This window comes from Rhinolophus sinicus, chromosome 5, assembly GCF_057876585.1.
Source record: "Rhinolophus sinicus isolate RSI-liver-muscle chromosome 5, RSI-T2T, whole genome shotgun sequence".
NCBI classification, from domain to species: Eukaryota; Metazoa; Chordata; class Mammalia; order Chiroptera; family Rhinolophidae; genus Rhinolophus; species Rhinolophus sinicus.
Genome location: NC_142505.1, coordinates 26,384,265 through 26,960,980, shown reverse-complemented (window position 1 = coordinate 26,960,980; position 576,716 = coordinate 26,384,265). Strand labels below are relative to the sequence as shown.

The 576,716-nt window shown below is 36.3% G+C and overlaps 2 long non-coding RNA genes and 3 pseudogenes across 3 annotated transcripts; 3 read left to right on the top strand and 2 right to left on the bottom strand.

Moving 5' to 3' along the window:
* Positions 1-180,928: 180,928 nt before the first annotated feature.
* LOC148758230 (U2 spliceosomal RNA) lies at positions 180,929-181,032 on the bottom strand (annotated as a pseudogene).
* A 106,597-nt stretch (positions 181,033-287,629) lies between these two features.
* LOC141567099 (uncharacterized) lies at positions 287,630-519,057 on the top strand. The gene is made up of 5 exons (XR_016021435.1): positions 287,630-287,770; positions 439,124-439,225; positions 442,230-442,290; positions 516,529-516,684; positions 518,701-519,057. It is a non-coding gene; the product is annotated as an uncharacterized LOC141567099 (long non-coding RNA).
* On the bottom strand, positions 297,150-297,684 carry LOC148758229 (small ribosomal subunit protein eS12 pseudogene; annotated as a pseudogene).
* LOC109444545 (WD repeat-containing protein 53 pseudogene) lies at positions 347,089-349,272 on the top strand (annotated as a pseudogene).
* A 2,794-nt stretch (positions 519,058-521,851) lies between the features above and the next one.
* Positions 521,852-569,300, top strand: LOC109444555 (uncharacterized). 2 transcript variants are annotated; one of them, XR_012489494.2, is made up of 6 exons: positions 521,852-521,970; positions 530,932-531,032; positions 532,142-532,915; positions 543,618-543,729; positions 546,092-546,176; positions 568,650-569,300. It is a non-coding gene; the product is annotated as an uncharacterized LOC109444555 (long non-coding RNA). The 2 variants fall into 2 exon arrangements; XR_016021434.1 differs by lacking the exon at positions 568,650-569,300 and adding an exon at positions 565,448-565,609.
* The last annotated feature ends 7,416 nt before the right edge of the window (positions 569,301-576,716 follow it).

Genomic DNA, 576,716 nt, shown 5'->3' with positions numbered 1-576,716 from the left:
TAAAAAAGAACTTTTACGACAGTGAAACGAGCTGATCATTGGCCAACAGGCTAAATTAAGAGATTCAGTGGACTTGGAGAGTAATGGAGGTGTCTTAAATTACTTCCACATTTGTCTCTGTTAAGGGTTTAATATTTTGAACGTGTATCTATCCTTTGGGGGAAATTGGGTTGCCTGGTATATATCATCAATCCAGAGAGGTGGAAATCTCACGATAAGCATATTATGGTTCATCATGTTGTTACACAATTCTTGACTTATACAAGAAAAAATAAATAAAATAAAAGGGACAAGAATAAGTTTTTGCCCTTGTTATTTCCAAAATCACTTGGAATATAGTAAAGGAAAGATAACTGGTGAAAATATTAGATTCTCCCATAAATTACATTTATAGATTTGCAAACTGTTGGAAGAGGGGACTTATCGTTTCCATTTATATATTATTTCTAGAGAGGTAACAGGGCAGTTATAGAATGGAAATGGATAAAAAACTGTGAAGGAAAATGGATAAAAAACTGAATAATCATTATATGAGCATATTCAAATAAGGGAATTCAGCATGGCCACTCAAAAGCCCAAAGCCAAAAAACAAAATAAAACTAAAAACCGAAGAGTTCTTGAATGCCTTCATACAAGTAAAAAAGTTTCCAGATAGTACCAGTATGAGTATTTTAATTTTCACCCAGAAAGACTACTTGCAGTTGAGCAAGTAATTAAACCTGTGATACCGTTCTTTTTTTTCAAATTTATTTTTTAAATTTATTGGGGTGACAATTGTTAGTAAAATTACATAGATTTCAGAATACCGTTTTTTAAAATCTTATTTTGTCACAACATTTCTAAAAATTTTTAAATATATGTATCTATATATATATATTTTAAAATATTTTTTAAAAATATATAAATGAATAAATATATATACATTTTTAAAGATTTTATTGGGGAAGCGGAACAGGACTTTATTGGGGGAACAGTGTGTACTTCCAGGCCTTTCTTCCAAGTCAAGTTGTTGTCCTTTCAATCTTAGTTGTGGAAGGTGCTGTTCAGCTTCTAGTTGTTGTCCTTTCAGTCTTAGTAGTGGCGGGCACAGCTCAGCTCCAGGTCCAGTTGCCGTTTTCTAGTTGCAGGGGGCGCAGCCCACCATCCTTTGCGGGAGTCAAACTGGAAACCTGTGGTCCAGAGGACGCGCTCCAACCAACTGAGCCATCTGGGAGCTCAGCGGCAGCTCAGTTCAAGGTGCCGTGTTCAATCTTAGTTGCAGGGGGCGGAGCCCACCATCCCTTGCGGGTCTCGAGGAATCCAACTGGCAACCTTGTGGTTGAGAGCCCACTGGCCCATGTGGGAATCGAACCGGCAGCCTTCGGAGTTAGGCGCATGGAGCTCTAACCGCCTGAGCCACTGGGCCGGCCCATGGATAATTATTTTTGACTAAAGGTTGTGATATAGTAGGAGACAAAGTTAGGAACATTTTCCTTAAACTCCAGACTGCTCTAGAATGAAGTGTGGACCAGGTAGCAATGAAAAATTGCCAGCACTAAGTGGCAACTCTGGTATAATCTCTTTAGTTAGCTGGGGTGTTTCAGATTTCACAGGGAGAAAAGTTGTTCTTAAGGTTTAAGAATCTCTTCTTTACTAAATCTTACCAGGACAAGCTAGAGAGCACTGTTTATAGATCATTCATTGAGAAGAGTATATGTAAAGAAAGAGTATATTGGGAAAATGAATTACCTGGCAGATTATATTGATTCTCAGGACCTGTAGATTTCAGTTATGGCCCCCGTTCTTTAACCTGTCCCTGTATCCACACTCATTGCCTGCAACTGTGTTTCCTCTCGATGAAAAGACGGAGTCTGTTTCCCTTGAATCTGGACTTGTGAGTTGCTTTAGCTGATAGAATGCAGCAGAAGTGACAGCATGCCATTTCTGAGCCTCGGTCTAAGTAGGCCTTGTTCTCCATTTCTTCACTAGCTGAGAACAATGGTTTCCTAGTCTCCTGGGTGATGACAGTATCAGACATGTGAGACATGTGAGAGAGCCCAGGCAAGATAGGAGAGCTGCCCAGTGGGCCATCCCACCATGAAAGCAATAAATGCTTAATGCTGTATGCCACCGTTTTGTGGTGGTTACACAACACTGTGGCAGTAGATGGCTGACATAGGGCACTAGTTTCAGACCGACTGACGGCAGGGAGTTCTGATTAAGTCTTCATGGAACTCTTGATGCTTTATTAAAATAAATAAGAAGTCCTTGAAGTGAAAGTCTTGCTTAGCCTTTCCCCCCACAAGAGATTTATTTACTGACTTGATTTTTTTGACCTGGGGGCAAAGCTTTCAGCCCTCTGCTTGGTAGCAACAGTATTGCAAAAGTATTTGTGTCCCTCCAAACCCAACAGATGGATGGGTATCTAGAAGTTATCAAGTTAATACTCACACAGGACCTCCTTGCATCAGCATTCTTAAAATTCCAGCCAAAAGCTTGCTCCCCTTGGAGATGAGATGTCTTAATAAAGGCCACGGACTTTTCTGTCTTTTCCATCATGGCAGAATGAGCAAATTTTCCTGTAAAATGTATTTTGGGAATTTAAACACAGACCCTTACTTTTTTTTTTTTTTTTTTTGTCCAGGCCCATTTCTGGTATATATGGAATGAATCAGTGTGCCATTCCATTCTCTTCTGGCTTTATTTTCTTCTAATTCTTCCCCTTATTAGAGAAAACAATGAAATTTTGTGGAAGCCCCAGGGGTTTTGAATCTCAGAGGGACAGGTCTTTACCTCTGCAGAAGAGAATTTGATTGAAAATAGAGGCTACTTATGATTTATTAGGAGGAATCTTTCCTCTCCATCATCTTATTTGCCTAGTAATTGGATCCTAGGTGGCTCTTCAGAGCCCACTGTGCAATGACTTGCTTCAGCTGCGCTAGATATTTCAAAGATTTTCCAAGGACAAACATCCTCCCTATAGGTTTCCTCAGCTGCAATGATTGTCTTGTCTGGGGATTGTATTCTGATTAATTTAACTTTAGCTTCCTTACCGCTTCAGTGGATTCCAAATTTGTCAAGATTAAAAAAAAGATTCTCCTGGGAAGTTTCATAAAAACCCTGAGAACAGGGTTTAGGATTTGTTCTGCTGAGCAACCTTTAGAAGGTGGCAGGGGGCTGAGAAGCACAAAAACGAAGAATGGAAACGTACTCATATGTCAGGCATAATTCAGAAGTTTTGCAGAAATTTCAGTGATCATTGCTCCTTTGCAAAGAGGTGGCCCCCTCCATCCAATTGAACAGAAAGCAGTCAAAGGCATGCAATAAGCGTACACAGCCAGCAGGGGGCGGGAGCTCTCCGGCCAAAAGCCACACTCTCTTCACTGCAGTTGCTTGAACCAGCCACTGCACACTGTCCTCAAAGCCAGCTGGTTCTGAACTCTTCCCAAGCCTTTCTTTTGGTAAGATCCTTGCTTTCACAAAGCCTCTTCTGTTGATAGTATGGGCAGTAGACTCAGTCGAGCTGGATTTGAATCCTGGTTGCTCTACTTGCTAGCTTTGTCATCTCTTTGTGCCTCAGTCTTTCTCATCTGAAGAATGGGAAAAGAACAGTTGTTGTGAGGATGACGCAGTTAATCTATGTAATGCACTTAGAACAGTGCCTGCCACTTAGTATGTACTTGACAAACATCAGTTAGTAGTATAGCCTCTCCCTTTGCCTTGCACCTTCCATCCTCCCAAGTCTGAATGTAAAAACAAACTCATCTGGCAATAGGTTCCACAGGCTGACTCCTCTTCCTTCTTTGAAACTCATCTCAAAAACAAAATATTACTTCTGTGGCATTTCTGCCAAACAATGCTTATGCTAAATCTAGTAATGGGAAAACATCAGACAAAACCAGATTGAGGGACATTCTACTTCAAAAATGGCAAGGTCACAAAAGAGAAACTGTTCCAGACTTTAGGATACTAAACAGACACGACAACTGAATGCTAGGAATTTCTTTTGTTATAACATACACGCTAAGACAATTGTCAAAATTTGAATAAGGTCAGTAGATAAGTTAGTAGTGTTACATCAGTATTAATTTCCTGATTTTGCTGATTGTGGGCTGTGAAACAGAATGTCTTTGCTTTTAGGAAACACGTACTAGAGTATTTAAGAGTAAAGAGGGCATAATCTCTGCAGGTTGCTCTCAAATGTTTGCAAAATGTATATTTGTATAAAACGATATGTATTATATATATGGGAGCATATTTTGATATAATATTTAGCACATCTGGATGAACGGTATATGAGAATTATTTGTATCATCCATGCAAATTGTTTTGGTAAGCCTGAAATTACATTAAAAAAAATACAAAGTTCAAAAGATAAAAACCATGAATAAAAAAAACTATCTTATCCCAAATACCTCCTTTTCCAAGAAGTTTTCCCTGATGTTTCCCTGCCTCAGCTCTTTGGTGGGTGAGATGCTCCTGCCCTGATGTGCCCCTCGACCTACAGCCTAACCATCCTCACAGCAACCATTACACTGCATTGTGACCAATGATTATGTCATTAAACTGTGAGCCTGGACAAAGAGGCAGGGACTCCAGCTCATTGTTCACCTTTTTGTCAGTGGAACTTAGCTAATACCTGGTACAGAAAAAGACTCATTACAGATTTGCTGAGTGATAAGGTTTGGATGAAACATGGTCTCCTATCTAAGGTTTGATTTTCCAGGGGCCCGTTGTGAATTTTCGGCTTGCGTTTCAGATTTCTGTAGCAGGGGATGTAGCACAGGTTTGGGACTCAGCACACCTCTTCCAAGAGCTGCGTTCTGTCACAGCACGCACAAGGGACAGTCTCTTCAGTTTATTGGTACCTTAGTGCTGTGATTCTCTAGCTCAGAGAGAACCCTGTGGACAGAATTTGAGCTCTTTGAAAGAAAGGCAAATAATCAGTGGACTCTTTTCTGTGTAAGCATTTAACTTAAGGGAATTCCACTGTATGTGTTCAATGCTAAGTATGTTTAGTATAAAAAGAAACATATTTTTCATGCAGCATAGCCCCTGAATAAAAACCACAATTTTATCTGGTGTGTAACGGAAGAAAGAGATCTGAACCGAAGTTGGGGGCAGAACTGACTATAAGGGCATTCGTGAGAAATAGTGTGTGTGTGTGTGTGTGTGTGTGTGTGTGTGTGTGTGTGTGTGTTTCCTACTTGTTCCCTTTCTAATGAGTAATGTTTAGGACTTTCTAAGGGGAGGTTTGTCTATATGCAATGAGCTGATGTTAGAATTTAATGTCAAAGATGCAATTCTCTGCTCTATTTGTCATCTACATATTAATTTACTCTCATAAGAGGGTATGCATTGTGGTCATTACTTCAGCACTATGTTTACCTACTGTTAACTTCCAGGCTAGATATTTTGCTATTTGACAAATATAATAATGGAATACAAAATCAATATACTTTTATCTTTGCTAGAAGCTATAGAAGCCTATCTAGGAAACATTCACATGTGTGCACATGACTCTAGAAAAAAACTCCACTACAGATTGTAAGAGATGTAAAACCAAACCAGGTTTCCAACTGAGGTGCTTTATTTATAGCCTGGTGAACTGGGCCTATTGCATGCATTGTCTTTAGTTCAGAAAGCAATCTCTGTAAGGAGAAAAAAATGGATGTAGGGGCTCTGGTCAGTATGAATAGATGAGGAAAAAGTGTACCTCCTCACACCTCAAAAATAGCTCCCTCACACATTCCACCAATCAGAGATTCATTTGAAATAACAGGCTCTTCTAAAAGCTGCTATGAAAGTTAAGGCTTCTACTACCTATACTTCAGTGCGAATTGGTTTAATCAGGCATTTTGATTGCTTTTCCTCTAACACCTAGCTGAGAAGATGAAATAGTGGTCTTGTTTAGAGGGAGGTGGAGGAGGAGGAGGAGGGAAGGGCCATTTTAGAGCGAGAGGTATTTTGGAAAAGATGCTGACTGGGGAAAAGTGCCGATGTGGATGCTTAGGACAGCTGCAAACAAGGGTCCTAGTTCTTGGAAGTGGGGACCAAAGGTAGAGAGAGGAGCAGTCGTCAAGGCTCCAGGAAGAGAGGGATGAAGTAGCCAAAACGGACATTGACTATGCAGCAATGGTGGCAAGAATCCTGCCTCGCATTCCACGACATGGCACATAGTCACGGTTCTGCAATTGTCTGCCTTGAAGAATTACCTGGCTTGTTTCTCTCAAAGAATGAACTGTCTTATGCACCAGTGTTTATCTCAGATTAGAGTACACCTCTGTTGTGCTCAATAAACACTTATTTAATTAAACATATCATGTGCCTGACACCTTTGTCATACCTACAGAGACTTGTCTAGTACCTTACCCCCTGGAACTTAATTTCTCAATAAAGTTTGCAAAGTACTTGGCCAAAACTAACTTCCACTAAACTTTCAAAAATGAAATGAACAAATTTCAGAGCAATGAACTGAATAATTCTGTTATATGAACCATCTCTATAAATGGCTCATTCATCTAAGTGGCATTCAATCTCACGTGGGCATTCAAGAATTTTAAGACAGACGATGGCTATTTCTCCAAACCCCAAATGTTTCATAAGACAGGGACAGCTGGCAGAAAACTTATCATGTTTGTCAAAACCAGTCTTGAATTTGGTGTATCGCGATGGCAATGTGTCATTGTCACATTCTTGTCCACTCAGCAGATGTGTTTGGTCCTCTCAGCCATCATCCAAGAAGTAGGAGCTGTTGCCATATAAATGAAGAGCTGAGGAGTGGTGAGGTCAGAAATCAAAATTAGGAAGAAAGACGCCAAGAAATAACTGGGAGGTCAACACAGATATGGAACCCGATTTTACTGAGGGCTTTACGGGGAGGAAGGGAAAGGGAGCAAGTCTCTAGGGAATGAGTAATAGGGCACAGCAGAGCACATATGTTTTGCAGATTTCCCAGTTATTTGTCATCTGCTCCCAGATTTTCCCTGACAAACTCTCAGGATAAGTTCTTAGAGGAAGTACACTCATGTGTGTGTGTGTGTGTGTGTGTGTGTGTGTGTGTGTGTGTGTGTGTATTGGGGGGGATTAAAAGTCTAAATCAGGTTGGTGAACACACTGACGGGCGAGTCCAATTTACTGTCGCCGCCCCTGCCCTCATTGTTTCACATCCGTCCTCAGGACAGCTTGCGGTCGCCCTGTAACTGCTGACGATGCCTCTGTGTCTCTGCTTCTGTTGCCTCCCTCACGCCTTCACAGTCACCCCCTCCCCTACCTACCACTGGAACTTTCCTTAAATGCAAATATTATTGTTTGACAACCCCGCTGAAAGCTTGCAGTGACTTTCTATTTTCTGTGCAATAAATCTCAAAGTTGATCGCAATAAGAAACTTCATATTCTATTCCTCCAACCTCATCTCTATGACTTCCCTTTATTCTAACTTCACACTGAGTTTTTATAATTTATATCTCCAGTTCATTATATATGCCTGACAAACTGCTAATCTACCTTTTAGAGGCAGAATCAAGTTTTTCCTCATCTTTGGCAGTCCGCTCCTCATATCCCCACCTCCTAACTCCAGGAAATCAGAGTGAGGATATTCATTGATGTTGCTACTCTATCTAGTTAACTATCTGACTACTTTTTTTTTTTTTTTTTTTACAACCGATTGTTTATGCATTAGGTTGGTGCAAAGTAATTGCGGTTTTTGCAATTATTTTTAACCTGTTAAACCGCAATTACTTTTGCACCAACCTAGTATTTCTCTCCCCTCCTAGACTTTAACCTTCTTCAAGGTTGATACCTAATTTATTTTTGTAGATCAAGGACATGACACTAAGCGCTTAACAATTGTCTATTGGATGAATGAATGAAGTTGTCCTGCTTATATCCCAGGATTTAATTAGTAGCCCAGTAAGTAAAACTAAAGACTGTTTTTCTAGGAGTCAGTCCAGCCCTGGGCTAGGTCCCCTATGGGGATTGGAAAGCGAGGGAGACACTGGTTGGAGAGAAGGGTTTGGGCCAATGCAGATGTGGGTTCATTTTTTTAGGAGACAAGAAATTTAGAAATACAAATAAGAGATGGTGGGAGGGTAGTTATTACTGAGTAGAGGAGATATTCATGATATTATGGAAAAACGCTGTTAGGTTTAGTAATGTGGATGGGAAATGTTGTTATATATCACAGGTGGCCATGTGCATGTTTTTGGACAGGAATGAAATGTACTGAAATGGTAGAATGAGATGAACATGAATTGGTTGGCAAGAAAATGAATGTTGTGGTCAGTAAGGTGCATGAGGCTGCCGGTGTGGGGAAGACCAGGGCTGTATGGCTCTGATATTCTGTCAGCTGTATCAGGAGGGAGACGGAGACTGGGTGGCATCCGGGAGAAGTTTGTGTGGAGAACAAAGACTGTAGTCATGCTTGTCACTGCACCAGGACTCTCCTCCCCCAGATGCGGAACCTTCCCACTCCGTGCAGCGATGTCTCAGTGATGATGAGTAATAAAGGTTCATGAATTTTCTATTTATTGGCTCTGTAGCAGATGTTACAGTCAGAGGCTCACAGCTTGGTACCTCAGCTGCTACAACTTTCTGATCCAGTGTGTAGCTCTTTTAAAACATAACGTATACTAAAAATTTCCAAACACAGAAAATAGATTTTACCCATGTACCTAGTTTTAACAAATATCAACATTTTGTGGTTCTTTTAAACTGACATTTTAAACCAAATTCTAGACTCATGTTATTTCATACATCAGGATGTCAATATGTATCTCTAACTGATAAGGATATTAAAAGTAATATCACCACCAAGCCATTATCACATCCAGGGTTGCTTTTCATATTCTTGGGGGTCCAGCTTCCTTTCTACCACTTCATCCCACTCTATCAGGCAGCACACACTACCCCCAAGTGTTCCTGAAGCCATTGTCTTTCTGAGAGAAGAGCCAGCTATTACCCCCATTCTCCTGCTCGCAGAGTCTTCCATTAGCAAAATACATCCATCTATAAAGAATGAAGTTTCCTGGCCTTTGCTTTTGTTCAAGTCATACCTAATATTTTAATTAGCAGAAAGACGTATTCAATCTGTAAACTAATCTAGCACCATTTCAAGTCTCACCCCTCCATGCTATGTCAAAAGGGCTCATTAAAAAAAAAAAATCTTAGCTTGAGAGTTCTTAGACACTTTCAAGCAGTGTAAATATGCCAAGTGTTTATAGATCCAGATGGAATTGCATGTTCTGCCTATCAGTTTTGGGGGGAATAAATGAAGCTCAATCACCTCGTGACTTTCTGAGCTGATTTGGGATGATAATAATCATGGCAACCAGCTACCACTCAGTTGCTCTCTCTGCCCCTCTTTGCTACTAGAGAAGGTCAAAACCACCCATATGGAATAGGATTCATCGACAGAGTAGATACAAAGAATTCTGGCCTTCAAGTATTTATGATCTTCCTGGCAAGGTCAAGTACCTACATATAATGTAAAGATCTAACTAACCATAAGGCATCGGAGTTAAGGGTCAAAAGTTAGGAGTGTTCATGCTGGATGCGTTAAGAAGTGGGAGGCACGTCTCACTAGAAATAGTCCTGGTTCTTTTGAAGACGTGAGATTTCAACTGGGCTTTGACTGCTGGTCATAATCATCGGCAGAGGGGTGGGGGGGGGCTGTTTGCGAGTGCAGTGGGGGTGGGGGTGGAAAGCAGAGCAAGCCAAGTGTGGGAGGAACTGGCACAGGCCAGGTGTACGGCCCGTGTGTCACCCAGTGTAGCAGACATTTGTGGGGACCTGTACCATATGTCACCTCCTTCCAATATGAGTTAGGGTCAAGTGGGCTAGACAGTTCCACCTCAAGTGTCTGCCATGATGTTTCTCTGATTTTTGGCCTCACGATTTTCTTGATGCCTCCAAAGGCTGTTCAACACAGTGGAGATAGTTCACCAGTTGGGGAGTCAATGTCTGTGGTGGCAGACCTCAACTAAGGGAAGCTGGAGTCACTGGAAAATATCCTAGGATTGTCACACGGACAGTTCTGAGGTGCTCCTACATGGTTTTTCAGAGAGCCGCCCCTGGGACTGAGTCTCAGTTGCCCATAGGGTTTACCAACTCAACCACACATCTCTGCGTTGGTTTTCCCTCCTTCCCTCTTCCATGCCCACTGCCCTATTCTCCTGCTCCCTGAGAATTGCCTCCAAAATAAACTTCTTGCATCCAAATCCTTGTTGAAGACTCTGCTTTTAGGGTAACCCCAGACTAAGAAACCAGATTGGTGAAAATGAGGCAATATTCTAGGGAAAGAGAAATAAATCCTGAATGGTAGGTTGAAGGTTATGCTTTCTTACTAATTAAAACAAAACAAAAAATATTCCTCCTTCCCTATTTGCTTTCCACTTGCTGTTGTTTCAAAAAAGTAAAAATATAAATTACACTTTTATATTAAACTGTGCATGGAACTAGGCACGGCCTATAGTTTATAGTCTTCATGGATTCTGAGTTCAAGGACGCTGTCCCTTTGTCTCTCCTCATAATCCATTCTTCCTGTTGGTCAGGCCCAAAATTTGGAGGTCATCTCTGACTCTCCACTTTTTCTCATAATCTATATTTATCTGTCAGAAAATCTTGTTGGCTGCACCTTCATAGTACATATATATGTAGAACCTGGCCATTTCTTAGCACCTTCACCACTACCACTCTGGTTTAAGCCACAGATATCTCTCAGTTGGATGGTTACAAGAGCATCCTGGTCTCATGGCTTCTGCCCTTAACTCTAGTCTAGTCTCAGCAAAACCCAGTGGCTCTGTTAAACTGTAAGTCAGAGGGTGTCTTTCCAGACCTCAGCCCCGCTCCTAGAGTTTTCCATCCCACTTTGCATAAAAGCCAACGTTCCTACAATGACTGAGTAAAGCCAGAGTTTTTAATTGTTTTTTCATCTTTCCTTTCTTGATCTTTTTTTCTTACTACTCTTGCTTATTCCACTCCAACCATTGGCCTCATTGCTGCAACTCAGACAGGCCAGCATGCTCCTCATCAGAGGTTTTGCACTTACGGAACCTCACATGAACCGCTTTCCCCCGGATGTTCACGTGGCTCCCTCCTTACCTCCTCAAGTGTTTACTCACCTGTCATTCCTCAGTCAGCCCTCTCATACCTGTCTAAAACTGCACCCCCTCCTGGATACTTCCTTTCTCCTTCCCTTGTTTTACTGTTTCCTTTTGTACTTTTCACTGTCTAATGAGCATTATTTTATTCATTTAAAAAATTTTAACCTTTATATCCCCCTTCTAAGAGGCAAGCTCCATGAGTGCGTGTGTGTGTTCTTGAGTGAGTGAGGGGTCTCTTTTGTTCATTTTTCTCTTTCCAGCCTAGAACAGTACACACACACACACACACACACACACACACACACACACACACACTAATTTATAGTGGATAAACAATAAATTTAGTGGATATCTGATAAATATGTGGATATTCAATAAATATGCCCCAAAATATTTAGTGGACATCAAATAAATAAGGATGCCTGATAAATAAACAAAAATGTAAGAAGAGGTATGTAGTTTTATGTAACCTCTCTGAGGCTCTATATTTTCAGCTGAAAATGGAGCTCCGATGCCTAACTCATGGGAGCAAATTAAGTAATGTATACAAAAGATATTAAGAGAGGAAAGAACCTAGATAGATGGTAGGAGTTGCTATTTATTAGAACTCATATTCTGATTTTTAGTTCAGAAGCCGAAGTCTAGAAATTTATCTTAAGCCTTGAGAGGACTCTTTTCGAAGTTTTATAAGTGATGTTTAAAATACTAAAAGTAACTTCTTTTGCAGTTTGTTTTTCTCTGCAAGGCATTTGGGAATGAGTCCCTGGAAACCTTTGACTGTTGACAGTATAGTATGGAGTTTCTAGGCTGGACCCCAGGCTCCTCCACAACAGCTATGTAATTATCGTATCTACTGCACTGTTCCTATTGACAATACCTGTATAGTAAGTTCTCAGTAAGTATATGTTGAGTGAACAGATAAAAATAACGTAGTTATTCCTTCACTTATTATCAGATGTCCCATTAGTGAGGCTAAGATCTTGCTGGGAACTCTTTCTTTCCCCCCTGCAAGAAGCCACATATGTTGACTCCGTCCAGCACTGACTCACCTCCTCCCTGCCCACTGGTTTGGATTGTGTGTCTCCTTGGCAGCCCCTCTGCTATGCTGCTCTTACTCATTCTCAGCACATGACTGACCCAGCCTCTGATCTTTTGTTTGCTGAATGCAGTGCCAGGACAGGAAGGCAGGGACTTCACTGTTTCCACCATCCCACTGGCTCACCTTGAGGGGGTGACTGTGTGGGGACCGGGAGGGAGAAAGAAAATGAATTGGGTGGGAGTATTTGAGTTGTTTGTCTAAGAGATGGAGCAGGGATTGCAAATGGGAGAAATGGTTATATGCCACAGTATTCTCCTGAGTTGTTCAGATTAGAGGGCACCACCAACCATAATATCAAAAATAAGTGTTCCTTGGGGACTTTTGTACTTTTTAGAGAATAATTGTTCTCATTTGCGGGTAATATGTAGGGTAGAAATGAAGATGTCTGTTAGTTTCAATGGCTGCATCGAGCTTAGTTTCTCTTGCATTCCTAAGATTGTAGCGTTGCTAGTAAAATCAGCACAAAGGTCTTTGCGCAGATGAACATCTGCTAGTTCAGCTCATTTGGCTTTTTTTCTGGAGGTGTGGGGAGAAGGGTTGAAGGGTGACGTGATGGGACTGGCTTTTAAAGAGGACCTTTTAACGATAAACTTTGGGAAAATGTATCATGACTTTGTTTGACTTCATTTACACAAATTTACAAATAAAATATAGTTTGAGGTAAACAGGCAAAAAAAAAAAAAAAAAAAAAAAGGAAAATATGACTTTCAGCCTTAACGCTATACAATTTTTTAAGAGCTTGATCTTTACTAATTGTAGTTATTGGTTTAATAACAATATAAATCTATTAAACTAAGGTATGCTGATTGTCATGACCAACAGACCTCAGGTATGTATGATGGTTCAAACATAATAGAAGCCTATTTCTTGTTCGCATAACAGTGGTGGGAATGTGAACAAGTCAGCAGACAGCTCTCCTCCACTCAGTCATTCAGACACCAGAATAACAGAGGCGCTGCTATATGCAGGGTTCCAGTGTGGCCCTGGTTTTTTTTTTTTTTTTTTTTTCTTTTTAGTTAGTTTGTAGGGTAAAAGAGCAAAAAGTTTGGAAGTGGTATACGTAATTTCTCCGAATATTCCTTTGGTTAGAATTCAGTTGCATAGTCACATTTAACTTCAAAGCAGTCTGGATGATGTAGTTGCTTCATTTGTGTTCCCTGGAAAACAGAATCTGAGATAAGGACCAAGTACTAATGCTTTGTTTGAGAAATACAAGTCCAAGACAGCAAGAGTGAGAGAAAAGAGACGTGCGGCAGAGAAGGACGGTAAGAATGCAAGGTAACATGCTGGCTATTCTTCACAAGAAGCTGAAAGAGATAACAGGTCACCAGCAGGTCAACTCACTTGGCCAGGCTGCATGTCTAAATCATTTGGAACATTCTATTGGAGTGAGGAAGGCAAAGATAATTTATTTGCCTGGCTCTCTCCCATTTCTTAACCCTCAGTGGTCAAAGTTTGCCTTACAAGTTATCCCTCAGCACTACTGGTTTGCACCATCCAACACCTTAAGCGTTTTTCTCAGAAGCCCAAACCAATGCTCTTTGATGCGGCATTTCATCTGAGTCTGAGTCCAAGAGTGGCAGAAGACAGAGGCTCGAATATGGCTGGTTGGCTTCAGGTAACCAGAATTCATGGGCCTGCACTGAGTAGGTTGGCAGTTGGCAATCTGGTGGCAGCTGTCTGGAATATAAGTGAAGCCAATATAATCTGAAAAGTTGCAAAACATGTCTTACAGTCTCCTCCGTGAACACTGAGATCCATTTATGCCTTCCAGTTATATCTGGTTCACAACTAAAATATGGGAACAACATTTTGTTAGAACAAGAGTAGGTCACATCTTCCTGGAAAGTGGAAGTAAAAGTCTAACCGGTCACAGAGTCACCTTCAAGTTGCATTTTCCTAGAAGAGACAAGGCAAGAAAGCTAGTGAAAAGCACCCTACAATCTTTGCTGCTACAACTGGTCCTGAGGCTGTAAGGGTTATTTATCATTTCTCTCCTCCACCATTCCTCAGAGATTTCCCTCAACTTCTGCCAGCACTTCCACTGGTCTGCTTGCCTGGTGAAGTGATCTCGACTTTCAGTCTGAAGAGTCTCAGTCCTTTGCTGCTTGGATATTATGAGATTCTGGTGGTAACAATTGGCCAGTGACAGTTATTACCAGGAATGTAAACACTAAGGCATGTCTCCGTGAATATCCTGCATTAATTGACATATTCCTCCCCGACCACATTGTGCAGAGGTAGCCCTAACTTCTCATTGTCATCCGCGTTGGGTATCTCAGCCAGTACAGTAATTTTTTAAATTTTTATTGTACCTGTCATGAAGAGTTCAAACTATCCCAGTGGCAGGTGCAGCTTCTAGTTCAGTGAAACTGCCATTGTGTCCCCTGGCAAAACTTCTCTTCCTGTGGGAATCAGACCTGTAACCCAACAGAGCCTACGGTTTGGGACAGGAAACAAGAATACCACAAGTGGGTGATTGAGTGTGATGATGAGAGGGGATACTTCTGTTTCTCCTGCTTTGTTCTTGGATATTGGAGACACAGTAACATGTGTCAAGTACCGAGATATACCTGTATACTGCATCCTGGAGGTCAGAGTCTCAGGTTTTCAGTGTGTTGTTCCTCAACGGGTGGCTTTGATGAACCTTTAACAGGTCATTGTATTGTTCTTTTAGGTTGGCTGCTCCTCAGTGATGAACTCATTTGTTAGAAAGGCATGAATGATCTTTAAAAATACTCCTTTAATCAGCAATACAGTGAAAAACAAAAACAGACTGTGTCAATAATTTCATAAGCCTTAAGCTATATGTGAAGAATATGAATAATACACTGCTAGCAGAGAAAAATATTTTTAAATATTGGATAGAAACTTAAGAGATCAACTAATTCAACTGCCCCATTTTACAAAAGAAAAATGGAGGCCCAGAGAGAAAGAGCGACTTACGAGGGATAGAGTCAGCTGTTAATTAATGACTGAATTTGTGCTGCATCCAGGTTTTCTGATTTGTAGATTCCTGAAAATTCCATTTTATCAAGCCATCTATTAAGCAAAAACCATGGGTTCATCTTTTGAAATTTCAGAGTGGATTTTTAGATGCAAATCATTTTCAAGGTTGCAAATAGCTTTGTTCACTCTTTCCCATGATACAGAGTAGAATTGTGTTTTTTGTTTCTGGAAGTAGTTCAGATTTTCATGTAGAAGCAAGGGAAACATTCATCTTTAGGCAGTAACTGCTTTCCACTCCTTTGGGGCCTTGTTCAACCCTCACCTCCTCCATCAAGCCTTCCCTAAATTCTTTAGTTTCTGGCAAACTTATCTTAACTCCCACAGAAACTACTGGCCACCTTTTTATTATTTTCACTGCAAAACAATTTTTACAAGATCATGATAAAATAAAGGAAAAGAAGAAATCTCCTAAAATCCTGTAGTTTCAACAGATTAAACCATTTTCATTTTTCAAAATTACATCGAGCTTTTGTATGCATGTATAATTTGTATATCATTGGGTATTTTTGTAATCATGGCACAGATATGGATATGGATGTAGTCATTGCCTCACTTGACATCAATGCATGATCATTTTTTTCAAGCTGCTACGTGATTTTCATAATTATGTTTTGAATAGTGTTACTCATTACCTCTTGGATCTTTCATAGGAATTTCACAATTAATACGTCTAGGACTAGACTCAGCTTTTCCATTTAATACCATGCAATTTTAGACTGAAAAAGTCCTCAACCTCTCTCTCTCATACTGTTCCACACTTCCATTCAGTTTACAAGTCTAGTTCTTCTACTGCCTAAATATTTCTTGCTTATAAACTCTTTTTTTTCCCAGCTTCATCACTGGGTTAGGTTTCTTAAGGCTCACCAGTTCAATTGCGGTAAGCTACTACTGGCTGCTCCTAGTAGGTGGCTGGTAGTAGGTCTTTGCAGTCAGTCCTCCTCATGGATGCAGAGGTAATCTTTCTGAAATGAAAATTTGATGCTATTACTTCTCTGCTTAAAAACATTGCATGATTCTCATTTGTCTGTGAGGAGCATGTCAGTACTTCAACTAGGGTTATTTTACAGAGAAATAAAGATTTCTGGTTTCTATTGGGGAATTGAAAATCTGGCCACAGTGGGTCCGCATTCCAGCATGGCACCAGAAGGCTGAAGCTCAGCAGACTCTGTTTCTCTAGACAGGGCAAGCTGTCCCCAAGCTAATGCAGAGGTCCCCTAAATCTCTTATTAATCTTAGCTCTTTGGCTCTTACGGGCTTTTGAGCTGGAGACCCTTTACTTTCCATGCTAAGGCTTAAATGCCTTTGAATGGCACATAAGTTTGTTTGTTTGTTTATTTTATTTATTTTTATCATAGTCCCTACTCAGTTCTTTAGCTTTATTCTTATGTTTATCAAGAAATAGAGAGTGGCTCCTTAAATGTGCCTTGAAATGCCCTTCGGTCCATAACCTCCTCACTCTTATGTCTGGGTAAAGCTCTTTTTCTTCCATCCAGACTTTGCTGCTTTGTCGCCTCCTCTATGAAGACCTTCCTGATTTCCTGAGCCTACCAGGTGGCAGAATGATCTGGAAAGGAATATCACTTCTCATCCTATTCTACTAGCTTTTCCCTGCTCAAGCTAGGAAGACAGGACATGAAGCTTTCTCTTGCTGCGTCTCAGTGTTTCTTCCTCGCTCCTTCTCTTGCCTCTTTTTGTCTGGCTCTTTTCCCTGCTTTCCATCTTCCTAATACTTTCTTGTCAGTTTAATTCAGCAAACATTTAAAAGGGGGCTGTTAAAAGCACTGGATGCTAGAGGGGATTTAGTGATAAGTGAGGAGTTCCTGCCATAGAAGGGATTACATCCTGGTGAGACAAATGAATGTGCGACGATGACGGTCTGACCAGGTACTTTCAGTCAAGTACAGGCGGTGTGCTGTGAAAGGGTGGAGGAAGGAGTATTTACCAGGCCTCTTTGGCAAAGGGAATGAAAGGTGACTGCTTATATTTTAAAAGATTTCTTAAAAGGATAATGGAACCATGTGTTCCTCATAACTTTTATATGCTTTCTTGTCATCTCTACGTTTCTTTAGCCACTTCAATATTTTCTTTTAGGTTGTGAGTGTCAAGTTGTCTGTGTTCGAGTGTCACCCCATTACTTTATATCTCTGTGACATTGGGTAGGCCACTTAACCTCTCCATGTCTCAGTTTCTTAATCTTCAGAATGAAAGAAACAATAGTACCTACTGCACAGAATGTTGAGAATATTAAATGAGATATTTACAAAACATTTAGCATATTGTCTTAAAAGAATAAGCACTCTATAAAATTTAGCTATTAATAACATCATTATTTAATTACCAACATGCTCTCACATCATGTTCTGGTGACTTCCAATGCTATAATTATAATAATTTTACTTTGCATCATTAAGAGAAAGTCGAGTGCTGTGGTTATGTATGCAGATTCTGGAGCAAGACTGCTTGGGTTCAGATTGATCACTTCCTGCTTTGTAAGCTTTACAAGCGACTTACCTTCTCGGCATTTGCTCCCTCATCTTTAAAATGGAGATAATAGTATCTATGGTATGGAGTTGTGAAGATTAAACAAGTTAAAAAAAAAATATATAGGGCCAGCCCGGTGGCTCAGGTGGTTAGAGCTCCATGCTCCTAACTCCGAAGGCTGCCAGTTCGATTCCCACATGGGCCAGTGGGCTCTCAACCACAAGGTTGCCAGTTCAACACCTCAAGTCCCACAAGGGATGGTGGGCTCCGCCCCCTGCAACTGAGATTGAACACAGCACCTTGAGCTGAGCTGCCGCTGAGCTCCCAGATGGCTCAGTTGGTTGGAATGCGTCCTCTCAACCACAGGGTTGCCGGTTCGACTCCCGCAAGGGATAGTGGGCTGTGCCCCCTGCAATTAGAAATGGCAACTGGACCTGGAGCTGAGCTGCGCCCTCCACAACTAAGACTGAAAGGACAACAACTTGAAGCTGAACGGTACCCTCCACAACTAAGGTTGAAAGGACAACAACTTGACTCGGAAAAAAGGCCTGGAAGTACACACTGTACCCCAATAAAGTCCTGTTCCCTTTCCCCAATAAAATCTTTAAAAAAAACAAAAAACAAAAAAGCCTGATCAGTTAGATATGGAAAAAAGCAAATAGAAATCCTAGGGGAAAATAATGATCTTTAAAAAAAAAAATCTATATCTATATCTATCTATCTATATATGGTGCTCAGAGCAGTGTCTGGTACATAGGAGGTGATGAATAAATATATTTTGACTGACTTATTTTTATTGAGCTGTGTTAAGAGCTTCATATATATTATCTCTGGTATCCTGAGATATCTTCACAACACAGACGTATAATAGTAATCCATGTTGTATAGATGAAGAAACTGAGGCATGGAGAGTTTCAGCAGCTTGCCCAAGGGACATACCTATTAAATGAGTGAGCTGGGATTTGGAGCCAGATGTCTCTGAATCCCAAGCCTGTGCCCTTATGTACAGTCACTCTCCTAAGAGCCAAACTCACAAATCCAACTGTGTAAGAGGCATCTTCCGGAGGTTGTCTCACAGACACTTCATTCATATTCAACGTTTTCAAAACCAGTCTCTTCATATTCCTTCTGAACCTGCTCTCTCCTAAGTCTCACCATCTTTGTTAAATGGGAACACCAACTCTCCAGCTGCCCAAGCCAGGGAACTAGGAGTTGTGCTTGATCGTGCCTCTTCACGCACACCTACTCAATCAGCCACCAAATACCTGAAGCTTCTAACTGTGAATGGTCTCTTGTATTTGTTCATTTCCTTCTGTTTTCACTGCCACCATCCTAGTCCAAGTTGCCATCATTTCTTTTTGAGTAAATGCAATTACTTTCTAATTGAGCTATATAATTGCTTAACGAGGCACAGGATATTATTTTCACTTGGATTCCTTTGACAGCATGCTCTACCTTCACTGGAAAAAAGATGAAAATAGAAGAATTCACCCCCCATTGCATTTCCAGCACTCCTATCATATCACAGTTAAGGATATTAGGTGATACCAAGACATTAGGGCAAGGCAAAAGTTAATTTTTTAAAATTTTTTTTACTTTTTTACTTTTTTGGGTTATGGACCCCTTTAGCATCTGATGAAATACACATACACACATAAATATACATACACAGGTAAGCATACATATTATTTTTTTGCATACTACAGTCAAGAAATTCATATATATACTTAATTGGGTACCTGACATGTTCCAAGCAGAGTTCTAAAATATTGTGTTGTAGTTTCACTTTTATATTGTATGTGTGCAAAGTTTACTTGTGATTCAATATACTTGTTTTTTTTTTTTTAAAGTTTGGGTGACAATTGTTAGTAAAATTACATAGATTTCAGGTGTACAATTCTGTATTACATCATCTATATCTCACATTGTGTGTTCACTACCCAGAGTCAGTTTTCTTTCCATCACCATATATTAGACCCCGTTTGACCTCTTCTAGAACCCTCCCCCCAAGTTATTTTTTTATGAGCACAAAGGAAAACATTTTGTGGTCAAATAGCCAGTAGGTGATGACAAGATCGAAAGAAGAAAGAGAAGGGAGGAGTAATAAGGGTGAAGAACCAAAAGATGATAAGGAGAAGGGGGCCAATGAAAATTCATAGGATGGCGAGCCAACACATATTTTAAGAAATGCTACAGCTTAATTGTGACGATTATTTGCTTTGCTGTGAAGTAAATCCTTCCTTCTTCCTCTTATAAAATTTTTAAAAAATCTTTTGAGAGCTTGTGAAAGTACCTCTGTTTTGGGGGAACAGAGTACACCTGTTTTGGGGGACTGGGTTAATATAGTGTATCACAGAAAATATGAACCCAGAAGGCAGAGGAGGCCATGAGAAATAGGCCCATGGAAATTTGAAGAAATTTTGGAGCAGAACTTTGGTCTTCTGTTAGGTCATTGAATTGTTGAGAGCTCAAGATAATCATTCCTAGATCTCCAAAGGGACAAGGGGCCCTCAGCTGACATGTGATTTACATTTACATGTACACAAGATCAGTACTTCCTGCATGACAAAATAACATTCTAAGAGAGGCATGTAAGTCTAGAGTTTCTTTTCTTCTTTGTGAAAGTACAGCCAAATATTTAATTGCTTTAATTTCAACATTGAATAAATAAGAAGCTGATTTGAAAATGGCATTCCATTGAACTGTATTTTATTTATAGTTCTGCCTCTTGAATGGGTTCCAAGAGACTTGCCAATGGAGAGTAATTTTACTTCTCTGTGTCTTCATGTTTTTTATCAGTAAAAGAAGGGATTTAGGCCAATCTTTGTTTCCTAGACTATGATCCATATATTCATATAAGAGTAATTGTGGGACGTTCCATGTTTGGAGCCACTTCCTAATTATGTTCGGAACTAGGGAGACTATATGTCCCGATTTCCCGTGTTTAGTCTCGTGTTTGTGCCTGTTTCCTGATGTCATTGCTAGTAGTGCCCCATTTCACTCTCAAAAACACCGAGACTTGGATAATAATATTTACAATTACCCTATTAATATGGGTTCCTTGAATAGAAAATTTTAGGTTAAGTAATTTTAAACAGGTTTCTTAACAGCAAAACTTTGTAGATCCTTTAATATGCTAATATGCCTTATGATTCTTGAAAAGGGGCTATTGTTTCCAGGATTTTAGTTTAGGAATCCTTATTTTGCTTCTTATTGGGAATGGGTTAATGATACTTATTTTGGGAAAGAGTATTAAATTATCTTAATTCAACAAATACTTATCAACTACAATGTGCCAAGCCCTGGAAGAGTCAATGGAGAAATAGTAGTACATAAAACCCAACTCTGCCCCAAAGTAGTTTATAATCTGGTCTATAAGTGAGGTGGATAGCAGTGGGAATTAAGGCACTACATAAAGAATTGCAATTCAAGGTCACAATCTAGATTTAATATTCTACTGTGATACTAGGTAATTTGAGACCAAGATAAAACAATACGTCCCAATCCGAAGTGAATGGTATAATCTGTAAGCACTATGTCAACTGAAAGTTTCTTAGACTCAATTGTGAATGAATATGTTTGCTAAATCTTTCAGGATATTTGTGTAATGGTCCAAAGAACGAGTATTTTCATGATTATGCAGACCATCTTATTTTAAGATTCAGTCTTAACAGTGACCAGGAGGAGATGATGGCTGGGTTATTTCTAAAAAGATATAAGAAATATTATTATATGGAATTCTGGAAGGACCTTGTGAGTAGAGAGTGTGATTAGAAAGTTATCCAAAGATTAGTTCTTAATGGAATTGTTATGGTTAACAATAATAGTCAGCACTTAGTGATAAACATTCACATAATATTAATAATTTATTCCTATATTAATTCATTTATTCCTTACATCAGATTTTATTAGTATTACTCCTTTACCAACAAAACAAAACAAAACAAAACAAAACAAAACAACAAAAACAAGCCTAGAGAGGTTGAGTAACTTACCAAAATTGTCATAGCTGAACCAATATTTAAACCCAGACAGTTTTTCTCCAAAGCATGCATCCTTTTTCACCACTGAACTTAAATGTCAGCAGATACATATGAGGGCTGGTCGTGAGGGCTTCAGTGACCTCACATTAGTAGCCTGAAATCATCTATGGTGAAAGGATCTACACCATGGAAATCAGTAAATGCTACAAAGCAGAGCTCCCCTCACTTCCCAGAGTTGATTGTTAAACATTTGCCAGCACGCTACTGGTTATAGACGCATTTGGGAAAGCTGTCTGACTGAGTATTGCAGGTATTTACTTGGAGAATTGTCAGTACTATTTATAATGTGGACGAAAAAGGGGCCACATTCTACACCTCACAAGCTAAGGGGAGGCCTGCATGGCAAATCCTACAAACTTAGAGACCTACAGTAACCACACAAGATGGTCTGAATATAAAAATTCCTAACTAAAAGCAAGTAATGGAGGGTAGTCATGTTCTGGGCCTGTAGCTTCCTTGACAAAGGTCAATCTTTACCTTAAGTGAGCCTCTCTATTTTTTTTTTTTTTTTGCATCTAACATAACATACCCTTGGAATGTCAGAATAATCCCCTTTTTCTAGACCCCTCAGGGTAAAACTCACACCAGAGTTACAGAATGCATCATTGTTATCTTGTTCCCCGAATACCATCTCTATGTGCTGTAAATTTCATTACCTATCCTGTACCCATCAAGGTAAAAGAACTGTCTCTCTGTTTTACTTTTTATCTAATCCCAGAGATTTCACTGCTTTGCTTTCTCCCGCGCCCCCTTAATCTAGACGTCAGTAGATTTCATATAACCCTCCTATGTCTCCTCCTTTGATTCTAATGTATAAAAGAAACTGCAAAACCGTCATTCTCCAGAGCATTTTTTCAGTCCATTGATATTTTGCTTCCCAGCAATTGTCATCAATTTGACTCAAACTCATTAAAATTCTGTACAGGTTTGGACATTTCTTTTGTCGACACTGTGTTGTCTTGGCATTTTCATCAGATGGGGATCCATTTTATCCTGAATTGGAAGAGGATGTACAAAATGAAAATTCTCATGATCATTAAATTATTGAATCTGGAAGTCTTTTCAGAAAATTAAGTACTCTAGGTATTTCATTTCAAGAAACTTTGGGAAGGAGTTATTGTCCAGCCATAATTCTGCCAATGCTTCTTCTGGATTTCTGAAAGTCTTTATTTGCATATTTCTCATGGCAATTACACTTTGAATTCTATTACTGTTGTTTATGTTTGTATATTTTCTCCCTATCAGACTACAGGATCTATGCTAGAAATCATGTCAGATCAGCACTACAACCCCAGGCAGTGAGTGCCTAGTAAAGTATTTTTCCAAAGTGATTGAGTTTAAGTGTTGATTAAATGAATTGCATTTCTTTTTTTTTTTCTGTTTCAAACACTACTTGATGAGTTAGGTAGAATGATAAAAGAAACAATCACTTTATACGAGTATAACTTTGAATCATAAAAATTTGGTCAAAACAGACAATCCAGTCTATTAATATATTGAAGTCATTAATGCATTTACGATGTTTACTGTTCTATACTTAAAGATGTAACTAATTTATAATTCTATCTTTCTTGTTATCAGTAGGCCTAAAAGACCGAGGGTTTCTTGGGGGGAAGCTGGGAGGAGGGTGGTTTCAAGACTTTTTTAACTATTGGTTTGTATTTTTACATCTAGCTTTAAACTTTTTTTTAACTTAACTTTCCTATTAACTCTGATGTCATTAGTATTTTGCAAACCACTTTTTTCCAGATAAATAGCTCTTTTAAGTTTAGATTACAGATTCTAAGAGTTTTTTTTAATGTCTTGATGGTTTAGACTTATTCAAAATTTTTAGAGTTAAAAAGTGATGTTTTATTTTATTAAAAATTCCTTTAATAATTAAATATATTTGGAATATTGTTTATACTAGATATTTTTTAGAATTGGTGAAGGGGCAGATTTGGTCTTTTTCCCTTGCCAATAATCAATCTGCCTGCTACTCAGCTATGGACCAGCAATATCCGTGTAATCTGGGACTTTGATGAAAATTCTAGGTCTTGAGCTCCACCCCAGACCTATTGAATCAGAATCTGCATTTTAACAACATCTCCAGGAGATTTGTATGCACATTAAAGTTTGAGAAAACCCAATCGAGTCTTTTTCTCAAATTCACCCTGCTGCAAAAGCAGCTGTCTGTAATGTATTCTTCAATGCAGACCACAGTTCGGAATTCTGATTTATTTGATGGCTTAATGTTTATTGACTGCACCTGGTGTGCTAGATGCTGCAAAGAAAACTCAAACCACCCAGCCATTGTCCTACAGTTACTTTAAAATAAGAAGATACAAAGAACTTACTATTTTTTCTTTTGTTCTTTAAAAAAATATTCACATGCATTGAAAGAAGAAAAAGAGTTGGGCAAAGGAGACAGATTAGAGTCGCACTCCAGGGGGTGGGGTTCATTGTTAAAATAAGAGTCGATGAGGGATGTTCACATATACAAATGTAAATGAAAGGGATTCCATCAATCATGTAGATGTTTGGTCTAGGGAAAGCAAACATCTGGATGGCTAAATTTTGTGTAGACAGGGTATCTGGATAATTGCTTGTATATGCCACTTCTCCAGATGTTTCCGCATTGTGTTGATGTAGCTCAAACCCATTGCTCTCAATGATTTCATGAATTTTTAGTAGAAAAAGTTCTGAAAGCATTGATTCCATGTCTACAGTCCATTACTCATGAAAATTAGTCTTTTAAACCTAATGTTTGGTCAGATTTCTTCCCCCCTTCTAATTAATTGCCATTTTATATAGTGGATGTAGAAGACATTCTTAGTAAGAATTTTGAAGGGGTCCAGAATGTGTCACCCCAAAATATGCCACTTTGGCATAAGGATTATTTGAAGCTGAAGGCAATTGAGATCAACAGATGCAAGAAGAGTTTTTTTTGTCTCCCCTGATCTGCCTATCAGCAGGGCTTAAATTTCTCTTTGTGAAGTTGTCTCCCTGCCCTGTCCTGGAAAGAGAGAAACTCTTATTGCCACAGTCTGTACTAAGATGAGTCTGCACAAACAAATCTCACTAAAATAACCCATTTCTTCCATTAGTTTTCCCATATATTTCCTAGTCACTTTCCTACAGTTTATCATTCCTCCGCGCCCAAACCGCTTCCCTTTGTTAAAATGGGAGTCTAACTGCTTGAGTTTTCACTTCTTTTCTGTGAACTCCTGTGTATGCAAAATATTCAGGCCTTTGTATTCTTTTTCTCTTGTTAATGGGTCTTTTGTCAGTTAAATTTGCACATCCCTAGTCACTGAATCTAAGAGCAGTAGAGAGATAGTTTTTCCTCCTAAATAATTTTAACTTTACTAAAACTTCCTTTTTAAAAATTTAATAAATCATGTTAAAAGAGGAAGAACTAAAGAAGGAAGGATAAAAAGATAAGATGAAGCATGTGGAAAGTTTGAAACATCAATAGACATGGAATGAGAGTTTTTAGGAATTAGCTATTTAATCATTTGTTTCATCTAATCATTACTCAACCTGTCAATTGACTGCAGGCACAGTATATGGAGAGATTATTATTGTCTCACACCCTAAGCCTGCAGTGAGGTCAACTGTTGGATCAATAACAACTCTGTTCCATCAGATAACGAATCTAAATGAGAATTGCCACTGTTAATCAGGTATCAGAAATCCTTGAACAGGGCGCTGTGATAAATGACCGCTGACTAGTCTTCTCCCGTTAACCTCAGTGGACTTTGCTCACCCATAGTTTTAATTAACTAATTTAGTGCAGGACGTTTAAAATACTCAAATCTTTTTGAAATTCTCCCCAGGATGGTTATTCCTGGAGTAGACATCAGGAAGAATGTCCTTCCTTTCTTTGTAGAGATATATTTGACACATTTTTAATTTTTTTCTCAGAGGAACACGTTTCTAAGGACTTGGGTTTCACATTTCACTTAGCACTTAGTTCTTTACCTCATAGAATGGTAGCATTTTGAAATTCAGCAAAAATATACACTGTTCTTTATGGAATATTAAGCAAAAGTCAAAGCTATGGAAAATTACAACCTTCAGTGTAAAAGGAAATGTCTTTTGCTTTTTTGAAAGTTAATTACTAATGAAAAATCTTTTAGAAAAAAAATGTTGAGTTAAACAGGTTAAGAGGAAGTCTTAATAACTAAAAGATATTTTGTACATGAAAAAAGACTAAGCTTTTGGCAGTTATGAATATTATTTAGTTTACATTTTTGTGGTCTTTGTCCTTTACCATGTCAAGGTGTGAAATTATAAAACTTAGAGTTTTCATCTTCTCTACAACATTGAGAAAAGCCCATGATATTATTTCTGAGTAATTTTGGAACACTAGGGTTGACATGATAGTTAACAGAGGAAAGGCTATTCACCTGCATTTTTGCTTTCCAAATCATCTCTTTCATATCTAGGGAATAAGACTGACCAAGACAAGACAATCAAAAACTGATGATTTAAAAAAAAAATTTTGTCTTTCTGACTTGACTGGTAAATTAGCAAAGGCAGTTAAAACATATGGGAGCGTCCTAAGGTATGTGGGGGGGAAATGATTTGTCCCAGCATCTCATTGAAAACTTTTCTGGGTGAAGGTTTCTATTTCCAGAAACCTTCCTTTCTGTTTAGATGAGCTCTATACCTTTTAGCATGAAAATACTTATTTATCTCTTTTGGTTATCCGAAAGATATTTTAATTGTTGCCATTTATGGCATTTATGAACCACCATTTCCAGTATTTATTTCAGCAAAACAAAGCATCCCAAAATGTAGTAGGGTGAAATAACGATAATGGTTTAGGAATTCAGACAGGGTACATGGGGATGGTTTGTCTCTCAAATTCTGGGGTTTCAGTTTGGAAGGCTCAAATGCCTGAGCAGTGGCTCAGATAAGTGGGGGTTGGAATTGTTTGGAAACTTCTTTATTTGTATGTCTGATACATGGATCAGGCTGATGCAAAGCCTGGGCTCAGCTGGAGCTGTTGACAGGAGCACATACAGGGGGTCTCTCCATGTGGATTGTGCTTCTCATAGTGAGCTGGCTGGGTTCTGAAGGGACGCATTCCAAGAGGGAGCATCAGGAGAGAGAGTTCTAAGAGCTAGGTAGCACTGCATGGCTTTGGTGACTTAGCCGCAGAAATCATAGAATGTCATTTCTGTTCTAATCCATTCATCAAAGCGGTGACAAGCTTGTCCATTTTCAAGGGGAAGGTGATACAGATCTCACCCTTTGATGGGAGCAATATCAGAGATTTCTGATGATTTTTTAAACCACCACAGCACCCAATTCATAGTGTCTGTTCTTTTTTCCTAAAAGATTTTTCTTTACTAATTATTTTAAAAAGAAGCATAAGATATTTGGCATTTTATAAGGGGAAACCAGACGTAAGTCCTGTGTTTGATTATAAAGTCAAGTGCAGACATCTTATCAATGAATTCTTTTGCATTTCCTAATGTTACCCAGTTTGTCAGTTTACACACAGTGGGTTCCAGAAAACTGCTGGGGGGGGGGGGGAATTAATTGCTAGGAGAATTTAATATGAGTTATGTTTCTTCCAAAGCTCCTTGTAGTCAGTCAATCAGGCTGCCGGATTAGTGTCCTCTACATCATTAACTAGAGCTCTGTTAGCTGTTCATTTGTGGCATAAAAGAGACCCAAACACAGAGGATTGCTTTTGAACTGAGCCATTGTTTCATAAATATTAGAACACAAATCAATGCATATTGACTGGGTTTGTGTAGATGAATATGATAGCATTGCCCTAAAAAAAATATGGTTCATTTCTTCAAAAAGATGCATAAGCTGAGGACAAAAATAAGAAGGACTTAAGTTTTTCAAGATATTGAATTTTAGGTACTGAGCTAATGAGTTCATTTCTTCAAATGCTTGAAGCTGAATGAACAGAAACTATACTGTCTAAAATATTTGCTTCTGTGTGGATGGTGGTAGGCAAGAGATCAGAGAAGTATGACATTCCTGTAACACTTTAATGAGCCTGTATCATTTCTGTTGACACTCAAAACAAACTTGTCAGGTAGGTATTATTGTCCCAAATTTACAAATAAGCAAATTGATGTCACAGATTTTCTGCTGAATGCTTAAGGTCCTCCCATTGCAATGTTGAAAAGGAGATTTAAACTCCTCAGATATAAATACATTTGGAAAATCCTACCTGATCCTCAGCCAAATTAAAGTACTCCTCCGTGCTCTTACAACACCTTGAAATCTATCCCTATCTGCTATTTTGTGTTGAAATTATTTCACGTGTTTGTTTCTTCCCATTTGACTTGAGAAAAGGACCTCATTTCATATATCTGCACCCACTAAGGACTTGACCCAAAGTGACAAGTGAATGCTTATAGAATGAATGAATGATTGATGTTCTTTTAACTCTAAAACTCTACCAATCCGTGGTACATTTTTAAGGAAGACTCATTCTGTTAGTATACAGCAAAGAAAAGCTGGTACTTGTGGCTAGGACATAAGGAAACCATAGACATAAAGAGCTATGAATCATCTGTGGCATTGTTTTAGCTCATTTTCTGGAATATACTAGACAGCAAGGAGGTCTGAGCAGAACGAGCAAGGGGAAATATTAGGAATTGAGGTCAAAGAGTTAATGAGGTAGAGGTGAGATCTTATAGAGCCTCGTAGGACAGATAGGATTCTAAGTGATTTGATTAGACTTAGCAATCAAAGTGATCCTTTGAGAATCTATGATGATAGGAGCTGGGCAAGAATGGAAACAGGTCGACCTATCATGACTGATTTGTTGTAGTGGTTAAGAGAGAGGCGATGGTTGGTTGGACAAAGGTGAGAAGTTGTTGGATTTTGAATATATTCTGAAAGTAGAGCCAATAAGACTGATTAGATATGGAGAGAAAGAGGAGTAAAAGATGAAGCAAAGATTTGGGGCCTGTGCACCTAAAAAGACGGAATTATCATTAGTTAAGATAGGAATATGTATGGATGAAATAGGTTTGGGAAAGAAGATCAAGAGTTCATTTGTGGGCAATGTAAGGCCTGAGATGAATATTAGACATCCAAGGGGATAATACTAACTAGGCAATGTGATCAGAGTTCGTGATTAAATTGGAGGTAGGATTCTAAAGTTCAGGAGAGAGTCAATGTGGGAGACATAATGTAAAGATGGTAGGTAGTAAAAGCCAGGAGACAGAATGATATCACCAAAGGAGTGAATACATACAATAAAAAGAGGTCCAACAACTGAGACTTGCAGTGTTCCAGTTAACAGGTTCAGAGAGAGAAGTCAATAAAGGAGACTAAGAATGAGCTGTCAGTGAGAGAGGAGTACGATGTTTGAGCCCAAGTGAAGAAAGTATCGGGAAGAAGTATGGTCCGATATCAATGCTACTGATATGTCAGGTATGCTGTGGACTGAGAATCAGTCATTGGTTTTGGCAATGTGGAGGACATTGGCGACTTTGATAAGGATACTGTTGGTGGCAAAAATGGATTAATTAACTTTCCCCCCCAGTATATGTCATATTTTCCTGATTTTTTGCTTGTCTGGTAGTTTTGATTGTATGCTAAACACTGGATTTTATCTTGTTGGATGCTAGATACTTTTCTATTCCTGTAAATATGTTTGAATTTTGTTCTGGAACTTAGTTAAGTTGCAGTTTGAATTTACCGGGTCTTGCTTTTAAGGTTTTTAAGATGGGACGAGGATAATGTTTGGCCTGGTGTTAATTTCCCCTCTAGAGGCAAAAATTCTTCTGAGAGTACCCTTCTAAATGCCCAGTCAATTATAAGATTTTCCAATCTTCCTGAAGGAGCTGGCTGGAGGGATCAGGCACTGTTCCTGTCTCTGCGAGAACGAGGTGCTTTTACTTCCAATCCCTTTGGGTGATTCTTTCCCCAAACTTGGACAGTTTCCTTAGTACTCAGCTGAAGACCTGAGGAGGAACCCTCTGCAGATCTCCACAGTTTGGTTTCTGTGTGGCTTTAAACTCTCTGGCTTAACGCCCTAGCTACCTTGGTCTCCCCGACACACAGCTTCATTTCTCCGACGCAGGGACGCCATGGTCTTCTGCCTCCAAATCTCTCTCACTGACCATAGTCTAGAAAATTACTGCAGGCAGTAAGCTGTGGTTACTATAGGATATACTTAATCTATTTTCCATTTTTTGGGGATTAATCTACTTTGTTGCCTGATGACCACTATCTTGAAAACTGCTACTTCATATATATTATCTGTTTTTTGTTTGTTTTTTGTTTGTCAGGCAGACGAAGAAATCCAGTCCCTGGCACTTCATTTTGGTCAAAGTCCAAGTCCAAGTAAGTGTCACAACTCAACTATTTTTGGTGTTGTTGTTGATGTTGGAATAGTATATTAACATGGTATGGATTAGCTAATCAGATTATCTGACCACAGGATTATGAGGGACTAGGATTTAGGATAATTCTGGGGTAGAGACTGAGGTTACAGGTGAGGGTATATAGGTCAGTGTGAGAGCACGGGCAGATGGGAAACAGCTGATATTACCAATCTTGAAACTGTTATAACGGACAGCCTGCAGAAAAGCATCAATTTCTCTTTCTTTCTTTTTTAAATTAAATTTATTAGGGTGACATTGGTTAATAAAAATATATAGGTTTTAAATGTACAATTCTGTAATACATCATCTGTATATTGCATTGTGGGTTTATCACCTGAAGTCAAATCTTCAGTCACCATATATTTGACCCCTTTACACTTTTCTACCTCGCTTCCCCTCTGGTAACCACCACACTGTTTATGAGTTTATGAGTAACCATCCGTGTCTATGAGTTTTTATTTGTTTGTCTTGTTCATTTGTTGCTTTCAGTTTTATATCCCACATATGAATGAAATCATGTGGCTTTTGACTTTTTCTGACTGACTTATTTCGCTTAGCATGATATTCTCAAGATCCATCCATGTTGTCACAAATGACAATAATCTCATCTTTTCTTATGACTAATATTCCATTGTATATATGTACCACATCTTCTTTATCCAATCATCTATCAAAGGACACTTTGGTTGTTTCCAGATCTTGGCCACTGTGTATTGTGCTTGGCCACTGAGTATAATGAACATAGGGGTACACTTATCTTTGTGAATAAATGTTTTCAAATTTTTCAGGTAGATACTCAGAAGTGGGATTGCTGGGATTTATGGTAATTCTATTCTTAATTTTTTGAGGAACCTCCATATTGTTTTGCATGGTGGCTGTACCAGTTTATATTCTCTCTAGCAGTGTACGAGGATTCCTTTTCCCCGCTATCTCTCCAACATTTGGTATTACATGTCTTGTTGATGATAGCCATTCTAACAGGTGTGAAGTGGTTATCTCATGTGGTTTTGATTTGCATTTCTCTAATAGCTAGTGAAGTTGAGTTTCTTTTCATATCTGTTGTCCATTTGTATGTTTTCTTGGGAGAAGTGTCTGTCCAGGTCCTCTGCCCAGTTTTTAATCAGATTATTCTTTTTGTTGTTGAGTTGTATGAGTTCTTTATATTTTTTGGATATTAGCCCCTTAGTGGAGGTTTTGCTTGCAAATACTTTCTCCCATTTGGTTGGTTGTCTCTTTGTTTTTGTTGATTTTTTTTTTGCTGTGCAGAAGCTTTTAAGTTTAATGGTACCATTCATTTATTTTTTGCTTTTACTTCTCTTACCTTTGAGGTCAAATTCATTGAAGTCTAAGACGAAGGTTCATAAGTTTAGCACCTTTGTTTTCTTCTAGGCATTTTATTGTTTCAGGTCTTATATTTAGGTCTTTGATCCATTTTGAGTTAATTTTTGTGTGTGGTGACAAAAAGCAGACTATTTTCATTCTTTTACATGTGACTTTTCAATATTCCCAGCACTATTTATTAAAGAGGCTTTCTTTTCTCCATTGTATATTTTTGGCTCCTTTGTCAAAAATTATTTGTCCATATATATGTGGATTTATTTCTGGGTTCTCAATTCTGTTTCATTGGTCTGTGAGTCTGTTTTGCTGCCAATACCATGCTATTTTGCTGTTTTGATTATTGTCACTTAGTATAATTTGAAGTCTCGGAGTGTGATACCTCCAGCTTTTTTCTTTGGGTATTCGTGGTTCCATACAAATCTGATGGTTTTTTGTTCTGTTAAAAAAAAAAAAAAGCCATCGGGATATTAATGGGGATTGTATTAAATCTGTGTATTTCATTGGACGATATGGCCATTTATGTTGGTTCTTCCTTCCAATCCATGCTCACAGAATAGCTTTCCATTTCTTCCTGTCTTCTTCAATTTCTATCAATAATGTCTTGTAGTTTTCAGTGTATAGGTCTTCACATCCTTTGTTAAGTTTATTTTTAGGTATTTTATTGTTTTTGTTGGAACTGCAAAAGGAATTTTTTTTCATTTCTTTTTCTGAAATTTCATTGTTAGTATGTAGGAACACAGTGGGTTTTTGTACATTGGTTTTGTATCCTGCAACTTTACTGTATTTTTCTATTGTTTCTAATAATTTTTTTGGGTGGAGTCTTTAGGATTTTTTATATAAAGAATCGTCATCTGCAAAAAGTGGCAATTTTACGTCTTCATTCTCAATTTGGATGCTTTTTATTTCTTTCTTTTGTCTGATTGCTCTGGCTAGGACTTCCAATACTATGTTGAATAACAGTGGTGACAGGGGGCATCCCTGTCTTGTTTCTGATCATAGATGAAAAGCTTTCAGTTTATCACTATTAGGTATGACATTAGCTGAGGGTTTCTCTTATATAGCTTTTATTATGTTGGGGTACTTTCCGCTATACCCATTTTATTTACTGTTTGAATCATAAATAGATGTTGTATTTTGTCAAATGCTTTTTCTGCATCTATTAATATGATCATATAATTTTTATCCTTTATTTTGTTTATGTGGTATGTCACATTGATCGATTTGCATATGTTGAACCATCCTTATTGTTGCCGTGCAGCAGCCTACCTGTCTGTCTCCTTGTACCTGCCCCTAAAGAAGGGAGAGTCTGTGAGATGGATCCTTTCAGGGACTTTGCTTCACCTTTGTGTTTGCACCTCATGTCTCCCTGTTTAGCCCCCAAAAGATGGCTAGTCAGCCAATGACGAGTAAGATTCCCCATGGCGGGGGACAACTCAAGCCAGGTGCAGTTGAGTGGGGACCAACAGGAGAACCACGGGGTTCATAGAGGTGGGCACAGTCCCCCACCTTCCCCAGGCTAAGGAGAGCCTCAGCCTCTGTGGCTGCATTCCTTCCCAAAACTTGCAGGGGAAGTGGTTCAATGATGTGCTCTCCATCTATTCATATGCATATAGGTTTTGTCCCTTGGGGAAGTACAAACATCCTGAGACTTAATGGTTCTGCTGCCTGCAGGCAAGGGTGATTGGCCTGAATCAGTTTTCTATTATGATGTGTGGGATTCACAGATCTTGAGATTGACAAGCTTTATCTCCTTTACTTCCCCACCTAACTAATAAAAGCTAATGCATAGGCCTGATTTGTGGCATCCAGTCCTTGAGACTGGGGGTCCCTTGATCCTGCTTATAATCTATTACTGACTACTGTCTTTTCTTAACCCTGCGCCGCCCTCCTCGCTCCCCACAACTCTCGTCACATGGGATGCGACACTTATGCCCCTGGAATGATCCTCATTTGATCGTGATGTACTTTTTAAAGTATTGTTGTATTCGATTTCCTAGTACTTTGGTTAGTATTTTTGCATCTGTATTCATCAGAGATATTGGTCTGTAGTTTTCTTTTTTGTGTTATCCTTGCCAGGTTTTGGTATTAGGGTAATGTTGGCCTTATAAAATGATTTAGGAAGTATTGCCTCTTCAGTTTTTTGGAAGAGTTTGAGAAGGGTAGGTATTAAATCATCTTTTAATGTTTGGTAGAATTCACTAGTGAAGCTGTCAGGTTCTGGACTTTTACTTTTGGGGAGGTTTTACATGACTGTTTTAATTTCCCTATTGTTGATCAGCCTATATAGATTTTCCAGCTTTTTGTGATTCAGTTTAGGAAGGTTCCATATTTCTAAGAACTTGTCCACTTCTTCTAGGTTATTGAATGTGGTGGCATATTCCTTCATAGTATTCTTGGATGATCCTTTGTATTTCTGTGGTGTCCATTGTAACTTCTCCTCTTTCATTTCGGATTTTGTTTATTTGAGTCTTTTCTCTTTTTTCCTTAGTGAGTCACACCATGTTTTTGTCAATTTTATTAATCTTTTCAAAGAACCAGCCCTTTTTTGCATTAATTTTTTCTATTGTCTTTTTGTTCTCTATTTCATTTCATTCTGCTCTAATTTTTATTATTTTCTCCTTCTGTTGACTTTGAGCTTCATTTGTTCTTTTTTTTTTTCCTAGTTCTTTAAGATGTAATATTATGTTGTTTATTTGGGATTTTTCTTCCTTCTTGAGATAGGCCTGTAATGATATAAACTTCCCACTTTTTACCACTTTTGCTGAATTCCAAAAGTTTTGATAAGTTGTACTGTCATTCTCATTTGTCTCTATGTATCTTTTGATCTCTCTTATTATTTCTTCTTTGGCCCACTTGTCCTTTGGTAGCATGTTGCTTAATCTCCACACATTTGTGGTTTTTCCCACTTTCTTTTTGCAGTTGATTTCCAATTTCAAAGCCTTGTAGTTGGAGAATATGCTTGGTATGATTTCAGTCTTCTTAAATTTCTTGAGGCTAGTTTTGTGCCCCAACGTATGGTCTATCTTTGAGAATGTTCCCTGTGAACTACAGAAGAATGTATATAATCTGGTGTTGTGGAATGAAAGGCCCTGTAAATGTAGATTATGTCCATTTGGCCTAATGTGTCATTTAAGGCTGATATTTCCTTATTGATTTTCTGTTTGGATGATTTATCCATTGCTGTCAATGGGGTATTTAGGTCCCCTACTGTAATTGTGTTTTTGTTAGTTTCTCCCTTTACTTCTGTTAGTAGTTGCTTTGTATATTTTGGTGCTGCCTGATTGGGTACATATATCGATAAGTGTTATGTCTTCTTGATGTATTGTCCCCAGAAAAGCATGTTTCTAAATCTTTAGTCATTTGAAAAGATGAGATTATTCTTGTAGCAAACTAAGTTTATCTTAAGATGCTTATGTATATTTTATTTGCCTACCACAAATCTAGATGAGGATGAATAGCTTATTTTGTTTATTTGTTTGTTTGATTATAGCAATGACCTTTCTACAGGATGGTGAAGAGAAACCATTGCATTTATAATAAATATAATACTTCTATTGTTTATATCCACCTGTAAGAAGTAATTTTTGTGAACTAGAATAAGTGAAGGCTTTAAGAGGGTAAGAAAAAGGAGGTTGGATTTGCAGAAGTAGAATCTTAGTGTCTTAATAGGAAAATAATTACTGGAAATAGTTCTGACAAGGGAAAACTTGATCACAAATTTACATAAAGTTTTTCTAATTGTTTCTGTTGGGATAAAGAACCCTCCGCATAACCCTATTTTTACACCTCTATCATTAACATCTAGCAATGAGTTTAGGAAGAACAAGTCAATTACAAATACAAATAAAGAAGCTACATTTCATTTGCAGGCCTCAGTGTTACATGGAAGGGTTTGGGACATTGTTACATTTACATAACCAGATGGTTACTATAACCAGGGGACTATAAGATATATGTTCTCTTGATTCTTCTCTGCCAATTTCCTTAAAAGCAGTACTCCTTACTCAAATATTATATTTCATAAGTGAGAGCTCGGAATTGGTATCTTCCCTTTGCAACATAATGAAGTGTTTAATTTACTTATTTTCAGTAGGGGAATAGCAGAGAAGAAAACAGAAACTGGGAGACTGAATTGAGTACACCAACACACAATGTTATTGATGCACTGAAAAGTTAAAAATAAAAGTAAAAGGGATCTGTCAATATGGTGGAGTAGGTGAATGCTGTGCTTGCCTCCTCTCATGACCACATCAAGATTACAATTAAACTATAGAATAACCATCAATGAGAATTGCCTAAAGTATAGGTGACTAGAAGTCCTATAACTAAGGATAGATAGAAGAAGCTATGTTGAGACTAGTGGGAGGGGTGGAGATGCGAAATGGGATGGTCCCACACCGATATGTAACGGTTAAAAATTGGGATGGATGTCTCACCTGCGGAGGTCCCTCCTGAGGAGCAATGGGTCCCAGCCCCAACCAGTCTTCTCAATCCATGGTTAGACTGCAAGGGAGAGAAGTCCCCACAACTTCTGGCTGTGAAAACCAGTGGAAATTGTGGCTGAGTGAGATGGAGACTGGATGGATTCTCTGGTATTCCTTTTAAAGGGCTTGTGCATGGACATACTCACTGATGGACTCACCCTCTCTGAGCTCCAGGGCTGGGGCAGCAGCTCAAAAGGCTCCAGGGACATATGGGAAGGAACTGAATTGTCTGGCTTAGGGTGAGGGATGGAGGGACAGCTTTCTCTCAGACAGAAGTACTGGCAGAAGCCATTGTTCCTTTATTCAACCCTCCCCCCACCCAGCATGCTTTCACAGATGGCTGCTAAATCTGAGTCTCCATCAACCTGGTGAACACCGTTCAACCCTGCTTGGTGATTCCCTGACACCTGGCCCCAACCAAATTGTGGGCCCACAAAAGCCACTTCCAGTAGCTTTTCCATACAAATGACTTGTCTTGGCTCATGCTGTAGACATTCCTAAAATTTGTTAAGGGTTCACAAAACCCAAACAAGCAGCCTGTGGCTCAGGCATGCCTTGCACCTCTTGCTAAGCAGCCACAAGCCTGGCATTAGCAGCAGCCAGCCACAGTTCACAGCACAGTCTCTCTCGGGCACCTCCAAGCCCAGCACAAGTGGCAACTATCTGCAGATCACTGTAGCTTATACCAAGAAGCCCCAGAGCCAGCACACCTGGTGGCCATCTTCAGGCTACACCGGAGCACCACCCAACTACCTCCACAAATGAACACCCAAAGGGCAGCCTGGGCTGGTACTAGAGCCCTGCAAGAGCTAATCCTGCTCTGTACGGTCAGCCCTTGCACAATAGCTCCTCCACTGTACTTATGGCCAGTCCTTACAACAAATCAGCTCAAGGCTTAATCCTTTCTATTAATGTGCAAACAGCAACCAAGGCTCAACTACAACAGGAGGGTACACACAACCCACACAAAGGACACACCTGGAGCATCCAGCTCAGGTAACCAGTAAGACTGTGCCACTTGGCCCCACAAGACACCTACTACATAAGGCCACTCTACTAAGACTAGGAGACATAGCAGCTCTACCTAATACATAGAAACAAACACAGGGATGCAACCAAAATGGGGAGATAAAGAAATATGTCCCAAATAAAAGAACAGAGCAAATCTTCAGGAAAAGAACTAACCAAAACAGACAAGCAATCTACCATATGCAGAATTCAAAACACTGTTTATAAGAATGCTCAACAATCTCAGTGAGATCTTCAACAGAGAGATAGGAAACATAAAAATGAAGACAGAAAACACAAAAAATAAATCAGTCAGAAATGAAGATTACAATAACTGAAATAAAGAATGCATTAGCAGGAATCAACAGTAGATTAGATAAAGTAGAGGATCGAATCAGCAATTTGGAATATAAGGTAGCAGAAAACACCCAATCAAAACAGCAAAAAGAAAAACAAAATCAGAAATATGAGAATAGTTTAAGGGGCCTCTGGGACATCAAGTGTACCAACATTTCCATCATATGGGTACCAGAAGGAGAAGAGAAAGATTAAGGAATTGAAAATTTATTTGAAGAAATAATGATAGAAAACTTCCCTAACCTATTGAAGAAAATAGAAATATACGCCCAGGAAACACAGAGAGTCCCAGACAAGAGGAACCCAAAGAAGCCTACACGAAGACACACTATAATTAAAATGCCAAAAGTTAAATACAAAGAAAGAAATTTGAAAGCATCAAGAGAAAAGCAGTTAGTTACCTACAAAGGAGTTCCCATAAGACTATCAGATGATTTCTCAACAGAAACTTTGCAGTCCAGCAGGGATTGGCAGGAAATATTCAAAGTGATGAAAAGCAATGACCTACAACTAAGATTTCTCTACCCTGCAAAGCTATCATTTAGAATTGAAGGACAGATAGAGAGCTTCCCAGACAAGAAAAAGCTAAAGGAGTTCATCACCACCAAATCAGTATTACAAGGAATCTTAAAGGGACTTCTTTATATATATATATATATATATATATATATATATATATATATATATATACACACACACACACATATACATACATACATATATATACATATATATATAATTATTCATATATATATATGAATAATAAAATGGCAATAACTACATATTTATTAACAATTACTTTAAATCCTCCAATCAAAAGACATAGCGTGGCTGAGTGGATAAGAAAACAAAGACCCTTACATATGCTGCCTACAAGAGACTCAGTTTATATAGAAAGTCAGACTGGAAAAAGATATTTCATGAAAATTTAAATGTTTAATTAAAAAATAAAATAAAATGAAAATGAAACTAAAATCTGGGCTAGTGATACTTACACCATATGGAATAGGCTTTAAAACAAAGGCTATAACAAGAGACAAAGAAGAACCCTGTAATCCCACTTCTGGGTATTTATCTGAAGAAACCAAAAATGCTACTTAGAAGGGACATGTGTAACCATATGTTCACTGCAGTGTTATTTACAATAGCCAAGATGTGGAGGCAATCCATAGCAATGGATGAATGGATAAAAAAGAAGTGGTACATATATACAATGGAATGTTACTCAGCCATAAAAAAATGAAATCTTTCCATCTGTGGCAGCATGGATGGAGCTAGAAGGTATTGTGCTGAGTGGAGTAAGTCAGATGGAGAAAGACAAATGCTGTATGATTTCACATATGTGTAATCAAACAAAACAACACAGAAACATGCTATTAGATACAGAGAGCATTTTGACGGGTGCCAGATTGGGGAAGAGTGCTTAAGAGGATGCTTGAAGGGGGGAGAGGATTACGAGGTACAAATTGTAGTTACAAAATAGTAATGGGGATGTAGAGTATAGCATGTGAGTATAGTCAGCATTATTGCAGTAGCTGTGTAGTGTCGTATGGTTACTGGATTTATCAGGGTGGTCACTGTGTGAGTTAAGTAAACGTCTAATCACTGTGTGTATGCTTGAAACTAATACAGTATTGTGTTGTCTGAACTGTAATTGAAAATTTAAAAAATATATTTAAAAAGGAAAGATTCTAAATCCATAAATAAATGTAACAAAGTGAAGTTAAAAATTAAGGGAAGTGGGGTTGGTTTTTCTATCTAATGGTTCCATCTTTGGTGGGTAGAAAGTTCTTGTGATATGGACGTTGACACATAGTAAGTGAGTTGAATCGTTGAGTGTCATTGAATGGCTCCCACTGCCACTCTGCAGTGTAGGCCTCATCAATGCAAAGCTCTGGATGAAGCTGGACACCTCCTTTAAATCTGGTGATTTGGTAGCCAGTGTGCTTGTACGGGCACCATTCTGGAAAAAAAACTTACTGGGGAGGTTTTCGGAAGAAAAGGTGTCCAGATCTGTTTAGCTAGCAGTCTCCACTGCATAGACAAAGGGTTTTTGTACTCCACATAGGCACAGTTTGAGCGTTATAAAACTTGTGTACCCTGTGAATTGCTGGCCTGGCATTGCCATTATTTATTTCATCTTCATAAGAAATCTTAAAATCTACAGCGTGAGGTCCTTATACTTGCTAGGGACTTGAGTTCTGAGCTGACTTGCTAGATAGTTGGTATTGTTATAATACTCCACAGACAGTGGCTATATTGGTATAAGCTCCTCTGGCAAGATCTGTATATTTGATATCGAGTAAGGAGATACTTTGTAGGGAGTGAAATTAAGGCATGAAAAGCTGAAGCACTCTGGAGTAAGCAATGTGTTTAACTTTTTTCTCTTTAAGTATATCAAATGTCCCTAATGAATATTCTTGATTCTGTTAAAACATTTTTTTAAAATTTGTAATATGTGCTCATGCAAGTGCTGTAAGTGAAGGTTAAACCTTGAGTAGACGTCAAATGTTGAGTTATTCTGAAAAATTGCTCAGAATATACATTTGGTAGCATATCACACTCACCCGCTCTGTGCACGCATATGCACGCACACACACACACACACACACACACACACATACACACACACGGACTGTCATTTAGTTACTCACTCAGCAATTATTTATTGAGCTTCTATTTTTGTGCTGACTGTGTTAAATACTGGGAATAAACATGAATTAGACTGCCTGACTTTAAGGTTTTTGTATGTAGTCAGATATAACTGGAGTGGTAATTTTTATTTTTTGTATGGATTTCAAAATTACATTAGCTGCATTGATCAGCATCACATAAAAGAATAGTTGAGGATGTGAATTATGAAGTGAGTTTCAGACTGTCTTTGGAAAACCAGTACTGACATAGATGTGAGAAAAGAGTTGGAAGTCATCTGGTTTATTAAGAAATTGAATTCTGACTTACTTTTTGCCTTCAGGGGTCTAAGTAATTTGCTTTCCAGGAATGGGAACAGATCTACCTTCCACACTCCTGACTTTTTTTCCCCCAGGCAGTTCCAATCAGTTTAAACTTATGACTAGTGCACAGGCGGTACCTTCACATCCCTGTAGACACCAGAGATCGCACTTTCCCTGTGAGGGAGGCTAAGCCAGTAGGGGTTTTATTTCCAACTTGCAGATTGACATCCAAACAGAATAAGCCGCTTGTCCAAGGTCATATGGCTACCAACAGCTGGAGCAACGACTAAGGTGGCTTTTGTGCCCAAAGCTCACTAACCACGTTAAACAAAGTAACATTTTCTCGGGTAGACAACTTCCAGGGTTGTCTTTGCCAATTTTAAGAGCCGCAGACAAGTGTTCCTCCTACAAAACCTTGCCACTTCTTTCCCCACTACAGATGCCTGAGGATGAGCAGGATGGGCAACAGGAAGTGGGTGTGACATGCCTAGTATTCTTGGTTCCTACCTGGAAATTTTGGTTTTGAAAGGGGAAAACCTTTCCTGTGCTGCAGACATCACAGAAGTGTCCCCCTTCCTGCATCATCATGTCCATCATCATGTCAAAACAAAGAGGTAGATACTATGTTCTCCATTTACAACGGAAGAAACTGAGTCTTAGAGGGTTGGACTAATTTGTTATAATGACACAGGTTGTAATCGGTGGTGTTTCTGCAGGTCACATCCACCATCAAGTGTTCTTTACCCTTTGATGCTATAGAGGATAAAGGACTGCAGGAGAAAATAAGGGAAGGATAGCTAGGTTGTAAAAGGAAGTGAGAAGAGCTAGGTGAGCTAGTGCTGACACTGGAAAGCAGGAGACTGGGAGGAGGTGGAGAGGGAGGGAGGGAGAGAAGCTGGCCCATGGAGTATCTTTGGTATGTGTGAATATTTAACACACTCTGGCTTCGCCTCCAAGCAGAACAATTTTCTCTTTCTGTTTTTCCTTCATATCAGAGGTTATATGATTCTGTCTGTGTTCTTTTCCTGGATATAATTATAAGAAACTTCTTAAAAATACAATTTGCTAGAAGAAAAATTATTTTAAATTGTATATTTATAAAACATATATTACCTTGGTGATTAAGTCCTAAAATTAAAATTCCAGTGAGGACTTTTTATTCACAATTACAGTAGTTTTCTTCACATGGCAGATATTTGCTTCTCATGTCTTAGACCCACACAGAATCTTTTTAATGAGGAGCTCAATTTATTCCATTGGTTGGATGCTTACTTCACAGCGTAGAGGTAAGGAACAGACAGATTGTCTTAGAATCCTGGCTCTTGCACAGCTGTGTGACCTTGTGCAAGGTTCTTAACCTCTTTTAACATATACTTACTACAAAATGGGGCAATTTCTACCATACTGACATGTTGTGAAGATTAAATGGCACCGGTAATGTGAGGTCCAATGCAAGGCCTCAATAAGGGGTTAGCCACTGTTAGTTTTCTACCCGTTTCCTCTCCATAGGATGGAGGATTGGCTTCAATCTTGTTGTCTTAGTTTGCAGATGGAGAAATAAACACAGGAGTGAAGGATTTACCAAATTTCCCAGAAGAATCTAGTCCTATCAACTTCCAATTTGCTATTCTAGCCACTGAGTCTATTAAACCCTGATAGCGAGGAAACCCTGTAAGAGGGAGTGATCCTAATTTGAGGCTGTTGAAAGATGCTGATTTTGTGTCAGTTTCACATTTTCTGGAGCTCAATGGGAGAAGTGGTTGCTGTGTTTCTAGCTCTCTCAGAGAAGTTGTGTGACTTTGGACAGGTCATTTCACTATTCTGGGCCTCAGTGCTTTCATAACAGCTGCACTTCACCTCTCTTTTAGGACTCACATTTTTTCTTCTATCATTCCGTGTAAACTTGTCTGTTTTCACTGTTAGATCCTGAGTGTATGGTGGACAGAGATACATCCGACTCACCTGGTGTCCTGCACAGTATCTCTTCCAATGCCTCTTGTGTTGCTAAAACTGGAGCAGGTTTGGTATAAGATGGTGTGATGATGTTGAAATTCATAGCAAAGTTATGATTCTATTACAATAACCAAATGCATTCATATATGCATGCTTACAAATACTTACCCACTCAAGATATTGCCACCCAAAGGGTATAGTGTGATCAGTATAGTTGACTGTGTCCTTCTCAAATGAACTTTAAGGTGAAATTTTCCAAGGCTGCTCTTCAGCATTATGAAAATAGCCCTTGTTAGATTTGTTTGCTTGTTTATTGTTTCTCTTTCCTGCTAATGTGTGGGCATTATGAGAGCGGGAATCTGTTTGTCTTGTTCTCCTCAGTATCCACTGCACTAGAATAGTATTTAGACATGATCAGACTTCAGCATAAATTTGTTGAATGAATTATAATGAATAAGCAAAAAGTCATCACTTCCTTTACACTGTTTGCCTGTACAGCAAGAGAACCAGAAAGATGACGAGGTCTACCATTACAACCAGGTCACTTTTATAGGCAAGTTACTAGATCCCTGGTAAGGAAAGGAGGGCCTGTTAGGATGTTATGGTTACTGGGGTCCACAACCCCTGTAAGTGGCCACCTTAACAGGTTAAGGAATTCCAGTAAGGTCCATGTTATGGGGGCCTCCTATACTGGCGCAAGAGTTGACGCAAATAGAAGCTTAATGTAATAAACTCTAAATTAGGATGACAGAAGCTGCATTTAATAGTTCTAAACCAAGATTACAGAAACAGATCATCACACTGTAGTCACTCATGTCGTTTCTCATATCTTTGATTTACTTTTTACTCATTTGTCTAAATTTGCTTCTCTTTTGGTCCCAGGTCACATTCTTTACTCTTCTATTTATCCTCTGAACAGGAGGAGACTTACACCTAGGATTATGCTTTCTTTCTCCCCTCAACTATTCAAGACTCAGCTTGCACCCGCTAATTGTAAGGGATAAACCGCCTCTCTATTTCCTCTACCTAAGACACCCGAGAATTCTGCGTGATGAGTTTTTCCTGCTTGGCATTTCATTTCATATTATTGATACAATGATTTATTTCAGTGGATGCAACTCCTGGATGATTGCAACTCCACAAAGAAACCAAGACTTGTCTACACTGTTATCCTAGAAAATCTCCACCCTGTATGTAAAAAGTGTTTGCAGCTCTCCTGGATTTCTCCTATTTTTCTTTTCTACCCATAGGCAAAGTACCTCCCACATTCCCTGTAGCTTTTTGAAATGAATCAATTTTACCACATTTGTATTTGTCAAAGAGGTGACTGCAGCCAACATCTGGTTTGAGCTGTTCTGCTGAGAGATATTAGGCTGGTGCAAAAGTAATGGCGGTTTAAAAAGTTAAAAATAAATGCAAAAACCACAATTACTTTTGCACCAATCTAATAATATGTCCCCAAATATTAGGTTGGTGCAAAAATAATTGAGGTTTTTTAACCTTTTAAACCGCAATTTTTAACCTTTTAAACTGCAATTACTTTTGTACCAACCTGGTAAGTCATTATCTTACAGGACACTCAATTTTGCACCTTTAGGGATTCACGACCTTGAAATCTTTAAGAAGTCACTATTTAATTAAAACTTTGGGGGAAGGTAAATAATAATTCAGATATCAAGCAAGTGGGCAGTGTAAATAATATTTGTGTTTTTATGCTTCTACAAGTACGCTTTACTCATAATTTCTATTCATGTTATTTTACTTAACATTGTAATATAAACATTTTCTATGCTGCTACATAGAACTTCATAATGATAATTTTTAATGTATGCTACTTCATCGAGTGACTACACCATGATTGATTTAACTATTCCCTGGTTATTGATTGCGTTCAATTTTTCATTAATTACTGTTTTGGTTATCTTTATGAATGTGTTCTTCATACTTTGTCTTTTTCCTTTCTAAAGGTATTTATTTTTTATAAAAAAAGGATAACTATTAATTAGGAACAGAACAAGCAGTGTTGAAAAGCAAGACAACGAGAGCAAAAATATCCTTCCCCAATTTCACTATCCTTACAGAGCGATACTTAATATTAGGTAAATATTATTCCAGATATCTTTCTATGCCCAGAGATTAATAGAGATTCTGTTGTGTACATTTTAAATCTCTATCCTCTTATAATACGTGTCCATGTAGCTCTCTACCTCTAGACCCAGGAGGCTTATATCACAAGAAAGGAAAGGCTGAACTCAGTGAGTGTCAGTTCTGGCTGTGGGTTGAAATCACCACGTGAGATTTATAAAGACCATACAGATGCCAAGTCACCTTTCCTAGAGATTTTGAAAGGCTTCAAGGTAAAGCCATCAACTTTGAGTTTTAATGCTGAGATTTCTTTTAAAACCTCCATAACAAAATGGTAGTTTTGAAAGCTAGAAGGTGTTGAGAACGGAATTTGATAATATGTCGAAGTCTAGGCATTATGGACTTGATCCATTCAGGTGGATTATGGGAGAGAAAGAGTGGCTAAGTGGGAATGAAAAGTAAATGCTTTTCGTATTCCTTGACTTGACCCTTTGAGGCTAGAGCTTAGCACGGGGGAGTGGCTTTAGAAACATACAGAGATGTAGTGAACCTCTCAAGACCTAAGATCAAGTGGGCCCTTTTCCTGGGAAAAGGCAAGGGGAAGCTCTCAGCTCCTGTGAGAACTTTAGCCTTCTGCTCGGTGTTACTTGCAGCAGGGCTGGGAAGCAGTGGTGTGGGGCAACGGCAAAAGGCAGAAAAACGAATGAGCTTGGATAGAGCTCCCAGTTCCCTGTGTTTTATGTTTGTAAACAGAGGACTGAGAATATACCTGAATGCCCTAGGGAGGAAATAGAGAAGAACCAAGAGGGCTAAGGGTCTTCCAGGAGGAAGAGGCTACAGGACCACAAGTACATGGTCAGACCCAGGAGCTCCATCCAGGGGTGGGCGCATGAGTATTAGCTCCTCCCTTATCCAAAGGCCGGTCTCCATTGACTCAGTATCACAGTGCAGGGAAAGGCACAGACCAACTCTTTATAGCACAGTCTTCAGGGAGCACTGAACATCTGAGGTCTTTATCTTCCTCTGTGCACACTGCCACAGGGTCATACAAGCCCTACTAATATACCCCCATGCTGTCTTGGAGAACAGCAAGGGGAGAAGAATACAATCTTAACTACAACCTTGAGCATTTACCTGGCTCTTATAAGCCAGGGCTAGATCCAGACTAGCACTGTTTTCATTACTGAGTCTCACTGAGTCGACTGGGTTTTTGGCAGTGGGACTGCAGAAGACACCTGTTCCCCAGCACACAGGCTGGCAAACTCTTTTCATGTGAACAGTGTCCGTCCTGTCATATGGCATCATTTTCACCGTCAGCAGGATGGCTGCCAGGGCCAGCTTCAAATCAGTACATATAAAGTTCAGAGTTTTGTAAATTACATATGATAACTGTTTCTTTGCGCCAATCTATAGCTGTTTATTCACAATCTTTTTTAATGTTTAAATCTAAACTATTCACTAGAGCTGAGAGCAATAGATGTTTTTGGCATTTGACCTCTATAAAAGCCACAATTTTCTTTTAAAAGCTTTCTTGATGCCTAGGTCTGTCACTTTGGGATCCAGTTTCTAATGTGTAAATGTTCCAAGCACTTACTCTTCAAAAACACCAACCCAGAGCTCTACCAAAACACATTAGCTTTCTGTCTAAGTGCCATTCTTGTTTTAATATAACTATTATAACTATTCAGAGCAAGAGTTATTGTCTCGGCTACCCTGGGAAATTTTAAAGATTTTAAACAGGTTGGACTTTGGAGAAATTTTTCCTCTTCTTAATCCTTACTTGGTTGCAGGCATCTGTGGGCCACATAGTTGTTAGTTAACATTGTCTGGTAGATCAATACGATGCTATCATGCCCTTTAGATTAGGAACTCTGGTTTTAAATCTCCTAACACACACTTCAGGATTAGAGCTGAAGTTGAATAAGCAGCCTATGACCACCCTGTGCTGGGTCACACACTTCACGGGTCACATCGTGATTACTCAGGTATAATGGAACCTGGCAACTGTAAAGGGTAAGCCATGGGCCCGCTCCATCATCTCAGTCATGCCTGCCCTCCTTCCCTCACTGCATCAGGTGTAAAGCACAGGTGTTGATGTAACAACAGCGTGGTAGATGGAAAGCTGTTGGATGGGCATTATACTTAAACCTTCAGGGAGCATGGAGGGGAACAGTGCAGTGGCAGCTAAAGCTGTGATGCTCTTTTTTGTTAGTGTCTATTTGGGTATAAAAGACTCCAGGCTGCTCATGTATGAATCGTCCTGCCCAGTGCAGAGCACACTGTGGCAATAGGAACCATGGCTACTCGTGTGACTATGGGTCTTCTATTGCAAATCTATCTGAGAACCTTGTATGATAAAGTTCAGATCAGTTCCATTAATGACTCCATGGAGTGCAGAAGGGGGCAGTTTGTCGACACGTTCATCACACAAGGGACTATTGTTTTTATGTGTTGCATGGCACACTCGAGTTGGTTATTCCAAAATTCTCTTTATATTAGTAATCTAGATGTGGCATATTTTCCAAAAATGGCATTTATATATATGCCACATGTTATTCTTATAATGTGACTAACACTCCTTTCACCAAAAAGGGGGATCGTTTCTTCCTCTTGAATTTGGATGGGGAGCTTTTGAGTGCTCTGACAAACAGTGTGTGTCAGAAGTGATGCAATGTGACTTCTGAAACTAGGTCATTAAAAGAATATAACATCTTTTTTACCGATGCCACACCAATACGGTTAATAAAATTTTAAAAAATGTACAAATAATAAATACACTAGTATTAAAGTTTAAAAAAAGAATATAGCATCTGTCTGTCTCTCTGTTCTTGGGATGCTTGCCCTTGGAACCCAGCTGCCACGCTGTGAGGAAGTCCAAACTAACCCATGCAGAGTCACCACGTAAAGAGGTGTGGAGAGGAGGTAATGTCCCCAGGGGACAACTAGCAACAACTGCCACATGAGCGTGAAAGAGCCTTCAAATGATTGCAGCTGCATCCTGTAAGTGTTCTGACTGAGACCCCAGACAGACATCGTGGAGCAAAGACAAGCCTTCCCTGGCCCACAGAACCCATGAAAGAAGTGATTATTGTTGTTTTAAGTCACTATGTTTTGGGCTGATTTGTTATGCAGCATGGTAATTGGAACACCAGAGCTTTTTTGTATGCTACCTTGGAGAACCATGGGTTACTCCTGACATCTGACTTGCATAAATGTCCCTCTTCTTATAGAGTGAATATGTCAATAAGTCCTCTGGCCATCTGCCCTCTTGTGTGTCTAAGAGGTAAGTTCTTTTTCATGCTTCTCCATTAAGCACAGACAGGGCCTTTTCGCAGAAACTTTCCCTGAAACTCCTAAGTTTATTTAGACCGTTTTTCTGGGTGATGACACTGTGCTGTAATCAACAGTTTACCTGCCATTTCTCCCTATTAGACTGTGAGTTCCAAACAGACAGGCTTTTTCGCTTCATTTTTGTATGTATAGTACTCAGCACCCTCTCTGGCACATGGTAGGTGCTTAATAAAGTCTCACGATACAATTATGCAATTTGGACTTAGTATCCAGGCCTTGATTTAGAGAACAGTGGAAGAGAGGCGAAAGAGTTTCCACAAGTGGGTAGCATCAAATAATATTTCTAAGTGAAATTATAAATAGAAGATTTTAAATAATGTCCTGAAGAGAAGTTTTCCTTTGTAGAATGTGTGTAAAACTTTAGCTGCCTCCAGAGAACATAATAGAGTAATTGTTATGAGTTGGCATCTAGAAGGACACTCTTGGTGGCTTCTCTAGAAACAGTGGATGTCTTACCATCACTGGGAGCTGGAAACAGCAAAGAGGCTGCAGGATTAGAGTACTACTCTTGCCTTCTTGACTTTAGGAGTTCAATGGAGGTGAAACCTTAATCTTCCGTTCATCTTCATCTCAGTCATAAACTTGGTGTATCTCAGATGCACCTGGAGATCTTGTTACAAGTGCAGATCCCCAGGCCCTTGATTCAGAATTCTGAAGTATTAGATCTTGGTTGAGCCTGAAAGGTACATTTTTAATAAGTTACTCAGTTGATTCAGATATCTAAGATCCAGTGACCATACTTTGAAAAAACAACAACAAAAAAACCCACAAAATAACATGGTAAACTGAAGAATAAAATTGATCTTCAGGTACTCATGGAAATTGGGTTCCAGAAACTGTGGAAGGTACATGAACCAATTATAGAAACCACATCCAGAAACTCAGTCCTTGAATTTCTAGCTGGGAAAATGTTAAAGAATATCCTAGAAATTACTATAAATATATCACAGTTCTGGGTTGAATTTAGGATCTACTCTATAGTATTTTGATGATGTATAATAAGGGTTGCTGTGAGACTAGAGATGGATCCTGGTACATTTCCTCTGCTGATTGTTGAGTGTTTATCTCCCAGTGCTCCTTTTGCATGGCCCCTGGCCCTGCATAACTCTATTACCTGCCCCCTACCCTCAGCTGTATTGTATTTCCTCCCAACCTTATGTTCCTTTATGTGTTAAGTCCAACCTGACAATCTCCAAAGCAAACTTATCATCAGAAAGATGTGACTGTGGTTTCCAGAATTTTGACCCCATTCCCGGGGACATAAATGGATTTCTGAGGTAAAGGACTATGACATTTGCAGCGTCTCTGCTTTTATAATGTTTGCCTTTTAACCTCAATCATTTAAAGTATAGTGAAAAACATCCAAATTAACTATAATTAAACCATACTTTAGCCCTCTTTCATAACTTTTATGGAACTGGCCCTCCGCTTTAATGGTCAGTGCACTCATCAAGTGTCACATTTTCAGATGACCTAATTTGTAAGTGGCCGCATCATCTCAATATGGTTTCCTTTTTTTAAATTTAATGTAATAAATGATATTTTGTCCAGGCTCAGCTTAGAAATCCATTGGAAGCAGCACTTGACCCATCTGTCTGTTCTGGCTGTACTGCAGTGTCTGTCTTGACAAGGTTTGCCCACCAGCTGGACATCATATTATTACATCAAAGAGGTCTGGAACCCACGTTTAACCCTCAGGGCAATATTTATTTAGCACTGCTATACATGAAGGATGCAGGCTTTATTTCCCCTAAAAAAGATGAGCATGTTAAAATTTTACAATTGAACTTCCTATATCGAGAGAATTGCAAAACATTGAGTTGGTTTTTAAATGTAGAACAGTGTAATGGCAGATGGATATGGAGAGACAATGAAGAGAGGCTGGATTTTTCCTGGACCCTGAGTAAAGCTGAGTATAGCTACCTGATGGATGGGGGCCAGCTGGGGGTGCGCTAGCAAACAGGACACTGAGACTACACAATATCAAGCAGGTGAGTGTTTGCCTTTGCATTCATGTCAAACTGTTTGTGCTAGACAGGGCATGATATGATAAAAATGTGACTATTTTTGGCTCAGGTAGGGATCTCTAGACTTGCAGATCTGTGCAGGTAACTTATTGAGAGGGCATCTTTAAGAAAAGGGGAATGAAGGAAGCAAGACAGGGCAAGGAAAGAAGACAGGATGTGGTCTTGCCTGAAGTTTAGCTGCAGCCTTGTCCAGTGGGAATCTGCGCTGTACACGTTGCTCCATAGAATTGAGTGCCACCCCCCCACCCCGAAATCCCACCTTTTGTACTCTGTGTAGTCACTGGCCACTTTCCACTTGAGGATCGTGGTGGACAGGGATGTAATCTGGGTGAGGTGGCTTCTGTCCTGCTGAAGGCAATTCTCTGGAGAAGGAGGCCACTGTGAGCCATGAACAGCCCACACTCACAGCACGGTGGGTGTAGTGACCTCTGCAAGGGATCTGGGAGGACGTGAAAAGCTTCCACTACATCTCTTGTCCATTTAAAATTTATCCATCATGGGATTTTAGTTTTTACTGCCACCGTGATCCGTAGTTTTTCTGGTCATTCCTGGACAATGGGTAGTCAGTCCTACAGTCTTTTTAAACTGAAAGACAGCATTTTGATTAAGAAGTGAGAATGTCCGGTCCAACATGTTAAATAATACTTGTGACTTTATTTGAAGGTAAGTGTTACCTCCCCTCCGTCCCTCCCACCACGCCAGCCTCTTCAGGTGTGGCACGATCAGGCTGCTGAGAGAGCTTCAGGAGACGGCTCCCCACCTCCCCTGAGCACGCTGTTGTTACTGAATCTTGTGGGGTCACCGTGGATCAGAAATGAGTGAAAATGTAGCACATGCTCTTTCTTGACTGGTACTGGAATTACATGACCTTGTTCTCTGGGCCTGGCAGACAGATACTTGCTGTCACAAATACTTGTGTGGGTTTTTCAGAGGCTCTCTTTCCATGTTCTTGGGACTCTAAACCCCCCATTGTAGATGTTTTCTATCCCTCCAGCCTTTGCCCTTCCACGTAGTCCTCTTGGGCAGGAGTCATAGTGGTTCCAAGCTGGTCTCTTTTCTGTAGAACCCACATCTGGTCCAGAAGAGACCCTCACTGACACAGCCTGTCCTTGCAACCTGTGTGGACAAAGCAAACATAGCAGCAACCTCGTCCCTACTGCCCGAGATTCTGGCCAGCCTGTCTCTCTTGCTTTCTGATTTTGCAGACCAGAGACAGTCACCAGTCCTTTGTGCTTATTTAATTCCAGGAGACTGATACCAAGTTCTACAAGGAGTCGTGCTGAAGCCACTATCTTATTTTTTCCTCATAGTTTATCATGACAATTTTCAAATATGCCGTGAAGTTGAAAAATTTCCAGTGAACATCCTGATAGCGACCATCTATAGTACATTTTACTATGCTCATTTTATGACATGTATGTCAATTGACTCATCCCTTTATCTGTCCACCAATCCCTCTTATTTTTGATACATTTCATAATAAATTGCAGACACCTGTGTAACTTCCTTTGAACGTCTTAGCATGCATATCATTAACTAGAATTCAATATATATTTATATTTTTTAGATATAAAATTTACATGCAATTAAATGTACATATCAAATATACTTTTATTGAGTTTTGAGAAATGCACATTCCTCTGTGATCCAATGTCCTAATAAGATATAGACATCATCTCAGAAAGTTCTCCCATACCTCTCCAACATTAATCCCCGCATCCCTCACCCACCAGAAGCAACCCCTTTTTTGTTTTGTTTTCTGCTACAGATCAGGTTTAGTGTTCTAGAACTTGAGATCAATGAAATCATTCAGTGTGTAAGCCTCTGTGTATGGATTCTCTCACTTAGTATAATGTTTCTGAGACGCACCTACGTTGTTATATGTATCAGTGATTCCTTTTTATTGCTGAGTTGTAGTCTCTTTTATGACTATAGTATGTTTATTCACTCACCTATTGATGGGCACCTAGACTGTTTTCCATTTTTGGCTAATATGAGTAAAGTGAAGCCACTGTCTCGAGATGAAGAGGGGCGCTCTTCTACCGCTGCCTCTTAGTGATGGGAGGATAAAGTAAGGGCTTGCAAATTGCACAAAGGGAACAGTTCCTTCCAAAGAAATTTCTCCACAAATTCTCTCTGATGTATAACTTACTGATCCTTTTAAGTCTTCATTGAGAGGCAGTCATGAAATTGATTCTATGCTGCCTACTTTGAAAATCAACAACATTTTGTTCTGTTTGACAGCGCCCTTTGATATCTGACATCTGTGGTATCTTGGTTTCTCAGTTGAAACTTTGAATCTAGTAAACTCTGGTAGTCATTATTCTTTAAGTTCAGCAGAAAGGAAGAGCTGCTTTGGAGGAGGGGGACTTTGAAGCTCTATAGGTTGACCATTTCAGAGAAGTTGAGGAGGAGGACTTAGGTCACAAACAGCTGTGGCCGTCTAAGAGCTCCAGGCATGAGTATCTCACACAATGTCAAATAACAAAGCCACCTGCCAGGCTGCTGTTGTTCCTAGTGGCTTGTTGAAGGAGGCTCTTGAATTCCTTGTGTCATGAATTTGTGGATGCGAATGACCTCCATCAGTCAAGGCGAGGGAAGATAGCCATGAATAAGGAGGTGATGGATTTCACAGTCACCTTTGGTAGTAGATTTCAGGTCATGACAGACATGGCGGTGGTGCCCTTGCCGCCCTTTGCATTATCACTAGCTGCACTGTTACCAGAGATGGAAGTCTATGGAGGCCCAAGAGGATGCATCCTCAGTGGTGCTCCATTCTGATACAAACATGCTATGAGCAGGGGTACTTCTCAAAGTTATTATCTTGTTTTAAATAAGAAAGAGTGAGTAAATTAAAGAGACTCTTGAAGTGAAACTGATTCTGCTTCATTTTAATATGTAAATTTACAAAGAATCTCTGTTAACCTTGTAAATTTGGTTCACTAATCCCGAAATATTGGGATAGTTAGCTATAGTATATTGGTTATAAAGAAATGCAAGAGAGCATTCAGATTTCGATGTACACTAAAAAGAAGAGATGAAGAAAGCTGAAAGACAGCTAATAAAAGTTTATCTCTTTTGCAAAGGATATAGGAAATGGAATGAGACTTCCAAGCCTCTTGAGAATAGGAACAGAGGCTTAAGTGTTGTAAATAAATACTCAATACATGTTTGTTATTGATGAGGAAGAGCAGTTTTCTTTAAAGCCCAGTTAATATCAAGGAAATAGTTAAGTACTTTTCTTCTTATCCTAGTCTTAAATTCAATCTTGAGAACGTTTTATCAAAGCTTGAGGTTGTCTCTAAAAATTTCCCTCAGTCATTGTGGCATAAGATCTGATTGGTTTTTATTAATATATAATTAAATAAAATGGGAAAATAAGGGCTCATATCAGCTTTTGTTTCTTTTAGGGAGAAACAATAATAAGGTTCTAAACATTCCCAGTGGCCTCCTTCATGATCTTGAGAATTCTTGGAGAGTTTCCCATCCATTCTTGCTATTGGTGAATGTTTGCCTGGGCTTAAATTAAGTGTTCAGATTTCAGTTAAGATATTTGGATTAGAGGATAAATCATAGAAAATGTATTATGGTGCCTAAGAAAATGCTGTGTAAATAACTAGTAAATGCTTAGTTAAATGAATTAAATTATTTTTAATAGTATCATTTTTCCAAAAAAAGAAAATGATTGACAAAATGCTATAGAACTGATGAAAGTAATCGAGTAAAGTACAAGAACAATAAAATAAAAGCATAAACATAAGGTAAAGTTGAGGATAAAATTAAAACAGAATATGTACTGTAAGATCCTAGGGGATGGTGTCAATATTTACCTCTGAACTTTCTGGCCATCAGTAAAACCGGAAAGCAATCAAGACATACAGTTCATATATATATATATATATATATATATATATATATATATATATATATATATATATATATATATATATATATATATATATATATATATGTAAGATTAAACAAATGAAATTTTCAAAGGAAGCAATCTAGTATTAAGAATAAAATAATAGGTTTTAATTTTAATAAAATAATAGGTTTATAATACTAGTGTGATTAGTAAAAGCAGTTTTTAACTTTTCATTGGAGAAAGAGGGTTAAGAGAAGAAGGTACACTTTATATATAGCTCTGTAGTGATATAGCACAGTGTGAGGATAAATTGTTTTGAATGTTAGAAGACTAGATGGGCTACTTGTTCTTCAGAGAGTTTTCCAGAAATACTGTTTTCCTTGACCAAATTTTTTATGAGTCCTGAGTGTCAGTGAATTTGAGGTTAAACTTTCTGACAAGCACTTGGCCTGGGAATATTCTCTCACACTTTTTCTGCTGCTCTTTGGATAATGTAGGCATCTTCTCATGAAATTCTAGAAGCTTGATAGGAGAAAACCTTGTCAGGAAGATAGGTTGGGAGAGACCTAAGGGCAGTGACATAATTTTCCTTGGAAAGGAAAACAATCTTCTGCAATTCATGAATAAATGGTTACCTGGGACCTCTTAATTTGACATCACAGAGCATAACCATTCTAATTTTAATCTGGAAAATGTTTCTAAATCCTTACTTCAGCCATAAAGAAGTCTCAACACAATTCCATAGAATCATTTAAATTTTAACAGCTAATTTCCCAGTTGAATTCTTCAAGATAAAGTGCTTTGCAAAATATACTGGTTAGTAGCTGAATGGGTTGAGTGGCTGTATGGAATTATTAACTCTCAGTGTTGGAAGTGATTACCTTGGCTCTTCAGCTTTGGAGAAGTTGTTAAAATTCTCTTCTTCCTAGCAGCTGTTACAAACCAGTTATGGCATCTATAGAAGTCATGCCTTAAGTATAATAATAGGAAAACATTATATTTAGATGGGGACTTGACTATTTAATATATGTGCAAAAATTTTTCACTAAAGAAAACATATTTACCATGTTTTCCCGAAAATAAGACCTAGCCAGACCATCAACTCTATTGCGTCGTTTGGAGCAAAAATTAATATAAGACCCAGTATTATATTACATTACATTACATTACATTATATTATATTATACCTGGTTTATTATAGTAAAAGAAGACTGGGTCTTATATTAATTTTTGCTCCAAAAGACACATTAGAGCTGAGTGTCCGGCTAGGTCTTATTTTTGGGGAAACACAGTATGTCCCCTCTGTTATAGCAGGAGTAGAAGTACGGTATGTTTATTTTACTGATGGATCTGTTTAGGGAACAATTTTAAAATTTGTCTTTCTCTAGGACACAGATAGTAACAGAGTCAGGTTTAGGATAAATATTTCTGATTGGCCTTAATCTTGGTGCAGGACTGAGAAACGTTCATAGTAATCAGCCGGTCAAACAATCAATCAACTAACTAGACCTGCATATATTGGTTTCTTTCCCGTGGTTTCCATATATGTGATAGATGAGTAATCTCACTACTATTCTTTTGAAAGAAATTAAATTCAGAAAAATGAAATTGGACTCCCATCTTACACCATTCACAAAAATTTAACTTGAAATGGATTAAAGACTTAAACAAGACTGAAATCATAAACTCTTAGAAGAAAATATTCTGAGTTTTCTCTAATGTCAATCCTTGTTATATTAACTAATATCAATAAATGTAAAATGGTGGAACTGTTAAGTAAAGAAGGGACAAAATAGATACATTTCACAAGTATGTTTTAATTTATTATTGTTAAGATATAATTGATGTATAACTGCAAATTTAAGGTGTACAATGCGTTTATTTGATACACTTATATATTACAATATGATCACCACCATAGCTAGCTAATACTGCTATCACATCACACAATTATCATTTCTTTTTTGTGATGAAAACATTTAAGATCTAGTCTCTTAACAACTTTCAAGTGTACAATACAATATTGTTAACTATAATCACAATGGTGTGCATTAGACCCCCAGGACTTACTTATCTTCTAACTGCAAGTTTATACACTTTCACCAACATCTCCCCAGTCCCCGGTAACCACCACTTTGCTCTCTGTTTCTGTGAGTTTAACCCTCTTACATTCTGCATAAAAGTGATATCATGCAGTGTTTGTCTTTCTCTATCTGACTTATTTCACTTAGCATAATGCCCTCAAGGTCCATTCATGTTGTCTCAAAGGGCAGGATTCCCTTCTTTCTAACGGCTGAATGATATTCCATTTAAATATAAGGCGCACCATCTTTATCTATTCATCCATTAATAAACGCTTAGGTTGTTTCCGTATCTTGGCGATTGTGAATAATGCTGCGGTAAACATAGGAAAGCAGATGTCTCTTCAGTACCCTGCGTTTATTTTCTTTGGATATACACTCAGAAATATGATTAATGGATCATATTCTAGTTCTGTTTTTTAAGTTTTTGACCATTGGTCTTGGCAATGATCTTTTGAATATGACACCAAAATCACAAGAAACAAAAGCAAAAATCTATAAGTGAGACTATATCAGACTCTAAAGCCTTTGCACAGCAAAGGAAACAATCAAGAAAATGAAAAGCCAAACTATGGAATTGGAGAAAATATTTGCAAACCAGATGTCTGATAAGGGAGTTACTATCCAAATTGTATAAAGAACTCATACAATTCAATAACAAAAAAATCCTAAACACTCTGATTAAAAATGCATAGAATTAACTGAACAGCTAGTTTTCCAAAGAAGACATGCAAATGGCCGGCAGGTATGTGAAACGATACTCAGCATCACTAATCATCAGGGAAACACAAATGAAAATCATGGTGAGATACCACTTCACACCTGTGAGGATGGCTATCATTGAAAAGACAAGAAATGCCTATTGCAGGGGATGTGAAGAAAAGGGAATCCTCCTGCAGTTTGGAGGGAATATAAATTGGTGCAGCCACTATAGAAAATAGTATAAGGTTCCTCAAAAACTTAAAAGCAGAACTAGAATATGATCCATTAATCATATTTCTGAGTGTATATCCGAAGAAAATAAATGCAGGGTACTGAAGAGACATCTGCTTTCCTATGCTTACCGCAGCATTATTCACAATCGCCAAGATACGGAAACAACCTAAGTGTTTATCAATGGATGAATAGATAAAGATGATGTGCCTTATATTTAAATGGAGTATCATTCAGCCGTTAGAAAGAAGGGAATCCTGCCCTTTGAGACAACATGAATGGACCTTGAGGGCATTATGCTAAGTGAAATAAGTCAGATAGAGAAAGACAAACACTGCATGATATCACTTTTATGCAGAATATAAGAGAGTTAAACTCACAGAAACAGAGAGCAGAGTGGTGGTTACCGGGGACTGGGGAGATGTTGGTGAAAGTGTATAAACTTGCAGTTAGAAGATAAGTAAGTCCTGGGGGTCTAATGCACACCATTGTGATTATAGTTAACAATATTGTATTGTACACTTGAAAGTTGTTAAGAGACTAGATCTTAAATGTTCTCATCACAAAAAAGAAATGATAATTGTGTTGATGTGATAGAGGTGTTAGCTAGCTATGGTGGTGATCATATTGTAATAGGTAAATGTATCAAATAAACACATTGTACACCTTAAATTTGCAGTTGTACATAAATTATATCTTAACAATAATAAAGAAATTAAAACATACTTGTGAAATGTATCTAGTTTATCCCTTCTTTACTTGACAGTTCTACCAGCTTATATTTATTGATATTAGTTAATATAACAAGGATTGACATTAGAGAAAACTCAGAATGTTTTTTCCATTTTCCTACTTCTTTCCGAGTTGCCCAAGCTTTAGTCCGGGCTCCTTATGCCACACCTGGGCCTGGAACCAGGGAAATTTTAACCTCATAAAAATTTAGGAGTATATCATGAGAAGTGTTGGTTGGAAATATTTTTTTTCCCCCAAGGGAAGCTGCTAGATGGTACTTACAAAGGAAAATTTGGCTGAAGGATCAGCTGAAGCTTGCCATTATGAGGACATCCACCTCCCGTCCCAAGCTGACTGACCGAGGCTGGCCCTCCTTCCCCTGTGGGCCCTTTCATCCCTCTGATCCAGCATACAGTCTTTGTTTCAGATGGAGGCTGGGCGACGCCTGTGCTCTGCAGCTGCCCATCTAATGCTTGCCTTTACCCCCTTAGAATCGGGCTTCCCTTGAATGGAAAATGCAACGTAAAGGAGTTACTGCACTATATATGCTTCAAACATGGGAAGGGCATACATATATATGTGTGTTATATGTGTTTAACAAAATAAGGTCTAGAAAGAAGTGGTAGCTGGGGAAACAGGAATCTTATCTATAGACACCAAGAGTTATTGATAGATTATTAACCCTTGAAAAATAATATGTCTAATGTGTTTAGATTACAGAAGCTAAGGATAAACCAGTCAAAAAGCCAACTGGCCTCTGGAGTGGAATTTCACCCCACGTCGTCTTCTGTTCTTGAACACTGGGGTGGAACCCATCCCCTGCCTTCTAGCCAGGGACAGAAATTAATATGGGGAAAATGATCTGGGACATAAAAGCCTCACTGCAGGCCTGAAAATTTCCACGACCCAGAGGAGACTGGAAGGCAGGAAGAGAGAAGCTAACTGTTAAAGAATGGGAGGCAGCTGTGCCTAAGTTCTTCTGTGGCCTAAGGAATGTCCAGCTTAGACAGAACAACTCTGCAGCGAGACACCAGTACCAGTTAGCAACACAAGGACACACAGTACCTGACTTTTCACTTCCTCCAACTTTCTCTGCTTAGCATTTTGTCACATGGATCCACCTAGGGAGAGTACCCCGTGAGGGAAACAAATAGGTTTATTCTGTGGGGCTGCACTCCCACCTCCAAAATAAGTAAAACTCACTAACACTCCTTCAAGAAAAGGCCCAGAGCCCAGGCTTCCAGAAGATGAGGACAAGGCCGGGGTCAGCTCCACCTGCCCTTTACACTTCCGTTGTCTGTAGTTGTCATTCAAGTAGTTCCCCCCGCCCTATGCTGATTTATGAAATCAGTTTAAGTTTTCTAGACAGTCCCCAAATTAATTAACAGTCACTGCATTAATAGGACTTGCACCACTCGGGCATCCTGGTGTATTCTCTTTTATCTTGCTGTGCCATCTGTCACCGTAATAGCTGTGTCACTGAGTTCTGCACCATAATACTTATACCTCATCATCTTCCAAATGGTTCCATGATTTATCAGCAGTGATCAAGGCAGTGCAGTGACATGACACGGTATTTCCCAGTCATTTTTTAGTGAGGCCGGGGAGGGAAAAAGTTGAAGCCTGGGACATTTGAGTCACTCCACCGTGTGATGCCTCCGAAGTTCCTGACTTTGTTGTTGTTGTGTTTTTAAATATCCTGAACCAAAATCTCATATACCTGACTTCAATTTGGCGTGATGGGCAGGTAGGTGCATACTGTATAAAATCTTAAGACATACACCTCCATACATGAAAGGGCTTATCTTTGTGGTGGGACAAAGTGAGAGAAAGGATAGGATGTGTGGTGGGAATGGGGATGGAAGTGGTGTGTGTGTCTGTGTGTGTATGTGTGTGTGTGTGAGTGATAGTGAGGGCCTTGGGACGCAGTTCACCTTGAATGGCAGAAAACTTCCAAGATGTGGGTAGGAGGTCACTAACATTGATTTATTTAGTATTTGCTGTCTTCCAGGCATCAGGCTAATACTTGTGTATACTTTGTCTTATTTAACCCTGAAAAGGACTCCTTGAAATTAAGCAGCAATGGAATCTGTAGCAGGAGTCATATTGTTTTTTTAACAGATGAAGACATGAACATTTTTACAGACAAAGAGATTGGACCTTGATCAAGGTCATACACAAAGTCAGTGGATCAGTGATGTGACCTTGGACAATTTAAGAAGTGTCAGCTTCTAGACTGTACGCTGATTCCATAATAAATGAGGGGTATGGGTATCAAGATTTTCCTTTGAACCCCATCTCCCCCAGAACAGTTTTGGGATGGCTCCAATTTTCAGAAATTATTATCTAATTCTATCCAGCAAGATCTTTTCCAGCCTTATTTCCTATTACTTGGAAAACATTTATTCTCTCTTTACTACTGTGGCAGTATGCCTGGAAATAGGTGCAATGTATCATTTTCCACAATAATGGAAAGTGGGCTAGGAATTACCTCTAATTTGTTTCTCCATCCAGGCACGTCAAACTAAGTTATGATGAAAGTGGCGTGGCAACCTTGCTCACCTACTGTTTTGTAGTCGATGTGGTTATTTTTATGAAGCCTGTAATGTTTTTTAACACCATGCTTGTGATGATCTCGATTCTTTGCTCAGCAGAACAATATTACAAGAGTTGAGTCAATTTTGATTGCAGAGGACGGGAGAGTGGCTTGCTAGCGACAGGGTTGGGGAGCAAATTGCACCACGCCTGCTCCTGTTGTCCCCACAGGCGGACCACATAGGAACCTTGGGCCAGCATTCTGCTGCCTCCATGAATTACTCAGGTTTCTGTTTGGCAGTGGGGACATGAGTTTCAACCAAATCATCTTCAGATAACTAGGAACTTAAGATGAAATTCCCTCTAGACCATGATATTTAAAGAGAAGACATGGGTCAAGGACATTAGTGGAACAAGCGTCATGTTTTAGGGAGATTTGGAGCAAGGTACAATAGCCGTTTTTCCTTGGCTGAAGCTCTGTAGTAGAAGGAACAGGCATGTGGGGAAGTATATTTGAACAGATATTTGAACTTGTATTTGAACAGATATTTATAGAATATCTATAAGTGGCCATACTTATGCTAGATTCCACGGGGGAAATAAAGATGAGACACCATCCTACCAAAGTTTAGGGATACTGACCCTTAACATTTTAAATATATCTTGAAAAGTGCTATAATAATGTTACAAAAATACAAATGATGAGACTCCTATGGGAAATGACCAGGGAAGATGAATAAGCTCCTACTATTTGAGTTGATCCATGGTGATTTGAGTAATGGATTTTATGAGGACAAGGATAGGGAGAATATTCTGAGCACAGAAGCCAGCATGATACCAAGTAAGAGGCAGGACACATGGTGGGGAGGGACGCATGGTGGCAGGTGTTTATGGGAGGGGCGCGGCTGGAAATTAGGCCTGGCGTGTTTAAGTTGGAGCAATATTTCGAAGGGCTTGGAAAATCGTGACAAAGATTTTGGGTTTGATATTGTAGGTCTTGGTCACAGACTCAGTTGTATAGAGAGGCCAGGACGGTAACTTAAATGAGTGACAGTGACCAAATAGTGACTGAGGTAACTTGGGTAGTAAGGTCCCTTCTAAGGAAGGCAGCTGGGACTCCACTCCCACAGATGGTGGTTTTTTCTAGTGTATGAACGCTGTATGGCCATATATCCGAATTTTCTTAGAGAAGCCTGAGATCTCATTTTTATGTAAGGTGAGTTTTCATGATACTTAAATGCTGGCAACTAATAACATTCTTTTTTTAAACAGCTGGGTGTCAAACAAAACCAATTTAAGGTTTGAGTCTGTCCATAGGCTAGTGGCTTATAATTACAGAAGGAAACAAGTGGGATTCTACAAATAGTTATACTCCAAGAGCTGACTCAGTTATATGGAGGATGACACTTGAGGCAAGGAGACAGTTGGACGGCTGGAGTCTGAGAGATGATGAAGGCTTGACATCAGGCAGTTGTGCGGGTTGGGGAAGAAGAAGAAGGAGGACAGATAAGAGTTTTGAAGCACATGGTGACCACTGGATGGGGGAGTAAGGCTGTGATACCATCATAGATGACACCTGGTAGATTGTGAGGCTACCGTGTTTCCCCCAAAATAAGACCTAGCTGGACCATCAGCTCTAATGCGTCTTTTGGAGCAAAAATTAATATAAGGCCTGGTATATATTAATGTTATGTTATGTTATGTTATGTTATGTTATGTTATGTTATGTTATGTTATGTTATGTTATGTTATGTTATATTATAGGCCTAGTCTTATAGTAAAGTAAGACCAGCTCTTGTATTAATTTTTGCTCCAAAAGACACATTAGAGCTGATGGTCTGGCTAGGTCTTATTTTCGGGGAAACATGGTATTAACTGAATTGAGGAGACAGTAAAAGGAACTACTGTCTTGTATCTACAGGGTAATGAGTCTATTTTGCTTTTTTCCTATTCTGCATTTGCTTTTTACCATATATTTTATACTTACACTCTACCACCTATTCTATATGTCTGGAAAAAATTATTTGAAGTAAAGAGAATAGACTTTTTCCTAAACCAAATAAATTAGCCTTTTCTTCCTATTCATACTCCAAGATGAACCATGGGCATTAGCTGCTAGATTTCAGATTCTTTCCCTGTATAGCATTAAATACATTGATGCGGCTGAAGCAGTGAGCTGAAAGTATTTTAATCCTTGATGGATAGCAGAAGAAGAGGAATTTATGAGTCCAATACTTTTCAAGTTTGAAGATAATGATTTTTGCTTTTTCTTCCTCCGCTTTCTTCTTTTGCATTTTACATTTTGCGACAGTGAATCAGACACACGATTATTCTGTTCAGCAGCCTTGACATCAGTAGCAAATTTGCATTAACTAGGAAAGGGATGCTTCTGTATTATTTTCTTCCATTCTAAGTGGGGTTTTATTGCAGTGGAGATTTTAGGAGGTCTCTGCATTTGCACTTCTAATTTGGTAGCGGCCTTCCACGTTGTCCGTCGCTTTGCTTCTAGGGCTATTGGCATAGAAGAGAGCCTGTTTTCTTGAACAGTGTGACACAGAGGGGTGAGCAGTTTTATTTAACACTGCTCAGTGTACTTATGAAAAAGCTGAATCTACAGCATAATCCTACCTAACATGCTGAATTTACTAGAGAAGGGCTTCCCAGTTGTCTCCTATGCAGAGTGTTTTTTTGTTATATAACCAAAGTTAGGACCGCCGCTTGTACCTGATGTTGTCAAAAGGTGTGCCTAATTTTTCCTATCCCATTGCTTCACACTCAAGTTTTTATTTCTGCATCAAGTAAATTGGGTAAATTCTAATGAGATTAGGCAAAAATCTCTTTATACTAAGATGTCTCGCACTCAGTAGGGTTTTTAGGTAACTTGCAACACTAGAAAGAAGTGGAAACTTTAGTCATCTTCACAAGTCCCTAGACAGTAACCAATAGTTGATGATCGTGTCCCATTTCAATTCCTCTGAAATGATCTACGAGGGACCCAAGGGATGTGAAGGAGTCTCCATGATCTGTCTCAGCATTTTCTTCCTTGTACCTTAGCAGGAAATAAACACTTATACTGGAACTGTGTACTTAGAATTTAATAGAGCCTGCATACACCTGGAAAGATTGTCAGGCAGTAGATGCCTTCGGTGCTTTCACTGCTGGGTGGCTGGCCAGTTGGCAAATAACTGGTAGCAGAGTCCATTCCTTGCCTTTAATGAGATCGCGTGTTTCCTTCATGTGCTGTCATTTTTTAAAATTTTAAAATATGTAGACATTGAGATTCTTGGATCCGATAATATATACACATGATAAGAAAATTCAAATAGTATCAGTGACCCCTTAGTATTTCTTAAATGATGGCAAGAGCCCTAGAAAAGAAGAATAAAAGAGAGACCATACTTGCAGTTCTGCCACTGACTTATTTAGTGGCACAGGCCAATTATCATGCGTTTCTGTTTCTCCATTTCTTCAACTGAAACCTAGAAATGGGAATCTTTGCCTAATATAAGTCTTTAGGATTGTTGTGAGACCTTAATAAATCTGGTGTGAAAATGCTTTAAGTGACTAGAGACTAAAGGATTTCTGTTACAGTATTCTATTGTCTCCGTTGAGTACCCAGCCAATATCTACTGTGTGCTCGGTATAGGCTGGATGAAGACAAAGAACTTTAAATTATTGACTCAATCCTCAAAATAGTTCTATCAGATAAGTACTGTTATTATCTGAGTTTTTCAATGAGAAAATGGAAGCACAGAGAAGCTAAATAACTTGCCAAAGTTCACACAGCTAATTAGTAGCAAAATTGAGATTTAAACCTAGTCTCTATCTCTTTCTTTCTCCCTTCCTCTCTTCCTTGCCATCGTTCTCTCTCCATATATATATATATATATATATATATATATATATATATATATATATACATACATACATATATATATGTATGTATATATATATATACATATATGTGTGTATTCTCTCTCTCCTAATTAGCTAGATTGTGGTAATCACAATATATAATTGTGTCAAAACATGTTGTATACTTTTACTATATGCAATTTTTATTTGTTAATTATACCACAACAAAGCTGGGGCTTTTTTAAGGTAAAAAAAATGGTATTAGAGGATAAATGGTATTATATATATTCTTTATATATATAAAATACATGCATATATGTATAAATAAATCTCTCTATATTATGATTTTATCCACCTGCTCTTTTCCTTAATATTTCATGCTGAACATTGTGTATATGTCATTAAACTTTTCTTTAAAGCCTATTTTTAATGATTTTGAAATGCATCATATGTCTGTAGACATATATCTGCTGTCTGCTATCTCCTGTTTCCTTTTTTTTTTTTTTTTTTGGTCATTATGCATAAAGCAAATTTCTTGGTTCACAAGTGTTTGTGTGCATCGTGATTATTTACGTGGGAAAAAATTCCAGAGATGGTGCTGCTATGTCAAAAAGAGTATGGGTATTTTTAAGGCTCTTGATATATATTGCCAACTTGCCCTCGGGAGAGGTTGTGCCAATTTATTCTTCCTTCAGAACTCTATATTCCATTTTCATGAAGATGACAGAGCAATTACAGGAGGCTAGATTAGAACAAGACCTTAAAGATCAACATGTGTGTCTGTGTGTGCACTTGCTCGCAGGCACCATAGATAAGGAAACGGAAGATGGATACCTTGTCCAAGGGCATGAGGTAAAGTAATGGTTGAATCCAAGTGATGCTGGGTTGTTTCCATGTCTTGGCTGTTGTAAGTAGCGCCGCAATGAACATAGGGATGCATATATCCTTTCAAATTAGTGTTTTAGATTTCTTGGGTAGATTCCGGGAGTGGAATTTGTGGGTCACAAGGTATGGTATTTTTTATGTTTTGCATTTTTAAATATAATTCATTCAGTGTCAAAGCATGGAAGAAAAATTGAAAGATATTTGAAAAGACTTTTCAAATGAAACTGGAAAACATACGATTTCTTTATAAAACTGCTATAACAGTCTGTTGATAATTGGCATGCAAAAAATTCACATTTTGATTGTACTTGTCAAAGTGTTTGCTCTATATTCTATTCCTGCTTGCAAGATTTTTAGGATTTATTATTATTCATTATCTATTATATATTCCTAAAATCTGGACAAAAGGAATAGCATCATGGTTATTAAAGGAAATATGGTTATTGCAGTTGCTGTTTGTACATAACTGAAGGTTTTTTTTTATTATTATTAGTTTTAGGTATACAGGGTAATGGTATTTTTAATTTTCTGAGGAGCTACCAAACCATTTTCCATAGTGGCTACACCAATTTACAACCCCACCAACAATACACAAGGGTTCCTTTTTCTCCACATCCTCAGCAACACTTGTTTGTTGATTTATTGATGACGGGCATTCTGACAGGTGTGAGGTGATATTGCATTGTGGTTTTTATTTGCATTTCTCTGATGATTAGTGATGTTGGACATCTTTTCATGTGTCTATTGGCCATGTGTATGTCCTCTGGAGAAATGGCTATTTCAGGTCCTCTGCCAATTTGTTAATTGGGTTGTTTGTTTTTTTGGTGTTGAGTTGTATGAGTTCTTTACAAATTTTGGACATTAACCTCTTATCAGATGTATCATTGCTGAGTATCTTCTCCCATTCATTAGGATGTCTTTTCATTTTGTTGGTGGTTTCCTTTGCTGTGAAAAAACTTTTTATTTTGATGCAGTCCCATTTGTTTTTGTTTTCTTTTGTTTCCCTTGCTCAAGTAGATACATTAGTAAAAATATTACTAAGGGTAATATATGGGAGTTTACTGACTATGTTTTCTGCTAAGAGTTTTATGGTTTGGGGTCTTACATTTAAGTCTTTAATTCATTTTGAGTTTACTATTGTATATGGAATAAAAAGGTGATCCAGTTTCATTTTTTTTGCACGTATCTGTCCAGTTTTCCCAGCACCATTTTTAGAATCTCTTTTTTAATAAGCTTTCCCAACACCTAGAATTTCAGACTCTGTCTGCGAAGAGGACTATTTTTGTCAAAGGGCAGATTGTGAATATTAACATTGTCTTTATTAGCAATATAACTTTGGGCCATTGCCTTAACCTGTTTTATACTGAGTTTTCTTACCTACAAAATGAAGGTTGGTAATACCACTGCAAGGCCTATAATTATAGTACCTCCTTGAGAGGGTTATTGTCAGATTTAAATAAGGCAAAGCATGTAAAGCAATTAGTACTATGCTTTTCACATGGTAAGAATTCATTAATTTTAGTTTGCTATCATTTTTATTTAACCTAAGGATAGGAAAAAGGGACTGAACAATAGATGTTACACTCCAGGTCTGTCCCTGATGACTTCTACATCTTTCCTGTCTCAATAATTGCCCGAGATACAATTCTAGTGTCTTCTCATGATAAGTAGGGTACCTTCATGGCTACTCTGTGGGCACGGAGAATCTATTATCACTGCATCTTCCACCATCCACATCCCTCTTCTTGGAGGATGCTGGGGCCATAGCCTCTCTTGTGTCAGGGACAGAATCTGTGTCCTTCTTTGTCTCGTGTACCTTAAGTAAATTTGCTTCTGCTTTAGACGCTTGAGTGTGAGTAATTAATTTGACTTGTACTGTGGGAGAGTAAGAGAGGAGAGTGAATGGTCTGGGTCCATTGCTGCAGTCTGCAGTGGATAGCCCTACTGATGAGCCTAGTTCACTGTTCAAGACAAAGTTCTGGAGCTCAACACCGTGGAACCTGAAACTTGCTTAAAAACAGGTGACCACAGTAGCTCTTGGGATTACACTGTTGATGCATAAGAGCATCTGTTCTGAGACAAGAATACAGAAAGTTTGGCTAGAAGAAAAATGTCCTGAATGTCCATGTGTTTTTTGTGCAATTTCTCCATCCAGTCCTTGAATAAAATTCACATTCCATGAGCCAGGGACTCCTCCTGTCTCTCTAGTTGAAACACTTGCTATTCCCAGTGAAATGTATGCTGATAATACCAGTTAGGTGGAAAGGGGAAAGGATGGAAAAGCGGCTCAAATCATAGATTTCTGTTGAAATTTATCATTAAGCCATAGAATATTAGACTATAAAATATGATGTAGACTGACTCCTTCAGTTTAAATGCTGAGGGTCCCAGGGATGAAGAGTTTTGTGAATGGCTCAAGGTTATTTCATGAGTTAGTCTTTAATATAGATTTTCTGTCTTGTTTCTCTAAAAATGGACTTCCTCCACAATTTCATAGCCTTCCGTGTATAGACACTCTGTCCATCACATAAAAGTTAGGTGGACTAAAATGAAATAATGAATATGAAAATATTTTACATATCATCTGGCTCATAGTAGGTGATGACAAAAACCCTCCCTCCTTTCCTTCCTTCCTTCCTTCCTTCCTTCCTTCCTTCCTTCCTTCCTTCCTTCCTTCCTTCTTCCTTCCTTCCTCCCGGTGCATATTAAAGTCAAGAAGACAGGCACACAATGTTAAATATTAAATCAACCAGGCTTATTCCCTTGCAGGTTACAGGAAATTATAGTTTCTCATCTCTGTCAACTTCAATTGGTGTTAGCAATATTAGCAAAGAACTTTTTTTTTTTTTTTTTAGCAGTATTTGAAAAATGTCCTTGTTCATCCATTTTCTTTGCTATTTCCCCACTTTAATGAGGCCGGAAACTTTACCACTGGTGGCCTAGCACTTCCTGAATGTGGAAGCTAAGTTTGAACTTATACAGTACCAGATGTTATCTAGGTGACTGAGAATTTCTGTCTTGAAGAGTGAAGAATAAAAATACTTTCTTGTGGACCTATTGGGAATATCTTACAAAAATGTTTAATTCCGGTAAGAATTCTTACTCTTTGAAGGAAAAATTGTCCTGGCTTTGCCTCTTGCTTCTAAATGGTTTCTAGAAGTCTGGGTATCAGTTTATTAGGAGAAATCACTGATTTACTTCATCAAGATCATTGAAGGGCCTGTTTCCCATCAATGTTCAGAGACATTTCCTTCCTCCCTACTTCTTTCCTTTTTATTTTCATTGAAGCTTTGATCTATTTAGGAACATGGGAGTAGAAGGAAGACATCTGGTAATGTTATTTTTTAGAAAAGATTGAGAATTTTGTCCAAGAAATCTTCCTAGACTAGCTTTGAACTGCTTCTATCTTCTCACCAGGAACAGACATTATCACTGGGCATAAAGCCAGATGTGAACACTTTGGTCCATATTTTATGCCTTCATGGATCTTCTTTCATCTTTAATCCAGGTACAACTAAAGAATTTCTTGCATTCAGAGTGAGCCAATGAATTGAGAAACAATTCTACAAGACCTCCTTGTGCTCTGCTCATATACGATTATACAATTATAACTTCTATGTTTAAAAAATGTAAGGCACTGTATTATTGGGAAATTATCATTTCTTGCTCAAACCTAATTTATTAGGGATTAGATTAATGGGCCAATTTTTATGAAAATTAACTTCTTTGTGGGCCTGGAAAGGAGGAGTTTGGAGGGAAATAGATGAAGACAGAGGAAGAATATGACATTAGAAAGCAAGACGGGCATTTCCCTTTCGGGGATGGAAATGTGCTGGAGGCTTGGCTGTATTAGGCCTTAAGCTCTGTTATTGTATGAGAGGGAAGATAATAAAAGTAAGTTCATTGGTTGTGTTTACAAAGGAGATGGGAACACATGTTCTTATAGTACGCGGAAAGTCCATCATGAATGTTGAAAGATTGGGGCTTGAAAGAAATTAGGCAAAGTCAAGATATAGCACCTTTAAAATGGAAAAAAAATGTGAATGTAGAAAATGTATATGCTGGACATGAGCATTTTCTTCTTTCAGATTGTAGTACTTTCTGTCATGAGCTACATCAGAGCTCTTCTGTGAAATATGCGGCCAGCTGGGGAAACATTTGGTAAATCATCCATAGTTATGGCTGCGATTTCGTGTGTCACATTCTCAGCCCCCGTCTTTGTTCCAGGCATGGTCATTATGACCAGGTCAAAGCAGATTTGGGCAGGTTTTATGAAGGAGCAACCTGACAGTGTTTTGCTTTGTACCCCTCCTGCATACCTCTTGCTTCCTTCCCTGTAGATCTTTTGCTACCAAGGAGGAAAACATCTGCTCAGCATTCACATATGTGCAACATGGCACGTGGCTGAGTTAATGCCCATAGGGTCACCGGCGAACAATGGAGGATAAATAGAAGAACACATGCTTCCTTCCTTTGCATCCTAGGTGGACAGTTCCAGAATATTTGTTTCATAAATGTTTTCAGAAGATTTCAGATCATTGAGCATCAATTACCTGTAATGGTGGACAACTCAATGACACATTCTTGAATTTGCTTTCTCTGGATTCTTTATTTATTTATTTATTTTTAAGATTTTATTGGGGAAGGGGAACAGGACTTTATTGCAGAACAGTGTGTACTTCCAGGATTTTTTCCAAGTCAAGTTGCTGTCCTTTCAATCGTAGTTGTGGAGGGCGCAGCTCAGCTCCAGGTCCAGTTGCCAGTTGTTAGTTGCAGCCCACCATCCCTTGCGGGAGTTGAACTGGCAACCTTGTGGTTGAGAGGACTTGCTCCAACCGGCAACCTTGTGGTTGAGAGCTCACTGGCCCATGTGGGAATTGAACCGGCAGCCTTCGGAGTTAGGAGCATGGAGCTTCAACCACCTGAGCCACCGGGCCGGCCCTTTCTCTGGATTCTTAAGGTCTTAGTCTGTAACCCCTGGGTGCTCTGACAGAAGCTAGTATAGGATATAATGGAGGAAGAGAAGACAAAGTAGTCATTTCTTTCATTATTGGATAAAAAATGGCTTCATACATAGATGAGGTGATGCCTGTAGTTGAAAATGTTACAACTGGGTAGGGCCAAGGTGTCTGTGGGAAAATGAGGTTATTCCTGGCAGACTAGACTATACAGTATGAGCAAAGTCACGGAGTGTTGAAGTAGTACAGCCTTCTGGGTTAATTATGAGTACTTCTGTGTTCATGGAGCATAGATAGCACAATGTGGTGAAAGATAGAATTGGTCTAAGAATACTTAGACCAATTCAGTCATCCATTCCATCTACTTTCATTGCAGAAGGCATGTGAATGCATTGAAATCTTTTCATGGAGCAGAATACCCAAGGTAGAATGTTTTCACCAGGTTACTGATGAAAAACTGTCAGGTGACTGATGAAATATCTGGATGGACCAGGACCCCCTTTCATCCTGAACATTTAACACTCCTTGCTTATATATTGCATATTGATGCTTAATGGTCTCAGTGAATGAAACTCGTTTTTGGTATCAAAACTGATACACTAATTACAGTGCATCCTTGTCTGTTTTTATGTAACTAGACAAAGTTTGTAGTTAAAGTTCAGTGATGGGGTCTTACTTTACTACATAGAGCTAACCAATTGGATGTATTTAGTGTTAGCTATTTTTGTTCCTTTTGATTATGGTTTAGAATTGTCTAGTGCAGAATTGAGACTTCTTAAATGCAAACAATTTATAAACACTGCCTTCTACAAAATACCTTCTGACATTGTAATAGGGATGGGTTTATAGACTCCTAAATGCCTTTCCTCTCCCTGCTCCCCAAATTTAGGCAGAGGGAAATGAGCTTTCTGGGGTGAATGTGGCGTGGAACGCGTTTCTTCATTGCCTCACTTTTTCTTTCGCTTCAGTTTTTGCCTCCTCAGTTTCTGATTTTTCCTCAATTGCTAAAGCAAAGTATAAAAACGCGCCACTTATTGAGAGTGTGCTCTATTACTGTTTAAACCCATTACATGTTGGGGATGACACTCCTTCCAAATCTGAATTCACTATATTTTAAATTGTTGGGTGATTGAGTGAATAAGACACATAGCAATGACATTTGACAATCACTTATGTGAACTGAGTGATGTGAAATAAAGCATGAGAAAGTCATTTGAAAAAATAAGCACCGTGTAAATACAAGTAGTAATTTTAATGACAGTAACATTCATGGGTTTAAGATGGGATTAAGTCTATATTTAAAATCACTTATTCTTTGATTTTCATGGACCCACTATCCAGGTAATGTTTTTGCTATTTACATTCTGAAGTTTCAATGTTTCAGTGTTAACAGTAAGGGTAAAAATAATGGTTATTATCATCATGATATCTTGTGAGTCCACAGAATGCACAATAGAGATTTTACAATTACAAAGGTGGTAATTTGAAGCCAGAAAATCAGTGTTGACAGTTCTACCTCTTGAACAACACATGGAAGTTATATAATAGCTGTTTATTTGTCTGCTTTTGAACTGGCAGGTTTAGAGACAGTGATATATAAATAGTCCTTCTCTTGTTTTACTTTGAAGACTTTAATAGGATACATATATATGTATGTATATATATATATATATATATATATATATATATATATATATATATAACACACCAGCTGACATGAGGACATGGGGAATCAAAGGGAAGCAGAGGAGGCAACAGAAATGAAAGCACCAGTTTCTTTAACCACATGCAGATGACTTCTCAATGATTCTGCCAGGGAGTCCAGGGCAAACAGGCCCCACTTGCGCCTGTCAGAAAAGTGGAGACTTATCTCTGTGTTTCTGTGTGACTCATAGAGATGAAGGGTTATAGCAGAAAAAGTGTAGATTTTGGAGTCAGATATCCTGAGTTTTAAATTCTGGCTCCACTAGTGACTACTGGTTGACTTTTTAAATCCTTTATTTCTTGAGTTACTGGAACCTCTAGCTCCTCTCGTTCCTCTTTCTTTGCCAAGTTTACTGTATCACTTTCAGAATTTTCTTTCATTTGCCATGTACTCAGGACCTCACGGTAGGTGACTTCAGCCACTTTTATCAACACCCTCAGCTTCCATACCTACTTGGCCTTCTTCTGTATTTACTCTGCAAACGTAGTCCCATCCAAACCTTCACTTTCTTATTCCTGTGATGCTCATTGCAGCTGGAGGTTAGAACTCCGCTGTCGCGGAGCTCGCTGTTCCTCTTCTCTGCTCCCACGTGAAAATTCACCTTCCTGCTTCAGTGATTATCTACTCCTGTCACTGGAGTAGGGTGCTATCCTAAATGTTCACTACTCCTCTGAATTTCCCATTACTGCTGCTTCACTTTCAGTAGATTATCTTGCCTCTGCATAGATAGTGTGGAGTTCTCAGGCAGAAACTCTTGAGCCTTCTGTGTAAACACCTGAAATATTATATCTGATCGACCTCATCTCCTTCCACCCCGCCTCAGAGGAAGAGGTAGGCTAAGCCCTTTTGTGCTTTTCATATGGCCTCCTTTTTTTCTTTTTTCTGTTGGAATCATGCTCCTTATCCCTCTCTCTCCCACATATCCACCCTCTCTTTTTCTATTGGCATTTTCTGTATAGCCTAAAAACACATTCAAAACATTCCTTCATCAACTCGATATCCCATGTTAGTTGCTGTCCTACTACTCTCCCTTCAGTCCTTACTCAGTTTCTATAAAATGAAGGTGGTTCCAAGGGTGACAGTCTCAAATGTCTGTTGGAGACAAGAACGGTAATAATGACGACGAGTGAAGAGGGCTGAATTGAAGGTGACTGTGGCTCACTTTGTCTGAAACTGACATTCTAGGCTGCCCTTCATTCTCCTTTCGGAATCAGGGTCCAATTGGGCCAAAATTGTCAATTTTTTCCCCCCAAAAGAATCATAAAATCTGAATTTCTGTTTGAAATTTCTCCATGTTTAAAACACAGGACCGTCCTAATAAAGTACATATGTGAGCTGAATATGTATTACGGACCCTAGTTTTAACTCGGCCAACACTATCCTGATGTTTCATCTACTTAACCTACTGCAATCAATTTTCTGCTTCTAACACTCCTCAGAAACTGCTGTAGACTAGCATTTCTCACAGATTTATGTACCCATGAATCTTCCAGGGATTTTGTTAAAAGGGGAGAATCAATTCTGATGTAGTAGATCTGGGGCGAGGCCTAAGTTTTGTGTGTTTAGGAACCTCCTATGTGATGCTGCTGGTGCATGGACCACACTTTGAAAAGCAAGGCTTCAGGGGACCTGCTCATCTTGAGAGATGTATCGTGAGAAAAGCCATTTAAGCATCTGCCCTCCCCTCCACCACTAGAAGAATTGACCCTTTCTTTTTCTGAGCACCTGGTCTATCCGAATCCAATGTCTATAAAGGTGCCTGTAATTCTTCATGTCGTTTACATGTTTATGTGCTTGCCTATTGGTCTATAAGCTCCTTCGTGACAAGGGACATGTCTTACTTACTCTTATCCCCCTAAGCACTATTGCAGTGGTAGGAACATAGTAAATAGCTAACAACTTTGTCCATCTGCTCTCATTTCACATCAGACAGTCCCTAAGAGTGTGTGAGCATGTCTGCCTTCTCATAGGACTTAGATAGCAATGTGGAGAGTTCATTATGGTGAAGGATAGGGTCTCTTTCCACAAAAGCTTCTGGCTTGTAATGAGTTCCCAAAGAAGGATTCAGTGCCATATTTTGATAGATTTTTCTGTTTCATGTTGAAATTGGTCTCCTAATGTCATCTTTTTGATTTGTGTTGCCAATTAGAAAAAAAAACAACTGGATTCTTTTGTTTTGTTTTTATCTTTTGAGAGTTTTCAACGCCTCCATTTGCCGATACGAAGGACATCTGGAAGTTGTGTGTTATCTCTTATTATGGCTTGGTAAATATTATCCAGGGTTTTTCTGCGTTAAAGGCCACCTGCCAGATGTTTGAAGAGATCCAATCTTGTTTAGAAGAAGGAAAGCACGGATAGTAAAGGATAGCAGTGCTCAGTCAGAAGTGTGAATTTTACTGTACTCACTGGCATGTTTCTTTTAGTGGCGACAGGCTTAAGCATTCCTCTTCTCTCTCAAGTGGTTTAATACAGTGCAGTGAATTTCAAAGGACTGGATTCTTTTTTGTTTTTTTTTTACATTTTGTATGTTTGTTTATTCTGTTCTTTAGATTCCACATATGAGATCATATGGTATTTGTCTTTCTCAGCCTGACTTATTTCACTTAGCATAATATTCTCTAGGTCCATCCATGTTGTTGCAAATAGTAAGGTTTCATTCTTTTTTTATGGCAGTTTAATACTCCATTGTATAAATGTACCACAGTTTCTTTATCCAATTGTCTGTTGATGGGCATTTTGGTTGTTTCCATGTCTTGGCTATTGTGAATAGCGCTGCAGTAAACATAGGGGTGCATATATTTTTTCAAATTGGTGTTTTGGATTTCTTTGGATAAATACCCAAAAGGGTCATAACGTAGTTCTGTTTTTAATGCTGATTTCCGTAGTGGCTGTACCAATCTGCAATCCAACCAATAGTGCACAAGGGTTCCTTTTCTCCATATCCTCATCAGCACTTGTTGTTTGTTGATTTAGTGATGATGGTCATTCTGACAGGTGTGAGGTGGTATCTCCTTGGAGCTTTAATTTGGATTTCTCTGATAATTAACAACATTGAGCAGGACTGGATTCTTTAACCCTGCCTCACTCTGACTCATCACATCATCAGTCAATCAATCATCAAATATTTACAAACAATCTAGCATATGTCAAACACTGTGAAAAATACCAAAAATGCCCCAAATGGTAAGATATGTCTTTATATAACTTCCTGCTTACTAAGCGTAGATACAGTATCTTAAAGAAAACAGCCCTTATCTAAGGAGAGGGGATTAATATTTGTTGAGGATTTAATATATGCTATTCAAGGAACTTTATAGACTTTATAATATTTAATCCCCACTCTAAAACATTGACACGTAGGTATCTTTAGCTCTATTCTATATATGAAGACATTGAAACTCAAAGAAGTTAAATAATTTGTCCAAGATGCCAAATTAGAAAGTAGTACAGCCAGAATTTCAACACAGTTCTGTCTCCAGAATCTGGAATCTTTCAGTCATGACCTCTGTCAGAGATCCTAATGAAATTCAACAAGGGAAATTCAATAAAATCTTTCCTACCTTTCAGCTCCTTTCTCTGGTTTTCAGAGGAATCTGGGCTTAGAGGGGAACTACTCTTCTGCTATTTGGAGAATCTTGAATAGCTTACTGTGGTGGTGGAGATAGAAGTAGGAAAAAAAATGTTAAAAATGTAATGAAGTTGAGACATTTTGATTTTTGAAGATTGCATAGTATTCTAGCGCAGTGCTTTACAAAGCTTTGTCTACATCCGAATCACCTACAGGGCTTATTAAAATAGTTTACGTGGCCCCACCCCCAAAGATTATGAGTAAGTAGATTTATTTGGCTGGGACCCCCACATTTTGTGCAGATTTCTAATAAGTTCCAGGGTGATGCTGGTATTGCCAATTTATGGACTTCATTTTGATTAGCACTGGTTTGTAAAATGAATTTTGACTTACATATTTGATCAGTTTATACATATTTTTATTAATAATTTTTTTACTTTGTGCCAGGTATTGTGCTGGTTAGTCAGCTGTAGTGCCTGCTCTGGACAATCCCTTATTGTTGGTTCCCAGTGTAGTGTCTAATTTCCCAGGAATCTAATGATGATATAATTAATACTTTAAGAGAACACACATCAGCATTTTTACCTATGCCTGAAGTGTTTTCACCCTTGTTTGGGTAAACTCAGATGTGAAATTGCTTTATCATAGGGTAAAACATTTTTAAGGATTTTGATATGAAGATGCCAAATTATTATTCAGAAAGTCTTGTTAATGTACTACTCAACAGCAATGGATAAGAATGCCTGTTATAACAAACCCGTATTACCACAGGTATTATCATTTCTGTTTAGGTTTTGCCTCTTCCTTATTGATTTGTAAAAGTTCTGTATCAATGAAATAAACCCTTTAAAAAGCTTAATTTTTGAAAACTATATCTAAATTTGTGCTAAGTGACCTTGAAAAAATGACTTTGTGACTTCCTGGATCACAAAGCAAAGAGAGTGCTGGCAGGAATAATTTACCTTCTTTGACAAACAAGTTACTAAATTATTTTTAAAATATGAACTCTTCGAGAATGTACTAACAGAACTAAATAGACTTCAATGTTCATTCTGATATTTAGGTTGCTTCTATTGTATCTGCAGGGCTTTGAATGGAAATGTAAAACACCTTTATACAGGGCAGAATGGAATACCAATAGGATCTCACTGACAAATCTAAACCTGAGAAGGGTTCTTTTCTGCTTATATTCAGAAATGCTAGCAAACTGAAAGAGACAGCAAGCAATGACACTAATACATCATTGAGCTGTTTTGTATTCATAACTTTTCAATGATAGCACCTTTCTTTAATGCAGTATTGATTCAGTGAAGAAATGTTACTCTATTACTTTCTTGAGCCATTGAGTTAGGTTGTGGTTTTTAACTGGAGATTAAGAATTTTTATAAACTACTATCCCTTAACATTTTCCAAGGTCACTGGCCAGAAAGTTGATTGTCAGTAAGTTTTTAACAAACGGGTTTGATGGTTGGGTTAGCTATAAGGTACAGTGGTGTTTTAGGCAGCAGCATAATTGAGGGACAAATGCTTGAGATGTCAAGAGCCTGTTGGTAACCCTGAAATTGAAGACGGCATTTGCCAATTCTGTCCATTCATAAGTTTGACACATAGCCATGGCATGTACCAGTCTAGACCACAAAGGTCAACACCCAGCACTGCGTTATAGTCCTAGAAAGAGGGAAGTACGACTTCTCCTCTTTCCACTAAGTGTTACATTTTCTGGATCACTTCCCAGATGTGTCCGAGATGAAAGAAGTTTATACTGATGTAATAATGGATGCTCAGATGAAAATTATGCTGGTTGGGTAAATGCAAATTCATAAAATGATGGCCAATATTTATGAAGAGTCTTTAGTAAAATGATCTTTTGTGTAATGGGATTTGACCAGTAAAATACATAGTCAAAGCAGTTCCACAAATGTAATTTCTTGACGGATAAGCCACACTTTTGGATACTTCCCTTTTCTGACCACTGAAATAATGAATCTGTGCTTGAACCCTATGCTTTCTAAGGGAGGCCTCCTCATCAACGCAAAGATTGTTTGCATTTTTTTACTCTTAAAAAACAAAAAAAAGGACTTCTTCTGTTTTTTTAAATGGGGGAAACAATTTCCAAAGACTCAGGAAGCTTGTTGTTTACTGATTCATTCATTGCTGGACTTTGTTGTTGCCATGATAACCGGTGATGCTTACAAGTTATTTTCACAGCTTGACTCAACAACATACCCTGTCGGTTGCAAACTATATTCTCTTTCCTCTCATTTTCTCTAGTGTTAACTTGTCTCCAATATTGATAGGACAATAGAGTGTAAACATATTTATGGAGTAATTTTCCACAAATGCGGATGATTACGAATGGAAGGCTCCCTATGTACCTATGTTTTCAGGTTCTTCAGATGACTTTCCTTTACCAAAGCCTTGTTGATATTTTCATTTAGAACATCATTCCTCTGTGTTAAATCTTGAAATCATATATCTCAGGGAGAAATTAGTCATCAAAATTTGATCAGATATTTGTACCTTCATATAAAGCAGTTTTCAGATCCTTTTCTTGAAAGGAGTTTTGGAAAGTTGAGAAGAAACTTCCAGACATTGTGATTTGGGGTGAAATGAAAGGGCTGAGCATGGAGTTGTTGATGGTAGGGAAGGAGAATGTACTATGATATTTGGAGGGAAAGAAAAAGTTGAGGACTTGGACACAGTCTTCACATAATTTAATCATGAGTAAGATAATTCTCAGAGGGAGTGGCACAGATTAATAGGAATGCCCAAAGTGATAGGTTTAACAGTCTTGATTTTTATTCCTTGCTCTATTGTCTATGAAGTTTGAGTCATTTCATTGAATCTGTCTTAGGTTACTCATATTACAAACTGAGTAATTTGTTTACATGATGAGCCCTTCTTCTGCTTCAAGTACCCTTTTTTCTACTTGCATACTGTTTCCAAATGAAGCTTTCTAGGACGGCTTCAAATATGGTATTTTCCCCCACTATAACTTTGAACAGGTTTCTGTTCCCTAGAGATCAGCGTCCAGATATTTCAAACATGCATTTAGGGTCGCCCACCCACTACTGACCCTATTGCCAACTTGGCCACAGTTTGCCTTTCCTGACATATCTTCCACTACTCTCCTACACACAAACCTGCATTTGAGCCCCAGTTAAATGGACCTGCTCTGTGTCTTATCAGTTAGCCTGATACTTTCTAACACTCACGTTGTTCTCCCTGTAGAACTGTGGTTCAGAACCTCTCCTCTCTGTGTATCACCGTCTTACCTAGCCTTCAAGGTCCCATCACTTCCTCCTCTTATCTAAATATTCCAACTTGAAATTACCTTCCACTCCAACTCTGACTGCATTCTAAAATCTCACATTCGGTACTCCAACTTATTGCTTTTGTGGAGCGTTGTTTTCTCATACGTTATATATATATATATATATATATATATATATATATACATTGTAATACGTAGTTGACCCTAATGCATGGGGATATGTTCCAAGACCCTCAGTGGATGTCTGAAACTGGATAGTACCAAACCCTATATATTCTGTGTTTTCCCCATACATACCTGTGATAAAGTTTAGTTTATAAGTTAGGCACAGTAAGAGATTAACAATAATAATAGAATAGAATAGTTATAACAATGGACTGTAATAGAAGTTATATGAATGTGATCTCTCAAAATGTCTTACTGTACTGTATTCACCCTTCTTCTTGTGGTAACGTGAGATGATACAATGCCAATGTGATGAGTTGAAATGAGGTACTCAGAATGTCACACATATTAAAACTTATGAATTGTTTATTTTTGGAATCTTCCATTTCATATTTTCGAACCGAGGTTGACCATGGAAAACTGAGAGTGGGGAAAGTTAAACTGAAAATAGGGGGTGGGGCGGGAGCTACTCTACCTCATCTAGGCTTCAAGTTCCTTAGGACAAGGGAGAGATTTTATATTTCAGTATAATTCCTTTCTTATCAAACAATTGGTAGACGATAACACTATTTATGAGGCTCTAATATTATGAGGATACTATTTTGGAAAATATTAAACCAACATATATTTCATACTTCCTCTCTTTCCATGTGTATAAGGAAAATCATTATTGCTGCTGGGGATAGAAGCTGAGGTGGAGAAAGTAGACGCAGAGTGAATGAGACGCCAGTGAGGATACCACCAGGGAGAGAGACAGAGAGACTGAGGTCCCATCTCCTTCCCTTTTGAGATTCGCCGTTCTTAGAACTCTCTGATTCACCGAGGTAATCTTACCTGATGTGTGTGGGCAGGAAAAGAATGTCAGGGTGCTAATAATTTTTTTGAATGATCATTTTTTCATTCAATAGCTATTGATATGTAGCGCTATCATTATCATTCTATTGTAAAAGTTCCCTAACTTCTGTAGTGCTTTACTTTTGAATTCACAAGTTATTTACTAGTATATTTTAAAATTACCAAGTTTTAATTTGAACTATCGTTTCATTATTAATTTCTAATTTAATCATAGTGTAATATATGATTGAAATGATATGATTTTCCTAAAAATATTTTAAGAATTCCATTTAGACCAAGGAAGTGCATAATTTTGTAATTAAGTGTTCCATGTGTATTTGAAAAGAGTATGTTTACTTGGTACATGTGTATATAAATACACACACACACACACACACACACCTCCAAGCTTGGTGAACTTTGTGATTTTGTTGCTCAATCTTCTATATTCATATCATTTTTATAAAAATCTGGAACTATCAGTTTCTGTTTGACCTGTGTTAAAATTTCCCAAAATGTTTAGATGGGTCAACTTATCTTTGTACTTATGTCAGTTTTATATATATATATATTTCAAACTCTGGTGTTATTATATACTGATTGTGATATCTTCTTGATACATTATTCTTGTTGTTACGTAGTATTTCCCTATATACCTAGTCATGATTTTTGTTTAGATTCCATTTGTCTATACTGTAGCTTCCTTTTGGTTGTTATTTGAGAGATATATTTTTCTGTTCTTTATTTTCAAATTTTCTGTTTTATTTTTCAGTGTGATTCATAAAATCAGCATAAAATATGGTTAAAAATCCAAATCGATATGTGCATTTTAATAGGTCTTTTAATAGCTTTATACTTAATTGATTTTTTTCTGCTTAATTTTTTTTTTTTTTTTTGGTTGGATCTTATTTTGTCCTCTTTTTCTGCCTTTGATTGAACTAAAACTATTTTTATGTTTCTTTTCAGCCTTTGATGGTTTGGAAACACTATTTTATTTCTACCCTCTTAGTAGTTACTCTTAAACTTATAACATGCATTGTTAACTATATATGTGTATGTGTGTATTTATACGTGTATCTGTACATATATTTATTTTTACAAATTATAGAAGTTATACCTTTTTCCTGAATATATAAGGGACTTTTGTACACTTTTGTTATTCATTCATACACTTTCCCTTTTTGTTTTTGTTGACCAGTATCTTATCTTAACTAAAGAAAATATTCACAAATATTAGTTATTTTTATAGTTAATAGTTCAGTTTACTCTAACACACTTTATTAATCTCGATATTCACCATTTGATGTTGCCTTGACCAGCTCTCAGTCTAGTAACATCTAATATTATTGGCTGCTTGAATTTTCCAGCCAGTGGTCGTATTGAAATTTTCACAGATCCAATCACCAAGACCTTTAATTTGTGTTCGAACTTGTTGATGGCTTTTTGATTTTTTTTCTAAGATATTTTGTCTATTATTGCTATGTGCTTGAAGGAAAATGTTTGCATCAATATGTGAATGTTCTGTGTCATCTGGAGCAGTACCCACTGCTGTCTAATGAAAATGTTTGCTGGGTAGTGCTTTCAGAGCAGTAAAAAGGCAAAGTAGCAAATCTAAGACACATGAAAAAGGTCACATTATTTCTTAATTTCCTCCTTTATCAATTCAGAGAACTTGGTTGTGAGTGTGTGTGGGGGGGTGGTCATCCCATTGAAAGGAAAGTGTGAATGTTCTGTTTTGTTAACACTTAAATTAGGATCATCTCACTACCAGGGACAGTTTTTCTTTCTTCTTTTCTTTTTAAATTTGGACTTTGTTTCTCCCTACTGTTACATTCATTTTTTTTCTTTTTTTAAGGCTAGATCTGATTATTTTGAACAGAACCACCATATTAATGGGATTTTCTACTCTGGTTACAATGAAAGCAATCAAGTATAAGCCTTGAAGATCTCACATAATTAATCACTTCTTTATTGTTATCTCTTCTTAAAAGTGTTTTATAAAATAATTATATATATTAATGGAACATCTTTCAAAAGAGAAGAAGTGAAAGAATATTAATTTATATTCTAATACTAAGTATCATGAAACATTTTAATATCTTATTCAGGGAACCATCTCAAACTATTGAAATTCATCTTTCTATTCACACTTTTTTTTTTTTCTGGATATCAGTATCTATTGCCACACATAATAACAGAAATGTACTCATCCTAATCAGGTACTGATTCCAATTCAGCATCAGCAAATTTGATCGGAAACACAGCGATGGATTGCAATGAGAACACAATTTGACCTTGCTTTATGAATTACATGTGCTCTCTATAATAAGGTGTAAATTGAATATTTGTATATTTAATCATGCTAATTTTTATTATAACTTCAGAGATATGTGCCTAAAAAATTGGCTTCAACACTAATGAAACCCCACACATAAAAATCTGAATAATTAGGCCAAGGAGCAAGATACTTTTGTCAAAGTATTGCCTAAGAGCACTTATTTCTCCTTTCAACCTCTATAAGAAGCTAGTCAGATGGATAATTAGTACACCCAAACTTTGCACATTTACTTATTTTAAAATACCACTCAGTTAAATCCTTTTCTTTTTTTTTTTTTTTTAATTAAATTTATTGGGGTGACAATTGTTAGTAAAATTACATAGATTTCAGGTGTACAATTCTGTATTACATCATCTATAAATCCCATTGTGTGTTCACCACCCAGAGTCAGTTCTCTTTCCATCACCATATATTCGATCCCCCTTACCCTCATCTCCCACCCCCCACCCCCCGCCCCCCTTACCCTCTGGCAACCACTAAACTATTGTCTGTGTCTATGAGTTTCTGTTTCTCATTTGTTTGTCTTGTTCTTTTGTTGTTCTTGGTTTATATACCACATATCAGTGAAATCACATGGTTCTCTGCTTTTTCTGTCTGACTTGTTTCGCTCAGCATTACTCTCTCAAGATCCATCCATGTTGTCACAAATGTTCCTATATCATCTTTTCTTACTGCCGAATAGTATTCCATTGTGTATATATACCACAACTTCTTTATCCATTCATCTATCGAAGGACATTTTGGTTGTTTCCATGTCTTGGCCACCGTAAACAAAGCTGCAATGAACATTGGAGCACACGTGTCTTTATCTCTAAATGTTTTCAGATTTTTTGGGTAGATACCCAGAAGAGGGATTGCTGGGTCATATGGCAATTCTATTCGTAATTCTTTGAGAAACCTCCACACTGCCTTCCATAACGGCTGCACCAGTCTGCATTCCCACCAACAGTGTATGAAGGTTCCTTTTTCTCCACAGCCTCTCCAACATTTGTTATTGTTTGTCTTGTTGATGATAGCCATTCTGACTGGGGTGAGGTGATATCTCATTGTGGTTTTGATTTGCATTTCTCTGATGATTAGTGATGTTGAGCATTGTACAACAAGAAGACATAACAGTCATCAATATTTATGCCCCCAATCAGGGAGCACCGAAATACACCAAGCAACTTCTAACAGAACTAAAGGGAGAAATTGACCAAAACACAATTATACTAGGGGACTTAAATACATCATTGACAGCTATGGATAGATCATCCAAACAGAAAATAAATAACGAAATAGTAGCCCTAAATGACACATTAGATGAAATGGACATAATTGACATTTATAGAGCACTTCATCCTAAAACATCAGACTATACATTCTTTTCTAGTGTACATGGAACATTCTCAAGGATAGACCATATATTGGGACATAAAATCAGTCTCAACAAATTTAAGAAGATTGAAATCATACCATGCATATTCTCTGATCACAAGGCTTTGAAATTGGATATCAACTGTAAAAAGAAAGCGGGGAAAAACACAAATACATGGAGACTAAATCCTTTTCTACTGGGAGTTCTTAGTGACAAATGGGATTTAACAGTTTAAGCATTACCCTGTTAAAGTCTTTGCTTTTGGGCAAACACCTTTGAAAGACTTTTAGACCACTGAAGCAAAGAGAAATACGTATGGCCAAAATCAAGGAGCTGCTAATTTTCAAGTTGCAATAATTCTACTATCATTTAAGACTTTATAACCTCAAAAGCTGAAAATCACATCTGACTAGCAAATATAACTTCTCTCCAAAGTTAATTTCAGAAGCTTCTCAGAGAACTGTTGGGCTCAATGACTGAGGCTGGAAGGACATGTTTACTTATGGACTGGCCTAAAAATAGTTTTATGCTTGCTCTAGGGTAATGTGTTTGACTTTTGTTCAGAGACCTTGAGGAGGAGAGAAAGAGAGCAAAGAGACTTGCCCTTCCCTAACGTTTTGTAAAAAGTTAGATACTAGATTTAGTTGAAATACATAAGAGACCAGGCATATATTACCTTCTTCAAGTCACCTTAATTTTCTGTATTTTGTATCTGTGTTTTCAGAGGGGCAGCAGGTGCAAGAAAAGTATTGGACAGAGATTTGAATTAACTGTCTCAAATCCTTGGTTGAGACTCTGTCTCAATTAACTTTTTCCATTGAGTGCGTTGCTGTAGTAGGGAAGGGACTGTGGTTGGCCTTGGGGTAATACCAGTTATGCCAGACAAAGTCCTTGGTTTCAGGTAAAATTAATCTCAGCTGCAGGGAATGTGAAGGAGCTTGGGAGATGGATAGTGGGGAGAAGAGCCTACCACGCTCTTACACCCCACAGGAAAAAAACACACATTCTTTTAAGGTCAGTTATATATGTATACTGGTGACTGGGTTTCTTCAGTGTTGAGCCTGCCTGTAAGACCTTATGGGGAAGAGAATTGGAACACAAACATTGCTCATGAAATTATCACTGGCAGGAAAGGTGCCATTGTGGTGTGTTGGTCAGTTCACACTGTTAACTTCCTTTCACACTGTTATCTTCATCTCCATTGGCTTGACTATTTCCTTAGTTCTCTGCTCTTTTTCCCTATGTTTAGTTAGTCAACTCTCTGCTTCCTCTTGCTATTTTCTGATACTCAGCTGCATCTTGGGCTCAAGTTATTATTTTACTCATTTTTTTCTGGGCTGTATTCCACAACCTCCTGCCTTTATTTCTTCTTTGTTCCCACAGTCCATCTCCATCTTTGACCTTTGAACCAATACTTGCACTACCTAACGACTCATGATAGCAGAAGAAAGGGGATGTGACGTCTTCTCAATGTTCTAAGTAATGACTACCAGTTATTCTCCTGTAAGTTCTCTGGCCTGGGTGACCCCTTAATTTTTAGGATAAAAATTTTGGTGCCCGGAATGAACAACACCAGCTAAGTGGTCCCCTTTTCAGAATTGTCTAAACAAGGCATAGACCATTTTTATTGCTATATGTCAAAAGCGAATTTCTCATTCCTGGAACTATTTGAGCAGAAATTGGCCCTCCATCAAGGAATCTGAGAGAACACTAGCATAAATGAATGGCTTAGATGACCTCTCATTGAATCATCTATGAACCATGTTTCCCTTCATCTGCAGCTTGCACTGCTCGCTTTGAAACTATAGAGAGCTCGAATTCAGGTCATGTTTAGATGCTAGAGTACAACTTATTGTGTTCTCTCCTTCCTTGCTCCTATTCCGCACCCTTCTACCCTAGAAATGTTCTCTCTAGAATCATTTAACTCTCACACCTAGACTTCTGCTCTGGCATCAAACTGTGCTCCCTGCCTCCACTCCTTGTCTCCAGTCTTTGCATAGAAGGAGAATGATCTTCAAAACATGTAACTCACCCCAGTCTTCCATGTGAAACTTTTAACACCTTCATTTTACACTTGGATTACAATAGAAACTCTTTATCATAGTCTAAACCAGGAAATGGCAATTTTTTTTCTGTAAAGGGCCAGAAGATAGTAAATATTTTTAGCTTTGAGAATCAAGAAGATATATAGGTAACTTTTATAGGTTTTTAAAATGTAACTCTTTGCCAAGGTAAAAATCATTCTTAGCTGGAGGGTCTACAAAAACAGGCAGCAAACCAGATTTGGCCTGTCGGCAGTAGTTTGCCAATCCTTGGTTAGAAAGTCCCTACCTCTTGGACTTATTTCCTAGTATTTTCCTCTTGCTCACTATCTCTAGATATACATACTTGCCTTTTGTCTGACTCTCAAACATTTCAGCCTTACTCTTACCTCAGGACTTTTGCACCTACTGGTGTTTATGCCAAGGATACCTTTCCCATATTTTTCCATGTTTGCCTTTTTCTCATTGTTTTGTTACCTATGAGGATTCACTTCATTAGAGAGGTCTCCCCAGACAACCTTATTCGATGTTGCCCCCTCCCCCTATCCCAGTTGCTTTCTACCTGAATTATAGACCTGTATCCTTTACTGTACTTATCACTCTTGGAAATTATCTTGTTTATTAATATATTTGCTAGTTTATTGTCTTTCCTCCCATTATAATGTGACCAACATGAAAATAGAGACCTTATCTGTCTTATTTCCTACTATGATTTTGTTGAATTTGTGGTTTCCAGCTATGGCTATTACAATGCACCATTTCCTTGGAAAACTGGAGTAGTGCATGACATAACAATTCTGCAGATTTTGGTTTTAGAGTATTAATCTCAGATATTTAAATCATAATAGCTTTTGCAGGTACATTTCCTCATTTAGCATATGTCATTCTCCACACACCAAAATGTATTCAGGTTTAAATAGTCATAGTAAATTACCCTTTGGAAGACCACTATTATGCCACAGCCATGCTTACACAACACCTAGTGTCTTCAAGGGTAAATTTGTATTATATTTTATATAATATCCTTAATAGTTACTATTTATATTTTGGATTGCCATCCATCTGCCTTGCATTTTTAAAACATGTTTCTCCAATTTTCCTGAATCTTGTGTGTGTGTGTGTGTGTGTGTGTGTGTGTCTGTGTGTCTGTGTGTGTGTGTGTCTGTGTGTGTGTGTGTGTCTGTGTATTCAATATAAAATTCTAGCAAAGTGTTTCCAAGAATTTATCTGGGCATGGAGTTCTCAAATACAAATTTGGAAACAGCAGTGAAGTAGACTACAGAAATGTTGCTCTCTTCAGTGTTTGTGAGGCACAAATTTCATGTTTAATTCAAAAGTACAGATATGCAGACACATGTATAAGGATGTTTATTGAAGCATTGATTATGATGGCAAAATCTGTAAAGAATCTCAAATGCCTATTACTAAGGGGTTGGTTATATGATTATTGTACAAATATATAATATAATGCATTGAAATGATGTAGAGCTATTATTAATGTGGAAATAATATCTACTACATGTTTTTAAGGGAATAAACAAATCACACACAGTTCATTTACTATGATCCTGTGTTTGTAAAAAGAAAATACATATAGTACAAAGGCACATGTACATATAAAGGGAAAAACATCTGAAAGATTATATTCCTACTTTAGTATGTTAATACTGTAGTGATAATACTAGGCTTAGTGGTATATTACTTATGATCTTTATTTTAATATAATTTTTTGTAACAACCACTTATTACTTTTATTAATTGAAATAGGAACGATATAAACATATAATATTTATAAATATATTAATATAAAATATTCTGTTAGGTCAAAATGTATATTACCTGCTAGACACCCAATTTTATTCTAGTTTCATTTGGAAGCTGTAAGATTGCCCTATAGTTTGAGAAGGGATTAATTGAGGAGTATATTTAACCAATTTTTCTAAACTTAATACTTAGTTTATGTAAGGAAAAAGAGTTCTATATTTTTAAAAATTATGCTTGACCCAGGGAAATACTCTTGTGGCTAAATTAAATTTCATTATTTCTCCTACAATGTGGTCTCTGTGTAGTTAAGAGTTATTTAGGCTATGGTTTTGTTTTATATATTTATTAGTATCATGTTGATTCACATCCAGTGAAGTAAGTTACTGCATGAAGGTTCTCTTTTTGTCACTGTAATTCACTCTTTCTTGAGCCTAACTATAATACCTTTTCAATACAGTATATTGAATTGTGTCTCAGGAGAGGATTCTCTCCCTGATTTATACACACATCCATTTTTTATTGTCACTCAAATACCAAAATATTTATTGCTCCATTTTAGGCTTTATTAATCTCTTTTAAATACACTGTTTCAGTGATATTCTCTGCTACATGCACATATAAATGATATTGGATGCTTTCTACTCTTAGGAAAGAGGTAGTAGTCAAATGAGGAAGACGGAAAAGAGACAAAAACCAAAGTGATGTGCTGTATTTTTTCCTTACTCATTATATTATTATGTTAATCATTTATATTATATATATCATGTCATATCATATTATATTATATTTTACTTTCATGGATTTATGAGACTTTTATTCAACTTTCTTCGCTATGTATTTCTACATAAATCTGGTATTTTCAGATGGCAGTTTTATATTTTAGTTGAAAGTTTCATTTTTGGTTTAGTCATTGTAGTAAAAATTTTGTATGTCTGTTATCCCTTCAGATTTTAGAACAATCTTTTCTTTTATTAAAAATATAAACTTAAGTTAATTGATTTCCTTCTTTGTTCTTAAAGATCATTAGTGAGAGCTGCTTATTTTTATAAGAAGAATAAAACAGTTTATATGTTGCTGGAAATATTTTGAGCAACTGAAAATGGACACTTTTTTTTTTTTTAAATTAAAAGACTGGCTTTCTTGAGAAAAAAAGGGAGTGAGGGAAGAAGGGCTGGGGAGGGAATATGAAAACGGGAAAGGGGGAGGAAGAAGACCAAGGAACAGCACAGGTTAAAGTGTGTTTTCTGGTGGAGACCAAGGTGGTTTTAACTTCTTAAGAAGCAGAATTAATCTCTTCTGAGCCATCATTGGGTGGCTGTTAATTAAATGATACCACATCTTCTTATCTTTAGACTTTCATAGCTCTACAGCTAAGTGCTGAACTTGCTTTTTCAACAGATAAGATTTTCCTTTGGCAGTTACCTGTAACTTTTGATGAAAGCTTAAAGCTTCAACCGCTTTAAAGTTCTCTTTTATTCACTTACCAAGCAAATAAAAGTTGCTTAATTTTGCTGACTAAAATTAGTTAAGCAGTAATAGGAAAGATTAGGAGCTATCTTCTTACTCTCTACTTTTTCCAGATTTAAAGGAGTAAGATGTTAAAAGTTGTATGTTATTCGACAGGCATTTCTAAGCCAGAGCCCCTTGGCGTTTACACTCTCTTGATTTTACATTTTTGGTTTGTTTCTGTTTCTGTGTGATTGGCTTTTTATTTAATTTTGCTGTCTTCCCTATGTCCTCTCCTGCACTCGAGCTAAGCATCATGGATTTAGAAAATGTGGTACTGTACAGTATTTATATATAATTCACTGATAGGCCATCCTATCACTTAGGAAATCTGATCGTATCCAATGTTGAGCAAATGATGCTTCAGATAAGCTGCCTCTGGGTGTCCAGAATCCTGTGTGGGAATCTCAGCCAAAAGTATGGAAGGGATTTAGTCACTGAGGAGGAGGAGGGAATGAGAATGTAACATGGCTGCGTTTGCTGCCTCTAGGTTTAGTTGAGAAATTGGAATCCACGCTCAGATGTGAGAAACATGTATCATTTTGAAATACAGTGTCCTTGAAGGATCTACAATACATTCTTATACTTGTCTCTGGACTGTCTTGGCTAAGTAGCTGATGAGATGCTGGGCGAAGTCTGAAGCAGCCTAGATTCTCTGCGACACCCGTATCCTGCTTTAGGGCCTTTTATTATGATTTCTTTTTATTGTTTTTTCACATTCTCCAAAATTGCCTTTGTGGTTTTTCAACTGAAGTTTTGTCCATCCCCGCAAATATTTTCTTGTCCCTTGCTTTAGTAATTTCCTCATCCAGGCTGCTCTTATTATAAGATACTTTATTTCAAGAGGTCAGTTTAAGTAGCAACTTTCTCTCTCTCTCTCTCTCTGTCTTCATTCTCATATTGTAATAAATACTATTCCAGATATAGCCTTGAGGCAGGAGAGATTAGTTTGCACTTTGGCGAAGAAGAACATTCCATCAACTAATATTTTTTTACACTTTCATTCTAGGTGAAGCATTGGCGTTAAACCTGAAGAAACACTACATAGGCTTCCTTCTTTCAGGAAGATTATATTACAGGACGCAGACACAGAAACCATCACAAATAATGGCAGGAAATAAAGTCAGAATCACTGGGTGAGGCAGGAAGGGTTGGAAGACTTTGAAAAGGAAGGATGTAAATCAGGGAAGCCTTTTGAGGATGAATTCAAATAGGGAGGGTGGTTAGGGGATTATTTGAACAACGGTGAAAAGTGAATGCATTACTGTAAATTGGTGAGTAAATCTGTCAGGGTAGGATATTTGTTTACTCTGATTTAAAATTCCCTCAGACAAAATGTGGGAGGGGTTTAGAAAAGCTGGCTTGCGCTTCCAAAATAATAGCATGTGAGAACTATGCCCTTGGTGTCCTTTTGCAGGCTCCTTACCTGGGACTTGTCCTAAGATGGTGGAGTCAGCTGAAATTCTGCACAAGAGAACAATTTATTTGCTAACTCTCGTCAGCAGCATGAGGAGCAATTTTGCTGATGAGCAAAAGGTATTTTCCTGCCTGGATTTGTTTTCAGGTGATAGTTTTTGCCATCTGACGCCTAGTTCTCTTGAGGTTGTGCATCCCAAATGGTTTGCAATGGGGGCATTTCACTTAACTGCCTGGGTCACACTGAGCAGGGCTGGAGAGAGAGAATGGAGTGTATGCTTTTATAAGACATGCACCATTCGTTACAGCATTATGTGGTTTACTGATAGAAAATATGTAGGAAAAATGGAGCAGCTCAGGCTAGGAGAAGAAGACCAAGTGCATATATCAGGGTAGGAGAGACTAAAAGAAAAGAATACAGAAGGGAAATGTAGTCAGCAGAGACCTGGCAGGCTGGTGCCAAGTAAGAGAATGAATGGACGCCTATCCTTTGAAGAATAATGTGTACCATTGGAAATGACTTGGCCAAATTCATAATCATTGTCATAGGGCACAAATTAACTTTTCTCTGAGATCCCAACCATCCAATTAAACGAAGCACCATTACATTGTTAAAAAGGTATTTGTTGAGTCCAATGAGACCTAATAAATTGTAAGCAAGTGAAAATGTATTACAACATGAAGAGAAAATGATTTGCAGTAAAATCCAAATATTCAGCCTGGGAAAGAGATGGTAAATGAAGTTAAGTGCAAACTCCATCAGAGGAAGCAGTTACGGGCAGTAGGATGATACATGTACTTGAATAAACAGTAGTGTGTCAAATGGTCAAACATTTACATAGCAACTCCTGTAGCAGTTCTACTTTTCAGCCCATAGTGTTGGTAAAGGTGTGAGGTTTATTCAGGAGTTAAGAGGTTGGATTGTTTTCTACTTTAACCGAAAAGAAAGTTCTGAGAAAGATGTAGGTAAAAGGTAAACCAATCCATCTGTCTGTAAGTGTCGAATTCCCATGTCATGAGTTTCAAACATGCGTATTGAGCGAAACTTCCTCTGTGTCCGCAGCTGTGAGTGTAACATTCAGAATCAGAACAGGTGGGAGGACGAGGCAAACATTGGATGTACCCACAAGGCAGAGGCAGTGCCAAGCACCTACAAGACCGAGTGCTTGCCATGAACTTATATGGGGGGAGAGTGAACCCTCTTGGGCAGGCTTGCCAAGGGAGCCCACAGAGCTCTTTGTATATGCAAACAAGAGTCCAGAAAGTGTGGGGAATGACAGAAAATTCCCAAGTGGGCTCTGCAGAGTGAGAGGGTTTATTGTCTGGGTTAAGCACAGAGTTTGCCATGGGGGTAAATGGGAGTTTGGCTGGAGACAGGGAAAAGCCACACTGTGAGGGGCTTTGCATACCAAACTAAAGAGTTGGGATCTTTTTCCTCTGGGTCTGTGGGACCCTAACAAAGATTCTGAAGTGACAACATGTTTCCAGAAGGTTGTTCTTATGTAGAATTGAATGTAAAGAAGTTAGACAAAGCTCATGGCATCTGTGAGAAAGTTCTTGCAGGAATTGAGACGTGAGATGATAGGGAGAGTTGAGGGAAAAGAACAGATGCAAAATAATAGAGAAGGATGACTTCATAGAACTTTTTGAGTGGAGTAGAAAGCAAGTGAAATAAAGTGCAAGAAGATGCTTGTGTGCTAAGTGAAAGTAAGTCAGACACAAAAGGATATATATTGTATATTTGCTTATAGGAGGTTCCTAGAATAGTCATATTCATGAAGACGAAGAATAGAATAGTGGTTCCCAGAAGCTGAGGGAGGAGAGGACAGGGGATTAGTATTTAGTGGGTCCATGGTTTCAGTTTGGGAGGATAAGTTTTGGAGATGGGTAATGGTGATGGTTGCACAACAGTGTAAATGTACTTTAATGCTACTAAATTGCACACTTAAAAATAATTAAAATAGTAAATTTTATGTTACGTATATTTTACTACAATAAAAAGTCCTAAAACAAAAAGATGCTTGCGGTTTGTCATGGTGATTAGAAGATTGATGGACTGTAGGGAGAAATCATGAGGAATAGTCAGCATTTGGGACCTGAATATGGTTCATTTCAGTCATACTGTTGAGAAAAGAGTATATCCAAGAAGAATTTACTTTCAGGATTTTGCAAAGTTCTCAGTGGTGATAGTGGGCATCTAACAATGCCTCTGCTATGATGAAAACTTGTTAAAACAGATGTGTTTCTAGCCAACAGTCTCTAACACATAAAGAACCCCTCCTCACTTGTTCTAAAGTGAGGTGATAAGATTCATAAAGAACCCCTCCTCACTTGTTCTAAAGTGAGGTGATACGATTCTTTCCTAGAGCTCTATCAAGGAAAGAGGAGAAATAGTTTGCAGGGACCTTTAATAGGAGTTTGAACCCTTTAATAGGTTCAAATTTGGGAGGACAGAATCAAAGAGTTCATATCAGGACAAGGAACAGGTAGGTATTCATGGGAATCTGTGGTCTTAAAATGTTGATAAATATATATTTTGTGTATATATTATATACTTTTATATGCTGATTCTTAGTGCATGCATTTTAAAGTCTTCTTGGTGTGCCATATCTCCTTTGTATGTGAGTGGTTGGTTTGTCTCCTGAATAAGGTAGGATTACTCCTCCAAGTATAACTAGAAGATTCCTTCTTAGCTCTAACCTTATTGAAAAGGGAAAGAGATTTACTGTAGAACCTTGGGGTTAACTTCTGAATTGATTCAGGAGATTCAAAATCTTGTACTTTCCAATATAATTGGATTCTGAATGTCGGGAAAAGTTCTTGGCAGTCATAGAAAGAGATATGCAGCAAAACAGATGATTGACAATTCATGAATTTTTATAATTTTGTTGAAGATTTTGAAAGGTATTGCTTATTTATGGAATGTATTGTTAGACATGGTGGCAATGAATCATCCTTGTAAATTGCTTTGTGCAAGCTCTTAGAGCACATTGCTTTTAAATATGTACACTTTGCATCATAGGCGTATTCGATTTTAAGCAATAAGTACTTTTTAGTTACCAGGAACCCAAAGAACATACTATTCTATCGCTGTGAGGCAAATTCATTTCAAATTGAACTTGAAATACATTTGGTGACTTTCTTTATCTGGTTTAATATCTTTGTATTTTCACAATTTCAAAGTCATTGCTTTTATTTGTATTGATATTTAAAACATTAAAATTCAAAAAGAGTTATTTTTTAAAAATCAGACCTTCTGCTAGTTGTATCTGTAGGCAGTATTTTAAAAATCTTATTGACAATACATTGCAGACAATAACCTAATGCTCTTAGTTTAAATGACTTCTCCAATCTTAGATAGTGTCAAACACTGGCCCCTAACTTGAACAGTGTTTTATCTGGTATGCTTCTCCTCCTATGACACAATTAGTAACAGGTGAACTTGTAGAGTCACTCATGTCTTTGTTGATATTAAGGAAAGGTGATAAACAAATGAGTCATGAGCTGATCCTTAAATATGTCTTGTTGGCCCACATTGTTTTTTTTTCCCTTTAAATTAATTGTAAATGTTTAAAATCTACATACATACATAACAACCTAGATTTTGAAAATCTCTGAAAGTCCAAGTAGCTGGCAGTACTTGCACACAGTATTTGGTTGGAAATAACTAGTGGCTCCATCTCTGGTTTACTGTATTCTCCAGTACTTTCCACCCATCCTACCTCTCTTGTTCTGCTTGGCCCATGAAAGTATCTTAATTTATGATCCTTAACATGAATGGTATAGAAACAAAAAAATGAAGGACTACTAACTAAAGCATGGCCTCAGAGTTTGCAAAAGAGGTTAAGAAGCGTTTAACCAAAGTTGAACTCTGTTCGATTCTCAGTGCCAAAATGGACTGATGATATTTTCATGGCTTTGATTACTAGAATCATTTCTCATTGGGAAGAGAATGAGATTCAAAGATTCGCAAAGCTGTTATTATGTTTTGCTGTGTCTTTGGAGCCATAGCGGAAAATTTGCAGGTGGGTTTGGGATGTGCTAACAATCAGTCCAGGACATTCAGGCCAAAAGCTCATCACTGGGTTCCAAGTGGTTTACCATAGTGGCCTTCCACTAAATGGAATCCATTTAAGTGAAGTCGAGAGGCTGTCTACACTGGTGCTCCCTGAGTGAGTGAGTGCTATCACAGAGGGCATAAAAAGAGCCGCGGCACTTTAAAGGCACGTCAGGATGTGTCCCCTGAAGCCAATTAAACAGAAAAGGCCATGGTACTACCTTTTCTTTTTCCCATGGAGCAATGATTACTGTGATAAATTGGTGTTTCATGTATTATACAGCTTGGTCCAACTCTTTTGAAATCTAGAAATACTGCTTTTTAGAGAAAGAACGAAAGAGGGCAATATGGAGGCTGGAAACATTCAAAATCATTTGATCTGTTCAGACACTTTTCAAAGGGCGGTGAACATGCTAAACTTACTTTATGGCCAGTGCAGTGTCTTTTTATGTTTGTGCGACTTCATCCTCCGGATCCCTCTTCACATATAATTCGACTCCATCCTGCTGTAGCCAGGTGGTGCTGCTGGGAATGATGTCGCTGCTTCCAACACCATGATTTGGCTCCTGCACTTGTAGTCCTGTCAGATGTTTTACCTTCCAGAGAAGGGGATTATATGGGATCAGGCACCACTCCAACATTTTCTCTCTGTTATTTACATTTGGAACTGTAGCTCAAAGTTTGGATCTGCGTTTGAATATGGGATAGGAACCTAAGTGAACACTCTTACAGTTTCCTTCTGAAAAATTGGACTTGCCATGCTGCATTCTTTGATTTAATTGTCCTTCTTGTGCCCCAGAAATTCCCCAAGAAAACACAATATGGAGAAGAAAAAAATAAAATATATGCATTAGAATTATGCTCTAAAATAGAAGATTATTAGATTTTTATATGTACCTTTTATCCATTGATGTTAGCGTGGCCTTTTGTCTTGGAATTGAAAATATACTCCTGGTGTCACCTTACATTACTTGTGTATTTTAAATTGTGGGTTACCTGTCCAGACTCTCTCTGTCAGAAATTCTGCCAAATGTCACCCATCCTTCAGACCATTCCTGGATTTTCCATCTCTTATTGTTTAATTTTTCTGGTATAGACACAATTCTTGGGTAGCTAGCATCTTCCCTTGGTATTTAGCTCCCACTGAACGTAGGGGGGGAGAATGCACCCTATAGGGCAGTCTACTGCCCTCCATTTGTGGGCACTCTTAATCTATGAACTAAAAAGTTTATTTACTAGAATATGTTATTAACCAACATTAGATTTGCAGCCTTCATAAGGTTGTTGATGGACTTGCACTTTCCAATTTGTATGCATGTTAACCTAGATTTCTCTTAGTTTTAAGAACTGAAGGCAGGGGAATGTTATGGTGTCACCCTTTCTCTTTCATTTCTACTTAAAAGGGCTCTGTTACTGTTTTCTTCCCTTACATCATCAGATAGCCTCTTGGATTTGAGGGGCTCTCTGTGAGAAGAACTTTTGAGGGCTTTCTCATTCATTTGTTCTTTTAATTTATCAGGGATTGGCCAACTATGGCCCATGGGCCAAATCTGACCCATCACCTGTTTTTGTAAACAAAGTTTTATTGAAACACATCACACTCATTTATTTGTGGATTAACAACTATAGCTGCTTTCGGTCTACCATAACAGAGTTGAGTAGATTTGACTAGGCTGCGATAGCAGAATTGCTAGAGACTAAATGAATCACGAAGCCTAAAATATTTACTATCTGGGCCTTTGCAGGATAAGTTTGCCAAATGCTGAACTATGCATTCATTTAAGACACATTTGTTGAGTGTGCAAAATTTTACTATGTGCTGGATTCTATAGATCTAAGTATAAAGGGTGTAATCCTTTCTCTTAAAGAGCTAACAGTCTTGTGGGAGAGACAGACACATCAGCAATAGCTTAACTATGAAATAATAAATGCTCCAAAAGTAAATTTAGTAGACACTTAATGAGTATAGAATAAGGCTCACATAACTCTGCGGGGAGGGCCAGAAGAGGTGTTTAGAAGAGGGCTTCATGAAGAGGCAGTCTTTGAATTTTTGACTTTCAACACAAAGAGAACTATCCCCGTAGAGAGCCCTAGGCCGCATTCCTCCAGAAGGAGAGACTTTCAGCCAGGTCACAGGTGAAGATGAGACCAGGACTTCTTTAGTAAGTGGCAACTAGCTAAGTTTGGCTGAAGCCAAAATCCTGAAGGACTGTTACCAGCTAAAAAGCCTGTATTACATGGAGCTATCAGAGTTTCTTAAATGGTGTAGCGCAGACACGAGGGAAGGGAAGGAGGAACTAGAAGCTTGTTTACCTTGCTTGTGTAGACACTTATAGAACTTCTCTACAGACCCACCTTTCTGTTCTTCTTTAGCTTGGCTATCATCTTATATATTTGCTTGGAAATCAATTCTTTTTGGGAAAAGCAGGAGAAAAATTTCATTTGGGTGAAATCAATATTATCTCACTTCAAGTTGGCATGTGTTTTTTTTTTGGGGGGGAGGTGTTTCATTTTTTTTGGGTGGGGGGGTTGGGTTCCTTTTTTACTCTTTGTTGCAAGAAGAGTCAAGCATCATCTCATTGTTTCCCCCTGTAAGGACCTGTGCATGGCAGAGAATCCTAACAACTCTCTGTGATTATTACAAGATAGAAGGAGACTGTTTACTGGAAATATTAGATCAAGTTGCAAGACTGCTTACATCTATTGCCTATTTTCCTATTGTCTGTCAGAGCTTTTTTATACTTGAAATGAATTGTTCTTCACATGGCAGTGGGAATTAAGAAAACTAAATAAATGAAAAGAATAGTGTTTTCTCTGCCATGAAAATTCCTCTGACTTTGTTTAAGTAAAATATATTTTTAATTAGTCAACAGAAACTAATGGAGTTTAGCACAGCCAGTCAATTTATTTACCTTCCATCAGAAATGATGCTTTTCAGCCTTCTTACTGTGGTATTTATCTTTGTTCAACTTCAAATCCCCCTCATTTCTCTTTGAAGTCTTAAAGAAAATTGTTGCGATCACGTCAGAACTCAGAATTATTCTTCCAAATCCCTGATCAATTGGGTTATCCAAAGGGTAACAATAACTAGCATTTACATCAATTTTCAGTTTAGAAAGTGACTTTAACGTAGATTATCTCATTTCACCTTCAAAAACTTGTGAGGTAGATGCTACCCTTATCATCTCAGAAATTGGAAGTTGAGGTTTCATGAAGTTAACTGTTTCCCTCAAGATTTCATATTAAGTAATTGGCAGAGTTCAGGCTTAAAATGCTGACTTCACAGTCTGTGCTTTTTAAATTCTCCTGTACTGATTTTTCTTTTACTGAAGTAATGCACAGATGTAATTCTCAGTGTCAGAAGTTATGGCTCCTTCCCATCAGAACCAAAGGGGAAGGATAGGCTTCTCAGATGAGATGATGTTGACCACCTGTGCTCACTCAGGCAGAAAATTCACTGCAGAGATCTTACAGCTTTCAGCCTACAATGAACTTTGCAAGCCAAGCACAGTCCACATCAGGGAGCACACAGCTTCTAAACCAAGGTCAGCATTCAAATTCATTTAAATGATTCTTTCTTTCTCTCTTCTATCCCCCGCCCCATTCCCTTTCCTCCTCTCTCCCTGTCCTCCCCTGTCACTTTCTTTTTTGAATGTTGGGCTCTGTCTCCATACTTGGAAGGTCTTGAGACTCTTGGGTACTTCTCTGCTTAAATGCCCTCTGTAGCCTTGCCTTGTCAATTCAGCAATTGCAATTAATCTAGGTAACACTTTTTGAGCACCTGTGATGTGCTAAAAACTTGGCAAAATGCCCAAAGTAGAGTATTGTATAAAAGAGTGGACTTATAGTAGACCCTTGATATTTAGAAAACTTCCATCTTAGCTGTCATTCTTGGTTCTGGATGCTCCTGGACCACTTTGGTCTGTTGCAGCCCACATTCCCATGTGACAGTGTTGGTGACGCCTTTGGAAAAACTTGATGATGGTTTGGTGCTGACAGCCACCATCAAAGTAAGGCTTTTCCGATGGTTTATGGGTCAGATGTCTGAGTCTTAGAAATTGTCTTCAAAGTCTAATGAGCATCCTTTGGCTTTGTGGAAGGAGGATAAGGTTGTGGGAAAGGGATACAAATGAAAATGGTCTCTCTCCTTCTGTCTTTTCTCTTTGGTCATTCTGTTCTGACTTGCTATCTCAGGTTCCCCTTTGTAGACCAATGTTGATCTGTGATCACATGATCCAAGTCTTGGCAAAATAAGAAAAATGTGTTCATAAGTTTTAGGAAATGAATGGTGGTGCAACAACAGTTTGAAAGGCAAATAATTGCTTGGCAAAATAAAGTTTTGCAATCTTTTATAGTCATTACAACTTTGGGGACAATTTTCTTGACCCATGAAATACAACTGTATGGGACTGCTCTTCCAGCTTGCCAGGGTTTAGACTCACTGAATTGGGCAGTTGTCTTTGCCCTAGAGTCCAGGCCCTAAACAGATGCTCATGACCGTTTTTCATCCTTGAAGACTTGTGTCTGTTACTTTCAGACAGCGTAATTATTGTCAGAGATGCCATGAGTAGCAGGGGATGTTATGGACTGAGATTCCAGGTAATGCCATTTACACAATAGTCTATTTTAGTCTATGTACATGACATCTATGGTGTTCTGCAGTGCCCAGCCTTCCCAACCTTATGTGGCAGTCTTGACACTGTCTGAGTCACTGTGGCCATAAGGTGACTTCCATCTTCCCCATGGTTAGCTGCTTCTTGCACAGGCTCTGTTCATTCCCTCTTTGTACTCATTACTGATACCTCCTTGGCCCACTTTATTCATATGACTAATTGACAATCCAGTGTTTGTTCCCCTTTAAAAGTTGGCTTGAGACTTTATGGCCAAGAAAAGGAGACTTTATGGCCAACAAAATAATCACACTGTTTATTTTCTAAAAATGTTTAAAGGAGGCAGAATAAAGAATGAAAAGAACTTGGCCTGATAATTGCTAACTGTGTGACCCTGTGCTAGATGCTTAACTTTCTTTAGAGTTTTAATTTACTCATACACAAAATGGAAATAATAATGTATACTTTGTAATTACTTTTCTTTGGGTAAAGATTAAATGTAATAATGGGTACAGAGTGTTTGAAAAAGGCTCTAGCACATATTAGCAGCATATATTAACGGCCCCCAAAATGAAAGTTATCTTCTCCTCATCATTCTTTTCATCTTGTTGTTGAAGCTCTGTTATTGACACATTAAAGATTGTTTTGTCTTCTTCATAGATTGACTTTTAAAAAAATCATTATGTAGTATCCCTCTCTGTATCTGGTAATTTTCTTTTCTCTGAAGTCCATTTTATCTGATATTAGTATAGACATGCAGCTTTCTTTTGATTGGTGTTTCCATGGTATATATTTTCTCATCTCTTTGCTACTATATTAGTATATTTAAAATGAGTTTTTCGTAGATAGCATATAGTTGGGTCATTTAAAAACCTATTCTAATGATTTCTGTTTTAGTTGATAATTTTAAACCATTTATATTTAATGTAGTTTTTTTTTTTCTAAGATTTTTTATTGGGGGAGAGGAACAGGACTTTATTGGGGAGCAGTGTGTACTTCCAGGACTTTTTTCCAAGTCAAATTGTTGTCCTTTCAATCTTAATTGTGGAGGGTGCCGTTCAGCTTCAAGTTGTTGTTCTTTTAGTCTCAGTTGTGGAGGGCGCAGCTCAGCTACCGGTCCAGTTGCCATTGCTAGTTGCAGGGGCACAGCCCACCATCCCTTGTGGAACTCAAGGAGTTGAACTGGCAACCTTGTGGTTGAGAGCCCACTGGCCCATGTGGGAATCGGACCGGCAGCCTTCGGAGTTGGGAGCATGGAGCTCCAACCGCCTGAGCCACGGGGCCGGCCCCCTAATGTAATTTTTGACACATTAGAATTTAAGTAAATTCTGTCACACTATTATTTGTTTTGTTTGTTCTCTGTTTTATATTTCTCTCTTTCCTTTTTTCTACATAACCTTTGAGTTACTTGAGCATGTTTTTAATGTTACATTTTGCTTTATCTGTAGTGTTTTTTAGTATATGTCTTTGTAGAATTTTTAAAAATAGTCTTCTCAGAGGTTGCTCTAGAGATTACCTCATATTTTCTTTTAAAAACATACTGATTTATATGCCTGAAGCTCAAGTCAGCATACTCCAAATCTGCTTTAAAGTCCCCTGCCCTCACACTGGGTTCTGGGGAGAGAAGCGTACACATTGAGTAATACTCAGTATTCTCCTCAAGTGAATGTTTAAATTGTATTGTGTGTTTTAAATTACAAAATAATGTTAAAAAATAGGAATTTCTTACCACTACTTGCTGTTATCCTTTCTATGTGCTTTATTTTTGCTGTTTATCTACACATGCAATTATATAGAGATTCTTCCTATTTTCTTAATAGGATTTTTTAAAAATTTGATTCATTTTCAGTGTTTAAGAGCCTGATCACTGGTCAGTTTATTGACCAAATTTTAGAAATGATGATAGCTCAGAAAACAGAACTTATTTCTTCCCCCAAACACAAGCTATTAAGAGTCAGAAGTAACCTCTCCTGAATTGTGTTGCAATTTTTTCTTTACATTTTAAGATATTATTGCCACCTACTTATGTCTTCCTAAACAAATAGTTCTCTGTTGCCTGATTTTGAACTTTGTATGAGTGGAAACACATTTATATTATTTTGTATCTTGCTGCTTTTGGTTAATATTATGGTTGTAAAACTCATGCTCATGGTTTTGTGTTATATATATATATATATATATATATATATATATATATATATATCAGAAAAATTGGAAAAACAGTTGAACAGAGACATAAAAAAGGAGGCCATTTAAGGCCAAAATTATATTTAAAAGTGCATAACTTCATTAGTAGTCAGGAACATGCAAATTAAAACCACTAAATGATACCACCATATACCTGCCAGATTGGAAAAAAATTAAAAGTGTGACAACACTATGTGTTGGTGAGAATGATGAACAGTAAGAATTTCATACCCTGCAGGTGAGAGCAAAATTTATAGTACAGCCATTTTTGAAAACCTTCTGGCACCATCCTGGGCAAGATACCAGCAATTTCTCGCTTACCTATATAAAGTAGAAACACTGTGACACATGTGAATCAGGATTCTTGTAAAGATTATTTATAGCAAGATTATTCACAGTTGCCCCGAACTGGATAAATCGATTGTAGTAGATTCATAAAATAGAATTCTATATCCAGCCACAAAAATGAGCACAGCGGCATCCACTTTATCTTTCAGTGAATCAACTTTGTCTCTTACCAATTTCATCAGTTTTTGTCTATGTCTAGTGACATTTCAGCAATTTCCTCAAACTAACATTATCTATAGAAATGTTTCATTTTGCATGTTGCAAACCTGTCTGTTCACCATATTTATGCTCATTTCTTATTTAAAAAAAGAAATTAAATAGTGTGTGGCATGTTTTTTCAGCTCAAAGAACAAAGCAAGGTACAAAAGGGTGGTGCTCTCAACAGGTCAGCCCAGTATAATCCTACCTGTCACACTGCACGGCCCTTAACTTTTGAAAAAAGCTTATTGGGAATTCCAGAAAACAAAATGCAGTAGAGATCAAGTTTGCAGGAAGAATTCAGCTGAAGGGGCAAATACTATTTGGTGTTTATTTTGAGAATCTGTACCTCGGAACGTTTGAAAATAAACTGTTTTTCGAAAATTTGTGATACGGCATAAAAGCTGGTGAACGGATTTTGCAATCTTAGAGGTTTCTTTGTCTTTTTTTTGTTTTATTTGTTTGTTCTCACCATGAAGGATTAAGGAGGAATGGGGAAAAGGTAAGGGCTCTATACCTAACCCTTCCAAGTTCTGGCGGAGCACTGAGCATTCTACATCTGGTTTCGACTTAGGAAATTTCATTCAAAGCTTATGGAAAGTAATCCAATATTAAACCGCAGCTCCCTTTAGCATCAATCTCCAATGGCTCAAGCAGCAGTGTGTGTTTCGGGGATGATTTTGTGTCACTAGGCACAGCAGGTCTGCCCCAGGCCTGACATGGTGCCTCCTCAGGTCAGTTCTAACCTATCAGCAGTGGGACAGCAACATTAGCCATTTACTCACCTGCTTTTGATAGAATTTGCTAAGTTTTACAGGCATAAGTGCCAGACTTAAATGGCAGCATACCAGGGTTTTATGTACATTGGAGACTTTCAATTATATTTCCGAGGGAGAATTTGGCTTTCAAACCTAAACTTCCTTTTGCCTCCAGGTATAAAATCACTGCACTGCAGAATAAATGTGTCAAGTGTCTTCTGGGGGGAGGAAACCCAGACTATTAAATGAAGGTTCATGGAAATGTCTACTAGGACATATCCCACAGCCTGGTGGATTGAGGTGCCTGTAGCTAATCTGACTTTACTTAGCACTCTCCTTCTGGAATGGAGAATTTAACCTCAGTTTACCAAATGTGATCCTGATCACTGTGGATAGGCCATCTGGACCAAGATTCCATAAATCCTGAATGCTTGGCCATACTGCATTTGCAACCACTGCACCCTGGGTCTTCTTTCAGTTTGCCCATCTGTAAAATGAAGGAATTAGACTAAATGGCTCTTACCTTTAGATTTGTTGACTTTGACCTGAGCTTCTCTTTGGACACAATGCCCTTAACCTTGTCCCTTGCCAAGGTAAGCTCTTGCTTTCAGTCTGGAGCCTGTTATCTTAGCAAAATATCCTAAAGAGCAAAATACCCTAATATTCTGGCTAAACATCTTCATTTTATGAGAATTCATCAAAGCTTGTACTAGAGTCTATCCTGAATATTGACAATGACAGCTAACATGGAAAACTATCCACAATGTTATTTTATAATCATTTTAAGATCAAGAGTTCTTAACTTCAGGCTCATGGACTCCAGAAATATGTTGTGTGTGTATGTATGTGCATGCATCCTCATTTTCTTTATGAAAAGAGGGTCCAGTGCTGTTATCAGTTGCTTTATTCAAAGACATGAGAACCTCTGATTTGAGGTGTGAGTTTCTTGCATATTAAGAAAGCATACATTTAGGCAAAATTTCTAAATTTAGTCAATGTGCTGTACATTGAACATATGGATGTATATGTTAAGCAAAAACCTTCCTAGTTTTTTCTTCTGAAACTTTAATATCTGAATTTTAATGCAGGACATCAAAAGCAAAGACCTCTATGATTGCATTTATTTCCCATCAATGTTGGTTTCTGTCTCCACACCTCTCCCTTTCTCTGCTTTCCTCACATCTTTTCCCCTCTCCCTACTGTTTCTTTTATCTTCTTCCTCCTGTTTCTGTCCTCTTCCAGTTTTCTTCTCTATCTCTTTACTGTCAAACAGTTTTAAGGCAGAAACTATACCTTCTTTACCATCATGTTCTCAGCTCCCATGACAATTCCTGGCATATGGTAGTTACTCAAACTTTTTTTAAATTTATTTTGTGAATATATGAACAAAGCGTCCAGTACTGCTATTGTTCGTATTCTTTCAACTGTAAGGCAGCCATGTTGGATCTTGAGAAGTGTGGAAAGTTCTTCAGGAAGGGTTCTGGGTCATCTGTGGATCAGAAAAGTAAGATTTGCTGAAACTAATGCATCTTCCTAAGTACGAGCAAGTCTCCTGGGTTTTGAGAAGTTTGTTGTGGTAGCCATTTTCCAAGGTGGCCTCTAATGATCCCTGCCTGGTATTCACACCCTTTTGTAATCTCATTGTCCCAGGGTTCTGTGTGATCAATAGCATGTGGTAGAAATGATGGTATGTCACTTCCAAGGTCGAGTTACAAAACAATACAGTTTCTTTCTTGTTATCTTTCTCTGTCTCTCTGATCACTACCTGCTCTGGGGAAAGCCGTGCTGTGAGCACCTCTTTAGGTAGATCCACATGAGGAACTGAAGCATCCTTATAACAACCATGTGAACGAGGCAGGATCCTCCAGACCCAGCCAAGTCTTCGATGATGGAGCTGACACCTGGATTGCAACCTCATGAGAGACCCTGAGTCAGAATCACGCAACTAAGCTATTCCTAGATTACTGACCCTCAGAAACGGTAAAATTACAGACATTTGTTGTTCTAAGCTGCTAAGTTTGGAGCAGTCTGTTATGTAACAATAGATAACTAATACAGTAGCTGGATGACACCTTTGGGTGGTGTTAGACAGAGTTAATGAACTGGCTTTAGCTAATAAGCATTTACTTCTTGTTTTGCTGATGAATATAGGTTAGGGCAGACACAGATGTACCAGTTAGGTTATGGCCTTGGAGAAATAGCTTTCCTCTTTGGAATTCCTTTTTATAATATGTATAGTGAAGAAATTGACATTCTAGCACTATATACTTTTTCTGTATGAAATTGAGCAAGTTCTGTAATTCCCGATGGTGCCAGAGTTAAATTGTTCTTAAGGACAACATTTCTTTTCCTCAGGTACATTAACTTACCCACTAACATAGAATCTATTCATTTATAATCTAAGGACATTAAGTTCCTCAAAGGCAGACTGTCTTGTACACTCATATAGCTCCTCTTGTAATACAGTGATTCATATATGTGTGATTTGGTAATTAGATGTTGAAAACCCAAATTACTGGACAAGAGGAGCATCTCCTCTCATGGGTATTGCACCCATTGATACTGACTCTGAATGTTAAGGCTGAGTTCATGTGTTTTGAAAAATTCTGCTTTAAGATGGTCATGGGGTTTGAAAATTAATTTGGGGAACGTACAGAGGGATAGTGGATGGGGGGAGGGGGGTTCACCCAGTGTGAGGGATATAAGTGATAAACGTCTAAGTTTTGCTTTGTCTTGTGCACCTGAAACTAATAATAATAAAAAAAAAATTCTGCTTTAGAGTCCAATATATTTTACTGATATTTTTGTCAGAATCATCAATAGAAGTCAATCATCTTGCTTAGAACAAAGGGTGAAAAATAGAAGGGGAGGGAAGGGAACTTGAAACTGGGTTGATCACACCCTTTTTTGAGTTTGACTAGCTTGATTCTTTTTCCCATTTATATCTATAGCTATATCTGTATCTGTACCTGAGTCTATATCTATTTACAGACATCTAGCCTATCCTTACATATCCCCATCTGTTTATTATTATTATTATTATTATGAGAGATTTCTTCTAATCTTTAGTAGGTGATCTTTGTTACATGCATATCTGTTACTCTGCTACATTTTTTTAAAAATAAATTTTGTTGGGGAATATTGGGGGACAATGTGTTTCTCCAGGGCCCATCAGCTCCAAGTTGTTGTCCTTCAATCTGGTTGTGGAGGGCGCAGCTCAGCTCCAAGTCCAGTCACCATTTTCAATCTTTAGTTGAAGGGGCACAGCCCACCATCCCATGTGGGATTTGAACCGTCAACCTTGTTGTTGAGAACTCACACTCTAACCAACTGAGCCATCCGGCTGCCCCAACTCTGCTACATTTTAGGAAACTTTATCAGAGTGAAGCATCTATCTACTACTTACATATAAACAAATCAAAATGAACATAACTAAGAACATCATTTTTTTAAACTTGGCACGCCTTATCAATAAATGATATTGTTGTCATGGAGTGTGTACAAGGTAAATGCATTTTCTGCCAGCTATGCATTAGACTCTCACAAGGGCAAGGGAAATTGAAACTGTCTTTCTAATAGATCATACATCTTGGAAATGATTTGAATTCATGGATTAAATGTCAGCTTTGAAAGCATTTGCTGATTTATCTTGGATCTTAAAAGAAAGAACATTTCTATGACAAATCAAATGAGTGCATTTTCATATTCTGCATTGTAGTTTTCCAGAATAATATTCTTCAAAGAAATAATATGGCATGCAGATAATTTTTCCCTGCTAGAAGATTTTTATTATTATTATTATGCTTATCTGCTAATTAGAAAACTCTTGGAGATTAAGAATAAGAAGGTAAGTGTTGCATTAAAATGTAGAGATTATGATTAAAAACACTGGATTGCACCTCAGACATACTAAATGGAATCAGTTAATGAATGGCTAACTCAGCTGTACTGGTGTGACTGGGGTAAAATCCAAGTTTCTATGTAATTTCCTTCATGTTCCTGCCCCCTACTTAACTACTCCGAAGAAGGAAATTGTGATTACTTTCCTGACTTGGGATAACTTTGGCAACTTTAACTTGTCTCTCCTTGCCTAAACTCATATTAAAAGTATCCTATAAAAACAAGCAGCTTACCTTTTGGTCCAGGGAATTGCTCTAGGCGCTGCCTCCCATCCTTTAATTAGAAATCTTTAGCTCTCTCTGAGTCCCTGGTCTATTTTCTGTTGCTTCACATGTTTATACCATCTCTTCCCTGAGTCTCTGCAGACCAACAGCATTTCCTGATGTGCAGCCAGGATGTTGATCAAGCTTTCTTTTTCCCAAGGATCTTCTTTGGATTTCACTTTCCTTGACTTCCACCTCGCAGCCCTGTCCATGTTTGTCACCCACACTCCTCTGTCTGAGCCAGAGCCCAGTTCTCCTCTCTCCAGCTTAAACGAGAGGCCAGATTGAGCTATTGTGGTTTGTTCAATGGCTCATTGGCCACGGTGCCATTGTAAGGAAGACATAGAACATGATATACATTTCCTCCTATAGTTGAAATTTTAGTGGCAGTCCAAGTCTTTGTGATCACATATTGTCAAGGTCGTTAGCTTTTACAACATAGTCTTAGGCTCATGAATTAGGTGCTCTGTAGGGTATTACAGAGGTGGATTGTGTTTAAAATTGGTTGTAAAATACCACATTGAGCTGTATGATACCTGGCCCTTTGGCCAGACTTGCACAGTGAATAGGGGTGTAATAAGCTCTCTGTCCTCCAGTAGAATTCTCTAGCTCTGATGTGCTCAGAGGGAGTGGTTTCTGTTGTGTTTTAAATAACACTGTCCTCCTTTGTCCAGTGCATTTGAACTGTCATATATGTGATCCTTTGATTTTATTCTTCTGCCTGCCTCTACCTAGAGGGGCAGATACTCATCGCCATCCTCATCAATCCAGAATGGCACAGCTATGTCAGGTTTATAATTGTTGGCTCTCATCTTTTCCATGGGGGGACAATTGGGTTATATAGACTTTATTATCTTTAATACCTGAGCTCATACCCTGATCTTTAAAAAATTGTGTACATTTTCTGCTCCATTCTAAACCATCATGCCTACATTTCCTTGTGTGCCTACACTGTTACAGTATCTCTCTGTCATTTGATATTTTATCAGCAAGACTATTAATTAGCATTTCTCCTCCATGGCTGTGCAAGCTGACCGGTATTTTCATTATTTCTTGCATCTAGCTTCTTCTTTGCCAGTGTCTCTCCATCTCTATCACTACTGCCTTCATTCATTCAAAACTATTTTATTGAGCACCTACTATATCCCAGGCACCATTCTAGGTTCTGGGAGTCTGGTAGTAAACAAAACAGACAAAACCACCTGCCATCATAGAACTTACATTTCACTGGCAGTGTGACTCTTTAATCCCATTCAATCTAACCCCTGTTCCTTTCCCTTTTCTCTTTTTTATCTGACCTAAGTATTTCAATCTCATAAGAGTCCCTCTCTTCTACCAGCCTGGCTCTGCCTCCAAAGACATTAAGCGTAGGTTTCCATGTCTGCCACCAGAATGCAGGAGACATATTTCTGGTGTCTGACTTTATTGATTCTAAAAATATTTCCTTGATAGAAAATTAGAGTAATATGGAAAATGATAGTGAGGGTCTTTAGCATTATTGGTACTTTCTTCAACTACATTATGGATTAAAAAATATTTGTGTGGGCTGCCCTCGGGTCCTAAATGCTATTTGTTACAGAGATAACCTCTGGTTTCCAACCAGAAAGTATATAAGCAGATTGTTGAAACCCAAGTAGGTAGATGGGTTTTTGTGCAATAATTCAAGATTGTAATGGTGACCTTGAAGCTCCTTGAGATTCAGAAATAGCCTCTGAATTAACAAAGAAAGATTACTTTTCCTTTAATCTATTTTTAGGTTTATTTTTCTATATTCTATTTCTTTGAAGAGTGATAATCTACTATACAAGCTAGATATAATAACTCAATTGATTTCTCCACTCCCCAATAAAACCTCTATCATTTGACCGGATGAGATAACAAAAAGTTTACTATACTCAGGAGCCTCCTTTGGTAAAATAGAAACCTATGATTCGAGGTTATCTTTGAAGGCTGGGAAAAGTAACAGAGATGAATTATTTCATCTCTTTGATCGAACAGCTTCTCAAGAAAAAAAAATAGTTTTGGAAAAATGAGATAAATTGGTGTCTAGTGAGTCATAACTTCAGGTTAGTGCAAGCCCAAAGCACGGAGGGTCTCCTTTGTGCGTCTCAATTAGCAGCGTGCGTTCATGGGATTCCTCGTTCCCTGAGAGCATCCCAGTTATTTGCTTCCTAATCTGTTCCATGGCCTCGTAGGGCCACACAGAGAGGAAAGGAGGTACAGGAGGTTACAAGGAGGTACAGCAGCTTCAGAGCAGCGCCTTGGGCGTTATGGAAAGCTTCCACCTCCTGCGCTCAAAGCCACTCGTGTCTTCCCTCTGCCTTTCCATTTCTTTCTGGGTTTAGACTATGGGAATGTGTGCAGAGGATGTTCTTTAGTGGACCGTAGACTGGATGAATGAATACAGGATGAACTTCAGGAGCTGCCGCTTTGTTTTTGCTCAGCTTTCCTTGGTAAGGGCTCTGACGAGAACCAAAGGACAGAGGGGCTGGCAGGGGCTGAACTCCCTGTTAGACTATTGCTGGTTCTCTGTCTCTCTTTGCAGGCTGAAGCCTGGTGTGTAATCTGAAACAGAGTTTTGTATCTTCCAAGAGGGGGTGCCTTGGAGTGGGCGTTAGGTTTGGCTGAGAAGAGCTGTGGTTCTTGTATAGAAGTGTTAGGTCTGGAGTCAGGTTTTGAGCACTCTCATTTCTAAAAATGTATCCTAAAGAAATAATGTTGATGAAGATTAAGACTTATCTGTAAATCTGTGGAAATGTGGCCAGGGCAGAAATAGAGTGCAATGATTGTTTGCTCAGGCTGGAACATAAATGTCCAAATTCAAATCCTAGGTCTGCAGTTTACTGGATATGTGACCTTGAGCAAAATATATAACTTATTTTTGTCAGAGTTTTCTCAGTATCTAAAGGTTGGATTACCACTGTACTCATTTCTTAGAACTGTTGTACACATTAAATTATTTAAGAGTTATAATTGCTTAACACAATGCATGCCATATGTAAGCACTTCAATAAATATTAACTATTATTAATATTATTAATAATAATTAATAATAATATTAATTATTATTAGGTGATTTATCATAGCATTGTTTATAGTAATGAAAAATTGGAATTTTATGTCATTCCAATTTTTCATTATTATAAACAATGCTATGATAAATCACATAATAATAATCTACTGGTAAGAAACTGAAGATACCATTATGCTTCCATATAATATGAGACTATATAGTTATTACAGATGATATTTCAGAAGACTCATTAGTGACATGGAAAAATATTGCTTAATGGGAAAAACAAGTTACAAATATTATACATAGGGCAATTCCCTTTGTTGAATATATTGTATGGATATATGCAGAAAAAGAGGACAGAAAATATACACACAAAGTGGTAGCCATAGGATCTTAGATGGTTTTTCTTTTCTTTTCATCCTTAGCTGTATTTTCTATTTGGAAAAAGTGTTACCTTTGCAGAGAAAAGTAAGTGTATTTTATTAAAGCAACAATTTGGTTTCAGTAACTTAAATCACTCTGTTTATACAAGTGATGGCCATGTCATAGATTGTCATTAAGTTTTTAGCATATTGCCTCTTCCTCACCCTGGCTTGCCCTGATGACCTAATAGAATTATTCCAATAATCATCTTCCAATTTATTATCCTGCCTTATTTGCTTCATATCATTTATTCCCCTCTGAAATTAACTTGTTTATTTACTTGCATTTTTTTTTTCTTTTTATCTTTCCTCTCTAGTATGAAAACTCCCTATCTGGGGGAACTTACTGGTTTTGTTCACAGCTGATATGTTTAGAATATTGCCTGGCAGTTCAGGTATTTAACAACTAATTGTTGAACTATCAATAAGTTTTGCAAAGTGCTCCAGAAAATATTCACTAGTGTTATTAGAGGCAGAGAAACATCTCATTCTAAATGCCTAAAATATAAACTAGATCAAAAGGCTTATCTCCAGTCAGTGAATATGCAAATGTCATATCAAGAGCTAGCACTTAGTTAGGTTTACTAGATGCCTGGCCTTAGTTTTCAGGATTAATTAAAATAGCTATCATGGTTAACTAGTTACTTCGTTTAATCCTCACAGCAATTCCTGTGAGGTCTGCTACTTCCTTGTTTCACAGATTATTCTGATAATTTGCAAATAAGCTAAGTGAGGCTTAGAGAGGTTAAATAACTTGCTCAAATTCACACAACTAATAAGGCACAGAATTGGGATTCACACCCGGGGAGCTTGGCTCTTCAGTTCTTGTAACCACCATGCTATACTACTAATGCTAAGGAACTCTAAATATTATCTGTATGTATGTGGAATTATGTACACATCTCTCTATGCCAAGTCCTCAGTGTTAGGTGGTATTATTCAATAACATCAAAACAGAAATAGAAATTGTACAAATTTAAAATTTGCAAAATTAAAAAAAAATAAAATAAAACAATTCTAAAGCATTTCATGCTTAAAAGCAGCTTTCACATACATTGTCTCATTTTATTGACCCCAAATATCGTGCATCTAAAGATAATCTTGGAAGAAATATTTTATATCCAAAGATTAATAGCCTAAAAATGTGTAAAGGAAACTTAAAAATCAATAGCAACGTTACTGGTACTCTAAATAGAAAATAAAATGGGCATAGAAATTCAAACAAAAAAAAATAAGAAAGGAGATTGACTTTTAAATACATGAAGAAATATTTGTTTACTATTAGTCAAAAAATTAAGGCAAATTAATACAATACTGCAGTGCCATTTTTTGTTAAATTGTTAAACATTATAAAAGGTATAATTCTTCATGCCGGCAAGGAGTAGGGAAATGCCACTCGTATAAACATATAAGAGTATAAATTATAAATTAGGATAGACTTTATGGCAACTCATTGGTCTTGTTATTTTAAGAATCCTAAAATATTCATCCTTTGCTTCAGTAGTTTTTCTAGGAAATAATCACAGATGTGGAAAATATTTCTGTTCATCCTACTGTTATTTATAAGCATAAAAAAAGAGAGAGCTCTTAACTGACAAAATAATAGAGAAATACTTAAATAAATAATTGTATGCATTTTAAAAGATATTTTTAGTCTTCTAGAATAGTGCTCATGATTAAATGCTGTGCAAAGAAAAATTCAGGGGCCTAAATAATATTAAAACACGTATGCATGCCTGGAGAAAAGCTGGATAAATTTGCATCAAGGTGACCACATTAGTTCCTTCTGAATACGAGGTTGAGTGCTTTTATTTTCTTGTTTTTTCTCCTCTCTTTTCTATAGTTTTGAAAAAACAATCAAAAGAATTAAGCATTCCTAAAAATAAACATACAGCCCCAAAAGATAGTGTAAGAGCTTACTGATGTGCCTCAGCACAAAGCCCATTTCAACAACAGCTGTGTGTCAAGCAGTGGAACTTTTGCAAATGCAAATTTGAAGACATTAGACCTTGAGACGCTCTTCAATTAAAATTTAGTAATTTAGGCCCTGGAGAATGACAAATTCAAGCATTCCAAATGTACTCAGGATTTTATGTAAATGTTACAGGGCAAATAAATGACCATAAACAAAGAAATAAAGTCTTACTGGAATCTGCAGAGAGTTTTAGCATGCAGTCTTGTTAGATACCAGATAGACACTGCACTGGAGGAAAAAAAAACACCTTTCAGTCTATTAATACATCTTTTTTTCTGCCTCATTACCTTTCTTTTTGATGCATGGTTGCTTTTGTGCCTATAGTTTTTACTACTATTGTCACCTCTTTTCTGCCAAAAATGAATGCACCATTTATATAGGATTTCTTCCTATGGCCTGCATTCTTCTTAGGTGTGCAGCTTCTTAATACATGCAAGCACGTGAGCAGATGGCACGTACACTTACACAGGGTTCAGCTCATCACCTTCCCTTCTGTTCTCTGAGTATGGGCTACCCAGTCCTGTTCCCAAGGTTCTGGCTTTTCATTTCTGTGTTTCCTTCTTAAATCATTTGTGCTTATCCCTTCTTTCAATAGTTATTACTATGTTAAAAATGATTTGGTGACCAGAGTAGGGAGAAGAAATCCTCAATTTTGTCCATTTTTTCCATCAGTTAAGTTATACACTGGTAACACACAACCCCCAAATCTCAGTAGCTTAAAACAACAAAGGTTTATTTTTGCTTATGTCTCATGTCTGTTGTAGATTAGCAAGTGCTTCCTCTTACAAAGTTTTTAACCCCAGATCTAGGTTGATGGAGCAGCCACCATTTGTGACAGTGCTGCTTGCTTTCGCAAAAGGAAAGCAAAGCCATGGAGTATTTCACACCAGCAAGTAAATGTTTTGGACTTGAAGTGATACTTCCCCCTTCTCTTTACACTTCATTGGGTAGAACTAGTCTTATGATTTCACCCAACCACTGGGGAGGGAATCAGGAATAGCCCAGCAAATAGATAGTTGGGAATAATTAGGAAACAAAATCAATAGCTACTATACTTCTACCCCGTAAAGAAATATTTTTGAGACTTTGTTTTTGGTGGTTTAGGCACAACTACAAGAAGCTTGTGCAAAGCCACCAGCCTCATAACTGGTGGAAGTGGGATTTATACCCAGGGCTGGGCAATTTCACAATCTTTAGTTCAAGCTGTGATATGTTTGTCGTGTAAAGAGCAGGCAGATATGCATCAGAAATGGAAATGGCAGCAGCCTTACAGAAGCATCTATGTTGCCCTGCCTGTTTTGTGTCCAAACTGTGTCCTCTCCATATAGTCTAATGCCATGTCCTACACTTGTGAAGTGCTTGTCTGAGGAGCTCCTCACTGCTCTGGTCTGTCCCTCTCAAGGCAGCCTGTGGCTTGCATGAACATTTGTTGTAGGTATAGTGTTTACCTACAGCTTTGTTCCTGCTGTAGGTAACAGTTGTCTACAGTTGTAGAATCAGTTGTAGAATCAGTTGCCTCTATTTAAACAAGCCTATTCATATCAGAGTTTAACTGACTCAAGTAACATTTTTGATCATCTACTGGGTGTCAGATACTACTATGCTAGGTACGGGGACACACAAATGAATATAATGAGGTTCTCAGCTTCACGGAGAAGCCAGTCTAGTGGGGAAGAGAGACCTACCTCTGAATAATTATAAAGCCATATATATGTCAAGTGCTGTAAAAGAGGTACAAGCTAAATTGTATGGGAGCACAAAGTGCTATGGACCCTATATGATCCCCATTCATCCTGTCACTATTGTCAGTCATAGACAGTTACATTTCTGAGAGAATCTCTGGTGCCAGTTGTTTAGATAATGTATTTTTTCTTGTAGTAAATATCAATTTACAACATATACATACTTGTCATGTATAGGACTAGTACAGTTCCGTCCTCTAGACGTCTGGGGAGGAGACTTGAACTAGAAGAGAGCAAGGTTAGCAGGTCAGTTAATGAAATATGAATAGAGATTCACCCAAGTATATGTATTCTCAAGTATGAGGCCTTTGCTCTTACAAGATTCTCAATTTGTTATGCCCTTCAGCTTGGTTGTTAGCTAACCTTATTTTGGCAATCATTTTACAATATACATATATATCAAATCATCACATTTTATACCTTAAACTTACACAATGTTATTTGTCAATTACATTTTTAAAAACCTTGATTTTTCTATGTGTGGCTATTTCTTATAATTGAGATATCTTAAAAAAAGAATCATCTCTCCTATACATACAGTACCCCATATTATTGTCATTAAGGCACTTATTCTTTATCTAAAATTATCTTGTTTGTTTATGTTTCACTTATTTACTGTCTGTTTTCCCCCACTAAAATCAACTCCACAAGGACAGAAATCTTGTTCTTACGTACTCCTGAATTCTTAGTACTTTGAACAGTTCTTGGCATATAGTGGGCACTCATTACAATTTGTTGAATAAATGAATGAGTTTGTAGACTCCTCTTGGAAGCCCTACAATCAAATGCAGGTGTCATGACTTTGTGGTGGTTGTTCTTGTTTTAAAATGAACGTTTCTCTGAGTTTGCATATCTGTGTGAATGTATGTAACCTAGTGAAATGCCCGGCCTCTCTGACTCCACCTTGTTCAAGCTGGCTTTGTTCCCATGGCCTGCAGGTTAATTGTTTCTGCTTAGTCTTGCATGTAGACATACTAATCATTTAGAGGAATTCTGTTTGTGGCTTGAGTTTTAAAAAAACAGCTCCTTGCCAGAAGGTGCCTCTTCCGAAGAGAGGAGAGAAGTATGTACAGAAATAATGATTGTTTATTCAAAACTTGCAGGAACCTCCTGACCAGACTCACGTCAACTGGAGTCAATAGACTAAGAGCAAAGAAGTTTCACAATCGTCTTGGGACCCTTGCTGGTGCCTAGATATCAGCAGCCATCAATCACCTCTTGCCCCTCCCATTGCTCCTTCCCTTGACATAAAAGAAGACTGAACTCTGGATTTTTTTTTTTTTAATTTATTGGGGTGACAGTTGTTAGTGAAATTACATAGATTTCAGGTGTACAATTCTGTATTACATCATCTATAAATCCCATTGTGTGTTCACCACCCAGAGTCAGTTCTCCTTCCATCACCATATATTTGATCCCCCTTACCCTCATCTCCCACCCTCCTCCCCCCTTGCCCTCTGGAAACCACTAAACTATTGTCTGTGTCTATGAGTTTTTGTTTCTCATTTGTTTGTCTTGTTCTTTTGTTGTTTTTGGTTTATATACCACATATCAGAGAAATCATATGGTTCTCTGCTTTTTCTGTCTGACTTATTTCGCTTAGCATTATACTCTCAAGATCCATCCATGTTGTCACAAATGTTCCTATATCATCTTTTCTTATCGCCGAATAGTATTCCATTGTGTATATATACCACAACTTCTTTATCCATTCATCTATCGAAGGACATTTTGGTTGTTTCCGTGCCTTGGCCACCGTAAACAAAGCTGCAATGAACATTGGCGCACACGTGTTTTTATGTATAAATGTTTTCAGATTTTTTGGGTAGATACCCAGGAGAGGGATTGCTGGGTCATATGGTAATTCTATTCGTATGGATTTTCTTAAGATGCATTTGAGGCTTCACTAGGTCTCCCATCTTCACTAGGTCTCTGGCATCTGTTTGATCAATAAACCTTTCTTTACTCCAAACTCCGGCATTTTGAGTTTGGCCTTTCACAGCATCGGGCACATGGGACTTTGTTTTGGTAACATTTACAACAAACATAAAAAATGCTTAGTTGGCAGAGTATAGCTTATGGGGGTTAAGCTACTCCACTTCATGAAATCCAAACCACAAAAGTAAAGAAATCAATGTAAAAATCTCTAAAGGACTTTTACACGAATCCAGCTTCAAGATAAGTCCTTTATCATGCCTTCTAGCTAAATTGCCTCCACTAGGCTTATTCTTCTAGGTTCCTCCCTCCATACATTCCTCCATCTGTCCTTCCTTCCTACCTGCCTTTTGTTCTTTCTTTGTTGTTTTAATTTATTTTTCTCTCCTTATCTTCTTCTCTTTCTTCCTCCTTTTATCCTGTCCTTTCTTCCTCCCTTTTATTGCTATCTACTTAAATCACCTATTTTTTTTTCTGAAACTGAATAATATTTCTAATTCAGGAAGAGAGAATTGGCTCATTGTTCTCATTACCACAACAGTGATTCAAGGGAAGAACTGCAGTGTAAAAGACAGTCTATTGGACTGCGGCCTCGGAGTCTTGACTGGGGGCAAATAACTCTCTGGGCCTCAATGTCCTCATCCACAAAAGGAAGAAAAGCCTTTGAAATCTGTTCTATCTCTATGAATCTGTAAGTCTATGAACATTTTTAACAATGACATGATTAATTTTTTTAGATTTCAAAGCTTTAGTATTTTAAAATAATGTTCCTATAAGTAGTTTCAGTAGAATATTACTTCGTGTTCTCTTTCTAAAATATGCAGAAGATGACAAAAGGCACTCACTGATAGGAAGTCTGTGAGGTCCACAGGCAATCAGTCTTTGAACAGTGCAGCCACCCCTTATATCTTTCTATTTAAGAAGAAAAATAAAAACCTATGTTGTAACAGATCTTGATCTTAGCCTCACTGTCTGCAAATTTTGAGCCTGGAAACTTTTCCAGTGAGATAGTGGGAGAAAGATTAATTGGTGGTTTATAATAACCAGTGTTGCTTTTCATAAACGGTGTTCGACTTTCCAGGTTGTACGTTAAATAGCCTTAACAATGGAGAGGATTTTGGTCAGAGAAAAAAAGTACAGTGAAATCACCAGTGAGAACACTTCCACAGCAAACAACAGTGAATGTAAGTGGCTGCCATGTCAAAACTAAAATATTTTTACTAGAAATCCAGCACCAGTCAGATACGCCTTCATTTACATGAAAGAAGGAGCAGGGCAAAGGGAGAAACGGAAGGATAAACAGGTCAGCGGAAACATTAGTGTGGAAAAAACAAAACAAATGCCAGGCAGCTACATAAGAAGGATGATCTCCCCCCTGCCCCCGCCCACCCCCAGTATGAACAAGTAAAGAAAGTTCACTGGTCACAGTGTTTTGCAAAGCAAAACTGTACTTTGGTCTTTAATATTCATACTTTTGTGTCTAAACCCAGGAGCATGTAACAGTGGTAATCATGGAAGTGAATTGTTCTCCCTCCTCTCCCCACTAATTTGGATCCCCGTAGACTCATCCAAATATACAGATGAAGATTGTGTGGCTCTATCCTTTCTACTGACACTCCCAAAGTTTCTCTAGCCTAGTCAATTTCTAGTCATGCAGCTATAGATATTTTTATGATAAACCTCTAAATTAATTTTTTTTCATGTCTAGAAATAAAAGTAACGTGGAGTTTCAAACACTTGAATTAAAAAGAAATTAGAAAGTAACATTTTGAAATGCTGATAGGAAATTTAAAACTAGGAATTAACGGTATTTAAATAACTTTGAGTTTGCCCGGGAAGTCTTCAAAATGAACTTTCTTTTGTTTAAGGCAAAGTATTGTGAAAAATATTTTTATGTTATAATAAAATTTTGTATAGTTTTCCTATTAGTTTTTTTTTCAGCAAGAAAACAAGAACATTGAAAAAAGAAGTACATTTGGTTTGTATATTTTTAAAGACATTTTTGTGTTTTGTTCATGTTGCAATGCTTTATAGCCATTTTTAGATTGTAAATTGTTTCAATTTAGTTATTTTGATTTATATATATATATATTTAACATTTTATACTTCCTCAAGAAATGGATGAAGAGTATCACAAAGGTCTATTAAATTATTTAAATTCTTACAAGTAAAGTTTAATATCTATCTTTATCTAATCCAATATTTTTTAAAAGTCTATATTTGTGTCTGTAAAATTTTTCTGGTATCAGTTTTTTTTCAATGTAAATATTACAAGTTTTTAAAATATACTTTTACTCTATTTTGTTGGTATAATTGAATTATTCTGATCAAAACTGTGTGTGTGTGTGTGTGTGTGTGTGTGTGTGTGAAGTTATTTGTGGTAGTTTCAAAATACAGTCGCACATTCTTTGACACTCCTCCCATTGAGAGGTGACAGCTAAGTCCCCTCCCCTCCCCTCTGGGCAGGCCTGGACTGCCGTGACTAATAGACTAACCTGGAAGTGATGTCATGTCATTTCTAAGGCTAAGTCATAACAAGCCTTGCAGCTTCCGCTTGTTTGCTGGAGCTCTTTGTCTTGGAGCTCTGAGTTCCCATGTCAGAACTATAACTTCCCCAAGGCCTCCATGCACTGAAGGAGCCCAAGGCACATGGAAAGGCCACGCGCAGGCTCACACTCACATTCACTGATCCCACCTTTCACACTTCCCAGTTCAGGCACCAGACATGGGAGAGAAGAAGCATCCCTCTCACTTTAGCTCTTAGTCATTCTCTTCATCCCCAGCCAGTGAACTCTTCCCAGCTGAGGTAGCAGATTGTGTGGAGCAGAGACGAGCATTCCTGCTGTGCCCTATCCTGAATTCTTGTCCTGCAGAATTCATGAGCACAGTAAAATGATTGCTGTTTTATGCCACTAAGTTTGGGTTGGATTTTGATGCAGCAGAAATTGATTGTTACTTTTCTGAACGATATGTACTTCATTATTCTTTTGTTATAGCATGTATTATACTTGTAAAATACTCAGGCCAGCAAAGGAATTAAACATAATGTGAACTAGCAGAGTACTCCTAAGTACGCAACCCAAGCCATCTCCGAATCTACTTTCCATATCTGTTTATCAAAATATACATTCCTAGTATATATAGGGCATAAAAATTGCATTAGTAACTTGAGTGTCTCTCTGAATGTTTGCATTAGGAATTTAGAAGGGCATGTGACAATCCTACATGACACTACATAGAATACATCGTTTTCCAAACTTTTTAAAAAGTTTGACCATTATACACATGTACGACTATATTAATATATTGATTACATTATAAAATTCACAAAACAAAATAAACGAATGAGATAAAACTAAATAGAAATAAAAATTCTGAACATTTTGCTTGACGCCACTGTGAAACATCTTGCCAACCCATTGAAGTGCCCACACCTCGCTTTGAAGATCATTGAAGTAGACAATGGATGGAAAAGAATGTCCAAATCCAGTTGCACATATTTGTGAAATGCTACAAAAATATAAATTAACTGCTTGGGCTTATCATCAGTTCCATCCTCACATTTATACTTATATTGACTTTTGTGATAATCACATCCATTATTTTACGAACTTAGCCTTCAAGACAGAATAACGAATGGATCATTGACTGAACTGCGGTCAATAGGCTATTATAATTTCCCTTAATACAGCAATACTGAAGAGTCTCAGTTTGTTTGAAAGCTTATAGTTGCTGAATAACTGTAAAAAATGGATATGCATAATAATGAAGACACTGAAAAAATCTAAAAAGAAGTCTAGTGATTGGAAGGTAAGACAGCAAAAAGTCATGAAACAAGAAAGCTATTTTCAAGGTTATTTCAGAATTTGGCTAACTTTGTGCTATATATTTTTCAGATGTGAATTAGATTTTTAATTTAGGCAACATTCATTTCACATTTACTATAAAGAGAATGTTTTCTCTGATATTTAACCTCCCCAGACTTGGATACTTTTAATCTCTTATTATCAGAAATCACTTATATTGGGAAGATACTGTTTAAAAAATGAAATGAGAAGGATATATTACATCTGTATTACACCTCAATCATGATAGAAGATCCCTTTGTTATTCTAAATAAAGTTTTATTGCAACATGACTCATTTATTTACATATTGTCTTGCTTTGTGCTACAACAGTAGAGTTGAGTAGTTGAAACTGAGTCTGTATGGCCTGCAAAGACTGAAATATCTACTATCTGGCCCGTTAGAGAAAATGTTGCTGACCTGTGATTTAAGAGACTTAACTAAACCTATTTCTTTATTTCACTCAGATTTGCAAGCAGTCAGAGCAAACTCTTCTTTAAAAATGTTGTTTTACAAGGGGTTGGGTGGCTTGAGTCATTTTTAAAGGAAATTAGTGCCTTTCACCTAGAAAGTGATACTTAAAATTTGTCATCGATGGGGTATTATTAACCCAGTCAAACAAATTAGTACCTCATACCTGGAATAAATCAGGTTAGAAAGAAAAGAAACTGAGATTATGAAATAGTTAATTTGCACTTTAAAATGTTAACTATTGAGTTCTTTCCATTTTACTTAAGAGTTTAGGGCCTTTGAGCACCTTTCAAATTATTTAGAGTAGAGGGCCATCCCTCTACGTCTCTGGGAGAATAGCTTTAATTTTCTCATCTTCCCATCTGAACTTCTTGGCGGTGTTCCCTGTGAGACTATATATGTTGAGGACGAGGTAACTCAGCACGCATGGGCCGAGTTGCCAAGAGATAGGATGTGTTGGGCTGCGCTTCGTCCTGCAGTGCTTCAAACAAGTGTGATCTGGACTGTGGGTAAATAATTGAGCCAAGGTGAATATCAGAGCAGTAGCATCAATCCTGGAATTGGAAGACATGCTTTTTCACAACAGAGACAATGTTAGAATTCAGAAGCAGAGCCAATAAGGACAACCTTAAGAAATGGAGTAAGTGCATGGATCGTTGAAAAGAAACACTTCTGGATGACACAAAACAGTGGCCCTGGTGGTTTCCTCTTTTGGGATGTTGGCTGTAAGGTGCATGGCAGAATGGCGTGGCCATTTTGTTACTGTTTTTCCAAGTCAAGCAGTCAGCCAACTCCACGTGTTGGGTTATGGCGGTTTGCTGTGGCAGATCGGACCTGGATGCCAGTACAATCTGATATCCCAATTTCTTCCTACCATAGACGGTAGTGATAAAGGAGGAAGCCCTTCCACAAGATACCTGGAATGAAAAAGCTACTTAACTATGTTCACTGAGTAAACACAAATGATTTAACATTAGATAATCCATGTGAGCATAATTTAATCAGGTTTCCCTTCAGTTCTTGTCACAAAAGAATAGCATCATATGAATGTAAAGCATGAATACATATAAAAAAAATCAATCTAGATTTCCAACAATTATTCCAGTCCAGTTTAATTCGATGCTGTGTTCATGCCTATGTATTCTGGGGATGATCAAATCATATATTTTTTTCTGAAATGCAAACTTATTACAGCGTTAATCCAGCAAAGTATGACTGGTGGTTAATATGCCTAAAAACCTTACTTTTGACCTCATTCATGTTAGTCCACTCGCAACACAGAACCATGACTCTAGGCAAGAAAATGAACAAGGTTTCTTCTGAATGATACTTTCTTCTCCTAAAACGTATCATTATTTTTCTGTTCTAAAGTGGCATAGGTTTTGTCATTTGCAGGGCAGACGGTGGAGAACCTCAAAGGACAGCCTCAGCCTGTGCTGCCTGAAGCGTGGATATAGCCCACTCTCATTCTGCTAGCTCTGCTCTGCTAGCTCCACTCACCAAGCTCTGGCCTCCCTTATCTCTGAGCTGAACTTTTAAAGGCAAGACAGTACCTCTCAAGGAAAGTGAAGATTTTCCTTTCCCAGGACCAAAGGGGCTTAATTTCAGACCATGGAGTTTACAGTGTCAGGAAACCCTAATTTGCAATTACTTCTGAATCATCTCCTTTCTATTTCATTCACAAATACAGCATTCAAGCAGTTTATTCAAAATGCCACTAATGAGGAAGGAAAATAATTATTTCAAAAGAGGAGGTATTAGTTTTGCAGTGATTGCTGTATAACTCTTGAGAAAGCACTGCTGTTTTAAGTGAATGGGTTTTAAAATCACCAAGATCAGTCAGGGGAGGTGGCAGAGGACCACACAATTTTAAAATATCGTATTGCCTATTTTTGCAAAACGTCGCCAAAGGGCTGGGTAGTCATATTACAGAAGATCTTTCAATCTTGTAAAAGTAGTATATTATCAACTCTCTAATAACTAAGGAATCATTCTGCAAATACTGAAACAAAATTCTGTCAGATTTCCCTAGCTTGTATTAAACTGTTATAGCATTCATGTTAGGAAAAAAATGGATTTGTGTTGGCGTTTACAAGACTGCCTGCCTATTGTGCAGTAATTTATCCTATGGAAGAAGGATTATTATCTTACAGGTCCAAGTGCTCCCCAATGGAGGGGATAACTTGAGACCTAATAAAATGTAATTTTCCAAGCTGCATTTCTAGGCTTGTTGACCTTCCAATCGCTGTATGCCTATCCGAATGCCACCAATAAGTCCTTCAGTTCCTCATATTTGTCCATGTGAGAAGCATAGAATATAAGCATATGAGCATGCTTTCTCTTATAGTGATCTCCATGCTGTCATATACAATGAGATCATTGGTTTTTTTCTTTATTGATAATAGAACAGTACTGTAACAGCATATTACTAAAGCACACACACACACACACACACACACACACACACACACACACACACGAGGTCGGACACTTAAGTTCGCAAACTCATCCTAGACAAAGTGCTACATACCTACCTCAATGCTGAATATCACTACGGTCACCTTTGAGGTACTCCCCTTGGGAAGCTATGCACCGATGCCAGTGCCTAGTCCACCCTTCAAAGCAATTTTGGAACTCTTTTCTGGAATGGCCATGAGAGCTGTCATCGTATTACCCTTGATGTCCTGAATGTCATCAAAATGTCTTCCTTTCAATATTTCCTTTATCTGCAGGTAAAGAAAGAAATCATTGGGGGCCAGATCAGATGAGTGCAGCGGGTGTTCCAATACAGTTGTTTACTGGCTGAAAACCTCCCTCATACAGTGCTGTGTGAGTTGGTGCATTGTCATGATGCAAAAACCAAGAATTGTTGGCGAAAAGTTCAGGTCGTTTTCATCTATCTTTTTCACGCAGCATTTTCAGCACTTCCAAATAGTAAACTAGGTTAACTGTTTGTCCAGTTGGTACAAATTTGTAATGAATAATCCCTCTGATATCAAAAAAGGTTAGCAATGAGGCGGCTGGTTAACTCAGTTGGCTAGAGTGCGGTGCTCTTAACAAGGTTGCCAGTTTGATCCCCACATGGGCCACTGTGAGCTGTGCCCTCCACAACTAGATTGAAACAACTACTTGGAGCTGATGGCTCCTGGAAAAACACACTTAAAATAAATAAAAGTTTAAAAATAAAGTTAGTTAATCAAACTAAGTCTAAAAAAAAAAGATAGGTTAGCAACATCATTGCAAAAAGTTCGCAAAATTGTCAGACCATGTATGCTTATGTGTAGTTTTTCTTCTTTTTCTTCTTCTTCTTCCTCTCCTCCTTCTCCTCCTGACTTTTATCCTGGTTAGTGTTCTCTGAACTTTCTGAATCTTTGGTTTGGTGTCTGACATTAGTTTGGAGAAATTCTCAGTCATTATTGTATCAAATATTTCTCCTGTTCTTATCTCTCTCTTGCCTCCTTATGGTATCTATATCACCCATATGTTCCATCTTTTTCAGTTGTTCCACTCTACTTGGATAGTCTATTCTATTCTATTCTTTTTTTTTTTTTTTTTGTCTTTGTTCCCTCTGGTTTTTTATTTCCTGAAGATCCTATTGATATAGCCTCTAGCTCAGAGATTCTTTCCTCGGCTGTGTCCAGTCTACTAATAAGCCCATCAAACACATTCTTCATTTCTGTGACAGTGTTTTTTTTTCAATCTCTAGACTTTATTTTTGATTCTTTTTTAGAATGTCTATCTCTCTGCTAACATTGCCCATTTGTTCTTGCATGCTATCTACTGTATCCTTAGAGCCTTTAGCATATTCATCATAGCTGTCTTAAATTTCTGGTCTGATAATTCCAACATCCCTGCCATATCTGGTTCTGATACCTGCTCTGTATCTCGAAACTTTTTTTTTTTCTTTTGGTCTGCCTTCTAATTTTTTTCTTGATAGCCAGATACGATGCAGTGTGTAAAAGAACCTGCTGTAAATAGGCTGTTAGTAATGTGGTAGTCAGGTGTACGGGGAGGGGAAGTGTTCTATAGCCCTATGATTAAATCTCAGGCTTTAGGGGAACATGTGCCTCTGGACTGTGAACTTCACTGGTGTTTCTCAGTTTTTTTTCCTCCTCCTTAGGTGGGACAGGATGGCTAGGGTGGGCTGGAGTTGGGTATTTCTCCTTCCCCGGGTCAGTTAGGCTCTGATAATACCCCCACAGGTTAGGCTCTGGTTAAGTAATTTCCCCTGAGGGCAGGCCTTGTTAAGAACAGAGTACTCTGGAGTATTTTAAAATGGCTCCTTTTCCCCTCCCCCTGCCGAAAGCTAAGGAAGCCTTGAGATTTACTGGGGGAACCTGGTTGAGCAACATTGTGAGGGTCCCTCTTATGAATGGGTCCCCCCTTGAGTTTTTAACTCTCAGAGTTGTTCATACTGAACTCCCAGCAATTCGTCGATTACAGTTCAGCTTGTCATACCCCGCAGTGGTTCCCACGGTGTCTGCTCTTGAGTCTCTGCTCCGGTAGGTAAGTTGTGACTCTGTATTTGCCTGTCTGTCTCTCCAATCTTGTGGGCAGTGTTTTGCCCTGTGCCCTACCCTCTCTAATGGACTCAGGAAAAGTGGTTGATTTTTCAGTCTGCTCAGTTGTAAGGACAGGGTGGTGACTTCCAAGCTTCTTACAAGTGGAACCAGATGCCGTGTTTCCTCTTTTAAAATGTTTTCCTTTTTATTTGAAATAATTTCAGAGTTGAGCAGAAGTTGTTAAAACTCAGAAAGCCTGCGTACCTTTACTCAGACTCCCAAAATATTGACATTTAATCCATTCTGTGTGTAAGATTTTACCTTTTAGATATGTTTGAAAACAAGGAATAACAGAATGTTGATAAAATATAATTGGTTTCCAGAGGATAGATCAAATTTATCTCAATCATTTGGCCTGCATTCCTATGCCATTTTGCTCTTTCGAATAGTGACTTTTCCGGTTGGCTCATGCAACTTGGTGACCTCTAATGTTCTCTTTCATATTATACTATTTCACATTCTCCATTTTGATTGTGATATTACTTGGGCCATAGGTATCATGTTTTCCTACCCCAACTCTAGCAGGAGTTACTGTGACAATGATGACATAAATCTGGGCTGTGCTATTGGGGATAAGAGATAGTGAAGCTCAATCTTTGCATGGAAAGACATGGACAGTTCAATTTGAAATTTAAAAAATTTCCTCTGCATCTCTGATATTTACTTCCCACTATTACATTTAAGAATGACTGAATTAGATAGTCACATTCCTTTATATACGCTCTACAACATTTAGGTAACTTTCATATGGAGAGAACATATGATTTTGAGTAAATATCACTAATGCAAGAAATCTGGAGGCCTAGACTCAGGAGGTAGTGTTACCAGCCCAAAGCCCAGTGCTTTGAAAGGCCAAAACTCAAATGTTAGAGTTTGGTGTAAGGAAAGGTTTATTGATTGAGAAGGCACCAGCGAGAAGATGAGAGACCTAGTGGTGCCTCAAATCCATCATAAGCAAATACAGAGTTCAGTCTTCTTTTATGTCAAGGGAAGGGGAAATGGGAGGGGCAAGAGGTGATTGAGGACCACAGACAACTGGGTGCCAGCAAGGGTCCCAGGACAATTGTGCAACTTTCTAGGTCTTAGTCTGTTGACTCTAGTTGATGTGAATCCGGTCATAAGGTTCCTGCAAATCTCTGATAAGCAATCATTATTTTGTACATCCTTCTCTCATCTCCTCTGGAGAGCCATCTTCTGACAAGGGGATGTTAACCTAAAGGCCATGGGAACAAAGCAGGCTTGAACAAGGTGGAGTCAGAGAGGCCAAGCATTTTACTCTGTGATAGTAGTCGCGTTAAACCTGATTGGCTGGGACATTCCAAATCTACAGGGCCACCCATACAGGGGAAGCATCAAGTAAATACCTTGGCCTTGGGAGAAAAATCACATTTCCAGGCTTGTTTACTCCATCTTCTTACATTGGAAGTTATTATTTATTAAAGAACAGAGTCACTATGGTGATGGGAGAGATGCATAACAGGCAGGAATTGGGGAAAATGTTGAAACTTGGAGAAAGATTTATTTTTTATAAAGTTAAATGAAAGTTGACTCCTTTGAGCTATGCTTGAGCTATCTCGCTGCCTTTCCCTGTTGTCTATATAGCCATACCTCATTTTATTGCTTCATTTTATTGTGCCTCACTGATGTTGCATTTTTACAAATCGAAGGCAAGATCCTCCACCAGCAAAAAGATTACGACTTGCTTTATTGTGCAGCTTTCTTTATTGTGGTGGTCTGGAGCCGAACTTGCAATATTTTCGAGGTATGCCTGTATACGACACAAAGTAATTGAAAATATTTCAGCATCCATCTCTCTTTCTGTTACTTTATTGTGATGACTTTTGGGAGGCCCCTCCTACTGGAAAAAGTATGTGGGGGTGGGGTGGGAAGGAAAGATACAGAGCCTCTTTCACGTTCCTATTTTGTGAGTTTCAGTATTCCTGAAGTAGACTGTCAGGTATTTTGTCTTTTACATTAAATTTTTTAAGGGACCAGCTTTTGAATTGATCAATTCTACTATAATCTGCTTCCAGATTAATTCATTTCTATTTTCTTGCTTTTATTAATTTAATTACACCAGGAATCACCCATCTCTGGACTTCTTATCATGTGAGAGAAAATAAACCCTGTTTGCTTAAGCCCATTTGTCAAATGTTTCGTTATTCACAGCCAAATGATATCATTAATTGATATAGCTGGAGTTTAATAAAAGTCTCATCTTTTTTTTTTTTAAATGAACTCTAGGATTTTTTTTTTTTTTAACTTTTATTTACTTTAAATGTGTTTTTCCAGGACCCGTCAGCTCCAAGTTAAGTAGTTATTTCAATGTAGTTGTGGAGGGTGCAGCTCACAGTGGCTCATGTGGGGATCAAACTGGCAACCTTGTTGTTAAGAGCACCACACTCTAACCAACTGAGCTAACTGGCTGCCCTGAAAGTCTCATCTTTTATTTCATTACTTTTCTATGTAGTTATTACCAATTTCAGCCTCTGCTGCCTAGTAGTGGAAATACCTCCCCGGTTTTGGATACTGCTTGATAGTAAATCTTAGTTTTAATTTTTGCAAGACTTGTTAACTGTCAGCTCATTGCTATGAATTTATAAAATCTGTATTAGAAAGTCATATCCAGATATGATTTAAAATCCAAGGATGTCTTAAATGAATCAGTTTTGTGTTTTTCTACATTTACATCTAAACTTAAATTTTTATATAAATATATTGATAATTGGATGTCAATAGATCAGGCTTCCAAACTGCCTCATCTTTAAGAGATCATCTGAATTTATTTATTTATTTATTTATTTATTTATTTGTTTGTTTGTTTATAATAACAGAAGAGCAGAGGTAGATTTCAACAAAGCAAAAAGAAGTTATGGGCTAGACATGATACTCTTTGGACCTCTGTAGAATTAACATTAAACTCTTTACATGGTTAAAGCATGTAATTGAGTAAGTGATGTAGCGAGCCACAGGGGTGGGTTCTTGTTTGTTGAGAAATTGTTGGCAACCTTAGACACCAAAACACAATTCTTTCTGATTTGCCTTCTATTGATGCTGCCTTATCTCTTTCGTTGTGCTAATTATTTCAAGTTTTTTTCAAAATGTGTCAGAAATCCACAAAAAACAAAAAGTTTTTGTGGATTATCTTATGCTATTAATAGTAACAATTTGAGCTGCGTTGTATATAAATGACATTTTTATGTATCAAAATTTCCTATTGTTATTCATTCTTGAAAAACACAAAAATGTAGAAAAATGTACATTTGCTTTTTAAAACTTCCTTTCTGGAAGTTTCCATCTGCAGTCAGTGAATGGAAATATTCATTTGGATATATCCGTCCATCGTGGCAAAAGCGTTATAGTTGGAACATAGCTAGAAGTGTTGTAGTTGGTGTATATCTTTACTCAGACTTTCCATTTGTACTCAACGATGTTTTCAAACTTTCCAATCAGAATACTAAAAATGTTTTGACTGACTTTACTCCCCTTTTGTGGACTCTTCTCCTCCAAATAGTTAACAAATTGAGGGTGAAAATTTGGGACAGAAATTCCATAGGTGATTGGCTGAGCCATTGGTTCTCAAAGTGTGGTCCCTGGATCAGCAGCATGAGTGTCACTAGCGAGCTTGTTAGAAAAACAAATTCTCAGGCAGAACCTTAGACCTGCCGCCGAATAAGAAACTGGGGCTGGGGCCCGGCCATTTGTGTTGTAAGAAGCCTTCTAGAGGTGACTCTGATGCATGCATAAGATCAAGAACAGCTAACTGGTTTAATCATTAGGATCAGAAGAGAAACAGCCTCTGATTAGCCCAGAAGTGCTCAACAAGTTTGGCTGGCAATCTGAGGGAAAAAAAGATGAAAAAGAGAAGGGCGTTTTTTCCCCTCCTTATTTAGTCGGCAAGGACAGCTGCTGCCCGCAAAGAAACTCATTGATAAAACATCATTGACTGTACAATGTGAGTAAAAATCCATGGGACCCTTAGTCCTTCATTTATTCATTCCTCGTTTTTTTTCTTCATTTACTTACCAATTTATTAATGGTGATTGCCAGACATTGAGCTATATTTTGAGAGGGACGCAAAGGTGCAGAAGATCCCCGAAGAATTTATGTTCTGTTGGGCAGAAAGCAGTAGCGTGGGAAGGAGAAACAAACCAAAATAAAGGAGCACTTTAAAGAGGCACTAATAATGAGCATTGGAAACACAGGGGACACTAATTAAAAATAAAAGAACAAAACCTCAGTTGAAATGAAGGTACAAAGTTGGGCACTGTAATACTGTTATAGGAATATTTCTCTGTGAGTCCCCAGATGATGCAGGGGAATTTTGTGTGAGTGCGGGATCATGTTTTGTGAGACCGAAGAATGGAAATGCGGACCCAGGAGAGGCAAAGAGTTTCAAAAAGAGGATAGTTTATTGAAAGTAAAGTGTCAAAGCTCCTGAGTGGGAGGGGGTCCCGAATGGGGGTGCCCAGTGACTGAGGCAAAAATTCTTACTTTTATACCTTCCCCTGCCTGCTTGGGGAAGGAGGCTGGAGCCTTCTAATGGAATTCGTCTATCAGGTTTGTCCTGTTTGCCCATCCTGGAGGGATTAATGAAATAACCCATTCCTAGCTACCAGATCTGCTCCTTTGTCCAGCCAAAAGGGATTTGAGATAATTTATTAACCTCAAGGCATGTTCTCATATCTTTGTCCTGGAGTGAAGGAGCCATTCCAGAACCTGGAGTATCAGGATATGGCTGCTTTTTGTTTATTCCACCAGGGGCCTTCCTGTCTACCTAACAACATGCTAACTAACCTGTCTCAATACTTTAATGACACTTCCCATTTGTGTACTGCTTTGTGAGTGAAATTTGTAAAGAACATAGAGGTCCAGATGCTAATGGTGATAATATTGTGGGTTGTTGCAGTAATAATTTATACTCCAGGGAAGCTGCAGCAACACACACACACACACACACACACACACACACACACACACAATCAAAATATTCAGCGACAGTCTTTTCATCTTTTGAAGTGAGTACAGTTCAGCAGGGAAGACAATCAACTTATACAAGAAATGTAATGACGTGACCCTACAAGCACAATTGAAGGGCACAGCAAGAACATCTTGGGAATACGATGAAATCTAGTCAGTATGGGTCTTGATCCACCATTTCCACCTGATCAAATGCAGCTCACTGCATCCTAATTGTTAAAGGGGAGAATTGACTGAGGAGAAAAATCAACTCCCACTATTGTTCCAGAGACATTTCTCCAGCTAGGAAAGAATTCAATCTCTAAAGATCTGGCGGAGGCTTGCTGTGAGAGAACTGCTTACAAAGCTCTCTCTCTGTGATTTTAAAAGCATGAAATTACCTCATTTCAAAGTTGAAAGTCTTATAAAAACCACACACACTCTTATCTGCCCTCACAGCTTGGATTTTGAATCAGGCTTGGGATAAAGTAGAAGAGTCTGTGTGTGTGCCCAAATATCCGTTATCAAAAACCTGATCTTTTTGTTTTTTTCAGAATTCAGGGCAAATACTTTTTTCCCCAGTATATATATTTTTCATACAAAATGATCCTGAAAGGCATTCAACTTTTAGAACAATTTCTTTAGGGAAACAAAAAATTCACAAGAAATACATTTACACCTTACATGTGAGGTCCTGGTATAATCAAGTGAGCGTGTTTGCAGAGGAATTGTTTTTAAAGAACTCCTATGGATATTGCAAGATCACAGGGTAAATTCCTAAAAGTTTCTTCTTCATTTTGAGTTGCTCTTGTTTCTCCTCTACTATGAAACAAACTAATTTACACTGACTTTTATTTATGAGCCTACAGTCAGGGCATTTGGGGGTCATTGGTGGGTCTCAATAACTTTTGGTTCTCTGGGTAACTTGTGCCCGTATTCCAGAATGAAGTCCATAAAACTCAGAATAAAACCTCTTTACATATCATGTAACTGTGCTGTGCCTGAGAGTTGCCTCCTGTAAAGTAAATAAAGCCATATTGATTTCTCCTGGGCCATGCAATCTATTTTGTGGAATTTTCTCTCATCTAGTTCAATTCCCTGTATGGATTTTCAGGGTAGCAGTTTTTCATCATGGCTGAGAATAGGACTAGAAGGTTGGAAATGCAGGTAGCTACCATTGCAAATATACCACAATATTGAGTGTGTTATTTATATTGTTTAGGCATAGAGTCAAAGAAAAAATGTCATCCATAGCACTTGTCAGTATTGCTGTTAAGGCAAAAGCTTACAGGCTCTAAGGTTGAGAACGCAGAATGAGGTAGGGATAGAAGTGTCTGAATTATCCACACATATTATATAGGTGATGAATTTCCTAAGGAGAGCCTCAGGCTAACAATAGTACTTACAAGGTTCTCCTAACCCTCTGCTTCCACCCAAGGTCACATACTATATCTACAGACTTTGATCGCAAGAAGCACGCTACCAAGGGAATAATTATTATATTCTTATGTTAAAAATATAAAGAGTACGATTTTTGTACTACTTAATGTTCATGCATTTGTGCGCTTATTAATTCCTCTATTATTTGACTATTGGACAGCTTGCCATGTGTCAACCATTTCGAAGACTAAAGACATGAGTAAGACACGACCCTCTCATCAGGAATCTCAAGATCTAGTAGGAAAGCTATGGTACAGACACCAACGTTTATAACACAGGTCACACTGTGATAGGTAGATGGATAAATAAATAAATAAAGATTGATGGATGATAGCCAATAGATGAATAGGACAGATAGGTAGACAAATGGATAGATAAGTAGATAATAAGGTAAGTAGATATCAATGACTTAGATGTTTTCAATCTTTTAGGATAAAAGCGTGGCCTGGAGGCTTACATGGTCTAGCATCCTGCAACCCTCTGATATAGCCTCTCCCTTTATGGTTTCTTTTCTTTTTCCTTTTCTTTGACATACAAAAAGCTCTACATAATATATACAACTTGATGGTTTGAAGTAAGTATACACCTGTGATATTATCACCACAATCTATGCCATAAACCTGTTACTCACCTTTGAAAGTTTTTTCCACTCTCTTGTTATTTTTTTCTTGTGATAAGGAAACTTAATATCTACATTCTTAGCAAAAACTGAAGTATATAATACAGTATTATTAAATATAGTCACCATGCTGTACAGTGTATCTCTAGAACTCACTCATATTTTATAACCAAAACTTTGTACTCTTTGACTAATATCTCTCTGTTTTCCCCTACCCCAGACTCTGGCAACCACCTTTCCACTCTCTGCTTTTATAAGTTTGACTATTTTAGATTCATCATATCAGTGGTATCATGTAGTTATTTGTTCCTCTGTGTTTGGCTTGTTTCACTTACCATAATGTCTTCCAGGTTCATCCACATTGTCACAAATGGAAAGATTTCCTCTAAGGTTGAATATTCCATTGTGGGGTGTGTGTGTGTGTGTGTGCGTGCCTGTGTGTGTGTGTATGTGTGTGTGATTTTTTTTATCTAGTTATCCATCAGGAGACATGTCCATCATGCTTCCATGTCATGGTTGTTGTGAATAATGCTGCAAGGAACATGGCAGTGCAGATTATTTCTTTAAGATTTTGATTTCAATTCTTTGGATATATACCCAGAAGTGGGAATGCTGAATAAAATGGTAGTTCTAGCTTTAGTTTTTTTGAGGAACCTCTATACCTTTTCCCTAATGGCTACGTCAATTTACATTCCCACCAACAGTGTACAAGAGTTCTCTTTTTTCCACATCCTTGCCAACATTTATCTTTTTTTTTTTTTTTTTTTTTTTTTTTCGATAACAGCCATCTCTGTTGTCTTTCTTTGATTACTGTGGCTTTGTAATATATTTTGAAATCAGGAAGTATGATGCCTCCAGCTTTTTTCTTCTTGCTGAGGATTGCTTTGTCTATTAAGAGATGTGAGATGATATTTCATTGTGGTTTTAATTTGCATTTCTCTGATGATTAGTGATGTTGAGTACCTTTTCACATATCTATTGACCATTTGTATGTCTTTGGAGAAATGTCTATTCAATGCTTTTGCTCACTTTTTAATTGTGTTTTTTTATTTTATTTTTTATTCATTGCTATTAGTTATATGAGTTCTTTATATATTTTTGGGGATATTAATCCTTTATTAGATATGTGGTTTGCAAATATTTTCTTTAATTCTGTGGATTGCCTTTTTTATTTTGTTAATTGTTTCCTTTGTGTGTTGAAGCTTTTCAGTCTGACAATCACACTTGTCTGTTTTTGGTTTTGTTGCCTGTGCTTTTGGTGTCACATGTAAGAAATGCCCAGGAGCTTTTTTTTTATTCTAGGATATTTACAGTTTTAGGCCTATGTTTAAGTCTTTAGTTCATATTGAGGGTTTTTTGTTGTTGTCGTTTGTTTGTTTTGTATGATGATAAGAAATAAGAGTTCAATGTCACACTTTTGCATGTGGGTATCCAGTTTTCCCATACCATTTATTGTAGACTCTCTCTATTCTCCACTGTGTATTCTTGGCACCCTTGTCAAAAATTAGTTGGTCATATACATGTGAGTGTATTTCCAGGCTCTCCTTTCTGTTCCGTTGATCTATATATCTGTTTTTAGCCAGTATCATATGGTTTTGATTGTGACTTTGTAGTGTATTTTGAAATCAGAAAGTGTAATGCCTCCAGCTTTTTTCTTCCTTAAGATTGCTTTGGCGATTCAGGGTGTTTTGTGGGTCCATATGAATTTTAGAATTGTTTTTTTCTATTTCTGTAAAACCTGGTATTGGGATTTTTATAGATTACATAGAATCTGTGGATCACTTTCAGTAGTATGGACATTTTAACTGTATTCTTCCAACCTATAACATGGAATATTTTTTCGTTTATGTGTGGCTCCTTTAATTTCTTTCATCAGTGTTTTATCATTTTCAGTTTACAAGTCTTTCACATTCTTGGGTAAGTTTATTACCAAGCATTTTATTTGTTTTTTTGACATAATTGTAAATGGGACTGCTTTCTTAATTTCCTTTTTTGAATAATTTCATTGTTAGTGTATAGAAATGCAGCTGATTTCTATACATTGATTTTTATATTCCACAACTTTGCTGAATTTGTTTATTCTAACAGATATTTTTTGCGATGTTTTTAGGGAGGGTCTCTAAATATAGGTTTGTCATTTGCAAACAGATAATTTTACTTTTTCTTTTTTTTTGTATTCCTTTTATTTTTATTGCCTGAATGTTCTGGCTAGGACTTCTAGTACTATGTTGAATAGTAGTGGTGAGAATGGACATCCTTTTCTTGTTACAGATATTGGAGGAAAATCTTTCAGCTTTTCACCATTGAGTATGATGTTAGCTATAGGTGTGCATATATTAACTTTATTTTTGGGGGCTAAAATCCTTCTATACCTAATTTCATTCATAAATGGATTTTGAATTTTGTTAAATGTTTTTTTCTGCATCTATTGAGATGATCATGTAATTTTTAAATTCTTCTTTCTGTTAATGTGATGTATCACATTTATTGATTTATGTATGTTGAACCATCCTGGCATGCCAGGAATAAATCCCACTCTCATGGTGTATGATCCTTTTAATGTGCTGTTGAATTCACTTTGCTAATATTTTGTTGAGGATTTCTGCATCCATATGTATCAGGGATATTGCTCTGTAGTTTTCTTGTGCTGTCTTTGGCTTTGGGTGATGCTGGCCTCATAGAAATTTTGGAAGTGTTCCTTTTTTTTATATTTTTGGGAGAGTTTAAGAAAGATTGGTATTGTCACCCCAATAAATTTAATTAAAAAAAGAGAAAGATTGGTATTAATTCTTCTTTAAATTTTGGTTAAATTTTGGTATATGGCTTTGTAAGCCATATAGTTCAAGGATTTTGCTGTTGTTGGAAGGATTTTGATGACTGATTCAAGGTCATTATTTTTTATTGGTCTGTTCAGGCTTTACTATTTTTTCTTGGTTCAGTCTCATATGTTTCTAGGAATGTATCTATTTCTTCTAGGTTGTCCAATATGTTGATGTATATAGCAAGTCCTCATTTTGTTGTAATATTGACAGGAAAAAAATGGTTCCCAGCCAGGACCACTGTCTGTGGCATTTGCACATTGTTCTCATGTCTGTGTAGCTTTTCTCTGGGTACTCTTATTTCCTCCCACATTCAAAAATGTGCATATTAGGTTAATTCATATGTCTAAATTGTCCCAGTATGAGTGAATGTGGGTATGTGTGTGTGAGTGTGTCCTGCAATGGAATGGTGGATATCCTGTCCAAGGATGTCCTTTGTTAAGAGCTCCCACCCTACGCCTTGAGCTGCTGGGATAGGCGCCAAACACCTCAGAAAATAATTATCTTGTTTTTAATAATCCTTCTTAAATGTATGTAAAGCTCACATTTATTTCAATGTTTAATATTAGAAGTGTGGGGTTCTTTATTTAGAAGTTTGTTGATGTTTGTGAAATATGCCATAGGAACTTAACTGTCGTTCATATCAATTAGCCTATGGTAAAACTCGTTTTGTTATCCAGTGTTTCAATTAAAGTCATAGTTTCCAAGAAAGTATCAAAGTTATTAAGTGAGGAATTATAGCAATTATCCATAATAGTCCCTTATCTTTTTTTTTTTTATGTCAATGGCATCATTTGTCATGTCTCTTCTTCCATTTCCTATTTTGCATCTTCTCTCTTTTTTTTCTTAGTGTAGTTAAGGGGTTGTCAATTTTGTGTATTCAAAGAATGAACTCATAGTTTTGTAAAGTTTTTCTATTCTCTATTTTATTTACTTCTGCTTTAATCTTTATTTCCTTCCTTCTGCTAACTTTGGGCTTAGTTTGTTCTTTTTCTAGTTTCTTGAGGTATAATATTAGGTCATTTACTTATTAGTAGTTGGTTATTAATGTAGGCATTTATCACTAACATCCCTGTTAGTGCTCCTTTTGCTTTTTTTTCTCTCTCTTATGTCTGATCTTATGTTGCTACTCATAGAAAAATCTCCTTTTTGACTTGACTGAGACTTAAGGGTAGAAGCTCTCAGAAAGCGCAGCCTATGTCTCTTGGCAGTTTGTTCCTGGCATTTTTCTTTGGTCTCTTCATTCTCTTGGCCAAAAGTTTAGCATATTCTGTAGCCTCCTTTTTTTTTCTTTTTTTTCTTAGTACACTGTTTCTTCAGAGCAACATACCAACATTTGTGTTGCAGGATGCATGGAGTAACAGGATGCTGAATCTTGGGTGCTTTGGTCCTAGGTGTCTTACCTTCTTTGTTTAGGGGCTTTCTCACAACATGGTGGACATCATCTTCTTTAGAGAGATTGAAAAGTTTGCAGATTCTGTAGCTTTTTTGGGCCCCAGACAATGAGGCACAGTAGTATAAGTGAGACTAGGAATATCTTTCTCCTCTTTTTATTTATAATGACTAAGTTGAGAACACTCAGATTGGCATCCACATGCAACCCCAAACAGATTTGTGCTTTCTTTCTCCAGTCCTCCTTGGTTTAACAAAAATACTCCTTACTTGGCAGGCAGACATGCCCGTGGGTCAAGAAACCCTGCTTCATGGGGAAACCTTGTTTGTCATTCTCACCACTGATTCAAACCACATACCCCTTCCATTCTTCACCCAGGGCATCAGCATTAACTTCTGTGGCCATATGCTTCTCGTGAGTGGTACAAAAATTTCATTCATCATCCACTTCAGATTTTCTGGCAGCCAGTTGCTGGGAAAGAGATGCTCAGCTTCATCCTGAAACAGCCAACTGCCTCCAAGGCACCACAAAAAAGAACTGTACTCCTTTTGCCTTAATCCCGTATTTTTTGGTATGTTGTGTTTTTGTTTTCATTTGTCTTTAGATGTACTCTAATTTTTCTTTTGATTTCTTCTTTGACCCTAAGGTTGTTTAAGAGTTTGTTGTTTAATTTACAGATATTTGTGAATTTTTCCATTTACCTTTTGTTATTGATTTCTAATTGCATTTCTTTTAGATTAGAAAAGACACTTGGAATGATTTCAATCTTTTTACATTTGTTAAGACTTGTTTTGTGACCTAGTATGTGACCTATTCTGGAGAATGTTTTATGTGCACTTGAGAAGCATGTGTACTCTGCTGTTGAGTGGAATGTTCTACATACATCTATTAGGTTCATTTGTCTGTAGTGTAGTTCTAGTCTGCTCTTCCCTTATTAATCTTCTGTCCAGATAATCTTTCCATTATTGTAAATGGCCCATTACTGCTACTATTATTGTATTGCTGTCTATTTCTCTCTTCAGATTTGTCAGAGCACCTAAAGTTAATCTGAAGTTCGGTGCATACTTATAATTGTTATATCTTCCTGTTGAACTGACCCTATTGTCATTTTGTAATGACCTTCTTTGTCACTTGTGACAATTTTGCCTTAAAGTGTGTTTTGTCTGATATAAGTACAACCATCCCTACTATCTTTTTGTTACCATTTGAATGGAATGTCTTTCTTTTATCCCTTTCAGTCAATGTATGTCTTTAAATCAATTGTGTGTCTCTTGTAGGCAGCATGTTGGAAGTTGGGTGTTGTTTTTTTTTTAATTAATTCAGTTACTCTGTCTTTTGATTGATAAGTTTAATCCATTTATTTTTAAAATAATTACTGATAGTTATTGATTATTGATAGTAATTACTGACTTACTATTGCCATTTTGTTAATTGTGTATATTCTGTATGTTGTTTACTTTCTCCCTTTTCTTACTGTCTTTCTTTGCTATTTAATTTTTTGTAGTGGATATGCTTTGATTCTTTTTATCTTTTATTAATGTGTTTCAAAATACCAGTCTCCATGCTCTTGCTGAAATACATTTAGCATGTTCTCCCCAGGATCTTTGCATTTTCTGTTCCGTTTCACTGTTGACTTCTTTCTCTGAGATATACACATCTCTTGCTCCTTCTTTTAATTCAGGTGTCTCCTCAAACATCACCTTGTTAGAGAGGTATTCCCTGACCACCCTATTACCATCATCATTCTCTCTACTTTTATTTGGCTTTGTTCATTGAAGCTATCAGTACCTGTCATGTTATGTTTTTTCTATTGCTTTCTCTGTCTTCTAGAATGTAAGCTCCATAGTAGTGTGAACTTTTGTTAAACTTTTTTGATAACTATATCCTTGGTGCCGGAATAGTAACTGACATGTAGTAGATACTCAAGTACTTGTTAATTGAATAAATGACTAAATTAGGTAAAAACAAGCTGTAAGAAACCATGAAGGACTTTGGAGTCTGTCCTAAAGAATTAAACTTTATTTAGTAGGCATATCAGTTAGCTACTATCACAGAAATACCATGCCGTAATAGAACCATAAGCTTCTCATGCATCCGCAGCTCAGTGGCTGAAGATTGGCTGATTTAAGCTGTCTTCAATGGGATGAATCTACTGGTCTCACCTGAGCTCACTTCATGCATCTACAGTCAGTGTTGGTCTAAAGCTGGTCTTACGCTGACCTCTTTTTTGGGTTGGTACTGTTCCACTTTTTTTTTTTTTTTTTAATTTTTCTTCTGGGATCAGCACACCAGCGTGGGGATTTTCTTCTCAGGGTGATGACAGACAGCAAAGAGAGCAATACCACCTATGCTGGCAGTTTTCGATTCTCTGCTTCCATCATGTCTGCTAAAGTCTCACTGGCCAAAGCAAACTACAGGGTTAAGCTCACAGAAGAAGGTGTAAGATTTAAGTCACATCTACATAGTGGGCAATATTACTTAAAGGTTTTCAACAGTTTCATGCTCCCTTACCGATCATTGTATAACATTTAAAACTTTCCAGTGTTGAGATATATTATTCTCAGCCCACATCAAATTAGAATTAATGACAGTTAACCACTGTGCAGTCTGCCAATAAAAGTTTCTAACATGCTTATGATGTTATATATATGTCCTAATCACAATATGCCCAGTAAATAGGTCAATAACTTGGACTGTATAAAGATAGTTAGTCTTATACACAATTTATTTCCCAGCTTTTATCCTAGAAACAACTAAGTGCTCCCTCTGCTCCCATCCAATTACCCTTCATAGGAATTTAATTTATAAGACTGCTGACTTTAATTACAGATGGAAGCATGAAATTGTTCTATCAAAATGTAATTGACTGTCATAATAGTATAGCTTTGAGATTTTCGTGTATTTTGCCTTCCCATCTAAAAAGAGTAGACTCTTTTTAACTCTATAAAGAGATTAGAGTTAATGGTGCTGCTGGTGTGCTGATTGTTGGATTGTTTTTTTCTTCTTCTTTCATTTGGGCCTAACCTGATTATTTTAAAGACAAGAGCAATTCTTTAGCAAACGTTTAATTCCAATTTGGAAAATTTACTATCGTATATGTAGGTACTATAATATTGCAATGTGTTTCCAAAGATGACAGTTATATATTGTGTGTGTGTGTGTGTGTGTGTGTGTGTGTGTGTGTGTGTCTGTATGTTTGGTAGGATGACCATCAGGGAACAATTTATTATTGGGCAAATATCTGGGAGTTGAAACATTTGTTACTAGCAGGGTTGGGTTGCATAGAGTATCTAAGTTGCATTTCCTAGAAAAACTACAGTTGCATTTTCTTTATCCAAAGAAGGGGTAGCGAATGTTAAGGGGCTCTGGGTTATATTCTGGGAGGTTATTTGTGCATAAATCTGGCCAACCAATAAATTTTCAGTAAGTGCGTAATACTGTATTCCAGATTGTCAAACATTAGCTAAAATCCTTAGCAGTTTTTATTCACTGGAGCCTGAGTAGAGTCAATTACTGACAAGTGAATCTTTTCATATTATGAACAGTGGTGTCTATTGCCTTTGTCCCAGTTAGATTCCACCATCTTAACAGGGTCTGAGAAGCGTGCTGTGTGCTTCCTGTGTTAAAACAAAAGATACCTATTTGCTTGTCTTTTGTATCCTTTTACTGTTTTAAAATAGTCATTCTCACTCCAACATCTGCCCCCAGTTCTTTATTTTGCCAGCTTTCTGAAAATGATCTGGTAATTTCCTGATTGTTTTTACTTAACACATCAGATGAAAGTAATTAAATGGTAAACAAGTCAGTACAAGCATGCACAATCCAACAAGGGTACCCAAAGATGGGTAGTTTTAAGCAAATATATTTTCTTAACTCAATATTTCACTAAAACAATATTTAAAATAGTATTTAAAAAATAACTAGCATATAGTTCTGATTCATTTGCTGGCATAAACATGGGTTTTTACTTACCCTCTGGATAATCCCAGCCAAATTGTGATGGAATTGTGACAAATTTCCAGAAGAATCTTCTCTAGACAGTTTTGTGTAAATTTTTTTTTTTTTGAGATGGAACCAGGTTTGATCACCCTATACCTGTGACATTTCACATAATGACTCTGTAAAGACATATTCTGACACATTCTCATTAGCAAATTATATAGGTGGCTTATTAAAGTAGTGGAAATTACTTTCGAATGAACTCTGCAGGCTGGGTAAATGACTATGTGAGAATGAGTTAATCAGCTGTCTTTGTTAAATGTTTTTCTAAAGGTGGGAGGCCTTGGCAGGTAATTTGGCTTTCTCTGATTTGCAGCTGCTGTCATCATTACTATATATGATTGATATGTCTGGCTGGACAGATTTGCAACCTGATACTAATGCTAATGAATGGTTTAAAGATACTGAATTATTGGTAATTTCTGAAGTGCTTCTGGAATTGGATCTAAGAGGATGGTTTGCAATTTACAGTTCCATGTCATGATGATACTGTTGAGGCAACATTTCTTTGCAGGAGTTTTGAGTTAAGCTTCATATCATGTGTGGTACAAATGCAACTAACTATACGATGAATTTTCTCTAGCAGAACAAATTCTAATCTATGTTTTGGTATCATGTAGACATGTTTTTACATAAAATGGATTTCCGTTATCATGTCTCACTTTTACCTGCAACTGCTTTATGAAAGGAGGTAACAATTTATCTTACTAGTTGTATCATGTTTTTCCAGAGATGCAGAATGCTAGATTTCAATGGACCATTTGATATCATCTAGCCCAATATTTCTCAAAACCTCTCTGATGTTAGAGGAAAGTGAATATATGGATCCTGGAGTCTGTGGATATAGCACAAAACAATTAAATTTTTTGAGATCCTAGGTTTGGAACCTTCATCTATAATATACTCATGTCCATTGAAACAAAATTTCAGCTCAGCTGAGCTACCTTGTCTGCTTGAATTAAATAAAATTAGCCTAGGCTCCTCGTCCCATATCCTGTAGGAACTCTAATGCCTTTCTCAAGAGACCTGGAAATTCCTAAGGGCTTATGTTCTCTTGTACAGCCATCTCTCTGATTTCCTCTTTCCACTGCATTTTTGAGTCTTGCTGAAGTCACCAGCTTTAGCTATTCTCTTTTCACTGACCTTTACAGGTAGAACAATTTCTTTCCTTCATTTCCCCATAATGCAACCCCTACAAAGTATATGTGAGAATATCAGACCCCAGTAAAAATTATTTGTTTTACAAAATAGCTATATGCATGTTAAAAATAAATGCCGGTCATCTTTGTTCTTCAAGCTGCCTTTATCACCCCTGCCACTAGCGTCTTCTCACTAGCTAACATTGATTATAAGTGGGTTCCTCTCTTGCGGTTACATGGCTTACTCCGTCACTTAACCAGTTTTCCTTCTCAACCCATGCTCCGTTCTTTTCTCAGCTTGCCAGTAGATTTCTGCCTTCGTATCCAGAAAAGGCTTGGTTATCTCTTTGTCTAGCCTCAGAAAATTTAGGCTGTTCTGCTAGCCGCCTCTTTATGATGAAACATTTCCAAGATGGTTCCTTGAATAAAATTGTTTTAGCCAATAGAGGAATTCCATAAAGAATCTCCTCCCCCCCATGCTATATTGATATTGACTTTAAAAAGTTTATTCCCCTTAAGTCTTTAGTATATTTTCTGCTTCAACAACCTGTGACCATTTTTAACTTATAATTTTGTGCTTACCCCTATATACAAGTATCCTAATAATCCAGTTCAAGAAGAATGGGTCTATCTCTGAGCACATGAGTATGGTTCTCTCTTAACCTCCCTCCTATTACAAATGAGAAATGAAATATGGGGACACTAAGTGATCTGCCCAGTGTCCCCAAACTGAAGGCATTTAAAAGGGAATACAAAATTCTCTCTCATCATTCCAGATAGTGTGAAGTTCCTCATTATTAGTGAAATTATGTCACACAGGTACATCTCTACTTTGCAATAAGAGTTCCTTAACTTTGTACTTAATTTTTGAAGGAAACTGTTGTATTCTAATAAAAATCCATGGTAAATCCCCCATGACATGGGTTTTCATTTATACTGGCATTGACCTATCTGTGATTTCTTCTGGGGGAAATCATGCCCCCAGAAATCTTGAGTGTTATTCTAAATATGTACCATCCTTTGGGAAGTTTTATCTAACTGCAAGATTATTTCTTGGCATTTATGTTTTCTTTTGTCCTCATGCTGAGTCACCTGATTATTAAAGAGCAGCAAGACCTTGGAGAACTGCTGTCTCAGAACTGACGACAAGGTTTCTATTTTCGTTCTTTTCCCCCATGGATCTTTTTCTTTCAAGCTTTGAGTCTTGTTTATTTGCAGGATTGTCCACACATATTCTCATCAACTTAACACATATTTTTTAAATTTCTGCTTTGTACTTTGAAAAGTACAAAGCATGTTTTAATCAGAGAAGCCTGTTTTGTGCATGTTTTAATCAGAGAAAAAACATATAATACACACACCTTGGTCCTTATTCTCAAAACTTTTCACAACTTATTTGGAGAGAGAAAACAGGGATATGTGTGAGGTAAGTGATGATGTAAAACTTAAGTAATGTTTTAAGAAAACAATAGAGGAAGTAGCAGAAAGCTGAATATGACACGTTGGCAAATTAAAGGTATATAGAGAAACAACGTGTTTGTAGTCCTTTCAGTCCACTTGTGGAAAGCTGTGGACACTCATTAAAGAAATGCACATATACATATACTAAAATTTCCTTACTACTTCCCAGGGTTAAGGAACTTAGGGAAGACTACCCATGAGAGATACGGACCTAAGGTGAAGAAAGTCCAGGATAAACTGGAAGTCCCAGTTTAAAGGCATGGATGGTCCATTCCAGGTAGACTGGTCAGAGGAGACTTCTAGGAGGACCTGGAGGTAGATCTGGAAAGATGAACAGAGGCGAGCGGGACAAGTCCGGGGCAGCGAACATTCAGGATGGGAAAACCTTGAGAGAGATATTAAAGTCAGGGCATTAAAGAGCACAATTTAGCCATTTTTAACCCAAGTTGGAGTGAAAGAGAAGTAGGAGACTATGGGAAAAGACTAGGAAGGTCAGCTTGTGTCGGGTACACAAGGTACAAAGAAGTATTTTCATTCATTACAAAAGGAATGTATGCTCATTGTAAGAAATTCAAATCATACCGAAGTATAAGAAATAGAAAACGGAAGTCCTTTCCTTGTAAGTGTATAGAATTTTGAGTTTGCACTAAACATGCTGGCTTATAACCTGCTTTTCTATTTTACAACATATGCATCATAAGCCTCAGTGGCTTCCTTTCCATGTCAACTCATAAATATCTGTTTTGCCATTTTAATTCTCTCAGCATGGTCTTTGTATGGATATACCACAATTTGTTTAACCAGTTTTCCCTTTAATTAGGTTTTCTCCCTGATTTCGCTAGTGTCACATCATTGCAATGCACATTCTTGTTCATCTACTTTTGGGCACCTCTGTGATTAGATCTTTAGGGATAAATTCCTAAAGCTGTTAGATCAAAGGGCGTGCTGCTGAAGACTGATTATTTGTGTCCTCCCCAAATTTGTACGTTGAAATTCTAACCCCCCCTCCCCCACCAGTGTGATGGTATTAGGAGGTGGGGGCCTTTGGGAGGCAATGAGGTTATGAGGATTAATACTCTTATAAAAAAGATCCCAGAGAGCTTTCTCACCCTTTCTGCCATGTCAGGGCACAGAAGTCTACGAACCAGGAAATGGGCTCTCGCTAGACACTAAATCTGCTGTCACTGTAACCTTGGACTTCCCAACCTTCAGAACTGTGAGAATAAATGCGTAAGCCTCCCAGTCTATGGTATTTTTGTTATAGCACGTTTTTTGTAGCACACATTTTAAATCTGATCCATGTTGCTAGATTACCCACCAGAATTCCATCTCCATCAAGGGTAGTATAAGAATTCCCATCTCATCATAGCTTCAACTTCAACATTTCGGATCTCTTTCTTGGTTTGGTGCTCAGTTATAGTTACATTGCTTTAAAAAAATAACTCTCCGGTCCTTTCTTTGGGGGAGGGGAAGTGAGAGCGAGAGAGAGAGAGAGAGAGAGAGAGAGACAGAATGGAGTAAGACATTTGTGCTCATCTCCCTACCTGTCTCCAAAGATGAATATTCCCTGGTGAGGGACCATAGCAGTGTCGGTAAGAAGGGTGAAAGTGATGATAATGAGGAAGATGATTCTCTAGGAAGAAAACACGTGAGACGGAAGAGCCTGCCCTGAAAATACTACACCGGATTAGTGATAAGTGGATAAGAACTATGATAAGAGCAGTTGCAGAAGAAATGGCAGAGATGGGCTGAATTAGAGCAGTGGAAAAGGACTTCAGACAAAGAGTAAGGGACTGTAGGTGTAGGTCTGCAAGAGAGAACCCTCTTTTCTTCAGCTGACAAATCCTAGCTTGGTCGTCTTGCATGTTAATTGTGTGCAGACCTGATTGGAGGCAGTGGATTGGAGGCCGCAAGGATCATTCAGTTACACTGTGGTCAGACCACCTCCAGCCTGAGGTGTGCTTGCTTAGCTGAAAAGCTCAAGTATGACCACCCAAACAGCAGCATTCAAAGGCCTGGCTTTTTTATTATGGGACAGATGATTCACAGTCCTTGGCTTTAAAACCTTTACCCAATTGCCCCCTCTCCTAAACCTGGATTCTGTATTGGATACAATTTGGCAGAAACAATTTTCCTCTCTACACTCAAATTTGCTCTTAGTCTATCTTTTTAAATTTAATACAGTTTAGTATTTCTTAGAAAATAATTTGGCTCTATTCTCACTGTAATTTCACTTGTGTGTCTATAAATGAATATTCATGAATTCTTTTGAGAGATGTGACATGAAGCGTTGTTTGCATAATGGGTCAACTTACCTTCATTTGTTTTCTATTATTCCTCTTCCTTTTCCTTCTTCTTACCAGCAAGACTAGTTGTGATGTGTGCCTGGTAACTCCACTTTCCATTCCTGATACCCCTTCTAGGAGATTTTGTAAAAATTTACTCTTTCGAGAAAATCAGTGCCTTGCTGCTACTTCCCTCTTCTGTCCATTGTAATTCAAGAAAGGCTGTTTTGTTCGTGGTGTTCATACCTCACTGTAAAGTGCAATCCATTTTATATTTCCCAGGGTTATCTGCAACATAAACCTTATCAAAATGGTGTTCTAAGACAAATTTCTTTGTAAAAGGCCAGGTGGTAAATACTTTAGGCTTTGCAAGCCACATATGGGCTCTGTGGCACGTATTGTGTGTGTGTGCTTATGTGTTTACACAACCCTATAGAAATGTAAAAATCATTCTTAGTTTACTGGTCATACTAACAGGATTGTCCGTTTGGTCCACAGCCATATATTTCTGACCCTTAGTCTAGTTAATCTCAGAGACTATCACTGCAAATGTGAACATTTTCTGATTATAGCAACACTTAGGACATATCAAAGCTGAATACTGTGTTTCACTAATTTTTTTCTAAGCATCTAAAGATGTTAAAGAATTGTGAAGCTTGAATGAGTTAAATACACCAAACCTCGATTGAACCTAACTGAAAATTTATTTTTGATGAAGCAATAATGGGATTAAAAAAACCAAAAAAACATGAGTTGTGTGTAGACCTGAGGACTCATTTTGTGCTCTACCTAGAATGTTAGTTGTCAAAACTACCTTCCTTGAAATTCCTGAATTCCCTCACCCTGTCTCCCAAAGCGAACTACTCAGTGAATTTTGACATTGTTGTATGTTCTCTTGCCTGGAGAGTTAATAAATTCAGTTTCCTCCCCCGCTTTGGTAGTTTTTGGTTTAGTCTTTGACAATTCTCTATGTAAAAAGAAATCAGATATAAGTCAGTGGGTGCGAAAGTTCTTTGGTATGTTACATATGAAGGGTTTTCCTCATAGCTTCTGAAATCATAGCAAGAATACAATTTGGTCAGCTTGAGAATAATGGGAGTGAATCAGGTAATGTCATCTTGTTTGTGTGCAAAGGATGGGAGAATACTGTTATGTCTCTTTGTTTAACAACATGGAACAAAGATCTTGTCAAGGAAAATTGTGACAGTCTTTAAAATTTGCAAAAGTGATTATTGAGTGTCTTATAAATAAATTGTAGAAAATTGATTAATGATGCAAATGTTGCTTGTTCATAAAAATGCAAATGAATTTTGTCTAGAAAATAACAATTGATTGTTTCTCATAGATAATTGACCAATTTTGCATCTATTTGTCAATTTATGTAAGCATTTCTGATTGCCCATATAGGTTCAGTCTTTGAGTTCTCCTTTGGACATGTTGTAACAGCATCTGTATGGTTTCCTCACTAAGTAATGATTTAAACAAAATATTTGCCATGTGATCATTCACATTTACATGACATTCATGGTATTTATGAAAATTGCCTTTTAACAATCTTAACATCCCACCAATTTTTTTCATTATAAGATATACATATATATTTGTATATATACATATATACATATATATTTTCATTATAAGATATACATATATATACACACACATACACTATAGTTATATTAATACTGCATGTTTTATATAACTTTTTTTCTTGTTCAGTATATACATATATAAACAAACGAATCATTTGACTCAATTTCATGTCAAAAGAAATTGGGCTCTACTTATTTGGATCTCTCTGCCTCAAAAAATATGATCACAAGAAGTAATTCTCCACTTCCTTTTACCCATATCTATGTGTCTATCAGTGATGCAATACATATTAAGTACGTCATGGCTAAGCTGATTTGAGGTTATGGTTCTGCCCACGATTGAATGTGTGGTAACCAATTCGATCAGACTTGTAAATATGAAGACTGCTTAAAATGCCAAACTGACCCACCATTATCCTTTTTTATTTTTTCCTTTCCAATTATTTGATGATTCCTTCTTGCTCTATATTGACAGATTGCTAAAGTAGAAGAAAAGTTTACTTTTAATACAAAAATATGTATATTCTGCTTACCAAAAATCAGTTTCTTGAGGACTCTTAAATTGATATAGTTTAGATAAAATATTTGCTTAATCTCCAAGCAATCCCATTTGCTGGGTAGGAGTCAGTTCAAATCATAAAGCACTCAAGAGGTTGGCAAGTCTAGAGCTTTCTTTTTTCCTTTGTAAGATTGTGGGGCTCTGCCATTATATAGTACCTTCAAATTCTACCCAGCATCTCTGGCCTTAAAGTTATATTAGGTTTTAATTCACACCTTTTTATATGAACTTTTTCATTAATAAAATGGCATACATCCTCGGAGAAGTGAAAGTGATTTTGAGGGAAATCCAGAATTTTCCTGCCATGGAAATCTTTGTTTGTAATTGTAATGTTGTCCTTGAAATTTCTATTAAGATGGGAAAATGCTGATAAAGTTAATACATTTATGCCTTGTTTTGTATTTGGCAAACTGATTTCTAAATGCCTTTGGATATTTAACTCAATTCCATTCAGTGACTGTTTCCTGATTTCCTCTCATGTGGCAGGCATTGTGCTAGGTTATTTGGAAAAGCAAGATAAATAGATATAGATTTTCTACCTAGAGAGCACAACATTTAATAGAAGAAGACAGATAAGAAATGAAATGATGAGAGTACAGGGTGCTATGTGTAATAATGGAGGTATGTACAAGGTAGGCAGCCAGCGTGCAGGAGAGAATGATTAGCACTGTGAGTGGAGGGGAGCGAGGAAGTCTTTAAATTATAGCAAATGTTGTAGGCTAGAAATCAGTAAGATTAATTCAAAGTGCATATATTGAGTTCTTATAGTTTGGTGAATACTAGGTGGAGTTCTCCTTATTCACACACGAGTAATATACAGACTGTGACTCAAGAAGCTCATAGTCTGTTAGAGAAAACAGAAAAATGAATGTAATTTTAATACATTATGAAAAGTCGTGCATTAAAGATCTGAATCAAAACCTGTGGGAACATGAGAGGCAATGGTTAGGGCTGGGGAGATGAGGATTAGAGAAGACTTCTGATGGAGACGCTTGAGTCAAGTCTGGACGGATGTGTGAGAGGAGATAAGGAGAGTTAAGAGGGACATAGGATTAACGTTCTGGGTAGAGACCAGTATATGGAAAGGCCAAAAGGCCTGAGATAGAATCTAGCAATTCACAGGAATGTGACCTGAGTTCAAGCAATGGGGCTGACGAGGTAAGATTCAGTGTGGGACAAGTAGGTGGAGAACATAGCGATAGGGCCTTTGTGTGTTCCATATGTGGTAGGAGGACTCCTTTAAGTGTTTAAAATGGAACAGTACCAAATTAGCCTTCGTAAAATATTGCTCTAAAAAACAATGTGGAGAAGAAGGATTAGAGCAAAATAAGATTAGATTCTGAGAGACCAAATGGCATTTTCTATAGGAATCTGGATGGTAAATGAACATGAGCTGAACTCAGGCAGAGGGAGTGGGTATGGAGAGAAGGATAGACTCAAGCCATGTTAAGAAAGTAGAATAAGGCTAGTGGTATGCGAATGACTCAGGAGGTGTGCAGGATAGTACCCATATGTCTGGCTTGTAGTTGATAGTTTCAATATTAAACTGAAATGATAGCGAATGATGGCAGAAGAGGAGGGAGGGGAGGCGAGGGCAGTTCAACAGGAAAGCTGTAACGTGCCCTACACTAAATACAATTAAGATGCTTGTATGCTCCAAATAAATATGCCAAATAAGGCAGTCGAATAATTTGAATTCAGAAATGAAAAGAAACATTGAGTCCAAGATACAGATTTGGGACTTTTAAGTACAGAAAGCAGAGAGGCCACGGGAAGGCAAAAGGAAAAATACGATACACAAAAACGCAAATAGCTACTGGATTGAAACGAAAAGTGTGTAAGGATTAAAGACAGAATGCAGTGGGCTATGGAGTCAAAGAGAAATGAGGGCGGTGGTGCACATTTTTGTCCTAGACACTTATCTCTGAAGGGAAAGTCCCAGAAAAGGAGGAGTAAAGTGATACAAATTCCATGAGGGCAGACATATCACTGGCCTTGTTGGCTGCTGTAAGGTTCTTAAAGCGAGCCTGGCCAGTAGTAGGGACTCATTGCACTTGTTTATTGAATGAATGCATAACCAAATAGGAGAAACTTGAGGATGTCTGCATATCAATGGGAAATAAAAGACTCAAGTAAATAGTGGCTCAAGATTGCTGGCTGGAGGAGAGGCTCTGAGACTGAGTATGGAGTGTGCGCCTTGGAATGAGGACTCTCCTTCCCAGAACTGTAGGACTAGGATAATGTCAGAGAATTTCAGGGCAGTTCCATCAGGAAATTGGTGGAAGTAGAGACCGCTTTAAATTCCTAGGATTTCATGGTTACAAAAGCAGTGTTTCCTAATCCAGAATGCCCCTTAAAAAAAGACACAATTCAGCTAATTATGTATGGAATTGAGGCAAACAGGCTGCATTATTTGAAAAAACAGCCTTGATTCTGCGCTTTTGAGGAGAGCTGGTTTTCATTTACAAAGTACTTTGCTAGGCTAGCTCAGTGCTCACCTTGGGGCTGCTCCTTTCAATACCCCTCTGAGGTAAGTTAGCTCTTCCATTAACTCTAATAGAGAGTTTGTCTCAGCAGGAAGGACACTAAATGAGAAACGGAGAGAATCCACTTGAGGTTTTGCAGCCGCCCAGCTCAAGCCCCTCTCTGAAGTTCTCATCATTCTTTTCTACAGATGAAGAAATACCGAGTGACTCAGCACAGAGCTTGTTGCTGTGGGGCAGCTAGAGCAGAGCCATGATATGATTTATAGCACCATGTTTTGTAGAATGGACATTCATGCTATTCAAGCTCCCTTGAGAAGTTTCCTTCCTTCCTTCCTTCCTTCCTTCCTTCCTTCCTTCCTTCCTTCCTTCCTTCCTTCCTTCCTTTCTTTTTCAAAACAGCTAACAGGTCAAGAAAACTGTCCCTGACTAGCCCCTAAGCCACCTCTAAGCGTATTTGTGAAATGTGAGAGAGAGGTGATCACCACATGTTGAAATAAAATTTTGTATGGGAATGTGGGTATAATCTCTCTCCAGCCCTAAATGAATGTGTGCAAAGCAGCTCCCAAGGAAGTTGGTACTCCTGACTACACATGATCTATACCTGGGGTGGGGGTGGGGGTGCTTGCAACAGGCTGAAATTCTGCATTTATCTAGTTTGGGGCGCAGGCTGGTAGAACTTGAATTTTACTATTCATGTGACCGCATTTTTATTCTCAGTGGAACTGGAGGAGTCAGATTATACTCCCACTTTGTGTAAAATCTGGGATCTTTTCTGTGATAGCTCAGGCTGATCTCATGGTACCTGAATCCATAAGGTCAGATATGATGACAAGGTAATCAGATGATTTATTTTTCCCCTGTAAGCCTTCCCCCTTCCCCCTAGTTTTATTGACATGTAACATTGTGTGACTTAAAGGTGTACAACATAATACTCTGATATATGTATATATTGCAAAATGATCACCACAATAATTTTAGTTAACATCCATCACCTCACATAGTTATAAATATTGTTGTCTTGTGATAAGAATTTTTAATATTTACTCTTTCAGCAACTTTCAAATACACAATATAATATTGTTAACTATAGTCACCATGCTGTACATTACATCCCTAGTACTTATCTGTCTTATAACGGGAAGTTTGTAACTTTTGACGGCCTCTCCCCCGCCCCGCCCCCCACCATGGCAACCACCGATCTATTTTTTTTCTGTAGTCTTGGATTTTTTAGACTCCACATATAAGTGAGATCATACAGTAGTTGTCTTTGTCTAACTTATTTTACTTAGCATAATGCCTTCAATGTTCATCCATGTTGTCGCAAATGTCGTAGAATTTCCTTTTTCTTGTGGATGTGTACTATTCCCTGTCTATATATACCACATTTTCCTTATCTATTCATCCATCAATAGATGCTTAGTTTGCTTCCAGGGCTTGGCTATTGTAAATAATGCTGCAATAAACATGCGGTGCAGATATTTCTTCAAGATAGTGATTTCATTTTTGGATGTATACCCAGAAATGGAATTGCTGGGTCATATGTTTGTTCCATTGATTTTTTGAGGTACTTTCATACTGTTTTCCATAGTGGTTGCACCAATTACATTGTTATCAAGAATGCACAAGGGTTCCCTTCTTTCCACAACCCCACCAAAACTTCTTATCTCTTGTCTTTCTGATGATAATTAGTCTACCAGGCCTGAGGTGATATCTTACTGTGGTTTTGATTTATATTTCCCTGATTAGTGAGGTTGAACATTTTTCAAACGTCTGTTGGTCATATGTGTGTCTTCTTTGGAGAAATGTCTATTCACATCATTCCCATTTTTAATTGGGTTATTATTATTATTATTTGCTATTGACTTATGTGAGTTCTTTATATATTTTTGATATTAACTCATTATTCAGATATGTGCTTTGCAAATATTTTCTCCTACTCGGTAGGTTGCCATTTTGCTTTGTTGGTCATTTCTTTTGCTATTACTCTGTAAGCCTTTGGATTTTTTTTTTTTTTTTTCCTAGTAAACAATCAGACAATTGAGGTGAGTCATACAAGTGTAGGTAGAGATTCTATGTTGTGTTTATTTAAAATTTGATATTTTGCTCATTGTAGATTTTTTTAAACATTATTTTTTTCAGTTATAGTTGACATTCGATATTATTTTATATTAGTTTCAGGTGTGTAGCATAGTTGGTAGACATTTATATAATTTATACAGTGATCTCCCTGATTAGTCTAGTACCCAGCTGGCACTATACATAGTTCTTGCAACATTATTGACTATATTCTCTATGCTGTAGTTTTTCATCATGGACTTTTGCATTTATTTTAAATTTTTAAATAATATTACATTATCTTATTATTTATCCCGATAGCTAAGTGTTTTGGGAATTCCTTCTTTTAAATTTTGTGCCCTAGTGAAGTGCTTTTTTCCCTTTACCCTGCCCTGGAAACCAGAAAGTGTTTATTAAAGCTTTGTTTTCCCTTTAACAAATTTTCTTGGCTGGTGCTATGAACTTAGAACCACTATAAAACCAGTCCACTTTGGGATAAAAGCCAGATAGCAAAGTGTTGTGCTCCAAAATAGATTTTACTTTTGGAAGTTTTTAGAAGCTATTTGAAACAGTCTGGCGAAGTAACATGAATGATAAAGCTTGATAACTTTGGTAAAGGTAACACATTATAAAGATTACTTTTTCATGTGAGTTGCTCTGAGGATAATTCTAAAGACATAACTGAAAACAGTTTTGAGCATAGGAATATCACTCAATAATAGATCATCTCTAAAGTTGATACTCTGAAGATCCATTTAGGTGGTTAATATAAGGTATGTTTGTTCAAAAGGCCTCATTTTTTAGTTTTGTGCTATGTATTTTTGATGAAGTAAAATTGAATTTATATAATTTTCATATATATATATATATATATATATATATATATATATATATATATATATATAATTTATCCCTTAAATAAATGAATCTGCTTATTGTGTTGACACTTAAACCGGAAGTATGTGTTTCTTAGAGGGTAATATCTAGCACATGGAGTTTTCCATTTATTTTCCCTGTTATTAAAAAAAAAAAAAATTCTACAAAGATTCTGTCTTAGATCATTGCATCATGGCCACATGCCTTCATGTTCTTGACGTCTGTATTTACACACACCTATTGTTAATTGTCATGTTGTAACAGCTTTTTACTTTGATTCTCAATGCAGTTGAGAACTGCTGTGACATTTATTTCAAGAAAGCTAACCATTGCACACCTTCTTGGTTCTATTGGGGTCTACTGCAAACTACAGTTGTTACCCAATCACAACTATACACAATGGTACTAATCTGAAGTGTGTTCTTGTTTCTCTTGGGAAAGTACCTAGGTGTGGGTGACATGGTAAGTGATTGTTTATAAGAAACTACCTAAATATATTTCAAAATATCTGTAACATTTTTCATTCCTGCCAGAAATGCATGAGAATTCTTGTAGCTCTGGATGCTTGCCAACACTTTGCATTGCTGTTTTTTTGTTCATTTTGGTCCTTTTTTGTTCATTTTTGGTCTATTTTTGGTGTAGGGTTATCGGTTATTTCGTTGTGGTTTAGATTATTTCATTATCCACAGAGATAGGAATTTTTGTTATTTAAAAAAACTGACTACTGAAGTTGAATATTGAACTAGGTGATATTTTCAACAAGATTGTGAAACTTTCAACTAGGTGAAACTTTTCAACATGATTCTTCTAAGATTATCTAATAAATTATACATAAAGTAACATAACATATTAGTTATTATCAGGAAAATATTACATTGCACTTCATGGGTAGACATACTACTTAAGGAGATAAATGTTACTTTTCTTAATTTCTTTGAAGTCAGTTCTATGATTTACATTTTCAAACCATGATAGGTATTTACTTGGCTGGTGGTTTTGTTTTCTAAAAAAATAATGTCAGACTAATAAAAATCTGAATACATTCATGATGACTACTAATTTATATGCAATATTATGGACTCTAAATATTACTTTTGTGCTAGTGTACATAAAAAGTAATTCTAGAATTAATTATTGACTATTTTTTTTTAGTAGTCAAAACTATTCCTTTGTGATTTTAAGTGTACTTGGCTTGAAGTATATACTGACTGCCTAGAAATTAGGCTTTTCTCATACTTCAAAACATTTTGAATAAATGGTAAGTGCTATTGAAGATACTCTTCTGTGCATGCTCTGGTGTTTTGGGACTGGTAATAAGTTACATGCCTGTGTCAAATGCAGGTCTGGTTTAGCATTATTATCAACTATTTTGATAGATGGTACAATTTACTGATTCTCCTGATTTTTTTTTTTTTTTAATAGCATTACACTGCTATGTAGAGTACTTGAACTGTTTTCTTTTTCCTGATGGAGGAATTGGCGTTTTAAATTAGAGTGGATATACGTAAGGTTGAATAGGCTTTGATACATAATTCTTGATATATTATTGGTATATAATTTTTAATAATTCTGATTCCCTAATATTCTTTTTGTCTCAATTATAGAGAAAGATGAGGGGAATGCATTTTTTTTTGGTTTGATATGAAGGTATTACCAGGATTTATCTATTTCATTCTGCTTATGTGGACTTCAGCCCCATTTCCTCCGAGTAGATAATGTAAAAGAATTCCAGTAAAGAAAGTGGAATGATGACAATGAATCTATAATTATTATCTATCTTATGAGACGGTTATGGTCCTCTGTTAAAGTGCCACTCAAAGTATGGTTCTTGGATGGATATTGGTTCACAAACTTACTGGTCTACAAAGAACTATGTATGGAAATGGAGGGTATGCATTTTGAAACTTTTAAAGGAATTTGACATTGTCCTGACTTCCGAGCACAGCAATACAGAAATAATAGTCCATGATGGTTTGGGTGCCTGGGTGGGGGGATCTGATACCTCATTGCAAATACTATGAAAAGCCCTGATGGATAACATAGTAGCACTTCTCTGCATTCCTTTTCTTTCCCCCCTTTCTTCCGTTCTCTGTATTCTTGACTTTGAAATGTAGCTTTATTGGGTAATTGCCAATGTACCGGATACTAAGTATTTTACTGTTTATCTTATTTACCAGTCATCACATTTCTGCTACATGCCCTTGTTAGATCCATTTTACAGATGAGAAAACCAAAGCACAAAGAAATAGCTCGCTTAAGATCACACAGCTAGAAATTACACTTTAAGGTAACGATATGGAATACAGTAGCTGGTAGGTAAACTGATAATTTTTTGACAGTAGTGCCTGCTGATTTCAGTTCTTGCATATGCAGTGGCAGGAGAATGATGTATATCATAGGACTTTTTTGAGATACCTACTGCCTATGGCTTGTGGATGGATGCGTGGACAACCAACCCCGATAAATCACAGTTTTCCTATTTCGAAAGTGAGAGGATTCTTTCCCTCCCCCAGAGAAAACACTTCAGAAATATGTGTTACCACAGAACATAAATTTCAAGTGGTCAGAGAGACAAACACTTGCTTGTCAGCCCTACTCTTTCTTGTCCCTTGGGTTCTGCATAGAGAATCTGATAATAATTGTTGTTCAAGTTCTTTGTCCTTTTCTATTTGCTTCCCTATGTTGGTTCTCTATGAAGCAAGGGTGCTCAGTGGTGTTTGCAATGACTAAAAGTTAATAGAAAATATCACAATGAGGTGCAAATAGTGAATGTAAGAGGGAGTGGAGACTTGAAAGATAAAATGTCCATGGATGAGGAGATGGTAGCGTAGCAAATGGGGCTCCCATTTCCTTGGGGTGGGACCCACATGTCACCTATATTTATGCTCAGTATCCATTTGTGCCCCTTTCCAAAATTAAAACCATTCTCAGCCCTTCTTCAAGTTCACCATAACAATCCATTTTCACCGAAATATTACTAAGTCGAGGATTCCCTAGTGTAGACAGAGGAAGGAGTTCACACTGTATGGTCTTGGTAGGTAGGTATTCAAAAAGTCCCCATAAAATCTGCAGCTTCTCTGAAGTGTTTCTTTTCAGGTCCAGGGCACCATGCCTGCTCAATTGCTCAGCTTCTTCCCACTGGTCTTTGTCTCCACCGTCTTCCCTCTGTCCCTAATATTCCTTCCTCTTTGTAAGGAGGCATTTATCTTAAAGCTTTCACACCCCTAAAGGACATTATACTTTGAATATTGATTTTGTTTACATTCAGGAAATGAAAACGTCCTCGAGTTAAGACCCTCCTTAAAGACTGGAGAATAGCAGCCAGAAGGATAACATATTCTGGTACACTGTAACATTAGTTCTCAAGGGGAAGGACCTTTCACCTGATATACTTATCCTTACAAGTTCTGGTTCTCCATTTTAAACACTGTTTCTTCTCACTGGGAGGAAGGATAGTTTACGATGATTAGCTTTTGATTGAAGCAGACCAAAGTCTGAGTCTTGATTTCACTGTTTTCTTCCTTGGCCACCTTAAAAAAACTTACTTTACATTTCTGGGACTCAATTTCTTTATCAGTTAGAGTCCATATTGCCTGTGTTTACTGTAAGCATTGAATGACTACCTATAGTTAAGTTACTTGATATGGCAGTTGGTATAGTGGAATTTTGCAGTACATGGCAGTCTCGTCTGCTTTTTTCTCCTGTCCACATAATTTTAGATTACATGCTCGGTGCAGGGAGAAAATGTCCCTATGCAATTCTTTGGGCTGGCAAGATTCCACAATACTTAACTACATGACTGAATGACTGTGATTTAGTAGAATTAAGTGAGCTTTAAGTGTCAGATTGCCCTGGGTTCAAATCTTAGTCCAAATACTCTGTGGTTATGTCATCTTGGGCAAATTCTTTAACCTATCAAATTTTCCATTTCCTAATCTGTAAAAGTGAAAATAATAATGATCTTCAAAAATAATAATGACCTATTCATAAGGTTGTGGTAGGACACTAACTAGATAAAAGCCTATGGGACCAGTGTCTGAAATATAAGGAAGAACCCAGTCATTGCTCACTTTCTTATTTCTTTTCTAGGTCTCGATTTTTCCTCAGATAAACTGGGGGTGGGAGAGGACTGCAGGGCAGCATAGGCGGAGGTTGGGGGTTGTTTCCTTGTCTCTTTGAAATTCAATGGTTTTAAAAATTATAATTTTGACAATGATGAAGTTGGTGTCAAGCAACACATTATAGTTCATTGCACCTAGTGATTTGTTTTTAGGTTCTGGCTACATGAACATGAACTAGTTTGATGGCTTTTCCTTCTGCAGGTTCAGATGCAGAAAGATCCGAAACTATTTTTTTCACTAAAGACTTAGCTCTGTTGGATGGCAAGTGTTGGTGAAACTTAATTCTTGCTGAAGTTACTGAGTGCAGCATAAATATTTCCAAATAGGAAAACATCAAGAATAAACAATGACATATATACAATTTTATTTCAAAGAACAAGTACATTTCAGCCTCGTTAAGAATGAAAAACAGAAGTGATATGCATGGAATTCTTACTTTGGAATTAATAAATCTGTGTACAATCTGCAAACTTAGGAATTTTTATCCTCTTCTAAGAAATTAATTGTGACTTCCCTTGTCTTGTTTAATGCTATTGTGGTTTTTCTGCAATCTGTCCCCCAGGTGTAAAAAATTTCTCTTCTGGAAGAAATTTTCTCCATCCCGTCCTCATTCCTTCCCTTCTTCTTCTCTCCCTTTCTCTTTTTTTCTCTTTGCTCTTCTGTCTGTCCCCTTCCTCCTCTTATGTTTCTTAATTATCTACCTCTCCTCATCAATCTTTGTTTCCTCCTCCCTCCTTCACCTTCTCCCCTTTCACATCTCCTCTCTTTCTCTCTCTCTCTCATTTGCTCTTTCACATGTATATTCTCTCTCATGCTCATCTTCTCTCTGTCATTCTCTCATGTCCCCCGCCCCTGCCCTCTCATGCTCTCTCAGAAATGTTAATATGAACATGTTCTGTGAAAAAAAGTAGTTCAGTGGCTAGACAAGATTGAAACTTTCCAATCTCTTTCTCTGGTTCCCACTGAACACATGAATCTGTGCCTTGTATCTTCAATGGCCTAAAGAGCATCTTTACAATGTGATTTATTGTCTACATGGCCTAGTTAAGATCCTAAAACCAAAAAGCTTATAACACTTGGCCATTCTTTATACATTTTGAAAAACATAAAATAAGTACAGGGAAATCCAGTCAAATTTTGAATTATTTCTAGTATGATTATAACAATAATTAAAAAAAAGTATTAGATCATACATAATTTTACTATATGCATAAATGTAATCATATCACAATACCTTCTGGGGGGTTTAGAAAATTTTTCCCTCCCCTCCCTTCATACTTCCACTATCCTGTTACCCCCCCACACACAATTTCTACCAGTCCCTCCTCTTACCCAACTTGCTAACCCATGTAAACAACTCTGTATCTATCGCTACACATTTTCTTCATGTGTATGTAATCACAAACATATCCTCAGAAAATTATAGCCTCTATTTTACAAAAGCAAGTTTATATTACCACACATTTTCATATCTTTTCCCATAAAATAGTACATGGGAAATCTCTCCAAAGTCAATTGCTAGACATCTAGTTCATTTTTTTTAATGGTTGCATAATGTTTCATGATTTAGACATAAAATAATTGAATGCTTTCTGTATTGCAGTCGCTTTCTTTTTCCGTCTACTTTGTATAGTGTTATGATAAACATTTTACATTTATCTTTATGTACTTATGCCTTTATTTCTACAGGATATATTTCAGAAGAGGGATCTCTGGGCAAAAAAGGAATATGTATTCTTAGTCTTAATTGATGTTGTCAAATAGCTTTGCAAAATGTTGTGATAATGTGTATTTCTTCTGGCAATGTACGAAAGCATACCCATTTTCTCCCCCTCTCTGCCATGAGTGGTGGTTATGGATAATAGCTAATAGAAAACACATCTGCTACCCTATCTCAAATCTTCTGGGTTTTATCTTGGATTTTTGTTTGTGCCTGGAATGAATATTATTTGTAGGCTTCAAATAACTTCAATTTGAGACCTCATAATACAAATGCTCTGTCTTCACTTTCTGCCCTGGACTGTTCAATGCCTTGGATGATGGTGAGGGTTTTCTGGATTTGCACTTGTGTGTATGAGCAACTCCTAAGTGCTGGGGCACACTCTATTGGTGAATGCCCCTGCCTCCTTTCTTTGCAGAAGACAATTCTGGGAAGACATTCCCTTCACTTTTCAGGAGGTCCGGACGGAATTGAGCCTCTACTGTCTGCAGGGGTGATGTTTATAACAAAAGCAACCCTTCTTCTAAGCTTTCCTTTGTCTCATTTTCCCCACTTCCTCAACTCCTGCTCCCTAGGATTACCTTCCAAATAAACCACCGTGAACAGATCCTTGTCTAGAGTCTTCTTTAGAGGAAACTCAAGAAAAGACAGGTCCTTTTTGTATTTCTCAGCTCAATGGCTGTAAAGTGATAGTTTGTTGCTTTACTTTTCATTTTCCCAATTATTATGAGGGTGAGCATTGTTTCCTGTGTTCACTGCCCATGCCGATTGCCACCGTTGTGGATTGTCTTTTCAACGCTGAGCCCGTTTGTTTACTGGATTTTTGTGTGATTTTTCTAATTTTAAGATCTCTTCGGAGTGTTCTCTTTATTAATATCTCTAATATTAATTAACATCTAATTGTCTTTTGACTTCGCTTTGGTATCTTCGCTTTGGTTACATTACAAAATTTCAAAAATTATGTTGTCAAATAAATCTATCTTTTCTTTTATGGAATCTGCTTTTCTATTTTGGTTTAAAAGATCTTCTTCCTCCCCTCTCATAATCTATACAGATCTTAATCCTAGATTTTCTCATATATTTCATTTTATTATTAATATTTTAAGTCTTTAATCCACCTGGAATTTATTTTTGTTTCATGTAAAATAGGTACCTAATTTTATTTTCTTCCAGATAGCTAGGCTCTTGTACCAGCACCATTTGTTAAATAATCCATCATTTTCCACACTAAACTGAAATATTATCCATGACATGTATTAATTTTTATTGTGATTTTTTAAAAATCCTGGATTTTTTATTTTGTTCCTCTGAATTATTTGTCTTGTTCTCTGTTAGTACCATATTGATTTGATTACGATGGCTTTATGTAGTATTTTCTCTTTTATTACCTATTCTTCATTATTTATAAATTTAAGATAACTTAATGCAATTTATAAAAAGAAGTGTACAAGAATTCCATGTGGAAATGCATTAAATTTATATATTAATTTGCAAAAACTTGATTTTGTCTGCTATGAACACTTTCCATGCTACAAAGTGGCATACCCTATTTTTGTATACCCTTCAAAAAGATTTTATATCTTCTTCGGGTAGGTCCTTTCTTGTTAAATATACTCTCAATTTCTTAATGTTCTGTCCTTACCGAAGATTGTTTTGTTGTTGCCCCTCCTTTCCTAGAGCCTTCAGCATGTGCTTAGCTTGTCTTTTAGGTAGCACAAACTTGTCTCTTTTTTGCATTAGACAAACAACTTCTGAGAAAGAAACTTCTCCTGCTCTGCAGTTCCCCTCCAGCCTATCTTCCTTCAGAGACTTTTCACCAATGTGCATCCTCACTGCACAAAGTAACGACAATGCTTAAAGCAGTGCAGAGGGCAAAAAGCTTCCAGATATAACCAAACCACAGGTCTACATGATTTCACTGTCAGCTAACCTGGGACATGTTCCCTTGTCTTGTTCTGGCTTCGTGGATGATGACCTGTCCATACACTTGGGCCCCAATCCTGCTGTACTTTATTGGCTAGACTTCCCTTTGCACATTGATTCTTTGATGACTGCTTTTTTGATGACTATATCTTATTTCCTGACCTTGTCTACTTGGACCTCACTTCTTCCAATTCACTTACAGTTTTGTCTTCATTCTTAAATTCATGTATCTGAAGGATTATGAGTATAATTGATTTTGTGCAAAGCTGATTGCCTCGGGTCTTCCCATTCCCGTCTATATGTGCTGTAGTTCCCGTCAGGAGGTGGAGTCATTTCCCCTCCTTTTGAATCTGGGATGGTCCCATGACTAGCTTTGACCAATAGAACATGGAAGAAATGCCTTTGGTGACTTCTGGGCCTGGCCTTAAGAAACTGTGCAGTTTTTATTTTTACCTTCTTGAAATCCAGCCATCGCATGAGGAAACTCAATCTAGACTAATGAAAGATGCAAAACTACCTGGAGAAAGAGAGGCCCAATAAGCCCCCAGCCAGTCTACCCGTCCCAGCTGCAGCAGCAGGAATGCTGCCATTCTGAGTGACCTCAGATGACCACACATAACATAAAAACTTTCCAGCTGAGCCTTACCAGGCCTAGAATTGGGAAATATAATAAAATGTTTTTAAGCCACTTCATTTTGAGTTGGTTTGTTAGCTAACATTTGGTAACTGGGCTAGTGAGCATCAAAGGGAAGTAGGTAAATAGTAATAAGATAAAGACAGGTAAATCCAAGATCAGGTAATTGCAATAAAAACTTCTTACTAAATGAGGGATTATCTTACTAAATGAGGGACAGGAACAAATAGTTGGGCAGTGGTATATAAATAAATGATATTCAAAAAGAACATGTCTCTTTTAAAGATCTTCATTTTTCTCAATATTTTCTTATGTTCAACATGTATGTATATCAGAATAGAATGGGACTCATTTTAGAATGTTTTATATAATAAAAATAACATTGAGGGGTTATTTAATATAGTTATTATTACATGATTTCTCAGTGCTTTCATATTCCTGCATATAGCAGCCCCTTTCTTTATTGATTCTCATTGACTCTGAGTTTGAAAATCTAACCACTAAATATTTTCGGTATTAAATGAAATTCTGAAGTACTCTTATTTGGTAAGTGTATCAAATAGTTACATAGGTGTGACATAAGTATTATTTCTCACCTTCTGTATTTGTTTGATTCCTGAATGCTGGTAGATTCTGTATTTGTTTGATTCCTGAATGTTGATTCTGTATTCGTTTGATTCCTGAATGTTGGTGGATTCTAGATAGGTAATGTTGCCAGATGAATGTTCTGATAGCCAAGCTCTTACTGTACTTAGCAAACTCATTAGTAAACACAGTAATATTGTCATGTGTCTGTAAATTCAGTCTCCTACATATTCAGATTCAATATACAGTAGTATTGTCAATATTATTATTCAAATAAGATAAAATGCCAGACCTGCTCCGTGCCTATCTTTACAGTAAACAGTACACAGCAAGATGTTTGTTTCAAGGTGAAAGATAATGTTACTAAGCTCTGCTGTCTAGGTTGGCTTCTCCTTGCTTCACACAACTGCATTGCTAACATACAGCTGAACAGGTGCAGCTGTTGTCTTCCATATTATAATGATACTATTAATTCCTCCTGGCAGATCTAGCCCTTGGGTGTCAGTGGGTTAGGGAAGGCAGACCTGATCTGAAATACCAGAGGTGGTGAAGGGAGTACTTCCCAGGGGGAAAAAAAAAGACTGTTTTTCTGATATTTCATTATAGTTTTAAAACTGGACCTTGTGATCTGTCAACGATCTTGAAATTACAGATGCTTTGAGACTATAGCTACTTGGAGGACGTGGGCAGAAAAAGATTTCATTTTGTATTTAATTGTAGTGGGTGTCTTTTACCATCCTGGGAAACATTAATTGGCAAAGGTGATTATGTCATCAATAGGGCAGAAGAGGAGCTCAAGGTTGAAATTAACACGTTATTGTACAATCAAAGGAACAGTAAAAGGCAATTTGTTCAGCTTGTCACTGTGCCTGGGCAATCAGTGTGCAGACAATAAGGGAGATGGAAAATCGGAGTGGAGAAGCAAGTGAATCAAAACACTCAGGCTTTAGTTTTCTTTCTTTCCTATTCAGTACTAGTCAATGTACCCATCTGACAGCTTTAAAGTGGGTGACAGGAATCAATAATGCATTGTTTCTTGTTTTTCTAAGTGACTTTTCAGAGAAAATTAAACCTCCCACATTTTTTGGATGTTAGTTTTATAATGTTTGATACCTCTTATTACATCTTTAGTATACTAGTATTTAAGACAGTTAATAAAATAGCTCTATTCGGATAAAACTTTTTCTGCCTTCTAGAAAAATCTCCAGGCACAAAGTAAAGATTCATCTGTTGGTTTTTATAAAACTCACAGCAGGTTCAAAAGTACGTAAAGACAAAGTTGTAGAACATTCCAGAATAAAATCAATAGTGACCATACTTTAAATATTGGTAAGATTTAGTTTTGTTTGACTTAAAAAAATATATACCAAAACTAAAACAGTCTTTAATAAAATCCTTATTTACCTAATTGGCTAGGTGTATAGGAAATAATTTGATGGACTCTCATTCTGTTCTTAAAGAAACTACTTAAAGGATGTATTGCCATTTGATACTTGTAAGTCTTATAAAGTACCTTACATGCCTACTATCCTTTTATCATTGTATAATATTGAGCACATGAATAAATAATACTGTGAATGCTATACCTTGGTCTTTAAAACAGAAGCCACACTTTCCCAAATGACTTAATCTCCAACTGTAAGTAAATATTTACATATTTTTATAAAATATGTTACTAAATATGTTTATATAATATGTACATATTATATATGTAATATAAATATATAGGCTGATGTTATAATGTTTAATATTATTCATTCATTTATTCAATAAACATTTATTAAATATGTACATTGTGCCAGGCATTGGGTTACATACCATGTTTCTTTTTAATAACATAAAAATATTTTCATAATGTTTCATAGTCTAGCATGGTGGTAAGAAGGGGGTCTCAGACTAGACTGCCTGATTTCAAAGTCTGCTCCTGTCATTTACAAGCTGAATAAATTTGGGTGGGTTACTTTTCATTAGATGTGGTTTTGACTTTAAGAGTTTGGCATTGAGTGGATGAGATGGTTACCAACTGTATTAGTCAGGGTTCTCCAGAAAAATAGAACCAATAAGATCTCTGTGTATATGTAAGTATGTGTGTGTGTGTGTGTGTGTGTGTGTGTATCCCATATATATACATACACTGATATGTATATACATATACAGGGATGTATATATACACATATGTTAGGATGTATATATGCTTATATGATGTATATGTATACACACAATACATATGGGATGTGTGTACATACATATAATTGTATATGTACATACATACATAGAGAATTTTTTTTTTAAATTTATTGGGGTGACAATTGTTAGTAAAATTACATAGATTTCAGGTGTACAATTCTGTATTACATCATCTATAAATCCTATTGTGTGTTCACCACCCAGAGTCAGTTCTCCTTCCATCACCATATATTTGATCCCCCTTGCCCTTTGCTCACCAATTTGTGAGTGCTGGCAAGTCCAAAATCTGCACAATAGACTGACAGGCTGGAGACCCAGGGAAGAGCTGATGTTATAGTTCATGTCTGAAGGTAGCCTGGAAGCAGCACTCTGTCTGTACCCAAATTTCCCCTTCTTATAGGGACATCGGTTATTTTGGATTAGGGCCCATCGTAATTATCTCATTTTGATGACCTCTTTAAAGACCCTATCTCCAAATATGGCCACACTCTGAGGTACCAGGGGTTAAGACTTCAACATGTGAATTTCTGGGGGAACACAATTCAGCCCATAACATCATCCTAACTCTGTAATATGACAGATGGGGTGCCAGTGGTCTGTACACCATTCTGTGGAAACAGAGGTGAAAGCACTTTTTCCTGGGCAGTCATGGTGGCAGTATTGGTGGCAGTTGGAAGCTTAGGGGTTTCATTGAAGACAGCTCTTAAAGCAGAATTTAAGAAAAAGTGATCACCTGGAATAGAAAGAAAGAAAGCCTTGAAGTAGAGGATCCAACAGGAGCACAGTCACTGATATGCAAAAGTGCCCGGCACCATTGGGTTAAGCAGAGTTTGTGAGGAAGGGAGGGCGGAAGCAAGCCTCAAACCTGGGCCAGATTGTAAAGCATTTTTAAAGCTACACCTAATGTTTACAATTTGTCTTGTGAGCAATGGGAGTTATTGGATATTATTAAATTAGAATCACAATCTACTTTTACTTAACTTAGAAAAATTACCCTAGTTGTGCAGGGGTTAGATTTGGCTGGGGAGAGACATGAGGCTGATGTGGTTCTGAGGAAATAAGTTGATGAGAGCTTGAAATAATTTAGCAACAGTGGGGATGAGAGGAGGAAATGGATTTTGCAGACAGGTAGAATTGGCAGGTTTTGATTGAAGGAGCTGAGAGAGATGGAGAAATAAAAGAACATTCTGAATTTTCTGCCTTGGTTGGCTGGGTAGATGACATAAAATTGATATTTGTGTTTGTGAGGCTGTTGTGCATGACACTGTAGAAAGCTTTGGATGTACAGTTTGGAGTTGATTTGAATTATTACAACACCAACAATTTTTTCACAAGTATGCACAAATTCAAAGAGACATAAAGGAAAGCCCTGGAATAGTTATTTGAGGAGAGGAGGATTTAAACAAGAAAAAGTGCTAATTGGAAGTATGTAAATAAATAAAACAAGAGGAATCTTGCCTGGACCAATGAGGATGGTGTGAGCTAATTTGTATAATTACTCAACCCTTGACACCTGTGTTATGAACTAATTAGTATGATTACTCAACCCTTTCCACTTGAGGTCCAAACAAGAGCATAAGAAAATACATTTAGCATATTTAGTTTTGTACCAGGTGAACTCCACTGCCTGATGCCAAGTAGTGGGTAATAAAATATATGTTGATTAATTCTCAGAATGTAAATCCAATTCAGGCTACACAGAGTCATTGATTTTTCTTTTTAAAGCTATTGATATTCAAAAATCTTAACTCAAGTATGTTGTACAATCAGTTGACATTCTGTGTAGAATATACTAAAAATAGCTAATATTGTTTTGAGGACTTAAGTGTTTCAGCCATGTTACAAGAACTTTTATGTATTAATTAATTTAATCTCTACAAAAACCTAATAAGGTGGTTACTATAATTATCCCCATGTTATAAGTGAGGAACCTGCGGCATGGAGAGAACAAACAGTTGCCCAAGGTCAAATAGCTAGTAAGAAGAGGAAGAGCATTTCAGAGCCTATGCTGAAATACTACTGCTTCTCTGAATTTTTTCTATGGTGTCTTCTTGCTGTCATGTATTCCAACAGGAGGATGGAGAGGTTTGAATTGCATAGTGAGCCCTTTATTTTGAGCTACTTCTTGCCAGGGCCTCAGTCAAATTTCTCCATGCCCAACACACTGCTTGGTAGATGGATACCTGGTACTCAATGTTTGTTACACCAATGCGTTAATAAATGCCCCACAGAGGTATGGAAGTCTAGGCTTATGGTTTCTGATAATGGCTGCCTGGTAAGTTAGACTAATTCTCACCCTGAAAACAACCAAAAATGGTCAACAAACTATAAAAATAAAATTAAAAGCATAGAACTAATGAGTTCATAGAGATTGCCAGGTCAAAATTAAAGAGAATATGGGAACTCAGGGAGGTAAAGAAACTGGGCATGACAACTGCTTTTGCCTTGTGAGTATGTTCTGATCTGGGGAAATTATAACTTTATTTTTGATGACCTCGCTAGATGAGAAAGATAGAATTAAAGCCTAAAGCTTGCACAGTGAGAGGAATCAAATAGAAGACTCTCTGTACGGTAAATTTCAAACAGAAGCAATATATCCTTGGGTAAAAACAATCCATCCCTGTGAGGTCCTGCAGCCTAGATACATAGAGTCTTCATAACCCTGGAAACCTATGATTCAACTCTGATTAAAGATGGTTGCTGACTGTCATAAAGTTTGTCGTAGTTGACTTGCAAAGGAAATTCTTACTATATACTTCAGGTAGAAGAAAAAACATTCATATTAAAGATCTGAGATGGGAGAAGAAATGAAAACTAGTATGTGAATATATCTAAGTTAATATTGACTGCATAAAAAACCTCCATACACACACAAACAACACAGCATAGATTACAAACCACATTTGTTCTACAATCCAAATCTTGTCGTGGAGGAGGAAAGGTATTGATTTACCATAGATCATAATAAATTATGATGCATGCAATAATTTCTAGAGTAACCACTACAAAAGTTTATAATTTTCAAACTAGTAGCAAGGAAAAAATAGAATGATGAAAACAGTTCAAAAAGAAGCCAAGAACAGATAAAAGTTTCATGTAGAAAGCACCAAAAACAATGATCAATTTAAAGCAAAATATATCAGTAATTGTACTATACGTAAATGAACTTAACTTGCAAAGAAAATAGTGTTCTGAATTTAAAAGCTGTCCAATTTCATGCTATTTAACAGTCATGCTAAAAATAAAATGGTACAGAAAGTTTGAAAAGATAGAATAAGAAAATATGCAAATACTAAATAAAAAGATGGTAGAGCTATATTAGTATCAAATAAAATCATCTTTAAGGCAAAGTATGTTTTTCTAGTGATAAAGAGTTACTTGCTAAAACCTCAATAACTGAAAATGTCCAATCATTATAACATCTTAGAACAATTTTTGTTTTCTTTTTTTATGTATGTAGAATGAACTCAATTCAATAGTATGTTTTTTCTCTAAATTACTATACACAGAAGGCTGATCTCTTTTGTGCTGCAGTCCCCAACTGTATTTGGAAGACATGCTTCTATATAGAACCACCAGTCTGTAAAATTGCCTCCCAAAATGTGTCCCAAATAACTCTGTTTATGTGATGTTAACAGAAATTTTGTGAAAACAATCTATGATCAATTAAACTTTGGAAAGCTGTCTTGGAGATCTATAATTCCATTAGCATTTTAAAGTGTCTAAATTGTGCAGCAGTAGAAAGCATTATTTTTGATTAGATCTTTTCCCAAATGTATTTGGTTCCAAACTCCCTTTTCACAGGTTACTTTTCATTTCTCAAAGTTAGTGTTCCATAGAAGACTCTTTAAAAATGGTACTGTGAGTATTTTGGAGTTGACTTCTTAACACTTTTTAATAATATTGCCTATTCCACTATACTTCAATAAACAACTTAGGCTATTAGTGTCTCAATTAGAAAGTCATTCATCTTAGTATGTATCATCCCTGTGTTTTATGTCCAGAAAAATTTTAAGATGTTTTCCCTTCAGCTAACTTCAAGAACTAAAAATGCCTAAAGCACTTTCTTTTTAGAATGTCTTGAGAACAATGCATCAAAGGATTGTATAATATTATATCAGAAAATCACTGAGTGGTAAAGTATATTTTCAAGTACTGGAAATGAATGGACTTTTGTAGAATGACCCAGTCTAGAATGTGTTATGATATTCAGATCAGAGGCACAGTTCAAGAGCTCAGTTTTAGCACTGATTGTTCAAAGAATGCATATTATTTCATGAAATATTGTTGTAAGTTGGTAACATTACCTCATTCCAAAAATCACCAACTAGCTTAGGCAGAAAAAAAAAATTCCGAAAGGTTAGTTTTAAGTGAGATGACAAGGTGAAAATTGGGAGGTTTGAGCAAGAAATTAGTCTTATAATTTTCATTTTGCATCCTATATAGAGCTCTGCATGAGGAGAGATGGGCACAAACATGCATGTTCTCTGCTTTTGTCAGATTTTAACTAGGCTGCTGTTTTGGACACTGGATTTTACTTTCTGCCTAGCTGATATCTGGTAGTACCATGGGGTTTTCTTTGGCCAAAACTTTAAGATCTGGTGTGTTGTTTTTCCATAGATGCATATGTTGAGGTGAAGCTTCCATCAGCCAGGTAACTTGACCATATACAGGGCCGCCCTTGCTATGATGTATGGGTACTGGGAACAAGATATACGCTTGGTAGTTTTAAAGCTCTGATTTTTTCAAGTTGTTTGTTATTGCAGCAAACCTCAGCCTATTCTGACTGATACTGACTGATATTTATCCCATTGCTGTTACTACTTGCTTAGATAATCTTTATATTCTCCAGCAAAGGTTTTTCATTTTAAAATAATAAAGTTGGATTAGATGATCTCTTTCCTTTCTAGTTTATGAATGTTAGGGTACCCATCCCAAGTAGGATTGAGTTTTCCCCTCCTCAAAACCCAATGAAAGAACACAAGACACAGGGAATCAGAATGCCTTTCTCTAGGCTGCCATGGTCAGGTAACCGCTTACATATTTCCTGTTAACATAGTGAATCATGAATATGTCTATTTTAACATGAGAGTGTGAGTGCACTAAGAGCAGGAATTATACCACACTCATCTCTAATTGCTCAACACATTATGAATTCACTTAAACAGTTTAAATGATTCAGATCTGGAAAGCTGTATGCAGAAGTTTAACACAATTATCTCTCTTAATTTTTGCCATTAGACACGGAACACTAATTGGGACCAATCTTCCAGGGTTAAGCATTGATTCATTGGCTTGGGACTTCCAGTACTCTAACCACTTAGACTAAAACATACACCGTGACTAAATGGATGTGCTTGAGAGCATCTGCAAAGGCTGGTTAATTATTTTTGTGTTCAGAGAAAATGAAGAAACATAGGCACATTACAAAACTTTACTTGATGAGTACTGCTAACCAAAGTGTTTACTTGTATATTCTGATGTATATATTCAAATGCAATTCTACCCTTGAGACATCTTGTATCAAGAGCTCAGTGGATCCCATATTTAGTCCTTTCTACCTGCTCTTTTGTATCAAGAGATCAGGATTTCCATATTTGCTCTTTCAGTCTGCTCAGGCCTTCAACGAACATCAAAATATCCTTTTATATTTATTTCTTAAAGATCTTCAGAGAGAGAGAGAGATTCTTTAATCTTTGGTGGTGTCTTGATTCGCCACTTAATCACTTCTATATTTGAGAAATTCTTCCCTATATTAAATTGCACTCATACTATAATCTAATTTAGCAGTTTCTATCATTTTGGTCACAGCTGGTCAGTATTCTCTTTCAAATACCTTTTTCACACATTCGGAGGCAACTAATAAGTCAAGTTTAGAGTGTGTAAGCTATCTCCTCGTTATAAGAGTACATTAGCCTTCTCAGTGTCAGGTCTTCTAAATATAGATTTCCTGCTAGTTGGTCAAAGATGCTGATAGAAGTATAAATGGGGTCTAGTGCTGGGATAAATTTACACACACACACACACACACACACACACACACACACACACACACACACACGAGGTCTGACAATTAAGTTTGTGAACTCTCCTAGAAAAGTGCTACATACCTCATTGCTGAATATCATTACCGTCAACTTCAAAGTACTCACCTTGGGAAGATATGCAACAATGCCAGCGCATAGTCCACCTTTCAAAGCAATTTTGCAACTCTTTTTCTGGAATGGCCATCAGAGCTGTTGTCATTGTATTACCCTTGATGTCCTGAATGTCATCTAAATGTCTTCCTTTCAATATTTCCTTTATCTTCGGGTAAAGAAAGAAGTCATTGGGGGCCAGATCAGGTGAGTGCAGAGGGCGTTCCAATACAATTTTTTGTTTACTGGCTAAAAACTCCCTCACAGACAGTGCCCTGTGAGCTGGTGCATTGTTGTGATGCAAGAGCCATGAATTGTTGGCGAATATTTCAGGTCGTCTAACTTTTTCATGCAGTCTTTCAGCACTTTCAAATAGTAAACTTGGTTAACTGTTGGTCCAGTTGGTACAAATTCATAATGAATAATCCCTCTGATATCAAAAAAGATTATCAAAAAAGATTATTGTTGCAACAAGTTTGAGAACTTAATTGCCAGACTTTCATGTATATATACATATTTTTTATATAATATATAGTCCATATATATTAAAATTACATCTCTGTCTCTGTCTATGTCTCTCTGTCTCTGTCTCTGTCTCTGTCTGTCTGTCTGTCTTTCTTACACACACATACATAGAGATTTCCCTTTGGGGCATGGGAAAAGCCCGCTTTTTTTTTTTTTGTTTTTTTTTTTTGTTTTTACAGAAAACTTAAAATGATACCTATTGCTAACATCAAGAAAAAAGAACAGAGGTTGTAAAAAGCCTAGAAATGAATGAGAAGACAATCTTGTTTTCTATGACCACATAGGCCTTTGTCTCTTAGTGTAAAGATTCTTGTTCAGTTAATGGTGAGTAGCTTATGGTAAGAATGTAGGTAAGAATAATTTTACCTACTATGGTTTGTCATTAGCTTGCTACTGAATGTCATTAGCTGAATGGCCTCAGTCATTCAGAAGGAGTGATCATTTAAGCATTGTCAACAATACAAACTTGACAGTAAGAAGAGATCATATTTGGAGTAAGGCAAGTGCTTCTGCCGTGGTAGGATCCCCTCATAGTCCAAGAATTCACCCTTAGGTTTATGAGCTGATAATAGATATCGTTTTAGAAATTTACCTTACACCATGCTTTGCAGGTGCTGGGTCCTGCCTAGAGAAAGATAAATGTGTCAGGGTGTTATGAGTCTCATTGTTTTCTACTCTTTATTGGGATTCAGACATTCCTTGGTATTAACCCCTTTTCTTCTAATTTTAAGGTAGGTCAATTCCTCAACAGCCTAGTTATCTCAAGATTGTTATATCAAGGATGGCAGTTTACTTTTCATTGGCTTAAATACTCAAAGAATATGCCCACAGAACTGGAGGACCTAATTATTCAAAATTTAGAAATGGTAGACATCAGACTCTGGGCAAGAATCATTGATAAATTCAAAATTATTTCTGATTCATATATTCAAAGTTGTATATTTTTAACGTAGTACATTTAGTTTGATTCTGTTACCTTTCCCATTGTTGAGATAACATACTTCTTTAGGATATGTCCCATACCCCTCTCTACCAACCCTTCACTAAAATGAGGATTAAAAAAACCAAAAAACAAAAAAGATTGATGGTAGAATATTAATTCTGTGCTGGCACTAGCCTAGCATATAGCAATCAGATATGACATGACTACTGTGGGCTAAATATCAGTTTACTCCTGATTCCCCACCCAGTGATGAGCTCCACAAGTTGGTCGGTCAGGCAGGTTAGGCAAATTAGTCAATGAGAGTTACTTCCAATAACCTATGCTCCATATGCATCTTAAAGGAAAGAGATAATTCATGTGACATACTCTTCTGCATTTCCATAGGATTGATCTCTTATGGATGTTTATTGTCCTTTTAGTATTCTATTTGCTACCTCTTAAGACCACTTACATTTAACTTGACAGCTTCTACCACTATTACCTGCTTTGAATCCACTAGGATTTCTCTCATTTTGCCCTTTATTCCTGTTTGTCAGTCATGAAAAACCTCAGACTCCCAACTCATCCAATCTTTATATTGTTTAGCCTATCATTTTATTCTACCCATCTTTCTTCTCTCCCTGTCTCCTGAAACTCTTTCATTCTCCTTTCTGAAACTTGCTGTCCAAGGTCCGCACACTTCCCTGTATATTCTACCTCCTATGTGAACATTGTTTTTACATTCATGCTCTAATCGAACCTGGCTCATGTGATGGTTGTCCCTCCACCCCCAGTCTTTCACTGGGCCTTTTGTATCATTATCCCTCCATCATCCGTAAAAATACCCAGCTTTGAACATCATGTCATTGAGCTATAAATCACTCACTGTTCCTCATTGTTCTGTTCAACTTCCTGCCTCATTCCTCATTTCTCTCTTTTTTAAAGCTCCTGGCTTACTGTTTTTATCTACATTACTCCCGTTTATTTAAATACAGTTGATTTTAACATACATACAAGTGAATGGCCCTCCCCAATTCTTATATCCTTAAACTCTTCTCTCCCCTATCTCAGCTACTCCATGATCTCATGCCTTGGACTTTGCATCACTAATAACTAGAAGTTCTCTATAATCTCAGTTTCATGCATCACACTCCCTGATAACCACTTGCTATTTTTCTAGCTCTTTCACAGTACTCTGACTGAAAATCTTTCAATCTTACAGGGACCTCCAATTTACTCATTCTACTGATTTTCATCTTCCCTCACTCCTTTGAAGTCTTCATTCCTCTCCTTAAATGGCTTAAATTTCATGGTTAATATTTGCATTCAATACCTATTCAACATTTCTAACTTCCTTGCCATTTTCCCACTTTGTGTTACTTGGCAAGCTCACAATCCTGATTATATCCCGTTTTCTCCATAGTCTAAACCTGGACCCAAAGTAGCAGAACGTAGATGGAGAAAATTATAGCTTCTTGATGGCCTGACTTAAATTTCATGACCACAAGTTTCACATGGACATTTAATGCTTCCTAGCAATCATTTTTCCTTAGTCTATTTGTTTTTCCATTCTCTTAACTGAACTTTCACATCTCTTGTCTCTCCTCAAACGTTCAACTCCTCTTCCCCAGATGAACTCTCTATGTTCCTATCTCAGGCTGGTTCGTCTGTAGCTTCCATCTCTTCTATTCTACTCAAGGACATCTCTCCTTCAATTCTCTTCCTACCTGTGTTGGTACTTCCCCTACCTTTAGGTTGAATTATTGCCATCAGTACAGACATGTTGTTACAATGTCTATCTTAAAAAAAACATTGCATCGTTCCCCCACTTCCTCCCTAGTTACTGCTCCATTACTTTGCTCCCCTTTGAAGCAAAACTTCTTGAAAGCGTTGTCTCCAATTCCTCTATTTCCACCTTCTCTTAAACAAACTTTTGTCCCCACTACCTCATTATGCCATCTTTCAGTAGCATTTGACTTTTCAGTAGCAGTTAGACATTCTCTACTCTGATACATTTGACTCACTTGGCTTTTTCAGTGAAAAAGTGTCAAACACTTTTGGGTTTCTTTCTACATTATTCGTTGGTCCTTCTGTTTCCTCTGCTTATTCCTTCTCATCCTCCCAACCACAAATTGTTGGAATGCCCCAGGGCTTGGTCCATGGATTTTTTTCCTCTTTCAATTTACTCTAAAATCCTTGGAAAGTTTGTCAAGTCTTACAAATTAAATTCCATGTGTATTATGATGACCCCCAAATTTATAATTCCATTCCAAATCTATACCTTAAATTTCAACTTGTATTCCAACTGCCTTCTCAATATTTCCACTTTGATACTTCCATTCAATATCTCAAACTTAACATTGTGTTTAAAACTACATTCCCATCTAAATCTAAATGACTGACAACAAGTAATAAACAAAATCCTTGCTCTACGTACAGTTTTCCCCATCGTAGTTAATGGTAAATCTTGTCTTTTCACTCCTTCCGGGTAAAGAGACATTCTGACTCCTCTATTTTTGTTTCCCTTCTAACTTTTCTTCAGAAAATTATATAGGCTCCACCTTCAAATATATTTATGTATATATCCGAGTCTGACTACTTGACATCACCTTTATTGTTTACCAGCCCAATTCAAGCCACTGTTACTTATTATCTTTTACCTGCTTCTCTTGCTTCCTCACTTGAATCCTCACGGTATATTTTTGAGCCAGAGTGATCCTGATAAAATCCTTCAAACTTCCCCTATTCTTTCAAGAATTACAGCTAAGTCTTTACAATGGCTAAGAAGCACTACGCACCCTGTTACTTCTCTAACCTCTCTGCCATATCACCCTTATTTACTTCGCTCCTCAAAGATCTTAGATGTGCTCTGATCTTTAAGGCCTTGGATCTAGTTATTTCCTCCACCTGTCAATCTCTTCCATCTTCCATCATATGTCTATGGATCTAATTCCCTTGCAGCCTTAAGTTTTGTTCTTAAACGTTATTTATTCGATTAAGCCCTTCCTGATAATACCATTTAAAATCGCAAGCTGCCTCCTTCTCTTTTGTCCCCAATCTGCTCTGTATTTATCTATAGTCCTAATAACTTAATACTGATTATTTTTTTTATTGATGTTTCCCCAGCTGCCAGAACAGTGGCTGGCACATAAATAGATATGCACTAAATATTTGCTTAACATTAAGTGAATTGTATGCTGTATCTTCTTATACTGCAAGCTCTTTCTTTTCCTTCCACAAACAGCTACACCTTGAGGGCTTCCCTTGCATATTTAAGGGAATTCAAAGATGAGTATGATGGCTCTGTCCAGAAAGAGCTTACAGGCTGCTAAAAGAAGCAGGCTATGAATTTTATGGTAATTAAATACCGTAGCAATTGTGTGAGAGGAGTTCTGGGAGTATGAGCCTCTGCAGGAGATTCAGGGCCTTGATGAGAGGCACATGACTGAATTAGTTCCTTAGAGCTGCCATAACAAATTATCACAACTTGGTTGCTTGAAACAACAGAAATTACTTTTTTCACAGTTATGGAGGTCAGGATTCTGGAATCAGGGTGTTGTCAGGGTTGGTCCCTTCTGGAGGCTCTGAGGGGGTAAGCCTCTCTCCTAGCTTCCGGTGGCTCTGGCCATCCTTAGCATTCTTTGACTTGTAGATGCAACACTCCAGTGCCTACCTCTGTCTTCATATGGCTTTCCTCTGTGACTCTGTTAGGACACTAGTCACTGGGTGTAGAGGCTACTCTACATCCCAAATGATCTCATCTCAAAGTCCTTAACTACATCTTCAAAAACCCTATTTCTAAATAAGGGAACTTTCTTATAAGTACCAGGGGTTAAACCATGGACATATCTTTCTTGAGTGACACAGTTCAACCCACTACAATGACATTACCAATAATGAAAGTTGCCAAATTGAAAGAAGCATTTCTTCACCATGAATAATAAGAAGCAGATTTTGGTTAACCATTCTAGAGCAAAGATCAAATAACCTCTATTTTTTCTATTAAAAATTATAATTCTAAATTGTTATATAAAGAGCTGTGTGAAGAATATGTAGTAAAACATTGTAGTAAAAAAGTGTAAGTTGTACTGAACAGTTAAACAACATCTTTAGGACATTTTTTTTTTAGCTTGGCGATATTTGTGGTAATTATTAGCTTTTCAAATTTGTGAATTATAGCTTTTATCATTCTACTTTTTAATTTTATTAAATTTTTTGGGGTGACATTGGTTAATAAAATTATATAGGTTTCAAGTGTACAATTGTGTAATACGTCATCTATATATTACCTTGCGTGTTCACCACCCAAAGTCAAATCTCCTCTGTCACCATACATTTGACCCTCTTTATCCTTTTTAACCTCCCCTCCCCCCTTTTCCCTCTGGTAGCCAATATATTCTTGTCTTTTTCACCGGAGACTTTAAAATGGTAATATATGACAACGTCATTTTGCAGTGTCTTTTTATTCTGTATTTAGTGATGAGTAGGAAAAATTTTAAAACATTTTGCAAGCCTTAATTTTCATGAAAAAACTTTGTAGATTTGTTCCATTATGGGACATTTCTTTCTTTTCCAGACCTTAAAACTAAAAGTTATGTTTCTGTGTCAAAAACAGCTAGAGAGATTAAAGAATAAATTATCTTCATTTTCTTTAGTCATGCTAAATATGTATGTATGTATCCAATAAGAAAATGGAATGGGATCAAAAGTTATAGATGTTAAGAGGAAGTTTCTGTTCATGACCAGGGTCTAGGACCACTAGAGACTCCTCAATAATAAAATTTCACTGCCCATGAGATGATGCATGAAGATAATTTGAAAGCAAGACTAAACTCATTGATAAATTATTTCTCATTGGACAAATTCCTTGAAATGTCAGAAATGTGTTGAAGCATTATCTTTTCTTCAGGGTGCAATCGTGCTGATCGTGTAGCAACAATTTGGTTAAAATATTCTCATTGCTTGCTCCATGCAAGCATTTCAGATTGGTTGTCACCTCCTGGCTCCTCCTCAGAAGTTCATATTTAATTTATCCTTGATTTCATAGTTTCCTTTGTTAAAACTGAATTCCCTTTTGTTGGGGCTCAAAATAGTGTCATTGAAAGTGCTCTAGAGCTTTGTCAATCACTTCCATTTCAGATTCACGATTTGGACTCAAAATATAAACATTTGTTAAGAATAGCATTCAGGAGATTAGAAAAAAGTAAGGTTTATTTCTTTATTGAAATAATCTAAACTTCAAAATGTTCTCCTCATGGATTTTAAAACTAAAGAACATATTTAACATGCTGTAAGATAAATTATTAGTATTTTTGTAGTTTATATGAAACTTGTCATTCTTATCAAGGTGCTATAGTAGTAATTGAAAAGAAATTTCCAAACAATATTAACTGTTTTTTTCTTTATATATATTTAACTTTATTCAATATAAAGGAACTCCATTGTTTTATGTGTATTAACATTTGACAGTTTTCATCTGGATCATGTTAGATTTGTCTAAGAACAATATCTAAATTTTATAATCTGATTCTTAATGTCTGATACTTATAATCTGATTCTTAATATGGTGTCTAAAATGACCAACAATTTTTTAAAATTTGTATTCATTTATTATTATTAGTTTTCTGTGAACTCAGTGTAGAAAATATCCCCCTCCTTAGTTTGCTAAGCATCAGGATAAGAACACATCAGAATAGTCATTCAAAATTAAGCTGCTTACCTCGTTCTTCATCAAGGTATTGTTTTCCTCATTTAAAATTGGATGGGGAAAGTATTAAACCACATATTTAGAGAGAGGACAGCTACCAGGCGTATCTTGGTAGCTTAAAAGGTCCAGTCACTTCTCCTTAAAGTAATACAATATTATCTTGGTAATTGGTTGATTGATTGGTACGTGTCACATTTTTAGTTATAGGCACACTGTGAGTAGTCATCAAATTTTGCTACATCATAACTGCTTTATATTCACTGTAAGGACTTATCTTTATGTTATAATTACTACTTTAACAATGTGTTGGTTACAGATATGTACCAGTCCATTATGGCCACATTAATGCTGCATAACAAACCACTCCAAATGCAGTGGCTTAAGAGAAAGTATTTATTCTTACTCACACATTGCGTATTGGCTGTAGGTCCATTGATCTGGATTGGGTTCATCTGTGTCTGACTCCAAACACAGGCTGAGTTCAAGTCAGTTTATTGTGTCTCTTACCCTCCTTGGAATAGTGGAGTACCCAAGAATGTTCTTTTCACGGTGTTATAGTCCTTTCGTGATGCAAAAACAAAACACCACAGGCTGGGTAACTTATAAACAGTAGAAATGTCTTGCTCACAGTTCCAGAAGCTGGAAGTCTGAGATCAGGGTGCCAAGCGTGGCCAGGTCAGGGCCTTTTCCAGGTTGCAGACTTCTCATTGTCGTCTCACATGGCAGAAGGGGCTAGCAATCTCTGTGGAGCCTTTTTAATAAGGCATTAATGCTATTCATGAGAGTTCCACCTTCATGACTTAAGTACCTCCCAAATATCCCAACTCCTAATACCATCACCTTTGGGGGTTAACATCTTAATATATGGATTTCAGGGAGGACCCAAACATTCAGGCCATAGCCCATGGCAATGGCAAAAGCATGATTCGTTAAGACCCACTATGGAACCCTTTCTCAAACTTTTGTTTTTATTATGTCTTCTACTATCTCATTAACCAAAACAAGACCCATGGCCAAGCCCAATGTCACTGGGGTGGGAACATATGCCCAATGTCACTGGGGTGGGAACATATGTTCTGCCTACAACATGAGGAAGAAGAGAGGAACTATTTGGGGAACAATCATCTAACTTAGGACAATTTGGAGTTTCATTTTTCAAATGCATGGTCTAAAATTCACGAGTAGGGAGAGTCTGTCTTAAAATCTATCCTTGGAGGGTGGTTTTAGAAAAACCTCAAATATCTTGATGTAGGGCCACCTGAAGTTATTTGCCCATAGGGAATAGTCCAGTGAGGCTCCACTGCACCTAAGGTGCAGATTTATTTCTGTGTAAACTAATAATCTTAGCTCAGGTGGAACTTGCAACATCCACGAGAAAAATGCCAGCGATCAAATGCTTAAATGAGCAGCATATGCACAAATCAGTGACATTCGACATTGTCCCTCTGCATATTTGGGAGTTTTTTGGAATGAAGGTAATATATATATATACTCGACAGAAAATTCACTCTTAGTCAAGCTACTCAATTTTACCTCAAATATTTCCGTTTCTTTAACTTCCTTCATATATATCCATGCCTCATAGTTCTGTGATTCATTTGGAAAATTTGTCTTAGAAAATCGTATGCTATTTCTTAGCTGGATGTGGAGGAGAAAGAAAACAAGATGAAGAGAGCTGCATTTTGGGTGCTGAGGATTTCCATTTTCCACCAAGTTAAGAAGTAGCAGAGGTTGTTGTTGATCCCGTTACAACAGGCAGAAAACTTTGTCTACGCAAGCGGAAAACAGGTGTTTATTTTGGATGTCCCACTGGAATATTTTTAATATTGGGGAAATGGAAAATTGAAAATGCTCACAGAACTTTGCCTTTTCTCAGCAAATTTGATATGTCAGATTATCCTAAAACTCTCCCCTCAGTTGGCCACTTCACTGTAAAATCTATTGCTTGAGAAATGTGAGAATAAAAGTGATGTCCTCTTACCGGAAGTGTAACAGCCAAGTGAATTACTTAATATGTTTTATGTTATCCTTCCCTTCTCATACACATATTATATTAAAATTTCATTATCTATGTGGAAGAAAGAGGCTGCCTTTAGCACAAATGAGACTTTTATATTATAAATGTCAGTGTTTATTGCCAAGACATAATGCATGTAAAGCTTTTGCAAGGTTGTGAAATGTATCATGAGGTAAATTTTGTCAATCATATTTCGCTTACTTCCTCATTCTAAACCAAAGTAAATGTTACAAAGAAAAAAACGTGAATCATGTCTTATGCTGGGTATGTTCCTTGAAAGCATATTGATTGTGTTTTAACTATGTCAGCACATACTCGTATGTATGCATGAAATGCATCACTTATGAGATGGATTTTCTTTTAAAGGGAGGTTAACCCTCTAAGTCAGGATGGTGGGTTTTCTAAAGGAGAGAAAACCCTTTCTTATGGATTTCCTAGGACTCAGACTGATTATAATTTTTAGATTGCATTAGATGCTCTGTTTCAGAGGCCCAATAATCTTAGTGAATGATTTTAAGGGTCTGAATCTATGTTTGAATGGTTTGACACCAGCCCTTCACCTTTTGTGTATTATTGAAATAAGAACCCAAGCGAACCCTAGCTCTTGTCTCTCAAGAATTTAAAATACTCTTAGAATTTGTTTTAAACTTGTATGGTATTTTAAGCACTTTTGTACATAATTTCCAAAATACAGCACGTGGCACTTAGGAGAAACTGAAACTGAAGTGAAATCCAGTTTGAAAGTCATTTGGATTTAGAGCTTAAAATTCCAGATTTTCATTCCACGGGTTCTGTTGATACTGTTATCAACCCCTGTGTTTAATTATTCAGAACTTTCTGTGCCTCACAGTCTTTATCTGTAAACAGGGATAATTTTTTATTTCAAAGGGTTGGAGAATCAATGAAATAATTCAGCAAATATGAAATTATCTTCGTAATGCTAAAACAGTATATACGTGTGGTAAAACTATAGTTTCTTTTTGTGCTTTTAAGTTTTGGGTTGAAACTTTACTGTAAAAATGACTTTGACTATACTATCTGGGATCACATAATATACAATAGTATTCCAACAGAGTACACTTTATGTTACTGAGGTATGTTTTTTATTTAACTTTTACTTGGGGTGGGGCAACAATTTATCCCAGCCACAACAGGATAATTTATATTTTTCCTCAGGTAATTATGTATGTTATAATTCATACTGCAAATATAATATATGGTGTATAAAATGAAGCAAATGCAGGTACACACAAAAACTGCAGAAAAACCAAAGGTAGAAAATTACAATCACCCATAATCCTACAACACTTTTTGAGGTATAGCCTCTCAGTTTTACTTTGAGCACATGTTTATATGTATGTGTATATAAAGCATACTTTTCTTTTTTTAACAAAAAATGTTTTGTGACTTACTTTTTAAAAATTTACTGTCTCCCAGGAACATTTTTCCAAGCCAAGAAATATTTTTCTTTTAGTTATTTTTATGGCTGTTCATTCTGTTACGTGACTGTACAATACTTTATTTATTCCCTATTGTCAAATATTTAGTTGGTTTCCATTTTTATTATTGTGATAAATAGTGCTTCAATGAACACTTTACAGCCAAGTTATTTACTGGGAACTTGGTATATTTCTGCATTTATTCAAGTCATCTTTTTTATTTCTCAGGGAAGTTTTATAAACTGCATAGAACTTGGATAGTACTTATTGTTTTGTTCACTTTATTAAACTCTCTTATTAGTTATTAGCTCTAAAGTGTATTCTAGACCCTCCAGGATTTCCCAGGGAGTTAAACAAGTCAAAATGAAATGGTAACTGTGTCTCTTTTTAATACTTTCACCCTTTATTGCATTAAATTACACTTACAGGACAATGTTGAATAGCGGCGATAGCAAATGTTTCAGGTTGTTTTGGCTTTTAATGATCATGTTTCTATTAAAATGTCAAATGCTACTTTGATATTAGTATTATTTATCATGTTAAAGAGATTTAGCAATCAATTTCTTAAAGAACTATAAAATAGATGTTGGAATTTATCAAAATACCTTTTTTGGCCTCTATTGGGATAGTCGTATAGCTTCTGTCTTTTGGCTTAATAACATGATTAGTTTTAATAAGGGTTCTGTAGTAGAGTTAGCTGTGAAATTGTGGAATAAAGACTACTATACTCAGGGACAGAAAAAAATGCTGGGAATGAGACAGAGATCTGCAGCTTATTAAATTAACCACCCTGGAAAAGTCATATGTGTGCTTTGAAATGTAGTTTCTTCTTTAAAATGGAAGTACTAAATATCTCACAGAACTAAAGCTATGAGTATGGAAGTACTGTTTAAAGTTCAAATGTTTAAATATAAGGGTGGTCTCTACAATTTTATTTAGCTACACCCTAACTCGTTTCCAAAGTCCAAAGAGTAGCACAGAGTCAGTGCTTTGTTTTGAGGAAAGAGAGTCTTTTGATTTTTCTAGTTGCACAATTTTTTTTCAGGCTAACAGAATTAAAACACAGAGAAATGTACTCATCTTAAATTAAAAGCTTGATGTATTATCACAAAGAAGGCACAGTCGTGTGTCCACCTTCAAGTTCAAGAAATAGAACATTACCAGTATCCCAGAAGAGTGAGATATGGTTCTACTTTTAAAATGTTAACAATTTCACCTGAATCTTTTTAGGACATCCGACTGTGGGCTACTGCTCATCTGCATGATTAGGAAGGCAGAATTTTGTGAGAAGAAGTTTCGGTAGCAGAAGTCTTTAGGCATTTTACATTAGGATTTGAGGACTAATCAAACACTAGGGTGCCACGGCCATTTCCACAGCAAAAAGCAGTCTTCTCAAAAGTCAACTTTTGTGTTGCTTTCTCCAGCAGGTTTATTGCCTTCATCTTAATTCTCTGATATTTGACATTCAAAAACAAAAGAAGATGCAATATTGAAAAAAGAAAAAAGTTCAAGCTGGGAAATATGAGACTACACGTTGTCATTTTGATATTAAAAAAAAAAGTTCCTGAATTTGTGATTTGGATAACTCAGTGTGCTTGAAAAGTGTTAGGAGACTTATCATATATATTTCACTCTTATAAGAATCCTGTGTCTTGGCCAGATAAATATTACACTTGATCTTAGCCAAAAGGCCGAGAAGCGATGCCAGATAAATATAAAATGGAAACAAGACCCAGAGAAACAGTTTGCATGAAATCATATTATTAGGTTCAATGGTCTAAATAACATTTCAAGTCTTTTATATGTTAGGTGAATATCATTTGCAGTATAGGATCTCAGTAACTCTTTAGAAAGTTTTCTATTTCTGATATACAGTATAATCCCCTTGTAAACTTGATGAAAGAATGCTAATGTCTTCGCATGGAAGGATGAATGGCAGAACCTTAGGAGATTTGATTCTCCAGGCTGTTTCCTCACACTGTGGCCTCCATGCACACAAAATGTTGGGAGTGGTTTAGGATTTAGGGAAACCAGTCAGTGTGTCCGAGGGAACTAACTATAGTATGCCTGAATCCTATCAAGGCATATGCAGTTCCAACCTGTAAAATAACGTACATTACTGTTACTGGGCAAAACAAACCAACAATTCCATTATGGATATAATAGCTATATATTATATGCCCCCAAATTCTCATGTACTAGAAATTGTAACACTTTTTTTTTTTTTTTTTTTCTGAACTGTCTAATTTCCTAAAGGCCTAAATACCATTCTTAGCACAGCAGAGACCATTTGGTTTTTCTGGCTTTGCTTTTTTTGTGGAAACAGTCCTCTCCGGTGGGAAAGATGGATACTTCTGACTGCAAAGGGCAGTCAGGTGGGTTATGAGTAGGGAATAGGAGTGTCGGCATGGGAGCAAGGACTTGTGGGTGAGAAGGAACCTTGGTTATTACCTAAAATTATTATTCCATCACACAGACACACAAGGCCAAATTGCTATTCATAGGACTGTAGCATAGAGATTCTGCACCAAACTGTCGAAAGGGAATTGTTATTCTTTTCATTTTCTCTTTTCCTCAATCCCACCCACTACCAGGTGAATAATGAGGCTCATTTCCATTTAATAATGTACTGCGTGGGAATAGATATACGTTTGGAGAGTGAGTAACAGAGAAACTTGACACTTTGCTTCTAGAAAAATAATGGCTGCAGATTTAGCAGACACACAGCAAACCTCACTCAAATCTACCAAATTCAGTCTGGGAGCTTAAAAATCTGCTAGAGCTTCATGCCTCAGCTTCTCTAGCCAATCTCTTTCAGCAGTGTTAAGTTCTCGGTCCTAAATAATTCCAGGCAGAATAGGTGGAAAATTTCAATTGCTTAGAAAACATGGAAAATAATAGATGAGTTTGGACCCTCATCTGTCCGGGACTATTTTTAGAAATCATTCCTCTGTATGGTATATGGTCAGAGGTAAGGGGCAAAGTTACAGAGTTCAACATGCCCATTATTTTGGATCCTGTGCAATTACATGTCAAAAGTAAGTAAATTTAAAACTAGTTAAACAGAAGATTGAATTTAATAATTACCCAGATTTAATTGTACGAGATTTGAAAATAATAAGGCCTTTGGATGTATAAAAACGTTCTCAGCTACTGCTGTTTGAAATCACATTTTTCCCTTACAAGTTAGTGCTGTTATTATACTTACGTCCTTGTAACTGTTGACTTTGAAATTTTCTTTGTAAAACCTCCTAATAACTTACTTCGTAAAAAGGCAGACAGAAAAGAAGAGGGCAAAAATTTAAGTAAGGTTGTATTGACGTTCCCTGGTATGGCATTCTTATTGGGATTTATGAATGCTTGTGGAGAAATCATTTTAGAACTGAAAAGGAATTTACAGATCATCAAATTCAAGTCCCTTATTTTATAAGAGCAGGTTCACACTAAGCTCTATATCAATTAAACTAGAAATTCAAAGCACCGTCTATCTCCTATGAACATTACTTGTAGAGGAGAGGGATAGGCATACTATTTTTTATTTTTAGAAATATTTGGTCTGCATTATAAAGGCTAGCTCAGAGAAAAATGTCACTGTCCCTTGATCATTGATGTTGAAAGTCAGTGCCTTCAGGACTCTTGCTCTTGGGGATGGCCGAGTCCGTTCTTTACTGGGCGGCTGGTGTTTGCTTGGTCCCTTGGATGCTTGCCCAGATGGCTCTCAAGCATTTATATTAGTAGCAGATGATGAAGGTTAAGTTTTAAGCTCTAAGGACAACTTGGTTTGGTCATGAATTGTCAGTGATATCCTTTGGAGTCCTATTAGGACTTCATTGCCAATTATAGTATTTACAGAATGAGTTTTGGTAAATCAGCATTAAGGACATTGAAACATTCTAGCAAAATGGGTGGACTTCAGTGTAATGGCTTACCTGCAATTGTGTCTGAAAGAAACATAACTTTGGCCTTTGACATGTTTTATTAACTTGGACAGATCAAGGAAGTCTTTCTTTATAATGGAGGTACTTTCCATAAATAAACACACACAAGGTTTTGTTTGAAGGACTTGACCTATTGCCTTGGAAAGGCTTAATGTGGATTATAAGTATTTTGTGGCTGAGTGGCTATTACATGTTCTGTCTAGTGGTTCCTAATTTGTAGTTATAAGCCAGTTCATTTCACAAACACCCTATCAGTAAGAGAAATCAGTATTCAACTGCCTTCTCTCCTTTTCTGGCATGACCCTCGTCATTTACCCATTCATTCATGTAAACGGTCAATCACTTATTCACTGGTGTATATTAAGCTCCTTTTTTTAATTTTTGTCCCAAGCACTATATATATTACTATTGGGACACCACAGTGAATAAGACATAATCCTTGCTATGAAGAATTTACCGTCTTTGAACAAAAATAAGATGTACACAGTAACTAGGATCGAGTTATTCTATTGGGAAGTGTTAGATATACGCAGTATTTGGAGTAAGGGAGGGAGTGAGATATTAAGCCCTCAGTGTATTTTTACATGTTGCCTATGTGTGTATATACGTATATATGTGAGGTGTGTATGAATACACACATATATAATGTCTGTATATATACCGTCATTCCTCTCTATCCAAACAGGATTGGTTCCAGGAACCAGCCCTCCCCAATATCAAAATCCACAGATGCTCAAGTCCCCCATATATAATTTACGCATTTCCTCTTCTATACTTTAAATCATCTCCAGATTACTTATAATACCTAATAAAATGTAAATTCTATGTAAATAGGTATACTGTATTGTTTATGGAATAATGACAAGAAAAACAAGTCTGTACAATTCAATACAGACACAACCATCACAGACTGAACTACACAGTATACATTAGTAACAATGTAACTTTTTTTTGGAGTATTTTCCATACATGCTTGGTTGGATCTGTGGATGTGGAACCCGCAAATATACAGGGCTGACATATATATATGAGGTATATATATATGTATAAAATACGTGTAATATAAAGGTGTATATATTATATATGCCTATACATAGGCATATATGTGAATATGTATATACAGAGGGTGCCAAAAAAATGTATATACATTTTAAGAAAGGAAAAAGCTGTATTAAAATTATGCTGATGGTAACCACTTTGAGCAACTCTTGTAATTGCATAAGTCAAACGTGACTTGTATTCATCTTTTGTTATTGGTATATATTGAGTATTACAATTTTAGTACAGTTTTTTCCTTTCCTTAAATGTGTGTGCATTTTTTGGCACCCTCTATATGTATATATATATAGTGTGTGTGTGTGTGTGCCTGCTTTGGTGGTAATACTTCTGTGTTTTGTTTTGTTACTATGTTAAAAAAAACCTGTTTAAGTATGATATTGTTCAGAGAAGTGACTGATTTAGAGAGTTACCAGACCAGTCAATATCTTCTGTTCAAAATACCATTGCTTAGCATGTGGAATTGACTCTCTACATTGTTCTCTTTGTATAGATAATCACAAATATGGGGACAGCGCCAGGATGGCAAGTATTTCTTGTTGTCCCGTAAAGCTGTAAAATTTTATCTTTAGGACATCAAACCTAATACATAATCAGAAAATATTCAGTCAATGAATGAACTTGGGCAGCCCAGGTAAGTATCACCCCTCTATCAATCAGAAGTCACTTTGAACACCATTATAAATACCCAAAACAAATTGACATAAGCAAGATATAAGTTTATTTTTCTTTCATGCAGCAATCTGGTATACATAGTTTAAGGTCTATTTTTGTCATTTCATGGTGTCAGGGACCCAACTTTCTTTTATTTTGTCACCACCCATAGGATATTGCCTTTATTTATTTAGAGCAATTAATTTACTATATTACTCAAAATCCTGGCTGGCAGGAAGAAGAAAAGGGAGAATGAGGGCTTGCTTGTTCATTTTAAGATTGTTATCTTGGAAGTTGCACAAATTATTTCCTCTCATATCCCATTGGTCACAATTTGTCATGTGGCTGCAGCTCATTGAAAGTATGTCCAGGAAATGCAGGCATTTGGGGGCAGCCATCTGTCTGAGATAATCGGATCCAGTTGGCAGTTTTTGCAATAACCTCTTACACATGGTGTAAGCGTAATGTTTACTTCAATGTAATTTCACTCCATATTTTCATTATAGAATCTGGCACCTCCAATTTTGGAGTGTGTGAGATGAAGATCTCTGGTAGTTCTAGCTGAAGGAAGTGATTTCTGATGTTCACTGGATTATCAAAATTGTTTGTGGTTATAACAGGAACTAACATCATTTTAGAATTTCCATGTGTCTTTGCCAAGAAAACAGTTCCTTTCCATGATGGATTGACCCTCACCCCTCCCATGCACGGCTAGTATCCAAATAGAATAGATCACTTATTTTCTTTACAAAGTGTTCCAGACTGTTTGTTGATTCACCGTCCAATAGGAACCGTGCCAGGTATCTGAGGCCTGTTGAGGCAAAGTTACATATTTTATTTTGTAGAAAACAGGCATCAGGAACCTCTTTTGTATCCTTTCTCCTTTATTTTAGTAATCCTCATAACACTTGCATATTAAAAAATAAAATCATTAGCTTCATTTAAAAAATAAAATTATTATCTTCTTGAGGAGAGACATCAAAAGATAGCACAGATGGCCAAACATCATAGGGTAGATTTCTAACAGAACTAGATGCTTATGTACCTGAAGGGAACTGCATTCCTTTCTCTCTTTGTCATATTTATTTAAATGTCGAAGAGTTGAGGGAGAGTTCAGACACATCTGGATTTTGTCAGATTCATGACATGACTGGACCTATTTGGGGCTATTTTGTGTTCATTTCATGTAACGGGACAGTATAATTGCTATCTTAAACATAGAGTTTTCCTTCTTTGGTTGTTCTGAGATCAAACCCTTCCTTGCAACAAGTTTTCTTAGTCAGTAGTGGAAAAGAGATGAGCTTTGCTGGACCACATATATGTTTTCATAGATGATGAGTTTTTTCTTGGAGGTAAATATGGAGACTGATCTGTAATGTGAAATGACAAGCATAGTTATTTCCCCCTCCCCACGTAATTTAATAAGTGTCACATTCTTAATGATGACATATGCTTTACACCCTGATTCTCTGAAGGATAAACACCGGATTGTAGATTCAACTTCTATTACAATTCAGATGTGAAGGAAAAATGGAATGTCTTTATTTAGTCTACAATAAATCTCGTCTTTCACTTTTATTATCAAGTCTCCACTTGGTAATTAGCTGGGAAAAAAAATTTAGTTCTATTTAGTTTATGTTTTAGTTTAATCATGTAATGGATGGTGTACAGTCTTTCTTAAATAAAATTGCTCTGGTGCCCTGCCAGCCCCCTTTGCCTGCTTTTCTTCTTAAGGTGGCATCTACCAGTATGAGGACTTCTAGAGCGTTGGTGAAAAAGTTATTCTTGACTTTCTGGTGGACCTTCAGTGGGCACTGGCTGGTATCTCCCAGACTCACCTTGGCTCCCATTAGATTCGGAATTCTAAGTTCTCCTCCATGGCTCTCCTTTAGTCCATTGCCCTAGTGGTATTGCCTCAGTGTGCCATGGGGGGGACCCGTGGCAGCTCCATGTAGCCTACCTATGGCTCATAGTAATGAGAAGGTCTCAAAAGACCTAAACCTCAAGCCTTTTATTGCCTGACCACTTGTGTGTCTGTGGCAGCAGGAGAAGCAGGGACATTGGCTTCTCTTTGCCATGAGCAATAAAGGCTTCAGTAATGGACGGGGATGTGTCATTTACACTCTGGAAGACTGCCATGACCTGAACGGTTGATGTGATGAGGGGGGAGCCAACTATTTGGGAAATTCCTTCTCAAGATGTTTAATTTTATTTGAGCCATTCAATAACATTCTTTCTGTAACAAACTCTAATAGCTATATGTTGAGGACTCTAGCAAATTTAGTGGTATCAGAAAAACAGAAAAGAAATGCGATAAAATTGTATATATATGTTTACCCTTATAAGGCATTATTTGCAATGGGACTCCTGTGAGATCCCAATGCTTGATCCTTCCAGGCAATACTCAGATCTGCATTTCTGCCTTATCAATATGAGAAATGAGTTATCATTCTGCCAACATTATAGCTATTGTAAGTTAAAAATATATTTGGTTTACCCTTTCTCCAACTATCTTCCTGTTCTCTCTCTCATTCACACTCCTTAAAAAGGACGCAAGGTGACCTTTTTTTATTGTTGTTTTCATATACCCAATAAAGGATATAGAGGGAAAGCTAAGAGATTCTTTTTTCTGATTAGATTTTAAACATCCTCCCTAAAATAGGCACCTTAGAAACCAATGACAAAAGCCAGATTTTCCTCTTTGGGAAGAATGATAAATGTGTATTTAATCAGCTTTTACAAACTGACCGTAGGAAACCAGGCCTGAGTTCCAGTCCATGGAAAACTGGCCATGTAGTCAAACCATTTGGGACGATTCACTTGTTATGTTCCCCTCTTGGAAACAGACAGTACAGATTAGTATATTATAGGGTCGTCAGTTAAGACACCTAATTTTGCTCAACACACTGTTGCTCAAGGTTATTAGACCAGAGAAACATTGTATTTTATTTTTTTTGTTGGGGGGGACACCTCACAACATAAAAAATGTTGAAGTATTGAATACATTTCAGGAAGTGCTGAAATAATTTCCTCAAGAAATAATTTCTGCAAAAATGGCAAATATTTTAATGCTTGGCAAATAACCATTTTTATATCAGAAATGTTCTTTGATGATTGAGTGTGTAGTATCAGGTGAATGCAAATAATGACACTTTTCCGACAAGAAATGTTTATTCAGGTATTTTGTTGTTTTTTCTGATGTTATATCATTCTGAGTTATTTCACACCCAACAATTATAAATGTCACTTACATTTCTCTTTCAATAGTAAATGCTGCAGTCTCCCAACCTTCTTAGTCAGACCTGCCTGGCTATTCACACTGAGGAAAATAACAGTCCCTCACTGTCTGCTAGCCTACTGTTTTCAAGACTCATTTAATTATTTTTAACAGATTGTTTTTAAAGGTCACTTAAAAAGAGGATACCTTCAATTTTTTCTACACTGCAAACAACTTCTGCAGTTTTATTGATGAAAGCCAAATTGGAGAAGCTCCTTAAGAAACTTGAAAGGATCCATCTTCTTTATTTTTTGAAGTCTAAATCATATTGAAATTCATCCAAATTTTTAATGTTAGTAGCTTTGCAAAATTTTTTTTCCCTCTATCAAGTGTTGCTCACCATTCTGATTTCTTTTTCCTGAGAGGTTGATACTTATGTATTTTACCAATACTTGTCCTTATTGCATGGCAGGGTGCTGGAATTAGTAAAATTTGAGGCTGGGCCCTTTTTAGGCTTTACCAGATGTATTGAGTTTAGCCTTTGGCAAAACTGGATTAGACCTTCATCAGCATATGTCTTTGTTATAGAGAGCAGATGAGACCTCATAGAGCAGCTTGAATCCCAGTATTGTCACTAAACGCAGCAAATAATGGATATGAAATACTTAATTAGGTAGGGAACATTCCAGATCGGAAGGGACTCAACCACAGCTTTAATAAAGCAAGCATTCTGTTTGCATCTCCGAGGGAAAAACACAGTTAGTTGATCCTTTTGTGGATTATGCAGAAAAGCTATTTTAATCTACAAGATATCTTCTAAGCACCAAATATGTAAGTGGATATACAGGAGAAATTAATGCTCTTAATTCCAGATAAAATCATGAGTGAATTTGACAGAATTTCCTTGTAGTTAAATGCAGACAGGTGAAGCTAGGATGCAGTGGAAGTCACTGGTATAGCAGAAGTGAAATTCCTTTACAAAGATGGAAAACCTCAGTTCCATTCCAGCGGTAGCTCTAGTTAGCCGTGCCACCTTAGACAAACTTAGTGTTTGTCTTAGGGCCTTAGTGTTCTCAGCTTTAAATGGAAGGGGACAGAAAAAGTAACCTTGAAAACAAATGACTTTTCTAATATTTTTGGATTTCAAGATTTTAAAAACCTCACACATATTTCTGCAGACTTCGTGTTCTTTTCTCATTGTTCTCTGTGGGTCGGCCCAGAGCAATATGCGTGGCCACTTGGATTTATAGCTTCATGATTTATTATCTATACCAATCTAAAGCAAAGTCCATAGAAGAAACAACAGATAAGCACTGAACTCAGAAACTTTTTTGAACACAGTTGCAAATTAATCCTTTTATATATAATTCAAACCATTTCTCTCATTTATGATATAACCTTATCTTAACTTCTACACAGACCCTTTCCCAAAGGGAACGTGTGGTTCTCTTTCTAATTACTTCTTAGTGTTCATGTGATGTTTTAGCATTAGAATGTCAATACTGAAGGTCAACTCCCACAAGGAGAGCAACTGGCAAGAGTCTGCACACAATTTCAGCCTTTCCTCGGGTTTTAACTCAGCTGGGTTAAATGTCCATGGCTCTGGCTCACTTTTCTTCTGCAGTCAAAGAATACAAAGCGTCTTCCTTTATGGTCCTTTTAAATATCTTTCTAAAAGGCTGCACCTCTTTGTATAGTTGCTCCTGAGTTTACTGACATAACTCATTTTATTTTTAATAACTGACTGTGACATTTCTCATTCCTCTTAACAATGAATTCTGCTGAATTACCCCTTTTGCTAAACTCCCAACTTGACCTTTTCTTGGGCGTGTGAATATAGTTGGTTCTCAGAAGTATTTAATGGATGAATGTAAGATGAAACTTATTGGTGATTTGGAAAAGGCATGAAGATAATAAAATCGAAAGCATTTTTATTTTTATTTTTTAAATTTTTATTGGTGAACACTGGCGAAAAGTGTGTATTTTCAGGACCCATCAGCTCCAAGCCAAGTTGTTATTTTCAATCTAGTTGTGGAGGGTACAGCTCACTGGCCCATGTGGGAATTGAACCAGTGATGTTGGTATTATGAGCACTGTGCTCTAACCAACTGAGCCACCTGGCCGCCTCGAAAGCATTTTTAAAAGGATATGAAATAAAATGGCATAGTGAAGCCAGGATATTCTGGGAAAGTCACACCAAATACAGGATATCTAGAAACTGGAAACACAAGTGAATATATAAAATCATCAAGGATACCTTCATTCTGTAGGAAAAACTAGTATTATCAGTGTCTCCAGGTTTAATGGACAGCCTGTATAGGAGATTCTGTGTTTTAAAGTTTTGGCTAAATTGTTAATAGGGTATTTTCCTGAATTGATCATCCAAGTTTAGCTGCTTATAGGAGAAAATAACAGTAATGTCTTTAACTAGATAGAGACATGTTTCTCTCTTACACGAGGTACACCTGGAGATGGGCATTCCAGGGATGGGAGGTTGTCTCTACAGCATTTGCAAGGGCAGATCTCCATCTTTCTGAACCATTCTAGTGCATGCCTTCAAGTCTTCAAATCCTTCATGATAAAAAATGGCTGCCGAACAAGGAAGAAAGGCAGAAAAGCAAAAAGAAAGCCACTCACCAGCTGAATCTGACTGCCTGGGAGTCTCATGCAAAATTTCTGCCTGCACCTGATTCAGTAAATCTGGGGTTGGGCAATAGAGACCAGGACAGACATTCTGTTAGTAGGTTGGCAATGTACTCCCCCCCTCCCCCAAACTAGCTTTCTTTTACGTGGAAGAAGGGGAGAATGGGTCTTTGGGATAGGCTACAAGAACTCTGCATACAGATGAAATACTTAATTTGTAAGGAAATTGAGACCTGGTGATATTAAGTGATTTACAAAAAATCACATGACAATTAGTGATACAGAAATTGAAATAAGATACACCATATGACAGGGCTTCAACATCTGGGGAAGGTTGGCCACTTATGTCCTTCCTAAAAGGTGGCCTTTACCTTGATCAATAGTTCTTAACTTGTGATGCCTGGACGAGCATCACCTGAGAACTTGTTGGAAATGCAAACTCTCAGGCCTCACCCCAGACCTCCTGAATCAGAAAGCCTAGGGATGGGGCTCGGCAATCTGTTTCAAGAAGTATTTCAGGTGATTCTTATATACATTAACATTTGAGAATCCCAGTCATTGATGATTTTACTGTGCCCCCTGGTCTTGGCTTTAGCCCCACAACCTCCTAAGGTCTGTTTCATGTTGGCTGAGTTAACTCAGAGATACTGACTCAAGCTAACAAATCTCACAAAGTACCAACCAAAAAAAAGTCATTTCATTGACTTACGATCAAAACCAGAACTGGTCAGGGAGACCAAAAATTTATGTCATCCTAACCAGCACATTCTTTCCCTGTGGGCATTTTTATGAGAAACCAAATTATTAGAATGAAACTTGGAGAAATATTTCCTAGTTTCATGTTTTTGGATTATAAGTCTACTGATGTTACACTGGGACTACTACAGTCCTCATAAATTTGTAATCATATAGCATCTAGGAAACTGGTGGGACAATATCCATATCATTTAGACCAGCGTTCTACAATAGAAATATGGTACAAGTCATATTCAGGTCGAACAATTAAGTTCACAAACTCTTCCTCGAGAAAGTGCTCCATACCTCATTGCTGAATATCACTATGGTCACCTTCAAAGTACTCCCCTTACGAAGCTATGCACTGATGCCAGTGCCTAGTCCACCCTTTAAAGCAATTTTGCAACTCTTTTTCTGAAATGGGCATCAGAGCTCTTGTTGTATTACCCTTGATGTCCTGAATGTCATCAAAATGTCTTCCTATCACTATTTCCTCTATCTTTGGGTAAAGAAAGAAGTCATTGGGGGCCAGATCAGGTTAGTAGGAAGGGTGTTCCAACACAGTTATTTGCTTATTGGCTAAAAACTCCCTCACAGTGCTGTGTGAGCTCGTGCATTCTCATGATGCAAGAGCCATGAATTGTTGGCGAAAAGTTCAGTTTGTCTAATTTTTACATGCAGCCTCTTCAGCACTTCCAAATAGTAAACTTGGTTAACTGTCCAGTTGGTACAAATTCATAATAAATAATCCCTCTGATATCAACAAAAGGTTAGCAACATTGTTGCAACAAATTCAGGAACTTAATTGTCAGACCTAGTATGTAATTTAAAATTTTCTAGTGGCCACATTAAAAACAGTAAAGAGAAACAGATGGAGTAAAATTTAATATATTTTATTTAGCTCAATGTATATAAATATTTCAGCATGTAATCAATATAAAATTATTGATATATTTTAAACTCTTTTTTTTAAACCAAGTCTTTGAAATTTAGTTAACATTTTAGACTTACATCACATCTCATTCAGATTTGCTCTATACTGAGTGCTCAATAGCCATACATGGCCAGTGGCTACTTTACTACATTTGTTGTCCTGGATGATCCTTAAATTTTCTCCCAGTTTTATTAAGAAATCAGTTTGGTGAGTCATGCCAACATTGTTTTCATTAAAGGGAATAAATTAGAATAGGATGATACAGGATGGAAAATATAAAGATGCATTTGTTCAGGAGTGCATGTGTTGTAGGTCATGATGTAAAATGCGTCTTTCTGTATACCAAATTTAAAAAGTTTGAAAGCCTTTTCTATATTGATCTAATTCATTCCCCTGACAAGTTATTCCATAGTGTAGACATGCTGTGTTCTACTTATCTACTTTCCCAGCTGACAGGTATTTCCTTTCTCATTTACAGGAAATACTGCAACAAACATGTCTCCTTGTCTGCTTGTCCTAAAAATTTTGGGGGGCAAATACCTAAAAGTATAATTGCTATATTAAACATAGAGTAGGTGTGCTTTCAGTTTTGTTTTAGTATCACCAAAATGCTCTCCAATGTGTCTGTATTTATACCTTTGGCAGCAGTTTATGAGAATATATGTTTTCATGCATTTTCACTAGCACTGGATATTTTCAAGTTTTTCATTTTGAAAATTTGATTGGTGGAATACTATCTCGTTTTAATTGTTATTTCTCTCATTACTGTTGAGGTTAGACCAAGTTTTATTTACTCTTACTTTAAGCATGTTAATTAAACTGTACATGATTGTAAAGAGCTATATGAGGTGTGTTACACGTAGCCTCATATGCAAACTTAAGGAAATCGACCACTTTCCTTCCCACATTTTTTTCCTCCCGGATAGCAACCACTTCCAACCCTTTTGTCTTTTTATTTTTGTATTTACCTTCTGATACCTAAACAATGTGTTTGAATTAACCTCTTACACTAAGGAGGACTCAGCTCTTCTCCCCACCTTCACTCCCATGTCTCACTTCCATCCTTCATATTTTCCCATTCTCCTAATATCAGTATTCAGTGCTTGCAGTTTTTGTTACTGTGTAAACACAATTTAAGGCTGAGTCATATAATGCTATGAATTTTTTTCCTGTACATTTTCCTTTGCTATACAAGCCTAAGTATTGGCTTCTTTTTCTACTTATTTAAAATTTCCTTGCTTTTCATTAATTCAACCTGACCCCCCCCTTCCCAAAATGTGTTGAGATAGCAAGACTTGTATGCATTAGGGATTTTATTAAATTCATTTTCTGAGAAACCTTTCCTAAATTCTGTTGACCTATGCTAATACCAAATGACTCTGCCTATCTTTGGAGACAAAAATTACTATAGTTTATTAATTAAATTAGCTTTTAATTTTATTCAACTTACTTTTTATATTTCCAACTTTAATTTCTTTCTAAAATTCTGCATAACCTCTTAGTTTGCTCTTTTCTTCTTCTAAATTCTTGATTTAAAAGCTGAGTTTATTTTAATTAAAAATATAAACATGTATGACTATCTACCTTCCTCTGAGAACTGTTTTGCTGTATCCTGTGGCGTTCCGTATTTGGGTCTAGTGTACATCATTTCTAAATAGTTGTATTTTGTTTTCTTCTTTGACTTCAGAATTATTTAAAAATGAGGTATTTCATTTAAAGATACTCAGATTTTGTTGGGGGTAGGTGGGAGATAACTTTTAAACAACCTTTTTGTTTTAGAAATTTTAGATGTGCAGAAAATGGACAAAGGTAGTGCAGAGACTTCCAGTATACCCCAAGGCATTTCGGCTAGTAACACCTTTCATTGGTGTGATACATTGCCACAACTAAACACAAAACAAATATACATAATTACTAACTAAAGTTCATACTTCATTTGAATTTCTTTAGGGTAGGGCACTGCCAAGTTTCTCCATCCTCAGACGTACCTGCCTGGAGGCATTTCCTGCTTGCTGTTGACTTGACTAAGGAGGGGGAGAGATAGGCAGGGCTTGAGCACCTAACTGTCCCTGCTGAGAACACAAATTCATGCCTCCCACTTGCTCCTGTGCCTTGTCTAGGTGGGAACCCTCTGGGTGCCACATTTCTCTTTTGGAGCCGTCATCTTTCAGGCAGTGGTTTCCTCCTGTGGAATTTTCTTTTTTTTTTATTTCTATTTTCCTTCTTTCAGAGCTTTTCTCTCCGATTTACTATGGAGTCTCCTTGTTTTTCTGTGAAGTTATGGTGTAATAATTTATTTTTATATATTATCTACCATTTTTAGAGATTTGAATTGAGAATGGGGTGACTAACGTATATTCAAAATTTTCTCTCTTGAATTAATTATATATTTTAAATATGTTTGTCTATGCTATATCAGTATTTAAGGATTCATTTTTAAGTTTTTCCACAGAAATGAGAAATAATATAAATAACTTGGCCTTTATATCACCTCTTAGAAAACTCACAATATCACTGAACAACAGCTGTCAGTACATTCAATGCAAACCATTAAAACTCTGTTTTTATTAGAAAAAAATGCATTTCATAGAATATGGCAATATTTACAACAATTTTTATTTCTTTTTTTTCACTTCTCTGTTATTTTTCCATGTGGCTACATATTATAGTTTGCCTCATATTCCAGAAATGAAACTATTAAACTTTTAAAAGGGTTAAATTTCCAGGATTTTAGATGTCACAAACCAGAAAAATTTCCAAAATAAATCTGAGGAATCATGAGAAATTATAACAAATTGTCTGGCATCACAGATATTTTATAATGTAAGGGCAATTTGGCAGCAAATATAGGAAGGATATAATATCAAAACATAGGCCATTTCTCCCCAAGTCCACGAAAGCTTCATGAGACCGGCGCTCATTCAGTTAGGAACCCTTGGTCTAGTACATGCACGTGGGGTAGACGTTTTTCAGAGGTAAGATGCAGCTGTAGATGGTTCACATTTGGGAGCTTCCCACCCCTTTCCCTTCCTCTTTGCCCTGCTCTAGCTGTCCTGGAAGGAAAAAAATGCTACCATACTGCATTTCTTCCTTAAAGTGTGATTAGATCTCATTTAGATTTATGCTTGGGAGGAAAGAGGTCTCTTTGAACTTCAGCTGAGATGGATGTTCTGGGATCTCTGGGCTTCTATTCTCATTGGGGACAGGGTGATCCTTGCTCCTTGAAGGAGAACACTCTCCATGTCTCCTGTACCATCTAAAGGAGGAAGAAAATTAGTTTCTTTTCAGATAGGTTGACCAACTTTCCCCGTGTGCCCAGGAGAAACGAGGTTCCCAGGATGTGGGACATTCAGTGCTAAAATCAGGAAACTGCTGGGCAAACAGGGACCAGTGGGTCACCTTACCCAGGTGTCCCACCAGGTTCCATAGAGAAAGCAGAGCCTGGCTAGCCACTCCTCACCCAACTCCCTATTTGAACCTTCACTTTTGTACCATCTCTTGTTATTAATCTTTATACATAGGGTAGGGAAGGGAACATAGAAATAATGGCAAAATAATATTAAAAACCATCTTCCTAATTTTAATTAGCTTTTTATTTCTGGAATGCTTAGAGACCATTGAAAATCCAAGGTGGTTCTGAAAGCACCAAGTTGGGTAAAGACACTGGAGTTATGTATCCTGAGTTGAATACCCATTGATGGTTAATAGCTACACGGCAGTGAAATCTAAAAGGTCAGAATTGGTTTATTTCTTAGGACTTACTATATGCTAATGAACCTCTGTCCACTTCTGCCTCCTCTCCCTCTCCTTTCCTTCCAGACCTTCCCCACCTTCCCCCTTCCTTTTTCTCCCCTTCCCTTTCTTCTTCTTACTATTTCCTTTCATGTCTTCCCCTCCCTCTCCGGTTCTCTCTCTCTCCTTTGTTCTGAGGGTCCACAGAGAAGAAAAATTCCTGAGTTGTCCTCCGTGTGGCTGTTACTAACATCCCTGAAAAGAATATTGTAGGATCTTTTACATGAAAAGAGCCTTCATAGGCCATATCTTTTGAGCTAAGGAAGTAAAAAATTACTCAGCCATGCTATTTTCTACACATTTCTGAATCTCTTGAGGAACGCTCTGGGGCACCTTCCTTCAGGACCTGCTCCAGAGCTGGATGCCAACCTGGATCACTCGAGATGAAGCATTTGTGTGGCCTGTTGCCAAATCATATCTCTTCCTTTCTCTTTTACCCTCCGTTCCTTTCCATGTGGCTGGCATTTGCTCCCTTCCACACCAGGAGAAGAACCACATAGAGACCCAGAAATCTCCTCTGCAGAGGTGCCAGGAGGTAACCTACTGCTCCTTCAAATATTACAGAGAAACATCTGTCTGTCTTTCATCGCTGTGCTGAAACCTGCCCCTGCCATAGCCTGGGTTGTCTAAATTCTCATGACAAATAAACCACAACAAGGCAATCTCCATACTAACAGAAAACACCCATCTTTAAAGATTCAGAAGTATATGGCATGTTATGGAGAGTGTTTTGGTTTATTATTGAGGAGAAATTGCTTGAGTATATTTTTGTTTTTGCTGCTAAATATTTGCTTTTTATTCACTTCCCCCACCCATCACCTTTCCCTGGGCATAGTCACTGCCTAAAACTTTGATGATTTGGAGTGAATGGATACTTCACCTCCACTGTCTCACAGTTGGACTTATTTCCATGTGTTTTACTTATCTGTGTGTATCAGTACTTGGGAGGAATTCCAAAACTTGTAGCTTCTCTTTAAATTCTCCACAGAATTCAGTGATCCCCCTCCGCACCCCACACCCTCATTCCAATTCTTCAATGTGGATACCTATCATTTCTTTCCAGATCGGTTTGGTTGTGTGGGTATAGAAGAAGTGCAATTATTTTCAGAATTTTATGAATATAATATTTATAAGAAACAACTAAGCAAGCTATAGAATTCCTGAAATCTGCTCTTAGGAGTAGGTTTCTGGGCTTTTTATCATGGATGAACCAGAGAAGTATAAAGTAGGATGAAAGAGATTGCCACCAAAAGTAAAGGTCTGGAAGAAGTTGAAAGAAATGTATCAGGTTTATGTCATCAGGTTGTTTAGCTGAGATGTGAGCCAGAATCCTAACCTAACTAAAGATACCTTCTGAGATTGTCTGTTTTTCTATTCTGGGTTAAGTTTTTGTTTTTTGTTTTTAATGAAATTTATTGAGGTAACTAGTTAGTAGCATTATATAAATTTCAGGTATACAATATTATAATTTGATACTGGTATACTCTATTGCATGCTCACCATCAAAAGTTTCCTTTCATTGCCATATATTTGGCCCCCTTTACCCAATTCACCAAACTGCCACCTCCATTTTCCTCTCTGGTCACCACTATTCTGTTTGTACCTATGAGTTTATTTTTGTTTTGTCAGTTTGTTACTTTTTTGTTTTTATATTCCACATATGAGCGAAATCATATGATTTTTGTCCTTTTCTCTCTGACTCTTCACTAAGTATAAAACCCTCCAGATCCATCCATGCTGTCACAAATGAGAATATGTCATCGTTTTAATGGCTGTGTAGTATTCCATTGTGCATATATATGTATGTGTGTGCGCACACACGTGCACCATATCTTTATTCATCAATAATGGAGAAAAGGGAACTCTTGTACATTGTTGGTGGGATTATAAATTGGTGTAGCCACTGTTGAAAACAGTATGGAGGTTCCTTAAAAAATTAAGGATAAAACTACTATGTGACCCAGCAATTCCTCTTCTGCATATTTATCCAGATTATGAAAACACTAATTCATAAAGATATATGTATAATGTTCATTGCAACATTATTTACAATAGCTAAGATATGGGCCAAGTTATTTTGAGATGCTTTATTACCTGAGTTTGACTCTACAAGCATGTTGCTTTTGTCTTCATACCTTTTGACATTTCATAATTTTCTTATTATTGACACTTTTATTTTATTTTATTTTATTTTTATTTATTTTTTAAATTTATTGGGGTGACAATTGTTAGTAAAATTACATAGATTTCAGGTGTACAATTCTGTATTACATCATCTATAAATCCCATTGTGTGTTCACCACCCAGAGTCAGTTCTCCTTCCATCACCATATATTTGATCCCCCTTACCCTCATCTCCCATCCCCCACTCCCTTACCCTCTGGTAACCACTAAAATATTGTCTGTGTCTATGAGTTTCTGTTTCTCATTTGTTTGTCTTGTTCTTTTGTTGTTTTTGGTTTATATCCCACATATCAGTGAAATCACATGGTTCTCTGCTTTTTCTGTCTGACTTATTTCGCTCAGCATTACACTCTCAAGATCTATCCATGTTGTCACAAATGTTCCTATATCATCTTTTCTTACCGCTGAATAGTATTCCATTGTGTATATATACCACGACTTCTTTATCCATTCATCTATCGAAAGACATCTTGGTTGTATCCATGTCTTGGCCACCGTAAACAAAGCTGCAATGAACATTGGAGAACACATGTCTTTATGTATAAATGTTTATTATTGACACTTTTAGAGGAAATGAAAGTATTTTGTACTCCTATCTTCCCAGCAAAAAGCAGATGGTACATTCAAAAAGGGTGATTAATTTAATGAAGAGACTATACAATTAGTGGACATTTTACAAGTTGTGGGCAGGGTGAAGGGTAACTAACAAGATATAATGAAATAATCCAGGATGGGCAAAAACAGGAAGCTGTCACCACCCCAAGGACTGAGGGCCAAGGAGAGTAAATGTCCTTAGTGCTAATGATAGCTGTAGCTGTAGGAGGGTTTGTCTGGTAGGAGCTGTAGCTTTTGGTAGAAGAACATGGCCACTGCCAAATTGTGGAGCTGCTGAGAAGGCGACAGGGGACAAAAATCGCCTTCCCTTCCTGTGCTCTCTGACTTCTTGAAAGTGCCTCCAATTGGCCAAACTCCACCAGAGGTTAGAGGACAAGGGGATATTGTTGACACAGTCCACAGAGATCAACTTCCCAGCATGCAGAATAGGGCAGAGGGACTGGAGTGTTGTTTAGAGATGATTCAGTACACAACCAAGAAGCAACGTTGGCAGAAGCATCTTGTTTCTCATCAGCAGCTATTAGTCCTGTACTTGATATTCGCCTACAAAGGAGACATTTTGATTATGCTTAGAATTATATGTGATAAGTTTAGCAATTCTCTGCCTTCTCTTGGGACTTAGGAAGAGGTTCTTATTTTTCACATTAATGTGAAAAAGTTGACATATAAACCAGTAAAGGAGGGAGCGAATGAATGCTGGTTGGAGAAATAAAGGAGCACTTCAAGGTCCTGTCAAGATGATAAATGAGAGGTGGTTGCTTTCTTTCTGCTCCACCATTAGGCCAGGGATGGCTATTGAAGGAGAGAACCATGACACAAGGAACCAGCAATGGCCATGACGGGGCTGAAGGATGCCTTAAAGTGGCAAATGTGTGTGCGTATGTTGGGGGGGCGGTAGGTAGGTGAAGTCTGGAATGCAGGATGGCCAGATACAGCAGGGAGATGGTGGAGTGGAAGAAAGCCTTGTATTTTCTGCTCTTTCCATATCCCTTGCATTCCCCTGAAGAGCTTTGCTTCTCCCTTTTCTGATGATACTGGCTGCAACAGACAAGGGCAGGAGTAACATTGATTCACAACATCCCGTGGTGGTTAGGACAGGAAGAAAACAGGTGTGAATTGACAAGCCACTCTCAAGCATTTACTTCTCCATATTCCCTACCCCCCATTCTTTTTAGCTTCAAAACAGGATTCTATCTCTTCCTTTGAATGTTACTTCTTCCTAAGCATTTAAAATGTGAAACTTTAAGGTAGCCCATTAGAGGGACAGCAAATACAAGGAATTATCAGGGTTTCCATGGTGTCTGTGACTGTCTTCCTATCTGTGCTCTCTCCTTAAACACAGGGGCTGATGTAGACTAGGGCCTTTCCTACTCCCTGTTATAATGCGTGTCTCTAAGAATCTGATATCTCCCTGTGAACATGAGCTCACAGTCTAAACTAATTAGACTTCTGGGGAGAACAATAATCACAAAGAAAGACAACATATTGAACAATATATGTAATCAGAAGCACAATTATTTGAACAGACTGGCAGAAGATTTAAAATAATGAATCTATTTAAAGAGGGAAGGGAAATTATAAGAATGTCCAAGAAAAAAGAAATCAAGAAAGTAGGTAGTTTAGGTATAAAAAATATGAGATCAAATGATACTGTAGTTAAGATAAACAATAATAACTGGGTTCAGCTGAGTATAGCTAAAGAATGACTTAATGAATTGGAAGATCACATTGAGAAGTATCTCAGAAAACAGAAAAAAAAGAAGAACGCCATAGAAAAAGTAATAAATGCTAAAAATATGGAGGATTTAAATAGATATGCAACATCTAGATAATACTGTTCTGGAAGGAATTTTAAAATGTGGGAAGTGGGAAGAATCTTCAGAAATAAAGAAAAATGAAGACCATGAATTAAAAGGGATTTTGGAATGCCCAGTATGGTATGACGAAACCCTATACTTACACACATTAGATTGAAATTCAAGACTATCACAGATAAAGAGAAATTTCTAAACCTCTCCCAGAGATAGAGAATATTGCCTACAAAAAGCAAGAATCATACGGCTATTAAATATTTCAACAATAGCTCAGTTTGCAAGGAAAAAAATGGAATTAGGTTTTTAAAGTATTGAAGGAAAGAACTTTGATTAAGACCGTTTAACTAATTGTTTTCACTTAAATTTGAGCGTACTAAAAGTGTCTCAGATATTACGCCTCAGGATGCTTGTTACTCAGTCCCACATTGAAAGAAAAACTCAAATAAGAAGAAAAAAGAATACAAGAGATTTTACAAGAGATGTGAGCAATTAAGGGGAACAAATCATGTAGATAAATATGGATATCATGATACAATGGCAAGGAGAAAAGGACAGTAATAGATACAGAATTAAATCTCAACATGATCACTGTGTGAGCAGTGATGCAAGGTCCATGAGATATTAACATTTGTGTTTTATTAGGGGAAAATATATATTGATATGTAAAATGATTCTGTAAGGGTACATAAACATAAGTGTGAGCATTAAAGTACAATCATCCTAAGAGAAAAACCAATGTGTAACTTTTCAGCAAAAGAAAAATTTCTCTCCATTATGAGCAGGGATAAAAATATATAAGGAAAAGTACTGTAAATGGGAAATTAAATTCAGATAGCGAAATTACTTTGACGTGTCCTAATATAACTGCAACTCTAATAAAAATAGATTAAATCAATCAATTCAATAATAAACTTTGTTTCTTATTGGAGTTTATAAAACAGAACCCCAAAATATGCTGTCGATCTGAGACAAACTTAATTAAAAATGAACACAAACCTTGAAAATAAAAGTAGAGAAGAAAGACTATCAGTAAATAGAGAATGTAAAGAAGGCTAATGTTCAGTTGTTAGTGGGGTTGAGGAAACTAATCCTTCTGGTATGAAATGCTTGTGATTTTAGATGCTCTAGGAGACAGTCACTTATGACCCATGTTTCTCACCATCGGCACTGATCAGTCTCATCACATGAGACTGATTTCCTCAAAGGCTTGGATGTCTTATTGAAATACATTTTTGTCATCCTCATACCAAGATAGTCTGCAATTGCTTTGTAAACTGACATTTCTCCTTACAATGTGGCCCCATTAAACCTGACAATTTGTGTTCTTTGGTAAAAACAAAAATAACAGTCAACAAAGAATATTAACTTAACAAAGACATTTTGGGTTTTTATATTACTGTTACATTTCATATTGAGTCTTCCCATTGACCCTGTCGCTCGTATTCAGACACTCCTAACATGATGCTATTCTACAGCCTCTGTAATAACCTAGCTACTCTGCAAGTAGCCAGTTTTAATGATTAATTGATTTATTTATTCATGGATTAATTCATTCAAACAATATCTGCTGAATATCTAAAATGGGTCAGGAAATACATATGGTAAACATAGGGATCATAGTTGTTAACCAAATAGTCACTATTCCTTCACGCATAGAACTTACAGTTTAAAGGATTTGTTTAAAGACATTAAACAAATACTCACAAAAACAATACGAATTGCACACTGTGATAAGGCTAGAAAGAAAATGTATGTGATGCATGTTACAGCTGAGGGAATTGAATTATGTGGTGGTTGGAGGTGGGGAGGTGATCATAAAATGCTTCCATGAAGGTACCTAAGGTACTTAAGTTGCATTAAGAAGGATGGGTAGGGTCTCTCCAGGTGAAGTGGTGTGAGAAGAGCATTTCTCACAGGTGGGCCAACATGGGCAAAGGCTCTGAGGTAGGCAAGTGTTTGATTATTTCAAGAAAGAGAAAGAAGGTCAGAGATCTTGGAGCCCAGAAAGTAAGAGAGATGCTAAGATTTGGTGGGAAAGCTAGGTCAAAGACAATTCAGAGGCCATAGCAAATGCTTTGGATTCTATCCTATGTATAATGGGGAACCATAGCATGGTTTGAAAATTAGATGGGAACAGAATTAGATTTGTATTTTAAGCAGAATATTCTGACTAGAGGAGATTATGGGAGCACAAGAGTGACAGTAAATAATTCAGTTAGGAAGGTATTAGTGGTGTCCAGTCAAGAGATTATGGTGACTTAGATTAAGAGTGAGCAGCGGAGATGGAGATACACTGATGGATTGGAATATATTTTGCAGGTAGACTTTACAAAAATTGATGATTGGATGTGGGTGATGAGGACTGGGAAGAGGTGGGAAAGGTTTTTGGGATTCTAACATGAACACAAGGGGCTGAGATGTGAATCGCGGCACTGGGTGTAGTTGGAGAAAGAAGACCAAAGATTCAGTGTGGTTCATGCTCAGCTTGAAATGCCTTTAAGACTGCAAAGTGGCAGTGTCGATCAGATAGCTAGAACGCATGAGACCGGAGCTCTAGTAATTAGGCCTGGCTGGAAAGATCACCTTGAAAGTCATTGGAATATACATGATTCATAGAAACATAAATATGGATGAGACACTTGAGAAAGTTTAGAGTAACAACAGAAGTGGTTTACCCATATGGGACTCAAACAAAAAGAAGTTATATAAAGAAGGGAGAGGTGGCAAAGAGACCAGAAGGGAGGACTAGGGAGAAGAGAAGTTCCCAAAAGTTAAGAAAAGGACATGGTCCTAGAGGAAGGGAAGGGGTTAGTGTAGTGGTATGTTGCTGAGAGGTCACAGAAGAATGGGGACTGAAAAAATGTTCTTGGAATTTAGAGACATGGAGGTCATTGGTGGGAGTTACTAATGCATAAACCCACCATTTTAGTATGTTTCTGGATTCTGTGGGCTAGGAATTCAAACAGGGCAGAGTGGGAATGTTTGTCTCTGCTCCATCATGTCTGAGACTCTTCTGGAAAGACTTGGGGGTTAGGAATGACTTCATGGCTGGAGTCTGGAATCATCTCCATGTTGATACAGGAACAAATCTATTGCTTGGGCAGGGGGACTGAGAGACGAGGACACCTAACTCCAGTGACGACACGTGGTCTCTCTTTGTAGCTTGGCTTGGTGACTCAGAGCTCTAAGCTTTATGTTGTCAGAGAGCACAGCAGAATCTACATCTTTTCTGACCTAGTCTTGGAAGTCACTGTTGGTTACAAGTGAGTCAAGCCTGTTCAGATTTACAGGAAGAGGACGTAGACCTCACCTCGCTACGAGAGCAGTGTCAGAGTATTTGTGGGCATATTTTAAGACCATCATTGGAACTTCAGTAGCCTTAGGGGAGAGGAGGACCCAGACTAATGGGGGTTGCTGGGTGAGTAGAAAGTGACTGGTGCCGCTTGAGCAGAAATTAATTTTATAATTGAAATAAAGAGAAAGTTAAAATTCATTTGAATCTGCTATAAACGGGATACAGAGAATAGCAGGGGATTTTCATCTCCATCCAAATTGGGATGGCTGATTTGAATCTGCATTTGGGAACTGCACACTCAGCTTTTGAATCAAACATCTTCAAATATCGCCGCACTAGGTTTTGAAAAATTAAACTTCAAGCTCTTAGTATAGCAAGTGGAAATGACTATCATGCCCATTTAACAGGGCACAGAAAAGGTAAACAATATGTCTGTGGCTTCTGAGTTAGGCTCTGGAAGTGTCAAAAATAAAAGCAATACTTGTGATTAGTCTGTGTGGTCTTTACATGTGAACAGACGTGCACATGGAAGGTGATCAAATCCTGTCAGAAACAGTATTCTTCTAATTTCCACAACAATTCTATGTTCCTTTTCTAAACTTTCAGCTCTGTCTCACTTTTGTAGTAACCTTCAAAATGTGCATGTACAAAATATAGATTACGCTTGTATTTATATATCATTAAAACTCTGTGTTGACATAGTTATAAATATTCAGCTGATATCACATCTTGGAAGAATAAGTATAAATTTGTAACCTAGTAACTCCATCAACCTCAGCAATTATTTTTCCTTGCATTGTTAAGTTAAAACTCCCAAAGCTCAATTAAAATGAGCAAAATTTATTTGCCGTAAAACTGATCACAAACTGACTTTAAACTATTGGTGACATTAGCTATAATTTGGCCCTGGCCATTATTCACTAATTTGTTCTTTTATTCATTCACTCATTTGTTCATTCACTGAACAATTATAAGTTGAATGTTTGCTTTTTAAAAGTCTCCCCCACCACTTTTTAAAAATAATTTTTTAAATTTTAGAATAGCTTTAGATTTACAGAATAGCTATAAAGTTAATACTCATATACCTCACAACCAGTTTCCACATTGTTAGTTTCTTACATTCATAGGATTCATTGTCCTAACGAATGAACAGTTATGGATGCATTATTATGAACTAAAGTCCGTATTTTATTAGGATTTTCTTAATTTTTGCCTAATGTCATCTTTCTGTCCCTGAATATCATATTACATTTAGTCATCATGTCCCATTATGCTTCTCTATACTGTGTCAGTTTCTCATGCTTTTCTTATTTTTGATGACCTTGACACTTCTGAGGAGTCCTGGTCAGGTATTTTATAGAATGTCTCTGACTTTGGATTTATTCTTAGGACTAGACGGATTCTTGAGGGAGGAAGACCACAGAGGTAAAGTGCCATCCTTATCAAGGCTGTATACTATCAATGTGACATATTGCTGATGAAGTTAAGCTTGGTCAAGTGGCTGGGATATTGTTTGTTGTGTTTCTCTTCTGTAAAGTTCCTCTTTTGTCTTCCTTTCCATAGTGTCCTCTGGAAAGAAGTCACTAGCATAGCCCACTTAAGCAGTGGGGAGTTATGCTTCACTTCCTTTAGAGGGCAGCATCTACCTAAATCTTCACCCTGTCCTATGCTCCAAGGAACCAAAGTTGACCCCAAACATGAGATAATTCATATAAATCACTTAGCATTATGGCTGTTGCATAGTAGGTACTCAACACAGTTAATTCCTTCCCTTTCCCAAGAAGCTTACAAAATAATAATAATCCATTTAGAAAAAAATATGATATAGAATATAAAAGCACAGAATTATTTTTTACTTTTTATTAGGAACCATTTCAAAATACAGATAATTCTAAAAATTTATCTAATGCCCCGAGCAAGCAATTTTCGTTGATCTTCACACTGTGCCATATATTCTTAAGACTCTTTTTTATATTTTTAGAAATAAAATATTACTGTTATGGAACCTCCTTCCTTCCTCCTGGACATCACCGCTCTCTATATAAATCATCACTTTGGCAAAGATCGTTTTAATTTCCATACATGCTGTTATAGTATTTCTACATATTATCTGTGGATTAAGAGAATTTTACTCCTTTCTTTCCCATTCTTAAGACTTACAAATTTTTTTCCAAGAAAATAATTTGGATTTAGTATTAAATTGATCAGAAAGAGGAAAGACTAGTTAGAAATCAATTTTAAAATCCGGGCTCTAGATATACAAAACTATAAGTCAGTTTTCTAACCAGTAATAAAGAGCACAGATCAGCTTTAAGGTCCCGGTTGTTTTGGTTAGGATGAAAAGTTAATTGAAGTAATATGGCTATGACTACAGAAAAGAGTAGGAAATGGAACTAGACTTTGATGGATTTTTGACTGGCTACTCGTTCCCTAAAGGCAGTATTGCTGGGGCCGGGATAGAATGAATAATAGATAAGCCTCCATCCAGGTAGGGGCCTGCCACAGTGAGTGAGAAGATGAGTTAGTGCAATCTCACTGCCCTCACACCATGGGGCTGGCGTAGCTTTTCCTGAAGTTTATACTCACAATTGAAGTGAGTGGGTCTCAAATTGTGGTATGCTTCAGAATCACGGAAAGGGGTCGGTAGGGACATGTGAAATTTCACATTCCTGAGACCTTCCCCCAAGAGAATGGAACAGTGTGGTGTGCTGCCCAGTTTCTTGTATTTGTCTGATTCTAATTCATGGGTTCTGAGGACCACACTAATCTAGGTGCCTCTGCTTGAAGGGATGTTTTGCATTCATTGAGCCTGACTGGTTCTTGAGCTAGCCTTTCTGTGAGCAAGGCCACATCATTATCTTGAATAAGAAGTTAGACTGTGTCCTCTTGGGTAATGTCCCTGCTTTTAATGTTCCCCATTCTTACAGAATGCCTGTGTTTCCACAAAGTGATAGAAATTAGGAGCTGAACAAAGGTAGTGGGACTAGAAAGAAAGAGCCAAAAAATGACAGACGTTGTGGAGGTAAAATCGGGAGATCATCAAGACAAAGAAGACAAGCCACAGACAGGGAGAAAATATTTGCAAAAGATATTACATCTGATAAAGGACTATTAACTCAGAATATTCAAAGGACAATTTAATCTCAATAATAAGAAAGTAAACAACCCAATTGAAAAATGAGCCAAACTCTTAAGACACCTCACCAAAGAAAATATACAGATGACAAGCTTATAAAAGGATGCTGTACATCATACTGTGTTTCCCCGCAAATAAGACCTAGCCGGACCGTCAGCTCTAATGCGTCTTTTGGAGCAAAAATTAATATAAGACCCACTGTTATATTATGTTATATTATATCGTATCGTATCGCATCATATCATTATCATATATTATATAAGACTGGGTCTTATATTAAAGTAAGACTGGGTATTATATATTATGTTATATATTATATTGACCTAGTCTTATATTAAAATAAGACCAGGTATTATATTATATTATATTATATTATATTATATTATATTATATTATATTATATTAAAGACTGGGTCTTATATTATATTAAAATAAGACCAGGTCTTGTGTTAATTTTTGCTCCAAAAGATGCATGAGAGCTGATGGTCCGGCTAGGTCTTATTTTTGGGGAGACATTGTAGTCATTAGAGAAATGAAAATTATATCAACACTAAGAGAGTATTACGCACCTATTAGATTGGCCAAAATCCAGAACACCGACAACACCAAATGGATGTGGAGCAACAGGAACTCTCGTTCATTGCTGGTGGGAATGCAAAATAGTGCAGCCATTTTGGAAGTTAGTTGGTGGTTTCTTAGAAAACTAAACATACTCTTAGCATACAGTCCAGCAATTGTGCACCTTGGTATTTAGTCAAAGGAGCTGAAAACTTCTGTCTCCACAAAAACCTGCACATAGATGTTTATAGCAGCGTTATTCATAATTGCTAAAAGTTGGAAGCAACCAAGATGTCCTCCATTGGTAAGTGGGTAAATAAATTGTGGTACATCCGGATAATGGAATGTTGTTCAGCACTAAAAAGAGATGAGCTATCAAGCCAAGAAAAGACATGGAGGAAACTTAAATGCATATTAGTAAATAAAAGAAGTTAATATGAAAAGGCTACAATACTCTATGATTCCAACTGCATGACATTCTGGAAAAGGCAGAAATATGGAGACAATGAAAAGATCAGTGGTTGCCTGGGGTTAGTGGTGGGGGAGGAATGAATAGGTAGAGCACAGAGGAGTTTTAGGGCAGTGACAATGCTCTGTGTGATACCATAATGATGGATACATGTTCTTATACATTAAAACAAACCTACAAACCAACCAACCAACAAACAAAAACTACAGGTCCTAACAGCGTGGCAGCTGACTTGTCGGAACTGGAAGGTAAATATCAAAAATTAGAGTGAATTTGCTGGCCTCTCACCTGGTAGGGTGTTAGCCCACCAAAAGTAAAAATCTCTATATTTTATAAATTTTAAAATGCTATGCATTTGGAAAGTATCATTTAGCTGTAAAACATGTAAGCACAAAACCCACTGCTATTGCCGTGAGCTAAAATTTCCCATAAGAGCAATTTTTTATGCCGTAGTTTGTTTTAAAGCGATTTCTGAGTCTCTTAGGGTAAAAACAATACTTGATAGCTGTGAAATAGATGAGATGAACTAAATTATAATTGAATATACATGATTTCAAATTCACATTTTGAAGCATGGCCCACATCGTTTTTATTAACCAACTGACAAAACCAGACTTAACATTTTCTTATGCCACTAAATATACATTTGTTTTTTGAATAATGGATGATTTAGAACTCAAGGAGGAAGACAGAAAGAATGTCAGGGGTTGGAGTGTTCATAAGGAGGGAATGACTTCTAGGTTTCTATTCATTTAGCTCTCAGAAGATAGGAAAAGAGTTTTAAGGTTCTCCCTAAAGAAGGAAAATTAATAACACAGAGCTAGTTGTCTTTAAGAAATTTAAGAAAGCCAGAAGGAAGGAAGTTTTCACAGCTAAAAAAGCAAAGCAAACTCTGGTTTTCATTGTTAATACTCACTCCTTGTCTTATCCCCCCAACCCCTGGATTTTTTGCTTAAAAGAAAAGCTGTTTAGACTATTGAAGAACATTATAAACTCGATTCCACCAGTTACACAAGGTTGTGGTTAAGGTGACATGCAACACCGAAAAGAATGGGTAATTATGTCAAATTACAGCTTTTAAAATGCCAAATGAGAACTCATTTCAGTTAAGTCCTGTTCAGGTCCCAGCTGGATTTCTAGTAGAAAACCCACTCTTTAAATTAGATTTGAACTTTTAACTGAGAAAGGAAGAAAATAGACTGTGCTGCAAAAGGACATGGATTAATGTTAGATATATGGCATAACCTTTTACAGACATCATGTCCCATCTCCAATTGTAAACATTTGTAAATGCCAAGAAGTAACTGCAGAATCATTATGTAAGAGGGGTGGATTTTATTCCTGGACCGTGGGATCTAGTTTTTCTCAAAAATTTCCTGAAGGCTGATTTAGTATTTTATGGATAGATACTGTTTCAGTTAGTGTGGCTGTGAAACCAAACACTCCAAAACTTAGTGCCTTAAAACATCGACGATTCATTATTTCTCAGAGTCTGGGGTCCATCTGGGCAGTTCTGCCGATGGAGGCTGGACGTGTCTGATATTGACAGGCCTCCATTCTGGGCCTGCCGTCACTGGCTGGTTGAGGAAGGCCTTGGCTAGAGTGACTCAGCTCTGTTATGTGTCATCCAGCAGGCAGCCTAAGCTTTCTCTGACGCCAGTGGAAGGATTCCAAGTGCGATTATGAAAATGAACAAGGTCTCTTGAGGCTTGGGCTTGGAATTGGCATGTGGTCAATTCTGCTTCTTTTGGCCAAAGCAAATCATAGAGCCAGCTCAATTCAAGGGGTGGGGGAAAAAAAGACTCCACATTTTGATGGGAAGAGATGCAAGGTCACATTTCGAGGGATGTGCATACAGGGACGGGTGGAGAATTGGGGTCATTTATTTTTTCAATTTTCCAAAAGTACTTTCCTTCAAAAATCAAACTGCCCAATATCATGTCTGATCTTTGCGTGTGTTCTTTACTTTGTTCATAGGCTGTCAGTTTCCCCAGCAAAAAGCACACCTATTTTTTTTCTCACATTTCTTCCACAAATTATATATTTTTTTCACAAATAACTTGAAGTACTTGCTTTTACTTCTCAAAAAAAAAAAAATCTTTTTTTACTGTGATTATCAACATAAGCCCTCCACTTTCCATTGCCATCATTTTCAAATTGCACAAAACACTCTCTAGAATGTGATGAACAATTCGTTTGACATTCCTAAGCAGGCTTACATTAATTTTAGTTCCCCAATGAATTTCAAACAGGAGCCTCCACATTGACTTTAAAAAAACATTAACATTTGCAGTGGCAGTGCAATGTGCTGAGGCGTGGATCCTTGCTTTGACTCGCCACAGCTTTCCCCTTGTTCTTTTTTTAGAAAGAGCAAAGTAGAGGGATTTGGCAGGGCAATTCAAGCTGCCACTCAGAGCCGCTCCAGAGACGGAAGGGCAGCCTGGACCTTATTGCGCTCTAACTGGCAGTAAATCCTTCATTCAAGGTCTTTCTGCAGAGAGGCAGTGTTAGCTGGGCTCCTCTCCCTCATGGATGTCTGTCCTGTGTGTGGGAGATAACTTCCCAGCCATAACACGGCAGCTACTTTCAATTTTTCTGAATGCTTCTAAAAGGATTCTTTCTATTTAATCTGTGCTTTTGCCCCCCCCCCCCCAAAAGATTTGCCACCTTTGTTGTTCACAATAAGACATCAGTGAAAAGGAACCAAGTTTCCATTTGAGGTGTGTTGGGATAAGTTTGTTCCTAACCTGTTTCTTTGTTCTTTTTTTTTAATTGAAGCTTTTGCTCCCTTTATGGACAAGCATTGTGTAACAAGGAGAATTTCCTTCTGCAGCTTTTGTACACTCCTTCAGCCTTGCTTATTTTTATCATGTCCCATCACCATTATTACTCATTATATTTGTATCTGTGTTTAGCAGGCAGACTTGCTTGGTGCCTATAAAGGTGTAATGAGCAATTTGGGTTAATGATTTTCTGCAGCTGCTCAAAACAGTTGGTACTAACATCATCGTTTATGCCTTCCAAAGAAATCTGAATGCAGCATCAGATGTAGACCAAATTGACTTTGCCTGTTGAATGGAGGAAGTAGAAGCATGGATGGGGTGGGAGTTGTGGAATAGCAGTTCATGCATCTTTCATTCCCCTGTTGGACGGGTGCTAGCAGTGGAGCGTCTCTCGGCAGAATCTTGGGCGTTGGGAGAAAAAAACAAATCACAACAAACATACTTATGCTGTCATCTTGATTAAAGGGTATTGCTTTAACAGAGTTGAGACTTAATTTTTACACAGTTGTGAAATTTATAGATGAGCTCAAAAATACATGAAACCAATGCCTTTTCATCTCCCTTTAGGGAGTAAAGAAGCCGGTGCAGAGAAAAGAACATTGAATTGGAAATAGCATAACTGGGTTCAGTGTTTCTACTCAGCAGTGTTTTAGCTGTGTCAACTTGAGCAATTAGTTTCACTTCTCTGAGACTCCCTTCTCAGTGAAACTGGGAATACTGAATACCTCATAGGATGGTTTCAGGGAAAAGAGAGAGAAGTACACGAATGCACAGTGTGTAGTGGCAGTCAGGGTTCGTTGTAACTAGTATACATTTCTAGAGGGGTTTTCATTGTTAGATCATGTGCCCAAATACAAATCAGAAAGTTTCTCCACATATATAAAGGGCATTTGACTTCTCTTCATTTTCTCAGCACATTGAGTACCTTAAATGTCTCTCCTGTGGATGTTAATTCACAGTCCCAGTCTTAACAGTTTCTCAATTTCTGGCTCTTCTCAGTATTGTGGAAGTGGTGTAACATAATGACTGTTTTACATAGTGTTGGTTATTTTCATACTTTAGGAATCCAGAACTTGACAGGAAAGTAATTTAAATTTGGCAGACTGTAAGCTCACATCAGGAAAGTTCGAGATAAAATTTTGAAAAATAAATGTGTTTTGAATTTCCTCCCAGCCCTGTCTACTTCTTTCAGATATACCTGTGATGGCTATGGATTAGTTAGTACCCTCTCTTTCTATACCTGCTGCCCTCCCCTTTGTGATATTGTGTGTTCTGAACCCTTCTTTATTTCCTTACACCATAACTCCATCTACGCATGTGCTCCCCAATGGTAGAAACCATCTCTAATTGACATCTGTAGCCCAGACCAGGAATATTGGGTCCATAATCACAGCTTATTAAATGGGGAGACATGACTACGAGGAGATAACCATTCTGTTCAGTTAATTGGAGCTAAAGGGTTAATTAGGATAAATGTTTTCATGGATTGTGTCTCCCAGACTTCAGATTTGCCTTCTGGCTGGCACCTTATAAAGTCATAATCAGTGGAAGTGGCAGATGGCAGGGAAGCTTTAAAACCTTGGGGCAGGCTTGGAAGGTGGGGGAAGTGGGCAGATATTTTTGGACATGTAAACTTGATATGCTGTTATCACAGTTTTGTTGGGGCTAAAGACACACACTAGTACTTCTTTGAAGAGATGGAAAATTTTGACCTCCCCGTCACCCGAAAAGTTACTTGGAATGCCTTTATTTCATGGTTTTATAAGTGCTCTGGAAACAAATGACTAATATTTATTGAGCCCCAATTTTGGCAGACACTAATGAAAGGGCATGGCCTATATAATTTTGTTAAATCCTAATAAACTATCATACGTAGGTGCTATTTTTAATTTCTCCTTTCGGGATAGGGAGATCAAGATACAAAGAAATAAGTAAGTTGCATACAGTTGCAATCAGTAAATGGAAGAGCCAGGGATCAAAGTCAGATACTTTGGCTCCAGGTTCTGTTAACTACCACACTATAATGGATTAGAGCAGGGGTGTCCAAACTTTTTTCAATGTTTTTTACGAAGGGCCATATGCGGTAAAATACACAAACAGCCGGGCCCTCACTCGAGGTGAAGTACGTATTGCCTCACCTGGTTTATTTAAGTAAACTAAATATATTTTTGGAAATTGCTGCGGGCCAATTAACAATGAATTGCGGGCCGCAGTTGGCCCGTGGGCCGCAGTTTGGACACCCTTGGATTAGAGCATAGAAAAAGCTGCCTGTTTTCACTTGATGCTGAGAAAGACATTTCCTGGAGACTTGGAGGGAACAGCAGTGTGATCAACAAATTGCTGTAGGCCTTCATGGCAACCATGAGAAATATGCTTAGACCACAAAAATTGGGAGTCCTCGGGGTACACTTCAGTGGAGAAAGGAGTTGGAAATTCCTAATGGCAGTCCTCTGGGGACAAGAATGTCAGCATATACATAAACACATTTTTGGAGTGCAGTACAGGAGGTTTCTCCATCAGGCAAACTAGAGACATCCTCATGAAAAAAGAGAAGTGAGAAAGAATGTGTACTTGAGTAAAATGACCGCTCTGTACTCAATGGAGGTGGGCTGAGGAGGGCCCTCAATTAGGAGCAAGATTCCCCTGGAGAAGTAATTCTTGGTCTAACCTGGCTCAGTCTGAATGATCAATAGGGCCCCCAGGTTCCTTGCCATTGGGTATGACTATACTAACTTTTACCTGGAAGACTGTTTTAGGGACTGTGGCTCCTATCCATCACCCCCAAACTCACTGGCTTAAAACCACTATAATCATTTATTATCTCTCACAGTTTCTGTGAGTCAGGAATTCCGGAGCGGCTCAGGTAGGCAGTTATAGTGCATAGTCTCTAATGAGGTTACAATCTGACCATGGCCAGCATAGGTCATTTCACTTTTTCACTTTCATGTCTGACATCAGGGTTGGGAAGACAAACAGCTGGAGGCTAGACAGTGGCATGCTAAGGCCAGTTGTTACACATTCAGGGATTTTGTGAGCCAGGTTTTAAGCATTTGGAAGCTTGAAATAGAACATGGTGGGAGTATTTACATCATGGAAATCAGCAAATGGTGTAAATCAGGGCTTTCCTTTTTCAGAGAGATGTTTAAGCTGCTCACCAGTGGGACTGGAATACTGGGAGTTCCCTGGGCATCACTTTCTATCTTTATTTTGTTTCCCCATGTCATATCTCTAACGTGGTGGCTACAGGGTAACTGTACTCTTACACATCAACTCTGGTCTCCCAAGGCATGGGCGCTAAGAGAAAGAGACAGGAGAAAGTGTGTAGCTTTTTTTATGACCTAGCCCTGGAGGTCTTGCCACATTCTTTCCACTGTAGTCCCAGGACTTCCCTGATTCAAGAAGAGGGAACACAGACCCCGCCTTGATTGGAGGAGTGTCTGCATCACAGTGTAAGAATGGTATGTAGACGGGAGACCTTGCTGCGCTTATTTTTGGAAGAGACATCTGTTACAAATACTTTTTTAAAAACATTTTTTATGATCATAAAACTAATGCTTATTGTAATAAATTATATGAGGAAGAAATTAAGAAAATAGAAATCACCTGATATCCTTCTACCTACTTATAAGCAGCATTATTGTTTTAGTAACAATTCACTTATAATTCTCTATGTATACCTACATATATAATTTTGAAGGAATGGGATTATATCCTATATACTTTTTTAGTTGTTTGTTTTACAGTTTTCTCTTTGTTTTACCATTCTCTTCCTCCTTCCCTCACTTTATTTATACATTGCTTATCACACATATAAAATATCTCTAATGTATCATCAATAAAATATCTCCAGGTCAAATGATAAAGCTTATTCTTTCAGGGGGATGTTGTAACAAATTACTGCAAACTTAAACCAACACAAATGCATTTACCCACAGTTCTGGAGATCAGAAGTTTGAAATCAGTGTCACTCAGCCGAAATCCAGATGTTGGCAGGGCTGTGGTCCCATGGACAGGCTAGAGGAGAATCTGTTCCTTGCTTCTTCCAGTTTCTAGAGCCTACTTATGTTTTTTGACTTGTGGCCTGCTCACTTTAGTCTCTGTTTCCATGGCTACATTGCTTCCTCTGCTTATGTGGGTATCAAATCTCTCTCTGCCCCTCTCTCGTAAGGATACATGTAATTGCATTCGGGCCCATCTGGATAACCCAGGATACTCTTCCCCATCTCAAGATTCTTTTCTTAGCTTAATCACACCTGCAGAGACCTTTTCCCCACATAAAGTAGCAAGATGGAAATTACAAGCTTACATAATGTAATCATGGAAGTGACACACCATCACCATTGCCATATTCAACTGGATAGAAGAAAGTCACTAGCCCTTACTTGAAGGAAAGGGATTACACAAGGGCATGAAAACCAGGAGGCAAGGATCACTGGCAACCATTTTAGAGTCTGTCTGCCACTACTGCATTGGTCTAAAAAAGATACATAATTGAAAACCGTCATTGGCACAAAATTCTTATACTGGCTTCACCTCAATGCTAGAAGGCTAAGAAATATAGTTTAGCTCTATGCTCAGGAAAAATAAACACATTTGATTAGCATCTACCCAACCTCTGCCACAAGTAGTAACCATCCCTTATATCTGAAGTTTTTCTGTCACTATGTTCACAATGGATCATTAAAGAAAATAGGAACTTTGAGACCTGGAGTACTCTTTGAGGCTATGAAATAACTACTACCACTACCTCCATTATCAGTAGTATTTCTTTAAAACCCAAACTGTAGACAATTTAGTTATATTATCTGGGCTTCTTACACGTCAACTCTGGATTCCCAGGGTCCATGTCTTAAGGCACATGACTCTCTATTTTGGAAAATTTATAATGTGGGTGTTCTGATCTACATTTTCATGAGAGGCATATGTTGATAGAAGATCCTGAATTTGAAATGAGCTATGTTTTTCTTTTTTTGCACAGGTAGGTTTTTAAAAATGCCTTTGATCTTACCCATAAGTGATTTCATATTGCCTAAAGGAAGTCTTAATCTCAGTGACAATAGAAGGGGATGTTCTTTATTTACCATGCCAGCTACTTAGGTACAATTCTCTTTTAGAAGTATGGAAAATAAGCTTTCTAATTATAGTGCTAATATTATATAGGGTGTGAGATTTGCTAAATCATTTAAACTTCCTAGATCCTAGTTTCTTTATTTTTTTTTATTAGTTTCAGGTGTATAAAACAATGTAATAGTTAGACATTTCATCCCTCACAAAGTGATAACCTCCCTCCCCCAATCTGTTGCACCTCTGACATCATACATATCTATTACAATTCCATTGACTCTATTCCCTATGCTATACTCCATATCCCATGATTTTATATATATGTATAAAGTTGTAGTTGACATATAATATTATTCAGCTTCAGGTGTACAGAGCAGTGGTCAGGCATCTACACCATCACGAAGTGGTCTCCCTAATAAGACATGTGCCCATCTGACACCCTACAAAATCTTTACAAAATTATTGATTGTATTCCCCAAACTGTCTTTCGTATCCCGTGGCAATATTGTAGTTACCAATTTATGCTGTCTAATCCCTTCCCCTTCTCTCTCATCCTTACCCCCTCCCTTCTAGCAATCATACGTTTTTTTCTCTATATCTCTGAGACTATTTCTGATTACTTTGCTCATTTATTCAGTTCTTTAGATTCCATACATAAGTGAGATCATATGGTAAATGTCTTTTTCCGACTGACTTGTTTCACTTAGCATAATGTTCGCTAAGTCCATTCATATCATTGCAAATGGTAAGATTATATTCTTCTTTGTAGCTGAGTAACACTCCATTGTATAAAAGTACCACAGTTTCTTAATCAGTCATCTACTGATGGGCATTTCGGTTGTATCCAAATCTTAGCTATTGTGAATAGTGCTGCAATGAACGTAGGGATGCATATATTTTTTCGAATTAGCATCTTGGATTTCTCTGGATAGATATCTACCTAGTTTCTTAATCATTTAAATTAGACACTTAGTTCTGGATAATAATTTTCTTGCACTTTTTGAATTCTGATTCTGTGAGCAGAATGAGAAACTCTAATAACTTCAGTTAATGAACGTATTTATAATTTTTCCACATAGCATTTAATTGAACAAAATTTGTTTGTGTTTTCCCCATTTATTGCTGTGTAGAAAACTTCTAGTGGCCTAAAACAACAACCATGTCAATAAGTACACAGATTTTGGGGGTCAGGAATTTAGACCAACCCCATGGGAATAGTTTTTTGCTGTTACATAATGTTTTAGAATGCACCATGGGGGTTGAACTTCTCAGAGCATGGTGACTGGGTCCCATGAAGGAGAATTCCATGAGTGGGACCAGAGATCAAAGTTTCTAAGACAATGAGACAGAAATAGTGCAGCCTTTTAAAATATAGAGCCTTCAAAGAAGACACATGACTTCACTATACCATACCTGACTTGTTGAACCAGAACCAATCCTGCCCAGATTCAAAGGGAGGGGACATAGACCCCATTTTTTTTTTTTTTTTAATTTTATTAAATTTATTGGGGTGACAATTGTTAGTAAAATTACATAGATTTCAGGTGTACAATTCTGTATTACATCATCTATAAATCCCATTGTGTGTTCATCACCCAGAGTCAGTTCTCCTTCCATCACCATATATTCGATCCCCCTTACCCTCATCTCCCCCCCCCCACCCCCCACCCCCCTTACCCTCTGGCAACCACTCAACTATTGTCTGTGTCTATGAGTTTCTGTTTCTCATTTGTTTGTCTTGTTTTTTTTTTGTTTTTGGTTTATATACCACATATCAGTGAAATCACATGGTTCTCTGCTTTTTCTGTCTGACTTGTTTCGCTCAGCATTACTCTCTCAAGATCCATCCATGTTGTCACAAATGTTCCTATATCATCTTTTCTTACTGCCGAATAGTATTCCATTGTGTATATATACCACAACTTCTTTATCCATTCATCTATTGAAGGACATTTTGGTTGTTTCCATGTCTTGGCCACCATAAACAAAGCTGCAATGAACATTGGAGCACACGTGATAGACCCCATTTTTAAGGGGGAGGAATGTCCAAGAATTTGGGGCTATGTTTTAAACCTGCCACAATTTAAAACTATTTTCCTTGAATTTTGTTTCTATTTTAAATGCATTTGAATTTTGAGAGGTTGGGCATAAGGAGAATGCAATGAATTAGTGCATTTAATAACTCTTTAAAGGAATGGAATAAAATACTTAATAATGGTTTCCAGTAACACAAATTTTTGCAGTAGTTAAAAACAGTTGGTTAATAAACAGGACCTAGTCTTTTCATTTCTCTGTTTGGCATCACAGTCTTTTAAAAGACAATATAACTAGGTAATTATTACACTCAGTCACAAAAATGTAAGGTTATTGTGTATTGTCTGGAACATTTCATTTATTTATGTCACCTCTCTGGCCCCTAATTGGATATTAGAACTTTCTTCCTGGACTTTGTAGCATACATGCTGGTTTTACATATAATATATTATTTCTTTTCACAATAACATTGCAAACATACCCATTATCAAACACTTACGAATGAGGAAACAGCTTTAGAGAATGTATCAGTTAAGGGCATCTTGGAGCTGAAATATAGCTCTTTTAATGGTAAGTTTTGAATTTGTTTCAGTTAGGGTGACTTATTTGCAACAAGTAGAAAATAAAAATCAGAGTATATTAAAAACGAATACAAATATTGCTATCAGACATATCAAATTCTCCAGAGGTGGGACAGCTTCACGGCTGATTAATTCAGAGTTCCAGTGGCTTCCTAAAGGACCTAGTTTCTTTCTTTCCATCTGTTTTCTTTGCTGTCCTCAGTGCATTGGTTTTGTCACTAATGCCAGCCACGGTCATAATACAGCTTTGCAATTAAACCTGACAACCCAGCAGGGTTGTCTTCTTAATGGTGTCTTATTTTATTTTTAAAATATCAATAAAACCTTTCCCAAGAGCAGTGCTGAAGGACCTTGGGCTGGAGGACCCTTTATTAAATTAATCACTTATAGGACTACCACTTGAAAACAAAATTGGGGATTTTCCAATGAAACAGATTAGGGTAGATTGTTGGATGGATTATTTTGCTGGTACTGTATCCCTTAGAGAATTCATAGAGTAAATGTATTAGTTGCAGTGATGCTGGCTGCTTTAACAAACAACCCCTGCTCCTCCTTCCTCAAATATTGTAGCTTAATATAATAAAATTTTAATTTGCACTAAAATAACAGGCTATTGAAGGCAGTCCTGGTTTGTGATTTGACTTTTCTCCGTGGGGTGATTCAGTCCCAGAAACAACATTCTTATTGCTTCAGAGTTGTTTGCTTTAGGTGCCCGATGAAAAATGAGAAAGTAGAGAATACCCAACTGTTTTTTTAACTACCTTATTCTGAAAGTGACATATCTAACTTCTGCTCACATGTTATTGGTGAGAACTGGTCACAAGGCTCTACCTAAATATAAAAACTAGGCAATGTAGTTTCTGATTGGGCAGCCATTTTACAATGGCGCCTCTATCCTGTGGAAGGACAAACATGAAGCTTGACGGGCATTTAGCTGGTACTACAGGCATTATACAGAGCCAAGAGTAAATGTTGCCTCTGTTCTTTGTAAACTTAATAAAGTCATTCTATTTGTTCATTAATTCTTCCAAGAAGCAAAAAATGAGCATCTTGTATATACCAGACTGTAACCTAGACATTAAGGATATAAGGGTTGACAAGACAGAAATAGAAAATTATAATACAATGTGATATGTGCTATCACAGAAGCATGGACAAAAGGCAATTGACAACAGAAGCTGAAGTGCCTGATTCCATAGAAGAATGCAGAAGGTCTCCAAGAGGAATCCCAATGGAATTCCCAAAGAAAAAGTAGGAGTTCAGCAGATAGAAAGAGGGGCTAGGCTAGGGTTTCCCTCATTGAGGGAATAGCATATCCAAAGGCAGGGAGAGAATGAGATGACAGGTTGCAAATAGAGCGTTTGGATTTGTGATAGGCACAGCAGGCTCCTGTTACGGAAGATGCTTTTACAAGAGTGTAAGAGTAACTTGACTGCATGAGAAAGTGGAAATAAGGGCAGTCAGAGGAAGTGAGTTTGCCTTGGGTGAAATGAGGTCAATATTTTTTGTTTAATTTTTTGGGAGGAAGATGGGAAGCTGAAAAAATAGATGACCCGAGTCTTTCTTCCTTACAGATGGGCCTCAGGAGACTTGGGAAGAGTTCTGTTCAGTTCCTTCTGGGACCATTAACTGGAAAACACTTGTTTGTTTCCACTATGGTGTTTTATGACTCACAAAGCAAATTAAACATTGAAGGTCCCCACCCTTTCTGAGCTTTTAGGTATAAAATATTGACAAAAATAGAAAGTTTATGGAAAATAAGGGAATACATAAGTAAGCATCTGTTTTTTGTTTGTTTTGTTTTGTTTTCTTTCTCTTCTATATCCTGGAATGAGTCCTGTGCTGGGCATATTGGAACACTGTTCTCATGGCATGGGCATACTCAGGTCATGGTGCTGTGGCTTCGGAAAATTGTAGTGATGGTGGAATCATGGTATTCCAGAGGCTGGGAAAGGAAAGTTCTTCACAATGCCCAATGTAAATATACAGATTAATATACTTTCCTCTTACAGGATATATACATCTTTCTGTTTATTCCCACGGTATTAAAACAATATTTTAATGATTAATATGCATCATAAACTTCAGGCAAAATAAAAAAGAAAGTGATGTCATGAATTAAGTGAATGATAGGCCATTATGAGTGCAATTGTCTCAAGCAAAAATGTATGTGGGAAACCATTCCATGGTTTGGATATAAGGACTGGTAAAAGGAAAGGATAATGATTTTTTTTTTTTTTTTGGTGGTGGTGTGGGTCAGCTACTCTTGACTCACTCATGTCATATATTTTTTACTGAGTATAACTTCTAAATGAATGGAAGAGAGAAAACAGAAAAAAATAATGGATTCCAAGTCTTAAGTCTTTGAATCAGAGAATAATTGGATTATTTGATATTTTTCATTTTTAAAGGATGTAAATGAGTACAAATGTCCCAAAGACATGCTCTTCTACATCTTTAAAAGTTACAACAAAAACCCTTGCTAGGCAAATAGTGGTTGAAATATGCAAAATGCATGTGAATATACAAATGTAAAACAATAAACAATAATTATTTTAAAGATTCTTTTCAACTCATTTTCCTGCACTGGCCCTTTATTAGTGTTTTTGGAATCTTGATCTGACACATCTATCCTTTAGTTTTGGTTTTTGTGTTTGTTGGGCTGTTAATTTTGATCTCAAAATTTCATCTAATCTCTCAACATAGAGCTTGGTTAAATGTTTGTTTCTCTGGCGGCTGCTTCAGCCTTGAGCTGTTAGAGAACACGGCTGGGATATTTCCTGCCTGAGCTAGGCTTTGGGACCTGTGGTTGGCCTGGAACCAGGTCCAAATGATGCTATTTCCTGCTGCTTACTTAAGTTAGTGAGAGTGGTTTTTATGTTAGTGCTTTGGCTGCTTGCCTCTGGCTTTGTCCAAGGAGCTTAGATTTCTATTTTTGTTCAATTTGTGACCTACATTCTCTAGAGAGTTAAGATCCTCTTTGTTTTTGACGAATGGTTACAACATCCTTTTTGAGAGCACTCTTTTCCTGTCCCATCAACTTCAATGTTTGAAATGATTTCCATGTTCAATGTGTAACTCTGGCTAACGTTACTAGCAACACAACTTTACATTTGTGATATCTTCACCCCACTTCCTTTCTCTCCTTAATGTGGGTGGCCACTTGAAACTTCTTAGTCTTTTGGTTTCATTCTTCTGAGAATCTCTGTTTTGGCTAAGGGTTTACAAAAGCTGCAAAACACACATTGGGCATTATCTAGAGATTAGCATGGTGAGTACATTTACTGACTACTAGCTACAACTCAAATTCTGCTCAGAGTTCTTGAACACTAGCACATTCATTCACTGAAGATTTAGTGAGTAAATACTACTTGCCAAGCTGACACTGTATGAAGTTTTGAAAATGGACAGAGGAATAAGATAAGGCCTCAGTTTTTGAAGGTTTCATAGTTTGGTGTAAGGTGACAAATACCCAAAGAGACAATAACAGTACAAAGTGCTTTATGCTATAAGAAAGGAGATAAGATGCCTTGGATAAGATATGGTCCTTGAGGAGTACAGTTTAATGGGGAGAGAAACAATGCTGCCTGGAATATAATAAACAATTAATATCTTTTTGAATTAATAAATAGGGTGTAATGTAGTGGTATATACAAGGTGTTATGGTGTAGTGGTTTCTATGGTCTATGGTTTTTTCTGTCCTCATTCGTTTCCAATTTTCAGGAATTCCTTTGGGAAACTGATGCTTTTCCTTTTTTCAGTCCATTGGGTATGTGTAGGAGTATCCCCATCCCCAATGCCAGTGTTAAACTAATGAGTGTATTCCATACTAATGGTCTACCATGAACACACGACCTCAGTCAGGCCAATGACAGTAAGTCCTGGGACTTTTGTTGAAATTAGAGAAAAATATTTATCTTTCCACTGGAGCATCTAGGGGGAAGAATCAGACTTGACATTTCCTAAAACCATCTTTGCACATGAAAAAAAGCTCCTTTCGAAGAATGGACTGACACTGGACAGGAGAAAGGAGAGGTAGAAATACCAAGATTGAATTCTGACAACCTCATTAAGCCCTTGAATTATGCTAGTTCTCTTGGACGTTACAGTTATGTGAGCCTGAAATTCACTATTTTGGTTAATCCAGTTTGAGTATGTGTTCTGTTTCTTGCTACCAAAAGAAAAGACCTGCTTACATAGGAGGTCTGACAATTAAGTTCGGGAACTTGTTGCAATGATGTTGCTAACCTTTTTTGATATCAGAGGGATTATTCATTATGAATTTGTACCAACTGGACAAACAGTTGACCAAGTTTATTATTTGGAAGTGTTGCAAAGGCTGCATGAAAAAGTTAGATGATCTGAACTTTTCACCAACAATTCATGGGTCTTGCATCATGACAATGCACCAGCTTATGTGGCAGTGTGAGTGAGGGAGTTTTTACTAGTAAACAAATAACTATATTGGAACACCCTCCCTATGCACCTGATCTGGGGCCCAATGACTTCTTTTTTTAACCCGAAGATAAAGGAAATATTGAAAGAAAGACATTTTGATGACATTCAGGACATCAATGGTAATACAACAACAGCTCTGATAGCTATTCCAGAAAAAGAGTTTCAAAATTGTTTTAAAGGGTGGACTAGGTGCTGGTATTGGTGCATAGCTTCCCAAGGGGACTATTTCGAAGGTGACCATAGTGACATTCAGCATAGAAGTATGTAGTACTTTTTCTAGGATGAGTTCATGAACTTAATTGTCCAACCTCTTATGTAGGAACCCAAAGTTGGAATTATCTAGCTCTGCTTGGGAAAACATTTTGCAGAAGTTGATCTCCAACTGACAGTGAGAGGATAAGTAGAAGTAGATCGTCTAGACAAAGAAGGAAGGGCATTCCCAGCAGAATAGTCAGTCCAGGCAAAGTACGGAAGTGAGAAAAACAATGCCACTTATTTCTGATCCATGAAGCAAAGGAAAGTACTTCTCCAGTGTCTTATGGCCTAGGTCTTCATTCTTCCATCAATAATATTTCATATTTTTATAAAAGAAATGGAGATATTATAAATTTATGTGAAAACAGGCAAATAGCTCTCTGGAGGGCACAAGTGGAATTGGTATATGGGTCTTATTACCGTGTTTTCTCCAAAATAAGACCTAGCCAGACAATCAGCTCTAATGCGTCTTTTGGAGCAAAAACTAATATAAGACCTGGTCTTATTTTACTATAAGACCTGGTCTTATTTTACTACAAGACCCGGTCTTATATTAATTTTTGCTCCAAAAGACGCATTAGAGCTGATCGTCCGGCTAGGTCTTATTTTCAGGGAAACACGGTAGTTAGGACATTTTTAGCTTTGAGTAATTGAAAACCTGACAAATATTAAAACAAGAGAGCATTTAGTGTATAGTTAACCCGTTTGGACACAGTGGTTCTAGCACTGGTTAGGAAGCTCAATAATGTCATCAAGGACTCATTCTATTTTCATCCCTCTCCCCAGCCCCACCATTTTCACCATGTTTGCTTTAGATGGCTGGCTCCTGTAGTTCTAGACATCCTGGCATACCCATACTATCAAAGTAGGAAACAAGGAAGGAAACGAAAGAGCCATCTACATTTGTGTCTCTTTTTTTTTTTTTTTTTTTTTTTTTGAGGTTATGGAAGACAGAATCATCCTTCATTCCCTGGATTTTTCCTTACAGGTTATTGATCAGGGCTAGGTTCCATGCTATTCTGTAAGGAAAATGGGATTGCTGTGATGGCTTGGACTGATCGGCTCACATCGTGGAGCTGAGCATACTGCCATTCAACATACAACTAAGGTTCCGTTAGCTAGAGAAAAATAGCTGCAAACAATAGTTGCTATAAAGGAAATCAACAGGGTCTATTAGAAGAGTTGTTCTGGATAAGGTGTGAATATAAATACATCCCCTTTAGTTGTTATAAGCTACTTCTCTTAGGGAACTTGTTCTCGTAGTATTTTATAGGCCAGTTTTAAAATCAACATCATTCTTGGCAAAGCCCATTTGAATCTGGCAAAATATTTAAAGTTTGAAAAGTACTTCTTCCTTTACCAGTAACTTGAACACGTATTGTAGGGGACACACTGCCCAAAGCCTAGAAGAAAACAACATCAATAATAAAGGCATAGAAGTTAACAGTGAGTAATGACATTATATATCTGTTTATTGGCTTTTCTTATCAAGATGCATTCATATAAATTTGTCTCACTTTATCTGTACAACCATGTCTGAGTGGTAGCTATATTTTCAGTTTACCAATGAAAAGTTGAAATACAGAAAGTTTAAATTATTTTTCAAAGGTATGCAGGGAAAGTCAGGAAAAGATCCAGGTCTAGAAAGAGCTTCTAACTCTAGTGCCCCTTCTGTGATTTCCTAATCCTTCAGATGACAAATCTATTCTTCACTCTCTTTATCCAACCACCTTTCTTCAGTGGGCTCAAGGTTGTGTCCATAAATAGGGAGCTATAGAAATATTTCTTCAACGAGAGTCATTGATGATTTTAATATTTTGATGGTGAATAGACATTGTTATATCCTTTTGACTGTGCTTTGGGTCTGGTGATGGAACTCATTTACTTTCTAGAGCATGTGCTCTCAGAGACACCTTGTATAGTCATTTGCACTAGGATTTTAAGGGGTTGTAGAAATTCTTGAGTCTGATTGCAAAACCCCAAAAGAGGAAAGTGTAAACACCATGCAATCACCATTTCTAAAATGGAACTTCTTTCATTGACACTGCTTTATATAACATCAAGTGCAAAGTGCCACATGTGTTGTAGTTTTGTTTTATTTTGTGAGGGGTGTGATAGAAATATATGTAATATAGTGAGGAAGGCACTGGATTTAAAGTCAGAATATTTAGGTGTACATCTTCACTGTAATTTTTCCAAATGACTTGGGCAAGTCTGTTGGCTCCTATCAGACTTTGTTTCTTCAACTGTTACACGGAAAAGGTGAAGAAGAGGAGGATGAATTTTTATGTTTCAGGTTGTTGTGAAGACGGAAATTTTGTGAATGTGATTGTCAAACAATTTTTGTTTTTCCTCATAGTTTCCATTGTATTATTTCATCCTTGGTATCTTAGTCCTAAATTCATGAATTTGAGATCAAGTTCTGGTTTTATGTATCCAAGGCCATTTGTGGATTGGTCTTGAGGAAATTTGTGGAATTTCCAAGAGGAAAACTTCATATCCCTTCCCCTTCCTTAGTTCAGTTCTCCTGATTTTTATAACTCACTACTGACACTTTGGGTCAGATAATTCTTATCTATGGGGAGCCATCTGGTGCATTGTAGGGTGTTTACCACTATTTTTAGCCTCCACCCACTAAATATCAACAGCAGCCTACCCCTCCCTTACAGTTATGACAATCAAAAAAGTCTCCAGAAATTGGCAAATGTCCTCAGGGGCCAGGAGCAATGGTAGTGGTAAAATTGCCTCCAGCTGAAAAATGCTGATCTAATTTTATGATCCCTATTTTCCTCTCCCAGACTCAGAAGACTTTTTGTTTAATTCAACTTCAGTAATATAAAATATGTGATATGTATGAACAATGTTTGGTTCAAAATTAATGAATGAGTCTTTTAAATTATTTCATAATTCAAGACACTTTGTGAAATTATGCACATTGTGACTTGGAAGTACAATATAATTGAGTTTTAAAATAACTAATCAAAATTTTCAATCAGATAAGCTCTATACATTTAGGTCAGAAGTTTTCTTTTGTACTTTTATATTACAATAAAGAGACTTAAAGTTTTTGCATTGCAAAAGGGAAATTCTCCTTATGTAGACTTCGCTACTGTGACAGATGACATTAAACCATGACCACTTTTATTTGTACTGCAAATGAGATTATGACAGGAAAGACATTTAAACGACATATACATTTGATCTTAAAAATTTTGAAAATTAAAATTAGTGTGGGTTTAATAAGAAACCGTATTTGAAAATCTAGATTTCCTGAAAAGGAACTATAAAATACTCATGAGAGAAAAAAGCAATCAAAGTAAATTAATTTTGTTGTTATCTTGACTTTTGTAGAGCAAAGGAGTTTTAGTACCCAAAGACTTAAATTCCCCTTGTCACAGACAGATGATAAATTCATTGTTTGACATGCTAAATAGGCCCACTAAGTTGATATATTTGAGGCCTCTCTAGCTCTGACATTTGAGTTGTTGTTGAAAAACCTTCCCTCCCCCAACTTTATACAAATAGGAAAAAATTCTGTTTGATATGATGGCCAAAATGGCCAAAGGAAGTGACTACAAAATGATTTAGTTTGCATTTGTTTATGCAGCATCTCCAGAGGGAGCATTTGTGTTCAAAAGGCTTCATGAAATATTTATTAGGGAGTATTTTGAATGAGATGGCCAGCGGGGTTGTATATGGGAATGTTTGGATATGGATATCTTGATTTGTTAGCTCTGGTTCTATCTCTACATAACTAGCTCTAAAAAAGGATTGCTATATTAGAGTGTGTGCCTGTGACTCTGACCCAAGTTTAAACAAAGGGAAGTCATTTGTGTTTTTGTTTCTAGAATCTTTTTCCCTCATACTTGTAGAAATCAGGCAGTTACCGTCTATTAACCTTCTAGATAGAATGTGGGTTTGGATAGTTCAGATATATAAGGGTAGATCAAAATTTGAATCTGGAATGGACCTGGAATGACGTTTTATGGGACTAGAGTCTTGTCAATCACCAATCTTTCATGCTTAAGATTTTCTGAAGTCCTCTGTCTCTTATTTCTCTGACATATACCTCAGCTAGTTGAAGGTCCTTGCCAGACTTTCTTTCTATAGGTGAGTTTCTTCATCAGAAAATTATTCATTTCTTTCTCAGCTTTCCCAGGAACTGGAGCTCAACATAGAACTCTGGTGGGTCTTTAGTGAACCAGTTAACTTTCTCAACATTTGAATTTTTCAGTCAGGACATTGAGTTCTTGGTTCCCTCTTACTATCAGAAAAACTTGATTATAGAGGAGGCTGGGGTTGAAACAGAGTAATTGCAAGAACAACAGGAAGCCACCAAAGTCTTTTAAAACAATTCTGTGGATTAGTTTTATTAACAAATAACTTTGGCTGCTCCTGGGAGATGGATATGAAGGGATCAGGATGTATGTTTGGAGACCTGTTAAACTATTCCACTTTTCCAGAAAATAGTGGATAAGAATGATAATAATAGAATAAGGAAAAAAAAATTCAAGAAATATTTTATAAGTAAAACCGATAGGACCTGATAGATTTGATGCAGTGTATGAGAAAGCATGAAATCTAAGATGGCACGTGGCTTTTTGACCCGAGCAACAGGATGGGTCACGTACTGTTTACTGATATAAGTAATCCTAAAAAAAGGACATACTGAAAAAGAATAAAAACTTGAGTTTTAGATGTATTAATTTTAACAAACCCATAAAGGCAAGAAAAGTATGAAGTTGGATACATGTCTGGAACTGAGGGGAGAGAATTACTGGATTTTGATGGGGTGATGTGCTTGCTCATTCTAATGCAACTTATTACTCCTGTTGTGAATAGAGCATTCAGGGAGGGACAGTTGGTTCTTTAATTCAACCTTCTTTTACCTTTCTGCTCACATGAACAGCATCAAAAATGGAAATCCTTCTCTGACTGGCATTGGTGCTCATGTTCTATTGATGATAGCAATATGTTTGTCTTCATGGTAAATGGGGTGTCAACCTGGTTATCTCGGATCAGAAGACTCCTTCGTAGTTTAATCTCACAGCTAAAAAAAGATTAATGGGAAATGTCATAGTGATACATCCCATGCTTAGAATCCAATAATTTCATTTTAATCAGTTGCACATTATTGGTAACACTGAATCATAGCTTTGCTTGCTTTTCAAAGATACCATGACCTTGCACAGCTGTGTGGAGTGAATTAAAAAATCTGGATCTACTTAGTACATTTTATTGGAACTATTGATATTTTCTCTCTCTTTTTTAAAGTGAATATCACTGCCTTTAAATTACCCACAAACTATCATGCAGTAAAATAAAACAAAAGAAAACAACTTTACCTAAGGGATTGTCTAAGACTCTCAGTTTTACCCAATCTAGTGAGTATAAGTGACCTCAGTATACAATGTTTAACTGGAGGGATATAAAAGAAACTTGACTTTTACCACTTGGCATTTTCTTTCCTTTCAAAATACAATCTATATTTTGGGAGGTGGAATTTCATGTTGACAACTCAATATGAAATTCTAATTCATTTTGGATAAATTGGAAATGAAATTGAAGAATACCATTTGCTAACAGATAATTTACACTGAAAGATTTATTTTACATAATATATTTTTATGAGAATTTCAGAATTCAGAATTCAGGAGGGAAGATATCTGGCATCTTCTCCTGAATAATGTCTATTTATTTGGTGTGTTTTGAGTTCCTCAGACTTAGGAGGATTATTACTGTAAAAGTAAATTTAACATTCTCTTTGATAAAATGCAAAGAAAAAGAGAACACTCAGTCTGTTGTCAGAACGCATAATCATATGGTTCAGGTTAGAGAAATAAAAGGAACTTGACTTTCAAGCAGTTGGAAAGTATCTTAGAACTCAATTAGTCAAGCATTTGCAATTTTCAAACAGCACGTTTTTTGTGTTTTAAACAAGTGTCACAACCTCACTAGTATTTTGATACATGCTTTTTGAAGCTCTGGCTCCTGTTTACTGTATCAGGAAGTAGAATATAATTTATTTGGATATAACAGTTTTACAATTTGATAGAAACAACATGAATAGAAAGAGAGCTTCGAAAACTATAACTTATCTCTAACTTATCTCTACTTGAAATAACTGTTTTCCCCTAACTATTTTTACTTGTCCATAACATTTAAAAATATATTATTAATAATAATAACACCATGTGATGGGAGAGGATGATTTTTTTTTTTTAGTTGTGTTTTATTTATTTATTTATTTTATTTTTTTATTAGTTTCAGGTGCACAAGACAAAGCAATACTTAGACGTTTATCATTTATATCCCTCACACTGTGTGAACCCCCCTCCCCTCATCCACTATGATTTAACTCCTGTGCAGATTTGGAACAGGTAACAACCTTCAGCTTTTTGTGGTAGAAATGCCAAAAGTAAGTTTTGTGTGTCTGAAACCTGTGGTGGATTTTTGCATTTTGCCTAGCCACAGAGTTTGCACTTTCTGTTAATGTGAAATTATCTAAATTGATTTTTGAATATATTGGTGGAGACTGGAAAGGAAAGATGGTATAAGTTGAACAGGATCCAGCCTATTCCCTGAAAGGCTGCTAAAGTACTTCAGGTTCAAAATCAGGAAGAACTATGTATGAAACCTGTATTTTCTACACATTAACTGTGTGATGTTGGGCAAATTATTTAACCCTTTGAGGCTCAGTTTTCTCATCTGTAAAGCTATACCCATTTTATAAGGTTGATGTAATGAACGAGTGTCTGGAACAGTGATGGCACCTAAGAAATATTGAATAATAATTGTAACCACAATAATTATTTTTATATCTCTAGCCTAACCAACCTTGTTATTAATTTTTCACTAACCCATGCTAAATCAGTTTAAAGAGTTTGTATCCAGGAGAAAACTCATATTTTGTTGAGCTGAAGAAGGTATATTTCAGCTACACTAATGGACTCATGTTTCCAAAAGCTTTTTCTAAAAGTATTTTGAAATTGAGTTCATAAGGTTATAGAGTGTGAAGGGCCTACTGAACGTGTGATCCAAATACTATGTACAACCAAAGAATTTGAATTGAAGCTTCCTTAAAGTCACGTGGCTACTTGAAAGCAGAACTATTATTATGACACAGGCCTTCTGATTTCCAGTCAAGTGTTCATTTGTTATATGCTACTGCATAAAGTCTGAGATGATTTGAGAAGTAGGTTAACACAGGAATGTGTGAATGTCTAAGTTTGACCGGCTCCTCAAATTCATATTGCAAATAATGGCATTCAGAAGAAAACTAGCTCCAGTACTCATTTGCCAGATTAGTAGAAATCTAGTAATTCCCTCATAGGGCTCCCTCGCAACCCCTGCCCACATCTCCAAGAACCCCAGGAGCTTACACAGTATGAAAGAAAGGAGATTCTGCCTCCTCACATATCTATGCAGACCAGAGAGAACCTACAATTTCATCAGTCTAACATGCCCTCACTTCCGGCTGCCAAATAGAGCCTGTGTGGACAGCGGAGTGAGAAATGGTCCAACAGGCCGACACGTACTGCTTGTCCTCTGTTGGTCCTGAATCCCCAAAGGAGGACCATCCAAGGCCACGAGTCTTTGAGAGAGCACCATCCCGTATCCTTGGTTTCAGGTTAGGCTCCAAGGGGTGCTAGCTTACCTTCTAAAGACAGCGATTCTTCATGCTCCGCTCCCTGTGACCCCCAAGCAACAATTCCCTGCGATGCCAGCTCCTCCAAGTGCAGAGCTGTGGTTTTCCTTTTCCTCCCTGGGATCCACATAGCAGAAATCACCATTTTCTCCTTTCAATCCCAGAAACAAAAGAGTCTGTAATATACTTCTGAGACACTTGAGCTATCCATTTATGCTTCAGTTGCTAGCTACCTCAATTGTGTCCAAGTGGCTCTGCAGGATTTCCTCTTCGGGAAGAGGACAGATGCCAGAGACACACCCACCTCTGGAGATGAAGGTGAATTTCTGGTACCTTTCCTCAGAGTAGGAGAAGAGTGAATGACACTGAACCTGGCAAAAGGAAGAGTCTTTTTCAATAGTTTTTGAATAATTAGGAAAAAAAAAATACTAAATGTGAAATCTGTATTAGGACATCCAAGTTGTAAGTTATAAAACCTAAAATTTTATTATATTTTTATACATATTTATAATTTTAAAGGTTTTCTTCATTTTTTTTTCCCCCTCAAGTCTGGTTTTTCTCCAATTAACCTCTAAGTGTGTGAGAGACTTTTCAGTGAATTTGCAGCCTGATCCTTTTCTAAACTGAATTTCTAACTATAAAGTCTATATTATCCTAAATGTAATATATACTATGCGTATGTGTGTCTACATACCTAGGTAAGCATGTATGTACATATTTTATAAACATACATTATTTGGATTTTGCAATGTTTTAGAGGACTTGGTTTCCTGTAATGTTTTTATTTTGGCCACATTCATAAAATATAAATACATATGCAAAATAAATCCCTGAATCTACCCATTTTCCAGCTGTAGCTTTCAAACATGCTATACTTAATAAGCTTCCAGATTTGCTTTAATGGCAGAGTCTCATCTATATACACAGTTTGGATCATGTTTGGTGCATAAAGGGAATACAGTGGATGGTTGTGGGTCACACTTAGTCACATCATTTCATCGTCTTGTCAGACAACATTGAGAACTGTCTGGGGAGCTGTTGTATTCTCTCGGGACCTGTTTCCCTCCAAAAGAATGTGGCTGTTTGAGAGATTTATTTCAAGCAGACAGCTACATAAATGGAGAATTCTTGTTGTTATTTTTATTACTATTATTATGTAGTTTGTCTCTAGAGTTGGTACTGGAGGTGAGATGCTGTTGCCAGTTGCCTCTGAATGGACGAATGTTAGACCTGATAATTTCCACAGATCATCCTCCATCAAAGGTACCTTGATGGAGTTGACGAATACTTGCTCAGGGTCAATTTGAAGCTCAGAAAGTCACAAACAAATGAAGCAAACTTTCTGTGAAACCAGGTCAAAACTCCAAAGTGGTAGCATCAACTTTTAATGTGAGGGTTTCATTGCAGACCTTTGTATTCTCTTTAGTTAACTTTTGAATGCTCAGGAACATTTTCTGTAAATGAGTTCCATAATTTGTTTTTAAAAATGTATTTTTAACAATACCCTAGAAATTTCAGGAATACCCGAATTTTGAAAAAAATAAATCTGTTAATTGGGGATAGAACAGAATAATGATTTAGAGAGATATTTAGGATTTTAAATGCAATTTTGAAGTATTATTTAAAAAGAAAAACAGAGAATGAACTGAGGAAACAACATGAATTTTATCTCCCAAGTTCCAGCGTGGGGAATTAAGTCAAGGCCCAGTCATGGGCCCAGCCATCATTCTTACTGTGGTTCCTTGTAGGCATGGTTTTGTATGCTGCTTCTGAGACTTGCAGCTGGGCTGAGAGGTGATGTGAAAGATAAGGCTTCTCATGGGTCTCCAGTTCAGATTTTATCAGAGTTCTGCACTGATGAACAGGATCCTGTTGTACAATTATTACCCAAGTAGTATTTTGGATCTCATTCTGCCATTGTGTCCATAATTGGGAGCACTCTTCTGGGAAAGCTATACTTTGGCTTTAGGACAGGATTCAGGAATTTATGGGTCCTTAGACTTTTGTTTAATATTAAGTCTCACTGTTAACCATTAATATTAATCTATTTTATTCTGTTCGTCCATTTCTTCTCATCACCTTCATATATGGCTCCCCCTAAGATCTTAATTTTTTTCTCATATCTTTAATATCTCCTTTCACACTGGAATTTCTTCTCTCTCTTCTATTATTTGAAGGTTTTTCACTCTTGAAAAATAACCCAAATGTCCTTCATTTAACCTAGATGCCCTACCTCTCCACTTTCTTATTTGTTTTGTGTCTTAGCCACACTTCTCAAACACGATTTCTATAATAATGACCCTTTCCTTGCTACTGGCTTTATTCTTATTAAGAACCCTTGATCTAGTTATCACTCAATTGAATCCTAACAGACCTAAGTTATATTTGATTTTTTGTTGTAGTACAGCAAGATGTCGTTTAAGAAGCAGAAATGGAATATGTCCTATGAGGCAGCTCAAAGCTGAGCGACTGATAAAGGCAGACCTTGCACCCTCTGGAACTTCATTATGCAATAGAGTAGCTGCTACCCTTATGTGGCTACTGAGCAATTAAAATATGACTGTTGTGACTGAGAAAGTGAATTTTTAATTTTGTTTCATTTTAATTAAATTTTCAAAATTGATACTTCGTTCAGTCACTGGAAAACTTTTAAGTATGTTTGGAATAAGTTGGGTATGTCAATCTATGTTTTCAACTGTACATTTGAAAAAATCTACATATAGATCAAGTATTTCTGATAAAAATGTAGCATTCAAATTGGGATATGTAGTAAGTATAAAATACCAGAGTTCAAAAAACCTAGTACTAAAAGAGAGAGAGAATGTAAAATATCTCATTAAAAATACTTTTCAGAAATTTTATTACAGATCGAAGTAATAATATTTTGAATATATTGAGTTAAGTAAAATATATCAGGAAATTAATTTTACCTCTTGCTGTTTGCTCTTTTAATGCAGCTACTAGAAAATTTAAAATTACGTATGTGACACGTTATATTTCTATACATTATTGCTTTGGAAACACTAAAGGGGCTAACTTGTTTTTTTTTTTTTTTCTTTTAATTTAGTCCTTCATTTATTAGACAGTTACTGAGGGCATACTGTGCACTTAGGAGCAATGTCGTGTGTGGGGATAGTTATAAACATGGATTCTAATATCATGGAATCCACACTCTTTACAGATAAATTTCATCTGAAGTTGGCTAATAGAAAATGACCATTTAGCATGACTTGTCAAAATGTAATCCCCAAAGCATACAAATGAAGAGTCAAACTTTTCTTTTTTCCATTATAGTTAACATTCAATATTATTTTATATTAGTTTCAGGTGTACAGTGTAGTGGTTAGAAATTTATATAATTTATGAAGTGATCCCTTGATAGGTCTAGTAACCACCTGGCACCATACATAGTTATTACAATATTATTGAGTGTATTTCCTATACTGTACTTTACATCCCCTTAACTATTTTGTAACTACCAATTTGTACTTCTTAATTCCTTCATATTTTTCACCCATCCCCTGCAACCCCCGACCCATCTGGTAATCATCAATTTGTTCTCTGTATCTATGAGTCTGTTTCTGATTTTTTTGTTATTGTTGTTGGTTTTGTTCTTTAGAGTCCACATATAAGTGAGATCATATAGTATTTGTATCTGTCTGTCTGACCTATTTCACTTAGCATAATATCTTCTAGGTCTACCCATGTTGTCACAAACGGTAAGATTTCATTTTTCATGACTGAATAATATTGCATTACATATATATACACCATATCTTCTTTATCCAATTGTCTATTGATTGGTATCTTGGTTGCTTCCATGTCTTAATTATTCTAAGTAGCACTGCAGTGAATATAGGGGTGCATAAATCTTTTTGAATTAGTGTTTTGTATTTCCTCAGATAAATATCCAGAAGTGGAATTGCTGGGTCACAAGGTAGCTCTAGTTTTAATTTTTTGAGGAACCTTCCTACTGTTTTCCATAGTGGCTGCATCAATTTACAATCCCACCAATAGTGCACGAGCGTTCCCTTTTCTCCACATCCTGACTAACACTTGTTTTTGTTTTTCTTTTTTTGATTTATTAATGATAGCCATCCTGACTGATGTGATGTGCTATCTCATTGTGGTTTTTATTTGTATTTTTCTGATGATTAGTGATTTTTAGCATCTTTCCATATGTCTATTGACTATTTGTATGTCCTCTTTGGAGAAATGTCTATTCAGTTCCTCTGCCTGTTTTTAAATTGGATTGTTTGTTTTTTGGTGTTGAGTTGTATGAATTCTTTATAAATTTGGGGTATTAAGCCCTTATTAGACTGGTGAATATCTTCTTCCATTCAGTAGAATGTCATTGTTTTGTTGATGGTTTCCTTTGCAGTGCAAAAACTTGTTAGTTTGATGTAGTCAAAATGGACTGATTTCTAAGTTTGAGACTGGGCTGGAGTTATAAGGTAGAGCTACTCATGAGATAACAATGGCATCTCAGCTACTGGTGCCTGTAGTAGAAGGAAAGGAACTATGTGAAAATCTCAGATGATAGGAAGCTACATTAAAAGTACTTGGCGGGGCAGGGATTAACCTAGGAGGAGTGCTAGGTGAGAAGCAACAGCCCCAGGAATCCACTGCAGGCACAGGTCCCACTGAGGAGAATGAGGTCTGCACGTGGAAGAACTCAGCTCCAGACACAATGAGGTAACGTGGCCACCTAGCTGCAATGAATGGATCCTTTGCATTTTGAACTAAATGAGTTATCTGGGAATTGCATGAATTTTGTGAATCAGGAACAAAGTGAACAGTTGTGATAAACCACGGGGGAATCTTTCAGTTTTTTTTTTGTTGTTGTTTTTTTTTGGTAACCAAAGCAAAGACTATTTGCTAATGATACAAATTTTGTTGGGTATTGAATTGTATGAATTTTGTATATATTTTAGATATTAACCCCTTTTCAGATCTATCATTGGCAAGTACCTTCTCCCATTCAGAAGGATGCCTTTTTGTGTTGTTGATGGTTTCCATTGCTGTGAAAAATATATTTAGCTTTGACTTGATAGTTCATTAAAACTTCACACATCTTTATTACCTGCTATGAATGTTTGATTGTCAGATATTAGAAAACCTGAAACAAACAGAATGAGGTTCAACTCACTTAGAAGGGTCACCGGTGAAACTCCAGGTGCCCTTGACATAAATAATTGTTTTATCATATAATAAGAACTATTAGTGTGGTTCTGTGGGGCAAAACTGGGTGGTTCACATTTCCTTCCTACTTTCTATTGTACCCCAATTAGCGTCTTGTAGGGATTTCCAAAGGTAAATTCTAGGATTAAGAGGTGAAGATTACATGGCTCAGCTCAAAGCTGAGCAGCTGATAAAGGCAGAATTTGCACCCTCTGGAACAAGGCCTTTGCTTGAGAACCAGAAAGAACTCATCCATTTCAAATCTCTAGAACCTTCCTGGTCCTCTGTCATCTACAGTCTTTTCCTTATAAGAAAGGAATAAGCTTTTAATGAGCACACCCTAACCTCTGGAATCCGAGGTCTGATTTTGCTCCTTGCTAGGTGCATGACTTCAAGCACAGCATTTAAGCTTCATGGTCTTCAGTTTCTTCACGTGTAAAATATGGATAATAGTCGCATCTATGTCATGAGGGTGTCTGGGGATTAAAAAGATAATACGTGCAAACTTTTTATTACACTGCTTGGCATATAGTGAGAGCTCATAAGTGTCAAACTTTTGTCATTATTACCTGTTAAACACAGTTGGATAATTTACATTTAACTCCTTTAATCTTCATCAGAACCATGTGGTGAGGTAAGAATTCTTATCCCCTTTTTGAGCATGAGAAAACAGGTTCAGAGAGATGAACTAATGTGACCGAGAGTGCTACGTTTGAAGGCACGACCGAGCAGCATAAATAAGAGTACAGACTCAACTCTGGACCTATGTGATGGGAAAAGTTACAGGGCCTCTCTCTGCCTCCATTTCCACACCTGTGAAAATAAGGAAAATAATCATACCGATCTCATAATATTTTCAAGAAGTTAATATTTGTGAATATTTAGAACAGTGCATGAAACATACTAAGTGTTACATGCAATTTATTACATAGAAATATTATGTTTTATCTCAGACCTGAAAGTGAGTAAAATTGCCTAGGTTCTTGCTAAAATATTTCCTTCAGTTTTAGGTAAGAAATATAAGTGCTTTGGAAACAAAGCATCCTTCTCTCATTGTGCTATAGCTCAAATCTGCTTGAAGACACTTTTGCGCACTCTCATTTTTATAACGATGCAGGTGAACAATAGTAACTCTATGTTTTGTTCTTCAAGCAGTGACAGCCTTTTGTAGACCACTGTAAACCTGGGGTCGTGCCTTTTTGATATTTCTCTTGCAAAATGCCAGCCTCCCCCTGTGGCTAGAATGCTTACTCTGTATGACTGACACCTAACACATGTTCTGCTGCCAAATGTACTCTTTTCCTTTGGCTGGGCATCTGGGTTTGGCACCAGTTTTCATTACACTTGAGAGATGTGGTGTCAATCAAGACTGCATTGCTGGGTGAGATAAGTGGGCAGAGAACACATTTTAGAAGCCAATTCACAGAGCTTTGTGATTGTAGCTGGGCTGGGAGATTTAGCAGAGAGATCTCAGGCTTTCCTTGGCTCTACGCTATGCCTATGTGATGTGTTGTTGCAAGGAGTTTTCCTTTGCCTTTTAAATTACGACCTTTCTGAAGGCCAAAGCCTTGTCTGTATATTCACCTAGACCTGCCATGGAGAGGACAGGAAAATCATATATGTACATATATATAAAGTCTATATATACTTATTTTGAGAGAAGTCCTTGTAGACTAAGATCATTCTACTACTGGATGCTTATGTTTCTAACCCTCTTTTAACAGAATGCAATTAAAAAAACAAAACAAAACAAGACTTATGCTCACATAATTACAAGCAAATTGTACTTTGAGTTTTAAAGGCCTGAACTTTTCAGCCACTGATTTGAAAAATAATAATGAAAGACAGTCTACAGACTTTCAATATATTTTTAATAAACTTACCCAAATTCTGCTTTAGAGGGTATACCGTAGGGAGGGACTGACACAGTACAACCTGCAAGCTCGAACTGTCCTGTTGCCTTTATTTATTTATTTTTTTATAAATAGTTGTATGGGAACAGAGCCACTTACTCATTTAGGAATTGTCTATGCCTTATTCATATTAAAATGGCAGAGTTGAGTTTTCACACAGAGACCATATGGCAAAAGACAAAATATTTATTATCTGGTCCTTTACATCTTCTCAATTCTGTCATTGACGAGATGTAAACAAATGAACATGGCAGTTTTCCAATAAAACTTTATTTACAAAAACAGGAAGCAGGCCGATTTGGCTGAGCCTTGGTCCATTGGAAAAAGAAGGTACTTTACAGTCAGATACATACCATCAAGGTGACCTGGGAAAAATGATTTCACCTCCTCTCTGAACCTTAATTTACACACCCCTAAAACAGGGATATCAAGGCTTATCTCACGTGATTATTTTGAGGGTAAAATAAGAAAATGTATGATCAGGAACTAGAGCATATGAGATCCTCTCTAAACGTTGATTAGCACCTTTTTATTTAACACCTCATGCCCACAGGCTATTGGGAATTTACAATTAAAATGTAGAAAAATATCACTTCTACCAAACACCAATGGAGGTGTTTGTCTCAGTTAGCTGGGACAGAAAAAAGATTTCAATATTTAAAAAAAAAACATGCTTAGTTTTATTTAAGGACTTTAGTTTGGCTTGTATGACTATATATGGGTAAAGGGGGAGAAGAATGATGTTTGAAAAGCCATATCATTTTGACATCACAGATGTCTAATTTAACCTTCAGTTTTGAAAAATACGCTGTTTTAGATACATTTTACACTTTTAACTACTCAAGAATTTAACGTAGTTTTACATTATTTTTCACGTTTCTCAATGTTCAGAAATATATGTCACATGATTGAACCAACAATTCCTTCCAATCTTTTTTAAAAATTAAGCATTTAGGACCAAAATTTGGAAAAGCATCTGTATGTACGTTTTAAGGCAGTAGAAAATGAAAGTGTTATAAGAAAATGATGGCAGTGGGTCACTGTGGGAAATGTTGATGCTGAATATCATTCATCATGAAACTCTGAATGTGGGATTATGGGATATTCTAGTTGCACTGGGCTTAAAAATAATAATGATAGTAAGGAAGAGAGAAAGTCCTTTGCTTCTATTCATAGATTTTCTCCTTTAAGTATAGTATAGTCTATTTCCTTTACCTCCTTAAAATCAAAAGCATCTGGTGCAAGAATAAAACTTACATTGGAGCATCAGGAGACAGATGGGAACTTCTGAGATGAACTTGTGCTTCAGGCGTGGCTGAAACCCAAGTTCAGTTGTGTAAACTTGCATGAGAAACTTAACTTTTCTGGTCCTCCATTTCCTGCCTATTTATTGGGAATAAAATGCCCACAAACAGTGTTACTGTAAATATTAATAAGTATAAATGGCTACATAGTGGTGACTGGATCTCCAGTAAATTGAATTACTCCTCAGCATTAGTATTATTTTAAACTAAAGCATATAGAGCTATGCTTCTCAGACTGGAATATGAGACAAACAGAAAGTACACGATGGTGTGCCAGGGGCAAATGAAGCCTCAGTTCAGACGATAGGCATCTTCTCAGAGTATCAATTTTACTCAAAATTTTAACTAGAAAGTTTAGTAACACAATTTAAAAGAAATTTTAAACACTTTCATATGGAAACTCTGTCTTCATTTGGAAAAGCATGTGAAATGAATGGAAACTTGGAAGTTAATGTTTAAACTCCAAGGAAATTGATAGTTTGTTTTGACTGATGGGCAGATTCCCTTCTGTAGTTGGGTCCCACAGTGGAAATGACATGTGAAGCTCTGGGAGAAAGAATGTGACATTTGGAGTTTGAAGATAAAGGTTTGAGGCCATGCTCTATTGGCTTCTTGTTTTGAGACAGCGAGTCAGTTGTTGTTTAATCTCTTTAACTTGCAGTTTCTGCATCTATGAAATGGGACTCATATATATCTCAAGGGTGACTTGAGCATACATAAGATTACGTGAAAATGTAACGAGAGAGAATTTCTGTGAATAGTATAACAGTCTAAAGATGTAAATTTTGTTGCTACCAGCTGTCAAATTCTCTATATCACCAGAAAAATGGACTATGAAACCAGACTCAAGGAAAGCTCCTTTCTTTGAGGAGACTGTTCTCTGCTTCAAATCATGTTTTCACCTTACTTTAAACACCTATTTTTTTTTTTTTAGCTGAGTATGGATCAAATTAAACCTCTGTTGATCTCCCCATCTGCGAAATGAAGGAAACAGGAATTACCTCAGTGATTGTTCTGAGAATTAAAAGGACATAATGCATAATGAGATTATCTTGCAGAGGGTTTAAAGATTCCACTCTCAAAACTGTAAATTCCTTCCCTTTCCTCCCCTCTTCTATCCTTAACTTGTCTCGCAAGTTTCTTCCCACTTGAAGAAAACATTCTAGAGCTTAAATTCTGTTATAATGGATTTTGGCTCTAGCCCTGGAAACTTGTTTCTGCGTGACACTGCCTTAAAAAAAAAAGCCTTGTTCAGAATTATATATTCACCAATTACTTTGGAGAATTTTGTCTGATTAGCTCTTTCATGAGCATGTAGAATAAGGGGATTATAGGAAGAGCACTAAACAATTCAATGCCAACTCTTCATAGTACTAAGAAACAGATCATTTTTCTCTGGTTGGGAACACTGAGTACTTACTTGAGCTTGAACCGTGCCTGTGTACAAGGCCATCAGGTTTGTTTTGTTTTTAGTTTCTTTTCTTTGGTGCATGTCATGAATTTTTAACAGTCCTCAAGTCTAGCATTTTCAAATTACCAATGTATAAAATACTTTGTTCTTTAATTTACATTACATTATGACTAGAGTTTAAAAAATTTGTAAACAGCACCTTCTAACTAACTTTTTGTAGGTCCAGCTGTATTATCAACTTTTCAGATTTTTTTCATGCAAAGCACATATTCAGTTGAAGATAATTAGAAATAGTTTCCATTACACAGATTTATAAAAGTGGGTCTTTCTGTTTTCTTCAGGCTAAAATGTGTTGAATACTTACTAGATGGTAGGTACTCTGCTAAGTACATTTCTTGTATTTTGTTAGTTCGTTCCTCATAACAAGCACTCAGTAGATATGGTTTTATAATATTTTCTTTATAGTTTTGCCAGAGGAAATTGAGCTTCAGAAAAGTGATATTAAAGAAATAAAACTTACATAAATTTACTCAGTAAATTATGTATCTTAGTTAAGGTGGGAGAGTACAATTTGCCCCTTCTCTCACCCTTCTTTTGGCCAAATTCTTCAGTAGCTTCCACTATACTACCCTCCTCTACCCCATAATTTTAGTAATTTGAAATATTGAAAACCAGCCCAAACAAATCCCACTTACTTTCCAAAAGAGTATGACAGACTAAGGCAAATCACCAAACTGAGTCTCAGGATTTTATAGAAATTACATCCCTGTAGTCTGTGTTACAGTGAAGGATTGGAGCTGTATTGTACATACCTTCTATGTACATCCAAATCCCATCAAATATGAGTTGACTCCACTAAAATCTGACAGGAACTCAGTTTTCGGTGAAGCCCACCGCCCTCCACACCCTGAAGCCTCTCCAACTCTGCCTTCCTGAAGGGACAATGAGAGGAAAGACACTAAGGTTTTCTCCTCAACACTCCAATTACTGCCTATTTATGTCAGGTTTAGTGAGGCATATTAGCAAAGAGTAAAATTCATCTCTTTCGGTGTACAGATCAGTTAAGTTTTAACATGTACAGGTTACACAATTGTGTATTCCCATTGGCCCCCAAAGATTTCTTTTATCGCTTTGTAGTTAATCTTTGTCTTCAATCCCAGCCTCTGGAAACTACTGACCTGATTCCTGTCCCTAGAATTTGGTCTTTTGCAAAATGTTATATAAATGGAATCATGTAGTATGTAGTCTTTTGTGTCCGGCCTCTTCCATTTAGCAAAATCCTCTTAAGGTTTATTTAAGTTGTTATATCTATCAGTAATTCTTTCCTTTTTATTGTTTGTATTCCATTATATAAACGTAAAGTAGCCATTTATTAGTTAAATGCCCAGTTGGATTATATCAATTTATTATAGAGTGTGTTTAACTCTATAAGAAAATTTCAAACAGTGTGTTACAGTGATGGTAGCGTTTTGCTTTCCCACAAGCAATGAATAGAAACTGCAATTGGTCTACATTCTGATCTGCATTTGATATTGTCAGTTTTTGTTTTTGTCTTGTTTTTTTAGCCATTCTCACAGGTATATAGTGGTGATTTATTGTGGTTTAATTTGTATTATCATAATGTGGATCTTTTTTTTTTTTTTCATGGGGTCATTTGCTTCTTTGATGAAATGTTTGTAAAATCTTATTTATTTACTTATTTATTTTGTTGTTATTAATGAGCTGTGAAAGATCTTTACATATTCTGGATCCAAGCTTTTTATCAAATGTATTTGTTGAAAATATTTTCTTTTAGTTTGTAGTTTTTTTTTTCCTTTTCCTTAACTGTGTCTTTCAAAGAGCAGAGGTTCTTAATTTTGATGATGCACCATATACTGGGATTGCTTTGAACCTGCAGATCAATTTGGGAGAATATTGATATCTTAACAACATTGGCTATTCAGATTCATACACCTAGTATATCACTATTTATTTAGGTTTTCTTTGATTTCCCTGATAAATGTTTTGTAATTTTCATATATAAATCTTTCACATACTTGTTTGATTTACCCTTAAACACTTTATTTTTGATGGTATTATAAAAGGTTCTGGTTCTGACAAACCAATTTCAATTTCTGACTGTTCATTGATAGTATACAGCCATACATGAAATCTTTGTATGTTGAACTTATGTTCTGCTAAATATACTTGTTAGTTCTAATAGCTTTTCTTATAGATTTTTTTTTCTTATAGATTTCTACCTAAACTGTCTGTAAACAGAGACAGTTTTAACTCTTCTTTTCCATCTAAATGCCTTTTGCATCTTTTTCTTGTCTTATTGTACAGGCTAAGCCTTCAGTATGAGACTAAATAGAAGTGAGATTAGACACTTTGACTTATTCCTGATCTTATCAGGGAAATAATTCAGTCTTTCACCATTAAGCATGAAGTTAGCTATTGATTTTATGTAATGCCTTTTATCAGGCTGAGTAATTTCCTTTCTAATCCTATTTTACTGAGAATTTTCATCATGAATGGGTGTTGAATTTTGTTGAATGATTTTTCTGCGTCTATGGAGATGATCAAGTAATCATTCTTCCATATTATGTTGATAGGGTTATTTACGCTTACTAATTTCCCAATGTTGAACCCTACTTGATCATGACGTATTATGCTTTTTATATAACGTAATATTTAATTTGCTAATCTTTTAAGGATTTTTTGTATATCTTTGTCTTTGAAGGATATTTGTCTATAGTTATCTTTATTTGTGATATCTTGGTCTGTTTTTTTTAGTTTTAGAGTAATGTTAAACTTCTAAAATGTGTTAGGAGGTGTTTTATACTTTTAAAAAATACTCGAAAAATTAAGATTGAACTCAAACAACTGACTTGAGTTTGCTTTCCTCATTTTGTTGGTTTGATGGATGGATTATTTGTGCTACCTATCTGCCATGATCTAGTTTATAAACCAGGAAAGGAAACAGAAGATAAGAACAAGAAGGTTTTTGCAGGATAATCCATAATTTGGCAAAATAAACATCTCCATAAAACTGATAAAATTTGGTAAAATAGCAAGAAAAAATAGAGAGAATGGAATATTTTAATCTTCATTATTAAAGAAGTAAAGACGAATATACACATTAATGCATCTGTACTTTTTGCTTAGCAGTGTGATGGTAGAGGACTTTGAAGCCCTCATCAAAACCACTGACCAAAAGTATTCACTGTAGTAAAAAGTGACATGACTTACTGAATAAGATCTGGAAAATTAATTCAAATAATGTGGTGTCTCTTTTTAAAAATTTTGCTTAGTTCTCAGTTATAGTTATCACAATTAAGGAAGGCTCAATCTTGGAAGAAATTTGGGGGCTTGTCTATGAGCTAATATCAGGAAATCCTTTGAAATATTGTGACAAATCTGCCTTCAAATTTTAGGGAAAATTTTAATGTAGTCCTTGGGAATTGAATTATTTTCAAAGACTTCTAAGTTAGTTTCATTTATTTCTCCCCAGAGAAGAAGGAAGAATTTCTGCAATCATAGGAGGAGATTGTGTCTCTGGCCACAATGGCCATTCATATATAAAGCTAACTTAGAAGTTGGTGCCAGGTGCTGATAAGTAATATAAAACCAAGTAAAACAAGGTTGGTGGCCTACAGAGTTATGGAAGACAGCACTGTACTGTATATAAGGTGATGAGAAAGGCCTTTGGGACAAGGTGATGTTTGAACAGATTTTAAAATAGGAGCAAGCATTTGGATAGCTGGAGGAAGAGCATTCCAGGCAGAAAGATTAGCAAGTCTAGAGGCTCTGAGTCAGTAGCTCACTTGGCTTATTTAAAGAGCACAAAAGAGACAGCAGGGCTGGAGGTAAAGGAGTAAAGAGGAAGTGGCAGTAGATAAGGTCGGAGAGATACTAGGGACCAGATCATGCAAGATCTTGTGGGCCATAGTAAGGATCTGCGACTCTACACTAAATGAGATTGGAAGTTTTTGAAGCAAAAGAGTACATGAACTGACTTAAATTTTAAAGGGATCGATCTGTTTGCTGTGAAAAGATAGACTAGAAGTAGGCATGGAAACAGGGGGATATGCTAACAGGCTAGTTCAGTAATCCAGTCTATATGTGATGGTCGTCTAGGCTGAGGAAGAAATGGTGAAAAGTGTTTGGCACCTGCATTTATTCAAAACATAGAGTTAATGGATTGTACTGGTAAACTAGAAGAATTGCTAATTAGTGAACTGGAAATGACTGAGGTAGGAGCTGGTTTCTGGTGGGGCATCATGAGTTTGGTTTTGGATATCTGTTTTGGTAAGATTGAGAGGCCTATTCGATATCTAGGGCTGTTCAATACCTAAGTATGAAAGTAAGGGACAAGTTGGATTGGATATATGGATTTAGGAGTCAACATCACATAGATAGAACTGAAGGAGAGAAAAAGTTAAGCATCCATCTTAGTAAGAGCCCAAATTGTCCTTCATTCATTCCTCGGACCCTGAAATTTTAGTTGTAACTCAAAATGCCTGGTGAACATAACGGAGGTGAGGCTCACACAAACCAGAATGGTCGTCTTTGTTTCTCCTCTTTGAGTTTAGTTTCCTGTGTGGATTAGCAAAGTCACTCCATGACTTTGGGCTTCTTTTCAACCTGCCATACAGACACCTCTGGGAATTGTTGTGAATCTCAGTTTATTAATATTTGCAAAAGTGCTTTCAGGTCCTTTGTTAAGAGGCATTATAGAGAAGCAGAGGGTTATTATTAAGGATGACATTTGCTCATTGTGATTAAAAATGACAAAATGAAATTTCAAGTGCAGAAGTCAACACTGCAATTTAATGTATAAAGGTGTCTTTGCATATCAACATGCAGCCAAATGAGGTCCATCTGTATTACAGAGATTTTTCTAGTTTGCTTTCAAATGAGGATTGGTTTTCAAGTGGGGAATTGAATGTAAGCAGCCATCATCAGAGGCCAAAAATATACCGTTTCAGCTAATTGCATCCGTTTGTACAATGGGTTTTTTTCCTCTTTAATTTATCACGGGCTGCAAATGGAGCCCAGAGAACTGTGCATCCAGGCCCCGTCCACATGGTTTTATTTACCATTGCACACAGAATTTTATTGGGCTATAAAATAAATGGATTTCAGCTGAAGCAATTAGAACAGTACCTTCTAAGGCCACTGCACAAATTAGGACATACCCATGGGCCCTTCCCTGGAAGAAGATTGTAACATGCAGAGAAGAAATGGAGTAGGAGCTTGAGGGGAGTTGTGGGAAGTTCTTACTCACATTTCTGTTATTTTCTCAGAACATATTGCCTGGGACCACTCCCCTCCCTTCCAAGCTAAACCACTTGTGGGCTATACTGTAATCAAGGACCGACTAACATAATTGAGTTGACAGATGTACTTGGCTGACAGTGTTTGAGGGAAAACTAACTTGCTTTTGTATGAAAATTGGGGAGAGAAACAGAAGGCTGTAATAGAAAATTCATTTGCTAAATTGTGAGTATCTCCCTCTCTCTTTTAACTTCTTAGGGCAAATTTTCTAGGGTGTTTTGATACAGTTTAACATCCATGAAAAAAAGGAGAAGGCACTTGTGTTTTTGAAGTCTTCATTACTTCTTCCGGCATCACCACTTAAAGCCCAAATAACCTTGAAAATGTTTTTTCACTCTATTGCTCTTGAGTAAATTCACTTGTGTTAACAGTGACTTTTGAGTATGACCTTCCTCTCTTAGTTTCAAAGTGGCACCAACATGTATCAAGAGAGCAGCATGAGTTGGAGATAGGAACCACCCCTCCTCACCTCCACACATAAGCAAAAGGAAATGCCTATGAATCTGTTCAAGAACTTCTGAACCTCTCATCCAGACTAAGAATTAAAAATAGAATTTCCAGAGATCTGAGAAAAGGAAATTGGAAAAGAGGTTTCTTTGAAGACAGCTATTGCTGAGTCTGTAATTCCTTGGGGACAGCATGTCCCTGCTACCTTAGAACCAAATGCCCAGTGAGGGGGTCCTGAAAGTGTCACTCAGAGAATATGTACAGCTGCATGTCCAGCAGTTGCTAGATTCATGTATGTGTGAAAGAACAAAAACAGATTGTGGGGTGGCATCTGACTGTATCCTGAATTTCTAAGGGAAGATGTGGGCGTTGGTGGAGGATCCAAGAGAGTATTGGTGTGTTGTAATTGTCCAGAGTGTATTTGGGCTACGGATGTTTACATTTCTGAGGACCGTGGGGATTGCGCAGGAGAGAGAGCCTACAGAGCACTGTATTGACTTGTGTACAATATGATAGCTTTGGAGGGCTAAGGAGACCGCAGCAGAGAGAGGATGGAGGTATACCACTGGATGCCAAATAATGGATGAGAAGAGAAGAGACGGGAAAGATCTTATTGGGAAAATCTCTTCCGAGTTCCAGTGCTGGGAACTCCTCCCCATTTTATCTGTCTGTGTAGACATGTTCTTTCCCTTTGTTAGTCTTCAGCCTGGTTTCTTCAGTTCTACAGCTTGCCCTTCTCTTGCTCTGTTCTATGTTACAGAGGGCTGACTCATACAAGTTGAATTTCTCAGGCTTCCCACTGGGTTTGCTCAATGACAGATACTCTGAGAATATTGTGGGAGATGGGGCTTATTGGGAGCGAGAGAAACATTCAGCATTTTACATAAAACTAGCCTTCCTCATTCAATGGAAATTTATAATTTCCTTGAAAGTGAAGACTGGCTTATTTACATATTCAGGGATGGCTACATTATTATTGGAACCCAATGCAAAACAAAACTATGGAGGTTCTTGTTCAAACAGCAGAAGACAAGCAGAAGACAAGCTTTTTCCTTTCCTCTAGAATCTTATTCTTGAGTTGTCATGGTGTTTATTTGCCATTTAATATTACAATCCCTCTGGTACAGGAATCTAAAGGAGCAAGTATAGGACCAAGGAACCTCACCCTATGACTTAGCATGCACACAACTGTGCACTTGCGGGGCCAACCGGCGGCCTTCCCTCTTCTACCAGTTGCCTGAACAATGCCTCTGGAAGTTGAACCGGGCATCTACCCTTCCCATGAGCTTGCCACCTCAACTTCCAGTGGACAGCTGACCTCCCTGTCAAAGAGCATTGTCAAAGAGCATATGCCAGGATGCACTAGATAGGCTGGCCTCCACCAAGTTGCTCACCCAAATAATTATGGTGCTGACATCTCATGGGCTGGTGCCATTCCCACCCTGAGATGCTTTGGAGCATGTGTCCAACACTGGCCCTGGAATGAGAAGTGGCACTGGAATGAGAAGGAGGCATCCCAGGATGCTAGAGGACATAGAGCAGGGAAACAAGAACCCATTCTGGGGAGGTAACTGGAGGTTGGACCACATGTGAGCTGAATCTGTGAGTCCCTATTGCATGCTTCCTTATCCCATTGGACTTCTCCTATAAAACACAAATTTAAAGAGAAAATTATTAAGAATTTCAAGACAGCAACTGCAGAGCATTAAGTTCCAACTGTAGGACCCTGTGTGACTACAACTGGTCACATGCCCATGAAGTAGGACCTACATGTATGTATTTTCTACCGTGCCTCATCCACTAGTTTACAAATACTAGATTATCATTAGATGACTGTGGGATATATAGTCCAATGAATGAACATAGGAATGAAAGAACAAGTAACTGAATAAATGAATGAGGTAATTAACCAATTGATCAGACTTACTCAATAGTTCTGTTGCTTAATTAAATACTAGAAATACTCCACTAGCAATTAGCTGGCATTTATTCAGTATCTTCCACAATCAAGATACTTTTAATGGCCAGTGGGAGAAATATTGGGGTGAAGGTGAAAACAATTTGTAATATTTCTTCAGGGTCTAGCCCTGTGTTCCATAGCACAGGTGAAGGGGAGAGAGAGAGACTGAAGTGATGACATGGCTTCTTTTTGGTTTAGGACCCAGAAGATAGAGTTTTCTTATTTCAAACATAGTCCTGGGGGTTCTGTCTTGCTTTTATTTTTTTTATTTTTATTTTATTTATTTTTTATTTTTTTTTTTGCTTTTATATTTTAGCTGCAGAAAATCTGAGAATCTGTGGGAGAGGCAAAATAATATCTATTGTTATTTTTCTATATGCCAGATGCTATCTTTGGAGTTTTTCATACATTGTCTTATTGTATCCTTACATTAGCCAAGCCTATGAAATAGCTGTTTGTGTAGCTACGGTGTAACATTAGTGAGAAAATGGAGCCTTAGAGAAGTCAGTACGTTAATTAAAACCTCTCACTTGTAAATGGAATATCAGGGATTCCAAACCTGATGTATTTTATTCCAAAGTCCTAAAGTCTAGGCTCATTTTCCAAATGAACGAATGAATGAATGAATGAATGAATGAGTAAATGAATGAATGAATGAATAAATACTTATAAATTTATGTATGTATGTATGTATTTATTTATGTTTTGACACAAACATGCATAAAAAGTCTTCCAGGTTTGTGTTAGCTCCTTTAAAAAATTAGGTCTCAGTAAAAGAATAAATGATACAATGATAAAAATAGCAAAATTCTAAACTGTTTTTTGAAAACCATCATTAATAGTACTATTTAACATGTACTGCACACTGAACTCATTTAAACAAAGTATTTGAAAGAATCAGTAACCTCAATATGTGGCCCTCCCTCATTTCCTATTTGAATAGAATCAGAATTTCTTCCTTTACTAATTATTTTCTGCCTTTTATCTTCTGAAATCTGGGTGAATGGCACCTCCAGGGTGTTATAAGCAAATTAGACATACAAATAGTAATGAATATTTTCCCTGTCATGTTTTCTGGCCTGTGAATTCTGCCTGAGACTTTATTGGGTGGATTAATTTCACCTAAATACAATTCCCTTTGCTTTTATAAGAGAAGGATGATTGTTGCTCTTTTATCAATCCTGTTCTCAGTTTTGGATTAGATACCATGAATGATTAAATGCTGCCACATTTGGTCTTTGATGGAAAAATGATATGATACCTCTGTGTTGTTTTTTAAACGGGCCATAACATTTATGAAACCCTAGAAATATTAGAATAAAACTATTAGAAAAATGTCAATCACATTTCTTTCCTTCATTCCCAGAATAATTATTGATTTGGCACCGTTTCTGCACAGGGCTTTCTGATAGGTACAGAAGATGGAGTGTGGAAGTTGGAATTCCAATTACAATGTGATCGTTCTCCTTAAGGAATCTACAGATTGATACATGAGATAAGTGGCTCTGAGGAGAGCTGTCATGTGATACTATCTCAGTCCATTGGGGCTATTATAACAAAATACCATAAACTATGTGGCTTATAAACAACAGAAATTTATTTCTCACAGTTCTGGAGGCTACAAGTTGAAGATTGTACACCAGCATGGTTGGGTTCTGGTGTGAGCCCCCTTACAGACTGCAGTACTAACTTCTTGCTGCATTCTCACATGGTGGAAGGAGGGAGAGAGCTCTCTGGGTCTTTTCTATAAGGGCACTAATCTCATTCACGAGGGCTCTACCCACATGGCCTATTCACCTTCCACAAGTCTCACCTGCAAATATCATCATATTGGGGGTGAGGGTTTCAGCACATGAATTTTGGGGGGACACAAACATTCAGTCTATAGCAAATGACTTCCCAAAGATGGGTACAGAAAAAGTACTAGGAAAATTTAGAAGCAAGAAAGATTGTGTCCAACTGGGAGATTGGGGGAGATTTTGAGTAAGAGGTTATACAAGGAGACAAAGTAAAGATGCTGGGTAGAATTAGGTCATTTCTTTGAGTCAAGGAAAATACTCTTGAAGACTCTGTGAAGTCTATTGTTGAAGGCAGAATGATAGTTGTTATTTGTGTTTGTTTTGGTTGTTGAATTTATGGAAGCACCTGAGATTGTTGAATAAAGGACCTGAGAATTCCAAAGTATGTATTTCTAGTCTTCATTTGCTAGCTTAGGATAGATTTTGAGAAATTGCTTTATTTACATGCTAGCAGGGTCCTGTGTGATAGGAGAGTAATTTATTTTCTGTTAATTCATTCACTTATTCTTTCACTCATTTTGCCTCTAAATTACATTAATTGAGCACCTATTATGTAAAAGACGCTGAGCCTACATACTGGGGTAGTGTGGGCAATGTGGCTGACGTAGTTGTTCTCATAACATATAACTTAGATCTTTCTACTCTAAGTATGAGCAAGGGTCCAGAAGCATCAGCATCACCTGAGAGATTTTAAGAAATGCAGAATCTCTGACTGTCCTAGCTCCACTAAGTCAGATTTTGCATTTTAACTAGATTCCAGGTTGATTCATACACATATTAAAAATGAGAAGAGGTTGAATTTGTAGCCCTAAATTAAGGCAAGCAAATAGTCTGCAAGCTAAGATGTCTTGGTCAAGTCCTCAAGAGAACAAGCAAGGCATATATATGCAAGGATATTTTTTTTATTGAGAATGGGATATGGGTTTTAAAAAGAACCCCAAAACTTCCCTTAAAATGACTAACTGACGGGAAGAATGAAATCCCAAATGTAGAATACTTGAAAAATATAGAGACGCACACATCTAATAAGCTCAGATTTTATTTTTTTTTACCATAAATGAGACAGGAGAGAAATCTTTGAGTGCCCCCCAGCAGCCTAATAATTTGGGTCCCTTCAAATAATATGATCAGCCTTTCTTTCCTTGCCTAGAACCTGTTCTTTGTAAATCTCAACTTGTGCAAATATTATTTATCCTTCAGTAACCAGCTTGAATAACACCTTCTCCTTAGAGTCTTTCTTAATACCCTCACTAGCACCAATCTCTCTCTCCTTTGAATATCCCCAGTGATATATTTGTACCTGTGTATGACATTTATACGTTTCTTTCATCATGTGCATATGCTATGCAAGTCCATGACTTGTTTCTTTCCCAATTGTGCCATTAAGGAATCCAGGTCCATGCTCCATTTCTAACATATACAGCATTTGGCATGTTCTCATGCACACAGTAGGTTGGTAGTTGTGCTTCTTGAATGAACTGAGACACATAAAGCACCACTGCATTTTAATGAGTGTTAAAATAGAGATGCAAGCACATTAACAATGCTTAGTCAAAGGCCTTGAAAACCACCAAATAATATTATTCAATCCACAATGTCTTTATTATGATTAACATTTATATCCAAAGCTGTGCTGTGTACAGTGGAATTAAAAATGAAGTCTATAACATGTTTTGACTCTTGGTTGGGGAGGCAGGGTGCTTTATCCTAAAAACATTAAATAGCAACAGAATGACGAACATAATAAAGCTGCTAGTTTGGCATAATTAAATGCCAAAATGCAAAATAAGGACATGAGAATTCTGGGGTGAACAGGGATAAGTCAGTGGGTAGGATAGGTGAGGCTTGAATTGGGATTTTAAGGATGGTTAGAACTGAGCTGAGAAAGAGAAGTGGATGAAGTCTTTACACATGGAGATTCTAAGTCTCTACACACGCAGGAGAAATGGGTTATTTTCTTCAAAGGAGTTTCAATGTTAGAAGTCTTGAAAGGAGGACTTGTGTCAGATTGAGTTTTCCAAAGATGGTCACAATAGTGCTTCTCATTCCTCATGCTCTTCTGCAATTTGATTTTGTCACTCCCCCCTCAAAAGGAAGGTCTGTGTCTTCTCTCCTTGGATCTGGACAGTTTTATGATATCTTTGACCTTGGAGTACAGTGGAAATGATAGGGGACTTCCAAAGCTAGGTCCTACAAGGCCAGTTAGTTTCTGTCTGGAATGCTCACTCTTTTGGAATGCTCACTCTGCTGCTTTCTCATCAGAAAGGGATGATCCTTTCTGTGACTCAGATGCCACGCTGTGATAACTGACGCTAAACACAGAGGGGTAGGTGATCCCGTCAATAGCCCAGCTGAGCCCAATCTTCAGGTCATCTCATCTAGGTATGAGATGTATGAGCAAGCAGCCTGCAGGTTATTCCAACCCCAGTCACATTGAATAACTTGTATCCCTTTTAGCATCCCCAGCTGTAGCCTCGGACATCATGGGTCAGAGATAAGCCATCCCTGCTGAATCCTGTCCAAATTCCTTACCCATAGAATCTGCAAGCATAATAAAATAGTTGTTGTATGCATGCCATTGTTGATTTAATGCAGCATTAAATAACTGAAGCAACCCTGGTTTCCCATCATTCCTGGTGTAATGATGGAACGGACACTTTTTTTGGAATTAGACTACACTGGCTTTGAATCTCAACTCCTTCACATTTATGGCTGTGAATGCTTAGGACATATCAAAGAGTTTCGGGGCCTGTCTCCTCATTTCTAAAATGGAGATGGTCATACCAACATTACAAAGTCATTGGCAAAACTAAATGAGGTAAAATATGTGAGAGGTCAGATGCAAAATAGGTACCAAGTGTTGTAGGTATTATTACTAGTATTTAAAATCAAAAGTGGTCCTGCCATATGGGTCACCACCATTTGCACGGGCGTAGGTGTGAGAAGGTTACAGAAGAGTGCATGGAGACAACAGATCTCTGGAGAGCATGTGAGGGCCCTTTTGCTTGTAAGATTTTGTCAGGGGTCCTTAATTTATGCAAATAATCACAACATTCGCAATAACTAAATTTGAATTATGCTTTATGGTTTATATAGTGCTTTTGCAAATGTGACTATATTTGAGTTAGGGGCAGCCATTCAAGGAAAATGATCCAATTGCACCATTTTGTAGATTTTTGTTTTCCAGGCACTGTGCCAAGAGTTCACCTGCTTTGTTTTATGAATTCGTTCAACAACAAAGTGACGCACAGTACTATTATCCCCAATTCACAGATGTTGAGACTGAGGCACATAGAAGTTAAGGATTATGATTAAGATCACTCAACGAATAAATGGCAAAGCAATGAAAATGAAAGGTGTGATTACCATCTCCACTTGAAAGGTGAAGAAACTGTAATGCAAAAGGTGTCACTTGGGCCAATTCTCTCAGCAAGTAGGCCTGAGGTCAGATACAAGGATCAAGGCCTCCAGCTCCAAATATTACACAATTGCCATTGCGCTACATGATTTTGGTTTTAAAATAACCTCATTTTGTAGATTTTTATAAGTAGCAGCTGTAGGTAAGTCGATCAGTCCTTGGACCATGCTGCCAGATCTCCTGAATTCAGACTCACCAGCCATGTAACATGGAGGAGATTAAACCCTCCTACTGTCAGTTTTACCCTCTCTAAAATGGCAATGCTGTGTGATTTTTGTGGGATTGATCTGAGAACTAAATGAGATACTACATGTGGAGAACTTAAAACAGTACCTTGCATGGAGCTAAGTGTTCAATAACATACTGTCATTATATTTGGCTCAGGGAGTTAGACTTTCTAGAATTACACAGGTATAAACATCATCAAACCCAGGTCCTTTGCTCCAGATCTTATATCACAGTTATATATTTTCCTTTTAATTTTTGTTCAGGTGCAAGCTAAGTACTGTGGTTTGACCACTATGTAAACACGTTCCCTGTCTTTACCTTCCGAAGATTTTTGTGGGAACCACTTGTGCAAAATGTGAGTTCTGGATTTTGCCCAAGGATGATGTGGGCAGATAATTCTTATGTGTCATTAGCAGGGATGGTTTCTTCCGAAGAAACTAGGTTGACTACAAACTCGTAACTAGTGAGGTCCTCTTTATGGCTGCCTCATCTTGGTAGAAAAAGAACAAAAGACCTTGTTTCTTCCAAGGAACTGAGACCACTGTCCCCTGTCCTGCTATAGTCAGATGTTGAAGATGATTTTAGGCATTCTAAGTAAAAAAAAGCTTTCTCTTGAAGCATAAGTTTTGTCAGCTCTGATGGTTCTTTATTTAGATTTTTCATCCATTTGTGAAGCCTTTCTAGTCACTGGTTTGTCTTATGACATTAGCCATCCTCATGCATGGAACATACTAGTAAAATCTTATAGGACTGCATCACCATTACATGCCCCTCTATAACTATATCTCATTTCTTTTCTTCTTATGCTTCCTTCACCCTCCCTGTCTCTCTTTTTTTTTTTTTTGAGCAACCATTATCTGTCACCCTATTACATTAAATAGTCCCCAATTAGTGTGTCTGTAGCCTTTTAATATTCTTTATTTTGTAATTTTTTTCTAAACTATGTGCTTCTCTATTCTTTTGCTTTCTTATTTGTAGGCTGTCATGTTACCTGTATGTGGAATGATGTGTAAACACTTAGCTGAAGGTGACTTATCTCAGACCTTGCTTCTCCCACAGGGGGAAGAAAGAAAAATCAGTCTTTAATGAACTCTGTGCTAAAGTAGATTAGCTGTTTTCTTCAGCTAAGATGGATGATGCTATCAACATTATTAAGTCACTAAGTCTGAATTTCTCTCTGTGCAAATCCAATGTAATAAGTACTATTAAGACCCCTGTCAATCCATCTCACTGACATATGATAGTGTTTTGGCCAAAAACTAAAATGATACTAGTCCTGATTAAACAATTTACTTTGTTGCCTATTCAGTTTTCTTGCTTCCAAGTGTCTTGACCTTACCTATTGTTATTTGGCAATGGGTTTTATTTCTCAAAGAGTTTGTAATATGCACTGGATGACCTATGACTGGTCCAATTACTTAAAAAAAAGGAAACATCAGTAGATTAATGAGACAGCTCTCTTATACAACCGCATTTTAAGACATTTGATAAGGGTTCTACTATATATATATATATATATATATATATATATATATATATATATATATATATATGAAGCATCCCTGAAGCGTTTTTATAATTATCCCTACTGAGAGAACAGCTCAAAGTAGAAAACTGTATATAATGTTTTGGCCTATGATAGCAGGAATGGATGGGATGGCCTTGCCTATCTGGAAGAGACTGGGAGACTATGTCACACAACTAAAGAACCTGCCACTGAAAATCTCCAGAGCAAAATGAATAGTCTAAATTTAATCTGTGCAAGATTTGGGGGGAACATGAGGGGGATGGGACGGAGAGTTAAGGTAACATTTTCAAGGAATGTAATAAAATTTTCTTCTGTAGACGGTTTCCTTTACTCACTTATAATAGCATTCTCCTGCTAATGACCCAGGCCACCCATTCCATTCACCTTCTAAAAAAAAGTGAAAATGTAGAGAAAAAGCTTTTAGTGTTTCACTGTTATGTGCAGTATTTCATCTCTCTGCTTATGGAGATATTTTAGTAAGAGTGTAACATTTTCCTCTCAACATTGTGCGGACTCCTTATGGTTAAATTTGTTCATGGGTGGTTTTGTGTAACTTCTGAGCAAATTTTGCCTTCAGATTTTTGTTGTTTGGTTTGAATCCACTTTAATAATTGGTGAGAGCCACTTGTGCCAGTGGATACTTACTGACCCTTATTTGCTGACTCTGGTAAGTTGGGATGACCCCTGAGTAATTGAAACTGGAATTTGCCTTCTGACTTTTAATAGGAGGTAGAAGTTGAATATTTGCAACATAATGTCATTTCATTCAGGGAAGAAATATGCTTATGTTAATATTATGTAGTACAGAATTCTCTTGTTAGAAATAGGCTGGGTGGAAAATTAGGAACAAACAAAGAATAAATGCAAAGGTAGAGAACTGTTCACTGACTCATTCCTAAATTTACTTGCGAGGATAAAAAATTAATGGAAATCGGTATTCTTTTATTGTGTTTCCATTCCTGAAAGAAATGATGAGCTGTGCAAAGAAAGAAGAAGTGCTTGCCTATATTTTATCTGTCATTTATATACAAATAGGCTTCTGATTAAAATACGTTTTGGTGGCTCTGACTGGGGAGACTTTATCTGTGAAGAAAAACTTGAAAAGAATAACGTTTTATTGTTTGGTATTATCAGTGCTACAACTCAGATTCTTTATATGCTTCCTCCTGTACAGACTCTGTAGCATTGCTAATGTTTCCTTACTTATATGGTTCTCGTCTTTATAGGGTAGCTTAACCTGAAGTTCTGCATGCTCTTTCCATCTGTGTGTGTGTGTGTGTGTGTGTGTGTGTGTGTGTGTTACAATTCCTTCTAACAGTCTCTCTTTTCCTCCCTCAGCAAGATTTTCTCTTTTTCAAAGAATTTTAATCTCTTGTGGTCATAAAGCTTTTTGATGCCTCCTGTTATACTTTAAGTAAATTAAGGGTCCAACTGTTTTTGTGTGGGGGGAGTAGTGGAAAAGTTGTTCCATGTTAACTACTGGAGCGTGGGAAACTTGAAGGGGCAATTACACTAGTACACATATGTCCATCTTTTGTAATGACCAGGTGGTGCTGGAGTTTAAAAGCAGTCACCCCTAATGGCATATTTTTCGTGCGTATCTGAACAGTGAAAAACATTAGAGGTGTTGCTTTTTTTTTTTTAAAGATTTTACTGGGGAAGGGGAACAGGACTTTATTGGGGAACAGTGTGTACTTCCAGGCCTTTTTTCCAAGTCAAGTTGTTGTCCTTTCAATCTTAGTTGTGGAGGGTGCCGTTCAGCTTCAAGTTGTTGTCCTTTCAGACTTAGTTGTTGAGGGCGCAGCTCAGCTCCAGGTCCAGTTGCCATTGATAGTTGCAGGGGACACAGCCCACCATCCCTTGCGGGAGACGAACCGGCAACCCTGTGGTTGAGAGGACACGCTCCAACCAACTGAGCCATCTGGGAGCTCAGCGGCAGCTCAGCTCAAGGTGCCATGTTCAATCTTAGTTGCAGGGGGTGCTGCCCACCATCCCTTGCGGGACTTGAGGAATTGAACTGGCAACCTTGTGGTTGAGAGCCCACTGGCCCATGTGGGAATCAAACCGACAGCCTTCGGAGTTAGGAGCACGGAGCCTTTGGAGTTAGGAGCACGGAGCTCTAACCGCGTGAGCCACTGGGCTGGCCCTAGAGTTGTTTTTGCTGTAGAAGTTTCTAGGCTCAGTTAGGTAAGCTGTTAGGTGTGTAATCTAGAGCCTTGCTACTGGATCAGTAGCAATGACATCACCTGTCAGTGTTTTAGAAATGCAGAATCTCCGTTTTCCCCCTGAACTACTGAATCAGAATGTGCGTTTCAACAGGATCCCCAAGTGATTTATATATGCATTAAAATTTGAGAAGCAGTGGTCAAGAAATACCTCCTTACTCCCTCAACTTGTTCTCTAATCATAATTGTAAAACAGCACCAATAGTTATACACCAAAAGTCATGCTGGGAGCTTTATATTTCATCGTTTTATTTACTTGTCACACCATACCTGAAAAATTAGTTTTCCTATCATCCCCACTTGATAATTAAGACACTTATGCTCAGAGTTGAGGTTACAAGGTCACACAGGGAAGCATTTATTCATGGAGTAACTGAGCAAATGGGTTTTCTTAATGTTGATTTTTGACAGTAGCTTGTGAGATAATCAATTTCTTAATAGATTCACACAAACTAGACTCTCTAGAAACTGACTGATAAACAAGAATAAACTTATCTTTTTATAATGAAAAAAGTAATTGCCACACAGACCGGATGACTAGTTGTGGGCATACTCAGAGAGTCTCTGCAGTTGGATACCCTGAAGGGAAGGCAGGGTAAAATCGGAGGTTTTTGGTTAGCCTGGAATTAGAGTGAGGGACGTTAGCTAATGGTAGGAGAGTTAATTGATGATGCTAATGTCTAATGTTATCAAATAATGATAACTTAACGTAGCTATCTGTTCCATGGCCATAATATGCCAAGGACACTGGCAACTTGACCTTGATTGATGATGCTCCTTCCCCTCAATAGGATTGGAGGTTGAAAACACATCCTACCTCTGTGATGAATGGTATTTTCAAGTAGATCATACCACTGTGTTGTCATGTTTTAGTGCTCTGATACTTTTTTGCTCATCAGGCAAACCATAATCTAATTGAAATAACCTTTGAACATTTTATAAAATAACTACTCCAAGTTATTTTTATTCACTGCATCTGTCTTTATGGATTACAAAATGTTATGTGTCCTTCAGCAAACAGAATTAAAGTATTTATTATATAGTAATACTTTTTATCTTCCTTAATAAAGAGAAATGATTATGCTCCAATTCAATTGCTTAAGAAGTAGATAGAGCTTCATTAACAGAATTCCCAATCTCTTAAAAAAATTCAAGATCTTTTAAATGCTCCTGGCACTGTTTAGGCACATGAGATATTAAGTAAGCAAAATATATAGGAACCCCTGACCTCATAAAAACTAAATCTTTTAAAAGATAAACTTTTACAAGATTTAGTTTTTATGAGGTCAGGGGTTCCTATATATTTTGCTTACTTAATATCTCATGTGCCTAAACAGTGCCAAAAAGTTTATAGAAAATTAAAAACAAACAACACAACTAAGAAAATTATGTAATAAGCTAAAATCTGTAAGTGATATGGAAAATGTTAAAAGGAGAGCAGGAAGAGAAAGAGTAGGAATACTCATAGATGCAAGAGATAGTATTATGCAGACTGGTTAGGGCAGACCTCATTCAGAAGGAAAGTATTATATAAAGACTTGAAGAAGAGAGAGCTAACCAGGCAAATATCTGAGAAAGAGCATTCGAGGTAAAGGCAATAGCTTCAATGAAGGCCTAAAGAGAGCAGTGTGGTTGGAGTAGAGAGAGAGAGAGGGAGGGAGAAAGTAATAGGAGACAAGGGGCCAAATCAGGTAGAATCCTGGAAGCTCTTAGAAGTACTTTGGCTTTTACTCTGAGTGAAATAAAAGATTACTGGTGGTGTTGAGCAGGAAAACAATAGAAAATGACTTATATCTAGAAAGATCACACTGGATAGTATCTTGGAAATACACTATATAGAAAGGCATGACAAAGGTCAGGGAAGCAATTATTATAATAATGTCTGAATGAGATAATAGTGACTTGGATCAGAGAAGTAGCAGTAGAGATGGGGAGAAGCATTCAGATGATGGATATGTTTGAAGAGAGACAAGATTTTATGATGGATTGGATGTGAGGCATAAGAGAGCAGTCAAGACTGACTCCAAGTTTCTGGCCTAAACGTTTTCAATGATGGAATTATCATCAACTGAGATGAGGAAATCTGTGAGTGTGAGATATTCTTGCAGGGGAGGGAGAAAGGTGAAGAGTAGAGTTCTGAATACGTTGAATTTGAAATAGCTAATAGCTATTCAAGTGTGGGTGTTAGTAGGTTGTTGGGTGTACAAGTCTGAGATACGAGAAAAAAAATGTGGGCTAGAATTGTAAGTCTGGGATTTGTGACCATATAGATGGAACGTTATATCCACGAGACCAGATGAGATCAGCAAGGGAGTGAGTATCACTAGAAAATCAAGGAACTAACCCCCCCCCAAAAAAAAAAAAAATCATAAAGAAGAGAAGGAAGCAGCAGCAGACTCTGAGGAGAAGCACTAACGTAAAAACAAAATTGAGATCATGCGGTGTCCTTGAAGTCAAGTGTATATCAAAGAGGAGAGAGGATTTTCCACCTCTGGCCATAATGTAGAAAGTTGCAAAACACTGTCTCTTCATCCAACCAAAACAAATAAAATAACAACAACAAAAGAAACCTAGATAAGCTACCAAAAATCATAGATATTTAAAAAGCTCATCAGAAAATTTATCATATAAAGAAACATAAATTAATTCAATTCCAGAAAGTGATCAGCTCTTCATAGGAGAGAAAAGGCCCACAGTTGTTCTTAAAACTGAGAGAGCAATGGGAAGAGGAAGTATATGCCACCAATGTTGGTAAGGGTAAGCCTGCTGCACTTTTAACAGATTTGTATTGGCCACGTGGTTATGTAATGTTAGACTTCTGAAGAGTCAAGCCAGGAGCAACTATACATCTACCGGCCGACAGTTTCTAATGGGCCTCAGAGAAGTGCGTAGGTTGTATGATGAAAACTGGAGATGTGAGAGGATAGCTGAGAGAGGCCCCTGCTGAAGAGTGCAGACTCTTCCAAGTGCAAGACAGTCATCCCCTGAAAGCTAGAAGCATGGTAATACAGCTAAGAGAAATCCATCTGAGGCACTCTGGGCTTTCAGCCACCAAAGTTCAGAACTAGAAGGAAGGAAGAATGAAACCTCACCAAAGTACTCAGAGATACCACAGAAGATAAACCAACCTCTTAAGGCTGGCTAAAGTGCAGGAAGGCTGCGAAAGATTTTCTGAGGTGCAGAAAATTGGGAACAGGACTGGAGAGCAAAGAGAATTCCATGGGGGCCCCCAAAGCTGGCAGCTCATTGTAAAGTAGAAGATTTCTCATGGTTTGGAATGCTGTAAAGGGATAAGAACTGTCTGGAATCTCACCAATGCCTTGCTAAAAGGAAAAGTCCTGATCCTACCAGTAAAATATTTAAAAAGTATATATATGTATACATATATATATGTATATATACACATGCACACATATATATATATATAACTGCAACAAAAAACAGATCCAGCTTAATTACAGTTAAGATCAACTCAGCCACCCATACTAGCAGCCTGAGAGAAGAAAGGGTACTTTCTGGTGGTGAATATCACTCATTATAATCTACTGTTATTTTATACAAATGTTATAGCATGAAATAAATTATGAGACATACAAAAAAGCAAACACATGTGGCCCATGATCATGAGAGCAAATAGTAAATAGAAGTATATACAGAGATAGTCTAGATATTGTAATTATCAGAAAGGAACTTTAACACAACTCTGACAAAAATGCTGTAAGAATCTACCGGAAAAGATAGACATCATGCATAAAAAGATGGAGTCTTTTTCCAGAGATATGAAAACTATACAAAAGAATGAAACAAAAATGCTAGAATTGAAGAAAAAAAAAAAGATAAGAAAGTAAAGAATTCATTAGATGAGCCTAACAGTAGATAAACTATAGAGGAGATCAGTGAACTTGAAAGATAGGTCAATAGAACATACCCAAACAAACACAAATTGGGGCGGAGAGGGGGGAAGAGTGGTAAAAAATAGAACAGAACAACTCTGTGTGACAATATCAAAGACTCTAACATGTAATTGAAGTCCCAGTAAGATAGAAAAGCAATAACTGGGCAGAAAAAAAACGATCTCATAGTCTAGAAAGAGAGAAATTTGTCTTTTTTGGATTATATAATTCTAGTCATGTTTGAAGACTAAGGCATGGGCTGTGTATATATCCAGTGGGGGTCTCCTTAAGAACTTTGATTCTGTTAAAATGCTCAATCATGACATATAGTGGCTTCAAATTAACACATATTTCGGAAGGGCAAACTTGAATAGGAATATGCATGGTCTAAATATGAAAGTCCCCCAAATAGAATTGATGCTCAAAGTTTAGTCCTATGACTAATGGATGTATGAATAAAACTGCTACACCAGCAAGCTGGCTCTTTCGTAACTCAAATGTATCATTTTAGTTTCACTTTTATATGGCTGTTTTCTGCTTTGTTTTTCCTCAGAGAGTGGAAAAATTCTGTCTGGTGTCTGGTAGGGAGACAGTGCTACTGATTCAAAATTCATTGCAGAGGTAGTGTGTGCAAGGAGTACCCTGAAATCGAGTCAGCCTCCAGAGTGTTGCAGAAAAGCTTATTATCCTTCCATTTTCCATATCTGATACGATCTTGGCCTTGAGAAACCAAGTGTCAGAGTTTTTATAGCTAATAAATTCCATGAATGAAGCACACTGCTGTTGTAGTTGTAAGTGCTTGGAATACTATGTTTGAACTGTCCCATCATTTCAGTCTTTTCGCCACTGGCCAATAGAAATGATTAAGATGAGAAATAAGGGCCATCTGATGATTGTACTTCTTAATGATGGGAAGGTCAGTATAGGTCAAGGGGACAGACTCATTTCTAAAACTGAAAAACAGAAAATAAAGATATTTTTATTTTCATATTGTATGTATATGCCTCCAGAACAAGGGGAAAATGTAAGAATTACATTTTTGAATAAGTGAGATAGAAAGTATGCCCACCTCTTTAGTTGTGTTCCTAAAAAGGAGACCTCGATCTCTGAGTAACCATAATGCTTTTAATGGCTGTGTTAGCCAGAAAACTTGCATGTGCACTTTTGCAAATTTAATTACATTTTAAAATATTTTTTGTGAAGACTAATTTTTAGTTGACTCCCAATGTATGGTTAGATTTTGTATTATAACTCCAGTGGACATGTTATTGAAATCATTTTAATACCATCTAAACTAATTAGATCCATCAAGTGTTCAGGAATTCAGCATTTATGGGGATTTTCATTGAAGTCAGTAACATGCATTTTATCTTGTACCCTTTAAGTTTTACTTTTATTTAAGGTTAAAATAAATTTGCTAATACTGATATTAATTATTTTCTAATTTAGACATGTCATTTTTTTGTACTTATTCTGGTAATAAATAAGGACTATGCCATCAAAGAAAATAAACATGTATTCAATTGTAATATAATGAAATCATAGCCTTTATCAAATGTTAACTGTAAGCCAGAAATATGCCAAATATTTGCAAACATGCAATTATTTAATCTCCGTAACAATCCTATGATATTGTTCTACGTTTAACCCAAGAAGAAACTGAGGCTTGAAGGATTGAAGCAACTTGTCAAGGGAGTATAGCTCTCAAATGCCAGAAAGAGACTCAAAGCTTGGTGTGTTTAACCTACAAGGCCAAGTTTCTAACCACTAAATCATGGTGCCCAGTATCAATCACCTAGCTGCCTCTGCCATATCTACATGGTCAGTGTCTCTGACATCCCTTCTAGGGAGTGAGTACTCATGAATTCTTGCTTTAGTCAGTAATTTATAATCCATTTCTATCATACCTTAATTGGTATTCCAAAGGTGATTTGAAAGGGCAGCAAAGTTTGAGAAACTGTACAAGTCAGTGACCCTCACTTATCTGTTTTCTTTTTCCAAAGTTTGCTTGTCAACTCTAGTTTACTATTGTTTCTTCTCTCATTCTTTTCGTACGCCTTAGAGGAGTTTCAGAAGGTAGTGGTGATAGTGCTGTCCTAAATATGCCATTGATAGCCAGAGATTTTTAGTCATTTCAAAAAATAAAGTTTGAACATCTCGTCTGAGGAAAAACGCATATGTGCACCAATGATTTCAAGTTAATAAACAAAGAAAATATGTGCTAGATTTACTTTTACTATATTATTTATTAGGAAACTATGTACAGTATTTATTTTGCATTATATACATACATTGATTGATTGATTGAAACTTCTAGACTTTATGAGTTTGTTTCATTTCTTAACTAAAGCAGAGAAAGCATTGCTTTGGTTTGAACTGTATAAAGAGCATATAGGGTAGACTCACCTGCACTTATCTCGGTAATGAAAATATTAATCCAAATTTTATCTGAGACTCTGAGACTGGTTGGCAATTCAGACCTGCTTTTCAAAAACTGGTAGTGACTCTTTGATGTGTGTAAAATTGAATAAGCTCAGCTCCTGCATGATGTTTATTGCCAGGATTCAGTATTTGAATAATTCAATAAAAAAATCCCAGAAATAACACAAAAGGGAAATAAACCAGCCAGAGAATTTCAATAACAAGAAAACATAATTAGTCAGACACCCTCTCTCTGTAACTGTCTGTTCCATTTCTTAACTTGAAATATTGGGTAACATTATCTGCATATTATCACTATCAAATTTATGAATGATTACATAATTCTTGGTATGACAATTACAAAAGTATAGTTTTATATTTTGGAAGAAGATTCTAATGAGCTGGAGTGATACTCAGGGGTCAGTCAATGATATTTTGGTAATACTGCAGACTTCACGTGAAAGTTAGTTGGCAAAATGCTGAGCTACAGAAAAATTCACATTGATTTTATGATGAATGGTTCAGTCTCCCAAAGGTTCAGTAAGCCAACATATTCCCTATTGAGAGCTTGTTTTGTTCTAACAGGCAAGTTTTTTTTTTTTTCTGAAATCAATGTCCTTCACCAATGGAAGCCAAATCTTCTTCTTGTCAGGTTATCACTGACAATGTTTCCTTCCTGTAACGTGTATTTCAGATAGCTTTTTGAATACAATGTCCTTGATGTTGGTGCTTCCAGAATAATTTGTCTTCTGATTTCTGTATGGACACTTGGAAAGTCCTGTCTCTGCCTCCATTTCCTACTCCACCCCCCTCTGTTTTCTAACTCTATCCATTTGGGAAACATCTCCAAGGTGTCTCAAAGACTATCAATTTTGTTCATAGAAGGGTCAAATCATAGATGCTTTGTTTTAAACTCAAATCTGTGCGCTGTGAAAGAGAGAACAAGAAGTAGGCTGAGTGTGAAAATAAATTATAAATAAATAATAACTCAGGTGATAATTCCAGGCATGGGATTGATTATGCCTGGCAATGAGTGTGAGAGAGGCAAACTGATGGCCTTTCATTTTGCCTGACCTCTCAGTGTGAGAACAATTAAGGCTGAATTAGATAGTAGTTGCAGGGAAATCTTTGGAATGGGTGTATGAATGATTTTAAAGGGTTCTCTGCCATTAAAAAACAAACAAGCAACCCAGTGTTTTCTAGGTAGCCATAAAGTGGGTAGATCTTTGAAGAAGAAACTTATAAAATGAGATCCATTGAGAAATGTAAGCGAACAAACAGAGGAATTGATATTATCTTCATAATTATATCTGTGAAATTATGTATAGTGCACTGTACTACAGAACTAAAATCAAAGACAATAAACAGGAAGATCCAGTAAGTTGTAAAGAAATGTTTAAATTCTGAAATGAAATTCTGAACAAATACATTTTAAGGATGATTAAACAAATTGTCAAGAGTGATTTTGATAATATACAATTTTTACTTGTTATGCCAAGTTTAGAATCAAACATCTTTTTGAAAGGTCATTTTCATAAAAGGGTAAAATCATGAATTTCATACAGATATTAAAATAAAAATGTGTTAAAGATTTTAGCTCATAAGCCAGGTACCAGGCAGATGTCATAACTTATTCAAAGGAGACTCCAAAGGCTAGATACATTTATAGACCAGGAATATTTAAACAAATGAACAAATGGAGGCAAAACTAGTTTTTCCATGTGGGTTTGGGGTTGTGGGGAGAAAGTGTCCCTCCACTAGACATAATTCAGTTTCATATCTATAGACAAAAATTATTTTGCTTTACTATCAGTTATTTATAACTTACAAAGTTATATAATAGAATAATTCTGCTAGAATCAGAATCAAATAATACAGAAAGATGTGCTTTTAAAGCAACTCAAATGAGATATTGTACACAAAAATAGTTTGCAAATTTAAAAGTTCTAAGTGACTGCAAAGGGTTATTATTATTAATATTTTATACATGTTATATGTTTAGTGAAGTCTTGTTTCTTATTTATCTTGTGGCTTTCCATTGTACTTAAAATTTCAACCAAATTTCTTAGCATAGGTGGAGTAAATTATTTGCAAATTGACCACAGCAATTCCTCCAATCTTTCTCCCCATACCCTCTTCAATGTGAATTTGTTGCTCTATCCATCAAGAAGAGGAATCTATTTTTTCCTCCTCAAATCTAGGCTTGCCTTGTAACTTACACTGACTAATAGAGGATAGTTAAACTGACATCATGCATCCTCCAGCCTAGGCCTCAAGAGGCCTTGAAGTTTTGCTCTTGCTCTCTTGCAAGAAGCAGCACAGCCTTGCCTGCGGGGTCATTGACGACTAGCACCAACCACCACGTATGTGCGTGGAGCCATCTTAGACCATCAGGCTCCAACTGAGTCTCCAACTGAGACTATAGAAGAATGACTGACACCAGATGCGGCCAACACAAATACCACTCGCGTGAACCCAGCCCCAAATGCTGAACAAAATTACTGGCTTTTATCCACTAATTTTGGGGTGGTTTGTTTTATAGCAATAGGTAATTATAGCAATAGGCCTTCAAAATTTTGCCTACTATAATCTAGCTTCTGCCTATACACCTTTAAACCCATCCTCTACTCTTCTCTTCTTGTATATTAGGCTCACCCACATCAAGTCACTTCTCTTTAATCTTAAAGGTAACCAAGTTTCGTATTTGATGTTCCATATTCTTCATTTGCTCTTCTTCCCTATGCTGCCTCAACAGTCCTTCCCACACACATATATGTTCGTACTCATAATTAAGATTATAGCCTAAATATTACCTTTTTAAAAAGTTCTTTTCTAACCCAAAGGTATTTAAGGTCTCCCACATTTCTCTTACTTTTCTCTTATAGCACTTATCACAATTTACAATCACCGAGTTTTTAAAAACATTTCTTCTCCAGTTGACGGTGAGTTCCACAAGGTCAGGGATCACATCTATCTCATTCACTGTTACATTCCCAGCACCTAGTACAATGCCTGCAACACAGTAGGTTCTTTATAGGAATAAGTACTTGCTGAATGAATAAATGCTTCACAAATATTTTCTGAATAAATATTTACTATCATCATTATCATATGTTTTATTCTCTGAAAATTGATTTTCAGTGCTGGGTAAATTCATTGTGTGGTTCTATAAAGTCAATGATTGAACAGCTGTCAATAGATGTATACTTTTTTAATCCTAACGTAATTGACAGCTCTATTCTATTAATTGTTAAATACGGAAAACTGGGAAGAGGTGTTTTTTGGGGGAAGAGGGGAGTGGTCATCAATATTAATACAAAATACTTTATGTTACTCTTAAAGATAAAAGATGTGTCAGAATATTATCTGGAAGACAGAGAGTACAGGGTTTTGCTTTGTTGTTCCCCCAAGGAAATACCTGTCACCATGAGCAATTGTTAAGACTCAGACCTTAGAAAGAGGTTGTTGTTTAGGTTCTGTAACTGGAATATTCAGGTATATCATAAACATTTTTATTCCCCGAACACTGCTGCATGGCACGTCACTATTTTAGAGAGGGTGGCTGAGCTTAAATTTCTGCTATATATAAGTAAAATGGCTGCAGAACTGAAACTTCATAACCCTCAAGTCTGCAGTGAATTGCCAAAGCAGCAAAGTCGTATTACTGTTCATCAAGACTGGTGGGTTTATGGCCTCTTGACAGTGCCATTTATGATTCTACAGAAACTATGATGAGTGGCTTTGCCTCAGGTCAAGGGCCTTAAGGAGTCTATATAATGCCAAAAGCTGAACAGGTGTGTGTGTGTATGTGTGTGTGTGTGTGTGTGTGTGTGTGTATTTCTTTTTCTTTCTTTATTTTTTTTTAATGTGGTCTTCTAAAATCTCCAAAAGAATGTAGGAAATCTAGCCCTGACTGCTGACTTCTATGCTAATTCTGTGAGATAAGGCAATTCACTCAAGTTTTCCTATTTTCCTATCCTCGGTTTTTTTTGTCTTCAAACTGTGGGTGAGTGTGTTAAGTGATGACCAAGGTCACTTCTGCCTGTAATAGCCATAGATGATACAGTGTATAGCCATGGATTGTCTGGCACATCTGCAGATTTTAGGGGGAAGATGTTAGCATGCATCTTCCTAGGCTCTTGCCCAGTTCTAACAAAGCAAAGTGGAAAGTGGAAGAGGGGAGTTGGAATTCAGGAATTTCTATTTAAAGAAAAAAGAAGCAGGAACAAAAACCTGTTGAGGTGATGTGTAAGCACATTTATACCCAAGAACCACCTCTTATGTTACAAGTATTCCTCAATGTTAGATATGAGGACATTTAATTCTTAAATAGACCTGAGAAATATTATATGAAGGAAACACCAACACTTTAAAAATACTAGCTTCAAAAAAGATTTATCTTATTTGTTTTGACCACCTTTCTTCAGGTACTGAAGGTGAAATCATTATAGGCAAAACTTTGCTCATATAGTTTTTGTCAAGTTCAGACCTGATAGCATTTAAGGTCTTGTAACCATTCAATCAACAGCAAAACCTTCACAGAAAATCACCAATTAAAATAAGTACTCCAACATCCACATTATTTTGGTATTTCTGTTCCTCTGTCTATCATCCTATCATACGGGGTATGATCACAAAATACGGTGAATGTTTAAATTAAAAAAAATATTACAGTAAAAGACACATTGCCATTAACCACCCCTCCCCCTTCCCCAATACACTCCCTTGCTTCGAACACACTTATGCCATCATCTTTGCCACTTTCTGAAGCAGTTCTGGAAGTCATCTTTCATGTCTTTAGTTGTGCTATCATGGCTGCCTCGATGTCTTGAATTGATTTAAAACGTTTTCCTTTCATGGTCATTTTGACTTTGGGTAAGAGCCAGAAGTCACATGGTGCCAGATCTGATGAATAAGGTGGAGGAGGACACACCGCAATGTTTTTATTTGACAGAAATTGTCATATACCAGAAATGATGTGTGAACCAGAGTGTTGTCGTGATGGAGGATGAAGTAAAGACACTCATGAGAGAGGACTTTCAGAATGCTTCAGAAAGTGGCAAGGATGATGGTATAAGAGTGTTCAAAGTGAGGGGGATTAATGGCAATGTGTCTTTTACTGTAATACATATTTTTTAAATTTAAACATTCACCGTATTTTGTTATCATACCTTGTATATTATGAGAAGCAGAATACTGACTGAATCAGTGAGATAGAAAGAATTGCTTATGTTCTTAGTGAAAAAGAAATGTATATGTGTGTGTGTGTGTGTGTGTGTGTGTGTGTGTACACAGAAACCCACATAAGTATCATGTAACAATGATTGGACTGTCCCTCATATTTCCATTCATATTCTTGGGATGCTCTCAGTGTTAATTTTTATAAGACTTTATGGGCATAAAATATGTGCTAAGGGAAGATCCTGAGTTCTGTTTTTCCAGGAGAGGTCTCTGCAAAACATTTTGATATATAAAGTACTTTGATTTGATATCTTCTAAATATTTCTGTGAGGTGGGCAACACAGCCATTACTGTCACCATTTGACTAATGAAGAACTTCAGAGACAGTAGACTTGTCCAGTTTGATAACCTGCTGTAATAGAACTAAACTGGAATTACTTTCAAATCTTTTGGCTTTGAATCCAGTGCTCTTTTTCCCACACCCTATTCATGCCATAGTTCAGAAAATTTTCCATATTTTTCTTACTTAAGTCTTCTTAAAATCAAAAAGGTCTATGTACTTGGAGTGAGAGAAGCAAAGAGTTAGCACACTGAATTTATTGATAAAAATTTATTCAAACCTTCCCGTTCAGATGGCGACTATACAGACTACACGATATAAAATGACTAGTAGAAAATAGACCATGGCAGAAAGTGGGCTGTGGCAAATCCATTAAAGAGATACCAGGGAGAGGAAAAGACATAATGAGATCTGTATTTGCTTAGAAAGATGCGAGCTCTACTTCCAAAATAATAAATATCTTATCAGTCTATTCTCTAGTCTTCATTTCTTCTGCCATTGCTTCAGTTTAGGCTGTGTTCAGTCTTTGTCTGACACACACAAGGTACCAGGAAAGAAAGATTTATTGAAAGAAAGAATGTCTCCTAATTGGTTGTAGCCTCCTTTCTTTTTGAAATAAGGCTTGGAAGTAGCAGCACCAGGACTTGAACTATAGTTTGAAGGGTTCAGAGTTCAAACTTTCAACCACCACACCATGCTATTCCCAGACCATTAGTCACTTTTATAGCCTTCCTAATAGACTTGAGGGGCTGGATTTTGCAGCATCAGCAAGGGGCTTTTCAACAGTTTAGATTTATTATTTGTAAAATTCAACTTTCTACAATTTCTGCACTCCATTTGGCTACCATACTGAAATTTCCTAGGCAAGAAAATTACCATATGCAAATGAGGTTTGTAGTCAGATCCTGGTACTTCCTGAATGTTTAGCTGCTTCTTCTTAATTTTGTTTAGAGCATGAGTTCACAAAGAGGAATCTTCAAGAATTAAAGATTCAACTCTGTGAGGATACTGGCACAGCCCTAGATTTCGCATGACTTGCCAACTTGCTTTGTGCCTGAGGCTCTTTCAGAAACTCTTCAGTCACTCCTTTGGGGAAAAGTAGTCTGTTTAAAATTTCTTTATAATCTGCAATCCCTCTGCAGGAGAGCAGCTTTATGGAGATCAATGAAAAGCAGAACCAGTCAAGCTTCTTAAGCTTCCTTTATTTAACTAGGTCACTTACTAGCTGTGATTAGAAGGGATGTTGTGTAATTATAATAAGTACCTCTAGAACCTTAGTATTAATATTAATTAAAGATACTAATATTCCACCGGACACTTTGCTGACCACCAAACATTCCCTTGACACTACTTTGGTTGCAAAACAGGGCTAAAAGCCATTTGGATTTGAAAAGCAGCATTTTTAGTTCCATGAAAATAGCACATAAAAATCGCCCTAATAAGAAAATGATATTGTGTGAGGATTTCCAGACTAACCCATCTTAATCAAGAAGAGCTATGTCTGAAAGTACTTTTTGTCTGTTGGCGTTCATTCCCTTTTTTTTTTTTTTTTTTTTTTTTATAAGTAATCCAAACTTTAGCGAATCTTAACAATGCTCATAGCCACCCAGTTAGAGACCTTTGGTGGCTTGTTTTGGTCCTTCAATTAAATTTTGGCCTGTTGAATTTTGAGTAAAAGTAATTGGTTGGTGTAAACCGCAATTATTTTTGCACCAACCTAATGCATACACCTTGCTCATCACTTCTTTGAAAAGGAAGCAAGTAGCCCTACATTCTCTTTTGCACAATTGCTATGGACTAATCTCAATCTATGGTGCAGATAAGGCAGCTATAATTGAGAGGAGGAGGGCAACACGCTAAGGTATATTGAGTGATTAAAGAAACCTGAGTGGACACCAGGTATAGCAGAACTTCCTGCCTTTTGCAGCCCCACTTACTTCTGGACTACTATTTTGAGAGAGAATTAACTTATGCTTCATTAGAGATTCTGTAGTTTTGGGGCTCTTGGTATAGAAGCTCAGTTTTACCCAAACACAAAGTCTTTTTTCTACAGTCCTAAATCTAGTGTACCTTTTATTGATTCAAGTTGGCCTTGGTCTGAGCATCTTAAAATATCCAGGGAGATAGAACATGATCACAGTTGAATCCAAAGCTGGTGTATCTAGGGAAATCAAAGAAAATCTTTGAAAGGCAGTGTGGTAAAGTGGCAAAATATGTGTCATGGCACATGACACAGTACATAGATGTACTCCTTACATACAGTCATGCCCTGCATTGTGACATTTTGATCAATGACAGACCACATATATGACTGTTGTCCCATAGATTGTAATGGAGCTGAAAAACTCCTATTGCCTCATGATGGTGTAGCCATTGTAAGGTCACAGCACAATGCATTACAGTTGTCAACAGTATTCAGTATAATAACATGCTATATAGGTTTGTATTTTAGGAGCAATAGGTTTTACCATATAGCCTGGATATGTAGTGGGCTATACCATCTAGGTTTGTATAAGTGCGCTCTGTGATGTTCACACAACAAAAAGCACCTAATGATTCATTTCTCCGAACAATATCCCCATTGGTAAGCAACACATGACTATACTACTGATCTTGGGCTCTACTGAACCTCAGTTTCCTCATCCGTAAAATAATGAAAATAATACACACCTTACAGTATTGCTGTGGGAATTCTGAGAAATGATATATATATATGAAGTATCCAGCAAAATTTTTCTCAATAATGCTAGTTTTTCTCTTCCAATTTTTCTACTTATTTCAGCCTTGATAGTTTTGGGGATACCTAGGTACAGTCTTGTAGTCAGACCATAAATTGTTTTAGAGAGAAGAAAGGTTTTCTTCCCCCCTCTACTTTTCCATATAGTGTTAGTTAATAATTGGAAATTTTCTGTGGTTTTGAGGCTGATGAAGAAAGGATATGAACTGAAGTAGGCAATGGCCACTCATCCATTCCTTCTCCTCTCTTGCTTCATGCATACCAAACTTTGGAGGAGTGTGGAAAGGGGGAGGGAACTGGCAGTGTAAATAATCACTCTCCTGAGGATTGGCATCAACAGTTATCAAGAGGACTTTTAATAGAAACCATTTCCATGAAGCCCAAAAGCAAATGAAAAAATGATACAGACTCTCTAGCTCTGTCCATGGCACAATTTATCCCTTTCACCTTTATTGACAGGGTCTTCTCTACTTAAGGATTTGCTGTGTTGACAAAGGTACTCAGTATTGATCAGAGATAATGGTAGTCTGGTTGACATCTCAACTCCCTGCACTTTATTTTTCAATTGATGAAAGCCTTTATAATCTAGTCACTTTCCATTTTCTCTTTGATCCAAGAATCCCTGGGGAAAGAACGTCAACTTTGAATCAATCTGTGGGACCATGGTTCATCAAGGATGGGTCAGCAACTTGATTAGGAAGAGAAAATAGGCTAATTATATTGCAGTGCACAACTAACTTTTTTTTCAATTACATTTGATATGCAATATTATTTTATATTAATTTCAGGTGTACAGCATAGTGGTTACACATTCATACATTAATAATATATGAAATGATCCTATGATAACTCTAGTTTCCTCATGGCACCATACATATTTATTACAATATTATTGACTATATTCCCTGTGACTATTTTGTAATGACCAATTTGTACTTACTAATCCCTTCACCATTTTCACCCAGCCTCCTAACCCCACTCCTATCTGGCAACCATCAGCTTGTTCTCTGTGTCTATGAGTCTGTTTCTGTTTTATTTGTTTACTTATTTTGTTCTTTAGATTCCACATATGAGTAAAATCATATGGTATTTGTCTTTCTCTGCCTGACTAATTTCACTTAGCGTAATATCCACTAGGTCCATCCATATTGTCACAAATGGTAAGATTACATTATTTTTTACGTCTGAGTAATATTCCATTGTCTACATGTACTTCCACTTTATCCAATTATCTATTGATGAGCACTTAGTTTGCTTCCATATATTGGCTATTGTAAATACTGCTGCAATGAACATAGGGGTGCATATATCTTTTTGAATTAGTCTTTTGGATTTCTTTGGATAAATACCCAGAAGTGGAATTGCTGGGTCATAAGGTAGTTCTATTTTTAATTTTTTGAGGAACCTCCATACTATTTTCCATATCCAGTGCACAACTTTGTTGAGACACTGTAATATGACCCTTTTGTGTGAGGAAGAACATGGAACATAGCTGGATAACTGCACTGTGGAATCAAACCAAACTTAGTTCAGATTCTTGCGATCCCTTTTGCTAAGACTAAAAGTCTCCAAAAAAAATCTCTGAACCTCAGTTTTCTCATCTCTAAAACAGGTGATGATAACGTCTCTACATTGAAGATATTAATACTTATCTTAAAGGATTATTGTGGCATGGGTTAAATGACTCAGAGTATGCAAAGCATCTAGAGTATAGTAGACACTCAAAGGATAGCTCTTATCTTTTCAAGCCATTTTTAACTAAGAAACTTCTTATTTTAAAAAATTTGTTAGAAATGGCTTATAGAAGTTGAACTCGGATTCAGTCTGAGCAAGAAAGACCCATCCTATGCAAATCTAAATTCAAGAAACTTTCTAAAACCAATGTAAATGCTGGGTTTTACTGCCTATAATTTTGAAGTGTTGATACTCCTGCTCTCCTTCATTGATATAAATGTATGTATCTATATTCTCTTCTAACCTATGGAATCATACTACATTCAAGATTCCTTACCTGCTCTTTCCATGTAGTAGATGGTGCTTTAAATTCTAATTTACTCAAGTATAAATAATATGCAAGATCACAGAGAAATATATGGCTCAAAACCCATTTCCAATCCCTTCTCACTTCCTTTGCTTATTAGGAAATTTAAACTGGACTCACAGCCTCCCTTGAAATTAAGTGTAACATGTGACACTGTTAGGAATAGTATGTACTGATGAATAATATGTAAGTAGAAATCTACCAAAAGCATTTGGGGAAACATTTATTTTTAAAAATAGAGAAAGAGGGTAGGATAAAAACAAACAAACAAACAAAAACTTTTGAAGCTTTTGCCTATCCTCTTCTTCCTTTCTGACATGTGACTAATGCTTAGAAGTGGAGTAGGCACCTTCCAACTCAATATGCTGAAAACTGTGGAGCTCAAATTTGGAAAGGAGTAGAATTTTGATGTCATCAATGAACATCTGAATCAATGCTTCAGCCATTTCTTTCATTTTTCAACCAGTATTTATTGGGCATTTACCTGTTACAAACATACTCTTTTAGATTTTGAATATAGAACCGTGAAAACAACAGACAAATGTTCCTGCTTTTATGACTCTCACATTCTAATGTAAGAAGAGAGACAGAAAAAAAAATTTCCTAGGGTGTGTGGGTGTGGGTGTTGGAGTGTGTGTATGGTATGTCAAAATGATCAATAATTCTAAGGAGAAAAATAATGCAGGGAAAAGAGAAGGCTAGGAAGTGCAAGGGTGTGGGTACATTTCACAGCTGAACAACCCATTTGGCAATTAGAGTCTGGAATGTTAGAGATGACTCCTGGACTTTATGTTATGAAATATAAATTAAGAGTATGAAATTAAATTTTCCTTGATGGTCGCAAGGCAGCTAGTGTGGATGAATATGGATGCATATTGGGGTGAGAGGGGCCTTGCTAGGAGCAAGCAGGATTTTAGGGACCTTCTTCTTACCTGATGATGGTGATGTAGAGGGTGGGGGAAGGGTGGTCTTATTGAGAGTGATAGATATGGAGAGCTGATCAGTCTCAGACTCCAGCCAGTGGATAGTAGAAAAAAGTCACCAACTTTCACTTACTGCTGTGCTGCTTGCTATTTAAGAAAACTAGGCCAACATTTGTTTAAGGCACAGCCTATTGGGTGTTCTATGACCCACAGCTGGAAATATTCCTAATTGAACCAGATATAGCAGGAAGAATGAACCAACATTTATAAAGCATGTGCCAAGTGTCAAACAGTAGGCTATTCCATGTACATGTCACATGTCACTACTTTGATTTTCATGGTAACCCTCTGGGGTAGATCCTTTTACTATACTTTTAGAGCTGAAGAAAATTAGGAACTGACTCCAGTTTATAATTCAGTAAGTGGTAGCCTAGATTTAAATTTAGGTATTTGTGTCTAAAAAGCATCCCTGCTCATTTTTTTATTTATTTAGTAAAATAATAATAAAATGTTTTGTACACATCAAGCATTTTGTGGGACAGTTGAGTCAGGAATAGTATGGTAAATAAAACAGAGTTCTAGTTCTCGAGGAAATCTCTAAGTAGTGAGGAGGATAGTCATATGCACAATTTTAAAAATTGTTTACTTAATTCAGACATTTATGGAGTCCCTGTTGTATCCCAGAACCTGTGCAAGGCACTGAACTGATTCATAAAAGTCTAGCAGAGCCGCAATCTGTAACTATTTTATCTCCATTGGGAGAGTTAAGCCCTAAGCAAGAACTGCCAGTAAGGTTTGAGGTATCTGCTGAAGAGGTAGGTAGAAAGCAGTGCCTACCTCTGAATAGGCAGTAATGTAAAAGTTTCTTGGCAGGGAAAAGTCATGTGAATAGGTATGGAAGAATGAAATGTCATGGGACCTGGGAGCTGGATGTTCCAAGGTAAAGGATGGGAACTGAAGTTAGAAAGCTAGCTGGGGCCCAATAGCGAAGGTCATATGTGTCCATGTAAATGGTTTGGGTTTTCCCCTGTAGGCAAAATTTTGAACTACATAGGTGAAATCGTGAGACCTGATTATAGGAAAGGTAGTTCTGGCACATGACCCTTTACCTCCTTGATGTTTGAAACCCCTCATTTTTATGTAGTTCAGAACATCGTCTTTACATAGCCAATTATTATTATTATTATTATTATTATTGTTATTTTATTATACTCAAGAGATTGAAGTTTCTCCTTCATGGGATGAAATGAATTCTGCCCACTGTTAAACATTGGTAAAATGGCATCACACACTTAATAAAATAAATCAATGGGGCTATATGAAACTTAAAAGCTTCTGCACAGCAAAAGAAACCATCGACAAAATAAAGAGGCAACCAACTGAATGGGAGAAGACTTTTGCAAACAGTGCCTCCGATAAGGCGCTAATATCCAAAATATACAAAGAACTCATGCAACTCAACAACAAAAAAAACAAACAACCCAATTGAAAAATGGGCAGAGGACCTGGAGAGACATTTCTCCAAAGAGGACATACAAATGGCAAATAGGCATATGAGAAAATGCTCAACATCACTAATCGTCAGAGAAATGCAAATAAAAACCACAATGAGATATCACCTCACCCCAGTCAGAGTGGCTACCATCAACAAGACAAATAGTAACAAGTGTTGGAGAGGCTGTGGAGAAAAAGGAACCCTCATACACTGTTGGTGGGAATGCAGACTGGTGCAGCCACTACGGAAGGCAGTGTGGAAGTTCCTCAAAAAATTATGACTAGAATTATCATATGACCCAGCAATCCCTCTCCTGGGTATCTACCCAAAAAATCCGAAAACATTTATCCATAAAGACACGTGTGCTCCAATGTTCATTGCAGCTTTTATTTACGGTGGCCAAGGCATGGAAACAACCAAAATGTCCTTCGACAGATGAATGGATAAAGAAGTCGTGGTATATATACACAATGGAATACTATTCGGTGGTAAGAAAAGATGAAATAGGACCATTTGTGACAACATGGATGGATCTTGAGAGTATAATGTTAAGCGAAATAAGTCAGACAGAAAAAGCAGAGAACCATATGATTTCTCTGATATGTGATACATAAACCAAAAAGAACAAGACAAACAAATGAGAAACAAAAACTCATAGACACAGACAATAGTTTAGTGGTTACCAGAGGGTAAGGGGGGAGGGGGGTGGGAGATGAGGGTAAGGGGGATCAAATATATGGTGATGGAAGGAGAACTGACTCTGGGTGGTGAACACACAATGGGATTTATAGATGATGTAACAGAATTGTACACCTGAAATCTATGTAATTTTACTAACAATTGTCATCCCAGTAAACTTAAAAAAAAATGGCATTACACACTTAAAATTTAAACTTTCTATCATCTCTGAAACCATTTGATAGGTTATACCCTTTTTCTGGGAAAAAGATTTAGTTAGTCGTTTCTAGATGAATAAAGGGCAATCAGAATGTTAAGGAAAAAAGACAAGAATCACTCATTCCTTGTGTACAGAATGCTTCATGCTCACTTTGAGCAGCTTCCTCTACTATAGTCTAGTTATTTTTCTCCCAAATGTTGAGTATAATGAGAGCATGATGTGTTTGGCTACAGCAATAAACTGCAGTATGTTTAGAATATTATTGCCTTCTGTCATAAAAAAATAAAAATAAACAAAATAAAAACAAAAGGCAAGTCATGCATTTGAAAATATCAAGTCTTCCGATGTCAGATTTATCTCCACCAGGTAATTTTCCCAAGTCCGGGCTCAACTGAGATTTGCCACCATCCGTTATCTCTTTTTATGAGCATCAGGATTGCTTTATTGTTGCAGCGCTTGGCAAAATACTTCTCTTTTACAAGTAATCTAGATCCGTCAAGCTGTCTAGTTCTACTCCATCAGTCACTACTTTGTAGTTTATTTGGTGACAGTGACTGCCAATAAAATAATGCTGTAAAATATTCCAGTGTGAGGAGGCTAATTCAGTGCAAGTTAATAAAGCTGCCGTGATTCATCTTTCCGGGCAGCGTGCTTTTTATGCGGGGTCTTTTTCAGTCGGATGTGCAAACATCACATTGAGGTTAGGTGGAGTTTATGTTGTACGTAAGGGCTTACTTAATTTATATATTTACTTTCTTTCAGACCTACGTTTGAAATAAAGTATGTAGGTTTCTCCCTGGGATGATGGAGTAGATCCAGGGGTGAATTCTGAACAGGCTCATGAACTCGGGTAATAAAACAGAGGAAAAGAGGCAAAAATGACAGCTCTGGGGCCTGCTTTATTATGCCTTCTCTCTGAATCTATGCAAAGCAGAAGTGGTACCAAAACCCTTGTCGAGAGTGTTTAAGCAGGCTTTTTGAGAGCCCTGCTCATGAGTACTTTAATGACCTCAGTTCAAGCCAAGAGCAATAAACATCTCAGAAAGAGGTTGTTAATTGAAAAGACCAGCGATTTCGGAAGGATTAATATCACTGTCAGACCTGGCTTGCTTCCTCTCCCTTTTAATTTAGCCTTCTGTTTTAATTTACAAACAGCTATGCAGATTGGAACTTTCAAAGGCAGGAGCAGGAGAGACAAATAGAGTACATGTGGGGCATCATGGACCAAGTTACAATGCTCGTCTCAGCTCTGCCGTTACTTTTCTCATCTGTAAACTGGGTATTCTAGTGTCTTTTATAAAACTCATCATGTTACTGTGGAAATTCTTTATCTAATCAATCATGTGCTCTAGAAAGCATGCATAAAATTAAAGGGCATCGTTAAAGATAAAGGAAATAGATATAACAGAATATTTTTGATGAGGGTAAAGGGGATCAAATATATGGTGATGGGAGGAGAACTGACTCTGGGTGGTGAACACACAATGGGATTTATAGAGGATGTAATACAGAATTGTACACCTGAAGTCTATGTAATTTTACTAACAATTGTCACCCCAATACACTTTAATTTAAAAAAAATTAATATAGTGCATTCAGTTTTACCAGCTTGGGGCACAAATATATTTGGATCACTTTTGTTATTTTGATTAATTACTTGAGCACCCACAGACTCCATCAACAAATAATCTAATGCTTGAGACCCTCCTACCTCTCCCAATTCTTAAATGTTATTCAAATCCTAGTTGCTAATTCAGCCTAATGGAGCAGATGCCGGGTCTACAGAATTGAAGAGTTTGAACAGATCTCCTCCTGCTGTGGCTTCTGCTGCGGTAGCAACATGGAGTCATCGTTGAATATTCCTCTTGCATAGCCCAGTGAATGACTGCCACTGCAATGATGCCTTCCTCATGCAGATGCTTGTATGAGCTGCAGTGGTGTCCATCATTTGGCTACCAACGTTACAGGTCTTTCCACGCTATACTCGTAAGTCAAGCCACAGTTTGTATGGATACCATGAAAAGATCTCTGTCCAAATGAACTTCTACCTGCAGCTTGCATGTTGTTCTCAGGTACTCAGTGCTATACCTGAGGCCAGAGCATCTCTTCTGATATTGATATCCCCTTTGGGTACATGGGCCATTTCCTGGCAAGGACCATTGAAGAGGCTGTATTGCCATTGGTTCTCTGGATGGATTTATGATTCCTTTCCTTCCCTATAGGCTTCTCAGCCCCTACACTCTCTAGCAGTTTCTCTGGCTGCCAAGATTGTAGATTGGGTGGGGTGGGGTGGGGTGTCCTACTGTTCCCAGGTACAAAGGTCCTGTTCCTCTTTCCTTCCTTGGGAGTGCTCTCCTTACATTTTCCTAACCAGATAATGCTAGTCAACTGTTCTGGGATAAATCAAAGATGAAGACTTCTATATAGATGAAAAAACAGTTTGAACTTAATTCAGTAAAAGAAATTTCTAAGTTATGCCTCTGAAACCTGCTGTTACACAAGTAATTTTTTTTTTTTTTGCTGTTTTTATTCTATTACTATTTTCAAGTTACTCTCTGAATATTCCATCTCTGTTTTAAGATCTAATTTCCAAATCACCCTGACCTTTAGATTTCTTTAGAAGAGTTAGATTTCTCTCTTACCATTCACCCCTAACCTCAATGCTAGAGCATGGCATATTAATGTACCTACAAAATTCGGGGAAACAAGTTGTGTATTAATGAATGTACACATACGGAGTGAAAAGCAGTATGTCAGTTATGTTTCCTGAATTAGAAGTATGCAGTGTATACAAGAAGGATGCTTAATCCCTTATTCTCCTCCTCCCTCATGGAGTTGGATTTCAGGCCCTGCCATATGGTCAGGACCATGTTGCTTTGAGGGAACTATTTTACTTACTAGACCTTATTTCTTCATTTATTTTTTGGTCATTAAGTGCTGATACTTTTTGTTGTTGTTTCAAATATTTCTTAAATCTCTCCTTTTATCCCCAACCTTAGTTTCACTGTCAAAATTCAGGTCTTCATCATCTCTTGCCTGAATACTGCGAGGCTCTACTATGTATGTTCTTCTCTCCAGTGTTGCTCCGCGTAAGCCCGTCCTTCATATTGCATTGGACGTTCAACTTAAAGTCCTGATCTCACTATGCTCTGTTTCTCTTTTCAGTGTATCCCCATTGTCCTGAGACAAAGTCAAGTTTCTCAACATGGCTTATTCCACTTACCATCCCAACCCTTTACACTCTTCTTTTTAAAGTTCCCCTTGCTTTTTAAAATTTATTCCACATACCATTTCTTGTTCCCATTTTTTTTTCTTTTTTGGCTGATCTGTATTTCTCCTTAGAATTCTCTCTTTCCTTTCCTTTGCTTGATTAATTGTTACTTACTGTTGAAGATTCAGCTCAGTTAACTGCCCTTTCTTGATTGTCATAATGTTGTTGGCCTATTTTCTATCACTGCATTGCCTTATTGTTTCATCACTATCTGTGTTTCTCTTGCAATAAAGGATGAATGATTCAAAGGTACAGATTATTTTTTCACAGTTTTCTCTTCAGGGGACAGCACAAAGTAAGAGCTGAAAAATTGTCAGTTGAGAGAATGAATCTGTAATACGAAGGTCATAATGTCTACTTTAGAGGTTCATTGTGAAACTTAAATGAAATAATGTATGTTGAAGCAACTGGATTCACCTTTATCACACAGTAGTCATTTGGTACATGTTTTATTTCCTTCCACTTAAATTGAGTTACACAAGGCACATATTGCTTAATGTTCATGAAGGAAGGCTTGTAAGTGAAACCATGCTTACTGTCCATATTCTAAACCCTATTGGACATTTTGATAACTGGTTCTCAAACATATCTAGTGGAAGATTTAAAAAGAACATTTTTGATAACGATATAGTAGGATGGCCATCTTATCAAAAAATAGTAAATCCTATATTGATAGCCATTGGATCCTATTTCTCTCTTGTAACTGGTCTTACCATCTATGTTCTACACCCCAGACTGACTGTATTCTGATACGAAAGATAGATTACTTCTCAGATATGCTGCATGGCTGTAAGAATTATTCTGTGGAGCCCAGGGCAGGATGAGGGCAGGGTAGCTCAAACTAGCCAGTGGGGAAACATTGAGAACTTGGGAAAGTGGAACTTGTTTATCTGAGTAATGTTTATATCATTTCTCTCTTTTCTTTCAATTTTTCTTCCTTTCAAGACACAGAAATGAATGACATCCTTCTGTGTCAGAGTGAACTCTACCATTTAGTAGCCGTGTAACTTTGGTAAGACCTTTAACTTCCATGAGCTTCAGTTTTTGTCTATATAAATTGGATAATTATTCCCATCTTATCTACTGTACAGTTGTAATACTGTGTATATGAAAACCCGTTTTAAATCACAAGGCACAATGCACGGGTAAGGGGGTTATTATTGTTCTTCCTTTCAAGAAAATTCTTCCCTCTCCCAATATTTTAATGACTTTTAGAATGTGGGTTAGGCCATGGACCCCCTTTCCTGAATTCTGTAAGCTGGCATATAGAGAAAGGTAATAAATGGTAAATAATCACAAAAACATTGTCTCAGTAGGTAAATTTGACCTCCAAAAGTGGCTTTTATGTAATCAAATGTTGCCTTTTGTCTAAAAGTCTTACAGCATTTTGCAAACAGATTATGTATGACACATACCAAAGTCATTCTATCCCCATCACTCTAATATTACCACCTTTCTAAAGAAACAGTTGTTTAAAACCCCAGGCTACCATCAATCAGAAGAGCAAATGAAGGATAATTTCACCTCCTTGAAAATGACTGCAGCAGGCAGCTGGTAACCAGCTAACAGTAGAGTCAATTCTTTCAGCAAAAATTATGTTCCTGGTAGCATAAAAGCTTACAGAAGCATGTGACTTAGATTTCTGAATAAGTTTAGATACATCTTTATTTCAGAATAGTAAAAATATTGGGGATGGTGTGGGAAGAACAGTCAAGAGGAAGGGCTGAAGAATAGCTAGGACCTATGGTAGAAAGTTGTCTTTACTGCATCTGGAATTATGAGCCACTGAATCTAATGCCAGTGTGTGCCCAAGGTAACAGCTTATAGGTTAATAGAATCACAGTTGCATTGATTGTACTGGCATCATTGATTGGAGTTGAGAGTCCTCACATATCTCAGACTTATTTCTGAAATCCTTTTCATTTAATTCCTTTCTTGACTTCCTGCCATTTTTTTCAAGATAAAAGTATCCCCGAAGAAAACATTTTTATTTTTCTGGGTAAGGAAAAGCAAGAAATGAGGGAAAGGAAAAGGTAGTATCTCTGATTAGCAATTTTCCATCTTTCAAGTACTTACACAGTGTGTCTCTACCATCTCCTCAGTCATGGTACTTGCCACTGGTCCAAGAGGAAGTGATAGTTTAGAGCAATGAGTCTCAAACTTGAGTATGTAACGGAATCACCTGGAGGACTTGCTAAAACACAGGTGGCTGGGTTGGTTGGATTAACCCCCAGAGTTTCTGATTTGGAGCATCTAGGATGGGGTCCCAGATTATACATTTCAAACAAGTTCCTCGGTGATGCTGATGCCCTTGGTCTTATACCACCTTTGAGAACCACTGGTTTAAAGTCCACTGGGCAAACCATAAGCTTTTTCTCTAGGGAAAAGATCAATATCAATATCGGTTGTCTGATCCTTGCTTTTCTCAGTAATAATTTCAATTATATAGAGAGAACTTTGAAGGAGTGAATAGTAACCCTTTAGGTAATTGGAATCTAAATATAGAAAAATCTTATGAAAACGGGAAGCAATTGATAGGTTATAGCAGTGAATAAAGCTCTTCAATTCATGCTTCAAGAGGCTGTTTGCTCTATCCTTATCTGTTTTTATTTCAGTTCTGAGATGCTCTTGGTTGAAGTCTTTAGCCAAGGACCCCAGAGAGATTTTTGATCTTGAATTTGCTAATACTCCAGCCATGTCATAATGAATTTTATTTTTTCCTCTGGGCTAAGCAGTGCAATCACAAAGCCTGCCTTTACGAAAAAGAAAGCCACTGCTCCTGTGCTCTTCCCCATAATTATAGACATTGAGAAATGGAAAGAAACTGAGACATTAGTTAGGTCAAAGGGTTTCAAACATTTGAAGAGAAAGCCTTTATTTAGATAAAATCTTTCTCAAAACCTCAATATCAAAAACAGACAAAAATGCGACTTCTTTGGTAAAGGACCAAGGTAGAACATCAAATCATCTTGAGTACATTTTCAAATTCATGATAATAGACAACTGTAGTTTTCAGATAAGACACCTAACCCTTGGAGTGACTAAGGACTTGCCATTGTTTTGGAGACTGTGGAAAGTCTAAGGAGGCTTTGAAGCCAAGACCAAGGCTTTCAAGACTCGATTGATTGAAATTCAGAGCAGTGGTCTTCTGAATTGGCTAAAAGAGTTTTGATAAATCCATGAAAAAGACAAAACACAACCTTATTAAGGTGGAAGAAATTGTACTTCATTCAGGACACAACTTTGAAAATATTAGAAACAGAAACAGTAAATAAATGGTAACATAAACCTGCATGCTGGGGAAGGAAGTCATTGCTGTATGTGTTAGAGTGCCAAGTACATATCTGATTTACTCAGATTATCATTGCCACTAGAGACACTTGGAAATCACTGCCATAACTCATATTTACTAAAGAAAGTAGAAGTTGAGAGGTTACAAATATAACAATGAAAATTCACGAAATCTTTAGGGGTTTGTTATCTCACATCTGGCTTTTGAATACGTGCATTCTCTTTGAAAGATATTAACCTATTTTCAGGCTGAGAGATTTATCGTGTTTGTTTTTATTATCACCATTGACTATTAGTTTAATAGAATTTCTGTTTATGAGCTTCAAAAGACTGTTGCATCTTTATAAATGACTTCTCTCTTAACTCATTCCAGCTAACACTTCCTTAGCAGCTAGTCATTTTCACACAGCTTTGGGAGACATGGGTAATTTAAGGATGTTTTTTAACAGTGACTTTCTTTAGATTTGTTTTGCCAAAATGGTCTTCCTACTCTGTAGGAAAACTTCTAACCCTTATGTGTCTAAAAGCCTTGAGAGTGACTTTTAGAAAACCACTACTAGAATAATTCATGCTTTTCTGCATTTTCACATTTTGCATTATTTATTTGGAATGTTCAGACTCTTCTTGTTTGCTAGCAAAGCTCTACCCACCTTTCAAAACTGAACTGAAACATCACCTTTTCTGTGAGACTTTCTGTAGAGACAGTACTCACTTTCAGGAATAAATGCGATGCCTCCACTTTCAGGGAGCACCTACTCTACAACGCTAGGATGCAAGTTTCCTGGAAAGTTAAAATGGGGACATCATCTCTGTTGGGATCCCAAACTTAGAGATGATATAAATCGGGGCTGTGCTTCCTCAAGTGCTAAATGCATCAGGAAAAGTGACCAAAAGAGAAAGAGAAGAATAAAGCCAACCTACAGAAGCAGGAGGCAGAAACTCTAGATGAGACCAAAAGAGAAGAGCCCATGAGATGGAGCAATTTGCCTCCTCAATTCTTGGTGACCCGTTCAGAACACAATCCAAGGTTTTTGGAGTTGCTGCACTTTTGCTGTGGATTTCATAAAATGTGCTTGTTTTTATCCATCCAGTAAAATCTCCATTTGGTTCAAGCTAACTTCAGTGATTTTAATCTTGAAAGCATATAATCTCCCATCACCTATTATAGATACAACCCAGCACAGGAAGTGCTTATGCATCTCTGCTGTCTTAATAATCTGTGCTTTTTTTCTATTACTATTGTATGTTTTAATTCTTTACTTGTCTTTTCTCCCATTAATCGATGGTACCCTAAAAAATCAGAGATCACGACTCATTCCTCTTATACAGTCAGCATCTAATACAGCACCTTACCTTTATTAGGTGTTCAATCAATATGTGTTGAATGAAGGAATAAATGCCCTATTCATTCTGTAATGAATTTTATTTTGAAGGAATAACAATAATAGAGGTCTATAATCAATCATAAGTCTTATAACTCAGAGAACTGGCAGAAAGCTTTTGAAAGTACTTGCTCTTCTCCCCTGAATTTTCTCAAGTTTTGAATGTTTATTAGTTGTTCAGTGGAATTCTTTTTGTCCCTTCTATTGGTTTTGTAGTTCCTGTGAATGAAGCTTAGATTGTCAGGGTTATCTCCTGAACTCCCTGATAACAGCCCACTTATCTACACACCCTGCTTCTTCAAAGCATACTACAGAAGTAGTGTAAAGATCCTGGAATAACAACAAGATGATAGATTAGCATGGGAATCTCAGTCTGCATCCCTTTTTAATATAAAGTTCATGAGAAAAGATTGGAAGTTTTTCTGAAGATTACAATGTGTGTGTGTGTGTGTGTGTGTGTGTGTGTGTGTGTGCGCGCGTGCGTGTGCTGTCTTCTCTTCGGTGGGTTTGGACTGGGATATTTTCTGAGTCTTATGGCAGTGGGCAGGACAGAGGCCAATAAAAATCTCTCAGATAGAAGCCCTGATGCTCCCATCCTCCTCCTCCTTTTCTCTTTCTGTGGTTTCTTCTTTACTTATTACTGTAGTAGAACATACATATGGAAATGTGTACATACCATAAGTGTGAAGCTCAGTCACTTTTTATGGCCTGAACACATTTGTATGACCACCATCCAAGACGCCCTCCTAGCTCCCTTCTTGCTACTATTAACCCACCCCCAGGGGTAACCATCGTTCTTACTTATAACAACATAGCTTACTTTTGCCTGGTTAGGTACTTTATATAGGTAAGATTAATATATATATACATATACATATGTTTATATATATATGTATACACACACACACACACACACACACACATATATGTACTCTTTTGTGTCTGGCTTCTTTTTCTCAATGTTATGTTATGAGGTTCATCCATGGTGTTGTGTGATTGTGCTTATTGCTTTATATTACCTCTTGTTTGGATGGTATCATGTTCATTTATCTATTCTACTATTGGTGAACATAACGGGACTATTATGAATAACACTGATATAAAAACTTTAGGGACAGCCAGATGGCTCAGTTGGTTAGGGCACGAGCTCTGAACAACAGGGTTGCAGGTTCGATTCCCACATGGGCCAGAGAGCTGTGCCCTCCACAACTAGATTGAAGACAATGAGCTGCCACTGAGATGCTGCTGAGCTGCCTGAGGGGTAACCAGATGGCTTGGTTGGGTATAGCGTGAGCTCTTAACAACAAGGTTGCCAGTTCAATTCCCGCATGGGATGGGGGCTTGCGCCCCCTGCAATGATTGAAAATGGCCATTGGACTTGGAGCTGAGCTGGCCCTCACAACTAGATTGAAGGACAACAACTTGGAGCTGATGGGCCCTGGAAAAACACACTGTTTCCCAATATTCCCCAATTAAAAAAAATATTTTTTAGTATGTGGTTTTGATGCCTGGTTTTCTTTTGATTTATCTGAAGCACTCTAAAGGCCTAAACATTTTAAGTCACCATAATAACAACTGTAAAGAAGACATGCTATAGATAGTTATCTAGAATTTTGTGAGTGAGATTCTTTGCTTGAGGAAACCCTTACATCCAATATCTGTCTTAGGGAAAAAACTGTGCTCTGACCTTAGATTCTAATAGGCCACTGGAGGATTCAGCTACTCCAATATCACCCTTGCAGTTGATGTACAAACTGATAAGAAACAAAGGAAGTGCTTCTGGAAAAGCCAAATTATCTGTGGTTGTAAGAGCAAAATACATCAGCTTAGGAGGAATGGAGCTTTAGATAAGGGGGTGATCTGTGACTCTGTTCTTTTTGCTACAGGAAACGAGGTTGAACTCTGCTTCCCTTTCCTGTCATCATCTCTATCCAACTCCAACTTCCATGCATCAAGTGGGCTCCTGCAAAAAGTAAGTAAACACAAAGAAAATTTTTTTTATGGTATCACACTTTACTTGAACCCCTCACTCAGCCCCTAACTTGGTAGGATTTCTTAGAATTAGCTTATGGGAAGAGCATGAATTTAAATAAGGATAAAGAAAGAAAGCACAAATACAACATTTGAAGTTAAACTCCTGCAATATCATTCAAAATAAGGTTTTATAGGAGATGGTACTGGGATTAAATCTTTCTACTAGAATCCTCTGGGCAGTGTATTTAAGATGTAGATTTTGGATTTAATCCTATGTGATGGGAGTTATGTCCTTTAGGGTTCCTGTGTTTCCAGAACTGTCTTCTGTCTGATCCTGGCTCCTCTACTTCACCTAGTTTGGGTACTTTGCCAAGTAAGATATAACAGGCATCTACAACAACACTATTCAGTAGAAATATAATGTGAGCCATGTGTTTAATATTAAACTTTCTAGTAGCTATATTAAATAAAATAAAAAGAAACAAGTAAAATTAATTGTAATAATATATTTTATATAACCCAATATCCAACATATTATCACTTAAATATAAAATCAATATGAAATTACTGATGAGGTAATTCACGTTCTTGTATTTATAACAAGTGTTTGAAATCTGGGATATATTTCTACTCAGAGACTATCTCATTTCAGACTAATTACATTCCAAGTGCTGAATATCCACACATGGTTAGTGGCTAATATATTAGACAACATAGGTAATAATCTAAGAGTCTGTCCAATCAGATGAAAATTATCAAATAAGTTGATTGCTGAATAAATAATAACTGAAAGTAACTTCTCGCAGGTTCTGCTTTCATTAATTGTCCTATCTATATCCTTATGTCTGATGGTTAGAGGTGAGATGCATTTTATAAGTATGTGGAGGAAAGGACAGTGACAAAAGGAGAAAATGCAACCAAATTTTCATTCTTTTAAACTTACATCTATTGCCACTTTTTTGTTTGTTTTTTTAATTTTAATTTTTTTTTTAATTAAAGTTTATTGAGGTGACAATGGTTGGTAAAATTACATAGGTTTCAAGTGTGCAATTCTGTAATTCATCATTTATATATCACATTGTGAATTTTTCTTTAATGAGTGAAGAAAGAGAAAGAAAGATGGAAAAAAAGAAGAGGGAAGGAAGGAAGGAAAGAAGGAAGGAAGGAAAGCAAGAAAGAAGGGAGTTGCACTAAAACTAAAGTAAGATTTTATTTAATTCAATTTAGTTAGAGCAGTGACTTTCCAACTACCTCATGCCTTATAATCATTTGGGGAATATACTTAAAATGCAGTATGCTGAGCGCCAACCAAGAAGACAAATTGAATGTAGTAGAACTGGGATAGAAATTTTAACAAATACCCTTGCAGTTCTGATGTAGATTGCACAGGCCACAATTTTAGGAATATTAGGTTAGCAACAGGGCCTAGGACTGATGCATGAAAAACCATAAATCTTCATTTATGTTGGCATATTGCATGGTGATGACAAATGGCAGTTATTTTCAAGTGAACCAATCAGCCACAATTAGAGGGAGACCAACTGGATATGGTATTACTTGGGCAAAGAGACCTTGAAGAACCAGACTATGCTTGTTACTGCCTTGTAAATACCATCAGTGGGATATGTTTGGTAAAGAAATGTGCTTAGAACAAAATCATTAATTCCAAGGTCTGACACAAGAATCAAGAGCCATGAAAAGGCATCATCTCTCATCTTTGGAAATTACTGAAAACCATTTAGGTACACATTTTGGTTCTGGCAAGCTCAGTCTGAACTATCGAAGGATGTTCTTTATGTTAAAACAAATGAGAAGCATGGACTTTTGTGTGTCCACCAATCAACACTGGCTTCACATAGCCAGGTGCTTCTTTATAAATGAATATGCCACTGAAGAAACTCTCATGCAAGGTAGTGTACAAGACATCTGTAATGGAGGGAGCCCATGTTGGGCTATGGAGGTTCAGAGGACAGGAGGGAGTTAGGAAGGCTTCCTGTAGTAGGCCCCACAGGAACTGTGTCATGGAGGGGGGAGAATGTCTTCAGGGTGAGACAGGAGGGACATTCTAAGCAGAGTTCTGGCAATGGAAGAATGTCTGACTATTCTGGGAAAAGTGGTCAGTGTGGAAGAGAAACAGTGTGGGAGCTAAATGTTAACTCACCATGGAGAGAGTCATAGTTTTCTGTCCTGAGTCCATATTTGTGGAAAGGTGTTACATACATAAGGAGACAGTTTGTTCCAGTTTGTACCAGACAAACCTGTTCTGTGTTGCTTGTCTTGATAAAATTATTAACAGTACTCCCTTCACTGTCACAAGAGTCCCAGTTTGGCTGTGCAATTATATGGTCACTCTACTGTGATGTAAGGAATTTTCTCCTTGGTGGTGATTCAGGAAGGGGAGGAGAGAAAGAGAGAGAGATGAGTCGGTGGCTTAACTAATCAGACCTAAAATACACATAATGCTCATATAATATGTATATAGGCTCTACTATCACCTACTGTGTTTTCCCGAAAATAAGACCTAGCTGGACAATCAGCTGTAATGCGTCTTTTGGAATAAAAATTAATATAAGACCCAGTCTTATTTTACTATAAGACCGGGTATAATATAATGTAATATAATTAATATAATATAATATAATATAATATAATATAAAATAAAATAAATTACTGGGTCTTATATTAATTTTTGCTCCACAAGATGCATTAGAGCTGATTGTCCAGCTAGGTCTTATTTTTGGGGAAATATGGTAGAAAAAGAAACTGATCCTTTTATGAACACTTTCTGAAGAACAGACTATTTAATTTCTGTGAATCAATTTTCTCATCTTTAAAGTTCAGATAATAATATTACAGACCCACAATCTCTTACCCCAAAACTTTGGGGAAAGGCTGATTTCCAAATTTTGCCTTTTTCAGATTTTGGAAAGGTAATTATACACCCTTCTTCCCCAGGATAGCACCCTGTAATCATACATTTCTATTTCTACAGCAAATATATAAATATTCACACAAAATGGGCTAAATAAATAAGGAAATAAGACTTTCATAGCTTCATATCAGTTATAGCCATGTTTTGCCACAAATCGGTTTGAAAGAAACTTGTGGGGACAAAATCTTACTTTGTTTTGTTTTTTAGAGCTCACTGATATCAGGATTGCTGATAAGGGGTTGGTTGTAGAATTGTATTTCACTCACAGTGATAAATACATTAAATTAGATTTTCCATGTAGAGTGCTTAGCAGAATGACCAAGGAATGTAAGCTACTAATAATGATTAGTAGTGTTATTTCCTAGAGAGTCCAGAGAAAACATTGTGCGGGTTGATCTGCAGCTGTTCCCGGTGTTGTATCACTCGCTGTCTCTGCTCAGAATCATAGGCTTTTCCTGGGATGATCCCAGTCTCACAGCTTCATCATCCATCATCCAGAACAAACACTGACCCTTAGTTGGCTTTGTGAATCCAGACTCCCTAATGCGATAAAGTGAAAATAAATAAGGCCCTATGCAAATGCGATTAAAATCCAATCAAGGAAAATAAACTGCAGACATCTGCTCTTTTCTGTCAGTTCCATGTCATTTGAATATTTTCTCCTGGTCTTAAAACAGAAACAAGAACAACAACAACAAAAAATTAAAAAAAAAAAAAAAAAAAGACTGCCTATTTTTCTTGAGTGCCTGCCAGATTGGCATTCGAGCATATGATCCACTAAATAATTATTTGAACAAGAGCAGAGGAAAGGTAAGCAGTCAGGTGAAGGGCACACAGACTATAGGTTATCTGGCTCTTGTTCTCATTCAGAAATGTATTGTTTGGTGAGCTTAATTTTCCTTCAGATAATAGTAAAACAGTGTGTTGAGTCTCTTTGGAAATGGTGGTCCAGGTTTGTATTCAAATCTATCATCCATGATTGAAAAAACAAAAGTCATTTTGAATATCAAGAAAGGAGTAAGAATACATCCTGACTTGGTCTACCTGCGTGAAGTAAAAATCTATGGGAGCATCATCATCCAGGAGAAGCTACTATTCTAATTTCTACACAATTCAGCTCGATATGGTCCTTGTGTGATTTCTCCAGCCAGTGAAGAAGCAGGTACCTAGTGACGTGTGGAAGCCACAATCACAATGATGGGAAATCAGAGTGGGAACCCCGCGGGATAGAATGCTGGAGAAACAACCTGCCTTAGGCAGTTTGGGCTGCTACCATATAACAGACTACCACAGACTGGGAAGCTTGAACAACAGACATTTTATTTTCACAATTCTGGAGGTTAGAAATCCAAGATCAAGGTGCCGGCATGATTAGGTTTTTGGGGAGGCCCCTCTTTCTGGTATATAGACAATGACTGTCTTCTCATCAGATCCTCACACGCCAGAGAGCAGAGTGAAAGGGCTAGTTTTCTTCTTACAAGAACTCCATTATGGGGGCTTCATGACCTTATTACCTCCCAAGACCCCAGCTGCAAATATCATCACATTAGGGCTTCAATATATGAATCTGGGGGGAACACAAACATGAAATTTATAATACATCCTAATTACTTTGTACACAGGAAGCTTAGACATAATGATAGTTCAGCTAGACTGGCAACTCCAAGCTGCCTGACCAGTCCAGATTGGTCACTTCTGAGTGGCTGAACATTCTAGCCACACTGACACAGTTATGCTGCTGTCTCAGTTACATTCTCCATTCTGGACTGAATATCCATTCAGGACAAACTGATCACTGAGGTCATACTGTATGTACCAGATATGAGTATACAGACCAGTTTGAGCCAGTAGCAGCTTTCCTAATCCCAATGTTTCAAACTAGTGAGTGACAGCCCAGATACACCCACCTCTGCGAACTGTAATTAAGAAGACTAACACTCTGGCGACTTCAGCCATGTGTACAACTGAGACACACACTATTAAAGGTGCTCCAAGGATGCTAGACTCATCCCATTCTTACCACCCAAGATAAACTTACGTTAGGTACTCATCACTTGGACCCACAGATCACCTCCTCCCTCCTGCTCACTATCTCACCTCAGGACCCCAGGAGACTTCTGCTAGTCTAGCCTAGGGTGTTCCTCAGAGGGGAAGGGATTGAGTTAAGAAAATTAGGAATTCCCAGGGGCTACCTTTTGTCTTTTATTTACAAGCCCCAAGACTCAGCTTGAATAGCTGAACAAAATGCAACTGTTTATTTATAAGATTGCTGCTCAGTCTGTCACAGCGACAGATGTGGACCATTTTGTATTTTATTTTAAGGGGTTGGTCATTGAGCACATTAAGTCTTGTGTCTGGGAAGAATGGGGTTGTGAATTATGTTTATAATGAAATATAAATTAATGAAATGGTAATATTTTAATAGTAACTGTTAACTTCTAAGATGGCTTATGTTACGCCAAGCTGAGTTAGTTAAAATCAATAACATAATATGGGTAAATCAACAACATAAAAACACCAGTATTTATTTAGTAGTCAGCTTCTGTTCTACCAAAATTATTAAATTACTTGTCCCAGTTCACCACCTAGTTTCTTCTGTGTAAACATTCTTTGTTGTAGCAAATGGTCTGCAAAATGGAAGTTATAAATCCATTTAGCAAAAATCCTCTGTTAGTGTTTTATAAGTAGTTTCCCTGATTATTCATGCAACTGGGTAGCATAACCCTCTTCTCTTTCAATCTTCCTCAAACAAATACTAAATGATGGGAGGAGGGAGTAGATTTTGTACTCAGGAGACATGTGGCAATATCCAGGAATCTTTTTTGTTGTCACAGCCAAGGGATGGAGGAGGATGCTACCGGCATCCTACAATGCACAGTACACCCCATATAATTATTTGGTCACTAATGTCAGTAGTACTAAGGTAGAAAAACTCTGTTGTACCTAATGAAACAAAACGTGTAAAATTTCCATGGCTGGTTCTGTAAACAAACATTCTGACAGTGCAATGACCTCCATCTGATACATGGCTTTGGAATAACTCTTAGTCTTCTCAGACATGGAAAAGAGACACAAAAGAAAATACTGTACAATAGTAAGAAATGTGCTAAGAAGTTTGCAAACCTTCTGTGAGTAGTCCACGTTACAACCCTGTGAGGCAGAGGCTGTCAATGCCCCCAAAATACAAATGAAGGAACTGAGACTCAGAAAGATTAAGATATTTGCCAGAGTCTACTGAAAGTAATTGGTAAAAAAAAAAAAAAAAAAAAAAAAAAAAAAAATTAAAAAATTATTACAGTAAAAGACACATCACCATTAATCCCCCTCAAAATATCCCCCCTCGCTTCGAATATTATTATTCCATTGTTCTTGCCACTTTCTGAAGCAGTTCTGGAAGTCCTCTTTCGCGAGTGTCTTTGGTTGCGTTGTCGTGACTGCCTCCACGTCCTGAATCATTTTGACTTTGGGGAAGAGCCAGAAGTTGCACTGTGCCAGATGCAGTGAATAAGGTGGATGAGGACACACTGTGATGTTTTTATTTGACAGAAATTGCCATATCAGCAGTGATGTACGAGTATGACACGGAGTGTGTCATGATGGAGGATGAAATAAAGGCACTCACAAAAGACGACTTCCAGAACTGCTTCAGAAAGTGGCAAGAATGATGGGATAAGTGTGTACGAGCGAGGGGGAGTATTTTGAGGGGGGTTAATGGCAATGTATCTTTTACTGTAATAATTTCTTTTTATTTAAACATTCCCTGTATTTTTGGATCACACTTCGTACAGTTTCTGATTCTGTAGGTCTGAAGTGGGGGCTGAAGATTTTCATTGCTAACTTGTACCCAGGTGATAGTGGTGCTGCTGGATGGGGACTCTCACTTTAAAGCCACATTGACTTAGGACACGAGGGCTTAATTCTACCGCGGAACCTCAGTTGAGTACTATAAATTCTAGCTATTTTGATCTTTAATAGTTGTTTACCAATTTTGCTTTATATTTATTGTGTTCATTTCCTGCCTCCTTGGAGGAGTTTGGTACAATACATGATCCTGTAAAGCTTTTTTGATTTGCATGTGTCGGGAGGCTTTGAATCTTGGGGATGACACTGTGATTTGTCTGCATGATGCTGCATATTTTAGCTTTGGAGTATTTCTCGCTTGTGTTGTTCATTACCAATATGGGGTATCTATAGCCTGAGTGCCAGGCCACCTGCATCTTTTTCACTCTGATTGAGGCTAACTGTAGAGTGTCCTCATATCAGTTGTCCAATCTGCCTTTAACACACTACGCCCAGGAGCCAAAACGCAGAAAATACAGAAGGCCTGGTCACACTTCAGTGCCATATATGTCTTTAGTATCACTTGCCACCTGTTTTTCGGAGAGAAAACAAATTCCTCTTCTGTTTGCACTAATACTCCCTAAACAGGGAGAGAAAGACCCATGCCAAATGCCTTCCCCTTAGTTGTCTCTTTGAAAAGGGTCTAACTTAATGTGTCTTTTCATCATAAGGATTCCCACTTATGTGATAGTCATGGGGGTAGAGAGGGAGGGCAAAGCTGAAAGATGCTGCTAAGACTACTCAACCTTTAATATTTTATTGTTATCTATCCAGTCGTTTCAGATCCAGCAGAAATTCTGTGATACCTGCATCATTTAGGATCTAGCCAGATAAATAAAACCACCATGCCAAGTCATTCAATACAAGGAGTGTAGTATGGGAAATTAGTAACAGGTGTTAGAAAAGCTGAAAAAGCACACAGGAAAAGAAAAAGCAATGCAGAAAATAGCAATTCCTAGAAGCTGTTATCAACTACATGGCTGGAGGAACAGAAGGCATAGGTGGTGTAACCATGGGTTAGAGCCACTGGCAGAAGCTGGAACTGTGATAGGCCAGCCTCATGGGAGCTGGAGCAATAGTGAACTCGCAGGTACTATTAGTGCTCAGAGGACAGAAATATTGCTCAAAGGGAAAGAGTAGAAACATCCTGGCTTGTTTCTTCATTCCATTTACCTCCCATCATCCACTAATGAGTACTTTCCATTGGGCCAACCTAGGCAGAAAAGGAATCTGGGCAATGTAGTTTGCAGAGTCAATCCTCTTTCATGCAAAGTAAGGGGAAGACCATAATGAATCTTAATGCAAACAGGCAAATAAATGTCACAATACTTCACCAAACTTCATCAGCTTTATGTGTACCCCAAGTTATAAGTAGCATTTATTGTCAGCGATTTCATTCTGCCTTGTGATCAAGTTTGCTGCTAACTTCTCTTTTCTATTAAGATTTCATTAGTAGTTCATAGTTGGATGGGAATTCTACCTCACCATGTACTGCTTCTGTGCCTTTTATCAAAAGACCTGTTTGAATCTCAATCCCACCATCTGTAGAATTAAAATAATACTGTTACCTATATCATGGGGTTGTGAGGATTAAATGAGGTAATGTTTATAAGGCAGTTAGCACAATGTCTGGCACACAAACAGTACTCATTTTTATAAATGAACAAACCTTGTCTCATTCACTTTTTGTCTCTTACAGCATCTTGTATATGGCAAAATCTCAAATGTTTATTGAAAACACAAGTATACCTGCCCTTTTATTTTACTTGCTAGTTGTATTTGTTTTAAGCTGGTAGTTCTTTATTCCAGAGTGATTGGGGTAGGGAAAATACCAAGAGAATTGAAATGTTCCAGTCAATGTTTCCATACTCAGCCATCCTAGACCAACTCTAGAACTAAACTTGAAATTTTTCATGGTGAGCTGGTCTTTGATGTGAAGCCTTACAGCAGCTCCTGTGAAAGGTGCCACTTGGATACCAATTATGTTGTCATTGTGTTGTGACTTTAGAAGAAGGAGTCAATTTGTCTTTTGTTTGCCCTAAGAAGGAGTGCTAGCCAGGACACGTGGGTCACCACTTTGTGTAATTGTATTTAAAAAATGTGCAACGAGCCTGTTTGCGATGCAAAATTAGGAGCGCTTCTAATTTCAGCATTTCATTGTACTAGAGTGTCTGTCCCTGTCTAGGGACATGTCACTTAGGCATTTAAGTCTTGCTTTGAGCTTTAGAAAGGGTTGGACTAGCTGCTTTATTTATACAGAGATACATTAAAAGCAAGAAGGATCAAGGGGCCACTGATCCTTTGTTTGGGTTCTGGAAGATTCTAGTGTCATCTCTTTTGGAGCAAGTTGGGGAAAAGCCAACCCAGTTTTGTTGTTTTGTGGTCATTCATTGGCAGCGTGTTGGTAAATGGATGGAAAAATGGCACTGCAAAAAACAAAAGAAGTTGAATTTTAGTTTGTTGAATTATAGTTGTTTTAACATGAATGTTATAGCTAAAATATTTTACTGTTATTTACTTTATCATATTCATCTAGAAAAGGCTCACTTTCATTATCAACATAATTTTTTTTTTTTTAATAAAAACAAAAGCCAAGTTTATTTGTTCATATCTTGCATTTGAAGTACTCCTCATGACATCCTTGGCCTGAGACTGTTTGCTATATATAGCTTTTAACCACCGCACAACTTCAACCAACCACTTTACGGGGTTTTCCCTCTCTGTCGATTTTACAGAGGCCAACCCATTCCTCTAGCTTCTTGGTGTCATCAAGTATAATTAGGTTGATTTGGTGTTCCGCACACAGGGCCTCCACCAACTTGACACACATAGATTCATCGCAGTTGGGTGCAAGCACACAAAGATGGGCTTGGTGCTCTCTAAGGCTTTGGCGGCTACCTGAATTCCACACGCCAGGCTGTCATGGATGAGGGCGGTCTTCAGCACCTCTTATAGAGCAGAATTAATGTCAATTATACCTCCAGCAGGAATGCCGTCCTCGGTCATGGCAGTGGATAACTGGTGGAGCCCAATCTTGAATGCACCCAAGCCTCTGCCCCCGTGCCATTTTGCGCTGGCAGGGAAAAAGCTTGACATAAAAATGTTAAGATATATATTTGACAGATTTGGAGAAAAGTCACTTTATGTTGGGATAACCTGCAATTTGAAGAACACAATACTAGAAAAAGACATGAAGTCAATGTCCTGAAGTCAAATACAAACTCGATGCCTCAAATTTAGAGTCTAGTATTGCATTTTACATGCCATTTAGAAAGAGCAATTTCCTATATTTGAACTTGACTCCAATGTGAGGCATTATTATGTTGCCTTTTAAAATCTTTTGTGTTTTCTTACCTCAAATGGACTGTCAGGTTCTACATTGTTTGGGTTCAAGGCTCCACACAGCTCAAAGTAGACTGAGTGTGCTTGGGTCACTCAGGATGTAGGCTTAGATGCCAGGAGCCCTGTTTCCTCTGCTGGATCATGAAAAGTCACCTTGGAATTGGACCTCTGGGTCTTTTAGAGAATCCTGTACTCTTTTGCCATGTGCAATTGAATCTGTGGAATCATCTTCACCAATGTCAGATACCCTTAATTATTCTACTCTGGGAAAATAATTTGTTGGTTCATACAAAAGTCTAAATTAAAGGCTTTATTCCTTGGAAAAACCCAGTTTGCCCAGTAGTTCTTGATATATTTTTGTCACAGTGACCATCTGGCTCAACAATCTCTGGTTGCCTAATACCTTGTTGGCTCTGATTCAGCTGGTATAAGACCTAATCCAGAGTTTATGTTACACTGAGCATTAAGGCTTATACTTACAGAAGTCTATTGAGCCCTTTACTACCATGTATTCATGAATCCAAGCATTCATCAATTTGTGTGTACATTAATTCATTCAGCAAGTATTTCTTGAGCTCCATTAAATGCCAAGTTCTCTAAGAGACACTGGGAACAGACTCTCAGCATACTTTGTTTTTCAAGCAAAGGTCTACGCTGTACCTGCACTCATGAAGCTTATAGTGCAGATGACATTTTTTCCCCTAAATAATCACATATATAAATGTAAAACTATAGCTTTATAGCTTTCATAAGTTTACAAAGAAAATCTTTGTAGTGCTACAAAAACCTAGAATGAGGGAATGTGACCTACCCAAAGAAGTGAGAGATTTATTTAACTGCTTTAAATAAAAAAAGAAAAAAAAAAGAAAGAAAGAAAGAAAAAGAAGTAGGAGCGAAAAGCAGAGTGTGTTAAGTATAGTGCGAGGCCTTGTAATGAGAAATAACATATCTTTGCCAAAGAAATAAAGGAAAGCCAGTGGCTAGAGCATCAAAGATAAGAGAGAAAGATGGCAGGTGATTGTGGAAAGAAAGGCATGGGTATGACCAAGTGAACCTTGTAGGCCATCTTGGGGATCTTGGCTAACATCCTAAGACCAATGGGAGGTCATTGTGTGGTTTAAGCAAGGGGTCGTGGAGGGATGAGCAGTTAGTGTGGTGACAAGCACATAGGAGAGTGGCATATTAAGATCTATATTTCAAAAGGATCATTCTGAATGTAGTGTACACTGGTACACCAATGTGAATGCTAGAGTAGTAGTAGAGGATGATAAGTTGGATAACATGGTGTGGGTTTCAAGAGATAAAACTCATGGATTAAATACGGTGAAGCAGGGAGAGGACAGAATTAAGAATTCCTCTTGGAGTGTGGCTTGTATAACTGTGTGGTGTTGCCATTAACTAGGACAGATAACTCTGAAAAAAGACTGCTTGTATCTTGCTTGTCTGCCTCCCCTTTGTGCATACAGTATACCCCGCATAGCAGTATATACATCTGTTTGTTTCTACAGAGTGTTAAGAAGGCAAATTCAGTGACCATTGATGCAACATAAAATTTAGACTCACTCGTTCCACTGATGTTAGTGTTGCTGTGGGAAGAGTTAAATTATTATAACCAGTCAGAGTAATGTAGTGGAAAGGGCATGAGCTTTGTAATTTAGACACACTTAGTTCTAAATCCTGACTTACCACCTCTTAGTTTTGAGTGTTGACAGTTTATTTTAAGACCTTTCAACCTGTACACTATTGACATTTTGGGCTAGATAGCTTTTGGATGTGAGTGGCTGTCCTGTGCATTTTAGGATGTTAAGCAATATCCCTGGCTTCTACTCACTAGATGCCTGTATCTCTGCCGCTTTGTTATGACAACCAAAATGTCTCCAGACTTTGCCAAATAGTCCCCAGGAGGCAAACGTTCCTCTGGTTGACAAATCCTTTATCTTCTTTGAATAATAAATATATAATTTGTAAAACAGCTATGATCTACATACCTTCTCAGCTGATATTTATTTGGTACATACAAAATTAGAAATATACAATTAGATACTAAAGCAAATATTTAGAATAACCAGGTAATCATAACCAATTATAAGTTTTAAAAGCTGAAAAACATCAACATCAAAAAATATCAGAATACTTTACTTTCATTAGGCCTCCTTCCAGGACCTTGAAAAGAGGGTCCTGCACAAGTGAAGAGCCCTGAAACTCCATGGCTTTCATAGAAGGCAGGCCTCTGAACAGACTTCATCACATTTGCAAGATGGAAATTGGATTAGAACAAAAGTCATTGACTCCCAGCCCTACATGGGTTCTCCCTAGCAAAAATGACTTGACTCTACTTACAAGCAAAAATACTATTTTTCCCCCCTCATACTGTGTGCTACCAACATCCACAACAAAAGCCTTTTTCATTATTACAAGTACTTTTTACACCTTAGAAGAGAATAAAACTTCCATTATTCAATCTGTCTTTGAAAAAGAACCTTCTGTTATTTTAGCACGCTACTTAATCAAGTGACAGTGTAGACTCAGTTTAAAAGCCTGTTGATTGGAAGATTGAATATTCAGTGCCCAAATATGCAAAGGACCAAGATTATGGGCCTTATTCTAAAAGTTATCGCTGATCTTATCACCTTAGAAACAACTTCCCCTAAAGCCTCTTTATGAGTTTCACTGAAGAAATAATTGCCTGTTCTGAAATTGGTTGGAATGAGCACAGGTATCTAAAGATCTATTAAGAGATTAAACTTTCAGGACTAGGCAGCTATTGGCTACCACGCATGTTTATGAAATTCAATATGGTGAGAGACTTGGCCACCGTAGAAATGACCTCTCATTGTGTTCCTAGGGTTTTCCATTCAGGAAACTTTTCTTCTTTTGAAACAATTCAATTTATGGCAGCCAATTGCATTAAAAATTTGCTTTGGCTTAATCAGGCTTATATTGAACTCTAATCTCCAGTTGCTATTTTAATTTCAAAGAACAATAGCTACTGTATTTGTTTTCTAGCGATGCCATACAAAGTATTGCAGACTGGATGGCTTAAACAATGTAAATTTATTTTCTTAGTTATAGAGACTTGGATTTCAAGATCAAAGTGCTAGCAGGGTTGGTTTCCTCTTTGCCCTCCCTCCTTGGCTTACATATGGCCACCATTTTACTGCTTCTTTCCATGGTGGTCTGTGCATGCACCTCTGGTGTCTCTGTGTGTCCTAATCTCCTCTTATAAGAACACCAGTCAGATTGGATTAGGGCCCACTCTGATAGTTTCATTTTAACATAGTTACCCCCTTTAAAGGCCCTATCTCCAAAGACAGTCACATTTTGAGGTACTAGGGTTAGGCTTCTACATATGAATTTGGGGGTCACATTCAGTCTATAATAGCAACCTTATATAGTTTGATAGAAATTTACTGTTTATGAAATCTTTTCACATATATTATTTTAACAGACTAAGTATCTTTAAACACTCAGTAATTATGACAAGGAGTAATTTCATTTTCCCTGCATTGCCGGACATGTCATGGAGCTATAGCGGTTTAGAGTAGTGCAGTCACTGCTTAATTCATTACTATGACCCCAATATAGTTGTCTTTTGTTTTGATCCTGAGTTTTTCATGATGAAGGCAGCTTATTTTTCAGTTTGTGTTGATTAGTGAGAGAGATGTATTTTGGTAGTGACATACGAACAACTAATGTGACTTCTTAAACTAAAAGAAAAAGAAATCAGATTCTGAGCTGATTAGGGTAAGCTAAAGGTCTCATTGTATACCTCACTTTAAGTACTGCTATCCCTGACAATCTGAACTCTCACTCTCACTCTCTGGATATTGCATATAATAATTTTCCAAAAGTTCTGGAAATTTACTCCCCCCGGAAAATCATCTGTTGTATGAAATATGCATGTGTATACTACTAAAAACATTTAGGTTACACATAAGTTCCAGATGAGAGGATGTACAGTCTTAATTTAGCTGTTTTTCCAAAAGGACTTAATGTCTTATTTTTGTTGCTCAAATATAGTGTACATCGTTACTATTATTTTCCTATATTCATGGGACTATGTCTTCCAAGCGGATGCAAAATCTCTTGAAGAATGTTAGTGAGCCTAAGAGACCTACAAAAGCCCATAGATTAAAAGGAAAGTTGCAAATGATCAGAACTATTGAGAGAAGTGTGAACATAAAAGTGATTGAACGAAAATTAAAAAATCTTAGATCTTGCTAAGGAGTCTGGATTTAGTGAAGTAAACCGTGAAAATATCGAAGAACTGTTAACATCAAATAGTGAAGGAATCACTCTCTAGAAAATCATTCAACTTGATGTTCATTATTACTCCAAGAAAGAGCAACCCTTATTCCACTGTAAAGTTTTAAAATAAATTTTGGGAAGTATACAAAATAGTTCTTGCAAGTAAGTGTGATTGTGTCTTGAGTAAAAACATCACATCTAAAAGTTGCAGTTGTAAGTGTATTTCCTGCAGCAAAAGGACCCCAATCATGTTATTTTGAAGGTTTGTTAGCTTCTCTGGCCCATTGTCTCATAACTGGCTTTAGTCAAAGATTCACGTCCATTCTTGAGAACCTGAAAGAGAGGATTACCTCTTCTTTTTTAGATTCACAAAGTTGGCAATTTACTGTGTTACTTAGCCCTTCAGCAGCTCATTCTCACTTACATTCATCCCCAACTAAAAGCAGTATGACCACAGCCTTCAAACCCCTCTTCTTGTCACCAAGCCTTACTAGAGAAATTCTTCCATTTGTAGAAACCATTAAAAAGTACTTCACTAATGGTGATTTCAACCATTGTTATCTGTAATGTTAGTTCACTATTTGTATTATAGTATATTTTCATCGAAGTATAGATGAAAAATATAATTTTACATGATACTATGCAGTATCCAGTTGTCTTAGTGTTAGATAATTAGAAATGGATATTTACTTCTGCATCCCCAGTGTTCAGATGTAGTAGAAGCTCATATTTTTGATGAATGAATGAATGACGAACAAAATAGCCCTCTCTAACATTGCCAACTTCTAGGCTCCCTGGGAACTTCATCACTGTGTGAAACTTTGTACAAAGAAATGTGTTCAGAGTTACAAACATCTTTCACATAAAATTTTGGAACACAAAGTAGGGGTACTGCTCCATTTCGTATCAGAATATTTTTCTGGTAGAATTTCCTATGATTCCCTTTTTGAAAGCCAACTATGTTTTTCTCTTCCTACCTGATCTATAATTGTTCATTTCAGTGTCTTGTACTTCAGATACAGAGTTACTTTTACTCTCCAGCTGAAACTACTCCACTGGGATTGTGCCTAATGTGCTACCCTGCACACCAAAAGATCAAATAGGCATAGTCTAAAAGTCGTATGCAATTACATGCTGCACAAATGGCTTTGGATGATGACAACAGCACCTTTATTCCACTCCAGACAATTAGCTACTGATGCTATGGCTCCAGCCCTGCCACTCCTGTCCCCTATGCAGACACACAGTTCCCTCTCACTATAACCTAAGAAAGCTGAGAATGAGGCTTCTCTCTTGCTCCTGGTGCTGACGTCATGGTGGGGTATCACTTAATTTCCATGTACTCTGCCTTCTGGGGAATTTTTCTGGTGTGGCCCAACTAGGAGGGCATCTTCTCGTTAATCCCATTGCAACATCTGGTAAATTCTTTCCTTTCTGTTAGGGTTAAAGATAGAATTTGTCACTCAGATTTACAATACAGTAAAAAATATTTTTCAAGGCTTTCTTGGAAAGGCTAATTTCTTAGGCAAGTATGTGGGAATGTTGACTTATTTCTACTTATTTGTTTTTGTTTGGTTTCCAGTAATGAAAAGCCATGAGATAAGGGTACTTACCAAGGCCATAACAAAATTATGTACTTTGAGTATGTCCTACAGTTTTATTTTCTTATCTGACTTTCCTTCTTTCTCACATGGAGTTGGAAATTATTTTTCATTTTAAAGCACTCATGCAAAAGCGTGTGTTTCTGTCCATTTCATTCTGTTGATCATTTCTATTGACTAAGGATCTTGAGAAGTAAATTCAAATTTATAGTAAATTGAAATTTCATAGAGGGGAAAGTTACATCAACTTGAACACAAATAGCTTCTTACAGTGTTACTGTATATTTTGAAACTGTTCATCCAAAAACAAATCATATAGTCAGAAAAGAAATCCCTACAGAAATTATGAACTCTGAAATGATTAACAACAGTTGCTAACATCACAAAAAGAAAAAACAGCCATGCTTTCCTTGCCTCCAAGTGGAAGAACACAATACTACCTCTAAAATATTCTTGCCAAAAAATTAAATCTGAATTTGATCAAACCTACATCTAACCAGCGTTTTCCAGGTAATACAGGGACAAAGGAGCATGTAAACACCACAGGAATGCAATCAGCAAAATTCCATACTTGTTTACTTAACAAATAAATTGCAAGGAGGAACAAAAAAGGAGTTGGAGGGGAATCTGTAGATTTAAAGGGACTTAAGGAACTCATCAACCTACCCTTGACTGGTTCCAGAGAGAGAAAGATTTGGAATTCTTGCCCAAATTCTTCATTCCACTGATGAGAGAATGCAGTCTTAGTAATGATAATCAACTTGGCCAAGGTCATTCAGCTATAATAACCCTGACTTTCAAAGCTCTTATTTTCTAGTGCCATATGTCTTAACGGCAGCAAGGAGTATCTTACACTGTACATGTAGGTCATGATTTCTGACTTACACAGAGCTCAAATAGAAAGCAATTAATGGAATAAAAATTTTTCTTGGTCATGTGAGCAGATAGTATTTATTTTTCTTAATCAATTTCAATTTTTTCATTGGTCATATGCAAAAACTGTAATATCCTATCATATTCTACATTTGAGAAAAGGAATTCAAATAAAACGGAAACTTAAAAACAACTCATAATTCTTATCCTCAAAGATTAAATTTACCCTTTCCAGGTGCATGGCATTAGCTAGGGAGGATATACATGTAATGCTGAATTTGCCTTTGAACCAAATGTATAGCAAATCATAAAGTACACAGCCAAAATTAAAATAACTTCATTTGATTAGCACTCTTGTTCATGAGCTAGAATTAATATAGACCAGAGCTTCCCTAATCCTTTTCATAAACATATTTGAAAGCTGATGTCATAGTCTACTGTATAAGGAGACAAACTTTCTCTGCATTTAACTGAATTTGGATTGAAATAAATCTCTTAACGCAAGATCTCTTTCCTTATAGTTTTGTGACAGTGAGCAACAGGAGAAAGTCAACACTGGGAAAGTAAGCACACAAGATACGTTGTGGAAATCTGTTTTTTCTTTTTAAAATATATTTCTACATCTACACTTACACCACATGTGTGAGATGTGGAAGGATTCAAGACATGGGAAAATTCAATGTATGAATAGAGGAAAGATTCTGAATGCTTTATCATATAAGCAGAAAAAAATATATATATTTTGTAAATATGGAAGAATTAGGGCACATGTTTTTTCACCACTGTTCTCTCATTATTGCCATTCTTTCCTTAATTTTTGAACTTGATGAAATGTTCATGAATGTATTCTATTCATAGATTGACATTAAAATGTTAAGACGAGTGGGATATTCCAAACATAAGGCATATTTGTCTGTTAGTTATGTTGTAGAAGAAGTGGCTGCTGACAGCACCCAACTTCTTGAATATAAAGATATGGTTCATTCATTGAACAATAGGGGTGGTTTATCTTAATATGTGACTTTTTTGGTATCACAATCAGGAAATAATCACTTGATATTAAACTGCTATATCAAAATCGGAGTGTTTTTGAAGTAAGCAAACAAACAAATTTTGATTGAGCACCTACTGTGTGTAAGACACAGGGCTCTGAATGTCCTTTAGAGAGAACAAAATGAATAATACAGCACTTCTAGTAAATACATCCTTTAATCCTTCTTAGAGAATTAACTGGATTGTAAGAAAATATATTCTCTCAATTTCTCATTGAATGCAGAGCACTCTATCAGAAACGGAAAATGTATTAGAATTAGAAGTCATATGATTTAAAATCTCATTGCACACTAGATATGTAGCCACCATATTTTTAGATTCATAATAATCACATGATCTGACAACAGAATACAATATTTGAAATCAGGAATTACAGAACTCATTTTTTTGAAGAAAACCCTAACTCAGTCCATTTGTTTATTATAAATGGTCAACCTTCATCACTTTGGGACAATTTAGACAAAGAATCATGTCAAGGACGAGACAGGGAAACTCAGGTACTGTTGTGTAGAAACACCAATCAGTAATTTTTTTTATTGAATTGTCATATCTGTATTAAGTCAATCAAAGTATGCATCTTCATTGGCCCTGCTCTTGGCATATTACACTGTATTTAAAAAGTATAATTTTCTGTTGTCCAGGTTAATAAACATTTATGGTGAAATGGATAATCCCAAAGAGTAGTCTATTGTGGACTTTGCTCAAACCATTTGTTCATTCATTCATTCATTCATTCACTCGCCCATTCACCAAATACTTGAATGACTCTTTTATGCAAAGTATTGTATAATTATCCCTGTTTTTTTCTTGTCTTTTCACCATATCCTTCTTTACTAGATTCTTGTTTTTAACATATAAGTAACTAAATTATGTCTCACCCACTTTGAAAAATCCTTGAAGTTGTCATCCCCTGTGTTCCTATCTCGTTATTTTTATAAACTTTAAAAAATTTAATCTGTATTTCAGTATTTCTTTATCCCTCCACTATACCAACCCATAGGAGTTTGTAATTTTTCTTGATCACATCCCTGAAATTGACATTGCTATGGTAACCAATAACCTAATTACTATTCAGTTGAAGAGAAATTTAACCATTTTGCATCATTTGGCACTATTAACTGCCTCCCTTCTTGGTGCTATCCTTCAATGACTTATGTGTTGTCATGATGGAGGACGATTTATGGCACACTTTAAAACACACCTTCTGTCAACCGTAGCTCACACCAGACTGATTGCACTGAACAAGTAGAAACTTGTCACACACTGTTAGTAAGGGTCGACGCACCACTTCTCGTATTGAAAATCCCGGCCTTTCCATTGGGTGACACTCAGCAGTAGCATTCTTTGAAGTTTGTGATCACAACGGAAAGGCTCCATGTCAAACATCACTTCTGGTACTGCAATTTATGTAAAATAAAAACATTACGGTGTGTCCTCATCCACCTTATTCAATGAATCTGGCACCATGCGACTTCTGGCTCTTTCCCAAAGTCAGAATGATTCAGGACATTGAGGCAGCTACGACAGTGCAACTAAAGACACTCATGAAAGAGGACTACCAAAACTGTTTCAAAAAGTGGCAAGGATGATAGGATAAGTGTATTCAAAGTGAGGGGGAGTATTTTGAGGGGGATTAATGGCACTGTGTCTTTTACTATAGTAATTTTTTAAAATTTAACCATTCAATGTATATTTTAATCACAACTTGTATGCGGAAAACAGGAAGAGCTTATAAAGATTTGGGAGGGAAACTAGTAAATACACAAATATATGAGCTAATACATAGAATTGGATTATGAAGTCTGACTGACACAAATTAGTGATTTTTCTCCAAAGCCAACTTTACAAATAATTTCAATGATATAATCAAACAAGAGGCCCAAGCAAAGCAGGGAGAGGTCTGGGACATTGAAGATGGTTCCCCAGTTATTTCCTTCCCACATTGAACATGAACTTTCTGGTCCAAAGCAGGTAAGGACTCTAAATGAAAAACAGGAAGAGCTCGGTTTTCTTGCCTCTCTTTTGGTTTCTCTACCATCTGTCTCCTGCACTACTGCTGGAATTATCTTAAGGCCAATCTTTAGATTACAACTATGCTTAAAATTCTTTTTTTTTTAAATTTATTGGGGTGACAATTGTTAGTAAAATTACATAGATTTCAGGTGTACAATTCTGTATTACATCATCTATAAATCCCATTGTGTGTTCACCACCCAGAGTCAGTTCTCCTTCACCATATATTTGATCCCCCTTACCCTCATCTCCCACCCCCACCCGCCTTACCCTCTGGTAACCACTAAACTATTGTCTGTGTCTATGAGTTTTTGTTTCTCATTTGTTTCTCTTGTTCTTTTGTTGTTTTTGGTTTATATACCACATATCAGAGAAATCATATGGTTCTCTGCTTTTTCTGTCTGACTTATTTCTCTTAGCATTATACTTTCAAGATCCATCCATGTTGTCACAAATGTTCCTATATCATCTTTTCTTACCACGAATAGTATTCCATTGTGTATATATACCACAACATCTTTATCCGTTCATCTATCGAAGGACATTTTGGTTGTTTCCATGTCTTGGCCACCGTAAACAAAGCTGCAATGAACATTGGAGCACACGTGTCTTTATGGATAAATGTTTTCAGATTTTTGGGGTAGATACCCAGGAGAGGGATGCTGGGTCATATGGTAATTCTATTCGTAATTTTTTGAGGAACCTCCACACTGCCTTCCATAATGGCTGCACCAGTCTGCATTCCCACCAACAATGTATGAGGGTTCCTTTTTCTCCACAGCCTCTCCAACACTTGCTACTATTTGTCTTCTTGATGATAGCCATTCTGACTGGGTGAGGTGATATCTCATTGTGGTTTTTATTTGCATTTATCTGATGATTAGTGATGTTGAGCATTTTTTCATATGCCTATTTGCCATTTTTATGTCCTCTTTGGAGAAATGTCTCTTCAGGTCCTCTGCCCATTTTTCAATTGGGTTGTTTGTTTTTTTGTTGTTGAGTTGCATGAGTTCCTTGTATATTTTGGGTATTAGCCCCTTACCGGAGGCACTGTTTGCAAAAATCTTCTCCCATTCAGTTGGTTGCCTCTTTATTTTGTTGATGGATTCTTGTGCTGTGCAGAAGCTTTTAAGTTTCATATAGTCCCATTTGTTTATTTTAGCTTTTACTTCCATTGCCTTTGGAGTCAGATTCATAAAATGCTCTTTGAACCCAAGGTCCATAAGTTTAGTACCTATGTTTTCTTCTATGCAGTTTATTGTGTTAGGTCTTATGCTTAAGTCTTTGATCCATTTGGAATTAATTTTGGTACATGGTGACAGATAGCAGTCTAGTTTCATTCTTTTGCATGTGGCTGTCCAATTCTCCCAGCACCATTTATTGAAGAGGCTGTCTTTGCTCCATTGTATGTTTTTAGCTTCTTTGTCAAAAATTATCTGTCCATATTTATGTGGTTTTATTTCTGGGTTCTCAATTCTATTCCATTTGTCTATGTGTCTGTTTTTTTGCCAATACCATGCTGTTTTGATTATTGTAGCCCTGTAGTACAAGCTAAAGTCAGGGAGTGTGATTCTTTTTTGAATGACAGTATTGTTCTTTTTTCTTAAGATTGCTTTGGCTATTCGGGGTCTTTTGTGATTCCAAAGAAATCTGATGATTTTTTGTTCTATTTCTTTAAAAAATGCCATTGGGATTTTGATGGGGATTGCATTAAATTTGTATATTGCTTTGGGTAATATGGCCTTTTTAACTATGTTGATTCTTCCAATCGATGAGCACGGAATGTCTTTCCATTTTTTGTGTCTTCTTCAATTTCTTTCAAAAATATCTTATAGTTTTCAGCATATAGGTCCTTCACATCCTTGGTTAAGTTTATTCTTAGGTATATTATTCTTTTTGCTGCAATTGTAAAAGGAATTGTTTTATGTATTTCTTTTTCTGAGATTTCATTGTTAGTATATAGGAATGCAATGGGCTTTTGTACGTTGATTTTGTAGCTGGCAACTTTACTGTATTCGTTGATTGTTTCTAATAGCTTTTTGGTGGAGTCTTTAGGGTTTTCTATATATAGCATCATGTCCTCTGCAAAGAGTGATAATTTAACTTCTTCATTCCCAATTTAGATGCCTTTTATTTATTTCTCTTGCCTGATTGCTCTGGTAAGGACTTCCAACACTATGTTGAAAAGCAGAAGTGATAGGGGACAGACCTGCCGTGTTCCTGAATGTAGAGCAAAGGGCTTCAGTTTTTCACCATTAATTATGAGATTAGCTGAGGGCTTGTCATATATGGCCTTTATTATATTAAGGTATTTTCCTTCTATACCTATTTTATTAAGTGTTTTCATCATAAATGGATGCTGTATCTTGTCCAATGCTTTTTCTGCGTCAATTGATATAATCATATGATTTTTGTCCTTTATTTTGTTTATGTGATGTATCACATTGATGGATTTCCGTATGTTGAACCATCCCTGTGCCCTGGGGATGAACCCCACTTGGTCGTGTTGAATAATCTTTTTAATGCATTGTTGTATTCGATTTGCTAGAATTTTGTTTAGGATTTTTGCACCTGTATTCATCAGAGATATTGGTCTGTTGTTTTCTTTTTTTGTGTTGTCCTTACCAGGTTTTGGTATCAGGGTAATGTTGGCCTCATAAAATGAGTTAGGGAGTACTGTCTCTTCTTCAATTTTTTGGAAGAGTTTGAGCAGAATTGGTATTAGATCCTCTTTCAAGGTTTGGTAGAATTCACTAGTGAAGCCATCTGGTCCCGGACTTTTGCTTTTGGGAAGGTTTTGGATGACTGATTCAATTTTGTTACTGGTGATCGGTCTGTTTAGATTTTCCAGTTCTTCTTGGTTCAGCCTTGGAAGGCTATATGTTTCTAAGAATTTGTCAATTTCTTCTAGGTTATTGAATTTGGTGGCATACAGTCCTTCATAGTATTCTTGGATGATCCTTTGTATTTCTGTGGTGTCCGTGATAACTTCCCTTTTTTCCTTTCTGATTTTGTTAATTAGTGTCTTCTCTCTTTTTATCTTAGTGAGTCTAGCCAACGGTTTGTCAATTTTGTTAATCTTTTCAAAGAACCAGCTCTTTGTCACATTAATTTTTTCTATTGTTTTTTTTTTGTTATCTATTTCATTTAGTTCTGCTCTGATTTTTGTTATTTCCTTTCTTCTGCTGACCTTGGGTTTTACTTGTTCTTTTTCTAGTCTTTAAGGTGTAACACGGTTATTTATTTGGGATTTTTCTTGTTTCTTGAGATAGGCCTGTAATGATATAAATTTCCCTCTTAAAACTGCTTTCTCTGCGTCCCGAAAATTTTGGTAGGATGTATTTTCATTGTCATTTGTTTCTATGTATCTTTTGATCTCTCCTCTAATTTCTTCTTTGACCCAGTCGTTCTTTAAAAGTATGTTGTTTATCTCTATGTATTTGTGTCTTTTCCTGCTTTCTTTTTGCAGTTGATATCCAATTTCAAAGCATTGTGATCAGAGAATATGCTTGGCATGATTTCAATCTTCTTAAATTTGCTGAGACTGATTTTATATCCCAATATGTGGTCTATCCTTGAGAATGTTCCATGTACACTAGAAAAGAATGTATAGTCTGATGTTTTAGGATGAAGTGCTCTATAAATGTCGATTATGTCCATTTCATCTAATGTGTCATTTAGGGTTGCTATTTCGTTATTTATTTTCTGTTTGGATGATCTATCCATAGCTGTCAATGATGTATTTAAGTCCCCTGGTATAATTGTGTTTTGGTCAATTTCTCCCTTCAGTTCTGTTAGTGGTTGCTTGGTATATTTCAGTGCTCCCTGATTGGGTGCATAAATATTGATGACTGTTATGTCTTCTTGTTGTATAGTCCCCTTTACCATTATGAAATGTCCATCTTTGTCTCTTATTATTTTTTTTCACCCTGAAGTCTGTTTCATCTGATATCATTATGGCTACACCTGATTTTCTCTGGGTACCATTTGCTTGGAGTGTCAATTTCCACCCTTTCACTTTGAGTCTATGCTTGTCCTTGTAGCTGAGATGTGTCTCTTGGAGACAGCATATGATTGGGTTTAGTTTTGTGATCCAATCTGCTACTCTGTGCCTTTTTACTGGTGAGTTCAGTCCATTTACATTTAGGGTGATTATTGATATGTGAGGATTTCCTGTCATTCTATCTTTAGTTTTCTGGTAAGGCTGTGTCTACATTGTTTCTTTGCCTTTTTGTTGTTGTCTATTATTTCTGTGTGGTGGTATTCTATGATGTTTCCCTCTGTTTCTTCTTTTATTACAGTATATATTTCAGTTCTGGATTTTTTTTGAGTGGTTACCCTTAAGTTTATGTAAAAGAAAGATTGATATTTAGAGTATTCCATTTTTTTTCAGCACACTTACTTTCTCCATTCCCATATTCCGGTTCAGGCCTTTACTCTCCCCCTTTTTATGTTTTGGTTGCCACAAGTTGTCCCTGTTGATGGTGGTCAAATAGCCTCCTTTAGTATTTCTTGTAGTGCAGGTCGTGTATTAGAAAATTCCCTCAGCTTCTGTATGTCTGGAAAGGTCTTTATTCCTCCTTCATATCTAAAGGATATCTTTGCTGGATATACTATTCTTGGCTCATAATCTCTCTCTTTCAATAGTTTGAATATTTGGTTCCACTCCCTCCTGGCTTGTAGAGTTTCTGCTGAAAAATCTGATGAGAAGCTAATGGCTTTCCTTTGTAGGTTACCGTCTTCTTTTCCCTGGCTGCCTTGAGGATTCTTTCCTTGTCATTTATTTTAGACATCTTCAATACACTGTGCCTTGGAGAAGTCCTGTTGGGATTGAGGTAATTAGGTGTTCTATTTGCTTCTTGGATTCGAGGATCCAGTTCTGTCCACACGTTTGGGAAGTTCTCTTCAACAATTTGTTTGAATATATTCTTTGTTCCCTTCTCTCTTTCTCCTCCTTCTGGTATGCCCATTATTCTTATATTGCTCTTTCAGATGGAGTCAGAAAGTTCTTGTAGAGTTCTTTCATTTCTTTTAAGTCTCAAGTCTCTTTCTTCTTCCATCTGTGTAATTTCCAGGTTTCTATCTTCGATGTCACTGATTCTTTCCTCCATCTGGTGAACGCTACTACCTAAGCTGGTTATTTCATTCTTAATTTCTTCTATTGAGTTCTTAATCTCCAGAAATTTTGTTTGGTTCTTTTTAAAAATTTCAATCTCTTTCATAAAATGCTCATGTTGTTCTTTGATTGTGTTTTTGAGTTCATTAAACTGCCTTTCTGTGTTTTCTTGCATCTCGTTGAGTTTTTTCAGAACTGCAATCTTGAATTCTCTGTCATTTAAGTCACATATTTCCATATCTTTAAGTTCCTTTTCTGGAGACTTTTCACTTTCTTTCTGAGCTGTCTTGTTGCCTTGGTTATTCCTGGCAATTACTGATTTATTATTTCTCTTCCTAGACATCTGCAGGAGTGGCTTCTGCAACAGGTTGATAGGAAGAGGTCTTTCTTTTGTTTTCCAGTACTTGTTGGTAGAATGGTTTATTTTCTCTCCGACTGCAGCCTTTTTTTTCTCTCTCTCACACGGTAGTGCTATGTTTTCTCTGCACTATTCCAGCTTCTCACACAATGAGGGGATTCCTTGGGAGACAGGCTTCTCCTCTGTTAATAGTTCACTTGGGTCACAGGGCGCAGTGTCTGTGTGGGTATGCGGAGAGCTTTTGAAGTTCCTAAGCTCTTCCTGCACCAGATTCAGAGCCTGTGTGTTTCAGCAGTTCTGTTTACTCCTGCAGGGATCTGCCCAGACAGGTGGGGCCAGGTGCAGGGTGAGTTGTGAGAGGTGGCTCAGAGCAATGGCTGCCCTACTTCCTCAGCTCCCTCCCCTTTGCCGGAACTAGTTGGGCTGCAAATCTGTGTCTGCGGTCCATAGTTCTCAGAACAGCAAATATTCTGTTCTTTTGATCTGACACTGCTACTGTCCCACTTCTAGCACTGGGCAGGGGGGGCAGGGCGAGCTCTGGGAGGGTAGGGAGGGGGCAGCTAGTCAGTGCCTAAGGCTTCTGTTCTCTGCTGGGCAGTGAGGGCTTAAACCACCATTTTCGGCCTTCTTCCCTCAGTCTTTTCTCCGAGGTCTCTGCCATGAGCGTTGGGTTCAGCCGTGTTATATGCTGCCCCCTCAGCCCTTTGGGCCATAAACGGAGCCCTAGCAGTCTGAGTTCTTCCCTCTCCCACAGCTGCGGTAGTTCCCGGATGCAGCGAGCTCGGAGCACTGAGCTAGGTCTGTGTCCTGCGCGAGCGCGGCTCCGTCTCTGCACTTCTCCCTCCCCTCCTCCCCCGCTCGCGCGATTAGCCCACCTTTAGGTGATTTCGGTAGTGGGCCTCTTCGTCTTGCCTGTCTGCTGTGCAGGTAGTCCTCTGTGGAGTTATTGTTGTTCAATTAGTTGTAAATTCCAGGGGAGCTTTACAGAGGCTCACCTCACCCCGCCATTTTGATCTCAGATTGCTTAAAATTCTTAATGGTAACCTATAGCTATCAAGGTTATGTTAATACAAAGCCTTCCTAATATGTCCCCTGTTATCTCTCTACTCTTATCTTCCAGAACTAGTATTCTTATTGTCAGTCATTATGCCTGCAATTCCACAAATGGATCAAGCTGTTTGCCATCTGCGGTTGCTGTCTTTTACAAAATGCCTTTTCACTATCTATTTAGATCATTGTTTTATATTCCTTATGCTGCCTATTCGCTTATGTATTTTATTATATTAATAAATTTTTTAATACCACAGCAGCCTTCCTTTTTTTAAAAAAAATAAATCATGCCAGGTCAGGATGAATAATCATTTAAAAGTATTATTGAATTCTATTAATGATTAATTCTATTAATCATCAGTTCCATTTGAGTTTTTTGTACCTATGTTTATAAGGGAGATGGACATAACATTAGTTTTCTTTTATTTTGCTATTATTGCTAGGTTTTGGTATTAAAATAATGACATTCAATTAAATGAGTTGTAAATTTTTTTATCTTTTAATATCTACTGGCATAATTTACATTGTATTCAAATTAGGTTTTACTGTACAATTCAAAAGAACTCAGCATAAAATGATCAGATAACAAAGACTTATTTGGAGTTAATTATTATAACTTTTCAAATTTATACATATATTACTAATAATTTTTCTGAGCTCTGCTCCTTTTAGTAAAATTTTGGAATGATATATTTTCCAAGAAAATTATCTACATGGAGGTTTTTTTTTTTTTTTTAGCTTTATTAACATATAATTGAGAATATCGTTCTCTTCTAATTTTTCATTTCCTCTCTATCTATTGTCATATTACTTTTGTGAATTCTTTTTTTCATGTTGAGTTTTATCAGAGATATGTCTATTTCTCTATCCCCTTAAAGTTCAGCCCTTGAATTTGATTGCCAACATAATTGCCAATACTTTGTTTAGTTTTTAATAATTAATTTCATCTTCAAATTTATTATTTTATCCCTTCATCTTTCTTTAAAGCTTGTTTCCTTTTTCAAATTTGCAAATTAAATTTCTAACATAACCAACAAAAATAAAAACCATGGAAAGAAAAAAAAACAGAATAGTAAAAGATATGATAAAAAGAAAATAAAATCTATGTGGAAGAAATTTATATATATATATATATATATATATATATATATATATATATATATTAACAGAAATAAGGGAAAAACAGAATAAACTCACTAGTTAAAAGATAAATGTAGTCAGAATGCCTAAAACTTAAGGAAGTTTACAGAAAGATAAAAAAGTAAAAGGATGGACTAAAATCAAGCGAATGCTTACTAGAGGAAGCTGCATTAACTATAGTATTATCAGATAAAATGGACTTTAAGTTAAATAATTATTGGAGATAAAGAAGGTAATTACATAATGATAAGAGCTTCAATTCACCGAGGAAAGTACAATAATTTATAATTTGTATATTTTTGATATAAATTCAGAGTGGTAGAACACAACACAACATACTTTTCTCATAATCAACAGATCAGGCAGATAAAAACCATCAGTAAGGATACAGAACATGTGAATAGCACAATTAATAATCTTGATATATGAATATACACAGATTACTAAAGGCATGGAATGAATACTCATTTCTTTGAAGCATTCTCCTGAAAAATTTATGAAAATTGACTACACATTATATGAAAGCAAGCTTTAACATAATTTCAAAAAATCAAATTTTCTCTCAAAATGTCTATTCTATAAGAGGTGCGTGTCCTTTATCTCTCAGGAATTTGCATTTAAGAGCTTGAGTGAACTGCCATCATCAACACTGGAGATATTTTTTCTTTGAACCAAGTGCTGCAAATGACAAGGACAGTGTGTTTTATCATTGGAGTGTCCTGCCTTGGACCAAGTACCCATGGTTGGGATTGGATAGAACAGTCAGTGCAGGCTCACAGAACCAGAGACTGAAATCTTCTGATTTTACCTTCCAGGTGTCAAGGCAGGAGAGTTTACAGTTGCTACTCTAATTGGAGTCATATTGCAAGTCTCCGTCCACAAAGGGATGATAAAATGCTCATCGGACCAAAATGAACATGTCTGTTGGCTTTGCATCACAGTTGGATATGCCTCCTTCTCTTTCTTATTAATAATTATATGCATATAGCTGTCCATGTTATGTAAGTTATACAGTAGAGCCCATTTTATAGCTAATTTATCCAAAGTAAGCACTTTTGATCCGGCCTGCCCTTTGGGCTGACATTTGACCTCTGTTTATACCTCGGGTCCATCTTAGCAAAGTGTCCTGAATCTCTAATTCTATAGGTCAAGTCTCAGTATAACTGCAATTTCTCTGAACTATTGAAGCCTAAATATGGCGTACAGTGGGGAGACAAAGGTCAATATATATATATATATATATATATATATATATATATATATATATATATGAAAAGAAATATTCAATTACAATACAAGAAAGCTCCAAAATGCCACTGGATTCACTCTTTTTGTTACAAAGGTCATTGTACCTTCTATGGCATTTTCACTAACTAAGGTTTTGAAGCATTTTCTACCCTATATCAGAGAGCTTGTGCAATGGGAACTCCTTGGTTTGTTGCATTGCAATGCACACTATGGGAGTTTATTAAGATGGTACAAATTGTTCATATTCTATGCCTTCTGCAAAGGAATTATATATGATATTTGAATAAATTTTAAAACCACATATCACAGAGAGTGTATAAGAACAACTAGAATGTAGTGAATTAGTTAAGTGTTTGTAAAACTCGGTAAAATTTCAACACCATCTCACTACAATGTGTGTTAAGCCTGTTCTGTGATTTGTTGGGTGTTTGTTAGGATGAAAAAGCTGGAATTCTTATGCAAGGAAATCACAGAAACAGATCATGGAAAATGAACAATAATAAGTGACTCTTCGTGGGATGTAAACATTTCTAAGGAACATTGAGAACATATATATATATATATATATATATACACACACACATATATATATATATATATATATATATATATATATATATATATATATATATATATATATAAAATAATTCTTCCTTGGAGAATGAATGGGAGGTTCATGAAAACAGAGAGAGGTAGTGATATTTGAATTAGATGAGCAAAATAAAGAAACTATAGGAATGTTAGCATTGGCTACCTCATTTGTTTCTGTGTATAGTTACAGGAAGGTGACCATGTGATATAACCATTAATATTTTAGAAATGAAGATACTGAGCTACATGGAGGGTTTGTGATTTCTCACAAGGCTTTTAGTAAACAAGCATAAGATTTGGAATTAGAAACGGTGCTTTTTGTTTTTTCCACCCTCTTGAAGTTGGGTGCTTTGTTTCATACCCCAACTATTTTATACAAAATATATTTTCTTCAGGAAGATGATACACAATTAATGACAATTGCTGCTGATCCCATTCACATGCCTGAAATGAGGTGTGAAAGCAGCAGTAGCCCTGTTGTCAAATAGAAGTATATTTTATTCCTGTTGTCAGTATTAGAAAGGAATGCCATTTGATGGCCAAAAACATAAAATCACTCATTTTTGGTTGTTCATTTTTCAAGAAGTAATATTAGATAACATTTAGTTTTCCTGTCTTTTTTCTCTTTATTGAATTTATATATATATATATATATATATATATATATATATATATATATATATATGAGAGAGAGAGAGAGAGAGAGAGAAATGTGCACAGATAGGTGTTCAGCTATGTGCATTTTCACTGAGTACACCTGTGTGATAAGTAGCCACACCAAGAAACAGAACACGATCAGTGTCCTTAGAAGTCATGCGGTGTGCTCCCTTTTAGTCACCAAGTCACAATCATTATTCTGACTTCTCACATCACAGATTAGTTTGCCTGTTTTTGAACTTTTCTGTAAGTGGGATCATCCAATAGGTCCTCTTTTATATCTGCTTTCTTTTTCTCAACATTTTTGTGAGATTCATTTATGTTGTTGCATGTAGTTGTAGCTTACTCATTCTCATTGCTGTATAATCCACCATGTATACACATATTGCTTTTCTTTCTATTGTGAGGGGCGCTTGTTTTGGACTATGAATAATGACATTGTAAACACTATTGTGCTATCCTTTGTCTTGCCTAACTTAAAATTTTTATAGAAAGTGCTTTAGGGGGTAAGTTAAAAAAAGTGTAAGTCAACTTTGTTACAATTTTTATAGGTAGTTTAGAAGTAGGAATAGAAAGAGAAATGACAAAAGAATTGGAAAGGAGAGAGAAAGGAGAAAAAAAAGGGTACTACTGGCAATGTTCTCCCTGATTTACAATTATTATAATTGTGATACTGATCATGATGGTCATGATAGTAACAACTATTGAGCATTTGGTAGGTGCCAGGCACCCTACTAAATGTTTCATATCTATCATTTCATTTGGTTTTCAAAACAGTTCTATGAGAATGTTACAATAATTATTCATATTTTATTTTATGTAGGAAACTGGGGCTTTCATATATCAAACTACTTGCTTAAATCACACTGCTATAGAGGAATGGAACCAGGATTTGAGTTCTGCAGTCTGTCTTTAAATTTAGTGACCTTAACCATTGTAGTCTTACATTACTTCTTAAAATGTAGGGAATTTTATTGCTATTTTACAGCTGAAGAACCTGGCTCAGGAAGGTAACCTGCTCAAAGCCACATACATAGGAAATGGTAGACCCCGTATACAAAATGATAGACCGAGAGAGCCACATTTTTTAAAATACAGAAACAAAAGAGGGGACAAGAAAAGAGGAAAGAGATAAAATAGGGAATAAAAAATCACTAAGCACATTTATCAGTTAGTGTGCAACCTTGAAAAGAAAAATCACTGTCAGTTTTTAAAAATGGCAGAATTAATTACAGTGAATGCGTTATGTAAGTGACGATAGAACCAAACCAGGCAGTGGATAGTGTGGTAACCCAGAGATTAGCATTAGTAAGAAACCAATCACCATTTGTAGACTGCAAGGACAAAAGGAGTCACTAGTACTGGATCTCAAAGGTCTGGGTGACCCAGTGTAAGTTGGAACCACAAGGACTTATTTGGTGCAATAACATGGAGATGACCAGACATGAACTGGGACTTACTGGATGGAGAAGATCCAAGAATTACCAGAGGTGCCCCCAAGGCTGAGGGAGAAATGTGGGTTTATAGGAGCCTTGGCTGTAAGCAGATTACCCTGGTAATAGAGAGAGTACTAGGAAGAAATAATGAATGCCAGCACAGAAACCTGTGCTCCACCCCAGATGTCTGATTCACTGAGTTTCAGATGGAAACTCAGATATTACATTTCTAATGAGCTCCATGTGCTGTTGATAACTGGCCCACAGAAGGTATTCGGAGTAGAACTGTTCTGGTCTTTAAATGTAAACCTTTTATTGAGTGAGTCATTCAACTGTTCCTTCGTAGGATCTTCTTGTCACCTCAAATATAGTGGATATTATTATATTCAATGTATATATAATATCACCCACCTTTAGCACAGTGCTCCACCCCCAATATATACACAAACAAAAAAGGGTTAGCATTAGCATACAGTAAAAGCTCATTTATTAGTCAGCAAATATCTCTGTCAGCCAAAACCTTATTTTCATAGTATTTTTTTCCACTTGAAAATGGAAATAAAAGTCAATCAACCATTATTTCAAAGTCTTTTCATGAGCATTCTAAGTAGTTAGAAATAGCATCTTTATTTTTCAGACTGTGATATTGTGGACACCAAGACACGACTATTTTTAAAACTGACCTTATTTCTTAATTTAGAATTTGACACATGGATTGTGATTTTTCAGTGTTAATATAATGATTCCCTGAAAAAGCAACAATGGCAAATTCACTAACTTTTATTTAAGTAGTAAAAGTCCACATGGTGATTTTAAATGTATGTCTGGTTACAATTGTCACATTATTTCCTCTCCTATACATAGTTGTGACTTCACTCATAGCAAGAAACACATACTGCCCAGTTACAACAGTCACTCAGATGTATATATTTCATAACCATAGTAAATCTTAATATACACAGATAACTTCTCCTCTGAGTTTTTATTTTCTTGGTCTCTCATCGCATAGGACTCTAATCCTCCATGCCCTTAGGAATAATTCACTATTTGTAAGCACTGATTGAACGTCTCTCATCATTTGGTCAAGGCCCTTTAAAAGATATGTATCTATTTGCATCTGCAACTAAAGATTCAGATTTCCTTTGTAAATTAGGATATTATTCAGCTCCTTAATCATATGTTCCTTCCTAGGAGTAACAGCCATTTATTTCCTGTTCTGTCTTCTCTGAGGAAATTTCTAGTTTATTTTATGATTGTGTTTGAGAGCCCCGGCATTGAAATATTTTTGTAACACATGTGTCATCCTGCAAATATTATGGTTTAATGTAGAATTATTTATTTTCAAGTTCAAGTTGTTATAGACAATGAACATTTAAAAAAACAGCATATCTACAAATATCATCATTCTTTACTGAAATGTTAAATGCCAGTTCTTTTTTTGAGCCATGACAAGTTTAGGAAAGTAGAAGACAGTGGGGACTACAGCAAAATTCAGTTATCTCTTTCTAAAGGAATGTATAAAATAGATAGTTTTCAAGGATGTTTTCTCCCTATAAACTGACCCTGAGATAAATATTCAAATGCAAATAGTTATTTGGGAAATGATTCCAGGAAAAATAGCAGTGAGGTAGGAGAGCAAGCCAGGGAAGGGAAGGAGGCCTGCAATAACCTTTAAAGTGTCCTCATTTTACAGATCAGGATAAGTAAGGTAAAGAGAAGTTTGGTCGTTTGTCCAAGTCATAAAATTAGAAAACAACACAGAATTCAAATTCAGGCACTCAGTCTCTTAACCTCTCTTAAGCTAGGTCCTCATCTTCCTTAGTGATATATTTAATACTTTGCATATTTAATACTTTGCAGCAGCTCCCATGTCAATAAACTGAGGAGAATAACCAGGGTGTGTGTGTGTGTAACAGTGCAATGAATGGAACCACGCATAGAAGCTCACAGAGAAGCCATGTTTTAGCAGCCCTTCTCAGACCTTCCTGCTGCTCAGCAGAACTGTGGTGGTGGGGATAGGTGGGTATGTGGGGTGAAGTGTATCATAAAACATTCTTGCTATTCCTCTTGAAGAGACTAGTAGCTGAACCCAAAGATGTTCCTATCCTTCTGGATGGTGACTGAGTTGTGTTGAGAATACTATTCTCACCAGAATACTTGACTTAAATTTTGTACCCAGTGCTGAAGAGTCTTTGCTATAACTCTGCCTTCTTATTTAAGGAACGTTGGAAACCTTTAGGCTATCACAGTGTGAAGTTAGAAGGGGTGGTGGTAGCTATAAACTCCAGAAAGAACCAAGTTTTGGGGGCTAAGCCTTTTGGATTTGTCTAGAATCGGTATGCCCTGTTGCACTTGGGACCTGTTTTAGGCTTGTGTATGGAGAGCAAACACACATCAAACCTCATAAATAGGCTTGAGACTGTACTGTTCCTTGTAAACCAAAGAATGGTCTTATTATCTTGCTCAAGTTACTTGACATATCTGTATTGCTGATTCCTCATATGTGAAAAGGACAATTAAGTGTTAACTATTGTTATTGTTAAAACATAAGAGAATTTGATGTATTTGTGTTAAAGCATTATAAAATATGGAATGTAGCACTTTTTGTTTTCCTTTTAGCATTGCTTCTCAGAATGGGTTCGTCTTAATATCAGTTCTAAGGAATAGTGAGAGAGAAAAGGAGTCTGGGGTTAAATAAATTAGAAAAGTGCTGCACACACTATAATTTCTGAGATTTTTCACAATACAAATTAACACAGAAGACGTTCTGGAAAATCCTGCAGTGAAGAAACTACTTAACCTAGCACTTACCAAATTTATTTGACCATAGAACATTTTGTTCATCTAAAAGCCATTCACATTCCACAGGACTCATTTTCTGTGAATAAAGTTGACCCTTTTACAATGTGGGAGTTAGGGGCACTGACCCCCTGAGCAGTTGAAAATACATGTATAATTTTTGATTCCCCCCAAAATTTAACTACAAATAGCCTACTGTTGACTGGAAGCCTTACTGATAAAATAAGCACTCGACTAGCACATATTTTCTATGTCATATGTATTATATATTGTAATCTTACAACATAGTAAGCTTAAAACCATCAGGAAGAAAAAATTTATTTATAGAATTTATTGAAAAATATTTGCCTGTAAGCAGACCTGTGTAGTTCAAACCTGTGTTGTTCAAGGGTCAACTGTATATTTCAGGAAACTATTTCAGAGAAAAGAATGGATTCAGAGTTTTCTTTAAAAACACAAACAAACAAAACCAATGATTTAAAATTCTTGAGCTATGAAGCATGTAAGCACAATTTGGTGACTGCAAATGGTTAGGAAAATGGCTTAATAAAAAACAATAGAGTGGAAAAAATGAAAAATAATGACTGATAATTTTCTTGCAGTCTCATCTTGCTTTCCCCCAGTGTTATGTTGGACCTGATTATGTGACCCAGATGTCAGCCCTTCTCTCATCATTGCTCATAAGGGTGCTTTTGCTCATTCTGTTCTCACTCCCTAAGAGGATAGTGTTAGAGAGGAGTGCACTATTTACTAAAGAATTTGTAGAGCAGACAGAGGGGCAAGTTTTTATTATGCATCCCAGCAAACATTTTTATTATTCCAAAGCAAATATTTTTATTATTCCAAAACTTTTAGGTTGTGTCCTCAAAGGGGTTTCTTTACCTTTTCTTTTTCCAGGCTTCTATTTTTCTCAGATTTTCCTAGAAAGCTCTAGATGTCTCTCCCTTGTACCATGTTGAAAATTCTGCTTTCTTCTTGCTGCTACTCCAGATTTGTATCCCCTTGTCCATGTATATACTTATGTAGATAAATGTAAAAGCACCTCTAGTTACTATGATGCTCCATGGCACAGGTAGCCATTTAGTGATCTTCGTCTATTTAAGCACGTTCTTCAGTGATCTCAGTTCCAATCAGCTTATCAAAGTTTTTATTTTTTTCAAACACACACAATGGTGTCCCCATTTACCAGTCTGGTGAAAGACATTTTCACTATCGATTTCATCTTTAAAATTAGGAGCTAACCATGCTTCCATAAATTTCTACTGTTGCTCTCTTCAAATCCATGAAAAAGAGGTTTCTTACATTACTTTTGAATAAAATAAAATTGAAAGCGTACTTCAACTAAAACTTTGGTGTCTCTAAGACATTCTCTAGTTAGAATTTCATAAGGAAAAGTATCCTTATGGAACCTCTTTGGAATTTTACTCAGATAGGACTCCTAACAAAGTTTCTCCAGAGTAATTCTGGGTCAGGTCTCTATAACAAACACTGGGATTTTGACAGTTCCATTTCTTTCTCCTGGGAAAGAGTGTGCATTGGGCATCTCAAAGTGCAAAGAACTAGCAAGCTAGAACACAATCATTTTAAAAATCAGAAACTTCAGCAATATGCTCACTGGAAGAAATGGCTCGTTACTGATACCTAAGTTCCTTCTCCCATTAACCTTGCCACTGTCAAAACCAAAATAAGATGGTTATGTGAAGCAGAAATAATACCACGACTTCTTAGACATATGGCCCTAATGAATGAGATTGCTACAATCATATATTTCTCTGTAGAACACCTGTTCATTTAAAACATCACCAAGTCTACTGATTTTTTAAATTAAATAATCTTCCTCAACCATGCCTAACCAACATTTCTAGCACAAAAATGGGGCCCTATGCAGAATTATATATTTATCAGAAATTATGTCAGAGTTCCTTTAATTAATAGACATCAGAATTAGAACATAATGAAATATTTTCTTTCTTTCTTTTTGTTCTTATGAGAAAACCTAGTTTATTATTTCATCCCTAAACAGTGGGATCTGCTGTACCATAAGCCAGTTGGACTAACACCATTTGTGAACTTACAGAAACCGAACTGCAGTGACAACAGATTTAGCAAGGCTGCCTTTAGAAATAGAAAGTGACTTTAAAAATGGCATAAAGAAGGCATGACACAAATGTGAATTGAGACACATCTCCACTAGAGATTCACATAAGTGGATTTCCGATTTCCAGATGTCAACCTGTTAATGTATTCCCCTTAAAATTGTATCATAATTACCAAATGTGTCAGTCACTCCTGGCAGCTGATGGGTAAGTACATTACATTTGGATCTAACTTCTGATAAATATATGGTGTGCATAATTATTCATTATGTGGAGACTGAGCTTTTCTAAAACTTGCCCAGTTTCCGTTTCCAGAAAAGCTACTAGGGGAGGATTAAAGAATGGGTATTCTTTTGGATCATATTGATGAATTGGATAATTTAGTTGTATAGGTGCTATATAGAAGTCATTTGTCATTATATATATATATATATATATATATATTACATATATACATATATAATACATATATACGTATATATATATTAGGGTACATATATACATTAGGGTACATAGAGTACATATTCATATGCTAGATGAATGGTAGCTAATCCCTCTGCTTAAAGAAATAAAACTATTTTTCTCTTGATATTCTCAGTCACTTCACAGAGAATGCTAATCCCTTGATTTTTCCTCATGACATTCATTCCCCGTCCATTCATGCTTTCCTTTGTGCAAAAAAGAAAATTCTTCTCCGAACATTTGGGGGAAAGATATTATGATGGACTTCTCCATGCGCAAATGCAGAAAAGGGATGCCTTTCGCTGCCAGTCCTATTTTATTGAGGATGTTAAAGTCATAGGTCCTTGTCCTTAAAGTTCTTCCTGGAGCCTTAGAGTTCTTTTGCCATGCTCCAAACTGGGATTGAGTGACTATAAGTGAATGTTTTTTCCAGTATGTCCTCATCCCAATTAAATAAATTAGTCTATTAGCGTTTTCTTCCATAGAAATAAACTCTGATATTTATTTCCTCAGCCACACTTTAGTTTTTTGCTCCTCCCATGTGTCCTTAAATGGCAGCCTAGTAGCAGTGTGGCTATTACACAAAAGAGTTCTTCCTGGTGTCAGACAAGATCTGCCTCTTGAATGTTATCCCAGCATGCATTTTGTTTCCTAATTTGTTTCTGGAATCCTTGGGTCCTGATCCCTGGGATTATTTCCTGACCACGCTTTTCCACTTGCCCTCTTAAAGCTGATGACCGACCTTTTTTCTTTCACTATTGGACTGCATCTTCTCTATTCAGTTATGCATCAAGGCCAATTCCTCATGCTGGAGTCGTGTTCTGAAAGGAGCAGCAACAAAGAAGTACCAATCCACTTCACAATGCTCATCAGAAAGCTGAGCCACACTGGGTGGTACTGAGTCATGGGTGGAGTGTATGTTGCAATTCTACAATTAAATTCCCTAATTCTTCACTTTCTAATTTCCAGAGCTCACAACTGATTTTCTGCTCCCCCTCATTCAAAGTAGGTGTTCATGGTTTTGTTGGTATGCAAAGGGAATTGCATATCTCAGTGATGATTAGTTAGCTACAAATTGCATAAGATTGTGGAAAGAGTTCAGATTTGGGGTTAGAAAATATGACATTTGGATGTGGACTATTGCTTATGGTGGCTATTGTGTGATGTTGGGCAACTTGTTTGAACTTTCCTAATCTCATCTATAAAAAAATGATCTTACTACCAAGAAGAATGCCTAGATTACAATCCAGTTGTGAGGAATTGAAGAAAACAGTCACGTAATTATGTAAAAAAAGGATGAAAAATAGAAGTCTAAACTGATGGCCTTAATTTCTGTTCACTTCACTTCTAATGGTAACAAGAATGGCATTACTGTCATGTATACCCTTAAATACCTCCTCATTCCCCATCAGACCAGAAAGACCTGACAACGTTGCCCATTCTGTTCTCAGATAGGGTGAATTCTGTTACTCCCAGCCTGGGGAGGTGAGGGTAACTTCTTAGGTTTCTACAGTCTGGATGGGTAGTGACATGGTCAACAAGAATTCATGTGAGGGTACAGGGAGATACAAATGTGGGAGACCACCTCTTGTTAGGCAAAGACCATGGCAGCCCTGGATGGGAAGATTGTCTCTTCCATATGTCAGCTCACTATATGATCTTAAACTAATGACTTAACCTCCTTCCCTCTCAAAATGGAGAATCAGATCCATTTGTAAAGTAGAACATTGCACAATCAGCCCCTGGTAGGTATTATTATGCCCATGCATGGAATGTCTCTATAAAAGTTTGCCAAAAGCTTTTATTAGCTTTGTTTCCTGAGGGGGTGTTTAACCTGGGAGTGTGATAAATTCAACAGACGACCCTGAGCCTGAGGGCTCTCACACTTAATATGTTGCTTTCTTGAATATTCACACTTGGCAGTACTTTTCTCTCAAAGGGAATGTGAAATGATAATTCAACTAAGACCTTAGTGTGTAGAATGGCTTTAATGTTCACTTTTAGAGGCCATATGAGCCTGTACTTTTCTCATTAAAGGAATATAGAGAGCATCTTCTGGGTTGGGGAGCATATATAAGGCAGGAATTAGGGAGCAGGGATGTTTTTTTCCTAGAACTTTTAAAATCCTCGAGTGCAGGAGGCCACATAAATTTAACTTTCAGAGGACAGAGGAAATGAGAAAAGAAAATACATCATGGCCTTAACTTTTTACCTAAAAGAAGTCCAGCTTTGGAGACAGAAAAATCTGGATTTTGATTCCGGCTTTACCTTACTGTCCACAGGTTTTATGATCTTGGGCAAGTCTCTTAAACTCTCCAAATATACAAAGGGAAAAATACTACTACAACTAATAAGCACAATAGCAATAACACTGATGAAAACAATATAACTCATAAACATTTGTGAGAATTAAAATAACTAAATATTTAAAACTTTTGTTTAATAGGGATGAAATACATTATTGACTACAATAATTACCTTAGGAGGTCTCCATTTCTGTTCACTTCACTTCATTCCCTCTTGTGATGAAGAGGACAGCATTCCTGTGATATAACCCTTTGTAAATCTCTTCTATTGCTGCGTGCGTTGCTATTATGTTGATGCTATGAACGTTCTCGCACATGCTTTCCAGAACTCATATCCTAAATTTTCTCTAGGTTATTGCTTTTGTCAGGATTCTATTAGGAAATCACAAGCCTCTGAAAGCAATATACATATGAGGGTTTAATACAAGGGAGTAGAGGCTTATATAATCATTGCAAGGACAGGAACTGAAGGGAGAATATGGTAGAAAATGTGATATACTGTGTTTCCCCGAAAGTAAGACTTAGTGGGACAATCAGCTCTAATGTGTCTTTTGGAGCAAAAATTAATATAAGACCTGGTATTATATTATATTATTATATCATATTAAATATCCAATCTTATATTATAGTAAAATAAGACTGAGTCGTATGTTAATTTTTGCTCCAAAAGACGCAGTAGAGCTGATTGTCCAGCTAGGTCTTATTTGCAGGGAAATATGGTGAGAAAAACCTTGGAAGAAATTTTCTTACTTTTTGGAATGTGAGACTGTCAAGGAGCACTGCTTTATATGGCCAAATTTCAGTACCCCTGTCTAAAGAAATTTAGCACTCTTGTGAGCTAAGATTCTATAAAACAAAAGAGTTAGAAAAAAAAAAAAAGAGTTAGGATGTATAGAAGTAAGCAAAAATACTGAACATATAAATATCTAAAGGACAAAGCAAATGAAGAGGTAGTCGTAGAAACCAATTTGTTTTCATAGACAGATTTTCAGTTAAATCTACCAAGGACATTTACAGAGGATGGAAGGATGGGGCATTTAACCAGAGGTAGTTACAAAAGAGGTATGAAGGCAGCTGAAGGGCAGTGGAGGTTCACAGTTCCCCAAAATAGAAATCTTAGATTTGAGTCCTGGTTTGGAAACATGCCATCACTATACTTTTGAAAGAATCATATTACTTTTCAGAGTCCAATATTCTTATCATTATAAGGTAAGTATAGTATCAGTCAAATTGTATTTAGTATAACATGAAAATTATTGGTAAACTTTATAAAGAAAAGACAAACATTGTTATAAGAAATTAAAAAAAAATATGACTATAAAGCTTTGGTTTCATGAAATAATTGTGAAGACCAATCAATAGGACGTCTTATCTATTTTAGAATCAAGAAGGGCCAGGCCTTTAGCTTGGAGCAGGAAATAAAAGTGATTAAATGGAGAACATGGGTCTACTCAATTCTTATTTTGTTTCTATTTCTTCTGCCAAAGAGAATTCACTTTAAGTTCAAAATGACAGAGTAGGTACAGTTAAAACAGACTGAAATCCTAATATTGGTAAACAGATAGTAACTTTTCTTTTGGCAAATATCTATTCAATGCCTACTATTTTCTAGACTCTGTTAGGAACTGGGGATGAAGGGATGAATAGAGCAGACACAGTCGTTGATCTTAGTCACACAGTCCTATGGGAACTTCATAGGATAGCATGCTGCTATTTCCAAAGGAGTTATATCCTAGGATACTTAGTGAAATTGAGGAGGCCATTTAGAATAGTAACCGAACACTAGGTTTGTGTTGAATGAATTGGATCACTGTCAATAAGAGACGAGCAAGCATTATCTCTTAATTTCCCGGAGCTTCAGTTCTTTATTTATAAAATGGCTTTCAAACATTCCCAGATATTTAGTAAAACATCTCATTGTATCCTAGAAATAAGATGAGAAAACTATGATATATATATTGTAGTCTACAATTCATTGAATTATGATTACTCCAAAATGATAATTATTAGATAAAAAAAAAATCTCACAGGAGTATTTTTGGGCAAAAGAAAGGCTTTGTCCTTGGTTACATTTAGTACTAAATTGAACCAATAATTTGAATGAGCGTAGGGAAGACACAATTTTTAGATGACACAGGAGATCTAAATAATACAGTTCATGAATAAAATATTTTTACAAATATCTAAATGAAAAAGAATGATAAAATGTTAAGAAAAAATAAAATGTTTCATGAGTAGCCACAAATTTCTGGGTTCAAAAAGCCAACCTGCATGAGATCCTATAGAAAGAGACCTGACTCTACCTGGTTACAGGAAATGACTTACCAGTTACTGAATGCCTGCTATTCACAGTACTGCTACATTTTATAAATTCATAAGTTAACAGCGTGATGTGGCTTCCAGGAACCTTACTATTCTTTTAGGTTACATTAATAGATATCAAGTTATTCAGAATAAAGGCATAGTTTAGTTTTCTCTTCTTAGGAGGAAACAGAATTGTGTTTACTTGGAGACATCCTTTCTAAAGGGGAACAAGATAAGTTGTTTTGCTTCCCTATTAGAGTGGAGAAAATTGAAGTCAGATGGGGGTTAGCTAAATAAGCCAAGTTGTGTTAATCTTGTGGCGTGAAGACAAAATTTAGCCTTCCAGAGTCAAGGATCTATGAAAGTTGATTTAGGATTCCATATGAGGGAGTCTGGACTTGGGCAGAGGTTGAAGCCCTTGAATAAGATTGGAACTCTTTTTGAGTAATCAAAGAGAAGACCAGTCATGGTTCTGGAAAAGTATATCAGAGATTGGGGGAAACTGAACTTGTGCAAGTACTCAGCAGCTTAGGGCTTATGCCAAGGACCACCACGTACTAAGCTCATAGCAGAGCAAGTAATCTCGGACTTCACCTGCTAATGGGAATGGTGCTTTGAAAATATTGGCTGCCTTGGTTAGGGTTGGTGGAGAAGGACACTGCATTTGTATATGTTTAGCTTCAAGGACTCCATCTGAGTGGGCAGAGGAGAGAAGGAGCTGTCCAAATTCGTGATTAAGCAGTAAGTGGCAAGATGCTTTTTTGGGACTTACTCAAGCAGGAGTTTTATGAAGACAGAGCTTGGTTTTGGAGGAATGATCATTGAATTTATGAGCATTTGGACTAGATGGATATTAAGACTCAATTCAACTTTGTTCCATGATTCCGTACTCATATAGGTAAGACTAGCTCTTGCATTCTTGCATACAGGCAAGCCTAGCTTTATTGATACCTTTTATTTGCCTTTACAGTTTCTCTTTATCCTAAGGACTTTGCTAATACTTTGAGCCAAATCGTTTCCTAAGCGTACAAACAGGAGAAGAATCAATCTCTCTCTCTCTCTCTCTCTCTCTCTCTCTCTCTCTCTCTCTCTCTTCCTTTAAAGAGATGCAAAATGACCTACAACACTTGGCAAGCTCATGGTTTCTGGCACGAGTTAAATTCAAAGAGATTTTGTGAATAGCACAATTCAGTCAGCCGGGAATGAAGAACAATGTTCTTACAGAATACCCAAAAGCCAGATAGAGAAGGAGGCAAAATGGAACAGTCTGTTGATCTCCTTGGTACACACAGCTGTGCTCAGAACAGATACCAGGAAGGCAGTGGGTCTGAGAAGATAAGGCTGCTCTCCTTTTATTGAGCAGTTCTATTGTGAAGGCAAGGTCAAAAATGCTAATAAAACAGCAAAAACCTGAGTCAAATTGTGTAGACTACAAGGGCTTGTTCTTGGATGCTAATTAATGTTATCACAGGAGATGACTAAAATGAGAATATTACCTACTAGTAAATTAATAGGATGTGCTGAAACATACCACAAGGGAGGAATTGCCTTTGCTAATGTAGTATAAAAGAGATTGCCACCGGCAAATGGTTCAGGGTAAAGGCTTTTCTATATAATGAATAAACTCTGGGAGATCTGATTTAAAGTATGCCATGAATCTTTAATTGAGAGAAAAATCATTTGCCCAGGATAAAGTGTGACGGCAAACTCCTATGTCCTTTTTTATTATCTACACCAAATGTTGATTGTTCACCATTTGAAAAGAATATGTTGCACTAAATTATTATACTATAATCAAATCAGCTCAGCAACATATGTGCCTCTATTTCCTACAGAAGTCAGCAGGTTATCTCTGTCCTCAGCATTGTCACCTTTGAATGAAGTTTGATTGCTAGCTGCAGTCACATGGAACTTAAACGAGGTTGAATCATTGATCTCATTTCTGGAAAACCCAACAAAAATCTATCTCAATGATTTTGAAAGTGAGACCTAACTTTGGTTTATTATAAATGCAATTTTTATTAGACTTTCCTAAAAAGTTGAGAGAGGGGGAGCAGAAGGTCATGATAGGATAGAGAAAATGAAAAGAATGCAAAGAAAAACAAAAAAACAAAAAACAAAAAACAAAACCTGTGTGAAAAAGAAATGTTTTGAGAGGCTGATACAGCAACTTACTCATTCTGTCTCAGACCTGAGACTCTAAAGAGTGTTGAAGTAAATATACTCTCTCAATGGTTATAACCGATAGACCCATTTACTAATAATTATAAAAAGAAAACAGTAAGTGTGTGCCTTTCTATTATCTTCTCATTCTCTCAGATTCCAAATCTGTGAGGTGACATCCTTCCTAGTTTGTGTTTTTAAATTTGCTTATCTTATATGATTAACTGGTCAACTGAATTCTTTTTTTTTTTTTTTTTTTTTTTTTTTTTTTTTAATATTTTTTTTTTATTAAATTTATTGAGGTGACAGTTGTTAGTAAAATTACATAGATTTCAGGTGTACAATTCTGTATTACATCATCTATAAATCCCATTGTGTGTTCATCACCCAGAGTCAGTTCTCCTTCCATCACCATATATTCGATCCCCCTTACCCACATCTCCCACCCCCCACCCCCCACCCCCCACCCCCCTTACCCTCTGGCAACCACCAAACCATTGTCTGTGTCTATGAGTTTCTGTTTCTCATTTGTTTGTCTTGTTCTTTTGTTGTTTTGGTTTATATACCACATATCAGTGAAATCACATGGTTCTCTGCTTTTTCTGTCTGACTTATTTCGCTCAGCATTACACTCTCAAGATCCATCCATGTTGTCACAAATGTTCCTATATCATCTTTTCTTACTGCCGAATAGTATTCCATTGTGTATATATACCACAACTTCTTCATCCATTCATCTATCGAAGGACATTTTGGTTGTTTCCATGTCTTGGCCACTGTAAACAAAGCTGCAATGAACATTGGAGCACACGTGTCTTTATCTCTAAATGTTTTCAGATTTTTTGGGTAGATACCCAGGAGAGGGATTGCTGGGTCATATGGCAATTCTATTCGTAATTTTTTGAGGAACCTCCACACCGCCTTCCATAACGGCTGCACCAGTCTGCATTCCCACCAACAGTGTATGAGGGTTCCTTTTTCTCCACAGCCTCTCCAACATTTGTTACTATTTGTCTTGTTGATGATGGCCATTCTGACTGGGGTGAGGTGATATCTCATTGTGGTTTTGATTTGCATTTCTCTGATGATTAGTGATGTTGAGCATTTTTTCATATGTCTATTTGCCATTTGTATGTCCTCTTTGGAGAAATGTCTCTTCAAGTCCTCTGCCCATTTTTCAATTGGGTTGTTTGTTTTTTTGTTGTTCAGTTGCATGAGTTCCTTGTATATTCTGGATACTAGCCCCTTATCGGAGGCACTGTTTGCAAAAATCTTCTCCCATTCAGTTGGTGGCCTCTTTATTTTGTCAATGGTTTCTTTTGCTGTGCAGAAGCTTTTAAGTTTCATATAGTCCCATTTGTTTATTTTAGCTTTTACTTCCATTGCCTTTGGAGTCAAATTCATAAAATGCTCTTTGAACCCAAGGTCCATAAGTTTAGTACCTATGTTTTCTTCTATGCAGTTTATTGTGTCAGGTCTTATGCTTAAGTCTTTGATCCATTTTGAATTAATTTTGGTACATGGTGACAAATAGCAGTCCAGTTTCATTCTTTTGCACGTGGCTATCCAATTCTCCCAGCTCCATTTATTGAAGAGGCTGTCTTTGCTCCATTGTATGTTTTTAGCTTCTTTGTCAAAAATTATCTGTCCATATTTATGTGGTTTTATTTCTGGGTTCTCAATTCTATTCCATTGGTCTATATGTCTGTTTTTCTGCCAATACCATGCTGTTTTGATTATTGTGGCCCTGTAGTACAGGCCAAAGTCAGGAAGTGTGATACCTCCATTATAGTTCTTTTTTCTTAAGATTGCTTTGGCTATTCGGGGTCTTTTGTGGTTCCAAACAAATCTGATGATTTTTTGTTCTATTTCTTTAAAATATGCCATTGGGATTTTGATGGGGATTGCATTGAATCTGTATATTGCTTTGGGTAATATGGCCATTTTAACTATGTTGATTCTTCCAATCCATGAGCACGGAATGTCTTTCCATTTCTTTGTGTCTTCTTCAATTTCTTTCAGAAAAGTCTTATAGTTTTCAGCATATAGGTCTTTCACATCCTTGGTTAAGTTTATTCCTAGGTATTTTATTCTTTTTGATGCAATTGTAAAAGGAATTGTTTTTTGTATTTCTTTTTCTGAGATTTCATTGTTGGTATATAGGAAGGCAATGGACTTTTGTGCGTTGATTTTGTAGCCAGCAACTTTACTGTATTCGTTGATTGTTTCTAATAGCTTTTTGGTGGAGTCTTTAGGGTTTTCTATATATAGCATCATGTCATCTGCAAAGAGTGATAATTTAACTTCTTCATTCCCAATTTGGATGCCTTTGATTTCTTTCTCTTGCCTGATTGCTCTGGCAAGGACTTCCAACACGATGTTGAAAAGCAGAGGTGATAGGGGACATCCCTGTCGTGTTCCTGAATGTAGAGCAAAGGGCTTCAGTCTTTCTCCATTAATTATGAGATTAGCAGAGGGCTTGTCATATATGGCTTTTATTATGTTAAGGTATTTTCCTTCTATACCTATTTTATTAAGTGTTTTAATCATAAATGGATGTTGTATCTTGTCAAATGCTTTTTCTGCATCAATTGATATAATCATATGATTTTTGTCCTTTATTTTGTTTATATGATGTATCACATTGATGGATTTGCGTATGTTGAACCATCCTTGTGCCCCGGGGATGAACCCCACTTGGTCGTGATGAATAATCTTTTTAATGCATTGTTGTATTCGATTTGCTAGAATTTTATTTAGGATTTTTGCATCGGTATTCATCAGAGATATTGGTCTGTAGTTTTCTTTTTTTGTGCTGTCTTTACCAGGTTTTGGTATCAGGGTAATGTTGGCCTCATAAAATGTGTTGGGGAGTGCTGTTTCTTCTTCAATTTTTTGGAAGAGTTTGTGCAGAATTGGTATTAGATCCTCTTTGAAGGTTTGGTAGAATTCACTAGTGAAGCCATCTGGTCCCGGACTTTTGCTTTTGGGAAGGTTTTGGATGACTGATTCAATTTCGTTACTGGTGATCGGTCTGTTTAGATTTTCCAGTTCTTCATGGTTCAGCCTTGGAAGGCTATATGTTTCTAAGAACTTATCCATTTCTTCTAGGTTGTTGAATTTGGTGGCATATAGTCCTTCATAGTATTCTTGGATGATCCTTTGTATTTCTGTGGTGTCCGTGATAACTTCCCCTTTTACGTTTCTGATTTTGTTAATCAGTGTCTTCTCTCTTTTTATCTTAGTAAGTCTAGCCAAGGGTTTGTCAATTTTGTTAATCTTCTCAAAGAACCAGCTCTTTGTCACATTAATTTTTTCTATTGTCTTTCTGTTCTCTATTTCATTTATTTCTGCTCTAATTTTTGTTATTTCCTTTCTTCTGCTGACCTTGGGTTTTACCTGTTCTTCTTTTTCTAGTTCTTTAAGGTGTAACATGAGGTTATTTATTTGGGAATTTTCCTGTTTCTTGAGATAGGCCTGTAATGAGATAAATTTCCCCCTTAAAACTGCTTTCGCTGCATCCCAAAAATTTTGGTAGGATGTATTTTCATTGTCATTTGTTTCTATGTATCTTTTGATCTCTCCTCTAATTTCTTCTTTGACCCAGTCCTTCTTTAAAAGTATGTTGTTTAGTCTCCATGTATTTGTGTTTTTTCCCGCTTTCTTTTTACAGTTGATATCCAATTTCAAAGCCTTGTGATCAGAGAATATGCATGGTATGATTTCAATCTTTTTAAATTTGTTGAGACTGATTTTATGTCCCAATATATGGTCTATCCTTGAGAATGTTCCATGTACACTAGAAAAGAATGTGTAGTCTGATGTTTTAGGATGAAGTGCTCTATAAATGTCAATTATGTCCATTTCATCTAATGTGTCATTTAGGGCTACTATGTCGTTATTTATTTTCTGTTTGGATGATCTATCCATAGCTGTCAATGATGTATTTAAGTCCCCTAGTATAATTGTGTTTTGGTCAATTTCTCCCTTTAGTTCTGTTAGTAGTTGCTTGGTGTATTTCGGTGCTCCCTGACTGGGGGCATAAATATTGATGACTGTTATGTCTTCTTGTTTTACAGTCCCCTTCACCATTATGAAATGTCCATCTTTGTCTCTTGTTATCTTTTTCACCTTGAAGTCTGTTTCATCTGATATCATTATGGCTACACCTGATTTTCTCTGGGCACCATTTGCTTGGAGTGTCAATTTCCACCCTTTCACTTTGAGTCTATGCTTGTCCTTGTAGCTGAGATGTGTCTCTTGGAGACAGCATATGGTTGGGTTTAGTTTTTTGATCCAATCTGCTACTCTGTGCCTTTTTATTGGTGAGTTCAGTCCATTTACATTTAGGGTGATTATTGATATGTGAGAATTTCCTGTCATTCTATCTTTAGTTTTCTGGTAAGGCTGTGTCTCCATTGTTTCTTTGCCTTTTTGTTGTTGTCTATTATTTCTGTGTGGTGGTATTCTATGATGTTTCCCTCTGTTTCTTCTTTTATTTCAGTATATATTTCAGTTCTGGATTTTTTTTGAGTGGTTACCCTTAAGTTTATGTAAAAGTAAGTTTGATATTTAGAGTATTCCATTTTCTTCAGCACGCTTACTTTCTCCATTCCCATATTCCGGTTCAGGACTTTATTCTCCCCCTTTTTGAGTTTTGGTTGCCACAAATTGTCCCTGTTGATGGTGGTCGAATAGCCTCCTTTAGTATTTCTTGTAGTGCAGGTCGTGTATTAGAAAATTCCCTCAGCTTCTGTATGTCTGGAAAGGTCTTTATTCCTCCTTCATATCTAAAGGATATCTTTGCTGGATATATTATTCTTGGCTCATGATTTCTCTCTTTCAATAGTTTGAATATTTGGTTCCACTCCCTCCTGGCTTGTAGAGTTTCTGCTGAAAAATCTGATGATAATCTAATGGGCTTTCCTTTGTAAGTTACCGTCTTCTTTTCCCTGGCTGCCTTGAGGATTCTTTCTTTGTCGTTGATTTTAGACAGCTTCAGTACAATGTGCCTTGGAGAAGGCCTGTTGGGATTGAGGTAACTAGGTGTTCTATTTGCTTCTTGGATTCGAGGGTCCAGTTCTGTCCACAAATTTGGGAAGTTCTCATCGACGATTTGTTTGAATATATTCTCTGTTCCCTTCTCTCTTTCTTCTCCTTCTGGTATGCCCATTATTCTTATATTGCTCTTTCTGATGGAGTCAGAAAGTTCTTGTAGAGTTCTTTCATTTCTTTTAAGTCTCAAGTCTCTTTCTTCTTCTATCTGTGTCATTTCCAGGTTTCTATCTTCGATGTCACTGATTCTTTCCTCCATCTGGTCAACTCTACTACCTAAGCTGGTTATTTCATTCTTAATTTCTTCTATTGAGTTCTTAATCTCCAGAAATTCTATTTGGTTCTTTTTTAAAATTTCAATCTCTTTCGTAAAATGCTCATACTGTTCTTTAATTGAGTTTCTGAGTTCATTTAACTGCCTATCTGTGTTTTCTTGTATCTCGTTGAGTTTTTTCAGAACTGCAGCCTTGAATTCTCTGTCATTTAAGTCACATATTTCTGTATATTTAAGTGCCTTTTCTGGAGATTTTTCACTTTCTTTCTGAGCTATCTTGTTGCCTTGGTTACTCATGGCGATTACTGGTTTACTATTTCTCTTCCTAGACATCTACAGGAGTGACTTCTGCAACAAGTTGATAGGAAGAGGTCTTTCTTTTGTTCAGCAGTTCTGTTTACTCCTGCAGGGAACCGCCCAGATAGGTGGGGCCAGGGGCGGGGTGAGCTGTGAGAGGTGGCCCAGAGCAATGGCAGCGACCACCACCACAGCCTGTCCTGCTTCCACAGCTCTCTTCCCTTTGCCGGAACTAGTTGGGCTGTGGATTTGTGTTTGTGGGCCACAGTTCTCAAATATAGCAAATTTTCTGTTGTTTTGATCTGACACTGCTACTGTTTCGCTTCTAGCACCGGGCAGGTGGGGGCGGGGCGAGCTCTGAGAGGGGAGGGAGGGGGCGGCTAGTCTCAGTGCCTAAGGCTCCGTTCTCTGCTCGGCAGTGCGGGCTTAAACCACCGTTTTCAGCCTTTTTCCCTCAGTCTTTTCTCCGAGGTCTCTGCCGTGAGCGTTGGGTTCAGCCGTGTTATATGCTGTCCCCTCAGCCCTGTGGAGCCCTGGCGGAGCCCTAGCAGTCCGATCTCCCGCAGCTGCGGTAGTTCCGGGAAGCAGCGAGCTCGGCGCACTGAGCTGGGTCTGAGTCCTGCGCCCGCGGAGCTGCGTCTCCGCCCGCTTCTCACTTTCCTCCTCCCCCCGCTCGCGCGCGCGAATCTCCCACCTGTAGGTGATTTCAGTCGGTAGTGGGCCTCTTCGTCTTGCCTGTCTGCTGTGCAGGGAGTCCTTTGTGGAGTTTTTGTTGTTCGATTCTTTGTAAATTCCAGGGGAGCTTTACAGAGGCTCACCTCACTCCGCCATTTTTCCGGAACTCCTGAATTCTATACATTCTCTTGTTGTTTCAATATTTTCTGGTCATTTTTTCTATCATTGTCCTTGCCCCTGTAGTTTTTATCTTTATCCAAGTCATCAAACCTTCTCTTTTATAGTCAGTTTTGATCTGTGGCTGCCAGTCCTCATCTTACCTAACTTCTCTCCAGCAGTTATCTCTGTTTGTCACTCTTATCATATCCTATGGCTTCCACAACTATATGCTCTTGATTAGCCTCCCAATTTTTTTCCTACTTTTTGTCTTTCTATATAGGAAAAATTTTTTTCAGTGAGTTTTAAATATTGGAATTTTTCCTTAGGAATCTGTCTCTCTCTGCTCAAGCCGCATAATTTCCCTGAAAAAGCTTTTAAAATCCTTTATCTTCACTTATCTGTAGGAGACTGATATTTCACTTGGCTTGTACTAGATTTCTCAAACTCTACTTGTCCAAAACCGAACACATCATCTTTTCCCCATTTTGCTAATTCTTTCAGTTCCAGAGCTGAGTGACTAGCTGTACTCTCTACTCCATTTCCCATGACCCAAGTCTCAAGGTCATCTATAAGCCTTTCCTCTTTTACGTTGAACAACCAATTATTTTATATTCTGTTAATTCTGTATCTGATAAGTGTGTCTCAAATCCTTCCATTTCTGCCCTGTGCCCTAAAATACCACCTCTCACCTAGATTTCTTCAATAGCCTCCTATACATTGTGCTTCTAATTTACCCAAACTTAAAATATTTACACTGCAGATTTTTCTTATATACAAATCTAGAATAGGTCATTGCCTGCTTAAAACCGTTCAATGGACCCCCATCACCCTCAGAATTAAGTTCATTGACAGTGATTGCAATCCTTCATTTTCTGCCTGCTGTTTAATTTTTGGAAGTCTGGTCTTTTGCTTGCTCCTTCCATGAAAATTCAGTCACTTGGAATTTATTAAAGTTTTCCAAACATCTCATATGTTGTCTATGACATTTGCTCCTTCCTGTTCCTGAACCACTCTGCTTGCTTCTTCTCGTCCTTTCTCAGTACTCTTGGCTTGATTAATTCCTAGTCTTACTTCATTTCTCAGTTATGTGTCATCCCTCCGATCTGTATGACTGGTTTAGCAGCTCCTCTGTGTGGACCCTGTGCTTATTCATCTTGTGCTAAAATTTCCTACTTACTCATCAATCTCTTCTCCTAGATTTTTTAACTCTTTGAGTCTAGGAATGTGCCTTTCTGCTCTTTCTTCAGTGTCCAGTTTAGTAGCCAGTAAACACATGTTGAAGGAGTAAATGAAAGCAGAGTCCTAACTGATCTTAGCCTCCAAATTCCACGGATACTACTAGACTTTTACCTACCATATCAAGTCATCCACATTTTCAACTGGAGTGTAGAATTTATCTATAGTATGACTCTACCTTCTAAATCTTATTCACTTTCCACTACTTCCTTACATGCCATAAAAAATACCGAAGTAGTTGATCTGGCATAATAACTATGAACATGAGCATGAACTCTGGCCTTCAACCTGTCAGGTTACTTATTATTCATTGATGGTGATATGGCTGCAGTATCCTCCATTCCTTAATTTATTTTTTATTATGATACAGAGTATAAATAACATATAGGCCCATTTTAAAACAAAAATAATGAAGCAAAATCTTATATATCAACAATATTGCTCAAAAATCAGAACATTATCAACATCTTTCAAGACCCTGTGGGTCTCATACAGATTACCCACTTCCTCCCACCTCAGATATAACCACTAATCAGAATTTTATGTTCATTATTCTAGTGCTACACTTTAAGTTTTAAATATATAAGATGAACCTTTAACTAACATATTATTTAGTCTTTGATGTTTGGGCTGTTTATGTGAATAAAAACATTAATACGTTCTTTCATGACTTTATGCTATGTAGCTATAGTTCATTTATTTTAATTGTTAAGTATACCATTAAAATGTATATTTCATTAGTATATATATGAATTTATATATACATTACATAAATGCATATATTACATATATATTTATTCCACCCCATTCAGAATGTTTGTAGTCAGGCCCATGAATTAAATTGTTCTATAGTTTTCCTTTCTTACAGAAGTGTTCTTCTGGTTTGGTATTTTCTCCTATTTTGATATTGTTAACTTCATAAAGTAAGTTGGAGAATATTTTCTTTTTTTGTTTTTCCCTGAAAAGGATGGCATTTTCTGTTCCTTGAATGTTTAGTTGAGTTCACCTCTAAAATCGCGTGGGTCTGGTGTTTTCATCCAGGATAGTTTTTCGACTGCAGGTTCAATTACATTAATGGTTACAGAAATTTTTAGGTTCTATATTCTATCTTCAGTCAGTTTTTTAATTTACATTCTTCTGGAAATTTGTTCATTGCATAAACATTTTCAAATTTACTTGTGTAAGTGGTTCATAATATTCTTAATATCTGTTTAATCTCTGCTGTATATTTTATGTTCATACTTAAAATTAGCCAAGAGGTTCATTTATTTTATTAGTCATTTCAAAGAACCAGCATTTATCTTTGTTTATCGTAACTATTAATGAAGCCAAATTTATTATTTTGGGATTTATCTTTGTTATTTATTTTCTTCTGTTTATTTTTCTAGATAGGGAAATTATTACTTTTATTTGTCTAATATCTTATATTGGAAGTTTAGCTCGTTAATTTTCAGACTATGTATTTTCTGGTAGACACTGGTAAACCTGCACATTTTTTTAAAATACCACTTTATCTATATCTCACATGTTTGATATTTAATATTTTTCTTATGGTTTAGTTCAAATCTTTAAAACTCTTTAAAAGTATTTCTAAAATAATTTTTGTACTTTATTTTGTTTTTGTTTTTTTCTTATTGCTTTCTCTTTTCTTGAATTTTAAGATTGGTCAAGTTTATTGTTACAGTAGTAGTCATGGCTATCATTTAATATTTTCTCTATATTTATAATATATATTTTTAGTAGTCACTCTGGAACTTTTAATGTGCATTTTTAACTTACGAAAGATAAATCTGGGTAATTTTTCTTCTGCCTGAAGTATATCTTTTACCATTTTTTTAAAAAAAGTAAGGATTTATTGGTGAATAATTTACTAAATGAGTTTTCTTTGTTTGAAATTTTCTCAATGTCACCTGTTTTCAAAAGAAAATTTTGATGGGTATATAATTTTAGATTGCGTTTTTAAGATATCGTCTTACTGTTTTTTAGCATGCAATATGAGGTCTGTGGTCAAATTGCCAGATATTTGTAGGTTTACTATTATATCTCTTTGCTTTTAAGGTCTTTGCTTTTAAGGTCTTTGCTTTCTCTTTCATATTCTGCAGTGCTATTATGGTGCAAGTAAATAGTTGTTGTTTTGTTGTTGTATTTATAAAGTTAGACATTCATTGGGCTTCCTTAATCTTAATATTTGTGTCTTTCATCAGTTTATTATAACTCTCTTCATCTCTTCAAATATTTTCTCTCTCACTCTGTAATTTCAATTAGATATGTAATAGACTTGCCCCTCTGTCCTCTTTGTTTCTCAATGTTCCTATTTTCCATCATTTTGCCTTCTGTTACATTCATTCCACATGTTTATTTCTATATTCCAATTCACTAACAAACTTAATTTGCATCTAATTTGCTGTTTATCCAATTCACTGAGTTTTTTGTACTCTTCTCATTCTAAGAAATTCTATTTGTTTCTTTTTCAAATTGGCCTATTTTTTTTTAATCACTTTTATGTCTTCAAGTTCCTTTTTATAACTTCTCTTTTTTACATGGTCTAAACATATTTACTGTTACAGAATAGTAACATCTGATAATTTTGTGTTTGTAGTTTGTGGTTTGATTTGTTTCTTTGGGTATTTGATAAGTTTTCATTGCAAGATTATTTCCATCACATGTTGTCAATATGATCATTTGAGGCCTAAAGTAGGTTCCTCCGGGGAAAGTTATCCTTTACTCCTGCCAGGTTCCTAGATGCACTATTACTGAGGACCACTCCAATTTATATTAGTATTCTTTTTTGGGTACTCTGAGGCATCCAAGTAGTTTGAATCCTGGCCTTTTACCAACATATAGCTAGAATTTTCAGGGACTTTTTTTTTTTTTTCTTGAACAAGAGCTAAAGTAGGCAAGTAGTTACTTCTTCCTTTTCAAACAGTCCACCTACCCTCAAGATACTGAAGATATCACTTTAGGGGAGTCCTGGTTTTATGTCTTTGTGTGGGTGTATGTGATTCAAACTTCCCTGTTATTCAGGACCCCAGATTTTGAATTTTGTCCTAACAAAGCCTTTTAAATCTCAATGTGTGGGCCACATAGAATTGGCATATGCCTGCAAGGTAAATGTCATATTAGTAGTTGCTTGCTTCTACAGATTTTCTCTTTTCTTGGACCTTTTAATAAACCATGAAACTCTGATCAATCCTTCAATTCATTTAAAACCCCTAAGTGTCATGCTTTCATTTTTAAATGAAGGAAAGTTACTGTACGTGATCTTCTATATTGTGATTCTTTTAAATATTTTTTCAATAACTTTTGATATGGTTTTTCAAAAACCTTCAAATTATATATTTTAGGGATGGATTAGTTGGTGACCTTAATGGTGAAGAGAAGAAACTGGCATGCCAAAGGTTACGAAGAGTGGGGGACTTCAGTGAAAGGGCTGCCCTCACAGATTAGTGATCAGTGCTTGAGAGCAATTGCTTCATCCTGAAGTGAGGAAGTATACTCCTTGGAATAACTTGCAACTCTGTCATTCATAAACAAATCCCAAATCTAAGTGAGAGCTAAAGTCTTGCTTCTTCCAAGTAACATCTTGCATATTAAAAGAAATCACTCAAGACAATGTCTTCACTCAAATTAGAGAGTTTGAATATGGAAATACCAGGCACGCCAGCAAAACTCTTAAGCAGAGAAACCGTATTTGATATTATTCAAATTATGCCCACAAGGTGCAGCCAGTCTGTAGATATCAATACTGAGGAAGAGATGCCAATGTCTCCATATGAGGCCAAGAGATGTTGACCCATTCTTTCTAGAAAAAGTGCAGCTTCATTCTTTCAGCTATCTCCAGGAATTTAGGGACCAGGTAGAGTGTCATAAAAAACAAAATATTATACCTTAATATTGGTACATAAAAGAAAATTTAAGTAAATTGAACTAAAGAACTAGCACTGTAATCATTTTATTATTTTCCTGCTACAGACCTTGAATGATTGAAACTGCTTTCTTTGCTCTGTGAAGATAAGCGATTTCACTCCCTAGCCTGGCACTGATGAACAGCTGTGAATGAATCAAGTATAGGGTAAATATACAAGACAACAAATGATTTTTAAGCTCAATAACCCATGAACAATAACTATAATTAAACTCAATAATGAACAAAAGAAGAGAAAATACGCAGACTAGAAAAAAAACAAAAAACAAAAACCCCACCACAACATCAAAACCTGTAAAGACCGAAGGAAACCAGCAGAGCACCAGAGAATTGCTGAGGCCACTTTGCTTTCTATTCACCATAACTGATCATTTTATATGTCACATATCTTCCCCACCCCCTTCCCAAGAGATCTAAAGGCTAAATTCATGGTCAATATGTCTTCAAACATATTTACTGGATTTTTGGAGTGATAACAAATGACTGGGAGGAATAAAGCATACCTTGAATTTCTTTCATCTCCTTTTTTCAGTAGTCATTTTAGCAGGCGATTTTCTGCATTTAATAGAAGCACAGCATCTGAAGTGTCTTTACCAGGATAATTTGTCATTTCCCTTGTTTGCTCCTAGCTTCTTCTTATTTAGCACGTTTGACTCTGACATTATTTATCTAGTATTTTTCTCTCTGGTTTCATTTTCTTGTCTTCTTGTCATTCTTTGTGGGATGAGCCTGACAGTTCATTGATGTTCTTATAGAACCTGACCATTATATTTTCCAGATGCAACATTCAGAGCATATTGAGAAGCCACAACGAACATATGCACTAGCAGTGTGGTTTGTTCCACAGAGTGCATGGGGATAGAAGGTTAACAGGCCAATTCCAGTAGCCACTTCTGTCTTGTTAGTATGAAAGAAAAGGTTTTAGGTTTCTGACGTCTCCTTCAAAAAGCATCTTTCCCAAAGCAAATTTGATCCATTTCAGGAAACTGTAATAACCCAGCTGCAACTAATAGAGTATGTGAGAAAGATGTGAACAAAAATCAATGCAATGTAAAGGGTGATGACCCTATTTTGTTCCTAAGCGATGGAAAGTATAAACCTACTTCTCTCTTTTGTGAAGTAAATCAAATAAATTGAATAAAGTCATTTTCAATCAGCCAATGATAATCGCTTTCTGATGTGGCCATGACATTAGCTGAAGTGATAGCAAAAAGGATTCAATCCAAATTGAAAGCAGTCTGAACCAACGAGTATTTTATCATTATTAAATTTTCTGTTTTGCAAGAGGCTGGCACACAACTCTGCAGTACACTGAGTAACCACAGATGTTTTTGTCAGAGTTTTATCATCATTTGAGAGACATGATACAACAAAAAGGGCCAAGTTCCCAAGCTCCATGATCCTAGATTCACATTTCCCATGGGACTTGGATGGCTGTAGTCAAGTTACCTACAATCCCTGGGATTCCTGTTCCAAAAATAAGGATAATCGTAACTTTTTAGGAGGATTATGCAGAAGATTCAAAATTATATATATACATAAAATCATGTAGAGGATGCAAGACTATATATAGTTTATATACCATTGTTTTACATAGCATATTGTACATATAGCATAGTAAATTTCTTGTTAGCACATAGTAGGAACTCAGTGCATGTTTGAAGCACCAGTCCTCCTTCCTTTCCCTACTAGCATCCTAACAATAATAGCTAATGTCAATCAAACACTTTTTATATGCCAAATAATTTATTGTCATTATGTCATTTATTTCTCAGCACATTTATTACATCCATTTGTGATAGTAATCCACTGTGCTTTTCTTTTACCACTTTGTATTCACTTTTACTGTAAAATGACTTTTTCAGGAATGCACTGCTCATAAAGTTCAGAGGGAATAGAACTCAGGTTTGTCTGACTTTGGAATCCACTTTCTTAACCACCTTAAACTTCTCCGCTTTCATGACATTCTGAGGAGAGACAGCAGGTCTCCTTCAGCCGACACGACTCTCTTTATTCCTGCACAATGTGTTTACTTGATTCTGACCTCAGTGGATGACCTGCTGGTTCTCAGAATGTCTATGGCTCTGTATTGGTTATCTATTGCTTTTAACAAACTAGCACACAAGTGGTTTAAAACAATGCACATTTATCATCTTGTAGTTTCTGTTCACCAAGAATCTTGGCATGACTCACTAGTATCCTCTGTTTCACAGCCTCTCTCAAGCCTGTAATCAAGGTGTTGGCCCCTCTGTGGTCTCACCTCCAGGTCAACTGGGAAAGGATCTGCTTCCAAGCTCATTCATTGGCTGTTTGCAGCATTCAGTTCTTTATTAGCTGTTGGACAGAGGGTCTCAGATCGTCTCTGGCTGTTGCCCAGAGGTCACTGCTTTTGGCTGAACCCACCCCCAATTCATATATTGAGGCTCTAACCCCCAATGTGCATTTGGACATGGGGCATTTAAGGAGGTAATTAAAGTTAGATGAGGTCATCATGGTGGACCCTCAATCTAATAAGACTGGTGTCCTTATGAAAAGAGGAAGAGACACCAAATATCTCTCCCCCCCCCACACACACACACACATGTGCACAAAGGAAAGACCATCTGAGAACACAGTGAAATGGTGGTGGTCTGTAACCCAAGAAGAGAGGTTTCACCAGAAACTAACCCTGATGGAACCTTGATCTTAGACTTCTAGTCTCCAGAACTGTGAGAAGATAATTTTGCGTTACTTAGGGCACTCAATCTGTGGTATTCTGTTATTGCAGCCTGGGCAGACTATCGCAGTTACCTTGAACTTCCTGATTAGTGGGCCTCTTCATTAAAGTGTACAAACTGAGAAAGCAATAGTCTGCTAGCAAGACAGAAGTTACAGTTTAGAAACCTAATCACAGAATTGACATCTCCTTCAGGTTACTCCATTCTGTTAGTTAGAAGCCAGTTACTTAAAAAGAAGAATTCTCCTGGGCTGTGAGTAGCAGGAAGTGGGGTCATTCGGCCCATCCTAGAAGCTGTCTGCCACCTCTCTGACTTAGGCAGCACACATGAACTGCTGGTGATTTCTGTCACTTTGGAGCTAATGGCAGCTCTTGAGCACTAATTTCCCTCTCCGTCTGAGCACGCTATTATTCCCAGTTTGTGTACTCTTTTGGAATTAGCTTATGAAAATATAGGAATCCTATTCCCAGAGGTCTCTTCCTTGAGTCCAAATGAGAAGTGAAGCAGAGGCTGGTTTACTCCGAGGATTCCTTTCCTCCCATCTCATATATTTTACTTTTCTCTTTATAACTTTGGCCTGCACAGGCCAGGTTTGGGCATGATTCTCATTCCCTCTTCTTAATTTGTCAGAACTGGAAATAGCTTCCACTTTTTTTCTGCTTTTTTCTTCCTCTTTAAGAAAATAATTCCGTTTTGTAAAATTTTATGATCAAATTGCAAAGATTACCTCTTGATATTTTAAATGGGAGAAAGATGGTAAGAAAACTAACACAAACTCATTTTTAGACAAATCCTAGCTTTCACTATTGTTTTACTATAGACTTTAAAGTTCAATTGAGATAGCAGAAGCCAAATCTTAACTGTTTGTAGTCATGTTGTAACTGCTCTCATTCCCTGTGGCACTTCCCTAACTGTTGGTCTTGAAGTAAATGCATACTTCAGTGTGACAAAGGGAAAAAAAAAGTCATATATAAGGAAAAACAAAGATGAAAAAGTACACTGATTTTTTAAAAAATGTTACTTGTTGCAGGGGTTTTCTTCTATAAAGAAGGTAGAAAAGATTTATCACCGAAGGAATTGGCCTAATTCTTTGTACCCAAAGCTTTTTCTGTAACAAAATTGGTATGTGTGTAGGACACAGCTTGGAGCAATGCCAAACCACTCCGATACTGATAATACGTATGGAGCAGTACATATATTCCCAGGCTAATAGAGGGACTGGTGAAATTGTAGTATCATATTTGAATCTATTGCTGTTTCTTAGTCAGTGATTAGGAGAAGGAGTGTCAGGATTTTAGCAACACTACTTCAAAAAATGTTGGAGCCCATATCCCTCCAGGCCACACGGGCATGAGGCAGATGCCTATTACCTGGAACATTCACAATGACCTAGGAAGCACAGATGCTGGGGCACTGGAACAACTCAAGCAGCATTGTCTTTGTGTCTGTTTCCTTACAGATGCAGAGGTAGATGGCGCTAGCACTGGCTCGTGATTTCAGGAAAACTTGGCAGATTTTTTTCTGCCCAGAAACAGGATCAAAATGGAAATCCTACCTTAGAAAGATCTTTGAAGGATTTTTATGAGAGACCTGATTTTCCCTTATGTACGGAGTTTGTAACTTTGTTACCCAACTCAAAGTACCCAGAGTTTTGTTGCACCTCTGAAGCACAATGGGGAAATGGCTCTTGGGGTCTGGGTTATGAATATGACATATAGCTCCTTGCAATAATGATCATAAATTATAAATCTAGTTGCACTATGCTATGGGAATGTCACATAAATTATTATTCTATATTTGCAATCATGCAAGTAGAAATCAGTAGACTATATTTGTCTTTACTGGGATTTAGGGACCATGTCTATTTGGTATTTCACACAATGCCAGTGATGTCATGCACACATGCATTCTTTCAACCATTCAAGAGTCAATGAACATTTACTGAGTCATACCTATGTTTCAGGTACTGTGAAAGGAGGCATAAATGCAGGCAGAGGTGTACTGATAGCAATTGTGATAGAACGATAATAGGAATTCCCTGCTTCTTCATTTAAAACATGATTTCCTAGAAGACAAGTTCGTTAAATGATGTGTTAATTATTTGCCAAGAAATTAAAAAACACCTCTAATAATGAAGTTTTTCTATCAGGAAAATTTATTTCATTATCTGATGTTGGCTGCATTTGTACAGGCAGATATTTCTACAGAAAAATCTTCATATCTTACAGAATGTTAGAACTGGAATGACCACTTACTTGGGCTCTTTAGAGAACAGAGTTCAGTAGATTCTATGAGACTCAGTAAGAAGGATTATGCTCACTTTGTTTAATCCCATTATTGATTAGGCCCAGAATTGACATTACTGGAACAATGTCAATTAAACAGCAAAATTGCCCTTGATCTATTATTTCCCACCCCGAAACATAGCCTTTAATCCCACAGGAGGAGATAAAAGGAGGAAAGTCAATTCAATAAAACTGCCAAGTAAAACTTTACCTCATCTAACTACATACAAAGGAAAGATGTTTTGGTAGGTATTCTCCAAAGATGTCCACCATTGATGCCTTTCCTTCTCGTGTACATGATTGCCCTTCATATTAAAATGTTGTGTCTAATTTCCCTTCTCTTGGATGTAGAGTGCACTTAGTGACAAGTAAGGTCTTGGTTCTTAGGGACAGAGAATACTCCAAGAGATGCTTTCTGTTCTTTCTTTTTTTTGGGGGGGGCACAGTATATCTCTGAAGATGGCATATTTCTCTTTAGAGACGTTGTATTCTCCTTTGCCAGTGTTCCTTTCTTCTCAGGAAAACTGGATTGTATTTTGCTTCTGGAATCTTTGCCTAAAAATGGATTTCTTGTAAAACCACTGCCATTGCATTTGGATTTTCTTCTTTGGTTCCCTGCTGTTCTTCTTGCAAAGCTTTGGAACAGATCTCATGTAGCGTGCAAAACGTGCCAATTTAATTCAATGATTCTATGTAAGTTTGCCATTTTGCCTCCCTTAGCATTATTAGAGACACATATACAGAGAATTCAGTGAGACTGGTCAGCTTTTAAACCCTGCTTTAGCCCACTCTGGGTGTGTGGCATTGTGTGGCAGTATTTTTAGTTGTGCTACAGAAGATCATAAGATTCGAAGTATTAGGGTGATGGGAGACCAGTGTGAACAGGACTGAGGATTAAGGTTCACACTTTAGGGGTATCCCAGGTCTGCTTTCTGCCAGAATCCTATTTGCTGCTGAGGGGAGGGAATGATGGGCAGATAATGTAGGACATAAGCAGTGAAGTGGAAAAAAAAACAGAAGAGTCCTACAAAACACACCCAGAGGAGGAAAACTGAAAGAGCAACTTATACCAAGTAGGATGGAAACACTAATGCTTCAGTAACAGATAAAGAACATGGCAAAATTTCACCAAAGCTAAGTATTGAACATAAATAAAAAGTGAACTGGCTCTTGAGAATAAAAAATAAAGGGATACCAAAATATATTAGTAGCTGATCAAACTAGTTGTATATCGGTATATCCCTTATGAATTTTAAATCCAATGAAAATATTAGAAAAACTGTAACAACAACAAAAAATGTTTTGTTTCTTTTTCAATGTTTTGTTTCTAATACTGGGCATTTTAATTAATCAATATTTAGCCAAGCTGATAGCAGTTTATAGACAGAAATGAGATGGTTACATATATCCTTGCTGTTTCAGCAGAAATGCCCTGAAAGCCTGCTGATATATGGCAGTAAGAATGCCTAATATTTTCCCCTTAGAATTTCTATTAGCAGAATACTGCAGAATTTGGTGAGGAATTTGAGGCATCATTTCATAAGCTTGTATTGCTAGGATTCTGTCATCTAAGAAGAACCCTTTGGAGAAATGGGCCCTTGAGTATTTATTTTGCATCACAGAAAAACTCTATAAATATTAGTATTATGTTCAATGTTCCTTTGCAGTCCATAATCTCTCGAGCCAGCTTATTTTCATAAACAGCTATAGGGAAATAAAGATGAGACCAGAGACACAATTAATTTTAGATAAAGAATTTTAGCGTAGCCCAAATAAAACAAATTTTATTCATGTAACATAGGATTGCTGTTTAATAAAGATTACTGAAGCAGAAAATAGCAAAGGCTCAGCATCTTTCCAAATGGGTTGCTATGTTTACTATAAACTCTTATTACCACAAAGAAAGAGAAAAAGTTGATTTCCATTTTTGCAGAGTATTGGCCTCTTTACATATGGCCCAGACCAGACCTGGAAAGTAGAAAGGAGTATTTATAAAGATAAATATAACCCTTTGTCTATCCCTTGTTGGGCTGAACCAACAAGATGGGATGAAGATACATAAAAATTTAGAACACTTCTCTTTAAGGTAAAGGTTGAGAGGAGGGTGGGGAGAATTGGTGGTGGTGGGAGTTCTGGATCAGCTGTGGATTATATTAATATATACACAGAAGATAACCCCAGTAACTGCTAGTTTTTAAAAATCATACTGCCATAAGTTGGGCTCCTGAGATATAGATTCTGAGATGGAAGTATATATGCCTGAGGTTTAGTGGGGAGTACTCTCAGAAACACCTGTGAGAGAGTACAGGAGGCAGAGGGAGGAACTGACCTGAAATGCATCAGGAAAAGGGGCACAGCCAGTTCCCTGGGGGTTCTCTGGAGGTGGAATGACCTTTTAGAAGATCCAGAATTGAGGCAAGAGGGAAAGCCTTGTGTCCTGCCTCTGCTAATCTTGGCTACGCCTATCCGCTGGGAGGGAATGGGGCTTTGGTTGAGGCAAACACTTCCTGGAGGGGGGACATGTATGTGAGTGGTTACATTGGAAATTCCTGCCAGGTAATGAAAATCTTGATTCTGAAGAGGGGAATCTGAGTGACACACCCCAGTACCCACTATGCACATTATTAAATTTTAGCTCTGTGGTCTACCAAGGGACAGGCTGCAGTTTTTACTGGTTTAGAGTCAGTTTAGGACTAAGGTGTGAGTGTATGGTAGTATCACTGTTTTGATTCTGTATGTTTGTTCTCCTCATCTGAGAAAAGACAGCTATTTATTGGGGTCTTTCCTTAATATGAATCCTCATCCTAAACATTGGAACACTTCACAAGCATTTGAAGAGTGAATGAAATTAGGCCCGTTGTTTTCAAAGTTATACAGAAAAGAAACTTCTGATAGAGATACAATCTGTTTCTACATATATGGACAAAGGTTACCAGGAAAAGCACAGTAAACAATCTTTGTTTCCCCTCAATGATTTTTACCCTGCCCTTAGTAACACATGGCAATGTATCAATGGGTATATTTGAGACATTATGGAATTAGATATGCAGATATATACATGGTCAATCCTTAAGTTCCGCAGTTTTGTGTACATAAACTTTCTACTTGACTCAAAATACACATTTGTCAGAAATATGTATGTGAACCTGATATAGAATTCTGTCTGTAAAATTCATACTTTGTAATATATATAAAATGACATTTATGTAGAATGTTGTCCGTACACATCACCATTTTCTCTTAGTAATATATTCCATTTCTGCCTCTGGAACGCCACTGAAATGACAATATACTCTGAAAGTCAATGAATAACACTCAGGTGAAAGTACTACATTCCTGACAGATCAAATAAAGATCACAATAAAATTAATGAGAAGGTGCTTGAAAGATAACTGAATTTTAAGCCCGCTGCATTTCCTCCTCAATAAAAGAGAGTATTCTAAGATGCTTTTGAACTGAGGCATAGATTTTTTTTGTTTTGTTTTCTTTTCTGGTTAGACTCTGGTTGGTATTTTTTTCCTAAACCATCCTTTCTCAGGCTCATTGAGAAATTTGTTCTGGCAAGAACTGCCTTCTTCTCCAGTAACAGGAGCCAACATTTATATAGAGCTTTTCACTGACCCTGCATCACTGAAAGTCTTCATAAAAGTATTGTTATAAAGGTATATAAATACACAAAGGTAAGAAATATACCTTTTGACAATATATATAGACAGAAGAGTAAAAGAGAGCCATGGACACTTTTCACTGTATACTGTGCAAAGTGAATAGGTTCTGCTTGCATACAAACAGCTAAATAATGAGAAACTCATTCCTTACATACTCCCATGGCTTATCAGTGCATTACTTATAGAAGTAAGACCACGGGTAGCTAATATACAACATTACTCAGGAAACACTGAAACACCTATGTATGTGTGAGTTAATATATTCACCTGGGCAACTCTACGTCCTAAGTCTAAAGAGTAATATTAGCTTTCATCAACACTAGACGAGAAAAATTAGGAAACACATGAATTGTAGTTCTATCTGCACTCTTTACCCATATCCATAAACAAATATTTAATTGAATATTTATGTGCCAGGCCGTGGGCTAAGTGCTGGCTGTTATTATGGTGAGCAGAAGAGATTTGATCTCTGTGTTCAGGAAGCTTACAAGCAATGGTAATGTCTTACTTTAAAAAGGTAATAAGCTTATAGAACTCTAACAGGCCAAGAGAAAATGGAAATATTTCATAATTTCAATATCACTTCTAGGGGAGGAAAAATAATGTACCCTCCACCCTGCCCAGTTCTTGTTTGAGACCTAGTTCTTAATTTGTCAAAAAAGACAAATTAACAAGAGAAAAACAAACAGAAATGTATTAACATGTATGCTTCATGTATATATGGGGGATATCCAGGAAAAATGAGTAAAATCCCCGAAATGATCTAAGCCACTGCTTTAAATACTATCTTCAGCTAAAGGTGAAATACGTTGAACTTGGGAGAGGTCAGTTATGGGAGGTTACCAGGAAAAGCACAGTAAACAAGAGTAAGGTTTGTTATAAAGATTTAATTCTCTGACTTCTCTGTTGATAAGTTTCTTGTGACTTTGAGTCATGCTTCTCTTCAGGGTACAAAAAGGAAAACACAAATGGAGATTTCTTTTGTAAAGGTAAATTTCCCTTATAAATAAAGAATAACTTCTGTTTTCAGAGCTTCTCCTGTATCTGCTATTTCTTAAAATAATCACCTTAAAATAATCCAAATGTCAAAGACATGTATTTTGAGGTGGCATATTTTGCCACCTTGAAACTCTTATCATAGCTTTGAATGTGAGATAGGCCACATTTTTTCAGCTCAACAAACTTGGGTAAGTCAGTTAGCACCTCTTTGAACCTCAGTTTTCTTATCTGTACAGAATGGCTAGTAATATCTACCTAGGAGTGTTATTCTGAGGAAAACATATGCTAATGTATTTAAAAATTTGGTGTTATTCCTTGAAGTACAAATATATGTATGTTCTGTGTATTTCCTTTCCTTTCTGCTTTGTGTGGGGAGGAAGACGTTTTATTCTACCCATGTAAGTTCTTTTGGTCTGTCTAATAATTAAGTCTACATGAGAAAGATTAACAAGAGAAAATAACCACATTAACATACATATACAGAGGAACCCCACTTACATGTGTGGTTCATAGGCAGAAAGATAAAATGAGGTATATATATGGAATCCTGAATCAAGGAATGACGTAAGAGCCCTGGAGATTCAGAAGGGAAGAGAGTCATTCCAGATTGATTAGAACAGATGTTCAGTAATTAGAAGTTTGCCCTGCCTTACAGATAGGTCATAAAAAGTTATTTCTGGTGATAACTCTTATTATGGGCAAGATCCCAAATTCAAATTCTTTAAGTGAGAGGTAAAGGTTTCTGTTGAGTCGGCTGGGTCTTGCTTGCCTTCAGCTCAAAATAATTCATATGCCAAAGCAACACATCTTGGGGTGGCCTGTTTAGACCCCTTCATCTGCCAGTGGTAGCCTGTGTGCCATCATTCAAGGGGAGAAACACATAGTCAAAGAAACATTTGCCCTAAGGGCTGAAAAGAAAGTTTTGAAATGAATGTAAGGTTACAAAATAAGTTTTTCTCTCACAAAAGCTAGATAATACTGAGTCTGAGAAAAGGGGGAGGAAGTACAGATGGGTTCTAAGAATGGAGCTGAGAGATCTGTGTCCTTGGTGAGGAAGAGATGAGAAGGATCTTTTGTCAAGGAGATAAGGGAAACAGTGGAAGGAAATCAGAGTTCCTGAGTGATCCTCCAAAGTGGGATCCCCTCCAACCCCCATTTCCTGTGAACAGCTCTACCATCTATCAGCCCTGTCAACTTCCTTGAAGAGGGTGGCACATGAAAAATTTTCTTGAGAAGTGAAGACAGGAAAGGAAAAAACCTTATCTCCTGACCTAGGTGGGATTTCGAATTTCTTTCTGAACCGAGGCAGTAATGGACACATCACAAATGTTATAACTGAGTTAGTAAATACACATTAAAGTATAATGAATATAGTTATATTCTTGCAGAATATCATGCTTCTCTGCTTGCTGCTTCCCACCTCAGTCAACACTCTGTGTACTTGTTTACCCCAACCCTTCACAAGTCAAGTATGACCAGAAGCATAGTTTGTAAATATGCTGCTTTTTCTTCCCTGTTGAGGACATCTGCCATGTTTGTTCTTCACCACAGCATCAGTGTTCTCACATGGATGGGCCACAGCATGTGAGAGCCATTTGGTACTTCCCCTGTCAATGATCAGGGAGGTTGTGTGGAACATTCAATTTAGCTGTAGCCATTCCTGCCTCTCACGGAGACTGTTAATGTGAACAGATGGACCATTCTACAATCCAGGTGGTGAATCCTACACAGATATAACTTAAAGGGTTTCCTCCTGGAAATGCTGGTGCCCTGCTTTCTGCAAAACTCAGTTTCAGGTGGGGAACGACTGCAATTCAGAAGGCAGAACCTTCCTACAGTGCTTGTAACTGGTCACATTGATGTCTGTCTTCTCAGAGAAAATACCCACCATCTGTTCCATGTAACAAATATAAGACAAAGAGATAGTACACAAAAGAAAAATAAATTTTATATGTGTTTACACACACACACACACACACACACACACACACACACACACACACACTCACAAATGCATAGCTTTAAGTACCCAGTGTTTTTAATTTCCCCTAAAGTGCTGTTATTCTCCAACTCCTGATTTAGCCTGTTATATATAGTGTGTTTTTGGAATTGGTACTAATTTGAAATATTTTATTCTCATGAGCTCTAAGTTTAAACATCTTATTTCTATTCCTTAAAAGGGGGGGGGGAGGGAGAGGGAGGTGAGAGAGAGAGAGAGAGAGAGAGAGAGAGAGAGAGAGAGAGAGAAGCATATAGAAAGCTATAGAGCCCAGCTTCAGTGAGGAAATATTTTTTAGATGAAAATATTTCAGTACTGAGAATCAGACTTTGGCGTCCTCAGCATGGATTGGTCTGGGTAAAGCACAAAGCTTTTGTTGACATCTATTTGCCACCACACATAAGGACTTTGTAATGTTATTCTTTCAAACCCATCTGGTGATTTAGCCAAGGCTGTTGAAAGATTTCAGTCAAAATTCTGAAGAAGAATTATAAAGCTGAACTATGTTGGAGGACTCTGGCAGCTGGTTCATTTTTTTGGTGGACTCTTTTTTGGAATAAATTATATGAAAGGGCTTGCTAGGAATTGGATTGACTTAAGAAGCAGCTTTATAATTGCTTAAACTGGATGATCTCACTTCCTGCTTTTTCTCTCCAGCTCTTATCATAGCCCTAAAACTGACTTGTATTTTTGATCGGTCTGAAATTAAAAGGAGAGTGGGCTGGGTTTACACATACGAACAATGTTATGGGATTCTGTAATCAAACTTCCTCTGAGTTTCATCTCAAAATAGAAGAGAGAACAATACTCCATTAAAGGAAATTGTAAAGGATGAACTACAGTGTTATTTTCTCCAAATCTCCAGATTGAAGAACCTACAGTGACAGTTATTCAAGTGTTTTCACCCCATGCTAGCTCTGTGGTTTGAGAAAAATCAACTCTTTTTTATATTCATTATTGTAAAAATATGTGTTGTATGAAGTTCATGGTATGATGAAATAATTAGAAGAAAAAGTTCAGTTTAGCCTGAAATCTGAAGATTTAAAGAATAGTCCTTGAAAACCATGAATACTAGTATACGACTAAGTTTAGGACTATTTCATACCAATATGGAGAAGGATGTCTTAGGTTAACAAATTCATATGGGCATTTAAATGTACATTTCCACTTAAAAATTGATCTTTTCTCAACAATCTTAACTTTTAGTCCTTCTATAACACTTCATCATATTTTTGCATGATTTTTCCTTCTATTTCTGGAGTAAATATTGGATATCTATATGTCTCTTTAACTAGGTTGATAACGCTTTGAGGTTAGAAATCAAAGCACATTTATCTTTATATTCTCAGCAACTATCGCAGTAGCTGGTAGGTAGTAAGAACATAATCAATACTGTCTATTGAATTCAACAATCCACAAATATTTGTGGAACACTGTTTGTTCACAAGGTATTAGGTTGGTACAAATGTAATTGCGGCTTAAAAGGTTAAAAATTGCAAAAAAACACAATTACTTTTGCACCAACCTAATATTAATACTATGGGGATAAAGGGCAGTGCAAGACAGGGATCATTCCCTAAAGTAACTTACAGAATAAAACATACCAAAATTTTATTGGCATATTATGGGACAATTGTTTGAATCCCTTTCTGGTTTTCACATGTTTATTATTCTCCTGACTCTGTCATTATTTAGATCATTTCTTAATATTTGATAATGGTCTAAGTTCTGTTCCCTAGGTAGAATTTTGCTTTTCTCTTTTCCCTATTACTTTATTTCTACTCTTTCCTTAACTAATTTCCTCTACTACCTTTTTCTATCTTGAGTTCTCCCTGACTTGTCCATACCTTATTAATATCTTTCTTTATTCTTTTTCATTTACCTACTTATCTACTCTTTTTTCCTTTTCTCTTTCTTTCTATACCTCTCCTCATGCCAAATACTACAGTATAAAATTTATTTAAAAATTGTTCCTGAGGTTATGTTCATTCAATTTTGCAACTTAGCCAGCCAGAAGATGTTAAGAAAAATACATTAATTATAGTAACTCCTCTGTTAGAGCTGTCAATGGAAGAACATCAAAACTGTAAAACAATAAAATTTATAGGAGTTTATTTGAGCCAAACAGAGGACTCAACTTGGAAGCAGGATGTGAACAGACTGAGAAAAATGGTTTTCAGGATGATAATTTAAAGTTTCTTTTTATTTTTGTGGAATTAAGGAGGGAACGTAGGGCAGATTACATGAACAGGGGAGAAAGCAAGGCAGGGAAATCTCTATGATTGGATGACAGGACACTTAACAAGATCATGTGCTCTCTTGAGGGTAGTTCACTTCTGAGGTGTCTGAATAAAGAGGCATTTCAAAGGTGTGTTAACCTAGATGCACAGAAACAATGGACAGGACTGGCTTCAGGCAAAGATAACCTTTTATTAGGGATATTGCATACCTGAGGTATGACTCCCCACCATGACCTTCCCGGTTAGGATTTTATGATCTGATCATCCTGTGAGGTTACTTTTGGCACTGAACGTGTACATAACCTCTTTTTCGTTTACTGAGTAAAGGCTTTAGGAATAACTGCTCTATCTGAGTGATTTCCTAAGGCAATTTGAAGTCTCTGGGTTAAAAATTGCAGTATTTGCACTGCAGTTTTCATTTTCTGTTACTTTTGCTTCTCTCTGGTTAGTCTGCTGCTTCTTGATGCCCATTCCAGTTCTATAAATACTATAAGTATGTCTTTCCTATCCCTTCAGGAGCATACATATCTGATTTCTAAAGTATCATTTTTCTTGTCTCTACAGTCAACATTTTTTCGGAGCTATGTCCTTGCTATGGATGAATTGTGTCCCTCTCAGAATTTATATGTTGAAGCCCTAATTCCCAGTATGACTTAGTGTTTGGCCATAGGACTTTTAGGAGGTAAAGTTAAATGAGGTCATGGGTGTGGGACCCTAATTTCATAGAACCAGTGCTCTTGTAAGTAGAGGAAGAGATACCGGAGTTCTAGCCAGGAAGCGAGAACTCAACGGGAATCAGATCTCACCTGAATATTGGGCTTCCAAACCTCATAGAGCCAATAGAGTCATTTTCCTGAATTTTCTGAGTAATGATCTTTTTAACCTTATATATTTTATCCCATAGGAATAATGTTATTGTAGGATTTCCCCCTCACTTTTTAAATATAGGAAACTGATCTAAATATGGAGATTAATTGACCTTGAGGTTTACGGCCCCTTCTCTGATACAGAAGTTGGAGGCTAGATTAATCCGCAGAATCCTTAGGGCATTTACAGTTTGTGTCATCACTTGTGCTACTCAATTTAATTTCATCTGAAATGAAATTGGTGAATAACCTTTCACTCTCTTGGGAACCAATTTCTGTGGAGATGAATTAAGTGGAGAAACACACACATACCAGACATTGAGGTAGGACATAGAAAAAGATCAGAGTCTGGCCTTCCACAGAGACACTAATCATTTTTCAAAGTAGATTCCTGTGTTTCTCTTTTCTAACTTTTTCTGAGTATTTTAATGGAAAATTGGGTGAGAAATAATCCTAATAATTTTATGGTCATTGATGATTATCATTTGACAAACACTGTGTAAAATTCTTTGTAAGGTATACATTAATCTTTATAATACTATGTGTGAGCCATATTGATACTATTATTATTAGTGCCATTTTAAAGATGAGAAAACCGAGGCATAAAAAGGTTAAATAATTTGCCCTCATTTACAGTTAGCGTATGACAGAACTAGGATTTGATCCTTCTGAGTCTGACTCCAGAGCCTGACACTTTAATCACTATATAAAACAACAAATACCATTTGTTTTGCTAAATAAAAACCTTCACGGCCAAAAGTTTTCCGGAAAGAAAAGATTCATTGAATCATATGCTCGCCTGAAAAAGGGCCAGGTCCTAGGGCATGCAGTCTAAACCTTCAGTAGCAGGACTAGATGGAGAAGACAAACGTGCCTGTTGTCCTGGGGCTGAGGGGGTTCTTTTATACAATGAGTTTGGGAAAGAAGAAAGATGTACGTTATTTTAAAAGAATTTACATTGGCATTAGATAAACGGGATGGAAAAAGGTAAAGTGGGTCTAGTTCTGGGAGAGGTGTATAGTCCGTATGGAAAACATATTTGCTGTTTCTGGATTGGTTATGATCAAGAATCCAGAAAGTTCATGCATAAGCAAGGTACCTAAGCATTTGGTGGTCTGCTATACGATCTAGGTAGCAGTCTAAAAGTTGATTCAACATTTCAACATACATTCAGGATTGCAGGCAGTCTTTTGTTGGTTTCAGCTCCAGGCTGTTAATTGATTAATTTTCTTGTCTCTTCCTCCTACCTTCTGGCCTCCTATAATTTAGGGTGTCTTAGAATTTTTCCTTGTCATCTTTATGTCAGCTCCAAAAATATATTTAGACTCAGTGCAGTGCTACATATCTTTATCCCTGGAATTCAAATACCATTCAGAAAAAAAGTTTAATGGTGAAATATAACATAACTAGGGGCTGTTTCAGAGGGAAACAAACAAACAAACAAAACACATTTTCCAATGATATCACTAAGGTAAAACATACACGGGAAGAAACCAAAGATGTGAAGTTACAATTAACTAAGCTGTCACAGGTTTCATTCAAAGGAACAAGCCAGTTTGATCATGTGCTAGTTTTGTTGGCATAATGATTGCTAAGATACCAGCATTTAAAAGAGACTGAGAAGGATGACTTAGGTTTTTATTGATGTTGTCATTCTTCTCCCATCAGTGCAGAAAGATGATGGAAAACTACTCACTTCAGTCTTACTTTGGTGGGGAAGACAAAATAAATGTCCCTCTACCCTCTTAGGTTCTTGTCTGAGACAACTCCTATAATAAAGCATAGATTAATAGAAGAAAAACAAACAGAAGTTTAATAACATGTATACCTCCTGTATATGGGAGAGACCCAGGAAAACTGAATAACCTTCTGAAATGGTTCAAGCCATCACCTTCGATAACATCTCCAACTAAAGACAAAAGAAAATGTTGGAGGGGAGGAGAGCTAGTCTGTAACCAGAAAAAGCACAAAAAACAAGGACATGGTTGTTATGTGGACTTAAGTCTTTGCTTTCTGGAGATTGGAGCCATTTTTCTCTTCTTGGTACAGAGAGGGAGACACCCTTAAAAAGGGAGATTTTCTTTACAAATGTAAATCTGTCTTACTCAGTTTTCAGATCTTCTTCTGTGTCTGCTGTTTCTTAAAAATTACTGGCAATGCCAAAGAGACATATTTTGGGGTGGCAAATTTGGCTCCCCTTTACTTTCAGCTTACTTCTTATGTCAATTTACCTTTTATGCCTTTGTTGGTTGAAGAAATAAGCATATCATCTTAGAGGTTTAAAAACTTTAATATTTTTTATTGTGAAGTATTTTCTAATGAAAGAAGAAAGAATATACTTTTTGCACATTTTAAGAGACAAACCATTTATCTAACTTTTCTACAAAGATACATACTTCTTTCCAGATTTTTTTCACTTTTAGTACTTCTTAATAGGTAAGAAAATATTTTCATTTTGAAAGAAATTTCTATTTGGTTAGTATTTGCTGATCACTGAATATATGTCAAATGCTATTCTAAGTGGACAAGGCACCAGTTTTGAATGAAACACACCTAGTTCAACCCTAGATCTGACACTTCCTGGTTGAGAGTTCTTGGATGCATTGCATAACCTCTCTAACCCTCCACTATTTCATTTCTGAAATATAGACTAAAAGACCTACTTTTAAGTTTGTTGCCAAATAAAATAAATTCTGGGTAAAGATCTAGGCACATAATGGAAGCTCAGTAAATGCCATTTGTTTTTCTCTCTCTTTCATGCCTTACAGCATTGGAATATTTTACAGTCAAAACACAAAATTTTCTAATATTAACATGTGAAAGACAAATGATGATTTTCATTGAGACAAGAAAGATGTATTTTCAAAACCAAATGAGTTTTTCTATGTAATTGCAGTTGGTGAATATTCATTCTCTGCGCAGTTTTGACAAACAGTAGCCATTTATATTAAATACATAAAATGTAACATATACATGTCAGAATACGAATAGCAAAAATGACCTTTAACAAGCTGAGCTAAGCAATTTTTTTGCTGACTATAGAGAGATATCTTTCAGTTAGAAGAGTTACATGAGGCAAGCACCAATTTTTGGTTGTATCTCCATAGCAATGTATCTTCTTTTTCTCCCTCGCCTTTAAAGAATGTTTTCTGTTTTCCCTGCTACTGTGGCCTCACTGCAATGTTTTTATAGCCCATTCAGTTCTTACAGGATTTCATCATATTCCAGTTGACACCAACTGCTATGAGGTGTCCCAGGGGTTCACTTTGAGTCCCAATACATAATCTGAGTTTGACAAATCTAGTTTTACATTGTCCAGATCAATCTAAGAATTAAAAGAAGGCTAACGGTATTACATCAACAATAGTTTCACCGAGGCAGGGAGATGAAGATGAAATGAAAGCTAAAGGGCTGTGTGCTTTTCAAGGCAATACAGTCAATCCCACAACAGAGCATTTGTGTCACATAGAATCCTAATTGATCAAGGTATTTACTCTAGGGAGAGAGCATTACAATTTTCCTCTAGGAGGATACATTTGCCATTTGTTAAATTGCTAGAATTCTGACCTCCTCAGTGTAGGTTTTAGCTGGTTAAATACATGGCATAGTGGAAAGACCTGGAGAAAAAGTAAGACTCAAAATTTCTAGTTAAATTTCTTTTTATTCATCAACTCCTTCATAACCTTTTTCTGACTCACTTTCTTCATCTGCAAATTGGGTAAATAAAATCAGTCCTTCCTATCACAGCCCTATGAGGATCAAAAGCAATAATGAGTGAGATAATTAATGTGAATGTGTTCTAAGAATTCTAAGTTATTCTACAAATATGAGTTGTAGTCTTTCTGTTGAAATAACATTTTACATTCAGATAAATGTGAAGAGTAGAAGAAAAATTCTGATGTCCGAGAAGGAAATGTGTAGCAAAAACAATATCATTAGACATGTTGAAAATATGATAAATGGAAGAGTGTATGTTAATGTACACGTGAAAGAGATAAAGCTAACCAACAAATGTCAGGGCTGGATTATGAGGCTTGTGAGGTAAAGCGACTAGATTCCATACTGGAGATGATGGGCTCTCATGTGATGCTTTGAAGCAAAAAATAAGAACATAAAAACTTAGTAAAGAAACAATGTAGACTTTTAGAAGGTGGATGAGAGTCCAAATGTTAGATAACAGTAATTGCTCAGGCATAAATAAACAATGGGCCGATTATGATTGTGATAGTAAGGTTGGAAAGAGATAGATGGAAGAGATTCTAAAGAAAACTCACCCACATTTTCTTTATCAACTTTGACCTGGGATCCTTTGTGTCTTTTTCACCACTGTATCCCCAGTGCCTACATCAATATCTGACACATCTATACTCAACGATTATGTGTTTAATAATAAATCTGGATGGAAATGAATACATGAGGGAAGCAAAAGGAGGTCCTGAGATGTTAATCCTGAGAGATTCAGAAACCACTTGCACAACCAATAATCTGTACACATAGTCAATAAATCTGAAAGAGATACTGACTTTTGAGAAAGAAAAGTTTGATTTTATACATGTTGCATTTTATGTATCAAAATATATCGATAGAGCTGTCAAGGAAGTAGCTGAAGGTACAGAATAGGAGTTTTGGAAAGAAGTCTGTGGTTTGAGATATGAAAGACATTTGATGAAATGTTAGGTATAGGCTACAAAGTCTTTTTCAAATGCTTGGTACACACACACACCAAAAGGTTGGCAGAAGCCTTTAAGTAACAAATAAGCTAGTAATTGCCTTCCTCTTCTCACCAGAAGTAGGAGACACTGATGGGCATATTGTAGACATAATGAGAGGCAAAAATACAAAACACAATATCCAAAAAACACTGGCAACATAGTATACTGTAGAGTATTGGTTGTTTACTCTCATGATTGCTTGGTTGACTGGGAGCTGCCCAACCTCATGAGAGAATGTTGTACTACATATTGCTAACCCAGGAAAAGATCAAAATTCAAAGGAAGGTTTCTGCCGAATGTGTTTTGCTTTTGTACCATCATAAGTTGGGGACCATCTGTAGATCATCTTGCTCCTGCCTGAGGTCTACTTCAACACTGTAAAAATACTTTCAAAAGAAGAGCAATATTGATTTGAAATTTCTTTAAGGGGATGGTCAAGGGGGATTACACTTGTCTACATATAACAGAACGTCCTCAAAAGCTTCTTTGTATTCCTCTTTTCCCAATGCGTCACACAGCCCAGCAGTAGTTCCCATTTCTTTTTTCTCTCTCTTAAAAATGTTCTTCTTGGTCCAACTCTTCCAATTCTGGAAACTTTTCTTCTCTCTTCTTACTGCCTCATCTCCAGCCTTGATGGACTTTATAAACAATTCTTCAATTCTTCAGAATTACAGAGTAGAACAAAAATCTCAGTGCCCAAAACAAAGGAGCCTCTCCCTGTATGGAAATGGAAAGTGAAAAGATCATAAATATTTACAGTTTAATGTGTTTTTTACCTGTCATGTTTAAAAATCCTACCATGGCACTTTAACCCCATTTAGTGCAGTGGCAAGACATGAGGAGAAAACAGTCAGAGCATTCAAAAATTTTTTTAACAAAATGTCTCTGTTTTGAGACCAAAGAGTCATCTGTAATATGCTTTAGCAAAATATAAATGATACGACTGCTATATACCCTAGAACTCCTTGATAATCCCACTTCTAGTTTTTGAAATTTTGGAATTGCCATTCTTTGTTGTAATAGCTGGAGGGAACACTTGACTTTATTTGCTGCCACAAATCAAGCACGTAGTTGACAGCTCTAACCACTCATGATTGCTAATGATTACAAGAGCAATTCTACCACATGCTTGGTACATAAGTAAATATTAATAAGTCAATAAAACATAATAAATAACTTGTTAGGGTCTTCTTTGAAAGGCTAACTTTCCATTGTTTGGAGTTACCAAGGTCAGGTGCAAAGAATTATTTGTCACCTCATAATCAGTGCTCTGGCCTTTGATTCAGGGGTTCTTGGGCGTTTTGGTTTTTCAATGCTATACGCAGTCTGAAGTTCTGTTTTTAAGAATAATGCTTTTAAATGCATATAATAAAATGTGTGACACTATAAAGGAAACCAATCATATTCAAATGTAAAATTATTATGTAAATATTTTTTAAGTTTGTCATTTTTATTAGTACATTAAATATCAAGATTTAACAGTGAATCTAATAACTAGTATAATTTTGAAGTAGTCACAATGTAATATTTTGAAGTATCTACAATGATTGTAAAGTCATACGAAATATTTGTGTCTTTAATTGGGGACAAAGACAAATTCTATTTGACACCAATGTTGTTGTTTTTGTTATTAGTTTGCCTACATTTATAATTAAAGGGGATGCTATATGTCAAGTATAGGTTAACAAACAATAAATTTTTTTTTTCTTATTCAAGTCAATGAATTCTATGCAAGCATTCTATGAACCCCAGGATAAAAGCTCTACTAAGTTTTATTTCTTGGCTATTTCCTAGAAGCAGGGCTAGAATTCTGATGTTTATAGCATTAGAAAGAATGGTGGGTGCTTGCTGAGACCTTGACAGAAGATACTGAAGCTGGGACCCAGATTTGCTTGTCACATAAATTATTCCTATAGTAACAAATGATAGGTGGTAAGATCAATAGTTTCACTTTGATCAGTTTCATAAAAAGGAAAAGTTGACCTGTGTAGTCCGGAACAGAGGTAATAGGATGTTTGAGTTAAGACAACGACCATTTCTATGGCATATGTTTATTCCATATGCTATGTTTATTCCATATTATGTATGGATTGGCATATGTTTATTCCATCTTATCCAGAACCAGAATCATTCAGCTTTGAAATAAATTCTGAGACACCAGAACTATTAAGTGAGTTTGGGAGCAACATAGTGAAATGAGACAAGCACGTATTTGTGAATTGCACATATGTGGGTTTGAATCATGGCTTTCTGTATTCTTTGGGAAATTGCTTTACATCTTTCTTTGTGCCACAGCATTTATTTCTGTACTGGATATGATACCTACTTCATAAGGTTGAGGAACACCTAAAACGAGATGCTCTGTGTAGAATAGCTGAGTATCTAGCATAGTTTTTGACACTGAGAAGGTATCAATAGATCATTATTGTCCAAATTTACACAACTAATTAGCCAACTAACACTGGGTCCTTACTGTGTGCCAATTACTGTGCCAAACATCAAACTATTTCATTGATTCTATAATCTCATGAAGAAAAGTCTTTAATTATCACTAAATTGCATATTAGGAATTTGAGATATCTAAATATAAAGTAATTTGCTTAAATTTAAGTTGCATAGCTGGAAGTAGTAGAATTAGAATTTGAACCCATGTCTCAGATTCTAAATTACCAACACTTAGACTATATCCTACCAGCTAAATTTGTGGCAGGTCCAGTAACAGAACTGGAGTCTTCTAACTCGTAGACCAGTGTTGTTTTCTAATGTGTCATGGGTAGTTTAACTCTTTATATGTTGTAACATTCTTTCCCAACAGTACTTATTCCAATCTAGGAATCCTCTAAATCTGAATTTACTATTTTATGCTATGTTAATGACAGTTTTCTTTTTTCAATTTAGTTTTGAAGCTCATCCCATAAATAAATTCCATTTCCTAAAATGTGAGAACAGGCTATTCTTTTGGCTGTTGACATTCCATTTTGGATTCCACAAAAGGTTTTAAATAAAATCACTTTTACAAGCTTTTGATGCAAAGCAAGTGACTGCCTAATGTTATTAAGCAGCTGAAGGGCAGGTAAATTGGCTGTGTTTTTTTTTTAAAATGACTTTCATTTCCATCTAGAACATGATTGCACATTGGAATATAGCACAACAAAGAGTTGAACACTGAAAAGATAAGCCTTAAAACAGAATATAAATTCCTAAACCACAAAAGCCATAGTTTTTAAAAAGTGGAAATAAAAATACATGTCAGAAGGACCTTTCTACCACAGCACTGAAAAGAACTTTGCATGTCGTTCAGGTGCTTTCAAGTTTTTAAAGCTAGTTTAATTGCAGCATTATTTTTATTTAACAATTTCCATTCAGTAGATTTTTTTGAGCTTAAACAAAACGTATATTTTGTATACTACCCCGGGAAATGAAAAACTATGACAAAGAAAGCTTGGCTAGAGCTAGAGGTCGTAAGTGTTGTTCAGCAGTATGTTTCATTTTTTTTTTGACAACCTATAATTGATGAGTGATAAAAATCAAAAAAGGTTCTTACAAGGGTAGAAAGTCACTCTTTTTTAAAGAATAGCTAAAACTTATTGCTGTTTTTTTATAAAAAAAACGCTGGTTCTTTATATTCTATGAAAAAAACTACTATAATTCCACAGCTTCAAACAGAAAGCTTATTTATTAATCACAAAGCCAAATGTTTTAAAGGAATGTAGGATAAATTCAGTTTTTAACAAAGGCATTCTGTTTAATATGATGATTTCCCCTTGCTGTTCTCATTCATTGAACCAAACTAGCAATGCAATTTAACAGGTTCGCAAATTTATTTGAAAAGCTAAAATGGAAATATCAGTGAATCAAATAGTTATATTACTTGTGTCTGACCAAAAATAAAATTTTATTTTACTGATAATTTTATGCATAAAATGAGTATAATCCATACATTTATTATTGATCATCCCGAGCAGGAGTCATTTGGCCTAGAAAAAGTTGTTGTTCATTTCTGCTTGCTTTTAATTTTTAAAAATAGAAGTATGTATTTTGTTTCTTTATAGAGTCCTAGGGAAACCTAGATTGTATCTAATCTCGACATTGGGAAAAATGTGTATGATGCCCCTTGATCACCCTATCTTGGTCTGCCAGTGGCTTTAATGGCTGTCAAAGATAGTTTGAGACAGCTGTGCCTCAGGCCTGCAGTGCTAGGATTTCTCCCCACCCCGCCTCGCCCCGCTCTAGCAGATAGAATAATTCATACATTTATTTACTCATTTGTTGAAAAAAAAAACATTTGCCTTCATGGACCTTACAATCTAGTGAGGTGGAGGAGGCACACAGATATCAATCAAAGAGTAAAGCAAACGCCAAAAATTTCAACAAGTGCTGTAAAGGAAAGATGCACAGTGGTACTATAAGAGTACAAGGGCTTAATTTGGAGGATGGTCTCAATTCTCTGTCTCTTCCTATATCTACACACTTTGCAATGTGTCTTTACAATTCCTCCCATTAAGAAGTGAAATCCATTTTCCTACTCTTTGAAGCCATGCTGGCCTTGTGACTTTCTTTGGCCAATAGAAAGGGACAGAAGTGATACTGTGACAGTTCCCAAGCTAGGCCTCATGAGGCTTTGTGATATTCCCTTCTGTTTTGTTTCTCTGCCTTCATCACGAGAACATGCTTGAATCAGTGAGTCTGCTGGGTAAACAGCATGGAGCAAAGTGGGGTTAGCCCCGTTATCCCAGCCAAGGCCCTGGACGCATGAGAGAGTCCAGAGATCAGCCAAACTGCCTAGTTAACTAACTCACAGGCAATGACAGACACATGAATGTGCCCAGCCATGCTTATCTCTGATCAGCAGAACTGCCCCGCTGACACAGAGGCTCGTGAACAAAATAAATATCGATGCTTGTCTGCAACTGTAGTTTCATGGTTGTTTGTTATGAAGCATTGCTATGCAAATGGGTACCTGAGGCTTTGCTATATTTGGTGAGTTCAGGCCAGGCTTACCCGCGGAAGTTATTCTTCATTCTTCTGTGAAGAACATAAAAAATGCACAAAGATTAACAAGGCAAATGAAAGGAGACAAGAACGTTGAAGGTACATAAAACGTGGGCAAAAACCTATTGGCAACATTTGTGAGAGGTCTGGGGAGGCTGGACACAAATGCCAATGGGAGTGTGGTAGAAACGCTGGAGGGGAAGATCACAACTGTACGGCCTTGTAGACCATGTGAAGTTGTTTTGTTTTTAATCTGAAAATAACCTGAAGAATTTTAAGCAGAGAGAGAACATTACCGAGATGTGTTCAGCTACAGTGCACAGAACATTGGTAAAAGTCAGACTTCCCAGGAGGAAGTAAGTGGTGATGTTTAGTTTAGGACTTTTTGATGGGTCTTGACACCATCTTTCTAAATTACCTTCACTCCTCCTTAAAAGGCAACATGGTGTAGGTAAAAAAAAAAACATGGGAGTGGAGTCAGACATGCCTACGTTCTACTGCTGCCTCCTCCACCTATGAGCTTCACTTCTTTAAGTTGGCATATAAAAAACCCCTGTATTTTTTCAATCCCTTTTTCCCAACACACTTCTACATGGGTCTTATCATCTTCTCATGTATTTATTTGAAAGGGCTCTTTTCTTTTTAAGTTTATGCTTATTTTGCCTTCCAGATAATGCAATTCTTTGTTCTTTTGTAAGCTATAAGATACTACAAAAGCATTAATTACGATTACCCTGGCTGAAGCCATGCCTCCTTTGTAAAGCCAGTACTGATTATTCCTAATCACTTTTCTCTATTATAGTTTGTCCCTGCTGCATAGATCATTAGCATTGTAGTGTCATGTGTCAGCGAGGATGCTTGTGGCTGCAAATAGCAGATAACCTTTTGAAAGTGACTTAAAACAATTCAGTGTTTTGTTATATCACTTAAGTAGGATGTGGAAGTAGCTAGATTTGTATTGGATCAGGGTGATCAAGGCGCTAGGTAAATATCTCTGTCATCCTCGTGGCCTTCTCCTCTGGGTTGCAAAATATCTGCGACTCTCTTATGATCTCTTGGCCAAAATTGGGTCATATGCAAAATCACAGATCAATATCTGGCAAGAGGAATGGAATTTCTCGGACTGGCTTAGTCGCACCATTACTCGGTCCCTCAGTGAACACACTGGGGAGCTGTCAGAAGTAAATGGCTATTGGGTAGGCAGCCAACCGTGAATGCTGCTCATCGTTTAATGGTCATTCATGTTCTGATCCTCATCTACCTGTGTGCTTCTCTAGATTTTTAACCTCTAGCCATGACAATTTCCTATAGCTCTCTGATCATACATTGGTTTATTTCTCTGTTCCTTAGCATACTGTTTTCTCCATTTGGAATGCCAACACTTCGCCCACTTGTATCTACCTAGAAAAAAGATTTGATTTTTAAAGCTCTATAGAATCACCACTTCCTCTGTAAAACTTTCACTGAACCCCACATCCATGTACACATTTAATCCATCTCTTCTTTTATTACTACTGTTTCTTGTATACATCTGCATTATTATACACATTGTGCTGCATTATAATTTGCTACTGTGTCTATCTATGCCTCTCCCTCCCCTTCATGCCTCATTGTCCTTGTTTAGCACATAGTATGGTTTAAATTAAGATATACTGAATGGTGCTGAATCTAAAGACCCACAAATTTAGTCTTAGACTCTGCCAAGCGTACTATATGTAGGTCTCCTTTCTTTTTGCTGTCAAAGACCAAATGTTATACTTATTCAAATTCAAAGCACTTGGTATGGTGCTAGACAATGCTGTACATATTTTTCCATTGATTAATGTTTAAATACCAAACAGGGGGGGAAAAAGACAACTCACATAGAAAACAAAATAGCTGGTGTGCTTCCACACCATAAAAGAGGGAGGCTGCTAAGTATACTATTATGCAAAGAAGATCATGAGAAGTCTTGATGACCTATAATAAACACTTCTGTTTAGTAAATATGGGATCCCCTGGGCATAATTGGATGGTTGAGAAAAAACTTTTATTATTTCACAAAAGTAATAGGGATATGAGCATTTGAATTCCTCAGGAATGTTGAGAAGAAAGACGTTCAGGAAGTGAAAAAGGCTTTGAGAATGGCAGTAAGATGGAGCCAAAGTGGCAGACCATGAGCATTCCCTCTGGGAGAAGGACCAATGATATTATAGGTCATGGTATTTAATAAATTGCTTTTTGTTTCATGTAATGCTAAAATGGTTCATGTTTAGCCCAAATTTCTGTAAAAAGCTGCCTCACACAACAGCTAGTGTCAATGGTACTAGTGCGACATCAAGATCACAATGTGGGTATCTAATACCCCGTTTCCCCAAAAATAAGACCAAGCCAGACAATCAGCTCTAATGCATCTTTTGGAGCAAAATTAATACAAGACCTGGTCTTATATTATAGTAAAATAATACCAGGTCTTATATTAATTTTCGCTCCAAAAGACGCATTAGAGCTGATTGTCTAGCTAGGTCTCATTTTCAGGGAAAGACAGTATGTGGTGAAATGGGAAGGAAAGAATCCAGAAATAATAGGGGCCATGATATAGTTTGTAGATAGCTCTCCTCACACAGAAATAGTAATTATTTTCTACATAACTCCTAAAGTCATCAAATCGCCTAGTTAATAAAATATATAGACATTGCTATATCCCCTCCCTTTTTGTTCTGGGTTGCTGTAGTCGGAGGTTGTTATACAAGGGAAAGTAGGAGAATTACCAAGAGTAAAGCAGTAATAATGGCACCTACCATGTCTTTAATTCAACAACAACAACAACAAAAACATATCAACTGTGTGCTGTGCACTATGCTATCTGCTGAGGATATACATATGAAACAGATGTAGTGCTTGGTTTTTTCTCATTTTCTTTCTTTGAGTCATTACTATTCTTTCATTTTTCTGCTTATTTTCCCTATCGAGCATCCTTCCTCTTTAAAGTAATTCCTACCATTTGTCTTCCATTCATTTAGTTGGACTAGCCAAAGGGGCACTATGGGCCTTACGTTTCATTTTATGTTTCATGTTTTTCTCAGTGAGTTTAGAATAGAAAACATAAATAGATTGGGACTGAGGAGTGAATTGGCTTCAGTTTGCCAGAGGAAAATAGTGATACATGCCTGCTAAAGCAGTGCTTCTTGAGCTGTCTGTGGTGAAAAACTACTTCACTCTATTAGCGATCTATCTATCTATCTATCTATCTATCTATCTATCTATCTATCTATCTATCTATCTATCTATCATCAATCTATCCTCTATCTATCATCTATCTATGTATATATCTATCTATCATCTATCTATCAATCATCTATCTAATCTATCTATGCAATGACAATGACTTTTATAAAACAACAAAAGTGATTTACTACATGAGTAAAATAAAGAATAAGGTCATGAAACTACAAATCTATATTCTTTTAACTCTTAGATTCAAAAACCCTTAACAAATTGTCATCCAAATTTCTAAACGCTTATTCCCAGTACCACACTTATATTGCAGACGACTAACAAAGGGCTCATATACTAGCACTGCTCTGAAGACCTAAAACTGGCACTGTGCTCCAATATCCCTGCATATCTGTGCCTTCAGGGCACTGACAGACCAGCAGTATGTTCTCCTTTCCAGAGTCCCTTCATCAGACCCTACGATACACATTTTAATAAGAGCTAATTGCTCCATTTACATTGAAACTGAGTCCACTCATATCTTTGCTTTGTTTTCCTAATAAGAAAACTTGATTCCAAAGATTGCAAAGTGCCTTCTAACCCTGACATACCTTGTTTTCCTGCTACTGCAACATTCTCAGCCACAGGAAGATTTCAAACGCCAGAAGTTGCTAACTCTATCTTCAGATCGCATCACTCTGGCTTCCACATGCAATTCCCTTTGAATAGATCATGAATCAATGGGCTCTAAATTATTGGTGACAAGGGCAAATTCTTTAATAACTGAATCTTTGCTACTTTATAAATTTGGTAACTCATAATCGGGGCTTGTATGCTTGTGTAAACCTGTAAAGTGTTAAGACTTTTTTTTTCCAGGGAAAGACAAAGGCATCTTCAGTGTAAAAAGGGAAATGAAGTTTTGTTGTTGGTGATGGTTTAGAGTAATCCTGAGACTAAGTAACAGAAATTGAGTCTTAAAATCTAAATTCTAAAAAAAAAAAAATAAAATCTAAATTCTATTTTTGACTTCCCAGGCTGTAAAATGTAAGCCACACATGCATTTTAAATTTTTTTAGTAGCCACATAACAAACTAAAAAGAAAAAAAAATACTTTTAATGATATGTTTTATTTAAACCAATATATCAAAATGCAATTTCAATACGAAAACAATAAGTTATCTTATTTTATTTGTACTAAATATTCAAAATCTGGTGTGTGTCTTATAGTCACAGCTTAATTTCAGGTGATTAATAGCTGTGGGGGGCTGGGAGCTACCATACTGGACGGATCATAGGATGACAGCCAGGGCAGCTTCAGTGCCTCTGGTGGGACAAAGGAACAGGTAGAGATGGAGGTCAGAAGAGAAGGTGGACTTCAGGTTGGATAGTGGAGAATTTTAGAGGCAAGTCATGTTTTCTGTGTGAGAGTACACGCCTGCCCTCTCCCAACACACACGTTTTAATGAATTTTTCATAAAGTATCCATGTTTCAATAAATTCCTGGTGAATTTGGCAAGGGTGAGAAATGCTTAATCCCATTTCCAGGCTTTATGGCTACAGACCTTTTTGCAGGATGTACACATATAAAAACCTATTGTTTGTCTTGCTCATAAACTCTGATTTGTGTGTGTGTGTATGTGTGTGTGTGTGTGTGTGTGTGTGTGTGTGTGTGTGTGTGTATTTACAGATTCTTGCAGTAATTTTTATAAAACTGTTTATGTAAGCTATCATTTATTTAGGTAAATTCTTCATGTTGACTATGGAGCATATTTGTAATTTTGTGTTATTATAATAACATTAAGCAAACACCCTTGTAAAGAAGTCTGCGTGCTCATCTCTGCTTATTTCCTTTGGCTAGATTTTAGGAGGTGGACTTATGGAATCAAAGGTTATGCAAAATGTCTCTTGTCAGTCTTCACATATATTCTCACCGTCTATGCAGCGTATGGTAGGCTCCATTTACAGCACTGTATTCTTTAAATAACTATATTTTCATGTGGAAAAATGGCATGTTGTTTTTGTTTTAAGTTTCGAGTTTTGAATATTTATAAGGGTGAACATTTCTTCTTGGTCATATTTGGTCCTATTTTTTTTTTTTTAATTGCTGTTGTATATCTTGTGCCTACAGGCCAAAAGCATCTTGTGCCTACAGGCCAAAAGCATGCCATTACTTTTTCATTGGACTCCCAGATTCTGGGAAACAGAGATCTCACCATTGGACTGTAGTCATAATAAAATATACTGCCGTTACAATCAGTTAAATCTTTGTAAGCAACTAAGCTAACCATCGGAATAAATCCATACACCCCTGAGATCTGTCTGCTATAATAGCACTACTGAAAATCAGACAAATACTTTGAGTATAAAGTAAGCTTTGCCATCCCCTCAAAAGAGGATTGCTTTTCTGAAAATATATCTGCCTGCAAAGAGCCTTGGGGCCTATGTGCTCCTTTTGCATTTAACTAGCTATTAAAAAAATCCCGGAAAAGCTGTGACCTGCACAGGTTCAATCTACTTTGGCTAGTAAATCAGCTAAAACTGGAAGTTGTCTATGACTTTTAAAGACACATTAGAGATCCTAAAAATAATTCTTCTTTCTTAATAGAGGAGGGAAAAATAATTCAAGAGTGGTTCAAACATAGCCAGAGTCTGTCCATACTGACTCTGATCATTCTTCCCCGCCGGAACCTATTTATTTATATAGTAAACATTTACATATCTAGTCTGTTTCATGTACTTTACTAAATAAGGGAGCTAATCAGAGATAAAATATTCTTTGCCCTTGGAGGATTCAACTTTGTGAAATAAAAATACATATAAATAGATACAACATTAGGTGACACATGCTACATCATAGGCATATACAGGGAGCAATGAGAGCATACAGTAAAAGGACAACCACACAGATTGGGAAAGGACTTTCTAGGAAGTTGATGTTTGGGTGAATATCAAGAGCAGAGTGGAAGTTCACCAAGCAGAGAAGAAAAGGGGAAACGAAAAAGACAAATTTGAAAGAAAAGAAACAAGGGCTGCTCTCAGAGTACTTTAAATAGGAGAGTGATGGTGATCAGAACACATCAGATTCTTATGTTTCTTTCTTTTCTTATGTTGCTATCACTACCCTAGCTTCCAACAGACACATGAAACATTTGTATGTCAGGTTAAGCAGAAAGTACATTGTCCAATTTCAATACTAATGCAAATGAAGGAGAAGAAATAAAAGAAGGTCCCTGAGCTCCCGAAGACATCAAGGACTGTTGCTATATCATAGCACATAATCTTCCCAAGAGGACTGTGAATGAGAAGGGCAAATTGATATAATTGGCATGCTGGATATTTCTCTGGGCTCAAATGCTTTCTATTACATTTGAAATTTTCAAAGCAAAACACAACAGCAACCAGACTAGAGAAAATGCAATTGACAAACACCCTGCTGTGTTTACAGTACATCCCTTTTCCTGCACGTGCATTTTCAAATTTGGATATTTTGAACAGGATTCTAATGGGATTTGGCTAATAATCCCCGTGAAAATGAGGCTGGGATGTTCTTTAGCTTTGAGAGACTCTCAAATACGGAGGCAGTCTAATCTCAAGCAAGAAAAAAAGAGCAGTTTCTACACGAGAAGAAATAAAGCATAATGCAGCACTTTGACAACCTTGAAGGTGACTTTTCCAAGCCATTGATTAGCAGGTCCATGCCCTAAAATTCAAGTCAGGGAGATTCATTACGGTTCTTTTAGTCACTAGAGTATTAAAAACCAAAATGCATCATTAACTTAGAAGTGGGCTATGCCATTTGGCACTGAGGGATCGACTTGACTTTGGCGACATAGACATCTAGGCAGATTCTTTGGATTTCAACACAAAAGGAAGTCATTGCTTTTTGCATGTTAGAGATAAAAGCAATTATTTTCCTACTGTTATTCACTTTTGTCTATTTTGTCAAAAAGTGTAGATTTGGGGGAAGAGCCTTGGCAGAGATGAGCTCTAATAAAGAAAAGCAGGGTTGGTCTTTGTCCATGAAAGAGTTTCAGTAAATTTCCACGGTGACAGTCTACCAGGAAGAAGTTGAAAGGAATTGAAGGGGTTGAGGAAGTAGGGGAGTGGAGTGGCCAGCAGGAGGTGCAGTGAGCAATTGCTATTTTCGTCTTCCCCTATGGTTGGAAAAAATCAAAAGCCTTAGTTTAATGCCCTTTTCTCTCTAATTTTGTCCAACAGTGAACATGGCATAGCATTAAATAGATAGCATTAGTTTTCATAAAGCTGGTTTTCAAAAAGGACATAATGCTAGTCAACAACAATTCTTCTTTTAAAAGTGATTAAACATGAGCTTTAGGTCAATGTGATCCTGTACTTCTAAAAAGTATCATGGCAGGAAAATCTGTTGGGACTCAGTCAACTTTTTGAATTGGATTCCTATATCCACTGCTCACTAAGAAAGGCACATTATCTCAGGAAACCTAGCTCCTGCTTCAACTTTCCCAAGCCTCCGTATCTTCATCTGCAAAAAGGAGACATAACATAATAGCACTCCTTTTCCTATCTAGTCAATAGATGGCTTCAGGGATCAAATAAGATAAGGAAAGAATATGTGTGCTATAGCCTCCTATGTAGATTCAGCATCTTCATAGCCATCCTGTGTGGGCCGTGTAGGCATTTTTAAGTCCATGACTTTTTTAAAATCTTCAAACCAACAACACTGTGAGGTCAGTAGTAAAGCTCAGATAAATTGTAACTTAATAAAGAGGTGTTTTATTCCATGTTAGATATTTATGATATAGAGGTGATTTCAACACAACCCCTGACTTAAAGAAACAAGAGGTCTAGTGTGGGGATATAGGTAAATAAATTGCAGTACAGTGGGCTAAAGAATACAGTGGGATGAAAAGAATAGCAAAGAGACCGAGTTTACACATAGGAGGAATGTTCACTCTCCTTGATGCCAGGGGTAGAGGGTGATGGAAGAGGAGAAAGGAGAGAGTGTGAGCACACATGAGTGTGTCTGCATGTGTAGGAAACAGTATATCTGAGAATGCTTTCTATTGCAGAACTTTCAAATATATCTTAGCATCTTCTGAGATACTAAGTTCACCTGGTGGACTAGAGATGGAGAACATTTCAAGTAGAAAAAAATCAGGATGCCTAGTAGGAAGATAAATGAGTATTATACAAATGCTAATTCACATTAACTTGTCTTAACGTAAGTCCTTAATAATAAAAGAACGTAGTACATTATGTGCACAAGCAAGAAACTTTAGAATCTATGTTCTTTTTACTACCAATTATTAGATCTTGCTTGAAGACAAAATAGCAACAATGTTCAAACATATTCCCTCTTTTTCTTTCCTTTCTACTGCTTGAATAGCATTTGTATTAGCATTATTTAGTAATATTTGAAGATTCCCCATATCTCTCTTTTCTATGGCCTCTGATAAGAACTTAACCAGTCTTCTTCCTCCTCCAATTCCATGTAAAGAGTCAGGCAACTTGGAATTAAGATAGACAACTTGGCACCACAAAGTCTGAGATGATCAAAACATCTTACGGTTGGGTAGGGCTATGTCCAAAGGGCATCAAAATATGGAGCCATGAAAGAAGGACAGTATAACAGTGGTATGTTGGATCATTGCCCCCAGGTATTCACTCCTTTGGCACGCATCTTTTCATTCCTCCCACTCTGGGCTGGGTATACGCCCGGTCTGACAATGAAGTTCATGAACTTGTTGCAACGATGTTGCTAACCTATTTTGATATCAGAGGGCTTATTCATTATGACTTTGTGCCAATTGGACAAACAGTTAACCAAGTTTACAATTTGGAAGTGCTGAAAAGGCTGCGTGAAAAAGTTAGACGACCTGAACTTTTCGCCAACGATTCATGGCTCTTGCAATATGACAATGTACATTTCACATGGCACTGTCTGTGAGGGAGTTTTCAGCCAGTAAACAAATAGCTGTATTGCAACAGCCTCCCCACTCACCTGATCTGGCCCCCAATGGCTTCTTTCTTGACCAGAAGATAAAATAAATAATGAAAGGAAGACATTTTTATGACATTCAGGACATCAAGGGTAATATGTTGACAGCTCTAATAGCCATTCCAGAAATAGAATTCCAAAATTGCTTTGAAGGGTCGACTAGGTGTTGGCATCAGTGCATGGCTTCCAAAGGGGAGTACTTGGAAAGTGACCACAGTGATATTTAGCAATGAGGTATGGAGCACTTTTTCTAGGATGAGTTCACAAACTTAGTTGTCTGATCTCCCTCACTCCATCAGTGTTGACCTTGGCCATGTGACTTGGTTTGGTCAAGACATGACTTGAAGAAAGGTTTTAAATTTGCTTGCATGGTTTACTTTGCCATCTTTATTCATTGAATGATGAGAAAAAACATGCCTCAGATAGTGGTTGTCCCTTCAGCCTGAGCTCCAGAATGACCCATGGTAGAAAACAGCCATACCTGATCTGTAGCCTGGAGCCAAGTTCAGGCAAACCTATGGAAATCAGCCAAATCGCTGCCAACCTACAGACCTGTATTTCAACAAAATTAGTATTTCTTTATATGTAAGTCACTGAGATTTGGTGTTAGTTTCTATACAGCAAAAAAATCAATGAATAGCCACTTTGGAAAACAATTTGGCAGTTGTTTATAAAGTCAAACAGACACCATTTCACTCAACAATCCTACTCCTAGAGATTTATATAAAAGAAATAAAGAATATATTCACACAAATATGTTCTTAGTAGCTAGAAAGTGGAAACAATACAAATGTCCATCAGTAGGTAAATAAATACATTGTGTATCTATACAATTGAATACAACAATAAACGGAAGAAAAATACTAATACATAGAACAATGTGGATGAATCTCAAAGGCATTTTGCTAAGTCACAGAAACCAGAATTGAAAGACTCTATACAGTATGATTCTATTTATATGAGGTTTTAGAAAAGGCAAAATCATACTGACAAAGCCAGTCAGTGGTTGCCTGTACCCAGGGAAGGGTTAACTGCAAAGAGACACAAAATAACATGTGGATGATAATAATATTACATATTGTTATTGTTGTTGTGTTTCCACAATTTATATTCATTTGCCAAAACTCATCAAATTGTACACTTGTAATTGGTAAATTTTTTGTAAATCTGATTTTTAAAAATTAAATAGAGACAACAAATGTGAAAATGTCACAAATTATGAAAAGTATTATTATAAAAGAGCAACTTAACAAATTATTAAAAGAAAGTAGCAGAAGTTCCTTTTTCGGTTCTTGGTATACTACTAGCTCTAGTGAAATACCTAACGGATCCATTACCTAAATCGGTCAAAACTTTAGTACCGGTGAGTACTTATATTCTAACAACTTAGTAACAGTGTTTAAAAATGATCCTCACAAATTAAAATAAAAATGTTTTTATTTTATTCTTACATAACCATATTTACTAATGCATCTGTTGAGTGCCATGCAATTTCTTAAACTTTTGAATCAGATTGGTTATTGTCACCTTCATTTTTTCTTCCACATTGAGTTTTATGCAGTGCTCGTTTCCATCACAGCAACTGCTAAAACTCAGCTTTACAAAAAATATGGCATCATCAAAAGGGCTGTAGACTGCATGATCTCATGTTGAAACTGAACTACCTCAAGCTAATAATTTGCAGGGTCTGACATACATCATGTTTTCGTGAAAAGTTTAAACTATCCCTCCATGCCACTGTCACGTTGATGTAGTGCCATGTGGACCTTAGATTACAAACTGTGAGACTAATACAAGAAGCCATTCTACCACACTCCATGTTTTGGGAGAGAAGGTCTTTGAGATCTCTATAAGCATGAGTTAAAAAAAGTCTTTTGAAATGAGCTTGAGGCATCACATTGATTTCTGCCATAGTGTCCTCAATTTGTCCCAAATGACTCTTAGTGCAGGACTTCAAAAAAGAGTGTTGACATCGAGAATCTTATAAGAAAGTTGAAGGATTCTTCTCAAGGAGGGTATCAAGAGTAGACACACAGCGAAGAGAGACCTTCCCAACCCAAGAACATTGTATGAACTTGCATATTTTGTGCAGGTACAGTTCCAAATGATGGGGATAAGAGAAACTGGTCATAATATGCTGTGAAAATGATGTCAAATCCAGACACTCAGAATCCAGCTACAAATATACCATGAATGGGATCCTTTTATTTGGAGTCTGGCAGAATTTGAATGAAAGAATAAAAGGCATTTAAGTAAGAATGGACCTGCTTGTCTTCTTGCTAATATTTATGATTTAAGAAACAAAAGCCACAGAGAGAGAAAATCCTAAATTCAGATATCATACGTGGAATGTATCACAAGGGCAGTGAAATCAAGACCATATGAGTGATGAGAAATGAATTAACTCAGTTCATTTGGTGATACAAAATTCCAGGGATCTCACCAGCTCTTTTGGGATCTTCTATGGGTGGCTTAACTTTTTTGGATATCCATTCCCCCTCTGTAAGTAAATGATGGCTTTGGTTATGAGAATCTCTATGGCCCCTTCCAACACTCACGTCCATAATTTTCTTACGTGCTGTGTATGAGACCCATTATAACTTCCACCAGTATTTACGAGGACAATTCCAAAATCCAAAATTTATGGGAGAAAAATATATTCTTTTATAGGAAAGTAGACTGTATTTTCATATTGGATTATTCAGCATTTCAAAAATGCAAACATAAAAACTTTTCAAAAGGACAAAATGTGCACTTTCAAAGTGTTCTTGGAATAAATGTTTATCATCCTAGTGATAATGTTTTGGTTTGAGAACTAGAGGATTTAATTGTTCATCTAACCATTCTGTAAAGATGACCTGATCATTGCAGTGTAAAAAGTTGATTTGTAGAAGCTATTGTTTTTAATCTTCTCTGAGGAAAAGAAATAATTTGTGTGTGTGTGTGTATGCGTGAAGCCAGAAAGATATCAAAGCCAGTAAGATAACAAATCCCAGATTCGGCTGCTTTTGTAAGCCATAGAAGTCTCTCTGTAATAAAAATGAATAAAATACTTTACCATCATCAACTGAAAGGAGGAAAAAGATAGTTTGATGGCTTTGGTACTAAGGTGCTTATTTCCCCTTCAGTTTTTTACAACAGTTTTCTATTGTAAACCTGGCTTGTCTCTTCTATTCTGTGATAAAGCTCTTTATTGAGTTTGAAGAATGAAGTACAAACAAAACATAATTTTATTATGTGAGGAGTGGTCCTTTCTGAGAACTGTAGACTTCTATTTAACTTCCTAAAATTTTTGAATTTGTTTATCCCAAAGCTGTGTCTTGTGGTACCTGCAGTATAAATGTGTGTGTTTGTAATGGTCCTAGAGTCTTTAAAAACTTTTCCCCCATTTATTATTTTATTTTTGGATTTTCTTAAATATTTATTGAGCTCCTATTATGCTACGGTCATTGAAGACACCAAGATATAAACAATATTGTCTGGTTGAAGAGAGTGGCATGTTAATATCTTGCAACAAAACTAGGATGACTCTGGGAGCTAGAGGGATGTAGGTAAAGGATAGGTATGTATGCATAGTGCTGTACAGGTGAGAGGTTGGAACAGTGGTGATCTACAAACTCTCCACTCAAGGTGTGGTCCATGAACCAGCAGCGTGGGCTTCATCTGGGAGCTGACTAGAAATGCAGAATCTCAGGGTCTAACCTTCAACTGCATAATCTGAATCTTCATTTTATCAAGATGCAAGCTAATTATTATACAGGAAAGTTTGTGAAGCACTGTTCTACATAAAGTTATTTTATATATTAAATAAGAGATAAAGAAATTTACAGAGAGAATGAAATTTGTGAGTAGACTATTGGGGCAAGTGTGGAGAGGAAGAGCCCATGTCTCCTGGGAAACTGGAGAGAATGTTAAAACTTGTGATCAACACTTTGGGAATGGGAATATGGCCACGGGGTGATTTCAAACTTGGGTATTGGCCAGAAACCATATCAGTAGATACACTAATTTACACCATTGTCCCCAACACTGAATTTCTAGCTAGCTACAGAGTACAGAAATCTGTTTGGGAATGCTCCTGGCCTGTGAACTCACAAATATTAAATTTGCCATTTTAAAGTATTAATTGAGTAATTAATTAAAGATCAACAACTACCTCCCATGTCATTATATTTAGAGAAGACAAATGGAGGCACACAAAATGGATGGAAATTTACTCTTTGGAACAACTTTCTTTTTTATCCCATGTACAGTCTAGAATTTGTTGAAATAATTCAGATTTCACTACAATGGAACCATATTTTGAGGGTAAGTTCAGAGTCAATGTACAATGTGAAAATTTTGCATGGTCACAATAATACTTGGAGGTTCCTTGAACATGCATTGGATCAGCAAAAACAGCAATGGCATATTTAATTGGTCCAATAAATCTAGCTCTTCCTCAAATATTAAAACAGATTATTTTCTTTTCTGATGAGCACTGTATGAACTGGTTGGCTTCTGTTGAGGGACAGTTTTGTATGAGAAAATAAGTCTTTAACTTTTGAATCACACTAAATCCTGAACCTTAACTAAATTTCTAAATCATTTCTGTCACAATTTTTATAAGCAAATGTCTTTATGATTTGACTCTGTCAGCCTTGTGAATCCACCTGAATTGTCTCCTCTCCGTCCTCAATGGTTTCCATGGCAGAAACCAAAGATTCAGTGTTTCTTTACCTGGAAGGAAATTAACATATGTTCTAAACAGTATTAATTTACTTTACTGAGACATAATTATCACACTACAAAATGCACAGGAAAAATGCACAGATGTACAATTCTTAGAGATTTCACAGTTAAATACACTCATGTCATTACCACTCAAAACAAAAACATAGAACATTATTATCTCACTAAATTAAATGGGCCTCTTTCCAGTTATCATCGTCAACCTTTTTTTGATGCTGTGACCACAGATTAGTTTTGACTATTCTTGACTTTACACAATGGAATCACATAGCATGTATTGTGTGTGTGTGTGTGTGTGTGTGTGTGTGTGTGTCTCATTTCTTTTGCTTACTGTGATATTCTTGAGATTAATCTAAGCCATTTCACATATCAGTAGTTCATTTAGATTTTATTCAGAATAGTGGGTCATTGTATGAATATATTATAGTTTTTTTATTCTTCTGTTGATGGATATTAGGATTGTTTCTTGTTTGGAGCTATTACAGAAAAAAGCCTTCTATGAGTATTGTTATGTAAATTTTTGTGAAGATATATTTTTGTGTTTTTTTTGATAGATATTTTATATACTTCATACTAGATCATCAAAAGGGCAACCGGCAAGGTATGAGAATTTAATTTGCTCACCAACTTTAGGTATTATTGGTCTTTTGAATTTTAGCCTCTCTAGTTTTGTATATGTAATGATATTTCAATTGTGGTTTTGATTTTATTTCCTCAATAATTCAGAATTTTAGTCACCTTTTCAGATATTTACTGTGTATCTTCTTTTGTGAGATCTGTTAAAGTCTTTTACCTATTATCTGTTGAGTAGTCTTCATATTACTGATTTGTAGGAATTTGTTCTATATCCTGATAGCATTCTTTTGTCAGATATTTTTGCTAATTTTTTATTTCAGTGTGTGGCTTACTTATTCATTTTAATTAATAGTAGTTTTTGATAGTATAAATATTAAATTTTGATGAAGGCCAGCTAAGGTATTTTTATCTTTTATAGTTAGCACTTTTTGTGTCCTGTCAAAAAGTGTTTTTCTACCCCAAGTTTGTAGGGATAGTTTCCTACGTTTTTTAAATTATGATTCTGGTTTTATATTTAGATCTATGATCTATCTCAAATTAATTGTGTATGAAATGAGATAGAGACCAAGGTTCATTTTTTTGTTTATATATATATATATATATATATATATATATATATATATATATATATATATAATATTCTATTGTTATAGCAACATTTGTTTGGGGGGAAAAAGGAAAGAAAAAGAAGACTTCTCTCTCTCTCTCTATTAAAATAGCTTCACACCTTAGTCAAAAATCATTTGACTGTGTATGTGTAGAGCTATTTCTGGGCTCCTATCTTTGATCCTTGATTTATTAGTCTGTCTTTATACCACTAGCACACTGTCTTCATTACTATAGCTTTATAGTTAGGTTTAAAATCAGGTAGTATATGTCCTCTAACTTATTCTTTTCCAAGGTTGCTCAAGCTATTCTATGGCCTTTGCAATTCCATGTAAAATTAGGGTCAGCTTTTCAAAAAAGCCTGATAAAATTTTGATAGGAATTGTGTTTAATCTACTAACCAATTTAGAGAGAATATTGAGTAAATATTGTTTAGGTCTTCTTTATGCATAAATGTAAGTAATTATATACTTAAAGTAAGAAAGTAGAAAAATAAAAATAATGATTAAAAATAAGTTTTATTTAATCAAGAAAGAAAATACATATATTGTTCCTTTTTCTCCTTCTAGTGAAAATTATTATTATTATTATTATTATTATTAGCAATAAGGTTATAACTATTAGAATAGAAAACAGAAATGTATCTGTTTTCTTGTAAAAAATCTTAGAATTCCTGAAACTAATGTTCCTTGCTGGGGTATTCTGAACCACATTCTATTTATTTGTTATAAATATTCAATTAAATAAAACGTTTTCAATAGTTCATTTGAAATCTTCAATAATAATTTGATTGATATTGGGAATTACTGATTTTCATATTTTCCCACATTGAACATTATATGAGCGAGGAAGATACAGAAGAGTCTTAGAGACTCGCTATTCTTTCTCAGTGTAGGTTTAGATCAATAAGTTACATACTGTTTTTTCCTTAATAAATGACTGTGGTTTTCAGTTTTTCCTAGCCTGCACTCTCACACTGACTTTTTAGCAGTGGGCTATATTCTTTCCTGTCCCTGGGCCATTACATTTCTTTAGCCTGTAATGCTCTCCTCCCAAATCCTCCCATGGCAAACAACTAATTGTTCAGATCTCATCTCAAACCTATCTCATCTGGGATTCTCCCTAACAAATATATGTAAAATGCTCTCTTCTATAATTCTCTATCCCAATACCCTTTGATTTTCATTATTTAGTTTTTCACTTTCTGAAGTCATTCACTCATTTATTACATGTTCACCATCTCTTTTCCCTCCAGTAGAATGTAAGCTCCAAGAGGCAGGAACCACATTATCCTCAGCATGTCGGGTGCATATTAGCAAAGCAAGTAATATCTGCTGAATGAATGAATGGATTTTAAATCGATTATATTCTTACCACCAATATTATATGAGTCCATCTATTCTACCTTTCAAACTTGAACTTCATGTTTGTAGATAGTTATTTTTATTTGCCTTTCTGGGATTCTTGACAATGCCATACATTTTTATACATTATATCAATACTTATTTTTCCTCCTGTGTGATAAAGTGGAATTGGATCTGGCCTAATAGTCAAAACAATGAGTTCAAGTTTTAGTTTTATAACTTACTAATTGTTTAAGCTTGCACAGCCTCTTAACCCTCCTGAGCCTCAGTTTCCTCATATGTAGATTTTAGATAACAATTCTTGCTCTACTCGTTCCATAATATTTTTGTGAAGGTAAAATTAGATATTTATGAAAGTATTCTGTAAAGGGAATATGTAAGGCTTTATTATTAAATTTAATGTATTAATTCATTGCTTAATGGACCAAAACAGCTAATTGTTCTTCCAAAATTATCTAATTTATTTTCAGGGTTGGGGAGAATTCTGTGCAAGGTGCTACTAATAGATAATAATAACTCATTTGTTCCTCTATCATGCCTTTCCTTAGAGGACTCAGAGAGCTTTACTCTATCTCATTAATCCTTAACAGTACCTCTGAATCATTAGACAGCTTGACGATAAGCACTGTTCTCCTGATTTTTACAGCTGGAGCAAATGAGGCACTGAGAAGTTAGGTGATTTTTTTCAAAGTCATACAGAAATCAGTAAGGTTGCTGTGGAAAGGGCAGCACCCTCTAACTGACCGCAGATGACAACATCTAGTGTGGATCATTACTAAGCCCCAGAGGGAGGTCCAAAGAAGAACATGACAGCGGTATTGTCCTCAGTGAGCTTCATTCTTAGAGTGAGAAGAGCATGTAAATTGGCTAAAATGGGAACAGAATTGAAATGCCATGAGTTGTTTTTTTTAAGTGCTCTGAAGTTTCAATATGAGTAGATCTTATTAAATCAGAATAGAAAAGGTGATACTTCCAATACATAACAAAATATTGATGTTTTGAAAGAAGTAAAAGTAGAAAGAAATTAGGTAATATATTTATGAAAGCACTTTGTAAATGGAATATGAAAGGCCTTATTATTAAATTTAATGTATTAATTCATTGTCTAAAAGATAAAAATAGTCAATTGTTCTTTCTATGCTAATGAAACAGAATGAACAAAACATAAGAAAATGACAGACATATCTGAGGAAAAATAACTTATACTCAATAATTTGATATATGCAAATAGCATAACAATGCTAGCTAGGTACATACTAAAAATCACCTAAAATGATCTTTATTGTTATAAGTAATTATAATAATTATTGATTCATAGCTGTCATCGTAGTTAAAATAATATTTATTATCAGTAGTCATCAAACATTAAAGGGAGTAGTAAATAAATAAGGCTGCTGTGATACACTGAAACATGTTTTTCTCTTGTGTCAGAGTATACTTCCTTGACCAGACCTTGGATTTGGGATTCACCCATAGGATTTTCTTTGGCTAATGGAACGTGATCAGACGTGACTCAAGCTGAGGGTTTAAATATGTTCACACAGTTTGGTTTGTCCCTTGCCATAAAACTGGCATAAGAGCTAAAAATCCCAAGAGTAGCTTCTGTTCTAAAAAGGATGAGAGACATGTAGAACAGTTCTGGATCCAGTGCACAGGGTGGATCTAAATCCACTTGAAGCAAAGCTATTCCACCTGACTCACAGACATGCAAGTGAGAAAAAGAAATGCTTACTTTTCTAAGTCATTGTATGGTGGAGTGATTTATTATGCAATCATAGTTGATTAATCTAGTAGCAATGTCTAATGAGGATATACCCTATAAAATGCAGGATGTACTACCTCTCAATTTAGTGAACATAAAAGGTCCTTTTCAACAAGAATTCTTCCTTACAAATAATTCATTCATTGTTAAGCCTATGGATGGGCTCCAGTTCTCATAAATGGAATAAAATGTTAATTTAAATATAGATGTGTATATTTTTCTGCACCATCCCCAAATGATAAGGACCATTATCCTGAAGTGTTACAAATGCAAGAGTAGCATAACTTAAGCTTGAGTTTAATAAGAATCATTGGCTGCGTGTGTAGGACAGATGTAGTATTGGGAGTCCAGGCAGGACAGTATTGCCAATACCTAAGTGATAAGCAATGATTAATTTGGGTAGAAGTAGAAGAAAATGACAGGAAGAAAATCCATGCAGGATGCTTTGCTGGAGTTGACTCTATTGGATGTGACAGCTGACGGGATGATGAGGATAAGAAAAATCAAAAGTGACATGGGTCTTTGAGGCAGCTGTTGCTTGTAAGACTGGTGATGCCATCCTCAGAAATGAAGAAGACAGAGAAGGATGATTAGGTGATTTGAATGATGGAGAGATAATAAGTTTCATTTTTATTATATTGAGTGTGAAGTACAGGCAGGGATTTGAGGAACTGGCATAAAAGATAAAACCATGGAGTCCACTTAACAGATTGTCAAATGATTTTAAATGGAGAGTGTCCTTGATGCCAAGGTGGAAAGTATTGCTCACATATTATATTTCAAACTCCAGACAGAAGTTTTAAGAAGCTAAATCAATGGACTGCTGCTTGAAGCAAAGAAGATTATGGCAAGAGTTTGGTTTTCATTGAAATTCGATTGCCAGTACATTAGCAATCTCTTCATACTGAGAGAGGAAGCCTAGTATGGCCATGCAGGTGCTGCCTTTGGGGGATATTCTAAGTGTGGGACTGATAAAAAATACAGCACTCATACACTTCATCACAGAAAACAAACTTTAAAATTAGTTTTGTATTTAAATATGAAAATGCAATGTTCTACACCTGTTAGTGGTCAGTCAATGATAAAGAATTTTGTAGAGGTGTACTTTACTGGCCAGTAACTTGAGACAAGTGATAACTTATGACCTATAGACTCGGTATAAGAAAGTAGCAGTTGAAAACATTGGCTTTGGAAGCAGCCCACTCTGGGTTGATTCTATGCTCTGCCAGTTACAGTCTATTGATCCATTTATTTAGCAAATATTTGTTGAATTCTTATTATGTTCTATGTATGAGAACAAAAACATACAAAGACCACCACTTTCAGAAGTTTATATCTAATGGAAGGAACTATTCAACAAATACTAAACATAATACATAAATTGCAAAGAATGTCAAAATGTTATAAATGGTTATGGAGAAAAAAGGAGAGGCATATAAGGAGGATTAGAAGTTTGGTCAGAGTGGGGGACAGATTGCATTATTAATACTAGGGTCATCATGATAGATCTCATTGAGATGGTGCTATTTGAGTGAAGACTAGAAGGAGTTAAGAGAGTTAGACAGGAAGACATAAGCAGGTGAAAGATCTGGAGTGCAGGGCCTAAGAGGGAAGTGTGCCTGATATGTTTGATGAACAGCAGAGAGGCTGCAGTGGAATGAGCGGTTTGAAGAGCAGTGGGAAATGAAGTCAGAGAGAAAAATGGGTACCAATCGAGAGGGATTTTGGCTTTTACCCTGAGTGACAAGGAGAGTCATTAGAGGATTATTTTTATTTTCTCTTTATTATAGAAAATTTCAAAAGCATATAAAAGCAGAGAGATGAGTACCATTGAGCCTCATCATCCAGCTTAAATAATTATCAATATGAGGCCAGTAATGTAGCCTTGCTCAGTCCCTCATTCCCGGGTTATTTTAAAACAGATTCAAGGCATTTTATTATTTGACTTGTAAATATTTTAATAATATCTTTAAAAGATAGGACCTGTATGCTTTAAACATAACCACAAAACTATTACACTTAAAAAATAAAGATCTTGATTGTTACCAAATATCCAATCAGTATTTGCTTTCCCCCAATTATTTTAGAGACTTGATTTTTTATTTTTTATTTATTTTGTGAATTAAAAATTATAGAGCATTTTGAACAAAGGGGTAACAGAAACACTCTGGCAGATGTAGTAAGAATATACCTGTGGTGTGGCAAGGAAAGAAGCAGGAAGAACAGCTGGAATCTGTTGTAGTCATTTAGAAGAGAAGTAATGGCAGCTCAAATTAGGATGGTAGCTCCGTAAGTGGTGATAAAGTTTTGATTTCCGAATATATTTTAAAATTAGGGCCAGTTGGTTTTTTCCAAAGATCTTAAATGTGGAATGTGTGAAAGAGAAATCTAATAGGTGTTTGGATTAAGCAGGCTAACAGAGTTAACAGGTTGGTGGGAGATAAAGAGTTAAGTTTGGGTATATTGGGTTAAGATAGCAATTGGGCAGTTCAAGACTGCACGTAAAAATTAAGAGTCATCAGCATATTGTTGATGTCTAGAGATATGAGACTGGATGAAATCACCAATATATTTAGTGTAGATTGAAGAGAGAAGATGACCAAGGACAAAAACCTGGAACATTCCCAAGGTTTTGAGTAAGAGGGAAAACCAGCAAAGAGGAGAAACCAAGGAAGGAAATGTTCTGGGAATCTAGTAGAGGAGGCAGCCATCGACAGTGTCAAAAGTGGGTGTTATATCAACTAAAATGAGAACTGTGATATAGGATAATATTACTTATTCATTCATCTAATTTTGTTTATTTAAAAAAATATGCCTTACTTATTATATTCCCGCCACCAATTAGACACTGCAGATAAAAATGATAACAGGGCATCATTTCTACTGTTGGAAATCTGATACATCAGTGGGTATGCAGACAATTAGAAGAAATTATAAAATGCTGTTATAACTTGCTTATCTTCTTTATACTTCATTTGGTTCACTTATAAAATAGGGCTAATTGTACTGTCATCATCTGTTGTTGTGAGCATTAAACAATATTATGCTTATATAAAAAGGTGAAAAAATTATTCCGGCCTAGAATTATTTGGTTAATTACTCTTCTCATTTGGAAAAAAAAAAAATAGTAATACATTTGCAGTAAAGGATAAAACCAAGAGGTCAAGTTTAATTAACAAAGATCATCTTTAAGTCGTAGGCTTAAGAAGAGGAAAAAACTATGAGTATCTCTAGAAAGGACTTTGGAAGGAGAGTGAGGGGGCCCAAAATAAAAATAAGTGGGTAGAAGATGAGATCATGGGCTGGCAAGGAACCAGAAGGAGGAAGGCTTGGTGGTCTATGGTTGAAGCAGGACTTAGGGCAAACAGAAACATCTAGAAGGGAATTGCAAATGAATCATTTTTAAACTGTGGAATTGGATTGACATAAGATGAAAAACTGGGACAGCTTGCAAGGGCACAGGACTACTTTCTCCAAAATTCATAAAAATGAAGAAAAGAGTGTAACATTGTCCTAGGCCCTAGAATGGAGTTCTGTTAAATCCAGCGAAGACTTTAAGAGCCAGAAAAAGCTGAGCTGACATCTGGTCTAAATATGTGGAGAGCTTAGCATGGCAAAAGAGTTTAGTAAATGGCAGCATTTACTGTGGCAGGATATACCCAACCCCCAAGAAGTCTATATACCAACGTGTTAGCAGCAGCTGTCTCTTGGTCAGTGGCAATACGCTTGCTTGCTTTTTACATTCTATGTGATGGCTTTTTGTTTGTTTGTTTGTTTTTCTGAAATAAGTTTATATTACTTTTATAATAAGAAAAACAGTATTGAAAACTTTATTGGAAGAGAAATAAAAGTTAGTCATATAAAGCTTATCTAGTTCTTATGAAGCCAGTCTGAAAGTGAGATAAATCCACTCCTGCAATCACCTTGAATACAATTTTCTAATATAAACGAGACCCCAAGGCCTTCCAGATACAATGGTACCACCAGCACTAGTGGTGTCACTGAGTCAGGTGTCCTGATGTTTTCTGTTTGCACCTAATTCTAAGAAAATATGCGCATTTGTAAATATAATCACAATGTCCTCTTTTTGTGTATTCCAACAACCTTAATTCTGATTTTTTAAGTTTTTTGTTTGTTTGTTTGTTTTTAATAATTTATAGGCAAGGCAGGGTGATCAGGGAAAGGGTACATAGAAATACACAGTTTTAAAAATCCTCCGAAGAAGCTTCTAAAATATATTACTTGTAAAGGTAATACTTGAAAAGATTATTCAATTAATTTAAAAAATCCGAATTGACCTTTGTGGAGTGCTGGGAATCTAGACGTGACTAAGACACAGGAACTGTCTCCTACTAGACAGACTAGAGACTGTCTCCTACTGTCTATTCCCTCATTTGTCACTCTCTCACTTATTTGTTATGCAAACAAATAAGTGAGAGAGTGACAAATGAGGGAATAGAAGCATAGAGGAGTTACCTGGAAATGCAAGTTTAAGAGTGATTCATTTTATCTGTAAGTTCAGGAAAATATTTTTGAAGTGGGAGAATCTGTGAGCTCAGGACTAAAAGGAAGATCCTGGGCATCCAAAATGGAAAAATTCATTCTGAATAGTGAATCACACTTGATACTGGATGCAATGTGTTAGAGTAAGTAACAGAGGGCACACTCTAAGACCCTGGGTGTCGCACTGTACTTGATGAGGTACATTTGGCAGTGTGCAGAGAAATGGTTAGGAAGAGCATTAGGGGCACGCAGCATGTTGCATGAACCGAGGAAGATCTATTACGGTACGTAACAAGATGGCGAGCACCCATCTAAATCCTTTAAACAAAGCAACAAAATGTGCGCATACACTATGCAATAGGGATGAAGAATGAGTGCAGGATTTGGGCAACTTTCAAGAGATGAAAGAGTTGCATATAAAAAAAGAGAAGGTATACGGACATATGAGTTTTGTGATACGTGATTGGAACGCTGGGGGATTCTGGATAGGAGAAGATGTCTCAGAGCATAAATAATGTAAGATTAAGAAAACCTTCAAAGCTTGAACATAGGAATTATGTCAGGAAATAACAAGGAATCTGCAATGACAGATTTTGTGGAATTTAACAATTTAAAAAGGCTCCTTAAACATACATTCAAAACATTCTTAGTTTCTTTATAAATCAGAGGGAATAAAACGAGTATCAGAGGGAAAAAACAAAACAGGATTCATTGGCTTTAAGTGGACGAATGCTATAAAAGTTTCTTCAAATTTCAGCTCCACAGACATTTTTCTGAGCCTATTATGTGTCAGAAATTGTTTCCTATGATGCTATGGGTATACATTTGTGTGAAGTATTGTACTAATTTCTAAATAACTTGCATTCTACTTGGGTTAGCAGATCGATAAACAGTTATACTGAACATATATTCTCAGTAATATGACATACAGAAAAAGAACAACAACAAAATCCCAAACTCTGTGGAATTGATTAATGCAATTAGTGCAGTAAACTAGTCAGGTAGTCATCATGGATTGCATCATTGTTGTGTAAATTAGCTTAACAGTGTCCCATGACCAGAAGATACTCCTACAATCCAAGCTGACATCCTAAGTTTACCTTTGGGAAAAGATGGGATACCTGATAGGAATAGAAAAGCAATTTAGAGCAAATATCATATGGCTGGGGTATGATGAATGATAATAGTCAGTGAGATAATAACTATCATTTATGGACTGCTGTTCTATGCTTTTAACATGTGTTTTCCTTATTTCGTTGTTATATAGCCCTTAGTGACAATATGAAGTAAATTGCACAATATCACAAGGGCTATCCTGATGGAGTAGGATTTGAACCCAGGCAGTTTGGCTCTGGACTGTATATATTAACCAATATGCTCGATGGCTTCTCAAAAGTCAGAAACAACAATATGTTATAAGAGATTAAATAGGATTAAACACAAGTGAAGGATAAAAAAAAACACAGCACATAGAAAAGTGTATGTGGCTTTTGAAGGGAAGAACTATTGTCTTGTATGGTAATGTGTCTTATGTGGTTGTTTCAAATTGCTAATGTGGTTGTCCAGTTTGGGTGAAGAAGAGTATGTGTGAAGTAAATATGCATGAGCTATTGTGCTGTGGGATTCCAGCACTTGGCAAATTCTTGTTTTAATTTTAAGATCATTCTGGGGACATCCTGTAAGGAACAGAAGGGGGACACGAGGAGACCACATTCACTTAAGGAAAGCCATTGCCTGTGCCACTGGTTCTCAAACTTTATGTGAAGCACGAGCACCTGGAGAACCTATTAAAAATGCATTTGTCTGGTCCCTACCCCAGAGTTTCTGATTGAGCAGGTCTGAAACGGAATTTGCATTTGCATTTTCAGCCAATTCTTGCCTGATGCTGATGCCGCTGGTTCAGAGACCACAGTTTAAGAACCAATGGTCTCTGCTGTTTTCGTACTTTTTTATGCTTACAAAAGGTTTGTAAGTAGCCATCCTTATCTCACCTCTCAGCCTGGCTCTGGCAGCAGTGTGATCTACTCAGCTCAGCAACACGTTGGACCATCTCAGCCCTCCTTTCACAACGGGGGCACTAGAAGCAGGGGCAGCATCTTCTAGTAGGGACAGCATCTCAGAGACCACCATCCACCTGCTCTCTACCAGATGGAAAAGGAGACTCATGCCAAACAGATCTGCTCTCCCTTCCCCCACAGAAGTAGCCCAGCAACATGAGGCAAGTACTTTCTGTCCCCAGAGATGACAGCTGCTGGGATTGATTAGGAGCCCTGGGATCACCAGAAGAATGCAGCAGGCCCAAACAGCATTGCAATGGCTCTAAACTGTCAGTAAAACTAAACCCCACAAAAGTTAGCCAGAACCCAAATCGAAATCTAAAAGGGCATATGGTAGCTAAAATAGAAGGTTTAAAAAAGACTAAAAATCACCTAATACAATAACCATTATGTCCAGGATAAAATGGAAAACTGTATGTCATACCAAAGACAAGGAAAACCATAACTGAAATGAGAAAAACAATAGATGCTAATACTGAATCGAATCAGATGTTGGAATTAGTTGATAAGATTTAAAGCAGCTGTTACAAAAACACGGGAAACAAGAGCAACACAAAAAAACAATTGCATCTATGTATACTGATAATGAGCAAGTGGAAACAAAAATTTCAAATGCAATAATACCACTTTCCATCTCTCCACAGGGGAACAAATACTTACATATAAATCTAACAAAGTATGTACAGAATTTATATAATGAAAATTATAAAATACTGATGAAAGAAATCAAATGGGACCTTAAATCATTGAGAGACACACCATATTTTTGGATTGGAACACTCAGTATAGTAAATATGTCGATTTTCCCTAAATTAATTTACAGGCTTGATCCAAATATTATCAAAATCTCAGAAAAGTTCTTTGTAAACAAGTTTATTCTAAAACTTAGGTAGAAAAATGAAGTCCCTATAATAGCTAAAACAACTTTGAAGAAGAAGAAAAAAAAGTAGGAGGCATAATCAGTCTTCCTAATGTTAATTTTAATATAGCTGCAGAAATCACAGCTGTGTGGTATTGGAGGGGGTGTGGGGGAGACAAATGGATCAATGGAACAGAATAGAGAAGGCAGAAATAGGTCTACACAAATATGTCCACATAATTTTTGACAAAGGAGCACAAGTCAATAAATAGTGTTAGAGCAATTGAACATTCATTAGCAAAAATGAATCTCCATGTAGGCCTTATCTGTTACATACAAGAGATCATGGTCTTGAATATAAAACTTAAGTATATTAACATAGGAGAAACTTATGGGGACCTAGGACTAGGTAAAGAGTTCTTAGATTTGACACCCAAAACACTATTCTTAAAAAGAAAAATTGCTAAACTGAACCCTCATGTAAATTTTAAAAATTTGTACTTTGAAAAACACTGTTAAAAGGATTTAGAAAAAACAGACAGAGGGAAAATATTTTTAAATCATGTATCTAACAAAAATCTTGTATATAGAATATGCTACAAAGAACTCTCAAAACTCAATAGTATAAAACAACAATTGATCCAATTAGAAAAGGGGCAAAAATATGCACAGACATTTTAATAATCTACAGAAGACAAGGGAACACATGAAAAGATGTTCAGCATCATTAGCTAATAGAGAAATGAAAATTAAAACCACAGGGAGATATCATTACACATCTATCAGAATAACTAAAATGAAAAATAGTGGCAACAAATACTGGCAAGGATGTAGAAAAACTGGATCCTTCATACATTGCTGATTTGAATGCAAAATGGTACAGCCACTCTGGAAAATCGGCAGTTCCTTTCAAAATAAAATTAATTTACCATACAGTCGAGCAATGGCACACTTGGACATTTGTTTATTCTCAGAGAAATGAAGACTTACTTTCATGTAAAAATTTGTATGAATATTCTTAACAGTTTCATTCATAATAGCCCAAAACTAGAAATTATCCAGATGTCCTTTACAGGGTGAATGGTTAAACACACTGTGGTACATTCATATCATGGAATACTACTCAGTAATTTTTTTAAAATGAACGACTTACACACTCAAACACTTGGACGAACCTCAAAGAAATTATGCTGAGTGAAAAGAATCAATCTGAAAAGGATACATAACTGCATGATTACAGGAATGTAGCATTTGTGAGATAACATAATTATAAATATGGAGAACAAATTGGTGGTTGCCAGAGGCTAGGGAAGGGAAAGGGGAATGGGGTGACTCTAAAGAGTCATACAAAGAACTCATATGATGATGGTGTATAGTTGAGTATCTTGATTGTGGTGGTGATTACACAAGACTACACATGTGACAAAATTGTGTAGAATTGTGTGGACAGACACAAATGGAGGCATGTATAGTTAGTAAAATCTGACCTGCTCTTTGTATGGTGTCAACGTCAATTTCTTGGTTTTGCTAGTGTTCTCTGGTTCTGTGGGATGTTGGCGTTGTGGGAGGAGCTGACGAAAGGGTGCATGAGATTTCCCTGTACATTTCTTTGCAAACTCCTGTGAATCCATAATTATTTCAAAAAACCACATACATTTTAATTCTTGTGAGTAGAACGATGGATGATCATGAGTTTCGTCTGTCATCTTTGAACACAGGCGCTGTATTATTCACAGTTCTGGGTCCTAACATCCCTTTATATCCAAAGTACAAATCTTATGGTGTAGATGCCTGACCACTGCAGTGTATACCTGAAGCTGAACCTGAAAAATAATGTCAACTATAATTTAATATAGATAGTCACAGGATGTGGAGTACAGCATAGCGAATAGAGTCAGTGGAATTGGAACAGGTATATACGATGTCAAAGCAGTAGCAGATTGGGGGTGGGGAGTTATCACTTAGGGAGGGGTGTAAATGTCTATTACAGTGTTTTGCACACCGGAAATGAATGTTTAAAAAAAAGTACAAATCTTAGCAGTGCAGGCTGAGGAATAACCAGATTTACACTAAAGAAATTCTTTACAGAATACCAATGTGATTGATAGCTCTTACTTTTGCTTCCAATTTTAATCAACACTAATTAACTGGAAAGGGGAGGGGAATTGTGATTTGGGGAGAAAGGCGGGTAAAAAAAATTCAGAGCAAAAATTAATACTAATATGAACATTTTTGAAATAACCACAATTTTTGAATTTGGGGCAATATTTCCTTTTTGTCTCTGTGACACCAAAGTTTACATGTCCATGTTGCCATTTTATGTTTAGATATATTTTAATTGTTGCATTTATTTGTTGCTCATACCAAAATCTTGGATTTTGTGTCAATATACAGCAAAAGTCAAAGTCTTTATGCAATAAATGAAAAATCTAAGGAAAACGTAAGAATCAGGGAAAATAGATTTTAAAGATGTAGGAGGTAGTAATACTCTTATATTAAACTCCTACCAGCTTTTCTCTTTCTTTTTCCAACATTTTCCTCTTGAATCTTAATATCCATCATTTCCTCCCTTCTCAAGGGGAAAGGACTTAGACTAGAGGTCAAAAAGTTAGAGCACGTGGCTCTATCTCTGTCATATATTAGCTATGTGACTGTCGATTGACTAGCCTCAGTTTCTTCATCAGTTTCATTTTGCAGGGAAGGAAAGATGGCGCAAGAAAGCATTTTGTAATGCTGGACAATTTTTAGGGCACTATTAGTAATAGCTTCTCAGCTTCTAGAAAATTGCCTAGTTTGAAAAAGCTGAAAAACTCAGATTAAGCCAAAGAAACATGAAGAACTTCCATAAGAGGAAGCCCAAATATAAATCTGTTTGTGGAGTGAAATTCTATTGTCCCGTGTAAGGAATATGTGGCAAAAGGATCACATAGCCTACAATATCACCTTATCATGAAAGTGTGATGAGTATAAGTAAGATGAATTATATGCGAGAACTTACCACTGAAAAGAAAATTTAGCTAAAATAAAATTTAAAATATAATCTTAAAAACGTTAAAAATAAAAAGATGATCCAGAATAGGAGAATATAAAATAAATACATTATGTTATATGTTCTGAATCTATAGATAAATTGGTCCTTATGTATAAATTTGCTGTAAGTTGGACATTAGTTTTCCATTTTTATTGTAGCTCAATATTTTTCTTGATTTTGAACGCTTTGTGCTCTGATCATTCTTCTTTGGAACGTTTCTAACTGCTTTGGGTAAGAAGCTACCATGTTTATCGCTCTTTGATCTTAGCAAAAATAGCAAATAAAAAATAGCAATCAAGTGAGTTATGACTTTAAACCCAGAAATTACAGACATAAAATAAAATAAAACAGACATTAATGAAAGAAAAATGGTGAGCTCTAAAATATCCCACAGCAAAGAATTTGGTGCTATGAGCAATTGGGGAGCAGGAAAAGGAGGTGACTTTTTGAGTCAAAGATGCACAAAGTAGGTACTGTGTGCTGCAGCTCTCCAGTAAAAGACAAAAGAATCATCAGTTTCCCTGACTGTCCAGCACTAAGGTGTCGGTGGTTTATAGTCCCATAGGGCCAAGACCCAGAACTAGGGCAGGATGGCTGATGCAGTCATCATCTCAGAGAAACCAGATAGTAATTTACTAAAATAGGCCACTTAGAGAAATGGAGTCAGGATAGGCCATTTCCCAGAGATGGATATCATGGCCTTTCTCTGTGTGGCTTTGCACATGAATAGCCTGAAAAATTAGAGGATGATGGAGGGAGAGTTTGAAAAAGCCATAAGGTCATGGAAACTGAAAAACATGATGGAGTAAAGATTTGAGAATCTTAGGTTTAACAGAGGAAGCAGGGGCATTGGAGCAATTTTAAGGCTTGCAGCATGTAGTATGTGGAATCTTTGTCTTACGGGCAAAGATTCTAAAAAAAAGGTTAAGAAAATGAAATTAGTTATCTGATATCAATTTTCTCTATAGTTTTTAGATTGGAGATGATCAAATTATTGCAGTACCAGGAGCTCATGTATAAAGTAGTCCCCATCCTTGTGTATTCTGAAGTCTGTTGCTTCTTGGTGGACTTCTTTCCCTATGCCAGGCCCTTCCCCATCACCCTGTGATAAGCCTGAGAAAAAACAAATATGCACGATGTTTCGTCTACATAAAATTGTTTTCTTCCCTGGCTGATATAAGAGATTTTCATTGGAGAGCCCTATTTAAAGATTCAATGTAGATTTCTCTGAAGAATGAGAAAACTCATCACTGCCTTATTATATCTCCATATGACCATTCCTATTCTTGTTCAATCTGTTCTCTGGACTTGGAATAACATTACCTTCTACTCCTTATTCAAATTCTCCTTATCCTTCAATGCCCAACTCAATTGTTAATTTTCCTCTATGAAGCCAACTCCAATTCTTCTCCCTTTCTCCACTCAAGCAATTACTTGTAGCTTGTGGTATTTCCTTAATGTGTTAATGTTCGTATATTAATGTCTTTATTATTGTATTTTTATTTACACATAGCTCTCTTCTCCACTAGACTGAAAAATAATATCTGGCATTTGATTTGTGTTAAAATCCTGTTTTAGACACTTCTTAGCTGGATAATCTAAGACAAATCACTTCCAACCTTTTTGTGCCTCACTATCTTCAAGTAAAATGAGAAAATAATAATAATAATAATAACCACATATGATTATTGTCAGGATAATGTAAACAAATATAATTAACATACTCCCCAAATGCATGATATATAGTAAGTACTCAATAAATGTCAGCTATTGCTATTTTTATTACTTTCTTTGAGGGCTTCCAGATTTTTACAGTTATTGGCACATGATAGGTTCTCAACAACATTTGTTTGTTACTGAGAAACCCTGATTTTCTCCTAATATACATAGGCACTGGGTTAATCCCTCTTTGGTTTGACATAAGAACAATAGGCTTTTCTGATTAGTCACCACTGTATGATGGCCCACGGCCTGAAAAATTTGTAATCTATACTTGAAACATTAAGATGGGCAGTGCAGGTTTTTTGTTGCTGTTGTTTTTAACTTAATTTTATTATTAGTTTCAGGTGAACAAAGCAGTGAAGTTTTAGGGTAGTGAAAGATTATGCCAGGACCTCCTTTTTCGTGAAAAGGGACATGTTGCTACCATGAATCTGAAGACAGAACAAGAATCACAGTTAGGGCATGTTGTAAAATATTAAGGTATCGTCAAAGTTTAGAATGAGCAAATGCATTGGCACCTGAATCCTGAAGGTTAAGGTGGATGTGGACTAAGTATGGGTCAGAGGCTGACATCAAAAGGTGAAACAGAAAGGTGTGAGTTGAAGTATCATTGGAATAACAAGGGTGGGGAGCTCAGGTTGACCATTGAGATAAAGAATAAGGAGACGAAATTTGGGCTGCCAGTTTAGGAATGGGGCCACAGCAGGCTGGAACACAGAATGCGGTTTGAATCTTCAAGCCTGGCAATGCTCACTGACCTTCTCCCCTGGCTCTAAGCAGCCTCCTTGGTGCGTGCAGATAAGGAATGGCAGGTGTAATCTGCTTCCCTGGGTGAGGGAGAAATTTTCAGATGCCGGTGCCTGCAGGGAAGATTCTTCTCACCAGGGAACTAATATCTGATATTAAGTGCCCAAAGCTAATGGAGGATCCCTAAGGGCAAAGACACGCTGTGATAAAATGCTTAGTCAAGGATTAAGTTCAGTCATTCTAGTTAAATCCATCTTTAAAGACAGGGTGCTTACAGGAGCTTGTTCAATCATGCCTTCATTATCATGATTATTTTCTTAATGCAGCTTCTTCCAAATGTTAATCTATAGTCAATTTATTTACTCAAGTTCTTATTCTTCATCTCCCTAATATTTCCTACACTGTTTCTTTCATGCAATCGATATTACCTTGCTATAAAATCACACCAGTCATTGTCTACTGTAAAGAGGTGATATTTTTTTCCCCTGATCTCAACTTGTATTATAAACTTCCCATATCTTTTCTCAATATGTTTTTCCACAACCCATACTTATTGAGTAGTAGGCCATATTAAATACCTACATGCCCACAGTTGCTTGATCCAAGAAATCAGATTCTCTCTCTTAGGGTTTTGTAATTGAGATTCAGAGACTTTAATGGCTTCCTGTTGATCCCTTGGATTGGGGCATTATTTAAGCTGCTATAGTTCTTTCCTTCCATGTGCACAGAGAAGTAAATAAAGCTATTATATTAGTACTTTTGGTTCCAAGATAGAAATCTAACTCATATTAGGTTAAGCAAAAGAGGACACGTATTATTTCACTGAACAATCCAGAAGTATATAGTATGGATGGCTGGAGCAGGGTGTTTATACATAGTTCTGAAGAACTTTTCATCTTTTAGCTGTGTGTTTTTTCTGTTTATCTTATTCTTAATCAGGAAAAATGGCTCTAGCAGCTAATGTGTATGTGATTCTTAACCTTTTGATCTCAGAAAGAATGAGAGTCCATGTAGCTAATATATATTAAGAACAATTACAACTTAATAATAACCCTATTTTTAAAAGACAAAAGGTCTGAACATTTCACCACAGAAGATATGTGGATTGCAAATTAACATAGAAAGAGATTTTTAATTTAATTAGTTGGCTAAAATAAAAAAAGACTGACCATACTAAATATTGGAGAGAATGTTGAATAACAGAAAAAAATGCTGTACTTTGGAAACTTCAACAAAGTTGAATAAACTATTAAGACTCAGCACAAAATAAATAAAAAGAGAGAAAAGAAAATGTATTGGAAATGTAAGAGACAATAGATTTTACCATACACCCTACAGATGTTGGAAAGATAAAATGAGAAATATTATGAACACATTTTTGCAAATAAGTTCAACAATATGAACAAAATAGATAATTTAAAAAAATCACTATTTACCAAAATTGAAGGAATTTGAAAATCTGTATATTTATAAAATTTAAAAAATTCATTCATAATCAAAATTCTTGTCACAAAGAAAATATCAGATCAGATGGTTGTAAGCAATATTAAAGATTTAAGGAAGGAATAGTACCAATATTATAAAAGCTCTTTCAGAAAATAGAAGGAACAAATCCCAACTTCCTTTTTTAAATCCAGAATAACCCTGACAAGAAAACATGACAAAGACATTATAAGAAAAAAAAAAAAAGATTACAGAACAACATCCCTTATAAATATAGACACAAACGGCCTTTACAAAAATATTGACATATGAAATGTAGAAATATAAAGCAATGAACAAGTAGGATTTATTGCAGAAAGTCATTTGAATTAAAAATAAAAAAAATAAAGCAATGTGATTTATGTTTTTCATATAACAAAGGAAAACATATACATGAAAATTTCAAAGTGAAAAAAAGCAGTTAAGTTTATTTAGCATTTATTCATGATAAATATTCTCAGGAAACTACAAATAGAAGGAACTTTCCCATTTGGAAAAAGGATGTCTACTAACAAATATAGCTAAAATCTTCGTTAATGGTGAACTATCGAACATTTTTTCCTTAAGGTGGAAAACAAGGCAATAATGTTGAATCTTACCACTTTTGTTCAACATTGTACTGGAAGTCCCAGCTAATAAAATAAGACAAGAAAAAGAAATAGAAGCCATAAAATTTGGGGAAAAGAAGTAAATTATTGGCAGGTGATATAACTTTTTATCTTGAACATTCTAGGGAATATTCAACCCAAATACTAGAACTAGTAAGTGAATTTAACATGGTTGCATGATACAAGATCAATATATATAATAATTCATTGTTTTTCTATTTATGAGCAGCAAATACTTGGAAAATAAAATGCAAAACGCAAATGCATTTATAAGTACATCAAAAAGCATAAAATAATTCAGAATAAATTTAATGAAATATATACAAACATATAAACTGTAAACTAAACACATTCCTAAATCCTATATAAGCAGAAATGAACTGTATATGGATTGGAAAACTTAATATTGGTAAAATGTCAACTCTTCTAGATTGGTGAATATATTCCATGTGAACCCAATCATAATTCTAAGACTTTTTCATAAAAAAATTGACATACTGATTCTAAAATTTATTTGGAAATTCAAACGATCTAGAAAAGTGAAAACAATGTTGAAGAAGAAAAAACAAAAATGGAAAAACTGACATTACCTGATTTTAAAACATTGTATAAAACTATAGTAAACAACAGAGTATGATACTTGCATAAAGACTCACAAGCACACATTAATGGAACAGAGTAGGGAGCCCCAAAATAGACACCCATGTATATGGTAAATAGTTATTTGATGAAAGTGCCAGCCAATTTAATGAATAACAAAAAATAGTTTTTTTTTTAAAAATCATGCTGAACAAATTGTATATCCATATGGGAAAAATGAACCTTAGCCCATTCCTTGACCACCCACAGCAGTTAATTATATACATTGACTATAAACATTGCTGAATGTTTATGAGTGAAATGGTACAGCCACCTTGGAAAATATTGGTATTGTCTCATAAAGTTAAAACATAAAAACAAAAGCTATAAAGCCTGTAAAAAGAGGGGGGTGAGGGGTGAGAGATGAGAGTAAGGGAGATCAAATATATGGTGATGGAAGGAGAACTGACTCTGGGTGGTGAACACACAATGGGATTTATAGAAGATGTAATACAGAATTGTACATTGGAAATCTATGTAATTTCACTAACAATTGTCACCCAATAAATTAAAAAAAAAAGAAAAAATAAATATTGGAGAATACATTTGTAAGCTTGGAGTAGAAAAAGATTTCTTAGGGAAGACACAGAAAGCACTAAGGAAAAAGAAATAATTGATAAATTTGACTTCATCAGATTTGAAAGTCCCTGTTTACCTTAAGCTACTGTTAAAAACAAGAAAGGCAAACCACAATCTGGGAGAAAATTTTTTACAATAAATATTTCAGACAAACAGCTTATATCCAGGATATATACCTACAAATTAAAAAGTAAAGCAACAACAGCAACAACAGCAAAAATAACTCCATATGAAAATGGGCAAAAGACTTCTAGAGACATTTAACAAAAGAAGATGCATAAATTAACAATGAGCACATAATATTACTGGTAAGTAGTGAAATGCAAAAATAAATCCACAATGAAATACCACTACTCACATATGGGATGGCTAAAATTAAAAAGACTGATAACATCAATATTGACAAGAGTGTGTGTGATGAGACTAACACTTTCCTACACGGCTGGTGTGCGTATAAAAACATATGGTCATTTTGGAAAATTGTTGTGGCAATTTCTCATATAAAGATTGTTTTACACTATCACACAGCAATTCCACTCCTAGGTATTTACCCAAGAACACTGAAGACATATATCTTATACAAAAAGATTTGTATAAGAATGTTCATAGCAGATTGATTAACAAACAAATGAAAAACTGGAAATAACCCAGGTGTCCATTAAGAGTTGAATGAATAAACAAATTGTTGAGTATACAAACGAATACAACTTAGCAATAAAAAAAAATTAACTACTGATACATGCAACCACATGAATGAATTTCAAAATATTAAGCTGAAGAAGCCAGACACACACATTCACAAAAACACATACAATTACTCTATTTGTAAAAGTTCAACAGCAGGCAAAATTAATTTGTAATCATAGAAATCAGAAAGTGGTTGCCTGGAGAGTGGAACTCACTGAAAAGAGGCACAGAGGAATGTCCTGGGGTGACCAAAGTGTGCACTGCCTTGTTTTATGTGTGGCTATATAGATATGTGCAATTGTCAAAACACATATGTGTGTTTCATTGTTTGAAAAGTGTCCTTCAATTAGAAGCTAACAAAAAAGAAAGAAGAGGTATGTTTTAAAAGTACAGCCAGGATGGTTGCTAGAGAGAGGAGGGTTGGGGAGCTGGGTGTAACAGATGAAGGGATTAAGAAATACAAATTAGTAGTTCCAAACTGGTCAGGGGATGTAAAGTACAGCATAGAGAATTTCATTAAAATGTTGCAACAACTATGGACAGTGCCGGGTGACTACTAGACTAATTGGGGGATTCACTGCACAAATGATAAATCAGGTGTGCTATGCTGTACAACTGAAACTAATGTAAAATAATATTGAATGTCAACTGTAACTCGAGAAAAGAATTAGTTTTGTTTTGTTTTGTTTTGTTTTTAAAAGGAGAAAGTACAATTAGGAGGAGAAAATAGTCAGCAGAATCTCAGCTAAAGACAATTACCTTTCAATTTGTTTGCAGTTCAAACTTTCAGGGAGCTTGGAATAACTGGCCTCAGTCAGTTGGTACACTTGAATTTCAGTTTCTCTTCCTTTGCTTTTTTGCTGTGCTACCCTGGGCCAACTTCTTAACCTTTCTTGACCTTAATCTGTAAAATAAAATAAATAAATAAATAAAATGGACTAAATGCTATCTAAGTTTCCTTCAAACATAGTGAAATGCATTTTAGACAAACGTTGAAAATTCAGTCTCTATCAGTGATATGGCACTCAGCCAAGTTTCCAAATATCTTACTACTGGCACGTCGCTTGTCATCCAGGCATTTGCTATTTTAGCTCAGCGCTGGACTATCCCAGTTGAGAAACAGAACAAACAATGTGTCCCCAGGTGCAGAATTGTGAACTTTCTGCGTTGTGCATAGAGATTCTTTCCTGAGCGGGTATTTAGCCATAGGAAAAAGAATATGACTGTACAGCTTATCTTGATTTTTAAACAGAATTTGGCGATGCCTGTTTAGAGTTCCTGTCCTAATTCTCTGACTGTGGATGAGCCACTTAAAATAATCCACTGAACCTTATTTTTATTATCTTCAAAATAAAGAGGCTTTCCTGGAGGAGGTAGAAAATTCATTACAGCAATTATAATAAATCCCTTCTCACCTGGAGTCTGCACTTTGGTCTCTTTAACTCTACAGGATTATGTTTTCTCAGTGTGAGACTCATTTTACTGCTCCTCAGGTTAAATCTTTGACTGACTCCCTATCGTACCCTTGTACCATGCAGAGCTTTGCACCTGGACATAGTACCTATGTTATCTCCAATTACATCTCCCATTGCAGTCTTTTGAACTACTGAGCATTAGGTGTTCCTCAGATTCACCAGAAAATTAAATATCTCCCCAACTTTGATCATCTGTTCCTTCTGTCTGAGAAACCAATCAACAACTTACGGAATTAGCTGATTTCTATCTTCAAGCTTCTGCTAAAACTTTTCCTGTCTTTGAAGAATGATTTAACCACTTACTTCCCTTCTGCGTAGCCTCCCTCTCCTTGACCTCTATGTGGAGTGTGGTATCCATTCTTAACACTCTATTTTGTAACTTTGCAGATCTTTATTGAGAAACAAGACCCACCTCCCGGCCACGCATACATACATACACTTACACCTTTATATAAAACAAAAGCTGAATTACCTACTTGCTAAGGAAGGGAAAACTGCCCCTCCTAGGGCATACAACCTTGGTTAAGGTTAGAAGTGTGCTGCTTAGGGGTTAGCTGACTTTCAAAAGTAACCAAGTTTACAGAATTGCTGACTTTCCACCTGCCTGGGTATTGAAAGGAGGCTGCTACTGATGGGGTGGAATTAACACTAAATCTGGGGTTACTTATTTATAGTTTGGGGCTAGAGCCAAATAATTGAATATTTAATTCCCACCTTAATCATAAAACTTAACATTTTGTATATTAACCATTGATTTTTTTTTTTTTTTTTTGGTCTCTTCTCACTAGACTTAAACTCCTTGATGGTAGGAAAGCTGTTGAGTTCAACTTTGTATCTAATAGATGCTCAAAAATGAATTAATTATTGAAAATACCATATAATAAAAACAAAAGTTAAAAAACTATAGAGAATATTCATATTTACCAATGGAAACATACAAATTTAACCCTAATATGATGGTCCTAACTCAGTGTATGAAAGTATTTATGGTGCGGCCCCCGCAGAAAAAAGAATAAAGAGCATCTCTGAAAAATTAGCACCAGTTGTAAAATTTTGATATTGGCAATTTGAAAGATTTTTTTTTTTCCCTTAATGCCTCCCTCACTCTCTTTAAAAACTTATTTTCTGTTACAGCAATTGATGCTGGTTGTTTATGTATTATTGTCTGTTAATCTCTGTTTATGATTCCCACTGAGAACATGGCTGGTGGAGAAACACAAAGGAGACCAATAATTAGCAGACAGACAGCCTAAGTAACAATGAAGGAAGTGTGAAATTTCTTTCCTTTATGTTTAGGATTTTAAAATCCAGGAAGAGAAATGAACTACATAAAAGGAAGTGTAAATTACTTTGTCATCGGATAGTTTTCATATGTAAAAATGTAAAAAATTGAAGGCATTCTATTTGCATTGGTGTCAGGGGCTGCCATTTGACATATTTTATATACACAATCTCACATTTGCTAAAAACACCTTTGGTAAGTGTTTTCAGGAATGCCTGTGAAAGGTGATTTACCTGCTGCCTCCCACCTGTAGAGCTCTAAGAGTTGAGATTTATCTGGGGGTGGGGGGGGGGAAGCTTGCTTAGAAATACATCACCCATCAGCAGAAAATCACTTAGTTGCAGAATAAGCTTTATGACATTTATGAAATAGAGAGGCCATCTTTCATACAGAACAATCAGACAGAATGGGCGGAGAATTGAACAGCTCATGTTGGCATTCAGCTTTACACCAGACGTTTTCGTTCTGAGAATTTTTCTAAAAGGGATCATGCTTACTCTCTGTCACTTTTTTCAGTTTACCTAAACGATGAATTTAGACAAAAATTTTGTGTTTCTATAAAAATGTTAATAGGTGATCAGCCATATTACTGTGGCCAAATGGTTTTTTCAGGCATGTAACAAGATATGTTAGACACAAAAATAGAAGAAAATATTCCTTCAAACATCATTGCCTTTACATGAAACAACTTTTGAAAGTACTTTGAGTAGATGTAATTGTCCCACTTTCTCTCATTTATGAGCCCACAAGATGGTGTCAGTAGGCATTAGTTGGTGTCCAGAGAGACTTTGATTTGGGGTGTCATTTTTGTGTGTGTTAACACAGTAAAGTCTGGCAGATAAACAATCCTTCCTTTAGAACTCAATGTGGAATTGAAACTGAGGCTTGCTCTGCTATGGGAAACATTCATGTGGCTGGTGTTCAAGCTCCAAAAATGGGTCCTTATTTCCATAGGTCCTTGGGGATTCTGGGATAGTAATGGTAGGCTACCAAGTATCCTATTTGTAATGAGAACTCCACTGGATTTGCCCAGTTGAGGTTTTAGGAAAGGTTCTGAGTGAGAATGATCATATTAGGACTCAGGAATATCCTCAAGAAGATAACTGATGACTGAAACAGTACTCTCCAGAAGAGCCCCGGGTCGAAGCAGGACTGTTCTCACTTGCTTCATGGGCATGCAGTCTGTGAAGTCACAAGGGCCCTGTACTCAATATAATGCCCTGCTATCTGCTGTCTTGAATTTCTTAATTTTTTTTTTTTTTCAAACAAGGGCTCCACATTTTAACCTTTCATTGGGTTCCACCGATTATGTAGCTGGTTTTGCCTCTCAAGCCAAGAAAAATTCAATGGCCGTCTGTCTTTGTTCCAGGACAACAAACGGGTGTGAGAGAGAAGCATTTCAGTGTTATGCTAAAGAGGTTTACTAGTCTGACACCATGCAAAGCTGTTTAATTCACACAACATGGGACATTGTGCAAAACCTTGCAAGGGAAAGGGTAGCCCCTGGAGTTTGCAGCAATGCTGACAATGAGAAGCAAGGTCACTTTGGGCTGCCACTGGGAGACCTGGAGCTTGAAAGCAGCCCTGGAACTGAGGTCCAAAGTATCTCTGGGCCAGAGAGACTCTTGGTTTGGACACTCACATGGAAGCAATCTGAGCCACTCAGGACACATGTGGAAAAGACAAGACTCATGATTGTCCTCCCAGATGTAACATTCCAGTACAAATGAAGGATACTGCAAGGGTAGGAGGAAGGGGAAACCTACTGAAAGCAGACGTTAGATATTCTGAGTAAAACTGGAATCTTGAAGAATGGGAAATAAAATCAAGACTGAGACTTGCTTCTGCCAGGTACGATCTTGGAAACAAATGTCTGTGTTATAATTTCTATGATTTTAAAACTTCTGTAAAAATAGAGCTGCTTAGTTAGGGCTTGAAGGAAAGTTGAGAGGAGGCCCTTCAAGAAATATCAGGAGCTTAACTGTGTGTTTCCATTACACTTTGTGAAAACTAGAAGGAAAATATCTATTCTAAGCTATTTCTTTAGTGAAAATTTGAGTATTGTGAATATATACAGATTTGCACAAAACAGTCTTCAGGAGAAAAACTGCAAAATTGGAAATTGGTGAAGACTAGTGGAAATGTGGATATAGAATAGGCCATTCACACAGGGATAAATAGATTTTTAAAATATGTCTATAAAGCTGGCTTGGACTTTGTTATAGAAACAGATGGTTTTGTAGACAGTTTGGATTGGAGTGAAAAGAAATATTGCTTGCCATGAGATGGCCCAGCATTCAAATGAGACCAGCACCTCAGTCCAAAAGTAGGGTTGAAATTTGACCATGAAAAGGTACATGGGGGCACAATAATTGCCTTCTTACCACATTTCAATTGTAAACTAACTGAGGGCAGGACCAGCATCTCTCACACAGCGCTGTTGATAATGAATGCACGAGCTTCATGATGACGAGCAGAGCTGTGTTCATGAGCAGCAACATCAATAAACAAATAAAGAGAATATTTAAACCAGTCATGGAAGTTAGTTTGCTTGTGTGATGGGGCAGGACTCCAATTTGTAAAAGTCTAATTAATCATCAAAAACCTTCCCTGCATTATTCAGTGTCCTGCTGGAGTGAAGTTGCTGAAACACTTTTCTTTGCTTAGGTATCATGATATCTGATGAATTGCTCCCAGAGAAATTCTGCTCTGACATCATCATTCAGAGGAGAAATAGATAACAGCAGTTAGCACATGTTCTCCATCTAATCATCTTCAAAAATAAAATATTATGTAGTACAAATGCTTATTTGTAAGAGATGGCTCCGGAATCATGGGTGAGGCCACTGTGTACCTATTGGCTGCAAACATATCTACAGACTTCAGACATTTAGAAGGCTGAGAAACTCAGTTTGCAAGGTAGCCTGGTAAAGCAAAACCAACAAGCAGCCTTGATAAAATGAACTTGGATTTGAATTATAGTCCCATCTATCACTGTCCATGTTATATAGGAATAATTAATGTTTCCTCTCATGTTAATGGACATTAATTATTCTTGATATGCCAGCTTATGTTGCTATAACAAACAATCCTCAAATCTCAATGCCTTTACTCAAAAATGTTTCTTTCTTGCTTATAACACATGTTCACTCTGGGCTGATGTGGCTCTGGATGGTGTAGTCACTTGAGGACCTGGGCTTATGGAGCTTCCATCATGAGAGGTGCTTCCATGGAACCATGGAAAAAGAAAAAGTTCCTGCATATTATGCATTAGATCTTACAGCTTCCACACAAAAACGACACATGTCAGTGTAGTCCCTGTTCATTGGCCAAACAAACCACATTGTCATGACAAACTTCAAAGGGGGGTGAAGTGTACTATCCCACCATGTGTCCAGAGGAGAGAAGAATGGGAATATTTTTGTACAGCACCAGTGACTACCACAGAAAAACAATGCATATGCTGTAGTGTTGTTGTTTAATTGTGTCTGTAAAGCACCATAACTGTAGTAGAGGTTCAATGAATGGTAGTTATTATCTGAAGTAGGTTTGATTAAACGAAATAGGCTTCTAGGTAAGTGTGGCAGATTAAACAGTCATGCAAACTTTCCCCAAATTTAAGTGAATTGATAACTATTATGTAATTATTAACCAAAATTATAACAGTTATTTTTAAAATTATAAACTCACAATAATAAAGAAAGTGGGAGAGTAAATGAGAAGATGAAAAATGTCAAGGATTTTTAAAAGATGCCTCAAGGCATATATAAATGAGCTCAATGAATCAAAGCCAGAAAGCAAGTATGAATGCCAGCTCTGCCTTGGGATTTTAGGAAATTCGGAAATTTTGGAAATTCTTAATGAGGAAGAAATTGGAAGAGTAGGTCTTGAGAATATGCTGAACTGGCAGCTGGAATCCAAGATCCACACATTTCGTTGGAATTTTTGAAGGGCCAAGAGCTTCTGTGAAATATGGATTGAAAAAAATTGTCTGCAGCAAAGTCTACAAGGAAATCTATCAATCTCTGCCACAGTTCTGAATGGAAAAACAAAAATAAAAAATATTCTCCTATAGAATGTTTAAGTAGGATTTGTTCCCAAGCTGGTCTTGGCTCTTAATTTATACTATCTAACCAGTCTGGGAAATTCAGAGCAGACATTAAATTAAAGTGCTTCTAAGTTAGTGGTTCTCCCTCATGCCCAGTGGAAGCAAATATTGTCCTGAGGAAAAGTTGTGGTTGCTAAGAGTCCCATGGGTTAAATTCAGTCAAAACAATGAATTTGCTATTAAAAATTAACACAGACACAGAGAAAAGTCACCATGAACAACAGTAAAAGTTAAAAAGCAGAAGAGAAACCCACGTGATTAGGTCAGTGGTAGAAAAACTACCACTCATGGGCCAAACTTGGTCTGCTGCTGTTTTTAATAAATAAAGCTTTATTGGAACTCAGCCATACTCCTTTATTTATGCATTGTCTGTGGCTACTTTTGCTTTATAGTGCTATAGCTGAGTAGCAGTGAAAGAGATTGTGTAGCCCACAACCTAAAATATTTACTCACTGTCCCTGAACAGAAAGTTAGCCTACCTCAGATTTAGACAGTCAAGAACTTCATGTTTTAGAATTATCAGAATTGGAAAATAAAATACCTCTTTGAAGTGAATAAAGACATATAAACTGATTTTTCTTAAGTGAATAAAGAATAAAAGCCTACCAAAAAATGACAAGGGAACTCTTATATTGTTGCTGGGAGTGTAGATTACTGCAATTTCTTGGTAAACAATTTGGCACTATTTTCTCAGCATGAAGATGCTATCATTTGATCAAACTCTTCTATTTTTAGGAAATCTCTTGCACATGTGACATACACAAAGTATGCATAACAATATTTTCAATAGTAAAAACCTAGTAATACCGAAATATGCACAGCCAGAGTGATTCAATAATTTGGAATATAATCATATAATAGAAGATCATAGAGCAGTGAAGATGAATGGTAGCTATAAACATACATTTTAATAAATCTTAAAACATTGGATGGAAAAATAAAATATAATGCCACATACACAGTTTGAAAACATGGACAACTTATTATAATATGTGGAAATTTACATATTTATGTGTGTATACATTTAATATATATTTATCATTTATAATAAAAAACAAATAATGAAAACAATTTGAAATAGTGGTTACTCTTCATAGAGAGGGAAGATAATACAAATGGGATAAGAATAAAATTGAGACAAGAGCTTGAAAGTTTTGAGAAATATTTCTATTTTTAAGCTGGATGGTATTATACACATATATATGACCACAGTCATCTTAGAAATAAAAATAATTCTATATGTATGTATATATACATATATAATTATTTAATTATATATACTTATATTTAATTATATATAATTACATATGATTATATAATTATATAATATATACATGTATGTAATTATTTATACATATATATGCATATATATGTATACACGTAGAGTATTGTTACTAATGTAAAACGAACTGCTTCAAATTTAGTGGAATAAAATGACAACCATTTCGTTATGCTCATATATTCTTTGAGTCAAGAATTTTGCCAGTGCACAGAGGAATAGCTTGTCTCCGCTCTGTGATGTCAGGAGCCTCATTTGGGAAGACTTGAATGTTGGGGATAACAAAAATGGCGAGGGGCTTGAATCATCCTGTGATTTCATCATTCACATGGTTAGCACCATGACTAGAATGCTTTCAAAAGTGAGCTCAGATAGGGTCATCAGCTAGAATACCCATATATGATCTCCACATATGCCATAAGGGGGATGGGTTTCAAGACTGCATTCCTAGATAACCAAATAGAAGCTGCATGGTATTTTCTTACCTAGCTGTGTGAATAACACATCAATTTCATTGAATTCATTGGCTACAAGAATGTCATAAGGTCAGCCCAGTTTTGAGGGAAATTAGACTCCACCCACTGCTTGATGGGAGAGTGACAAGGTCCCATTGTAGAAAAGTATGTCGAATTTGACATATTTTTGTGGCCATTATTGAAAATACGATATGCTCAAATTATTTTAATTTTTAATAAAATATATATTAACCACAATATTTTATCGTATAAAATTATATCTATATATATATACACAGATGTACATGTAGAGTATTATGTACACATGTAATTTTACATGTGTATACATAAATGCAGAGGGTACCAAAAAATGTACACACATTTTAAGAAAGGAAAACTGTGTTAAAATTGTAATACTCAATATATACTGAAAACAAAAGATGAATACAAGTCACGTTTGACTTCTGCACTTATAAGTGGTACTCAAAGTGGTTACCATCAGTGTCCGCTTGTATACCTTTTTTTGGCACCCCCTGTATATGCTTATTTATAAATATAATTTTATACATGTGTAAACTTGACCTGAGCTTTGTGGAATGGTAGGGGGTGGAGAGAAACAGTATGTATTCTCATCTAGTAATAAGATTTCCCTTAACACTTTTCCACATATATATCATCATCTAGTAAAATCCTCAAATGTACTATCACCTTTCAATATCATTTAAAAGTTCAAGATAAGAATTCCTTCGCTTAATATAAACCATTCCAGAAAACTAGTAAATACTTTCCACTGCTATGGTCAGCTATCTATTGACATTCCATTCCTTGCCATTTCAGGGTTATTTTGTATTGTTCTATAAAAACAAAGCTTTTTGCTTTTAATCTTTGGTCTACTTCTTTAAGCTCTATATTAATATTTCCCCTTGATAGATAACTAGTTATCTAAGTAGATAGGTAGATGCAGATGGACCATTTTATATTTTGCAAACTCATATCACTAGAGACACAATCTGAAAAAGCTTTTCTTGCTATTGTTGTTTTATTTTAAATTCATATTTTTGTTATTATACTATAAAGCTAGTCACTTTAAATATTAACAAAAGGAGAGTGAGTAATTACTTTTTCATACAGGTTAGTATTGCCATAGGAGAAAAGAATGGTGTAAACAAGATGATCTTTAGAAATTCAGTCTCTATAAGGGACTTTCTTTCTCTTGATGCTTTGATTCACATCTTGTCAATGTCAAAGCTGACCTGCGATTTGAAGTGTGTGACCCCTCCCACAGGGACACATCTTTATATGTTCTTTGCATCTCAACTCTTTAGCTAGGACTTCATTATTCTAATTACATCAATTAAGTTTAAAGATGTGAAATCTTTATATATTGTTTTCTTTAGCCATCATTTTGAAAAAAAAATTTACTGAGAGCTTTGACAAACGTGTAATTGTGTAACCACTAACACAGTCAAAATATAGAACGGTTCCATCATACACATAAAATTTTCCTCACATTCCCCATTTGTCGAACAGCACTGCCCACACCCTCAGCCCTTGGCAACCACTGATTGCTTTTCTGTCCCTATAGTTTTGCCTTTTTCAGAATGAATGCAATCATAAAGTGTACAGCATTTTGGGTCTGGCTTCTTTAATTTAGCACAAAGCATTTGAGAGATTCATCCAGGTTATTGTATTTGTATTTTTTTTCCCATTGTTGTTGAGTGGTATTTCATTGTGTGGGTGCATCACAGTTGGTTTATCCATTCTCCAGTTGAACGATTCTTGGGATTGTATACTCCATACTGAGTGCTATTCTCAACCTTACAGAGCTCATGGTTGTAACTCAACCCTTGGGTCCTTTCATTTTATAATTGATAATTTATTCCAATAAATTAATGAGCTCCAGTACTACCTATTTCTGTGGTAGGTAATGAAAGATATAGAGATGAGAATAGCAGAGTCTCAACCTCATATAATTTACAATTAAATGGGGAAACAAATTAGAAGATAGGTATAATAAAAATTTTATAAAAGAGTTATCCAGTAGTTGTTACAATGTACAATAGAAATGCCTAATTTGCTTAGAAAGATCCAAAATTTTGTTATATATCGTATATAATAAAATGCAGTAACTTCTAGCATATTAAAATTGCTTCATGGTATACTTAGTTGTGAAGTATCTCAGAATTGAACTTTTTAATATGACCTGACAATCAAAGACTAATGTAATGGTGCAATGCAATGAGGGAAATTATATACCGGGGGTATCTTTGCTAAGTCAGAGGAGAAAAGATGCATAGCATTAGAACACTCTTAAGTGAGAAAAGTAAATGGCTTATTTATATATGTCAGTAACTATATATAATATAATATACTTTATAACATAATATATATGATATATTGATATTTTATATATTGACATATATAGTTCATATTTTGATATATTGCTGTAGTAATATATAAATATATTACACGTGACATTATATAATAATAAAACATAATGTATATACTAATTTATATAGTAATCCCATGTATGTAAATCCTAAAGGAATTGCATAAAGTTATTTATATAGATCTGTATGTTTATAAGAAAGAGGTTCTATAAGAAAGGGCTTGGTGAACTTCAAATAGATTTTTTTACTTCTCACTCATAATTTTTAAAATGTGATTGTTCTAAAGATTATTTTTACTTTTTTGGGGTATATTGGAGTTCAAAATTTGTACAAAAATCACATCAATCCTTCTGCATTGAGCATAACTGGGAATCTAGGTCAGAGTGAACGTTGAGTTCAAGGACCAGGTTCTGGATTTATTTCTGTGAAAAATGGCAACTTACTAAATCCCTGAATGATTTCAAGGAGGCATTCTTATTATTTGATTTATTTCCTAGGAAAAAAAGCTTCACACCTTATGAGTATGTATGATATCAAAGATAATTATTTTCTTTATGTCTCACTGAGCTTAGATTTTAGCTTAGATTAAAGCTTACATTTAGTATATGTAACTGAATGAGGTCAGAGGCTACAGAATTGTTTTCTCAAATATGTATGTTACTAACACAGTCCTAACGTTACTTTTTTACAATCCATCAAGTCTTTTTCAGCACTTCCCATCTTTAAACATTGCAAGTACTTTAGGCAAAAGTAAAATAAAATACTCGAAAGGACAATGCCTGCTTTGATTTGTTCTCATGTTTGCTTCCTTTGAGTTGACATAGCCAGTTCCAGTATTTGCTTTTGTTCCCTCTTCCATTTTTAATGATAGACATATACTGGACCGGTGCACTTAAGGATTCTTCTACAGCCCCTTTAAATCTCATTTTATCTTATATGACTCAATATACTACATGTTCTCCTTTCTGTTCCCTACTCTTAGACTTATTGCTTTCCTGAGGTTTGTGTTCTGCCTCCGTATATTTTCTCATCTGTGGAGTTGAGTTTCTGGGATTGCTGATTTTGATATTTTATATTTCCTGCTCTTCTTAAGTTATTTACTTTTACAATGAGGAAGAGATGTCATATGTGTGACCCTTGGAAACATATTCAGTCTACGAAGCTAGCCAAGAGCCTGCTTCATAAACCCTCTCTATCTTCTAATCTTATCCTACCCTTCTCTCTGGTGCATTGCTCTTTTGTACGTCTTAATGCTGTGATCCTTTATGGACACTTATCTCATCACTGCTCTAGTGTAGAAGCACCTACTACAGGTCCCTGGTTGGCTTTGGAGTGAGATTTCACTGTGACTGTGTAAGTTTGAAGAGTGATACATGAGTAGGAATAAGACTTCTAAGGTTTACTTCTCACAGAAAAATCTGAAATCATTGCTCACTCTTTCATCTCTATTTTCTGAATTAAGTATGTGTAAAATCTAATTATGTTATATAAAGTAATGCAAGGGAAAGCTAGTTTTTTAAGAGAAAAGACAAAGGTAGAGAAATGGGGAAGAAAAAGAAAAGAGAGGCACTGATTAAGTACAATGAATCTTTAGTTTTTGCTTCCCCATGACAAATAACCGACTCAGTTGATTTTTTTTTTTTTGTAACTGTCTATGTAAGCCTCTCTTGAATTTTAAAGTTAATGTGGATTGTGTAAAGAAAAGGTTCTAATCATGACTAAGGAGCCAATTCACTGTTAACCTTACAAAGGGACTGACTTTCTGGGCCTTAGTTTCCTCTAAACTGAGGTTTTCTAAACTATGTTCCTGGGAGTTCTTGGCCACTCCATGAAGGTGCTTGGGAGCCCATCTGCGGTGAGATCTCCCAGAGTGGCTGTGTGTTTAGCTATTTTTACCTATTGCCCTGCTACTTGGGAATGATTTAGAGGAAAATTTCTATGTTGACAGTCAAACTTCTAAGTGATCTCATTCTATGAGTCTATGAAAGCTATCATCTCACCAATTCTTATAAAAGGTGCTTTCAGTGTTAAGCCAATGATTTTCAAGTCTGTCTAGATATCAAAATTATCTTTGAAGGTTGTTTATTTGTTTTTAATAAAGATTCCTGCATTTCTTTTCAAATTACTAAATCAGAATTGTGGGGGAGGAAAAATAATTTCCTTCTGTTGAAATAAAATTCTAGGCTAAGATGGAACTGCTTCTGCCTGGGGTGTCATATCAGAAAACTAAAACTTAGGTAACTTTTGTTTTCCTGTAAATGCTCTGCTTGATCAGAAACATAGTATATCCAGTCAGCCAATTCTCAAATGCCAAGCCAACTCTAGGCTCTATATACTTATTTTCTGGTTTCTTTCCCTTCCCCAAACAAGGTTGATTGTGTAGACCCAGCCAATCAAATATTTTCTATTTGTTGCTTCCTTGTTTTTTATTCTCTATCCTATAATATCTTCTTGCTTTCTGCCCCATTTTGCAGTTTTCCGAAAGGAGACTGTCCACTTCATGAAATGTTAAATAAAATTTGTTTGTATCACCTAAATTGCTTTCCTTTAACCATTTTTAACACATCTACCCTTCATTGTTCTTGGCTGAGACCCCCACCCGAATAAATTTTAATGACTTACATATGTATGGGAGCCCCATAAAGATAATGAGACTCAAAAGGTGACCAGATAGTTGAGGCTGATATACCATCTAAGCTAAGGAAAGGGATAAAGGTGTGGGACTTCAAAGGAAGGAAAGGCAGTTCATAGGAAGTTGAGAAGAGCAAATGTTTGGTCATCAAAGGTTGCCCTGCTGCATATATAAGTCTCCCAGATGAAAAAGTTATCTCTAAAAAAAAAAAAAAAAGTTATCTCTAGTAATTGCTCTGTTCCTGAAACAGGCCCCCCTTTTAAAGTATATTTTCCTTACAAAAGGGTTACTTCTTTGTTTTCAGATTCCTTCTGTGTCTCCAGTTTCTCAAAATAATCAACTGAAAATGATCCTTATGTCAAAGACACATATTTTGGGGTAGCATATTCTGCTACACTTTAGGATTTCTATGGCAAGGGCTGGGCAACTGCAAGTTTCAAATCACTCCCGGGTCATCCACATATGCAGGCAACTTTGGAACCACTGCCTAAGATCCAAAATGTGGGGCTGAACTCAGAAATTCAGATGTGCCATACCTATAACTTGATATAACAGCTAGCAATTTCTACGTATTTTACCTATAAACGTGAAGTTTACCTATAAACTCATAAACGTGAAGACTCTGATTTAGTAGGTCTGGCATAGCTCCCAGGAAGTTGGGAAAAGAAGCATTAGCATATAATTTTTTAAACTCTCTGTATAATGGGATATATGTGTAAATAATACTTTTTTTTAATTTGTTTTTACCTTTCACACATTTTGAGCATTTTTGTTACGCTAGCTAACAAGTAAAGGTGATTCTTCGGTGTTCCAAAATTTAAACTGACATAAGGGACATTAACAGGAAAAAGCATACAAGTTTATATGTTTTAAATGACACAGGAAGCCTTGTATGGAAGGAAGACTCAAAAAAATTGTGGCCTTTATGCTTTTGTAGTAGTACGAATAAACAGATGCCAACGTGGAAAAGTAACTAAGCATTGTGGGGAGGTTAGAGAATAAGAATTATTTTAATAAGGTCTATTTGTATAAGATTCTCTAGGTGTCAACTTCTTGTCCTTGATGATAAAAATGTCATTTACCTTCTGGTACAGGGAGGACATCTTTCACAGGAAAATTTCATGCCCCACTTTTAAGCAAAAGAAAGATCAAGGTGGTTTTTGTTGTTGTTGTTGTTGTTGTTGTTGTTGTTATTTTTAGTACTTTTAACTCAAAATAATGCAAAAGTGGCATATTTTGAGGTGGCATATTCTGCCACTCTTCACTACATAAAAGTGTTATAATTGTTTTTTAGTGCATTTTTGTACCATCATAACATTGCTGAGAGATAGATAATTATCATACCCATTTTATAAGTAAGAAAATGAAAGCGCAGAATATACAGGGCACTAATGGAAGGCTGCAAAGCTGGTAAACGTCAGAACTGGGATTCAAACCCAAACTCTGACTTACAATATATGAACTCTAATGTACTTTGCCTCACTTCAAAGTTATTTGGAAAGCACTCACGTCTGGTGGTACTACCATCATCTGGCAAAGCACCCCCTACAAATGGGAATAGAAGAAGTGAAGGAAGATTAGTAGCAATTGATTCATAAGGCTATGTGTTATATAAGACTTTTGCACAGACCTCTAGAGAGAACATATGTTGGTCAGAGACAGAGTTGGAGGTGGAAGTAATAAGAGATAAAAGCAGGTTTGCTGCAACCCACTCCCTACTTATCATTTCCACAGAAGCTTGGTATTGTTGAAGAACATTTTTGCAGTAAGAAAGCTGATTTTGGTCCAGGGTTTTGCTTGGGGATAGGATTTAGAGAAGTTTTTGTATTGCTATTATCATAATAAATAGCAAATTTAAAGACTTTAATTTTATAATTTGCTGGAACCATCTGGACTTGGAATTATACAATAGCGAGAAAATTTGTAAAATCACATTATGTAAACCTTTCCCCTACAAAATCTAAGGAGAAAATATTATTTATTTATAAAGTGGAAATAAAATTATGGGTATGTGAAAGCCAATTATCTAGGATTCTTTTGTCAATCTTACGTTTAGCTCCTGAGTTGGAAATTATACTATTAAATGTTCTTTGAGAGCAGTTCATGGCTTGAAAATGTGCTTGTTCTGGACTTCTTGTAACTTCTTTCCTGCATATCAAATTAAATGTCTATACAACATTTTAAGAAAAAAAAAATGAAGGTTGTATCAAATTTTTATTTTAGTTTGCTCAATGGTATCTATCACACCTTGAGATCAGGGAAGTAGCTGACCTTCAATCTGGTGCTTAGGAAAGCCCACCCATTCAATTTTGGTTACTTCACTGATTTCTAGCTCTGGATTTGAGAAGAGTGCTTTTAAACTTCTCTTTTGGACAGAGTTGGTTTTAATGATTCTCTTGATAGATGTGATCAGATAGGTGTTTATGACCTTGGTACTCTGAAAGATTATCTTATTGGCCTTCTATATAAAGTAATAGTTGATACTATTCCTACAGTCTGTATGGAATGCATGCTGCTCTCCTTTTCTCCCTCCACTTTAGTCAAGCTCTTTTCTTGGTTTATCTCTTACAATGGTCTCTGAGTTGGTGAGAAGGTACAATTTCCATCAAATAAATATTATATGTCCAGCAATCTAATGTTTGAGCACAGAATACATTATGGCACTACAGCCCCCTACTGTATTCAAGGGAAAGGGCTTTTGGGCTCTTTTCTAAGTCAATCTAGGCAGGATTTATAATTCAGCTATTTTGACACTAATCAGGTTGGAAATTCCTACACTCACACAATTTTTACTTGATTAAAATTTGGCCTAAATATGTCAGGCTGTTTTGTCACAATGCATTACCAAAGCAGGAAAGGAAAAAAAAAGTACCTGGGATTTTTCTTGAGTTCATTGAGTGGTGGGGTGTATGGTATATATCTATGCTTCATGTATATATATTTATTTCCCAATTATTCTACACAAGTTTGATTAATTTGCTCTTAAAGTGCCATGAAACTGTTCTTTATGATAACTGTTTACTTTGAATTATTTATTCAATGAATGTAAACTGATACAGAAAATGATTTACTTATATGAAAGATAATTATGTGACTAAAGATCCTGATTAATTGCATTATTCAATACACATGAATACTGAATCTAAAATGTGGAACCATTCTATTCCATTTAAATGGGGGTGGGGAACTAGCATCACTTTTTAAAAACGAGAGTTGAAGACAGGGTTTTTGTTGCTATGATTATATTTGTGGTTTTAATTGCTGAAAAGTTCATGTTTGAAAAGCATCTGCTGTCAAGGCAGAAAAGCAGTAAATGTTTATAACACTTTTCATACAATGGCAATTACATTGACAATCTATTTTGAGAATAACCAAAATGGTTCCATTTACTGTGTGTTCTGTGAAGGACAATCAGGGTCAATATAATGCCTATGAAAATGTCTGATATAACAGATACTTCTACTATGTCACTTCCATTGATGTTATAAAGGGAAAATGGAGACCTGAACCCTGAAATAATGGAGAAGAAAAGGAGCCTTTTATTATGCTACTATTATCACATCTGGGAGTCACTCCCTTGGGAAGCCATGCAGCAGAAACTTCCATTTGAGCATTTTAATGCTGCTTTTCTTTAGAATATTGAAAAGAAAAAAACAAAAACAAACATAAAAAACCACACTGATATTTCAAAATACATGCAAAAAACTCGGAAATGTTAAATTGTAAAGGCACATTAGTGACCTACCAGTCTATTATTTCTTCAATAAAGTCCTGCTTGAAGACTAGAAGAAAGATAAAAAGAACTTTATGACCCACTTTGATTTTCAAATTATATGATACAGGGAAGCTTTTGGAAAATCTAGAGCAATTAACATCAGCCTTCAAATAAAAACTAAAACAAAACATTTAAGAAACCCTAATCAACCCAAATGAGTTTACTCAATTCCAAAGTATCTAAAATATGTTTTCCTATTTTGTTTTGCTTCTGTTGAGAGTGCTGAAAGGGAAAGCTTTTAGAATGGAGATCCAAGAGGCAGGAAAGATTTCTGGAATTCTGCTTCTTCTTTTCAAGGTAGATGGAGTAAGTCGTAAAGATAGGCTAGCACATATGTACCTGTGGTGAAATGCTGCCGCTGGCTCACCCTGGCTCAGGAGAGTCAGTTGTTAATTTTCAGGAATTTCACAAGTCAGTTGTTCAAGAAAAGAATGATTTGGAATAAATATAAACATAGAATTAAACTATATTAAAACAAAAGTAATAAATATTTAAACTCATCATTTTCCAATTATTTTATTACATTTTACTATTATCTGTGCTTTGGAGATTATTTATGTCTATTGTATCTGTATTATGGAAATACTATAAAACAGCATGCTGCTGCACATTTCTTCCCAAGACTATGTGGATAACTTCTTGGTAGCTTGAAACCACCTATGATGGGAGTATTAGCACATGGTCATGGTAGTAATATTTATACCACATATATCAGATATTGGCAAATGCTATTATAATTCAGACTTAACTTAAAAGTGTGTATTGTTGATTTGAAAAATTGCCAAAGACCTTAACAGACACCTCATCAAAGAAGATATACAGATAGCAAATGTGCATTTGAAAAGATTCTCCACATCATATGACATCAGGAAATTAAAACAACAATGAGATACTAGTAGACATCTATTGCAATGGCCAATGGCCAAAATCCAAAATACTGACAACATCAAATGCTGACAAAAATGAGGGTCTCATACATTGCTGGTGGGAATTCAAAATGATATAGCCGGTTTTGAAGACAGTTTGGAGGTTTCTTAACAAAACTAAACATAGTTTCACAATATGATCCGGCAGTCATTCTCCTTGTCATTTACTCAAAAGAGTTGAAAGCTTATGCTCACATAAAAACCTATAAACAAATATTTATTGCAGCTCTTCATAACTTCCAAAACTTGCAAGCAACCAGGTTGTCCTTCAGTAGGTGAATGCGTACGTAAACTGTGGTATATCTGGACAATGGAATATTATTCGGCACTAAAAATAAATGAGTTATTGAGCCATGAAAAGACATGGAAGAAACTTAAATGCATAGAAGCCAATCTGCAAGGGCTAGATATTCTACAATTACACCTATCTGACCTTCTGGAAAAGGTGAAACTATGGAAACAGTAAAATGATCAGTAGTTGTGAGGGGTTGGAAGGGAAAAAGGATGAAAAAGCAGAGCACAGAGGATTTTAAGGGCAGTGAAAATGCTCTGTGTGGTATTATAATGATGGATATATGTCATTATACATTTGTCCAAACCCATAGAATGTATAATTCTATGAACTCTGATATAACCTATTGATTTGGGGTGACGACGTGTCAATGCAGTCATCAGTTGTAATAAATGTACCAGTCTAGTGTGGGATGTTGACAGTAGAGAGTCTGTGCCTGTGTGGGGTAAAGAGGGAAATGAGACACTGCTATACCTTCCTTTTAATGTTTCTGTGAACCTAAAACTGCTCTAAAAATAAAACTGCTCTCATAAAAAAAGTGAGTAGTGTCTATAGTTATTACATTGCTATAAGTTGTAATAATTTATAAATTGATACAAATTTCGGGAATATTCTTCCAGGATCCCAAACTGTTATACAACTTAGTCAAGAAATTACCCCGTCATTGGCAAAGCAGTGAAGTTCCAACACACATCATCATTGTTTTACTTTTATCCTAATTAACATAAAGGAGATGTAAACCAACATTCATGTAGGAACTACACTTGTTCATCAATTGCAATATTTGGCTGTTTATGGACACAACAATTGTGCCAAAATCAATGAAAGCATTCTATGAGAATCAATTGGCTATATGAATTTATAATAAAGAATATTGTGTATTTTAGAATTTGCAAATATGTGTGCTACATATCCTTTTCATCAAAAAATTTATAATAAATATTTATGAGTGTGTGTGTACATGCATGCACATATATTTTTCCAGAGCAAATTGTTAAATATTACCAGCATACCACTGTGAACTTAAATGCTATAATTTCAAATAACCTAGCCTAAGACCATCTCTGTCCCACCTACCTGTTGTGAGGCTTGAAATTTCTCCTTTATAGGTGAACTCATTAGCTTAAAATGTTCAACACTTTCAAAATGCAACTGTTTCTCAAAAGGATACTGATGGAATCTCAATCATGTACACCTAAATTGGAATTAATATGTCAGATAAGGGTTCATTTTAGTGCCTTGACAAGATTTTTTTCTTAATTAAAGTTTATTGGGGTGACAGTTGTTAGCAAAGTTAAATAGATTCAAGTGTACAATTCTGTAATACATCATCTATATATCACATTGTGTGTTCACCACCCAAAGTCAGTTCTCTTTCCATCACCATATATTTGATCCTCTTTACCCTCATTTACCCCTCACCCCTTACCCTCTGGTAACCACTAAACTATTGTCTGTGTCTATGAGTTTTGTTTCTTCATTTGTTTTTCTTGTTCATTTGTGGTATATATACACAATGGAATACTATTCTGCCATAAGAAAAGATGAAAGCGTGCCATTTGCGAAAATATTTTTTTTAATTGAGATTTTATTATTTTAAATACTAGAAAGATAAAACTCAACAAAACTTAGAAGAGGAAAGTAAGGCTCAGAGAGTTGATGGTCAAGAAATCACAGAAATATTTAAATAATAATAATATGAAAAATTCACTTAATAAATGGTCATTATATGCTATGATCTAAATGTTTGTGTAGCCCCAAAATTCATACGTTAAAATTCTAACCATCAAAGGTGCTGGTATTTGGAGATGGGGACTTTGGGATATGATTAGGTCATGAGGATGGAGCTCTCATGAATGGGGTTAGTGCCCATATAAAAGAGACCTCACAGAGCTCCCTAGATCCTTCTGCCATGAGACGATACAAAGAGAAGTCTATGACCTAACGAGGGCCCTCACCCAGATCATGCTGGCACTCTCTTCTCAGACCCCATAACTGGAAGCAGTAAATTTCTGCTGTTTATAAGCCAACTAGTCTATGATATTTCATTACAGCAATCTGAACAAACTAAGACACAATATGTCATTCAACATACTAAGAACTTAGTATGAATTATTTTATTTAATTCTCCCATTGATCTTCTTTTGGTACTTTATTTTGTCCATTTTACAGGTAGGGAAACTGAGACACAAAGCCTTTTGAAGTAATTTGTTCCCAAGGTCCCACAGTTGGGATCATAAATCTAGGATGTGGGCCACAACTGTATCATTAAAGAACTTATTCTTTTTTCCTCCAGCTTTATTGATATATAATTGATGTATAGCATTGTGTAAGTTTAAAGCATACAATGGATTGATTTGATACAACTATATATTGCAAAATGATTGCCACCACAGTGTTAACTAACACCTCCATTGTGTCACATAATCACCATGTATGTTTTGTGGTTAGAACATTTAAGATTACTATCTTAAAAATTTCAAGTAACAATGTAGTATTATTAACTATAACCATCATGCTTTACATTAGACCCCTAGAATTCATTCATCTATAACTGGAAGTTTTACCTTTGACCAACATCTTCCTATTTGCCTCAACCTCCAACCCCGGCTAATCACCATTCTGCTCTCTCTTTTTATAAGTTTGACTTTTTAAGTGTTCACATATAAGAGATATTGTTTAGTTTTTGTCTTTCTCTGTCTGACTAATGCCCTTGAGATCCATCCATGTTGTCAGAAATAGCAGGATTTCTTTCTTTCTTATGGCTAAATAATATTCCTGTGTGTGTGTGTGTGTGTGTGTGTGTGTGTGTGTGTATCAATCACATATTCTTTATCCATTCATCCATTAATGGACACTTACATTGTTTCCATATCTTGGCTAACGTGAATAACGCTGCAATGAACATGGGAGTACAGATATCTCTTCAATATTCTATTTTCATTTCCTTTGGATATTACACAGAAGCAGGATTGCTGAATCATATGATAATTCTATTTAAAAATTTTTGAGGGGCATCCATATGGCTTTCCATAGTGGCTGAACCAACTTGCAATCCCACGAACAGTGCACAAGGGTTCTCCACATCCTCACCAACACTTGTTATCTTTCATCTTCTTGATAATAGACAATCTAATAGGTTTGAAGTGATATCTCATTATCGTTTTGATTTGCATTTCCCTGATGATTAGTGATGTTGAGCATATTTTTATGTACCATTTGACCATTTGCATATCTTTGAAAAAAGGTTTATTCATTTCCTCTGTGCATTTTTAAATTGGATTTTTTTTTTTTTTGTATTGAGTTATATGAGTTCTTTTTATATTTTGGATATTAACATACATATGATTTGCAAATATTTTCTCCCATTCCATAGCTTGACTTTTTTATTTTGTTGGTTGTTTCTTTTGCTGTACAGAAATTTTTTAGTTTGATGTAGTCCTATCTTTTAATTATTTTTTATTGTCGATTGCGCTTTTGGTGTCATATCAAAAAAATCATTGCCAAGATCAATGTCAAGATTTCCCCCTATGTTTTCTTCTAGAAGTTTCATAGTATCAGGTCTTGTTTACGTCTTTAATCACTTTCAAGTTAATTTTGCATGTGGTGTAAATTGGGGGCCAATTTCATTCTTCTTCATGTCGTTATCTGGTTTTCCTAGCACCATTCGTTGAAGATACTGTCCTTTCCCCATTGAGTATTCTTGGCTTAAAGAGCTTATTCTTTAATCCATTACTTTTGTATCACTCCTAGAATCCAGAACTTTAATTCCTGAATTAGAGTTTATCATACAATTTTGTGCCCCTCCCTTTAGTATAACTATTACATAATATAAATAAAGGCAGAAAAATTATGTTCTGAAATATTAACTGATTGGAAGAGGTTCAGAAATTGATGCCTAGGTAGCTCCAACGTTAAGAAGTTATATAGAACAGGAGAAATAAGGAGAGGAGACTACATTTGTTAAGTAAGGCCACAATAATGCTGCATACGAAACAGTCCCCCAAATCTCAGTGGTGTAACAAGTACTTGTCTAGCTTGAATTAGCTGCTCTAGGCTGGGCTTAGCTGATGCTCACTGTGCTCACTCAAGTGTCTACATCCTAGCTGGAAGCTTTGTTTTAGGCAGGGCTGGACCAGAGCAGCTTATCTGCAGTAACTCTGTTCCACAGCAGCTCATGCTGCATTGGGCAAGTCCAGGCGTGTCCTTCTCATAATGATGGCATTTTCATGACTCTACTTACAAAACATTTGCTAATAAACCATTGACCAAAACAAGTCACACAGTGTAACTAAAACTCAAACAAAGGAGAAGTAAGCTACACTCACAATGGTTTGGCATTGTAAAGTATTTTTGTTTTTGCAAAGATGTGTATTGGGGGAGGTAAATGAATCTGTTCACAAAATCTACCTCAGAAGCTAAAGTTCAGTGACCAATGACATTGGAAAAAAACAGTGTTTCACTAGAAGCCAAGTAAAGAAACTGCGTCAAGGAGAATACAAAGGTCAGACAATTAAGTTCCTGAACTCATCCTAGAAAAAGTGCTACAAACCTCATTGCTGAATATCACTATGGTCACCTTTGAAGTGCTCCCCTTGGGAAGGTATGCGCCGACACCAGCACCCAGTCCATCCTTCAAAGCAAGTTTGGAACTCTTTTTTCTGGAATGACCATCAGAGCTGTCATCTTATTACCCTTGATGTCCTGAATGTCATCAAAATGTCTTCCTTTCAATACTTCCTTTATCTTCTGTAAAGAAAAAAGTCATCGGGGGCCAGATTAGGTGAGTAGGGAGGGTATTTCCAATACAGTTATTTGTTTACTGGCTAAAAACTCCCTCACAGATAATGTCGTGTGAGCTGGTGCATTGTCGTGATACAAGAGGCATGAATTGTTGGCGACAAGTTTAGGTTGTCTAACTTTTTCATGCAGCTTTTTCAGCACTTACAAATAGTAAACTTGATTAACTGTTTGTCCAGTTGGTACAAATTCATAATGAATAGTAGCTCTGATATCAAAAAAGCTTAGCAACATCATTGCAACAAGTTCTCGAACTTAATTGTCAATACCTGTAGTACAAGGAATAGAGAATTGTTAGCATATGTCTTTGAATAGGCAGGATAGGATAGGGTCTATCATTATTAGAAGGATTGTCTTTATATAGGAGCCTGAAGACTTTATCTAGAGTAACAGAAGGTGGAGTATATCCTGGTATTGGATAGCTGTGGTCATGGGAGTTTGTAGAAATTCCCTAGGATACCACAGACTTCCAAACTGTGGAATTCTGTAGTTTAAATGTGAGAGAACCATCAGCATAATCATTTACAGCTGAACACTTTCACTTTCTGTGACAACTCTCAATTTTACTTTTCATGACTTTCAACTAGCTTATGTATATACTGGAAATCAGCATAAAACATTCCTCCCTCCACTCCAAGAAATCGCATTAAAGCACATCAACTTCTCAATGTTTCTTTTAGACCTGAGAGTTTAAAAGACTTTTTATCCCAACTGAACAAACTGCCTGGTTAAAATTACTCTTGAAGTACCTCTTACAGGATTAAACATCTAAAACATTTAGTGATAAAAATCAACCGCTCCCTTTGTACTGATTGAGTATTAAGAGTTTTCTTTTTCCTGAGACTAGAACTTGATTGACTCAATGAATACGAAGTCCCAAGAACACTTGTAGCAACTAAAAGAAAAAAAAAGAAAAGAAGGAAAAGAAAGGCTAAGAATGAACAAAATATTCTATAATATCTTAGCACCCACGTGGAATTTTCCAAAGATGCTATTAGTTCTCTTTATTATGAATTTTGTTTTCAGAAAGTAACAAAAAAATGTGTCCCTCCTGAAGTACTCATAGTCTTCAATTAGAGCCTTTCCATATTTAGTCACAGAATATCTGCGTTTTTTTTGTCTCCTGTCGTCAATGAAAGCGACCTCTTGCAATAGTCTGCAGTGACCTTATTTTCACATCAGATTGCTTAGCTCAATGTTGGAATGAAAACAGATAATACTACAATATAAATCTGTCCTTATAATAAAAAATTGGAAATGATGAAGGGTGGCAGATGGGTTTCAAACTAAAGGAATCCATTGTCCATGAGCTTTGGCATTTAAAAAGCAGATTCTATGCCAAGGATAAGATGGACATTTGGGACACGTTTGGCCAAGGATCTTGTCCTCATTTCTGTCATTGGGACCATCTTTGTGATGCAGGCTTCCATATACATGCTGCATGGTGTGACGTCAGCCTACCTCCTTTGCCAGGTTGTGCAGACTTTGTGTGGGGCTCTCAGTAATCATCATCATCGTCATCTTCATCATCATCATCACCTAGGTGATTTGCTTGGGTGGAAGCACAGCAATGTTTTCTAACTCTGTATTATAGCCTGCTATGGGGAAATTATTTGAAATAACTGCTTTAACACTGAGCTGTCTTTGATGAAATCTTGAAATTTATTTCTTTTACAAAGAGGACATACATACTCATTTAACATGAAAACCAATCTTAAAAATGAGCTGAAACTATGTTCTTTCCATTTTAACTAAAAAAGTCACATTCTTCACACCTTTTGCTAAATCATGTCTAAAGAAAATCCAATATAGTGTTCTCAGAAAGGAACTGGGACTGTTCATGGCAATGTCTGGAGACATGTTTGCATGTCACAGTGTGGGAAGGGGTTGCTCCTTGACCGTGGGAGGTAGTACCAGAGACACTGCTCAGCATTTTACAATGCATGGGACAGTCTCCCCCACCCCCCAAAATAATTATCCTTCCCCAAATGTCCATGGTGTAATACTGAGGTTGGGAAACCCTCTGTAAGTAGATAATCATGTCAGATCTTCGTACCACGTCCTAGTGAGTCCAGAAAAAGTTCATTTCCCCCTCAAATACTCAAATAGATCTTCAGTAGATTTCCACCTCTAATGCAGAATGTGAAACGACACAAAAGACCTTCACTGTGGTAACACCAAGGAAAATATAGATAATGTAAAAGTCACACACGTTTATGTGACTATTTCAGAATTCAAGACGCAAGAAAGCCTTGGTGAACTGATTTCCAGAGAATGGAACCCTGCACAGCTGATCAGCGAGCCGCAGCAGGTTCTGGGGCAAAATTGTGTCTGGATATAGATAGATGATGAAGAAAGCCTGCCAGACACCTAAAACTTTGAGGCTGAGAAAAAGACAGCCAAGCTACTGGTAGCAATAGCTGGGAGCAGGTAGGATGGATAGGGGTCTGGAAAATACCCAAACACAATACTTAACAGTTTCCATGGAACAACAAAGCTCCCTGCTTCTCCTTTCTTCTAATTTTTATGAGAAAAATAAAATGAAAGTAGGACTAAGAAGCAGAAAGAACCCGGGCATTCTCACACACTCTCCAAGTGCCTGGAACAACTGAACCAAATCATTCAGCCTCTGTCCATCCCTTTCTTGGCTTCAAGCCCAGACACTGGTTAAAAAAAAAAAAAAAAAAAAGTCTAGTCCCTGGATGACAATAGGGACAGCACCGTAAGAAAGGCAGCAATAACAAGAGTGGTGGGTGGTCACTCAATTTTCTTAACATTGTGGCTCAGTCACAGACTCATGGTGAAATGTCTTTACTTTAGCAAACAGATGACCAAAAGACTTTCCACTCTCAGGGAACAGTAACAGTCGTAGTAGTATTAGTAGCAGTAGTAGTAATAGTAAATTGGCAATATTCCTCAGCCTCTATTATTCTTCCCTAGATAATATCCCTATGCTATAAAAGAAAAAAAAAATTGCAAGACATACAAAGAAGCAAGTAAAGAGAACTTATGTTCATAAAATAACATTTGCTTAGACTAACCTACAAATAACACAGGTATTGAAAGCAGTTGACAAGGACTCGAACATAATTTTTATGGACATGTTGAAGAATTTGAGAAAAGAAGGGAAGCATGAAAGAATAGACAGAGAAGTCCATTAAAGAAGTGGAAACTGCAAAAATAGCAAAAAAGAAAATCTAGATATACATCAAAATATATGAAATTTAAAAATACATTAAATTAATAGCTATAAATAACAGAAGAACTGTAAATAGCTCTGTAAATAACAGGATAAATTATCTTAAAAACAGATCAATAAAATTATCTGAAATGAAGAACAGAGAGAAAAAAGATTTAAAAAGAGCAGAGCACATATCAGCTGTGGGATCAAATGATCAGACAGGCACACTAGTATTAACAGAAGGAGAGGAGAGATTGGACCTGAAAAAATTTTGAAGATAAAAGAGTACATGCTTTATGTTTCAATTTATCTGAATTTCAAGATTGTTTAAAATTCATTATATATTAATTTATAATATAACAATTTATAATATAACACTTATACTATAAATACATAATATAATAGTTTTTAATAGTATTTTATAAATATACAGAGGGTGCCAAGAAAAACGTATACACCTTTTAAGAAAGGAAAACTGTATTAAAATTGTAATAGTCAATATATACCGATAATAAAATATGAATACAAGTCACGTTTGACTTCTGAATTAGAAGAGGTGCTCAAAGTGGTTACTGTCAGCGTCCAGACACTTCTGATTATGGGAAACTACTGCTTGAGCAACGTTGACCAAAGTGTTCACTTGTATACATTTTTTTGGCAATTGGAATACTGGTTTTGGAAGTAAATAGACTGGAAATGATCATTAGGGAACTTTCTAGGACAATTTCATGGCTCTATATTTTGATTGGGGTATTGGCTACAGGATGCACATATTTGTCAATGCTCATTCTATGCACTTAGTATGTATGCATTTTTCTCTTATCTGTGATTTTAAAACGAAATAGTAGTGTCAGAAGCCAATACTAGATACAACTTCCAATAACACGCCTAAGTTATAAAGTACTTTAAAAAAGAATTTCTGATTTCCTTTTATTCCTAAATTTTTTCTGTATGCTACCTGAATAGCTATGAATACAGGCCTTTCCTATTATATTATAATTAACATCTTACTACACTTCCATAATACAACCCCTTCCTGTGCACATGTACTGAATACAGTCCCTTTTCGCACACACACCCCTGGGGAAAATCAGAATACAGTCATGTACCTTTATCCCCAGACTTTAGTATGACAACAGAATTTGAAACTTGGAAGACCACTTTGAAAATTTGCTATTCTTTGATAAAATCAGAACTTTGAAACTTTGTGCCTTCCGGTTTCAATAGCTTTTTCCTACTTAAAAGTTTTCTGTTAAATATTTTTGAAGTATAATATACCTATAGAAAAGTGTACAAAGTATAGAGCTTGATAAGTTTTCACAAAGTAAGTACATGTGTGCAACCATCATCTATTTTCAGAAACAGAACAATTTAGAAGCCCGGATCTGCTCAAATGTAGTCACCATCCCACCTGCAAGGGTAATTAATATCCTGATTTCTAAAAGTGTATTTGAGTTTTGCTAAGTTTAGTACTTTTATATTTATGGGTCTATATACTATGTGCCATTTTGATCTGACTTCCTTTGTTCAATAATACATGTGTGAGAGTCGTATTTCTGTGTAGTTGATTACTTAGTTTCATTGCTATATGGTATGCATTGTAGAACTACCTGATATTTATTTCTAGTTAGAGAAAATTATGAATAGTGCTGCTATGGATACTCTAGAGCATAAAATGTCTTTTGGCAGACAGTTATGTGAATTTCTATTGGATATGTACTTGAGTGGAATTGATGGGTTATACAATATACATATGTTTAGCTAATCAATTTTCCAAAGTGATTGTATCAAATTATACTCTCATAAGTAGTATATGAGAGTTATGGTTGTTCCACTTCAAAGCAACAGTGCGTGTGATCTGACTTTTTCCTTTCAACAGTTCTGTATATGCGTATGTGTGTGTATACGTTTTATTAAGGTACAATCAACATGCAATCATCTTCACATAAAATACACCATTTGCTACATTTTTACAAGTATACAGTAGTCCTCTTTTATCTGTGGACGATAACAACTACCAGGAGAGTTTAGCTCCCATCTTCATGAGACTAAGTCTCCAAAAACAGGCACTGGTTTCTGAAATCAATATGCTGACATTTATAAAACTCTTCTCATGTGCTAGTAGTACTCTTCAAATCATGTTTAATATGTTAAATATTTAATTCACAGAAAAATCCCATAAGATCTGCACTATTATTAGCCCTGTCTGTCAATGTGATTCTCAATCAGAGGCAATCTTACCCCCAGGGGACATTTGGAAATATCTGGACAAATTTTTGATTATCAAAACTCGTGAGAGGAGTGGCAGTGACATTTACTGGGTAGAGAGGCCAGCGATTCAGTTAAATATCCTCTAAGTCACAACAAAGCTTTCCAAACAAACCTTGATAATAAATGACGAAACAAGACAAAAAAAAGCAAGTAACTTGCCCAGGACTACACATCAAGTAAGAGGGAGATTATGCCAGAGCCTCTGCTTTTCCACCGCATTGTACCTCATCATTAAAGTTATCACAAGAAACGGGTTCAACAGGAACAAAATACAAAGATAATAGTAAGAACAGGGTATGTGTGCACACATGCACGCACACGTGTGATGGTGGTACAAAATATAAAGCGTTAAGTATTCAGCTAAGAAATATGTTTATCAAAAGAGCAATACAAAATGTCTATACTTATTAACAAGATGGAAATTTTGGAAATTAATTTTAAAAATATATCAGAATGAGGTTAGGTTTGGTGTTAGTTATTATGGATTTAGACTAGGGTGCTGAGACTAAAGAGATCGTATTAAACTAAGAGTGTGAAGAAGGAAAAAAACAATGAAAAGGGCTTGATGGATGAATGACTATTCCAAGTAAAGGAAAGAGAAGAAGTGAAAAAGAAAAAAAAGATTTTGCTATTCTAAACTACAGGGGCTAGGAGGATTATGGTACAATATATAGAGGTGGGAAAATTGAGGGAATAAACTGGCTTGGAAAAAGAAGCATTGATATCCAAACAATGCTGTCTCATAGCCATCTGGGCATATAGGGTGTAGGCTTAACATAGTTTGGTTCCAGACTTTATATATCCTGGTTTGCCTCAGAAAGTCCCACTATAAGCCTTTGTGTGGACATGATTTTTAATATTGGTCCTTTTACTTATAAAAGTGTCCTGTTTGGATAATAAATTATGCAGTTACCCTAACAGGAATACAGTAAGGTGTGAAATCTTGTAATCCTCTGGTATTTCCAGATGATGGTAAGCTTGAGAAATAATGCTAGAGAATCTTGATAAATACTACCATGACTCAGTGGTACAGATCATCTTATCAGCAGACAAACTATATACCTCAGAATGTGGGACATCTCTTCCAAGGTCACAATTAAAATCTGGAAACTAAATTGTTGGTTTTTGTTTTCCAAGGACATGAAAATGCTGTACTTCACATGCAATTAAGTGGGGGTGGTGGAGAGAAGAAGATAATACTAGAAATATATCTTCTATGATGGATCACTGTTGGGGGCATTCATTTAACCAGACAGGGATGGGAAATGTAAACAATGTGTCTGAGAATAGCTTTAATTTATATTATCTTTAACATTGAAAAATAACATCTGTACTATACCTGTATGAGGAATTAGTCTCTACCTGAGTTTAGGAAAACTTGACCGTCTTGACACAACTTTAAACTTTATTTGACCCTAAATTGTTTAAAGTGAATTTTAAAACACAGAAACGGATATCTCTCTGGTTGCTCTCTGACTGTGGAATGTTTTCGGTCAGGCAGAATATTGGAAACAGAGGAAACTAATTTTAGCTTGATAGATTATAATACTATACCTTCAAATCATTCTTATTCTTGCATACTTTACATATTGCATCTGTTTAGGGACCTTTCTCAGTGGAGCAGTATGCAAACCAGATACAGACTTGGGAGGATGTTAGAAACACCAAGAAGGTCCTATGGACTTCATTCAGCTGAGTACAAAATTTAACATCTCGATCCCAGTTCTGCTACTGCCTTGTAATATCACTCAAGGAAAGATATCTCTCATTCCCTTTGGGCTCCAATACGCTTATTCTTAAGTATTAAGAATGGGAAGCATCCTGATATCAATTGTAGGAGTCGAACATATAATTAGCTAGTTCACTTCAATGAGTTGAGTAAATTTACAAACACAATGTAAACTACAATTAAACTTTGGTCAAGACACACATAATTCATCTTTAGAAATGCCATTGACATCTGTAAATTTGCAAATTCTGCTCCAGGTGTGTTTTTTGTTTGTTTGTTTACAAAATCTTTGGAAGGTATGTTGGAAAGATGCTCTTTTCATGCAGCCTCTTCACCTGAAATGGCTGCTTTGGAGCTAGCCAAATTATTGTCTCTAGCTCGTAAATTAGTACTGTCCCATGACTCTATAAAACCCTGCCTCAGTTCTTAAAAATTTGATAGTAACGTCATACATTTTCATTTTAGAAAAAAAAAAAAAAAAAGATAAACAGAAAATTTTAAAATAAAATTACCTGTTAAATCATTACTCAGGAATCTCTTTTAACACTGCATTGTATATACCTTGTCTCATTTTGGGGAGTAGATTTGTAAGTGATATGAGTTTATATATGTATATCATTGTGTATGCATCCTACATTTTCTGATTAACGTACCCTTTCACTATCTAAAACAAGTTTGATTCACATCTTTTCCATGTCTTTAATTTTTTAATGCTATGTCTACCTCTTTGTTCTCAGCAAATGACCTCACCTCTAATATTGAGGAACAAGAGGCCATCAATTGGAAATTATCTCAGCTTCTTGCTACCGGGCCTACAAATTTGACATTTTTGACTATTCTTTCCTTTTTCATCCAGGTAAAATGGAGAGCATGTCAATTTGCCTTCCATGACAATGGATCCAATTGTGCATATTCTCAGGAATCTCATAACAATTATTCTTTCAGCTTCCTCTTCTTTAGTTGATTCACTCACACTGACATTTCAGTGTTTTGTTTTTTTTTTTAGATGTGCAGAATGTTGTTTTCATAATAGCTCTCAGAGGCATATTTGAATTACTCATACTCCTCAGTTCATGACTACAATCAATAATTTCACAATTTCTTCCTTTAATCCTAAACTAGTTCCCCTCCAGACAGGGGGGACTTCTCCAATCTGTTTATACCCCCACACAATATTATCCTTATATACTTGTAAAATATGTAGTGTATTTGTGTTGGAATTTTCTGCCTCATATTAGAACCAAAAATAGTATTATCAGATGCATATGAAAATATTAGTTTTATGAATAGTAAAAAAGAAGTAGGTAGAGATTTTGGCCCTGGTGTGAAGCCAAATGGACTTGCTGACAGTCTTCTCCACATACCACCCTTTGTTATCTTTTCTTCTCTTGCCTTTTTGCACAGGTTGGGGCTGCCAATGGGATCTTAAATCAAAATTGTGAGATTAGACATCCTTGCCCTGTTCCCAATCTTAGAGAGAGAATATCTGTTTTATCATTATTTAAGATATTAGCTATAGGTTCCTTTATATGTGCTTTTTTTTGTTGTTAGATTGAAAATATTTCGTTTCATTCCTAGTTTTATAGAAAGTTTTATCAGGAACTTGTAGATTTTTGTCTAATGCTTTTTCTGCATCTGTTACAATAATTATATATTTCTTTATTCGTCAAATTGTTAATATGGTGAATAATATGGATCAGTTTTCATGTGTTAAATCTATCTTGCATTTGAGGGATAAACCATGTTTGGACATGCTCTAGTAACCTTTTTATGGATTGCTGGATTCAATGTCTAACATTTTGTCCAAGAATTTTTTTTATCTATGTTCATGAGGGATATTGGTGTATAGCTTTGTTTTCCTATAATATCTTTGTCAAGTTTTATGTAGAGTATGACTAGGAGCACAAGATGATTTGGAATGTGTTTTTCTTATCTTCTGTTTTCTATAAAGGTTGGTATGGAATTAGCATTATTTATTTTTTAAACGTTTGTTAGCAGTCCTGGGCCTGCAATTTTCCATGTGTGTTTTATAAACCTTTTAGTAGCTATAGGACCTGGAAAGATAACTTCTCTTATCATTCATATTTTTCTACTAGATTCTTAAATTAGAAGCTTAGATGATTGATTTTAGCTCTTTTTTTCTTATCTAACGTAACTGTTTAATGATATGTTCTTTCTAAAATCTGCTTTAGCTGAATCTCACATTTTTATTTATTTTCATTTAGTTTAATTTTTGTCTAATTTTCTTTGTGGCTTCTTCTTTGACCTACGGGTTATTTAAAATTTTTTTGTTTAATTTCAAAAGACTTGGCAATTTTCCAGATTTTAGTCTCATGTTCATTTCTACTTAAATTTCATTTTGGTCATAGGTAGGTCTCCTATATCTCTCAGTCTTTGCCAGGTGACCTTATGTAGCATGTGTCCAGTGGTGCAGTCTCCCTTATCACCTGTACATGTGTTGCAGGAGTGTCCCTTGTGTGTTTTGTGTATAGATCTACCTAATACACAGAAGCAAACACAAAGGGGCAGCCAGAACGAGGAAACAAAGAAACATGTCCCAAATAAAATAACAGGAAAAACCTACAAAAAAAGAACTAAACGAAATGGAGGCAACCAACCTAACAGAAGAATGCTTAAGAAACTTAGCAAGAACTTAAACAAGAAGATATTAAGCATAAAGAAGGACATAGAAATAATGAAGAAGAACCAGTCAGAAATAAAGAATACAATAACTGAAATGAAGGATACATTGGAAGGAATCAATAGCAGATTAGAAAAGCAGGAGAGCGAGTCAATGATTGAGAAGACAAGGTAGCAGAAAACACCCAATCAGAACAACAAAAAGAAAAAAGAATTGACAACAACAAAAAAACAAAGATAGTTTAAGGGATCTTTGGGACAACATTGAGTGTAACAACATTCACATCATAGGAGTACCAGAATGAGAAGAGAAGTTGTAGGGCATCGGGAACCTATTTAAAGAAGTAATGACTGAAAACTGAAAACTAAAGGAGAATGAACAACACACACAGACTGAAAGTAAAGGTATGGAAAAAGATATTTCACACAAATGGAAACAAGAAAAAAGCTGGGATAGCATTTCTTATATTGGACAAAATAGACTATGTAATAAACAGTGCAATAAGAGATACAGGAGAGCATTACATAATGATACAGAGATCAATCCAGTAAGAGGACGTAAACCTAGTAAACATCTATGCACCCAACATAAGAGCACCTAAATATGTAAAGTAACTATTGACTAGCATGAATGCAGAGATTAACAGTAACACAATCATAGTAGGGGACTTTAACACCCCACTGACACCAATGGGCCGAACTTCCAGACATAAAATCAAATAGGAAATGGTGGCCTTAAATGATACAATAGGCCAGGTGGATTTAATTGATATTTTTAGAGCATTTCACCATTAAGCAGCACAATATACATCCTTTTCAAGGGCACATGGAACATTTTCCAAGATAGACCACATGCAAGGACACAAAACAAGTCTCAATAAATTTAAGAAGATTGAAATTATATCAAGAGTCATATAACAATGATATGAAACTAGAAATCAATTACAAGAAAAAAACTGAAAAACACAAACAAATGGAGGCTAAATAATATGTTACTAAATAATGAATGGGTCAACAATGAGATAAAGAAAAAAATTAAAAGATACCGTGAGACAAATAAAGATGAAAACACAATGATCCCAAATCTATGTGACACAGCAAAAGCAGTCCTAAAATGGAAATTCATAGCAATGCCATTCATTGTAAGGCAAACAACAACAAATCAATAAAACCAAGAGCTTGTTCTTTGAAAAGATAAACAAAATTGATAAATCTTCCCAGACTGATCAAGAAAAAGAGAGGACCCAAATAAATAAAATCAGAAATGAAAAAGGAGATGTGACAATGGACACCCAGGAATACAAAAAAATTAAGAAGATACTATGGGCAACTACCAGGTAGTAAGTGTTGCTACTCAGCAAAAGGCACAGAGCACACTGAGATCAGCTGCCACCTGCCTGGGGCCTACAGACACCACAGAACTGTCCAAGAAAGGCTGCAGTTCAGGCCAATGCCAGCTGCTGAAAGAACTTCCAGCGGTGTGTGAGTTGGGTTGGTCAGGGTCCCAGAGAGTTACTAGGAGCAGAGTTCATCAAGCCAATGCAGATTCATATTTGACAGTATGGGGCAGAGGTCAACACAAAAAAGATGGCACCCATATGCCAGCTACACAGGCAGACGGTTCAACACAGAGACAATAGCATGTGTTCCTCTAGCCTTTGCCATGAAGCCACGGTTTCTCCCTGTATGTCTTTGGCACCTCCCAAGCCTCTATTTCTCTGCCAGAGCCCAGGATGAGTGCCTGGGCGTGACACAGTCTGTCCACAGGCCCTTTAAGAAGACACCTAAGTTTCCAACAGGACTCCTATCTTAATAAGATTCACCTTCTGCAATCATTCCAGTACTTATTCAGTGCTCTCATGAATACTTTATTCAGTGTGGCAGTAATAAAACGGAGTGCAATTATCCAAAACCACAAATTTCCACCTACCAAGGTTGGCCTGGTTATTGCCACTATTAAGTTCCTAAATTTCCAGAACAGTGATCAGCCTTGAAGTTGTGGAATGGTACAAACACCTGAGAGGGACCAGCAAGTGCCCAGTGGAAGCATGATTATACTAGACCCCTTTTGTCATAGGAAGGGCAGTACAGATTTTTTTCTTATTAGAATAATAGCTATTCTGTTTAGGATTTTTTTTTTTTTTTTGGCCTGCCATTTTTCTGGACTTAGTACTTAGTGCACCATAATGATGCGATCAATATATCTTCCAGAAAACCCTTATCAAAGTGAAGGATGTAAGGTAGCGAGAATATTCCTATGAGTTTCAGTACTCACATATACTATCACTCACAAATAGCTGGCCTTTCGAAATGGCTCAGTTAAACCTTAATTTCAGTGCCAGCTGGGAAACATTACTCAGCCAAGTGAGGGAGGTTGTGTATACCCTGAAAAAGAAAAAAAAAATGGTGCTATGTTTTCCCTAGTTAAAATATACATTTAGTAATCAAGGATCAGAGATGGGGTGGTGCCTTTTACATTTATACAAAATGACCCATATTTTAAATATTTAGTCCTGTCCTCATGAATATTGTATCTGCTGGGTAAGTTTTATTGACTGATAGATTGGAAGCTGAGGCTGCCATTTGGCTACTGTGTTCTCCTTTTAAAAAGGGGGAACGGTTAAGGCATTGAGAGTGGTGATTGACATTTACCTTCAAGGGAAAACACAGTTGCTTCCAGATACAGCGGATAAGAGGATATGGTTGGAGCTTAGCTATTCCTCATGCTTCTCTTTGTGCTTTCAATCCCAGTGGATACAATTTTTGGAAAACTCTACAAACTTACATAGGTAGTATCAAAAGCATATACGCCTCTGGGGCATGAATGTTTGGGTCACATCTATCTGCAAAAACTCCTGACCAACCCGGGGACTGGCTAAAGGACAGAGATATATGGAATATGTTGCAAAAAAAAAAAGTGAAAAATTTGGATCTACAGCCTTGTGAGCAATTGACTAAATAAAGGTCATAGTATTTACTGCTATTTTCCTGCTTCCTCTATTATTCCTTATTTTTCCTTTTGACTAATAGCCTATCCTAGATTTTTGAGTTGTGGTTATATTTATCCTGTCATCTGTAGATTGTAGAATAACAATATGGAATAATGAAATTAGAAAAGAGGTGGACGTCAATCAGAGGACCAGTGCTAAAGCCATCGGCAAGAACTGTGTCATCATGCGCATCTTTTTGGGACTAAGGATAAGAGTTTGTTTGCCCAGCATTATTTCCCTTTCTTTTAGTAATGAAATGCTTCATTTCTTGTAGGGATTACACTTGCTCTATTTCATGAGGTTCTGGTGGGATCTGCAATCTTCTGGCACGTGAACTGAGTGAGGACATTCGGATAAAACAAAGGCATCTGAAATGGTGAGTCTCTAGAGCCCCACCACAAGGCTGCAAACAGTTGGAGCTCAGACCTTGCAGCACCCTGAGGAAACTCCCTATTGTTTTCTCCTAACTAGTTCTCGTGGCTTCTTTGCTTTCTCTTCTTTCTGAGATTTTATAAACTCTTGGAATTTATGAGCTTCCCAAAAAACTTTCAATAAATTCACTTTGGCTAAGTTAGCCCAAGTTTGGGACCAAAAGGTCTAACTGGTACCTTTTCTTAATCTATTTCACAGGCTTTTATACCCTGAAAGCAATATTGAATCCTGTTCTTCAGGCTTTCTCTCTTTTTGTTCTTTTATCGAAACAAAATCAAAGGTAATGTTAATTAGCTGGGCAAGTCATTCATCGCTCTAGGCTCAGAGTCTTCATGTATAAAATAAGGTAATTTTGTACCCTACCTAGCTCACAGAACGGTTGTGAAAATTAAATTTTAAGCAATATGAGAACATATTTAGAAGGACATAAGGTATAATCTATAGCACTCATGGGCATAAGCCTAATTAAGACAAGCTTTTATTAGAAGGCTATTTCCCTAGGTTTATCCTCTCAGCACCAGAAGTTTGCTGATAAATAGTTAGGTACAGTCTGGATAGCCCAGGTTGTATTCATTATAAGACTGTCTCCTATATAAAGGCTTCCACAATGACTGTCCATTTCTTCCTTCCCCCAAAACAATTTCTTTTCCTGTGCTTTGCCCTATATTTTTACAGCATTTTGCACTAACACTACCATAATCTTTACCACACTTAGTATTAAATACTCGTATGTCTTCCTTTCACCTGTTAGTGATTGAACGTTCCCAAAAGACAGTAACCATGTCTTAGTTATCACTTGTCTACATTCAGTTTTCAATTAATTAATAAAAAATAAAAATAAAGATTCAGAGAACAAAGAAAAGCCCAAAGTGGTAATATTAACATTCCACTTGCATGCTTTGATAACTTTCCAACACCAGACATGGTGTTCATAAATGTTACACAATGGAACTGCTCTTACCAGGAGATGGATGCATGAAACTCTTCAGAAAGTATTACTATAAGTCATAATAGGGACATTTTTCAAAAGAGGAGGTAGTTGGTAGTTAGGTTTGTAGGTAGTAGGTAGTTCAATTTTAGGGCAGATATTTTGTTGAAGAGTTGGATAGAAAGACCAACTGTTCATGACATCAGGACACATTACCAGTGCTACTGGGTGTACTACACAAAACAGTCGTCACCCAGATGCCCCCAGAATTACCATCAGAACACTGAGAGGTTTATTACCAGAATAAATAATTCTTCTAACATTGGTAGGAAGCTCTATCTGAGCAAACTCCAACCATTTATGGACAGCTAGGTAAGTAGTTTTTCTTAGGCACTGCTTTCTAAGAGACCATAGGTAATGTAATCTCTTGTGCTAATTTTCATAACGTATAAGAGGGTTTCATTGATACTGTGCATGCGATTTTGGTTCATTGAGACCAGGGTCCTATAAATGGGGGAATCAGTGTTATTGCACAGAGCAAATCATTAAGAATCATATTAAGAAAAGGGTGCTAGTTTAACTTCTTAAATAATGTTTACATAAGTTTTAAGTTCAAAAGTGGAATCCCAATTTAAGTAGCTTCTCTGTTTCATTAAAGGGCATAAGAACAGTTAAATTATATCATGGACCTGCCAACGTTTTATTTAATTTCACGCTAAAACCAATCTGAAACAATCTTTATCTCTAAATATTTTTCCTAAGAATTCAAGGGAAGTTATGTTTGAATGGGAGGGAGGCTGGGAATTTTTTTTATTTGAATTTAAAATTTCTATTTCAGTCCTATTTTTGTTCATTGTAATTCAGAGTGTATGTATATTGCTATCATAAGTTTGTGAAGCACTCTTGAAAATCAATGGTGATTTTTACTCACTGCCTTCGTAGAAAAAAAAATGTTGTCCTATGCAAATTAAAATGAAGATAGTTTCATAGAATGAAAAGGGCTTTAGAATTAGAGCAAACATAACTTCATATCTAGGCTCCAACGGTTAGTTACTGTATTATTTAAGTATGTTGCTTGACTTGGCTCTCAGTTTTGACATCAACAAAGTGAGAATGTTTTTGAAAGCCTATTAGAATTTCAGAAGAATTAAATAAAAATAAGTAAATAAATAAAGATGTGGCTCCCAGTAACAGCTGATTATATAAATTTATTTTGACTTTTCCTATTATTTTCTAAGAAAGGGATGGAAGGCAAACAAAATCATAGGGTTCGAGGGCAAGCAGATGGCAGAGCAGCCCCAGATCACTGGAAAGGAGAATAAAACTAATGTGGAACTACATTTTAAGTTTTCCCATATAATGGTGGAGCAGGAGTGAGAATGAGAGTCCCTTGAATCCTGTGTGATATGCAAATGACTGCCTGTCAGTTGCACCATGTCTGACATCCAGGGACTCCTGCATGTGCAAGAGCTCTGTTACGTTCAATGATTAACTATATATTTCTTGACATTTGTTTTATGAAATATTATTTCTATTTAAAATGTAGAAAATATGATTAATGTGCTTCCTTTTAACTTTCATGATTTGAGAAAAAAGCCTGGTCTATATAACATTAAGAAAAATGAGTGTCAGAAGTTTTAAAGGAGGGAGGTTTCTCTATTCAAATCTTTTAATCCATGTAGTAAGTTAGTAATGTGATTCTTTTTTAAAAAAAAAAAATCAAATTCACTAAACATCTATCCATGCAAAATCCATCTTTTGTTTAATTTATTGTATTATTTTTTTCCAATTCAATCCATATCTTCACAATCTTTGACATGGATATTATTTTCTATTGTTGCTGTAACAGACTACCACAAATGTGGTAGCTTACAATAACATAAACGTATTTATCTTACAGTTTTGTAGGTTAGATGTTTCACACAGGCTCACTGAGCAAAAATAAAAGTCTTTTGGAAGCTGCATTCTATTCTAGAGGTTATAAGGATAAAGAAATAATTTACTTCCTTGCCTTTTCCAGGTTCTGGAGTCCTCATTCCTGGACTCACAACCCCTTTCCTCCATCTGCAAAGTGCACAATGGTGAGTGGAATCCTTTTCACATAGCATCACTCTTACCTCTGCTTCTGCTTTCTTGTTACACTTTTAAGGACCTGTAAGATTATATTTGGCCCACCCAAAGAGTTCAGGATAATCTCCCAATCTCAAGGTCCTTAACTTAATCATACTTGCAAAATTATTTATGCCAAGTAAGTTGACATATTTACAGGTTCCAAGAATTGTGATGTGGATTTTTTTGAAGGACAATACTGTGAAGCAGCTGTCCTTGTTTTTATTCTCTCCTTATTCTCCATCCCTCTCTTTCACTTGGTATACTTTAGTGTGTATTAATTTACTTCATTACATCTAAATGCTGCCTGGTGTTCTTTCTTGCACATCTACCATATTTGACTTATCCATTCCCCTGTTGACAGACAAGTAGGTTGACAATACTTCCTGCCAGAAACAAAGCTATTAGGAAGAACCTCATGCATATTCCTTTGTAACCAGCATGGAAGTTTTCTGGAGTATATACCCAGGAACAGGGTTACTGAGTAGAATAGTATAAGCACCCTTAATTTTCATTAAATACTGTGTCAGAGTTCACTCCAGCAGGCAGCAGAAGTTTACACTCCCGTCCCACAGTACATGAAGTTTCTCACAAACCCCTATTGCAAACACTTAATGTTATCTGATTTTATAATTTTTGCCAATATCATGGATATCATGTGGTTTTTAACTTGTATTTTGTTTAATACTCTTTATGTCAATGTGACATACATACATGCAGAGCAGAGTACAGATCATAAGTGTACACTTCAATCAATTATTACAAATTGAACACACCTTGTTTAGCCAATACCCTCAAAATAGATGGAGGCCTCCGCATCCCCCCTTTTAGTTACTATCCTCTCCAAGTATAGCTTTTACTCAGATTCTATCTCTATGGAATCATTATCTAAGTAATCTAAATTGGGTCACATTGCATATTTTGTTTATTGTTTGTTTGGCTCTGGCTTTGTTCGCCCAACATGGTTTGTGAGATGTAGCAGTAATTTTTTATTTTCATAGTCTCATAGGAAATTAGGTGATTCAATAGTAATGTCTAGTGTATGGTGAACACCCAATGAGTGGTGGTTGTTGTTTCTAGGCTTTTGTGTTTCCAAATCCCTTTTTCTCTTAGTCCCTAGATGTGCAACTCCTGAAATGTGGCTTTCATACAAACTGCTTTCATTGTCAAGTTCAAATTAATTGGACTTTCAGCCCAGTCCCCACCTGCCTTTATTTTTATCTCCCATAACTCAGGCTCCACATCATCATTCACTGTTAACTCACTTGAACTATAATTCCCGCTGCCTGAAATAACTTGTCTGCAGCGATAAATTTCTACAAATTCATTGCATGATTTATTTATATGTTCTACAATAGCTGTACATTTACACTGCTTTTGCATATTATGAATACTGTTATGATAAAAGTAGTGGTAGATGACCTTTGGTGAATATGTGTATGCATCTTTAACGGGTCCATAACTGGTGGTGGAATGGATGGGTCATATTGAATGAGTATGAGTATGTTAATTATCTGTAGATAATATGGTGGTGTAATTCCTCCAGCTTTTTAATTTTTTTATTTGCCTTTGATATCCTTGGTACCTTCCACTTTTGTATTAGTTTGTTCCAGCGGCTATAACAAAGTACCATAGACTGAGTGGCATATAAAAAAACAGAAATTTATTTCTCATAATTCTAGAGGCTGGGAAGTCCAAAAGCAAGGCACCAGCAGATTCAGTATGTAGTGAGGACCCACTTCCTGGACAGCCGTCTTCTCCCTGTATCCTCACATGGTAGAATAGGCAAGGGAGCTCTCTGGGGTCTCTTCTGTAAGGGCACTAATCTCATTCCTGAAGACTCTACCCTCATGACCTAATCCTCTCCCAAAGGCCCACTTCGAAATACCACCATATTGGGGATTAGGTTTAAATATATGAGTTTGGGAAGGGGAGGGTTCAGAAACATGCAGTCTATAGTCTTCTATATGGATTTAAGAATTAGCCAGTAACTATGCATAAAAAATTTCTGGCATTTTTATTGGGATTACAATGAATCTAAAGATCAATTTCTAGAGACTATATACTTTTAAAATAGTATCTTTCAACATGTAAACATAGTATACCTTTATTTATTTATATTGGTTTTCTTTCATTTCTCTTCAAAATTTTTTGTGTCAACAACAAAAATCAAATAACCCAATAAAATATGGGCAAAAGACTCAAATAGATATTTCTCCAAAGATGACATATAAATGGCTAATATCACATGAAAATATACTCAACATTACTAATTCTTAGGGAAATTCAAAATAAAACCACAATAAAATACCATCTCACAAGCATTAGTATGGCCACTATCAAAAAATCAAAATAACAAGTGTTGGCAAGGATGTAGGGTAATTGGAACCCTTGTTCACTGTCGGTGGGAATGAAAATATTTCAGCCTCTATGGAAAACACTACGGTGATTCCTCCAAAATTAAAAATAGAGTTAACATATGATCCAGCAATCCATTTCTGGGTATACACCCAAAATAATTGAAAGCAAGATCTTGAAGAGATATTTTTAAACCCGTGTTGATAGCAGTATTATTCACAATGGAAGCAATCCAAGTGTCCGTGAGTGGATGAATACATAAACAATGTGATATCTACATACAGTGGAATATTTTTCATCCTTAAAAAGGAAGGAACTTCTGGCACATGCTATAACAAGATGAAAATTGAGAACATTATGCTAAGTAAAATAAGCCAGTCACGAAAAGATAACTACTGTGTGATTCTACTTATATAAGGCAAATAGAATAATCAAATTCAGAGAGACAGAAAGTAGAATGGTGGTTGTCATGAACTGCAGGAAAGAGGAAATGGGCAGTTATTGTTTCATGTTTATAGAGTTTCAGTTTTGCAAGATAAAGAGTTTTTGACATTAGTTTCACAACAATGTGAATGTATATAACACAACTGAACTATACACTTAAAAATGGTAAAGATGGCAAATTTTATGTTGTTTGTATTTTATCACAATTAAACATTTAAAATGTTTTTGTGGTTTTCATTATAGAGATCTTGCATATTTTTCATTAATTTATTTTTAGATATTTGATTTCTTTTCAAAATGATATTATTAATGGTTTTATTTATAATATTTATTTTCTACTTTTTTGTTACTTATGTAAATAAATATAATTGGTTTTGTGAAGTTAGCATCTATCTGGCAATCATGCTAAATTGTTTATCTTAATGTTTTAAAGATTCTTTTATATTTTATATGTACACATGTACAAATAAGAAAAGGTTTGTGTCTTCTTTGGGACTCATATATTGTTTGTTTCATTACATTGGCTAGCACTTCTAGTATAATTTGAAAATAATTGATTTTAAATTTGACTATTTCTCTTTTTAGTTCTGCCAACTTTTGCTTAAATATTTGTTACTGGAACACATACATAGGCAGAGAAGTAAACATAACATAACTGTACCTCTTTGTAAATGTTCATTAACTGCTCCTACTCATATAGTCAGCTCTCAGATTGAGAACAAAATATCATAACTCAAGGAGTTAACATTGCTCTCCAGTCATTATCTCCTGAAGGAAAAATCACAATTCTACCTTCTACACACATTTTACATGTGTTTTAACATTTTTACAAATAGAATCATACTATGTATTCCTTTTCATCTGTCTTCTATGATTGAACATTATGCTTTGAGATTAAACTATGGAATTGCTAGATGTTATAGATTATTCGTTGTCGTTGTTGAATAGTATTCCACTTTGTGAATATACTACAGTTTATATATTCATTCCAATGTTGATGGGCATTTAGGTTATTTCCAGTTTGGAGTTATTTCCAGTAGTACTGCAATAAATAGTTTAAAACTAGATTTTGGATAACATGTGTACAAAACTGGGATAGATACATACTTACAAGTAGAATTGATAGATCCTGGGTTTTGCATATGTTCAGCTTCAGTAGGCATTACGAAAGACTATTGCAGAGCAGCTGTACCAGTTTACACTCTCACCAACAGAGCATGAGAGTTCTGGTTGTTCTGCTGTGCTCAAAAACAGTGGTTATTTTCTGACTTTGGCATTTTAGCCATTCTGACTGGTACATAGCAACTTGTCATTGAGAAATTTGCATTGCTAGGAAAGTTTAACACCAATTCATATGTATGGATATTGTTTTTGTGATTTGTCTGGTCATGTCATTGGCCCATTATCTGCTTTTTCTTGTTGATTTGTAAGAGTCCTTTAATTTGAGTTAGGTATTTTATTAAATATAAGAATAATGAGTATAGTTTCCCATTTCATGTGCTGTCTTTTTATTTTGCTAATGGTGTCTTGATAAATATGTTATTTTCTCCATTTTCTTTTTGTCTGTGTGGATAGCACTTTGTGCTCTATTAAGAAATCTTTGCTCACAAATAGGGAATAAAGATTTTCTTCCATTTTTCTCCAAATGGTTTATTTTTTTACATGTCACATTTAATATTTGATTTATCCAGAATTGTTTTTTGATGATGTGTGAGGTAAGAGTCTAATACATATTTTCATATGCCTATCCACTGCATTACAATGTCACCTTTGTCAAAAAACAGGTGATCACAATGTGTGGGTCTCTTTGTGTTCTGTGTATTCCTTTTCATTGGTTTGTATCTCCTTATATCTACACTGAACTCTCTTAATTATAATATCTTTATAATTGATCTTGATAACTTGTACTATATGCCCTTTGTATTGTATCTTTAAAATTGCCTTAGCTAATTTTCATTTGCCAGTCTGATTAGTGAGAAGTGATATCACATTATTTTCATTTTTATTTTTTTGATTACTTTGAGGCTGACTTATGTTGACAAAAAATTCATTTAATCTGTTCTTTACTTATGCATTATTTTGTCTGTTATGTATTAATACAAAATACACATTTGCAAGTTCCAGATAATTACCTTTTATTATTTTAAAATGTTGTACATACTTTTCTCAGTGTGTGTCTTTTTTATTCACTCTTGATCTACAAAAGATTATACATATTAATATGGTCAAATTTATCAGTTTTTACTTTTATAGTCCATGATTTTGTGTTTGTGTTATATTTAAGAACACTACATTCACTTCTAAATTTTATTAAAGCTTGTTTTACTCATTTAAGTCTTGAGTCTACCTGAAATTATTTTTTCTTTATAATATAGGGCGAGACCCTAATTTTATTTTATTTTTTCCATATATTTCGCTAACTGTAACATTTATTGATTAATGTTTATCCTTCATGTGCTTCTATGCAAATGAATCTCAATTATACTTCAGTCTTCGTGTAGAATTGGGTTTATTTCTGGGCTGCTTTTTGTCTATTTTTGAACACCTTTCATCAATATTGCTCATCCTTCTACTCCCTTAATTTCTAAAACTTTTTAAAATATGATTTTGATCTCTGCTACAGCAAGTAATTCCAAGTAACTCCCTGCAGTAATTTCAGTTATAAGGTCTTTAAGGAACAAAGGGATTTTCCATTATTGTTCTGTGAGGACTTGAATGATAAATAGGTATCGAAATTTGTGAAGTGCTTTTACTATAATTCCTTTATTTTGCAAATGAAGACACTGAGGCATAAAAATACTGTTTTGTAAAGCAATAATTCCTGATTTTCAGTATACTTCCTTTATTATGTAAAAACATGCAAAAATGAAGTTATGTGAAAAAAATTATATTGCATTGATTCTCTCAGAAGAATCAAAATAAGTGTGCATTTTTGTTTTGTTTTGGACAACAAAACATGGTCCAAAGAACTATTTCATTTCAAAGCTTAATTAAAATCACAAAATCCAAAACAGGAGCATTGAGTTGCCATTAGTCAAAGTGGGTTTTAACAACAAGTGTACCAGTCATCAGTATGCAACTGAAGACAATTTTTCTATTTATCAATTGGGTGGAACTTGTCTGGTGATTTTAGGTCCCAGCTGATTTTTAGCTCTGTATAATTTTATTATTACATTTTTAAAATAATAGCTATTGCTCATGCTAGTAGAAAGAGTGAAACATCTTTTGTCACGAACAGTTTGTAATTACAAAGAGTTATTTTGAAAGTAAGATCAAGATAATGAATTAATATTAAAGAAGAACAAATAATAGGAGCCAATATGAAAAAACCAGATGGAATCCTTGTATTGTATGGGTCCCTACACTATCTCGCAACTATATTTAGATTAATTAAAGACAATATAGTTTTACAATTTAAGTTCCTAAATTGTTATTTCTAGTTGGTGATAATAATCTTAAAAATCTTAACACAACATATTTTCTATCTGAATTACTTCATGAAGTAAATGGTAAACTTCTTTAGACAATGAGTTTTCGCTGTACTGTGAATATCTTATCATTGTTATAGATATTTACTCTACTATATGTATCTAGCAATAATATATTTGATCAATATTTAAAAATCATGAGATGTTGTCATAGGATATGACATTGATGGATAGAAATATTTAATTTTCTTGGAATAATATACCAATTAGAAAATACCATCATACACTAAATAATTAGTTTGTGTCTTTTATACTGTAGGACTGATAAATTTTAGCTTTCTGTCTGGAAGAGTAGGCCTAATGAACAAAAAATATTTTAGAACAAAATAATTATTTTTAAGAATTGATATTTACTTTCTGTTAACTTGTGAGTTATAATTTGAAGTACTTAATATGAGGTCAGTGTTAGAGTATTTATAAAATATTTTTCAGGTTTAGGAATTCTCTAGTTCATTTTGAAAGTATATACAATGGGACTGCTGGATAGATGGTGGTGATGCACTTAAAATCCCCAGAAAGATGGTGACGAAACCTAGAGAAATACGTATTAGGTTGGTGCAAAAGTAATTGCAGTTTTTGTAATTATGTTTAACCTTTAAAACCACAATTACTTTTGTACCAACCTAAGAAAATAAAATTTGGTGAAAACACATCTTATTGTATGTTTAAACATAAATGGCTGGAGACAAGCAAGTAAGAGCTAAACAAGCACTCTAAATATCTGTAGTATGAAACAAAAAGAATGAATAGTTATCTGGGAGACCTAAGAATAGTAGACCCCACACAGCCAGCAGATAGTTACTGCAAAGATCAAGGGGTAGTTTGAAAATAGTAGTTGAAACTGAAAGGCTATTATTACACATGGAAAAATGTTCATGGTAAGATTTGAAGGAGCAGAAGAAGTCTGTGCCCTCCCCATGAATTCCTAAAACCAACACTCCAAGACTACCTTATCAAACAAAGCCAAATACTGAGGAAAGACTACTGAGATTTGGATCTATATTGAATAGGACAGGGCAAAGATAAGGCCCAAATAGAAGTCGCAAATGAACCAGTGCCTCGAGATCTCTGCAAGTATGAGAATATTAAGCAAACTAAAGAGTCTGGAAACTTTGGCTAGAAATAAATGACAAAGATTTTTCAAGGGTCCTAAGATTTGGAAACCCGAAACACAACTAGGCAATCAATACCCAGAGTATTCTGAAGACAAAAAGAAAAGCTAAGAGTCCTTACAGTAAAAAGTATTCTTGAGAAGAATTAGTCTGCTTTCTTACCCTCTGGATTGGTGGGAGTTCTCAGTCAGATATCAGGTGGTATGCATGATGGCTGCCAGGTCGTCTGGAAGATATGTGCCAGGAGGTCTGGTCACATCTGGTGGTCTGGATAATGGATGTCAGGTGGTCTGAATATGTGAGTCCTTCAGGGGGTAATCAGAGGGGGTTATTTGGAGGTCTGTTTTATGTCCAGGAATTGACACGGGACTGGAAAGTTCAAAAGGTTAAGTTCCCAGTATAGTTAAAACATGAATAGAATAATTTCCTTATACCTCAGTTTATTTGATTTTAGTAACTTAGCAACTTGACAATAGAGACTCTATTTTATTTCTTCACTCTATTCCTCAAAACGATATATATATATTTTTTATTAGTTTCAGGTGCACAATACAAAGCAAAACTTAGACGTTTATCATTTATATCCCTCACACTGTGTGAACCCCCCTCCCCCCATCCACTATCCCTCTGTACGTTCCCCAAATTAATTTTCAAACCCCCATGACCATCTTGTGGTTACCGACTATTTTTCAAAACCTCTCACCTTCCCCTTATCCCCACCCCCCCGCCCCTCTAGCAACCCTCTATTTTCCCTCCATGTTTCCAAAACTGTCTCTGATTAGTTCATTCACTTATTCTTTTCTTTAGATTCCGCATATAAGTGAGATCATATGGTATTTGTCTTTCTCTTTCTGACTTATTTCACTTAACATAATGTTCTCTAGGTCCATCCATGTTGTTGCAAATGGTAAGATTTCTTTCTTCTTTATGGCTGGGTAATACTCCATTGTATAAATGTACCACAGTTTCTTAATCCAGTCATCTACTGACGGGCATTTCGGTTGTTTCCAGATCTTGGCTATTGTGTATAGTGCTGCAATAAACATAGGAGTGCATAAAGATTTTTGAATTGGAGTTTTGGATTTCTCCGGATAGATACCTAGGAGTGGGATTGCTGGATCATAAGGTAGTTCCATTTTCAGATTTTTGAGATACCTCCAAACTGTTTTCCATAGTGGCTGCACCAATCTGCATTCCCACCAACAGTGCACCAGCGTTCCCTTTTCTCCACATCCACGCCAGCACTTGTTGTTTGTTGATTTATTGATGATAGCCATCTTGACTGGGGTGAGGTGGTATCTCATTGTGGTTTTTATTTGCATTTCTCTGATTGTTAGTGAGGTTGAACATTTCTTCATATGTCTGTTTGCCATCTGTATGTCCTTTTTAGAAAAATGTCTCTTCATGTCCTCTGCCCATTTTTTAATTGGGTTGTTTGTTTTTTTGGAGTTGAGTTGAGTGAATTTTTTATAAATTTGTGATATTAACCCCTTATCAGATATATCATTGGCAAATATCTTTTCCCATTCAGTAGGATCCCTTTTTGTTTTATTGATGGTTTCCTTTGCTGTGAAAAAGCTTTTTAGTTTGATGTAATTCCACATGTTTATTTTTTCTCTTACTTCCCTCGCGCGAGGGGATATATCGGTAAAAATTTTACTCCAGGTAACGTCTGTGAAGTTTCTTCCTATATTTTCTTCTAGGAATTTTATGGTTTCAGATCTTACATTTAAATCTTTAAGCCATTTTGAATTTATTTTTGTATGTGGTGTAAGGAGGTGATCCAGCGTCATCTTTTTGCATGTCTGTCCAAGTTTCCCAGCACCATTTATTGAATAGACTATCTTTACCCCACCGTACATTCTTGCTTCCATTGTCTAGATTAAATGGCCATATAGGCATGGATTTATTTCTGGACTCTCTATTCTGTTCCATTGATCTATGGGTCTGTTTTTATGCCAGTACCATGCTGTTTTGATTACTGTAGCCTTGTAGTATAATTTGAAGTCAGGTATTGTTATACCTCCCACTTTGTTCTTATTTCTCAAGATTGTCAAAACGATATTTTTTGACCACCTCACAAAAGTAAGAGAAGGTGATTCTCTACAGTGTGAAGCTGAAAAACTCTCTTGATCCAACCCTCCTTCTTCAAGTTCATAAACATTAAAATTATATAATAATTAGGAATAGAAAATGTGGTGTTTGAATACCAAACAGAGATATTACCAAAAAAAAACCAAAAAACAAAAAAACAGTATGCCAAACAAATAAACCTGTAACCCACTCTTTCAAAATGGGCTAAAGTAGACTAAGAAAATAATAGAGGGAATAAAATCAAACAGAAAAGCACAAATTACAAATAGGAAAAAATCAGAAATTAAATTGTAGATATCAAAAAAGAATTAAAATTAAAAATTTTTAGAAATTAATATTAAATTAGAAAAGGCATACATAGAAATTCAATCACCAGATGAATAAATTAATTTCTGATATTTTTATTCAAGAAGAATAAAAGTTGAAGAGGAAAACTATTAAAAATGAAAATGATAGGACACATCTCAGATAGAATTTGAAAGAAAATTGTAAATGTAGAAAATATGCAGAGGATTTAACATATGTATAATAGGAATTCCCAAAGGAGAAAAATCAAAGGACATAAGTACTATTAATAAAATTTAAGAAATTTGAAAGTCACTAGAATGATCAACATTGAGATGTAATCTAGTAAGATATAACAATAAACCTTAAAAATACTTTTAAGACATACAAACAAAAATGCAAATCACTTAAAAGGGAAAGATTATCAAGCCATATGACCTTTTTAATAGCAACACTTTATGTCAGATGACAATGCTTACTCAAGAAAACACATTCAAGAGGAGAATATGTGAATCAAGAATATTATATTATATATTATATTATTATATTATATATTATATTATATCTATTTTCAAAATAAAAGCAGCATTAACAGTTATCAAAATGCAAAATTCCAGAGAATATTATTTCCATAAAACATTTCTAAAAAGTCTGCTACAGAATGAGCTTTATATTACCAAAATAATTTGGAAGATATAGCTTTTAAAAAACACACAAAAAAACAAAACTATGAGCATATAAATAAATTCCATTTAGAACTAAGAATAAATTGTGGTTATAAGGGAGAAATGATAGTATATCATGGTTACATGCTTTGCCAAAAGATATAGTTCAATTATTTTATAAAAATAAGACAATGGAAAGAACATTTCAAAATACATAATGCCAGTTATTACCTGGAGGCAAAATTATATTTTTTCAAATTGTATTCTATGGAAGAGCTTGGAGAAGGGGAATAAAAGATTATTAGCTAATTTCAGTCTTCTTAGGAATACACCAATAAAAAATGATTCTTGAGGGGATGTCATAAAATTGTATTAATATTGAAGATAGGAACAAAAATGCAAATCTCCCTAAAATAAACTGAATATTAAAATATGATAGGCTAGCCTCTATATTATGGGTAATATTGTGTAGTTATTTTCTCTTCCTAAAAAATAAATCATTAATAATTATTAATGTGATAAATGATTAATATTTAATTATTAATTAGTCTGTAAGAATAGGAGGAAATAGAGTTGAGAGAATAAGAATAGAGTTTACACTTATTTAAATGTGAATTATTTGTATATGTGACTTAGAAATATGTAAATATTTTATGTAAAAATGAAACAATATCAAACACTTTTTAAATTTCTAAAATTAAAAATATGATTATCTAAATGAAGTAAATTGGCACGTATTCTAAGTCATTTGGAACACATTAATTTGATACTAATGTGTCACATTCACTTACAAGAAGAACTGCAAAATAAAAATTTATACACTTTTTAGTAATTATATTATCAGTGGTAGTTGTCAGATTATAACTGTGTTTCACTGTGTGTAATGTGAGATAACATTAATGAGTAATTATGTGATATTTTAATTCTAGCATCTCTAGTGTCCTTGACAACTGGAATTTTCCAGCAAAAAATTGAAGAGTATAGATGAAAATGTAAGAAAAGTTATGTAAAAATCGTATAATCCTGACTTTGATTTTAAAGTATCTGCATGATTTCATTACATATTATATTACAAAATTATTTCTTGATATATCTGATAAAAAGGAATAAAAACAACAAATAACCCGGAAGCATTGTGTACACTTAATTCCCAAATTGCGGTCACATCACTAGGAATCAGGGTATTTGAAGAAATTGCTGATTTCAGATCTGGGGCAATAAGTGTATAAATCTGGAACAACTTTACAGACTGATAATGAGAAAATTATCAATGACCACTAGAGTTGTGTCAAAAGAATTCAAAAGACGAATATGAAGAGGCTCTCATGGCCAAAACTGAAACAATTTGTAAACCAATAAAAGTAATAATATCAGAGATTCATAGTTTCAAGTACACTTAATCCATGATTAGAAAATCATTCAAAAAGATTGATCACCATTGGAGAATGATAATTAATTAACTCATTTTTAAAAGACTATAAAAATAAAGGCAAAGAATTATGCATTTATCCTTTTCAGTATGAACTGTACCATGGGGTAAACAAATAGTAAAAGAGGGTGTCTTTTTAAAGAAGTATTCCAGGTAATAAATAAAAAAGAAATAATAGAAGAAAAATATTGTAATTTTGCAATGTATTACATATATATGTGCCTATGCATATTCACTTTATATATTATTCTATAATAGTTAAGAACTTAAAGACCCTGAGGAATAACAGCTGCTAATATCACAAAATGAGAGACAACTAGATATGTATGCCCCTGATGAAAACACTCACCATAATCTCGGAGGTAACGATGTGAAAACCCAAAGCAAAACCAAAGCAAGCTCATATTTGATCAAGATTCTAAATCCAGCTATCAGGTTATAGGACATGCACAGCCCAATGGACCATGTTAAATGCCATGAGTTAAACCCCATGTCAACAAAATCTAAACTATGAAAATTCTATAGGACCACATGTTTTGAACAAATACATTCCACGAAAAGAAAAAGAGAGAAAGCAGTAGAAGTAGGGTAAAGAAAATAAGAGACTTAAAAAATATCAAACATTTGTATTACATGGACATTATTTAAATCTTGGTTCAAACAAACAAAATGTAAATGTAAAAGATCTTTCACATTTATAATGCAACTGAAAATTTGAACTGTCTGCATTTTTGATGATACTAAACTATTGTGCCAGTTTTTAGATGTTATCATGATGATGTGGCTATGTTAAGAAAAGAGCTGTCATGTTTTAGAGACATATAAAATTCTTTAGTGATAAAATTTTACGATATTTGATATTTGAATAAAAAAGGGATGTAGAAAGTGGATGGGAATTAGAATGAAACAAGTTGGCCGTAAATTGATAATACCTGTTTGGTGGTACAGGCGGGTTCATTTCCCACTCTCCACTCTCCCTAGTATTGTGTATGCTTGAAGTGGTCCATAATTAAAAGTTAAAATTATGTAATAGTAACAATAAATACTGATGTTAGGGACAGCAGAGCACATAAATGACATACATGGAAAACAGCCTATCTCCTCTTTCTCCCTGGGCCTTCACGGTGGGTATTTTTATTCCTCTGCCTCCAGGAAAATTCCTTCCGTTTTGTATGCCATACATGCTTAGAGCTGCTCAACCTCTTCTCGTGAGCTGTCAGTCTTAGCATCTCATTTATCTTTTTTTTTTTGTCTGTCATTTATAGAGCTTGTCATCCTTCCATCGTGTTTATTATACTAGAACAAACCTTATCCCTGAGACCATCTGGAGTTCTGTTCTTTAATAACATCTTTCAGCACCTACTAATCCTAAACTGCCTGTGAGCATATTCCTAGGCTAAAATAGACATCTATGTCATGGCCAAGTTCTGTCAAATTTGTTTATTTGAATGTTGTGAGATCAATTTGTTATGGACTTTTGGTTAGATCATTGTATTTCAATTGGCACTAGGCATGCACTGGATTTTAAATATAGCCTTGACATCCCTAGTTTCAATACAACTTATTACCCTGTTCTGGTAAACACCTACTTTAGAGAAGTCATCCCATTCAAACTTCCAATATGTTTGCCAGGTGTTTCTAATAGACAACACCAGTCACTGGGCTATAAAAGACAGTCATTTTAAGTCCCTTGTAATCATGGAGCCTCCAAGAATTAAAAAGGAAAAATTGATTTATTGAGCAATAACCTGAAATCATGAAGTAGTCTATTTTGAATATGAGTTCAGTTCTATTCGGTTGGTGCAAGCGTAATTGTGGTTTAAAAGGTTAAAAATAATTGCAAAAACCGCAATTACGTTTTCATCAACCTAATATAAGACCAAGTGGACTGGTGAGCAAGAAAACAATTATCTTCTAAAATTAATAGAGAGAATAACGCCATAATTTATTAAGTTTTAAACAAAGCTAATGGCATGTTTTTCCTTATGTTTCAGAAGCAATTTGATTATTTTTTATTTTTATTTTTTTTTTAATTAAATTTATTGGGGTGACAATTGTTAGTAAAATTACATAGATTTCAGGTGTACAATTCTGTATTACATCATCTATAAATCCCATTGTGTGTTCACCACCCAGAGTCAGTTCTCCTTCCATCACCATATATTCAATCCCCCTTACCCTCATCTCCCACCCCCCACCCCCCGCCCCCGTAACAGCAAGGATTTTATTCATTTTATTTAAAATATTTTTTTTGCCAAGATGACTCAACTTCAGGATCCAAATAAATTAGAAAATTATATTTCCAGTTACATCAAATTATTAACTTAATCATTGTCTTCTAACTTAAGATGTACATTTCCTTGCAAACTGATCCATTTAATAATTTTACCACATGTTCTTCCTCTCTGATGACCTTGGCAATTATGATCATAGCCATTGTCATCAAAATTTTTACATAAATATGCTATGTCCAAGAAGGTAACATTATATTGTATCCCTGGAGTACATAGACTACAATGAGAATATTGCTCCTTGGAGTTGTGCAAAGTGGTGGCACTGATATTTAAAATGCATATAAGCAAATAGCTTCCACACAAGCCTGAATGTTTTTGTTCCCCCCAAATTCATACCCCCAGTGTGATGACATTTGGAGTTGAGGCCTTAAGAAGATAATTAGATTATGCAGGTGGGGCCCTTATGAGTGAAATCAGTGCCCTTGTAAGGTGCTGAAAAGAACAAAGTTCTACCCTTCTCCTTATGAGGACCGAGTGAGAATATGTCAGTCTATAAACCAGAAAGCAGACCCTCACCAGACACCAAATCCGCAGGCACCTCCATTATGGAATTCCAGAACTGTGAAAAATAAATTTGTGTTGTTTATGAGCCATCTCACCTATGGTATTCTGTTGGGCATCCAGAATGAACTAAGACAGCTCCCCTAAAATGGAACAAGTTAGTGTTCCAAGCTCCACAAAATCTCTAGGAAACATTCTGAAACACACTTACCTTCTCCAATGGTGAATCATTGTTGAACTTCACAGCACATTTTCTCTTTGATTGAAAACATGGATTTTTGAAATAAATTTAATTAAAGGTAAAATGTTTCTTTAATCAAATAAGAGACTGTGATATTTAAACTATAAAGATTCTTATTTAAAGGTAATTGTTGATTTGTTTTTAAGGCTATGGAAGGAATAAAGTAGAAATTTAAATGGCAGGCTTGAGGAAAGAGGTCAAATATTGCCACAGGCAAATAGAATGTGAAGTTTAAAAGCTTCTGTGTCACACTGAACTTCAAAGCTGTTATTTTTAACAGGGCTCTGAAGTTGGCAATCAAAATTCTCCCATCCTTACATGACAAACAATGAATTTAGTTATGCTCTTAAAAATAAATAACTGAAGTGGATGTCTTGGTTACTTTAGAGCTGGATAATCTGATCACAAACCCCAGGAAGAAAGAAGAATAATGTATTTTTGGGAAATGATTTGGAAAGTGAGGACTGCTCTCCTCACACATATTTCCTTTAGCTTAATTACAAAATACTACAGCTAATTTAGGTATTTCCCAGTGATCCTCTTGTGGGCCAATGAATTTTCCCATTTTCTACACAACTTTATATATTTCTGCAGTTAGCTAAACCTGTCTAAAACAAAAGTATCTTCAAAACATAATGTCTAACATGATAAATATGACAGGTCTGCCACATAAATCTCTTGCTTAGAGCTGCTCAACCTCTAAAAGGGGGAGAAATACACATTTTTTAGTGTTTACATTATCATAATGATAATCAGAATGTCTGTTTGTTGGTCAAGTTAGGAGACAATTCCTGACTACCTACTATTCTCTTAAATGGTGCCGTGTATTAAGACAAAAATCTCAATAACCCTCCACATATCAGTCATGCTTCTAAATAGCTATTCATCCAGATTTATGTAAAGTTTGGTTCTAAGAGTATTATCAAATATAAGGATGTAAATTGCTGTGAAAGAGTAAAACATGCTAATGATTGTACTCGGGATTCGTAAAGCTCTCTTTCTCCTCCTGCCATAGTTCACAATCAATAACTCTGACCTTAACATCCTAAAAACCAAAACCAAACAAACAAACAAACAAAAACACTAATTGCTGCCTCTCCGATTGCTTTCAGATTCAAATACAATACAAATTTCTTGACATGGAATACAAAAGCCTTTTACAATTTGGTTCTATTTATTTTGATAATAGATTTCAAAAAGCAAAGATTTCAAAAGCAAGACAACTTTCAACAGCATTATCCATCTCCTAGGTTCCTCACCTAGGTGGTGGGCTCACTGTCAGTACAATAGGAAAACCACTTGGCTGTGCTCTTTCAGATGGGATGCACGAGCAAATGGAAAACCAGTATAGTAGATAATGTATGGTCAGACTTTCAAGGTTGAAATTACAACTTCTCTACTTACTGGCTTTATGCACTTAGGCGCATTACTTTTGTGTATTTATCATCATCATACTTACTTTCTTCATAAAATTGTGTGAAGATCAAATCAGATGCCACACAGAAATGGGGTAATCATATAATTTATCATCCCAATTGAGTTACTTCTGAGATTGAAGAGGAGATTGTTAATAATTATGTCAAAACAACAGGTGTTCTATCCTGGGTATTCTACGTATAAAACATCTTAAAAATTGCCTGGCACAAACAAGTGAAGGGAAGATGTTAACTCTTATCATTGTTGTGATATTACTATTGAGTTTTTTTTTTTTTTTCCCCCATTTGATGTCTTGAAAGAGGTGACCCTTAAAGTTTCTTCCTGGCCTTGAGATTCTAAGATTTGGTAATAAATAGCTGTCATTTGCCAGCCCTGGTGAGTCCATTACTAAATGACCCAGCTCAGGAGGGAGCTGAGAGAGGGAGAGGTGAGGAAGAAGGTTTATTTCCAGAATCAATGTACTTTGTCTTCAGCACACCAGCTAAGTGTAAAATGGAGCGTACCTCTGTCAAATGTGTGGGGGAGAGTTTATCATGTTGGCAACTTTCTTTCTTCCTATCAACTTTGTATCATAAAAGATAAGTTAATTGTGCTGATATTCTCTGTTATGACATGCGCTGACATGATTGATATGAATCAACCTTCATGTTGCATACAAGATAAGAAAATAATGGCACCTTGCAGCCAATGGACAGTGTCAGGCACAAATGACTTCTGAGTCTGTGCACAGACTGAGAAACACTGGTGTTCTCATTTGTCCTCAAGCTAAGAAAAAAAATAAAAAAGACGAAATCACATTTTCACAAGATTGGATGTCGTACAGGTACTATGCTAGGTAGTAACTTTTGCTATATTGTTGTTAAAGGATAACTTTCCAAGAAAGTAATATAGTGACTCACAGATAGGTATAAATATTTTATTTAATTCATTCATGAAATAAGGGAACCAGCAGATGTCACGTCAGTTCAAAGGAGAATCCAAAGAACACCATACGTGTAAATTGAGACTATTGAAGTGCACGTGCATGTGGAAAACAAAACTGGCTTCGATGGGAGAAAAAAGTCAGTTGAACCTCTGATAAACAGAATTTGTCTGTCTATGAGCGTGAATTATTCTGCATTATTATTCGTTATCTAACACTAACAGTGTTGGTTGTAAGATCGCTCCCATAGAGTCAGAATCAGATAACTCAAAGGTGAGCTTTAGAATAGGAGTTGGCAAACTATAGCTGAGGGCAAGCCGCCTGTTTTTATAAATCAAGTTTTACTGGAACACAACAATGCTCATTTGTTTATCTATTGCCTATTATCCTAAATGGCAAAGTAAATAGATGTCACCTCATGGTCTGCAAACCTAATATATTTACTATTGGGCCCTTTAAGAAAAATTTGCTGGCCCTTCATATAGCTAATGCATAGGTTTCCATTAAAGCACAATATTTCCCCTATATTGTGTAGTGGTAAATAAAAGATTTGGGAATTAGATAAATCTGGATTCAAATCTTAACTCCATTACTTAATAAATGAATCATTTTAGGCAAGTTACATAAAATTCCAGATATTCTGCTATTAAATAAGTATAAAAACATTATTCTTTATTAAATAAGTAGGATAATGTATCTCTTGCATGGCCAGCATTAGGGTGAACTAAAATAGTAGGTATAAAGAGCCTGGCAGAATTTTCAGATAAAAAGTAAATAAAGAGTCCAAAAATGTTAAATTCTATTCATCATCTTCTATTAGAATTCATCTTTAGGGCCCAAACTACCTGTAAGTTAATAGCCTTAAATTACTGGGCTTCTCATCAAAAGAGAGTTGGCCATTTATGCTGCCTCCAAGGGAATCTAGCCACCATGCTATTTTTTTCAGATAATAAAAAGCAGCCTAGTGCATCAGCCAGCACACTAAACTGGGGATTAGGAGATTAGAGATCCAGCCTGGTGAACTTGGAAAACTCTCAAATCTCTCTGGTTGTTGATTACCTTATTTTTAAAGGGAAAATGTGGAGTTAGAGGCAGAATAGTGCTGGGGTCCTTTAAGGCTCTGAAATTCTGTGAAATGATGTCATAATAGCCTCTTTCTACTATCATTTCACAGCTGAAAGAGTAAACTTTTGAGTAAACATAAAAGATGACAGGAAACTGTGGCCATATAGAGGGCATTTTTTTTTTTTTTTGACAGTGTTATTGCTTGTTTCTTGTATTTTCTAACAGGTGTTCCTTTAGGCAGAATGTGATGCCTGATATAGTCTTTGTTATCCACCCATTCTGCTTTTTATAGAATTAATAGAGTTCTGCACACAGTGACAGTTAATAGCCAATGAATACAGAAATAATTCTTTAATGATTAATATCATTAACTCTTCCGCATAACATTACTGGGAAACAATGTCAGTATAAATGCCTTGGTTTTACTCGTGAGAAATTTAAAGCCCAGAGAGGGTGGAGCCACGTGGCTAATGTCACACTTAGTGGTTAGCAGAGCTGGAATAATACTCAGCATTCCAAGTCCTGGGACTTTATTCAAACAAAATTATTTCCACAGCCTGCCAAGGGACTAGGATCCTTGGGGAAAAAACATTCCCCTGAAAAGACCAGAGCCTAATATTGTCAGCCAAAAGCACTGAGTGGAGTGGACTCCTGGGAAGGCATTTATTTCTCACACATTAATATACTATCTCAGTCTTGATGATGATTTCTATATGAAAATGTCCTTGTGATTCCAGGCACCTTGTTAACATGGCTTTCTAATTCTTGGGTGAAAAGTCTAAGCTTAACGGTCATACCCTAGCAATGAGGTTAGTGAGTTTAAAGCACTGATAAGAAAGGAGGTGGCACAGGAAGCATGATCTATTATTTCACTTACTTATCCAACACATATTTATCGAATGCCTACTACTTGCCAGGCACTGATCTAGATATTAGAAATATAGCCATGAGCCAAAATTCCTCTACTGATGGACTTTACAGTCTGGCAGGGATACAGAAAATAAGTAACTATAGGCAGAGTTTAGGGAGTTTGTTATTTTTATATGCAATTGTCAGGGAAGGCCTTTCTAAGGAGGTGACATTTGAGAAGAAGCCTAAGTAAATTTAGGAGATGATACTGGAAAAGAGAGTAGCTGGAGGATGTAGCATGTGCCCCAAGGCTTCAAGACATCGTATACTTGGTGTTCAGGAACAGCAAGGAGGCCGGTAGGGATGGAGCGTGTGAGTGAAGGGACAAGGTCAGGAAATCATGTGGCAAAGAAAGCTGTCCAGGCCCACGGGCTGAGGTAAAGACTTTGAATTATATTCCAAGTGAGAAGAGAAAGCCTTGGAGGGTTTGAGGCAGAGAAGTAACATGCTGTAATTTATACAGAGGGTGCCAAAAAAATGTACACACATTTTAAAAAGGAAAAAAATTGTATTAAAATTGTAATAATACATATTGATAAGAAAAGATGAATTCAAGTCAAGTCACATTTTTTTCACACCCCTGGTATTTTACATTTCAGTGGTACTATGAAGAATAGGCAACAGTGTAGAGCGAGAGAAGTGAGAATTCATAGGGCATTACGTCGTTGAGGTGAGAACTTATGTGGTGGTTATTGTGGAAGTGATGGATAGCTTGGAATTTAAATATATTTTGAAGATAAAGCCAATTTACTTTCCAATGGATTGGATGTAGAGCATGACAGAAAGAGAAGGGTCATAGAATTCCAAGTACTTTGGCCTAAGCACCTAAGTGTCTAGTGATACAATTTACTGAGCTAGAGAACTCAGTTAAGGAAGAATTGGGGGACAATGCAAAATTTCAGTTTGGGATAAGTTAAATTTGAAACGATTGTTTGAAATCTGAGTGAAGTTCCATAAGCAGTAGGATTTGTGAATTTGTAGTTCAGAGAAGTTGGGACCAAACACATTTTTGAAGTAATTAGTGTGTACATGGAATTTGAAGCCATAAAACTGGTCAAGATCACATGTAGAAAGTTGAATCCTGAGACACAACTTTGCAGTGCTTTGATGCTGGGTAGTGGAGGAAGAGCCATAGAGTAAACAGAAAGAGGAAAAGCCAGGTGAGTGTAGAATCCCAAGGGACAAGTGAAGAGTATTTCAAAAGAGGGCAAGACCACCCATGTCAAATGATGTTGAGAAATTGAATTAGAAGAGGACTGGTAATTGACTGCTGAATTTGGTAGTGTGGACTTTGATAACAAGGTCCTTGATGACTTGATAAAAGTGGTTTTAGTGGAAAGGTAGGAATGAAAGCTTTCTCAGAGAACATTCAAGAGAGAATTGGTGGAGAGATGTTGGAAAGAAAACAATAAAAAATTTCTTTTTCTTTTGAGATTTCCTTTAAAAATATCAGAAATGGAACATTAACTGGATGGTTATATTAGGTAAAGAAATGACTTATTTTTCAATATTGTAGACAGTATATCATGTTTGAATGCCAATGGGAATAATTTAATACAGAGGGGTTTGCCAGGCAAAGGGACAAGGAATGGATGGGGTGATAGGCAATGAAAATGTGTAGGGCTGATGGATTAGAAATTTTTGTGGGATTAAAAATTCATTGTATTGTATTACTGGAAGGAGTGAGTTGGAAATATAAGAAACAAGAAACTGGGATGCTTGAAGTTAAGATCTTGTTAATAGGGAGTAGAAGAATGAGGCTGTCATCTCCTTGTATGTTATACTTAACAGACTGGTTCTAAGAGGACAGTATTAGTTCTGTTTTCTATTTTCATCATGAACACTCAAAATATAAGTATCTGAAATAAAATCTCAATATAACTAAAATTTTTCTTATTTAGAAGTTTTGATTTCTATATTCATAGCATTCTGTACGGGAAATGAAAATGAATAATGGAGAAGGTATAATTGGTGGAGTTAAGGCTGTGTGTGGGCTCCAGGGCACAGATTGATGGACTGACTTTAGGATTACAGACAATTTATCTACTCTACTGTCAATGAACAATACATCCATTCAGGAGTTTCTGAAGACAAATAGAGGCAAGTTGATAAACTTGGAAGCATTAGGATATGGAAGCTGTGTCTTGATTACAATTTTCTCAGACAAAAGAGAAGCAAGAGCTGGAAAGAAGGGAGAGTGAATTGAGTGGGAAAATGAAGGAGAATTTGTCAGCATCCCTGAGGGCCTGTTTGAAGTTTGTGGTCATAAATAATTTTTTTGAAATAATTTTTTTAAATTGAATTCCCACTTTATCTTTTCTTGCTTACTGCTATCCAACATAATATCTTTAGGCAATGAGAAAAGGATTTTGTTTGCATTGAAAATTGGATGATAAAATTAGGCAGCCCACATTCACTCTTATTCTGAAAGTAAATGGACTCTGTGCTTAAACTAATTTCTTTGCTTCAGTTGAAGAGCTTTTCAGACAAATTGCTTCTTCTAGAGATATGCATGTTAACAGACTTATATTTCATTTAAAAAATGCCAGTTAAAAATATAAGGACATAAAAATCATCAGTGTTCCTATCAACCAGTGATAATCTCTAGTAATGTTTTAGTAAATTTCTTTCTAAGAGTATCTAGATAGATTTTTTTTTCTCTCCTAATGGGGGCCATACTTTAAAAAAGTTCTATTATCTACTTTTTTCATGTAATAACTTATATCCGCAATGTCTTTCAATGTCATTCTTCTAGCATGTCTTTTGAATGAATTTATGTCTGTGGTATTTCTAATCATATTTTGCCGTTTCTTCATGGAACTGACAAATTGATCCTAAAGTTCAAGTGGAGAATATCTTACACAAAGTGTAAGAATATTTTAGACCATTTTTTAAAAGGAAAAACATTCCCATTTTTTAAAAAAGGAAAAACAACAAGATAGTGAATATCTTTTACCTTAACAATGCCATTTATAAGATATGTTTTATAATAATATTAGTACTTAAAAATAATGTTTGTATAGGGAAATTTACTGAAGCATTTCTTCTAATAATTTAAATTTAGAAATCACTCAAATGTTTTTCAGTAGGTGAACAGGTCAATAAATGATGATACATTCAATTGAAAAGATAGTTTCTAAGACGTATTGTTCAGTGAGAAAAATCTCATCTAATTATACGAAGGATTTTTTTATGTGAAAATGAAATAAAGAAGAAGAATAAACTTTGTATATTTAAATGCCTATAAAAAGAAATCTACAAGGCTGTTTACTAAACCGATAATAGTGGTTATCTCTGGAGCAATAAATGGGATTTAGAGAAAGATGAATAAAGAAATCATGTGGAAAATCCTTGCATTTTTTTCTCTCTGTATATTTGTGATTAGTTTACCTTTTTATGTTGTTAAGGTGATTGTGCATTATTTATCAGTTATTATTTACACATATATTTTTATAAATAGTATATAATACATTTTATAAAGCACCAAAATAAAAGTATAAATAAAAACAGAATTTACTGGCAAATTTTTGGAGCCTCTTAAAGCTCACTTTGGGATATGTGTATTTATGGATAGGGGAAGCTGAGGTTTCACTGAATAAGTGAATTTAAGGTGCAAAGGATTAACATATTAGGCAAAAAATATTACAGATATAGAAAACTATGTAGGAGAGTTCAGAGGTAAGAAAAGTGCATCGCATTTGAGGAACAAAACTAAAGTATGGCTAAAGCATCAAATTAATGGGGAGAACACATAGAATAAGGATGGTGAGATTAGCATAGTTCAGACCGTGAAAGGCCTTAATCTATGCTAAGTATTACAGATAATAGTAGAAAGCAGCATTTAAAGATTCTTTTAAGTGTAGGAGAGACATGATCAGGTTCACATTTTAAAAATCTCAGGTGTGTTTGAGAATGGAGAGTGGATTGGAGGAGAGCATTTCTGGATAAGGAAGATCTGTCTACATGTAGTGGTCCAGGTGAGACATGACAGTAAAATGGACAAGGATGGTAGCAATGGATATGGAAACAACTGCATTGACACAAAAAATATTTACAAATGCAGGAAAACTTACAGGACTTGCTAGCAGGTTGAATATGAAGGTAGAGACAAGAAAAGTCAAGCCTTATCCCTCAAAGAAAAGGCGCATGTAAAACAAACACACAGGAAGGTTGAAAGTTAAACGATGAAAAAATATAGATCAGGCAAGTACTAATCTAGCATCCAAATATTTAAGAACTTCTACAACTTATTAAGAAAAAAAGTCTTATTTATTTATTTATTTATTTATTTATTTATTTATTTATTTACCCAGCTCTATTGAGATATCATTGACATGTAAAATGTGTAATTTTAAGGTATACAACATGATGATTTGATACATGTATGTATTGCAAAATGATTACCACAATAAAGTTAGTTAACACCTCCATCCCCTCACATAATTACTTTTTTGTGGTAATAATACCTAAGATCTACTATCAAAAACTTTCCAGTAATTATTGTCACCATGCTGTACATTATATCCTCAGAACTTATTCATCTTAAATGTGGAAGTTTGTACTCTTTGACTAATATCTCCCTATTTCCCCCACCATTCTTCTCTTGACAACCACTATTTCTTTTTCTATGAGTTTGGCTTTTTTAGGTTCCACATATAAGTGAATAATGCTCTTAAGGTCCATCCATATTTTCATAAAGGGCAAGATTTCCATTTTTATTCCTGAATAATATTCCTGTGTTTGTATATGTGTGTGTATGTGTGTGTACACAGGTGCATGTGTGTGTGTGTGACATTTTCTTTATTGTTCATCCTTCAATGGACACTTAAGTGATTTCCATGTCTTATCTATTGTGAATAACGCTGCAATGAACATGTGAGTGCAGATATCTCTTCGACATAGTGATTGCATTTATTTCATGTGTATATACCCAGAAGTGGGATTGCTGGATTATAAGGTAGTTATATTTTTAATATCTTGAAGTAATGCCATATGTTTTCATAGTCCCTGTACCTAAATTTATTTCCTTTGACAGTGCACAAAGTTTCCCTTTTCTCCACATCCTCACTAGCATTTTTTATCCTTTTTTTTTTTTTTTGATAATAGCATTAGAAGAGGTGTGAAGTGACATCTCCTTGTGGTTTTTATTTGATTTCCCTGGCGATTAGTGATGTCGAGCATCTTTTCATGTACCTGTTGACCATTTGAGTAGCTTCTTTGCAAAAAAAAAAAAAAAAAATGTCTATTAAAGTCTTCTGATAATTTTTTAATTGAATTGTTTGTTTTTGCTATTAAGTTGCATGAGTTTCTCATATATTTGGGGTATTAAACCCTTATCATGTATGAAGATAAGGTACTTTGCAAATAATTCCTCAATTCCATAGGCTGCCTCTTCATTTTGCCAATTGTTTCTTTTGCTATGCGGAAGCTTTTCCATTTGATGTAGTCCCACTTGTTTAGTTTTGCTTTTATTGCTTACCCTTTTGGTATCATATCCAGAAAATCATTGCCAAGACCAACGTGAAGGAGTATTTTCCGTTTTCATCTAGTTTTTGTCATCTTAAAAAGAAACCCTGTATCTTGTACCTCTAACATCTACCTGTGACCCCCTCTCTAGGCAACTGCTAATCTACTATGTGTCTATAGATTTTCATCTTGAAGAAATTTCATATGAATGGAATCCCAAAATATGTGATCTTTTGTGACGGGCTTATTTCACTTAGCATAATGCATTCCCATGTTATAACATGTAGCTGTACTTCATTCCTTTTTATGGCTGAAAATTATTCCATTTTAAGTGTCTTAAAAAAACAAACAACAACACGATTACAGGTAAAATTTTTATTTAAAATAAAATAAATTATACTAAATATAAATTTATTTGTTCTATACTAAAAATAGTAATTTGAATACTAGTGATGTGAAGGTCTCTAAGTCCACTGCAAATAATATTCTTTGAGCCTATAATTCATCTTTTCTGTAACTAGAGATCCCACTGAATATTCCTGGTGAACAGGGATCCCAACTCCCTTTATTCTAAAGAGAAGTTGAGTTAGTGTATGATCGCCTTTGGTAGTCTTTTCATGTTAAAGACAACTGTGCCAAATCAAGTCTTCCTCCTTTGCAAAATATAGTGTCCAGGACCTTCCCTTATATGTCAAATCTCTTAAACCAGCAAAAAGATAGTAAAGTGATCATGTCTGTGTTCTTTCTAGAGTTCACCAACTTGGATTTTAATCCTGGTTCCATTATATTCTATCTTTGGGATCTTGGGCAAAATGTATATTCTAAGCTTTAGTATTTTTCATCTATGAAATAAAGTAATAATTACATATGCATCATAGGGCTTTCCTGGAGACAATTTAATGAGACAATATACATAAATTTCAGGCACAGTTTCTGGCATACTGAATGGTAGTAATTTATTCTTCTTCTTCACACTTCAATCCCAAGGCATAGTGCTTAATACATATTAATTTCTGCCCCTCCAAATATTTGTTTAATGAAAGAATAGATGAATTAAGAAGGTGCTCATGAAAGGGAGCTCTATGTTATATTTGTCTCCTTATTAACCCTGAATTTCACAACAGAGCCATTCGTTTTGTGAAAGTCATTTGGGGAAGCCACTGGGGGAAGTTTGTCTCAATGACGGAAGTTACTACTAATGGGGAAATGTGTCAGCTTCTCTCTTGAACCTCTCACTGTCATCTCAGGTAGAAGAGTAGATGACATGCTGTTTCATTTCTATGTTGATAAATAGTGATGATGTCACATCCCCTGCTCCCCCCCTCCCATGGTGAGATGACAATATCGGAATTCTTGGAAGTATTTCTTCTAGAACCACCTGGCATTGATTTTTTTTTTTTTTTTTTAAACTTGGTCTTCCTGAGGACTCAACACATTCACAAAGTAAAAAAAAAAATAATAATTAATTTTCTGGCCAAGAAACTGCTGAAATAAAGCCACATGTTCTTTCTATACCCACTGGTAGAACCCAGAGCTAGCCTGACAAAATGCTAAACCCTTACTGCTTGAAACTGTTAATTTCTGAGGAGTGGAGAGCTTCCAGTTCTATCTCTGTATTTTCGTTGTTCTTCATATCTTGTGGGTGTGGGCATTTTCCATTTAATTTTCAAAGTTTTAGGGTGCCTTGATTTCAGACAGGGTAAGCCCAGAGTTGGCTTTTAGGGATAAATTACAATTTAATGAAGGCTTGCTTTTTCTCCGCAAGTTTTTAGATATATAATAAAACATAAACTAGGATTTTTTTCAAAACACTGTGAGGGGAAGATGACACACTTCTGCCTGGCCTCTAACTTTTGGGTCTAAGCAATTTGGGAGGTTAGGTCGTGGTTTTCTCAGCAAGCATGCGAGTGACACTTTGGAATTTTGTAAGGAGAATGAAATTTAGGAGGGAAGGTTTCAGCTGATCACAGCTGTCTCTCCTTCTGTGTCTTCAGTGCCTGTCTTCCAGTGAGCCACCAGCTCTCCTTCTGGGACTCGCGCTGTCTCCACTCTGCCTCTTCTTTGCACTCATCACAGCCCCTGGGCAGAATGGGGACACATTCTTTTTATGTTCAGGCAAGATAAGCGTGTCGTTTTTCCAAATGACTGTTTTAGAGAAAAGAAAAGAAGAAAGCTAAAACAATACTCAAGAAAACGAATCTCTCCCCAGAGAAAAATAGAGAAAATATATGAAATGGAAGAAATGGAAGCCATAGAGATAGACTCATTGTTCTCAGTGCAGCAATAGATTGGCTCCATGATCATGCCTTAACAGGGATACAACACTTAGTTTCTTCTCTCTGCTTACCTGAAACATCTGCCCTTACTTCAAACCTGTGTTTGCCCTGGACTTTACAAGGACCCCCTAGGAGCTATTTACCTAGTTCAATTCCCTTTGAAGCCACTTGACCCAAATAGTAAGTGTTATCATCCTTGGAGCCTCTGTGCTATAAGTGATGTTTCTTAGAAGGCCTTGCTTAAATCCTGGATTCGCTACATTCTAATTGTATAATATGTCTAGGGCATAATTCCATCAAGTCGAGTAGACTGAAATTCTAAAACCTTCTTTGGAGGGCTGTTGTGAGTATTATTGATATTATCTTCATAGTTATTACTAGAGAGTCTGGCACAATGTAGAAGCTTAGGAAAATGGTAGATATTTTTGTTATTACCATGGCTAATTGGAAATGTCTGTCTCGTATGGCTGAGCTTTGACACCTGTTAGAATGTTTTAAGTTTCCAGCTTCTAGTTTTCAAAACATAAATGACTGACACATTATGGCGAATCACTTGTTTATTACTTAAGTTTGTTGCGTATCATTTCCGATTATAGTACTTCTTGTTGCTTCTGGTACTTCACAAGACAACTTCTATAAAGTTCCTTCCATAGAGTGAGATGCACAGTAGGCATTTAATTATTTCCTTCTCTGACAGCAATGCTTAGTGTTTCCCATCTTGGAGGTGCTAGAGAAGCTTTTGCTCTTGTGAGTACTTACTTGCTTATCAGAGCTGGAAAGGAAAACAAACATGTAAATTCTGCTCTCCTCTTCCGGGCTTATTTGTCTAAGAGTGACTTATCTAATTCATATTCAAATTTCACTTTTCTGTGTTCCATTGGCATTGCCTTAAACACTGAGTAATGTAATAAGCCATGTGTCACACTGTCTTATTTTTAGTTGGGCATCAGCTAGGCTAGGCTTGGGCAGTGAACTGGGCTAGAAGACAAAACCCAGAAGATCTGTGATTTCAAGAATGAAATATAAGGTGAAGGCATATACTAGGTGTAGAACTGTGTGGCAGACTGACACCACTAATGAGCAGAGCAGGATGTCACAGTGGGGCAATGGTCAAGAGAGCAGGAGCAGTCGCTAGGGAAAAGAACACATTCATAGAGAAACAGAGTTTATTTAACATAAAATGAAGGTTGTTGAAAAGAGTGTGAGTTAGGGCTCAGAGCTGTATTTAGTCTTTTTCATGTCCTGGATATCTGATTATAAGCAAGTCACTTCACCCCTGTAAATTGTATTTTCCTTACTGGGAAAATGGCAATAGTATTTATGTTACCTACCTTCCAAGACTCTAGTGATATAAACATTAGTAAAGCACTTAATAAACAATTGAGTAGTGTGTGCATTATAAGGTGAAATAGCCTGTGGGTTAGATGCCACATGCAGATGTATTTGTTTGCTCAACATGTGGCATCTGACCCATCGGCTACAGACAGTATAGATTTCCTTGAAATACAAAGACCTGGAGCCTCTGAGTTGGTGTTACTGTATAACAATAGGCTGGGCGTTTGGGTTTGTCACCTGTAATAAGAGAGGCATGTGTCCCCTCTGCTCAGTATCCAGACCTGACAGCCCAGGATATGATTAATCAGGGCTCAGGGCTCAGGAGGCAGCTCTCCACACCTGGCAGAGCCTGACAAAAATCTTTGCAATCAGATTAACAGAGCAGTGATAGGATGTTCTGTCAGAGTGGGCACGAACGTGTAACATCATTACGCAGAACAATTCATTAGCATAGCTGACCTTGCACTGGACTTTTGACCGCATATTGATGTGGCACGCTCACTGAAGATGCCTGGATAAATGCTGTGGCGAAGGCACTGCGAGGGTAATTGGTAGCAGCCAGAAAGCTAGCTCTTTCCACCCCAAACTCAGCTTGAAGACAAACACAATTCTGGGGACATCATTCATTATGGTATTTCTGAGTCCTTTCACCTCTACATCAGCAAGGAACAGTGGCTTCTTTTCTGAATGAATTTTTTTCAGTTTCTCCTTCAATTTTTCTTCCATCCTGGTGGTTTAGATGATTACTGGGATGAGATAATGATGGGGCTGGCAGTTTTTCATTATTTTTTAAAGATACTGTTTCTCCTCTTCTCCTTTTTGAATAGTCCAGGATATACCTGCTTCCTACAGAACCTTCTTTTTCTCAAAGCTTGTTCTCCACACTCAACAGGTCTCTCATGTCATTCACAGGTTGTACCATGTGGCATCACTTCCTTGCATCTACATTAGGCCGCTGCCTCCAAGCACCAATATATTTTCATGACTGTTTACTGGAATGTCCAGCAAGATTTTTAGAATCATACAGAACTCCAATCATGCTCCAACGTAGTTATTTAATAAAAATGGAGACCTTGGCATAATTTGATTAACTCTTTTGAGCTTTAGTTTCTTCTTTCTTAAAATGGCAATTATGTGGAGAATGAACAGTAAACTCTGTTTCATCTGGCTATTTTCATAGCATTAAAATGCCAAGGTAAAGGGATTAGAAAGTATAAATTTGTAGCCACAATATTGCCGTGGGGGATATGAAAGATAGTTTGGGAGATATAATCAATAATGTTGTAAAGATTTTGTGGGGTGTCAGATGGGCACTTGTCTTATTAGGGAGACCACCTCATAGACTATGTAGATGCCTGGCCACTGTGCTGTACATCTGAAGCTAAAGCTGAATAATATTGAATATTGAATGTCAACTATAATTATATCTATCTATCGATCGATCGATCGATTGATCGATCGATAGATAGTCACGGGATGTGGAGTACAACATAGGGAATAGAGTCAATGGAATTGTAACAGCTGTGTGTGATGTCAGAGGGATAGTAAATCGGGGGAGAGGGGTCATCACTTTCTGAGGGGTGTAAATGTCTAACTATTACATTGTTTTGTACACCTGAAACTAATAAAGAAAAAAAATACCATGGATTTCTGGGTGCATAGTGAGATGGTGACCAGCCAGATATCCAGGTTTTAGGGTGCTTGACAGACTTGGTGACCTTAGAGTTAGGAGGGAGGACACAGTATGTCCCACTGAGACCTAGAGTAAGCCACATCCTTCAAACCACATTTATCTGAAGGTTCTTGAGTGCATAGCTCCCTTATAAGAAGCAATTGCAATGGTAGGGGAGTAACAACTAGTTTTATTCACACACCAAAACTGCACCTCATCCAATACAATATTGGTAAAATATGCTCATCGTTTTCAATGAAACAATGTTTGTCACAGGTTAGGTTATCCAGGAAGTGTGCTCTTAGGTTGAAGTTTATATATGGTAAGTTTATTAGAAAATGCTCTTGAGAGCAGTATGCATGGAACAGAAAAGAAGGAAGCAGGATTGGGCAGGAGGAAAGCTTGGTCTATAATGTAATCTCTATTTAATTTTTAGCCAATCCATGGACAAAAATGGCTGAGATAGCTGTTCAGAGTTTTCCTACACATCAGGAGTAAGGGTCATTTACACCCAAGATTGACAGATCATGGGTTGGGTGCTACCTCTGAGAAAGGAGCTTAACCTTCAAGGAGGCAAGTCCTTCTAAGCCAGAACAATTGCTTAGAAGGGTCATGGGACAGAAAAGCTGGATGAGTGATAGATTTTATGCTTTTTCTTTGTACACACATTTCCCCTTTCAACCACTCAGATCTTTACATGTAACAACCCTTTACTTTTGCATAATGCTTTACATTTTGCAGACATTATCACATATGTCCTTCCTCCTGACATTCTTTAAAGATGGAGAAGCAGATATCGATCCATTTTAAGAAAGAAGAGCAGAAATTTACAGTCTTTCCAATCACTCCTTCCTTGTTTAGCCTTCAACAAATTATAATCTCTGTATTCTTAGCTTCCTTGTCAACAAAATGGAGGTGAAAACAGTTTACCTACCTAATGATTCATCCTAGCTTTAGGATCATGATTGTGCATTTTGCACAAATTTATGTGTTTGCTAAGCCAACCATAGCATCCACGTCCTGTGGATTACTGCTCCAGGGTTCTTCCTACTGTCTACACCGCCCTGACCTGTCAATAATGGGACTATGCTCTGAGTTTGCAGAGGCAACAGCGTGTGAAAGATCTAGAATGCAATCTGAGAAAATTGCAGTGTACAGGTGTCCTTGGAGTGTTTGGAATTGCTTGAATAACAATGAGCAATGTTTCTGGTGTTACATATTTCCTGAGAGTTTTTCTTCCCTCCCAAATAGAATGACTTGTGCTCCGAAAGTGAAATCCCATGGAGCAGACTTGGCAGGATTCTATGCAACACTCGTGGCTCAGTTTTTTGAAACAAATTGTTGGCACAAGACTTTTTGGGGTATTTACGCTATTCTCTAAATTTAGCTTATTCTATTAGTGAGAAACAAAAGCCCTGACATCCAACTCAAGTCTTTGTCATTCTATCACCTGGGTATTTTAGTTAACACTCTTTTCAGCTGAGACGGTTTAGAGAACCACTCTATATCCATGGGTAGCATCTGTTCCCCCCCTTCTCCATGAAGGTGACATTTAGCCTACCAGTTTTCTTGCAGTTTTAGCCAGCATTTAGTGCCCAAGCAGATGACTTGAAAAATGAGGGACTGGAGCTGACCCAAGTCAGACCTCATCAACATTCAGCAATATAGGTACAAGGTGAGTGAGAAAAAAAGGCATGACATGTGGGAAAGGGTTCTGAGCAAAGAAAACCAGGGAAACAGAATACGGACATATCCAGAATTTTTGGCCCCAGGTTCACATTCCTTACAAGCTGCTTATTACAACAATGCGAGGCTTCCTGACCTACCTAAGTGTGACTTTTCTAATACTATAGTTCTGGTATTTTGGGAAACCTGACTGTGTTGTATAAACTTTGGTTTTAGAGAAAGGAAGCAAAAATATGCAATAGGGTCATCAATTTAAAGGAGAGAATATTTCTAGCTCCCTGACGTGGAAGAAATGGTGTGAGGCAGGAAGGAAGGGGAAACAGTTTTAGTTTTGCTCTGCCTTTGTCCTTGACCACAGTTTTTGGAAGCTTAGGCTGTGAACTACCCTCTTAGACTTGTTTAGATTTTTTTGGATAAACCCTGTTGAATGTCTATTCTTTGTCTCAGGTACTTCTCTCTTAAGCCTTCACTTTGACTTTTGAATCTCTTTGAAGAAATTTCTTAAAGTGTGATACTGGTTTAAATCGCATTCTTTAATATACCAGTTTATTTATTTTTAACCACAGATATTACTAAATGATGCATTTCCCATCATTGGAAGGAGCCAAAGTATTCTAGTCACAATAAATACTGAGTTTCACTTTTCTTGTCCCCTCCTAATGTGTTATAGTAATGTGAGCTGAAGTGAAGTCATCAGAGAAAGATGTAAAGTCCCTCAGCCTGAAGTTCTGTCACCTTTTGATGGTCACAGGAACTTATCAGTCAAATTATAGCATTTAGAAATGGGATATAAGATTTGAAGTGAAATTATATGGCCAGCCTGGTTCATAGAGGTCCTATCATAGCCACAGTGGACATGAGCTGGTAATAATAACTTCAGCTATAAGATCAATGTCATATTTTACAAAGGGAAAGAGGAGTTAGAGCTTCCCTAGAATATTATTGACAGTGTGGTGTGAATTAAACCAAATGGAACTAAACATAACAGTTATGTCGAAAAACATAAATTATGTCAATTATAAACTCTCAGAAGTCACTTCCCAAAGCTATCTTCATCCTCTTCCTATCTTCAGGATTATTCTAATCCTCATTTAGACATCAGGTCTGTCCCATCTTACACAATCAGACAGACCAACAAAACCAGTGAAAGGAATCAGTGATTATTCAAAGAGAAAAAAAATCTTTTAGCCTCAATTTCTCCTCTAGCTATTTAATCATAGCTCACCACTGTCTCTTCTGTTCAGAGTGAAATATCTGAAAACAGTGCGCTCTATTGTAATGTTTAACAATGGGAGAAACTGGGTGTGGAGTCCATAGCAACTCTGCAGGATCTTTGTATGGTTGCGGTAATCGAAAAGCGTTCTAAAGTAAAAAGTTTATTTAAAAAAGACATCAATGTTCTCTCTCCACTGTCTCCATTTTCATCAACTCCCACTCACTCCTCAAACTACTGTATTCTGAGTCACTCAGCACTGAACAGAAATCACTGGGCAAAACTACCAATGATCTCCATGTTGAGAAATCCAGTGATCACTGTGAGTCCTGTCTCCTTTAACTTGTCAGTCAGATTGAACACTGCTGATTCTCTTTTTTGAAACGCAAAGGAAAAGGCTTCTACTTTTAGGTGAAAAAGAAAGCTGAATGTGTTGTCGGGTTAGTAAAGGAGAACTATATTTGAAAAGCACACTCTTTTTCAACAACCAGTAGAATCTGGGGAGGTCTGGAGTACAAAAACAGACAGATTTTTAGAAAGGAATATTTAGGGATAAGTTAAATTCAGCTTTTGAAGATTGATTATTGGAATAAGGCTGTTGCTGATTGGCTGACTTTTAAATATAGGGTTACCAAAACCAGTTGTAGACATGCAAATCGTTACTGATGAACTGAAATGGATTTCAAACTAGCTCTGGAGATTATCTTTCATACCTTGGACTGTGGCCAAAGGACAGCCATTCTTTTTTTCTTTAATTATTGGAGTGAATCAACTTTTTAATTTCTCCCTAGGCCTCTGTTCCTCTCCTAACTTTCCTCCTATGTCATCAATAACCTCTTTGAAGTTTTAATTACCTTTTTTAAATGTTGGACATTTAAATCAGAGTCCCTACATTCTATATACTTTATGTGTATGCAATTTCATCCAGCGCTTGGACCTCTTCTCTCCTCATCAATCCCTTGATGATTTCGTTTTGATGATTTTATCATAAGATTACATGGTTTTAAGCACAATTTCCTCACTTATATTTCTCCAAAGTATATTTCTAGCCGAGGCCTTACCTCTCTACCCCATATTCCGATATCTAACTGCTTCATGAATATCTTCATGAATACCTAATGTACATTTCAAGCTCAGCATTGCCCAAGTGACTCTTTCCTCCTAAAATTCACCTGTATTCATAATCTTGCTCCTATCAGTTAATGGCAATTCAATATTTTTTATTGAGATATAATTGACATAGTCTGTGTAAGTTTAAGGTGTACAACTTGCTGATTTCATACATTTCTATATTGCAATATGATTGCCAGCATAACATTAGCTAACACCTCTTTCATGTCATACAATTATCATTACTTTGTTGTGGTGGGAACACTTAAGGTCTAGTCTCTTAAAAACTTTGAAGTTTGTAATACAATATTGTCATCTATTATCACTATGCTGTGCATTAGCTCTCCAGGACTTTTTTATCCATTAGTTGCAAGTTTGTTCCCTTAAACAACATATCTTTAAATTCTCCATTCCCTAGCCTCTGGTAATCACAATTCTACTAGCTGTTTTTAATGAGGTCAGCTCTTTTAGATTCACATATAACTGATATCATACAGTATTGGTCTTAGTATGATTTATCTCAGTTCAAGGTCCACTCATGTTGTCCCAAATGAAAGGATTTGTTTCTTTCTTGTGGCTGAATAATGTATTTGTGTGTGTGTGTGTGTGTGTGTGTGTGTGTGTGTGTATAATCACTTCTTCCTTTATTTATTTATCTGTTGATGAATACTTAGGTTGTTTCCTTATCTTGGCTGTTGTGAATAATGCTGCAGTATACCTGGAAATGCAGATATCTCTTCAATATCCTGTTAATTTTCTTTGGATATACTCATATACCCTGAAGTTTTCTGTCTCTCTGTCTCTCTCCCCATCACTATTTTTTCTCTCTTTCTACCTAGACAGATATGTATATATTTCTCCTTTCTTAACTATATTACTAGACCATCCTATTGGACTTTCAGACTCAATGTATTCAAAGTTTAATTCATTACCTTCCTGCTAAAGCCACACCTCTTCCAGCGTGCTCTATACTAGTGAATGATCAACCATATTTTATATCTGATTATGCAAGCTAGAAACTTGAGAGTTACCTATGCTACTCATTTTTCCATGACCTATTATATCTAAAATCCTGTCCTCCTGAATAAGTGGAATCTCTTCATTTTCCTCCACCTACACTATCAATATCCATGCCCACATTTCTATCATTTCTCAGATGGTAGATCTCCTTAACTGATCTTTTTATTTTATCTTCTCTCCTCTTTTTTATTTATTCTCCACCCTGCAGCCAAGCTGAAACACAAAAATATAATTATGTCACCTCGTGAATACACGCATACTACATCACCATGCTAAAACACTTAAATATGTTTTATTATCTTTAGAATAAATTCTAAATCATCAATATGGCCTCTGAGGGCAGGCATGATCTGGCCCTTACCTACCTCAACCTCATCAAGTGCTAACAACCTCCTCCTAGTTTTCCTAATTCTAGTCATAGAAGTCAACTGTATTCCTTAAAAGCTTTATTGCCTTTCTGGCTTGAGGCTTTCATACCTGCTTTCTTTCTGTCTGAGATGGTCTCCCTTTCCACCTTTCCCTAATTACTACTTGCTTCAGAGCTTGGTTCAAACATTGATCCCTTTAGAAAACCTTTTATGACTTGAAACCTAATCGTGTCTCTAGATAAGCTCTCATAAAACCATGTGTTTCTCTATATAGTCCTTTCAGAAAGTAATTTAAATAATTAGGTGATCACTTTTTAAATGTTTATCTCCCTACGAAAATATCAGGTATATGAGGAAAGAGACAGTTTATTCTTTTTACTGCTGTTTCTCTAGCATTTAAACAATTTGTCTTAGTCCAGCTGGGCTGCTATGACAAAATACCACAGACTGGCTAGCTTATAAACAACAGAAATTTATTTCTCACAGTTTCTGAGGCTGGAAGTCCAAGATCAGAGTGCCAGCATGGTTATGTTTTGTGGGAGGCCCTCTTCCAGGTTGCAGACTACCAACTTCTAGTTGTGTTTTCATATGTGGAAGGGGCTACTGAGCGCTCTACATTCTATTTTATAAGAGCACTAATCCTGTTCATGAGGGCTCCATTCTCATGACCTAAGTACCGCACAAAGATCTCATCTCCCAATACCATCACATTGGGCATTAGGATTTTAACTTATGAATTTTGATGGAACACAAACGTTGAGATTATAGCACAATGCTTTGCACATTTTAGCTATTCACTAATGTTCATGAATGAATGAATAAATAAATGGAGAGTAAATTCTGTTCGACACTTCCCCAATTTCGTTCTTCCTCTTTCTTCGTTCTCCTTATGATATGTTGATGAAAGTCCTTCAAACTGCATGATAATTATATTTTGAGTATCACATCTAGGCAGCCTTTTTTTCAATAGCGACAAAGAATTACTATCCTTCCCTTGGTAAGCATAGCTGCAAGTTAGTCAGTACCTAATTTTCAAATGTTTATATGTATCATATGTATAAAATAGAAAAATGTCTGCATGCTTTTACCTTAGTATAATATGCTGATGAGGTGGGAAATTTCTGTGAGTGTTGGGATCAGGGTCTCGCAAAATCAAAGAATGAAAGCATGGACCAGAGAGAGGCGAGGAGTTACAAAAGAGGATAGTTTATTAAAGGTAAAGAGTCGCAGCTTTCAAGCAAGAGGGGTTCCCAACTGGGGTGCCTACTGACTAAAGAAAAAGCCTCTTGTATCTTCTCTTGCCCGTTTGGAGAAGGGAGTTGGCAAGTTCAAATGGGATTTGTCTATCAATTTGCTCTGTTTGTCCATCCTGAAGGGATAAACGGAATAATCCATTTTTATCTATCAGATCTGCTTTGTCTGTCCAGCCTAAAGGGATTTGCGAGATAACTTATTAACCTCAGGGAGCCATTACATTTTTGTCCTGGAGTGAATGAGCTATTTCAGAACCCGGAGTTTCAGGATATGCTTGCCTTTGTTTATTCTACCAGGGACCTTCCTGTCTTCCTAACAACATGCTAACTAACCTGTCTCACTGACATGAAGCCAAGATATCAGGAAACTGAAAGCCTGGGAGATATTCTTACCTAAATATGTCATAGGGTCAAATTAGGATGATTAGAGAGTGTCTGAATGGCAGACACCAAGTGCTGACTGGGGTAGTTATCAGAATTATAAGTATAGATAAAAGCAAATGTTAGTAAGGTGAATTACACAACAGAAAATTTCTGCTCAGGGAAAAAACATTAGGCAAATTATTTAAATTCTCTTGGCAAAACCTTGCAGACAATCTTGTAAAAGCTTCAGTCACCTATATACTTCTCTTGTCAGCCACATTAAGGTAAGTATCTTATTTGTGGTTATTCCCACCTCCCACTTTGTATTCTTAACAGAAATGTACAGATTTGAGTATATACAATTCCCAAAAGTATTGTAGAAATACGTATTAGGAAACAGAATGTTGCATTTGTTTCTGAAATGAAGGACTATTAGCAGCATTGTACAATTAAGATTAGATCTTCTAACAGAGAATCAAAATAATAATGGCTTAAACAACAAAACAAATTTGAAAAAGTGCACTAATATGTGCACAAGCTGGGTTAGATTTTTCATTATGTTAGGACCCAGATGTAACGCCTGCTCTTCCATCTCCAGGATGCTGCTTACGGGCCATATTAGAGCCTCTGACAAGGGCACCAGGGGACAGGAGGATCATGCCCTAGAGAGTGCACACATCAATTGTTCTCATATCTCATTGGTGAGAACTAAGTGGTATACATACCTGTCTCCAAGACAAGTTAAGAAATCCACTTATCATGAATGACCCTGTGCCTACTTAAAAATTGGGGATACTATTACTATGATAAACAAGGAGGGACATGTTTCATGTGAAAACAAGCCATCAATTGTAAGTAAATCAGATCTCATCCATTGTATACAAACTTCTCAACAAACTTTTTTTTTTTCTTCTTCCTTCTTTATTTCTGGAGTTAGTTTCAAGGGAAAATATTTTTTTTTTGGAGTGCTTTCTGCCTTTGGTTAAATAAACCAATAATAATAAGTAAAAATATTGGTAATTCATGTCAACAAGTGAATGAATGCAAATTCTTAAATGAAAAGAATAATTAACAGGAAATGAAGAACACAAGTCAACTGAGTTACTGCGTTTTTTGATGCAAACAAAAATTTGTGAAAATAGACTATGTGTTCTGGAGGCTCTGTATCCATCTTATTTTCTTTTCATGTCCTGAGTGGCTGGTGTTTTTCCTAGTTAATTCTGGCTCTGATCCACAGCAGCCACTGAATTAGGGAGAGAACCATCTTCTATCCCTCTTATGGCACCTCATTTACACATTGCTGAAGCTCAGATGTAGAACATAGTCAATCTTCTTTGATCTCTCTAAAACGTTGCTTCCACAAAGCATTAATGTATATAGCTGAATTTACTGAAGGATTATTTTTTGTAATGCTATGTATATGTTCATGTTATGCATCCATATTGAAGACAGCAAAGTATTATTAGCTTAGTTGTTCCTTAAAGTGTCTCTTTAAAATTTCTGCCAACTTAGTCTTGAGCCTCTCCTCGCTCTTTTCTTTCCCTTCTCTTCTCTCTCTATCCCTCCTCTAACTTACTAATTATTTCCTGTCTAGAACAATTTTGCTTTCTTCTATTTCTTATTTTCTTCTCAGCTCTGCTCATATGAAAGTATTCTTTTAAGCATAGGTGGTTATTAACTAATTTTGGAGACCAAATATTAACAACTGGTGTGTTGTTGTTTTTTGTTTTACTATATGTGTTCTAACTATGTGTACTTCCTGGATCTGAAACATCCAGCAGAAATATAATGGAAGCCACATATTTAACATTTTCTAATATGACATTAACAAATTAAAAATAAACATAATTAATATTAATGGTATATTTTGTTTAACCAAATAAATGTAAACTATTATAACTTTAAGATATAAAAAGATTGAGACATTTAATCTTTTTTGTACTAAATCTTTAAAATCTAGTGTGTATTTTAAACCTGTGGCACATCTCAATTCAGATGCTAAATTTTCATTGGATATGCTTGGTCTCTAATTAGATTTCATAACATTTGTAGTTGAAAGATTAAATTTATACATTCAAGTCATTTCCAACATAAATAACATTTTCTAATAATTAAATTGAATACCAAATAATAATAATTTACCTTTAATATCACATCTACATTAATAAAACTTGTTCATCCTTTATAGGAAACTTGATTTGACTTTGAAACAAAAGCATATCAATTTTAAAACTACTTCTGTTCATTTTAAATTCATAACTCTTGTGTCAATTTGGGATTATTAACATTGAATTCAAACAGGCACTCCATAAATTGAAGAGCAATTCTCAATCTGACAATATGAACCAGTCTTTAAAAAATTTTTCTTGTGGTTTGGCAGCTAATTGGACCACAGTCCATTTTGCATTTTGATAAATATTAGAAAAATTTGTAAAATCATTATTGATTTATATATTAAAGTCTTAATTTCAAAATAAAGTCTTATACCTATATAAACTCTTCCTTTTTTTTGAAGGTTTCAGTTTAGTTCGTACATATGAGTGCAAAAAAAATCTAGTTCATGTTACCATTTTTGTCTTTGATTATTGAATATTTGACAAGCAATTCTTTTGTTTCAAGAAAATTTTGAATTTGAGTTAGCAGTGCAAGTATATATTTTTAAAACTCTTCCATGGCAAACCAATGAGCTTTGGCAAAGAATTTAAGGTGATTAAATATGCTGTCTTCTATTTTTTTCAAAAGTTCCAAAAAGTGTCTATGATTCATGTATTTATAACACGTTTCACATTCTACTTCAAAAACATAAGCATAAATATTTTTAACATGTATCATACAGTGGACTGAAGCAATAGGGAACTATCCATCTCTTGTTTTAAAATCTCAGTAAATCTGGGGGTTTAATCTAATGCAGAGCACTGTTCATAGTTACAAAAATGTTTTTTTCATATCTAGTTGCAATCCTCTTTGAAAGATGTAAAATATTCAAAAGTATGTATGCCTCGAGGTTGATATTGTAGATTGCAAATTGACAACATTGTATCATAAATTTGAAAGTCCATTGAGACAAAACATGCCCAAATCAGTAGTTTATTTTACCATCTCTTGTTCTAAAAATGGCATTTTGTGTATGTGCAAGAATCCAACTTGTTTTACAGCTGACCAATGTCACAGCCTTAGATCCTGTTCAAAAAATAATTTGCACATGTTTGGACATTTAATTTTTATTGTAGATGATTAATTTCTTTAGTTTTTTTGTCTTTTGAGATTAAATTTCTTATCAAATTTATGATGTCCACTTAACATTGTTCTCTTTATTATCCCTAAGATTGATTTTACAAATCATGCAACTTTTTCATTTTGCTCTGCTACAGCTAATTTTAATTACCATATTTGCCTTTTAATTAAAATAATTTATGTACATAATAATTGAAATAATAATAAATAATCCAATTTAATTGCCAATTTCAATGTACACAGGTACCACTACAACTCTTGCTATCTACATAAAATATTTAAACAAATACATTACAGTGTTACAATAGTGCATTAAAAAAAATATTCAAACCAAATCAATCCATAGACACCAGCTGGATCGATGATAGGTTTATGTGTAAAACTAGAAATGATGAATATTCCCAGTATGTGCATTATAACTGCATTATTTTACACGATCCACAACAATTAAAGTGAAATGTAGCTCTACCAAAACAATAAAATTGTGTAACACAAAAATATCTTACACTTATTTATATAAATAAATTAAAATTAAGCTAAAAGTTAAGTTCCTTAGTCTCGCTAGCCACATCAAATGTTCAACAGTCATATATAGCTAGTGGCGACCTTATTGGATAGGACAGTTCTATGTGATACACTGACAATAAGTGATACATAAATGTTTATCACATTGTGATTTCTTACATTTCTTAATTGCAATAACTTTTAAAAGAACATATTTCTCTGGATTGTATGAGGTCGGACAATTAAGTTCCAAAGCTCATCCTAGAAAAAGTGCTGTATAACTCATTGATGAATATCACTGTGGTCACTTTCAAAGTACTCCCCTTGGGAAGATATGCACTGACTTCAGCACCTAGTCCACCCTTCAAACCAGTTTTGGACCTCTTTTTCTGGAATGGCCATCAGAGCTGTTGTCATCGTATTACCCTTGATGTCCTGAATTTCATCAAAATGTCTTCCTGTTAGTATTTCCTTTATCTTCAGATAAAGAAAAAAGCCACTGCGGGCCAGATCAGGTGAGTAGGGAGGGTGTTACAATACAGTTGTTTATTGGTTAAAAACTCCCTCACAGGCAGTGCCCTGTGAGTTGGTGCATTGTCATGATGCAAGAGCCATGAATTGTTGGCAACAAGTTCAGGTCGTTTTTGTTTAACTTTTTCACGCAGCTTTTTCAGCACTTCCAAATAGTAAACTTGGTTAACTGTTTGTCCAGTTGATACAAATTCATAACGAATAATCTCTCTGATATCAAAAAAGGTTAGCAACATGTTGCAAAAAGTTCACGAGCGTAATTGTCAGATCTCGTATGCTTTGTCATAAATTAAGTATTCTATGTATTCTTTCTACCTAGCACATAGCCTTGGCCCCGGTTATATTATATGAATGAATAAATAAACAAACGTATACTTTTCCACTGCCTAATATTATTTCCAATGATAACTTTGTCAATATATTTAGAACAACCTTTTTGAAGAAAGAGAAATAACCCATTTAATTCTTCTTTATCTCTCATTTACTATCAGTGTGTTTCAGAAAATTTTACTTGATTCTGTCTTAAAACCTCTTATGAAAATTTCAATCGCAAGAGTAGAATGAAAAATATGAAAATCTCTTCCCTAAATAACCAGATTTAACATTTATTAACATATAGCCAATTTATATCCCCTAAACCCTGGCCCTCCCCAACCCTACAACAACCACTGTTGGATTACCGTAAAGGAAATTACAAACATACTCATGTTTTATTCAGAAATATTTTGACATTTTCCTCCTCAAGATAAAGTATGTTTAAAATATAAACACTGTACCAATTTTACATATAAAATATAATATCATAAAATATCTAGTCAAGGTTTAAATTTCCTAAATTGTCTCATAAAGGAGTTTTAAAGCTAGTTTGTTCAAATATGGATCTAGACAAAACCATATGCCAGTTAATTCTCTTTTAATCTGTTTCTTCTACATCCATGTTATTTCTTGATATTTGTTGAAGAAACACAATCAATTTTCTTGCAAAATTATCCCCATTCTTTATTTTACTGAGGGTATTCCTATGGTGTCATTTAACACATCCATTTTGTGTGAACTGGTAGTCAAATCCACAGACTAGATCAGCTTTATGGCCTTCTCTGCCACAGTCAGCTTTGGTTACAATTCTCTTCAGTCATCTCAATCATTATTCCTCATTTAATGTTTTCCAGTCACCAAACATTGGTGCTATCATTCTCCCATATTCTCCCAGTCCCAGTGGGTTTATATTTTTTAAATATTAACTCGGGTATAGAAATAACTGCTTGTATTCAATTACAACGTTTCCCTTTTCTCCTTCAATTCAATATAATCTGCATTTTAGCTTTCTCTTTATCACAGATACTCTCTCTGAAGTTACCAATTACCTCCACTTTAGCAAATTCCACTGACTGTTTTTTTTCCCATAATATTTTATGAAAGACTTTTATCTCTTCATATTCTGCAGGTAACTTTCTCTTGGTTTTATTTTTAGTATATGTGCTGCCGAAGCGAGCACCTGGTTTTATTTTTGAATTCTTACTTTTTCTTTAATTCTTTTCATTCTTTCCTCTTCTTCTGTTTTTCTCTTAAAAAGCCTCTATTTTCTTGTCAAAACTTTCTTTTTTGTTTGTTTGTTTGTTTGTATAGACATGCTTCTTTTCATTCAACTTAAGACTATCCAAAATGGAACTCATTGTTTGCTCACAGACACCATTCTCTTATGTAAACTCTATCCAGGCAGAAAATATGTTTTCTTTGTGTGTAATTTTATTCCCAATTCTAACAACTGTCTGGCATGTGGTAAGTATATAGTAAATGTCATTGAATGGCTTAATCAATGAATGAAAACTCATTTTAAAGGGAACTTTTGTTTTCTTACACCTCTAAATAGGTATCTTAAATTTCTTTCTTTGTATTTCTTTTCCTTGCCATCAGTTAAATGTTCTCCACATTTCATCCTAGGCTTCTATTCATCGTACTCCAAACTCCCTTTCTATGTTTTCTCTTAGACAGCCATGACTATGACTGTTATGTTTATATTGGTGACTCCTTGCATTTGATCTCTAGTTCCAAATTTTACAAAAACCTTCAGACTCACGTTTTCAGTTTGCTACTGTATACCATCAGAGTTCACTCTGGCCCCTAAAACTTAACACTTAACATGTCCAAATATCTGTTTTCCACCATCCATCTCAACCTACTCTTTATCTTTAATTCACTATTCCTGGATTATGGAATCACTATCCACAAACTTGTCCAAGATAGACTCTCCCTTTCTCTTCCCGTACCATTGGATCAATCACCAAATCCTATGTTGCCCAATTCATAGAATTTCAAATCCAGTTGCCTTTGTATGTTAAATGCTACTATCTGATTAATATTGCTATTTTCCCTTTCCTCCTAACAACAGTCTTCTAAGTGATCTTCCTGTCACCACTGCTTCCCATCTTAGTCCATTTCCCATATTCCCACATTGTCTAGATGGTTGTCTTCTAAAATAGAACTTGGATGGATATCTCCCTTGAATAATACCTTTTTTTTTTTTGGCTCCCATTATCTACACACAGAAAGATCTCACAACATATTTTTCTAGACTTAGCTCATGACTCCTCCATTCTTAACTCTCCTTTTCCTTCTCTAGTGAGCAATAGTGGGCTCTCTATTAATGAACCCAGTGGAATTCTTTATCCCTGAAACTGCTACCTTCTTTAATGTCTTTCTGTATATATTTTAAGAGAAACATATATATTTCCCTCTGCCTGGAATAACTTTTTGCCTCACCTTCACCTGAGGAATCATTCAATACCCTTTTCAATAGATAGTCAGAGCATATCTGTGGGTTCTAATATAGAAGTGCAGATATAAATCTATCATTATTTGAAAAACAATCTTTCTTTATTTGGGAAAGCCTCTAGCTTCCAGAGGGAAAATATGTGGGAGGAAGGGGACAGTGCCGAACCACACAGGATCAAACAAGTCAATTCTGCTAAGTAGTAGAATGGCAGAAGTGGAGTTTGGCCAGGCTCACACATGGCTTAGAAGCAGCTCAAATCCTATTTCTGCTTTAATGCTTTCTTGCAGGCAGCCAACCACTTTCTGTGTTTTCTTAGCATTCTGCTCATAGTTCCATTAAAGCACATATTATTGTATAGTTTTCTAGTCATTTGTCGACATGCCTACTGAAATGGGAATTTCTTATGGAGCAGTTCAATTCATGTTTATATATCAGGATATATAGTTTACTCTAAACTTATTTATTTGTAAATAAATTTGGAATAAAAAAGAGTGAGAGGCATGTTGAAGAACTATGAATAAAAAACATATTCTTGATCTCTCTCAAGTTTCTTAGATTATGTATTTCTAGAAGGTAGACTGTCCCTGCCATGGCAAACATTTTTAGTAAATGGTTCCTACTAAAGTAAGTCTTTAATAAAATATCAGAGCTTCTTATGTCTGCAGATTGAGATTTCAGGTTATCTGGAATAGAACTTATTGGTTAGGAGCATTTTAAACAGCTTCATGTATCAAGATTAGCTCCCCATGGACACTTCTGTGGCAGGAGCAAGGCCACGACTCCTGTGATCACTGGTATGTAAAATTGCTAAATGGGAAGGAGAAAGACGACTTTGCCCAAGAATTCCAGGGTCTACTCAGAAGCAAATGAAAACTGTTTTCCCCCTTCCTCATTCAGTATAAAGGAATATTTTTTTATTTAAAAGTCTGCCTTTATAGACATTGTATAAATACTATTTTAATCATCAGATCATTTATTAGAAAGTATGGTATTATATGGTGATGGAAGGAGATTTGACTTTGAGTGGTGAACACATAATGCATTATAGAGATGATGTATTATAGAACTGTACATTGGGAACTTATATAATTTTATTAGCCAATGCCGCCACAATCCATTTAATAAGACATAAACCATTAACATACTAAAATAAAAGTACGATATTGGCCCCACTGTTAGTCTCTACCCTCTAGGAATATATAATCTAAGAACTTGAGAACTATCAAGAATAGGTTTTACATTTCAGTGTTAGGGAGATTTACTTTAGTGAATTACAGAGCTCTAATCAAGACTGATTGAAGTATGTTTTATAAGGTTCCTCTAATAATATTACCTTAGGGAGGCAGGAAATCTAAGCTTCAGTAACCTGAGTTACTGAGGGCAAGTGTAGGTTTACCTGTGGCTACTTCTGGTAGTTGTTCTAAATCCAAACACTTGTCAAGAAATTTGCTCTGAGGAATACTATCTGTACGTATTAGTGTGAACTAAAACAGCTATAATTTGGAATCCAGAAGTGGCACCACGTTAGAAGCTTTGTAGTCATATAGACCTGGTGATACCCTATGGACAAGTTTCCAAAAGACTGTCGGATTCTGCTACAATAACAGCAATAGTATTTCTACCAGTCTCCAAACCTTTCTATGCTTGGTGTCAAGAGAAAGCTGACTTACCTTTGGCTAGTGGTCAAAGTAAACTTTGGACTGAGTAAACCCCTGGAATTCCTTGAGAATTAAAGGGCAGGGAATAAAGTCTTGATGGAACTGATGAAAATCCTGCTAAGTCAAGGGGCATTTGAATGATTGTAGAATAAAGAGATGTTATATTTATTCTCTGCAATTATGATGAGGCTCTTAATAGTTAAGAGAGCACTTTGTAAAAGCAAAGTTTATATACTTTGTAGAAGTCCAATATGTGACAGCTTTTAGTGAAATGCAGTTATGAATACTTAATAAGTAAAAATACTATACACATAAAAAACTTTATAATATATTATTAGTATGAATTTAGAATTTACATAATATCTATGACAATATTATAGTAGCAGTTACTCTTGAGTAAAATTATTTTCAATAATTTGAATAAAGTAACCTTACCAATATTATTTCCCTGATCTCATACAAGGAAAGTATTTCAGGTGTACATCTTTTATAAACCACTTATCCAAGGCTGTGATACAGATATACTTAAGTCTAACGTGCAAAATGATATATATTTAGGGGAAAAACATATTCCAAATAGGAGAAAAAAGGTAAGACTTTTGTTATCTTTTGTGACACATTTAATCATATTGCTTTACATTCATTGTGGATATCTCTGAATAATGCCAAAATAGACAGGTGAAAAGTAGCAGATTAAATCATGTTCAGTCAACCAGTTGTTTGCCCGCATTGTGCCAAAAATAAATATGCTATTTAATTTTTTTCTTCACCAAGTTGGCTGATTTTTCCCTCACTTTCATTTTTATTATTTTCTTCCTTCTTCTTGATTTGAATTGAGTTTGTTTTTCTGCTAGTTTTTGATGGTAGGAATTTAGGTTATTTACAGCAAATTAAAACACCACACATCTTGCTGTTCTTACGGATAGTCAGCTACTTTTCTCTATTAAATACACCCCAGGTGGCTTTAAGCCTTTGGTTAATTTCCAGAGTTTTAAAAAGTTCATTCTGACAATTATTTTCCAGTTTATTTATTTTTTTAAATTTTATTGAAGGACATACTTTCAAAGGTCCTTAATCCACCATTTTCACTGAAGTCACTATCAATGATTTTTTTTTTTTAATTATAGTGATGTTGAGCTCAGGTATATACATAAAAGGAGATTTTAATAACTCAACCTCCAACGTAAAATAATTATATCTATATTGAACACATGTGATTGCAGTGTACTAGGGGATTCATTGTATTATTAGATTTAATCTTTTTAATACCTGAATCTGGTTAGTACCATTATTTACTTCCATTTTATACATAAAGAAACCGAGGAAAAGAAAAAAATAGTGAATTAATTTGCCTAGGGGCCAAAGCTAGCAGACTAACTCAAGATCCATTGCATATGTTAACTATCATGTTAGGTTGTCTTTCAAAAATTCAAGTTTAGGATAACTGAAAATTCTCAACAGGATAAATAACATTGATGTTGAGAGCATTTTTGCATTATATGAATGGTAGGTTCAGATGATCTTGGGCATTTACTATACAAAACACTTTACCTATAATGTCATATTAGACCTCAAAACTACTTTATGAGATACTTCTTATCTTTTAAATGTGAAAAATACTTAGAAAGTTTAATGTCCTTCCCAAAAATCAGTTCCACAGATGAAATTTAATCCAGAAATGATTAACTAAAAAATGTCATTATCTTCATCTCAAATCGTTGGACTTAGTGAAGTATTTGGGAGGAAAAATAAATGAGATTATTCTCACATAGTAACCCATTACTTTCCAGGAAATAATTGAGGAAAATGAATGTATAGAAATTCTAATCTTATATTAATATTAACTAGCATCCATTTAGCATCTACTGCATTCTACATTCTTGCCATGTATTATCTCTATTCCTCATGTCAATCCAGTAAGGTAGATATCTTGATTCCTTTTTTATATAAAAACTAAATGTCAGACAATGTAAGTATTGCCTAAAGTTACACAGTAAAAATGGTGAGCTGAAAATCAATTGCAGACTTATCCCAAAGCCCAAGCTTTTCCATTGTGTACAGTTGCTTAGTACTTTGTAGACAAAGTATTTGGGAGACACTGTAGGTGACAAATGGGCATCAATAGCACAGAATAGCAAGGCACCATACTCATGCTAAAACTTAATTGAATGGTTATACAATTTTTTGAGAAGAATTTCTTTCTATTTTGGAAGCTCAAAATGGAAAATTTCAAACTTAACACAAATGGAAACTTATATCCCACTAAGAATACTTCTTTTCAGACACCAGAAAGTGTTCAGATACAATCCAAAATGTACTAATCAATTCTTCTCTTTTAAAACCTGAAGAAAAGCAGAATGAAAAAAACAAACAAACAAACAAAAAAACATTTTCTTCTCTGTCCACTGGTGCAATGCCAATCCTCAAAACTACTGCTGGTTCTCAATAACGTGTTTTATTATAATGCCTTTTCCCTAATATTCTGCTAGGTTCTTGGGATACAGAAGGGAAAACTGAATCTCCAATTTCAAGGAGTTCCCATTATTTTTCTAATGAATAAAATATTGCATCATTTCTGTAAAATACATTCACATATTCTATAGATGGAGAAAAGGAAGGGCTGGTAGTCTTCCTTTGTGATTCTCCAATGATTCACAGCCCATGAGTTTAAATCTCAATTTATTCATGTAACATAATGAAGAGACGAAAAATTGATCCATGGGTTCATGAGAATTAAATGTCTTATCATAATGATAGTTATCATTTGATGAGTAATTATTGTGTATAAGACACTATCCTTCCATCACCATATATTCGATCCCCCTTACCCTCATTTCCCACCCCCCACCCCCCGCCCCCCTTACCCTCTGGCAACCACTAAACTATTGTCTGTGTCTATGAGTTTCTGTTTCTCATTTGTTTGTCTTGTTCTTTTGTTGTTTTTGGTTTATATACCACATATCAGTGAAATCACATGGTTCTCTGCTTTTTCTGTCTGACTCTGGGTGATGAACACACAATGGGATTTATAGATGATGTAATACAGAATTGTACACCTGAAATCTATGTAATTTTACTAACAATTGTCACCCCAATAAATTTAATAATAATAAAAAAAAAAGACACTATCCTAGTTTTACCACCTTCTAGTATCAGCATTACCCTTGCTTTTTGGATTAGAAAATTAAAGCCAGAATGAGTTAAGCAACATGCGAGTACATTAAATCATGCAACAGATGGACATTAGGGATGGGATTTGAACTAAAAAATTTTAGCACCCAAATCCTTTTTATACCACTGCATTATAAAGGCTGACATATGAAGCCAATGAAAGCAAGTATGTACTATTTAATTAAATAATAGTGTCTTGAGCATCAGTAAAGTATGACTCCAGTATGATTAAGGACATAATTAAAATAAGTTACAAAATGGACATATTTGCAAAAGTCTTTGAAACCTATGTGATGGAAAATAATTGGTATCTTAAACATAAAAGTTATTTAAAGTCAATAATAAAATGACATCTTACATATTAAAATAAACTAAGATAAGAAACAAAACAAGAGTTGTAAGTGGCCAATTAGTGCAATACAATAGCTTATATTCCCTGGTAGCTAAAAGAATGCAACTCAAAGTCTCATGAAATGCCAGTTTAACCTATGCAATTAGCAAAGGTTAAAATTTTTAAAAAGCAATTTGCATTTTTGGAGAGTATATAAGATACGTCTCATATGCTCATATGTATATAATGATTTTATTAAGCTTTTGCAACGAATGACACAGGAAACAAAAATACCTGATAAGCAGAAATGCAATTGTCTACATTAAATGAAATATATATAATACCAACATGACTAAGGATATAATTAAAACAGGTTAGAAAAGTAGATGTATGATTCAAACCAAGAGTTTGAAGTATGCCTCGAAGATACATAAAACAAAACACTGTTCTTCCCCCCGAGACTTGTGGAATATTCCCTTAGACCTTATGCTTCTAGTGCTGGCAAGTTTTTCATTCAAAAATTCATGTGTATAATTTTTTTCAATGAAATGTGGAGGAGGAAGAAACTTTCCTCTACCCTCCTAAGTTCTTTTGGCTGGTCTAATAATTAAATCTACATGAGTCAGGTTAGGTTAACAAGAGAAAATAACCAAATTTAATTGCATACAAGAATATGGGACCCCACATACATGAGCGAGTCAGAGATCCCACATACAAGAGAAGTTTAGAGACAGAAAGTTAAAATGAAGTGTATGTGCCATTCTGAGCTAAGGATGAGATAAGGTACCCTGGTGCTTCAAAGGAGAGGAGGGTCATTTGCACAATGATTAGAAGAACAGATTTTCAGTAATTAGATGGTTGCTTTGCAATATAGGTAGATCATGAAAGATTATCTCTGGTGATAACACTTATTATGGGCAAGGCCCCAAATTCAAATTCTTTGAGGGAGAGGTAAATGTTGCTTATAAGACCACAGGGTCTTCATTGCCTTCAGCTCAAAATAATTCACAAGCTAAAGTGGCACATCTTGGGGAGGCCTGTTCTGAGCCCCTTCAGGAATATGGCACTGTGTTTTATAGATTTTAAAGTATCAAGCTTACATGAAATGTAAGTGAGCTGGCTCTAAAACTGGCTCTACATTACCCTTTTTTATTTGAATAGAGTGAGTGTAAGGGACATAGAACAAATCTGAGTCTGAAAAGTGTATGTTGTCACAGTTTTAAAAAATGTTTTATGATAGAAGCAGTAATTATATTACTATTGTAATATGAAAGTCTAATTGAATCCTTAATATGATTTGGAATGAACAGAAACTTCTTTAATGTCCATTAAATCATTCAAATGTACTACCTGTAGTCTCAAACATTATTTAAAAAGAGCTATATTTTCTGTTCGGATATTAAATCCCTAATTTGCAGGTATTTCCTTTCTCTACAGTAATAAAGTACTTATATATACCTTCCTAAAGTGCTTTAATGCATGTTTTCACATCTGATTGTGATAGTTATGTAACGAAAGCAAATATAATCACCTCTATTTTAAATACTAGGAAACCGAGGAATAGTGATTTCAAATGCTATATGTAAGGCTCAGAGAATCCCACAAAGTGTTGTGTTGTTATTTTATTTTAATTTATTTTTGGTCTAACCTTTCATTTTCTTTTCTTTAAGGGTCGTTGAAGCACAGGTTGGGGAAAGTCCTACTCTTTATTCAGTTGTACAGTCATTTAATGAATGACACATTTAAAATTCTATGGAACCAGCTGAACCTCTCTTCTCCTTTCACACTTTCCTGTCAAAGTTACTTTTCTGCATGAGGTTTTGTCATCACATATTTTCCCCTAACCCTGAATTGGGAAGAAAAAATAAAACATGCTATATATCGCTTAGCACAGTATTCTTTAATAGGAGTGTAAAGTTATATATTATAACTTTTCTACATTTAAAAAATTAAAAGAAAGAGTTAAAATTAACTTTTTATTACGTTTTATTTAACCCAATATGTCTAAGGTGTAATTTGAACTTATAATCAATATAGAAATTATTAATGAGATGTTTTCCATTCTTTTTCTGTACTCTCTTTGATATTTCATATATATTTTAAAGTTACAACACATCTCAATTTGAACTAGCCACATTTCCAGTTCTTAGGGTAATAGCTAAATGACTGGACACTACAGTCTGAGAACAATTGGGACCTCTGATTGTCTACTTTGACTCTTAGTGAAATAAAATTTTAAATATTTCCAGACTTTAAATGGACTCTGGGGAATACGAGTATGTCTGCTTGCAAAGTTGCCATTGAAGCTCTGCTACTTAACCTTTCTTCTCATAATCTGTGCATAATTTATTAACTGAAATGTGAACTATTTTTTTTTAAACTGACTCTGTGCTTTCTTAGCTCCTCACTTTATTCTGACCTTCTTCCTCCTTTCAGTAAGATCTTTCTCATCTTCAGAAGGACAGGAGCAGTAAATCATGTGTCTTGAGAGCAAAGAAGTTTTCTCTTCCAAAAGAATCACATTTCCCTTATTGATGACTGATTTCCACAGAAATTACTTAGTTTCTCTTGCTTATTATTTTATTAATCTACTAGATTAATAGAGATCTGTAGTAGACAAACCCTAAAATTTCAGTTGCTAAATCCATAATTTACTTCTCTCTCAAATAATAGGCCAAATAGGGCTTTTTAGCAAGGGCCTTGGGGAAGGGATGGTGGCACTTCCATTGCCCACAGTCATTCAGAATCCAAACAGACTAAGGCCTTTCCTTCTTGAACGTATAGTTTCCAAGACAGTATTTTCAAGCATTGACATTCAATAGACAAAGAGCAAAGACAAAGAAGACAATACATTGCCTAACTACCTAAATCTATAAGCAACACACATCATTTTTACTTATGTTCCATTGGCAAGAGCTAGTCACATACTCAAACTAAACGCCAAGGAGGATGGGAAATATACTGTCTGGCAGCTCTGTGTTTCTTAGCATCAGTTCTTGTAAGTGAATATAGGGCATACATCTTTGGTGGAAACTAAGCCTTCTCTGCCGCAAATTCTGATTTCTTTTAACCACAAATCTTCTTGTGGGGGATCCACCTAAATTTAAAAAAGCAGCTGCAATAAACTAGAGATATAGAGACCTGATTTCAAGTTCTGATTCCAGTACTTGAACAAATTAATCAGCTTCACTGAATCTAGTTTTTCCAATGTCTGTCAATATGGTTGGGAATTTTGGTAGAAAGGGAAATGGTTTTCCCAATATCATTATACTCATTTATAAAATGAACCCCCGTTTTGTTGCAGTGGAAAATTCATCCAGCTAAAACCTATATTTACCAGTTGGGGATGAACATATAATTCATTTTTGGCCAATGGCAAAATTGATTATTCATTACTTTTGTTTAGTTAATTTGCTTCCACTTGAGAGTATAAAAAGAAAATCAGAGGTTCAGGTCCTTTCTTAACAGTATATCATAGGGAGTAGGTAAATGTATACAGAATTTCTGAAGAATCAAAAAAATTGTGTACAGGATAGGATAAGCTATGCTATGCTCTAGTAACAAACAATCCCAAATTTCAATGGCTCAGCTCAAAAACTTCTTTATCAATCACACTAATTCTGCTGCAAATTTAGGTGGCTCTTTATGACAACTATTCTCCTTGTAATAGATCAGTAGAAGGGGCTGGAGATGTATTTTCTTTCCCTCAAATCCAGAGATTCCCAGGAGAGCAGCACAGAGACCTGCAATAAGGTGACTTGTGTCTAAACTATGCAGACGTTAAAATCTTACTGACAAGACAATGAAAGAATCTTTACATGTGTGAACGTATCTCTAATATCCTTCAGTTCTGTGTACAATTTCTTAATATGTGTGAAACCTAAGAAACTCCTTTGAGAAGCTTTAAATCATTTTTAATAAGTAGCTTTCATTTCAAAATATATTGTGTGCAATTACTCATCCACTTTGCCACAACTCTGTGTTCGTTAAATAAACATGATTCTCACGTAAAGACCTCTCTTCAAAAGCTATCTCCAAATCACTATTTTCTGAAAATCTCCAGTTAAAGAGTGACATCTTTCTAAGGTAGCCTAATGGAAGTCAAATTCCATTGTAAAAGCGGAACAGAAATTATGCTTCATGCACATATGGCAACACATCAATTTGTACAGAAGAAAGGCGTGAATAAGATTATGTCCCAAATAATTTATCCACTGATTATGACAATTATCTAGTTGTCATAGGTATTCACTTATCTAATTATCTGCCAAAATTGTGTGCCAGGTGTTTCCTATGTCCAAATTTCCATTATGTTACATTTTATTAACAAATATGCTTCATTTTGAGGAACATTCTTACTTAAAATACACAGACTTGATCAATCTATTTTCTTTCTTTGCGTTCATATTTTAAAGACCCCAATTTACAAAGGAAGCCATTTGAATAATGTATGCAGAATGTGTATAGATTCAAACATTCAAACTCATTTGTCCACATCACAGAAACTGTTTGTACTGGCCCAACTGCTTACTGTGCATGCAGATGTTAAATTGTGCATCCTTGATCATCTGTTTATAATGCGAAATGACAGGTTGACTTGATTTTATGTAGCAGAAATAATTCAGGCATTCACATTGGCAAATTTGACCCAGAAGGTTTTATGAAATGTTTTGCAATGGAACCTGTGGATGAATTAAAATGCATTTCCTCATTTCTGTGTGTGAGCATGTACGCGTATGTGTGTGTTCATTGCACAGTGTTTTAAAAAGACTAGAGATTTTCCTTCTTAAGCTCCACAAAGAAGCAATTTTCCTCATCAATCAAAAGAGTGTAAATAACACTGTTTCTCCCTTTTGGTTTTACCTCCCACTATAAAATAGCTGTGAGCAATATGCTCAGGACTACGGGTACCTGCTTTAGCAAATGTAAAGAAATAAGTTCTTTGAAGCTGCATTTTTATTTATACAGAATTCATGTAAGATTTTACAAAGACTTGTTGGTCTCCACTCTCTTTGTGGTGGTGAATATAACTCCCACTGAAAACAGCAATAAATCTTGTTCTACAAAACAAGTGACTTTAGAGGCCTTTGACTGCATTGTCCAATGTTGTATCAAAAGTACCCATACATCGATGAACACAAAAACAAAAATATCTAAATATAAATGCAAAGAACACAGGGAAAGAAAGCATTAAAAAAAAGAAACTATTTTCTAAATACATGGTTCTGATTTTTGATAGAGCCAGAGTTTACTGTAATTCTTTTCCCATTGTTCCTTTCTACTTCAGATTCTAACTAATTACCTAGACATTTTCAAAACCTAGCTGGTCTTTCTGCCACCTGTGCTGTTCCCAGCCATCAACATTGTGAAATCTAAATAGAGTTTCAAGAGAACATCTTTAAGAGCCTGATCTTATCATCTTATTATGCTATTTCCCTGTGAAGATTGTGTGGGTTTGGGGTTAAGAATAATCTTTGTAAGGCTCATATGGAGAACCAACTCTGAATTATTTACTTAGCTGATGGGGATTCTCTACTATGGAGCTACTAACTGTTTTTCTGGCCTTACTTCTTGCCATATTCCATTCTCTTCCTTTTTCCTATGCATTTACAGTACCTCAGTAATACTCATTTGAACATTACTCTCCCAAGTAACATATATTGCTCCACGTGACAATCCTTGTTAATATATATATATATATATATATATATATATATATATTATATTTATATAATTTATGTGTATTTTATATATAATCATATATATGTGTGTATATATATATATATATATATATATATATATATATATATATATCTTTCCTGCAATATCCACTTGTCAAAACATTGGCATATTTTTATAGTTCTGCCAATTCCTCTAAGCAACCAACCTTGCCCATCCGAGCATATCCACAGCACTTTATTAATTTTATTGTCTCATTCATATATCTGTGTTTCATCTCACTATCAGAGGTATTTAAAAATAACCACACTAATAAATTATAAGGTATTACATTTCACTGTGGAAACTATATATTTTCCTTTGTCCTGCCTTCACAATTATCAAGAGGCTGAATGCAGGAGAGGTAATCTTCTTAAAATTTAATTTAGATCATGTATTTAATAAGCTGTTATTAGTCACTTACATGCTTGGTGTGGAGCTAAGAGTTTAAAAGGAAAATATGAATGAAGCACAGAAATAAAAAATATGTAATTCAGGGAGTGACATCTACAAGATTGTGGAATAGAAAATCCCAGCCCTTGTCCAACATAGAAACACCAATTAATAACCATATACAGACCAAAATACCTTGATGAGAACCACAAAATCCAGTTAAGAAGATATAGCAGCTCAGAAGAACACAGGATCAGGAACAATCACATTGAAATGGGGAAAAAAAGTAGTTTCACTTCACCCACATCTCCCCTTCCCCAAAATCATCACAGTTAAGCACAGAGAAAGATCACATTGGTGATTTCTTCCCCGAGGGAAAGAGTATGAGGGGATGCATCCAATATTCCCAGCCTCTCAGGGTGCTGCCTGTGAGACTCATTCCTCTCTCACCTTACCCAGAGTGTTGAAGGATCTAGTATAGGTGGAATGCCTTGGAACAACTAAAACAATAGAAGAGATGGGTTACTCTTAGCATATGGCAAGGATCTTAGCAGCCATCCTGGGTCTACAGGACTGAGTAATGGCATACAATTCTGAGACTTCTCTTTCAGGAAGGAGAGAAATGGGACTTACACCCAATATCCCAGCATCTTAATGTACTGCCTTAGACAAAACAGGAAGGGAGCTCTCAAGCACCTGCCAAGGATCTGTGGGATTGGGAAAAGGTGCAGAATCCTGAGACTTTAACCCCAGAGTGAGAAGATCATGCATATCCATAAAAGGGTTTGAGATACTCTCAGAATCTCTACCTAGGTTGATTTATGAAGGTCTTTTCCTGCCAAGGCCAGTCCATAAAGACTGGAAGAGGTAACTGCTTCTTCAAATGTACAGACACCAGTGCAAAGCTATAAGGGACACAACAAATTATGGATATATGACTCTTTCAAAGGTACAAAAAGTGACCAACACTGAAAAAATCCATGAATTGCCTGACAAATAATTAAAAATAATTGTGTTAAAGAAGTTCAGTGAGCTACAACAGAATGCAGATGGATAAGTAACTGAAGTCAGTAAAATGGTACATATACAAAATCAGAATATCAATGAAGAGATAGAAACATAAAAAAAGAATCAAAAAGACATTTTTGAGCTAAAGAATACAATAACTAAATTGAAAAATTCAATAGAGAGCTTTAATAGTACAGTAAATCAAACTGGAGAAATAATCTGAGAACTCAAAGACAAGTTTTTCTTAAATTACCCAGTTAGAGAAACAACAACAACTACAACAACAACAACAAAAGAGTGAAGAAAGCTTTAAGATACCATCAAGATAATCAATATATGCATAATGGGAGTCCCAGAAAGAGAAGAAAGAGAAAAGGGCAGAAAGCTTATTTAGAGAAATAACGGCCAAAAACGTGTGTGTGTGTGTGTGTGTGGTGGTGGTGGTGGTGGTGGGGGGGAGACGTCCAGATTGAGGAAGTCCAAAGGATTCCAAACAGGTTGGTTCCGAAGAAGTTTACAGTAACACAAATTGTATCAGAAATTTAAAAGTCAAAGACATGGAGAAATAATGATGGAAAACTTCCTTAAACTGGTGAAGGAAATAGACATGCAAGCCCAGGAAGCAAGGGAGTCCCAAACTAGATGAACCCAAAGAGGCCAACACCAAGACACATCATAATTGAAATGCTAAAAGTTAAAGACAAAGAGAGACTCTTTAAAGTAGCAAGAGAAAAGCAGTTAATTACCCACAAGGGAGCCCCCATAAGACTGTCAGATGATTTCTCATCAGAAAGTTTGTAGGCCAGAAGGGGTCAGCACGAAATATTCAAAGAGATGAAAGGCAAGGATCTACAACCAAGTTTACTCTGCTCAGCAAAGCTATCACTTAAAATTGAAGGACAGATAAAGATCTTCCCAGACAAGAAAAAGCTAAAAGAGTTCATCCCCACTAAAGCAGTACTATAAGAAAGGTTCCAGGGACTTCTTTAAGACAAAAAAAATAATAATAATAATAAAAATATGACTGACATCTAAAATTACTTTCATTGTAAATGGATTAAATGCTCCAATCAAAAGACATAGGGTGGCTGAATGGATAAGAAAACAAGATCCTTACATGTGCTGCTTACAAGACACTCACTTCAGATTGAAAAACACACAGACTGAAAGTAAAGGAATGGAAAAAGATATTTCATGAAAATGGAAAAAAAAGAAAAAAGAAAAAAAAAAGGTGGTGTAGCAATATTTATACCAGACAAAATAGTCTTTAAAACAAAGGTGATCACAAGAGACGAAGGACTCAGTAAAAAACAAATACCACACACCTAAGTTAAATTCTCCCCATCAGTTACTGCTAATTGGGATTCTGTTACTTGCAGCTAAATTTTCCTAATTGATACATTCCTGTAAATATTATGAGGCCATACAATGTGTAAAGCATACAAGTAACAAACAGATTTGTATTTTACAAATATCAGTCTTGGTACAGTGGGGGAAAAAACATAGCAGGGGAGAAGAATGGATGTAAGATTAATTAGAAGGCTTTTGTATTAAGATAGGTAAATGATGATGGGAAAATAAAATAAGCACCAAGAGCTATGTTAGAGCACCATTTTCTCACGGGTGTTCCATGGGATGTTAGTTTTGAAGGGTTTTTGTAGAGAGTAAATAGAAAAGTTTGTGGATCGAATAACTTGGAAAAGCACCAGGTTAAGTCAACTTAAATAAACTCTTATTTGCTAAAATGCAGTGTAAACTCTTAACTGCGGTACTGAGTAACAGAATTTACTTTTCACTGTAAAATAATTTTCTTTTCATTGAAGCATTTTGTGGAACTAGTATTTCACAGAACACATTGTTGGAAATTCTAGACTTAGATTATATTTATTTGATAGAATCCCCCAAATCTGGGGATTACGAGATAAAATGCCTCAGTTTCTGTTTAGAGTGGTAGGATGGATAGTGGTACCATTAATTGTGACAGAAACTTTTCTGAGAAGCTAATCATTTCATTCTTGGGCATGCTGAAGTTTGAGTTATCTGTGTGTCATCCAAATGGGAAAATTTCTGACAGCTCTTTGAATATACATCTGAGGTTCAACAGTATTTTTCCTAGCTATGTGGGCAATAATTAAAGTCTTAAGAGTAGAAGAAATTGTTCTATATTCAGTTCTTTAGTATGGGCTTTGATTGAGCTTCCTGTCTGTCTAACTGAAGGCATTTGAGGTTTGGAGAATATTCTTTGCAAATAGAAGTGGGCAGTGAAATATCTAAGGTAGGGAGATATAGGGTTGGTGGAGGCTGCACATTTTTAACATAGCTGTTCATCTTATATCTTCTTTCTCCACTGAAAAAGGTATCTTTCAAAAGCATAGATTCACTTGTTAGAGTTTACGGGTAGATAATGAGTGTTAGCCTCCAGCAATATCTGTGATGTACGAACTTTGGGCAATATCATGAAATCTGTCAGATCTCTCAGTCTTGAGTGCAAAGGTTTCTGTTATTAACTTCAGCTGAACTTGAAGCAGGAATCTGGAAATGAAATAACTTGAGCGGACATTATGAGCTCTCTGAGTGACAAGGCCCTATAAACCCAATTAAGTTTTTATTTTTAAAGAGGACAAAAATGTAAACTTAGTATTTTTATTTTATTTTTTAATATGCTTAAGATATAATGTGCAATGTTATGTCATAATAAGGTTGTGACACCATATTGTTTTCTGGTATATCTGTAATTTTAGGCAGGACAGCAAGAGCACCATTTCGTGGACTCTGGAACAAGTGACTCAAGAAAACCACTAGTAAACACTCTCCCTCTTGAAGGCAGTTTGAGTGTTTATCCCTCTAACATTCCATGTCACAGTGCATACTGAACTCTCTTCTTTCTTATCCAGCTTCTAGGCTTTAGATGATACATGATATGGGAAAACTGCAGAGTAAAATTGCCAAGTCTGCCATCACCTCAGTCTAACTGGCTGAGCCCAGCTATATATAGGTAATGGGATCACTGATGCTATTGCTATGTATTCAGGGAACAACTACTGCAGTGGCTTAAACCTTTGACATAGAAACAAACACAAGCCAATAGTAATGAAACAGGAAAGAGAAAACAGTCAAGTATGTATAGAGCATATATAGGAGATTATATAAAGCGTACTTGACAAGAGGAAACACATTATGTAATTTTCCCTCCCAAGATTTACTTCAGTTTCATTTTATTTAGGGTAGTTATACTGAATGTCTGACTTGTTACACTTGGCAAGGAAAAAATCAGTAAGAAGAGGTTCTTACACTACACCTCAGAATTTTGAGGTTAAATAAAATAAGAGATTTAACATTTTCTTATGATACTCAAAATCACTATTGACTAAGCATTTGGTGCACTAAAGATAACTATCAATTATTTGTCACAGCCCTATGAACAAAGGGCATTAATTTGCCCTTTTCTTGCATTTATTTAATTAGTTAATTTAATTTATTTATTTATTTTGTTGTGTGACTATATAAACAATAGAGTGTGATAGAAATCACAGTGTCAGTTGCAAGTTCAACCTTTGGTTACAAACACTGTTGAAATGCTTTCTCTCAATATTGGTCTTCTGCTCAGAAACCAACGTCACATGGAGAGGCCATGAATGTAAATTCTTCTCAACAATCTCAATTGAGCTCCCAGCCAAAAGATAGTATCATCTACCAGCCATGTGAAGAAGCCATTTTGGATATTCCAGCCCAAACAAGTTGCCAGATGATGTAGCCTTATCTTATATCATACAGAATAGAACTACTCAGTTGACCTTGATCAAGATATAGAATCATGAGAAATAATAAAATTGTTATTTTTAGCCACTACATTTTGATATGGTTTGCTATGCAGCAGTTGAGAGTTGAAACAAATAACATAGTTTATTTCTGGGGACAAGTACACTCTTAATTCTTAGAGTCTATTTAGTAACACTGAAGGAAATTCCTGTCAAGTGACACTGATGAGAAAATAAGGAATGGTTCAGTATATCACTTATGAAATACTAGAAATTGATAAGATTCATGATTAGCTGCATTAGGGGATCCAAAGCACACATCGGTCTGTTATCTATAAAAGAAAAACAGAAAAGAACTATGTTGAGCCAAAAAAGTATGGCGAAGCCACTCTCTAGAATATAACATAACCATTTAGAATTATGTAAAGGAAAACCTTACAGTATCAAGGCTAACTGAAAAAGATTGGGATATACCACTTTATATGGAGTATAATTATAACCACATGAACTGAATAAGACAAAAATATGTCTACAAAAAAAAGGCTAAGAACAATGCTTCAAGGTATGCATTAGCTTCCCTAGATATACATGCTTAACTCTTAGGGGTAAAAACAATAGCAAGCAAAATCTATAGAGGTACAAACAAGGAAATAGTTAGATCTCTCCTGGTCAATCAGAGATGGTTTCACTGAGGAGTTTTCATTTCAAATGAGTTTTACAGTACGAGTATGAATTTGTCAGATGGGCAATGGGAAAGAAAATTCTAAGCAGAGGAAGTAACCTATGCAAACTCACGAGAGAGACAAAATGGCAAAGAACACTAACTTCAAGTAATTGCAATTGTTCTGGTGTAGAATTTGTGGAAGGAGACAAGAGATAGGAGGGCAGGTTACAGTATTATCGACCAATCTACTAAACTCAGTAGTTCTATTTGAATTGTTTTCCCCTTTTTCTTTGAATAGCCATGGTACTTTGTTTAATTATCCTTTATATTATAGATATTTGACTGCATTTTTTTTTTTTTTTACATTTTATTCTACATCATAAATTCCTTGTACCTGAGGCATTCATTCAACAAATACCCATGTGCTCACCTAGATTTCCCAGGTTCCCTTTGGTTGTTTAAGCTTTTTACAAAAGACGTTGGGACTCTAACTTTCTAACAGCAGAAAGTGAGCTGAGAACGTTACACAATTCCAAGATGGTCATACTCCACAAAGCCCAGTACAGATTATGGCTGAGAAAGAAAATGGAAGAGGAAGAGAGCAGAGCCAAGGGGAAATGAAAAAATAAGGACTTTTTAGAGAGACAAATCAGGGCCTAATCAAAGGCCTACCTCCCCAACCCCCAGTAGGGTTCCTTGTAATGTTTACCTAGTGGAATTTAGACGTGTTATGTTCCAGAAACTACAGTATGTCTCCCATTCTCTCCCTTCCAAAAAAAAAAAATAAAAAAAATAAATAGTGTATTATTGTAGTTATCCTATTTCAGCATTGGTGTGGAGGGTATGATAACTGGCCTTGTTATTCAGCAATCTCAAGAAAGTGGTGGCTACACCCCTGCTGATAGAGAAACTGCTGCTCCACACCCATAGACTCCAGATTTGGAGGATACAGTGTCTGTGTGGGGCTTTGTGTTGTCTGTGTGGGATTTATTCACTGTATTTGAAAAAAGGAGCAAGGGATTATGTCAGTTCTAGAAATATGACCTATGCTCACCAAATATTTGTATGGTCCCTACTCCTTTCCCAGACATGTTTACAATTAGATTGCAGTCATGTGATTAGATACAGCCAATAAACTGTGAGCAGAACTAATGTGTGTCACTTCTGTAACAGTGCAGTTAAGATCTAGGAGGATGCATCTAACCCTCTCTTCCACTGCTATGGCATTTTGAAGTGTATCTGGTTTATACAGTATAGCCAAAGACAGAAAGATATCCTAGCCTGCATTGGACTGTGTTAAATTACTGAATCTGGAAGTTTGTTTATTGCAACAACTAGTGTTAATCACCTTAACGAATGGATTCCTGGGAGAAAGTACTTAACAAGAGCTTTCACATAGCAAGGCTAAAAAAACTAGCATCCCTCGTTTCTTCTCCAATATTACACACATCTTTGTGAGCAATATTTACATCTTTTTTTAAATCTTTGAATCCTTTATTCAATCTCTTCTCCTTTTCCACAATTTATATAACAAAAAGTTTGCTAATTTGGCCTTACACTCTGTGCTTTCTGAAGTGAAGTAACATATCTCTGGCTATGGCCTATTTTCCAAACATGAGTAAATTTATTATCCTACCATCCAGCCAGAAATTACTTTTCCTTCTCTGTTTTGCAATCCAGTCTACTAGATTGTCAGCTGCAGTGTCATAACTTGAAATGTTCTCTCCAACTTGTTGGAGCTACAACATCTCTACTTAAATTGCCAGGGCTGTTGTTTCTCATTGTGTATCTTTGCTTCTGCTAATTTAATATCAGAATACTTCCTTTCTCCCTGCACATTTCTTCAAAAAGAAGGCAGTAGTCCATTTTTAATACAGAACTGAAGAGTTTGAGGGCTCATTCACATATGGTAATGTATTTGATTCTCAAAATAACTCTGTGGAATTGGGCATGAGAGATATTATTTATGCCTTATCCCCATATTCCAGATGAGGGAAATGAGACTCAGGGGACTTTCCCAAGTCCCCTGGCTGTGACTCTGCACCCATAAATTTTTATTTTAAGTCTCATTTTTCCATTATACCTTTATTACCTTTTACCAATTCTCTCGTTGTTCCTGCTCCTGTATCTTGCATGTCCATTAATCACTCCTATGAAATCTAGCATGTTTTGAAATCTGTATTATTATGCCTAAAATTATGTTAATACAACATAATATAATGCTATGCGTTTTAAGGAAGAAAAAATGGAAAATCCAAACAGGAATTAACAAAGCTAATAGTAAAGGAAAGAGAAAAGCAGACATTTGAGTTGCTTCCAGTGGCTTTTGTTTGTTTAGAGTTTGTGTATATGGACGCGTGCTTTGTTTTTATTTTTGCTATTAAAGGCAGTTGTACTGTGGATGCGTTTATTCATCTCTTGATGCTCATAAACAAGCCTAAGTTATAGAGCTTGGAGTGAAAATGCTGGAAAACTTTGAGTGAAAAAAATCAAACAAAGCTATAGATAGATATGCGTGCGTGTGTGTGTGTGTGTGTGTGTGTGTGTGTGTGTGTGTATTCACAACTAGCTCAAGGAAGATCCTCAAAAAAGCACAATAACCTTGAAATCAGCAAAACACAATTCAGGCAACGGAAATAATTTCCTTGCTTATGGAAAGCTACTTGCAAAAAGTTATCTGGCAATCAAAAACTTTTTCACTTGGTTGGCCAGAAGGATAATTTTCTGTGCATATTTAGCCAAAAAAAAAAAAAAAAAAAAGACATTTTAGGTATTTGTTACATTCCAGTATATTGTGTGATATAACAAAACGTACGCTGACTCCTCATTATTATTGTTATTAGTTTATATTGTATTCTACTGGCTTAGGTCAGAAACTTCACTTTCTGTTTTGGAAGTTTACCAACTTCCTTCCTCTAGGTTGTTTACTAACTTAATAGTACCTCAGAAAATAACTAATTGTTTAGAGACTAATTAACGGTGAGAACATGTCTTGCCATAGGTTTCTTCAAATGCTAAGTTCTATGATATAATAAATCCATGATAAAACTGTATGTGTAGGAACCAAAAAACAGGATTGCAACCTGCCTCCAGACTATGAGATATTTGACTACGAGATATTTGAGGGCAGGGGTTGTACCATATTTTTCTTTGTGTTCAACTTTGGAGAGCATTCAGGACTTGTAGGTATTTGTGAAATGTTTCCTATATTGAACTGAAATCTAATTTTTGGTTATTTTGTGCCAGTGAATCAATCTTTATTACACTAAATTTCACTGACAATGATGGCCAATATTTACCATGAGAATTGGATGGGAGTATTTAGAGTTGAATTTCAACGTATATTATTTGAAGGATCTTCCATTCTTTTCACTTTGTCAGGATCTTAAATGAGAATTTGGAGCTGTATGTCGCTAAAATAGCAGAAAGCATTTATTGGACTGCAGATGTTTGGGATTATACCTAATTGCTTTTTTTGCTGCTGCTATTTTTATCAGCCTGCTGAAGGGATTTTTGTAAATGATGGAAGAAAGCCTAACTTTTGAAGGGGTTAAGCTTCTAAACTGCTGTGATCTACAGTCAGTTAGAAGTGACAAATTGTAAGCAAAAGATAATCTCTTCCACTTACAGAAATGCCAGCCCAAATATCATCCATAGGAAGATTTCAGCAACTTTAATATATTCATGTTAGAGAAGCAGAATTTAAAAATAGGTATTTGTGGATCTTTTAGGTCCCTGCTGCTTTATAGATTTTAACTATGCTGCTTAGCAAGTCTTTTCAACTGTGGTCTGATGGTTTACATGGAGACTCTCTCTTTAATGGAGATTTATGAAAAACTTGTACCACAGAGGTTTCCCAGACTCCCAACTTGATGTATCTTCTACACAATGGAACAGAGTTTATGAAGCAAGGGGTCTTGAATCTATTAGGAAAGTTTTAAGCTGCAGGTAACAGCACACTACAAACGTGGCTTTAAAAAAGGAAAAAAATAATAAATTAAATATAAACTATGGAAGTATACTTTTTTTCTGACCAGCATCTCAATTATATCAGGATGCACTTTTTATCATCTCTAGTCCTTCCCTTATGGTTGTAAAACGGCAGCTGTAGCTTCCAGCGAGCAGGGCATGACACGGCACGTTCCAAACAGGAAGGGAAGAAGGAAGGTAGAAAAAGGGCTTTCCTTTTGTTGAGAAGTAAAATCATTTTCAGATTTCCCAAGTAGTCTCTCTTTATGTCCAATTAGCTAAAATCAGATAATATGGCCATCTCCGGGTACAATGGCGGCTGGGAAAGTGAGGAGATGGAAAAGAAGAATGACATACTCATAATTGGCTTAGATAAAGCATGTTTAATTCTATGGACTTGGATGCAGTTTTCCTGTTGAAAAAATTTGAGGATTTTTTAGCAAGGAAAATAGAAAGAAAGCTATAAAATAGCCTTGCAACAGTGTTTGTAAACTCCTAGTCAATCCTCTGATTGTCCTAATTTGAAGGATAGTCAAATAAATTTCTCTACCTGTCTCCATATATCCCAATGTTGAGACTTGTTCAATATGAAAAGACCAACAAACACAAACTTAAATCCAGTAAAAATTGACAACAGTCAAGACACTTAAAACTTATCCATAATTTGATCACAAAAAAAGAACCTGTGTTCAAATTTGCATATTACCATTGACTTGTCCATATTATTTTTCCACAGTTATAATTCTAAAATTTGTATTCTTTTGCATTCTTCTATTTTCATTTGTCATAAATGTTTTGCCATTTCTATATTTTAATTTTCACTTAAGCTTCATAGTTTTTCATCTGTTGTTGTACTCAAGAATATGTAACAACTTTCCTATTATTGGAAGTCAGTGTAGCATAGAGGGAAGCCCCTTAGCAGGTCATGAGCTATAACATAATTCTACCTGGCCTGAAATCTGTTATACCACTTAGAAAGTGGGTGACCTTTCTAAGTTATTTAACTTCCCCGAACTACAGTATGTACATCTGTACAATAAAGTTAATAATAAGACTGTAAAGTTAATAATGATTATGATATTTTAAGTAAATTATTAAGTGCATTTTTATTAATTTAATAATAAAAAGCTGATAATAATTACACAAGATATTTCCTGTAAATTGCTAAATATGGATCTTACTGTGCAGTTCAATATGGTGGTCACCAGCCACATACGACAATTTAGATTTAAGTTTAAATGAATGAAAATGAAATAAATTCAGTTTCTTAGTGGCACAATACACTTTAAGTGCTCTGTAGCCACATGTTGCTACTAGTTACCACTTTCCATAGTGAAGGTAAGGGTCATTCACATCATCATAGGATATTTTATTCGACAACACTGGCTAGAATATAGTAAGAGCTTTATAAGTAGTTGTGGATTTAGCTTTTCCTTCTTCTGAATGTCCTAATGGATTTTCCCTGCTGCATTTGGGACCATTGAGAAACCAGTGAGCTCTTCTCAATCTCTTAGCTAGATTTTATAGTTAATGCTCTTACAGTGTGTGCTTAACTTTGCATAAACAACATTTATCTAAATGTATCTTTTTGAAGTGTTTTTACTGACCAGAAGATGAAAGGTTTTTCAATGTCAGTTTGATATGGATTCTGCTATAGAATGAATGTTTATGTCTTCTCTAAAGTCGTATGTTGAAACCTAGTCTCCAATGCGATGGTATTTGGAGGTGAGGCCTTAGGGAGGTAATTAGGTCATGAAGGTGGAGCCCTCATGAATGGGATTAGTGCCCTTATAAAAGAAATCCAGAGAACTTCCTCTACCCTTAACGCCATGTGAGGATACAGTGAGAAGAGGGCAGTCTGAAACCAGAAAAGGGCTCTCACCGTAATCTGACCATGCCGGCACCAATCTCAAAGTTAAGTCTCAAGAGCTATGAGAAATGAATTTCTGTTGTTTATAAACCTACGCAATCTATGGTACTTTGTTATAGTAGCCCAAACTGACTAAGACGGACTTGAGTTAAATTTAAGTAGAAGTTGACAGAAACTATTGAGGCAGATGATTACATCCCATAAATTCCAATGGCTGAAGCTTTGTGAAATAAAAGAGGCTCAAAGAAAGAAGAATCATGATATATCATTCAGTAAAATGTGTGGATGTTGGGTGATCTGTGTGTTTGTGTCACATATCATCCCAAGGGAAATCAGTCGTTTCTTTTGGTTCCTAAACTATTTCTGGATGAAGCAAAGCAATACAACCTCCTTCCTAAATGAATCGTCACAGATTAAATATAATCATGTTGTTTTACAGTAGGAAGGTCATTTGTAATCTTATTTTCAAACCATTGCTCATGGCTATATGGACCAATTTAAACACATGCTGTGAGCTCACTTTTCTGTATTGTACGTTAACATTTATCACATATATAAAATATTATCTATTATATTGCTTTTAAGTCAGGCAAAATAGTGAGGATCAATTTGGTCTTGATCACTTTCCTTTAAAAATTGTAGAAATGGTGAAATTGATAAAAATATGATATAAATTTAACAAAATTTTCTATAGAAGGAAGTGTCTGTTGTGGACCATGATCACAAATAACTGGTCCAATAAACCCTGATTCTTCTATTTATATAATTTTGTACATGACCCTGAATTAGGAAATTGTAGGGACACAAGAGTTAATCAGGCTTCCCCCCTGGCCAGCTGGTGACCTTGACTGGCGGAGCCTGCCAGTCCGATAAGGTAGAAGGTCGCGCAATCGCTGTCCATCCTGAAGATGTTGGTTGTGTATACCCTCATGTAAACACCATTGGCTGTAAGCCACCTTTGTCTCGGTGGGGTATAAAGGGCACAGCCATTTTAGGGGGGACGGAGGGAGAGCAGGCTGGCGCAGAGACAAAGAGGCAGAAGCAGAGACTTGGCAGAGATCGTGGGCCGTGCCTTATGTGCTGTGTTGCTGACTGTGACCAACAACGGGCCTATGGGGCCTGTGACCAAAAGGTGGCTGCTGTGGGCTGCTGAGAAGCAGGCTGCTGTGAGTTATGAGGCTGCTGCTAGCTGCAGGCTGTAACCTGAGAACGTCCAGCTGTATACAGCAGTAAAAACTCCTGGCTGTATCCCAGGAGGCATGTGAATAAAGTACGTCTACTTTGCCTTGGGCTCCACGCATCTTCTTCTGGCTCCCCGATACTCAGACACCTTACCGCCGGGATGCCATCCACTCGGACATTGACCTGACAGAAATATACCCAGGCTTCTAATAAAAGTATAGAATTGGACCATTATTTTTTAGTATAGGTTATCATAATCTAACTCTATACTTTTTATAATAATGATGCTGATATATCATTTGTTAATTGTCTGATATCTATCAAATTATGAGATGTATCACTTCTGTTTATAAATTAGTGCATTAAACATACAAAAAAAGTTATGTGCATTTATAATCAAGGGTCATAAAAGCCTCAAAGGGCAAGGAGATGGGTGTGTAGATACAGGTATTTGTGCAGCAGTATGATAAGCAGTGGGGTGGAATAAGAAAACTATTGTTGATTGGATAGCTTCTGTGTTCTAAGCACTGTTATGGATATTTTAAATTCATTTATTTATTCTTTGGATACTTTTCACTAATTATATTTGAGGCGTCAATCCACCCAAATATAGCAACATTTTGTCATGAAAAACATCTGAATTGGTCCACTTGGTGGTATTAAAAACAATTCACATTTCATCTTTTGGCAATGCCGTTAGTTTTTGAAGTTAGTATAAATGAGTCTAAATGCTGCTTAGCTATAAACAAATCTTTTAGTCCCAGAAGGAGACTGAAATTAGCATATCTAGTAAACATCCTTATTTAAAAAACAAAACTATTTTTGTTTGTGCCTTTTAGATAAAAATGTGACTGTGTGTATACTCACACAAATTTAGCACAGTATATTAAAATTGATACCTAATATGATATCAAATGTAGTATTTACAGAGGTGGATTAGTCTGTTAGAGCAGCCATAGCATAATACCACAGACTGGGTGGCTTAAATAACAGAAGTTTATTTTCTCCTATTTCTGGAAGCTGGAAGTCCGAGATCAAGGTACCAGCTGACTCATTTTCTGGTAAGGGCTCTCTTTCTGGCTTGCAAATGGCTGCTTTCTCTCTATGTCACATGGCTTCGTCTCTTTGTGCATGTAGAGAGAGATATCTCTGGAATCTCTTCCTCTTCTTACCAGGACACCAACTCTGCTGGATTAGGGCCCCACCTTTAGGGCCTCATTTTACTTTAATTACTTACTAAAGGTCATAGCTCCAAATGTAGTCATACATTAACTCTTTGAGTATTGCCGAACTCTCAGCACATAACTCTCTCAAAATCCCTGCACTAAGAGACTTGACTAAAGTGTATCATGGCTTCTAGCAGCATAATCCATGTCCCTAGTATTACCTCAGAGCTCCCATTAATATACCTGCCTGCAAAAACTCATTGTTGCCCAGCAAATTTACTTTTGTTCTAGCCAACACCGGAGGACAGGCCCCTGACCCCCTTTCTTAGAACATTTGCTAAAAAGGGCTTACAATGCTGAATACGTATCTCTTACAACACGTGTCTTTTTCAAGGACCCAAAAGCCATTCCTTTGAAATACCATCATCAGAAAGAATAGAACCAATGTCTTCCAGTCTTTGTAGGAAGATAGAATCCTAATTTCAATAACTGCCAGCTCACAGACACAGCTGATCTAATTGCATTTACATTAGCAACCATTAGTAATTTTTTACTTCTCTAACCCTACTGAAACCCTAATCTCTCCCCTCCTTCCATATTCCTTGAAAGCATCTAATCACTTTTGCACAAATGAAACAGAGCTCAGTTCTTTCCCTTACTGTCCGTAGTTCTCGAATAAAACCTGTTTCACCACTTTGGTGTCTGTCATGTTTATCTTTGACAACTTCAGCATATGAACTTAGGGGGTCATAATTCAGTCCATAACAAGGAGGTAGCATTAAAACTACAAATAGGTGAATGTAGATGAATACAACAGGTAAGTATGCTTTCTCGTTTTTCTAGGAAGAAGAATTGTCAATTGTTTCCTGCCTCCTCTATCGTTGCCTAGAGTGAATTTCTGCCAGTATTTGCCATCAGTCAACTCAACACTCTACTTACCTTTCTGAGTGATGACTTCTCTGCAGTTGGTGTTGGCCAATTAATCTAGGTAACTAGGTGCCATGGAAGCATCTAATTCCTTGGAAACTAAAGGAGCACAATCTTTTCCTCATTACCCAGGTCACATGATCATGATAATGGCAACTCGGAAGCTGAAGGAAGCTAACTCTAAGAGGGAGATTAGCATGAAGAAGCTTGAGTGGGGAATACTTTTAGAAGGAAGTGGGAGTGGCAGGAGGGAGAAGCTGAGCTGCAACAGTCTCAATGGAGGTCTCTACTGATGCCACAGGGAGCCCTGGAGCTAGGATGACCCTTTCATATTGTGCTGAGTTAGAACAAAGGGAAAGACCCATGTCTGTCACTGTATGCAGACCACTTCAGTTAGGGAGAGTGTGGCTTTCTTCAGCTAAGCAATCCCCAGAGGGGCTGTCAGCTAAGGCTTTCTATTACCAACACTCCCCACATCTGGGAGAAGTCCTTCATTCCTGAAGGGGAATGTCCGTGGTGTGTTACAACATGCACGACAATGCCCAATAACAGATCCCTTTTTGAGAAATTAAATATTGAGCTAATAATACAAGAAAAGACAGAATGGTCAGTATTCATTCATCCTGGTGACAAAATGGCTAGATTTCACAAATCTAATATTCACCAAAAGAAGCCAGAGTCAAAAGAGTACACACCTTATAATTCTGTTTTCCCAAGATTTAAAAATCAACTGGCAAAATCAATATATGAGTGTTAGAAGTCAGAATTATATTTACATTTTTTAATTAGTAGAATTTTTATCATTAATTTGTTAATTTTGGTTGTTATTTATAATTATAAAGAGCTTTAAGTCCAAAAAAATCTATACCTAGTTTTAAATGTGTATATGTAATTCAGCAATATAATATATTAAATTATACTTATTAAATATGTATATATTTATAACATATATTTATAAAGTTAATAAAAATTGGAGGTTTGTAAAAATTTTTATTCAAGAAAAGTCCATCAGTTTTTCAAGCTTTTAAAATACTGTTTTGTACAAATTCAGTTGGTAGAAGCCAATGTTTGGACACAAAGGTATAAGCAGGTAGGAAAAATGGAAGCTTGATTACCTGGGATAAAAGGCAAAATGTGGAATCAGAATGGAGGGACCTGAGGTAAACACTGGAAAGAACAATACTAACTAATAGAAACAGGAAACTAAAAACACAGAGCTGTCATATGAGGTTTGGGGATGATTTTTCACATATAATAATACTAGTATAGTATTACTACTACTAATAATACTACTACTACTACTAATAATAGTAATAATAACTGTGGTATATGGAGCACTTCAGACATCTGGCCCATGCAGTTGAAAAACATTATCTAAAATGTTCAGAACAAAGAAGCTGATATTTTCATCTGAAGTTTTACTGAAGCAGGCAGTGATGCTCAGAGTGGTTAAGTAATATGCCCAAAGTCACGTAACAAAGCATTTGAGGCAAGATTCAACTCGTCTGTTCCAGAAAGTTTCTGTTCCCTATATTATCTAATAATGGACTAAAAGTGATTTAAAATATATGCGTACACATTAGATATTTTTTTTTGTATATAGAAATGTATTTAGCCACAACAGCTGTGACACAAACCATGAGGAATAGATCCCTCAAATTAGAGATAATCTAGGAGAAGCCATTCAATTCCAAGGCCATTCTGTACATACTTTTGTTTCCTTTTTCCTCATTCTAATCAGCAGGGAATTTACTTGGAAGCAAAAACCTTGGTTTCTTAACTATTATTACCCACCTGAAGTCATCACTTCTGTTTATTACATCATAATCAACTCTACTTGCCACCAATTGTACATTCCCAAAGAGGAAATTATGATTTCAAGTGAAGACAATGAAGCAGGAACAGATGTGATGCTAAAAGAGAGACATTCTATTATCCTGAACTCTACTCCATAATGAAGAACAAGGGAAAAGAGATCAGAAGGTATTGTCATATTTCAAAATAGAGTCTGTTCTAGTATCAGGTTTACATTTAACCAGAAAGATATGCTGAAATTTCCACGTACCAGTCGTAGTACTTTATGCTTGACACTTCATGTACTAGGGAAACTGCAAAAAATTAGAAAAAAAAAATTACTCTGCAGCATGTTTGGCAAATCTTTGACTGTTGCCTTTGCACCATTTTTCTGTTTTAATTTTCTTTAGGCAGAGCAAGTGACCCTACTTCCAGTTATGACACCTCACTGACTCCCTTATTCTCAAGACATCTGTTGGATTGTACCACCTACCCCTTTAGAGGTCTTCATAAAATCTGTAATACAGAATTGTACACCTGAAATCTATGTAATTTTACTAACAATTGTCACCCCAATAAATTTAATAAATAAAAAAAAATCTGTGTGTCTTTTTAACTCTAGGGAAGGGGAAACTGACAGAATGGGAAACAGGGTAATGTTTCATACGGTTTTTAAAAATGAATATTTGGTCACACCAATTCATTCATAAACGCTGGTCTTAATGTGTGTCAGATATTTGATGGGCTAAAGGTACAGAGATTAAAGACCTGTTTTATAAACTCAAAGCAGCCGTGGTAGAGTGAGGGAGACAAATAAGGTAATGGATAATCATAAATCGGCAGGATCAAAGCTATGACAGAGATATTCACTATGTGCAATGGAAGTTCCTTGTAAATACAGACTAAGAAGCAGATCAGCCTGAAAGAGGAAGACAAAAAATGAGCTAGAACAGTGTATGCAAAGATACAGAGGTAAAATCAAGAATGGTATATTAGAGACAGGGTCAAGTACAGTAGTTGCCCCTTACACATGGTTTCACTTTCTGTCATTTCAGTTACCCAAGTCAACTGCAGTGTGAAAATATTAAACGGAAAGTCCCATAAATAAAAAATTCATAAGTTTTAAATTGTGTGTTATTCTGAGTAGCATGATAAAATCTTGAGCTGTTCTGCCACCCCAGCTAGGACGTGAATCATCCCTTTGTCTAGTGTATACAGGTTGTTTATGCTCCCTGCCCATTTGTCACATAGTAGTAGCCATCTATTAGGTTGGGGCAAAAGTAATTACAGTTTAACAGGTTAAAAATAATTGCAAAAAAAGCAATTGCTTTTGCTCCAACCTAATAGGTTATCAGATTGGCTGTCACAGTATTGCAGTGCTTGTGTTCATGTAAACCTTTTTACTTAATAATGGCCCCAAAGTGCAAGAGAAGTGATGCTATCAGTTCAGATATGCCAAAGAGAAGCCATAAAGTGCTTCTATTTTATTATTAGTTATTGTTTTTAATCTGTTACATGTCTAATTTAGAAATTAAACTTTATCATAGGTGTTGTATATAGGAAAACCAGTATTTATAAGGTTCAGTACTATCTGTGGTTTCAGGCATATATATACGGTTTCTCATATATATATATATATATATATATATATATATATATGAGAGTAAAGGGAGAGAGAGAGAGAGAGAGAGGCTATTGTCTTTGGAAGAGTCAGGTGAAGATAGCAAGGTGGACAAAGCAGGACCAAATGAGTTATTTTTAATCAGTATTAAAATTCACAGACGTTTGTGTTATATCTCGGAAAATCCCTACACTTAATCTGCTGCTGATGTTTTCAAAGCCTTTTGGGAAGCCAGCGAAGATCAACCTGTTTGCTTCTCTGTGAGCTGGCCTGTTATCTTCCTTTCCCAGCTTTGAATACTTTGTGCTATTTTAATGAGAATAGAAACATTCCTTCTGCCATCTCCTTTTCATTTGTCTCTCTTCATCTACCCCTTTCCTATTGGTCTAGTGAGTTCGCTTTAATTGATTCAGGGTCAACTGATTAGTAACATCATTATACCTACAAAATCCCTGGACTGATATACCATCATATCTAAATATTTCGCCCACATCCAGCAAAAAGGGTTGTATGAGGCGTGTGCACCAGCAAACAGGAGTCTTGATGGCCGTCCTAGAATTCTGCCTACCCCATGGACTATCCCACAATGCCTATACCACAGTCTTTTCCACTGTAGGTTCTCAATATATATTTGTCCATTGATCGAGGATATGTATTACCTTTATAACAAAATTATATAAATAATACTTAAAAATTTAATCATGTTGTCTCTCCTCCCTGGGTAAAAGCTCAGCCGGTCATTTAGCACTCTGTATGTCTCTCCCTTTAATCTTTATACATTATAATCACTAGTACTATTTGGATTTTTTCAACATTTTCTCCAGCTTCTGTCAAATGTGGAATTTTTCAATGGTCTGAATAGTCTGGTGCCTACAGGTGATGCAGAACAAGCTTGCTTAGGTTTCTGAGTTTTGTTTTGTTTTGTTTTTCAGAACCTAGAGCTGATCCGTTATAGAAACAACCTCATGACTTTTTTAAGGAAAACAAAGTACTTTACTTACTTTAAATATTTCTTTTGGGGAAGAAATTAAGAACCCATAATGATCTCTAGTTGCAAACATTTCTTGTTTTAGTCTGGGCACTGATGGGTAAGTGTTTTCCTATTTTTAAAAAATATTTATTTACTTGTTTATGTATTGACTGATTTTAGAAACACATGGTAAAAGCAAGTATATGTGAATTCTGCAGAAAATGTGTGCTGACTCTTCAAGTTCCGCTTCCGATTGACAACATGCAACACACAAACCTGCAAAACTTGTCTTGTCTTACTTACAAACATGAAATAAAAGTTATAAACTGTTTATTGTGCATACTGCTTCATATAAGAAAAATATATTGCTACTTGGTTGTATCGGGGAGTTTCAGATACTAAGTATGGATTTTTTTCTCTCATAATAAACATATAAAATAAAAACATAAGCAGATACACAAAGCTTATATTTTATTAAAATCCATAAAAAGGGAATAGGGAAAGGCAATAAAGTTTATATACATCTGTCATGTATAGCTGTAGAATTGTGAATGTGAGTGAAAAAAATCATAGTTGCTCTGACACATTTCCCAAAATTTGGGATATAGAGCATAGCTTCATATGCCCATCTAGTTCAGAGAGCGATGCTAATGTAAAGGGACGGAAACAAGGCATAAAATTGTAACATGGTCCTAGTTAACTATAGGAATACTCAAAAATGAAGTATTACATTTACATTAATGTACATTTCTTAAAGTTGATAATTTATGTTGAATTAAGTTGCTTAAAATAGAAATTTGAATGTTCGCTAACTTATTTTTAATTATGAATTCAGTGTGATAAAAATCTAGTACTGACAATACTGAAGAAATCCTCCAAACATGCACCTTATAAAAAGGTGCTGGGATTTATAAAGGACAAGTAAACCAAACTGAGTTAATTTCTTCTGTTGATGGAATTAGCACATGACAGTGGGAAGGACTATGTTATATACAGAAGGCACCGAAAAAAAAATGTACATACATTTTAAGAGAGGAAAAAAACTGTATTAAAATTCCGCCGATGGTAACCACTTTGAGCACCTTTTGTACCTGCAGAATTCAAATGTGACTTGTATTCAACTTTTGTTACCAGTATATATTATTACAATTTTAATATGTTTTTTTTCTTTCTTAAAATATGTATACTTTTTTGTTGTTGTTGGCACCCTCTGTGTTTTGAATTTGAATCTGTGAAGTTTCTTAATACAGGGTTCAAGATATTTTGACTTACAAAAATTGATGCAAATTTGGCTAATTTTTTTTTCTTCATTTTTTCACTTGGGCAAGCAACTCAATACCAAGATTGTTTCATGAGACAAATGGGATTGCATTTAACATGAGTTGTGTTCTATTAGCAATGAACTGCATGGGAGAATAAAGGAGACATCCACAGATTGATAATATATTGAAAGATACCATACATTGGAGATAAAATCATACCAGAGACATGAGCAAGGACAGGCAAATTGGGAGTCAGCTTCGAGAGAGCACTTTGTTCTGACAGTGGCAAATTAGTTTGAATCAAGGGTTTGAGTCTTAAAGAAAGAGTGCTTTAAATATCATCACAAATACCACTCTTCCTCCTTTTTGTTACCTAGTTTGGCCTTCTCCTCCACAATTCTCTTTATTCCTACAAGATTTGCACTTTGTTTTATAATTGATTTCTGCAAAGGACTATTAAGCCCTAAGTACACATCAAATTAGGTGGTTCTTTTTAAATAAAAATACTGGCTACCTAAACACAGTATGTATAATACTTGCTTCTTGCTAATATTATTTTCTTCTCATTAATTAGAGTCTTGGATGACTCATCTACATTCACACACATACACACACACACACACAGACACACACACACACCAAATACACAAGCACACAAATGATCCCAAACCTGCTTTTAACCTGGAAATTGAAAAAGTCATAATTGTTTGGTTGGCAGGATTTTTTTATTTTATTTTAAATCCCCATTACAATTGTTATTTTGCTGTCACATAGGCAGCTATCAACCACTATTTCTTGTGCCAAAGTCCAACAAATGAGAAGAAAAATGGAAGGCAATATTTTGGTGATGTCCTTGGGTTTTTCCTTTGCAGCAAAATAGGAGGGAATGGCCGAAGATAGTTATACTCATCTTGCTGGATTTACACAGTATTATATGATTTCATGATGAACCGTGGTGCAACATGTGGAAAGCATACAAAAAGATTAAATAAATAAACCTGAAGGAGAGGAAGGAATCACTCTCTTTCTTAGGAACAAAGCAAGGACTTACAGGCTAATGGTAAGAGAAAGAAGAATTTACTCTGAAAATAGCAGAAATTGATCTGACCACAGTGATAACTTGTCAATGAAAGAAACTGAAAATTCCTTCAATAGTGTTATCCCTAGTGCATTTTTAAACCAGAGTGGAAAGCATACAACAATGTATATTAATACGAACAAAAATAAGCAGGCAGAAGATAGAGTGAGAAACCTCTTAGGTCATTTTCATTATTATTCATCAGTTCTTAAAAATGCATTTGATATCTTAAGAGGTCTTGGAGTTTATAAACACATTGTTCTGCAGTGTTCTAAGCCAAAAAATAATAAAATAAAAAATATCTTGAAAATATCTAATTGTGCCCTGAGAGCAATTTTAACCATTTTCTCAGCACGTTAAACATTTAGAAATGTCTTATGATGCAAATTAATAGAGTATCTTAAGATTTATGTGGCAGTAAGAAATTCCTGGTTCCAGAAACATAAGCCTTACACTTAGCACTTAAAGCTTTTAAAGACCTCATTTCCAAGTTACATTCTGAGAGCATCTTACCATAGCCTATGTTGTTACCAAATGACAACAACAACTCTAGTCTCTTCTCTGCTGATATACCACATGTTTTCAGGGCTCCGTGCAATTGTTAACATGCTTCCACATATCCAGCCACAACCCCACTCACATCCCAAACATTCTCCAACATCCTATTCATTACTCCCCTATGTAAGTTCCCAAAGACCTTTGTTAATGTCTCTTTTCTAGTATGTTCCGTTTTGTGTTTTAATTATTTGTGCATGCACTTTATTTCCTCCATAACCGTAGTTCCCCAAACCTAAACCTTCAGCCCTGAGGGAGAAACGGAATTATTGAAGGGGCCCATAAATTTATATGTACGTGTGTATTTTTATTTTCAATCAATAGGGTAGTAAAACTGTAGCCATTGTGGTGTGAAGAAATGTAAAATATGCAGTTTAACAAGAGACAACAAATTATGACTTGTGGGCCAAATTCAGCCTACTGCCTGCATGAGTGAATGAAATTTTATTAGAGCACAGACACACCCATTCATTTATGTATTGTTTATGGTTGCTTTCATGAAATAACAGCAGAATTCAGTGGTTGCAACAGAGACCATATGGCCTACATATATTTATGTAGGCTAAAATATATATTTATGAGGCTAAAATATTTACTCTCTGGCTGCTTACAGAGTAATTTTCGCTACTCCAGGTCTAGAATATAACCATTTTGAGGGCTGTGGTAATATAGTAGATATATTTGCATCACCCCTGTACACAACTTACAGAAAGTTCTCAACCTCTGGAGAATGAATTAAAAAATTATTATATTCCCCCTCAAACATGCTCTTCTTCCTCCTTTATTACCACTCTTGCTTACTGTTATCAACAAATATTCACTTGTTTGAGTTTTAAAATATCAATCTAACTCCCTTCTCTTCCCTGTTCATGTCAATTAATCATGTCTTATTAATTTTGTGTTTATTCAATTAAATTGTCTGGATATTCCCTCCTCAATCTCAGTCCCCACCTTTTCCTCAAATGTGACACTTAATTGAAAGTGTATCCTTTCCATACATGATTTCATATTATCAGGACACATCTTTGCACATATCTGTATTCTTAATACAGAGTAGTATTTTTAATGTTTTTAAGAATTTAATTATATGGTATCATATTGTACCTACATTTTACAATGCAATTTTTTTTTCCTTCCACTCAACATTGTATTTTTGTGAATTATCCATTTTTTGGACATCTTTTCTGATTCATTCATTCTCTGTCCCATCGGAGGACTTGATTATTTATCTATTTCACTACTGATGGATATCCAATCATTCCAAATATTTCTATTACAGATGGCACCAAAATATCTTGACCACATGAACGTGAGTTTCTTTCAAGCCTATACCTAGATGTAGAAATACTGATCATAGGGCATTATATTAGTTTCTTAGTGCTGTTATGACAAATTACTACAAATCTAGTAGCTTTAAACAACACAAAATGTATTGCCTTACAGTTTTGGAGATCAGGGTCCGAAATAGGTTTCACTGAACCATGATCACTGTGTCAGAGGGGCCATACTTTATCCAGAGGCTCAAGGGATAATTAATTTGCTTGCCTTTTCCATCTTATAGAGGCTGCCTACAAGACTTTTCCCTCCATTTTCAATGCCAGCAGAGTAGTATCTTCAAATCTCTCTGACTCTGACCCCTTACTTCTATCATCATATTTCCTTTGGCTGTGACTCTCCTGCCTTCCTCTTAAAAGGATCCTTTTGATTACATTGGCCCACTCAGATAATCCAGGATAATCTCTCTATATCAATATTTTTAACTTAATCACATTGCAAAGTCCCTTTTACCATGTGAAGTAACATTCTGGACATATTCCAGACATTAGGATGTGGCTATCTTTTCAGGGACACTGTTCAGTTTCCCACAAGTATAGACATCATCAAAGTTATTAAATACAATCAATTTCCTCCTCTATGCAGTTGGAGCAATTTAAACACTCTCTTTGGTGTTTCCAAGTCTTCATCAGTGCTTGGCATTGTCAACCTCTCTGGAAGTTATGAAACCTAAACTTATTGGTATTGCTTATAACTTTAAATTCTGTTATAATTTCAAACATACAGAAAAGTTTCAAGAATAGTAAAACTAGCTCATATACCACCTACTCCATTCTCCTAGTCTTTATATTTTACACTATTTGAGACTAAGTTGAAAATGTATGTCCCTTTTTCTCTAAACATTTCAGGGGGTATTTCCTAAGAACATGGATATTCCATCATTTAGCCACAATGTAATTATGCAAATCAGGAAATTTAATGTTGATTCAATATTTTCACATAATTCCCAGTCACTGTTGAAATCCATCATATCCAAAATATCTTTTGTCGCTATAGCAGTTTCGCAAATAACATTATTTTATGCAATGTCCTTCCCTTATAAGGATGATGAGGAAAAAACAGATTGATTCCCGACTGGGGCAACTGTCTGTGTGGAGTTTGCACGTTCTTCCCCATGTCTCCATGGGTTTTCTCCAGCTACTCCAGCTTCCGACCACATCCCAGAGATGTACATGTGAGTTGAAATGGCATGTCTACATTGTCGCAGTCTGAGTGAGTGTGGGTGTGTGTGAGTGTGCCCTATGATGGAAGGGTAACCTGTCCACGTTGTCTTTCTGATTGTGCCCTAATTTCAGTATCCATGGATGACGAATTCCATCATCCATTCTATATTTATTTAAGAAAGAGATTTCCTCTCTTTTCCCATTTATTTACTTATATCCCTTTCAACTCATGTATTTTTATTTTATTCAACGGATTACATTCATTTGTATAGTTTATTTTCATGTTCCAATTTTCCAACATTTGAGTACTTTGAGCCCCCTCAAACTGGCTCAAGGAGTTTTTAACACATTCCCTGAATCACAGGGAGAGGCTCCGGCCAACTGCAAGTGACCCTGAACCGGAATAAATGGGTTGGAATATAATTATCTTACTTGTGTTTATTAATCTTTCTTAAATGAATGTATAGCTCATGCTTATTTCAATGTTTAATATTGGAAGTGTTTGGGTCTTTATTTAGAAGTTTGGTGATGTTTTCGTGACCAGAAATATAAGCACTTAACTCTTGTTTGTATCAATTAGGCTATGATAAAATTGGTTTTGTTACACGAGTGTCATTTTGCTTAAAGTTGCAGTTTCCATCAAGTGAGGACTTACTGTATTTTCCTTTTGGTTCACGATTCAACCCAGGATCACATGTTGTATTTTTTTATTGTTTGTTTGTCGTCTCTTAGTAGACTACTACATCTGGAAAATGTCCTCAGTCTGACATTTGTACATAGTACAGGCCAGTTATTATATAGAATGCTCTTCAGTTTGGGTTTGCCTCATATTTCTTCACAATTCTACTCAGGTTATGTACATTTTTGGCAGGAATACCCCAGAAATGATTTTGTTTCCTTCTCAGTGCATCTTTTTAGGAGGTGCATGATATTGATTTATTCCCCAAACTAGTGATATCTTTAGCCACTTGCTTAAATGGTTTCTGCCAGATTTTTTCACTCTGTTATTATTTTTCCCTTTGTAGTTACTAGTAATCTGTGGGGAAATACTTTGATCCTATGCATATATATCTTATTCCTTGTCAAACTTTCACTCACTAATTTCAGTATCCATGGATGACTAATTCCATCATCCATTCTACATTTATTTAAGTAAGAGATTTCCTCTCTTTTTCCATTTATTTTCTTATATCCCTTTCAACTCATGTACTTTTATTTATTCAATGGATTATAATTCATTCATATAATTTAGTTTTATGTTCCAATTTTCCCAGATTTGACTATTTCAAGCCCCCTCAAACTGGCTCAAGGAGTTTTTAACACATTCCCGTCACCCATTGAGCGATCTCTTATTGTATGGCACAAAAAGATGTTTCAGTCTCATCTGTGCCTATATTTGTTTATTTTCTATCTACCTTATCTTACAGTTATGATGAAATAGTGAGTGGCTTGATGGTTAGTCTAAGGAAAATGAATTTGAATACTATAATATGATTACGTAATGATCTAAATCTCCTTAAATAAAGAGAGAAGAGAATGACAGTGATGCTGAGAAGGAAATGATACCAAGAAAATATCAGTATTAAGGTAGTGTTGTATCTAATGAGCATTACTGTACTCCTTGAAAAGTACTGTATTTATTTTACTATTTTCCCCGATGAGGTTGCCTAGGCCTTTTTTATGTAACATTAAAAACCAGAAGAGTTTAGTGAGGCAGTAAGTGATAAAAACTTGTGACAGTACTTAGTTGATCAGAAGGTCTTTCAGCCTCCTGTTTCCTCAACAAAAATATTATGTAAAATTTCGCGTTCGTAAACCAAAGCACTAAGATGCATTCCATAGAGTGGTATGTATCTTTCTATACGTAATATATAAAATATTGGATATAATTTCAATTAAATATTTTTACATTGAAACTCTGATACATATTTGTCCTTGTGTGTGCATGTCTGTGTGTGTTTATTTTTACTTGTCGCTGTCTGTACCATCTTAAACTGTGGCGACATTATACTACAGTTGATTGTGCATTTCTTCATTAATTTATAAAACACACATACACACACATACATACACATTTACTTGTTGGTATGGTACAGTCACCGTTCTTGGCACTAGTGACAGAGTAGTAGGGGAAATAAATTATTGATTAGCAATATAAGTTTCTTATTGCTGGTATAACAAATTGCCACAAATTTAGTGGCTTAAAGCAGCAAATATTTATTATACACCTCTGTAAGTCAGAAATTCAAAATGGGTATCACTGGGCTATAATCAAGTGTCAGCAGACCTCTGTTCCTACTGGAGGTTCTAAGGGAGAATCCAGTCAAACACATAACGAGGATTCAATAGGTGAACTATAACTGATAAGCTGAATCCATTTCCTTACCATTTCTAGGTGCTAAAAGTCACTCGCGTTCCTTGGTTTGTGGACCCATTCCTTGATCTTCAAAGCCAGCAATGCTGAGCTAGCTGAGTCTTCCTACTGCCATCAGTTTGGTCATTTATTTAAGAACCTGGATAATCCTATCTTAAAGACAGATGATTAGTAGACTTAATTCAGTCTGCTACTTTAATTCCCCTTCACCACGTAATATAACATATTCAGTTTCTAGAGATTAAAACATGGACATAGTTGAGGGATCATTATTATGTCTACCATAGTTTCTAAGGCTGATAATATCTCTGCCCTGATGGAAATTGTATTTTAATGGGCGAGAAAGTCAGCAAACATTGAAACATGTCATAAATTTCCAAGAATAGGTAAATATTTAAATAGAGCAGGGTAAGTGGAAAGGGATTGATAGGGATTGGAGTTATAAAAAGTTGGCTCTCCCTTTTATAAGTGAAAAATCAAGACTAAGGAGAGTCAGGCAATTTCCCCAGTATTAATGTGGTATCCCTATCTCTCTGTTTCCAAATCTCATGCACTTCCCATGATGCAGCTCTGCCTCATCCTCTTCCCAATTCTCAGGTCAAGATGGGAATTAATCTACCCATGTTACCCATAATTGTTTTAGTAGTGCCTGGCATCATGCTGAAGCACAAGAAAACCTCAATAATTATATGTTCTTGGTGTTGATATTCCTCTAAGCCATTGTCATCTCCTAATTTTTTTATTGTTGCTCTGAGACAAAAGAGTAAGAAAATTATTCTTCAGACAGATACTCAAAAGTTTCCCTTGAAAAATGTCTATGAGAGACAAAGTAATAGAAATATCCATAACCTATAATATTCTCCACATTTATCCACAGATTTTTTTAATGCTCTCTGCAGGTGGGCCAGAGTCAAGGATGAAATATCAGTAAGCAAAAGATATGCCCACTAAGAAAACAAACAGGAGAAAACTGCTAAAAAATTATGACCAAATGGCCCATATAATCATAAGAGGTCATTGTTAATAATACGACATTTCTTTGAAGTAGAGAATAATACTTAAGAACCAGATTGCTTAATTGTTTGAAGAGGAAATAATTTTCTTCACTTTCTTGATATTGCTATTTGAGTCATCCCACTGCTTTAAAGTAAAATCCACTGATTCCTCGTTACCTAAAGTAATCCAAAATCCCTGTCATCACATTCAAGGCCCTTCACAATCTGGACGCAATCTATCATTCCAGCTTCATTTATTACCACCCTGTATTTTATTGTAGACTGCATCATGTTGTATCATGAATTTTCCAACTTCCAAGGAAGTTCCTTGCATTCTACAGTTTCCTAAGAGTGTGAGTTCTATAAAAGCAGGGACAGTGACATGTATTTTTGTAATTCTTGCTTAACACAGAGTCAGGCACATCACAGGAATACAATAGATGAACTATAACTGATAAGCTGAGTAAATAAATAAATTAATTAATTAATGTCCTTATCGGACATTTTGACTGCTCAATAATTCTGGTTTCATTTCTTAGATCTGTAATTGCATTTATCTCTATTAAAAATATGGAACACTTCCTTTATTTTAGTGCTGAATTAGCTCAAGCATGTTCTATTTCTTTTCTTTTTATTGTTTCTTTCTCTTTCTTTCTTTCTTTCTTTCTTTCTTTCTTTCTTTCTTTCTTTCTTTCTTTCTTTCTTTTTTAATTCAAGGCATTAGCTTGACTATATCTCATGGTGGATGACTCTAAGGAAACTTTGGGCTATATGTGTCCATCCCTTGATCAGCTCCTTACCTTTTTTGGGGGGGTATATTAGCACTTTAATAGAAAGTACCTAGTGTGCAGGTAAAATCAGCAAGAAATGAAATGTAGGTCATTACTCAGTGTTGCAGAGCAGTAAAATGTAAATCATTGATTAATGGAGATGGCTCATGCTCTTTTGCACTTTAAAGTAAGTCTGAAGACTTCGTGTGGCTAAGAGGTCCCAGGGTTCACGTTAGAAAGTGGAGGAGCAAATCTCTTCCCTGTAAGAGTCAACCAGGTACCAGCAACTCTGAGCTCTAGAGAAGGTAAGACTTAGTATTTTTGCCCTGTGCTCTGCAATTGTCTAGCCCTATCCTTTAGGTACATACATTGTAGTATGCGACCTTAAGCCTGTCACTTGGGTTCTCCACACCTCGGCTACTTAATTTATTAAAGGATGATATCATCTATTCTACCTACTTGGGACTATTCTTTTTAAGCATTAAATAAAATGAGCAAAAGGATTTGGGTAGCAGAACTTGTCTGCTTCAACTATTACTCTAGTATTTTTAAGTGTCCTCTGGCCAATACCCAGCTCCCAGTACCTGGAGCTCTGCAGATACTGGCTTTTGTTGCTGTTGCTGCTGGAACTGAAAAAATCCCACCGCCTGTGTTCTCTTGTGTGTATGAGCACATGGAACAGCCGGACTACTGGGGAATTAATACCTCCAGGAGCAGCTCTTGACCATTGGTTCTCCAGCGTTAGTACATAAAATATTCTTATTGCCTAATATTCAGGTTGGCTAATTATGATGTGTGTATTTTGTATCACTTTCCAGTGTCCAAGCAGGAGTTAGCTTAAGTTGCACAACAGTACAGCTGGCTTAATAGCATACCTTCCATTGGCTGTTTTCCATTCCTTTTATCATATCTCTACCTGTGTTATCTGAACTTCCCAAATACATGACTTACAAATGAATCCTGGTCTTGATCTGCACTGAGGAGCATGCCAAAGCAGCCTGTACATGGTGAAAAACACCAGAGTGGGGAATAGTGATGCTATTTTGATAAATTAGAAGCCTAAGGCTAAAAGAACTTTCTGTGTTTGGGGCTTCTCAGGGCATAAGGAAGGGATCTGTGAAAGGATCTTGTTGACAGCCTGAGGCAGGGTAAAAGTAGTGCAAAGCAATTGGCTAGCTGAGCCCAAGGATTTAGCCTAAGGACGGATCATCAGACTTCAGCTCAAAAAAACCATTTTTCAAACTCAGTAATGGTCTCCAGTTTCATTTCATGAATATAACTCAGGCAAAGAAAGGAGTGGCAGCAAATTGTACCTCAGGCACATTCCAATGTGTGGGAACATCTATAGCAGAGAACTTTTAGGCCTGAAAGGGACCTTACCAGCTCACACCAATTTACCCTCATAGTGTTTGTTTGTTTTTGGCTATTTCTAACAGGTTAATTTTCAACATGGTTCCAGAGGAAAAAAAAATGGACAAAGAAAATAAATAATGATAGTATTGGATGTACCCATAGAGTCAAATAAGCCATGAGTTCATACGGATTAAAAAATATAAAGAAAGAGTAAATAGTTGGGAGGGAATGGTACTTCCTTAAAACAGAATTCCAACTAACAAATTTAGAAGGAATGAAAGAAACATAATAATTATTTCTGTCCAGAATCATCTGTGGATGCTAAGCAAAAGTCTGATGAGAAAAAAGTATGTTTACATAGTTTCAAGCATCAACCCAAATCATACTTACTAAATACAAAGGGAAAAATAGTAACTTTACAGGGGAGAAATTTGGCAGAGTCCACTTTAACTTCACCAGTAATGAGTGTGGGGACAGAGTCCCAGAGAGCAGTTTCCAGGCTCTCGGCCTCCTGTGGGGAGGTTTTGGCTCTGGTAGTGAATGATCATCAACTGTGATTGGTTGGCCATCAGCTGTAACCAGTTAGCCAATTGGCTACTGATGTAACTGCGGGGCTGTGTTGATTGGTCGGTCGGTTGGCAGGCAGAGAAGCGGACAGCAGGTTGCAGGTCGTGTGACTCCAGCCTTCAGTGAGACTATAGTGCCACCAGTGAGAATATAGTGGTATGACTCCACTACCTATGGCTCCTTGGGTGTTCCTTTTTGGCCTTGCCATATCCTGTGTTGCTATGTGGGGAGCAGGACTAGAGACCCCGCAGGCCACCCCACATGACAAATGGCAGAGGGAGCAGGGTCCCTCGCAGGACAATAAGACATCCAGGCATCAGAAGCCTGACATAAGCATGATGCACTGAGATGACACAGCATTTCTTCTGTGGCATTCTTATCAAAAAATACATAGTCATGGCAAAACATCAGAATAAATCAAACTAACATATTACAAATTGACTATCCATTGCTCTTGAAAACTATTAAGGTTATGAAAGACAAAGGTCAATGAAAGAACATTTCAAGATTAAAGGAAAATAAAAAGCCATAGCAACAAAATATACCCTCATCTGATGCTGGGTCCTGGGTCAGTACAAGAATCTTTGTGGGTCAATTGGAAAAATTAGTCTGTAAATTTAATATTAACATTGTGTCAAGGTGAATTTTCTTATTTTGATCATTAAACTGTTGTTATGGAAAATGTTAACATGTAAAGAATCTAGGTAAAGAGTATAAAGAATTCTGTGTACTATTTTTACAATTATTTTGAAGTCTAAAATTATTTCAAAATTACAACTAAAAATAAAAAACTTCTAAAATATTACAGACATAATCACTCAAGGTGACCCATACATTAATCAGAAACATGTCAATGTCAACCTCAAAACTAAGGACCAAAGTTTAGAAATCATACACTGTTTAAATTAAACTTTGGATTTAAATCACAAACTGTTTAATGAAATTATTACATTATCATTCATTTATTTAAAAACACGTTTTATAGGAATTCATTTTGAAAAGGACTCAAAAAAACAATATTTCTGTTTCTACCACTTGGTTATACATCATTGGATGTCTCTGTGTCCATTTATTTCTCTGAAAAAAGAAAAATAACGGAGATAACAATTAACTGCCTCTGAAATCTTGCAAGTACTTATAACTAAGATGATCAAAACAATTGTAATGACATTCCTCTAATGCAGCCCTTGCTATCCTCTGTATACTCAGGTTCAATATTACATTCTGAATTGAATGTGTAAAAATTAAAAAAAGCTACTAGTGTTTTTTTCTTTAAAAGTGAATTATTTTCAAATATCATTACACTTTTCAACAGGTTTTTTTTTTATTGGAACTGGATTTTTTTTAACCCCCAAACCTTTTCAGTTCTCAAGAGGCTGCCTTTTAATTATATCATTCCTTGACCTGGAGTCTTTCTTATTATTTGTTTAAATGTTATTGTTTGGACTTCAATTGATCGCTCCTGTTCAATTTCAGGGTTAGCATTTGCTGCGACACAGAGAGAATTTTTTCTTCCTTTTGCCTTGAGAACACTCATCAGAAACATCATGTTACACTTGATGGAGATTCTCCTGATGAAAAGGTTCACAACAAAGAACAAATTAATTTTTGGTAACAATCAATGGTACCATCCAATGCATTTTCTCATGTCCTTTACTTTTCCATTCTCTTTTTCATTGTCCCCAGTTTCCTGATTCTCTTTTGTAGAAAATGGACTGTAATTTATTTTTAAAGATCTCCCATGGCTGTCTCCTAATCTTAATTAAAACAGAGACTAGTTTATCTGGATTCTTAATCTTGCCATTGAATTCTTAACAAAGAGCTTCAGAACCACAGCTGATACCAGAAAAACACACTAAATAAGTAAAGAATCAAGAGGAATCTATCTGTCATATTGCTAAAGAGAAATGGGCCCTCCGGAATACGAGGACACACATGCTATCACAGTCAACTTCCTTCTCTTATGTTTTAAATACACACACACACACACACACACACACACACAAACACACATATGGGGGTGCCAAAAAATGTATACACATTTTAAGAAAGGAAAAAACTATGAAAATTGTAATACTCAGTATATACCAATAACAAAAGATGAATACAATTCATGTATATACTTTTTTTGGCATAAATATATACATGTACATATATGTATATATATATGTACATGTATATATATACATACATATATGTGAATATATGTATGTATACTCATTTGAAATTTGTTTTGTTGTGGTGTGTTATTTCCACACTAAATGGTGTATTATAAATCTACTTGGAATGGCTAAATTATCTGTGAGTTTATTGTACACTAACTTTTTCACTGCTGTTAATCTTGTGTAGCACTTAGGGGACTTCCTTTATAGTACATAAGCTTGTAGATATAAAATACAGAGTTATTATGACATTGTTCTGCATTCAACGCAACATCAAGGACAGCCAAGCTCACCTGAAATAGCTAATTTACCCAGCTCACTTGGTTAGAGTGGTTTTGCATGTTGAAAATTATCTATTCAACTCAGAAAGAGCATTTTCTCTCACAAATATGTATTTGGTATCCCTATGTGTTGTTAACTGTATGCCAAGTGTTATTCTCCTTAAATTGTTATAAGAAAATCAAATGACCCATGTTTCTGAAGTGTTTTGGATAGAAAAAAAGCAATTCTAATTTAAGAATATACAGTCTAGCCTCTTAAGGGAGCAAGTTTACATCTCTAGAGCACTCAAGCAGTTCTTATAATTTTAATACTCAAAAGGAATTCCCAGTATTCTATATACACTAACTAGTGCCTACATAATAGAATGTATATGGTCCAATGACACCGTAGGGGTAGCACTTGTTGCCTGGAAATTCAGCTTATGATTAAAGAGATTGTTGTGTATTGGTTTTTGTGTTTTTCCCCACAGAGCTAATACCATCTTCAAAATACAGTAAAGAGCACACCAAAGTGCATATCAGTAGAGAAAACTCAGGAGTCTGGATGAAGCCTGTCATGGAAACATCCCAGGTAAGGTAAGAGAAATGGGGAAGAGTAATCACAGAGGGAGGAGAATGGACACATAGATTATAAAAATATGTCCAATTGAGCCATCTGCAGCTTCTCAAGATTAACTTAGGCCAAAGTTATCCTTCTGACATTTCTTAAATGCGGACATAGAATAATTTCTCTTTTACTTATAAATATTCTGAGAGTGTAGGTCATCTGTGTAATGATTTCCATTAAGATTTTTTCAATACTTCTTTCTGTTTGATTTTCATATAAGTTGTGAACATTACCATAGAAAGTTCTGCTAAATTAAAATATTGTTATAGCTAAATGTTACAGGTGTTACATTATAATTCATGATAAAAGGTTATTCATTAGTTCAAGGTTCTGTTCGTACAATCTTTCTGCCTTCATAACTAAGAGGTAACAATCTTTCTTGGTTTTATAATAGTGAGCTAATTGTTCATTTTCCTAATGTTAGCCCTTAAGAAAATGTAAAGAACGTGGTGACAATATTGCTCCTTGCCTAGTTAAGTAAAGCATAGAATAATGTACTTGAAAGAGCTACAATCACAAAGTTAGAAAAACTGGGTTTGAGATTCACCTTCTGTGCCTGTGTGTCATTAAGAAAATAATCTCTTCTTTCTGAATTTGTAAAGTGGGGGTAATAACAATTGAACCTATTCCTCTAAGTGAGACAGGAGAGTTAGCATGTCACTAGGTAGACAGGGAGGTCCCTGGTGGAATAAACAAAGACAGGCATATCCTAAAACATCAGGTTTTGAAATCACTCTTTCACTCCAGGACATAATATAACAAGGCCTTGAGGTTAATCATAAAATTCCTTTTGGCCTGACAAACGGAGCAGATCTGATAGATAAGAGTGGGGTACTTCAGGAATTCCTTTGGGATGGGCAAGCAGAACAAACCTGGCAGACAAATTTCATTAGAAGGCGCCAGTTCCCTTCTTCAAACAGCTCCCCTTCCCCAAACAGGCAAGGGAAGGTATAAAAGTAAGAACTTTTTCCGCAGTCACTGGGCATCCCTATTTGGGACCCCCTCTGGCTCAGGAGCTCTGACTCTTTGCTTTCAATAAACTATCCTCTTTTTAAAACTCTTTGCCTCTCCAGGGTCCATGTTTCCATTTTTCAGTCTCACGAGACAGACACAATCCTGCCCTACACCCAGAAACTGCCGGCAGATCCAACATCATCTACATCATTTGGGGACTCACAGGAAAATATTCCTCCATCGTAAGGATGTTGTGAGACTCAAATGTAATAGTATATGTGATCATGTATGTATGCACTTTAAAGTGTAAGGTATTATTACCATTATCTTTAAATTTTTAAGCATTTGCCTGTGAGTACATACGACCAGCTCCCCCTTCCCAAAGCACCAAAGGCTCTGAACTAATATTATGTTGTGTTTTTTTTTAGATATTCACATGCAATCCATGATACAAGTACACATCTTTAAATAACCATAAATTGTACTCACATTGAAAGCTATTTAAAAGAAGGAAAATATTAGACCACAGATATATTTAATATCATTGGATATTGAAACTTTAGGAAATCATGTGGAATACTTTGATGGGTTCTGATGAACTCTGCCTCCTCCTCAGGCATTCTTGTGTAGTGGGATCGACTGGCACCTACACACATCCCAAGGCTCACAATTTTGTAAGGTGTCTGGAGAACGAAGCTCCATTTTCCTGGGAGGGCAGTGTGTTTTGTTAGGGAACGTCTAAAGATGTAGAACTGGTGAATTTAAATGAATTTCCTCCCTGCTGCAGGGAGGAAATGGGAGCTAGTGGACAGTGAGATCTGGTGGAAGAAAGCAGATCCAGGATCCTGAAACACTCACTTCAACAGCTGAGTCCGGAAGAGCCTCTGCATAATGTAAGTGACCAAGGCATTCGGTTAGGGCTTCCACCTTCCTTTCTCCACACTGCACTTTTCTGAGATTTGCCTTGCCATCTATTAGAGATTCTCCTATAACACACTGTAAACCTGACAGGCCTGGAAAAGAGACAGACCTTATTTATTTCCAGTCTTCTCCAGAGGAGCAGTGACCATAGACTTGCTCATCCACACTACCTAAGAGTTTCACCAGGCAGAGGCACCACCCACTGGTAACAACTGCTGTGTGATGCAAGACCTCGCCCCGCCCATCTTGTAAATTTCATCCCGCTCCATTCTCCTCGACTCACTACAGTCTAGACACACCTACCTCCTATTTGTTCTTAGCAAAGAAGATCTTTCTCACCTCAGGACTTCCACGTTTTCTGTATTCTCAGCCGAGAACACTCTTCTCACTCTCCTTCGCATGGTTGGCTTCTCCTCATCCATGAATTATAGACGAATAGACTAGTGGACTAGCGTGGGATCAATAGTAGCCCCACAAATAAGTGCATCATGGTATACAATAAAGCTGGCATTAACGCTTTGAGAAGAAAGGCTGGACTGTTAAACAAATGGTATTAGGACATTTAGTTATAAAATTCGGAGAAAAATTTAGTTTCTAAAAATGAGTTCAGGTGAATGGAAGACCGATATACCACTCCCCGACCCCCCAAGAAAAAGCTTTAGAACATAGAGGAAAATGGGTTTTTAAATTTAGAGTAGGAAGGGCCTCCTTAAACGAACACAAATCACAAAATCCTTTATTACTCTCTATAAATTAAAATTCTTCTGGAGGAAAAGCACACAAATAAGGTTAAAATGTAAGCATCAGACCTGAACAAAATATTTTTAATATGATGTAATTTCAAGGGACTGATATCCTATGACCAAGGTGGCCCTCTCAGCTCCTTCCTGGCTCTAGGTCCTGACCTACCTTCTTTAGAGTATTTTCTTTAGAAAATTGTTGTCTGCCCTTTGAGATATATGTAAATCTTACTTTCAGCATTATTATTGTGCTAAAATACACATAACCTAAAATTTACCATCTTAACCATTTAAATACATAATTTAGTGATATTAAATACATTCATAATGTTGTTCAACTACCACCACCTTCCAACTCCATGACTCTTTTCATCTTGTAAAAATTGAACTCTATACCCATTTAAAAAAATCACTTCTCATTCTCTGCCCTCCCAGCCCCTGAAAACTACCATTTTACTTTCTGTCTCTATGGTTTTCACTACTGTAAGTATCTTATGTAAGTGAAATCATGCGGTATTTGTCTGTTCGTGACTGGCTTGTTTCACTTAGCAAAATGTCCTTAAGCTTCATCCATGTTGTAGCATGTGTCAGAATGTACTTGCTGTTCAAGGCTGAACAATGTTCCATTGTATGTACATGCCACGTTTTGCTCATCCTTCTGTTGATGCACTCTTAGATTCCTTCCGCGTATTAACTATGGTGAATAATGTTGCTTTGAACAGTAATATACAAATATTTCCTGGAGAATCTGCTTTAAATTCTTTGGGTACGTACCCAGAAGTAGGATTGCTGAATTAGACGGTAATTCTATTTTAAATTTTTTAGGAACCAACGTACTGCCTTTCCCTGGGCATATGTAATCACTTTCTAACTTTTTCCCATACATGAAGTTGTTTTTTAATGTTCTAGTCTCGAATGTGTGGCTCCCAAAATGTAAAAAGGAGAAAAATGAAGGGGAAGGAAGGGCACTGGCCATTTATATCCCCAGAAATTACTTCAGTGGGAGGGGGAGAGTCTTGCAACAGTGGCGGGAGGTGCAACAACAATGGCTGCAGCTTTTTGTCTGCACCTCTGTGACCAGAAGCAGCAGTCAGCAATCAGAGTACTGATCCTTAATATTTGGCATGCAGGGTGCTTTTGTCCATCCTGATTCCCTCAAGCTGTGTGCATAATACATCTGCATAACTGTCTATCATGACTGGGGGTGGAGGATAGGTAGCCGCTATGGCAATAAGAGGTGTAATTGAGCAAAACTAACTACAAGTTACCAACCAAGTCTTCCCCTGGAAGTCGCAAGCTTTCCATAGACTCCAGGTTTCCAAAATAGCTGCAACGGTGCTGGCTTTGGCAGCACATATACAAAATAGCTACAACAGATAGATTGTTCAAGTTCAACTAGTGTCTAGGTGGGGAGGTAGAGTCATGGTCCTTCCTACTCTGCTATCTTCCCAGAATCCTCTCTACAAATCTTTTCAAAAGAATCTTTCTAGTTTTATAACCCAGGAATGTCTTTCTCAAGAACCTGGGAATTATCTCTAAAATGTAAACATCAAGGGAGATAGTTCCCTTATCTCCTGGGTTCTGTGCAAAGGTAGGAGCCTCCTTCCCATTTGTGAACCTACCCTGTCATGAAAATGTAAGAAAGTTTAATTTTCCTTTGGGTAAAGCTATCTAGCAAACACAGACAGCCTGTGTTCTCCATTTCACCCCAGTACTTAAAACTTCTCTGCCCTTTGATTCAGCAGAGTTGAGTTCACACTGAGCTGTGGCCTCTCTACTCTATTGCAATAGCCTTGAACAAAGCCTTTTTTGTGTATTTAATTTTGTCTAGTGCAATTTTTGCTTTGACACCAGAAAATGCAAAGAGCTAACCCAAATCAGAAAAATAAAGAAAACCAAATTTAAGTGGTGAATTAAACAGTATAGTCACATAATAAAAATCTAAACTGGCCAATATACATATTCTTTTATATTTATTAACTATTTTAGGTCATGTTGAATTCTAAGAAAAACTAACAGATTTTTTTTTAACAGGGAATTGCAAATCATAACAATAATAAAACACCAAACTTCAACCAATATTCGAGCGTGGCAAGGGCATGACCATATGGAAATTCTCATATATTACTTGAAGGAGGGGATTTTTAGTGTGTGTGTGTGTGTGTGTGTGTGTGTGTGTGTGTGTGTGTTTAATTGGTTGTTATCATCAAAATTTTAAATGGAATACTTTTTTGTCCCAGGAATATAATGTCTTATTATCTACCATAAAGAGTTTCTTACTAATTAGCTATTAAAAATAATAGAAATCATTGGTTAGAATGTTTAATGAGAAAATACTTATATTTTAATGATGAAAAGAAAATTTTAAATTTCAGAAGTCTTTCCTAATTGGAAAAATTACTGAATAGAAATGTAGCACCCAAAATAGTAAACATGGTGGATTTAAGGAATTAGCTATTATTATATTCTTTATACATTTCATACTTTCCATAATTTCTCTTATTAACTTTGTAATCAAAACCAGTACTAAATTATTAGAGCAAAAGTATACAATCAAATTTAAAATTTCGGATAGTATTGACTCACATCAGAATATAAATCCTCAAAATGGATCAAGGACTTAAGCATAAGACCTGACACAATAAACTGCATAGAAGAAAACATAGGTACTAACCTTATGGACCTTGGGTTCAAAGAGCATTTTATGAATTTGACTCCAAAGGCAATGGAAGTAAAAGCTAAAATAAATGAATGGGACTATATGAAACTTAAAAGCTTCTGCACAGCAAGAGAAACCATCGACAAAATAAAGAGGCAACCAACTGAATGGGAGAAGATTTTTGCAAACAGTGCCTCCGATAAGGGGCTAATATCCAAAATATACAAGGAACTCATGAAACTTAACAACAAAAACAAACAAACAACCCAAATGAAAAATAGGCAGAGGATCTGAAGAGACATTTCTCCAAAGAGGACATACAAATGGCAAATAGACATGAAAAAACGCTGAACATCACTAATCATCAGAGAAATGAAAATCAAAACCACAATGAGATATCACCTCACCCCAGTCAGAATGGCTATCATTAACAAGACAATTAGTAACAAGTGTTGGAGAGGCTGTGGAGAAAAAGGAACCCTCATACACTGTTGGTGGGAATGCAGACTGGTGCGGCCGTTATGGAAGGCAGTGTGGAGGTTCCTCAAAAAATTACGAATAGAATTACCGTATGACCCAGCAATCCCTCTCCTGGGTATCTACCCAAAAAATCTGAAAACATTTATCCATAAAGACACGTGTTCTCCAATGTTCATTGCAGCTTTGTTTACAGTGGCCAAGACATGGGAACAACCAAAATGTCCTTCGATAGATGAATGGATAAAGAAGTTGTGGTATATATACAACATGGAATTCTATTCAGCGGTAAGAAAAGATGATATAGGAACATTTGTGACAACATGGATGGATCTTGAGAGTATAATGCTAAACGAAATAAATCAGACAGAAAAAGCAGAGAACCATATGATTTCACTGATATGTGGTATATAAGCCAAAAACAACAAAAGAACAAGACAAACAAATGAGAAACAAAAACTCATAGACACAGACAATAGTTTAGTGGTTACCAGAGAGTAAGGGGGGTGGGGGTGGGAGATGAGGGTAAGGGGATCAAATATATGGTGATGGAAGGAGAACTGACTCTGGGTGGTGAACACACAATGGGATTTATAGATGATGTAATACAGAATTGTACACCTGAAATCTATGTAATTTTACTAACAATTGTCACCCCAATAAATTAAAAAAAAAAGACATACTTTAAAAAAAAAAGAATATAAATCTTAGCTTCAGTGAAGACTGTTTGCCGTAATTCTACAGTAAACTCCCTGAAATTAATGCATTCTCAAAGTGATTTAACATCTTAAATGTAGCACTTGAATAAGTAAGTGCCCCATCCACTTCCTTTACCTCATTTCTGGGAAAAAAAGAGAGAGGGCATACCCTTAAAGTAACATCAAAACTTATTTTGATATCAGGATCATTGCTTACAAAGATTTTCAAATCTCACCTTTGATGCTTTCGAAGGCCTGTTATGCAGGCGGGGAAGTTTCCCACCAGCATGTACAATCTCAAGACTCAGAAATAAGTAGCATCTTTCTGAATATTGCGTGTACCTTGGATGGAGCCTGGGTGTTTGTTTCATCTTTGGCACAGGCTGGCTTTCATCTGCTCCTCTCTTCTGAGGCAGAGTGATGCCTGCAGCCTGTAACACACAAGGCACATTGTGGACACCCTGATAAATAGTAAATGACGATAATGGTAATGACAGAGCCGAGCCCTGTCTTTGCAGCTGTATAATTTTTCCCTTCCATTGTGTGCCTCCGCAGACAGCTGTCATATCCTTGCTTTCAGAAGCAGAGAATCCTTGCCAAATTAAAGCTTGAGAGGAGCACATTACATCCTCCTGTCATCGTGGGAGTGTGAGATGTGAATGCCTACAGCTATACATGTCACTCAGAGACACATCTATTTGATAAATACTGTCTCAAGAGCCAATTCAGATTGATTACCTGGCCAATTCAATCAATTGTACAGATCTCTGATCTAGAGAATTGAGTTTATATGATGCCCAAATTACTGGCAAATTCCAGGGGGAAAAACGCCCGGCACATCTGAGACCTTTTCAGCATAGTTTAGATGAATTATATTAATTAAATAATCATGTATTTTTAGATAAATATTTTTAAACATGCAATTTAATGAACTTGTTTATTGAGGGATTGAGTAGATATCATCAACATCAGCATCAATTTTTACGGAATGGAGAATATTGATAATCGAGACTTACAATTTGCTAAGGACTGTACTAAGGATTTTCCATCCCATTTCTTATTTAATATTCAAACAAAAACCCACTAAAGGTAAATACTAATACCATACTTTTGTACGCGTGGAAAAACCAAGGCCAAGGAAGGGTAAGCAGTTTGCCATGGGTCACAAGTAAGTAAGGGCAGTAGTCCAATTCAGTTTCCTGTGACTCTACTGTTTTTATAAGCTTTTTGGAGAGTACTTTCAGAATAGAAACAACACCTTAACCGTAATATTACTCATTCACTTATGCATTTTAAAAATCTGTTTTTCAAGGTCTAATGAGAAATAAGCATAACCAAAAAGTAAGAATTTCAAGTGTATGTGCTTCATCTAGTAATTCTACTTCTTATATCCATTTTTAAAGCGATAATTCTATTCAAATTACAAAATATCCAGGTCCAATAATAAATGAATGGTTTAAAACTATGTAATGGAATATTCTTCAACCATTAAAATTGAGTATTGCAAAGACTAATAAACTCAAAATGCTGACTATAACACAAAATAAGAAAAACTGGCTGACTACATGATGTTAAAAAAGAGCTGAATAGGAAAAAAGACAGAAAAAATGCAACAAAATATATGTTAGGTTGTTAAAATTATGAGTGGTTTTCTTTCATGTTCCAGTAATTGCTAAAAATGTGTTATGTTAATTTATAATAGAAAACATTTTAAAAAGAGATCCACTATCAATAAAATTAGATCAGCTTTTGTATTCTAACTGGTGGTCTAACTGGTCTGGTGTAACTAAAGTTTAATCATATGTATATATTATAAATTAACATAACATATATTAATATATATATATATTTGTTCTCAAATAGCTAATTAATTTAGCAAAAATAACAGTCATGATTTATCAAAAGAGTTTTCAAAAAACATTACTTTGCTAAATCATGGGCCAGATTCATTTGCATGATGGATTCTCCTTGATCATACATTTCCAACTATATGCTTACTGAAAAGTTACTTTTTTATAAGGGAGAGAATGTTAGAAATTTTTATTATGATTTATATAATTTCTGATTTACATAGTTGACCATTGCTCTACGTTTTAATTAACTCACCATCACTAGTACATTGAAATTATAATTTTAGTGCACCAGTTGAAAAAAAAGTTGTCATTTTCTGCAGTCATGCAGCTATAAAATTTATTGTCTCTATCATGAGATTAAGGAGTGTCCCATTAGGACAATGATTTTAATCCATGAATTCATGAGGCATTTCCTAAACTTTCCTTGGTTTCTGCTAACCTTGCATAATCATCTAGAGTGTAAAGGCAAGCCACATCAGGAGGACAAATGATTATCGCCTTCTCTTGGGAATAGAAACAGATTCCTACAGAAGCTCCTCATAATGGGACATGAGAAGGCCTGCTGTGAATCCTTGGCATTCAGTCAGACCTCCAGAGAAGTGGCTTGGAAATCAGCAGGGCAGGCAATAGTGGGTAGGAACATCTTGAGGAAAGGGGATGTCAATGCCATCTTTGTAGTAAATCATTTTCTTTAAAAGTATCTTATCTTAACTTTAAATGCTGGCAACTTCTGATATTAATTCCAAACTAACAACATCTACAGTAAAGCTTTTCAACTAGAATTGCTTGTTTAAATTTAGCATTTGTACTATGCAAGAAGGTATTTTATTATTCAAACTTGAAAAATACTGTTCTTGACTTCACAGGATTTGGTTGAACACCATCTACTTATCCACCCATTCATGCATCTGTCTGTCTGTCTGTCTATCTATCTATCTATCTATCTATCTATCTATCTATCTATCTATCTATCATCTGTCTATCTAGTTGCTATTTCCTGCTGAGTATTCTGTTACTTTCCTCACTTATATAATAACAATAAACATAGTCCTTCTTTAAGTACTAAAAAGTCATTATTATTTGTGATAGGAATTATTTATCTTTTTTTCAACCTTTGAGCTACTAATTTCCTTTAAAAATTCTTTCCAAAAATGTCTATATTAATTCTCTGTTCAACTGCACATACCAAAACAAGGATTCAAATTTGTTTCTATTGTTTCTTGTCATAATCCTTAAAATACTCACTCAAAAATATATTGCATTTTAAGAATGGTTTTGTGGGAAAAATAGTTTTGCTTTGCCATTCTAAGATCTATTATCATAAATATTGCTGTGAAGAAATTAATAGAGGCTGAATGCTTTATAAACATAGTGGACAGATTTATTATTCTATTCAGAGATGATAATTTATACTATCCTACTGCTGACTTAAAATGCAATGGTTGAAGATATAGGCACAGACAAAATTGAGTTATATCAAGGTGCTGTGTGTCACAGGTCTAGCCAGGATATCTAATGTAATTTGTCTGTTACAATGTTTATGAAACATTCCATCTGGCACAATAGGCCTCTAAGACAGAAGGTGTTGGCATATTAAAGATGCGAGCATCTCACACATGACTACCCATTTATTATTTCAGCAAAAGGGAAGACAACCTTTAGAATATAGTGGAGAGATTAGGCAACTCGGATATTTGATTCAAATATATATTTGAGGACTACTACATCACAATACATCAAGATATTTTAATAAGAAATGGAATTTTTGTTTTGAAGCTAAAAACGTATAAATCCCAGTGACTTTTTTTCTTTCTATTCACAGATACTGTATTTTTACCTTGCTTGGCTGATTTTCATTTTAAGAAAAAGGGATTTTTAAAATAAAAATTGCAACGTTACAACAAGCTATGTTACTGGAGCAAATTTTCAGACAAAATCCAAGAAGGAAATCACTCTATTACAGATCCAGTTCTCTCATTAAAAACAAACAAACAAAAATTACTAAATGGTTGTTGATTACATTTCATGAGTCTTTAAACAAATTGCTGTGAATGCTATCTTACCATGCATTCCCATCATTTAACTTCACACATTTTTATTTTGTTTTTTATAACTTCCAAGATGGTAAGATATAGAATTACAAGGAGGGAATGCCATCATTCCATTAAAGGAGAAAAAAGTTAAGTGTCCTATTTTACATACTGGGAATAATGAATATGTTGAAATTAAAAGGATGTTCACATTCTCAACGGCATTCTGTAATTATCATTATTTGAGAAGATACTATGTAGAAGATATCTATCCTGGCACCTCACACACATCATCTTATTTAACCCTCAAAACAAATCTTATGAGGATGCTTTTATTACTCCAATTTGTGTCTGAGGAAACTGAGGTTAAAAGAGGTTAAGCAATTACTCAAGCTTCACTTCATTCCCCAGGAATGTCTTACGCCAACTCGTATATTCCTTCCTTTGAGATTTTTTTGTTTTAATTAAAGTTTATTGGGGTGACAATGGTTAGTAAGGTTACATAGGTTTCAAGTGTACAATTCTGTAATACATCATCTATATATCACATTGTGTGTTCACCACCCACAGTTCTCCTTCCATCACCATCTATTTAATTAATAGTGAAAAACTGAAGCCCTTCACTCTAAGTTCAGGAAAAAGACAGGGTTGGCTGTCCCCTATTACCACTGCTTTTTAACAGGGTTGGTTGTCCTGTTGAAAAGCAGTGGTAATAGGGGACAACGAACCATGTCTTGGGTCCACAGGGTTGTCCCCTATTCCCACTGCCTTTCTTGCTCCGAAAGTCCTAGCCAGAGCAAGCAGGCAAGAGAAGAAATAAAAGGCATCTGAATTGGGAATGAAAAAGTTAAATTGTCACTTTTTGCAGATGATGTGATGCTATATATAGAAAATCCATTGAGATTGTTTGACATTGAATATTCCAGGAGGAAGTCACACTATGGCAGTGTTTTGATAGCATCTGATTTAAAATATTCTACATCCCAATAGAAGCTCAGGGGTTTCCCTGAGTAGATTATTCAATATTATTTCTCTGATTTGATATTTGAAGAGTTCATCAAATGCCAATCCAGTTACCTTACCACTCGAATGCATTCCAACAGATTTGCACCTCTAGCAGTTCTTTTCTGTTTGAACTTCAATTTTTCCCTCTCCTGAACATATCTTTTTAACATGTGAAACAAAACGTATTTCATGTTGACTTGATTTTCCTCTCTGCTAAAGTGTTATTCCCTTTAAATATTCCCGTTGTTGACAAAACCAACTTATGATAATAAACTTGGCATTCTCCCTCCTTTTGGTTTTTCATGTCTTTGTAACAATAGACTCCTGCCATTTCTGACCCACTGCATTGCACAGAAAGATATCTTCTTTTTCAGACCTAAACTGAAAAAGAAACACTTTTAATTTCAAGTATTTTTCTAGATGCCTTCTTTCCCTCATAGGTCTTTATTTGACATCACCCTGCTATCTATAACACACAAGATCTTATCCTGTGAGAACATAATGAAAATATCTTACATAATCAGAACAATACTCCTTATAAACTATTGCCTTAATCTACTTCTCTGATATAATAGTTTCAACTTCTCAAATTAAATAAAAATTCCATGTCATGGCCTTTCCTTTTCTTCATAAGTTAATAAATTAACCCCACCCATCTATACTGGCTGCCTTAATGTCTCCACACAGGAGTTTGTTCTTCTGCAAGATGAACTCTACCTGTCTCTTCTCTTCTTCATGAACATTATATGTATATATTTACAGTTGAACCTTGAACACTGCCAGGAGTAGGGGCACCAACACCCCCACACAGTCAAAACTTGACTCCCCAAAAAACTTAACAACTAATAGCCTATAGTTGACCGACAGCCTTACCAATAATATAACAGTGGGTGAACACATATATTGTATGTCATATGTATTATATACTGTATTCTTACAATAAAGTAGGCTAGAGAAACAAAATGTTAAGAAAATCATAAGGAAGAGAAAATACATGTATAATACTGTATGTATTTGTTAAAAAATAACTCCACATAAAAGTGAACACACACAGTTCAAACCTGTTATTCAAGGATCAACTGTATGTATATCTGTATAAGTTATGTATATATACGTATGTATCATATATATGTTACATATTTATATATGTTATATATTATAATATAATATACTATGATACAATACAATCATTTCTTTCTCTTTTTTTTGAAGAGTTCAAAACACTGGTTATAAGGATGCTCAATGATCTCAATCAGAACTTCAACAAACAGACAAGAAACTAAAATGGAGATAGAAAAAAAACATATAATCATTTCTAATGCAGGTATTCATGGTGTTGAAATCCTTATTACTATCAATCTCAATGGTAGCATTACCTAATAATTACTAAGTAATGTATTAGGTGCTTTATAGACATATGTCACATAGTTATTAAAATAACTATGAGGAAGAAATGACAATGAAAGAACTAAAGGTGTGACTTATAAATATTAGTAAGGAGGGGGCTAGATACCTATATGTTGTTTTCTGTGTTTTCCATTGTTAAAAAAATAGATTCAAGATAGTCTGCCAATAAATTAGAATTCAAAAGCAAAGTCACCAATCCTTAATGCTTTAGTCCACTTTTTTTTCATTTCCTGAGGTAGAATTACTACATAGTGAAATGTACAAATCTTAAGTGAATTTTAAAAATGTATATACTCAGTTAACTGCCACCCTATTCATGATATAAAGTGTTTCATCATCACCCCAGAAAGTTCCTGTATGCTCCTTTAAGCCAATCTTCATCAACATAAATGATCAGTGTTCTAATTTCAAACACCATTGATTAGTTTTACCTTATCTTGAATTTTATATTAATTAAATTAAACAATGTACACTGTTTTATATCTGGCTTCTTTCTCTTAACATAATGCTTTTGATTCACTCATATTTTACATATATCATTTGTTCATTGTTTTTATTGCTAAGGAATGGTCCACTGTGTGAATATACCACAGTTTCTTAATTTATTCACCTATGAATTGATATTTGGATTATTTCCAATTATTATATATTATTAAACATTTTTGTGGACATCGGATTTCCTCATTGAGTTTTTAAGAATGACCTGGAAAAGTTACGTTACTTTTTTACTTTCTTCCCACCAGGAATACGCATTTAATTTCTCTCTATTCAGCTGTCCTCTTCTGCTAGATTGCAATTATCATGGGTAAAGGGACTGTATCTTTTTATCTACCTTCCTCTTCTGTCCAGCAAATGGCACATGCTAGATTACAGTCAGTAAATATTAGCTGAATTAAACTTTGTCAGATGACTGTTAAGACAGCTCCTCTGAGAATCTTGTTTTGATACACAGAACTATCATGAACATTGTTCTGTATTCTGTCCTTTCTGTGACTTTTGTGTGTGAGGCATTCTGGGTCTCTCCTGTACTATTTAGATGACTTGATTTGTATTTCCTTTGTGATGTTCCACAAAGACCTTCACGTGGTTATTACCCACTAAATATGGGTGGCTGCTTTATCAGCCTCATCCCAAGATCACACACACACACACACACACACACACACACACTCACACACACTCACACTCGCACACATTCATACACACTCACCCCAACCATTAACTCTGGGGTGAATGCTCACCTCAGGGAAGAAGGCTGTAATGATTCTGCTCATTCAGATTCATCTCTTTATGGAATAATGTCCCTGAAGGAAGAGGATAAAATATGAATATGAAGGAGGAGGGAAAATTCAGAAGCCTCACTCTTTAACACTGAACAAAAGCAGTATAAATCAGAAGACACTGCAGTAGCCCAAACTAGCCACTAATATGTACATCTTTCTCAATATCACCTTGAGAGTCACAGGATAAGCCTGGAAAATAATCTTCCAACCAATTAAAATATAAATCTTACCAGCATATGAGAGCAAAAGTTAAAATTTCTGTTCTCTCACAATGGCACAGTATGACAGAAATGATTGATTTTTAGACCACACAAATAGTTCTTAAATTTTAGTGTGCAAAAGAATCTGGAGATTGTGTGGAGAACTCAGATTCCCAAACCTTATATTCAAGTGTTCTAATTGAGTAAATATGGCACAGTAATTGCATTTTAAATAAATGTACCAAGAAACTCTTAGACAGGTGTTTAAGCTTTTGCTACTGAAAATGTGATTTTTGGACCAGCAATGTCAGCATCATCTCAGAGCCTTGTAAGAGATGCAGTATCTCAGGGCCATCCCTAGACCTACCGAATCAGAATCTACATTTCATGAAAATCCCCAGATTATTCTTATGCCCTGTATATTTTGAAAAGTACTGCTCTAAATACACATTGGAAGAAACACCAGGTATTCAAACCAACGAGTGATGGTAATCCTGCTGACTGTTTGCTGGTTATTTCTCAATCCCTAGCAAATTCTAGATGTATGGTAGGTAGTACAGTATAAAAATGACATTCAGCATTAGTTAAGCACCAACAGTGTGCCAAGTCTGCACTGAATGGTTCCCGTAATAATTTCATTTCGCAGTTATTATTTCCTGGTAACTGGAAAGCATTGCATGCTTCAGGAATGAGTACGCCCGTGGGGACTGGACAAGCTTGAGTTTGAATCTTGATTTTTGTTTTACTTGCTAAGACTATAACCTTGAACATGCTTTGTAATCTCTCTAAATATTAGGATTGCTCCTTTGGAAATAACGTCTCCACTGCAGAATTTGGTGAGAAGTGGAAGGAAAAACATCCATGAAGTGACTTACCACATGGTAAGTGTTCAGTTTTCTCATTTCTGGATGCAAATAAAATACACACGCATAGCCCATTTACCCTGTCCCCCATGTAATGCTGACTTGTTAGCATTCTTTTTGGTCTTTTAACACTTTAACTATAAATATAGTTATTTTCATTACAGTGCATTGTAATGTCCTGAAGTTTTTTTTTCTCATTCATTCAGTCAAGGAATATTCTACCATTCTGTCATGAATCAAATCTTTTCTGCAACGTGTCACTTACTCCACTGCAACCCCTCTTCATTTTGTGTTATCTCAAACTGTTTTGAACCTATAATGGCTGGCAAAAAATTTGCAAGTGATAGTGGTAGACATGCCCCAAATAAATGAGGAGACCATATAATGCTGCTTATTAAAATGCAAGTTTTACATGGAGTACCTGTAAGGAGGTTGTTGAGGAAAGAGCTATTCAAGATCAGCCAGCCCATAGGTATAGATGTGCAGCCTTTGACATTATGAAGATACCATGAGCTTCATTGTACCCTGGAAAGCTGATCAACAATTGTATGACTGAAAGAAACTAGTCCTGGAGGCAGGTCATGACTTTAGAGTCCTAAACAGAATAAAAGATAATTTGACCAAATAATTCTGAAAGCACAGCTACACTGTGACTGGACTATAACAATATCACATAGTACTAATTCCAGCAGTGTTCCTATTTTCAGAAATGCATCTTCATGAAACTAGTCAGAGTCAGATATGGATTCTTTTTTCTTTAGTCAACTTGCTGCTGCAAAGAAGTCATAAGCGGAAAAGGCAGCAATGAAATTGTAGTCATATCCTTAGGATATGAATGCCATTGCGAACTTGAGTCTGAATCAATGCACACAGTCATGGGAAATAATTAAATTATTTCCTAGTAGGGCTATGAAATTTATATGACTAGCTGCCCTCTCGGGAAACCGAGTTATCTTATAATATGGAGCTTTCTTTATACATCTATTGTTGAAACGATTTGTTTCAATTAAGGCAGGGACTGTAACTTGTTTCTATGTTTTTCTGCAAGTAGCACCCTGCCTGGTACAGAAAGAGTCCTCAATTAGTGTTTTTGAACTGAACTAAAAATAGTAAAGCAGGCTATAGAAATTGAGATTCTCTGACCCAATGAAGAAAAATTTGGTATTAAAATAAATGATTTTTTCTGTCACAATTTTATATCATATAAAACATTTTAATTATTAATATTGGCGGATTATTGTCCAATTCTGCTAAATCTGGATAAAATGGTTTATTTACCATTACACCAAGAAGGATTTTCACAAATTACATAAGTAGTTCTTGACCAAAATGTGTTAGACAATAGAACACATGTATTAAAGATATTGGAGAACCTCTTAGAATTAAAACAAACGGGGAAAAAAAACACACACATATGAGATGTGACAATTAAGTTCGCGAACTTGTGGCAACAATGTTACTAACCATTTTTTATATCAGAAGGATTATTCATTATGAATTTGTACCACTGGGCAAACAGTTAACCACGTTTACCATTTGGAAGTTCTGAAAAGGCTGCCTGAAAAAGTTAGACGAAAATGATCTGAACTTTTCACCAATTCATGGCTCTTGCATCACAACAATATACCGGCTCACGGGGCACTGTCTGTGAGGGAGTTTTTAGCCAGTAAACAAACAAGCGTATTGGAACAGCCTCCCTACTCACCTGATCTGGCCCCCCAATGGCTTCTTTCTTTACCTGAAGATAAAGGAAATATTGAAAGGAAGACATTTTGATGACATTCAGGACATTCAGGACTATTCAAGGGTAATACGATGACGGCTCTGATGGCCATTCCAGAAAAAGAGTTCCAAAATTTCTTTGAAGGGTGGACTAGGCACTGGTGTCAGTGCATAGCTTCCTAAGGGGAGTACTTCGAAGGTGACCGCAGTGATATTTGGCAATGAGTTATGTAGCACTCTTCCTAGGATGAGTTCGCGAACTTAATTGTCCTACCTCGTATACATTCTTCTATAAGATATCTTTTGCAATTTTAAAATGCCTTTTAAAAATACACAGAAGTAGGATGATATTTGGATTTTTAAAAAATCACTTGGGAAGCTATTGGAATTTCTAGGAAAGAAGTGATGGTGTCTTGTCCTAGTGGAGACAGAAAAGAATTCATGACTAAGTAGATATACAAAGTGTATTTTTTTCAATGACAGTATTTGTTCTGTGCTTTACTACTGTGATCCAATGAGACTAGTTTTCTAGATTGATTCCCAGTTTATGACCTTGTCCAACTGAATGGATTTTGGAGCCATTTATAGAAAAATAAATAAGTTGGTTTAGGCAAGTATTTTTTAATCGTCGTTCAAATAACTTGGACTTTATTATTTAGCTTAGTGAATATTTGCTAAAAAATAAGTTTATCGTTTTTGAGCTGATATAGTGTTACTTATCTATAGTTAGAATTGCCAATCCTAATAATTTTAATAGCTTGAAATACTTTTATCTATAGACTATAGTTTATATGAGAGCCTATTTGCATGTGTGTTCAAACGACCATATAAGATATCATACTTGAAGTTTCTGTCAGTTACCCGTTTATTTCCTCTCCACACCAAATCCACCCTTTCTTTGTCTGCTTTGTGATATTGTAGCTGGACCATGAAAACATTTCTTCTTTGCAGCTAGGACAATGTTAAGCTTTGTTAAATGGCCCTGGAGGGACACTGCAAAGGAAATAATTTCTTTTCCTGGTTCTACTGTGCTTCCCTGAAAATAGGATCGGGTCTTATATTAATTTTTGCTCCAAAATACGCATTAGGGCGTATTTTCAGGGGATGTCTTATTTTTTCATGTACCACAATCTACATTTATTCAAATACAGTCATATCATCTTCTGGAACATCGTCATAATGTACTAAATGCGTCTGTCTGGCTGATGATCTTAACTGGGGCTTATTTTCAGGGTAGGTCTTATTTTCGGGGAAACATGGTAGTGTGCTTTGCTCTTCCTGTTCCTGCAACACTTGTCTGATGTGCAGGACACCCACAGGCATCTCCTGCAAATGCATTGCAGTGTTTCCCAGAAGGAGGATTCCCAAAGAGCTTTAGTGGTGTCCCTCAAAGCAACTTTTCGGTGCTGCACCTGCACCTTACCTGGCATATTCCTGCCTTCCAGCCCCATCCTGCAGCACCTTGGCAAATTTCTCTGCCATTCAGTGCACTAAAATCACTTTTTCCCCAACAAAGTCTGAATTTCAACCTTGGTTAGGGGTGGGGAACTTCTTCCAAATGTGTTCCTTGAGTTCTGGGTCTTAGCCCTAGAGGTGGTGGATGCTTCCTAAGTCCCCTACTCTTGAATTCTTTAGAGTTCTCTTTATGTCTTAGTAGTTAGTCTCCTGATGTTATTTAATAATACTTTGCATTGAAACTTTTCTTATTCAGTTTACTGTGTGATTTCTATCTCCTTATTGGACCCTGACTGATACAAAGATCAAATCCCTTATTGTGATAAGTGCCCTATAATTGATTTTTCAAGAACTACCTCATCTATCTCCACTTCTGTGTTAATTTGTAGTCTAAATCCCTCTAATCAAAGGCTAACCTATAATTTTGTTTGAATAGTATTTGCTTTCCTTTACCTTTAAATGATCAGGTTTTGTACCTTTTACATGACTCTGATGGTTTTCTCTGACCTTTGGTGACAGGCAAATTGCCTCTAAAGAGTTCTTCAGAGAGGCAGAATAGCCACAGTTTTTACTGAATATGCTTGTAGATCAGAAAGCTTCATGTTCTTTGAACAGTGAAAATAAATAGTAAAAGATAAATTTTAAAAGCCAATATATTTCAACAAATGATATATTTGTGTGCCACAGAGAATAAATGACTTCAATAATCATAAATGCATGCTGCTGGAATTACAATATTTTTTTCCCCCAACCAGACTTCATTCTAGGAGATAAGTAAACTATGCGTCATCCACTGATTTTGCCTTCATTTGCCACTATGTTTCTGCTCATTGAAAATGAAAGGCCCCCTTTCTTTTCCCTAAATGATTAATGGCACATGCTAATCAAGTCTTTCTTTCTGCATAGTTCATTGCAAGTGTGAGAAATAATGTCAGAAACTAAATGAACCTTTTGGAGTTGACTGATTTCTCCAAATTTTTGTGATTTTACCCAGCATCTAACTGACAATATTATTTTTAAAATAAAGTAAAAGAAGAAAACATGCCCCAAGGTTTTGATTCTGACTCACTTTCCTAAGACAGAAAAAAACATAATCTAAATAAGTTGTTTCTAGAATTTACCTAGTAAAATCTCTTGCCTTTGTAAGGCCTTATCAAAATACATTTAAAAAGCAAATTAATTTTTTTTTTATTATTGTTGCTCCACTTTTTGATTAGGACAAATGTGAATAAGCTATATTTTATCAAAGGTACTCTTCTTCTAAATTTATTGTACCATTCAAACAACAGAAGACATTTGCTAACAAATGTAACATTTTAAATTTAACACATGTTATTTGTAAACAAAGAGAATGAGATGTTGACGGTGTTATTCAATTTTCTGAATATGTCTAATTTGAAAAGTTAAGCATAGTTTAAAAGAATTCACAGAAAACATGCTTACTGACTGATAATCATGAATATTTCATTTATATCTTATACCTATATATATTATTTGTATTTATATAAATATAGAAACACACACAAAGTATATGCATATCTTTATTAAGGATCATTAAAACAGTTTTTAAAAAGTCAAATCCATGGAATTCACATATGTCAAATATTATTATTGAAAGTAAATTGAAATCTTGGGACCATGGTGTTTTTAGAGTCCAATTTGTGATGACCTATGGATTTCTTTCTTTGTTTTGTTTGTTGTTGTTGTTGCTATTGTTTTAATCTGAGATAGAGATGCCTCTCACTAGAGGAAAACTGAGTCCATGGTAGCACAGTGTTTAGAAAAGTGTGGGTCTTCAAGACTAGAGAGTCTGAGTTGAAACCTCATGCTTGCCCTACAACTTTGGACCAATTAGTTTAGTGCTTTGGGCATCAGTATCTTCATCTATAAAACAGAGATAACAATATCCAACTCAGACTGTTGAATATTAGGTGATGCAAGTAAAACCAAAATTTCTTATCACAAAATAGGTCATTTCCCTTCTCTACTACAGCCCCTGCATTTAGGGAACACAATTTAAAAAACTCTTCAAAACAGGATGGAAAGGGCCAGGCCTACATCCTTATGGTACCTTCTGCATTTCAAGGTCCATCTACGGAATACTTACCTGAATGTAACCATGCCTCACTCTTCATCAGTAGCTGGTGGTAAATTCTTGATCCTCATGTATCTATGAGCCCTGACATATTCAGAATGAATTGGTAAGATGCATGAAAACATAGGTCACTTTTGCGTTGTCTATATTGCCCTAAATGTTATTAAAGAACAATCAACATATGGAAAAATCCACAGGCTGATGAACTTTTATACATTAAAAATACTCATGAAACCAGCACAAAGTCCAGGGAACAAACAGTGTGTGAGCTCCAGAAGGCCCCATTTGTTTCTTAGCAGTCAGTCCTCCTAGCTCCACCTTAAGGACAACCACTTTCCTGGATTTTAATGGCAGAGCTTAGTTTTGAGAATATATTCAGTTTTTAAGTCACTTTTTAGTTGTTTAAACATTCAATATTTGTATTCAATAAATATTTATTCAGTAGCTCTTAATGGTCCAATAATTATATGGGTTACATGGTAGTAAATGAAATAAAAATTAGTCCCTGGTCTCGTGGAGCTTGTGATCTAGTAAGAGTTAGAAGACGATGAAATAATAAAAAATCTGATTGAATAATATGCACTTGGTGAGCCAAATTCCAAATTTATTTTCTAGGAGAAGGATACATGCAAATTACTAGTAATTTGTAGTTCTCTGGACCAGTTGATCATGTTTCACACAGAAGACTTTACATTAAGGCACCAGCTCTCTAAATTCTACTCAGGGTTCCATATTGAACTTAGAAACCTTCATGAACAAACAAGAAAGGCTTTAAATAAAATCATAAACATAATTTTAAGAGAAGGGATGGATACGTAGGAGTAGGTCACTTTTCTTTAGCTCATGATATCCAGTTATGTTCTTTCTATATGAGAAGTCGATAACATTCTCCAAAAATATTTCAAAGTTATAAAGATTTAGAAAATAGTGGGTTATACAAAGGTGTTTTATTTTTAATAAATGCTGGGATTTCTCATAGCCTTTAATATGTTCATGTATTTCTAATTATCTAAGGGCAGGGGTTATATATAATATGTATCACTTTCTGAACCTATTAAATTGCAGAACAACTTTTCTTCTTGAATCACTGTAGTAAACAATTTGGTAGGAAATAGATAATGTAGAATAAGGGTTAAGAAAGGGTTTTGGTGTTTGACAGTTCTGTATCTGAATACCTCCCATAGGTACGGCAAGGAACTTGACATGTTCTGAGCTCTAATTATCTCTTCAGTAAAATGGAATTAATTATATATACCGCATAGAATTGCTATCAAAATCAAATGAGAGACCATATATAACATGTTTTATATATTCCTTGTCACAGAGGAAACACATTTGTGTGTGTGTAAAAACAGACAAAGATAGTTATGAAGATAGAATCTCCATTGTATGCAAACAAACCTGGTTTAACCCAGAAGTCAACAATTCGGCTTGCATGGCATGACTTGAGAAGCACAAAACCAAATTGTAGGTTCCCCTCTCCTGTTTTATTTAGTCTTCATTCAAACCTCTCCACTCCCTTGGTGCTCTTAGCCCCACCCCAAAATGTGTCCTCTGTGACCCCGTTCCTCCCCCCAAACATCTACCACAGATGCCCTGATCGTCTGTTCTTTACAAGGAATTAAGGAGCTCATTATCAATAAAATATTTACTGATAATTTCATAGAGAATGGCCCTATCTCAAGAATATATTTAATTGAAAAGAAAATTCATGAAGATACAAAGAATCTTAAAGAGTCAACATAATGAAGCTCTGATGAGAAAATGATGGGATGTCCTTGAGGATTGAGAGAGAGTTTTTATTTTACCCACCCACCTACTGGCTAGGATTATAAACACAGGTTTCTGCATATATGTAATACTTGTTTTCTTTTTTTAAGCTAAGCCTTTGACATAGTCCAAGGATCCAAGTCAGAGCAAAATCCCATTTTGTCCTTAATGCCCACTTTTTACTAGCAGACAAATTAGTGTCCTCAACCATCCTTGCTCTTACCCCCACACCCACCATTGAAATCCCAGAGCTCTCAACAGAGTCCATCCAATTTCAGGAAGGCATCTCTGACAGGTGGACACCACCTAATCTAAACATTTACTTTTTTTTAATTGTTAGTTTCAGGTATACAAAACAATGTAATAGTTAGACATTTATACCCCTCAAAATGTGATAACCCCCTCCCCCAATCTACTACCCCTCTGACATCATATATAGCTGTTACAATTCCACTGACGCTATTCCTTATGCTGTGCTCCACATCCTGTGACTATACATATATATATGTGTATATATATATATATATATATATATATATATATATATATATATATGATTATAGTTAACATTCATTACTATTCAGCTTCAGCTTCAGGTGTACAGTGCAGTGTTTAAGCACCTACACCATCCATGAAGTGGTCTCCCTAATAAGATAAGTGCCCATTGGATACCCTACAAAATCTTTACATTTTATCTTCTGAAGAGGGTATTTATTTAAAATATTACACACACCTTCATAAAATACCTAGTTTTTATGAGAAACAATGTTTATTCCCAAATGACAGAGTATCCTTAAATAGGCTCAAATTATACCAATCTTGTAGACTTTATGAATTTTAATTACATGATATGATAGAATGCAATGTATAGACATTTTCATGTGTTTGGTTTTCTTTTTTCTAGTTTAATATTCCCCTATTATGATTGCACGATAGCATCAAATGTTAAAATGTTACTTACTGGAAATGGCAGATAATCACAAGGAAAGAAAACTGTGGGAGTTGGGCAAAAATTCCTGGATATGAATAATAACACTTCCTATTTATAAAGTACTGTTCTTCTCCAAAACTCAAATTGCTTTAATGGTGTTATTCTACTGTATATCTCTCTCACCTTGTAGTAAATAGGGGGCAATACTACCTATTTATTTGTTGAATTAGACTATAGAAAGGAGATCATTTTAGTGCCCTGTAATTCAAAGGTGAATAGCACACATGATATTAGAATTCAGGCATCTAAACTGACCCTCACTCTTGCTAGATTGAATGGGCCTTATTTCATTCATTGACAGTTAAACTTTAACTCTATTACAGCAGCAAGAGATGGCACATTAACCCAGCAGGGTGTTATTATTGTAATGCCATGCATAATTTTATAATAGCTAAACACAATTTGTTTTCCAATGTAATTTTTGTTTTCTTGAGCCTTCAGATGAGGGAGGCAATAAAACACTGACATAAAAATATCATGTGTTTCTTTTTTTGAAAAACCAAATATGGCAAATGAAAGGAAGCCTCTTTTGATGGTAAAAATAAATGAGTGGTATTTTCTATTTTAGAGGAAGCCATATGGAATTATTCTCATGAAATGGAATCGCAGTAAGGTTGAAAATGGAAGAATATTCAGTGGTTTTTATTTTACTACATTGTGACATATTTAGTATAGACATTATTAGTGGGGTGCTGGTTCTTGTTTAACAACCATTTGTGATCAGTGATTAGAGATGCAGAACAAGGATCCTAGTAGAGTTAAACATGTTTAAATGCAGAAATAAATGCCACTTGTTTGATGACATCCACTTTCAACAGTGAGTTCTTGAGCTTCCCCTGTTCTTCCTTTTTATACTCTTGAGAGAATTTCAGGGCTCATGGACTATTAAATCCAATAAGAAAATAAGTGAGTCAACATGGCGTCATGCACCTTGTATTGTCTATTTATGTGAAGGAATCAAGAGATGAAAAGAGTTTCATTCTCCCCTCTCAGGCATAAAGCTTCTGATGTTTTAAGAACAGAGGAAAGTTGAGGGAATTCTGGTTCTTAAATAAAATGCTGCTAACTTAAAAAGAAACCCACGAAGATTCCATTTTCTTATGATAACTTAAAATGCATCAAACTTTACCTTGCTTTCAAATCATATTTGCTTGTATCTGTTTTGTCTATCTTTTGAAAAATGGTTTCCTGGCTATTGGTAAATTATTATCCCCTCTTATTACTTCTGTAGAGGAGTACTGTTGAGGACAAGGCCACATATACATTTTTATTCCAAAGTTTAGCATACAGCCTGGCATGTAGTAAGTGATTAAAACATATTTCATGAATAGATGAAAGTTCCTGTTTTAACCTCCATTCCTCTTCCCATTTGCATCTTCCCCATTTTCTTCTGTTTCCATGCCACTAGGGCTTTTGATAAAAAATAAAGAAAACTGGTATCACAAGGCCTATTCTATTAGACACCACTGATCCTGCAATTTCTTTCTCTCTCTGCTTTCTTCTTAATTCCCTGAATGAAAGTGTAAATAGGAGGAAGATGGGAAAGCAAAAGGGTCACAGAGAAGTCACTGACAAGGGCAAATTTGAGGGATTTTTACTCATTTATTATTGGAGGAGTAGACACTGTATCTCATTTCAGCCTCACAAGGAGGGTAAAAATTATGAACCTGATTTAGAGAATGCTAAAGAATGAGGATAATAAGGTGTGGAGTGAGGGCATGACCTAGTATGATCTATTCATTCATTCCCCATACTTACATATACCTTCTGGAAATTTCTTCCAACTTAAAGGCCAGGGGACCATTTTTTCCTCATCTCTGCTCAGTGTCAGACTCTGCACCCCATTCTTGTTTCTTTACCTCTTTGCTATTCTCTCTATTAGCCAGTTTTGGTGAAAACCAAGTCCAGTGAAAACTCAGCCAGAAGAAATGAGTAACCTGCTAAGTAATGTTACACAGCTTCTAGTGTAAGGGAATTCGAGACTGCCTTGATGTCTATCTATCAAACCTGCTGAGTGTAATAAAATCAGCCCTCCCATAGTAGAGGTAGATGGGCTGGCTAACTCTGTATCGCAAATGATCCCTGGTAATTTGTGGTTCCTCATGATAATTAGAAGTCCTGCAAGAGGAAAAAACAACAACAACAACAACAAAAAACTTCCTTCAAGTGATGGATGCTGTTAAGAAACAGGACTTATATACTTGCATTTTTCTGTGACCCTCTAATCAAGTATCTGGAGCAGCACATTTTGTAAGATGGTAGGTAGATTTGAAATGGCAAAGTGGATAAGATAGAGGGAAACTAGGGGGAAAAAAATTAGGGCTGTCTTGAATTCCACATCTGCCCTTGACTCTGAATGTGGAAGCATCTGCCTTTGTCCATAAGCAGAGCTTAGGACAAGACATATAAACTTCATGGTGCCTCTTCTCTTCTTGCTAGGCTGGGTGGGGGCGAGTGACAGAATGTCTAGGTAAGGATTTCTGCTTCTGAGAAGATGGACTAGACTTACTTTTCTTGATTCCTCTCACTAAGTACAACTAAAAATATCAGGAGATTTTATATATATATATATATATATATATATATATATATATATATATATATATATCTCCAAGAAAATGCACATATATTTTAAGAAAGGAAAAAAAAAACCTGTATTAAAATGGAAATACAATGAATGATGCTCGCATTCATTTGGTTAATGCCATCTTTTGAGCAAACATCATACTACACATAGCTACCATAATTCAATTCAATTTGAAAAAGTAACACATAGATAACATCTCTTAAAATGTGTACTTTTTGTGGACACCTGATATATGGGTGTATCTCTCTCTCTCTCTCTCTCTCTCTCTCTCTCTCTCTCTCTCTATATATATATATATATATATATATATATATATATATATATATACATATATATATATCTCCAAAAATATGTATACAAGTGGACACTTTGGTCAACATTGCTCAAGCAGTAGTTTGCAGAAATCAGAAGTGTCTTGGCACTGATGGTAACACTGAGCAACTTGTGTAATTGCAGAAGTCAAATGGGAATTGTATTCATCTCTTGTTATTGGTATTATTGAGTATTACAAATTTTAATACAGTTTTCCTTTCTTAAAATGTGTATACATTTTTTTGGCATCCTCTGCATTTGGATATTTATATATATAACATATTATATCTATTATGTATATATTACATATATATTATATATGGTATATATAATACATACTACCTATACACATATCACTATTCATAGGGGTTCTAAATGTATGTAGAGAAAATATATAGGAAAATTATATTGTAAACAGAGAGGATAAAGGACATAAAGGGAAGTAAGGCATCTATACTTCATATGACTGGTAAAATGACAACAATAGGCTGTAATAGGTTATGTACGTATAATGTAATGCTCAGAGCAACCATTAAAAAACTTTACAGAGATAGCCTCAAAAAAAAAAAACTATAGATAAATCAAAATAGTATTCTAAAACATATACAAATAATCTACAGAAAAGTAAGAAAAGGAAAACAAAAAAACAAAAAGAAGGAATTGAAAACAAAAAATAAATTGGCAGACTGAAAACTTAACACATCAATTATTAAATTAAATATAAAAGACCTAAACATACCAATTAAAAGTGTGGGTTAAAATATGGTACAAGAAATTCACATCACATATGATGTAAGCAGATTAAAAGTCAAAGGATAGAAATATATATATATATAAATATATATATGTACATATATATGTATATATGTATGTATATATGATGCAGACATTAATCCAAAGGAAGCAGAGTTGCTGTTTTAACATCAGATAAAGTAGACTTCAGAGTAAAGAAAATTACCATAGACAGAAATTTAATTATGTGTGATAACAAAAGGGTTAATCTACCAAGAAGATATAGCAATCTTAATTATGTACATACAAGAGAGCTACAAAGTATGTAAAACAAAAATTGATAGAAATGAAAGGAGAAACACATAAATTCACAATTATAGTAAGAGAATTCAGTGCCCCATGTAGACAACAGAAAAACTAGAGAGAAAATCAGGAAGTATATAGAATTCAACAATATCATCAATCAACAGAATCTAATGGACATTTACAGAAAATACCATCCCCAGAAAGCAGAATACATATTCTTTTCAAGTTCCCATAAAATGCATTTTAGGATAGACCATATATTTGCCCATAACAACCCTCAACAATTTTTTAAATTTAAAATAGTTAGAATATGTTCTTAGAATAAAATGGAATAAAGCCAGAAACAAATCAATAACAAAAATGTAACAGGAAAAACTCCCAACACTTGAAAACTGAAAACCATACTTCAGAATGATACTCAGTCAAAAAAGTAAGTCCCAAGGGAAATAAAATTAAGTTATATTGAACTGACTAAAATGAAAACACATCATAGCTTGTGTTGGGATGCAACCAAAAAAGGGCTGAGAGGGAAATTTGTAACCTAAAATGCATACATTATTAAAGAGGGAACGTCTCAAATCTGTAATCTAAGATTCCACCTAAAAAAAAAGCAGATAATAAAAAAGAACAAAATAAACCCAAAACAAGTGGAAAGAAGGAAATAATAAAAATAACAGTAAAAATAAGTGAAATTAAAACCACCAAAATAATAAAGAAAATTAATGAAACAAATAGGTGTACATTTTAAAAGATCAATAAAATTACAAACTTCTAGCAAGAATGACAAAGAAAAAAATGGTGAAGACACAAATTACCAATATCAAGAATTAAAGGAAGATATCACTAAAGACCCTTTGGACATCAAAATAATAATAAGGGCTTACAACAGACAATTCTAACAGGTGGAGTTAACAAGTTAGACAAAATGGACCAATTCCTTAAAAAACACAGGAAGCAAACTCACCTAATGTAAAATAGAGAATTCAAATAGGCCTATAACAATTAAGGAAATTGAATTCATAATTTAAAAATTCCAAAAAGTAAATATCTACGTCCAGATGGTTTCACTGGAGAATTCTACCAAACATTTAAATAATTCCCATCTACACAATTTTCAGAATATAGAAAAGAAGGAAACACTGATCTATGCATATTATTAAATTAGTATTACCCTGATATGCAAACCAGAAAAAGAATATAAAATGAGAAAACTATATTCCCTCATAAATAATGATGCAGAATCCCTTTAAAATATTGGGATATAGAGTTCAGAAATATGTTAAAATTTACACACCATGACCAAGTGGGGCTTATTCCAGTAATCAAAGTTTGGTTCAATATTCAGAAATCAAACAATCTAAACCTCCATACGGACAGACGGAAAAAAAAATCCCACGATCATATCAATCTATGCAGTAAAGATTTTGATGAACTTCAACAGTCATTATGACGAAACCTCCAAGAAACATAGGAATAGAAAGGAATGCCAATTTGAAAAAAAAGCATCTATAAAAAACCTACAGTTAACATTATTTTTAATGGTTAAAGACTGAATGCTTTCTCCCTAAAATAAGGAGCAAGGCAAATAGTGTATATCCATATCACTACACTTAGTGTTGGAAATTCTAGCTAGTGCATTAAGGCAAAAAAAAGAAAAAAAGAAAGAAAAAAAGAAAAGGAGGGAAGGAGGGAGGGAGGGAAGGAAGGAGGGAGAAAAGGAAGAAGGAAGGAAGGAAGGAAGGAAGGAAGGAAGGAAGGAAGGAAGGAAGGAAGGAAGGAAGGAAGGAAGGAAGGACATTGATCCTAGAAAGGAATAAATAAAACTGTCTATTTGCAGATGACATGATGTTCTACGTAGAACATATTTAAGAATCAGCAAAAATCTCCTAGCACTAAGTGATAAGTGAACTTAGCACGGTTGCAAGATACAAGATCAGCCATCAAATTTTGGTGTATGAAAAATCAATTGTATTTCTATATACTAGCAATGAACATGTAGACACCATGTTTTTTAAAATACCATTTACACTCATTCAAAAGGAAATAAAATAGGGATACATTTAACAAAACACATAGTGCTGAAGCTATACAAATCTGATGAAAGAAATGAAAGAAAATCTCAATAAATGGAGAGATATACTGAATTCATGGGTTGGAAAACTCTACATAGTGAAGTTGTAAATTCTGGTAAATTGATTTACAACTTTACAACAATGCCTGTCAAAATCTCAACAAGGATTTTTGTAGATATAGGCAAGCTGATTCTAAAATTTGTATGCAAAGGCAAAGGAAATACCGTGTTTCCCCGAAAATAAGACCGGGTCTTATATTAATTTTTTGCTCCATTAGGGCTTATATTCAGTGGATGTCTCATTTTTTTCATGTACAACAATCTACATTTATTCAAATACAGTCATGTCATCTTTTTCTGGAACATCGTCTGTACTAAATGCGTCCATCTGGCTGAGATCTTAACTGGGGCTTATTTTCGGGGTAGGTCTTATTTTTGGGGAAACATGGTAGATAGCTAAAACAATTAGGGGAAAAAAGAATAAAATGGGGAGAAATCCATTTTCCTTATTTCAAAATTTATTACATATTTATAATAATCAAGACCAACTGGAACTCAGAAATAGACTTACAAATATGCTCAAGTTGCAAAAGCAATGGATTAAAGGAACGATGAAATGGAGGCCTTGTCAAAAAATGAACACCTATAGGTCAAAAGAAAATAGAAAAGCTGATCTAAGCCTCACACCTTATACAAAAAAATAAATAACCAAAATGAATCTTATACATAAATGTAAAACAAAACTACCTATAGAATAATGGAGTGTATAACAAATATTTTAATTTCATTTTTAGTCTTGGATTATCAGGATTTGCTTATCCAAATGTAATAACTATATAAAGAATATTAATTCGAGTAATAAATGTCAACAAATAAAAGACTTAGAATAATCCAGTTAAGTTATACAGTGTTATACAACATTGACTTAAAGATTTATTTAGAATTTGGAAATTAGTGATTTGGACAATTTAGAATTCACTTTTGGATTCTCCATAACAATATTTAATTGAGAGTGTGGTCTGTGCTTGGGGACAAAAATTGAGTAAGCAGTATTTTGTATTATTTTTTAAATGTCAGTGATCAGTTAATCAAAAATAAAACAAAATTACATTTTTCTAACTCTGAGGCAGGCTTTTCTAAGTCTGAGGCAGGAGGCTTCAATTAGAACCTAAGTGCTCATATGATTGTTATCTCTGATCTGTGGAAATTTTTTTCATTATTGTTAGGGATTCCATGCTTCAAAAAAGTGAGGGAGATAACATTCTTACAAACACGTCATGTATAATCCCATTGCATTGTATCCACTTTCATCTCCCTTATCAGAAACAGGTTCTTTTTCTTTCCTTGAAAAATCATGCAAACTTTTAAAAAAGGACATTGGAGAAAAGAGAAAATAATTGAAATCTTACCCTTATTTTATACCTTAGAGAAGAGATGTCCAGTAGAAACATGATGTGAGCCACAAACATAAGCCACATATGAAATTTTAAATTTTCTAGTACCAATATTAAAAAATTAAAAGAAATAGATTAAATTACTTTAGCCATATATTTTTTAACCTAATATATTCAAAGTATTATTATTTCAATATGTACTCAACATAAAAATTAGTGAGATATTTTACATGCTTTTCTTGTAGTAAGTCTTTGAAATCTGGTGTGTGTTTTACAGTTGCAGAGCAGTCGTTTCAGACTAGCCACATTCAAGTGCTCAGTAGCCACTGCCTTGTGGCTCTCACATTTGAGCTTTGTGAATAAATAGCAAATGTTTTCTTTGTTCTGAAAGATTTCATGTACTGATTGCAGCCACGGTATTTTTTGGTGTCCCTACAATCTTCATATGTTTATGCTGCTATATTGTTCTACAGATTAGAATGGATATTTAATAGTAATATGCAATTACGTATTCAAGGTTGGTTTATTTCTTCATCGGGTCTTTATTTCTGTTTGTGAACTAGAAATTGCCAGTAATTGTGTGGAAAATCAAGAACAAACTGTAACAGTTTGCAATAGTTCTACATTACATTAATCCCCCTTATCCATGCGGGATATGTTCCAAGACCCTTAGTGGATGCCTGAAACAATAGATAGCACAAAGCCCTATCTATATATACTGTTATTTTTTCCGTATGTACATACCTATGACAAAGTTTAATTTATAAGTTAGGGAATTTCACAGATAGATTTGTTCTTACTGTAGATCTTATCATCCTCAGCATACGATTTTTTTCTTTCTTGAGAACTTTCAGCTTTTCACTTAAAGGAATCACTTTATGGTGTCTCTTCGGTATATTCAAATTGCCAGCATCCCTATTCTTGCACTTTGGGGACATTATTAAGTAAACTAAGAGTGGCTTGAATCCAAGCACTGCAGAACTGTGACAGTCCATCTGATAACTGAAGTGGCTGCTAAGTCACTAACTGGCAGAGCATCTATAGCATGGAGACACTGGACAAAGGGATGATTCACCTCCAGGGTGAGACATGTCTGGATGGAGCGAGATTTCATCTTGCTGCTCTGAACAGTGGGCAATTTGAAACTTATGAATTATTTCTGGAATTTTGTATTTAATATGTTCTGGTTGCTGTTGACCTCCACGAACTAAAATCATGGAAAGTGAAATTGCCAACTACTGTAGTAATATAGTAATAAATCACATTCATCAAAAAATAAAAGATACGTTCTTGAATTTTTTTTTTTTGAGTTCTCCTAAAAGACATGTGTAAGTAAGTTCTGTAACAGAAATAAGAAATCATGAATTATCACTCAACAGAGAAATAAACTGCTTACTACTTTTTAGTTGGGATTCCAGGGCAATGGAATCGTGTTGGAGGTCCCTAAAGATCCAGAAAATGCAATTATTTTGCCTATGCAAATGGCAAATAGAACAAATGGCTAAACAGAACACCATATTGAATTTGCTCTTCTTTTTTTGGGCTCTCTCTCTCTCTCTCTCTCTCTCCCCTTCCTTCCTTCCTTCCTTCCTTCCTTCCTTCCTTCCTTCCTTCCTTCCTTCCTTCCTTCCTTCCTTCCTTTTTTCTTCCTTCCTTTCTTTCTTACTGTATCGACTCTTGACATATTGCGTTGGTAGACACAGAATCCAACCCCAGCCTCTCACCCCATTGCTACCACCCGTTTCTAAGCCACCACCATTCCGGTATCAATTCCTATAATTGCTCCTGGAACCCCTTCCTCCTTGTACCTGCGCCCCTCTACAGTCCATTCTGAACATAGCAACCAAGCAAATGTGTCAAATTATATAATTTCTCTAAGAAAACTTTGCAATGCTTTCATTTTCCCGTAAACACAATGTCCCTGGCCCCCATTACCTCTCAATCTTCAGCTTCTACTCCCCGTTCTCTTTCCACCCCAAACACCCTGGTCTCATTGATGTTCTTTGAACAAACTGGCAAACTCCATTCATGGGTTTACACTGGCATTACCCTCTGCCTAGAGTGCTTTTCCCCACATATCTGCCTGACTGCTTCTTGACCTCCCTCAGCTCTTTGCTTGCTTTCACTTTTTCCATGAAATCTACCCTGATCATCATATTTTAATGTGCTACCCATCTCTGTCTCTACCCCTAGCATTCCTAGTTCCCCCTTTATCCTATCTCTCTTTCAACACTTATCATTTTATATAATTTATATATGTAGAGAGAATATAATATAAATTATATAATATATTATGTAGTTTACAATTTACTTATTGATCATGTCAGTTTTATTTTTCTGCTGTCAGACATTAGAATGTTAACTCCACCAGGGTAAGGGTTTGTTTTTTTTCTCATCTCACCTTCGAGTTAATGAAAGAGTTTTGATATGTACGTTTCTACATGGTAGAAATATTAAATTTTAGATTGTATCCCTCATACTTCCTTTTCCTTTACCCTGCTTTATACTTAGCATTTATCATTTATAACCCTCTTTAACAGGCTGCATATTTCAGTGAGCCCTTTTGTTTAATGGCCCTCATTCCCAGCTGAATATATATTTCCTGACAGCAGAAAATTTGTCTGTTTTGTTCACTGCTGTATCCTCATACCTAGTAGAATGCAATTACATATTCAATATATACTCATTGCATATATGAATGATGCTGAAACTTTTACACTTCAATGGGCTACCTGTTGCATTTGGACTTGTGGATTAGTATCAAAAGAATTTTCACATCTGTGAGAAATTCATAAGATTTGTGCTTCTCCATGGTCTATTCTATTTCATTCATTATATTCTTGCCAATGAATAGTATTGGACCTTTTAATTAGGACTCTGCATACACAAACTTGGCAATGAACAGTAAGAAAAAAGTAACCCCATTTGGCATCTTTAATCAATGACCTGACTATGTTTTCATTCATGCACAATTTCCCAGGCAACATGAAACCAGAATCACTTCAATAAATTGTTAAGATAGTCTATAAAGTAGAAGACATACAAATAAGGTAAGATAAGGATTAGCAAAGGAGAAAGTAATCATGTACATACAGAAAGAATCCTTTATGTGAAACCTCCTTGGATTGTGGTTTATCAACCCTAACTGTATCATTGAATTAGTTAAGTAACTAACTGGCAATAATTCACGTGTGTTTGAAGCCAAAGATCGTTAGCAAGGTGTGAGGTTTCAACGAGTTTGGCTAATAGATTGAAACAAGCTACTCCAGCATGTACATGCTTAGAGGACACTATGTATTTCTTATAATTCTTTGAGTCATTTTCGAGAACTAGCAGCAGCTCTGAATAAGCAAACCTGAAACCAACGTGTGGAGTCTCTGTTTGGACTTTTGTTTCAAGCTAGTTGGTTAGGCTTTTTCTGTTTCTATTTCAAGTTGGAAAACTCCTTCCTATACATTACAAATTGGCTGGGAGCATATGACTATATATGTTAACCTTACTTTAGATGTCAATAATCACCCCCCCCCCCCCCGTGTGTTGGATAATTAGCACGAAGATTAAGAGGATGTAGGTTGTTGAAAACTTGAAAATTAAATATGTCAAAGTTTAATTTGGTACTAAATATGTCACTTTTGAAACACTCTCCAAAAATAAAGATCCTTAAGTCAACTACATGCTACCCAAGAAATCTCTATTTTCTCTGCAATGAATTCCTGCATGCGGAAACTGGATTTAGACTCAAAGAATAAAGTAAAACCAATTATCTGATAAATATAAGTAAACAGTTTCAAAATCTACTTCAAAAATTTTATAAATGATTGGTTAAAAAATAATGTTTTCTCTTGAATGGTTAGGTCAATACTTTTTGCTCAATTCACATTCTGTGTGGATTCAAAGTCCAAGTAACCCAGAGAAATAGATGGGGGAATTTGGTGTCTTGTGGCTTGAGGAATTCATTATGGTAAATCAAAGTGACCAAGGAGGCTTTCTGGAAACAAAGATATGGTAATGCCAGTATTTATTAATAAATTTATCTGCTGTCACATGATATTGTCCATTGTGGGTTTGAAATATATGCATTCCAAGTTTGTTTGGTAAGTTTGAGTACAATACAAAGATGAGATGAAACATGAACTGTTTCTCTCCCTCATGCTTTGGTTGTGGCACATGGTTTAGAGACTATATAACATACATACAGAAGTAAGCTATACAAAATAGGAATCTGAAAAGTATAAACTACACAACCCAAAAAAAAATTTAGACACTACAGATAGGAAAATGATTACCAGTGTATAAATTAGACCAGATGAACACAATCCACTTAGGTTGTGACTTTTTATCATTTATTTGCTTTTGCCTAAGTTAGTCGTTAAGTCATTAGAGCTCCTCACTAAAAGAAAATGTGATTAAGTTTTTTTTTTAAAGTTTAAATTTTACACATTCTGAATTTCACAGGAGGAGCCGACACTCAGTACATGAAACCTTCATATTAGCATATACACTAATCATTTGTTTAAGTTTATGTGTATATTAACTCTTGTTGTTGTTTTTTGTTGTTTGTTTGTTTATTTGTTTTCATGAGAATTATACTCAAAAATTTAAAAACTGAAGATATTTCCAAAACATTTTTTCTTCCTTTTTTGACTTAACAGCATCACAGGAAATTAATGAGCACCAGAACCATAGTTATTTAACCCCTGTGTTTTGTTTCTCATTTTTTCTTTTAAAGAACAGTTGAAAAGTCAGTTGCTCTACCTAAGTTTACCATTGATTTTCCTCTTTAGACCTCTATTCATCAGAACTATTACAAAGCTATTTTATGATAAATGTGATCATCATGATACTCATTATCAGTAGTAATGTTTTATAGTCTACAAATTAAAAATATATCTCTTCAAATTAGAAATATTCTACAAATTATAATATAATATACCCTAGGTGTCTTTCACAAAGACTTCCAAGAAGAATTCAGAGGAATAGCTTATTGCTTTACAGCTTTAACTATACTGGAATATACTGTATCTTTGTTTTAGATAAGAAGCTCTAGCTACAGTTAAATTGCAATTAATTATACAGGGACTGCTTATTCATTTTATGGATTATCCAAGTCCTTTGCTTCTCCTGTCATTAATTCAAGGCTCATTAGTTCCTCTTTCTTTCAATAAATGGGGAAAGAATGAGGAGCTAGAGCTCAGAGTAGCCTTGGATGCATTTTGATATGGGAGTAAATTAAACTGTTAACCAAGAGGAAGTTTGAAATGATCCAGGGACCAGGTCAGTCATACAGTTGAAGCAGTTTAGGCAGCTGTTTGTATGGGGCAAATTAAAGGAAACCTGCCCAAATATTGTGCTAGTGAATCAATGTATTCATTTCCTACTGCTGCCTTGACAAATCACCATAAACATAGTGATTTACAGAACACAAATTTATTATCTTACAGTCCTATAGTTCAGAAGTCTGATGTGGGTCTCCCTGAGCTAAAATCAAGGTGCAGCATGTCTGCATTTCTTTCTGGAGGTTGTTGGGGAGAATCCATTTTCTTGCCTTTTTCAGTTACTAGATGTTGCCCACATCCCAAGGCTCTTCGCCTCCTTCCTCCATTTTCTAAGCCAGCCATGAGCATCTCTCTGACCTCTCTTCCATCATTACATCTCACTTTGACCAATGCTGGGAAGAGATCATCACTTTTAAAACTCATATGTTCAACGTGGTCCACCCAAATAATCTCATCTCAAAGTCTGTACCTAAATCACATCTGCAAAATCCCTTTTGCCATGTAAAGAAAGATATTCACAGATTCCCAGGAATTAGGGCATGGGTATCTTTGAGGAATCTTCATTCTGCCTGCCGTACTCAGTGAATTCTACATTTTCACATGGCTCTACTTTTTCTAGGTAAAATAATAAATTAAACTACCATAATACTAAGGAACCCAAGAGTAATAGCTCCTATTTACTGAATTCTTATTATTTTTTAGATACAAATAGTATCACATAATTCTCACACAACTCCATGATGTAAGCAATATTTTGTTGCCATTTACAGATGAGGAGAGGGAGGACAATAGCTGGGGTGAACTTACACAGCTTCGACCAAACACAGAGGCAAAGCCAATGTTTCATTCCAGATTCTCCTGGCTCCAGGTTCCACTTGACTCTCATACTTTTATAAGTAATTTATTCTCAGATATTTACACCCTGACTCAAAGACCTTTGCTAAATGAAGACCACGAGGGAGATGAAAGGGCATGGCTGAAAGCAATGTTTTTTTAAACTTCAGTGTGGATCAGAACCACCAGAGATCACTTGATAAAATGTAGAGTGCCAGGCCCCACCCAAGATTTATGATTCAGCATGTCTGGGGTGGGGCCTGGTAATCTGCATTTCTCCAAATATCCAGGTGATGCTGATGCTGCTGGACCATACTTGGAGAACCACTGGCCTAGAGAATGGAAAGCCTGAGTTAGGGTGAGATTCTGCTCTAAATGTTTTTGGCAGAAAGTGAACATGGAGGAAATGATTGAAAGAAAGGGCAAAAAGTAAAAAAAAAATAATAAAAATAAATAAATAAATAAAGGCGAGAGAAAGAAGTCATAGGACATTATAGAATAGAGGGGTTGGAGAGAAAAACTAATAAGCCATCTTACCCTCTTGACCAGGACAATTTGTTATAGGTGGTGACAGAGCTGGGACTAAAACCCAAGTCTTCACAGGTACAGAACAACTGTTGAGAACAAATATCACTTACGAGAGTATTTTAAGCCTTTCCTTCATCTGACGCTTTAATTATCAACACTGTCTCCATTCTTATGTCAGTAGATGAGTGGAGGCTGGCATCCTAGGTCTGTTTGACCAATGCTTTGAAAAACATTTTGGAACACTTGGGTATAAATAAAGACTGAAATCTGTTTTTATAGCCATCATTTTATTAATTTAGGCTGTTCATAAAATACACTCTATTTGAACATGAGGGGGATTTTGCTAATTTTTTTCTCTCAGCGAACGTCATTTTGGAACAAGGTCTTGATGTGCTGTTTCTCATGTTTTTCTCTAAAGTTCCCTGGCAAGGCATGTGCTAACAGCCCGGCCTCACTGAGCATCTGGTTGGCACTAGAACAACGCTAAGAGAGACAGAAGGACCTGCTCTTCATCATGTTTTCAGAAAGGATTTCAAGTCTCTGGAGCTTGGCGGGAAATCACGTCTTTACTTCATTATTTTCTAACATTGGCATTTCTTCTGAAAGCCAATTTATTGAGGTTTCTGAAATGCCTTCTCTGACACCAAGTATGGTCATCATCTGAACATAAGATAATCAAAAGGATCTGGGAAACATTTGGAGTGAAATGTATGGCATGCCTTAGAATTGAGGCAAAAGGGGAAAGTGAGATGAGACAGATGGAAGAGCTATAGCTTATGCACTGCGTTTCTAGATGTCAGCAATGTTGAAATATGTAGCTTAAAGCAAATGTAGATCAGCAAAGGCCTGAAATAACACTCTATTTCCTGGGATGATTCATTGAAAGAGGCTATTTATTGTGTATGTAGTTTCAAGACCATGTGCCTATTTTCTTCTACGATTGTTCATACATAAATATATTTTACTGGCCCTAAAAGTAGTCTGACATTTCCTTAAAAAAACAAACAAACAGAAACAAAACAACAACAACAACAAAAATGGTGGGGAAAGAGTTCATCTCTGAAGCCTGCAGTGTCAAGGTTTAAACATGTTCAGATTATTGTAGTACTGATTGATATCTTTAACATAAGGTCACCAAGGATATTTGGTCCTTGACTGTTGATTTGCATCAGAGATTAAGTGGAATACAACTCTCCAGGCCAAAGCTTCCTCAGAAAGGATGGCTGGTTAAGAATAACTTTCAACCACATGGAGGGTTAAGCACAGCATTCTTGGGTCAACCACTGGAAGTCTTCCATTTTGGCTCTCCAGTAGAAATCTGCCTAGGAATTCTCTATCTGTGGTGGTATGGATGGGATATACCCAGAGTTCAACTTTATTTCTGTGGCCTTGATTAAGAATTTGAGCTGATTTAGAGCTCCTTGATTTGAAAGCAAAGCCACTCAGAAAGAGTTGCCAGAAGTCATTAAATGGGATGCAGGTGTTTCTTAGGCTGGTCTTAAAAAGATTGTGGATTTCCAGCCTGTATATCGAGCCTCACTAAGGAATCAAATCACCTCTTTTGGTAACATTCCAACAGGCTCTCCTTTTGCTTGGCTAGTTCCGCTTTTTTTTTTTTTTTCACCAGTCATGTCATCTCCTTCTATCCAGGAATAGTTCCAGCAATCTACTTATCTACTTAGGATATTTTTATCAGGAGGCTATGCAACAAAGGTATCCTATCTTCTGACTTTCCCCTGCTGTAAGGTCATTCCCCTCCTTCTTCATGTTCCTAAAGTTGATCGTTGCAAACAAGAGTACATTTAAATGACTCTCCACTACCTTTTAGCTTCACAAACGAGCAATGGGTATAACAAACACATAGATTTTGCATTCCATCTGCAGGCTCCTGTCTCAGGATCCATAGCATTTTAAAATTCCACCCTAAACATGAGAAATAATATGAGGGTGAAGACATAGGGATAAGAATTACCTAGGTACAAATAAGTATTAAATTAAATTCAGTTTTATTAAGTATGGTCTCCAGAGAGAAATTGCTAGAGTAGTAAAGAAATGAACTTCATCCCTGCAGTGTTGCACTGAGGTCACAGAAAACATACTCCATATAAAATTTGCTAAGACTTTCTCCTGAGGTTGGCAGAGTGGATGATGATGATGAGGAGGAGGAGGAGGAGGATTATGTTTTTCTAAATGAAATAATTTAATATAATTTGACTAATTATTTAAGTTTGAGGTATATAGTTAACATTTGTATAAAACTCTGGAGTTTCCAGACAGTTTTGTGTGCGTGCGTGTGTGTGTGTGTATTGTGTGCACAAACACATTCTTAAAAATACCCCAATAAATAATAATCCCAATCAAGTTAGCATTACGATACCCCACTTTTAAAATGAGGACTGTGAGTTACACAGAGTGATGTGGCCTGCCTAGAATCAGACAATCGATGACAGAGATAACCTAGATCCAGTGCTTTTTTCACTACACCAGTGGTTCCAAATCCTACCTCCAGAGCTTCCTATTACAGGTACCCAGGAAATTCTGGAAAAAAAACAAAAACAAAATCAATGTTCAAACCCCAACCCAGGAAAAATAAATCAGAATATCTGAGGGTAGGGTCTAAGAATCAGTATTTTCTAGAAATTTCCTGGCAGATTTGATATGCAGCCAAGGGTGGGGCCTATAGAACTAATTCTCATGGCTTCCTTTAACATAGCTAATATTGGAGCATAGTTTATTTAATCAATTCAACATTTTGTAGCATGGCCAGGCAGGCTAAAAGCAAAACATGATGTATGCCATTTTTCATCTCCCATTCTCCTTCAGCAAGTATTTTAGGATATGTTTTTAGCAAAGAAGATACGATGAAAACATGGGGATATTTAATACAAATAACTAAACCCTTGGAACAGCAGGAAGAGCATACAAAGCAAGCAAAGAGAAGGTCCTAACTAGGAAACTCTACTGAGTAATCCAATTCCACTAATGTCATGTGCCTGGCACCCTCTTCTCATTGAACCAGTCATTGGCATTAACCTTGGCATTACTCATAGGAAAGGTGAAGTGACCAGTGGAACTGCAGTTCCTGACCAGATTTATATCAAATACTTTTTTCTCCAGGTCAGTGGCTATCGAAATGTGAACTTCCATTCAAAATGGCCCTGACCTTTACTTTACTGGTCATTCTAAATGTTCCTACAATTCCTAGTGAAACAGAAAAAGTATTTTGTAAATATCAAGTGTATGCCTTTACTCTTCCCTCACACCTCTTTTTAATCAGTCTTCTTTCTCTGAGACTTAGTCTAGAGGCTTACCTCCAAAAATAGAAGATGGAATAATTTGATATGGATTTGCTTAGCATGACACTAGATTAGAAAATATGATGTGGGGAAAAAAGGGAATTCACCAATTTTCATGATGGTAAGTGGAGTTGCAAAGTTTGACGGAGACTCCTTCTAGTTGCTAAGAATGGAGAGAAGGGACAGAAAAAATATGATAATATATGGAAGGTCTCAGATTACGTTCCAATATCCCTGCTTCAGAACTTGGGTAGATTGTGATAGAGTGAAAAGAAGCTCAAGTGCTTCTGTCCTGGTTGGGGCTTTTGAAAGAGAACCTGTGCATTAGTTCATCTACTCATTCAACAATATTTATTGAGAGCCTAGTCTGTGCTGATTACGGTTCTTAGTTACAGGGATAGAGCCTCAAACAAAACACACAAAAATCCCTACAACAAGGAGGCCCTCAGTCTTGGTGAGGCTGCTCTACTTTGCACTCTTCAGCCTCACTCAGTTCTCTTGGAGCACCGATGACAGCAGAGGGGAGCATTGTCAGAAGGTTGACTTAAATCTGAAAGAAAGATACAGCTATTGAATTACCCAGAGACTGAGTTAATCATAGAGTCTAAATTATTAAATCGGTCTGTGATTACGGAACTCAAATGATAGAAAAATGTTGGTTCCCTTCTCCCAGAGGCAGTGTTCTAGAGCGTATCATATCACTTCATTCTAAAAAAACAAAGAAACGAACTAAACTATGTTCCTCAGCCCATATGTTAGTAATTTTGCAAGCGCTCTATCAGGAAATGGGGATATAGTAAGACGAAGAGTACGTGAGACAAGGACAAGCTGGGGATAGAGTGTTGTTATTGCTCATTGTCAACACTGTTTAAGCCTAGCAGGCCTCAGAGAGTCAAGATCATCAAGAAATGAAACGTATGGAGAGATAACATTCTACTGTTGTTTGTGTGTGCTATTGGTGCATTTTCTAAAACTCTCTAGGCTGAGAACTAGAATTGCGTCCCTAGTTACAAAGATCAACTTCCTAGGACAAAGAGCAGGGTAGGTAGCCTGCTTTGGTCATTGAAATTAGGAACTGCCATGCTTGAAGGAATTTGTTTATATTTATGTATATTCTAAGTCATTGAAACAGTTGCTATGAACTGCTATAGATGTCAAAACACTCTCATGATTAGTGGAACCCTCCTATAAAATATGAAAAACACTTACGTCCTCTGCCTAAGCATCATGAGCCACATCTCAGGTTGCATCCTCTGTTGGACATCCATTTAGTATTTGACATCATCTTACTAATGTTTTACTCTCACTAGACTCCCCATATTATTTGTGTGCAGTGTCTCTAAATACACCATTAACAATTCCATAATCAAGGGATTGTATGGGACCGCATCTAAAGATTTAAGAGCTTTGGCAAAATGTAGCTACTACTTCAAAGAAGATTCAAGCATGGCAAAAAAGACTCTTTTTAGACTTTCCTTTTGCCCATTTAGTGTCAGTTACGTATCTACAGTGCCGGGCATGTTTCTTAAGTATAGCTATATGCAATAAGATACTCAGTGGCATCCAACCACTGCTGCTTAATTTTCTACTTATATATTCAGGAAAGAGCCTGAACTGTGAGGCTATGGGTACAATGAATGCAATTCAGTGGTAATGATGATGAAAGTAAGCAATTCTCCTCCAAGGAAAGATCATCTTTCCCCCTGGTTCATTAATTGGTTAAAGACCTTGGATCAGCATAAAATGCCTTCAGCTGGTAATTAGCATGCAAATAAGCACTGGTGCACAAGCCCGGGGTTTAAAAGAAATGAGGCTGGGCTTCAAAGGAATGCTGGAGACAAGCATACTTTAAGAAAAATTAAAAAAAAAAAATTCCCAGAGCATTGGTAATATTTGCTTTATGATGTTTTCCTTTATAATTCTGTGAACCCCACTTTGAGAGTTGACTCTGTTATTAACATTCACCATTGAAGTCACTGGAACGAATCTTTTAAGAAATAACTGTGAGAAGAGAACATGTTGTTTCTGGGGAAGACCTGTGGGTTTTCCATTAGGAAGTTTATGAAATATTTATATCTGATGCATAAAGCTAGGGCTTTACACAACAGTACGTTTTGCAAAGTTTATAAAGTCACTGCTGGGATTAATAAATTTGAAACCCCAATATCAACTTCGTATTGCAAAACTTGCAATCAACGTTTGTACCAATCACGATAGGCTAGGCTATGAGGCTATAACAAACTAACCCCAGCATTTCAGTGATTTAACACAGCAGAGTTGACTTCTCACTCAGGCTACATTTCTAATGTATATGAGCAGAGGCTACTTCTCTACAATGTCCCGCAGGGACCCGCGCTGTTAGAGGCTCTGCCAATTTGTAGCTGCAACATCTCGAACACACGACACTGACTCTTGAATGATTCACCCTAAAAGTGAGACTTGTTACTTTTGCTTTGAGCCCATTGGCCAGCACGAGTCATGTGGCCCGACCTAACTGGGAAGGGGCTGAGAAAGCTGGTGGGGCACGCTGTGAACATTACTCTGTGATTCTTCACACAGCAAAGATTTTACCCAAATCTTCACATCCTGCTTTGCTATGAAAACCTTGATCAATCTTAGAATCACCAAAATGATTTTTCAGAACAAAAATAAGAAGAAATGTGGACAGTTTTACCAGAGTGATGTAATAAAAATTTGGGGGAAGGAGGTAGTGCACTGACCACTTTGATGTGATAATTAAAATGTACTAGGCTACACATTAAGTTCGTGAAGTCATCCTAGGAAAAGTACTACATACCTCATTGCTAAATATCGCTACGGTCACCTTCAAAGTACTCACCTTGGAAAGCTATGCACAGGCGCCAGTGCCTAGTCCACCCTTCAAAGCAATTTTGGAACTCTTTCTGGAATGACCATCAGAGCTGTCATCATATTACCCTTGATGTCCTGAATGTCATCAAAATGTCTTCCTCTCAATATTTCCTTTGTCTTGAAATAAAGAAAGAAGTCATTGGGAGCCAGATCAGGTGAGTAAGGAGAGTGTTCCAATACAGGTATTTGTTAACTGGCTAAAAATCTCCCTCACAGACAGTGCATGAGAGCTTATTATTATTCATAATGAATAAGCCCTCTGACATCAAAAAAGGTTAGCAACATCGTGGCAACAAGTTTGCAAATTTAATTGTCAGACCTCATGGTTTCCGTAGAATTCTGCCAAACTGCTCCTAGTTTTCAACTTTGAAAAGTGTTTATCTAGATTAATATTTCTCAATTTCTTTTCATTATCTCCTCCCAAGGAGTCTTTTTAGATATTTGTTTCCTAAATGGCCCCTCATGAAATATTAATACTACAGATATACTAGATATCTGTTTATGTAATATATATATATGAGCATTATGCATGAAAACAATAAGGTTTTTTTGTGGGTTTTTTTTTGTCACCCAAGAATAAATTTTCACCCCATTGGAGGTGATATCACCGTTCCTCCCCACCCCCCGCGGGAATGCATGCTCTAAATTTAGCAGAATATAAAAGAAACATGATCTATATTCTGGAACTGATGTAGTGGATTTCATGTACTTGGGATAGTTCTATCATATTTTATAACGCTATATATTTTTTCTGATGAGCCATTAGGAATCATGTGCCCTCACTCCATTTTCCACTTTTCTCTACTAGTGCTATGAAGGCGGCATAACTGACTGATTCAGAACGCAGGCATGGAATCAAAAAGCACACTTTGAAATCCTACCACGCTCAGTGGGAGATATATTTGATCTTGGACAAGTTATTATAATATTTATAAGTATTATAATATTTTGAACCTCTAGACCTCAGGATTTGTTTGTTTGTTTATTGTTGTTATTTTTTAATCTATAAATTGATCCTAGAAGAACCTACGTTATAGCATTTTTGGGAAAATGGATATCAATATTTTTGCATATTAACTAGAACATAGTTCGTGGTAAGTAGTCTTGTCGTTGTTTTTTGATGACCTTATGTTTATGTGGGCCTATTTCATAGCCTCCAAATTCCAGAATTCCTTAGTAGGAAGGCCGGAAGCTGAAGCTAAAATTTCTCTATCACACGCCTTAATCCGTGTCACCTTAGGCCTTAATTCTTGTTTTCTCTTTGGCAGTGCTGCATTCCTGGCTTCAGACCCTGAGGTCACCTAGGGCTGTTAGTATTAGGTTCTAAACAAGGAACCTAATACTAACCTAGAAATCCCTTTGGTTTGGGACAAGCCCAAATCTGTGTGGAAGGTCAAATGTTCTTTTTTATAACTGTTGGCCCAAATGCCCTGAAAGTAATAAGATTGAAGGTTAGGACACTCATAAATTTTGAAGAAACAGTTTCCTAGCAGAAAAAACAGCTGAAAGAGAAACAAGTTGCTATGGTTTCTCCAGATCTGTTTATCAGACACATCTGTGAGTGAGAATGGAGAAAAACACTTCCTGAGCTTGGAGTTCAAAGTTCTGAGTTCAAATCTTAGGAATATCATTTACTAGCTAGGGAAATGGGCAAGTTACTTAATCCTGCCAAGCTTTGGTTTCCTTATCTATCAAATGAGGGGTATGTCTATCTCACTGAAGGATTTTCTGGGCTCAAACGAGTTAGTCCTAATGTATTGATGAGAATATTCAGTATAGATTAAGACTCTATATTAATTTAAAAGGTTATCATTATTTCTACCTACTTTCACCCATACTTCAGTTCATAAATTTTCCTAATTACTGTGGGAAGGAGGAGATGATTTTTTGATTACAAGTTTTTCTTCTATCTATCTACTTACCTATCAATCCCATATCATGGCCCCATTCAATTAGAACAGGTAATGCTATTGAATTATGAGTACTCAGAGGTCTGATATTAATTTTTAAAATGTCTGAGATGCCCCAAAATGCACTGCCATTTTCCCCTAGTATCTGCCAAATATATTCAAGACTAGATGGATTTGGATGGCAGGAATCCACATCTGCCTTCTCCTTTCCTTTCCTTTTTAGCTAATAGAGTGAAAATCTGTTAAAAAGAACCTATCTCCATACCTTGGACTATTTCCAGCTGTCTCTATAAATAAGGCTATAGGAAGGAATATAAATTGACGTCTTTTGAAGTTTGGCATGGAGCATTAGTACGACTCGTTTGGGAGGATGCTAAAGATCATAAAATGCCAGGAGTTCACAAGCAC